The sequence below is a fragment of the Malaya genurostris genome, chromosome 3, assembly GCF_030247185.1.
Source record: "Malaya genurostris strain Urasoe2022 chromosome 3, Malgen_1.1, whole genome shotgun sequence".
NCBI lineage: Eukaryota > Metazoa > Arthropoda > Insecta > Diptera > Culicidae > Malaya > Malaya genurostris.
Genome location: NC_080572.1, coordinates 248308247 through 248884962, shown reverse-complemented (window position 1 = coordinate 248884962; position 576716 = coordinate 248308247). Strand labels below are relative to the sequence as shown.

The following is a 576716-nucleotide window of genomic DNA, read 5'->3' as shown; positions in this document are numbered from 1 at the left end:
AGAGAATAATCCATTGGATTCGCATCTGGTGAATTCGAGAGCCATTGTGTGGACGTGATGAAGTTCGGAACGTTGTTTTTCAGCCATTCTTGGTTCACTCGAGCTTTGTGAGACGGTGCCGAGTCCTGCTGAAACGTCCATGGTCTGCCACCGAAATGTTTGTCTGCCCACGGCTTCAAAGCAACCTCCAGAATACTTTCTCGATAATATGTCGCATTTACCTTGACGCCAGGCTCGAAGGTCTGAAGTTGGTTACACTTCGAGTGCCGGACCCTGTACACAATCTTATACGAATGATTATCTTTATCCGGAAGTGAGAAAGAAACATGTCAGTTTTAGTCGTATTCATGTCCTCCAGTTCAGTCTGTGACATTACTCACCCGCCTTTTTTCTTTTTAAGAGGTCTAATTCTCAGAGGTTTGCCCTCTGAGAATTAGATCTTTGGTAGGTCCAAGTTCACAACAATAATCGAGAAGAGAGCGTCTCTTGCTCATGAAAAATAATGTTTACGGTCGTCGCTGAATGGCGGTTCTGTATTCTAAATGACTGTGAAATTGCATTGTCATGTTTATCAATGATTATGCCGGCATCTCGTCGGATTTTTGTAGCAGTATAGTACTCATCTGAAACTTAATCTAGTTTAAATAGTTTTCCCGAAAAAAACTTCATGCAATTAATTTTTCATAAAATAATTGTACAAATTTTTTCAATTCCATCATGTTTTGGCGCCCTCCGGCTGTTGGCACCCGAGGCGGTCGCCTCACTCGCCTCACCCTCACTACGGTACTGTTTCTGCCTACACGGCGCACACAAAACATCATTTGCTTGCGAAAAATCGAATAGCTCAACAAGGGAAGAAGAAACCCGACGCAACAAATGTTTTCGATTCTTGAATTCGAAATTTTTACACCGCGATCTCAACTGAAACGTTTCTAACAATAAACTGTCAAAGTTAGGATTCGATCAGTGGCGCGACATGTGTCGACAAGTTAAGCCCGTATCCAAGCGAGTTGCGCTGCGGTACACTTCTCGCGTGCGGGTTGTGATAGAAAAATTCACTGCTCCGAAAGTATTAATCTTTCCACTCTGAAACTTTGCCACAATTGAGTTAAACCCCTAAAGCTTCTGTTTTCAACTAAAAAAAAGAAAAAAAATAGGCCCAAGTTTGACACTTTTTTTTTATTTGTGTATTAGTCTTTAACTATTTTCATCAAATAAACTATGTTGTTTCATGGAATTGCTTATTTGAAAGCTAAAGAAAGGACGCACATTTCACGTCTTGGACGAATTTTTGTGTCTCTATAAGATTTTACAGTATAGGCTGTTTTGTAAGCGCGAAACTTTAAAAAATCATATCTTTAAAATTCCACGTACCATATTGAAATTTAAAAAATTGTTAGATGAAAAAAAATTGAATGGCTGATTTTGCGTGGAGTGCCCCCTATGTTCTTTTGCTAAACACTTCGCGAACGGTTTTAACCCTTTGAATCTAGAAAGTCTTTTTCAGATCGAATTCTCTCAATCCAAAGCATCATGAAAAGTCACCAGAGCCTACGATTTTTCTACAGCAATGCATTCGTTCATTCTGACCCCAGGAATTCAATCTACATAGGAAACCAAATAAATTACTTTTAAATGCATATAATAGAATCAGCTGGGAAATCAGCAAACGGTCAATTGCTTTTTCCACAACCGTATAATTTCCTAAGAATCGACCACATACGGAAGATTTCACCCGAAGAATACATTTCTTTCATCGAGGCTCACTGGCATCGATTCCGTGTGTGGAAACGTGCAACTGATTTGCTCAATTTATGCGCATCAAACCGAGTCACATCGCCATTTCTTCTTTTTCTACTACTTCGATCGTCATACGTCGAAGACGCGGAAACGGAGGGATAGGTCGTGTGGATTTTCCTCGAATGCCTCGAACACGGAACAGGGCATCGACATCTAACGGCGGTGGCGGTAGCGGCAGCAGCAGTGACAGCAGGGAGCGTTAGCGATGAATCGCGTTAGATGCATACAGGCAGTCACTGAATAATTAAAAGTTCATCAACTCAACTCCGTTGCAGCGAGAAAACAACGAAATAGGGCGCGTAGGATAAATATTCTTCGGCTGAAAAGTCATCGATCCGGTCTGCTTAGTGCCTGTTGGTGTGGACCGATTAAGTCGTTGGTTTAAACTTTGCTGTAGATTTATAGGACAATTTGCAATTTTTATTAGTTCGTTGGTGGTGTCACATTGAATGCATTTGGTGTTTGAAGCACGATTCACGGAACAGACAAATCATGGAACGAAACAAGAAATTAACCTTTACAAAACTTGCCTGATCTGCCGCTGAACGTGAAGGAAATTCCGAACAGTCACGTGGGATAGACGGACTGTTCGCTATCGGATTGCAATCGCTACACGAATGACGGCATGTTGCCGGTTTATGCATGTGAAGTTGTCAGACGAGAGATGAATCTAAAAATATCGCATTTCAGACTAGAAAATGCACTTTTTTGACTTGTACAAGCATTTGGTTGACATCTGGACGGGTCCTTTCCATGTCATGGATTCAACAAATGTATCTGACGGAGAACTTAAAATGTCACTCTGGCTTGTCGACAAATCGAAATCGATGCCATGCGTGGTCAAACAGAAAAAAAAAACAACACATTTGCTCGCTTCCTTGAGCACACAAGAATCTTTTATCTGTCATCTATAAATAGTGGCACGTTATTCAGAACACAGAAACAAATTAAAATACCAACCTTAACCCTAACAGTCATCTTGAATTAAAACTTCAAGGTTCAACAGTCAATCATTTGCCTTCCTAAATTAATTCACCACATCAGCACCAATATCCAATCAACATCAATCGCACACCAGCAATGACAAATTTGTAAACTGTAAATTCTTCTACATCCCATTCTGTAGTGAAATACCGCAGCATATGTATGTAGTAGCATGAATCGCATCAGTAGCACCAGAAAACCGGGCAGTAGCTTTCAGTGTGTCAAAATACCGTGTTCGAAGTCACCATAAATTAGCGGTCCTCAGGGTGACTTAGTAAATAAAAATAATTGAACCACGACTTAGGTTATTCGAAAAATCTGACCATCTTCTGGTTTCCCCGGCAGCGGCGGATGCGAGATGAGATTGAAAATGTTTTGTCTTCCCATTATCCGACTATAACCGGGTCCCGCCCGCTGAGTGAAAAGATGAGCCGAGTGTGCCGAGATAAACGGCGTTAAAACGTTTTGGGATTAGAAAAGAAAAACAACCAATTAGATGATTCGTTTTTGTTTCTTATGACCCTGTCATTCTTCGCGTCACCCTCGTGGACGAGGCAGCCAGGTGGGGTGGAGTCGTTAGATTTTTCCAACATGCGGGAGTGGTTTTGGGTTGTATGTTTTTATTGTTGAATGGCATAAACATCGATTAGGCGCACTCATTTGAACTCTGTCAGATTGATATATGATGCATCTTTTTTCTGTGTCGTGGTGACTAGTCGGAACTATCTGATTATGTGTCATCTGCATATAGAAGCGGTAGATAAGAGCTGCTAAATTTATTCTGAGTTTGTTTTAATATGATTGAAATGGATAGGATTTGTATTTAAAATGATACGTTTATCCAATCCCAACTGATGGTTTCTGGAAAGTTAGTTCTATTAAAAGGTAAAGAAGCTAAATTAATTATTTTCTACTTTAAGGTTCCTGATGAAAAATAATCATTTAAATAGCTGAATATGATTCTACAAACATTATACTCAAAAAACCATAAATTATATTTGAAGAACTAAAATTAGGAAGTCCACTGCGAGTAAATTTATGACTTTTTATTTGAAGAATATACTGTTTTGTTAATATTAAACTTAAAGTTGAAAAAATGCCTAAAACCTAATTAATCATTTCTTAACTTTTCACACTTACTAAATTGACACCATAATGAAGAACGACGAATCGGTTAAATACAGAATAAAATGAATGATTATAATAATAACATTAAAAGTGGGTTTAAGGTTATAGCATTATAAGAAATTATTTCAAAATATTAGCATGAGTTTTTTCTTTCGACTTTCGAATGGAGCCTCGGAGACCCATAGTGTTATATACCATTCGACTCAGTTCGACGAGATCGAAAAATGTCTGTGTGTGTGTGCACTTTTCGAAGATATTTTAACGCGCTCAATTTTCTCAGAGATGGCTGAACCGATTTTAACAAACTTGGGCTCGTTTGAAAGCTACTGTCGGGCCATTGATCAAGTTCAAAGATCAAATGGTTGTGACTTTTGGTTCCGGAGATATAATGGTAGAAGTGACGTAACCGACAAAATACGTTGATTTTTACCGCTCTTATATATATACACTGAAGTCTTTTTTTATGCGAATTCACGTACCGCATAAAAAAACCGCATAAAAAAGACCGCATATAAAATAACCTCAGTGTATAAGGGTGCCAACAATTTGGGATCACCTCTAATTTCATAAAGCGCTAGTGCTCAAAAGTTTAAGAACCTCGAAAAATGTCCTCATGCAAAATTTGAGCTAAATCGGACATGCGTAAGAGGTGCTGCCCGGCGGTTAAGGTTTGAAAATTTTCGATCTTGAAAAAGCACCATAGGAGGGAGTATATGAAATTTCCAAAATCGAAATTTTTTTTTTGATGCCAAAAGTCTCAAATCTGCATGAAACGTCGAGATTTAGTGTCATTCCAAATAAATTTTTTTTTCGAAAAAATCCTAAAGTCCCAAAAAGTCGATATTTAAAAAAAAACAATTTTCGAGATGACACTAAATCTCTGGACTTCTGGCCATACGGTATATCTATTACCCCTTTTTCAGCCCTCAATTCGAGACAATCAATTCATCGAGTTTCGAATTCTCCCCATCCTCCACCTCCTCATCTACAAGATATCCACAACAAAACTCGCTTGCAATCTCCTCGAATATTTGCATTTCCACCAAGACTGTCTCGCCCTGTCTATACACGATCCCCTGTACGTCGCTCCCCGCTACCTGTCTTCAACCAGCAAGGAACAAAATTCCAGACAACATTAGTTTGAGTTTCTACTATTAAAACGTCGGTGGAATCAATTGCTCTTTGGAAGATTACCGTCTCGCTTGCTCAGACGGTTCATATGACATATACGTGTTTACTGAGACTTGGTTAAACAGTAATACACTCTCCAAGCAAATCTTCGGTAACTCATTCTCTGTATACAGACAAGATCATACTGAGCAGAACAGCCATAAAAAGACCGGTGGTGGTGTTTTGATCGCTTGTCGCTCACACTTTAAATCCCATCAGTTATCTCTCTCGAATTGTTCCGGAGTTGAACAGCTTTGGGTTGCCCTCAGGTTTACATACTACACGCTATATATTGGCATTATTTATCTCCCGCCTGATCGCATCAATGATCTATCATTGTTCGAACAACATCTGAGCTCACTCTCGTAAGTTGAAAATCAAATGGCTCTTCACGACAAAATTATCATTGTGGGTGACTATAATTTGCCCCGGTATTAAATGGTCTCGCTCCTCTTCTAATTATTTATTCCCCGATATAGCCCATTCGTCTAAAATCCCTTCCTCCCTTATGCTTTTGGACAGCTATAATACTGCTGGATTAGTTCAGTTAAACCATAATCACAATAGTAACAATCGTTTGCTTGATCTCTGTTTCGTTAGTCAAGAACTCAGAAACACTTGCTCTGTTATTCTTGCTCCTTCTCCGCTTGTTAAAACCTGCCATCACCATCCCCCACTCCATATTTCCATTCATGGATGTCCGCCTGTTGTATTTAACGAAGTTTCTGAATCATTTTTTTACGACTACAGGAATGGAAATTTTGAAGCAATGAATAGGTATTTATTAGCTTTCGATTGGAACTCCTTATTATCGAACTGCGATTGTATCTCTGCTGTTTCTCTCTGGACGCAGATCATTTCCGATGCTATAGAGCAATTTGTACCTAAGAAATTACAACAAAAATTTAGTTATCCACCCTGGTCAAACCAAACTCTTAAACGTTTTAAACGAGCCAAACGAACTGCTTTAAAAAAGTACAGTAAACATCCATCTGTATTACTAAGGTCTTATTACCTGTTTCATAACAATCGTTACAAACGATTAAATAAAGCGCTCCACTATGCCTATCACCGTCGCATCCAGAACAATCTTAGAACTCATCCTAAAAAGTTTTGGAACCACGTAAATGATCAGAGAAAAGAAACTGGTCTGCCTAATCATATGTCTCTTGGCAACCTACAAGCATCAACCACGTCCAAAATTTGTGATCTTTTTTGCAAACAATTCAGCAGCGTCTTTTGCGAAGAATCATTGTCTAATCATCACATTCTTGAAGCTGCGAATAATGTCCCACTACGCTCCCCTATTGGATCATGCCCTGTTGTCACAATGAATAAAATGAAAACGGCATGCACCAAGCTGAAAAAATCAACATGTGCTGGGCCTGATGGCATTCCGTCTATAGTTCTCAAATCAAGAAATCATTCATCTTCCCCGTATTTAAAAAAGGCAATAAATGTGAAATATCGAACTACAGAGGAATTGCCGCTTTGTGTGCTGTATCTAAGCTCTTTGAATTAGTCGTTTTGGATTTCATCATACACAATTGCTCTAATTATATATCTTCAACTCAGCACGGTTTCATGCCAAAACGATCTACATCTACGAATCTTGTGTGTTATATCCTATGTCATTCAGTCGTTACAGGCGCGACAGCAGGTTGACGCTATATATACTGACTTCTCCGCTGCTTTTGATAAAATAAATCACCAAATAGCTATTGCTAAACTCGGAAGACTTGGATTCAGCGGTCCTTTTTTGAACTGGCTGCAGTCTTATTTGATCAAACGTACTATGATAGTTAAAATCGGTGACTGCACAGCCGCACCCTTCCTAACTAACTCGGGGGTACCTCAGGGAAGTCACCTCGGACCCTTTTTATTTTTGCTGTATCTGAATGATTTGAACCTCGCGCTGCAATGTAAAAAACTATCATTCGCCAACGATTTTAAATTGTATCATCCTATTAAAGACCTGGAAGATGCCAGATTCCTGCAGAAACAGTTATGTCGTTTTCGTTTTTAAATTGCACTACACCGGTGTAGCGAAAGCAGCACTGAAACCGTTCGTTTTTACCAATTGCACTACACCAGTGCTACACTTTTTCTGCACCGATACCACTGGTGTAGCACTCATCAAAAGTTTGGTGTAGCTCTGCGCAATGGAATCGTTTATTGTAGTCAATGGTTACTGTTTATGTTTTCGTCATTTTTGTTCGTTTATTCATGCCTCAGTGTAGCACTGCACCGGTGTAGTGCAAATTAAAAACGAAAACGCCATTAGATATCTTCTCCAGTTGGTGCGACCTCAATAGAATGGTCCTGAATGCTTCAAAATGTTCCGTAATTTCTTTCTCACGTAAACGCACAGTAGTTGTATTCGATTATACCATTTCCCAGACTATTCTCAAACGAGAATCGACTGTCAAGGACTTAGGAGTTCTGTTGGATTCAAAACTTAATTTTAAGAATCACGTAGAGTATACGATCTCTAAGGCTTCCAAAATGCTAGGATTCATATTTCGCATTACAAAGAGCTTTAATAACATATATTGTCTTAAAGCACTATATTGTGCACTGGTTCGCTCTATACTCGAATATGCTGCAGTCGTCTGGGCTCCCTATTATCAACTCGACATCCAACGCATAGAAGCTATTCAGCATAAATTTATTCGGTTTGCCCTTCGCAGTCTTCCTTGGAGGGATCTCAACAACCTTCCCAGCTATAGCGAGCGCTGTAAACTTATCGATTTAGACTTGTTATCCGTACGTCGAGACAACTGTAGAGCTATTTTCGTGGCGGATTTGTTACAATCTCAAACTGATTGCCCCGAATTGTTACATAAACTGAACCTAGCTATTAATTTTCGCAATCTCCGATCTCATCCATTTCTCAGAATTCAATCTGCTCGCACTAATTACGGCTATAACGAACCGTTTTCTAGTATGTGTCGTCTATTTAATCGATGTTCTCACTTGTTCGATTTTCACCTATCTCACAACACCGTGAAAAAATCGTTTCTGAATTACTTCTCTACTTCTTGAGTATTGAGGTTAGCAATAGGGATAGTTTTAATTATCAGTAATAAGTATATGACATGGTATCTGCTGGATTAGTGTGATCTTTCGCTCGTCTAAATTAACTCGGTCGTCCATTCTACTTTTTCTTTGTCATTCACCATCCGTTTTTCGATCACTAACCAGATCTTAATGCCGATTCTAACCCCGTCGTTTTCTCTGTCTTTCACCACTTCAATTGACCCTAAGATTGGGAATAACGGTTTAGAGTCCAGTTTATAACATTTTTACGATTTTTGTTCCGCCAGTTTAAGTGACGGTGTACAATATTGAACACACTTTACCCTATAACTCCGGAACCGGAAGTCGGATCCGGATGAAATTAAGGAGTTCCGTATTGGGCCGGAAGATCTTTCATTTGAATCTAAGTTTACGAAAATTTGTCAAACCATCGCTGAGAAAAGTGAGTGAGATCCATTTTGGTTTATATGAACCGGAACCGAGTCGTGTAAGTCGACTTCAAATCTTTTAAATTATTATTTTTTTCATTATAGGATTCAAGTAGGAAGTTTTCACTATTTTCTCGAATATTTGACTCATTTTGTGTCGTTTTTCGGCTACAATCATTTGAAAGTAAAATGGTAGTGTTTTTCTATGAAAAATACACAATCCATGAACACATTTTGAAAAATGTCAAAAAATATCTCCTCAGCCACACATGCTTGAAGTATTTTCTAAAAAATACAAGTGGAAGAAATTGTTTTCGTTTGCCTCAACTTTAATAAAAAAGTCTCAGAATAATCTGTTTCTGAACCAGGTTTACTCATAACCTTAGTTCAAAAAGTGCTACCAGAATGCACTTGTCACTAACTAATCGAGCACCACACACAGTGTGCTTCGTTCGTAAGGGCGGTGTTGTGTTTTTCTCTTCCTTACCACGGCATGTATGTACCGTTGCGCTTTATAAGACGGTTGGAAATTTCAGACACTCATAGTCTTGTAATTCCGGAACCGAAAGTCAGTTTCGGATGGAATTCAGGAGTTGTGTATCGAATTGTAAGACCTTTCATTTGAAACTAAAAATATAATTTCGACCTAGCCATTACTGAAAAAGTGAGTTCATTCCATTCACTGTTTCCAGTTCTTCCGGAAACGGTATAGCCGGGATAGATACGTTCGGCTGTCAACTGACAAGGCTTATCGATTCGAACTGATTTGAGCCCCCAGCAACCCCATTTTTCCGTGATTTGCCTCACTGCTCTGTACAATTGCTTATAATTTTCAACACTCTCCATCCTGTGATTCCGGAACCGGAAGTCTGATTCAAATAAACTTTAGAAGTTTTGTATAGGGACATTGATTTGAATCTAAGTTTTCAAAAATCGGTCACGTCATCACTGAAAAAGTGAGTAATTAACTTGAAATTAGAATTTTTACACCAATCACTTATTAAACCTTTCATGTTTAATCTAAATTTGTGGAAATCAGTCACGCTATTGCCGAGAAAAATCAGTACACATATTTTAAGTTTCTTGCACATATTATCCCAATCCTGAACCGGAGTCAGATACAAAAAATTCAGTGATTTTGTATAAGATCGCAAGACCTTTCATTTGAATCTTAGTTTGTGAAAATTGGTTCGTCATCCCGAGAAAAGTCATAAAAAAAAGTTGATGTAAGCAGATGCAACCTAACGTTAGGAAAGTGAAAGAAATTCAATTTAACTTAAGGAATGTTTCGGTGCACATGCATATCCTTCAGAAATACGACATAGAAAGATTTTCTTATGAAAATAATAATATGAAGCATAAATGTCAAAACAAAGCTTTATAGAAAACTAAAAGAGGGTAAACAAAGTAAGATTCTCATTTTCACTAATATCGTTTTTGTTTTTTAACCTACACGCGGGCGACTCTGACTCCAAGTAAAACGAACACGTGGTACGCGCCATATACAAGTCATAAACTAAAAAAAAAATAAACAAACTCGCATGGATGTCGTGGTGCGATCCGAGAAAATTTTCCGAACGAAACTCCAGTTTGCTAAAACCAATGTCTCAAAAGTTGTTTGGGCGACTCTGGGTCAGCTCTCGGGCTGCTCTGATCAAGAAACGAAAACGGTATAAGGTTCCTCTACGCCTACTAGTGATTCACGTTGAATAACTGGGTAGTAAAAGAACTTATACCGCAGTTTTTTTAAGTATAGTTTTTGGTTTTTCTTTTTCTTGCTACTTATCGAATCAGACTCAAGTAACATTGGATGCAGTGTTCGAAAATTTTTCCTAAAATTCATTGAAAAAATGCTAGTATGCTTTAGAGTAGAAAAAATGGTATACTTTGGAGCAGAATTCGAACTTACCTGTTTAAATATCGACAAAATTATTATCCACTACTAGGTTTTAAAGTTAACGAAACTCCTTGTCTTTCTTTTATAGAAATGTTATACAATTATTACCAAACAAGTTGGTGCTTGTGTCAATTGCAGGAAGTTGACTTCGAGATCTCGTCGATCCCCGAAATTAGTTTTCGTTTATGATGATCCTTGGATAGCCAATTTCGACCACTTTGTTAATCCATGATCCGAACAGTACATTATAAATCACATCGTCTACAAAGTTATTCTAAATCCAAGTCCAAGCCCTCGCCAGAATAAGCAATGAAAGTTTTTTTTTGCCTAGTCAACGAAACGACTGTTTGAATGAGGAACCTGTCTGCAAGCTCAATGAGGAACTAGCTTTCAAAGATCTCGTAGACAACGAGTAAAAGATCAAAGTACGAGATCAACGTCAGTTCCAGTCACAAATTAGGGGCAGAACCCACTCCAGATGTAGCTCAAACCACAGCCCCCCTGAGTCTGAATGGGTATAATATTTCAACATTATGCCAAGATCTTAACCAGCTTAACGCTAAACTGTACAAGCCTCTAAATCCGAAATGTCAAATCATCAACTTTAACAAGCAGATACAATATACCTAGTTGTACTGCAATATTTTTATGCAACTGCCATTCTGGGACTTCTCTCGGTAAATTGTTCTCATCTTTCACACAACTTGCCCCAAGCGTTATCACTATTGCTGTTGATTCCTTTCGACGACGACGATGTGCAGCAGTAAGTTCATTCTGCAAACGGCGTCGTCGTCGTCGTCGTCGTCGTCGTCGCTAGCCGGTATCGGAGACTATCGAGAACATTTTCACAGGTCAAGGGTTTAATCCGTCCGGTGCTGGTTATTTCAACCGCACGATTCCCCTCCTCGCCAGTCAGTTCTTGACGGGTTGGATTATTATGACGGATTGGCGCGAGGTAAGTGCATTGCTGATTTTCTGTCTTGTACCCGAGTTGTGAAACATGCCATCGGATTATATGGGCTGATTATAAGGTACTCCTTTTATAGGCTGACAGGGTTATTATTGTCGTGATAAATGAAGTTGTACGAAACATTATGAGGTGTCATATTCAAGCGGCTTACGGGTCTATAGAAAAAGCTACTTCTTGATGCAGGCAAAGGGTAATGATAGAATCAGCAACAGTTGAAAATGGGAGATCGTGTAGATCTCTCGTGGAAAGCGATTTGATGAGTACATTTTAATTACAGCTTGTTCGAGTGGTTTCTGAGATTGGTTTTCTTAATACAAGTGAGGATAAGAAATGTGATAAGATCAGAAGAAAGGATAATGAATATCACTATTACTTACAACATTTCACTAAAAAATGACCCTTTCTGCAAAGTGAATTTCTATTATACGACTTCCTTCTAAATAGCATTCGTTGAAACGCCTTCTGCAGAATAGTGCTCCGAGATGAATGACATGTGATTTATTATATCTAATGTTACGTAATTCGTAAAACTGTTCCGCTATTCGCCCTACTATGGAGATACGATGAAACGAATTATCCCGAAGTTCGACCGTTTGAGATTTATTGCTTTGCCTTTCTCATATACAAAGTGTGTGTGTATGTCACAAATATTGTCATTCAATTTTTCTCGGAGATGACTAAACCGATTGTCACAAACTAAGATTCAAGTGAAAGGTCTTATGGTCTCATATAAAGTTCCTGAATTTCATTACGATTTGACTTTTGGTTCCGGAACTACAGAATGATATGCACCAGAAAAAACAGAAAATAATGTCTCTCAATTTTCTCGGTAATTGCTGAGCCGGTTTTCACGAAGATTTAAATAAAAGGACTTGCGATCTCATACAAAGCTCCCAAACTTCATTTGGATCCAACTACCAGTTTATGAGAATTGGATGAGCCGGTCTTTAAGAAAATCGACTACACTTTTTTAGTTCATTTTGCGCATTTTATCGCGTAACTCCCGAACCTGAGGTCGGATCCAGATGAAATTTAATAGTACGCGATGCGACTACAATGCCTTTAATTTGAGTCTAAGGTGAAGTAACTCGTTTGAGCAATCTCTGAGACAATCAAGTGTACTTTTTCTTAATTTTTTTGCACATTTTACCCGGTTACTCCCGAAGCGGAATTTCGATCCGGTTAAAATTCAATAGTAACCTATGGGACTAAGAGAGCTTTCATTTGAATCTAAGTTTGTGAAAATTGGTCCAGCCATCTCCGAGAAAATCGAGTGCACATTTTTGTTGGGCTACCACGTTTGGCATAAAGTCGTTTGGCATAATGGTCATTTGGCATAACAGATAAACATGCTGCTTAATAGAAATTGTTCTAATTTACTGCAATTTTGAAAGGTCTAATGCGGCTACGCCTCATCGGCCTGCTGTTCTCGCTGCCGCTTGTTCGGACTTAACTAAGGGATAGCTCCTAGGTTTGGGTAATCATAGCAAACGCCAGCAACGGATAAAATTATTTGTCATGGTTTCGAAGGAATTCTCAAATTTTTCCTGTAACACGGCTCATTAGGCGGCGCACGCCTTCTTCGTCCATCGTTTTAGCTATTTTATTCCACCAGGTCGTTATCTGATTGATGTGATGTCTTTGACAACCTTTCCCTTTGCCTTGAGTCCCCTCTTCATGATTGCCTAGTATTTCTCAATAGGGGGTGGGTTAAGGATTTTCGGAACAAACTGGACCCCTTTCGCTGCATACCATTCTTGAACGACTTTGCTGTAATGACAGCTTGCCAAATATGGCCAAAACATTACGGGATGGTCGTGGGATCGAATGAACGGCAAAATTCGTTTTTGGAGACACTCTTTTTGGTATAGTTCCGATGTTATTGTCTTATTTGTAAAGAAAACTTTCGTTTTTTTACCACAGCTGCAAATGCCCTGCCAAATCATAAATTTTCTTGCAAATTTGTCGGCAAAAACAAACTTAAGTTTGGCTGGAACATCCCCCCGAGCCGTTTCCAAGTAAAATTTTTGACCTGGGATTTGCCCGAAGTCAGCCTTGACATAGATTTCATCGTCCATCAGAAGACACCCGTCGAACTTGGTCAGCACCTGGTCATATAGTTTCCGAGAACGAATTTTGACCACACTATTTTGTTTTATGGTCTGATTTGGCTGTTTGCTAGCTTGATACGACTTGATTCCTTCCCGGAGTTGAGCTCTCCTCACGGTACTATGGGCAGCACCGAATTTTCTGGCCAAATCACGGTCCGACAGATTAGGATTCCTCTTAATCGTCTTCAAAATCTTGCCACGCAGTTTGGCTTGAGGCTTCCGAATCGTCGTCAATGTTTCCTTATACCGTTTGAAAACGCGCCATACGGTATTTTTGGTCAATTTCAGCTGCTTAGCTAGCCTAAATGCAGACCACAATGGATTTTACAAATAACTGTGCAAAATTTTTTCCCCTCTTTTGGCTTCCATGTTGATTGTTTACAAAGTACAGTCGATTTGCGGAATCATACGAGAAGCTGACAAAATTCCCGACACGTGAGCGCCAAGAACTTAAAAATCCGTCCACCAGGAGCGCCACAATATAAGCAAAAGTTTGTTCCAATTCTAAATGAAGCAAGCTTTACTTTGTTCATAAGCTACCTCTTTATATTAACTAGTGATTTTCTCTAGTTTGCAGACCATGAGACTCTGTAACCAAATAAACCATTGATAGTCCCATAAATGATTTGCTGAATTTTATCCAAGTCCGACTACCGGTATATTTTTTTCCAAAATTCAAATCGTCTTAGAGAACCGTAAATAATACAAGGAAATATACCGTGACGAATGCTTAAAGATTGTTACCATTCCCATGCAGCCATGATACTCTCACGATATTCTGGCGAGATTTGACATCTTGCCATTACGCTAAAGATGTTTTGGAATGGTACTTTACTACCCGGAGTTGCGACCTATCGAGTGGTATTGGGCTGTCGCGAATAGAGAACTTTCCCAATGAAAAACAACTATATAAAAATTTCGAAAATCTTGGACAAAAATAGCTAAATCAGTCAAAGGGAATTCTACAACATACTGGAGTAATCTTAAAAGTTTGTAGATTCTTCATGCAGCCCAAGTAGGACATGTAACTTTTTGAAATTTCAAGAGGTTCTACAACTGTCTTAGAATTGTTTTGCCTTTCTCTATAGAAAGGTATTAAAATTGCAGTGTGTGTATGTGTGTGCACTTTTCGAAGATATTTTTACCGATCAATTTTTTCAGAGATGGCTGAACCGATTTCAACAAGCTTTTGGTTCCGGAGATATAATGGTATAAGTGACGTAACCGACAAAATACGTTGTTTTTTACCACTCTAATGTATATAAGGGCGCCAATCTTTTGAGATCACCTCTATTTTCGTAAAGCGGAATTATTCAAAAGTTTAAGCACCTCGAAAAAAGTCCTCGTGCAAAATTTATGCTAAATCGGACATGGGTAAGGAAGGGCTGCTCGTCGGTTAAAGTTTGAAAATTTTCGATCTTTAAAAAGCACCATAGAGTACATGGGGAGTACATGAAATTTCCGAAATCGAAAATTTTTTTTTATGTCAAAAATCTTAAAATTGCATGAAACGTCGAGATGTAGTGTTAGCTCAAAAAAATTTTTTTTGAAAAAAATCGACTTCCTGTGACTTAGAAAAAAAAGTCCCAGAAAGTCGATTTTTCAAAAAAATTGTTTTTTCGAGATGACACTAAATCTCGAACGTTTCATGCAATTCTAAGACTTTTGGCATCAAAATTTTTTTTCGATTTCGAAAATTTCATTTAATTCAATTAACCAATATCGCATGCAGTTGTCGCTTAAAGTGAACCATACCTCGATAACGACCGACCATAGATGGTGCACCATCAGTTGCGACAGAAACGATGTTTTTCCATGGAATAGTTTTTTTCTGAGGAATGAACGTTCCACGGCTTGAAAAATCAATTCTCCTTTCGTATCAGTTACTAAATATATAGCAAAAAGTAGTCCTTGGCATATATTTCCATCTTTGATGGATCGAACATATCCTAACAACAGAGCTTCATTACCGGGTAATGTTGACTCATCTAACTAAAGAGAATATCTGTTGGTCTGTAAGAAATTACATAAATTGTTTTCCACGTCACAACTCATTTCGTCTATTCTTCTCTGAACGGTATTATTACTCAAAGAAATTATCTTTATAATATCATGTGCGAGCTTGTGCAGTACATTGTTCAAGAATTCCGCATTGGTAACAGATCGGCTGAAAAGTTCGTATCGTTTCTATGAGAGGGCGCCACTAGAATTAAATCCATACCATTTTCAGTTACTACCAACCTTCAAAAGATACGTGTATAAATTTGACAGCTGTCTGATTATTAGTTGGTGAGAAATTGCATTTTGAGTGAAGCTACTTTTGTTATTGTGAAAAAAAGGAGAAAAAAGGAATTTCGTGTGTTGATGAAACACTACTCTTTGATGAAAAAAAGTGCCGCCGATACCAAAAAATGGCTTGATGAGTATTATCTAGACTCTGCACCGGGCGAAGCAACAATTCGTAAGTGGTTTGCAAATTTCGTACTGGTCATATGAGCACCGAAGACGATGAACGCAGTGGACGTCCAAAAGAGGCTGTTACCGATGAAAACGTGAAAAAAATCCACAAAATGATTTTCAATTACCGTAAAGTGAAGTTGATCGAGATAGCTGACACCCTAAAGATATCAAAGGAACGTGTTGGACATATTATTCACGAATATTTGGATATGAGAAAGCTTTGTGCAAAATGGGTGCCGCGTGAGCTCACAATCGATCAAAAACAACAACGAAATGATGATTCTGAGCAGTGTTTGGAGCTGTTATATCGAAATAAAACCGATTTTTTTCGTCGATATATAACAATGGACGAAACATGGCTCCATCACTTCACTCCGGAGTCCAATCGACTGTCAGATGAGTGGACCGCACGCGATGAACCGACCCCAAGGCGTGGAAAGACTCAACGATCGGCCGGTAAGGTTATGGCGTCTGTATTTTTGGATTCGCATGGTATAATTTTCATCGACTACCTTGAAAAGGGAAAAACCATCAACAGTGACTATTATATAGCGTTATTAGAGCGTTTGAAGAACGAAATTTAAAAAAACGGCCTCATTTGAGGAAGAAAAAAGTTTTGTTTCATCAAGACAATGCACCGTGTCACAAGTCGATGAAAACCATGCTGAAATTGAACGAATTGGGCTTCGAATTGCTCCCTCATCCACCGTATTCTCCAAATTTGGCCCCCAGTGACTTTTTCCTGTTCTCAGACCTCAAGACAATGCTCGCTGGTAAAAAATTTAGAAGCAATGAAGAGGTAATCGCTGAAACTGAGGCCTATTTTGAGGCAAAGGACAAATCGTACTACAAAAATGGTATCGAAAAGTTGGAAGATCGCTATAATCGCTGTATCGCCTCTGATGGCAATTATGTTGAATAATAAAAACGAATTTTGGCAAAAAAATGTGTGTTTCTATTAAACGATACGAGCTTTTCAGCCGAACTGTTAGGTAAAATCAATTGCTCTCCAAAGGTATGTGCTTTCCTTGATTTCGCTATTAGTAAGGATATATTATAGGACGCTCGCAAACCATCAACGTCTTGCATAGATGATGACGCAAACATCGATCTTATGGATGGCCGTTTTTCTATTTTTTCTTTAAGGGCTTGAAAGAAAGGCAAAGGCTTATTTTTTTTGTCAGCATGCACTCTTGACAAGTGATGCTCCAATTTTGAAGACTTCATAGTATCGTTACTGAACTACTGAACCTTTTCACATATTAGACACATCGGCAACTGTTCATTTGCTAGAGATGGAATGAAGCCAAACGTTAAGTAGACCAAACAGTATTGTCTACATTTTTTCATGTTTGTCATCATAAATCTTGCAGTAAATCTGCAATTATAAAACCTGTTTTAATCCACCTAGTGATGTAATGATACCTTTCTCATATATAATACTATGGTAATGTTTCTCTTCAATTTTGAAAGAAACCAAGAGATTGTTTGTACATTAAATAGTATTATACACAAAATGAAACAGTGCTTTGCTCGTGTAGGCCATCCTTAAGAAAGCAAAGTGTTTTCACTATTATATGTTCTTCAAGCACCGGAACCCGAGAGCCCGTATAATCGAAGTCGATTCGTACAGCCACCAACTAACATTACTTACAAACTCTACTAGTTTTTATTCAACTTTTAAAGTTTTTATACAATTTTGTCATCGTAATCTAAACGAGGGTTTTAATTTCTACTGATTCCGAAAATATGCAGTAATTTTTGGTAGGACCATAAGACCTTTCATTTGACCCTAAGATTGGGAATATCGGTTCTGCAATCTCTAATAAAAGTGAGTAAGATCCATTTTTGAGGATATGACTATTATCTCTCGTCGCTAATCGAGAGCCGGGAACCAAAATAGCCAGAATCAGTTTGTTTAGCTGCCTACTGAAAATGGCTATCGATTTGTGTAGTTTTGAGTCCAGTTTATAATTTTTTACCGATTTTTTGTTTCGCCGGTTTAAGTGACGGTGTACAATATTTAACACACTTTATCCTATAACTCTGGAACCGGAAGTCGTATCCGGATGAAATTCAGGAATTGCGTAGGGGACCAAGTAGAGGAGATCTTTCATTCGAATTTAAGTTTGTCAAAATCGGTTTAGCCATCTCCGAGGAAACCTCGTGAGATTACTCATATAACGTTTGAATCAAATTTGTCAAGTCCAGAAAGTGTGCACGTTTGACAAAAATTTGAACGAAATGTTAAAATTTAATGAAATGGAAGCAACTTTCATACAAAATAATCTTTCTGATATTTTGTCTTTCTATATAGAAAGTTAACGGCTTTCGAACGGAGTCCCGGAGATCCATAGAGTTACATTCCATTTGACTCAGCTCGACGAGTCCAGGAAATATCTGTGTGTGCACTTTTTAACTCTCAATTTTTCTAGAGATGGCGGAATCGACAAACCACAACATAGGCTCGTTTGAAAACTACAGTTGGATTGTGGATGAAGTTCAAAGACGGAATTGCTGACACTTCCGGTTCCGGAGATGTGATCGTAAAATTAACGTAACCAACAAACCTCATTTTTTTCTATACCTACACTCAATTTCCTCATTTGAATTTGCTCCCATCTGTTAAGCAGAGGTTTTTTCAATCCTGCTAAACGCGTTTAAATTTTGGAAAAACCACTGAACTGTCACATTAGGCTCCCTGTCATGCTTCAGTTGATGAAAATTGCTTAATGACATAATTTGTCAAATCCTCGAGATGCAAAAACGTCATAAAAATCGATTTTTTGAAAATTTTAGACAGGTGGACCTCCTTAATCGTGAATATCTTTTGTTGCACCTATTATGCTTTCAAGGAAAATGTCTTTAAAATATTCGATCACTTTTAGAGCCAGTAAATTAACGATTAAAACGCTATTTGGTATTACATATATATAGGACCTTTTATCAGGGCACGCAGTGCTCCCAAAGAAAATTTTGAAACAATCACTATAAAGCCTGACGAAATATAAAAATATGTTTCAGTCTATCTAGAGATGTGATGATGCCTTCTAAATCAACGTTTAAAAAATCGGCCTATTTGAAATAACATAACGGACGAGGAATATTTATTTATTTATCCCCGATTCTAGCTTATTCGAGTCGTTCTCCGAGGTAATTTTATTTTCTTCCACTGAAATGTTAGTCTCAATATTATTGTAATTTACAATTTGCCTTCCTGTTGACTAATACCAGCGCAAGGACCATTTGGAAGATTCACTTTTACCCTATTTACTTCGAACTAGAGACAATTATTTTCAACAATCTTGATCAACAGAATCATTGAAGGAAAATTCACTCGAATCTGTCAATACCAAAGAAAATGATAATTGTAAGAGACTAAAACCAATCCCAAACCACTATTAGATATTTTTCCATTGAAGTGCTAGTGTCAATATTATTGCAATTCGCAGACTATTGTTAGTTTCGAATTATTCTATTGTGTGGAAGAATCAGTGCAGTAAAATTTCATTCAATTCAATTGAAACTGAATGTGAAACACATTGACGATCTCTCCACTGCAGTAAACTTCAATCTCTGACACACACAATGTTTGCTGACGGCCCGAACGAGCAGCATTTAGTTCATCACTCGTTTCTCTTCAATCGAGGCTCAGTTTAACCACCGTCAGTTGATCTATTGAAGTAACAAAATATTTCTTTCAATAGTGTGAAAGCGGCCTTCAAATGAGGTTCATGTAAACATTCGAATTGGTTCAAGATAATAGATGAAAGACTAATCAGATAGATGGAATATCAATCACAGAATATACGTAAATTAATTGTTTCCTCCTTCAGTTTTCATTTTTAATACTTTACTCCATTTATAATTCTATTCGTTCGAATCTGCTTACTACCAAAAGCGAAGACAATGAAGCAGCTATACTACTTGGCACTTGAAACTGAGCAAGCAAAACTTCAAATGACTAGGTACGACTATTCAACTGACGATGAATTCTGGGAGCTTCACTTGAAAATGGCAACAAAAGTCAAATGAATTAGTAGGGATACGCTGACGGTCAGCGGCCATAAATTTCATTTTCATCTTATATTATTCGATTGAAAATGAAATTTTACCGCACTGGGAAGAATACATTAGTCGTGAATGAGTCAGAATTCAGTATAGCTACACCGTTACGATTCTGAAAGCGAAGTATAGGTTGCACAATGCACTATATTACTAATCCAACATTTTTTGAAATTGTTAGACCCTGTATGAACTGTATTGTCTCATAGCCGACTGTTAAATTTTATAATTTTATTGAATAAACCTGCCCATTAAAATTAGTACACAAAAATTCTTTCGTTTTGCAAGTTTGCATAACACATGTCCGACTTAATTTCATTAGTCACATTAGTGTCCGAAATCCGGCACCGAAAGAACTTCCGGTGCACGATTTCTCATAGATGACTGTTCCATACATTGAAATGAACGTTCTTATGATCCCCTTTGTTAACAATAAATTTTATTTATATTTGACTTTTGCTTCCATGATTACAATTTCGTTGTTGCTGTACAAGAGTGAAGAACTTTTCTTCACGGTATACTACAAGACGTGAAGTAAAGCCATACAGCAAATGTTTGTTTGAATACAATATCTGTACATCAAGATTTGATTACACATAACATTTCAAACATTGAATTGCAAAAAGTTTTCATTTGAACCCATTTTTGAAACGATCGTTTCGTTTTCATGGGAGTTTGCACTATGTATATATATATATATATATATATATATATATATATATATATATATATATATATATATATATATATATATATATATATATATATATATATATATATATATATATATATATATATATATATATATATATATATATATATATATATATATATATATATATATATAAGAAACTTTAAAAAACGATGTTCTCCAATTAATGTTCATCGAAACTAAAAGTTATGAGTCCTGTTTTCTCATGGGTATCTACAAGTTCATCGCTTAAGTTCATGAACTAAAGAACGAACGAAGCAGCTCTCTTTGCTTTGGTTACGCTGTGTATTTTGCCCGACCTACGAATATGTATCAATAGCACAAAGGGTGAAACTCTTTTGTTCATATACGTTACTACAATTTGCAAACCCTGTCTTCAACATGTTGGTACTTGTAACACAACTTTTTTTATCATGAATATTTCAAATAACAACTTATATCAAACAATAGGGGGTCGATTTCTAGACCTTATCGACCCCCATAGTCAGTTTTCGTTTACGTCGACCCCCGCAAAAAGGATATCGACCCCAAGGGGTCTATATCGACCACTTTGGGAACCCCTGGTATAAGGGGTTCTTTTTTTTGGCCTCCTTTTTTAGTCCGAATCCCATACGGAAATAGGAAACGATAACGCTTACGACTGTAAACGTTTTAATGGATAACATGAAGTTAAAACGCGAGAATTTTTCTAAATCACTTCCGATAATGGATCGAGTTTGGATAAAAATGACCGACGAATTGGACTTTTTTTTTTTTTTTTAAATAACTATTTATTGGAAATGAGTTAAAATTAAATTATTAAGATTTAAATTGGGTGTTCAGCCACAAGTGGTGACTTTTCAGCCCTGTTATATATATGATTTGGTTATTACCATGAAGACATTATTTGCTTCCGCAATTCTGAGATTTTTGTGTAGGGAAAATTCTAAACCTACTTGTATTGTGTAATGGGGAAAAGGAACTTATATACTAACTTACTAACTAATACAGAGAGCGAATCGATTCAATTGAAGATTGCATCGATTTTTGTCGGAATTTGCTTATAATATTATGTGACATTACATCTAATGGTTCTATATTTGTGAGTCTGTGTAACTCATTTGTGCTAAACCAGGGAGGACGCTTCAAAATCATTTTCAGAATTTTATTCTGAATCCTTTGAAGCGTTTTCTTCCTGGTGGAACAACAACTTGACCAAATTGGTACCGCATAAAGCATGGCTGGTCTGAAAATTTGTTTATAAATTAACAGTTTGTTTTTTAGACAGAGCTTAGAATTTCTGTTTATAAGAGGATATAAACATTTAATATATTTATTACACTTTGCCTGGATTCCTTCAATGTGATCCTTGAAAGTGAGTTTTTTGTCATACGTTAAACCTAAGTATTTAGCTTGATCAGACCATGTCAATTCCAAGCCATTCAATTTAAGAATGTGATTATTGTTTGGTTTAAGAAAAGAAGCTCTTGGCTTGTGAGGAAAGATAATTAATTGCGTTTTTGCTGCATTTGGTTTAATTTTCCATTTTGACAGATAATCACTGAAAATATTTAAACTTCTTTGTAGGCGACTGCAGATCACTCTTAGATTTCTACCTGTGGCTAACAGACTTGTGTCGTCACAGAATAACGATTTCTGACAACCAACGGGTAGATTTGGAAGATCAGAAGTGAAAATATTATACAAGATTGGAGCTACGCTCGAACCCTGCGGAACACCGGCTCGTACGGGTAGCAATTCAGATTTACAGTTCTGATAGCTAACCTGAAGAGTACGATCAGTTAGATAATTCTGAATCATTTTGATCAAATAAATAGGAAACTGGAAATCGGACATTTTTGCTATTAAACCTTTGTGCCAAACACTGTCGAATGCTTTTTCTATGTCTAGAAGAGCAACTCCAGTGGATAACCCAGAAGATTTATTTGATTTTAGCATGTTCGTTACTCTGACAAGCTGATGAGTAGTTGAATGTTCATGACGAAATCCAAACTGCTCTGGTAAAAAAATTGAATTCTCATTTATATGAGTCATCATTCTCAACAAGATAATTTTTTCAAAAAGTTTACTGATAGAAGAAAGTAAGCTAATTGGGCGATAACTTGATGTTTCTGCTGGGTTTTTATCAGGTTTTAGGATAGGAATTACTTTAGCGTTTTTCCATCTTTTTGGGAAGTAAGCTAATGAAAAACACTTGTTGAAAATTTTAACCAGGAGTCTCAAGGCAACATCGGGAAGATTTTTAATAAGAATATTAAAAATTCCATCATTACCAGGAGCCTTCATGTTTTTGAGTTTCCTAATAATTGATTTAATTTCATCAAAATTCGTCTCAATAATGTCATCGTGTGATAACACTTGGGTTGAAATATGATCATACTTCAGTGAGACTTCATTTTCAATAGGACTCACAACGTTTAAATTAAAATTGTGGACACTCTCGAACTGCTGAGCTAGCTTTTGAGCTTTTTCACCATTTGTAAGAAGTATTTGATTTCCTTCCTTGAGAGCAGGAATTGGTTTCTGAGGTTTCTTAAGAACCTTAGAAAGTTTCCAGAAAGGTTTAGAATATGGTTTAATTTGTTCAACTTCTTTAGCGAAATTTTCATTTCGCAAAAGAGTAAATCTATGTTTAATTTCTTTTTGTAAATCCTTAACTATGTTTTTCATAGCAGGATCACGAGAACGTTGATATTGTCGTCGACGAACATTCTTCAACCGAATGAGCAGTTGAAGATTGTCATCGATGATAGGAGAATTTAATTTAGTTTGAGCTTTGGGAACTGAAAGATTTCTAGCTTCGATAATATAATGATTCAAATTATCAATTGCTGTGTCGATGTCCGCAGAATTTTCTAAAATAGTTTCATGATCCACATGATTTTCAATGTGAGATCTGTAATCCAACCAATTAGCTCTATGATAGTTGAATATAGAACTAATTGGATTAATTATAGCTTCGTTGGAAAGTCTGAATGTTACAGGAAGATGATCTGAGTCAAAGTCAGCATGAGTAATCGGTTCACTACAAATGTGACTTTGATCTGTTAGAACCAGATCAATTGTAGACGGGTTTTTCACGGAAGAGAAACAAGTAGGATTACTGGGATGAAGAACTGTAAAGTAACCAGCTGAGAGTTGATTATGAAGTATTTTACCATTACTGTTATTTTGCCTACAATTCCACTGGACATGCTTAGCATTTAAGTCCCCTATTACGAAAAATTTCGATCGATATCTTGTAAGTTTTTGCAAATCGCCTTTAAAGAAATTTAATTGTTCGCCGGTGCATTGGAATGGCAAATATGCTCCAGCGATGAAATAAATTCCATGAATGGTTTCAACTTCGATTCCTAAGCTTTCAATAACTTTAGTATTGAAAGAAGGTAAAATTCGATGTTTAATTTGCCGTTGGACAAAAATGGCAACTCCACCACCAATTCCAGTAAACCTGTCAAATCGATGAACCACATAATGTGGATTACTTTTCAATTTTACATTTGGTTTAAGAAAAGTTTCTGTCACAATGGCAATATGAATGTTGTGATCTTTGAGAAAATTATAAAATTCATCTTCACTCGATTTCAAAGATCGAGCATTCCAATTTAAAATATTCAAATAATTATTTAACATCACTGTTAAATTTTAAATTCATTATAATATTATTTGCAAATTTCCATCCGATTTGAAATGCTTCAAAAAGTGATGAAGTCGAATTCATTTGGATGATCATTTGAAAAAGTTGATCTTGTAGGTAGATCATTTTATTTTCAGTTATATCGCCTAAATCGACTTCATTTAAAGAAGCGAATGGCATTGAAGGAATATTTGTAGGTAGACTGCCATTAGAAGAAGATGATTTGGCCGGTCTACCTATTAATAAATTGTTTTCGTTAGAAGAAGAACTGCAAGGCGGTCCTGTGTTTTGATTATTTACATTAGAAGAAATAGGAGATAGATTTCTACCTAATATACCAGCATAACTGACATTAGAAGAAGATGATGACGAGGTCGATCTACCTGTCAATAAATTGTTTTCGTTAGAAGACGAATTGGCAGGTGCCTTAGAAGAATTTTCAGGTATGTTCTGTAAATTTAAGGTCGTTGATTTGACTTGTTGTCTAAGCGAACGAGCGTTTAAAATTTTTTCCCTGACAGGACATTTCAAATAATTGGATTTATGATTTCCATTGCAATTTGAACATGAAAATTTATCAGTGGTTTCATTCATTGGACAAACGTCTTTCGAATGCGATTTACCACAATTCAAACACCGTATATCCATATGACAATTTTTGGTTCCATGACCGAAGCCTTGGCAACGACGACATTGCGTTAAGTTTGCAATACGATTATGCCGTTTATAATGTTCCCAATGAATTTTAATGTGGGAAATGAAACGTACTTTTTCTAAAGTTTTCAAATTGTTTACATCACTTCGATTGAAGTGTATTAGGTAAAGTTCATGGGAAATTCCAGAGCGTGGTTTAGAAGTACCATTCGCTCTTTTTTCATAAGTATTACTTGGGAAGGGGCAAAACCAAGCAATTCTTTTAGTTCATTTTTAATTTCATCAATACTTTGATCATTTGATAATCCTTTCAAGACAGCCTTGAAGGGTCTGTCTGATTTTATATCATATGAATAAAATTTATGAAGTTTTTCGGACAAATATCGAATAAGACGTTCGTAATCTTCCAATCCATCCACCAAGACTCGACATTCTCCTCTTCGTCCGATTTGAAATGAGACTTTTACTTCCGGGAGAAAAGTAGAAAGCTCAGTACGGAATGCTTTGAAGTCGGAAATCATCACCGTCACTGGTGGCATAGATTGTTGTTTCTTCCCAGAACGACAAGCGTCCATTTTGGGAATTTTTGAAGAATTTTCTTCTATGTCGCTACAATCGGATTCAGGAAGAATCTCGTAAATATTGTTAGACGGCATAGGATCAACGGAAGGGAAATCCGTCCGTTGTCTTTTATTTTTACATTCAGATTCTATAAGATCGTGAATGTTATTAGAAAAATGTTGAATAACGGATTGTGATTTATTCCGTATTGAATTATTTTTAGCCTTAGGCTTGTTGCCTTTCCGGTTGGACGCAGGCATTTTTGAAATTAATGAAATTTTAAATTAAATTAACTAGGCTAAATTAGTCTTCGATTAGACTCCTAGCTAGCCTTAAAAAAGGCTGATTAATTTCTTAGTCACTCTAATATCACTCTTTGTAACACTTAGTCACTCTAATATCACTCTTTGTATCACTTAGTCACTTAGTTAGTGATTCAGGTAGCCTTGAAAAAGACTGAAGCCTTGAATCAATGAAACTCTAGGTAGCCAGAAAAAAATTCCAGGAGCCAAGAGCTATACGCGTGCGGTGCGAACGACTGTTCAACACCGACTGACGAACTGGACTTTCATTAGAAAAGTACACGAGAAATCGATTATGAATTAACCTTCTTGCTTTCACTTCTTTGCTAAACTATGTAGTAGAAATATTGAACTGTTTTCTAATTCTATTTATTGTTCTTCGGTTTCATTCGGTTCTGGTATAACAGATGAGTGAGCTAAGACGTCTTTTTATGCAATTCTGTGTTTTATTTTGCTCTATTTTCAATGTTTGGACGAGATAACGTGGAGAGTTTCAGGGGACTGGTTTCGGCGTAGCGTTTTATATCTCTTCCTCCGTTATCTTACCCCGTCGTAATGATCGCAATATTTGCCTTGAAATTATATAACTCCGAACCATCCGAAACAGCAAATTTGCTTTCAACTTACCGTCAGACACGGTAGCCATTGTAGAACCACCAAAGCTCGAAGAACGCCAAAAACTATTTGCACATGATTCATTTTCCGTGAAGTTCTCCGGTCTGACATGTTCCGAAACTAGCTGCTCTCATTTGAACACATTGGGTGGTGTGGTGTTGCGGGATTTAGCAGGTGTTGCAATCTGAAAGAATTTATAAAATCAAGCAATTAGTCCAAATTTGTTTCACCATGGAAAGGAATTCACTAATAGTTTGCAATTATCCACATAAACGAACCGTGCCTAATGCATTCCCATTACGAGAAGAAGCTGATTCCAGCAACTAGATCTTTAATCGGTTGGTTACACAAACGCAACATACCGTGGCCATTTAGGGTGCCTGAGAGTCAATCTCATCGGCTGACACCAACGAGAAACATGTGTTACAAATATGCTCGGTTGGAGGACGACCGTCGCGCTTTGATCCCACACCACGGATGATGATTTTCGCCGAGATTCTCATTCGACAGGTTCGTAGTTCTACAATCGTTCCAAAGCAGAAACAAAAAAAAAACACGTGACACCAGTAGTACATAGATTTGTCGAAAATTGTCCCTCCCAAACACACTCGTAATTCTAAACAGCATAACCTGTTGGAAAAACAATGTCGCAAATAGGAAAACAAAGCGAAGTAACGTCGTTGAGTCGTTCGGTAGGCAATGTTTGTTTAACCTGAAAAAAAATACAAACCCAAACAAGACTAGGTAGATAAAACCAAAATTTAAAAAAAAGAATCAACAGACAGCCCCCTGCTGTAGGAAGAGCCACAAACCCGAAGCATAAATAAACACGACTTGAGTGCGACTGTTTTGATTTAAAAGCCTTCCGTCGCCAGACCGCTGCTACCGCCACTGCTTGTCGTCGCGTAACTGTAACATGTGTTTTCTTGTACCGCATCCGTCGTCGTTTCCTTTCCCTTTCTATCTGCCTTCTTCTTCTTCTTCTTCTTCTTCTATCCACCGAAACTGTCACGAGATGCTGTCATTCTTTTTTTTCGGAAAGGGCTACCATAAGTGTGCGCGGATTTATGGTGAGTACTTTGAATGTTGCTGCGGTTGTAATTTATAGGATGATGTTTTGTCTCTTGGTTTGTTCTATTTTTCCCGAAAGGATTTATTATTAGATCCATTACAGAGGTGCTGAATTGGAACGGAGTTTTTGCACCCGCGCAAAATCGTTTCGGGTTAGCGAAACAGACAGTGTTGCTAGACCATCCATCAATGGTTGGTTTTAGATCACATCCATTGAAAAAGTAAATGCTCATTTCAGGTATAACAAGTGAATAAATCTTCGTAAAGGTCAACCTTGTCATCGGGTTGAACCCGAAGGCGACGATTTCCAACACCTGATATCGATCTCTTCGGTTATGTCGTGTTACAACACGCGGCTAAAATGACAGTCTGTGGTAATTACTACTCCCAACAAACGACTTTCAATAGTAATGACAGCGGCAGAATCAACAGCAGCCCCACCGGAGTGCTAGTTGTTAACATGTAGTTAATAGTAGCGGCAGGCTACTACTAGTTACTCTACTTAACAGCGTCGAGATAAGTGGATTCGGCTTATGTTCAGAAACATTAAACCGTACGAGCTATCTCTGCCGTCAGAAGCGATTTTCAATATATTGGAGATTCCTGATGGGTGGCGTGTGTAGTGACAATTACACTACGCATATGTCAGATTGGATTACGGAGAAGTTATTACCTAATGAGTTTAGTTGAAATGTACAGCAGTTAAATGTAAAATCTGTGGTTAATGGGAAACTTAATGTCCTTCATGATCTCACTAACAAAGCAAAGAGAAATCTTAGTATTCTGTGAAATGTGACCCTTCTCTCTCGGTAGACTTTGCACAACCACTAGCATGAGATTCTGATAAAAACCTGATTGATAAACATTGCTGAGTAACGATTTTTTTTAAATTGCTATTTCTTCATTGATGGGAAATGTCAGATTTATCAAAGTAATTAAAATAATTGTTTGTTACTCTTCACGAATAATTTTTGGACGTTTACTCTTCACTACTTTTACTCTTTTTTACTCTCCTTTACTATTTTTTATACTTTTCTCCTTCCTTTCTACTCTCAGACTTTGTTTTCTTTCCATTGCACTCACTATCTTTACTAACTTTACTGTCTTGATTGTCTTTACTATCTTCACTGTTATTACTAACTATACTGTTTTTCCTTTTTTCCTTGTTTCACAGTAGTTACTGTCTCTGTTATCTTTATTGTCTCTACTGTTTTTTTTTTATTATTTAACATTTTCTCAATCAAATTCGATGTCTATAAATTGAACTGGAATAACAAAGTATAATAAACATTAATCACATTTCTGTATCAACATTATCTTCAATTTTCTGCTGCTACGGATACAACAAAACTGAAGAATAACAACCTTCCTTCCCAGATGAACCTAGACGGAACTACTGGAACTAATAGCACTGAAATTTATTTGCAATTTTTTTCCAAGAAATATATACATCATATGCCGAGACAGATCGTGAACGTGACTACTTTTCCATTATACCGGAGATTTCTAATGACATCAGTGTCTATCAATTATCAAAGCAATAAATATTCACTGCACTGAAAATCTTAACGCAGCAAAGGGACCTGGAATAGCACCAATATTTTTGAAAGAATTAGCTACTGAACTCACAACACCATTGCACCATTTCTTCAACTTATCTCTAAGAAAAGGTATTTTCAGAAACATGGAAACCCTCCTTTTTAGTACCGCAAAGCAAAGGGACCTTTGATTTTTCTTTAAATCAGGCTCAAAATCAGACATACGTAATTATCGAGAAATTGCCATTATCTCGTGCATTCCAAAATTATTTGAAAAAACTACCAATGGAAAAATATTTCAACAAGTAAACAATTACATAACTCCAAAACAGCATGGCTTTTTCAAAGGTCGTTCTACGTCAACAAATCTCTTGGAATTCATTACATTCACTTTAGAAGCTATGGACAATAGAAATTATGTAGAAACTCCATATACTGACTTCAGCAAAGCTTTCGACAGAATTGACGCACCATTATTACTATTCAAAATAAAAAAGGCGGGTGGGTAATGTCAGAGACATAACTGCATGTCGTGAATACGAAAACAACTGACATGTTCCTTAACACTTCCGAATATCAATTAGTTGACCAATTGTATGAATTATGCAAGCATTGCTCTTTTTCACATCTTTCGCAAAAACAAAGAAGGCTTCACTTGATTTCGATTACTGTGAATTTCACACAGCGAAAAGTGCACAAATCTTATCAAACTGTTCTAGATTTGCACTAAATTGAGAATATTTACCTTCGATTTGCGAAGAAGGAATCCTAATAGTTCTTTAGAAAACTTTTAGAGCCATTAGAACGGCTGATTTTGTAAGATGCTCTCCATCGTTGTCCCCTTTTTGTTGTTTTATCAGCAATGCAAACGACTAGCAGCTGTGACGTAATCGCTCTTGTCGGAAGCGAAACTAGCTTTGCAAACGACACACAATACATCTGCTCGCAGTGGCGATAGAATCCAAACTGATCCAATTTTTGTTAAGAGGTTTCTTTTTAAGTGATTTCGTTAGTAGCTTTTTCACTAATGGGCGGTCCTAACGACTATAAATATAGCAGCATATAGAATTTTAGTGTCGATTATTTCATTTCGGATTTGCATTTCATTGAAAGAAACTATCAGGATGCTGTACGGGATTCATTCCTGCCTTTCAGAAGGATCAAATCGTGGAACTCACTACGATATTAAGCACTGTTCGGAACATTTTTCTCGAACGATTTGTTGTACAGCAGCAGATATATTGTTTTCTTCATCAGAACGCGTTCTGATTGGCTGGTGTTGACATGGGTCGAATGAGAGAGGTTTTTCAATAGTGTACTATTGAAATACTTCAATGCTGTTTCTATACACATTCAAGTAGAAAAATTTCGAGTCTGTTGGTAGCTAGATTATATAAATTCTTTCACAAATCACTGATCTATGAGCTTTCAAAATACCAGAAAGGCAAACGCGCCTTATGAATTATCCTCTTTGATACTCGTTTATACCAAACATTTCAGAAAAGTTTAATTTTGAATTATTTGAAATTATGTCATACAACTGAAAATTTTATCATAAAATTGTGATTATATTTCCGATGGCATGTACCAAGAATTATGTCGATTCATTAGATACAACAAGAGATATTCACTATCAAAAACTTATCACTCTCTCAGAGGGTAAATTTTGAAAAGGCGCCTCATAGTAAATTAAGTCGAATTCACGACAAAAATATGGTATTGAACAAAAACTTTTGGAATGGCTTCAATCATATCTCACAAAACGTAAACAAATTGTACGCTATCAAAACACATACTCCAAATCAACAATTGTCACTTCAGGTGTTCCCCAAGGTTCACATTTAGGCCCTATTCTGTTAATCTTGTAGCTTCATTAAACGTTTCCGTCATAATTTTCAGGACCATTACACTAGAAAATTATTATATACAACATACGTCAGGACAATTTTGAAATAATAGTATGGAACCCATGTACCTCCGTACACGTAGAACGCATCGAATATGTCCAAAAACAATTTCTACTGTATGCGCTTCGTAGACTAAACTGGACTACATTTCCTCTTCCATCATAAAAAGCGCGTTGCATGCTCATAAACTTACAAACACTCCTTATCAACAACATTATTTCTCAACGAGTGCAATCAGAATCATTGTCTTCACCATTAAAATTTTATGCTTCTAGTCGTCATCTCAGAAGTCGTCGAATATTTTCCAAAAAAAAAAAAAATGTTATGCCAAAAATAATCCTATTAATCAAATGATGCGCTTTTATAACGAAAACTGCCAAAAAATCGATTTAACTATGTCCAGGAAACAAATAAAAGAAAAAATTAAACCAAATCGTAGGAATAATGTATAACATATAAGAAACCATTGTAACTCTTTTTTTGTCTGTAGTCTACATTTGTTTGACAAATGAATAAATAAACAACTTTAATCACATAGTGGAGTTATGAAAAAATTCACTTTTTACATAAAAAAAAATCGGCTGGAGATTCATAGTGTTTTATGGAATCCAAAAAGAACACGAAAAGTTTGGTGAAGCTGAAATCAATAGTTTGTCCCGACCTAATACACATACTTCATAAACAAAAAGGACCATATATTGTTAAAATCTGTCTGTTTTTAACAGAGTTATCAATATTTTTGTGTAAGCGACTTTTTCTTCCTATCTCAGCAGTAGAAGTTTTAAGTGCTGTAAAATAAAGCGATGCTTGAGATCCAAGTAAAGCACAATTTTTAATAATGTTGTATGCAATTGTATAAATTGTTGTTGCATAAAAAAGACGTTTTTTGATAACATTTTATTTGTTTCGATTTTAGCACGGTTTGTTTTTGGCAACATAATCGTTCGAATATGACATATGTATAAGAAAAGTAGCAGTATTCTCGATTTTGAATTCGAATTTCATGTTTATATCGATTTAAATTGTTTACAGCAATAATTGAATGAACATTCTTCACATACTTCCTCGTCGTGATCAGCAAATGTGTGCGTGACAATTAATTTCAATCAATTTTCTCAAAGGTGGCTTAACCGATTTCCTTCATCTAAGATTCAAAAGAAAGGTCTTAAGATCCACCAAATTTCTTGAGATCCGTCTCCCGGTTCAGGAGACACAGGGTGATTAGTGTTAAAATGTCAATTTTTCATATACTAATCGGGTTTATCGGGTTTGCAGATTTGAATAGTCGATGGCCAAACAAACTAATTTCAATTTATTTTTCTATTTTCGATCCCGATCCTTTTACTTGGAACGCACTACAATTGTTTAAAAAGGGCTATACTGATTTTCTAAAATTCAAAATAAAATGAAATGGTTTACAATCCCTTAGCTTGAGCTTGAGCTTAAGCTTGAGCGACCACCCCTGGTTGTTACTCCGTTACTAATCGGAATTAGCTGAAATTGTACAAGGAGTTAGTCCAACACTTGTTGTTACTAGAGGCCGTATATACTACAGCGCACTCCACAAGTGTCACGGGAGAAGGATATTTGTTAGTAAAAATTTTAGTATTGGTATTATTCGCGCGCGACTCAGTATGTTCCGGTTTCAAGATGCTCGGATGCACCACTAAACTCACTGACTTCCCGATTGGGCGTTTCAACAATATCCTATATTAAAGTCCCGGGAATTCTTGATTCACAGCTCTTATTCGAGGAAACTGAAGAAAAATTTGCAATACTATCGCGTAAAGAATAAAAACTCCCTCATTTTTTATAAATGAAATTACAAAATAAACGAGTGAATAGGATTTAGACAAAATAGTTGATTCATTGCATTGACATATTCTAAATAGTTGTTATAAAATGATTTTAAATCACCAAATAAGCTTAACAGATTACACGCGATAATTTAATTTTTTTTATTTATTAAAATTATCAGCTGTTTATATTGGTTAATCTGGGCAGCCGGCTACCTAGAAAAATATTAATTTGTTGTTTGAAATATTGATATCAAGTGTTTTTTACTATGTATTCAATATACCGATATATGTTATCTCTGTTATTAACTTTGTGCAAAAGATGATTTTTATCATTTAATTTATAATCCTGAAAGACAATCAATAACATGGAAGAAGAAAACATTCCAAATAAAACTTTTCTCTAAAGCTAGACGGAAATTGACAGGTTGACTGAAGAGATAATTTAGTAAAATAGAGTAATCAGAAGTTAAATATTGAAAATATCTGATAACTGAAAGGAAAAAGAAACTCCTGCAATTGTCGCCTTTTACGACATGGAAGCAGGAACCCAGTGGATCTATTCTTGGTTCATTTTTTCCGCCGGATTCCACACGGCATTTAGGCGGGTACAGTCCGGAGAGAGCTAATAGGTACTATCAATCTCCTAGTGGACCCCTTGAAATGGTTTACAATCCCTTAGTTGCATTTAACTGACTTACACTAAACCGATCTCCGAATTCCGGTTCCGAAAGTATCGGGAACAGACGAGCTCAATCGTTTTCTCAAAAACGCCAAAACGAGTTTCTCAAACAATTATTGCAAAATTGATGAATTTTATCCGATTGTTTTTTCAAAGGCCACTTAACCGTCACCGACGCAGTAATATTCTAGAACGAAATTAATCTATTTTACATTTGGAGAAGTAGAAGTCTTCTTCAACTTGATGTAAAAAAATGGAACTCAATAACTTTTAGTGGGAAAAATTAAACCCAATCTATAGACATACAATTAAAAAATCAACTTGTGGAAAACTGTAAAATTGTTCGAAATTTAGGCGTAATCTAACGCTCCAAGCTCCCATTTGTGGTACATTACAATACCAGAATCAATTGTGTAAGTATGTCGATTGTAGGCTGCAATATTCCAAGATTGGTTTGACATATGTACTATATAGTAAGTTAATTGTATGAGAGTTTTAAAAGCTATTCTTGTAGAGCTAAATTAAACCCAGCATACGGTTTCATTTAGCACTTCAGGAATAGCTTTCAAAACCCTTATATAATTAACTTACTATATAGTACATATGTCAAACCAATTTTAGAATATTGCAGCCTACAATGTAATCCATATTTTATTGCGCACGAACAACATTAAATTGATCCAAAACAATTTCTTCTATATGCTCTTCTTGAATTAAATTGGACCACATTTCCCCTTTCATCATATGAAGCACGCTGCATGTTCATTAGTATACAAATACTTGAAGAACGATGCGAATCAGGCATGCTTTATTTATCAACGACATTATTTCTCCATGCGTTCAATAATCTTCACTACCGCAGTAAAATAACTATCTTCTTTCACAGTAAAATAAAATAGTAATAATTTTGCAAAAAATAGTAACCCAAACCGAATAATGTGCCGTTATAATCAATACTGCGAACAACTTAACCTTATTATGTCCAAAAATCAAATTAAATCGCAGTTTTGTCGCTGAAATACTGCGTGCTATATAAGTAATACATTGTAAATTATGTCGAAAATGAATTAAAAAATAAATAAATAAACGAATAATTAAAACAAATTAATAATTAAATACATAAATATATAAATAAATAAATTAATTATTAAATGAATAAATAAACAAATGAACAGGTAAATGAATAAATAAATAAAAAATATAAATAAATTTTTGGGGACGGGTATAGCATGATGGATTAGTCGATGTCTTTTATGCAGTTCACCTGGGTTCGATTCCCAACCCCGCACATAGGGTCAGAAAGTTTTTCTAGCCCGAAGAAGAAAATGACCTTAAGGTTAAAACCTCTATAATCGAAACTTAGATAAATAAATAAACAAATAAATGAATACAAAATTTAAAACAATAATTAGGTAATTTGATAACTAATTAATTTAAGCACTTCAGTCATCGTGTGTAATTATTTGACTAACACGCGTACAAAAATACATATGCTCACACAGCCATTACTAAGCTCGACGAATCTTCAGAAAAATTATATCAAAACAGTACGACTAACGAGACTAAACTTGTAAACTTATAATTGGACTCCGTTTTACACTTTTTGGTGCCGACAGTGTCACGGGATGTGACACTCCGGACCAATTTTCATGAGTTGAATTTTACAGTGTTAACAAAACCTTAAGTATATGGGTACGGTAGAAATGTCGAATAATCGAGATCTGAACAAAGTTCCACACTAAGGCCATGGACAATATTGCAAAAAAATTAACTTATTGTTAAAATTGGACAGTCGAACAGCTTTTTTGTCGTTGTCGAAAATAACCCAACTCGAAGCATACAATAATTATTTTCCGGCACTGAAAAAATTTTTTTGCCAAAAATTCTAATATCTGTGTGTAATTTCTTTTCAAACTTTCAGTCAAAGAAAATACCGCAATAAAAAGTTTCAATACATTGTCAAACGAAGTAAATTGTCCTTGAAGCTCTTCTTACGTTCACTGTAATGCAATTATTATACCAATTGTTACCATTTTATGTGCAAAATAAACTTTAAAAAACTTTCTATCTGTCAAACTTTGAAATGGACTGAAGTTTTAGTTGAATTTTTACTACTCGATCAAAAATAACTGTCCGACTGTTAAATTTTAACCAAAAGTTAAAATAATTCGGGAGTTGGTCTACAAACTAAGACTAAGAACCATAAAAAAACAAGAAGCATGAAAAGAGTGAAGAGTATAAAGGGAGCGAGAAGTATAAATAGAGAAAGTATTTGTACAAAAAGAGTAGACCATGAAAAAAAACTAGAAGAATTCAAGCGTATTGAGAGAGTAACAATTTAAAAAAGCAAACATCCAACAGTTTTCGCAATTTCGGAAAACTGCTTGACTAGGTTTATAACTGTGCATTCTTGAAACACGAGGATTAAAAATCAAACATCTCATAAAGTTGCAACTCAAGTGGAAATCGAGGTTTACGTCTGATTAGTGGTTTATGTTGAACTGCTAAGTGGCATAACAGGTTAAGACGAAACGTAAATAGTGACTAAATCAAACATATTCCAATTGCAACCTAATACGTCAAACCAAATGATTCTAAAGTAACTAAGGACACAGAATGGTTCACCACAATGTGTGCCAAATGGATAAATCCGATATCTCATCATCAAGGAAAGAAAATGACCTTCACTTCAAGAATTAAGCAAGTTCCTTATGAAATTGATCTCAGAACGTATTGAGAACTGTGTATGGTGTAACATTGTGCATTGAATGCATTGAGATTTCAGAAAAGTAGAAACAAAGTCCCGATGCTATATTCTGATGTGGAGCATGACTCTTTGTTTCGATAGATTTCGCAGCCGATTAGTTGGTGTAGGCGACACTTAAAGTGTAATGGTAAGATCTCACTGACTCTTGAAAATTCCTTCGGGGTCGAGGTTCGAACATACAACTTTCTTAGGAGATCAGTGCATTACTTCTTCAAAAACTTTTTACGATGTTAGTGGAATCAGACCACTGAACATAGTAATGTGAATCCATGACTAGATTTTTTTTGCAATTTGAATGCTTCTTGTCGGTTGAAATTTCCACGCCTTTGTCACCAACATTCTACAGATAAACTGTCATAAATGAAGCCGATAGCAAAACCAATGTCAACTCACAACTCTAAAACATTTTATTTGCTCTTGAAAGCAAGCGAAAGCCAATATTTACTTCTTCGCCGTTCGCATCGTTGAGTTTTATGAAGTGATAATTGGATTAGCAGCTTCCGTATCGAAGCGTTGCGAATTTTTGAAAGTGGCACGAGACTTAGTTATGGTGTCGATAATGGATACGCCGTTTGAGGGTTTTGTGACGTCATCAGAATCAGAAATGCCAACAGAATCTGAATGGTATTGGAATGATATTTCGTATCGTGGCGAAGTTTCAAAATTCTAAGACTGACGCTCAGAAAGTCAGATGAGTTAAATCCTAAAGGCAATGAATTGCTGCACTTTTTAGCAGTGTACTATTTAATCTTAACTGCGGAAAACAATGCAGCGTTTGCGTGGGTTACAAAAAATGGACATTCAGTTCTGGTAATGTCATCCTGAATTGATCTTCTACGCGAAACTGGGCGTTGGTGGTTTTCCTGCCCCATAAAAGTGAGGAATTTTAGGAATTTTAGAACATGGTTCAGAAGAATGAGTTAATCGATCAGCAGTTACAATGGAAATTTTCGTAGTGATAATTGATGGTAGTAGGTGATTGTTATAACTATAAACATCTATTAATTTAGATTGCTTTAAATTTGTATCATTTAGGGTTCACGGCATTTCTGCATGCATATAATTGCGGTAATTTACTCGCAAAGAGAGCAGCATATGGGGAAGTAAATTATAGAGCAATTTGTAAAATATAATGTCTTTTTAATTTGCTGCATCATACTGCAATTCTGTAAACTAGTATGAATTAGAACGGACGTCTCGTCTCTAATATTCGATAGGTATAAGGATTTTTCCGAAATGGTCACGAGAATTCTAAATGCACACTTTTAAATAAGCACTCCTTATTTGAAATTTTTCTGATTTGTTTTCAACAATGGTTCTACGTTAATCGGTGCGTTTATATAACTACGGCACCTTCCATTATACGAGACCATTTTCCGTGTAAATTTTCCGTCCATATATTATTATTAATTCGTATAATTAAGCGGCCGTTCAATGACAATCTTCGTCACCGCCAGAGGTCTTAATCAACCACGGCTTGTACGGCAAATTGTAGCTCACAACACTACCCAGTTTTGCATAGCTTGGAGGGTTACCTCTAGAGCATTTTTTGAACTGACTCTACTTGCATAAAATGTTCAATGAGAATGCTTTATAAACTAGCTCTTGTCAACGTTAATTTAAGATGAGAAATTTATCATGGAGCTGACCTGAAAAATACGAAATCTCTGTGCAATAACTCTACATTCGGTAATGTCATCTGAAAAGTACGTGCCAAATGAAATTAATATAGAAAAACAGAACATCTACTGAACCAATTCAAATTTCGCTAGCGGTCGAAGTATTTTAAGATATTTTAGAAACTTTCGAATGCAATGAAGCGAAACTCTGTTGTATCATTTTTTTTAATTTTCCATCGGCAAGACGACAGTTCATACCTTAATTGACACTTCCCGACGACAGACGGGCGAAAGATAAGTTGTTGACTGATTATGGTGCTAAATGTCACTTGCGATACTAGGTTACTGTGTGCAGAATTCATATCCAAGGAAGTTCTACCACAAAGCATTTCCACGGAATGGAAAAGGTTTGCAGCTTGAAGTCTTGATTTTTGGGGACTGATTTTACATAATTTTGTCATCGCCATCATATCTATCTGCCATTCTCAAAGGAGTTTGACGAGAAGTAACGGTAATGATGATCTTACGCCATAACATCACGATTACATTGATACTAATTATACCTATGCAGTTGACAAGGATGGCTTTTATCGTATCAAAGAATGCTCACTCGCAACTCTTCCACGATTAAATCAGTGCCATCAAAGAGAATCGGAAATCATCGCAACAACAAAAAACCGGCATGGTACATTTAACGTAGAATAGACGCTAGTGCGAGAGCGAATTTCTCTCGGTGAACGGTCTGAGAATCAACGGCTAGCACGCTGCTGTGGGGATTCTCTCTGAAGCAACAAACGGTCGCTTATTCTCGTTTCGCGATCCGATTCTGTATGGGCAGTGGATAATTGCGATAGAATCATTTTACTATTGCCGCTTATTCTAACTATGTGCTTATAACCTTTGTATAATTTGTGTCTATGAAAATGTATGTGAATGCTCCACACAAGGGTTTTTAAATATTGTAACTATTATGAGAATCATCAAGTCGAATCACCGATTCGATTTTCTGCGATAATTGTCAACTTGCGATTCTCTCTTGGTAAATTCCACACAGCGACGATCATTATCAGACTGAAATTTTTTTTAAGGGCCATGAAATACTCAGAGTATGAAGTGGAGCGAAAAAATGTAGAAAAATTCTCTCGAGGATCATGCATTGAGAGACTCGAATTCTTGTAGCATCTTCTACCGGATTGAAAATGTTGTATACAATATAGATAAAAATCGAGCAGCTTCTGTCAAATTTTCAGCAATCACCAACACTGGCAGTTGTAAAATATAATTATTTGTATACAAAAAGTCTTTGCTGTACTTTTCTTTTATGGAATTTGCCTTTTCTTTTTCAACAGACTTTGTAGCCGATTCAGAATCATTGTTTTTCTAGTACTACGATCGTACTGACACTAAGAATCCTTCCCGGTCGGGACTCACACAAACAAGTAACAAGAGTTTCATTTTGAATGCGTTTGAGAAGTATTTTAGGAATCACCAGCTTCGATATCTGAATAATTCCAGAGAAGTTATTAGACTTCACATACTCCGATTTGAATAAAACATGTTTCCAAAACGGCCAACCATTTATTTTGCATGATTCGAGAGGTCAATTCAACTTAAGACTTATTTTATTAAGAGAGTGGAGTTATTTTAACATGCACTTCCATAAAATTGTCTCGATTAGGATATCATCAATTCTAACAAAAGTTGTAAAAAATGAACAAAAATTGAATGTTTCTACAAGCATTCAACATTAAAATTAACATTTGACGTTAATGTTATTAGTGTCTATTGAAAAATGAAAAAATCTCAGCTGAGAAAACTAACACGCATTTGCAAAACTTTAAGTTCTTGATTAAGAAATAGCCATTTGAAGTAGAAGTAGACCTTTTCTAAAATTTTATATATGAATTTTGAAGAAGCTAGGTTTCTGTTGAATTATTGGTTCAACTGTTGTCTAGCCTTTCCAGCTTTTCTGTGCATAACTGTTTCTGTTCAAAACAAAAATATTGAAAAATAAATAGAAATGCTGCTTCATTAAACTGATTTTTTAGTTATATTTCTGATTCTTGAAAAAGTATTTCTGTTTTTCAGTACATATTTGTAAGAGCACCGAATCAATTTCCTGCAACTTCGTCTAGGACACCATTTTTTGTACAAAAATGGCTTATGAGTGTAACAAGAATTTGAAAAAAAAATGCATGTAAATAGTACAATCGTTCTTTTAAGGTCCAAGCCGACCTACAACAGCGGTCAGGATTTGCTCTCTTCTAGATTCTTGTTTCTAGCCTTATAGCTTTTCTAGCAAAGCAAAGCCTTGGTATTACATTCCTGTAGTGGAATTTGACCTTCTGTTTCAACAGACTTCGCAGCCGATTCTGAGTGTACAGAACCATTGCATGGCTGGTGCTACGATCCTACTGACTAGCTGACCTAGACTTCTAGTATTCTTAGCTTCTAGACTTTTATAGCCTTTTCTAGCCATTTCTAGTATTTTCAAATCTTTAATAGCTATTACAAGCTTTTACTAGCCTTTTCTAATATTTTCTTGCCTTTTTTAGCTCCTTTAAATTTTTTTGCCTCTTTCAACCTGCCAGTTTTTTTTAGCCTTTTAGCATTTTCTAGCCTTATAACCTTTTATACCTTCCTATCCCTAACCTGCTAGCCATCCAGTCTTTGCTGTCGTTATCAAGTTTTCTAAACTGTTCTAGCCTTCACTAGAATTTTCAAGCCTTTTCCAGCATTCTCTATTCATTTCTAGTCTTTTCTAGTCTTCTAACCTTTTTCAGCTTTCTAGTTTTCTTTCTAACCTTTTCTATCCTTTTCTAGCATTTCTTGGCTTTTCTAGTATATTCTTAACTTTTCTAGCCTTTTTCAGTCTTCTAACTTTCTTTTACCCTTCATAGCATTTTCTAACCTTCTAGTCTTTTCTAGCCTTGTCAAACCTTCTAGTCTTCAAGAATTTTATTAGCCTTCAAGTTTTTTATAGTCTTCAAGTCTTTTCTAGTCATCTAGTATTTTCTAATATCCCTAGTCTTCCTTGTTTTCCTAGCCTTCCTAACATATCTAGCCTTTTTAGCCTTCCTAGGAAGCCTTTTCTAGCAGTCTAACGCCCTATAGCCTTTTCACCCTAGTCTTCCAGATTTTCCAAGCCCTCCTACCTATTCTAGTCTTGTCAAGTTTACGGCCTTCTCTTATCTTTTTCAACCTATTCTAACCTTTTTTACTAGTTTTTCTAGCCTTTTTTTAACCATTTTACCTTTTCTAGTCTTTCTAATTTTGTTTTGACTTTTCTAGCCTCCTCGCTGTTTTTAGACTTATAGTTTTTTCTAGCTTTCTAATCTTTTCTAATCTTCTATCCATCCGGTATTTTCTAGCCTTTTCTAGTTTTCTAGTCTTCTCTAACCTTCTCTAGCCTTCTCGCTGTTTTTAGACCTTCTAGTCTTTTCTAGCCTTGTCAAACCTTCTATCCTTTTCTAGCCTTCAAGTTTTCTATAGTATTCAAGACTCTTCTAGTCTTCTAGCATTTTCTTGCATCCTAGCCTTTTCTAGCAGTCTAAAGTCATATAGCTTTTTCACCCTTTATAGTCTTCCAGTTTTTCCAAGCCTTCCAGCCTATTTCTAGTCTTGTCAAGTTTTATGGCCTTCTCTTATCTTTTCTAGCATATTCTAACCTTTTTGACTAGTTTTTCTAGCCTTTTTTTTTTAACCATTTTGCCTTTTCTAGTCTTTCTAATCTTTTTTTGACTTTTCTAGCCTTCTCGCTGTTTTTAGACTTCTAGTTTTATCTAGCTTTCTAATCTTTTCTAACCTTCTAGCCTTTCAAACCATCTAGCCATCCGGTATTTTCTAGCCATTTTTAGTTTTCTAGTCTTTTCTAACCTTTTCTAGCCATCTAGTCTTTTTCAGACTTCAAACATTTTCCTTCTAGACTTGTCTAGTCTTCTAACCTTTTCTAGCATTCATAGCCTCCCTAGTCTTCCTAGCATTCCTAGCCTTTCTTGCAAGTGTTCTAGCCTTCTTTTACCTTTTCTACACTTCTCTAGCCATTACTAGATTTTTCTTGCCTTTTCTAGTATTTTCAAGCCTTTAATAGCCATTACTAGCTTTTTGTAGCGCTTTCTAACCTTTTCTAGTCTTTTAAAGTTTTTTAGCCTTGTCTAGCCTTTTCTAAATTTTTCTTGCCTTTTCTAGTCTTCTAACTTTTTCTGGCCTTTGCTAGCCTTTTCTAGTTTTTTAAAGCATTTTGTAGCATTTTCTAACCTTCTAGCCTTTTCTAGCCTTTTTGAAACATTTTTAGCCTTTTATGGTCTTTTCTTATTAATTTTTTCTTGCCTTTTCTAGCCTTCTATCTTTTTCTGGTCTTCGCTAGCTTTTTTTAGACTTTTCTAGCATTGTCTAGCCTTTTCTAGCCTTTTCTAGCCTTTTCTGGCCTTTTCTAGCCATTATAACCTGCCAGTCTTTTTCAAACTTCTAGCCCTTTTCAGCCTTCTAACTTTTTCTAGTTAGTTAGCCTTTCTAACCTTTGTTGTCCTTTTTTAGCCTTCTTAGCGTTCCTAGCCTTCCTAGCCTTTTTAACCTTTCTAGTTCTCTAGTCTCTTCGTGTCTTTTCTAGCATGTTCGCGCCTTTCTAGCCTTTTACAGCCTTTTATAGCGTTTAATTGCTTTCCAATTATTTCTAGTTTTCTAGCCTACTTTAGTCTTCTTACCTTTTACAGTCTTCTAACTTTTTCTAGCCTTTGTAGCCTGTTATAGCCATTTCTAGTCATTTTTAAACCTTTTCTAGCCTTCTAGAAAAGGTTTAAAGGTTAGGCTTTCAACCAATCTCAAGCCTTTTCTGTTTTTTTTTACTTTTATAGCTATTTCTAGCCTTCCAGCCTTCACTAACCTTCTAGTTTTTTCTAGTCTTTCTTGCCTTTTCTGGATTTTAGCCTTTCTTAGCCTTCGTAGTCTTTTCTGGTCTTCTCTGGCCTTTTATAGCCTTTTACAGTCTTTTATAGCCTTCTACCCCTTTCTAGTCTTTTATAGTCTTTTCTAATTATTTTTGCTTTCCTAATCATTTTTAGCTTTTCTCATTTGTTCTTGCCTTTTCCAGCCTTCTAGTCTTTATCCGTTTTCTTGACATTTCAAGATTTGTCTAGCCTTCCTAACCGCCCTAGTCTTTCTTTCTTAATCAGTTTTTCTCGCATTTAGAAGAATTGTCTAATCTTTCCTAATCTTTTCTAGTCATTCCTAGCTTCTAGAATCCTGGCCTCCTTGCCTTCTGATTATGATTTCGTTTGTAAACAATCTGTTTCACGTGAAAGCAGACAGGTATTTTTTGTAGTAGTGAATTGACTTTTGTTAGCGAGATCGTATAATCGGTCGGATACGACACATTTTTCCCGGAGATCTAGAGCGAAGTCCAAAAAACATGACTAAGTAATAGCGCAAATGTTAAGGAATATTGCTTCTTTGCGCCTGAGTGTTGCCAAGGTTGAATTTACCAGGAAGGCAGTGGCGTATCTAGAGGGGAGCGAAGGGGGCACTCGCCCCGGGCGCAACGTTTTTATGGGGGTGGCAAACTAATCTTTGGGACCTTTTTTTTTTTGCTCGTCCAAGTCATCTTTCCGGATTCAGCTTTTTTTGCTCACTAAACTAACGATGGGGGCGACAAATCTCTTATTTTGACCCGGGCGCCAAATTTTCTCGGTACGCCACTGCAGGAAGGGAATTAATGTCAACCTCAACACGGCGTTTTTATGTAGCCCAGCTGTTTAACAAGCTCGAAACCCCACTTATACGCAATCTATGAATAAAAATGCATGGGGGGCGGAGAAACAAAAGCAATTTCACGTGTCTGGTAGATAAACAGCACAGATCTGTTGAAAAATGTGACTTGACTTTTCGGGGAGCTTCTCAGAACAAGAATTTAGTTACTTAGAGCTTTTCAGCATTTTGAATGTACCGAAGATGTTCTAAATTTACAAATGCAGATTCGATTTTACGCATGTAGGCTCATTTTGAAGCCATCATTGATCAAGCTCGAAGATCAAATAACTGGCACCCCTGTTCCCGAAAATTTAATGGCATAAGAAATTTTCTCAGAGACGGTTGAACCAATTTGAACAAAGTTAAGCTCGTTTGGGAACTACTATTGATTCATTGAACAGGCTTGAAGTTCAAATGGCTGTCACATACGGTTCCGGTGATATGATGGCATAAGTGATGTAAATAATAAAACTCACCACCGCTCAATTTCCTTGTATATGGAATAACAAACCCCAATCAGTCAGAATAAATCGGTGTCAAAACTGAACCCCAATTAGAGTCAAATATTGTAGATAGGCACAAATCGATTTAATGAGACGGTATCGATGAACAAAAAAGGCATTTTCACACCACTAGGTTGATTTAGAATAGGTTTTTATTTTAAGGAAGGAAATGAAGTATAAATAACAAATAAGTTTCTGTGCATAGAATGAACCACGTCAGGTTGAGCCAGTAATGTTTAATATTTCAGTTTTTTGTAGAAATCTCGTTATGTCTCAACCACGATTAATAGTGACCTCATAGCACGTATTTTCCTGTATGAACGAGCCAAAAATTAGCTGTGCAAACAAATGTCACCTGTCATGCAGAATCAAGAAAAGTTGTTTTGATGCTGAAACCTAATTGAATTAAGTGAAAATGTTACACACCCATAGTGACGTAAAAATCATGTTGTGCAGCAGAAGGCAACAGAAAACCCGGTACGGGGATGTTGCCATGTTGTTACCAACCATCACACCGCAACGTGTCGCCCCCGGTTGGGAAAGGAAAGTTTATGATTATCTGTACAATTTGTCAACAAGTGGCATATTAATATTCATACTAATCGGTTACGAGTATGTACTCGAAACGCACCGAGTTGTGTGCCCCGAGCGCAAGCTTGTACCAAACTGAAATGCACTTACGTACGTACGTACGTATAATCACGGGTTACAAGTTTGCTTAATTTGGCTTCCGAAGCATTCAAAAAACGATGACGGAGATCTACCGAACTGGTGATTATGCATATTCAGAAGTTGAAACTGCCGCCACGGGGGGTTTTTCGATTCGATATGAACAGGTTTTTTTTCTGCTCTCCTGGAGGTATAAAATTTATTAATTTTGTGTTAATTAAAATTATCACTTTTCTCATTTCCTCCCGTCGACGGAAAAATACACCGATCAAGCAGCCAAAATCTTCTCATGATCATCAGAAGATGACTGATTTTTAACGACTGTCCGATTATTGCGTGTTATATTGTTTCAATTCCGATTGCCTTGACCGTGTAATAAAAAAATGTAGTCCGTCAAGATGAGTTCCCAAGAACCAACGAGACTCTCGCTAGTGGAAAATAATCTCTCCGCATGTTTGCACTTCTCTTTAGTATGATATAACTTTTCCGTTTTTAGTGTGATTGCAACTCATCCTTTCGTATTGGCCGGCCCGGAGCCCTTCAGTGCTGGTTCAGTGCAAACTCCGACCGTTAACCAGCGGCCAGAAGCCAATAAATTCTGCTCAAATCGAAGGAACGGTTTGATTTACTATTAACGATTATGTTTACTGTAATGACTGTTTGCGTACGATCTCGATGGGAGATTACGACCGTTTAGTGTAAATAAATCAGACTGATTGGTGGGGGGTGATTCGATAGGCAATCAAGTTTTTACTGGTTGTTCGAAAATTGACTGTTTCACAATTGGCATATGGACGCTGAGAAATAGATTAGTTGTGGATCAACACGTGTTTTAAGGTTACATTATGCGGGACCGGTTTGTTCATATTTTGCATACTCAACTATGGGAATTAGGTCACGATCCTATAAAGCCTAGCTCGATTGTTCGACTTCTATAGTTGGACTTAAGGTACAATCGAATCATCAGCTGACATTAGCAACATCAAATCCTACCAAATGCAAATGGCATTCTCCGATCCGATCAAATACCGAAAACAAAATCTCAGACAGCAAAAAATATACGTTTTTAGATTGGTCTCGCAAAATGCGCATTTGTTGAACCGAAAACAACTTCATTCTATATTTGATAATGATGAATAGGAGTCATGAATAATATTTAACTTGTTCTGATCCCTTCTGCTTTCAAGTGTCATAAATTGTTGAGTTGTTTCAATGTCGTGCAAAGTTGATGCTCTTCAATTACCCGACGGAAATGACAACACTCAACTGTCAGTTCAACAAGTTTGAAGTTGCCGTGAAGAACATGTTGGGATAAATGTTTATTTTTCAGTTCTTCATTCTAGCAACTTTAGTTCGAGTGCTGTATTTCGGTGGCGGAACTGTCCTAAGGCTCGAAAGAAGATATGGTTTAACTTTAGTACATTATTTTTTAATTGTTTAAATCATGATTAAGGTGGTTTTCGACTATAACAAATTAAACGCACGATCTATTGGATTTAACATATAAAGTTTGATACGCTATTTGTCCTGCGGCAAACGCCATTCGTCTCATTGACATTCCCATGTGCTTCGAATATATTCAACATTATCAAATTCCTGCGGCTATTAATATGACAAATCAGAGAACATCGATATTACAATCAGATTTTTTTTATTTTTACAAGTAGGGTAGTATTTTACAAACCTTGGAACTGCTCTGCCGTTGAGCTACTTTAGAGATGTCAGATAACCATTTGTAAATGCGTTGATTCTGTCAATTTATATTAACTACTAGCGGACCCCTGCACACTTCGTAGCGCAATAATATAAGATTAGATGTAGAAACTACTTATCAATTTTAATGATTATTGAAGAAAAATATCATTATAATGCTCTATGATAGTGGCCCCAACCTTTTTATATCGCGGACAACAGGACAAAATATATAAAACCGTTGGTTTGCCGAAACGCAAACAGGCAGCGTACAATTTACCATCCGAAAAAAACTCTAAATTCACGCTACGATTATTGACGGTAATAGAAAAGTTGAACGGATGACAAAATGACGTTCAAATTGAAATGGCATAGCAGTGGGCATCATTGGAATGCGTGGAATGAAAACTTTTTTTTCTTCTAATTTGCATTCAAAATTGTTGTCTCGACAACATTTGCGATTAACTTTTGAACTTTTAACTTTTTTCTGTACTTGTTACTCGATTTTCTACACTTTATTTTGTACTTTGTGTGCTTGTTTCTGTAACTTGTGTGTTTATTCCTGTACTTTCTGTGCTTGTTTCAAAATTAGTTCCTGTACTTTTTGTACCTGCTGCAGTGTTTTCTGTATTTGGTACTGTAGCTTCTGTACTTATATCTGTACCATCTGCACAATCTGTACCCTTTTCTGCACTCAATTGTGCCAGTACTTCCTATATTTGTTTCCCTCATTTCTGTACTTGGTTTTGTACTTTCTGCACTAGTTCCTGTACCTTCTTTATTTTTTCCTGAACTTAGCTTCTGTACTTGTTCCTTTTATTTCTGTACCTGTAGCTGTCCCGGTGACTTTCTCACAATTCAAAAATTATCTTTGAATGGAAATTATTTCGACTACTCTTAAATTAGAATAATCGAACGACCCTCATGATTGCTCGAGACTAAAGAAGTAGAATGGTAGAGTGTTTTGTAAAAATGAATCATCTGACAATTGTTTTTGATTCGATCTCAACATTTTCCCCAATTCAGGTACACACGTACACCTCGCACTTTAAAGCAGTTTTTTCCTGCTCTTAAAAGTCCGAAATGATTCAAGCAAAATACGACCAATCAGTTTGACGGTTTATGAGCAAGAGCGGTTCAATCGATGTAATTTAAAAACAGAAGCAAACGGTCCAAGGACATTGGACGAAACTGTTCATAGTTACTCAAATGCAAATAAAGGGTGATTTTTTAAGAGCTTGAGAACTTTTTTAAACAATAAAACGCATAAAATTTGCAAAATCTCATCGGTTCTTTATTTTAAACGTTAGATTGGTACATGACATTTACTTTTTGAAGATAATTTCATTTAAATGTTGACCGCGGCTGCGTCTTAGGTGGTCCATTCGGAAAGTCCAATTTTGGGCAACTTTTTCGAGCATTTCGGCCGGAATAGCCCGAATTTCTTCGGAAATGTTGTCTTCCAAAGCTGGAATAGTTACTGGCTTATTTCTGTAGACTTTAGACTTGACGTAGCCCCACAAAAAATAGTCTAAAGGCGTCAAATCGCATGATCTTGGTGGCCAACTTACCGGTCCATTTCTTGAGATGAATTGTTCTCCGAAGTTTTCCCTCAAAATGGCCATAGAATCGCGAGCTGTGTGGCATGTAGCGCCATCTTGTTGAAACCACATGTCAACCAAGTTCAGTTCTTCCATTTTTGGCAACAAAAAGTTTGTTAGCATCGAACGATAGCGATCGCCGTTCACTGTAACGTTGCGTCCAACAGCATCTTTGAAAAAATACGGTCCAATGATTCCACCAGCGTACAAACCACACCAAACAGTGCATTTTTCGGGATGCATGGGCAGTTCTTGAACGGCTTCTGGTTGCTCTTCACTCCAAATGCGGCAATTTTGCTTATTTACGTAGCCATTCAACCAGAAATGAGCCTCATCGCTGAACAAAATTTGTCGATAAAAAAGCGGATTTTCCGAATGGACCACCTAAGACGCAGCCGCGGTCAACATTTAAATGAAATTATCTTCAAAAAGTAAATGTCATGTACCAATCTAACGTTTAAAATAAAGAACCGATGAGATTTTGCAAATTTTATGCGTTTTATTGTTTAAAAAAGTTCTCAAGCTCTTAAAAAATCACCCTTTAATTTGAAATTTCGGAATACTCTGGGTTGATATAATTCGAATCGCGTTTGGGCCAATTGAAGACGCTTGGACTCAAATAAATAACCGAACTTGCAATTTGAAGCAATTAACGAAATTTGGAGGTCGTTTCGAAAAAATTTACACATAATCCCGTCCAAAGGTATAGCACGGGAAATGCTTATGAAAAATTTAAGCCGAAAAAAAAACAGAAAACATCCTTCTAATTCGAATGGAATGGTTCCAAAAAGTAGAGAGCCGAACAGTTTTGGTGTTTGAGTTAACGGTCTTAATTTGAAGTGGCAGCACAAACGAATTTCCAGACATGACAGTCACGATCTTTTTTTGGCGCGCATCTACGGTCCTCCGTGAATCTGGCACCAACACTCTCATTGAACATAACTCAAAATTGAGTGACACATCACTCAAATTCTTAAAAAGTGCACGTACTTTAAACTTGAGTTACCACCTATCTACTCATTTTTGCGTAAAGGGACGAAATTGTCAATACTTGAATAATTTTTACTCAAAATGAGAAACAAATATTTTGTTCAAAATTTGAGTAAGTTCAACTCAAAATTTGAGTTCCTTGCTCTCAAAATGAAGAAATTTTTCTTCGTTAATTTTCATATACAAAGTTATTCTTCTTTCTTTTGAATGTGCAAGATAGTGATTCAAAACCGTTTCCTTTTGAACGGTTTGGAGTAAAAATTAAATTGTTTTGATATACTTATGTTGCGCTTTTCACTTTTCACATAATTGAAACAACAAAACATCTATGATTGACGTTGATTCATGTTTTAAAATCCGGATCTAGAAACGGTAATGGAAAACGACGTACTCTTGCATTCTTTATTTCGAAAAGAATATTCCGAGAATGAAAACGCACTGCACTGCAAGAAGTATTTTTTTCACTCAAATGTTTAAAAACTTAACGCTTACTCTAAAATATGAATAAATGCCAGAGAACTCATGGCAACGAGTTTATTTTACCCAAATCCATACTCAAATTTTGACATATTGTTCCAGTTTATGAATTTGAGTAATCGCAACTCAAACCATGAGTTATGTTCAAAGAGCGTGAATGGTAATAAATTGGTTGCACTGCTGAGTTCCCATCATCACATTCATAATGCAACTGTCAAACCGTGAGAACCCTTTCGATTCGTTAGCTCATTTGTATATATTGAGATTTTATGGCACACTTCGATTGAAATGATAACAATGCAATTAATCTCGCGCTCCACCAAGCGGTGAGTGCGGTCATTTTATAAAGTACCGGGAACGAATCAGATTTTTTTAGATATTTGTAAGCACATACATGTCTTTATTATTTATCTTTGGTGGCAGCACATCACTTTCTTTTCTTATAGTCGTTTTATAATTTGACTTCAAGGTATTGAACTCTAATTTATATATCGAAAAGGGAAACCTGTATGCTGTTCGTTTGGCGCCCTTACTTAATTGAACTTGTGATTCGAAATAAAGAAACACGTGAATCAAGTAGGCTCAGTGAAATTTTTGCACAAGTCAGCTCGTTTGGCCTCAAACGGTTTTATTAATAATCTAGTATTCATATTTTGCTCTCCAGCGGCCAGCAGCATTGCATAACTCGATACGCGCCAAACAATCATTGGAGATCTAGCATGCATTGAATGGAAAATTTCCAATTCGAAACGTATCAATTTTCTAGTTTTTATCTACTTTCCCAAAGGATTTTCCTTTTGTACTATAGCCTAAAACTTCCGCATAAACGTCACCTTTCAAACAAAACAAATCATTTGAAGATCGCCCCCCGCATACCAGAGAACATTAGCAACAACACTTTTTTCACTATTATTTTATATATATATATATAGATTGATATAGATTGATTTGACCTTGCATCGCAAAATAGATTTGAATCTTCATATAACAACTTATTTTGGTTTTCCTGTCATACATTTATACATTTGGAAAAGAAATGTTTTGTTTTCGTTTTCAGGTGCTTTGGTTTTGCAACTATTCGTCGCTAAGAAAGTTTTGAAAAATATTACCCAATTTAGTTTGAATATCATACGCAGAAGTAACAGGAACGCAAGCTTTCGCTACGCCAAATCAAACGCGCTTATTCAAACGCTGCGCCTTCTGTGTGTTCGAGACATGCTGACAATGCTGCACTCCTGTTACTCCTGTTTTTAGTAATAAATGCTAAATAGTAGAATTTAATCTAAATAGTGCAGTGTAATCAATCAGCTGGAATTGAAACAGGCTTTCGTCGTTATAATCACTATTTGAAATGTGGAAACAAAATAGTGTCGTTCATATAACCCACCCTACGCACATCGAAGCCATTATTTCTCAGTTTCGACTCAGTTGCGAATTTATTCAGTAGAGAATTTTTATTGATGACAATATGAAAATTGAATCTTGCTCGAATCACTTAACCGGGTTGGCAGTTCAATGCATACGGCGCTGGTCTTACAAGCCAGTTGTCATGTGTTCGAGCCCCGACCTGAAAAGATTGAACGTGTCAGTAGGATCGCAGTACTAGCCATGCAATGATTCTGTACGCTAAGAATCGGCTGCGAAGTCTTGGCTGTTGAAATAAGGAGTGTATCGATAAGAAGTTAGCAACATTCAAACAGTTATTACTCTGGAATGGCTTAATATTTTGCAGCGTGTTTTGCGGTGACATGTTTGTTTACATGTCAATAACAGCTGCGCAATCGATTGGTTTCGGTATGGTTTATCGTTTTAATGATGAGTCGAATTGATCCGGAAACGCGAAAGAAAATTCTGCACATTTGGTGCTCAGAAAGTTGTGTCACGTACAACGAAATTGCAAAACGGGTAAAAGTGCACCACACCAGTGTCAAAAATACTATCGAGAAGTTCGGTAAGACCCTTTCCATGAAGGATTTGCCCCGATCCGGTAGGAAAACGGGTCCCAGCCAGCCCGGCCGGGACTTAAAAGTGGTTGAGTACATCAGGAAAAACCCATCGACGTCGACGCGGGATTTGGTCAAGCAGTTCACACCAGCATCGGGATGATTCAACGGATCAAAGTTCTGAACTCCCTGAAAATGTGCAAGAAACAGAAGGTGCCGAAAAAGTCCCTGGTACAGCAAGTTCAGGCCAAAACAAGAGCGCGAAATCTATATAACCGAATTCTACAGAATAAAGACGAATGCATCCTGATCGACGACGAAACCTTCGGCAAGGAAGACTCTCGAGTGCTGCCCGGACAGCAATATTATACGAAATCGGTGTACCAGGACCTGGACGACGCTGACACCACGGTGGCGATGGAAAAGTTTGGGCAGAAGGTGTTGGTCTGGCAAGCAATTTGTATCTGTGGTTTGCGGTCGTCGATTTTCTTCACGAAGGGCACAATTAACGCCAAGGTGTACGAGGAAGAACGTTTGAAGAAGAGAATGCTGCCACTGTACAGAAAGCATGAGGCTCCTCCTCTCTTCTGGCCGGATTTGGCGCCAACTCCGTTCTACAGTGGTTGTCAAAAAAAATGTACAATTCGAGGAAAAGGACATCAACCCACCAAACTGCCCGGATCTTCGTCCAATTGAAAGGTATTGGGCAATTGTCAAGCGGCACTTTCGGAAGGAAGGTACAGTGTCCCAAAACATGCAGGAGTTCAAAAAAACTGGACAGCTGCCACCAGGAAAGTCACAAATGTAACTGTGCAGAACTCAATGAAGAATGTCAAGTCCGAAGTGCGAGCGTTTCACAGAAGCTTGGATTTTCTTCAACATAATCAGTGAAATGCATAAAAATGTAATTTTTCTACAATATATCGAAAACTGATGTCAAAATATTTTTTTTTTCGCATTTTAATTCAATAATCAATGTTGCTAACTACTTTTCGATACACTCCTTAGAAAGGCCTAATTCCACAAAAGGATTGTAATGCCAAAACTTTGCTCGAATCACTTCGGTGTCGAACTGAAGCATAGTGGAGATTCAACATTCAAATATCATCGGAGACTCTTCTCCCTTACGATTATCTCTTTAGCGATATCTCTGTGGGTAAAAATTCGCTATCAAATTTCACTGACACAAAAAATCACTTGTGCTCTTCGAAGTTCAGAGTTTTGTGGCTTGCTTCATGAATGAGAATCTCGGAAGTGATATTTTAAGTCACTGAGTTTTTAACGAAAATCACTTGAACTGATTTTTTTACGAGTGGTAATGAAATGAACTTTTTCGATCATGATTTTCCCAACACTGAATGCCCTTATGTTTTTAATGCTTTTCGATTTTTGAATTTTTGAACAATGTGCGTTAAACTCATTCCGAAAAGAAACGCAATCTTTTGATTACTCTAGGAATTGTGAAAATGATTTTAATCGATTGTGATGAAACTTTGTTAGAGTAAACGATGCACTTATAGGAATTTCAATAAGTCTATTCAGTTTGTTTTTATTACAATCACCCAATATTTTCGATCAGAAGAAGCTGGTTTCAATTCGGTGGGTTAAGATGACGAGTACAGAGTGATGGATAACTCGGTGCCTTTCACACAACCCGCCTGGGTTCGATTCCCAACCCCGCACATAGGGTCAGAAAGCATTTCTTGGCAAATGACCTTAAGGTTCAAACCTTTATAATCAGAACAAAAAAAAAATCCATAGTATTTCTACTCAAACTTTAACTCAGATAGGCCTCAAAAAATTTCGTAACCGCTTCAAAAACTAAACTACTTTTCTATGTACTTTGTGTATTATTATTATTGTCATTTATTTTACCCTGATTTTACCCTTCATTTTAAGTGGTTTTGAATCGGTTCTGCTTCGTTTCTGGTTTCGAATGGGGTCAGGTCCCCTCGAACCCTACCGCCACCCCCCCTTCCCAAATTTGTTGCGTCAATATGTGACAATGGATGAAACATGGATTCACTCAGATCGATATTTATCTGAGTGGACTGCAGCCGGTGAGTCACATCCGAAGCGTTTAAGGGCACAACAGTTAGCTGGGAAGGTCATGGTTCCAGTATTTTGGGATACACATGGTATAATATCATACTACAAATACTACATAGTGTTGTTAGATCGTTTGAATGTAAAAACCAAGGAAAAATGACCTCTTATGTCGAAAAAAAGTCAATGGCAACGATTGTTAAATTGAACGAACTAAAACTTGCTTCAGATAGAATTGGAAAAAAGACAATTGCCTGTATTTCAGTTATTTATTATTAGATTCAAGATCTTTTTTTATACAAATGCAGCGTTTTCTTCATACTTTTAAGAAAAAATACGGATAAAATTATTTGTCATGGTTTCGAAGGAATTCTCGAATTTTTCTTGTAACACGGCTCTTTAGGCAGCGCACACCTTCTTCGTCCATCGTTTTAGCTATCTTATTCCACCAGGTCGTCGGTTTTTCGAAACAAACTGGACCCCATTCTCTGCATACCTTTCTTGAACGACTTTGCTGTAATGACAGCTTGCCAAATCTAGCCAAAATATTACGGGATGGTCGTGGGATCGAATGAACGGCAAAATCCGTTTTTGGAGACACACTTTTTGGTATAGTTCCGATGTCATTGTAACGAAAACTTTCGTTTTTTTTGCCACAGCTTCAAATGCCCTACCAAATCATAAATTTTCTTGCAAATTTGTCGGCAAAAACAAATTTAAATGTGGCTAGAACACCACCCCCGCCGTTGCCAAGTATAATTTTGAACCTGGGATTTGCCCGAAGTCAGCCTTGACATAGGTTTCATCGTCCATCAGAAGCTTGCTTCTTGTTTGCTAGCTCGATACGACTTGATTCCTTCCCGGAGACGAGTTCTCCTCACGGTACTATGGGCAGCACCGAAATTTCTGGCCAAATCACGGTCCGACAGATTAGGATTCCTTTTAATCGTCTTCAAAATCTTACCACGCAGTTTCCGGTCGACAGTTCCACTCCGACGATTGACTTGAGGCTTCCGAATCGTCGTTAAAGATTCCTTATTCCGTTTGATAATGCGCCATATGGTATTTCTGAGCAATTTCAGCTGTTTAGCTAGCCTAGATGCAAACCACAATGGATTTTCCAAATAACTGTGCACAATTTTTCCCTTCTTTCGGTTTCCATGTTGATTGTTTACAAAGTACAGTCGATTTGCGGAATGTCAAAAATCATACGTAAAGCTGACAAAATTCCCAACACATGGGCGCCAAGAACTTCCAAATCCGTCCACCAGGAGCGCCACCATATGAGCAAAAGTTCAAACTGCGTCCTCATCCATCGTATGGTCTGGATCCTGCCCCCAGAGACTACTGTCTATTCGCTGAAAAAGAATGCTCATTGGTAAGATATCATAAACACGACTTATTAAGTGATGTGCTATAATCGCAGAAGTAACGTAATTGACAAACCGCCTATTTTTTCAGAAATAACTCTACTGATCTCAACCAACTAGGGTACGTTTCATTCCGGAGAAATTATCGTATAAGTAAAGTAAACGACGAAGAACGTAGCGCAAGGATAGAGGTTTAGATAATCGTTGGGTCGTTTGGATATGTGGTCATAGATCACACGTATAAATAGTTAATTGTAAACACTTTCAGTTCCAAAAATGAAACCGAATAAATAGCGTAACCGACAAACCGAACACTTTTTTTTATCCGAACAACTTTTTTCAAAGATGGCTTATAATGGGCTCGTTTTAGGGCTGCAAAGGATACTGTTCACGCATCGCGTAAGTTATGGATGGCAATATCTGCTCGAAAAAGGTAATACTGTTGGCTCTTTCCACCAGCAGTTCAATTATTAATCCATCTCAGTATCCGAGCTAAGAAACCGATCGTTATCGCACTTTAGCTCTCTACCCATCTTCCCGCTTACTGATAAAATGTACACAGCATTCAAATTAGTCAGTCAGTCACAAATAAAATCTACAACGCATCACATCGACTATCGTTATAAATAATCGAAGGAGCAAATAAACTCTTGTATCGTTCTACCTCCAAAAGTCAAGGACACTGTTTCTTATTCCGAAAGACTTGATCGCGGTAACATAAAATTTGGTCCTTCGAACCGGATCAAGGATTGATAAAGAACAGTGTTTGCGACTTTTGTTATCAATTATGATATTCGCGCGACGATAAATTGTGCTGGCCGATGTGCCAAGTGATATTAGATCTTGTGAATAATGGGACAAAAAAAAAACGAAACAATCTTAAATGGTGAAAAAACTAAAGGTTAAACAAAAAAAAACTATCTTAAGTGATGAAATACAACAATCGTGACCAGTGATTTCCCAGTGCAATATCGACATGAGCAGAGCGTCGCCCTATTGAGCTAATTATCTGCATTCACTATTGTTAGCAGCTTGTGCTTGGTTTTGGCGCGTGGTTTGAGCGTCGCAGCGTGGCGTGGCTTGGGTTCTCATTGTTATACGGCAAGACTGTAAGTACAATTTACATGTTTTTTTTGAGGACTAGGAACCCTCAAGCGTTTGAGGATAACATAACGAAATAGTTTGTCGCGAGATATTTTCAATACTTTGGCAATTTAGTGTGCACGTGCTTTTTCGATAACATCGTTCAGGATGGATAAAACTCTCAAAAAGCTTATAAAAAAGGAGCGTTTCTGTGCAGATTCTCTACAAATCATTGATCGAATGATTTGCGACTACTCAGAAGAGTCAGATAGGAATAAATTGGACACGTGGATGGACAGGTTAGATGCCATTTTTAATCAATATGAGGATATTAGGCTTGAGATAGATATGATAGAAGATGAAAAAGCAGAACTAAACCACGCGGATGGTGAAATTGACAATGATGGTTCTATACTTCATGATCGGAGTCTAAATTCTCGTGAAGAATTCGAGATGACATATCTAAAGTTAAAGGCGTTTCTACAATCAGAATTGCGTAAAAACACATGTCTCTCAGATCAGATAAATGTTAACCATGTTGAGCGATTACCAACAGCCCCGCCATCTCAATTAAGAGTGAAACTACCGGAAATTAAACTCCATTTTTTTTATGGATCCATCAAAGAATGGCCTACTTTCCGTGACTCCTTCAAATCAGTAATTGATTCCGCTCAACAGCTCAGTAATGTAGATAAATTTTCGTATTTGATTTCGTCATTGTTCAAGGAAGCAAAACGCGTAGTTGAGGCGATTGATGTAACTTCCGAAAATTATTTCGTGGCATGGGAGATGCTGCAAAGACGTTACGAAAACAAATATTTAATTGTTAAATCGTACGTAGATTCACTGTTTGCGGTAGAGCCGATGAAGAAAGAGTGTCACGAGTCATTGAATCGCCTGGTTGATGAATTTGACAGAAATTTAATGATGTTAGAAAAGGTTGGTGAAGAAACGGAGAGTTGGAGTACATTGGTCATGTTTATGTTGAGTTCTCGTCTCGATCCTTCAACAATTCGTCATTGGGAAACTTATCGCAAATCAACAAACGTTCCCACGTACGATGAACTGGCAGAATTTTTACGGGGCCACAGCCGTATCCTTCAGTCCGTAGCAACCACTAAAATTCGTTCGGTTGATGCTCATCGGTCGACTACTTCGACTACTCGTAATACATTTCATAGGTTAAACTCAACTCTATCTGCAATCTCGCCTCCTCAGAAATCCTGTCCGTTCTGCAAACTTACCGTTCATTCACCGTTTAACTGTGAAATGTTTCGAAAATTGACCGCAACCCAGCGTTTTGATGCTGCTAAAAAGAATGCACTGTGTATAAATTGCCTTTCGCCAACGCATGTAGTGAAGAATTGTTCAAGTGGAACTTGTCGAGTGTGTAACCAGAAACACCATACTATGCTACATCAACGAACCAACATGTCGAATAGTCAATCGAACCAATCTTCAGTTAACAAACCTCTTGCGGTATGTTCACAACCTTCATCCTCTTCTACAGCTTCCATGAAGCTATCACCTGCTTCTCAAACACGCAGTCCAGTACAGTCTGCTGAGAACCAAGCCCCCACAGTCTCCGCTCTATCTACCAACTACCTATCGTTGCCTTCTGAAATCGAACGTGGAAAGGTTCCTTCGACAGTGTTACTTTCAACGGCTCTTGTAAAGGTGTTTAATTCTTGTGGAAGTTTTCTATGGGCTCGCGCTCTTCTTGATTCTGGATCTCAATTGAATTTCGTATCGGAGCAACTTATTCAGAAACTTGAACTGAAACGTGTAAGAGAGTTTGTTCCAATCAGCGGCATTGGACACTGCTCTACGGCGTCGAAATATTCAACCACCGTTCGCCTTCAGTCACATAGTACTGATTTTGAAGCATGCTGGAAATTCCACGTTCTTTCCAGGATTACAACGGAGCTACCTTCTCAAACAGTTGATGGAGTTCAAATTGAGTGGCCTTCAGAAATCGTACTGGCCGATCCTTCATTCAATCAGCGTTGTCCTATTGACCTGATATTCGGAGTGGAGAGCTTTTATGATATTTTGCGGGAAGGGCAAATAAAAACCTACCCGAATAAACCAGTGTTGCAGAACACCGCTCTAGGATGGGTGGTATCGGGAAGGGCTTGCCTAGCTGCTTCATCATCGACTATTAACCTTGCGCATATTTGTGCAACCTCGTCCATAGAAGAACAATTATCTCGTTTTTGGGAGATTGAATCTTGCCAAATAAAGAGCAATCTATCAGTAGAGGAGTCCGCGTGTGAGGAACATTTCGCTAAAACCACTACACGGGATCCTTCCGGCCGATTCGTCGTAGCATTGCCAAAGCGAAACTCGATGATTTCAAGATTAGGAAACTCCAAGGAAATTGCTACTCATCGTTTTCTCTCTCTCGAACGACGTCTCAACTCAAACTCCCATCTAAAAGAAGCCTATTCAGCCTTCATCAACGAGTACGCCTATCTTGGACACATGAAACTGATTGATGACTCTGCTGAAGCTGAATTGAATTACCCAACCTATTATTTACCACATCATTGCGTCGTTCGACCAGATAGTATCACCACGAAACTTCGCGTCGTCTTCGATGCTTCATGCGCTACGGACACAGGAGTGTCTTTAAATGACTCACTGTTGGTGGGTCCACTCGTGCAAGATGACCTATTCGCAATTGTATTAAGATTTCGTCTGCCTCAATTTGCTATCATCTCTGACATTGAGAAGATGTACCGTCAAATTCTCGTTTGTGATGCTGATCAACCACTGCAGCGAATTTTATGGAGAGACTCCCCTATGCAACCTATTCGCAGCTACCAGCTCACAACCGTTACTTACGGCACCTCGTCAGCACCTTATCTTGCTACAAAGACCCTTCAAAAACTGGCAGAAATTAGCTCGGAAGGTTTTCCCGCTGCAGCAAATGCCATTAGACGTGACTTCTACATGGACGACATGCTCACTGGTGTCGATAGCGTAGAAGAAGGTCATGAACTCTACAAACAGTTAACACAAGTAATGCAATCTGCAGGTTTTCAACTCCGTAAATGGGCCTCAAATGATCCCGAAATTCTCGAGGTCATTCCGCCTTCACTTAGAGACGAACGAACAGTCTTCGATTTCCACTTACCAGTAGCACCCATAAAAACACTAGGACTGCAGTGGGATACAACGACAGATATGTTTCTGTTTGAAGCCCCGAAACACAGCAACCAGCTACCAATTACTAAACGAGTGGTTTTATCGGATATCGCACGTCTTTTCGACCCGTTGGGACTAGTTGGTCCTGTGGTCGTTCAAGCCAAACTGTTTATGCAAGAACTTTGGCGAGAAGGTAGTAACTGGGATGACTCGCTCAGTGACTCCCGTCAGCGCAAATGGTTGGAATTTCGCAATGATCTTCACGCTCTTTCGTTAATGAAAATTCCTCGATGGGTTGTATCGACATCACTTGCTGTTTCCTTGGAATTGCATGGCTTTTGCGACGCATCGGAAAAGGCTTATGGTGCCAGTATTTATTTCGGACAGTCTCCGCATGTGGAAGCATTCATACAAAATTGTTGACCGCTAAGTCCAAGGTAGCACCTATAGGGAAGTCAAAAAAGGATGGAACCGTCTGTTTACCTCGGTTGGAGCTCTCTGCGGCTCTTTTGCTGAGCCACCTCTATGAAAAGGTTCAATCTAGTTTGCAGCTTAAAACTAATAGTGTCTTCTGGACTGATTCAACAATCGTCCTAGCCTGGCTCGCTGCTTGTCCATCGCGTTGGAGAACGTTCGTAGCAAATAGAACTTCTGAGATCCAAAGAATCACAACCAATGGCATCTGGGCGCACGTTCCAGGTACGGAAAATCCAGCTGATGTTATCTCAAGAGGGATGTCTCCGCAACAATTACATGATTTCTCACTATGGTGGCATGGACCACCTTGGCTGTCACAACCATCTCGATTTTGGCCAGCATTAGTACGAACTTCTGCAGATGCTCTATCCTCTGAACAGTTAGAGGAACGTATCATCTCGTTACCAGTTAGGATCCACCCACCTAATGACCTATTTCTGCTGTATTCATCATTTAATAAATTAATCCGTGTCGTCGCCTGGATCCACAGATTCAGTTTCAACTCGAATATTCGCAATCAATCGAGCAGGAAAACAGGATTTCTTTCGGTGTTGGAGTTAAAACAGACCACCCATTGTCTGGTTAAACTGGTTCAACAGGAAAGGTTCGCTGAGGATCTTATGGAAATATCTCGCAATGGACAAGTTAAACAAAATTCTCGTTTAAAAACACTAACCCCAGTGCTGTCAGATGGTGTATTGCGTGTCGGTGGCCGGTTACGCCACGCCCCAGTTACTTACGATCAGCGACATCAGATCATCCTGCCAGATAAGCACCCATTTACCGAACTTCTAGTAGAACATTATCACCGAAAGCTCTTGCACGCTGGCCCTCAGTTGCTGATATCCAGCATTCGTGAAAAATTCTGGCCGCTTCGCATACGAAATCTAGCTCGTCAAGTGGTTCAGTCATGCGTTAGTTGTTTTCGTGTCAAACCCAAAATTCTGCAACAAATAATGGGCGAACTTCCACCAGAACGGGTGACACCGGCATTTCCATTTCTCCGCACGGGATTACAAGGTGAGATGAAAAAACTGCAACCAACTTCAGACTGCTGTCATTTCTAAACCGCTCGTCCCACAGCTGTCAGATTTATTCTAGTGACAGCTCATTATATTATTTACAAGCGCACAAAAGCATTTTGGTGGGAATTTTTCAGAAAAAAAGTTATTTGTGATGGAATTCAAGTGTGATAGTGTGATTGCTTTGCATTTGGCTGGAAAACCACAAGTGGCTATCGTTAGAGCCCTCCAGCATTTAAAAGTGAATAAATCTTTTGTGTCTCGTACCATCGCTCGTTACCGTGATACTGGTAGCGTAGCCCGACGTCAAGGAAGTGGACGAAAAAAAACAGCAACATCGGCTCGTGAGCTGAACATATCGCAATATGCCATTCGGCAAATATTGAAAAATGAGCTTGGACTAAAGCCATTGAAGTTCCAAAAAGTGCAAGATCTTACTGATGCGCAAAAAAAAGTTAGACTCGAAAAAGCTAAAGAGTTGCTTCGCTTGGCCGAAAGTGGTGAACTGCCGAATTTGGTTTTCTCCGATGAGAAACCATTCGTTATCCAGCAGTTTGTAAACAAACAAAATGATCGTGTTTACTTGCCAGAGAGGTCAGCTGAAAATTTGCAACTTCGGTTGGCCACCAGAACTCAAAAGCCGGCCATGGTGATGGTGTGGGCCGCCATAACAGCCGATGGTCGCTCGCCGCTCGTATTCATCGACCGTGGGGTCAAAATAAATGCGCAAATCTATCGCGAAAATATTTTGGAGGGAGTTCTGAAGCCCTGGGCACGCAAACATTTCGGCCGCAGACCTTGGACATTCCAACAGGACTCAGCACCATCGCACTCAGCACGCGCCACCCAAGAATGGTTAAGAAATGAGGTTCCTCGCTTCATTTCCACCGCACAATGGCCACCAAAATCTCCGGATGCCAATCCGTTGGACTATTGTGCCTGGGGTATTTTGGAAAGCAAGGTTGGCACTAAAAAATACCAAAGTGTCGATCATCTCAAGCAAGCGCTTCGCCGAGAATGGGACAAAATACCGCAGAGCCACTTTCGGGCAGCGTGTGATGGTTTCATTGGCCGTTTGAAGGCCATAGTTCGTGCCAAAGGTGGCCAATTCGAACAAATCTAAACCGATTTTCAAATTTGATGTTATTTCCGACATTTTTTGCTTTCATTCAATAAAATTTAAAAAAAAAATGAAAAAATTATGGCGTTTTACTTTGTTGCAGTTTTTTCATCTCACCTTGTAGATTATTGCGGACCATTTTACTACCGTCCAGCGCGCCGAGCTACTTCAGTAAAATGCTTTGTTGCTATCTTCGTATGTCTCGTTACAAAGGCTGTACACGTCGAGAGTGTTGCAAATTTATCATCGAGCTCCTTTATCGCTGCATTGAAACGGTTCGTGGCAAGGCGAGGGAAACCTAGCATGATTGAATGTGATAATGCGACTAATTTCAAAGGGGCCAAACGAGAATTGGATGAACTTGCTAAATTATTTGCCTCTCAACAACATCAAGAACTAGTAACTCGTAGTTGTTCGATGGAAGGAATTACATTTAAATTTATTCCTCCTAGATCCCCCAATTTTGGTGGACTCTGGGAGGCAGCCGTCAAATCAATGAAGAAACATCTACTCAGTACAATCGGAAATGTTATTTTATACCAAGATGAATTTCATACGTTACTCACCCAAATTGAAAGCTGCCTCAACTCACGTCCACTCACGGAACTTAACTCAGACCCCAACGACCTGGAAGTACTAACTCCGGGCCACTTTCTGGTGCACCAACCGCTAGTCGCTATTCCAGAGCCGAGTCTCGAAGGCGTACCATCCAACCGATTAGATCGATGGCAGCAAACACAGGAATACGTCAGTCGAATTTGGAAGCAGTGGCAATCGGAATACCTATCTGGACTGCAACCTCGTACCCAATGGACTCAACAACGAAATAATGTTTCGGTGGGAACCATGGTCTTGCTGAAGGAGGACAATCTCCCGCCACTCAAATGGAGATTTGGACGCGTGGTTCAAGTTTTTTCGGGCGAGGACGGCAACATAAGAGTAGTCACCGTTAGGACTAAAGATGGCGAATTTCGGCGCGGAATTTCCAAGATTTGCGTACTGCCTGTTCGAAACCTTTCAAAATCCGATAGTGGTTAAGCCACTGAACCACAGGAAAGAAAGTAGTATCTTTCCAACAATCGCAGTGTGTATCACTGCGCAACTGCGGGAGGTCATAAGGCCTCCCATTCGTGTAAGTCTTTGTAATTTAATGAATTTGCAAAAAGTTTATGAATTTTTCATCCTCCATAATGCTGCGCGATAATGACGTCGGCTTTCACCCACAACCACAAGCCATCTACGCAACAACTATCTTTTCGAAGACCTATGGTTGTTACACATGGCAACAGACCAGATGGAAGGCAGTTTGGCTCTACAACGATCTATTGAAGGAAGTCTGGCCGACCAAGCTACCACCAATATTGTGATGTCACATACCTTAAAGCACAAGGACGCTCAGTTACTTGAGGCCAACGACCATCGTCCTTTATGGGACCCGTGGAGGCCGGTTGCCTCCAACCCAGTTAAGTGTTGTTTTTTCTGGCATTTATAGTTTAAAAAGCCTTCTATTTTTGTTCCAGCGTTATAATCCAGTCAACTTGACGATCACATAAAGAAGACTGGACGATCAGGACCGATTCATTTTATCATATCGTCTGGACATCACGTGTACAACTGACAAGAGAGAATAAGCCCATACGCCGAGTGAAGCAGATCGACGGTACCTTGCAACAGGAATGAACGACGACGATCATTATAATCAAACAATGGAAGCGAAGGAGATATCTAGTGGAGCAAGAGGAAATTGTTTTAGATAAATTTTGTACAAAGGTTGAAGTTGAATATTAAGTAAGTTAAGCATGTAGTAATAGTTGAAATGAAGTTAGCATTACAGAGATAGCAATGAAAATGAAGATATAGGAATAGTAGTGATAATGTTAAAAAGCCGCCTTTTTAACGGTGGCCGGCTTATGTTCACGCATCGCGTAAGTTATGGATGGCAATATCTGCTCGAAAAAGGTAATACTGTTGGCTCTTTCCACCAGCAGTTCAATTATTAATCCATCTCAGTATCCGAGCTAAGAAACCGATCGTTATCGCACTTTAGCTCTCTACCCATCTTCCCGCTTACTGATAAAATGTACACAGCATTCAAATTAGTCAGTCAGTCACAAATAAAATCTACAACGCATCACATCGACTATAGTTATAAATAATCGAAGGAGCAAATAAACTCTTGTATCGTTCTACCTCCAAAAGTCAAGGACACTGTTTCTTATTCCGAAAGACTTGATCGCGGTAACAGATACATTGATCGATTTTAAATGTTACTTTGCAAATAGTTTCGCTTCTGGGAAATGAAAGAAAGTTACATTTAATAAAAATTTTAGTTTATACATTATATTGTACATGGCTTTTCAACAATCAATTTCACTTTTGTGTTGCTTTTTCCTACAGTTGATGTACGTATAAGTCGTCACTTTTCCCTATTTAATAATTTTAGTTGAATTGACTTAAAGTCGCCATTACTAAGTTACGTTTTTGAATTGACTGAGTGGAAACATATAATGGAGAAACCAAATGAATGATAAACTCACGATAACCAGCCTGGCAGCCGACGGACATAATAGACAAGGCAGCAAATAATTATAAATATACTGTTCTACCCAGTGCTTAGGAGGAAGAATAGGAATAGAGCAAGCGGGCTAGTGTTTGTTGTCTGATGAACAAATAAGATGATTGGATATATGATACCGGTTGTGAGGCGGCTAGGATTTAGACAATGTTCGATGATCGCTTTACCAGAACCGGTAATCTATCACAGGCTTATGGCGGCGAAATGGCAACACGTACGCACGGACTGCATAAGAACGCAAGTTCGAGTCCTGTCTCTCAGCGTATGCATTGTCTCATGCATTTGGCTTCTCCAATATATGTTTTCAATCTGTCATTGCAAAAACTCGTCATTTTTATTTATTTTTGTTTATGTAGTATCTACAAATATTTGTTAAGAATTAAAATTTTAGAATCAAATTCTACTTTCTCCCGTAAAAACTTCTACTAGTTACATTTTTATGCATTTCTTTGATTATATTGAAGAAAATCCTAGTTTCTGTGAAATGCTCTCACTTTGGACTTAACATTCTTCATTAAATTCTGCACAGTTACTTTTGTTACTTTCCTGGTGGCAGCTGTCCAGTTTTTTTAACTCCTGTATGTTTTGGAACACTGTACCTTCCTTCCGAAAGTGCCGCTTGACAATTGCCCAATACCTTTCAATTGGCCGAAGATCCGGGCAGTTCGGTGGGTTGATGTCCTTTTCCACGAATTGTACATTATTTTTTGACAACCACTTTAGAACGGGGTTGGCGTAGTATGCTGGAGCCAAATCCGGCCAGAAGAGAGGAGGAGCCTTATGCTTTCTGTACAGTAGCAGCATTCTCTTCTTCAAACGTTCTTCCTCGTACACCAATATTGCGGTCCGGACAGCGCTCGAGAGTCTTCCTTGGCGTAAGTTTCGTCGTCGATCAGGATGCATCCGTCTTTATAACAGAATTATCTAAGACTGTATACTGTATAACAGAATACAGTTTTCGCGCTCTTGTTTTGGCCTGAACTTGCTGTACCAGGGACTTTTTCGGTACCTTCTGTTTCTTGTACGTTTTCAGGGAGTTCCGAACTTTGATCCGTTGAATCATCCCGATGCCAAATCTTTTTCCCTGGAGCATTTTTTTAAGATCAGCAAAGAGCCAGTAGTCACTGGGGGCTAAATCTGGCGAGTATGGGGGGTGGGGAAGCAGATCAAAGCCCAATTCGTTCAATTTCGCCATTGTTTTCATCGACTTGTGGCTGGCTGTTTTTGTTCCATCGAAAGCAATCGCGGCACCCACTTGGAAAAAACCTTTTTCATGCTCAATTTTTCATGAAGGATAGTAAATACACTTCCATATGATATCTGTGTCATCTCAGCAATCTCACGGAGCTTCACTTTACGATCTTTCATTATAATTTTTGTCACTTCACTCACATTTTCCGGTGTAACGGCTTCCACAGTTCTACCCGAGCGTTCCGCGTCATTTGTGACGGTACGACCACGTTTAAACTCGGCGAACCACCGACAAATCGTTGCTTTTGATGGACAAGAGTCCGGATAACATTTTTCAATCCATTGTTTCGCTTGCACGGTGTTTTTACCCATTAAAAAACAATGTTTTATCAAAACATGAAACTCGGTTTTTTCCATTTTTTAAACAAACTACAAAACGACTTCATTCCAACCTCGATAACTCAGCCGTTTCTGGTCGGATCGACTTAAAATTTTGACCCGCGGGACTTATTGATCCATGTGTTACTTTATAATCGCGTGATAGAGCTATTCAACAAAAGCGCAACCTAGATATTTGTTCCTCCTCCACATGTGCGGTTTCGAAATTGTGGGATCTAGTCTTGTCTAGTCTTGTCTAGTCTTGTCTAGTCTTGTCTAGTCTTGTCTAGTCTTGTCTAGTCTTGTCTAGTCTTGTCTAGTCTTGTCTAGTCTTGTCTAGTCTTGCCTAGTCTTGTCTAGTCTTGCCTAGTCTTGTCTAGTCTTGTCTAGTCTTGCCTAGTCTTGTCTAGTCTTGTCTAGTCTTGTCTAGTCTTGCCTAGTCTTGTCTAGTCTTGTCTAGTCTTGCCTAGTCTTGCCTAGTCTTGTCTAGTCTTGTCTAGTCTTGTCTAGTCTTGTCTAGTCTTGTCTAGTCTTGTCTAGTCTTGTCTAGTCTTGTCTAGTCTTGCCTAGTCTTGTCTAGTCTTGTCTAGTCTTGTCTAGTCTTGTCTAGTCTTGTCTAGTCTTGTCTAGTCTTGCCTAGTCTTGTCTAGTCTTGTCTAGTCTTGTCTAGTCTTGTCTAGTCTTGTCTAGTCTTGTCTAGTCTTGTCTAGTCTTGTCTAGTCTTGTCTAGTCTTGTCTAGTCTTGTCTAGTCTTGTCTAGTCTTGTCTAGTCTTGTCTAGTCTTGTCTAGTCTTGTCTAGTCTTGTCTAGTCTTGTCTAGTCTTGTCTAGTCTTGTCTAGTCTTGTCTAGTCTTGTCTAGTCTTGTCTAGTCTTGTCTAGTCTTGTCTAGTCTTGTCTAGTCTTGTCTAGTCTTGTCTAGTCTTGTCTAGTCTTGTCTAGTCTTGTCTAGTCTTGTCTAGTCTTGTCTAGTCTTGTCTAGTCTTGTCTAGTCTTGTCTAGTCTTGTCTAGTCTTGTCTAGTCTTGTCTAGTCTTGTCTAGTCTTGTCTAGTCTTGTCTAGTCTTGTCTAGTCTTGTCTAGTCTTGTCTAGTCTTGTCTAGTCTTGTCTAGTCTTGTCTAGTCTTGTCTAGTCTTGTCTAGTCTTGTCTAGTCTTGTCTAGTCTTGTCTAGTCTTGTCTAGTCTTGTCTAGTCTTGTCTAGTCTTGTCTAGTCTTGTCTAGTCTTGTCTAGTCTTGTCTAGTCTTGTCTAGTCTTGTCTAGTCTTGTCTAGTCTTGTCTAGTCTTGTCTAGTCTTGTCTAGTCTTGTCTAGTCTTGTCTAGTCTTGTCTAGTCTTGTCTAGTCTTGTCTAGTCTTGTCTAGTCTTGTCTAGTCTTGTCTAGTCTTGTCTAGTCTTGTCTAGTCTTGTCTAGTCTTGTCTAGTCTTGTCTAGTCTTGTCTAGTCTTGTCTAGTCTTGTCTAGTCTTGTCTAGTCTTGTCTAGTCTTGTCTAGTCTTGTCTAGTCTTGTCTAGTCTTGTCTAGTCTTGTCTAGTCTTGTCTAGTCTTGTCTAGTCTTGTCTAGTCTTGTCTAGTCTTGTCTAGTCTTGTCTAGTCTTGTCTAGTCTTGTCTAGTCTTGTCTAGTCTTGTCTAGTCTTGTCTAGTCTTGTCTAGTCTTGTCTAGTCTTGTCTAGTCTTGTCTAGTCTTGTCTAGTCTTGTCTAGTCTTGTCTAGTCTTGTCTAGTCTTGTCTAGTCTTGTCTAGTCTTGTCTAGTCTTGTCTAGTCTTGTCTAGTCTTGTCTAGTCTTGTCTAGTCTTGTCTAGTCTTGTCTAGTCTTGTCTAGTCTTGTCTAGTCTTGTCTAGTCTTGTCTAGTCTTGTCTAGTCTTGTCTAGTCTTGTCTAGTCTTGTCTAGTCTTGTCTAGTCTTGTCTAGTCTTGTCTAGTCTTGTCTAGTCTTGTCTAGTCTTGTCTAGTCTTGTCTAGTCTTGTCTAGTCTTGTCTAGTCTTGTCTAGTCTTGTCTAGTCTTGTCTAGTCTTGTCTAGTCTTGTCTAGTCTTGTCTAGTCTTGTCTAGTCTTGTCTAGTCTTGTCTAGTCTTGTCTAGTCTTGTCTAGTCTTGTCTAGTCTTGTCTAGTCTTGTCTAGTCTTGTCTAGTCTTGTCTAGTCTTGTCTAGTCTTGTCTAGTCTTGTCTAGTCTTGTCTAGTCTTGTCTAGTCTTGTCTAGTCTTGTCTAGTCTTGTCTAGTCTTGTCTAGTCTTGTCTAGTCTTGTCTAGTCTTGTCTAGTCTTGTCTAGTCTTGTCTAGTCTTGTCTAGTCTTGTCTAGTCTTGTCTAGTCTTGTCTAGTCTTGTCTAGTCTTATCTAGTCTTGTCTAGTCTTGTCTAGTCTTGTCTAGTCTTGTCTAGTCTTGTCTAGTCTTGTCTAGTCTTGTCTAGTCTTGTCTAGTCTTGTCTAGTCTTGTCTAGTCTTGTCTAGTCTTGTCTAGTCTTGTCTAGTCTTGTCTAGTCTTGTCTAGTCTTGTCTAGATCTAGATTTTCCAAAATAAGTAATTTCTATTGCTGTTATGATTTTGATCAGATATGATTTTTATCATTACTCTAATGGAGCCTTTTTCTGCCGCCGAAAATAACTATTGTTTATAAATTTCTTTTCATCTTTTATTCAATAATTTTTCAGTTTCTTTATTCATTTCAAATTTTTCATTTCGAAGTACGATAGTAAAATTCACTTTCAACTTTGATACAAACAAAGCTTCGGACCATTCATCAATATTCATGCATTCAACCAAATTAATGAACATGATGGCTATTAAAGTTGATTATTAATGAATGAGCTCCAAGCAGCTCCCAAATCCATCATATCATTTTGTGTTTAATCATTGGAGCAGTCAGACTAAATCCATTGAACGAGACCGCGTCAATTATAAATTCCGATGTTGCTTTTTTCCAGCGAAAGTATCAATGAATGCATGAAAGTCCATCGAAGTTGAGCGCACACACACTCAATGTATCCGTTATGAATGAACATTTTGTAGACCTACGCCATCTACGTCTTCCAGGTTTAATTTTATTTTACAAATGTGTCTTTTTATTTTTTTCGCGATCGGATGAAAGGAAATATTCCAGACCCCACCGATCATCGTCGATGCACTGCGGCGCGGCGGTGAGGTTCGAAGAAGATGTGCGAGGAACGCTTTGGAAACAAATGTAAACCAGCCAAGAGGTTAAGAGTGAGGACCAGTTTCGAACTGAAAGATCTTGATTTACCCACCTTTTTCTTTACTCTTCGCAGCTGCCGAGTTGTTTGGTGGGCGCAGTTTCATACATTCATACACCGATGACGGCAGACAAGTGCCCATTCCTGGCCGTGGTCTCGCCCCGATCGCAAACATCTGGTTTTTTTTCTTCGAATGTCGAATGAGTTTCCTTGCCTTGTGCATACAGGCAGTTTATTTTCGGTATCCTGGGTCTGGGTTAGTTTCAAGTGGTTGGAGCATTGAACGGGGATTTCGACTGCATGTAATTAGCGCTGGCTGCCATCCGTCTGAATCATTCATCCACCGGCTAGTCGGCGGATCGAGAGTAATGCAGTTAACAATTTCCGTTCATAAATAACAAATAAGTTATAAAAGTGATGTTTTGGTTCGTTGGCTCACGTAGCTGCGGATAAAACTATGACACAGTTCCAGAATCAGCGAAAAAAAAATTTACTATTTGCTTTCCAGCACCATCCCTCATCACAGCCCTCATTTTTCCGTTCACAATAATGGAAAAATAGAAACAGAAGAATGTTTATTAGCATTACACATCAAGCCAGAATTTCCTGGCGCTTTCGAAAAGTTGGCACGTTCAATCCAAACCAAACCGGCAGCAGATTTATTATTAAATCCAATTCCAATAAACAGGAAAGAAACGGCTCCGGATTGAAGGCACGCAGTGTAGACAGTGGCACCGGTGCCGGTCGGATTTTCACAACCGGGCAAACCAACCTATAAACAAAGTTGCACTTTTATGTCGTGAATCATTCACCGAAGGCAGCGATTTGTACCATATTAAACAGAACTCTGGAAACGCAAGCCGTTGTTGCAATCTGCACGGCTTGCTTCCAATCATCATAAATCGCGAATTGATTCCATCGGAGCTCTAAAATAACATGTATGAACTCTGGCTCTAAGATCGGTCGATTATGTTGCTAATGTTTCTATTAGTGAGTTTATGGTTATTTCTTGTGTTTTGATTTTATGACGCTGAACGAAAACTGCTAAACTCAATTCAGATTATAAACTTCTATTTTGCATAACGCTAGATTAGCGAATTCATTTCGATCGTAGCGATTATCTCGTTTCCGTCGAAAATGCAAATAATTTTTTTTGTCAATTGAGTTCCTCAGAAAAAATTAAAATGACATTCGCTCATTTCGGTTTATTTTCATCCTATTTGGAACCCACCTTATCTATCTTCACCTAGGCCAGACCCTGTCAGCTTGGAGTGAAATCAATTTTCAGTTCAGCAACGCCATTATGTGAAGATGAATTTCAATGAAATTCAAATACGATCATGAGTCTTTATCACAAAAAATAGTTTTGAAGCCAAACGCCAAAATAATTTTCAGTATAGGGTATGTTTTCGCAATTTCCTATCCAGAATCGCCCGGATTTTTTGACGTGAATACGGCTTACTTTACTATGGTGCGCCTTTTCAGAATATAACCTCTGGGAGAGTGATAAGTTTTTGATCGTGAATTACTTTTTTTATATCTAACGTATCAATCAGTGTTAGGATTCTGGATCAGAATTCAATGACGAACGAAAAATCCTGGTTCCAGATTCTGTTCCAGAGCGCAGGTTCAGTGATAAGTTCAACAATCCATTTTATTCGTATTCACGTCATCCGGTTATGTGTCTGATATTATCCATCCATTTTTTTGCCGAACTGCTTATTAGTTACTGACCGAATTATTGCTCCAAAATCAAAATATTAGACTTAGCCTCTGCCGTTTTCCAAAAGATGTCACTGGTCGATAAAAAACCGCACACCGTCAGCTGTCCAAGATTGTCGCATCAAAACATTTGTGGATGTTTGCTAACATAAAAGCAAAGTCTTGACATTACATTCCTTTTGTGGAATTAGGCCCTTCTGTTTCGACAGACTTCGCAGCCGGTTCTTAGCGTACAGAATCATTGGATGGTTAGTACTACGATCCTACTGACACTATGAATCCCTTCAAGTCGGGGCTTGAACATATGACAACTGACTTGTAAAAGACCAGTGCCGTATGCATTGAGCCGCCAACCCGCTGATGTTTGCTAACTAAAGTCTAGCTCATTTGTGGGAATTTTAGCTAATCGTTTTCAATCCATAGAAAATGCTCATTGAAGCTCTTCAAATGCTTTCGAATACGTCAGACGGCACTGCTGAGCAATTCCAGAAATGGCTAGCAAGTAGTCAGACTTCAAGTACTTCGATTTGAACGGAACTTTGTACATGGTTTTTGTATGACAAACACTTTCTTTTGCATTTTTAGAGAGCTCACATTTTGCTTGTTTCATAAAGGACGGTTATGCTTTCACTATGAAAATCGACTTTCGAACCAAGGCCCGGTAGTTCGAGTGTCATAACACAACACTCAATAAGTCGTGTAACTGACACACAGATGAAGTACCAACTTTTAAAAGACAATGTGTGAAATCTCTTGACATTTCGAATCAAAACGAACATCATCTGAGTGAAATGCAGCCAACTCGAATGAAAAAGCAGTTGCTGAATATGAAGACTAGGGTAACAGACGTATTTGAGTCACTTTATATATTTTGGCTCACCTAACAAACTTTATGGATTTAATCGATAAAGAACTAAACAGTAACCCATGTAGCCCATGGATATATTTACAAAGTGGGCTAAAATACCTCTGTTACCCTATGTCGAGGTAAAAGACAAGTTCTTCTACGAGCACGGCATCGAGAAGCGTTGGAATGATTGTATCACTCTTTAAAGGGATGGAGAACAAAATCGATTTGTTGTTCTTCGTTTTTATTTGCCGATTCTTCGAGATCAGCAAACGTCTGTGTGAGTATCATATGACGGAAGTACTGGAACTTGCTTTTGTGAACTACCCAAATCAATCTGAATGAATTTGTATAAAAAAATGAGCCCGAATTTTGCGTCAGAAGTTTTCCCAATGAAATAAGACGAAAAATGAAACTGTGCCAAGGACAAGTGAAAGGTGTTACCACACCACTAGGTGGATTAAAAATAGTTTTTTTCATCTGAGATCAAGAAATAAGGCGAATTGTTGTATACTTATTATTATTACACTACTTTGCAGATCATGACAATCGATAACCAAATAAATTCATATCAGTTTAACCGGTACCCGATTTTCGATGCAGGAAGTACCGGAAAGAATGATCAAAAACTTTAAATTGAACGCATATTGATTTCTTAAAGATAGTTACACCAATTTTTATAAACCTAAAATCAAACGAAAGTCCTTACAGTTGCATTGATGACTGTTAAATTTTTACCAACTTCGACTTCATCGGTCTCCAGAAATTACTTATTGATGATAATTTGAAGAAGAAAAAAATGAGATTAAAACAAAGCGCAATCAAGTGAACTAAGTGAAAAATTTTCATCTCACATTTTTGAAAACTTTTACTGCTTGCCGGGTAATTTTTGAAGTTTTTAATCGTTAATGAAACAAGTGGAAAGTGAACATTACTAACTATAAAGTCATCCAACATTGAATAGTTGTGTAATTATGTGAAATAGTGATCATGTTTTGAGACAAATCGATTAGTAAATATACAGAAACATGATGAATTGTAAAACTTCAGACGAAAGTGGTTCCTAAATCAAAAAGTGAGTTTATTTTAAATGAAAAAAGCGATCGTTGAAGGTTTTTTAACTATTTTTTTTCAATTGGAAAGTGTGGCAAAACCTAGAATAAATAAATTCAACAGTTTTGTTCAAGTACGTTTAAAGATATGATTAATTGTCAAAGTTATGAGGTGAAAGAATGAGATGGAAATTGGAGCTTAGATGAAATAGGGAGCCCATGCCCTATTTCGTTATTTATTATTAAATCTACTCAAGAATATTATTTGAACCAAACGATTAACTGCTATAAATTATAAAATAAGCTGTTATTTTCATACATTTTGTTTACATTTTCATGAACTATTTCGAGTATGTATCATTACATCATTTCTATTCAAATCTAGCTAAAGAAAAAAATGTATGTTGATTTCTTATGTACAACAAAAGATATCCACGAATAAGTTCTGCTCATTCTTGTACAGAGTGAATTTTCAAAAGACTGCCCATAGTAAAGTAAGTTGTATTCACGTCATAATGTAAAAAGGCATATCCGGGGCAATACAAGAAAAACTTTTTAGAAAACACAGTATCATAAGCGTCGTTCTTCAGAAATGCAATACTTCATGCTTGAAATGGTTTGGATTAATTGAATTTAAATTTATCCTGACATGAAATTTGCTATTCACTATTTCACTACTCGAAGACAGAATTTCATAAGGTTTAGAATCCTCAAAATATGGTGAAATCATACAATATAATCATTTCACCATTTCATTTTTTATTTGGAATCAATTTAAATTTTAAAACATAACGCCTGAGTTTATTTTACAAACGCCTGAGTAAGGAGCTTCAACCTTAAATTTTAACAAATTAGTTCAAATGGTTCATGTCCATCCGAGGACTTTTAACATCAAAATACACTACTTTCACGAAATAACTACTCATTTTGCTAATTCAGAGTACTGGAATTCTGTCTGTGTAGGAAATTTATGACTATTATTCGAATCCGACTTCTGGTTCAGGAATTACAGGATGATGAGTTCTAAAAATCTCAAAGCATCATAGCAAATGACTTTCTCTTTTTGATCCGACTTCCAATTCCGGAGTTATAGGGTAATTAGTGATTAAACTATTACTAAATAATAAATACTGAAGCTGTAGACAATACAGCTATTGTTTTTTAAGATTTGTGGATATTTGAAAACTGTTGAAATATTTTTTAAATAGTATTCGACACGATTTATTTTCAAACAAAATTCATGAAAGATCAATTAACTCCTCTAACATGCCTGATTTCCTCGGATCACAACAAACTCTTCATTCAGAATGTCAAATCAAACAATCACAATCGGATCCGCCGTGACCCCGTCTGTCATTTCACTTGCCTTCAATCAAAATATGACACAAGAAAACAAGCACAAAACCGCCTCGGTTCGGTATGTCGGCGATGCTAATTTGAACGTGCATTGGCAAAAATTCGCAATCATTCTCGTGTTTCTTCTTCCTTTTATTCGGTTTGCTGGTTCAGCGAGGCTGTGGGTCGATGTGTGTCATCCACGATCAGATAAGTGATCTCGACAACCACTGCACTGCAAACGAGCACAAATGGAAACGTTAACCGATCTGTCATCTGTCCGCGCGCTAGAACCCCATCGGCAAGAGGGGTCTTTTGAAGCGCACAGAACCAAAGTTGAGTTGAGATCACAATAAACAAACTGACAGTGCTTCGTCAGCCGGAACTGAACGGTAGCGAATAAATTATGTTATTATATTCGCATGCACATCGACAGGTAGGAGAGCTCGATTACCGACGAACCGCAAACCGATCCGATCGAAGCTGATAAATCACCGTTCGTGTGTGTGCGTGCGTGCGGTTTTTCGATTCCATTACGATCTAGTCTGGAGCTAGGGTCGTTTGTTGTGACTAGCTGACGACGGGTATGGAAATATCTAGAGCAAACAATTTGGCCATTGTCATTGATTGTTGGGATGGCTTATGTTGTGTGACGGTCGTCATGATGTTTAGTACAGTTTTGCGGTTCAACAATATCCTTGGCATCTCCGGGGGTTAGAGGAATATTGGTTGAAAAAAGTAGTCTACACACATCGAAAAAAAACCTGTAATTTCATATCTTAAAAAAGCATATAAATGGAGTGTAAAATTCATGGTAATTCATCATTGAGTCATTACAAATGAAATTTTTCGTCATTTGAAAAATTGGATTTTTTTCTGAAAGCATCTCAATTATTGATATTTCCGATTATGACATTATTCACAATTTTTTTCTTCAATCTTCTCTATTTCTTATTCAGTAGCTCTATGAAATTCGAATTTATCTCTATGTTTCGATTAGAAACGCCAACTCTCCGTGCTGTCAGTAATAAAACATAAAGAAAATTTTAATCCTTAAAATGTGCGAAGAACAAATTTTTTCTCAACTAACCGCAACGAGAACGATACTTTAGAAGCAAGCAAGTCGGGAACATTTTTCTCTTCCATATGGTTGATGTTATTCAGTATCCAGGGCTCGGGAGTCGCACTTCGCAATGCAATGGCATTTATGAATGGAAAACATATGGTTCGCCATAACATTTCTTAAACTAGTGTGCGCAATGTATTAGTCGGATGTATCCATCATGATCCAGAGCCGGCCTGGTTATATCGAGATCATTTATGTTTCGGCTAAATTTGGCATAATAGTAAGTTCTACAATAAAAAATATCTTTCATAAACATCAATAGTGTTTGAACAATTTACAATTTCTCATCTTATAAGTTTCTATAACAACGCCTATTTCTTTGAAGACAAATCATTGTTCTGAAGAGATGACTTCGTTTAAAATACATTTAGAAAAGTTGCGCGACAGCAAAAAATGTCTGTTTTAATGAAAATTCTTTGATTTGATTTCTACATCCATTATTCTAAAATAACGTCAAATGAAACTCAAAAGAAGAAAAACCAGTGTGGTCAAACGCCTGGAAAATACAGAGAGGCCGGGTTTTGAAGTTATGAAGATGCAGAAAACAATAGTTGATCGAGTACCCAAAACCTACAAGGAAACCCTGAGTGTGGGAAGGAATCAGACCTACGGAAGTTCATTAGAGGATCGTGAAAGTCAACCCCGATCTTTCAATCTGAGATGTAACCAGTACCTCCTGATACAACACAAACTTTCAAACGATGCAGAACATCGTTATCAGGGAAGGGTACAAGTCGTACACAGCCAGAATGCGTACTGCCGTGTTTCAACGAAACACAAGCTTCCCGTTTAAAAGTACTACATCGCGACTGGACGTTGGGATGTGCCGGAAAGATTCAAGTTCATATTTGTTGATAAGCTCGCGAAGAAGACCATGATTTGTTAAGTGGATTGCAGTTATAGCCTCAAACCATTCGTCACGTCCTCGACGATTACAGTAATGGCTTGATTTGGCCAGTTGCCACTAATTTATGGTAGTTCTGAAGTGGTATGCTACCAACAAGATCGATTGTGTCCGTAAGCTATCTTCCGAATTACCCGGAATTTTGACCAATCGAAAGAAACTGGGTTTCACAAAAGAGAAAATTCCTAAAAATTTTTTGCATTGACGAAATGTAACCATATAATGCTGAAACTTTTATGTTTTCATAAAAATACTGTAAAACAGCCATTAAAAGGACTGAGGCCAGTGTGATTTTCTCAGAAACGGTGACGAATATCAATAAGCCCAACTGACAATCTCTTAGAAAATTAGTTTAGATTATTCTGTGGAAATTTCAGGATGATTCATTGACATTAGCGGTCGGGAATGTTCTGATGTAAGAATTGCATAGCTAAAACGCCGTCTTTCAACTTGTTCATTGAATATCTCGCCTTCATAGGCATGGATCAAAAATCTATCCTGACAATGTCTAGATAATTTAATTTAGATGCGATTAGTGCATAAAGATATAGATGTTGTCGCAATAAAATTGAAGTGAATGTTATTTTTGTGAAGGTAAGTCGATTTCTATGACGGTGCCATTGTTTTCTGACAGTTTACGAGGGTTTTATGATATTCGTCACCGTTTCTGAGAAAATCAGATTTGAAGCGTGAAAATAGCCCTCTAAAACACACTGGCCTCAGACCTTCATGGATATTTTAAACTTATCACGAATCACGAAGACATTTTTCACTCACCGCAGGAAAGTTCAGTACTGATTTTTTGACAACGCTATTCCCACAGAAACTGATATCACATGGACACTACTGTGGTGATGGAGTAATATCATTAATAAAAGCAGCAAGTGCTGTGATTAATAATATATATAATGATAATAAAATCAATCACAAAGCATCAAATATGTAACTGATTGAAAGATATAAGCCAATTTACTTGAATAGCGGATGCAGAAGTAACAGGAGCGCAGGATATCGATACGTTAATTCAAACGCTGCGCCTACTGTATGTTTGAAACATGTTGACTATGATGCGCTCTTGTTACTTCTATAAACAAATGTATGTATGTAAATAGCGTTTTATTCGGTTCAATCTAAATAGTGCATTGTAATTAACCAATAATAATTATGTTTGATGAAAATATAATAACGAAATCTTGCACGAATCACTTCGGTGTCGAACTGAAGCTTAGTGGAAATTCAGCATCGAAATGTCATCGAAGACTCTTCTTTCTTTCGATTATTTCTTCAGCGATATTTCTATGGGTAAAAATTAGTCATCAAACTTCGCTGACACTAAAAATCACTTGGGAACTTCGAGGTTCAGAGTTTTGTGGATGCTTGTTTCGTGAATTTAAATCTCGGAAGTGATTTGTTCAGTCACGGGGTTTTTTTAGAAACTCTCTTGAACTGATTTTTTCACGAGTGATAATGAAATAAACTTTTTCTGATCTTGATTTTCCCAACACTGACGTCACTATTGAAATCTTCTCAAGTGTTTACTTTGAGCCTTTTGAACTCGTGTCATTTTTTGTAGATTTATTTTTATGGTTGTATGAAAGGTAGGGCAGCTGAAATTTTTCACAGATATTTTGAATATATGTGACTGAAAAGGTGAGAAAAAGTGAATAACGACAGCCCAAGTTTTGGTTCGTAATGATCGGGTTTGAATATTTTTTTTTCTATTTCTATGATTCATGCTGGCTAGGGTGGGTATGGGAAAAAGATGAAAAGGTTTATTTACTCGTTACACCAAACTTTTTGTGTTTCTTTTGGGTTTGATAGGACTATGCAAAATTTTAGCTCGATCGGCGGAACTATATTTTCGCGGCCGAGGTTTAAAGTTTGTATGGAACATTTTACAAAAAATCGGTTGGAGATCACCCTACAGGGTCCGGCACTCGAAGTGTAACCAATTAAAAAGGCCATAAATTCAGTTTGGAAAATTACTTTTACTTAATTCAAAGTACAAAATGTGTAAAAATAATACAAAATTCAGAATCAATTCACTTTTGCTCGATATGAACACCTGTTGCCTTGACTTGATGACTTGAGAGAGCGAAGGAGTTGCTTCGTTTGGCCGAATGTGACTTGCAGGTATTTTGGCCCACTCGCGGACAATAACTTTTTTCAGCGCCTCGAGACTGGTGTATCTTTTAGTTCGGACTTTGCTCTCCAAAATGGCCCAAAGAGAATAATCCATTGGATTCGCATCTGGTGAATTCGAGAGCCATTGTGTGGACGTGATGAAGTTCGGAACGTTGTTTTTCAGCCATTCTTGGTTCACTCGAGCTTTGTGAGACGGTGCCGAGTCCTGCTGAAACGTCCATGGTCTGCCACCGAGATGTTTGTCTGCCCACGGCTTCAAAGCAACCTCTAGAATACTTTCCCGATAATATGTCGCATTTACCTTGACGCCAGGCTCGATGAAAACGATTGGAGAGCGCCCATCTGCGGTTACAGCGGCCCAAACTATTATCTGTTGCGGGTGCTGCCTCCTGGTGGCCAATCGATGACTCAAATTCTCGTATGAACGGTCGGTCAAGTAAACCCTATCGTTTTGAGAGTTTACGAATTGCTCAATTGGAAAAATTTTCTCGTCAGAAAATACAATGTTCGGAAATTGACCGCTTTCGGCAAAACGAAGCAACTCCTTCGCTCTCTCAAGTCATCAAGTCAAGGCAAAAGGCGGTCATATCGAGCAAAAGTGAATTGATTCTGAATTTTGTATTATTTTTACACATTTTGTACTTTGAATTAAGTAAAAGTAATTTTCCAAACTGAATTTATGGCCTTTTTAATTGGTTACACTTCGAGTGCCGGACCCTGTATAAAATCCAAAAATCAATGCATGTGTTATTTTCCTAGAAAATTTTACGAGAAAGAAAACCTTCGAAGACCGCAAAACAATCCGACATTTGTAGAAAAAGTTATTGAAGGAAAACAATGGCTCAATCCTTAACATATCTAGTACCACTGCTGCTGATGATCGTAAAATGATATGACTTTCTTTTATTATGCTATATCGGTTGATCTGAGTTATTTAATGTGTCCGCGATAGTTAACTATGTACCAAAACTCCACAATCGGATGCAATATCTTTGCTTCGGCTCTAAGAAGTAATACCGTTGAAAAAATGGTTCGAAAATTGTGCATTACTGTTGAAATATCGACGCGAAAATTTGAAGTGAATGTACTTACTTTCATCTTACCCTTGAAGCAAATCTTCGAACAGACACAGCAGATCTCACTCTAACTGAATGGTATACGAGATGACTGCTGGAGCTGAGATGAACATCCATTCATGCTACCCTAAATTAACTTTGTCTAATGACTGAGCAAAATTTCAGCTGCAACACAACCGTAAAAAAATCGAAAATAAATGACATGATTTCAACACTACTAAGTAAAGGCCCCTTTCAAGGACTAACACTAGCCATTGAACAAGCTTTGGCGAAATCGGTTGAGCCATCTTCGAGAAATTCTAACGGGTGGGGACGGATGCCTTTCACGTCGACCATGAGCCAGGATAGCCGAAATTGGTTTGTTTAGCTGCCTACTAATAATGGCTGTCAATTTGTGTCGTTTTAAGTTCAGTTTAGAAAAATTTTTGCGTTTTATTGTTTCGCCGGTTTAAGTGACGGTGTACAATGCTGAACACACTTTACCCTATAATTCCGGAATCGGAAGTCAGATTCAGATAGAATTCAGGAATTCCATATGGAACCATGAGATCTTGCATTTGAATCTAAATTTATCAAACTCGGTTCGACTATCTTCTAGAAAACCTAGTGAGATTAGAAGAAGAGGAAGAGAGCACTGATCAAAAGGTAGTTGGAACGATGAATCCGTTCGCCAAAGGCGGTTTATCGAGATCTCCGCCCCTGCAAAACCAACATGGGCACCAGCCTCGTGATAAGAAGCAACAGAAGTTGCAGCAGCAGTCACAGCTGCAGCCACAGCAGCAGCCGCAACAGCAGCAGCAACAGATGCACCAGCCAAAGCAGAATGTGTTGAACAAAACAATGCAGAAGCCGAGAGTTTCGTGGACGCCACAAAGAAATTAAGGAGATGGTCCACAGAATTCGGAAGGCGGTAATATCGGCCGTCAAAGAGTACGAAACGATAATAGAACGAGCAAACACAGCGGAACGTACATTAACATCCGCTAAATTGCCGAAGAAAAAAAAGAGTTAGCAAAAGCGAAAGGAGCGGAGAAAATTTGAGCAGAAGGAGATAGAAAAGTCTGTGCCTCGTCAAAGGACACCAAAAGGGGACGCAGTTCTCGTCGAGGCTAACGAGACTATGACGTACGCAGCAATCCTCAAGAAGATCTGAGAGGACCTGGACCTGAAGAATCTTGGTGAGAACGTGGTGAGAGCAAGGCGCACGCAAAAAGGAGAAATGCTTTTCGAGTTGAAAAAGGACCCTGCGGTCGACAGCTCGACCATGAAGGAGCTCTTGGCTAAATCGTTGGGTGAAGGAGCGGAAGTGAAAGCTTTATGCCCGGAAACGATGATTCTATGCAAAGACCTAGATGAGGTCACCTCAGCAGAAGAGCTAAGCCGTGCCGACACAGTGCAACCTGGGCGACGTGCAAATAATGATCCGTCTAAGGATTGCTGCTAACAAGGCATTGGAGGTAGGTAAAATAACGATTGGATGGTCGCGGTTTCTACTGAGAGCTGTACCGCGAGTGGAAAAGAGAGCGGAAAGATGCTTCAAGTGTTTGAACTTTGGACATCGAGCAGGAGCTTATAAAGGCCCCGACAGATCCAAAATGTGCTGGAAATGTGAAGAGATGGGTCATGTTGTGAGAGACTGCACGCGAAAACCGAATTGTATGCTTTGCAGTTCGGAGGAGGGAGATGATCATCAGACTGGTAGCTTCAAGTGCCCTGTCTACAAGAGGGTGACCGCGGGCCAACAGTAATGGAGATAACACAGATAAATCTGAATCATTGTGATACCGCACAGCAACTGTTATGGCAGTCAATGACAGAAACGAAGTGCGATGTTGCGATAATCTCAGAGCCGTATCAAGTTCCCCATGATAACGGCAACTGGGTGTCAGATAGAACAGGAATGGCCGCGATACACGTCATGGGAAGATTCCCTATACAGGAAGTGGTTGAGAGTGCAAGTGAAGGCTTCGTGATTGCTAGGATTAACGGCGTCTTTGTATGCAATTGCTATACCCCTCCGAGGTGGACAGTGGAGCAGTTTAGCCAGGTGCTGGCACAGTTGACCAATAAGCTAATCGGACGAAAACCAGTAGTCATAGGAGAAGACTTCAAGGCCTGGGCGGTGGAGTGGGGCAGCAGAGCAACCAATGCAAGAGGATACATCCTGCAGGAAGCTTTAGCAAAGTTAGAAGTACGATTGTGTAATGAAGACTCCGTTAGTATATTTCGGAAAGACGGTAGAGAGTCGATCATCGACGTCACGTTCTGCGGTCCTAATCTGACAGCAAACATGAATTGGAAAGTGAGCGTGGAATACATTCATAGCGATCACCAAGTGATACACTATCGCATCGGCCAACGAATCCCAGTGCCGACTCTACTGATCGGCAAATTTCTAACGAAGAGCTTACACAAGCCGAAAAGCGACTGAAGGCCAAGAAAGCTCCAGGCCCGGATGGGATACCAAACGTGGCGTTGAAAACCGCGGTTCTGGCGTATCCAGACATGTTCCGAACTGTGTTACAGAAGTGCTTGAATGAAGGCAACTTCCCAGACATGTGGAAGATCCAGAAGCTGGTGTTGCTGTCGAAGCCATGTAAACCACCGGGTAATCCTGCCTCGTATGGGCCTATTTGCCTGCTGGACACACTTGTGAAACTTCTGGAAAAAATCATTCTCAACAGGTTGATGAAATGCATGGAAGGCGAACGAGAATTGTCGAATATGCAGTTCGGTTTTCGTCAAGGAGTGTCGACGATTGATGCAATCCGGACAGTGCTTGAGAGCGCTGAGAAGCCGTTCAAACAGAAGCGAAGAGGTGACCGATACTGCGCCGTGGTCACAGTGGACATGAAGAATGCTTTCAACAGTGCCAGCTGGGAGGCCATCCGTACAGCACTACACAGAATGCGGGTTCCAGATTATGTTTGCCGGATTCTAAAGAGCTATTTCCACAATAGAATCCTGGTGTACGATATGAACGAAGGACAGAGGTCAGTGCGAGTGACGGCGGGCATCCCTCAGGGATCCATTCTCGGTCCAACTCTCTGGAACGCTATGTACAATGGGGTCTTGACACAGCAACTTCCCAAGAAAGTGAAAATCGTGGGCTTCGCGGACGACATATCGTTAACGGTGACGGGCGAGTCTCTCGAAGAAGTAGAGGCCTCGGTGACAGAGACGATAAGCACGATTGAGGTAGCTGGATGAACGGAGTCAAGCTACAAATAGCTCACCACAAAACGGAAGTGTTGTTGGTGAGCAACTGCAAGTCGATCCAGCGTATCGAGATAGATGTAGGGGGACATGCGATTGCAACTAAGCGAGCTCTGAAGCTCCTCGGAGTGATATCGTCGGAAGCAGCAAGCGTTATCGCCGGAATGATCCCAATCTGCATCACCCTGGAAGGGGATATCAAGTGTTATCAGCGTAGAACCACCAGAAACGTGCGAACGATGGTTCGAATCGATTCGATGGCGAAGTGGCAGCAGAAGTGGGACAGTACGGAGAAAGGTAGATGGACTCACCGGCTCATTCCACATTTGTCGCCGTGGATGAATAGACAACACGGAGAGGTAAATTTCTACCTAACGCAGCTTCAATCTGGCCATGGTTGTTTCCGGAAGTTTCTGCATCGGTGTGGTCACGTCGCGTCTCCATTTTGTCCGGAGTGTGAGTATGTGGAAGAAACACCGGAACATGTGATTTTCGATTGTCCCCGATTTGCGGAAGTACGGAGGGAAATGCCTGCCTTAAGGGTGGATAATATATCTGAGGAAATGTGTCGTGAAGAAGGCACGTGGAATGCAGTAAACAGAGTGGTAACACAGATACTTTCGGAGTTGCAGCGAAAATGGAGAAGGAATCAGCGAGTAAGCGTCAGCTCGAGAGAACTTCCTTCGTCGGGGAACTCTTCGTCGGTGTAGTCTTGATCCGTCGTCGGGGACAAGATGAGTAGACCACGTCATAGCATCGTAAGGATCGTCGTGCTTCCAGGAAATCGGATGCCATCTCCAACCGGAATCACTGGACCGACCTTGGCATCCTTTCGGTCGGGTCGTATACGGGTATAGAAAACGTCGGTTTCGGGAGAACTTCCAGTGCCGGGGAACTCTCTGTCGCGTGGCGTAAAAGGGGACTCAGTGTCGGGAGAGCCTCTTTCGCCGGGGAACTCTCCGTCGGTGTTGGCTAGATCCATCTTCGGGGATCAGTCGAGTAATCTGGTGCGACGTAGCGGAATTGGGTCGTCGAGGCGCCAAATGTGGATCGAGGTGGATAAAGAGAGAAACGCAGGAGCTCATTTTCTCCCAAACGAAGAAGCGCATGAGCACAGCCTCCCCCAAAGTATTAAGCTTAGCTTAGTTCCGGGGGGATCGAGGCAAGATGTCCAAGGTGTTTTAGTGGGCAAGGTTCAGCCAGTCCCACTGGCTGGTTCACAATAGCGATAGCTTGACAACTACCGAGCGCGTGAGCTGGGAAAGTACATAAAGTATTTCACCTTGTAAAAAAAAAACACACACACACACACACATGCAGCCAGACATTGCTCAGCTCGATTAACAGAGTCGAATGGTATATGACACTTTGCCCTCCGGGCCAATTTTTACTAGTCAGTTTTTCAAGTGATTGCATAACTTTTCTATATGAGCAAGGGAAAACGCTGAATGATAAAAACTTTTTTTGTAGCCAAATGTCTTTCATGACATTTATGGAACATCAAGATCTGGTGTTATCTCGACTGAAATTTGTTTGAAAAAAATCGATTTTGGGAAGTTCGCGTAAAAAAATGTGTAACTTCAGAAATCCGCATAAAAGACATTCATGTACACGCATGCACGTATATACAAACATTTTAGGATCGCATCGAGTCGTAAGATTAACAACACTAGAAGTCTCCGGGCCTTCGACCAGCAATTATATGTCTTTTCCTTAAAGAGAGACAAAAATGTTTTGATTCGCATTAACTTTCAATGAATCTAAAAATACCTTATAATTAAGGGACTTATTCGAAGACAGCCTTGAAAGCTTTTTAAAACAGAAACTTCGGGTTGGACATAAATTAATCTCCTTGGACATCGAAAAAAATGTTTTTTTTAAATTGCCTTTGTTCCATTGACGTGATTTTAAACCATTTCCTTACATCCAAAAAGTAATTTTCCGGAAGATCTGCAACATAAAGACTGTAAGCGAAAAAACACTTTCTTATGTCTATAACTTCTCATTACATGGGTAAAAATTGATGAAATTTCGGGTGAAACTAGTTTAGATTTAGATTAGTAGTAATAGCACAATAGATTGAGTTGTTTACATGTGCTGAATTTTGTTACAATCTGTCGAGTGGTTATCGTGATGGCTTCCAATCAAGAAGTTCTTCGACAAAAAATAACAGTCCAGTAGTCAGAAGCTATTCGTATGCCGGGCAAACGACAGTGTTCAACACTGTCTCCATGCGCTTCTATCTCAATAACAACTTGTAATCGTCATCAGCAATGGCCACATCGGACTGGAGAATAATTGCAATGTCCCTGACATTTCGGATGGGTCACAGCGAAACAATATCGAAAGGTGAATGCGTGCTGGTTTTCTGAAGCTTCGTTTGTTCAATTCAATTTTTTTATTCAATTTTATGGCTGCATAGTTTGGAACCCGTTAATGTTATTTCGTGTTCGATCAGAAAATGTGTTTTGTTTGGCATTGCTATATCAACATTTTTCAAATCTTACTACTTTTATGTTTTGAGTTTTCTTTAGTCTGACTATAATAATCGCATGAATTTTATAATTCACTCGATCATATTGAGAGCTCTTTTTTATTATTTTTCACAAAGACGCAGTTCTTATATCCTAACTTTGTCATGTTGACTCATAAATATTAATTTATTAGAGTGCTAGTCCATAAGAATCAAATTAAAAGATTCTGCACCCGAATATCCTTAAAAGAAAACCGTGAAAAAAGATGCCCAAAATGTCACATGTCTCACACGAAACTTTGGTCTAGTCGGTCACGTAATCGGCGCCATGTGCAATCATAAACCACACTGGGTGACATTAGTATGCAAACACCACGCCGTTGATAGAGAGGTTAGACGCTGTCCGCACCAATATGATAATACCATAAAAAATAAACCCAGACACAGATTTAGCACAGAACTCATAATAATTCTTCCTCGGACTACCACGGTTTGAGCTGGTGTCGTCACGAAAACCGCGATGATTAGTCGGCGGCTGTTTTTGTTCTTCGTCGCTTTGAACCCGAAATCGCATGCTTATCTTAATAGTCACGATTAAGTTCAGTCATACGTAAAAATATCAGCTCAGGGGCAGATGATGGCGCTTCCGATTTTCAAATTTAGGAGAAAAAAACTAATCGCACACTGACACACATCCAAGATTTCTGCCGAAACGTTGTTTGGAAAGTAGTTGAATAAAAGCGAAATTTTGAGAGTAAATTAATCAGGTTTATCGGGATCGCAACAATTGAATCTCCCCAATGAACCAGGACGATGAGCCGGGTTGAAATCAGAGAATTAATTACAGCTACTAATTGCTGTCTGACAGCGATTCGCTTTCGTTGATAGACGATGTTGTTTCACCTAGTTTAGCGGGAAGTAACAAGAAAGCATTTTCGAGATTTACCCGCGATTCTGTCAATTCTCAAGCATGTTTACATATGTTTCTACATTTGTGAATCATAGGTAGTAGCTGTTTTATCAAAAAGATTGTGGAACACGCTTTTCTTATTTATCTTGAAGTGCGAATAAAGATGATAATATAGGCTTTTTAAAAATAGTCTGAAGCAACGTACAGCCACGATGTAGAATTAACACTGGTGGAGAGATAGAACGGTTTTGCTGTATTTGTAATTTTCTCACGAAATTTGGTATGGCGCCGGGATCCACGCAAGTAAACATCAGAACAAAACATGGCTCAAAATTCTATTTCAGAGCTAATGTTGTCGTTGCGTTTACCGACCGAGAAAAAAACTTTATATGTGTTCATGAACAAGCAAAGTACACAATAATTATCTTCTAAAGAAATAAGTATGTTATTTAAATGAATATTTAAGGATGAGATCTCATTTGTTCAAGATATGCTATGTGTCTGTTGGGCAGTCTTACTGAGCTCGATTCTCAAATGCTCACCGAAGGTTTTTCTGACTCGCGAGGCGATCGCCAACAAGGATGAAACCACAAGCATCGGAAACAAAAAGAAGTGGTGGGTGATGTTAGCGACCTAATCGAGCCGACGAGAATTATCTGTTATATCTATTATATTTTATATCTGTTTTGAATACACTCAAACAATGTTTGGAAATTTTTAAAGTCATTACATAGAATATTTTCGGAGATACATCGATCAACAGGAACAGATAGGCGCTTCACTGTTGCCATGATTTCGAAAGTTCTGTTTATCGGAAATCATGAAACTATACACCATTTTTTTTGTTACTTAATACTATGCTTGAAACTAAAATAAAGATAAAATTTAGGACAATGATTATTTTTGAAAGTTAAAAAAAAATCAACTTTCCCTTATTGTTGGGTTTATTCTATTAGTTCATTTCGAAGCTGAATATACACTAAAGAAGCTGCAAAAATTTAAGTAGAATTAGTCTGATAGTTCTCGAGAAATCGTGTTTTGAGAAAAAAGCGCTCGAAAGTTAAGCGGACTAAGAACGCTCCCACGATAATTGAAATATAATATGGATAGATATTTTTGTATACAAAAAATGATCATTCACTTGAACCTAAAATCTACGACAAATTGCAGTCTTCTGTACTAAACGGGCCATGGTCATTTCGACGAAAGCCTTGCACCAAAAAGGCCATTACGACGAAAATACCATCGCATCCAAAATTTAGAATAAGGATAGAATCATTTTCCGTGTTTTCTTTTTACAGAAAGAGTAATATTTGATCATTGATTATGTTGTATGTATGTATGTATGTATGTATGTGTAAAGCCACCATCAGTTCAAGGCATTACCAGTGGATGCAGGTAGACTTACAGTAGATCCGAATTTGATTATCAGATAACTTTCATATTTTTTTTTTTTTTTTTTTTTTTTTTATTTATTTTCGTCAAGCAAATGTAGACTACATATAAATTGTTTACAATGTTCACTTACATACTACGCATTATTTCTACGACATAGCTGAGATTTGATTTGATTTTTTGACATAGTAAGGTCAAGATGTTCGCTGTATTGATTGTAATGGCGCATTATTCGATTGACTGGACTGTATTTTGCATAATTTGTTCTAGCTTGTTTTTCTAAAAATAATTTTCTGGAACGTAGTTGACGGCTAGGTATATAAAAATTTAATTGCGATAATAATGGAGCTGATTGAATGCGTTGAGAAATAATGTCGCTGATAAAATAAAGCATTGCAAAGTCGCGGCGTTCTTTAAGTGTTTGTATATTGATGAGCATGCAGCGTGCTTCATATGATGGTAGAGGGAATGTTGTCCAGTTTAATTTACGAAGTGCATATAAAAGAAATTGTTTTTGAATAGATTCGATGCGTTCTTCGTGAATAATATTGTATGGATTCCATACTAGACTGCAATATTCCAAAATAGGTCTTACTGCTGTTAAGAAGGCCAAAATGGGCTTTGAGGACTCGGCGCCTTCCAGCAATAACATCCGGCCATATAATAAAAGAATTCGCTGTACCAGCTTAAACCTGCCTGATGGTTTGTTTGTTAGAAGGGTGCATCTTACTCATTTCAGACCTTCTGGGGAAAACACACAGCTTTCCCCTGTGAATCGGGTTGACATTTCACTCCTTCATCCAGTCATTCACTTGTAAGATACCCTGATGCACTCCCATCCCTCTTCCCTTACAATGTACTTGAGCATAGTATTATATAATGTAACATAATACACTTTAATATAATTTCCGGCAGTATAATACAATAAAACACAATATTGTATGAAACGGTGCAAAATCGTATGGTACAGTGTATTATAGTGTATTATAGTACTATAATATTTTATGATGAATATAATAGTATCATAATGTTATGTGACATAATATAGTAAAATATACCATAATATATTATAATATAGTTTGGTCACTATACGACACTGAATATAATAAAATATTATTATGCATAAAATATGAAAATGTAATACATCACAATGCAATATAATACACTTATAATTGTGTATTAAAATAAATGCATTACAATACTATATAAAACAATACCAAACATTGTACCATAATATAGTATAATATAGTACAATGTAATATAATATAATACCACAAAATATGACGTAATATAATATGATACAATTTAATAATATATGTGTAAAGTGGAATGTGTAGTATGGAAATGAAAATGTAGCTGATAATGATAAAGATTATAATAATGGAAACGATAGTAATAATAATAATAATAATAATCATCAAAATAATACTAATAGAAACAATAGAAATACTAATAATAATAATAATAATAATAATACTTAAATACTACAAAATTATTTATATAACATAATATATTTTAATTTATAATAATATAATACAATGTCATACAATTAATATATTATAAATCAATATATAAAATAACAGTTAATGTAGAGTGTCAGTTATGCTCTTCTATCTTCGCAATACTGCAGGAAGTAGAATATTTCTCTTCTAATAACAATAATAATATCCACATCTATAAAAATAATATATGTTATTATTATTGATGACAAATTAATAATAATAACAATAAATATAATAATGAAAATAATAATTAAAAACAACATAATATAGTACAATGAATTATATAATAAATAATAGAATGAATAAAATGATATGTTGCGATATGCTATGATATTATATTATTTGAATTTATATGTCATTTCTCATCCTCTCATTCTACCATCAACGCATTCCATCGACCAATTGTCACCACAGATACACGTGTAGGCATGAAACAGGAACCAGTGAGGACCAAGCTCACCTTGTGACGACCTTGATATTTAGTTAAAATTTACTTTAAAAATGATAACTTATAAGGAAAACAAATTTATATTTTTTTATATAAAGCCTATAATATAATATAATATAATATAATACAACATAATGAATAAAATATAACATAATATAATAGAACACAATATAATATAATAAAATATAATATAATATAATATAATACAATATAATATGATATAATGCAATGCAGTATAATATCATACAACATAGTATATAATAACATAAAATAGTGTAAGACGATAATATGTGAAATAATATGCTATGATACAATATAACAGTTAATGTCGCAGTGTAAGTTACGCTCTAATAATAATAATAATAATAATAATAATAATAATATTAATAATAATAATAATAATAATAATAATAATAATAATAATAATAATATAATAAACAACATAATTATATGTTGTAATATACTATGATAAACACTGTACTTTAGGATGGGCTTCAACCTACAAGCCATTTCGCACCCTCTCATTCTGCTACTAACGCAGAAGGCGATAGCACCCAGTCGACGCCGTTCTATTGACCAAATGTCATCATAGACGCTCGGGGAGGCATGAGATAGGGACTTGTGAGGACTTAGTTATCTCACCATTTGACGACCATATTTGATCATTGATTATGTTATGCAAAAAATGTGCGGATAGAGAGAAATGAGATTTGTTGTTTACGTCATTTACGATTATATCTCCGAAACCGGAAGTATCTATAATATGATCTTCGAGCTCAATAAATGTTCAAATAGTAGCGTTCATATGAATCTAAGATTGTTGGAATCGATTCAGCCTTCTCCGTAAAGATTAGGCGGAACGAAAATAATGCGTTTTGTCGTCTACGTCACTTATATCATTAACTCCGGAACCTAAATTTACTGTCAACTGATCTTCGAGCATTATTCACAACCCAAGAGTACTTTTGAAACAAGCTTAAGTTTGTTAAAATCAACCATATCAAGAAAAAAACGCGAGGAGAAAAATCTTTGAAAGGTGCACACACACGCATACAGACACAGAAAGTGAGTATTTAATGACCATATCTAAGAGAGATTTTCTACAAATGTGACTTTTCAAAATTGTATAGTCTCAATAATAAGTTGCTTATTTTAATATATTGCGAATACCATCCAAAATCGACAGGAGAAATTTAATTATTTTTTAAACTATATTTTAATATCGCAATTTCTCGGGAATTTTGTCGTAGCAAATTTTAATTGTAAATTTTCTATACTTTCAAAAAATTCAAACCATTCAAAAATAAGATCTCATCAATTTTCCGATATCTACCGATTTTTGGTAGACTGTATTTTTGTTGTCGTTTTGCCCCGGGTGCAACGGTTTTTTGGGGGCTAAAGTCGTTTGGCATAAAGTCGTTTGGCATAATACCGTTTGGCATAACGCCGTTTGGCTTAATGGTTATTTGGAATAATGGTCATTTGGTATAACAGTCATTTGGCATAACAGATGAACATGCCGCTTAATGAAAATTGTTTTTATTCACTGCAATTTTGAAAGGTCTAATGCGGCTACGCCTTATCGTTTTTAATGACCTGCTGTCGGACCTCGCTGCCGCTCATTCGGACTTAACTGAGGGATAGCTCCTAGCTTTGGGTAATCCGGGCAATCGCCCGCAACTAGACAGTGGCGCACTCGCGGCCTTCGGCCCTCTCGACCTGAATCATCTATGACGAACAGAATATTGTGCTAGCACTAAGAGAGTTGCTTATATGAAATGATAGTGTGCTGTTTATTACAGAATTTTAAAAGTAAAAAATAATAATGCAAATATCACTCGATTGAAAAACAAACGAAAATTTACATTAGATTAAAATATTGCGAATTTAATTATTATTATGACAAATGGCATTATGCCAAATAACCATTATGCCAAATGACCTTATGCCAATCGGGCCGCCCCCGTTTTTTTGGGATGACGAAACAATTTTTATTTTGCTCGCTATCTGGTTGTAAAGCCTACGGACTGTTTTTTGTTGATGTCAATACGTCACACTTTACTACGGGGCGCCTTTTCAAAATTCGACCTGTGGAAGAATAGTGGTTTGGATTCGGGAAATGAACTTTGGATTGGATTCTGGAAAGAAATCCTGAAATTGAATTCAGAGCTTTGATTCCGTCCACCTTGAGGTCAGGTTTGGAATTCAGTTCCACATTACAGGTTCAGAAATTGAAACTATGACTTTGGAACTGAATTTTAACTCTGTATTCTGGAACTGGTTTATTGACTACATTTTGGAACTGCTTTAAAGATAATTTCAAATACAGAGTTCCGAAATAAAATTCTGCATACTAATTTTTAATTTAGGTTCTGGAACTAAATGCTAGATTTGAACACCGAACTTGAATTTGGGAACTGAGTCAAGAGTCAGAATTTAATTCCTGAATTCAGTTTCCGAAGTTAGTTTTCAAATTCAGTTTCAGAAATAATTCCCAGAAGTCAAATTTCGCATGCTGAAACTAAATTCGGAACTTTGATTCTGAAACTAGATTTTGGAACTGAGTTTATCTTTGGAATACTGTTCCTTTATTCAGGTTCGGTTCACTTTCAGAATTCAGTTTCAAAATTTTAAAAAAGAATTCAGTTCCGTAATTCTAGAACTAAGTTCATGAATTGACTTCTTGATTGGGATTCCGAAGCAACTAAATTCTTAGCGAAGTTAGTATTGAATAGAGCGAATTTAGTTCTTGACTTCAGTTTCAGTTTTGGTTCTGGTTTAAATAAATAAATAATGGTAAAAACTCCTCAACAGTTGTAAACATCAGATAAATTTCACAAATCGGTTCTTTTCGGAACCATTAAAATATTCTTAAAAGATTATGTAAAGTTTTCTCCTACTGAGTAGGAAACTCCACAGAAAAACTACTATTACATTGTTTGTTTTATTCTTTTACTCTCATTTCCCCGGTGAAGGACCAAATTGGTTAAATCCGGGGTAAAATAAACGATATAAACAAAAATACTCTCATTTGTTTCGTATTATTTAATGGTATAGTAGAATGTGTTTGTCGTCAATTAGTCGCATCTATACTAATGCAATGTATTCGGAAGTGTAAACGAAGTAAGTTAGTTTTATTTGTATTCACGTTTTCCAGTTCTGTCTGGGACATTAGCCTTGCCCATTTTTTGTTTGCTAAGCTGATCACCACACCCCCCCCCCCCCGAACATTTTCGTGTGAAAATTCAACTCAAAAATCTAGGTTCAGGTCCAAAACCCTTCCACGGATTCAAACTTGAACCTAGACATACCATATAACCAGTACAGGTCCAGGTCTAAGATCTGGACATGAAGTTCCAGGTTTTGATCCTGATTCAAGTTTTGAACCTGAAACTAGACTTGGATCTGAACCTAGACTTACCATATTACTGGTATATAATCAGGTCCTAGAAGTTGCAATTGCAGATCTTAAACCATGAACTGCACCAGGATCTGGGCATATTATGGACCGGTAATATGGTAAAGAGGATGCTAAAACTAGAACCAAACTTGAACGTATTACTATATAGAATGGGTTCAGTTCAATTTCCTTGGTTTGGACCTGTACCAGTAATATGGTAAGACCTTCCTACTCTTATGCATTTGAAGCAAGTGCACTCAACAATGTTGAATATTTTTCCTTTTTACTTGTTTTCTAATCCATTGTTTTAGTCATGTTTCAAATTGTCGATGTTATCCAGACACATATTCGGAATTAAAAACAAATATAACAACAAATTTTTGTATCGATATATCACAAAAAACTTACTGAAATTCGATATTTTTTTTTCGACGAAAACTTTCGGTAAAATTAAGAAATTACCGATTTTTCGGGAAATATATTTCACAGACATTGCACAGTGGGGAAAAATGGTCCAAAAACACGACGATCATTTTGGAGGCATGATACAGCTGACCACAAAGCACTTTTTAGTGTAAAATGGTCAGAAAATTCGATTCCATGTATTTAGAAGGACCGCACGAAATGCTATCATGTTCATTTTACCCCAAGTTTCCTTTTTATACTGGTTTGTATTCAAGCTTAACTAACACATGGATCAATAAGTCCCGAGACTAACAATGGAAACAACATTTTTTTTGCAAAATTTTTTTTTATTCATCAACATAATCACCTTTTAGGGTGATACAATGGTTCCAATGTTTTTCCAATTTTTCAATACCATGTTTATAAAAAAAATTATCTTTCACCGCAAAATAAGCTTCAGTTTCAGCGATGACATCCTCATTTGAGCCAAATCTTTTTCCCTAGAGCATTTTTTTAAGATCAGCAAAGAGCCAGTTGTCACTGGGGGCTAAGTCTGGCGAGTATGGGGGGTGGGGAAGCAGATCAAAGCCCAATTCGTTCAATTTCGCCATTGTTTTCATTGACTTGTGGCAGGCTGTTTTTGTTCCATCGAAAGCAATCGCGGCACCCACTTGGAAATTTTTTTTTTCATGCTCAATTTTTCATGAAATGTAAATACACTTCCATATGATATCTGTGTCATCTCAGCAATCTCACGGAGCTTCACTTTACGATCTTTCATTATAAGTTTTGTCACTTCACTCACATTTTCCCGTGTAACGGCTTCCACAGGTCTACTCGAGCGTTCCGCGTCATTTGTGTCGGTACGACCACGTTTAAACTCGGCGAACCACCGACAAATCGTTGCTTTTGATGGACAAGAGTACGGATAACATTTTTCAATCCATTTTCTTATGTTTTATCAAAACACGAAACTCAGTTTTTTTTTCATTTTTTAAACAAACTACAAAGCGACTTTACTCCAACCTCGATAACTCAGCTGTTTCTGGTCGGATCGACTTAAAATTTTGACCCGTTTCAAGCAAAGGTTAGTACTCTAGAAAGACGTGGTTACTGGTTTACTACGAGCGCCATCTCTGCTTTAGTCTCGGGACTTATTGATCCATGTGTTATATAACATAAAACCGAAGAACTTGCAGAAGAGCGAATAGAGTTTTTCTGATGTAAAAAAGTCTAACAAATCGATTGCATATAGTTTTAATGACAGCACCTAACTCGTTGTACTGTTTTACCTCATTTCAGTCTTTTCCGCCGACATTTTGAGTAGCCATCAGGATTTTGAAGCAGCAAGTAACGTACCTATACGTCCTTCTATTGGTTCTCATCCTATTATAACTACCACAATCATAAAATCCGCATGTGCTAAATTAAAATCATCATATAGTGCCGGACCTGATGGTATAGTTTCCCCAGTGCTAAAAAAATGCTCCGAGAGCCTTCTCGTACCATTATCAATAATGTTCAATACCTCTCTACGTACCGGAGTATTCCCCGATCCGTGGAAAAAATCGTTTATCTTTCCTGTGTTCAAAAAAGGCGACAAGTGACAAATATCCAACTACAGAGGAATAGCTGCGCTGTGTCAAGTTTCTAAGTTTTTCGAAATAATCGTTCTCGACTTAATCACTTATAACTGCTCCAACTACATTTCTTCAACTCAGCTCGGTTTTATGTCTAAACGATCTACATCTTCAAATCTTGTGTCTTACACATCATTTATCATCCAGTCATTACAAGCGCGACTACAGGTCGATGCTATATACACGGATTTCTCAGCTGCTTTTGACAAAATAAATCATCAAATAGCCGTTGCTAAATTAGCAAGGCTTGGATTCAATGACGCACTTTTGGCCTGGTTTCAGTCTTACCTAACTAATCGTGACATGGCAGTATAAATTGGTACCTTTCCGAGTGAGCTCCGGTGTACCTCAAGGCAGTCATCTCGGACCCTTCATATTTCTACTTCATTTGAACGATCTAAATTTATCTCTGAAGTGCCTAAAACTATCATTCGCCGACGATTTTAAACTGTTTCAGCTCATCAGAGATTCAGAAGACACTGTATTCTTGCAGAAAGAGTTGGATAATTTCACTATGTGGTGTGACGTGAATAGGATGGTATTGAACGCAACCAAATGCGTCGTTATCTCATTCGCTCGTAAACGCTCAACAATTATATCCAACTATACAATCGCTCAAACAGTTATCAAGCGGGAATCCGTAGTCAAAGACCTAGGCGTTCTCTTGGATTGTAAACTAAGTTTCAAGGAACACATTATCTCAAGAGCTTCTGAAATGCTTGGATTCGTATTCCGCGTAACTAAGCACTTCACTGATATATACTGTTTAAAAGCGCTGTATTGCACTTTGGTCCGAGTACGCTGCCGTTGTTTGGGCACCGTACTATCAAAACGGCACCAAGCGAATTGAATCTATCCAACGCAACTTCGTTCTGTTCTGATGTTTTTGATTTCCACTTGTCGCGTACTACTACAAAAAAACGTTTCCTGAATACTCTCTCTAGTTAGCTTTAATTCTATCTACGTTCTCAGAGACAGGCACAGTTATAGTTTTCATGTTACTTTATTTATTTATTTATTTTTAATTTATTATGTTGAGATAAATACTAGCGATAATTGTATTTTTAAGCCAAAAAATGTATCTGTTGGACATTTTTAATCTGTATATGCAAAAGACGAGAAGGTTTTATGCCTGTTGGAGAAAGAGGTTTAAAGAACCTCAGCTCCAGTGGGCTTCCCGGCTCCAAACAAATAAACAAATAAACAAATTTCTTTTCTAGTTATATTATTCAGTTGAAATATGATATTGGTTCATGTTACTTACAAAACATCTGTGATCCAATCAAACACAATGGAAATGACAGTACTAGCCTGTTTAACCCGTTTTACCCCTATTTATATCAAAAGTCGTATTACTTTACTGCTTACACTTTCTTTCCCATACCGAAAGCTGGCTGATTACGGTTGATGAAAATCGATTGATATTACGGAGAAAGTCCTAAAAATAAGATTACAAATGAATTCAATGACCGCACGAATCTTGTTATGATTGTTGATCATGTTACTGCGAAAATGTTCAAAGAGCTATTTAAGAAAATGCGTGTTTCAACAAAATGTTAGTATAATATAACCAATCTGTTTTATCAATAATTGATTTGACCATACTCCCTTTAGGATTCAGGAAAGTTTTACCTCAAAACTGTTTTAAAACCTTCAATGACAGTTATAAACCATTAAATGTATTTTAATCGTTGAAGTTGTTTACGTAATAATAGTTTGTATTGGATCTGGTTCCGAATGGTTGATCAAAAAGCTGAATCAAAAAAAAAATATATTTAGGCTCAATTAAAAAAAGGGTGAAACGGTATAACAAAATTCGTGCGCCCGTTGAATTCATTTGTAATCTTATTTTTAAGTTTTTCTTCGTAATATCAATCGATTTTCATCAACCGTAATCAGCCTGCTTTTGAAATACGAAAGAAAGTTCACCCATAGATACAACTTACGACATACATTGGTGCATAAAACTGTCGGTTTTAGAATAAATACTAAAATTACCGAATCATTCGTTAGTTTACCGAATACACCGGTTTTTACATATAATCGAATATACTGATTATTGAAAGGTCGGCTGTCGAAAAATCGGTAAACAGCCGCTGTTTACAGCCGTCCTTTATCGTATGGGACAACTAACTGGCTATTGCAACCAGGCCCGTACCCAGGATTTCGTTTCGGGAGGGGCCCAAAGATAAAAAAAAAATAATGTTACTGAAGATTGCTTATGTACCTAATTTTCGGAGTGCCTTTTACGGGTGATTTTAACAGACACTTTAAACTTTTCCACTTGAACTGTTATTGTATTACATTTCTTTACGTTAACTGTCTGTAACAAATTTCTGAAATCTTCTAAATAATTATATATCTGTTTTTGATTTCGGGAGGGGCCAGGGCCCCTCGGGCCCCCCCTCTGGGTACGTGACTGATTGCAACGATTATCCTACTGGCAATAAGAACCTTTCCAGTACGGGTTCCAGTCGTTTTAATCAGTTTTAACTGTTTCAATCTGTCATCGACGAGAATAAAAACAAGACATCCAGGATGCAGATAAAATTGAAAAAAATGGCATTCAGATGAACTGACGTTCATTGTTAGTCAGTTATATAACAGCAGTAAGCATCCCGGTGCACGATTGTATACTTCCTGGCGTGATGCGCTTTGCGAATGCATGTTTTTTTTAAGTCCACTATACAAGAACCAGAGCGAATATAAAAAAACAAACGTTACAACATCTGGTCTGAATAACAACTGTTTCCAATAGACACGAACCAAAAACCATACACCGCCAGCATGTGCATAATTAGCCCAACGTTTTTGCCAACTTCCTGGGTATTTTTTTGCCCTTTAATTGTACTGCTAGATCGGAGCAGAGCTCCGAGATGACTCTCCGAGTTCTATCGGAAAAATGAGCTAATAGCAAAAAAATACTTACCGAGTTTTAACTGTTTTTACGGGAGTGTCCTTCTGTCTGTAATTGGAAAGTATCCTTCTAAAACTGAATAACCTTTTTTATCACTTATTAGGCACTGGTTTAATTTTTTTTCCTAGATCACGAAGCACTAGACAACCATTCAAATCATGTACATAATTAAATCTGATTCAGCTACTTGTGAGGTCAACACTTTTTTCCTGATTATGTTTATTATTCTTAGCGTTGAAGCCTGATGCTCTATTTCATGAGCCGTACGCCAAAATTAAATGCACTCCCAAAAACACTACGCTTTGGTTCGGGATTCCGTCCGACCGACCGACCGACCGACTAACGTGATCCACTTTTTCATGTAATTTCATCAAACTTAACCTAAAACAGCACCACAAAACAGTTGTTGTTTGATTAATTGAACTTTATTAAAATAATAACCCGAATGGTGTAAATGTAAACTAGAACGCTGCATAAATCTGCCACCGGTTCAGCCAATTTTCCATCAACTCGATCGCGCGCGCGGTATGCTACTATCTATGCGTATAAGCTTTGCCGCTCATTTCGGCCTTAGAAAGAAAAAAAAATTATCGATCGACTGATCACACATGCATTCTTCGAGCACTATCTGCCCCACAAAAAAAAAAAACAAACTCCCGGCTCACGTTTTCGGATTTTCGGGCGCGAAAACTTAGACACGATAGAAATGTGCTGTTATAAATAAAATCCTACACACAGTAGCACTAATTAGTGAATCCACTTAAGATCCTCGCGAAACGGCAATACCGTCGAACCGCGCGTCAAACTTAAATCGGGGCAGTGAAGCGGACAGTGGGCACTCGGAGGATTTAGTTCAGCAGCAGAAACCAACCACATCCGTTCGACTCGGAAGTTCCCGACCGACTGACTACGGACTCGGTCGGATCGAGCTGAACAAGTGCTACTCTCCCCAAGCGCGCATCTTCCGCAATTCTCGCGCGGACTGATCTTGCGCCCCAGCCAATCAGTCAGCAAACGCACACCGGTTGCTGTGATCTGCTGCTGCTGCGGGATGAGAAAGTTCGAAAATGCAATTGGCGAGACTCGTCGACTGCGCGTAAATGCACATCAGAGGCATTCGGAGAGTCAGAGTTTGCAGCACTATCGGCGTAAACAGAGAGCGCGGATGAAGCAGCGAGAAATGAGCGGAAGCTTGGTTTTCGAACATTCGCCGTGTGTTTGTGTGGTGTTTGGTGGCCAGTCTGTGAATGCAGAGGCGCAAACTCGTAAGTGGCGAACAGTAATCGTGTTGACATCGATGTGATTTTAATTTGGTTCGTGTACTCGCAGGTGTGCAGCAAACATTCCGCGGCAAGTCGCGTGCTTAGAAATTCGAGAAGAATTGGGAATGTGTTGATGAAAAAAGAAAAAAAGGACACAATGGAAGTTCTATCTCTGCATAAAGATTGATTAGGTCTTTGAGAGTATATTGCATGAAACAACTAAAGTAATGTTTATTTAGGATGTTTTATTCATTGCCCTATAGCTTTAGGATCGCACAGTGGTGTCTCACCATATAAAATATATATGGTCAAAAATGCTAAATATACCATGAATATATATTTAGTTCACCTAATATATTTCTGTCTTGATAATGCATAAAACAACTCTCGTGAGATAATGCCTTTCCAATCTATTTGAAATTTTTTACTTTGTTTTGCTGGCCAACGTTTCGAAAGTGTTTTTTTTTTTTGTCGTTTTCAGGGTAAAAATATTTTTCGTCAAGAAATTCCAAGAATTCTCGTGTAAAAAATTGTCACTTCACAAATAGTTGCCTAAGCCTATGGCCTATGACAAGAATATTTGAAATATAGAATATGTAATGAAAATGACAAGAAATTGTGTAACCTCCCCCCCCCTTTCGTGAATTCATGTTGAGAACCTGTCATGTGAAAACATCAAATCTAATGATGAATTATATAACAATACTAGCTGACCCGTCGAACTTCGTCTCGCCCGTTTTTTTTTAATTTATGTTTTCGGACAGTAGAATTGTCAAACGTTATGCTGTTAATGTATCTTTCCATTATTTTACTGATTACTTGGCTGCGATGAATTCATAAAAAAATTGTGAATATGATAAAAGCTTTTGTTACGCAAAAATAAAGCGAATGAACCGCGAATCATCTTTTGAGTCAGTGCATCGAATAGCGATTGTTGATCTCTCTCATACTATGGTTTCGGCATATGGAATAAAAAGTGAAGCAAAAATAACTGAGATGACTACTTTAAATTGATTAGAACAAATTTACAAAAGCTGCCCTCGCGACTTGTAGTTCGTCACTTCTCGCTAGTCTGGTGATATTATTTAATCGTGTTTGATGAATGTTCGTAGCGTGACAATCACAGGAAAAAATTTCCATTAACAATTTAGCGATAAAACTTTATTTTTACTTTTAATGTATGACTTCTGGTCAGTCAGTAACTATTTAGTAAATTTTTTAGTGTGGGGAAGTGTGGTGGGCAAAAAAAAATTAACATATCAGAGACTCGGATGTTTCGCATCGCTAAGTTCGACTCCTCTGGTAGTCGGTAAAAGTTTAGATGCGAGAAATCTTCTTCTTACTTAAATGAACCTTGTTACGTCGAATTTTCCGCACTTTATCTTCAAATCCTTACTCCTCCTTGAGTACTATGGTTAGTTTGATATTGTTAAAAAATCGAATGATAAAATGAGTAATTCTTGGACATTCGAAAGTTCAAGTTACCATTCTTTTAAATATTGTATCCATTAACTTTTACATGAACACTGCATTCGTTTAATAGTTTTATCAATAGTCATCTCATTAGTCAACACCACATAATTTTGTTTAGTACCCCACCTACAATTAATGAATGGTGGAGTTCGGCACTGAGAATCTATATCAGAAAGTTTTATACGAAAATAATGTGCAGTTCTTCTGTTATAGAGGAGTGAAGATGAGGAGTGATTGTACCAGTATGCAGCTTATCGTTCGAGTCAATGCTTAAAATCTCACAGCTAATGGTTTTCAATCTACCAGAATTTACCCGACGCGAACGAACTTCGGCATGCTAAATTCAAAGCAAACCTCTATGATTGATCTCATGATTTAAACAGCAGCATCTTATCATTGATTCGTACAAAAATCGTTCTATTTATAAGGTGATTTGTTCAACTCACGCCTACGATGGCCAACAATAAACAACTAACTGATTACATTGCACACAATGCATTTTCTGGTAAACAGTATCAGAACTTTTGATCATGTTTATGGTATAGCTAGAACACTCATATGCGTTTTATCATTGAATCATTTGGCAATCAATAATGTTGATACCCAATTAAGCACGTGGCTCGAAATGACGAACCACATGAATTCACACAAAACAACTCGTTGCGCGCCAAATGATTCTTTCAACGATCTAGTATTCCTTTCTTCGACGGCCAAACACTTATGCAACTCGTTATGCGCCAAACACCTATCGATGATCTAGCAATCATTGGCGACTTTTTCAGTGGAAAATTCCATTGTCCATACAAAATAACTTTATTGGTTTTTCCCACTTTTCCGGTAAGTTTTCCTAATTTTTTTGATGTACGAACCCGGTGGGGGTGAAAACTGATCAAACAAAAAAAAAGCATCTCAATCCGTCCATCCGTTCTTACGTGATGCGATTACAAAGAATGATCTCTGCATTTTTATATATATAGATTTCACTATAATTACTATCGAGGGATAAAAACAAATACACAGGAAAGACCTCAAACTCGCTTCAAACGATGATGACAATCATGCAATGCAATCCCAAAAGATATGACTCAAAATTTCTTCGATTGCACATATCGTGACATTATTTCGGATAATCAATCTATCTCAGGCTCCATCTTTTTTGCACGATCAAAATGTATTATTCGCACTGATACACTGAAGAAGGTTGTAAACAGAGCACCGAAATACTGTTATCTGCACGCAAAGACCGAAATCAGCTTTTTGGCGAAAAAATTAGTTGATTTGCTGATTTTAGTTAGTTATTTTTTAGGACAACTAAAAAATTCTTATATTTGCTAATTCAGATTTGTTATTTTTGAACCCCTTAATAATGCTAAAAAGTTGGTTGAATTTGCTAATTTTTCAGATGATTTTTCAACATTTACATGCTGTCATTTCTTAGCAAAGACACGCTCCACTTTCATTCAACTAATATTTTCAGCAAAATCAGCAAAACTATGGTTGATTTTTACAAATAATTATTGTTGATTTCAGTAAAAAATGTTGTTGAATTAAGTGATATTGTTGTTAATTTCAATGAAAATTGATAGTTAATAATAACAATAAACCTTCTTGAGTTAAGTAAAATATATACTGATTTAAACTAATACGAACTGTTAATTTTAGCTACAGCCAAAACGAGTCCAATTAATTAATTTATTTTAATTGGAATTGTCAGTTGATTTGATCAATAAACTTTCTTGAGTTTAATAAATTTATTTCTGTTTTTAATGTGAATAATTGATTTTGCACTATAAACTAATAGCTGCTTTCCTAAGTTTGTAAAAGGCCTCTTAACAAAAGAAACAATACATATGGGTACGGTCCTGATTATAACTCATTTTATCTAATTTGTTGAATTCTTATGCACTGTAAAAATGATTTGCTTCTCCAAAGTAACATTTTGTTTGTTCATTGTAAGCTCTCACTTACAATCACGAAGCGTAATTAAAAACGATCTGCTTTGGTTAGGCACGGAATGTAATGAATGGCCAATGAAAATGTCTTACCATTTCGGATAGTAGCTCTTTGATTCATGTGTCCTACTCTATTGTTGTAGATGCTGCTTGTAACATCACGGTAAATTTTTTAAATGACCGTACAGGGAAGTGTCAGTTTCGATTTGTTTACTTTCTTTTCTGATTATTGAGCGACTAAACGAGTATATTTTCGTTTATTTACATGTACTAAGCGGAAACCAAAGCATTCATATGTCGTCTCATACAAAAAGTTCAGAGATAGAAGTCGGAATGGCAAAGCAAGCATAGAATATGCAATAAACATGTACTTTCTGCACTGGTCACAGAAATGATTGTTAGTTAATCTTTTAATAATTCACTGATAGCTGAAAGCACTCCACAAATAAACCTAAACCAAGCAACTTTACAACAGTTTTACATATCGGTCAGTTAGAAATTTCTAAATCTATATATAAAATATATCAAAACAATTTCAACAAGACTATCCTGTTCTGTTTTTCAACGAATTGTGTTGCTTTGACACTTCTCATGAGTTTTTGACTAATAAACTTGTTAATAAAACCAATTGCATTCTTGTTTTCTTTGTGCTGTCTTTCTGCAGTGATGATGACAGCCAAACAGCATCAAACTATTTGTTTTTAACAACAAAATTAGTTGACAACGAGAATTTCGTGTGGGATTGAAATGTTGCTGGTTTGTGTCCAGGATTTTCGCCATATAAATATATTCGCTAAAAACAAGAACTTTTTTCAGCAAATTAAATTCTGAATATTAACCAATTTATTAGTTATTTTGGCAGTTATGATGTTAAATTCAACTAATTCAAAAACAGTAACACGGATTAGGCGCAAAGCTAATTTCGGTCGTTCCGTGTGTGTTTGCTACTATCTCGTGACGTTAGTGGTGTATCTAGGGCGGAGGGGGCGACAAACTAATCCTTGAGACCTTTTTTTTTGCTCGACCAAGGATCATTTTTCCGGAGATGGAGTTCAGCTTTGTTGTTTTTGCTCACTAAGCCAACGATGGGGGCGGCAAATCTCTTATTTTGCCCTAGTGCAATTAAAAGGAAACAATTTTTTTTATCGATTTAATTCATTCCACTAACCGCCCAAAAAAGTTTGTCAAATGCATTCATTCTATATTAAAGAAATAACTATAGAGAATTTCCACCGCAAATTACAGATATTTCTACATTTTATTTTTGGTTTGGCTCAAATTTTGCATAAGCATTGTTTATTGCCAGACTAAAGAATTTGCATCAAGAGTTTGCCGTTCTAACTCTAACCTTACTTTTGAGAAGCGGCTAAGAAAAAATCTTTCGGAAATTTTCAACAACATATATCCCCGAAACGGTAAGTTTGATCGATTTGGTATGTTCTGCAATGTTTCAGGTAATTATAAGGACTGTACTAAGAAAATTAGCATTATGAAAAAAGAATTTATTAAAAAAAACATTCACATATGTTTAGATTTATCGGACTTTGAATGGTGCCTATGAAATGTGGAATGGGCATCGACTATCCCATCACGCTATACCCGTCCCCTCATTCTATTGTTCACTACACAATACTGTACTTGGTATCTTCTGTCCCGAACGTAAGCGGTTTTGTTTTATCGATTGACTTGGATGAGATGTGAAAGCGAACTGATCTACGTCAGTTGCTTGAGCCTATTTTTAAAAACATCACATGAAATATTAAAATCGAAGTGTTCATATCTTATCGGTTCGTTTGTCCATACTCCGCCTGTAGTCAAGTCCAAAAAAATAACGTGATCATAAGTTTTTAGGGGTTTTTTTTTTAGCAATGATTCGCCTTTTTGAAAGAGTGTTAATATCAAGTAGGCGACGTCAATGTTCATATGGTAGTAAGTCAACAGGATTGCGCCATGGAAGGGCTTTCAGAGCATAACGCAGAAACCTGGCTTGAATACTTTCTACTCTCTTAATCCAAAAACCCACGTAAGAACACCAGATGATAGCATTTTCCAGAGCAGTGAGAAGTATTTTAAATTTTGGTATCATCATGAGATCTATCATTTTACCCTAAGATTGGGAATATCGGTTCTGAAATCTTTGAAAAAGTGTTTAGCTGCCTGCTGAAAATGGCTATCGATTTGTGTAGTTTTGAGTCCAGTTTAAAAAAGGTTTTACGGTTTTTGTTTCGCCACTTTACAATATTTAACAAAAAAGCAAAGTCTTGGCATTACATTCCTTCCGTGGAATTTGGCCTTTCTGTTTCAACAGACTTCGCAGCCGATTCTTAGCGTACAGAATCATTGCATGGCTAGTACTATGAATCCTACTGACACTAAGAATCCTTCCAGGTCGGGGCTCGTACATACGACAACTGGCTTGTAAGACCAGCGTCCTATGCATTGAACCGTCAACCCGGGACAATATTTAACACACTTTATCCTATAACTCCGGAACCGGAAGTCGGAATTCAGGAATTCCGTATGGGACCACGAGACCTTTTATTTGAATCCTAGTTTCGGTTCAGTCATCTCCGAAAAAATCTAGTATGATTATTTGACACACGTTCACACACACACACACACACACACACACACACACACACACACACACACACACACACACACACACACACACACACACACACACACACATTTTTACTGATCAATTTTTTCGGTGATTCCATAACCTCTCTATATGAGAAAGGCAAAAACCATGTTGGTCGACCGTATGTATGGTTTGGATTTGAAAAGTTTATAGTTGTTAACAAGAATCTCGAAAAACTTGTATCCAGCATTATGTGAGGTAATACCTCAAGAGTTGACTATGTTTTGTTTATCGTCTTTTTTAACAACAGGAAACATAATCGATCGCTTCCAACACGAGTAGAATTTGGCTTGAGTTAACGATTGGTTGAATATAAGCATTAAAGGAGTACGCAATGGGCTTGCACATTTCTTCAGGATAAAAGATTCCGTCGGGACCTGTTGTTGTTGATGACTTTAATTTTTTCATGGCAGAAATAATGTCTTCTTTTGAAAAGTGGATTTTGGATAAATTAATTACATCGATGGGAACACATCACGCAGGCAGTTTTAAGCTTGCGCTGGATAGGCAGATGTGCTCTCAAACAAACTTTGAAAATGTTTTGCAAACAGTTCAAATATGCCACTAGGAGTGCTCGATTTTTCACTAGCTAGAAACATACTAAGCAAAGCCATGGTATTACATTCCTGTAGTGGAATTTGACCTTCTGTTTCAACAGACCTATAAACTCCAGAGTAATAAACTCTCTAGACCTCCTGTTCGTCAATGAAGAAGCCTCAACTGCCTGCTACGTGTATCAAGCTGATGAACCTTTAGTTGATATTGACTCGCATCATCCACCTCTTTCAGTTGAATTTTTTGCTCTCTGCGTGTTCCTTATAGTAATTTGCAGATTAACTTTTCGAGACCAAACTTTACTGAGCTAAACCGTTCTTTGCAAACTATTGACTGGATATCCTTGATAACTGGTACTAGCGATGTTAACGAACATGTGCCATCACCTCGTCCCAGGCCAAACCATTATGGTCTAATCGACGTCTACGTGAACTAAAATGACTGAGAGCAAGTACTCTTCCGCCCTACTCAAATAGACGGACCACCATCACATAGCGAGAGTTGCAATCAAGTCGACAAAAACTATAAAATATACAACCGATTCTTGTATGATATGTGACGAGTACTCAATCGAACCCTAAGAAGAGTCCAACTAAAAAAAAATCCGGAACCAAAAAGAACAGCCATTTGGTTTTCAAACTTGATCAATGGTCCGATAGTATCATTCGTAACCGAATGTTCGAAGTGAGCACACGCGTTTTTTTAACAATCGACATCGGTAAGACGAAGGTGCCTATCACAGCAGAGGCTGTAGTATAGGCATTAAATAAAAGTGATAAAAAGTAGCATCCCCGCAAGTGAGTTCTGTCTGTGCACCGGTTTTGTATCGGTATCAACAGTAGACGCTATTGTGCTATCCTCGGGCAGCAGTTATTTCTATTGTTTGCTACCCGCATCGCAGCAGCCAAATCCTGAGTCAAGGTCACGCTGAAGCACAACGAAGGAGTGAAGGAGCAACTCACCTAACAGCTTACCGTGACATACTGTTAAGTATTTTCTCAAACTTTTTCTTTCAACTTTTACTATTCATATATTTTCTTTTCATTTTATTTCTTTCTTTCTCATTTCAAGTGCGGGAGACTTCTTTACTCCCGCACTTTAAATATGAATATTGATGACAGTGGGGGTGTCTCGGAGGAGGGCGAAGCTGAACGAATGAACGAAGAACATTTAGAGGCTGAGTTTGCTTCCGAGATGCCATCTACCCCTCCTATACCATCTCCCCCTCCGATACCATCTCCCTCTCCGATGCCATCTCCCTCTCCGATGCCTCCATCTCCCTCTAAGATATTGCCTGCCCGCCAAAAAGTTTACCAAGACGATGGCTCGGGGGGTCCGTGGGTGGTATACTTCCGGCCCAAATTAAAGTCTCTCAGAGTTTTAAATATTGCTCGGGACCTGGAAAAACATTACTCGGCAATAAAAACAATAGATAAGGTTTCGCCAAACAAGTTACGCGTTGTTGTGTCCGACCTGAAGCAAGCAAACGCGATTGCTACCAGCGAGTTGTTCACGAAGGAGTACCGCGTGTACGTCCCGTCTCATGTGGTGGAGATCGACGGTGTGGTCCGTGACGAAAGTCTGACAATCGAAGATCTGATGAAGGACGGGGTAGGCCGTTTCAAAAACCCCGACCTTCATCCAGTGAAAATTTTGGAGTGCAAGCAATTGCACTCCAAATCGATAGATGGTAAATTTTACCAATCGGACTCATTTCGCGTGACTTTTGCCGGATCTGCACTTCCAAATTATTTGGTAGTGAGTGGAGTTCGTCTACCTGTTCGGCTGTATGTACCGCGGGTAATGCATTGTACAAGCTGCAAACAGTTAGGTCATACGGCAACCTATTGTTGCAACAAACTGCGATGCGGCAAATGCGGAGAGGCCCATGAGGACGATCTCTGCAGAAGAGCAGTGGAAAAGTGTTGCTACTGCGGGGAGAATCCTCATGATCTTTCGGTGTGCCCTACGTACATACAGCGTGCGGAAAAATTGAAGCGATCCGTGAAAGAACGTTCCAAACGTTCTTATGCGGAAATCTTAAAAAGAACCACTCCATCGACCCCTGAGAACCCGTTTGCAATCTTGCCAGTTGAAGAGGATACCTCTGACGACCCAGGCGAAGGACCTTCCTACACACAGGTTGAAGGAAGCAGGAAAAGACAAAATCTGGCTTCTCCCAAGCTTCCTCGTAAAGGCCTCAGACTGTCCTCTTCGTCACAAAAGAACCGAACGGAAACAAAAAGTGCTGACTCAAAACCGAAGCAAACACCTCCTGGGTTCAAAAAACTTAGGGATGATAAGGAGTACCCAGCACTTCCTGGAGCATCAAAAAACCCGAATGACCCCAAAGCACAACCAGATAATCCAACAAACGCTGGATTATTGAAATTTTCTGATATCGTGGACTGGATATTAACAGCCTTCAATATTACTGATCCTCTGAAAAGCTTCCTAACTGCTCTACTGCCAACAGTAAGGACATTTTTAAAACAGTTGACTGAACAATGGCCCCTCCTTGCAGCGATCGTATCTTTTGATGGATAATTTACCACTGAGAATCGAAGATATGATCATTGTGCTTCAGTGGAATTGCAGAAGTATCATCCCAAAACTTGATTCTTTCAAACACTTAATACATACTCATAATTGCGATGTATTCTCCTTGAGTGAAACTTGGCTTACTTCTAACATCAACCTCGACTTCCATAATTTTAACATAATCCGCCTGGACCGAGAAGACTCTTATGGAGGGGTACTTTTAGGGATTAAAAAGTGCTATTCATTTTATCGCATTAACCTCCCCTCAACACCGGGAATTGAAGTTGTTGCTTGCCAAATTAATATTAAAGGCAAAGATCTATGTATAGCTTCTATCTACATTCCTCCCAGAGTCTCGATAGGGCATCGTCGGCTTGCAGACATCATAGAACTTCTTCCTTCACCGCGGCTGGTTTTAGGGGACTTTAACTCGCATGGTACAGGATGGGGCTGCTTATATGATGATAATCGTTCTTCGTTAATCCAAGATCTGTGTGACAACTTCAATTTGACAATTCTAAACACGGGAGAAATGACACGGAACCCTAGACCGCCAGCACAACCAAGTGCGCTGGATTTATCCCTTTGCTCGACTTCGCTACAGTTAGATTGCAAGTGGAAGGTAATCTGTGATCCTCACGGTAGCGATCACTTGCCGATCATAGTTTCTATCACCAACCGTGGAAGACCATCGGAAACAATCAATGTTTCGTACGATTTCACACGAAACATTGATTGGAAACGTTACGCGAGCTCGATATCTGAGAAACTAGAAACATCACAGGAGCTTCCTCCGGAGGAAGAGTATACATTTTTGGCTGGCTTGATTCTTGACACCGCAATTCAAGCTCAGACGAAACGAGTACCTAGCGCGCAAACTAGTATGCGTTCTCCCAACCCATGGTGGGACAAAGAGTGCTCAGAGCTGAAAACGAAAAAAGCTTCAGCCTTCATCTCGTTTAGAAAGAACGGAACTCCAGATAATTATCGGAAATACGCGGCGTTAGAATTTCAAATGAAAAGTCTTATTAAAGCTAAGAAACGCGGTTACTGGCGAAGGTTTGTTGACGGATTAACGAGAGAAACAGCAATGAGCACTCTTTGGAATACGGCCCGTCGCATGCGCAATCGAAATCACGCGAACGAAAGCGAGGAATATTCTAACCGCTGGATATTTGATTTCGCTAAGAAAGTATGTCCTGATTCTGTTCCGGAACAGAAGATATCCCGCGTCGCGACATTGAATACAAACGAAACACCGTTTTCGATGGTAGAGTTCTCACTTGCGCTCTTGTCGTGTAACAATAGAGCCCCGGGGTTAGACAGAATTAAATTCAACTTGTTGAAAAATCTGCCCGACTCTGCCAAAAGGCGCTTGTTGAATTTATTCAACAAGTTCCTCGAGGGTAATATTGTCCCACACGAATGGAGAGAAGTGAGAGTTATTACTATTCAAAAATCTGGAAAACCAGCCTCCGATCACAATTCGTATCGGCCGATTGCTATGCTTTCCTGTATCCGGAAATTGTTGGAGAAAATGATTCTCTTCCGTCTAGACAATTGGGTCGAAACAAATGGATTGCTTTCAGGTACACAATTTGGGTTCCGCAGGGGCAAAGGAACGAACGATTGTCTAGCGTTGCTCTCAACAGAAATTCAAATGGCATTTGCTCGTGAAGAACAAATGGCATCAGTTTTCCTCGACATCAAGGGGGCATTCGATTCAGTTTCCATTAACGTTCTATCTGAGAAGTTGCATCAGCATGGTCTTTCACCAGTTTTGAACAACTTTTTATATAATCTATTGTCCGAGAAACACATGCATTTTGAGCATGGTGATTTGACGACAAAGCGATTCAGTTACATGGGTCTTCCTCAGGGCTCATGCTTAAGCCCCCTTTTATACAACTTTTACGTAAATAACATTGATGAATGTATCAACACATCTTGCACGCTAAGACAACTTGCCGACGACAGTGTTGTGTCTATTATAGGACCCAAAGCTGCCGATCTCCAAGGACCATTGCAAGATACCCTCGACAACTTGTCGACATGGGCTTTTCAAATGGGTATCGAGTTCTCTACGGAGAAAACTGAGCTGGTTGTATTTTCAAGGAAGCGAGAACCTGCGCAATTACAGCTTCAACTAGGGGGTGAAACCATAGCTCAGGTTTTCACATTTAAATATCTCGGGGTCTGGTTCGATTCCAAAGGTACCTGGGGATGTCACATTAGGTATTTGAAACGAAAATGCCTACAGAGAATCAATTTCCTTCGTACAATAACCGGAACTTGGTGGGGCTCTCACCCAGGAGACCTGATCAGGTTGTACAAAACGACGATATTGTCAGTAATGGAATATGGATGTTTCTGTTTCCGCTCCGCTACGAATATTCATTTCATTAAACTGGAAAGAATTCAGTATCGTTGTTTACGTATTGCCTTGGGTTGCATGCAATCAACCCATACGATGAGTCTTGAAGTGCTGGCGGGCGTCTTACCGTTGAAAAACAGGTTCTGGGATCTCTCATATCGACTGCTAATCCGATGCGACATTTTGAATCCGATGGTGATAGAAAACTTTGAAAAGCTCGTCGAGCTTAATTCACAAACCCGTTTTATGTCCTTGTATTTTGACTACATGGCTCAGAATATAAATCCTTCTTCGTTTGTTCCCAGTCGTGTTCATTTTGTGGATACTTCTAATTCTACTGTGTTTTTCGACACATCCATGAAAGAAGAAATTTGTGGAATCCCGGATCCTGTACGCCCTCAAGAGATCCCAAAAATTTTTAATAATAAATTTACAGAAGTCGACTGTAATAAAATGTTTTACACTGACGGATCATATCTAGACGGGTCCACTGGCTTCGGTATATTCAATGTAAATTTCACCGCTTCCTATAAACTCAGTGATCCAGCTTCAGTTTACGTCGCAGAACTAGCTGCAATTCAGTATACCCTTGAGATCATTGACACTCTGCCCACAGATCACTACTTCATTGTATCGGACAGTCTCAGTTCCATTGAGGCTCTCCGTTCAGTGAAGCCTGGAAAGCACTCACCGTATTTCCTGGGGAAAATACGGGAACAATTGAGTGCTTTATCTGCAAAATCATACCAGATTACCTTGGTTTGGGTCCCCTCACATTGTTCCATACGGGGCAATGAGAGGGCGGACTCGTTAGCCAAGGTGGGCGCACTAGAAGGTGATATCTATGAAAGACCAATCTGCTTCAATGAATTTTTCAGTTGCTGTCGTCAGAAAACTCTAGCTAGCTGGCAGAATACATGGAATAGTGGAACTCTGGGACGATGGTTACACTCAATAATCCCACAGGTATCGACGAAAGCTTGGTTCCGGGGGTTGGACGTGAGCCGAGACTTTATTCGTGTAATGTCAAGGCTCATGTCTAATCATTATATGTTCAGCGCGCATCTCCGTCGTGTGGGGCTCGCTGAGAGTGGTGTCTGCGTTTGCGGTGAGGGTTATCATGACATCGAACATGTTGTTTGGACATGTGTCGAGTATTGTGATGCCAGGTCCCAACTCATAGGTTCCCTTCGGGCCCGAGGTATACCACCCTTCGTACCAGTCCGCGACGTCTTGGCAACTCGAAATCTTCCTTATATGACTCTCATCTATAACTTCTTGAAAACTATCAATGCTCAAATTTAGTGCTCTCCCTATCTCTTTCTCGTCTACAGCTCTACCGCACTCTTCTTTACGTTGCTGGAAGTATGGCCTGTGTAAACGATGCTTCGGAGCATGCACCTGCCTTGAACTGACTGAGTTGCTGGAAGCTACCCAAAAACGTCACATCAACGTCAGAACACACCAACGAAGCATCCCAATCCAGAATAATCTCTTCATTGCTACAAGCTGAAAAACATGAAGATTCATCGAACGCAAAATGTGTCTAAAAGATGTATGCCACAAACCAATGATGTATTCAAATTTCAATTCAATACTGTGTAGGTCCCACCCTCCCTATGTCCCCTTACTAACTGGGGAGTATGCCGCCCCGTAATACGGCATCCCTTTCTCTCCCCCTAACAACAAGACAATCGGCCACGTTAAGCTAAAGCAAATAAGCCTAATAATAAAAAAAAAATTTTATTTGAATGGTCCGATAGTAGCTTTCAAACGAACCAAAGTTCGTTAAAATCGGCTCAGTCATCTCGGAGAAAATTGAGCACGTAAAAATACAACGCGTTTTGTCGGTTACGTCACTTATACAATCATATCTCCGGAACCGAAAGTCACAGCCATTTGATCTTTGAACTTCAAACGAGCATAAGTTTGATAAAATCGGTTCAGTCATCTCTGAAAAAAATGAGCGCGTATAAATATCTTCGAAAAGTGCACACCCACACATACACACAGACATTTTCCGATTTCGTCGAATTGAGTCGAATGGTGTATAACACTATGGGTCTCCGAGGCTCCGTTCGAAAGTCGGATTTTCCAGCAATTCTAATACCTTTCTATGAAGAAAGGCAAAACGTTTCGGGCTGGCATTTTACATGTAGAAAGTTTCGAATGACGATGGACAAGGGCTTCCAACACCTGCTTTCAATAAAAACGCCTTTAAAGTTTATTTTCTATAAATCTATAAATTCTATTTGAAAAATCATATGTTTTCTTTGTATTTTGTCATAATAAACCAGTTCAAATTTCAACGTCAATCGGAATAGAACTCTTGGGCCTGTGCGCTGAGCTCTTGCCCATTCGTAGTATGAGATAAACAAAGGTAAAGGTCCATAACTTCTAGAGTTTTGTTCCGATAGGCTTGAAAATTTGACAAAACATTTTTGAAATGTTTACTAAAAAAATTATAAAGAAAAAATAATGATTTTTCAAAAGTGTTAGACTCTACTCTCTCCCTTTACTATGTTCACACTATGAGTTAAAACATGTTATAACTCCGATTTCATGTTTTAAGCGAAATAACATGTTTTACTTTTGCGTTATTTCATATTCATAAACGTCACATTAAAACATGTTTTCCCGAAATAACATGATATAATTGTCAGTAAAGCACAACCCCGCTAGCATTTTCCTTCACTTTTCGACTATGTCAATTGACAAGCTGTTCAACAACAGCAGTTTTCCATCAAAGTAGACATGTGATCATAATAAAACAAAACTGAAAACTGGTACCAACGTTGCCAGGTATACCGATTTCTCGGTATTTATACAGATTTTTGACCTCTATATCACAATACAGATATGTTCTCCCAAAATACCGATAATTCACGGATCACACAGATAAGTATCGATTTTGGTTTTTAGCTTGAATAGACATGAGAAAAAGTTGTCGTGGGACCTTTTTTTCGCTCAAGTTTTCTACTACTTGTGTAGAAAAGATATTTATACCGATATGATACAGATAGATTTTTGCGCCGACTGCATATTTTTGGTAAAATGACCTGGCAACGCAGATAGGTACACCCATTTTTCTTAGTGTGAACAGTGCGGTTTTAACTTTATATTACCATCGTTAAAACATGTTATTTTCGGCCAGTGTGAACATAGTATAAGGGCCACTTTACTAATACAAATTTACTCAAATTTGTCAATTACTCACTGACTTCAATGAATAGGTCTAATCATATAGAAGCTGTTGCAACAAGTGGTTTGAGTCGTATCTGGACAAATGGTCAGATTTAAAAAGGAAACATCCAACCATATTCTAGTCACCTCAGGAGTTCCACAAGGTTCTCATCTACGCTCTCTCCTATTCATTTTATTTGTGAAAGATACATTTCTTATTTTAAAACACTTAGAAGTTTTGTATAAATGCCGATGAAATGAAGGTCTTTCTAGAAGACATCACATGTTATTAAGAATGTAATTGAATGGTATAGTTTGACGACTAACTAAATGAAAACCCTGAAATCCGACATTCCACATTATTTTCCACTGATAAGCAAAAATAATCTTTTAGTCAACATACACAATTTTGAGAGTTCATTCTCCAACTGGAATCTATGTTTTGATTATTGTATTGTTAGTCGGTTTCTAATATCCTACCACAAATAAGATGAAACTTACTGCCACGGAAAACGAGTCAGACCAGTTGGACCATCATAGATATGTCATTTTAATTGCAATGAGTGATGATTTTGGACAAACATGAACACCTCTCCCAATTACATAAACAACTTTCTCCGACGTTTTTTTTCCACAGGCCAATTTCGTAATTTCATTTATAAGCATCGCACCAGTCTGGCAAGCTTGTTAATTTACCAAGATTTAATTGAATTAAAATCACAATTATATCTGCTACACCAACTTGACCTTAAACGTTTTATTATTTTTCGTTGTGCAGTAATAAAACTTCTACAACTGCAACTCCTTGTGTAATAACCGTGTTCGGTAGCTTACATTAACTATGCCTGCGTTAGTTTCCTCCGGAAGAAAAAGCAAATCGTTTGGTACACATTTTGCTCCGGTGCGGTATCTGATTACATTAAAACTCTTACTAATTAAGTGTTCCAACCGAATTTCTGTGTCGAAATGACTTGCCCGGTGTACGATGCACAGATCCGCGAAAAATTGTCATAGACTTCAATGGTGAAAAATATGCACCACTGTGCTGGGTTCCGACTTGTTTACTGATTTTACTTTTTATTTGTTTTTTTTTTAACGGCATTTCTTTTCTTCGCCTGCGTACCGTTTTGTAACCAATGTTTAGTTTTTATAAGACAATCTACCCGTTAGTTACTGAACGAGACGACGCTGGCTCGGCGATCGACACTAGGAACAACGTTTTTCAATTTCGCCGGCCTGGAAACCACGTGACCGTGCTTCAATCAACAGAGGAAATTGTTGTTAATTGATTGGCGATGTCTGATTGTCTACGGTAGGCTTGTTTGATTTTTATTTTTCAAATTAATATTTTGTTGCCCATGAATTTATAGTGATAGCAAATAGTTACCTTCCAAGTTGAAACTAACGGAAGTGATTGAAAACTTTTTCGGGATCACGGCATTAAAATCTCGTTTTTTTTTGGGATGGTGGTCATAAAATTCATGTACCCAGAGGGTGCTGTAAAAGTCATCTTCGTTTTTTTTGAGTATCACTTGTGTCCGGTATCGTTTTTCGTATTTCAGTGAACCAGAAAATGGGAGGAAGTGCTCATGGCAATGATATGAAGGCAAGGAATGTGATATCCATGATTATTCCTTCAAACGTTTCAACAGTCAAACTTTGTAAATGCATAGATATATTTAATACCGGGTTTAAATAATATGACACAAAACTTCCATACGACGCTTACTACTCTAGCTAGCATTACTCAAAACTGTGCCACACCGAAATGGGCGAACCCTTGTAGGCAATCATCTTTCGCCACTGATCTTGCTTGACTGTATTAGTACTGGCCGCGTTGGGTCCCAGAAACAGTTGCCCCAGATAAACCTTTTTGCCCATTCGATTCTTGGCTGCCAAAACGACTCGAATCGAAATGTGCCCTAAGCTGCTCTCGCTGCTCAACGGGATCACGATGGTGCACTCGTCCGGGTTCCAACGGGTCGATAGAGTCGGTCGGAATGGTTCCGACTTCCAAGTGGCGGACAGGATCTCGTACTCCAGCACCGTGGTCTTCATGTAGATCTTCTCGTTCACCGCCTCGAATTCTTCCTTGCACTTGATGCCGCAGCGAATCTTGGCCGTTGAAATTTTCAAACACAGCCCATTTTGGTTTTTGTCTTTGTTTTTGACGCTTTTGACCATCTTTTTGAAACTGAACCGATTCTTTTTAGAGTTCGAACGTGAAATCGGCGATCCACAGGAAGATTGTTTGCTGAGCTTCGGGGTTGGACTGGTGGCGATCGGTGAAGACGACGAGGAAGAATACGGGCCATCGATGTTGAACGAGAGGTCTTCGTCGGATGATTTTCGATCGAAATTAACGTCGGTGTAATCACAAAGCTGCAGTGTGATTTCAACCTGACCCTTGGGGCTTTGAAAGACCTGAAAGTAAAACATTTACCATAAGTGTCGGTAAGTGCGGTTCAACTAAGCTCATGCTCCAAACTTACCGCCACTCTCGATTCGGCCGGTTGGGTAACCGTCATGTCTTTAATGGGTAACCACATTTCCTCGGTCGTAAAAAGACGACCGTTGCATGACTCTTTGAATTCTCTGGGTTCCAAAAAGTACGTCACTGAGCCGATATTTCGTTGACTTTCACTGGTGGTTAACTTTTTCAGGTTTCGCTTCTGGTCGAAGTCGACGTTTTTGGCTTCCGGTGGATCCACATCTTTCACCAGTTTTCCGATGACTGGCTTGTCCTTCAAACGCTGGCTACCCTGGCGGATGAAGGTCATCGTTTTGTGCTTGAAGGTGGATGTGTACTGTTTAAAGGAAGATAAGTGAGAGCATTGTATTAAATGTTTTGGTAAAAAACTTGTTTTATTCAACCTAGTGGTGTCCGTCAACAAAATTTTCAAATTAGCCAATGAAGCCATAAGACCCGTCATTTATGTTGTGAAAAACTCTTCAACTTTGGCTGAGAAATCGAAGTGGCGACCGGAAACAGGAGACCGGTGTAGCCAAAGCCGATTCGTTTGGGCATCAACTAACAAAATCTACATATAAGAACAATTTTCAGCACAGTTTCGCAAAATTTTTACGGTCTCTGCATCATCACTGTCAATGATATTTTGAAATTTCTACGTTTTTTCACAAAATAATTTCGGAACCGAAAGTCGGATCGGCAAAACAATTCACAGCAGGCTATGTGAATATAAGATCTAACATTTAAATTAAATTTTACAAAACTTGATTTAGCGGTGTCCGAAAAAATTGTGTGCACTTTTATCATAGCTTTGCACGGATGCAGATTTGCGGATTTGCGTAAACCCGGATTCTAATGATACTCCGGGACCTGAAGTCAAATCTGGACATTATTTAATAGCAATCAATGAAACTATGAGACATATTATATAAATCAGAGCCTGCGATAATTGGTTCAAAGGTTTTTGAAAAATCTGATGCACTTTCTATGCACATTGTAGAGAAAAGGGGGTTAAAGTGGACACATTTTGGTTTAACGATTGTTTTTACTTTCTAGAAAAGATGTATATTGTGTATAAACTGCACTGTCTGTAGCAACTTATAACTATAAAATAAAATCTATTTGTATCTTCAATATTCGTTACATTAAGTAATTGTTCCGATCGAATTAAAAAAAAATGCCTCGGTTCGACCCATGTAGGGAGTGAAGCTGGTATCTGGTGACAATGCCCGCCTGTAGTAGCAACTCGCCAAATCTAGTCAAAACTTCACGGGACCTTTTTGAGCTTTTATGAAAGGTATTACGGTTTTTGAGGCATTTTTCCTTGTACAGTTTCGAGTCCATCGTCTTGTTCGTCACGAACTCTTTGATCTTTGGTCCGCAGCTGCATATCCCTTACCAAATCATCAGTTTTTTTTTGGAAAATTTGTATATAGAAGCAAATTTAAACTTCGCAGGAACATCCCCTCGTGCCGTGGCCATGTAGAATTTTTGGCCAGGAAACTATCCGAAAACCATTTTGACGTAGATTTCATTGTCGATGAGCAGGCATCCTTGGTACTTGGTCAAAACCTGCTGGTACAATTTCCGAGCACGATTTTGGTGACGAAACTTTGCTTTAATGTTCTGTTTGCAGGGTTGCTGAAATTCGCCTCACGCAACTCATTAACGTTCACCGATTGCGAACGATTCAAGAACAGAGACAGCAAAGCATGTAATGCCGGACGAGGCAAAAGCTATGCTTAATATGTGACTGCCTGAGCGACTCGTGAGAGAGAAGAGATCTTGCTGTTTTCTTGCTGGTTGCTATTCCGCCGTGAGCCATTTCAAAAGCTGGTATCATCAGGCACGAATAGCGCTTACATTGAGTCAATTTTTGACTCATTGCGAGTCAAAATGCCAGCAATTATGAGTGCAAGTCCTCGAAAAAAATTGAAGACAAAAATTAGCGATGCGATGGAAGCATTTTTTTTATTTTACTGAAGTTAAAAAGTTTAATTGTCTCGTAGATATTGCCCTGATAAAAAAAGTGCTTATAATATTATTACTTATCATTGGAAGATGGCAAAACGATTCGGTTGGATGAAAATGAAACTGATAAATAAAACTGATAGCAATTTGATATTGCTTCAAACGTCGTTTAAAATCGTATGCTAATGTACATATAACGTACTTCCTACTGCAATAAAACCAATGAAAACAGTTCATGCAGATTTCACCGAATACTATTCTCACGTTCGTACACCGTGCTGTTGAAATTTTGCGGCAAGTAAAGCCAGATAGATTTTAAAAAAGCTGGAGTTGATTCACATATGGTGACCTGAGGACAATCCCTTTTGTAAATTTTATGTTTGTTTGTGGAATTATTTTCCACATATAACTGTAGCAAAACTTTTGATATTCTTTCTATTTGGTTTGATATCTAATTTAATTTATGATTTTGAAAATGGACTGAAATATCTACAGTGATATTCTATAAAATCACATATGATTATGAATGATCATTCCCACGATTATCATCTATGCAGCAATTTTCACTAGCAATTAATGATAATACATTCTGAATATTGATCATAGAGGCAAGTCTAATATTTTAATTCCAGGGATGATTTATTTTCTCATGGTTTTATTATATTAAACACAATTTAACGCTTCTTCGCATGGATTTGATTTATAGAAGTAATTGGAGTGCAGGGTTTTCCACAACGTTTGAACCTGCTGAGAAGTCATGTTACTGCTTGCTTCTGCAAAAATCAAAACAATTAAGAAGAATGGCTAACAAAGAAATAGTCATTACTTACTAAATACTCATTCAGCATGTTTTACCATACATCTACGTAAATTATCGATTAGAATAATTGTTCTACGATTAGGAAATCAAGACTTTTAAATTAAGGATCACGGTTGTGGTTCCGGTCAACTGCTACAGGATGTCGAAGCATTTTGTACAACGCAACATAGAATTGGAGGAATAGATGTTCCATTAAAATTTACCTTTGCATTTTTGTATCGCCTTATTAACTTTTTGTCCTATTTTAATGCATTCATTAAATTTTTGCACTTAATATTATCATTTTTGGAGTTTCACAAACCTTTTTTTCCAAAAGCAAACAGCAAAATAATAAAGTAATGTGATATCAGTTGAGAAATTGATGAGCTGAAATCAAATTAATTGAAAATAAAATATTCTACAATTGACTCGGTTTAGCTTTTTTTTAAAAAAGATCCTCCGCTAGAAGAAATTGTAAATTCAATTTCATAACATTTTATAATATTCATATTACAGAGGAAACGATTTCAATTTGAAAAATAACACAATCCGCGTGGTTTATCAATTTGTTAGATAGTGCGATTTGGAATTTTTGTTACTCATAACACACATCCAGTTTTGAAACTACTCATTGTGTTATTATTTACCTTGAAACTATGTTGTGCCATAAAATTTTTACGTGAATAATTCTTACTTTACTAAAATCTATTCAAGCTATATGATAAGAATCTCACTTTCAAGGATCACATACAAAAAGTCCAAATGAAATATAATTCTGTTATCACATAATCAGGAGATAGCAGGAGAATATACGACCAAGAAAAAAAAATTGTGCATTTAATTCCACTTTATTTAACGTCACTAATGTCACGAGATAGTGACAGATAATTTTGTTATGTTTTATTGTATGATACTTGATTTTTAGAAATATCAACTATCATTCAGCTGGGTTTACATCTCTTCCAAGTCAGTCGACAAACAAAACCGCTTACGCTGGGGACAGAAGAAACCAAGTACAGTATTGTGTAGTGAACAATAGACCTCGAAAATGAGTGAACCAAACGAACAAAAGCTACCGTCGGTACGAAAGAATACAATTATTGTTGACTTCAGACAGTGCAAAATTCGACCTTCGATACGAGAACTTGAAGGTTTGCTTAAGGAGCAAATGCATCTTGACATTAAACGTGTGCATTTACTTCAATGCAATAAGACCAATAATGTTGTTTATATCCAGTTCTATAAAGAGTTGGATGCAATTCAATTCGCTAAAGACAATAATAATGTGCACTATGTGGAGCATGAAAACATCAAGTACAACATTCCAGTATATATGGAAGATAGTGTTATAGAAGTGCGTGTGCATGATCTTCCCTCAAGCGTCATCGATCCTTATATTCGCAAAACCATGTCCCAATACGGAGAGATTCTCTGTATCGAAAAAGAAAAGTGGAAGAATTTTTTTCCCGGTATTCTAAATGGCGTACGTTTGTTACGCATGCGCTTGAGAAGGCCTATACCTTCTTATGTGACATTCGGCCAGGATACAAGAAGCTGTTCACTACGGTAAGCCATGTGATAAACCGGACAAGGAGACAACTATACCAAAGGACAACGGTGCTTCCTTCACACCAACCCCAAGCAACCCCAGTACACCTGTGACAGTCACCAACAACAGTGAAGCATCCTCTTCAACGAAACCATCCAACGTATCCCCTATAGAACAAAGTACACCAGCTGCAGTTAACAGCTTACCACCCAACCAACCAGCAACTGCAAACAATGTACAACAAAGCGCATCTACAGCAACTAGCAACGAAATCAACAACAATACCACCGATGCGGCAATGGATGACGAGACGAACCACGAACGAAGTGCCCCTCAATCCTCGCAGGAGGTAAATGGAAGCTCCTCTCCCCCTAGAAAAAGGGTGACAACGAGATCCAATACAAAAAAAAATCTTTTATTTAAAAACTCAGCTAAATCGGCCACGTAAAGCTTGTACGCAAATAGGCCTGAATAAAATATCTTTTCAATAAAAAAAAACTATCACTCATTTCGTTATTGGAAACTGCGGAAGATCTTCATTGCACGATTATCCATGGCACAGTTTCCAACAAGTAACTGTAGAGAGTTTGTTTATTTTTTATAATAATATCATTCTTCAGTAAAATCTTATGTTGGCCTCCAAATTAGTGCCTTATACAAAATTATAGAAGTTCTTTTTTGGTTTTAGTTTCTATTATATTGTAGCTCTAACGCCCTGTATATTGAATGTGACGGAATTATTTGGTGTTTATGATTCTTCTTGTATTTGTAAGAACTAATAGTTTGAATCATCAAAGTTGGTCTCAATCTTTTTGGTAGTTGACTTGGTTCGACACAACTTGTCTCGAAGTCAATACAAATACTATTAGTTTATTATGAACGATTAACATGAAATGAAAAGCAATTAATAGTGTCATTACATATGTTTATAATTATTAAGGTAACGATCGTCGAATGGCTTTGTAATCGGTATATAAATAGTTTCACGATCATGAGAGACAATAATAATTGACAAAAACTTGGGACTATTACTTCTCAAGCATAATAAACAGCCCTACATTCGATTGAGTGAAAAATACCAATTGGGCATTTCGAATGAGGTATAATTTGTTTGGAAAAGTCGAACTCGATCGAAACACAAAATGAACTTATTATAGAAATACGGAATAGGAATAAAAGTTACATATTTTACGACACACAAAAACTCTCCATTAATTACCCTTTTACAGTTTGATGGTTAATCAATAACATATCCTGGCAGGTATCAAAGTTGTCCCTAACGCTACAAATCACGATTGAAGTATAGCAAACACCGAAGAAATGTGCAGTGAAGACAATTCAAAAAGATTCAAAATCTTTCTTACAAGCTTTATTTAGAAATAAAATTTTATCCTGGGCGATCATTCAGTTGTACCGCCATACATCACAGAGAACGAATTACCGTGAGTAGAAAATTCGACTCAAGGCGAGTCATCAGCACCACCGGATAGCTTTCTACCTAAACGCTTCGAAACGAACTCACTGCGAGCCAACAGAGTTCATGCATGATGCTTGCTTGCTTTGCCAAGCGGTTCAATTCTCTGAGTGGAAGGAAAGAATGAATAAAGCAGACACGGAATATATACAAACTGCTCGCCGCACGGGTAGAGCATCGCCGGTGAAAAGAATAATTCACGAATATTGGTCCATTGATAGGATCAGCAACCTGTTTGACCGCTTGCTGGCTCTATAAGATATTCTGCTCGCAAACGAATTCTTCGACCGTTACTGCGAGCAGCTGTGTATTTTCGTGCGATTCAATTATCTGATAGTTCAGGGTTTGCTCTGACGGTTCCTAATACCTGTCCCACTACGATGCTTGACGCTCTTTCGCTCCCTGAAACGTTTCAGCACATCAAACACGGTTGAATTTGTGATTTTCAACGATTTTGCGATTTTTATTGTGGAACACGTTGAATTATCAAAGTGGGTGTGCAGAAGTTTTCCTCTCCTCTCGGCTTTCACCTGGAATAACTTTTGATGTAATGCACGAAACATCTTGAAACTTGTTACCATTGAAAGTGGGCGCCTAGGTAAACAAACAGCTAAAAAAGAATTCTTGCAGCGGTCACTTTCCGTGCAGCTGCAACACAATTAGTGATTCCGGATTCTAACTGGATAGAACTTTAATCCGTCATCCATTGTCATTGATGGTTAGAAAATTATTTATTTTATTGTTATAAAAAAGTCAAAGATTACATCGAGTAGATATTTAAGTTTTGTGTATAATTCTGTCGAAATCAAGAATAAATGAAAGAATATTTTTTCGTATCGAAATAGTAGTACATGAAATTTCCGAAATCGAAACGTTGAGATTTAGTGTTATCTAAAAAAAAAAAAATTTTTTTTAAATCGACTTTCTGGAACTTTTGATATTTTGATTTTTTTTCTCGACGTTTCATGCAATTTTAAGATTATTGGCATCAATTTTTTTTGGATTCCGGAAATTTCATGTACCCACCCCCTTTATAATGACTTTTTTCTATTCGGTCGACTCAAGAAACCGCTCCGTGGAACGCATTTCGGCACTCGAGATGAGATTATGGAATGGCTCTGTTGGCCATACCGGAAACTGAATATAAATTTTCTTTCGAGGATTGGATCAAGCGCTGGCATAAGTGTGTTGCAGTCAATGGAGAGTACTTTGAAGGGGACAATATCAATTTTGATGAATAATCTTGTATCATTTATTTTCTGAATACGTTCCGGGAAATTTTTTTATCATGGTAGTACGCGTAAAATAAAACCGCATATCAAGAATTAAATTTTAGTATCACCCTGGATTTTTTAATAATTCATAATTCCGTATGAAACTGTAAGACTTATTTTTTCGGTCGCACAGCACCGTCTGTTACCAATATCACACACTAGTAGCAGACATCCGTAACCGTTTCGTTTTCTTTATAGTGTGTGCAAAATAGAACAAAGCACGCATCGTTCGTTTTCTTCTTCTACCGTATCACCACGTACCGGTGTTGTACATATTGCCATTTTGCATGGCGATTTGAAAGCTTTGATATTCATCGCCCTGTAACTGCGGAACCGGATGTCGGATCCGGATGAAACTTCACAGTAGCTTAAAAGACAGTGTGAACTTTAATTCAAATCAAGATTTGTGAAAATTTATCATTTATAAAATGTTCTACAAATTCTTAGGATACTATAAGACCTTTCATTTGAATCTTAGTTTGCGAAAATCGGTTTAGCCATCTCTGAAAAAAGTGAGTGCATATGTTTGTTACATACATACACACATACACACAGACATTTGCTCAGTTCGTCGAGCTGAGTCGAGTGGTATATGATATTCGGCCCACCGGACCTCGTTTGAAAAGTCGATTTTCCCAGTGATTGCATAGCCTTTCTATATGAGAAAGGTAAAAAGGTAAAAAGGTTTATTTTCCGTTGCAAAACCATTATAAAACGTAAGCGTAGATGTAAATCGTTACTGTGAATTGATATAGAAATAACATAGATATTATAAGATTAAAACATACAATTCTCTTCATTGATTCAGATAGCTATCAGTAGGTTTTCCCAACTTAATGATAACGAAGATGTAACCTAAAAAACTTTTGTTGGCTTGAATATGGCGAACACAATATGAAGTCTCAAGAAGTGTATTAAACATAAATAAAACCAGGATATTACTTTTAACTTTTCAAGAAACTACTTTTTGTCGAAAATAGTGAAAGGCAGAATGTTTATTTTTGTTCTATGCACTATCAAGAACACGAAGAAAATAATACATATAGGGGTTGAACATCGATTGTGATAATATTATAATTCTCATGATATATCAATTTCAAATGATGAGAAATCACTCTACTTGGAATAATTTTAAGCATTCTGAAGATAGGGTTATGTCGTTGTTCATTGTTTATATCTTTATAAATAGTTTTTGATGGAATGCGCTTAAAAAAACAGTTGAGTAAAATTGAATTCCGCTCAACAGTTTTAAAATCAGTGTGAAATTTGTACCTTGTATCAAGTTTGTGATTTCAAGCACTCTTCTGTCTTTTTATTGATGATAGAAAGGTATTCTGGATTCATTCAATGTTTATAATGTCAATGGTGACAAAGTTTCGACTAGTTTACTTGAAAACAAGTTTTTTCAAGTTATGGGAAAATAAGTTATTTCAGTATGGCATAACAACGTAACGACAACTTATTTTTAGCCGATTTAGCAACTAGTAAAAACTGCGCTTTTTGAGTCACGCAAGTGATTAGATGTTAGCAACAATCACTTAAATTTCTGGTTGCAAACTAGTCACAAATAAGCTAGCGTAACAAAAATTGTTACTTGGGATCGGTAACTTCTGACGAATGCTTACGGTAAATATGAGAAATTTTTTTTAAAATTTCATATTTATAATTTTTTCACACGAGGTTATGCAGACCGATCAGTTGATAACACGTTGTTATGGAGATAAAAAAAAAATATTTACTATATAATAGGCAAAAAGTGTATAATCAATTTACAAATTAAATCACCGAACTTCTGTAAATTTGATAATCAATGTCAATTAACTGTCAAACTGCGAACAATTTTCTAAACGCTATTGGCAAGTAAGAGCAAATTCAGCAACTGGCAGTTTTATATGCGAGATCTATAATAGAACTGAAACTAGAACAAACGTATCCCCAGCAAGCCGTTTTAGTTTCATTTATTCTAACAGTTCTACTGTCAAATTTATTACTGGTATACACTGCCGTTCTTGTTTTTGTTTTTTTTTTTGAAACACGAGTAAAACGCTGCTGGGGCTGCCAGTTTTTCTTGTTATAATTTCCAGATTTTAATTTTATAACTGACATAAATTATGAATCTAGAACAGGAACACTCCTGAGCATGCACTTCAAATCTACCTTCAAGAAGAATTCGTATTGTTATACAACATTGTTATTATCGTTATACATTTAACCCCTAAACGCTCAAAGAAAACATTTTTTTCCTTTTATAAAAATCGTTATCGATTCTTCAATTATTATTAAATCGATGTTTTTTTTTACTAAATGCTAGAAATTTCCAAGGCGATAAATGTGTTTCTGAACGAATAAAAATAAAAGAACTGTCAATCTTTATTGCACTTGAAATTTTAATGCAAAATGACGTATAGAAAATAGAACGAATAATAAATGTGCTAAGTGCAATGTCCACTTACGATATGATAAACCCAACTCTTCGTTTATTTATTTATGAGGATCATAGGAAAAAAAATTTTCCCATGAAATTATAGGAAACTTATGCACCCTGCTATGTTTCTCTGGTGATATTCTCTTAATTTACACCCACAAAAGCTAAAATATTGTGTTGTACTGACATATTTCGTCCTGGACATCTTATGGTCGTGAAAGGGTTAAAAGAGCTTGGACTGGAGGCAATTTGCTCAACATTTCAATCCTTCAACAACTATATTGACGGAGCTATGATGGTTCTATTGATTTTTATTTTATATAACTTTTAAAGTAATTGCTTCATTGAAAAGTTCGAAAAAAGTTAGGAATGTTTTACGCATTGTCGGAAAGGTTCAAATTTTTTGAAGATGAATTTCTTGCATTAAAAAATACTTTGATATTTTGGAATATATTTTCTCACGATCCCGATTGTGGTACCACTGGAATTTTTCAGTAAAAATAAATGAATTTTTAAAATCAACAATCAACCAAATATTTCCATTGTAGCTCTATTAGAAGGAAACACATGGTGCATAGTTCTAGTAGTTATGTACCATGCGTTTGCTTCTAATAGAACTTTAATGGAGACGCATGGTTGATTGTTAAATGTTCACTAAACTCAGCTCCACGTCCAAGCTTTTTCAGATATGGTATAACGATGGAAAATTCCTTTGTGTCAGATTTCAGATTGTTACCTGGTTTTAGCCTCTGAAAAGCGTAAAATTTGAGAGAATTAGTTGAAAGGTTATTAATGACAGAAGCATATTCCAGGTATGTGTCAGGATTTAATTTACAATTCTCATCATTTCACATATATTTTGATTGAAATTTTTGCGCCGAAGTCAAGAAAGTGAGGCGGCATCTTTAGATTAAATCGAAAATTTTCTGAATTTTCAATCAAATAAATAATCAGAAGCATCTGCTGAAGTTTACAGCGCGTACAGAACTGTTAGGTAGATTTAGATTGATCGAGGAAAATTTCATTACCAGTGAGCTGTGGACAATTCGGCAAATATAGGTAAATAAGCCACTCAGCCAAACTGAAATAAAGAGCCGCAGCTTCACATCCAAATAGACGCATGTGGCTTGTAAGCCGCCAAACAAATAATTTACTATACTGTGACGTGTTCAAAATTTCATTCACATCGGAGTAAGTGAAGTCAGATGATTCGTTATCCATTTCGAAAATTACTGCCATATAAAAATCATACTCGTAACTCGTTTTCATTACGAAAACCATTTGACTGATAAAATAAACACTATGGTAAATTTACTTACCCCTGGCGGTAGTTCCAACAGAGCGAATACTGTAAACACCACAAAGTTTCCGTTGAAAATTTTTTCCGGCACAGTCTTGTCTGGCTTTTCCTTAGATTGAGTTTTCTTTACCCGAAATGAAGACCTGTAAATGATGTGAATCGATTTCCGAAGAATCACTTCAACTGTCACTGATTTATTTAAAGCAAACTCACTTATGACTAGCAGCCAGCGGAAACCGGAAAGTTTCCCCAAACATCGGCCACGAGATGGTTTGTATCGATGAGTCGAACTTCACCGTACCGGGGAACAGTTTTATTTTTATCATGTACCCCTCGACGCTTTTCAGTCCGAAGCTCACCGGTAGATGGCGAGCGCCGACCAGATGAACTTGCAGTTCCGGAACGGCGGCTACCGGGGCTGTGCTTTCATCGTTCGAAGCCGCCGACACCGACGCCGCTGCCGTTGTCGGTGGGTGAAACACATCGTCGTTACCATTATCGAAGTTTTCATGCGGACCCGGATCAAGTGTTAGCTTGAAGCCTACCTCCGGTTCAAGTCGATCGTTGTTGTTGGACCGATTCGCTTTGCGCTGCTGCGTGGCGATGCCGCTGTCGAGCGACGTCGAGTGGAGCAACGTTTTCAGCTTGTTCATCGAGAATAGAATAATCGATCAACTACGGAGGTCACGTTCCGTCAGGTGCTTAACGATGATCGATGAGCTAACGCAGCGCTAGATCAAAGGTGAGTCATGCCGTTGTTGTCGTTGTGGTTGGGGAACTGCCAGATCTGGTGTAGTTTCTAGTAGAATAATAAATGAAACCAGTTATTAGTGTAGGAATATTCCCTATGCTTGTATTGACATTTATATTTAAAAGGTTCAAGAGTGTTCAATATGAGGCTTACAACATAACTAACAACCAACAAGTAATAACAAGTTTTCAATAAAAGGTTATTTCCGTAACAAATTCAGACATGATTCTGGTCGCATATCTCATACTAATCAAAGAATTAACAAAGACTCTGTCTTTCCGAACAATTAACAAAGACTCTGACAATTCCGATAGAATTCTTTGAATTGGAATACCACTGGGGGATCACTCGGATTAATTTGCGTTTATTGATATGATTTCATTTGAATGTTGATGACATAATGTCTAATCGTTTACTATAAGTGTTTAGAATAATCAGATCCTCAGAACTGTTATAAAGAAGTTAGATTGCCATATGAGATTCAAATCTTTTAAATAAGTTATGTTATAAGAAATTAATTTAGTGGATATCATTCTATATTGTTTCATACCCAGTAAAAAAAGTTTTCCTCCTAAATAACAAAATTTACATAAAGGGGCGGGTATAGCGTGATGGGTAAGTCGATGCCCTTCACGCAGCCCGCCTTGGTTCGAATTGCAACCCCGCACATAGGCTCAGACTGTTTTTCTGGTCCTAAGAGACGAATGAGCTTAAGGTTAAAATATAATCGACACGAAAAGTTTTTTTCAATGTCAAAAATTCAAGTGACTCGTATTCAGTGTTAGGCGTTCATATTAAAATTTAAAGCGTCATAATGAAACATATTTATAAATAATCAATTCTCGAATTGATTTTACTCAGCTCATTTATTTTGACGGATAAGTTAGTCAAAATAATTTCTCTGCATAGGAAAAATTACGGGTTCAAGTCTCCGTAAATTTCCCGCAAATATCAATTTCTGCTATTTCTTTTATCAATCTCTTATTCGACATTGCTCAGTGGTCCGAAACCGAAAATTAGCGACACAAAATTTTTTTTTGTAGTTCATGTCTTCCAAAAAGTTGTTTGTATTCAACTGCCGCATCTTTTGATGAAAAAGATCATTAAAGTTGTCCATGTGTGGATGTAAATCTGGATAGTAACTTTCCTAATTGAATTTAAAAGTTATTGCACTTCACAGCAAAGTTGTAGGAAATTTTATTTTTCTACCTCTTCATTTCTTCGGAGTAAAAGTAGAGTGGCTCTCAAAAAATCACCTTTATTGTTCTAGTTTTCTGTGAACAGTTCGTCTTGTGAAGATTTGTCGAACTAATTATTGCGCAAAATTTTGCTGTTCAATATAAGCTACCATCCAAAGGTTATAATTAATTTTTTCGACAAAAACTAAAGCTTGTGTTGTAAATTTAAGTACATGGCGACGCTCCTTTTAACACATGGATCAATAAGTCCCGAGACTAAAGCAGAGATGGCGCTCGTAGTAAACCAGTAACCACGTCTTTCTAGAGTACTAACCTTTGCTTGAAACGGGTCAAAATTTTAAGTCGATCCGACCAGAAACAGCTGAGTTATCGAGGTTGGAGTAAAGTCGTTTTGTAGTTTGTTTAAAAAATGGAAAAAATCGAGTTTCGTGTTTTATCAAAACATTGTTTTTTAATGAGTAAAAACACCGTGCAAGCGAAACAATGGATTGAAAAATGTTACCCGGACTCTTGTCCATCAAAAGCAACGATTTGTCGGTGGTTCGCCGAGTTTAAACGTGGTCGTATCGACACAAATGACGCGGAACGCTCGAGTAGACCTGTGGAAGCCGTTACACCGGAAAATGTGAGTGAAGTGACAAAAATTATAATGAAAGATCGTAAAGTGAAGCTCCGTGAGATTGCTGAGATGACACAGATATCATATGGAAGTGTATTAAAGTGTTTTTCATTAAAAAAAAAAGTTTTGCGAAAAAAATGTTGTTTCCATTGTTAGTCTCGGGACTTATTGATCCATGTGTTATGTGCATGGAGACGAAAATTCACATGATTTATTCGTAGTGTGTAGGATTAAAATAAAACCTTCACGACCAAACACAGAATACAATTTTCTTTTGTCTAGTTGTCTGTGCGATGTGGGTTTCCCCAAGCTTTCTGTGTAAAATAGTCAAGAATTACAAAGGTTACGTTATGATGAAGCTAGTGAAGAAATCAATAATTGTCCAATTCCTTCCGTGAAGTTTATGCGACACTTCCAGTGCAATTCCAAAAATAGATAACAATTCACAGTCAGATTTCACACACTACGATTTGGATGAAATTTTGCACACGTTATCAGTATAACAAAGAATTTGTTGTTCACGGATGGAGACTTTAAAAAGAGAGTATTTATTTTAAAATGCACTTTCTTTAATTTTTTTTGCAATATTTTCAATAATTTTTTTAAATTGAAAAAAAAAATACAGCTTAAACAATTATTAGATATTTGCGAAACTTCGAATTCCTCATTTATAATAGTCTTCTAAATACTAGAAAAGCCTCGTTAGTCCAAGAGTCATAAATATGCTTATAAAGATATTTCTCCTAAAAGTAACGGTATTCGAGATATTCAGAGATGAAATTCGAAGGTTTTCGTTACACTGCGTCGTTTTAACAAGCCTACGCGTACAAAAGAAGCTATTCTAAATTATGTATACAATGGCAAATTGCATGCTAAGGTTGCGCGTAAAATATTTTTAATGCCATATTTAAATATCCCGCCCAATCGATTTTCTACAATTTTTTCTCGAATTCTATTTATATACAAATAACGGTTTCCAAGTTACAACGAATAAAACTCAGTTTTCAAATTATTTGTTTTAGTCTTGTTAATACTACGAGTTTTAAATTTGATCGGTATCTAACGAGGGAAACAGATTGAAAAAATGACATGCGCACACAACTATGAAATGAAAAACCGCGAAAAAGCTACCGCAGAGATGGGACGTAGCCTAGCCTAGCCTAGCTACTATCCTGGTAAATCGTTTTACCAATTGAATTAATATGCATGGGAAACACATGGTGAAACTGCCAGATTGAATAGAAGAACCGTGCAGGTTTAGCTAGGCTCGGGCGCCACGCCGTTCAATTATAGTCATATCTCTATGGCAACCCCTCCTCCAGCAATCACTGCACATAGCATCACAAGTCTATTTTCACTCTTCACTTTTGCCGTCAGACACTGACTTTTGAAACTAATCGCTACAGACAACAAATGATTCATTTAAACCACGAATTGATCGAAAAACAAGCAGACTGGTCCGAAAGACACAGCAAAGTAATTTCGTTACATGGCAATGCATCTGAACACAAAACAAAAAAAACGTGATTAATCCACCTAGCAATGAAATGATACCTTTTTTATCAATGCGCATGTGTTTTTTGCATGGATATTCTTTGGTGTTTTAGTTCTCATGACATTATCTTAATGACCGTCGTTTTAAGCGGCAATTTGAGATTTCAATCGTAAGTCGGATAAAATTTGATTGATTCTAAGCGTGTGACAATTGATTGAACATTCCATGAGATTTTGAAGTAAGTTCCACTTTAGAGTTTTTCGCCATTATTTACGGTACTCCCAGAGCCGGTATTCAGGAACTAGCATAACCAAAAAAGATTCGTATGGCCATAAATTATTACGCCAAACAATTTACGTCTTCTATATCTGTATAAATTTTAAAAACTCATCATCCTGTAATTCCATAATCGGATGAAATTCATTAATTTTGTATGGGACCATAAGTCCTTTAATTTGAATTTTTGTTTTTGAAGTTCGATTTGGCCTTTTTGAGAAAATGATTGGGCTTTGAGAAACGATTCGACACTGGAACCGGAGTTCTAAAATCAGTGTAGCCGAAATCAATTAAATTCACCTGAGTATTTAGACATCTTTGAGAAATTGTAGTGCGAATTAAATTGTTGGGTACCTTTCGAATCGAAAACTGAATACCGCTTAAACTGAAATAAATTTATTTAGTAATCCACTATCCAAATCTGCCAACCCGATAAACCTGATTAATTTATGTCAAATGAACCTTTTTATACTAATCACCCTGTATCCCCTAAACCGGATCTGACTGAAAAGCAAGATGTTTTATATTAACTTAAGACTTTTCATTTGAATCTTAGATCGGTTAAGCCATCTACGAGATAAATGAGTTGCATTATTTTAATTTCGTTCAACATATCATCCTGTGGTTCCGCTATCAGAAGTCGGATTCAAACGTAATTCAGGAACCTTGTTTGGGTGTATACGACTTTTCGTATGAATCTGAGTTTGAAGAAAACGGTTGAGTCATCTCCGAAAAAAATTGAATGAAAATTTTTGTCACACACGCATTTGCTGATCTCGACGAACTGATTCGAATGGTATATAGGTGTTATGTTCTTCCAGCATTTATTGCTGTAAATAGTTGAAATAAATATAATTATGGAATTACTTTCAACATGAAAATGCTGCCATCATCTTGTCATTTACATTATTGTTTACATGTCATATTTGAACGATTATGTTGCCAAAAATGAACCATGCTAAAATCGGTCCGAGGCAAAAAGTCATGAAAAAAGATGCTGAACACAGTCTTTTTGGTACTCAGAAACAATTGTATGTTACATTATAAAAATCGTGTTTCACGTTGCTCCCAAGCATTGCTTTGACATACAGCGCTCAAAACTCCTACTGCTTAAATAGGGAGAAAAGTCGCTTACACAAAAATATCGATTTTTCCCGTAAAAATGGACAGATTTCTACAATCTATGGCTTGTTGGATAGTTATTACCGTGCGAAATCTAAGTCTGAAAACATATACTGTTTTCAAGGTCAATTGTGACAGATATTGTCATTTTGACATAAAACTTCGTATTACTCAAAAAGTAAACATTAGATCTCAAAACCATTCAATAGCGTTCTGAGTGACGGGAAGACCTTTCATTTGTGAACAGTTTGATCAAAATCGGTCCAGCCATCTCTGAGATCTCGACCTCTTAGTTGACAACACACATACACACACACGGACATTTTCTCAGTTCGTCGAGCTGAATCGATTGATGTATGACCCTCCGGGCCTAGGAAAATTTTTCTAAAGTTTGAGCGAATTCTATACCTATTTTTTAACTTCCCTCTCTGAGCAGCCTAGATAGCCGTGTAGTGTCGGTAGCGGTTTCCCAACTGCTAAGAATAACGCTACGGTCCACCTGTACCGGTGGTATAAGTCCACCAAACAGGTAAGCCGTGTGGCATCCGGCGGAATTATTTTTTACCAAGAATTGATCCACTGGTTTCCTATTCCATGTCGTAAAAGGCCACATAAATAGGAACTCCTAAGTCAAGGTGTATTTCCGTGCCGATGGCTGAATGGCTGCAGGAGGTTAAACATTGCAGTCGTGAACGGAATATCTTGGGTTTTTCCCGGGAAAAGAGAGGCTTTTGGAAAATCATGGGGACTCAAACCCAGATATATTCATTGGATCTACACAACTATCGTTAGACCAATTTTAGCATATGGATGTCTTGTATGGTGGCAGAAAGGAGAAGTCGCGACAGTTCAGTCAAAGCTAAATCATCTCCAAAGGATGGTCCTAATGGCGATGACAGGAGCATTCACGACAACTCCTACTGCTGCTTTAGAGGCGCTACTGTGCATTAAACCACTACATGTGTTCCTAAAACAAGAAGCATTATCTTGTGCATACCGTCTTAGGGTTACAGGGCTTTGGAACAGTAACCCATTAGAATATGCTACCAGTCACACTCGCTTGTGGTCTCAAATGGTTCCGTGGGATGAGTATTTACTCGCTCCTAGTGACCTAACTCTCACATGCAGTTTTCCTTTTAAAACATTCAATGTGAGCTATCCTCTTCGTTAGGAATGATTGTCTGGTTGTCTGGAACGACAACTTGATGAACACATAGTTTGTTTTACGGACGGTTCTCTGTTGAATGGTCGTGCTGGTGCTGGTATCTACTGTCGTGAAATAGGCTGGAGCAGTCTCATTCACTTGGTAGATACTGTACTGTGTTCCAAGCAGAAATCTACGCAATTCTGTGTGGAGTACAATCGGCACTTCAGCAGAGGATCTGTGGTAAACGTATTTATTTTTGTTCCGACAGTCAGGCAGCCTTTAAAGCACTCAGTTCGAATGACTCACGGTCGAATCTAGTGATCGCATGTCGAACTCAAATTAAAGACCTCAGCATTTCAAATGCTGTTTACTTCTTATGGGTACCCGGCCATTCTGGTATTACTGGAAATGAATGGGCTGATGAGTTGGCTAGAGCTGGTGCAACGAATGATTTCGTTGGTCCTGAACCAGCTTTACCACTTTCAACTAGTTGGATAAAGCACAAGATACGTTCTTGGGCTGCATCCAAACATGCCAGCTACTGGCGCAGCTTGCAAACTGGCGCTCAGACAAAGCATTTCTACCAGATTTAGATCTGAAAATGTCAAAGTGTCTACTGCATTTCTCCAAGTATCATTGAAGTGTTCTGGTCAGAGCTCTGACTGGACATTGCAAACTCAATTATCACATGGCTACTATTCAACGTGCTGAGTATTATTCGTGTGATTTGTGTGAATGCGATTATGGTACTTCATATCATCTGATATGTAACTGTCCCGCATTGAGGCAGCTACGTATCCGGGTTTTTGGTTCTCCATACATGGTTGAGTCTGTGTATGCGGAGCTAAAATTGAAGGATATTCTCTCGTTTCTCACCCAATGTGGTAAGGAGCTATAGTCAGAAGGGTTCATCGTTCTTCCTGGAGTGAATGAATCCCTTCTGTATTAACCTTAAATAGGGTTTGGCAGATTGTTTGGCATCCTCTGGGGGGTACCGAATTTACTTCTGCTCGTACATACTGCGAGTCGTTCTGCATTCTTCCGGGAGTGCAGAATGATGTCGCTTTTGTAAGATCTCTAAATCCTCTCGGGGGTTGGAGGTTTTATTAACAGCAGACTGTTCGGGACCTCGTAGAGGTTCAGAATTTCCTTCTGCTTCCACTAAATGTGATCCTCAGCAGATTGTTCAGCATCCCTTAGGGGTGCAGAATTTACTTTTGCTTTTATGTGTTTTTGTGTCGTCAATTTTTCCCATCCTCCTAGTCCAACCCTTACCATTTCCTTTCAATCCTTCCCTCTTATATATCGGGAAAATGATGCTAAAAACAAATTGATGGCAAGGCACAAATCTCCAAATATCAAGGGGAACGTGCCATTTGAGCCAATTTGTTCTGATTCCTGATTCCTGATACCTATTTTTTATATTTATAAAAAAAAGGGTAAAACAAGACCGGTTCAGGATACAATCAAAGTACTTGGCTGAGAGCTGCTACCCCACACGCCGTATTCACCAGACTAGACCCCTACTAACTCCCAATTTTTAAAAAATGAACATTTCTATTGGCGTGGGAATGTAAAAATGATCTTATTTTACTGAATTAAAAGGCATCGAATAGTCCATGTTTCGTGAAGTTTGTGAATAATTTTGCATTTCAATATGCGGAAAATTGTAGTCATTTATATTTTGATACCTCGAGAAATTGTAGTCATTTATATTTTAATGCCACCTTGCAGATCAAGATAATCCGTAAATTTGTTTTCGTCTATGAAGCACATAGTATTTACTTTACGTCATTTTCAGCGGGTTAGGTAATGTGCTCGCGAGCTGAAATTGGTAGTCCAACATAATCTACTAATGCACTGATGAACCGAAAGTGAAACGTAAAACAAAGGAAAACTGTGCGACACCTGCTCCAAAACGCTTCCATTGTATGCTAGAACCTAAATACTTGTTACATCGACAATTCTTTGTTGGATGGTCGACTCGATGCCGGTGTATATTGCCGTGAAGCGAGACTCGAGTAATATCCTCCACTGGGGGTTTCTACACCGTATTTCAAATAATAAAAAATCTGTGGTTCTCGGCGGAGTACATACTACTTTTCAACAAGGTATCGGTGGTGATTTAATTAATTGTTATTTAGAAAGCTAGGCAGCTACGAACGCAACTCAAATCAGCTCAGCTTATCAATTTCTATGAACATGCTACGAGTTCTCGTCCATTCATATATTGCTAGATAAACTGGCTGAAAAATCTAGAACTATCCCTGCGATCTAAATGTTTTTCGCTTTAATCTCTTATATCCATATCTATCGTTTCTTCTTTCCCTTTCTTTGTTTCTTCTTTCGTTTCTTTGTACAGAGAATTTCTAGATGATCCGACCTGGGACTGGCAAATCATCCTTCAATGTACATCTTCTTGTAACCCCAGAACTCGTTGATCAGTATCGGCGACGGCCAGGCCCGAATGTAGATTGTGTAGGAAATGGGAAGGAATGTTAGTCCAACATATAAATTTTAGTAATGGTCGTATTCTCGTGCGATGCACCACTAAACTCACAAACTTCCCGAGTAAACGTTTCAACAATATCCGATATTGAAATTCCTGGAAGTCTTGATTCACAGTTCTTATTCGTTGGAAACTGAAGGAAACTTTCAAATATTATCGCGTAGCAAATAAAAACTTCATTACTTTTGCTACATGGAATTACCTGCTAAAAAATCAACGAGTGAATAGGATTCAAACAAAATAATTGATCGGGGGTATTTATCGCGGATCCACATCAAAGAACATGCGACCACCATCGAAGTACCAACATCACCTGGACAATTCCTCGTGATCCCATCTACCAGTCACGAAAGAACACCAGCTGGATGCCAGATTCCATGAATTTTATCCTAGCTATAAGAAATGCCCTTGGCATCGAAAAACTTTTGTAGTGTGCCTTAATAAACGTATATTTAAACAGAAAAACTTAGTTGATTCATTGTCGTGACATATTATATAAATACCATCATTTTAAACAACCTAACAAAGGTCAACAATTTTCACGTGCACCTTTATTTTTATTCCACTACATTATTTACCGTAAAAAATTGTTAATTTGTTATATTGGTTGATCTGGGCAACCGGCTGCCGAGAAAATATTATTATTTTATAAAACAAACAAGTATCTACGTTACCTCTGTCATTAAGTAATTTAATTAAAGCAAGCAATAACATGAAGAAGAAAAAAAATCAAATAAATTTTTTCTCAGAAGCAAGCTTCAATTGATAAGTTGAATGAAGTTTAATGAAAAGATAATTTAGTAAAATAGTGTAAATCTGATCTGACCTAAAACCGATAACTGAAGGGAAAAAGAAATTTCTGCAAGTGTCGCTTTTTACGACGTAGAAGCTGAAGCCCAGTTGATTTATTCTTGGTGAATATTTTTTCCACCGAATTCCAATGCGAGCTTTGTTTTTCAAAAAGTATTCGTTTGTGTTCTTATCGAGCCAGCAAGCAACTATACAGTACGCTAAAGCAAAGTTTCGTCACCAAAACTCGAGCTCGGAAATTGCACCAGTAGGTTTTGACGAAGTACCGAGAATGCCTGCTCATCGACGATCAAACTTACGTCAAAATGGATTTCGGACAGCTTCCTGGCGACTTCACGAGGAGATGTTCCTGCAAAGTTTAAGTTTGTTTTTATGTATAAATTTGCTAAAAAACTGATGATTTGGCAAGCGATATGCAGTTGTGGAACAAAGACCCAAGTGTTCGTGACGAATAAGACAATGGAGCCGCAGCTGAATAATGAAAAATGCCTCTCGAACCGCGTACTACCTTTCATTAGAGCCCATAAAGGTCCCGTGAAGTTTTGGCCGGATTTGACGAGTTGCTAATACAGCCGGGAAGTCATCTAGTGGTCCGCGATAATAATGTAGATTTCATCGATAAAAACATAAATCCACTCAACTGCCCGCAGTTCCGGCCCATCGAGAGATTGTGGGCTATGATGAAGCGAAAGTTTACGAAAAATGAGAGAAACGGGCACAGGTATTTTATGTCGTTTTTCATAGAGAACACTCGTGGATTTTTTTTGTCGATTCGTGCACTTTTCGTGCAGTCGGGCAATCAAAACAGGTGCACTGTGTTTCATCCCGTTTTCTTTTCCGAGCAGCAAGCGTGCAAACCAATTTTTACAAAAATGTTTCATTGATCGGGTCAGGGCAAAACACTGGCCCCGAGCGAGTGGAATCAATGAAAAACGACATTAGAATCACGGTTTCCACCACTTTTTCTGATCTTAGCAATTATTTGGGACAGAGCCGTATTCGACAAAGAATGTTTCTTCAATCTTGCACTCAGTTCATAAACCCGAGCTTTCCAAACTGTGAATTGAACTGGGATCACAAGGATAAAAATTTGCTTGAATTTTCACAATAGAGAGTGCAACTGGATGAAAAACGCACGTCTCACATATTTACACTGTGTATAAACCAGCCATCTGACACCGGTATGAGAGCACCAGCCATTTGAAAGTATACCGATTACGTTGAGCCCATCGCGTTTCGAGCCCCAAACAATGCGATGTTTTGATACTCATCGCGACTCTCAAATTGCGAAAATTATCTCCACTTAATGCCCCAAAACACTGTCTGCTGTATTTTAGGTAAACCGACAAGTTATTGTGAGAGAGTTGACACAAAATTCACTAATTTTCGTGCATTAAACAAGGTAAACGCGTTAAAAAAATGCGTTACTGTTTGTTTGTTCTCATCATGATGGCGTCGTGACAGGGGCTCGGTATAAACTGCTTCAGCTGTCTTTTTTCACGAGGCCGGCCTTCACATCAATCATTCACTGATTGTTGCAGCAGAACCCTGATGAAACTCGGGCACCAATTTAAATATTTTTACAATAATTTATGGCAAAATCAAACAACAACTGATCCGTACAATTGGTTCGCATGCACTCGCGTAAATTAGTTTCCCTGCGTTTTAGACGCTGCAATTAAACTCTCCCATTGTGCTGTTGTGCATCTACTGCAGCTGATCCACGTGCATCTCCCCGGTCACACTTCGATCAACCAATTGTCAGATTTGAGTGTGTACGCATATCTCAGTGTGTAAACATATTTTTCGATTAAGCTCAGTCCACGCGCCACGAGTTTATTATTCTGTTCCGTTCATCACATCGCTGCTGGGTCATAATTTCGGGTGGGGGAGGAGTGGTGATGGAAGCGGGCGCGCAAACGTTCAACGTTTTATTTTTTTTCGTTTTCAATTCACTTACTCAACGCACACAAGGTAGACCGCCGTCAAATGATATTTAAATTCCGTTCCTTTTACGGGAGAGGCCGTAAGAATCACTTATCCGGAACCCGCTCCGTTCGGCGATTTCCGATGATGAAATGTTTTCTGAAATGTTCTTGTCCTCGCGAACGCACAGACTAGGCCTACTTTGTGCTGCTTGAAAATAGCAACCGACTGCTGGCTAATTCACCGGATTGAGCACTCTCACTGGCGAGCGATTATCCAATTTGAAGCCTTCTGCTTATCTGCTAGACCCGTACGTACGTACGGTTGAAGGTGATTTCCCCCTGATGATTTTGTATGGGCAAGGATTGGCTCACTCGCGGGCACTCGGCTCGTAAGACGCGCGCATTAATTGAAGCGTTTATTCGCGTCGAGGGTCGGAACGAAACTGATCCACAGCGGTGTGTGCGATGTTTGTTCTTGGAGAACTGGACGTGCTTGCGATGATGCTAGCAGCAATCTTAGGGATGCTCACCGGACCGGAGGTTACGTCTGTGCTGTTCCTAGAAGGTATGGGGGAAAAGTTCAACCAAAACTAAATGTTTCATTGAAAATTATGATCTAATAGAAGGTTTAGTAGTTTCTGTCAGTTTTTTCTGATTTTCTTATTCAATGCAATCAGACAAAATCAAAATACCACCCTCGCGTCAAATCCGACCATCCCGAGCAGGTAGCGGAACACTCCCTCACTGTTCACTGCTGGCAAAGACATTATCTCCAACAGTCGAGACAACGTCGTCTGACTCATTACGCGGAGTTGTCGCAGTTTTCGGTCGTGTTGGTATAAAACTACGATATCAGCCGACGATAACAGGAGTGACGATGGGGTGATAAAAATCGCCGACTGTAACCGGCAAAATTTCGTACCGAAAACTGCACCGGGTTCGATTTGCGTCTTCCCTGAATGTCCGTGTATGGAGCTCCGTATCTCCGTTGATTGGGTGATAATGGAACTGAGTTTGTTTATTTTTAGATAAACGGTTGGGGCTCTCTTGCTGGGACCAAAAAGGTGCATACCTTAGCAGTGTTTGTCGCATGAGGTAATCGTTTATTTACTGTGCATGAAACCATCTTCGTTTGTTCATTAGAATCGAATGTGGTGGCACTGGAAATGATTTGTCTGTCAATCGATGAAGTCACTGCCATGTTAATCAACTGGTTATTGTTTCATTTTACCTTCCCAGAATGATGATCGTCCGACGACTCTCGGATGCACGTGACAAGAGGGTTGTTTGAGTAGATTGAAAATATTGAAAAGTGCAACCATGATTGACTAAACAACATAACCAAACTAGCGAGTAGAAGACATAGGGAAGATAAAAGTGCTTCCAGTGCAGGATATAAATAAATATCAGTGCTTTGATGCTGATTAGTGCTGCAAGGTTCATTGCTCAGTCAGACGTCGATGCTACATTCGCAGTTAATTAGAATACCCATGTTGACGTTACCAGTGGACAAACGCCTTTGTAGATTGTTGTTTGCAGATGTAGGTCCTCTCTTCGTTGACACTGTCTACTGCGTATGAAGAGGAAATGTTAATTGGAACAAGGCCCAATCGATATAGGAAGTGATTGAACTCACAGGTATAAGACAGAAAGCTGTTTGACACGGTTTTTTTATCTGTAAAATCTGTTTTAACCTATCTAGTGTTGTAACGTTCCCATATTTATTAGGAGATTTGTGCCTTGCCGTAGCTTCTCATAAATTTCCTGATGGGAAGGGGTAGGATGAAAGGAACATGGAAGGGAATTGTGAAGTGGGTGAGATAATAAAACAGCACAAAACATAAAGAAACAAATCGTTCTGCATCCCCGAAAGGATGCTGAACGATCTGTAGGTGCCAAAATGCACAGTTAATGAAACCTCCAACCCCCGAGAGGATTAAAAGATTTTACAAAAACGACACCATTCTGCATTTCCAGAAGAATGCAGAACGATTCGTAGTATGTACGGACATTCAGTAAACTCGGCACCCCATAAAGGATGCCGAACAATCTGCTAAAAAACTATTTAAGGTGAATACAGAAAGGATTCATTCACTCCAGGAAGAAGGATGAACCCTTCTGACTATAGCTCCTTAGCACATTGGGTGAGAAACGATTGAATATCTTTTAATTTTAGCTCCGCATACACAGACTCAACCATGTATGGAGAACCAAAAACCCGGATACGTAGTTGCGTCAATGCGGGACAGTCACATATCAGATGATATGAACTACCATAATCGCGTTCACACAAATCACACGAATAATACTCACCACGTTGAATAGTAGCCATGTGATAATTGAGTTTGCAATGTCCAGTCAGAGCTCTGACCAGAATACTGCAATGATGCTTGGAAAAATGCAGTAGGCTTACAGATGTACTTTCCGGCAATTTTCGGATTCCGGCTCGAAAAAAGGAGTCCTTTTTTGACGCTATCCATGAAGCAATCCATTTTTCCAACTCTTCGAAGGATTGAAAATGTTGATCTGACAGGCCATGTGCCATCGAACGGAATAGTTGGAAGTCAGAAGGGGCGACATCTGAGGAATACGGCGGGGTGCGGCAAGACTTCCGATTTCAGCGTTTCCAGGTACTTTTTGACCACTTTTGCGATGTGATGCCGAGTATTGTCGTGTTGGAGGATGACTTTGTCATGTCGCTCTTGATATTGTGACCGGTTTTCTTTTAGCGCGCGACTACGGCGCATCAGTTGCATTCGGTAGCGATCTCCTGTGATGGTTTCACCCGGTTTCAAGAGCTGGTAGTAAAACGTAGTAAATCTTTGTAGGTTTTTCCTCTTCCACCACCATGTTTGTCTTCGACATCGAAATCACCATTTTTAAAACGTTGAAACCACTCCCGACACGTTCTTTTACTCAGAGCAGCATCACCGTAAGTTTCTGAGAGGATTCGATGCGCTTCAGCTGCATTTTTTCCGGCACATAAACAGACATTTTCGAACGTGAATAATACGAAAACAAGAACAACTGTCACTGAAACGGCGATGATAATTCGTTAGGCACTGTATACACTCACTTTAAAGGAATTATTATCTATGTATTTTGACCAGCCTCAGCCGGTACAGCCATCTATCGGAAAACGGGGGAAGCAAAGTTGTACATCTGATAGAAAAATTCTTCTAAATTCAGCTCATAACTGTTCACAAATTGAAATGTTTATGTTAGTTTATTCCCGAATAAATTATCTGTTTTTATTCAAGTTTCAAATATTTTTTTTGCAGATCGGTATCGGGAGACTGTCACAGTTGCAGTAAGTTTTTTTAGGTAGCCAAACCTACAAGTTCAAATAGTTTTACAATCTGTAATAAGATATTTGTTTAAATCAAAGTTCTGTCGGCTCTGTCACGGTTAGTTTGTTTGGTTATAACAGTTCGACTGAAAAGTTCGTATCGTTTAATAGAAACACACATTTTTTTTGCCAAAATTCGTTTTTATTATTCAACATAATTGTCATCAGAGGCGATACAGCGATTATAGCGATCTTCCAACTTTTCGATACCATTTTTGTAGTACGATTTGTCCTTTGCCTCAAAATAGGCCTCAGTTTCAGCGATTACCTCTTCATTGCTTCTAAATTTTTTACCAGCGAGCATTCTCTTGAGGTCTGAGAACAGGAAAAAGTCACTGGGGGCCAAATCTGAAGAATACGGTGGATGAGAGAGCAATTCGAAGCCCAATTCGTTCAATTTCAGCATGGTTTTCATCGACTTGTGACACGGTGCATTTTCTTGATGAAACAAAACTTTTTTCTTCTTCAAATGAGGCCGGTTTTTAAATTTCGTACTTCAAACGCTCTAATAACGTCATATAATAGTCACTGTTGATGGTTTTTCCCTTTTCAAGGCAGTCGATGAAAATTATACCATGCGAATCCCAAAATACAGACGCCATAACCTTACCGGCCGATTGTTGAGTCATTCCACGCTTTGGGTTCGGTTCATCGCGTGCAGTCGATTGGACTCCGGAGTGAAGTGATGGAGCCATGTTTCGTCCATTGTTATATATCGACGAAAAAAATCGATTTTATTTCGATATAACAGCTCCAAACACTGCTCAGAATCATCAATTCGTTGTTGTTTTTGATCGATTGTGAGCTCACGCGGCACCCATTTTGCACAAAGCTTTCTCATATCCAAATATTCGTGAATAATATGTCCAACACCCTCCTTTGATATCTTTAGGGTGTCAGCTATCTCGATCAACTTCACTTTACGGTAATTGAAAATCATTTTGTGGATTTTTTTTACGTTTTCATCGGTAACAGCCTCTTTTGGACGTCCACTGCGTTCATCGTCTTCGGTGCTCATATGACCAGTACGAAATTTTGCAAACCACTTACGAATTGTTGCTTCGCCCGGTGCAGAGTCTGGATAACACTCATCAAGCCATTTTTTGGTATCGGCGGCACTTTTTTTCATCAAAAAGTAGTGTTTCATCAACACACGAAATTCCTTTTTTTCCATTTTTTTTCACAATAACAAAAGTAGCTTCACTGAAAATTCAATATCTCACAAACTAATAATCAGACAGCTGTCAAATTTATACACGTATCTTTTGAAGGTTGGTACTAACTGAAAATGGTATGGATTTAATTCTAGTGACGCCCTCTCATAGAAACGATACGAACTTTTCAGCCGATCTGTTAAGCTCATAAAAACTGCTTGCTAGATGAATCACTACAACATCGCACAGTGTGGCCTTTTCACACAAAAGTTGGCAAAAATCATAAATACGTCGATAAACGTCAGCTGGATGATTTTTTATTAACAATTTGAGGTCTCTGAATATATTTCAATCTTGATAATGTATTAAAAAATATTCGATCCACCTAAAAGTGACATGATGCACCGTTCGCTACGGACCGGAAAATGACTACTTTTTAAGTAAATCAACTTGTGTTTTTTTTATTTATTTCGTGATTGATTAGGAGCTTTCACTAATGTTTCAAATAATGATTAAACCTGTGTGGAAAATGTATACACTGAGAAAAAAACTTATTCCTTATATCTTGAAAACATTAGTTTTTTTTCCAGAAGGGCTTATCTTAATATTTTTATTTTCTGATATGTTGTAACATACAACTGATCTAGTTTATTGTACTAAAAAAGTGTTTTTTTCTTCTGTTTTTAACAAAAAATTTAGTTTTGGAAAATGCTCTGAATTTTGCATTTTTTAAGTTTTTCGGATTTATGAAAAAACACCAACACAAGTACAAAATAAAATTTGGTTGAATATTACCACTTTACGAATAATAGTGGATTTTTATTATGTTAAAGTATCTTAATAAACTATGTAAAATGAAAAATGACGAAAAAATGACACCGAGCAAACATGCATAAAGTGGTTTTCGTGGTTGAATTTTGGGATTTTTTTTATATGGACTACCAGAAAGTTCCGGACAACAGAAAAAGTGCATGTGGTGGGATCATCTGGGCGCTATTTATTATGAGCTACTCAAATGCGTTTGGACAGAGCATTGCATGAAAAACGGACGCAATATGAAGATCTTCATGGCATAGTATTTTTCCTTCATGACAATGTTTCGAAAGTTGTAAAAGCTTTTATTTTGTAATCGCCTTTAATGATAAGTTCTGCCCCAGCCGCCATTTTTTATCAGACATTGTTCCATACGGTTGCCATTTCCGCCAATCCATGGCGCGTAACTTGTCAGGCCAGTTTCAAAAACTACGACACTACAAAAAATTGGATCAATTCATTTGTCGAATCTGAGGGAAAGGAATTTTTAAAAACGTGGTCTTCTTTCGTGGTCTTACCAGAAAGATGACAAAAGGTGGTACATATGTTAACGATGGACTATACTTTGAAAAACGGTACTGCAATTTTACTCTAACTAAAAATCATGAAACTTAGCAGAAAAAACGATACTAATTTTTTCCAACACCTGATATATTATAAATAGATTTATATAACGACATTTATATAGGTATTTTATGTTATGCATGTTATAAATGTCCTGATTTTATTTATCATATAGCCGTTTATTTAAATTTTACTCGCACCGACTTCATTTACAAAAGTATAGCCCTTGTCTTTGTGATTTTTTATGGTCGACCCCGCAAACAATTGAAAATAACCTTTAAAGTGCAGAGATGTGCAGGAGTGGTTTTTGAAAAGTAGAGAAAAAATGCTATAAAATCAAATACTATTGAACAGTGGCAGCCCTTTCCTACCTATGTAGAACTCTAATCGCAAAACATCGTCATTGCGCCATATATTTTGTATGGAAGGATGAAAAGAAAGTTTACAATACCCTATCTTTGAAAGGATATGGAGACATTATTTCTTATTCAAGAACTTTTATACTTTAAACTGTAATCCTTCATTTATCTGAGAATTCAAAAAAATTAACACAGTGCAGGAAAAATATAAATTTATTTTTTGGATTTCTGCCACCTTGGCATCACTGTGCATCGGTACGATATTACTGTACTACCTTCCTTAAAAATTTCATATACATACAATTCCGATGCAAATATCTTTTCAAATAAGCTTGGATCCATTGAAATTCTTACTTTCTTTTGGGCGAACATCTCGTAAGTTGCTTCGATTTGTTTCTACCTTAGCACCGTGTTCAATCAAAATCATACACCGGTAACAGACATTGCCAAGTGAATCAACAAAGAGTTCTTATAATTACCTAAAACATTGCAGAAGATTCCAAATTGTCGATGCAAATTGTCTTTTTTGATTATAAAGAAAGCATATGTAAAATTTGAGCGAAATCAAAAAAATACGTTCGTTTTCAAAAGCTTCTGGATGAATTCGTTACCTGGTGTCGAAAGAACTGACTTATCGTCAGCATTGCAAACTATCAGGTCAAAACCATCCCTGGCAAAATCCGCAAGATCTTCCACCGTATCCCGCTCGCTTTCGTCTGATTTGTTTGGCCTCACTGGAACAGCGCAGCAAAATTCAGCAAGTAATTTTCATTGTGAAAACAATCATCAGCGATATTAAGCCTCCGAAGCTTTTATCAATACTATTTGAAACTGGGAGCGACTTGAAACGCAATGATAAACGTGACTAACAGTAATGTCATATGCAAATAAATTACGTCAGTAGTTTGCAGTATCGAACTGACAATCCAGTGAAGGTAAGCCAGAAATCTATCTCCTTGAATTATATCGCCACCGAAAGAACCCTGTCAAGCCATACCCTCGTCATCGTGCAATCCAACTCCTGCAGAGCCATGTCACTGGGGCCGCGTGCCGTTTATCTTTGCCATGTGTTCACCTTCATGAGTTTTCAGTACGCCTATCCGCAACAGAGTTGTTATTGTTATGAGTCGCATATTTTTTGCTGTAGTAAGTTTTGATTTTAGTTTGAATTAACTAAATTATAATACTGATTCGAACAAGGCTGGGATTTTCTACACATATAACTTGTTTATTTCATCTGTTTCTAAATTTTTGAAATTTAGCTATTTTATATTGTTGACTATTGTTTCTTGCCTGTTCTATCATAGTCGCAATAAGTTTATTCTAATTATCATCTCTTTTTGAAGGGTTATGCAATCACTGTGAAACCAACTTCTGAACCGACGACCGGAGAGCCGAATTACATATACCATTCTGCGATGAGTACATGAGTTACATGTGAATAGCATCATTACACCTCTAGGTGGATTAAAACAGTTTTTTGATTCCCGATATGAGCTAATAACGGTAATTATAACCTTAACGTTGAAGGATTGTAAAAGGTTGCAAGAATTCCAAATATGATTTTTGTTTTTCTCATATGGAATCACTGTGAAAATCGGGTTTTCAACCACGATGTAATATCTTATACCATTTGACACAGTTCGTCGAGATCAAAAAATATTTATGAAAATAAAAAAAATATCAAGTTTTCGCGTGATTTTGATGGGACCACCCTAACTCAACGATGGCAATAGATGAAGAATGACACAAATACAAGCAAAACATTTTCGTATTGCATATTTGTTGACAAACAAAGCCGGAGCAGCCGATGTTGGTAATTATCCCTTTTCAAAATTATAAGGCCACCTTGTATGTTTGTCAGTTTGTGTTGAATATAGTGATTATAAATATCATTTTTATTCATTTAACAGCGTTATGTGACTATGGGTAAGCGAAAGAGACTAAATCAACAAGAACAAGGACAAATTTTGGCCTTCAAGAAGATAGGATGGGGGATCAGGAAAATTGCAGGGGAAATTGCGGTCGAAGGAGATGTGCGGTCGCAAATTTTCTGAAAAATCCAGCAAAGTATGGTCAAATGTGTTAAACTATTACAGGTGATATTCTGGGATGAAAAAAAGTTTAACCTAGACGGAGCAGACGGATTCAACGGTTATTGGTGTGATCTACGTAAGGAACCACGATATTTCTCAAAGAGAAATTTTGGCGGTGGATATGTAATGGTTTGGGATACGTTCTGTGCAACCGGCAGGCTGGAACTTCAATTTGTATCGCACAAAATGAAAAGTTCCGATTACACAAATGTCTTCAAAGCTAGTCTGCTGCCAGTAATTAAAAGAAGACGCAAGTCAAAGCTCATTTTCCAGCAGGTTAACGCCAGTATTGATAAAAGTGCTGAAACAATGAAGCGGCTAAAGTCCGAGAAAATTAATATTTTGAACTGGCCAGCTTGTTCACCGGATTTAAATCCAATTGAGACTCTCTGGGGTATTATGGTACGACAAATTTATGCCGATAATCGTCCATTTTCATCATTACAAGAGCTAAAAAGTGCTATTCTTCAGTCTTGGGAATCTATTGAACTGCAACACTGCAGAAATTGGTGCAAAGTATGCCAAATCGTATTTTTCAGATAATAAACCGTTCCGGTGAAGCAACGTATCATTAGATGCTTTTTGTTGCTTATTCTAAACATGCGAACCTCAATAAACTTCAAGTGGCCTTATAATTTTGAAAAGCCATTTTTCCTTAAAAACGTTCTATCACAAAAGTTTCTCAGCGAAATCAATTAACACATGGACTCACATTCGTGTTTTGCAATCTAATTTCATGTTCCATCGAAAAAAATCCTAAAACTATTCCTTTTTTTTGTATCTTCAAATTTATGGGTGGCCTTATAATTTTGAAAAGGTCTGTATATGAAAAAAAATTTTCCCTCAAAACGCAAATAATTTTTTTTTTTTCGGATCCAACTTCTACTGCCGGAATTACAGGCTGATTTCGACTAATTGAAAATTTTGACTGGATGGTGCTATCTGTTGACTGAAACGAGATAATCGTTCACCGCCCAATCAGTCGAAACCTCAACACTGTTTTCCGGCAATAAGGAACCCGGCAACATCGAACGAGACCCCACTACACCATATTTGAAAGAGCTTAGGCTGGGGTCAATTTCCCCTCTTAGTCGCCATATTTACGAAGCTAGGTTTTATTTGCTTTTTTATGCAACCGCTCCAACGAAAAATTTCACAAAAATCAGGAATATTTCAGATTTTGTCATGAAGGTTAACAACTGTGGAATAAGATAGAATATTGTAGAATAGAATAAAATAATATAGACTGAACATGTGAGCAAACCACTGATAGCTGTCAAACACTGTTCATCCAGTTTATTTTGTGAGGTTGTGTCGTTTTCGTGTGGGACCTGATGGGTGAGTTGATGTGTGAGTGAAATGTAAGAGGAAGTGCATACAAGAATGGTAATAAAGGCCACCGTTTCAGCTCAGAACTAACGATCGACCAATAGTAGAGATAAAAGTAGGGTAACGGTACCCTCATTTATCTCAGCTCCATTAGTCATCTCATATACGAAAACCATTAGTTAGTTAGTTAGAGTGAGATCTGTTGTCTCTGTTCGATAGATTGACTTCAAAAGTAAGATGAAATTAGGAGCATTCGTTTCAAGTTTTCGCGTCGCTATAACAATAGTATTGAACAGTTTTCGAATTACTTTTTATACGTTCACAAATCCCAAGCAAAGATATTGTTTTCGATTTTATCACAATGCATTAATTGAAAATCGAATAATCGCTAAAATAACATGGTGACAGTAACAGAAACAGTAGCTCAATGTTTTGATATTTGCTGTGGAGTATATTTATGTAGGTATGTATGTGTGTGAGCATGTTTCTGTGCATATGTAGTTGTATATGTATGTGTAACTTGCATGTGTAAATAACACGTGGATCAATAAGTCCTGAGACTAAAGACGAGATGGCGCTCGTAGTAAACCAGTAACCACGTCTTTCTAGAGTACTAACCTTTGCTTGAAACGGGTCAAAGTTTTAAGTCGATCCGACCAGAAACAGCTGAGTTATCGAGATTGGAGTAAAGTCGTTTTGTAGTTTGTTTAATAAATGGAAAAAAACGAGTTTCGTGTTTTGATAAAACATTGTTTTTTAATGGGTAAAAACACCGTGCAAGCGAAACAATGGATTGAAAAATGTTACCCGGACTCTTGTCCATCAAAAGCAACGATTTGTCGGTGGTTCGCCTAGTTTAAACGTGGTCGTACCGACACAAATGACACGGAACGCTCGGGTAGACCTGTGGAAGCCGTTACACCGGAAAATGTGAGTGAAGTGACAAAAATTATAATGAAAGATCGTAAAGTGAAGCTTCGTGAGATTGCTGAGATCACACAGATATCATATGGAAGTGTATTTACTATTCTTCATGAAAAATTGAGCATGAAAAAGGTTTTTTTCCAAGTGGGTGCCGCGATTGCTTTCGATGGAACAAAAACAGCAACGAGTCGATGATTCAGAAAGCAGTTTATCGCTATTTACTCGCAACAAAAAAAAATTCTTGCGTCGTTACGTGACCATGGACGAAACATGGATACATCATTACACTCCAGAGTCGAAGCGGCAGTCATCTGAGTGGCGCACAGCTGGCGAAAGCCGTCCGAAGCGTCCGAAAACGCAGCAGTCAGCTGACAAAGTCATGGCGTCAGTTTTTTGGGATACGCATGGCGTGATTTTCATTGACTACCTCGAAAAAGGTAAATCGATCAACAGTGATTATTATATTGACTTACTGGTGCGTTTGAAGGAGGAAATCGCAAAAAAAACGACCGCACATGCAGAGAAAAAAAATCCTTTTTCATCAAGACAATGCACCCTGCCACAAGTCGATGAAAACAATGGCTAAATTGAACGAATTGGGCTTTGATCTGCTTCCCCACCCCCCATACTCGCCAGATTTAGCCCCAGTGACTACTGGCTCTTTGCTGATCTTAAAAAAATGCTCCAGGGAAAAAGATTTGGCTCAAATGAGGAGGTCATCGCTGAAACTGAAGCTTATTTTGAAGCGAAAGATAAATTTTTTTATAATCATAATATTGAACAATTGGAAAAACGTTGGAACCATTGTATCACCCTAAAAGGTGATTATGTTGATAAATAATTTGCAAAAAAAAATGTTTTTTTCCATTGTTAGTCTCGGGACTTATTGATCCATGTGTTAATTACTAACTCAACATTTCTATTCCATATGAAATTAATTCATACTGAGAAAACTGAAAAATCGAACTAAGAAAAGCTCTTAAACTTGGAAAAGAAGGAAGAAAAAGAATGAAAAAGAAGAAGAAGAATGATGCAGAATAGAAATATAAAAAAGAAACGAATAAATAACGCAAGAGAATAGATAAGTATTATCATTGTTACGTTATTACATCACTATTACAATTATTACCACTACATTCCATACAGACCATCACAAGAACCACATACCACAATTTACAATATCATAAAACCAGGTTTACGACCATTGTCATTACAAAAACAACAACTAAACTATTTAACACAACCACACATTATAAAAACAATTTTATACAATCTATTTGAATCAGCACAAAAAAACAGTGACCAACACACACACACAAAAATCAAAATTTATTTATTTATTATTAAAAATCCAGGGTGATACTAAAATTTAATTTTTGATATGCGGTTTTATTTTACGCGTACTACCTTGGTCAAAAAGTTCCCGGAATGTATTCAGAAAATAAAAAAATACAAGATTATTCATCAAAATTGATATTGTCCCCTTCAAAGTACTCGCCATTGACTGCAACACACTTATGCCAGCGCTTGATCCAATTTTCGAGAAAAAAATTATATTCAGTTTCCGGTATAGCCAACAGAGCCATTCCAATTGTTTCACGCAAACGTCTCATAACGCCCAAAAAATACTCCTTGTTGACGATCTGGCCTTGCGTAAGAAATTCATGATACACAGCACCCTTGTATTCAATGAAAACTGTGAGCATCGCCTACCGCTTCTCTCATCATCATTCACAGACTCACGGCCCTCTTCTGAAACGTTCGTGCCATCGATAAACGACTGTTTTCTTTATAGTATCGTTGCCGAAACACTCTTCTAATATTTTGCCATGTCGCCGCACCATTGAAACAGTTTTTAATATTGAAATCATTGATACTGTTTTTAAAATTTATTGCAAACTCATTGTTGCAAACTCAATTCCATTTTGAAAATTGTGCAAAATCGAGGAAACGCACAAACGTAGATGTACTCAATACAGCGTAACTTTTACAAATGTCCTGGTATCAAGCTACAAGTTTGATAAAATATCGATGACAGATGTGTCAACCTAAGAAAAAATCCAATCGTGTCAAAATGTTGAATTCGTTTCCGTAGATACAGGACTGTAAAAGTGAATGCCATAGTAACCAAGCACAGCGAAGCGAAGTTTGGGTTCCGTCTAGTCAATTAGACTTTCTCTTCATGTGGTTTCATATGCAGGCTAGGCAACCAAAATTTCTAATGATCGATATTTTCAATTAATCGTCACACTTTTGAATCCTCAAATGCACGAGAGTCTGCTTAGATTGATCTTTATTAGTAAGCAACACCGAACACGCGAACCCAGAATATAGACTTGAAGGCTATTCGCAACGCGGTGATGGATATCTGTTCTAAAATGACATACTGTTGTAATATTTAAAACTGTCAAAAATAAAACTCGAACTTGACGATCTCAACGGAAAGATTTAAAATCTGTTCTATATATTTCTACAAATGTATTGGTGTTGTGTCTATTCACTTCACTGTTTTAAATCAGAAACAAACAAACTAAATTAATGGTTTCGAGAACGATATGAATATTTTTACAGATCATAGTGAGCTGGAGTGCTTCTAAATGAAACTGTATTATTCAGTGCAAAACATTTAACGCTTATATTAATAATTTCTGAAATGTCATTCGACGCTTTGACATCTCGTCTCTCAGATTTCGTAACAGACGCTCAGTTTTAAATCTGTTTTAAATTTGTACTCGGAAAATAGAACTAAATATCAGCGTCGTGATTGACATGTTTCAGTTGTTTGTACATGCTTGCGATACGGATATCGATATTTAAGCTTCTCGTCGCCAAGCTTGTGTTCAAGTTTTGTTCGCAAGCAGTTATTTTTATAGCGTTTCTCTACCATTACTATCCTTCTGCGATTTTGGTTGAAGCGATAAACTTTACCTCATCATCAATCGAGTTCATCTTATATAAATTAGAAATTAATCTTGTGCAATCAAAATTTACCCTGGGGTAGTTGTCATTTTCTCAGGCGAAACGACATAACATGGAATTTCATCCGATCTTGCATGACACAAGATCAGAGCATACCAGTTAAAGCTTCAAATCGTTTTATGGCACTTTTTGTCTTGCTGTCTAGCAACAACCTACCTCTAGCATGCTACGCGTAGGACTGAAATGTTAGCTATAATTTTGCTTCTATTTATAGATTCGCGTGCTTCCAACAGCTTCGCTTTTGATTCGATTGACCAATCAGAGCGATGCTTTCCCTTTGATATATCGCTTACTCCTTCAAAACCGTCGACTATGGCAGGGAAATCCGGTATGCCGGCGATTTTTTGCTGACAAAATAGGACACTGCTAGTTATTCATCAACATTTCAATGATATACAATTAAAAATACATGGCTATGTACATTCAAATCAATACGTAGAAATATTTCCAATCAAATGGTGACATAACATTAATAATTGATACAAAATTGGCTGAGCTGTAATTGTTGAAAACCTGACCACATTTCTACGTGTATTTTTCTTGAGTTTCTAGTTTCGACGAATAGCGTTCCCGCGCGAAATATAATCCAAAAGTCTTTTTGCTCATAGTAGTACATTAAGAGTTAAGATTCAGAAGTCTGTGCGATGTAATTTATCGAAGGCCAAATAAATAATTGAAAACCAAATTCTTTTCCGAGCTTTCACGTCATAGGTTTTGTTGTTTATTCAAACAGAACTGAAACGAAACGCCACACATCGCTATATCAACACTGGAATTTTTATTGCTGCATCACTCAGAGGTCAGCATCTTTCGTGAGAAAAAAAAAATTATCTTGCATTGTTTCACGTTTTTCTACACATAATAAAATATTATATACTTAACTAATACTTCTCTTTATATTGCAGTAATAAATTTGCTTACCAATCGAATTACATTTCTTATCAACCGTTGCTGACAGTTTCAATTTGATAAACATTCGTAGCAACAGTAATAACGTTGAATGATAGTATCAATTTAATAACATCTCACCAACATACAAGACAGACGATTCAAACCAGAACCAGGTATGATATTTCTCGGATGTAAACTTGTGTTTCTAATATGACTTATATGAATATTATTGACCAGTCAAGTTCTAGGCTTCATCTTCTGACTTCATAGTATATATCAATTGTATTTTCAAAGCTTTGTGATCATTGACTTTTTCACTACCATCGGCTACCAAATCATCTAAAACACGAGAAACCTTCGGTAGAACCATTCGCGAAACTCACGATTCTCAGTTTGTATAGTCATACTAGCATAAATTAGATTCACGTTTACAAAAGGTACTAGCGATAGATTATACCGCAGCGATTGAAGCCGACTAACTCAACGACGAAGCACTTCCCATTCATTATTTACTGACCTGTACGTATTTGCCAAAATCAACATCACCGAAAATAAAAATAAGAACCGTTCAATGTATATTGACACTGTACACAGTTAGTGGATATACCTAACAAAATGTAACCTACGACTAACAACAGGTGAATGATAGCAACGCAACAAAACCACGTTTGTCGGTGCGATCGGTTGATCGCGAATTTACTACTGCTGCTTGCTGCTATTGAACAGTTTGACGCAATAATGCGCGTTGCAGGGACAAATCAAGCACATACACAGCTGTAACCCGTTGATTCGTAATATGTACTGCGTTATTTTCTTCTGTGCAGCTGTGCCTTAACAGCTATCAGCAGCAGTGTTGTGCGATTGCTGTATGGGAAAAAAGGTTGACTCAGGTGTAATCGTTGTTAGTTTCTCTAATGCTAGTTGGCAGCGATGGAATTCAGTTTATGAGCGAGAATTTGTTAAAGCATCTTTTCTGCCACACAACCGAACCTTGGTTTTTATTTTATCCACTAGAACCGCGACTTAAATGTTTATTTTGCGGAACTTTCTGACGAAGTTCGGATGGACCAAATAATGAAACGCAATGGATTGAAAAAGCTTACTACTTTAACTTTAATAACTATCGGAAAATGTTTGCATACAACAGCTAGAAAATTAACCAAATACCCCTATGCTACAGACGTTCGTTGTAGACCGAATCACTGTCGGCATCCTCCGGGTCCGAGTGATGCTCGACGACTTCTATCCGTTCGACCAGTTCGTTGAATTTGACATTTTTCGGTTCCGATGGAGTTGTGCTGTCTTTCAGCGTTGACCTCGACGAGACGGAACCGTATTCGTCCAGTTTTTCTAGCTGACCATCCAGCGAGCTGGCCAATCGGTCCAGCGGAATTTTGGAGTCCTCGGATTCTGGAAAAAATTGCAATGCATAGATATGATTATATTTTTATACTGTAAGTCGCTGATTAAACAAATCTACAACAGTAGAAAACAGTGATTCCCAGGTGATGCAACTCCGCAACTGACGTAATTTACGCAGACCTTGTTAGACAAGATATTATGAAATAATAAATCAGTGTCAAATATACCTAAGTAATATTGTGGCGACATTGAACTGCCTTTGATAGTATTTAGAATGGGCCAGGGTCATTATACCGAAAGTTATTTTGCCTATTGTTACCCCTAAGGGATACTGAACAATCTGCTGGGGATCACATTTAGTGGAAGCAGAAGTAAATTCAGAACCTCTACGAGGTCCCGAACAGTCTGCTGTTAATAAAACCTCCAACCCCCGAGAGGATTTAGAGATCTTACAAAAGCGACACCATTCTGCACTCCCGGAAGAATGCAGAACGATTCGCAGTATGTACGAGCAGAAGTAAATTCGGTACCCCCTAAAAAATGCCAAACAATCTGCTAAACCATATTTAAGGTGAATACAGAAAGGATTCATTCACTCCAGGAAGAACGATTAACATTTCTGACTATAGCTCCTTACCACATTGGGTGAGAAACGAGAGAATATCCTTCAATTTTAGCTCCGCATACACAGACTCAACCATGTATGGAGAACCAAAAACCCGGATACGTAGCTGCGTCAATGCGGGACAGTTACATATCAGATGATATGAAGTACCATAATCGCATTCACACAAATCACACGAATAATACTCAGCACGTTGAATAGTAGCCATGTGATAATTGAGTTTGCAATGTCCAGTCAGAGCTCTGATCAGAATACTGCAATGATGCTTGGAGAAATGCAGTAGACACTTTGACATTTTCAGATTTAAATCTGGTAGAAATGCTTTTGTCTGAGCGCAAGTTTGCAAGCTGCGCCAGTTGTTGGCATGTTTGAATGCAGCCCAAGAACGAATCTTGTGCTTTATCCAACTAGTTGAAAGTGGTAAAGCTGGTTTCGGACCAACGAAATCATTCGTTGCACCAGCTCTAGCCAACTCATCAGCCCATTCATTTCCAGTAATACCAGAATGGCCGGATTCCCATAAGAAGTAAACAGCATTTCACTAAATTTCTGTTTGAGCTGTTAGTAGAATGTTCTCACTAATAGTACTGTTGTTGTACCGTTGAATTCCACTATATCACGTCAAAACACTCTCACAAAGTCAATATTTTCACAGTCACTATTTTTCCGAAAGTGTATCAAACGTTATAATACAGATACGTATTTCGGAATGCAATTTGCATCCTTCTTCAGTGTATCTGCAAATAGCATTCCGAAATACGTATCTGTATTATAACGTTTGATACACTTTCGGAAAAATAGTGACTGTGAAAATAGTGACTTTGTGAGAGTGTAATGACGTGATATAGTGGAATTCAACGGTACAACAACAGTACTATTAGTGGAAACAGCATTTGATATGCTAAGGTCTTCAATTTGAGTTCGACATGCGATCACTAGATTCGACCGTGAGTCATTAGAACTGAGTGCTTTTAAGGCTGCCTGACTGTCGGAACAAAAATAAATTCGTTTACCACAGATCCTCTGCTAAAGTGCCGATTGTACTCCACACAGAATCGCGTAAATTTCTGCTTGGAACACAGTACAGTATCTACCAAGTGAATGAGACTGCTCCAGCCTCATTTCACGACAGTAGACACCAGCACGACCATTCATCAGAGAACCGTCCGTATAATAAACTATGTGTTCATCAAGTTGTCGCTCCAGACAACCAGACAACCATTCCTCATGAAGAGGATAGCTCACATTGAATGTTTTGAAAGGAAAACTGCATGTGAGAGTTAGGTCACTAGGAGCTAGTAAATACTCATCCCACGTAATTATTTGAGACCACAAGCAAGTGTGGCTAGTAGCATAATCTAAAGGGTTACTGTTCCAAAGCCCTGTAACCTTAAGACGGTATGCACAAAATAATGCTTCTTGTTTTAGGAACACATGTAGTGGTTTAATGCACAGTAGCGCCTCTGGAGCAGCAGTAGAAGTTGTCGTGAATGCTCCTGTCATCGCCATTAGGACCATCCTTTGGAGATGATTTAGCTTTGACTGAACTGTCGCACCTTCTCCTTTCTGCCACCATACAAGACATTCATATGCTAGAATTGGTCTCAAGGCTATACAAAGAGTCATATTAGAGTGACTAAGAAATTAATCAGCCTTTTTTAAGGTTAGCTATTCAATGAACTATTCTTCGAAGTAATCAGTCTCTATTAAGGCTACCACAAAATCAGTCTTTATCAAGATTTTTCCAAACTAGGAGTCTAATCGAAGACTAATTTAGCCTAGTTAATTTAATTTAAAATTTCATTCATTTTAAAAATGCCTGCGTCCAACCGGAAAGGCAACAAGCCTAAGGCTAAAAATAATTCAATACGGAATAAATCACATTCCGTTATTCAACATCTTTTTAATAACATTCACGATCTTATAGAATCTGAATGTAAAAATAAAAGACAACGGACGGATTTCCTTTCCGTTGATTCTATGCCGTCTAACAATATTTACGAGATTCTTCCTGAATCCGATTGTAGCGACATAGAAGAAAATTGTTCGAAAATTTCCAAAATGGACGTTTGTCGTTCTGGGAAGAAACAACAATCTATGCCACCAGTGACGGTGATGATTTCCGACTTCAAAGCATTCCGTACTGAGCTTTATACTTTTCTCCCGGAAGTAAAAGTCTCATTTCAATTCGAACGAAGAGGAGAATGTCGAGTCTTAGTTGATGGATTGGAAGATTACGAACGTCTTATAAGATATTTGTCCGAGAAACTTTATAAATTTTATTCATATGATTAAAATCAGATGACCCTTCAAGGCTGTCTTGAAAGGCCTTTCAAATGATCTGAGTACTGATGAAATCAAAAATGAACTAAAAGAATTGCTTGGTTTCACCCCTTCTTAAGTAATACTTATGAAAAAAAGGGCGAATGGTACTTCTAAACCACACTCTGGAATTTCCCATGAACTTTACTTAATACACTTCAATCAAAGTGATGTAAACAATTTTGAAACTTTAGAAAAAGTACGTTTCCTTTCCCACATTAAAATTCATTGGGAACATTATAAACGGTATAATTGTATTGCAAACTTAACGCAATGTCGTCGTTGCCAAGGCTTCGGCCATGGAACCAAAAATTGTCATATGGATATACGGTGTTTGAATTGTGGTAAATCGCATTCGAAAGACGTTTGTCCAATGAATGAAACCACTGATAAATTTTCATGTTCAAATTGCGATGGAAATCATAAATCCAATTATTTGAAATGTCCTGTCAGGGAAAAAATTTTAAACGCTCGTTCGCTTAGACAACAAGTCAAATCAGCGACCTTAAATTTACAGATTATACCTGAAAATCAAAAAACCGTTACAAATGCCACGCCTGATTCATCTAAGGCACTTATTTATTCAAATTTAAAACAAAAAACAGGTACGCCTGCCAATTCGTCTTCTAACGAAAACAATTTATTGACAGGTAGATCAACCTCGTCATCATCTTCTTCTAATGTCAGTTATGCTAGTGTAACAGGTAGAAATCTACCACTTAATTCTTCTAATGTAAATAATCAAAACATAGGACCGCCTTGCAGTTCATTTTCTAACGAAAACAATTTATTAATAGGTAGATCGGCCATATCATCTTCTTCTAATGGCAGTTTACCTACAAATATTCCTTCAATGCCATTCGCTTCTTTAAAAGAAGTTGATTTATGCGATATAACTGAAAATAAAATGATCTACCTACAAGATCAATTTTTTCAAATAATCATCCGAATGAATTCGACTTCATCACTTTTTGAAGCATTTCAAATCGGATGGCAATTTGCAAATAATATTATATTGAATTTAAAATTCAACAGTGATGTTAAATAATTATTTGAATATTTTAAATTGGAATGCTCGATCTTTGAAATCGAGTGAAGATGAATTTTATAATTTTCTCAAAGTTTACAAAATTCATATTGCCATTGTGACAGAAACTTTTCTTAAATCAAATGTCAAATTGAAAAGTAATCCACATTATGTGGTTCATCGATTTGACAGGTTTACTGGAATGGGTGGTGGAGTTGCCATTTTTGTCCAACGGCAAATTAAACATCGAATTTTACCTTCCTTCAATACTAAAGTTATTGAAAGCTTGGGAATCGAAGATGAAACCTTTAAAGGCGAATGCATTTCTTTAAAGGCGATTTGCAAAAACTCACAAGATATCGATCGAAATTTTTCGTAATAGGGGACTAAAATGCTAAGCATGTCCAGTGGAATTGTAGGCAAAATAACAGTAATGGTAAAATACTACATAATCAACTCTCAGCTAGTTACTTCACAGTTCTTCATCCCAGTAATCCGACTTGTTTCTTTTCCGTGAAAAACCCATCTACAATTTATCTGGTTCTAACGGATCAAAGTCACATTTGTAGTGAACCGATTACACATGCTGACTTTGACTCAGATCATCTTCCTGTAACATTCAGACTTTCCAACGAAGCTATAATTAATTCAATTAGTTCTATATTCAACTATCGTAGAGCTAATTGGTTGGATTACAGATCTCACATTGAAAATCATGTGGATCATGAAACTATTTTCTGCGGACATCGACACAGCAATTGATAATTTGAATCATTACATTATCGAAGCTAGAAATCTTTCAGTTCCCAAAGCTCAAACTAAATTAAATTCTCCTATCATCGATGACAATCTGCAACTGCTCATTCGGTTGAAGAATGTTCGTCGACGACAATATCAACGTTCTCGTGATCCTGCTATGAAAAACATAGTTAAGGATTTACAAAAATTAAACATAGATTTACTCTTTTGCGAAATGAAAATTCTGCTAAAGAAGTTGAACTTCTTAAACCATATTCTAAACCTTTCTGGAAACTTTCTAAGGTTCTTAAGAAACCTCAGAAACCAATTCCTGCTCTCAAGGAAGGAAATCAAATACTTCTTACAAATGGCGAAAAAGCTCAAAAACTTGCTCAGCAGTTCGAGAGTGTCCACAATTTTAATTTGAACGTTGTGAGTCCTATTGAAAATGAAGTCTCACTGAAATACGAGCATATTTCAACCCAAGTGTTATCACACGATGACATTATTGAGACGAATTTTGATGAAATTAAAGCAATTATTAGGAAACTCAAAAACATGAAGGCTCCAGGTAATGATGGAATTTTTAATATTCTTATTAAAAATCTTCCCGATGTTGCCTTGAGACTCCTGGTTAAAATTTTCAACTATTGTTCATTAGCTTACTTCCCAAAAAGATGGAAAAACGCTAAAGTAATTCCTATCCTAAAACCTGATAAAAATCCAGCAGAAACATCAAGTTATCGCCCAATTAGCTTACTTTCTTCTATCAGTAATCTTGTTGAAAAAATTATCTTGTTGAGAATGATGTCTCATATAAATGAGAATTCAATTTTTTTACCAGAGCAGTTTGGATTTCGTCATGAACATTCAACTACTCATCAATTTGTCAGAGTAACGAACATGATAAAAGCAAATAAATCTTCTGGGTTATCCACTGGAATTGCTCTTCTAGACATATAAAAAGCATTCGACAGTGTTTGGCACAAAGGTTTAATAGCAAAAATGTCTGATTTCCAGTTTCCTATTTATTTGATCAAAATTATTTAACTGATCGTACTCTTCAGGTTAGCTATCAGAATTGTAAATCTGAATTGCTACCCGTACGAGCCGGTGTTCCGCAGGGTTCGAGCGTAGCTCCAATCTTGTATAATATTTTCACTTCTGATCTTTCAAATCTACCCGCTGGTTGTCAGAAATCGTTATTCTGTGACGACACAAGTCTGTTAGTCACAGGTAGAAATCTAAGAGTGACCTGCAGTCGCCTACAAAGAAGTTTAAATATTTTCAGTGATTATCTGTCAAAATGGAAAATTAAACCAAATGCAGCAAATACGCAATGAATTATCTTTCCTCATAAGCCAAGAGCTTCTTTTCTTAAACCAAACAATAATCACATTCTCAAATTGAATGGTTTGGAATTGACATGGTCTGATCAAGCTAAATACTTAGGTTTAACGTATGACAAAAAACTCACCTTCAAGGATCACGTTGAAGGAATCCAGGCAAAGTGTAATAAATATATTAAATGTTTATATCCTCTTATAAACAGAAATTCTAAGCTCTGTCTAAAAAACAAATTATTAATTTATAAACAATTTTTTAGACCAGTCATGCTTTATGCAGTACCAATTTGGTCAAGTTGTTGTTCCACCAGGAAGAAAACGCTTCAAAGGATTCAGAACAAAATTCTGAAAATGATTTTGAAGCGTCCTCCCTGGTTTAGTACAAATGAGTTACACAGACTCACAAATATAGAACCATTAGATGTAATGTCACATAATATTATAAACAAATTCCGACAAAAACCGATGCAATCTTCAATTGAATCGATTCGCTCTCTGTATTAGTTAGTAAGTTAGTATATAAGTTCCTTTTTCTCATTACACAATACAAGTAGGTTTAGAATTTTTCCTACACAAAAATCTCAGAATTGCGGAAGCAAATGATGTCCTAATGGTAACAATCAAATCATATATATAATAGGGCTGAAAAGTCGAGCCCCGACCTGGAAGGATTCTTAGTGTCAGTAGGATCCATAGTCAGTGTTGGTGATTGCTGAAAATTTGACAGAAGCTGCTCGATTTTTATCTATATTGTATACAACATTTTCAATGCGGTAGAAGATGCTACAAGAATTCGAGTCTCTCAATGCATGAGCCTCGAGAGAATTTTTCTACATTTCTTCGCGCCACTTCATACTCTGAGTATTTCATGGCCCTTAAAGAAAATTTCAGTCTGATAATGATCGCCGCTGTGTGGAATTTACCAAGAGAGAATCGCAAGTTGACAATCGTCGCAGAAAATCGAATCGATGATTCGACTTGATGATTCGACTTGATGATTCTCATACTAGGTTGCAATATTTAAAAACCCTTGTGTGGAGCATTCACGTACATTTTCATAGACACAAATTATACAAATGTTATAAGCACATAGTTAGAATAAGCGGCAATAGTAAAATGATTCTATCGCAATTATCCACTGCCCATACAGAATCGGATCGCGAAACGAGAATAAGCGACCGTTTGTTGCTTCAGAGAGAATCCCCACAGCAGCGTGCTAGCCGTTGATTCTCAGACGGTTCACCGAGAGAAATTCGCTCTCGCACTAGTGTCTATTCTATGTTAAATGTACCATGCCGGTTTTTTTTTTGTTGTTGCGATGATTTCCGATTCTCTTTGATGGCACTGATTTAATCGTGGAAGAGTTGCGAGTGAGCATTCTTTGATACGATAAAAGCCATCCTTGTCCATAGTACTAGCCATGCAATGATTCTGTACACTTAAGAATCGGCTGCGAAGTCTGTTGAAACAGAAAGGCCAAATTCCACAAAAGGAATGTAACGCCAGAACTTTGCTTTTATTTAATTTTAACTCATATTCCAATAAATAGTTATTTTAAAAAAATAAATAAAAAAAATTAATAGGTATTCTAGATTGAATCAGTTATAAATTTAGAACGAAAAAGCTAGACTATGCAAGCTCATACCATAAGCATGATCAGAAGTAATAATTGCATTCTTCTTTTACCTTTTGTGAAGAACTTTTCTTGTTACACGAGTATACTTGGGGACTCGAATTTAATGTTGCGATGATTCGTTCAATTCATGCGGTTGAAAATTTTACACGACTTCATTTGGCACTGAATTTCACATTTTTTTGTATCAAATATTTTAGAAAACTTCAATTTTGAGTTATTCAAGATTATCGCATACTCCTGAAAATTTCATCATAAATTGTTGATCATATTTCTGATGAAAAGGCGCATCATTGAAAAGTAAGTAATTTTCACGACGTTCAGAAAAGCGACTACAATTTTAAGTATCTTTGCATCTTTTAACTTGCTTTCAATTGAACCTCTCCGAATTTTCAATAGTTTTGGTTGACGCAAAATTCAAAAATATAGAATCTACCCAATAGTTTTGATAAGATGCAGAGAAAGATAGCATCAAAGCGTTTCTTGTACGCAGAACTCAACTCGACAATCAACTACTTCCTTGAAATTTCGCGTGAACTGCGTCGTAGATAATCGCTTATACTACCCGTTAAGGAAAGGTAATTTGGGGTATTTTTATTTTTACTAATAAATTCCCGGTTTCTTTATCTTGAGGAAACGGTTCTACTGGATTTGGCAATACTTGAGCAGATAAAATTAAATCTGCTATCCTATGTTTTGCAATCGTTGTAGCTCCTTGATTTGCGTCGATAAGTATAACAGAATGATACAAAATGGCATAGTATCACGCCAAATTACGTTATCGTTTCTACTCATTCTGAACTAAAAAATCGAGTTTTAAGACGAAAACCTTATCATCGGAATATGCCTGATCAGAAACGAGAATTCCATTCAATTGTGGAAGCTATTCTTAAACATACAAAAATCTCTTACCTAACTTACCCTGATCTGTAACACCACTGATCTGAATCGATATTTTCCGGTCGTCGGCGTCGTCGTCGTCGTCATCGTCGGACTTCGGGGTTTCATCGATCATTTTTCTCGCCCCATACTTTGGTGGTGTCGGAGGAAGTGATATATCAAAATCGTTTTCCAGCTGAACGATGTCCGATGGATTCGTTGTAGTTTTTTGGAGTGGACGTACAAAGTACAGATATAAAAATACAGCCAGTCCTGCGCTTATCAGGAACAGCGCCCCGAGCACGGAAGTGGCCACGATCAGTCCGGTCCTGGTTGATTCCAAACTTTCTAGTGCACTGCATTCACCTCCAGAGTCGATACAAACAACGTCCTTGTACCCATCCGAAGTAATACTGTCCGATAGATCCGACGACTGAATGATTCTGAAAATTAAAAAAAAAAACATTGTCATTTTCTATGGCGAAATTTAAAATATTTCTATACAAACTCTTTGATTGTGTTCGAATCCTGCAGGTCATTTCGGATGTCGAATGCATAGACAATCATACGCAGAGCAGTTCTGGGTTCGATTTTTCCACTGGATCTACTTTTAGAAGTGTCATCCGTTGAAGGAACTCTCGCTTCCATTAGCACTTTTAGTCGAATGCCTTTTGTGTTTTGATTGATTCGATCAATCACCATTCCTCCGTCCGTTGAATCATCTACAATCATCGCAACCAGATTATCTTCCTCCAAGCGGTGCACATTCATTGTCAGCTGCGAGCTTCTGCCATCGGCAGACCCGTCCAGATCCGTTGCGGTGACCACCAATCTGACCAAGGCACTCGACTTCATTGCATCCTTCGTGGCATAGATCACTCCTTCGTCTGGATCGATCCCAAAGTCATCATAGCTGTTCAAACTGAACCGGATCTTGGCATTGAGACCTTCATCGGGATCGTTTGCTCGGACCGTAATCAATTGAGGCAGCAACAGATCGTTTGCGATCGCGGAAGTTGGAAACCCTAGATGGTAATCCTCTCCGGTAGTTGGACTGACAAATCGAGGATCGTTATCGTTGATATCGACTACGATGACGTTAATGACTGTTACGTCCCGAGCGAAGTTAAGGTCATTGGTATCCACCAACGATCGTTTCTCTATTCGGTTGGACTGTTGTTGATCAGGAGGGCATTTAAGGTGCAATCTAAGCTGGAACTGGGGAACTGTCATACCTTCGAAGAGAGTTGAATTTTCGCGATCGAACCGCTCGGCAGTGAGCCAGTTCCTGGTGGTGTCGATCGAGAAATAATGATACCCCATGAAAGGTCTTTCATCGATTAATTCGTATTCACAATTGGCCAGCTTCGACGGGAAAATATTGGGATGGTTCGTTTCTTCTGCAAGAGCCTCGATTTTCAGCAGCTTTTCTACTGTGGTTATCGGGACACCGGGAATCGATGGGCACTCGGCGATTTGGGTGACATCCAAGGTGACGCTAACACTCGTTTGCTTTCCAGCGGCTGAATTCAGTGCGACAACAATGAAGGTATATTGATTCGGTAGCAGAGATTCCAATAAATGAAGCATTCCATCCGACAGGAGACTAACCTTTGGTTTTAGGTATGCTGTTGAGAAAAAAAAGCGTGCTTAATAGCAGTGAAATGATACTTTTTTTTCGTCTTATCTATGATGGAGCGACTATTCAAAATTCTCCCTATGAAAGAATGGGTAGAATTCAATCGTGAATATCTCAAGTTGTACTAAACGCAACAACATAAATCTTTTTGCCTACCATCAGAAATATGATCTGCAATTTATGATTAACTTTGCAACAGTGTGAGTTAACCTTAAATAACCCACAAAATTTTGTTTTCTCAACCTTTTGGAAACAATGAGGATTACTTATCACACTGGCTTGTCCTTTCCGCACTTGGACGACGGTTTTGAGGTAGTCTAAGTTTCGATATTCAACTGGGCGAGTATAGATAATCGAAAAGCGATCATTTCTTCTTGTGTGTTTGAAGGGACTGGAATCTGGAATGAAATATCAAAATTCCTGTAACTCAAAATCATGCAGAATTAATAAAACGGATTATTTGGAAAAGTGTATTGAAGAGTTAAGACCTAAAGACTATCCCAGAAAGTATGGACGCACTTTGATTTCGCTGTAAATAATTCACAAGTGTTAGATATTTAAATTTTATTCGATGTACTGATAATATTAGATTACAACAACAGAATATTATTCTCAACATTTGCTACATAGCCATTGTAGACTAGCTGGCGCACCTTCTTGCAAACGTTCCTCATTAAATTCCGTACAGACTTCTTGGCGACAAGTTTTGACACCTTTTTCCAATCTTTTTCGAACTGTTGAATGGTTTCGGCTGCCGAGACATGTTTCTCAAGATGTGCCTTCGTTAATGCCCAAAATTTCTCAATTGGTCGAAGTTGTGGGCAATTTGGTGGATTCATGTCTTTTGGGACGAAAGTGACATTTTTCTACCGTTGATTTCGAGTAGTGGCAAGAAGCAAGATCTGGCCAGAAGACAACAGGATCCTTGTGGCTTCGAATCATGCGTAGAAGTCGTTTTTGTAACCATTCCTTGATGTATATTTCGCTGTTCATTGAAGAAGTGGTTATGAAGGATTTCGAAATCTTACCGCAGCTACAAATTGCTTGCCAGACCATAGCTTTCTTACCAAATTTTTCGACTTCAATCGATGTCTTGGACTGGTTTGACATTTGCCCTTCTCGCACCGTATAATATTGTGGTTCCGGCAAGGATTTGTAATCGAGTTTCACGTAGGAATCGTCTTCCATGATTATGCAGTTCAAATTTCCAGCAAGAATCGTATTGTACAGCTTTCGAACCCTCGGCCTGATCGATGCTTCTTGTTTCGGACTACATTTTGGTTGTTTTTGCTTCTTATAGGTTCGAAGATTCAAACGTTCTTTAGCACGAAGAACATTTGACTTTGAATGGTCACATCCCGAACTGAAACCTCCTTCATTTGCTCGAACGCCTCCAGTATAGGTTTATCCAACTGAGGGTTAGCAGGACCTTTTTTTCGACCCGTTTTCGGTTTATCCTCAAAGGTGATATCCTCACCGAACTTCCTGATTGCATTTCGCCACAATTTTTCGACGTTGTTCTGCTGTAAGTCCACGCATTTCGAAACAAACTAATGAAAACGAATAGACAACTGCACAAGTGGTTAGAGAAGAGTGTAAACAACAGAACGCAGCTATAAAAATTGACAGATTCTAAACCATTGTGAAATGGCAGCGATTTTCGGTTGCGTCCATACTTTCTGGGACAGTCTTTATTAGATTAAATTGATAAAATATTTTTCATAATATCTTTTAGGTAAAGCTATAAAGTTCTAAGCTTCCATAACTAGGCATGATAATTGTTTTGGAAAATAATGTCTTGGACACAGTTTGTAGACTGCTTAGGGATAGACAAATTGAAAATTTATTTTCTAGGTTGCACCAATAAACCACTAAAGTATTACCTTGAATTAGCTTTAGATTTTGAAATCGGGGATATTCAATGTAGTAATAGTTCGAATTTTGTTTAACAAGGGATTTCTCCAAACTGTTGAGTATGATGTTATTGGTTATAGTCTATTGTGTATGAAATACGACATAAAGAAGAGCGAATCATTTAGAAATAAATTGATCTATTTTGAAGGATTTTATTGTTAGTTGAAGGCACGAAAAACAATCACTTTATCCATACCGATCTCCGATTTCTGAAAGCACAGAAAATGACGGTCAAAACTACAACCGAAAATAATAGTCAAAAAATTCAACATTTTTGACATGAATACGTCACTATGGGGCATCTTTTTAAAATTTACCCTGTACAAGAATGGGCAGAACTTAATCTTGTTTGACTTAAAGCAACAACTTAATTTCTTCTCCATACCATCGTAAATATGTTCAGCAATTTATGATAACATTTTCAGTAGTATGAGATATCAAATAATAACTCAAAGTTTTCTAAAAAGTTTGGTATTACTGAGCATTAAGGAGAAATTCAGTGCCAAAACAAGACGCGTAAAATTTCAACCGCATTGATGGTTTGAATGAATCATCGCACAAAGCGTGTCGTGTAAAACCGATACATAGAAATACGAAATACAGCCAGTGATTGAACGCAGTGAGCTTACGACACGTTTTATTAGCTAGTAAAACAGTTATAAGGTTATAAACCATGAGTGTTTTCAATTGACTGATATGGGGGTGACACATTTGTGTTTACGACAGTGCAAGAAAGTCAATTTAGTCATTCAATTAATAACCAAAATGCTCTTGTAATTAATATTCTCGCCTGAATTTTGAACTTAATTTCAGGTTTAGAATTTAGTTCTAAATTAACGGTTCAAAATTTAAAACTAAGACTTTAGAACCAAAGACATCATATTAACAAGATATCCAGCTCTCACATCTCCCGAACAAATCATTGGCAACATCCTTTTTTGCGAAGATGGGGTCCTCAGGCGAGTCCGCACCGAATCTCGTACTGCGCACCCATACAATTGACATGATATGTTGAATGTGATGTCGTGTGATGGCGTTGCTGAATTGAAGATTGATTTTGCTCCAAGCTGACAAGGTCTGCTGAAACTAAATTTTACTTCTGCACACTTAAAAAAATCCATGTGATTTTACATCTTATTAGATGCACATAAGTGGAGCGTTGCAGTTCACGCAAATTCACGTGGAAGATCATTTAATATTGTGTCTAAAACTCCATGACACGAAATTCGTTGAAATAAAAAAAGAATACTGATAGAAATCGCCGCGACTTGAACCGAGAATCATTGGATCGCAAGTACGTCTGTTAATCGACTGAGCCACAGAAGCATACATCTGCTTGGTTGGTAGAAGGTGCATTATTCAGATTTTTTTGGTGCGTGGATTATGGAACTAAATTTTTGGAATTGGTTTCATTACTATATTTTTTAACTGAATTCTGGAACTAGTTCCTTGATTTATGTTCGGAATTTGAGTCCAGAACTCTAGGATTTCAATATCAGAATTGTGGAACTCATTGTTAGATATGAACTCCGAACCTGAGTTTTGGGCTTCTTGACCAGCATTTAATTCCTGAATTCAGTTTCATAACACATTTCGAAAAAATCTTGTGATCTTAAATCTCATAAGATGTACATAAGTGGAGTGTCGTATTTCTCATAAATTTAGATCGATATCAACAGCGTGACTTGAACCGAGAAACATCAGCTCACAAAGCACGCCAGTTAATCCACTGAGCCACAGAAGCACATGTCCGCGTAGTGAATAATTGATGCATATAAATCTATACAGCGGCACTTGGTAGCCGAGTGCAAATTACACTTGGAGCCTGTAAAGTTCTATACGAAAGGAATATTGCGTCATTTGACAAGTTAAGTAGTTAGAAATTGCATCGTTTGTAGAATTATGTCACCTGTGATCTTCATTATTTTTTCTGTGAATGTAATTCCTTAATTTATAGAAATCAAGTTCAGACCTGCTACATGCTGGAACTAAATTCTTAACTTTGACTCTGGAACTATATTTCGGAACTGAAGTCAATGTCTCTATTCAAATCCGGAATTCATTTCTAGAACTGAAATCGGAACAAGGAAACTGAAATTGAGTTCAGTTCCAGAATTCTCAAACTAATTTCATGAATTGAATTCTTCGTGTACATTCTGAACCTGAATTTTGCCTGTCCTACCTGTGTTTCGAAAATCAGCTCCAGTTCTTGAATTCTGGTCCATAATTCAGGTTCTTATGTTGATAAATAAGTTGATAAATAAGGGATAAATAACACCGGATAAATTTCGCAAATCGGTTCTTTTCAGAACCAATAAAATATTCCCAATGAATTAATGTCAGTTCTGTTCGTATTCATATCCTCCACTTATGTCTGTTACTACTTCTTTTTTTAAACTGAACGCGGAAACTGTTAGAGAACCTGATGCTTAATGTATGCCACCAGAAGGAAATCGTTGACGTCAAATGTGTTTCTCTTCTCCGGGCAATGAAGCCAGGAAAGTAGTATATTTCCTGGGGAAAATACGGGAACACTTGCGAACTTTATCTGAACGGTCTTATTTAATATCGTTAGTCTGGGTCCCTTCGCATTGTTCCATTCCAGGCAATGAAAAGGCAGACTCATTGGCTAAGGTGGGCGCATTAGAAGGTGATATTTATGAAAGACCAATCTGCTTCAATGAATTTTTCAGTATCTCTCGTCAGAAAACTCTCGAAAGTTGGCAAACTTCATGGAGCAATGGCGAACTGGGACGATGGCTACATTCCATTATCCCTAGGGTATCGACGAAACCTTGGTTCAGGGGGATGAACGTGAGTCGCGATTTCATTCGTGTTATGTCGCGGCTCATGTCAAATCACTACACCTTCAACGCACATCTCCGGCGTGTTGGGCTTGCGGAGAGCGGTCTCTGCACCTGTGGCGACGGTTATCAGGACATCGAGCATGTCGTGTGGTCGTGCGTAGAGTATCGCGACGCCAGGTCGAAGCTACTGGAATCCCTTAGGGCCCGAGGTAGACCGCCTGAGGTTCCGGTTCGGGATGTGTTGGCGAGTCGGGATAGTTTATATATGCTTCTCATATACCAGTACCTTAAACACATTGATATACAAGTGTAATGTGTTATCCCTCGCTCAGAAAGTATAAACTCCACCTACAGGTTCGACACTAACATCCGCCCGATTCTCTCGATCCCCGTCCCTGTCCACCATCTTCATTGGAACTAACAAGATCTTTTTTTGTCACTAACTTTTTCGTTACCCCTTCCCTGTCTCTTCACCATCTCGATGGCAACTAATTAGATCTTTATCGTTTTCAAACATTTTGTTCCCACATCCCCTTTTTACCCCGTTTCCACAATATTTACTTTTTTTTTTCATTCTCTTCCGTAACATCACCATCATCGTCCACGGAAGGCCGCCCCAGTCGAAAACCAGCATGCGGGCCACCCGCCGGGCCTTCGTAGCCTGGGGGTGTTTCCCGCGGACCCACACGGACCGAAGGATGCGGCCAACATGGATCTTCGCCAACGGCATATGGAAGACCCTCATGCGATATTCAATTCACCGGCCACTACCGATAGCTTCTCGAGAATCCGCTACCGCTACATTACATAATGATACTTTTCTAGTTTTAAGTTAGTCGTAATTAAGATTAGTAAATACCCTTGGCATCTTAGAGCTTAAGCAGTGTGCCTTAAAATTATACTATAATATTGAATAAAAAAAAAATGTGTTTCTCATATCAAGTTCGTGAAGAAGATTCATCTGTGGCTGACGATCAGCGAGATAGGAATGCTGAAGCAGCTATTCGTCCTCAAATTGAACGAGTCCATATCCGGTGAAGGCTCATTATGCCAGGAACAAAAGGCACCGATGACAGTGAAAAAAATATCGCTGCAATTCACTTCAAATGATCTCCTATTTGGTCTTCTGTACATGTTGACGTTTTACCTAAAGAACGAATGCACCTCGATCTGAAGGACCAATATTTACTTCAATTGAAGCGAACGATGTAATGATCGTTCAAATTTTAGAAGCAAATTAATTGACCAACAAAAGTTGATGTTGGAAAAAGTGTGTCTTATCGGTTACGTTTATGTTTATTTTTGATTCGGTTCCCGGAATTCAGTTCTTAATTTCCAGATTTGGAAATAAGATTAAAAAATCAGTTTTAAAATTAATTTTTAGAATACAGAGCTCAGTTCCAAAATTTAGTTCCAGATTTCTATTGAAACATTCTGTTCCAGAATACAAGCCCTGAATCCAGATCTAGGTCCAAAATCCAGGTTCAAAATTCACATCCTAATTTCAGTTCAAAAATTCAGTTCCACAAGACAATCCCAGTACTCAGAACCAGAATCTAGTTTCTATATTCAGCATCCAGCAGCCGAATTCTGGTCACAAAATTTCGTGAACGAAAAAAAAATTGCAAAGAGATTTCGTCTGTTTTCTGAATTTGGAATTCTCGTGAATTTTTGGAAGAAATTTTTTTACTCTTGAAAAAGAAAAAGAAAACGAAAATAAAGTTTTCTTCACCAGTTTTCCGAAACTAATCCAGAAAGATAATTCTCTTAGAGATAAAATTCAGTAAAAATATTATAAAAATATTACGTAGGAGCAATAGCGGTATTCTTTGTGCATTTTTATAAGTGGCACTGCCGACAAGAAAAAAGGATATAAGAAATCCGTTCGAACACCGGGTGGCAGCTTCGAGAAGCTACTTCGAAAGTCTAAATGTTTGGCTGAAAAGTTCATCTAATAAAATACACAATTTACCAACACAAGTAAACTTGGTTTAATTTTGATCCTTGATCGAGTGCCAGCGAGATTCGGGAATGTTTCATCAAGCATATTTTTCTTGCACCCAGCTAGGGTAACGGAGGTATTTTGGTCACTCTAATACATTTTGGCCCATCGCTCATATTTTGGATTATAATCAAAATTGATTACTTATGCATATCTGATACGATAAAGAATGGAATAATCGTTAAAAAACTAGGACTCGATGTACTTCATTTTGGTTATAGCTAGAAATATGAGCAGCAGGCCCAAATATATTAAAGTGGCCAAAATACCTCTGTTATCCTAATGGATAAGCACCCAAACTATATTTGTAATGCTTTTGTTGTGGATTATAGGATGGTTTATTCTGTTTAGCTAAAGGAAACATTCAGTACCATCTAGCAGAGAATCATTTTCATCAATTCCATCACTTTCTCGCCAATTGTTCGAAATTCGTCTAGGAAAACAGACAATTTTGTAAAGAGAAAGATATTTTAAGATTTTCTTCTCTTTATAATTACAAATACAGATGAGAAAACAAGTAAAGTTTAATTAAATAAAGTCGTGTTTGTGAACAATCTCCATGTCTCTATTTCAAATACACTGGGGTCTCTTTTTACGCTGTTTTTTTAATGCGGTTTCTTTTTACGTAGATTTTCGAAGTTACGCGGTTTTCTTGTTTTGTCTAGGAATTCATGGAACTTCGAGATCTGGTGTTATCTCGATGGTGTTTTTTTGACTCAAAAAATATGTACAAATTACACCATTCTTGACGTTTCATGCATTTCTAATACATTCTGCATTGACAAAAAAAAATTCGATTTTGGATGTCTCAAAATTTGTCTATGTCCCAAAGTCGATTTTCACAAAAATTTTGTTGAGATTACACCAGATCTGGACGTTTCACGCTTTTCTAAAACATTTGGAATCAAAAAAAATTTCTTCCATATTGCGGTTTTTTTCTACGCGGATTTCCGAAGTTACGTATCAAATCAAATTATCAAATTTCTAAGTCTCAAAAACGATTTTCATGAAACATTTTTTTTTGAGATTACACCATATCTGGACGTTTCATGCATTTCTAAGAAATTTGGAATCACAAAAGAATTTTCTTCTTTATTTTCGAGATTTTTTTACGCGGATTTACGAAGTTACGAGGTTTTTTACGCGGTACGTATCCCCCGCGTAAAAAGAGACATCAGTGTACGGTAGTCAACCCAGAAAAGGAAAAATCAACAGGAAAGATGAGGCCTAAACAGGAGCATATTTACAAATACTCCCAAGTGATACTTATCTTTTGCAGTAATTACTTGCCCTACTGTTAACTAATGAGAACCAATAATATTTTAATTATATAGAGTAGCAAATTTATTATATTTTTTCTTGTGAACACTACAGTTGATTGTTCTACAATATTAACTGAGTCAAAATATCTCAACGTTGTAAGGTCTTGTAAATTGAATGGTTTTGTTATAGTAAGTTCATGTTTTTAGAGGAATCGCATTAAGGTGTTCGTTCATCTAACAAGTTAATAAACTACTCTGCCAAATAATTAGTCATTCGCAATAGCTGCTCAAAGTTACCATCTGGCATTTCAAACGGATTGCCAATATCCTTAACAAATTGACGGTGACGAAGTAGCTTACTTTTTTCTTGCCGGCAGTACCACTCTTTCTTGTGTCAATTCTATTGAACAAAGAATTCCTCCATTGCTCCTACGTAATAAATTTTTAATAGTTTTACTTAATTGTATCTCTAAGGGAAAAGAACCCAAGTAGCAAACATTGTTCTACTACTGAATGTATTAACTCTTCTCGCAACGATTAAGGAGTGTATCGAAAATAAGCTATCCACAAACTTTTCTCTCAAATTATGATAAAAAACCCTTCTTAATCCACCTAGTGGTGTGATAATGCCTTTCTCTTCTTTCATTACAGTCTCATGAAAATATGTTTCATACATTTATTAAATAATTTTAGACGCCAATTGATTCAGATTGATTCGAGTAGTTCACAAAAGCATGCTTCAGTGTTTATGTCACACAGTCAGCATCATTTTTCCCAAACTAGTGCTTGACATTTGCGTTGCCTATTTGTATGAGAACAGTGATGCTTATCTAAAAAAAGCCTTCTTAGTCCACTTAGTGATGTTTTCATATATCTTGAAAAATCACCATAGGGGGGAGTACATGAAATTTTCGAAATAGAAAAAAAATTTTTGATGCCAAAAGGCTTAGAATTGCATGAAACGTCGAGATTTAGTGTCATCTCGAAAAAAAAATTTTTGAAAAAATCGACTTTTTGGGACTTAGAAAAAATATGAAAATTTTTATAAGTCCCAGAAAGTTGATTTTTACAAAAAAAATTTTTTTTGAGATGACACTAAATTTCTATGTTTTATGCAGTTTTAAGAGTTTTGGCATCAAAAAAAATTTTCGATTTTGGAAATTTCATGTACTCCCCCCTATGGTGCTTTTTCAAGATCGAAAATTGCCAAACCTTTACCACCGGGCAGCACCCCTTAAGCATGTCCGATTTAGGTCAAATTTTGCATGAAGACTTTTTTCGAGGTGCTTAAACTTTTGAGCACTAGAACTTTACGAAAATAGAGTTGATCCCAAAATTTTGGCACCCTTATATATAGAAGAGCGGTAAAAATCAACGTGTTTTGTCGGTTACGTCACTTATACCATCATATATCTGGAACCAAAAGTCACAACCATTTGATCTTCGAATTTGATCAACGGCCCGACAGTAGCTTTCAAACGAGCCCAAGTTTGTTAAAATCGGATCAGCCATCTCTGAGAAAATTGAGCGCGTTCAAATACAACGCTTTTTGTCGGTTACGTCACTTATACGATCATATCTCCGGAACCAAAACTCACAACCATTTGATCTTCGAACTTGATCAATGGTCCGACAGTAGCTTTCAAACGAGCCCAAGTTTGTTAAAATCGGTTCAGCCATCTCTGAGAAAATTGAGCGCGTTCAAATAGCACGATTTTTGTCGGTTACGTCACTTATACAATCATATCTCCGGAACCAAAAGCCACAGCCATTTGATCTTCGAACTTGATCAATGGCCCGACAGTAGCTTTCAAACAAGCCCAAGTTTGTTCAAATCGGTTCAGCCATCTCTGAGAAAATTGAGCGCGTTCAAATATCTTCGAAAAGTGCACATACATACACACACACACACACATACACACACACACACACACACACACACACACACACACACACAGACATTCTCCGATCTCGACGAACTGAGTCGAATGGTATATAACACTATGGGTCTCCGAGGCTCCGTTCGAAAGTCGGTTTTTCCAGCAATTCTAATACCTTTCTATAGAGAAAGGCAAAACGATATTTTATTCAGACTAAAAATTGATCCTTTTTTGTACGAGGTTAAACTTGAGCATAATGCAAACTGGATGAAATTTAATTTTTAAGATTGTATCAAATTTTTGGGACGCTTGAGCTCAAATTGTTTTGAACTCCTGCATGTTCCCAGCAGCCTTACCAGTCTTCTTGAAGACCCTCTTCACGATTGCCCAGTAACGTTGGATGGGTTGAAGCTGAGGGCAATTTGGTGGATTGATATTTTTCTCAATAAAATTTATACCCTTTTCCGTAAGCCAATTGAGAGTGGTTTTGGCATAGTGAGCCGACGCTAAATCCAGCCAAAACAATGGAGGTGTACTATGCTTCTTATATAAAGGCAGCAATCTTTTCTGGAGATACTCAGATCGATAGATTTCTGCATTTATAGTTCCAGTAGTGTAAAAAATGGTTGACTTTAAACCACAGCAACATATTACTTGCCATACCAGTACCTTTCGACCGAACTTCTCCACTTGAATCGACCTGTCCGCATTGCTCACATCCTCCCCAACGACGACAACAAACAGTAAAGTTTTGTGAACCTGGAAGGGTTTTTTAGTTCTCCTTTACATAAGTCTCATCTTCCTTCAAAACGCATGCATCCGGACACTGCAAAAGACCCGAATACAATTTCCGGGCCCTTGTTGCTACTCGCTTCTTCTGTTCTACACTTTGTTTCGAGATTTTCAGCTTCTTGTAGGTCTTCAGGTGATTTCGCCTCTTGATACGTTGGATCATTCCTACACTCGTTCCTGCTTCCTCCAAATCAAGTATTGACATTGATTTGTTTTTCATGATTAGAGATACCACTTTCTGGTCCAGTTTCGAGTTGGAAGAACCGGGTTTTCTGCCTATTCCTGGTAGCTCATCCGATGAATACTGTTCCCCAAACTTATTAATGATGGTTTTAACACTGACATGATGAATTCCAAACCGCTCCGCCAATTTTCGGATAGTAATACCTTTCTCACTTAGGCATGTGTCCAGAACCTTAATTTTCACTTCCTTTTCAATACGCGATATTTTGAAAACGCAGAATTTCAACCGCACAAACTAATAAACAAACGAAAGCTGACAGCCAAACGCATAGGATGCTGTGATCTGAGCATAAAAAACCATCACAAATACATGCGTACGACACAAATGTACGTGGATAGCTTATTTTCGATACACTCCTTACGCGATTGGAAAAGCGCACTTTTCGTGAATGATGTGCAACAAGTTTCTTGTTTCATATGTTTCACAACAGTAATATATGCTAAGTGGAAACCGGAATTGAAACTGCTCAAATGATCTTGTCGTACAGTCAGTTGAAAAACCGGATGTGAAACTTTATCCATTCAGTTTTTTGAGTTGTTTAACAAGCAGTAATATGAATGAATTTAACATCCCTTACAAAAACGTGTTTAATCAATTGTCTAACATATCTAACAGAAATAACCGATATGAAGCAATTGTGAAACATGCCAATTATAACAAGTTTTAAATGCTTTTTGGGAAGTGTCAAAGAGAGTCAAAAAAATTCTTCTTGAACTTGATGGGAATTCCAAATTAAGAAACTTGGCGAAATCTCTTTGCACTTTTCTTTTATTTATAGAAATTTCGTGACAGGAGCATAGTTGCTAAACTCGGTGAGAAGAAAAGTGAATTTTGTGAAGAGGCATTTGAAGATTTTTTGCTCTTCAAGAAAATTGCGCCAAATTTCTTCTGTCACCGGAATTCGGCTGCAGGTCCAAAACTCAGTACAAGATTTCTGATTCTGAAAATCACCTTCTGAAGTCAGGTCGAAGTCCAAAATTCTGCTTCAGAATTCAGTTCCAAAAATTAGTTCCAGAAATTCCCTTGACCTTAAGGTTATTCACTTCTCCGGTCAGATAAACTCTCTGATCCTATTGTACTGATTTTAGGAAATATATTTTATAGGTGAAATCTTACCATCATTGAAGACTGCCATATGCTCCAGCATGACGGACGGGTCCTTCACGGATGCACGTACAGTTCCTATTGCGCCTGTGCTGTCACTTTTCAAATTAAACTCGTAGTTTCCATACGGGAAGAATGGCACATCGTCCAGGGGCTCACCGGTGGAACAATCGTAGCAATCCGTGCACTCAATAACATGAGGAGTGGTCGTGCAAGGTTCTAGAAGTAGGTATTTCGATTTATTATCTATTCATTCTACTAGGGTAACGGCTTCAGTAGTCATCTCACATACGCTACGAAATCCATTAGTTAGAGTGAAATCCGCTGTCTCTGTTCGATAGATTGACCTTAAGGGCTGAGGCCAGTGTGTTTCAGGGCGTTTTAGAGGGCTATTTTCACGCTTCAAATCTGATTTTCTCAGAAACGGGGACGAATATCAAAAAATTCAACAGACAATTTCTTAGAAAATTAGTTTTGATTATTCTGTGAATATTTCAGAATGATTCATTGACTTTAGCGGTCGGGAAAGTCTTTTTTCTGAAGGAAAAATTGCATAACTGAAAACTGAAACTTTCAACTTATTCATTGAATATCTCGTCTTCAAAAGCATGGATAAAAAATCTATCCTGACAATGTCTAGATAATTTAATTTAGATGCGATTAGTGCATAAAAACATAGGTGTTGTCGCGATGAAAATTAGGTGGAAGTTATTTTTGTGGAGGAAAGTCGATTTCTATGTCGTCGCCATTTTAGTTCCCTGGCAACGTAACGAAACATGAGAGAGAAATAAAATCGGCTCAAAAAGGCTGCCAAACAAGCGGCAGCTTTCTTGGATCAAAACTTTCTTGGCAACCCGGCCAAATCGAGAGTCATTTTGTACAGTTGCGAGAGAGCATGGAGAGAAACGTAATACGCACAGCGTGCCACGTGTTTTTACGCGACTTGCTGACCTCAGCCCTTAAGGGTCCTATGAAAATAGGAGCATTCGTTTCGAATTTTTGCGTCGCTGTAACAGTAGTGTTTGAACAATTTTCGAACGATTGATTGAAAGTCGAGTAATCGGTAAAATAATATTGCGATTCGACTAATGAGATGACTATCGGCATAATGGCCCTACAACAATTTCTTACCAACTTCGTCGTCCGGTAGTGTCACAATAAGAAAGCAAGTACTGACGGCAGCTTGATCGTTGACGGCTCGAATGGTAGCGTGTAAGTTGTTAAATTGTTTCAGATCCTCGGCTGTGATCGTTCGGGAAAGTCTTACGACTGCTTCCCGGTCATTCTGAACGACTCGTAGAAGTTCACTGTTCGAGTCAACCAATTGCAATATGACATCTTCCGAATATGTTCCCTCGGTTACTCGAATCGAAGTTTCCAGATTCAGTGTGTAATCGTTTCCAATGGTTCCTTGGTAAATGTTATGCTCGAACAGGGGAGCATTGATGGGGGTCGTCTCTCGTCTCAAATCAACCACAACAGCTGCCGTCGCTTTGTAACTACCTGGATTAGTTGCGATCACAGTAAATCTCAGATACAGTTTGTTAACCAAGTCCTGATCGGTAACCGTACTCTTCAGTGACACACGCACTTGATTGTTTTCCATGGCATATTCAAACAATTGATAATCATTATCTACAATCGATACACTGTACCCTTGAAGTAAACTGCCCTCCTCCAGCTCGATGGATCCATCCTGGGGGAACTTCACATCCCGGGAACCGTCTTCCAAATAACCCTGGAACGTCGAACTCTTGAATATCGGGGAAACAATTGACGCACGTTCAATGTCTAGCAGGGAGAAAGCACTTGCAGCGGAACTTCCTGGATTCGTTGCTTGAATCATAAAACCCAAAACATTCCGATCGCGGATCTGATCCCATTGGATATCGATACCATTTTTGACCCGAACGATTACCCTAGACTCCGCAATAGTCGCCTCGAACCAGTCGGAATCACCACCAACCAAGCCGATCTCCGTTAGATCGGTGGATGTTCCTTGCTGGAATGCAATTTCCGTCAACTGGATTATTCCTGTGGAACCTTCTTGTATTGAACCTTTGTATAAAACTTCCCTGAAAACCGGTGTGATTACATTCTCCACTGGAATGGTGATCAAAACCGTGGTTGTATCCGTCTCGCCATACTGGTTGTTAGCTACAATCTGGAAACTTAACAGATCACGTCCATCGTAATCCTGCTCGGTGACGGACGCTTCCAGGACTACCTTGAATTTGTTGTCTTCGCGTATCACCTCGAACAGCTGGTAGTCATTCTCGATCAGTTTGTAAGTGAAAGTGGCCGTTATGGTGCTCGAATCTAGTGTGATGATTTCCGGAGCCGGGAACGCAATTTCGCTCGTACCCTTCTGGAGCGAACCTCGGTAGATCGACTTGCTAAACACGGGAGTAGGAATGGGAAGGTTGACGATATCTACGATTACTGTCGTTGAAGTTGCCGCAGCTCCGGGATTTATGGCTTGTAGTGTAAATTTCAGATAGTGCCGGTGACGAATTTGGTTCCAGATGACCGTGGGTTTCAAACTGGTCTGAATAACGTTCGATTCCGGTTCGATGGAAATGTCAAATAGGTTAAAATCTTCATCGGTGGAAGTGAATGAAGGTTCAGCTCCGTCCAGTAGTTTAATTGTATCTGTTTCGTAGTGAACAACGTTTTGACCTTCTGTCAGTGTTCCCAGGTAAGATGATTTTTCGAAAGTTGCCGCAACAGGTCGCAAGATAGTGACCGTAATACTGGTGAACGCTACGGAGCTACCCGGATTGATAGCTTGAACCACGAAATTGATTTGGGAGTATCCTTTCAACTGCTCGGTAGTGACTTCATCTTTTAGAGAGAACTTCAAACTAAGATCTTCATTAACCGCGTAGTTAATCAAATCTTTATGTTCACCTGAAATGTCATAGCTGATGGTGCCGATGTTCGTCTCTTCTTTTAACTCTATATTTTCGGTAAAAACAATTATCTTGGCACCTTCCATAACTGTTCCTGAGTATGCAACTTTCGTAAATTCCGGCACGATCCGAACTATATCGATGAGTATGGTTGTAAAGCCGGATCCTACACCAGGGTTGCTTACTTCAATGACAAATTCGAACGATTTAAAACCAACAACGTCCTGCGGAGTTAAGTCAGCTTTCAGTCTAATCGTGACCGTTCTACCCGTAATTGTTGCCTCGAATAAGTCCGTTTCGCTCGAACCAATTGTCACCGACAGTCCTTCGGCCGAAGTATCCTCCACCAGCTGAATGGGTTCGAAAGGAATCAAACGCAGATCACTGCCAATGGCAGATTTGTAGAAAACTTTTTCGAATTTAGGAATCTTGACCGAAACTTTTTCAATTTGTATCACCACCGGAACGACGGTTTCCAACGTGTTTTGCTTGACTGCTCGTACCTTAAATCGTAGACTGTTTCGATTGTGCAAATCATCTTCGGTGATCGGTTCCTTTAGGCTGATCAACAGTTCATTCGTTTCGAGTGTGCGGTGAGTGAACAAGGCGGCATCGTCGTCTAGCAAACTGAATTGGACCGTGTTGTCGTACGTTCCCGGTTTTAATTGTAGCTTCAGTTCGTCCAATTCAAGGGCACTGTTGATTTGACCTTCGTACAAAAGTTGTTCAAATACGGGAGCCACGTGCAACACTTCTACCCAGATGAGACACTGAACCGTGACCGATTTAGGATTGCTAGCTTCTAGAGTCAAGGTTAAAAAAGAAACATTTGGAATCTGAACCTGACTGCGTAGAACGATCAAGATCTCATTCGAAGTTGCTGGGGTCTGAATCTGGAACAGATTGTGAGGATCTTTCAAGATTACCTCGGTTCCAGCGAAGAAAGTTTCCTCATCTATTACCGCTTTCAACTCAGTTAAAGAGTTTGTGGCTGCTGTCAGTGTTCCTTGAAGGAAGCCATCTTTGAACCTAGGTATGATCACTGGCGTCCGGATAACTTTTATCAGAACAATTGTTTCAGCAACAACGGTTTGATCCAGAGAAGCACTGATTTTAACCAACAGGTACGATTTACCATTTAGCTTCTCCTCAGTAATATCCTTCGATTCGAGTGTGATTTCGTTGTCATTTTCTATAAAACTAAACAAATCGTTATCTCCCGTGTACGTGAAACCTATTTCCGGCACGTATGAATCTTCGGAAACTTTTATTTGCGTTACATCGACATCACCAGTTTCGCTAACATTTCCTTCATAGTATAACTGTTCAAATTTGGGTAAATTTACATTCTGTTTGACGACCTCCAATATGACAAGGGCAACCCCAGAACCAACGTTTTCTTTGATCGCTTCAATACTAAAGTGGAAGTAGCATTTCTGCTTCAATATTTCCTCTGTCAATTCATCGGATGCTTTCAATAAGATGAAATGATCCGAATTTTTCTTCGCAGTAAAGTACCGGGCATCATCTCCTGTCAGACGAATCGTCGTTTCTTCGGTTATTGTTTCTGCTACCAAGCTGATTGGAGTACCGAGGGTGACCACTTTGGTACTATCCACACTTCCGGTGTAGATCGGCCGTTCAAATGACGGTAGTAATTTGATTTCAGGTTCAATTTCTACCACAATTGCCGTCCTACCGTCCAGTTCGGCGTTTGGTCTGCTAGCGGTTACGATTAAACTGAGAGTAGTTTTCGTCTCGGGAATGTTCGTTTCCGGATTCAACGTGACCACAGCACCGCTCCGATCGACTTTTGGATTGACCGTGAAAAGTTCCTTGTCATCGCCACTCGCCGCGAAAGTCACACCACTATCGAACGTATTCGTCCGAAGACTAACTTCGATGGTCGGAAAAGTTTCCGTCCGTTTGTAGCTGTATTTGTAGAGCGGTTGCAGAAACTGAGGCGGTTCTATGTACGGAACTGTGGGATCACCTGAAATTTTCAACACCGCTGTTCCTGATCTCGGTGGGTCACCTTCATCCTGGAAAGTAGCTCTGGTTACAATAGTGCGCACAAAAAATTCAAGCTTCACCTACCGTTCCGGTGATCACCAGTTCTAGTTCATTATCAATTCTAGCCAGCGTTTGTTTGGTGATCAGTTTAGCCGTGAAATGTTTTCCGGTTGTTAGTGACTGCGTTTGAACCATGATGTAAGGGTTTTCTTGCACCGTGAATTTTACCTGATTCTTGGTTAGGTCATAATCCACCGCAACAATTCCATTTCCCTTGAAAATAATCCTTTTTAATGGTTCCCTTTATCAATGAACAACTGAACTTACCTCGTCTACGAACTGCGTGAGATCAAAGTTCGCTGGAAGGGGCAACGGTAACAAGATTTTGTACTCCGGTTTATTGAACTCCGGTGCGTGTAAGTTTTCTTCTTTAAGACGCACTTGTAGTCGGATTGTTTTGGGGCTACCTGTATCACACGTGAGTTCGAGCAGGGAATAGAATGAACCAATTGTTTCCGTTTGCAGATAATCCTTAAAATTTTCATTTGTACTGATTATCAATCTGGACTGTTCACCGACTGGATTTATACTGGCTTCAATGTACTGTGTACATGTTTGACACCCAGGAGAAACTGCTACCTTAACGACACCGGTGACAACATGATTCGCAATGGGGCTGTTTATTTGCGTGGCCGATATATCATCGATTACGATGACTTCGGTGGTGAAGTTGAAGGTTTCCGAGGAACAATCTGTGTAACAATTAGAAAATTTATATTTATTCATTCAATTTTTTTTTTTGTTAAACGACTGGGTCATGTTATATAAAAAAACTGGCTTTCTTAGTCATATATATGGATTTCAACGATTTATTCCAACAAACTCCGACGTTTTGTCTGTTTTTTTTGTGGCCATCCTTGAAAAAGGCCACCATAAACGGCCGAAACGTCGGACAGTTTATAAAAATAAGTCGTTAAAACTATTTATTTGACTGAGATTTTACTTAATATAATTATTATTACTACTATTATTATTATTATTATTACTATTATTATTATTATTATTCTTATTATTATTTCTATTATTATTATTATTATTATTATTATTATTATTATTATTATCATTATTATTATTATTATTATTATTATTATTATTATTATTATTATTATTATTATTATTATTATTATTATTATTACGTAATTATCACAGTATTTTGTTGTATCATCATCATCGAAAATATTATCAAAGCAATTTTCATCAAGACTAAACACGGCAAAGTGGCTTGATGATTCAATAAACTTGAAAAGCTATCGATTCATTCAATCCGAAGCGAATCCTATCAAAACACTGCTGGAGAGGGTTGTATTCCACAGTGTTCTATTCGGTATCCGAATTCGGTGCCAATGAAGCATGTGCTTGAATGTGCTCGAATCACTGCACGAAAAAATGCTCGAAACACTACTCGAAAAACTGCTCATAAACTACTCGTATAGCTGCAGATATGCTGCTCAAAACATTGTTCTAAAAATGGTTCCTTGGGAAGCTACTCGAAAAATTTCTCGAAAAACTGGTCGGTGCTCAAAATACTACTCGAAAAACTGCACAAAAAGTGCTCGAAACACAGCACGAAAGAGTTTTCGAAAAATTGCTCGAAAATGTGTTTGAAAAAACAATCCGAGAAGGTGCTTGAAAAAGAGCTCGTAAAACTGCTCGAGAGTGAATTCGAAAAACTACACAAAAAGTGTTCGAAACACTGCATGTAAGAGTGCTAGAAAAAATGCTCGAAAGGTGCTCGAAAAAGTACTAGAAAAACATAACGAAAAGGTGCTCGAAAAAGTGCTCCAGAAACTGCTCGGACAAGTGCTAGAAAAACTGCTCGTAAAAGTGCTGGTAAAACTGCTAGGAAAAGCGCTCGCAAGAGTACCCGAAAAAATACTCAAATCACTGTTCTAAAAACTACGAAAATATGCCCAAAAAATGCTTGAAAAACTACTCGATAAACTGCTCGAAAAAAGTGCCAGAAAAAGTGCTAGAATAATACAAGTGAAACTGCCCGAATCATTGCTCCAAAAAGTGCTCGGGTCATTGCTCGGAAAACTGCTTGAAAAATTACCCAAAAACTGCTCGAAAACAGTTTTCGTGAAACTGCTTGAAAGAATGTTCGAAGAGTGCTCGAGAAAGTGCTCGAAGCACTATTCGAAAAACTGCACAAAAAGTGCTCGAAACACTACACGAGAGTTCTTGAAAAAGTTCTTGAAAAAGTGCTCGAAACACCGCACGCAAGAGTGCTCGAAAGTGTTTGAAAGACTGCTCAGAAAACTACTCGAAAGAGTGCTTGAAAAACTACTCGAAAAACATTTCAAAAAAATATCTCGAAAAGAGCTCGAAATACTAGCTCAGAAAACTGGACGAAGGAATTCTCGAAAATAACTCGAATCTCGAATCACAAAATGACAAAATGCTCGAAAAAGTGCTCGGGAAACTACTAGAAAAACATAACGAAAAGGTGCTCGAAGTACTACTTGAAAAAGTGCCTAAAGATACCCGGAAAAATGCTAGGAAACTTCTCGTAAAAGTGCTGGTAAAACTACTAGGGAAAGCGTTCGCGAAAGTGCTCGAAAAAGTACTCAAATCACTGTTCTAAAAACTACGAAAAAATTCTTGAAAAACTACTCGATAAACGGCTCGAAAAAGTGCCAGGAAAAGTGCTAGAATAGTACAAGTGAAACTGCTCGAATTATTGCTCCAAAAAGTGCTCGGGTCATTGCTCGGAAAACTGCTTGAAAAATTAGCCAAAAACTGCTCGAAAACAGTTTTCGTAAAACTGGTTGAAAGAATTCGAAGAGTGCTCGAGAAAGTGCTCGAAGCACTATTCGAAAAACTGCACAAAAAGTGCTCGAAATACTACACGAGAGTTCTTGAAAAAGTGCTCGAAACACCGCACGCAAGAGTGCTCAAAAGTGTTTTAAACACTGCTCAGAAAACTACTCGAAAGAGTGCTTGAAAAACTACTCGAAAACATTTAAAAAGAAATCTCGAAAAGATCTCGAAATACTAGCTCAGAAAACTACTCGTAAAACTGCTCGAAAGAATTCTCGAAAAACTGCTCCAAAGAATTCTCGAAAAACTGCTCGAAGGATTTCTCGAAAAGCTGTTCTAAGGGAGTGCTCGCATCACTGCATGCTCGAAACACTACTCAAAAAACTGCTCGAAAAACTGATTCGAAAAGTGCACAAAAATCTGCTCGAAATATTGCTCGGAAAACTGCTCGAAAAAGTGTGAAAAGATGTTCGGAAAACTTCATATGATTGCTCGAAAAAGTGCTTACAAAACTGCATAAAAACTGATCGAAAGAGAGCTCAAAAAAGTAAATGGAAAACTGCTCGAAAGAGTGCTCGAAAATGTGCATGGAAAACCTTTAGAAAAGGGCTTGAAAATCAGCTCGAGAAAGTGCTCGAATCATTGTACGAAAAAGTGGTTGTTAGACTACTCGAAAAAATACTATGAATACTGCTCGTAAAACTGTTGAAAGTTTGCTCGGGAAACTTTTCGAAGAACTACTCGTAAAAAACTGTCATCGATTACGATAACATCGGCGTTGAAGTCGAAGGTTTCCGAGGAACAATCTGTGCAACAATCAGAAAATTTATATTTATTCATTCAATTATTTCTTTAGTTGAACGACTGGGCAATTTTATATAGAATAAAACTGGCTTTCTTGGTCATATAAATACATTTTAACGACTTATTTCAATAAACTCCGACGTTTTGGCTGTTTTTTGTGGTCATCCTTTAAAAAGGCCACCCGAAACGGCTGAAACGTCGGACAGTTTATAAAAATATGTCGTTGAAAACTATTAATCTGACCACGAATTTAATTGATATTATATTTTTTATTAATATTATTATTATTATTATTATTATTATTATTATTATTATTATTATTATTATTATTATTATTACTATTATTATTATTATTATTATTATTATTATTATTATTAGTACAACGCTAACAAAGCGAGATGAAACACGACTACTGAGAGAAAATAAAATAAAACAAGCACTCGCGAATTGTTTTGCTGCAGACCAACTTCAGACTTTCAGCCTGAATAACACGATTACCTTGTAAATAGCTCACACTTTTCATCTCTCGAAACACTACCCGAAAACCTGCTCAAAAATTGCACGTACAACAGCAGATAAACTACTCAAAACATTGTTCGAAAAAGGTTCCTCGAAAAACTACTCGGAAAATTACTCGAAAAAGTGCTCAAAACACTACTCGAAAAAGTGCTAGAAATGGTGTTCAAATCACTGCTCGAAAAAAATGCTTGACAAATTGCTCGGGAAAATACTCGTACTCGCAAAGTGCTCGAATTACTGCTCGGGAAACTGCTTGAAAAACTGCTAATATAACTGCTCAAAAAAGTTTTCGTAAAACTGTTCAAAAACTGCTCCAAATAACTGATCGCAAAAGTGCTCGAAACAATATTCGAAAAACTGCACAAAAAGTGCTCGAAACACTACACGAGAGTTCTAATAGAACTGCTCGAAAAAGTGCTTGAATGAGTGCTCGAAAACTGCTTGAAAATTAGTTCAAAAAATTCTCGAAAAACTTCACTGGAAGTACTTGCAACTCTGCACCCAAGAGTGCTTGGAAAAGTGCTCGATGAAGCGAAAAAACTCGATAAACTGCTCAACAAACTGCTCGAAAAACTGATCGAAAAAACGCTCGAAATAGTACTTGAAAAAGTTTTGGAAACTGCTCAGAAAAGTGCTGAAACACTGCTCAAAAAAAGGCTCGAACCGTTCAAAAAACTACAAAAAATGTTCAAAAAAGTTCTTGAGACAAACTCAGAAAACTGTTCGAAAAAGTGATAGAAAAACTGCAAAATATTATTGAATACAAAAAATGTTCGAAAAGTGCTCAAGAAACTGCTCGAAAAAGTACTCGAATCAATGCACAAAAAAGTGCTCAAAATACTATTCGAAAAATTGCTCGAAATAGTGCTTGAAAAAGTGCTCGTAAAAATGCTCGAAAATGAGATTGAAAAACTGCTCGAAAAGCTACTCAAAAGAAACACTGCACGTAAGAGTACTCGAAAAAGTTCTTGAAAAAGTGCTCGCTTGGCAACGAGTTCGAATAACTACACAAAAGGTGCTTGAAACACTGCACGCAAGAGTGCGTCAAAAAGTGCTTGAAAAATAATCGAAAAAGTGCTCGAATCACTGCTCAGAAAACTACTCGTAAACCTGCTCGAGAAAATTCTAGAAAAACTGCTCGAAATACTGCTCGAAGGAATTCTCTAAAAGCTGTTCTACGGCAGTGCTCGAAAAAGTGCTGCAATCACTACACGAAAAGCGTAAAAGTGCTCGAATCACTGAATTAAGAATTGCTCGAAACACTATTCAAAAAACTGCTCGAGAAACTGCTAAAAAACTGATTCGCAAAGTGCTCGGTAAACTGCACAAAAACCTGCTCGAAACACTGATCGGAAAACTGCTTGAAAAAATGTGAAAAACTGTTCGAAAAATTTCAGAAAACTGCTCGAAAAAGTGCTTGTAATTCTGCACAAAAAACTGATGTAAAGAGAGCTCGAGAAAGCAAATGGAAAACTGCTCGAAAAAGTGCATGGAAATCTACTAGAACAGGGCTTAAAACATTGCTCGAAAAAGTGCTTGAAAATGTGTTTGAAAAAGTGCTTGTTAGACTGTTCGTGAAACGTTCGTGGATTGTGAGGAGGTAAATTTCGAAACAGCCTGGTTAGCTAGTTTTCTTTATTGAAGAGACTTTCAGCCGAAATCGATAGTGTAACTAAAATGTAGGCGATGGCTATGTGGTGCGCGGCGTCCTTTTCCGACATCTTTTTGTCAAATCCATTCCAAAAATACTCTAATTGTGTTTGTCTTCTCCGAAAATCGATTAACCGGAACTTATTTTGAAAATGCTCATGTCGCAATAGTGTTTTTGACAAGACATTTCAATATCGTTTTCAGAAGGCTAGTAACTAAATCCGACTCGAAAATACTCTTTCTTGTAAAAGTTTTCGAATAATATCGTTACACTAGTCAAATAATTCCCGATTTAATCCAAATAAAATTCAAGAATTTCCAATGGCATTAAACGCAACCAGATAAGCTATTCCAGAAATTGTTTTAATTGTAACTGCATAATACTTTAAGTAAAAAGAATATTTGCACACTTCGCTACAAATTATCGAACAATCCATAGTCCTAATAACGCAAACAAACGGCAATCGAGATATCATTGGTAATCGAGTAGAAATTGCTAATCAATTCGTGATGAAATCATCAACTCATTTAAAACAATTTCTGTACCTTTCACTCATCCCAGATACGTTTCGTTTCTGGTCGGTGAATCCTTACGATACATATTTGGGTTCTGCAATAGTCCGTCTATATTTGGATCAGCTCCAAGCGTAATTAGTTAATTTTCGAAGGCTGGACTACTTATAAGCTTCTAAATTTTGTTTTTGCATTGTTGACAGTTATCAACAGATTTCGATAGCATCTAGGTTAAAAACAAAGTGGACACGTGGAAGTCCCGTTTTCAAACAAACTCACGAACTGTCACGGACCCACGACAACGGCAGCGGCGGCGGCGGCGCCATTGTCTTTGAGGTGTTCTCTCGTCAACTATGACTAACGGCGAGTAATCAAGTAAGTGTTCAACCATTGTTACCGTCAAGTCCGTGATAAGATCCCAATCTGACCCGAGTTTAATTGACGTTTTGAGTTGACATATTGCATGTAACACGTTGTTTGTACTCATCAATATGGGGAAACAAAAATCGAAAATTCCCTAACTTCCAGACAAGTTTCTTACCAGCTTCAACCGAGTTAATCCATAACAGACTTATAAAGATCGTAGCAATGAAAATATTTCCTCGAACACGCCAGATGTGGTTCCGTTTCACACTTGTACTATCATTTGATTTAGACTTCATGTTCGTTTCTAAAAATTACTGCTCATATCACATTTCTCTTCAGATCACTTCCAGTTCTAGCACTGTAGCTGTAACTCGTCTAACAGTTTTCCATCAAAAGACCACTCTACCTGGAGACTCGTAATCAACTGAATTGAAATTTTCCCCGTAGCAAACCCTCAAGTGAGAGCAATTCAACTTTCGATTATTCGATTCGATAGGACCATTATCGATACTTTGTTCCAACGTATCTGTTCAGTTCCGATAAGAGATATCTTCCCCGTCGTATGCGCAGATAACGCAGAGATGTGTGGAATTTATTGCTTCGATCATCTGATTGTCTTCGTGCAAAAAGGATCATATCAAATCGGAAAGCAATCATCGGTAGTCCAAACGTAAATAATGCACTGAGTTGTTAGACTAGACAGCTGACATAATAATGAATGACATGTGAAAAGTGTGCGAAAACGGCGATAGAGAAAAACACTTTGTATTTACGCGTTCTTTGGATATTATTTTGATGGTTTTTCTCGAACATTGCTGTTTCACAGAAGCATGCATCGTTTAAGTCTTTTTATATAGGAATTTTATATCTTAAATCAGTCACGTGCCCAGAGGGGGGGCCAAGGGGCCCTGGCCTTCTCGAAATAATAAATTATAGATTGCTTTGCACATACTATTTACACACTTATTTTTTATACATGGAAATTTTTTGGTTAAGGATTTTGGTTGAAACAAAATTTTTGTGAGGTAAAACAGTGAAAAAAAACAATCTAAAGTTATGATATGATAATATGAGTCAAAAAATTGCTGATCATATTTCCGGTAGCTTTGAGAAAAATTATGTTTTTGGTTTAGGTACAATTTTGAAAAGGCGCCCCCTTAGTAAAGCAAATCGTATTCCAGGCAAAAGACGAACGTGAGCGTTAGTACGTTAGTAACTGTTGACAAAACCTGGATCAACTATTATGGAGCCGAAACGAGTGCTCCGATGCAGTCTAGGGAGGTTCAATGGGTCCATGATGTCGATTATTTGGGACTATTTATTGGAATATGAGTTAAAATTAAATTATTAATATTTAAATTGGATGTCCAGCCACAAGTCGTGACTTTTTAGCCCTATTATATATATGATTTGGTTATTACCATGAGGACATCATTTGCTTCCGCAATTCTGAGATTTTTGTGTAGGGAAAATTCTAAACCTACTTGTATTGTGTAATGGGGAAAAGGAACTTATATACTAACTTACTAACTAATACAGAGAGCGAATCGATTCAATTGAAGATTGCATCGATTTTTGTCGGAATTTGCTTATAATATTATGTGACATTACATCTAATGGTTCTATATTTGTGAGTCTGTGTAACTCATATGTACTAAACAAGGGAGGACGCTTCAAAATCTTTTTCAGAATTTTATTCTGAATCATTTGAAGTGTTTTCTTCCTGGTGGAACAACAATTTGACCAAATTGGTACTGCATAAAGCATGGCTGGTCTGAAAATTTGTTTATAAATTAACAATTTGTTTTTTAGACAGAGCTTCTTTTTTTCTGTTTATAGGAGGATATAAACATTTAATATATTTATTACACTTTGCCTGGATTCCTTCAATGTGATCCTTGAAAGTGAGTTTTTTGTCATACGTTAAACTTAAGTATTCAGCTTGATCAGACCATGTCAATTCCAAACCATTCAATTTGAGAATGTGATTATTGTTTGGTTTAAGAAAAGAAGCTCTTGGCTTATGAGGAAAGATAATTCATTGCGTATTTGCTGCATTTGGTTTAATTTTCCATTTTGACAGATAATCACTGAAAATATTTAAACTTCTTTGTAGGCGACTGCAGATCACTCTTAGATTTCTACCTGTGGCTAACAGACTTGTGTCGTCACAGAATAGCGATTTCTGACAACCAACGGGTAGATTTGGAAGATCAGAAGTGAAAATATTATACAAGATTGGAGCTACACTCGAACCCTGCGGAACACCGGCTCGTACGGCTAGCAATTCAGATTTACAATTCTGATAGCTAACCTGAAGAGTACGATCAGTTAAATAATTTTGATCAAATAAATAGGAAACTGTAAATCAGACATTTTTGCTATTAAACCTTTGTGCCAAACACTGTCGAATGCTTTTTCTATGTCTAGAAGAGCAACTCCAGTTGATAACCCAGAAGATTTATTTCATTTTATCATGTTCGTTACTCTGACAAGTTGATGAGTAGTTGAATGTTCATGACGAAATCCAAACTGCTCTGGTAAAAAATTGAATTCCTATTTATATGAGACATCATTCTCAACAAGATATTTTTTTCAAAAAGTTTACTGATAGAAGAAAGTAAGCTAATTGGTCGATAACTTGATGTTTCTGCTGGATTTTTATCAGGTTTCAGGATAGGAATTACTTTGGCGTTTTTCCATCTTTTTGGGAAGTAAGCTAATGAAAAACACTTGAACCAGGAGTCTCAAGGCAACATCGGGAAGATTTTTAATAAGAATATTAATAATCCCATCATCACCAGGACCCTTCATGTTTTCAAGTTTTCTAATAATGGATTTAATTTAATCAAAATTCGTCTCAATAATGACATCTTGTGATAACACTTGGGTTGAAATATGATCATATTTCAGTGAGACTTCTTTTTCAATAGGACTCCCAACGCTCAAATTAAAATTGTGGACACTCTCGAACTGCTGAGCAAGTTTTTGAGCTTTTTCGCCATTTGTAACAAGTATTTGATTTCCTTCCTTGAGAGCAGGAATTGATTTCTGAGGTTTCTTGAGAAAGTTTCCAGAAAGGTTTAGAATATGGTCGAATATGCTCAACTTTTTTAGCGAAATTTTCATTTCGCAAAAGAGTAAATCTATGTTTAATTTCTTTTTGTAAATCCTTAACTATATTTTTCATAGCAGGATCACGAGAACGTTGATATTGTCGTCGACGAACATTCTTCAATCGAATGAGCAGTTGAAGATTGTCATCGATGATAGGAGAATTTAATTTAGTTTGAGCTTTGGCAACTGAAACATTTCTAGCTTCGATAATATAATGATTCAAATTATTAATTGCTGTGTCGATGTCCGCAGAATTTTCTAAAATAGTTTCATGATCCACATGATTTTCAATGTGAGATCTGTAATCCAACCAATTAGCTCTATGATAGTTGAATATAGAACTAATTGGATTAATTAAAGCTTCGTTGGAAAGTCTGAATGTTACAGGAAGATGATCTGAGTCAAAGTCAGCGTGTGTAATCGGTTCACTACAAATGTGACTTTAATCCGTTAGAACCAGATCAATTGTAGATGGGTTTTTCACGGAAAAGAAACAAGTCGGATTACTGGGATGAAGAACTGTGAAGTAACCAGTTGAGAGTTGATTATGAAGTATTTACCATTACTGTTATTTTGCCTACAATTCCACTGGACATGCTTAGCATTTAAGTCCCCTATTACGAAAAATTTCGGTCGATATCTTGTGAGTTTTTGCAAATCGCATTTAAAGAGATTTAATTGTTCGCCGGTGCATTGGAATGGCAAATATGCTCCAGCGATGAAATAAATTCCATGAATGGTTTCAACTTCGATTACCAAGCTTTCAATAACTTTAGTATTGAAAGAAGGTAAAATTCGATGTTTAATTTGCCGTTGGACAAAAATGGCAACTCCACCACCCATTCCAGTAAACCTGTCGAATCGATGAACCACATAATGTGGATTACTTTTCCATTTGACATTTGGTTTAAGAAAAGTTTCTGTCACAATGGAAATATGAATTTTGTGAACTTTGAGAGAATTATAAAATTCATCTTCACTCGATTTCAAAGATCGAGCATTCCAATTTAAAATATTCAAATAATTATTTAACATCACTGTTAAATTTTAAATTCATTATAATATTATTTGCGAATTGCCATCCGATTTGAAATGCTTCAAAAAGTGATGAAGTCGAATTCATTCGGATGGATCATTTGAAAAAGTTGATCTTGTAGGTAGATCATTTTATTTTCAGTTATATCGCCTAAATCTACTTCATTTAAAGAAGCGAATGGCATTGTAGGAATATTTGTAGGTAGACTGCCATTAGAAGAGGATGATTTGGCCGTTCTAAATATTAATAAATTGTTTTCGTTAGAAGATGAACTTCAATGCGGTCCTGTGTTTTGATTATTTACATTAGAAGAATTAAGAGGTAGATTTCTACCTGCTGTACTAGCATAACTGACATTAGAAGAAGGTGATGACGATGTCGATCTACCTGTCAATAAATTGTTTTCGTTAGAAGACGAGTTGGCAGGCGTACCCGTTTTTTGTTTTAAATTCGAAGAAATAAGGCAGGACATTTCAAATAATTGAATTTATGCTTTCCATCGCAATATGAACATGATAATTTAACAGTGGTTTCATTTATTGTACAAACGTCTTTCAAATGAGATTTACCACAATTCAAACACCGTATATCCTTATGACAATTTTTGGTTCCATGTCCAAAGCCATGGCAACGACGACATTGCGTTAAGTTTACAATATGATTATATATTGGAGAAGCCAAGTGAAAAAAAAAACTAACAGAAAAGATGAATTTTTGGAAAAAGATACGCTCAGTGTCTCCATTCTTCAATTATTTTATAAAAAATATTGTTGAAAAACAATACGATTTGCTGTTACAAAACCTGCCACAATTTTGTTTTGACCATTGAAAAATATTTTAATGTATTGTTATACACTATTCAATCAATTGTGGAAATGCTTTTTACAATAGAATGTATAGGTTGTTAAGTATCGTAACAATTCAAATCATAAAGTTTTCTCATACATGTTTTCTTGGAAAACAATAAAATGTACAGTTTGCATATTGTTCAAAAAACCACGTGTACAATAAATTCAATTGTAGAATCGTAGGAAATGAAAAAAATCTTGTCAAGATACAATAAAATGTATTGTAACCCATATATCTAATTGCGAATCAATTGTTTATGCTGTAAAATCAATGGTTTATTTTTTTACGGGAATTTCAATTCATTCGTCATACTAATTCATGGACATACGAACTATTTTTGGTTATGCTGGTCTCTGAAACCCGTTTCTGGAAGTACCATAATTAATGACAAAAACTTTAAAGAGGAACTCACTTTGACATCTCATGGAATGCTTAGATTATCACACGTTTAGATTGAAAAAAAGGTATTGTTTGCAGTGAATGAATCGAGAGGCAGGACTAATCATTATCCTTATATAATCCATACATTCGTGCTTCCATTGTTCCATTTTGAATCGTAATGAAATAAGAGTGGTAGGATTTTCAAATGATTAAAAAAGCACGATATTTTCTAACACTTGCGTCTGAAATTGGAATGAATTCATGGATTTCAAAATAATAGGCAAGTGACAATTTTCGGAATCAAAACATGAAAACAAGCTAGAGTTCGTCTCAAAAAATTTCCAACAATTGTTATGTATTTCTTTCATCTTACTTTGGTTGATTTTCGCGAAATAAGAACATTTCAAAGTACTGCTAATCTAATAATGTGTTTTTTTTGCACGATTTTCTATCATTTTTTTCTGTACTCCAGCTTAATATCCAAATTTTTTCAATTATTTATAACAATACTTCACAATTTTTCCGCTCGGACACCGAACTCTTTTCTTTGCCTGCTTCGGGGTTTCACTTTTCATAACAGCCCTGTGGTTGTTTCAGTAATATATTGTTGTTGTTTTAGTTGTTTCAGTTATGGGTGTTTTAGTTCAATAAGTAAATGTATATATTATGTATACGTATACTGTATAGCAGTAGCGATAACGCATGTTTTTTTTTTTGTTTAAACCTATAATCTTCTTAAACTAAAACAAGAGTCTTTCGTTTAGATAACACACCCACTCGGAATAGACGATACAAAATTGAGAAAACTTACACTCGCTCGAATGGCGGTAATCAACTGTAAACTGTATTACAATAATTAGAATCTGAACAAACAACATAGTTTCATGATTTCACTAGAAACAGACCGATTACTAGCTGCGGTAATGAATTTTTAGTTAACATCATCGGCGATGATGAAGATTTCCGGAACAAAAGGCAGATTTTTCCTAACTAACCCAATGCCGATTCCAACTGCGATTAAACTCGTATATTTGACAACAGTTAAGATCAAAATTGGGTTGAGTTTAGATTCGTGTGCCATTGTTTAAGTACGTCACCGGACTTGTTTCCCGAGCCAATTCAGAACAAAGCATAATTTGTGAGCGAACTAAACTAATTGATTTTGAAATTTTGGTTTCCTGTTTTGCTTCCAAACATTCGGCTGATCGATCCTTTTCCACTAATTGGCACTCGCTTCCGATTTTCAACGTTTTTTTTTTCTTTAATGTCTTCTACTTCGCTACCAGTAACAATAAACTTAATGAACGGCTTCCTAAAAATGGCCTCTCTCAAGAAATTGCTTCATAATTTTGGCGATTTTCCTCTAACCCTTTCTTTCTTTCTTTCTTTATGCTTTGCTCGTTACCGGGTTGCATCTTGCAGTTAATTTCGCCCACGGGTGGCACTTTTTCTTCTGTTTGCTACTTGTTATTGTTGCGGTTTTTGCTGTTGATAAGAAAGCATGCTTCGGCGCATCAATAAATCGGCTTATCTGGGATTTGTCTAGGCTTTGTGATTGATTTCATCTCTTTCATCTGAGGGTACGTGTGTTGTGTGTGTGGGTTTTCTGTACACAAGTGTGAGTAATAAGCGCCGGGAAATGCTGTTTTATACCTGTGCTGTCCTCGGCTATGTCAAGCTTGTTCTACAAAAAAAAGCCGCATAGCAGCATAAAGTTTTCTCTAGCCTTTTGGAACCTCTTTCGGGTGTGAGGTTCACTCTTCTACGTAACAATTTTTATTCCATCGCGATTTGTCGCATTTCAGCATCTTGCGTTTTTTCTTCTATTTTTCAATGTAATAACCCTTTTTCCTTGTTTTGTTAAATGTATATACTTTTTAACCATAGTCTCAGTAAAGCATTAAGAATAATATTTTTGTTAGCTACAGATTTGTTGTATCTTCTTCACTTTTTTTCACGTGTTTTTTCTCTCTTCATCAGGCTCTAAATATATCGACGTTTATTCGTCGTATTCAATTTTTTATCAACAGGTTGTTAAACGGTGGAAAGGAAGCAAATAGGTTTCATCTTGTTTCGTTTAGAACAGTTGTGTTTTTTTTCTTTTGTAAGTTGATTAAGCTACATTCTAGATGAAGCAAATATCGCCCACGTACAATGGGAAAAGGGGAAGGAGGAAACAATGGGAATGAACGTCTAAATGCTGATTTACTGTGATTCGATACAAAGTGTGAGGAACGAGTGAAAAAATGTATTACAACTACGACGAGATACAAGATTGATCGATGTTTGCTTTTCCTCGATTCGGAAACTTGGTTGCTTGTTTGAAGAATCGGGAAAATTCGAGGATCCGGGTGAGGAGCATGACTTCGCAACGCCCTCAGTGCTGGCATCCGTTGGCTGTTGGTTTGAGTTCTTAGGATGCGGGCGATGATGCGTTGGTTACCGGTTGGAAGTAATGAATTCCGTTCGTCTGGAAAATTCAACAGAAACAAAAAAAAAATCATTAACGGCACGATAACAAGATCAGACAAACCTGGATACTAACCGCCATATCGTACTCCGTAATGTAGGCAGGTATTTCCAGCTGATCCTTGGCGATGGCGGAATACAGATGCTCAACACCCGGCAGCGAGTGAACTTTCGCCTTGATGGCAGGCGCCATAAACGTCGTGAACCACCAGGTCATCATCTTAGTCCAGAACGTCGGGTGGACGATGTAGAATGCTTTCAGGTTCTTCTTGTATCTAGAAGAAATGTAGAAAAAATAAAAGTTTGTTTATTTCATTATCACTCGTGAAAAAATCAGTTCAAGAGATTCTCTAAAAAAAACTTAGGGACTGGAAAAATCACTACCGAAATTTTAATTCATGAAGCAAGCATAAAAAAAAACTTTGAGCCTCGAAGTTCACAAGTGATTTTTTGTGTCAGCGAAACTTGATGACGATTTTTCCCCGACAGAAATATCACTAAAGACCTATAGTAGAATTCAATGGTGTAAAAACTTTTTATTTGATCATCACTAAAGAGATAATCGAAAGAAAGAAGAGTATCCGATGATATTTCGATGCTGAATTTACTCTACGCTTCAGTTCAACAACGAAGTGAATCGTGCAAGATTTAATTATTATCTTTTCATAAAAAAAATTCCACTAGATAAGTTTACAACTGAAAAATAAGGGTGGTCAATGTGAACAACAATATTTTTTCCACATTCCAAATAGTGATTAATGCGACGATGGGGCTATTTCATTTCAAGCTGGTTGATTGTACTGCATTTAGATTAAACCAAATAAACGCCATTTAGAATTAATTTGATTTATAGAAGTAACAGGAGCGCAGCATTTTGCATGTTTTGAAATCACAGTAGGTGCAGCGGTAACCTGCGCTGCTGTTACTTCTGCGTATAATATTCCAGCTAAATTGGGCTTAAGCCTTTCCCCATATTGTAAACCCGGATTAACCCGGAATAAACCATGATTCTTTCCGTTATGTCATGTCATGTCATGTCGGTGCTGTTGTAAAACCGTCTCTACCACAGCTCAGGTTGGCTAAACGCGTATGTACAGAATGCATAAAAACGCATGTTCAAGTCCGGCATTTGAGCGTTTCTGTCGACTTACGACTTACTTTACTATGGAGTGCCTTTTCAAAATTTACCCTATAGAAGAACGGGCTGAACTTTATTGCAAATATTGTTTGATGAACTTAACCCAACAACGTATTTTTTTCTACAAGCTATCGGAAATATGATCAGGAATTTTTGATAAAATTTCCAACAGCGTGAGGTAACCATAAATAATTGAAAACCAAAGTTATCTGAAACTTTTGGGAATAATGAGGAAAATTCATCACACTTGCTTGCCATTTTCGCATCCGGACGACGGTTTTGAGGTTGTCAAGCACATATTATTTCCGATTATTAACTGGACTAGTATAAAAGGTTAACTTTGATTGAAAACCCATTTCTTCTAGTGCTTCAGACGGAACTGGATGTCGAGGTGAGGTTCTCGCACTAACATCAGTAAGAACAAACCAAGTACGAAGCGTGAAACGCGCAGGTCGTGCTTTCATTTGGACTTCGATCGTCAGGAGGAGCAGTCGGCTATTAAAGTAGACCTTTTGTGTGGTACAAAACCTCAAACGTAGAGCCAGTTTCCTTTCAAAGAAGATCGATTGCATCATCCTGGCTGCTGGTCGTTTGCATTGGAGCTAAATACAACGAAATACAACAATAGGAACATTATGCATGTTCCAAATGTTATCTGAAGAACTATAAAGATTGCTTCTTCGCAAATCGGAAATTAAAATCATCAGTGTAATGCAAATCTAGGATAATTTGATTAGCTTTGTGCAATTTTAGAAGTGCAAAATTCGCAACAGTGTTTAATATCTTAGAGAATTACACATTTTTTTTTCCTTTCTGGATGCCAGAAATTAATTCTCTACAGTCTTTTTATAGTTTCTTTCAAAAAAATAGTCAAATCCAAAATAAAAAAATCGACATCAAAATTCTACATGTTGCTATTCAGAATCATAATTGTAATCATAACCCAAAGAATCATGCGAAACTTTACTTCACTATACTGTATACGGCCCATTTTTCAACCAGTTGTAATTTGTAGTTGAACTTTCTGCTGATTTGTTATATAAAATGCATAGCACCGACTCAAAAGCCATTCATTTCGAATTTGACTGTCGTTTTCAACGTGTTGATTATGGCACGATCGAGGTATTTTCAAGCGAAATAGTCTCCGAAGAAGCAGGAGACTCTAACGGAACACATATCAGTATCATAACCCACGGACAACAGGTCAGCCTGAAAATAGATGACGGAAGTTAGATGTATCCATCGGAATTTGAACTCAACTCGTCACTCTCCATCATGAACGCCTTTATAAAAGTTTCTTTTCAGAACCACCATTATTGTATCACAAAGAACTATACTGGTTATTTCGTAATATTGTACTTTAGTATTAGTACTTTAGTTTAGGTGTTGTATCGTTTCAAATTATAGAAGAGAAAAGGGTGAAAGCTTGCACAACGTTGGGAATCTTCTCAAAATTATGGTTCCATTGATAGCCCCTTTTCAAAGATGGAATTTTCCATAGCCCTCATGTCTTGTAACAATAACGCTCCTAGGCTGGACAGAATTAAATTCAACTTGGTAATGAATCTTCCCGACCTCGCAAAAATACGTTTTTGTTGAAATTGTTCAACAAGTTTCTTGAGCAAAATATTGTCGCACCTGACTGGATGCAAGTGAAAGTTATCGCCATGCTAAAGCCGGGGAAACCAGCTTCCAATCACAACTCATATAGGTCCATTGCAATGTTGTCCTGCATCAGAAAATTGTTCGAAAAAATTATTCTTTGACGTCTCGACATTTGGGTCGAATTCGTTTGTTGTCACGGTTTGTTGTCACGGTTTGTTGTCACGGTTTGTTGTCAGATACCCAGTTTGGCTTCCGTAGAAATAAAGGGACGAATGATTGCCTTGCATTACTTTCGTCTGACATCCAAATTGCCTTCGCTCGAAAGCAACAAATGACATCTATATTTTTAGACATTAAAGGAGCATTTGATTCAGTTTCCATTGATGTTCTTTCAGACAAGCTCCACCAACATGGACTCCCAGCGGTTATAAATAATTATTTGCACAACCTTTTGTCAGAGAAATGCATGTATTTTTCACTTGGAGCTTTGGCAACATTCAGAATTAGCTACATGAGTCTACCGCAAGGCTCATGCCTCAGTCCGCTCCTCTATAACTTTTACGTGAATGACATTGACAGCTGTCTGGTAACCCCATGTACACTAAGACACACTGGCAGATGATGGCGTGGTTTCAGTTACTGGACCCAAATCTATTGATCTGCAAAAACCAATGTAAGATACCTTAGATAACTTGTCCGTTTGGGCTGTTCATCTGGGAATCGAATTCTCTGCTGAGAAAACAAAGCTGGTCGTCTTTTCAAGAAAGCATGATGCCGCGCAGCTTCAGAATCATATGATGAGAAGAATGATCCAAACAGGTTTTGACTTTCAAATACCTCGCGGTGTGGTTTGATTCCAAATGCACGTGGGGAGGACACATTAGGTATCTGATAACAAAATGCCAACGACGAGTAAATTTTCTTCGAACAATACCAGGATCTTGGTGGGGTGCTCATCCGGAAGATCTAATAAAATTGTACCAGACAACGATACTTTCAGTGATGGAATATGGATGCGTTTGCTTTCGTTCCGCTGCAAACTCTCATATTATCAAATTAGAGCGAATTCAATATCGTTGTTTGCGAATTGCTTTAGGCTGCATGCATTCGACACATACAATGAGTCTTGAAGTTCTGGCGGGAGTTCTTCCATTGAAGGATCGTTTTTGGGAGCTTTCGTCGCGACTGCTAATAAGATGCGAGGTACTGAATCCCCTAGTTATTAATAACTTCGAAAGGCTAGTTGAGCTTCAATCTCAAATAAGATTCATGACTGTATATTTTAACCATATGTCACAGGAAATCAACCCTTCAAGATATATTCCTATCCGTGACAGCCTCCTAAATGTCTCTGACTCAACATTATTTTTCGACACATCCATGCAGTGCGAAGTGCGTGAAATCCCGGAACACCTACGCTCGATGGAAATCCCAAAAATATTTTCAAGTGAGTTCAGGCATATTGACTCTGAGAAAATATTTTACACGGACGGATCACGAATTGAAGAGGCTACTGGGTTTGGTATATTCAACAATAATATTTCGGCTTCATTTAGGCTTCAAGAACCTGCATATGTTTATATAGCAGAGTTAGCAGCAGTTCATTATAGTTTGAGTGTAATTGTCACATTATCTCCAAACCATTATTTTCTCTTCACAGATAGTCTGAGTGCAATTGAAGCCATTCGCTCAAACGCTGCTGGCAAATCATCAAATCACAATAGTTTGGGTCCCGGTTCATTGCTTCATTTCAGGCAATGAAAGAGACGATAGTTTAGCCAAACGTGGTGCTATTGAGGGTGAAATATTTGAGAGACCGAATGCTTTCAACGAATTCTATAGCGCGTCTCGCCAAAGAACACTTGCCAGCTGGCAAGCTTCTTGGGAGAAGGATGATCTGGGTCGGTGGATGCACTCAATTATTCCTAAAATATCGACAAAGGCATGGTTCAAGGGACTTAATGTGAGTAGAGATTTCATTCGTGTGATGTCCAGACTCATGTCCAATCACTACACGTTAGATGCACATCTCCTTCGAATTGGACTTTCCGAGACTAATCATTGTGCTTGTGGCGAAGGTTATCGCGATATTGATCATGTCGTTTGGACATGCGTGGAGTATCGTGATGTCAGATCTCAACTAATAAATTCCTTGCGTACTCAAGGTAGACTCTCCAATGTCCCAGTTCGCGACATTCTTGCTTGTCGTGACCTTACATACATGCAACTTCTTCATCATTTCATTAAATCCATTGGAGTTCCAATTTAAATTTTATTTTATGTTAGACTGTTTTCTCTTCCATGAGTTCAACCAACAGCCAGCTATCTTACATTGAATAAAAGTGATGAACTGATACAAACAAACCTGTAATAGTTATAACATCATGTACAAAATAAATGTACTTTATTTAATGTAATTTAAAATAGCAAATCGCTTGATAAAAACAGTGTTTAGATTAACTAATGAATACCAACATACTAATATGATATTCGAAATGTATTAGGTTTAAAGTACTATGTATTGTGGATGCCACGGCGAAGAAAAACTTATGTATATTGCTTATGAAATAAACGTATTTCTGTAAAAAAAAAATAATTTTAAAGGTAAACTTCATTTATGTGTAATGTATCGGAAAAAGAAAAAAGCTATACCGCAGTTTCCAACAGAAATTTTTGCAAGATTTTAATATGAAAAATGTTTGACGTTTGACTGGATTCATTTGTATCTGCAAAAAAGTATGAAAGCATACCCGGAGTAATGAACAAATAACTGTTTGAAAAACACAGTGTTGTTACGTCGTTGTTCAAAACTATAATACTTTAATATTTGAAATGATTTAAAATATACAAATTCAAACAAATCTTTAGAAAAGACTCGTTACTTGGCTATTCGAAAGGATAGCATTGAAAATATTAGTTAAAGCCAAGATTTCTGGAAAAAGGTTCGAATCACACTGAATGAAAAAATCGGATAAGTGCAACTTAGTTTAGAACACCCGCTTAGGTATTTTTGAATGCATAAACTGGAAAAACGTTTGAATCGAACAAACCGGATAAACACATTTGTTTTTGGAAGAAGCGGCTGAGTTTGTATTCGGTTTTTAAAGTCAAAGATTTTCTGAACGATTTTTGACTTTGCAAAATACATATCCGGATTTTGCGCTGAATATTTTTTTGCGAGTTTTGCGTTCAAAAATACTTAAACAATTTTTCCAAACTAAGTTGCACTATGCGGTTTTTGAATTTAGCCGGTCATTTGAAATGATTTATTAATTTTTAAACCTTACGTCTAAATTTATAGGATCAGGGTCATTACGTCGAAAGGCCGTTCCACCAAATGCCATTTCGCCGAATATCATTACGTCGAAAGGGTCATTCCGCCGAATTCTTCATTAGTCTTGATATCGTGATTGGATTTTTTTTATAATAAAATTTTTATTCTGTTTTTTTTTTGCGTAAAAGCTTTACGTGGCCTACATTTTTGTTACTCAAATTTTTTTTTGCTATTGGATCTCGTTGTCACCCTTTTTTCTAGGGGGAGATGAGTTTCCATTTCCATCCAACGAGGATCGAGGGTCACTTTATCCGCGGCTTATCTCATCATCCATTGCTTCATCGTCGGTGTTGTGTGTGTAGCTGTCTCCTTCTCCAGTTTATCACATGGCTTACCGTAGTGAACAGCTTTTTGGCAATATTGACATGTGGCCATCTGATTGTCATAGGTAACAAGTGATTTGCATGGAATTCTTGTATCCTGACCGAAAGTCACATAAGAATGTATAGGCCTGCTCAAGCGCATGCATAACAAACGTTCGCCATTTAGAAAAAAGTTCTTCCGGGGAAAAGGTTCTTCCACTTTTCTTTTTCGATAGAGAGAATCTCTCCGTGTTGGGACATAGTTTTACGAACATAGAAATCGGTGACGCTTAAGGGAAGATCATGCACACGCACTTCTATAGCACTATCTTCCATATATACTGGAATGTTGTACTTAATGTTCTCGTGCTTCACCTAATGCACATTGTTATTGTCTTTTGCGAATTGAATTACATCCAACTCTTTATAAAACTGGATGTAAACAACATTATTTGTCTTATTGCATTGAAGTAAATGCACACGTTTAATGTCAAGATGCATTTGCTCCTTAAGCAAACCTTCAAGTTCTCGTATCGAAGGTCGAATTTTGCACTGCCTGAAGTCGACAACAATTGTATTCTTTCGTGTCGGCGTTAGCTTTTGTTCGTTTTGTTAACTCATTTCGAGGTCGTTCTATTGTTCACTACACAATACTGTACTTGGTTTCTTCCGTCCCGAAGGTAAGCTGTTTTGTTATATCGACTGACTTGGATGAGATGTGAAAGCGAACTGTGATTGGAATTAATTTTAATAAAAGACATGAAAAATTATTATGTTCACTCCCGTTTTGTTAACTTACAATCGTATTTCTGAAAAAATCCAGAAAGATTTGTATAATTTTTTTAGGTTTATTCATGATCCTCAGAACGGAAACTTGTTGACTTTATTATTTTATCTACCAGTATTGCGGTATTTGCCGATAACTAAATGCAAATGAAAAATATCTAATGCGGCTTCCCCACATCGTTCTAGCTTTCGCTCGTTCGGACCTAACTGACGCAAAGAAAGCTAGAAAAATAAATACATATTTTAGATGAAAAACCGGAATTTGCAGTTATCTAATAAATTATGTTATGTATTCGTAACTACCCTTTCGGCGAAATTACCTTTTCGGCGAAACGACTTTCGGTGAAACGACTGTCGGCGAAACGACTTTCGGCGAAACGACTTTCGGCGAAATCACTTTTGGCGAAAAGACTTTCGGCGAGATGGCTTTCGGCGAAATGACCCGCTCCCGAATTTATAATATGAGGTAAGTAGCACTGCTGAAACTGTACTAGACACTGGTACGAAATGATTGGTTTGACGGTGGATCGATCAAATGGAGGGCGATCTACGAAGCGTCCGTGCCTTGACTGGCTGGTGACGAGCCCAATATGGACCGTGCTATATGGAGACGTATGCTTGATACAGCAAAGGATACCCCAGGACTATAGCTGTTAGGTAAGGTAAGTAAGACTTGAATGTAAAAGTGTTCTGAACACGCAAACCAATTAAAATTCTCATTTACACGGTATTGATGTCAGGTTAGAAGTATATAAATTCAAACGAAAAGATTTAATACTATTGTTGATCGTCACAAGGAATTCTCTGTGATTGAAATTGTGTATTCATGTTTGTGACAATTTATGCAAGTTTAGAACCAATGTGATCTCTGAATGACGAAAGTGATTTAAATTGATTCATTCTAAATTCAATTTCCAGATATGAACAGTTGGGAAAATTCGCTGCTTTTTTTTAAGTTAGATTTAGATAGAAAAATTACACTAATTATTATAGCAAAAATCATAATTGCACATATTGCAATGTTTTGTAATTTTGAATCTGCAATTTTATCAGCTACAAGAATGAAAATCTGAAGACAATTTGTTTGAGTTATGAGCGTAGAAATCCTAAGTCGTAATTACAAGTAAATTCCCACATTGTAATAAAATCCACAGTTCTCCGTTGAAAGTACAACACTATAAGACTAGGGTAATTTGATGGCGCTGATCTGATAACCGAGAACGGCCGGATGGTAGGCATAATACACTTACTTGTACGGCAGTATGCTGTAGACATCCTTCAACCACTGCAACGATGGGTAATTGTTCGAGCTGGTCAGGGTGTGGAAATAGGCAATCACGTAATCGCCTTTCACAATCGGATCCAGCAGGTATATCAGGTAGAGCAGGGCCTACAAAAGGAAATGAATTAGACCAAGACCATAAACGGGCGTCTACGAAAGCCAAACACAAACACACACACACACACCTTTTCCAGGTCGATATTATGAGCAGGGAACCATTTGCCACAGAAGACCACGACTGGTCGCCCAAGCCGATCGACGCCACTCTGATACAAACAACCGATGCCGGATACCTCGGACAGATCTTCCGATTTCGCTCGACGCAGTAGTCGCTCGTATCTGAAAAAGTAAGCAAAAAAAGAAGAGAATTTTAATATGATGCCTCGAAATATAATTATGAATTTCAAAACGTTCAACTTTCACAATTCGGGATCCAAAAAAGTAACAAGTTCTCAGTGCGCTCTACATGACGCCACAGGAAGCCACTGAATTATGAAAAGAAAAATATAACAACAGTTTCGGATTTCCCGGACTATTACGTCAGACATTGCAAAAAGACGAACCAATGTCAGTGGAGTCGGTTCTACTCCCGTCCACATCTACTCTTCCATCCACCATCCACTGACAGAGCAGGAAGTGAAAGGATTTATCATGCTAAACCCTAGCATCCCAGCCGCTCCTCCTCCTCCACGGACTGACAGAACCGCAGGCACCGGGCGGCTGAGCCAGCACAATTGAGCCAGCTGACAGGCGTCCGACAATGAACGTGACTATTTGGGTGGTATTTTATCATGTACCGACCCTGGACGATGTGGACGTGGACGTGGAGGTTTAATTTGAACGTTTTCCGGTGAAACGGATGCGAACGGAAGGATCGGTATTGCAATAGAGCTGATTCACGTAAAATTTCCACACCCGTTGTTCATCAGCAAAGTGCTTCGTGGTTGCTTTCTCTGACTCCGACGGTCGGCTGTTGGACGAAATGACGTAGTGCCAGGAATAGCCAAATTCCAAGCAGTGGTGCAAACCAAAACAAACTAGAATGGTTTGCAACTGCTTGGCGGCATCAGGTTCGAACCAGCGGATACTGAAAACTATCCAATTACCCGGTCTCAATCACTCGCCGGTCGCTAGTCGGTCACGGGTTCTGCATTTCAATGGAAGTTAATGTCTCCTCGAACGCTCTGAACAATACTCAACCGGAATTAATTTCGCATGTAAATATCCATAACTGTGTAGATCAAATTATCGCTGAATAAGAAACGGATTTAGAATTTCTGTAAAATCCTGCACTGCAGTTCACTGCATGGATGAATGACGGATGTGTCACCAAACGAGGCCAACCGAGCAATAAAGTTCAGTTTTAATTGGGGATAAATATTCAATAGGAGAGGCGATCGCGGGGAAATTCGCTTTCAATTGATCGACTTCAGAGAGCTTTTAAATATGAATGACTTAATGTTTCTGGGGCTCTGGAGAACCCGTGAGCGTACTTTTTATTTTTCAGTGCAAAACATTGACATGCACCTCGAATCTTTTTTTTTGTAATGCAATTGTCACTTGATAGATAAAGAAACTTAACCTCAATGCAAAACTCAGATAAAACCACAGTCGGGTTTTTGCACCGTAAACGTATTTTATCGGTTTTTGCAACTTTCCCAATTGACGGAATGTAGTCGGCTAGGAAAGTTTTAGTGAAAACTCAGATGGATACAAGTACTATAAACAGTCATTTTTCCGGGTTTGCACTGTTTATGTTTTCTGAAATTAACTTGTAAACGATTTCGTGCTGGACAGATTAACTTGAAATGATTTCTTATTGAGGAATCGGAATCAGGAATTTTTATTCAGCTCAAGTTTTGCATGAGTATTCTTCAGAACTAAAAGGAACAATTTGCATCATCAGTGTGCAATTCAGTTAGGGAAAGGACGCACATTTCATATCTTGGACGAATTTTTGTATCTTTATTAGATTTTTCGTTCTAGGCCGTTGAAAAAAGTCTCTTTTTTTAAGTATAATTTCATAAAAAGATTACTCGAAAATTCCATGCATATTGAAATAAACAAGATAAGCGAATAATGTCAACGATATACCTGGATGACGTGAATACGAATAAAACTGAAATGCTTTCTCACACTTTGGAAAATTTTCTTTAGTTTGAGAAAATTCTATTCCCATTTATTGCAAAAAAAATTAACAAACATAATAGAAATACATGTCGAATTTCTCCAAAAACCTTGAAAAAATGCCTTTTTCATAATATTGTAAGTAAAATTAAGGCAACGACCTACGTACCTATAGCATATAAAAAATCAAGCGAAACCCAACGTTTCCAATTTATAACGCAAAATATGATTGTTTATTTTCAGGGGTACCTTGTGGAAAGTATCAAAACATATTAGGTAAATTGTTGTATCTGAAACATATAGCAATGCATAAGTCATAAATAAAAAATAAGAGGACACAATCAAATAAAATTCTACAGATCTACATTTTTCGCTCGAAAAAGCATTACAGAGCCTTTGCCAAAGATTTTGATCTGTAACAATGAATGAACAATTTCACTAAAGACAAGAAAATTAAACATGAAAGCATTTTGTTTATAAATTGAATAACTAAATTGACCGCTTCAAACTACTTTCAAATTAGTCAATTAAAAAAACTCATGGTTTATGACAACTATCGATGGTTAGATTCGGTTTTGCTAGCTAACGAAACGTGTTGTAAGCTCACCACAGCACTGGAAATATTCTGTATTCAGCAATTCCATGAGAAACTGGTATACGTTCTCCCGTTTTTTTATTTTTTCATTTGGGTGACCATTTCCATTTTAAGGTGGATCAAAAAATCGACTTGAACTTTACCAAATTCGCATATTTTTCCAAAAAAATAATAGAAGTTTTTTTTGAAGAAAATCGAAAAAATCGATTTTTAATCCACCTCAGCACCTCATGACAAAATAAAAAAATACTGGTTTAATATTTTGTCGATTGAGAACGATTCTTCCAAATATTACAAAATTCTGAGAGTTAGTATTATGGAGTATATCAGTTTCTTATGGAATTGCTGATTTCTATGTGTCGGTTTTGCACGATACGCTTTGTGCGATTATTCGTTCAATTCATGTGTCTGAAATTTTGCGCGACTTATTTTAGCACTGAATTTCACCTTAATGCTCGTTCATACCAAACATTTGAGAGAACTTCAACCTAAATTTAAATTTAAAAAGCCCCTCCAACAGTGAAATGGTAAACAAAATGTTGGTAACTAATTTTGTGAAGAATGCCCCATATGCAGGGTTCCGCAAAGGAACCTGACACATTTCGCTCTTAAAAAAGTAACTTTCGGGATAAAATGTATTCAGCAAAGTTGCTCAAAATGATAGGTGTCATCTTTTGAAAACTTAACTTGTGTGATTAATGCCCATAACAGTGCGATAAAAATATTATTTTAGCTCAACGTCAACATAGGGGCTAAGTAATTTCGATAAAGTTGTGCAGAAAGTTATTTCAAACAAATTTGCAAAAGGTACTATTTCCGTAACTTAATTAGAATTCAAGATATATTGTATTTTCTGAAAAGGGTTTACTAAAACCAGTTTTTGTAAGTAAACTAATATATGTTTAATTTCTATGAGTTATTCATGTTATACAAAGTTTTGTCGTAAATACGACTTACTTGACTATGGGGTGCCTTTTCAAAATTTACCCTCTGAGAGAGTGATAAGTTTTTGATCGTGAATGTCTATTGTTGTATCTAACGAATCAACATAATTTTTGCTACATGCCATCGGAAATATGATCACAATTTTATGATAAAAATACCAGTTGTGTGCCATAATCTCAAATTATTCAAAATTAAACTTTTCTGAAATGTTTGGTATAAACGAGTATCAAAGAAAAAAACTCATAAGGCGCGTTTGCCTTGCTCGTATTTTTAAAGCTCATAGCTCAGTGATCTGTGAAAGGATTTATATAATCTAACTACCAATAGAATCGAAATTTTTCAACTTAAACGTGTATTGCTACAACATTGAAGTTTTTCAATAGTACACTATTGAAAAACCTGTTTGATTTAACCCATGAAAGCACCAGCCAATCAGAACGCGAGATGTCTGCATCTATACAAGAGCATTCATATAAAAGTTGTGTTATTTATTTTTCCTACCATTTGCTGAGCAACTGTTCCCGAAACAAGACACACGAGAGCAACATCGAGGACCTGTCGTCTCACTGTTTCCCGATCTGAATGCACGAGACACCGTCAGCACAATGACACCGAAAATCGGTAGAAAGGCAGCCAAAAAGTCCAGCAAGGCCCATTGCCGAAACAAGACACACACGAGAACAATCTCAGATCTCAATATCTCCTACCAAAAGATTCATTAAGATGGAAGTTTAATTAATTTGCACCGTCACTAACACATTCAATTACGAACGGCAATGCGAAAGCGAAAGTGATGATTTTGAACACATCTTTATACTAGTATACAAATATGCCGTGCGAAACAGAGTTGAACAAATTGAACAAATGAAAGAGATGAACAAATTGTTAGAACAAATGTTTCCACTTGATTTGCGCATTCTACTTTCCAGGCGTATCAGAACTGGCTAAACTTAAAGCAATCCTAAATATTTCTTTATCACAGTGATGTGGTCGTCCTGAAAAGGACGGGGTTTTCAACTCCTCGTCGTTACGGATGGCCAGCTGCAGATGGCGAGGGATGATTTTCGTTTTCTTTTCGTTGTCACGGGCAGCGTTACCGGCCAATTCCAACACTTCGGCAGCCAAGTACTCCATCACTGCCATCAGATAGACCGGTGCACCGGCACCGACACGCTCTGCGTAGTTTCCCTTCCGGAGCAGACGATGGATTTTGCCAACTGGGAACTGCAGACCAGCACGGTTCGAGCGGGACTTTGCCTTGCCCTTAACTGTTCCTCCTGTGTGCGTGTTTCTGCGTAAAAATTCCACAAGATGCTGTTAACAGCTACACAGCCAATTCAGTATTACTGGCTGCCGCCCTACTAACTCTCTCTTTTATATTGTCTCACTGTTTCCCGTTCTGCGAACAGGAAAGGTATTTTAACAAAGAGGCTGTCCGTACACCGCTGCCAGTAGCAGGTATTAAATGAAATGTGATGTGAGAAATAGCGTCATTTAAGTTAAAGCAGCTACTCTGAACGTACGAGACACCGTCAGCTAGATGGCACAGAAAACCGGTAGAAAGGCAGATTTGTACCGTCACTAACACATTCAATTACGAACGGCAATGCGAAAGCGAATGTTGAACACATCTTTATACTAGTATGGGGTCGTGTGAAAATATGCCATGCGAAACAGGGTTGCCATATATTATTATTATTATTATTATTATTATTATTATTATTACTATTATTATTATTATTATTATTATTATTATTATTATTATTATTATTATTATTATTATTATTATTATTATTATTATTATTATTATTATTATTATTATTATTATTATTATTATTATTATTATTATTATTATTATTATTATTATTATTATTATTATTATTATTATTATTATTATTATTATTATTATTATTATTATTATTATTATTATTATTATTATTAATACTATCATTATTATTATTAGAATGACTCTTGCATACCGAAGATCCTCGATACATTTCAGACCAGGCCATTGCAATTGTCTCGTGCTAAAATTTCGAGAAGAATCAGATATCTTCGAACTTAAAAGCTTCAATAAAAATAAACTACAAATTTGTCGTACCTAGCCTCCTATATTAGCAAATTAAAAAGGAATTGTTTCAAGTTTTAATATATAGTTGTAGAATAATAGCTGTTTAATGTAACTAATCTGTACTTTAATGTAGGTGCATCGCTTCAAACTCTATTAGTGAAAAAGAGAAAAGCTTGCACAATTCATACAATCAATCAACTAACCGATATTCGGAAAAGTTATGAGAGCGTGTCAGGTTTTTCGTATTCACGACATCCAGTTATGTCTCTGACATTACCCACCCGCCTTTTTTCCATTCGCATAAGTTGGTGCTACACTGCCAAAAGTCGAAAGAAAGTTGATTGAAGCACTCTGGTCATGACAATCCACGACGAAAATCGTAATAAATCATTGCACGATAATGTTCACGATTCAATTCCATGTTTTTGCTGAGGTAAAGCTTTCAACTCACTGTAAACAATACAAATAGCGCTCAAATGGAAGAATGTTCTGAGGATAGTAATGGTTAAAAATGTTAAACTTTATGATGGAAACGTCAAATCCCCCGGGTAACACTTAGTGTTGCCAAGGCTAAATACGTAAGTAACTACCTACGTATTGTCTTCAGCACTTAAACAGTAGCTTTGGCCCAGATTTGGCATGAATAGTTCGGTAGTCATGGATGAATAGTACTGGTTTGAATAAGTAGCTCCAGTTCATCACTCAGAACTAACATTGGCTCAACTAACGAAATGATTTTATAACTAGAAAACAACTCGGCAACTGTCAAGAAAATTCTTTGAAACGAAACCAAAAGACCTGCCAGGACACTGCGAGTTATTTTAATTATAAATGTTTTTCCAGGTCGCGATGCTCATTACGAAAAAAAAGGCTAAACAATTCAGCACAGTCACGTTGGTTCAGAAAAATGTTTTCACTGATCTCTTATCTCCAGTATCCCTAGCGGAAACCACTAGAACATGTGAGAAAAACGCATCCAACCAGTTGTATCTCTAGGCAAAGCACATTCGCAAAGTGGTTAACGATGATGATGCGGCAGCAAAACTTCGAGTGCACTTGGCATTACAAAGTTGCGTTGCGAAGATTCCGGCAGCGAAACAACACATTATTCTGGAGAAGACGATTCTTGCCAGGCTCGCCACTTGAGAGAACACCCTACTTGATACATATAACGTTGTCTAGTGTCTAGTTCAGTTCGGGTTGCGCGAGTGTTTATGAGTTTAAAACTGCGACAGCATTGCAGCTAACTAGAGTGGGAAAATACTAGAAGTTGTTAAGCCAACTGTCTGCAACAACCTGTCAATCTTATTTCCATTTGACTGCAAAACTATCAAAATGAAATTTAGATAAAATCATCGAATAAAAACAAAAGTTTGGCAAGATTAATGAGTCAAAATGGCTATCCGGGTTGGAATGTATCATGGAATCTGTTCGATTTCAAAAAGTTTCCGGATAATCTCCTTTTCAATTGTACAGCACCAATCATCCAACAATCCAACCAATTCAAACTTGTCAGAAAAATCGATTTTCCTTCCCTTTGACTGATCCCGGTATTGTTCAGATGAAAAAGAAACATAACTCATTCTAAGCCCGTTCCTTCCGAATGCATAAAGGATGCTTGCGGCAAATGAAACTGAGAAAAGAAATAGGAAGTATTTCACTATTCCAGCATTTTGCATTTCACAATAGTAGAACAAAATGACAAAACTATGTATGTATAACGAGAGCGCCGAGATGACAGGTGACCTTCCGCCCATCAACGACGATGACACTTTCGCAGAAACTCAAGCATCGAGAAACAGAAAACAGTCGCCGTTTCGGTTCCAGTGCAGTGAATTTCCTAGATTCATAGCATGGACAAACAACGGACTGGTGTGAAATTGTTTACCAAGGTCATCCCGCCTCGGTGCTTGTCAAACTGGTCGCGCCCTTTGCTTACATGACTGTGTTTCACCGATTCTAACCAACCGAAGTCGGTCGGTAAATTATGGCGGGAAGCAACCTCCGGCAGACTGTGGGGATAACAGTTGACCTCGGCAATAATTAACCACTGTTTGGGGCTAGATTCGAACAGGATAAGAACGGAAGAACACTGTACGTGCCGGGATGGTTCGTAGCCACTCTGAAGTGGCTTCCGGTGCACCGAGGAATGTGGGAACGTCAAGGTCTAGCGTTTTAGTATGTTTAAAACGGTGAAGCACGAACTAGTTTCTGTGTGTTCTGATGGCTGAAAACCGATGCTATCGGTAGTTCGTTTTTTTTTGTTCAGCTACGTTGAGGGAGTGGATACTTCTTGCAATACGGTTCTTATCAGAGAGTAATGTTTTTTTTTTCTTTGCTAGTTCATGGAAAGCAAAAACCTGTTGGAGGTGTAGTTGGAAAATGGTTTCAAGCTAGGTTAGTTTGTAGATTTATGAGCTGATGATTCCTCACAAGCCAAGAGCTTCTTTTCTTAAACCAAACAATAATCACATTCTCAAATTGAATGGCTTGGAATTGACATGGTCTGATCAAGCTAAATACTTAGGTTTAACGTATGACAAAAAACTCACTTTCAAGGATCACATTGAAGGAATCCAGGCAAAGTGTAATAAATATATTAAATGTTTATATCCTCTTATAAACAGAAATTCTAAGCTCTGTCTAAAAAACAAATTGTTAATTTATAAACAAATTTTCAGACCAGCCATGCTTTATGCGGTACCAATTTGGTCAAGCTGTTGTTCCACCAGGAAGAAAACGCTTCAAAGGATTCAGAATAAAATTCTGAAAATGATTCTGAAGCGTCCTCCCTGGTTTAGTACAAAAGAGTTACACAGACTCACAAATATAGAACCATTAGATGTAATGTCACATAATATTATAAGCAAATTCCGACAAAAATCGATGCAATCTTCAATTGAATCGATTCGCTCTCTGTATTAGTTAGTAAGTTAGTATATAAGTTCCTTTTCCCCATTACACAATACAAGTAGGTTTAGAATTTTCCCTACACAAAAATCTCAGAATTGCGGAAGCAAATGATGTTCTCATGGTAATAACCAAATATATATATATATATATATATATATATATATATATATATATATATATATATATATATATATATATATATATATATATATATATATATATATATATATATATATAACATTAGTTCCTTTTCCCCATTACACAATACAAGTAGGTTTAGAATTTTCCCTACACAAAAATCTCAGAATTGCGGAAGCAAATGATGTTCTCATGGTAATAACCAAATATATATATATATATATATATATATATATATATATATATATATATATATATATATATATATATATATATATATATATATATATATATATATATATATATATATATATATATATATATATATATATATATATATATATATATATATATATATATATATATAACAGGGCTGAAAAGTCACCACTTGTGGCTGAACACCCAATTTAAATCTTAATAATTTAATTTTAACTCATATTCCAATAAATAGTTATTAAAAAAAAACAAAAATGAGCTGATGATAATTATGTTCAAAGTGCATTCATTAGTCCTTGACGATTTCTTAACTGTCGAACGCCATCTTTTGGGCTTGGACAACATTTTGGCTACTTCTAATTATTGTTAAATTTTGAAGTGATTTTGACTGCCAAAATCAGGATTTCAGCTACACCAAATTATTAGTGTTCCTTTTAGGTTTCATAATAAATATGCAAAATTTTAGCTCAATTTGTGAAACTATATTTTCGCGCCAGTGGGGTAATTTAGTATGAAAGTTCATTTCACAATCACTCTTGAAAAAATCAGTTCAAGAAATTTTCAAAAAAAACTCGGGGACATGAATTTGATTCATAGAAGTAACAGAAGCGCAGCATTGTCAGCATGTCTCGAACATACAGTAGGTGCAGCGTTTGAATTGCCATAGCGATAGCCTGCGCTCCTGTTACTTCTGCATATGGTATTCAAGCTAAATTGGCTAATATTTTTTAATCAGCTGCATAACATGATTTGTGATTACTTTTATCAATGTTTTTATATTTTATTAATTATTATTATTAATCCACCACCACAGTACACAGTGGTTTGAATCAACAAAAACGTGAACTTAATTCTCTAGCTGCTAAACCGTTGATCCGATATACATAGTTCCTTTGGAGAACTCATTCACAAAAATATACCTCGTAATTTGATCACAATAAAAAATGTGCAAAGCCTACTACGATAAAAGTTCATTTCAAAAACCTTTTTCCCTGAAGAGATAGAAAAACGATGTCTTCTACAGAGTTTTAGAACTTCTAACGGGAAAAAACTTTGCCCAAGGAGCTATAGGTCTAACGCAAAAAGTTTCGGATATATGAAGCAATTTGGTTTGAAATCACTTAAAATCAACTTGTGAAAAAAGTTATGTACAAAAAGTTGATTTTAAGTGATTTCAAACGAAATTGCTTCATATATCCAAAAGTTTTTGCGTTAGACCTATAGCTTCTTGGGCAAAGTTTTTTTCCCGTTAGAAGTTCTAAAACTTTGTAGAAGACATCGTTTTTCTATCTCTTCAGGGAAAAATGTTTTTGAAATGAACTTTTATCGTAGTAGGCTTTGCACATATTTTATTGTGATCAAATCACGAGGTATATTTTTGTGAATGAGTTCTCCAAAGGAACTATATATATCGGATCAACGGTTTAGCAGCTAGAGAATTAAGTTCACGTTTTTGTCGATTCAAACCACTGTGCAGTAGTGCCGAATAAATATCAAATAAGGAGTGTATCGAAAATAAGCTATCCACACATTTTTCTTTCAAATTATGATAAAAAACGATATTTTATTCAAACTAAAAATTGATCCTCTATTGTACGAGGTTATACTTGAGCATAATGAAAACCGGATGAAATTTAAGTTATTCCTTCACGAATTTTCAAACTTTTGATCGAACGCTCTTCATCAAATTCCGGACAAGTGTTGCATCGCATTTTTTGGACGCTTTTGCCCAAATTTTTTTGAACTCCTGCATGTTCTCAGCTGCCTTACCAGTCTTCTTGAAGACCCTCTTTACGATTTCCCAGTAACGTTCGATGGGTCGAAGCTGAGGGCAATTTAGTGGATTGATATTTTGCTCAACGAAATTTATACCCTTTTCCGCAAGCCAATTTAGAGTGGTTTTGGCATAGTGAGCCGACGCTAAATCCGGCCAAAACAGTGGCGGTATACTGTGCTTCATATATAAAGGCAGCAATCTCTTCTAGAGACCATCAAATCGATAGATTTCTGCATTTATAGTTCCGGTAGTGTAAAAAACGGTTTACTTCAAACCACAGGAACATATTGCTTTCCATACCAGTACCTTTCGACCGAATTTCTCCACTTGAATCGACCTGCTCGCATCGCTCACATCCTCCCCAACGATGACAGAGAAATATTGTGCACCTGGAGGGGTTTTTGAGTCCTCCTTTACAAAAGTCTCATCGTCCATCAAAACGCATGCATTCGGACACTGCAAAAGACGCGAATACAATTCCCGGGCCCTTGTTGCTGCTCGCTTCTTCTGTTCTACACTTTTTTTTGTGAGATTTTCTGGTCTTCAGGTGATTTCGTCTCTTGATACGCTCGATCATTCAACTCACGTATTGACATTGATTTGTTCTTCATGATTAGAGATACCACTTTCTGGTCCAGTTTCGGGTTGGAAGAGCCGGGTTTTCTGCCTGTTCCTGTTAGCTCATCCAAATAATAGTGTTCCCCGAACTTATTAATGATGGTTTTAGCACTGGCATGATGAATTCCAAACCGCTTCGCCAATTTTCATATAGTAATACCCTTTTCACTTAGCCATGTGTTCAGAACCTTAATTTTCACTTCCTTTTCAATACGCGACATTTTGAAAACGCAGAATTTCATGCATGCTGTGATCTGAGTATAAAAACACATCACAAATACATGCGTACAACACAAATGTATGTGGATAGCTTATTTTCGATACAGTTCTTACATCACCATTATTGATTCACTTATTAACCATCCTACGCACACTGAATATTTTCAGAAAGGTTCAGTTTTCGTTCATCGTTGTTCATCATATATTCATATTCTGCAAAGAGTTGAGAGATAACGGCTATGAAAAGTCCCAAAAATCTTCTTTTTGAGATTCATATCAGATATATTCAATGTGCGCACTTTTTTCTCATATATCAACGAACATAATCATGCTAGTGAACTTTTCACAACTGATTTTTTGCCGTGTGGAATCAGTTTCAGTGAGAATCGCGTTCTCGAAAAACCAATACTAAACTTTTCTGCAGTGACTTTTCTTATCGGTGATTTTTTTTTGTCTAGAGTCGCGATTTTCGAAATTTTGATTTTTTTCGCAACATTTATGGGGATGCTGTCTTATTAAAAAAAAGTTTGTTGAAGATCATCCTATAGACTCTTAAAATCAGTGCTTGTGTTATTTTCCTAGACAATTTACGCGAGAAAGAAAACCTTCGAAGACCGCAAAACAATCAAACAATTATAGCAAAAGTTATTAGAGAAAAACCGGCACAAGGTCCGAACAATAGCTCATTCTTTAATATAACATAATATGGTCGTAATATGATTAGACTTTCTTTAATTATGTTATAACGGTTGATCTAAGTTATTTGATGTCTTCACGATAGTTACTCAGCTGAGTATGAAGATTCTTTTTACTTTTAGACACAAAAAGTCATGTAAATTGTTTTTCTTTTATTTGCCGAAAAAAGGATCGTCTATGTCTTATGACCTATATGAGAGAGAGAGAGTTTATGACTTCGACAAAGTTGTTGGATTTGAGTTTATCTAAAACATTGTCCAAAACTGCTAAAACCTATTTCCTCAAATTGAAATTTCCTATCTCTCCGGCATCGGATCAGTCGACCCGGCCTAATGCGGGTCAACCTTTAAGGTTGTCTGAGTGGACCTTATGGCTATGGTACCTGTTGTTCAGAATCAACTCGATAGTCCCGTTTTTGTTTTGACATCATGAGTATCAAAGGGGTGGAACTGGAACAGGTGGTTCAGCTTTGATCAACGAGTATTCAGTTATTTGCATTTATGTTTCACGCATAACTTTTCGCTTAATCCTTAAGCTAAATCTGTACTTTTTCGATTAACTAGCTGAATTACCCGGCGTTGCTCGAAAATGAAGGCAAAGCCGCAAAAAAATCTGGAAATTGTTCTGCCTATTAAAATACTCTGAATGTAGAGAATGTAGACGACAATCCAATTGAACAATACTCCATACATGTCCAGATTGCTCACGACTAGTGTCCCATCTCAGATCTCACAATAATCATAATTCTTACGGCATTCTCGTCAAATCGGGTCAGTTTTATGTTTTTCCGTAAAATTCCATCAATTTTACCTTACATTTCCCATGTTTGGGGCATTTGCTACACTCCCTCCTCCTTACAATAACATAACAATCTCTTTTTATGTAAAAGAAAAATCGAGAAAAATACAAACATCTTGTCCAATAAAATTTATATTGAACTCCCCTTTTATAATGAACTTACTACAGTTCTTCTCCATTATTACCCTTATGACCGTCTCTGAGCAGTGTAGAAAGAATCTGTGCTCATCGAAAAGTATCGATTCCCACTTGCGGTACATGCACCAGACTTGCTTCGTAGTTATGCGGAAATGGACATACTTTCACTCTCCCCCCTGAAAATGCAGAGGTACTTACTACACAAATATCCCTATAGTCATATCTAAGGTATGCAAAATGTTTCTATGGTCTAAAAAAGGATCGATTCTCGTCAAATTATATGATTTTTTCCATAACCCCCCCCCCCCCTATGTTAATGACACTTGCTACGCCCCCTTTTCCATAAAAATACCCTTATGACCATCTCTGAAGAGCAAGAAGTATCTGTGCTAAGTTTGTTACATACATTACACCCCCCTTTTAGAAGCCGATACTACAACAATCCCCCACAAGTACCCTTATAATCATATATAATTTTTCCAAAAAGTGTCTATTGTATTTGAAAAGTATCGCTTCTCGTCAAATTTAATAAATTCAATTAATTTAATTAATTTCATTAAGCCCCCCTCCCCCCATGTTAATGACACTTGTTACGCTCCCTTCCCTATTAAAAAATACCCCTATGACCATCTCTGAAGAACAACAAGTATCTGTGTCAAGTTTGATAGCAATCCGTTTAGTAGCCGCTACAAACATTACACCCCTCTTTTTAAAGACGCTTGCTACATCCACCCTCCATACAGTCATATCTAAGGTACACGCTCGTTCAGTGTTACTCTAAAGTGAGTACAATTTCACTCACTTTCGTTAAAAGTGGAACTACTCTATAGTGAGTAAAGCCTGTTTACTCACTTTTGAGTAAATATGGTATTTGGCCACCCGCCGGGCCTTCGTAGCCTGGGGGTGTTTCCCGCGGACCCACACGGACCGAAGGATGCGGCCAACATGGATCTTCGCCAACGGCATATGGAAGACCCTCATGCGATATTCAATTCACCGGCCACTACCGATAGCTTCTCAAGAATTAGCTACCGCTACATTACATAATGATACTTTTCTAGTTTTAAGTTAGTCGTAATTAAGATTAGTAAATACCCTTGGCATCTTAGAGCTTAAGCAGTGTGCCTAAAAATTATACTATAATATTGAATAAAAAAAAAATATGGTATTTGTCAAATTCTGAGTAACATTTACTCAGTGCTACAAATGATAAAATTAGCTCGAGTGAGTAAATATGACTCAATATCATTCGAATTCAATAAGGGATTCAAATAAGGAATTCTTTGCTTCAAACAAATACTGACTTACTTCTATCCAACGAATGAAGGAAGCCGCTACCTGTTCATCGGTCATTGGAAAGGAACCATCTGCCTTCCTACGTTGCCCACGTACTGGCATTTTGTACAGCATTCGTAGAAATGCTCTGATGTATTCTTATATAGCAAAATTAAATAAAATACTTGCTATATGACTGAACACTTTCTTATCGTCTTCAACCAGCGCGAATTGCAGCATTTTGTTAATGTGCCCTTAAAATCTGGTACCGCTTCCGACAAAGGGAAAAGTTCAGTGAACGTAAATTTTTACACAACGTTTTCAAACCTCTGTGAGTAAAGCTTGTTGTCGATTTAGAAACTGAGTCGAAGTTACTCATTCTTCTAAATCAATATTACTCTCTTTTTGACATTTGAACTAAATAAGCAAAAGTGAGTACAAATTACTCACTTGAGAGTAACATTGAATGAGCGTGTATGCAAAATATTTCTATGGTCTTAAAAAAGTTTCGATTCTTGTCAAATTATATGATTTTTTTCATGACCAAACCACCTAACCCCCTGTTCATGACACTTGCTACGCTCCCTTCGCTATACAAATACGTTTATACCAATCTCTGAAGAGCAAAAAGTACCTGTGCTGAATTGGGTGGCAATCTGTTTAGTAATTCCGGAGTTATGCCGTTACAAACATACAAACTTCACATTTTTTCAACAGCCAATACTGTAAAATCTAATAAAGATACAAAAATTCGTCCAAGACATCAAATTTGCGGCTTTTCTTAAGCTTTCAAAGAAGCAATTCCATAAAACAACCTTTAAAGACAATTTAAGAAAAAAAATTAAAAATTAATAATCTAATACAAACATTTCAAACTTGGGCCTGATTTTTTTCTTTTTTTAGTTGAAAAAAAGAAGCCTTAGGGGTTTAACTTAATCTTGGCAAAGTTTCAGAGTAGAAAGATCAATACTTTCGGAGCCGTGAATTTTTCAATCACGACCCGCACGCGCGGAGCGTACCGCAGCGCAACTCGCTCGAATATGAGCATAACTTGTCGACACATGTCGCGCCACTGATCGAATCGAATTAAAAATATAAGAATTTTCCCCTGAAATAATAATTAAAGTCAAACAATTTTACACGGTGCACACAAAGCATCATTTGCTTGCAAAAAATCGAATTTCTCAGGAAGGGAAGAAGAAACCCGACGCAACGAATGTTTTTGTTTTGTGCTAACATGAGTCTTAAAGATATATGGTTTGCAGCAATGATTTATGATTTTTGAATTCAGTTTTATACCGGGATCTTAACTGAAACGTTGCTAACAATAAACTGTCAAAGTTAGGATTCGATCAGTGGCGCGACATGTGTCGACAAGTTAAACCCATATTCGAGCGAGTTGCGCTGCGGTAGGCTTCGCGCGTTCGGATCGTGATTGAAAAATTCACTGCTCCGAAAGTATTGCTATTTCCACTCTGAAACTTTGCCAACATTAAGTTAAACCCCAAAGGCTTCTTTTTTCTACTAAAAAAACTACAAGGATCAGCCCCATGGGGTTGTTAGAGCCATTGATGTGGAACAAGGCAACCAAAATTTGATCTACAATCAAAAAGTTCAATTAATCCGAACCAACACCGAATATCATTTGTCTTGATTTGCATTTGTTTTATAACCGACGAAATTACACCATTATCCCAAATGTATGCAATTGTAGCTTTGTACATACTTCCGATTTCGATAATTAAGCCTCTCTTCGCCAAGCTTGTATTCAAGTTTTTTATGCAAGCAGTTTTTTTAGCGTTAAGTTTCTATTTCTATTATTATCAATCGAGATCATCTAATATAAATTAGAAATTAATCTTAAGCATTCAAAATTTATCCAGGGGTAGTTGTCAATTTCTCATGGGAAAACGACATAACATGGAATTCCGAGCTTGCATGACACAAGATCAGAACATACCAATTAAGGGCTGAGGCCAGTGTGTTTTAGGGCGTTTTAAAGGGCTATTTTCACGCTTCAAATCTGATTTTCTCAGAAACGGTGACGAATATCAAAAAACCCAACTGACAATCTCGTAGAAGATTAGTTTAGATTATTCTGTGAAAATTTAAGAATGATTGTTTGACTTTAGCGGTCGGGAAAGTCTTTTTTCTGAAGGAAGAATTGCATAGCTGAAAACGCCGTCTATCAAATTGTTCACTGAATATCTCGCCTTCAAAAGCATGGATCAAAAATCTATCCTGACAACGTCTAGATAATTTCATTTAGATGCGATTAGTGCATAAAAACATATAGTGATAAAAGTGAAGGGAAAGTTATTTTTGTAAAGGTAAGTCGATTTCTATGGTGGCGCCATTTTAGTTCCCTGGTAACGTAACGAAACATGAGAGAGGAATTAAATCGGCTCAGCAAGGCTGCCAAACAAGCGGTAGCTTTATTGGATTTTATGTGATGTAGTCAAACTTGTAACCGAAAATATCAAAACTTTCTTGGCCACCCGGCCACATCGAGAGTCTTTTTACACATTTACGAGAGAGCATGGAGAGAAATGTAATACGCACAGCGCGCTTTTAAAGCTTCAAATCGTTTTATGGCGTATCTCTCTTGCTGTCTAGCAGCAACCTACATCTAGCTTGCTACGAGAAGGACTGAAACGTTAGCTTTAATTTCGCTTCTATTTATAGATTCGCGTGCTTCCAGCAGCTTCGCTTTTGCATCGATGGACCAATCAGAGCGATGCTCTCTCTTTGATACATCGCTTACTCCTTCAAAACCGTCGTATATGGCAGGTAAATCCGGTATGCCAAAGATTTTTAGCAGCAAAATAAGACACTGCTCGCTACTAATCAAAATTTCAATCATGTATAATTGAAAATACGTGGCTTGATACATTCAAATCGAAACGTAGAAATATTTCCTATCAAATGATGAAATAATGATCATAATTGATACAAAATAGACTGAGCTGTAAGTGTTTAAAACCTGACCACATTTTTACGTGTAGTTTTTCTTGAGTTTCTGATTTGCACCCCTATATAGAAAATAAAGATGTGTTCCACATCAAAAGAAAAAAAATTAGGCCCAAGTTTGAAATTCTATTATTTGTTTATTTATTTTTATTTTTTTTCTTCAAATTAACTTTAAAGGTTGTTTTAATGGAATTGCTTATTTGAAAGCTTAGGAAAAGACACACATTTTATGTCTTGGACGAATTGTTGTATCTTCATTAGATTTTACAGTATTGGCTGTTGAAAAAAGGTTCTTTTTGTATACGCGAAATTTCAAAAATTCATATCTCGAAAATTCCACATACTATATTGAAATAAAAAATACAGGTCAAATATTTTCGAGTTCTTTGCCGAAAAAAAATTAGATGAAAAATAAAATTTGGGTGGCCGATTTTGCGTAGAATGCCTCATATATAGATATTTGAAGATGAACACTCAAACCTCAGTTTACGAACACTTTTTTTACGTTACCTCTTTTTACGTAACTATTTTGCGAGCCAAATCTCAAATAACGTAATCTTTTTTTACGAACCTACTGCGTCAAAAAAAGATTTTTGCATACAATGAAAATGAATAGATGACGGAAAACAATGTTCAGAGTCGTTCCAAAATCCAAGATTGCTACTTCCGGTTTACTGATATTCTTTAAAAAGGCTTACAATGTGGGTATTTTCGGAACAGATTTGCTGTGTAGGTACCGAAAAATTATGTTTGAGGTCCTTTCGAAATCTATGGTGACAACTTTCGGTTTATCGATATTTCTTGAGTATGAGTATTTTCGGAACGGATATGATGAATAGATATCACAAAACGATATTTGAGTTCCTTTCGAAATCCAATATGGCTATTTTCGGTTTATCGAAATTCCTTGAAAACTCTTACAATATGAGTATTCTTGGAATGGATTTGATTAGTAGGAACCGGAAAATTATGTTTGGGTTCGTTTCCAAATCAAAGATGACGATTTCCGGTTTATAGATATTCTTGGAAAACTCTTATAATTGGGATACTTTTGAAACGGAATTGATGATTACATGTAAGAAAACAATGTTCGATGTTGTTCGAAATCCAAGCCGGCGACTTCCGGGTTATCGATATTTCTTGAAACCCCGTACAGTATGGGCATTTTGGGAAACGGTTTAATGAACAGATGCCGAAAAACGATGGTTGATGTCGTTTCGAATTCCAAGATAGCGACCTTCGGTTTATCGATAAAACACGTAAACGTTTTATAAGAACCATATCCCAAACAACGTAAACTTTGATTTTGCTAGCGTTATTGGGATGATGAGATACGGTCGAAAAACCGATACGTCGTTATTCAGAATAACGCTGAATATTTCAAAATGAAAGTAAACGAAGTGAAGCTCTCATTGCCAGTTGGTCATTTGGTTACTCTCCGCTCAATTTCTTTCTCTTTTCTAACACTTTTTTTTTCTGTCGGGCTAACAACAAATTATTTTACAAAACTTTTGAACTGGAGGAATTTATCCCAGTAACCTTTGTTGGTTGACTGTGGGCAAATTCTAATTCGTTCGATCAAAAAGTGCAGCTACATGAACAATCTACTAATCGTAACAAATGTTTAATGCTTGCAATTCACTTTTTTCAGTGCGTGTATCCATTGTCTTTAATTTAACTTAAAAAAACGGAAATTAATTGTTATTTTTGAGAATTGGATATAAAATAAATGTACAGTTTTAAAGTGATCTGCCCCTTGATTTGGACGCATAGTTTTTTTTGTTATATATCCAATCTTGAATTTTACAGTAACAAAATATTATTTATTTACTTAACTCGTTTGGGTTAACTCTTCACGCGACTCTTATTAAAACAAAGACTCTACTTTAATTTAGTGTGGAAAAACGTGTGCGTGTTGCACTAACACTACTCCGGTGTGTGTGAGTGTTCTCACTAATTATGACTATTTGATGCCGACGATAAATTAATCTTCTGGTTGCATATGATTATTCCAAACAAGGTAACGACCACTAATGCATCACCTGAGAACTAGGTTTGATGACGCTGTCCAGTCGTATATCATTAAGTCAATAGTTGACAAACAATATTTAATGCGTCAGTAAAACAGGAAAGTTATTGACCAGTTTGACCGACGTTCCTAGTGGCTTTAGTTGATGTATGCTCATCGTACTGAAATTATTTGTAAAGAATACGCGATTTGCCTTCAGACCATGAATCTGAGGAAATTTTTGGACGTGAACAAAACAAACATCCGTGCAATGTTGCAAAGCATCAGACTTCGCGTTCGGAAACAAAAGTAAACACGTACTCGTGTCAAAACAAACATGAAAACTAAGTTCGTTCTATCAACAAACAAAAATGCAGGTACTAACAATAGACCGATGTGTTTATAATCTCAAAACAACACGAAAAAATCAACAGAACAAAAATCGAAACCAACAAGCAAGGAACTTCAAAAACCAAAACTAAGCTCAGGGGGCGGCTGGTCCTTCCCCTCACAAAAACAAAACCAGTATACTAACAGATTCTCCTTGTGCCAGTCCGGATCGTCGAGCGAGGAGCTGTAGTGCTTCATCAGTTCGACATAGGTAAAGGACCCGTCCAGGATGCGGGTCCGTTTGCCGATGTGCGTCGCCAGAACATGACCGATTGCGTCCGGGCAGTACGTTTCGGTGGTCCTGGTGGAATGCGATATCCAGGGAGGGCGCAAAAGTAAAATGGAACGAGAAGGAAAAGAAATAGAAACGGTTGATAGAGGAGCATAACGGTTTGCCGGTTGGTGGGGGGCGCTGCCACCGTTCCCCACTGCCGAAACAACGGAAATTGGACATTAAGGATCACCGTTGTGGTCGAACGGCAACGCAAATAGAAGCTAGCTGATGAAATGGTAAGCTTGAACAAAAACATTAAAATGGAAAACCCATGCATTCAGAGCGGAACTATAGCCGTTATTTATTTTTAATATAACAAACACACTATGTAGTAATTTATAATAATATGTTGCACAACTTTTAACTTTTTGAAATTATTTTAAATGAACAATGTAATGAGGAAAAATTTTCATTATAAAAAGCGGCGATTTACCGAAATAAATCGCAATCCAGCAGGTTGATTCAATTTAGTTTCTACTCGATCTGGTGTTTTGGTACCGTTTGGGTACCGGTTTGTGCTAAAGTGCACATGACTAATTTTAGTTTCTACTTGTGAACCCTGAATCAGCACTGGAAGTGAAATAGTAGTGCGTATCATAGAGGTATTATTTCATTAGGAACATTACAGGGTACAGGTCTAAAAACCAACACGATGCTGCTGACCTTAGTTGAGTTACATGACCCTGAAAATTCAAATGAATATCTATATTGATATGCACTGCTATTAGCACTAGTAGTAGATGTGGAATCAGGTTTAGTACCACTTAATTATATTATATATACATATTTTTTCTAGCCAATTAAGTCATCCATGAATCAGTCATCGCCGTAAAAAACTACTAACTGAAACTATCTACCAAATCAATTAAGTCATTTTAATCAATTTAAGTCATTTGACTTGGGACTACGTCTTTGTTTTATTAGGCATAACGAGTGGTTGAAACCATATGTTAAATCTTTTGATGAAACTAAAATAATAAAAAAAAACATATTATCAAATGCATCTCTAATAAATTGTTCATAACTTTTTAATATGTTTCACAATTCTATCACTTTTATGATTTCTTCTTATTTATTCGATTTATGTAGGATGTTATGTTTTTTCGTGATAATTTAAAGATTTTGATATAAATTTCATAGGACTTTTTAATAAAATTTTCACTGATTCATAAGACAACTTAATTATGTAACCGAAAACAATTCGATATGGTTATGATTTCCAAAACAGAAAACCAACCCTTAGAAAAAGAGGTTAGGTTTTGTACACTAGAGATGCTCGGGTAGGCAATTTCCTCAATTCGAGCCTGACCCGTACCAGATCGTAAATAAATAAATTTGACTCGTACCCCAGAAAAAATTTTCTTCCAAACTCGAACCCGACCTGTACCCGATAGAAAATAAAAATATTTACCAGATCTCGAAAAAAAACATTGATGGTCGAGTTCGAATACTCGAAACTCGACTAAATTTTTGAACCCGGTAAACATCTTTATTGAACACCTACAGTTTCACTAACTTTGAGTAGATTTCCCTACTTATTGGTAATTTTTTAGCGCATTACTAGGCAAAAAAATCAAAATTTTGCAAATCACAAATGAAATTTCAAACAAAAATATTCTCGATCTGGAAACTCACAGAAGAAAAGAACACTACTGATTTTTTTTGCAAACGCGATTCTCACTGAAACTGATCTTACATGAAAAAAAAACAGTTTTGAAATGTTCACTTGCGAACATTCTCCTCAATATTTAATAGAAAAAATATATCTGATATGATTCTCGAACAGAAAATTTTTGAGAAATGAATTTTCATAGCCGTTGTATCTCAACTCTTTGTAGAATACGTGATGAATAAATTCACCGATGAACAAAAATAGAACCTTTCTGTAAACATTCAGTGCGCTGTTGAGTTGGTTAAAATGAAAAAAAAAAAACTTAATTTGTATCTCTTGCAATTCGATGCTCTGTTGATAAATGGATAATTTTAGCGATGTATTCGAAATTTATTCAGCAATGCCGTAGTGGTGGAGTAATATCATTGATAAAAGCAGCAAGTGCTGTGAATAATAATAGTTATAATGATAATAAAAACATCAATAAAAATCCAATCACAAAGCATGTTATGCAGCTGATTAAAAAGTACTACCCAATTTAGCTTGAATAACATACGCAAAAATAAAACAGGAGCGCAGGTTATCGTGACACCTATTCAAACGCTACGCCTGCTGTTTGTTAGAAACATGCTAAATGCTGCGCTCCTGTTACTTCTATAAATCAAATTCATGCCAAATAGAGTTTTCTTAGGTTTCATCTAAAGTGTAAATCAGCCAGCTGAAATTAAAACATTAACATTGTCGCTATAAACACTATGTGGAATGTGGAAAATAAATATTGTTGTTCATATTGAACACCCTACGTGCATCGAAAATGACTGTTATCATTATTTCTCAGTTGCGATTCAGTTCCTAATTTATTCAGTAGAAATTTTTTTTATTGAAAAAAAAACATAATAATTAAATCTTGCACGTATCATGTCGGTGTCGAGCTGAAGTGTAGTGAAAATTCAGCATCGAAATATCATTGATTCAAACACTGTTACTAAGTTTTCCTTACAGAGACAGCAGTTTTAAGGAAAAAGATCCATCCATCCGTCCAACTAGACAAAAATAAACCTTTATTCTTCTACTATCCGATGCCATGTTCGCTTGCTTCCTCCCTTGTTTGATTGCAGTGTAACTGGAGAACAAAATGTCGTGTAGTGTTGTTTCTACATCGTTACAAAAACGAAAGAAATTTTGCTGGTACGCAAAGTTTTAAAACCGAACTTCTACTGACATCGGATTTATAGTTCTTTTAATTTACTATATCCTGAGTGTTTTTTCACATGAAAATACAAATTTGCAATGATTCGAGTGATTCACAAAAGTGTAGTTCAACGCTTCCGTTGTTTTTTCGATAACATTCGCGGAACCGAAAGGAACAGCAATAATTTAATAATTTTATCTGAGAAAATATAGTACTAATAGAAAAAGTGTGACTTATCGGTTCGACTATACAGGGATGCGAGAAGGAATCTGACACATTTATTATGTAAATTGACAAAAACTAGATGAAAAAAAACTTATTAGGAATAAAAAGTAGAAGAATGAAGGTTTACAACCGTTTATTTTTGAGAACAATATTTGACAAATTATACACCAAATATCAATTATCGAGCCGTTTTAAAGAATTATTGGCAACTTTTTTCAAAGTATCGGTATCAATTTCACGGTGAATGTTGTCCCGCATATAGTCCAAGTTCCTGAGTTTGTTGATGTAATCTTGACTTTTTAAATAGCCCAATAAATAGAAGCCACAGTTCGATAAGTCAGGCGATTGCAGCGTTAATTTAAAATGTTTCTTAAACTTAAGAATAGTTTTAACGTACGACTGATTCTTTAATAACGAGTTATAAATAAAAACACGGTGAGCGACATTCAAGTGCTCCATGATGGAAAACTACTAGATAAAAATAAACCTTTATTCCTCTACTCTCCGATGCCATGTTCGCTTGTTTGATTGCAGTGTAACTGGAGAACAAAATGTACCAGGTTCCTTTGCACAATTCTATATCTGCGGAACAGAAAGTTCGCCATGACATTACGAACTCAGCAAATGAAGTGATAATGGCTTTCAAACGCGTCTACGATGTTAAAAATCGGTTCCGGCCTCTTCGAGAAAACTTAGCGTTTCGAGAAAACTTGATTAATTACTCAATAATAATTCAAACGAGTCTAAGCTTGTTGAAATCGCTTCAGCCATATCCGATAAAGTTGCTCAGAAAAAAAGCTTTCAAATGAGCCTAAGTTTGTTGAAATTGGCATAATTATTATCGAGAAAGTTGAGCGGAAATACCGCATTTTAAATAGTGCTCCCGCACTAAGGGTCTCCGATCAGCATTTTTAGTTTTTTTTTCTATAGAGAAAGTCGAAAACTACTGAACTAATCGACACAAATCTTTTTTCGTTTTTTTTAATTGATGGACACTTAAACTGCATGAACTTCTGAAACGCATAACGAATTATAAATTTCGTAGTTTCGGTTTTGTTTTTCAATATGCTGCTTTTCTATTAAATTTTAAGAAAACGTGCGTGATGTCAATCGTTGAAAAAATTCCTTGAATTACAAATCGATGAATCTGATTTCTACTATTTTCTTCACGAACTGTATAGTTAGAGGTAATAGACACGAATTTAAAACAAAATTTTGCATAGATTTTGGAGTCGATGCTAACAAGCTCATGATGAATAAGTCCACGGTCTGGCCCTCTGGCGTTCAAATAAAGATTCGGTTCTTTAGTGTGTTAGTTGCTGTGCTTTTAGTGACGCTTCTTTCGAACAGTCAGAAACAATGTAGACAAGAATTTTGTGTGTATTTTTTGACTAGATCTATCACAATTATCCTTGTAAACAAAATATGTTTTGAGACTGAGATGTCACACGGTAATAGCTATTCAACAAGCCATAGATTGTTGAAATACGTTCATTTTTAACGGAGATATCGATGTTTTCATACAAGCGACTTTATCGCCTATTCCAGCAGTAAAAGTTCTTTTGCTTGGGAGCAAAGTGAAACACGATTTTCGAATCAGTTCGTCGAGATGAGTGAATGTGTGAGTGTGACAAATAATTTCACTCAATTTTCTCACAGATGGCTTAACCGTTTTGTATAAACTTAGATTAATATCAAAAGTCCTATGCTATGCTATACAAGGTTTTTGAATTTCATTTGAATCCGAAACGAAATTAAAATAATGCCACCCATTTGGCGGCAAGATGACTGTTCCGATTTCCTACATCTAAAGTTTAAATGCAAAATCCTAAGGTCCCATAAAAACTGCTTGTTTTTTAATTATATACGACCTCCGAATCAGAAGATACATCTGCTTATTCCAGTTTTAACGATATTCAGTTTTTGATCCCGGAAGGTACCCACAAAATTTATTTAGAACGTACTACGATTTCTCAAAGATGGCTACACTGATTTTCAAAAATTTCGAATCAAATGAAATGGTTTACATTTCCTTAAGTGAATTTAACTGAATTCGACTATATCGATTTCCGAATTCTGGTTCGCTCAATTGTTTTCTCAGAGAAGACCAAAACGAACTCAAACTGAAACTTACAAAATTGGTGAATTTCATCCGATTCATTATTTCTATTCTGGAATGAGGTCATAGAAGATGACAACACCGAAAATCTTCAAAGTTGGACTCAAAACTATTCCAACTTATTCGTTGTATCAATTCATCGCCATATCTGATATGCAGTACCGAAACTACAGGGTATTAAGAGATTAAAATACCAAACTGTCATTCGAAACGACGATCATTAAAATAACTTCATGAAAAATAAGAACAGCTTAGAATATTCAAGCAAAAACCACATGCGGATTGGTAAAAAAAGGTATCATCTCACTGCTAGAAGGATTAAGCACGTATTTTGAGTCGAAGCTGAGGGCAATTGACACTTTTCTCAACGAAATTTATACTCTTTTCCGCCAGCCAATTGATAGTTCCGGTAGTGTAAAACATGGTTGACTTCAAAACACAGGAACACATTGCTTGCCATACCAGTACCTTTCGACCGAATTTCTCCACATGAATCGACTTGTCCGCATCGCTCACATCCTCCCAACGATGACAGAGAAATATTGTGCACCTGGAGGGGTTTTTGAGTCCTCCTTTACATAAGTCTCATCGTCCATCAAAACGCATGCATCCGGACACTGCAAAAGACGCGAATACAATTTCCGGGCCCTTGTTGCTGCTCGCTTCTTCTGTTCTACTCTTTGTTTCGAGATTTTCTGCTTCTTGTAGGTCTTCAGGTGATTTCGCCTCTTGATACGCTTGGTCATTCCGACACTCGTTCCTGCTATTTTGGCAAAATCACGTATTGACATTGATTTGTTCTTCATGATTAGAGATACCACTGGGGACCAGTTTCGGGTTGGAAAAACCGATCTGCCTATTCGTGCACTCCAAAAAAAAATTGAATTTTACAAGTGACTTAATCCCTCATACGATGTAATTCTTAAAGACTTAATTTGTGAAATGACGGAAAATTTTATTTGCAATGACTTAATGTTAGATAAGCTTGAATTTTACTGGTTTCGACTGTAACTTGCGTTCTGCTAGCAGGTGTGACTGTATGAATTGAAATGCACCTTTTACCAGCCAAACAGAAACATGCTTCTCTGGCTTAGTCGATTAATAGACGTACTTGCGATCCGATGATTCTCGGTTCAAGTCGCGGCGGTTTGCTATCAGTATTCTTTTTTTTTATTTCAAAGAATTTTATGTCATGGAGTTTTAGACACAATTTTTAATGTTCTTCCACGTGAATTGGCGTGAACTGCGACGCTCCATTTATGTGCATCTAATAAGATGTAAAATCACAGGGATTTTTTTAAGTGTGTGGTAGCTCATCCAAAAAATAGCATTCCCCAAACTTGACACAGGGATGACGAATTCCAAACCGCTTCGCCAATTTTCGCATAATAATACTCTTCTCGCGTAGTCATGGGTCCAGAACCTTAATTTTCACTTCCTTTTCAATACGCGACATTTTGAAAACGCAGAATTTTAACCGCATAAACAGGTAAACAAACGAAAGCTGACAGCCAAAAGCATGAGCATAAAAAATCATCACAAATACATGCGTACAACAGAAATGTATGTTGATAGCTTATTTTCGATACACTCCTTATACAGTTTTCATTTCAAAATTAACAGATTTTTTTGTGAAAATGTTTGTTTTGCACTAGATTTAGCTTCGTTTGACAACCTAGTAATAGTCAGAGTTACTTCCCTAAAAACAATTTTTTTCCGAACGTAATTTTTCAGTGAGAATAGTTGTGCCAAAAGATCATTCCAAAGATTGGCTGTTTCACCGAAAAAATCACTTTGCTTCTTTTATTTTTCCTTCCGGTGTTGTTTATAATGCTCAGATGTGGTATTTCAGCAAAGTTGATTAAGTATATTGGTAGCAATTGATCAATTCTTCTATCAACCAGAACTTGTTGGAATCATTCCAATTTTTGTGCAGCTACCACATTAAAACAAGGATATGTTTCTACGAACGAAAGTGTGCACGAATTCGTTTCCGCATATTCAAGGATGCTGAATTTTCATGCTGACACATGTAAAGGGTGATTTTTTAAGAGCTTGAGAACTTTTTTAAACAATAAAACGCATAAAATTTGCAAAATCTCATCGGTTCTTTATTTTAAACGTTAGATTGGTACATGACATTTACTTTTTGAAGATAATTTCATTTAAATGTTGACCGCGGCTGCGTCTTAGGTGGTCCATTCGGAAAGTCCAATTTTGGGCAACTTTTTCGAGCATTTCGGCCGGAATAGCCCGAATTTCTTCGGAAATGTTGTCTTCCAAAGCTGGAATAGTTACTGGCTTATTTCTGTAGACTTTAGACTTGACGTAGCCCCACAAAAAATAGTCTAAAGGCGTCAAATCGCATGATCTTGGTGGCCAACTTACCGGTCCATTTCTTGAGATGAATTGTTCTCCGAAGTTTTCCCTCAAAATGGCCATAGAATCGCGAGCTGTGTGGCATGTAGCGCCATTTTGTTGAAACCACATGTCTACCAAGTTCAGTTCTTCCATTTTTGGCAACAAAAAGTTTGTTAGCATCGAACGATAGCGATCGCCATTCACTGTAACGTTGCGTCCAACAGCATCTTTGAAAAAATACGGTCCAATGATTCCACCAGCGTACAAACCACACCAAACAGTGCATTTTTCGGGATGCATGGGCAGTTCTTGAACGGCTTCTGGTTGCTCTTCACTCCAAATGCGGCAATTTTGCTTATTTACGTAGCCATTCAACCAGAAATGAGCCTCATCGCTGAACAAAATTTGTCGATAAAAAAGCGGATTTTCCGAATGGACCACCTAAGACGCAGCCGCGGTCAACATTTAAATGAAATTATCTTCAAAAAGTAAATGTCATGTACCAATCTAACGTTTAAAATAAAGAAGCGATGAGATTTTGCAAATTTTATGCGTTTTATTGTTTAAAAAAGTTCTCAAGCTCTTAAAAAATCACCCTTTATTTTGTATTTTGAATGTGCGTGGAGAATAATTTATTAAGTCAGATGTTCAGAACAATTCGCGCATCGATTTAGCTTGTGTTGTCGGCGAAGTTTAAAGTTTTTTGTTTTGCTTTAAGTTCATTTTCATCGCACGATAGTTCGACAGTATTTTTTTTCAGCTTTTTTACTAAAACATTTCTTCATACATTTGTAAAAAAATTTTTTGATAAATTCCATACAGTTTAAATTTTTGATATCTGCTTCATGTACAGTAACATGAAGTAATCATCATTGTATTGAAAATTTCACAATGTTTAAGTGATGTTTTCTGATAAATTAACCTCTAAAAATGAAGCGAAATGAAACATTTTTGAATACCAGCCAGATTTATTTTGAATCATTTTTACCCTTTAGCAGCTGATGATGATGCATCATCAGCACTGCTAAGGTAGGTGCATCCCACGACATCGCACCATATGACTACCACCATTTGTCGATGAAGCATGTCAGTCATTAACAGTAATGAGATGGAACCATTTGTTGTTGTAACTAAACAAAACGCACACTTGTCTGCGCTCGCATGTTTCGGTCTAGTGCGGTCTCTAATGATGCTTTAAAGAGTCCTCCACCGCTAACGAGTGTGATTCAACCCAGTGAACACACGATTTCATTCACCAATCGGTTTGAATTGAATTCGCAAATAAGCGAAAATCGGTACCTCAGTCATGCCGCATGTCGATGTTTTGGCGCACTGCATCATTCGTTGTTTTAGTCCTGCGTTAGCACCTCACGTAGAAGCGATTCCTCACGCAAACGAAGTCAATGCTCTGCATTGATTATGCCGTTTAAGTGTTGTATTGAGATAGAAAATGGTTGAAGGTTAAGGGAATTATTTTTTTTTTCAGAGTCAATCATACTCAATACACGATTATCAATTTGTTTTTCGACTAGAGTAATTTGGATGTTACAAAAACAACTGCAGCTGAACAGTTCACTAGTGACAACTTGTCACATCGTCATGCTCTGCAGACTACTCAATCGAACCGACCGTTCTCTCTCTCTCTCTCTCTCTCTCTCTCGCGATTGACGAATGAGGTACGGCTTTTGAAAGGTATTCCGTGCAAAAATACGATAGCAATTATTTTTTTCGATGAGTTTTTAGGCGTTGTGTTCGCAGCTAACCTTGTAGAACGTATGTAGTCAGTTCATTGTTGTTACGCCGCACCGAATAGAAAGGTGAAGAGGAGACACGCAGCAATACCTGGAATTAATCGAATGTTGTGTTTTGTTTGTCGACGACATTGGTCTTTTTCGAGGTTAGAAAGGGGGTTGGAAACAAATCGTTAACATAAACGCACTGTACTCGATGCCTTGCTAATACTGATCAGAAAGATGAAACAATCGAATTACAGCCATATTCAATGATTTGATTTTGGAATTGTCTTCTGAACCAGAATTTTATACCTGAATTCAGTTCAGAGTTTAATTGTTCAATTCAATTATCTTCCTCTTGATGGAGTCAATCAGCGCATTTTACTTGAATTTGTAGGATGTCCTTGACTGCCCGGTCGCTTCATCGAAGTCGCCAGTCGAAATACCGAACAATTCGGAGAACTCTCTAGCATACGGACAAAATAGATCTTGTTAGCAGCGTACAACTCAAAGCCATCTTGAAGTTGTGACAGCTGGCTAAAGCGGATCAAAAGATGACTTGGGCCCTATACGTGAAATACACACTTTTTCAGACATTCTCGGAGGCAAACTTGAGATTTCATCGTCGTAGAATGGTTCCGCGCAGAACTGATATCTGTCACTATCAACTAGCAACATTGTACGATAAAGATTAGATAGCTTATATTCATTTACTCCAATAAACTTCAAGTGAAATGACTTTGTGCAAAGAATAATGATTCTAATCGATTTATGTTTATGTTAGTATTCGCTTTGACATTTGACAGTCACTTTCGCAGGTCAGATTACAGTTGTCAGTCTGTCAAGGTCATTCAACGTGACTGACAAATTGCAACTCTGATTCCTTTTTCAGACCCCAGCTGCGAATCGCTTGCCAAATCTTGGGCTTCTTCGCAAACTTGTCGACAAACACGAACTTGAATCATCATCACATATCCCCACGAGTTCGTCATCGATCGATCGGTTTCAGTTTTCCAAGTGTTTTACACAATATTTTGTTCTTTTTACGAGTTCCAGTTGACGTTATTTCTGAAAGCGATCGACTAGTTTCATAAAACTTACGTTTTTATAGAAGTGTAAATAAATCACACAAAACCGCAGAATTACCTAATTTTCAGTATTTTTTTTTCTAACTAACTTCTAACTTTCTAACTCCAAATAACCGAATTTTAGTTGAAGTGGCTTTGAAAAGTGAGCAACTTTTTTAACAAAGCTCTCACTCTTGGGTGGTTTTGTTCCTTATGTTTTGACAACGGAGGACAGAAAAGATTCTATATAACTCAAATTTAAGTAAAAATAAGTAGGAAAACCTGTTTTAATCCTAGTAGAGTAATGATGCCTTTCTCATATCTCTTTTATTCTCATATATTAATGTGTGGTGTTTTTCTTTGATTCTTGAAAAACAAAAAAGGTTTTTCCATAAACTGGTATAACCTACAGAGTGAAACAGTGCTACCTAAGATAGCTCTGAGAACACTAATGCAGGTAATTCCGAAACCGGAATGCGAGAACTGGTATAATCCAAGTCGAATCGAGAAAAGTGACTGGGATATTTGAGGTTATGGCTACAATCTCCTGTCGTTAATCGACAACCGAGAACCAGGAAAAACGAAATTGATTAGCTTGACCGTCTACTGACAAAAGCTATCGATTTGAATAGTTTCGAGGCAAGTTTAGAAGTTATTTTACGTTTTTATTTTGCCGCTTTTAGTGACGGTATCAAATTTTCAAACACATTCTACCCTATACACGGAACGACCAATATTAGCTCTGCGCCTAATTCGTATTACTGTTTTTGAATTAGTTGATTTTAACAACAAAATTTCCAAAATAACTATGAAATTAGTTAAAATTGAGAATTTACTTTGCTGAAAAAAACTCTTATTTCTAGAGAATGTGTTTAGTAGGCGAATATCCTGGACACAAACCAGAAATATTTCAATCCAACACGAAATTCTCATTGACAGCTAATTTTGTTATTAAAATCAGATAATTTGTTTCTATTTATCTATCACCATCATTGCTGTAGGACAGCACAAAGAAAATCAAAAATGAAATTGGTTTTATTAACAAGATTACTAGCCAAAAACTCATTAGAAGTGTCAAAGCAAAACAGTTCATTAAGAAGGTATAAAGGACAGTCTTTTTGAAACTGCTTGCAAATTGTTTTGATGCTTTTCGCAGGTGTTACGATATATCCATATATAAATTTCTAAATCGAAATGTAAAAATGACGTAAACTCTTAGTGGAAAGTGTATTTACTGTGCGTATTTGAAGCGATTGTGCGTAATAATGTTTTTACGTGGAACAGTGAAGTGAGTTTCGAATGTTGCACTCTAATTGTATATGTTAAATGATGCTTTTTGTACCTTCAACCTTCCGGGTTACACCGTCCGGTGTATTACTTCTATTCAGTTTTTGTTTTCCAAGTGTTTTTCTCCAATACAACATCTTATTTATACCTGCCAATATAGAAAAGACAACCGCGACTGATTTTTTTCCGGTAGTAGTGCGCCATCTAGTGGCTAGTAGTCATTACGGTGTTAACGTTTTTCAAATTGCAGAAGCCAAATCAACCATTTATGTTGGTTGAAAACAACGTTTTATTTCTCTAATTCAACTAAAAAATTAGTTGAATGGAAATGAAGTGTGCCTTAGCTAAGAAATGACGGCACGTTTAATTGGTAAATTCAACTAAAAAAATAGCCATTCCAACTTTTTTTTTATTATTAAGGGGATGAAAATTGAAAAATCTAAATTAACAAAAGTAATATTTTTCAGTTGTCTCAAAAAATAACCAACTAAAATCGTAAAAATAATAATAAAAAAAACGGTTATGTGCCCTAGCACAAAATTTGGCTAACCCCTAAACCAGGGGTTCCCAAAGTGGTCAATATAGACCCCTTGGGGTCGATATCCTTTTTGCGGGGGTCGACGTAAATGAAAACTTACTATGGGGGTCGACGAGGTCTAGAAATCGACCCCTATTGTTTGATATAAGTTGTTTTTTGAAATATTTACGCTAAAAAAGTAGTGTTTATTTGACCATCCGCAGAAATTGGTAAGTATTTTACATCAATATTAAAAAAGCAAGAAATTGAATTTTCAAAGAAATTTGTTGATGGGGGTCTGAGGCCTAAGTTAATTTTAGTAAAGGGGTCCATGACCCAAAATAGTTTGGGAACTCCTGCCCTAAACAAACTAAAATCAGAAAAACAACTAATTTTTTCTCCAAAATGCTGATTTCGGTCTTTCTGTGTACAAATGAAATTTAAACTTTTGCACTTATCACCCTGTAATTCCGAATCCGGAAGTCGGATCAAAATATAGTTCAAGAACTTTTCATGGTACAATTATACATTTCATTTCAATCCAAGGTTTGTGAGAATCGATTCTGCCGTCTCTGAGAAAAGTTAATGAACTTATTTTTATTATTTTTGCACATGTCACCCTGTAATTCCGGAACCGGAAGTCAGATTCGAATAAAGTGCAGGAGCTTTGTATAGAACTACAAAACCTTTCATTTGAATCCAAGCTTTTCATTTCAATGGAAATCCGTTCGGCCATCCCCGAGAAAAATTAGTACAAAAAATGATACATACATACACAGGCACACACACATACAGACATTTTGCGTACTCGACGAACTGAGTCGAATGGTATATGATACTCGGCCCTCGGGCTTCAGTTCAAAAGTCGGTTATCACAGTGTTGGCATAACCTTTCTATAGGAGAAAGGCAAAAATAGTTTTTTTTCCGAACACTGTCAAAGAATCGATTCGGGCGTTCCAAATTGGAAGCTCCAACCAAGTTTTGCCACTACATATAGATTAATCTGTATTTTTCAGATAAATTTGCGACCAAAATTCTGTACATACAGTTTACAGATTTTTTAATGTGTTTATTGAAAACTCAATAATGATCGAGTTAAAATATATTGAATAATAGTGAAGATTAGAAACGTAGTAAAATTATTATCCTGATTGTGTAGTGGTATTGAAAAGAGAATGAAAATTAAATAAAAAAGGATAACAAGAACGGTTAACACCACTACTAATCGCATCTGTTAATTACAGTTTTCTAGATTTACTTATTCTTTCAATTACTACAGCATAGTTATTTATGTTCTCTAAAATTTCTTCCGATGAAGGATAGGTGATGGCAGGCCCGTGTGCAGGAATCATTCAAGGGAGGGGTCAAACGGGGGAGGGGTTCAAGGGGGGAGGGGTTCAAGGGGGGTGGGGATTCAAGAAATGAGGGGGGCTCAAACGGTGAGGAAGGTGCAAAAATTTGAATGAAAAGTCAAGTTATTTGCACTTTTACATAAGAAGTACTCTATTGTTCATGGAATTCACTGTTGAAAAATCTTCAACAGTCCCCCCTCCCTGCGCACGGTCCTGGATGATGGACATGTACAGTAGTTAGAAGGAAAGATTGACTAATTACTGATTATTATAAGGAGGTGAAGCTGTATATGTCAGATTGAAATTTCATTAATTTTAATTAAATTATCATTCCGAAACGCTTTATTGCAAAAATCAGTTTCAACATATTTTCAACTAAAACATTATAAAAGTCAGACGAAAAAAAGTTCTGAGCGAAATTCGGATACTAATGACTTTTTTTTACGTTGTGCTTCAAATTTATATCATTTCAATATACAGATTTTCATTGCGGATTTTCATTCCTCGATACAGATTTGCAGATTTTTTTCCAGAAAATACAGATTTTAATGTGGCAACCCTGGTTCCAACTTACTTTTAGTTAGCCTTCAAAAACAACTGCTTATGTCGTTTTCGCTTGATGCCAAACCTAACCCAGTTTCCACTCTAACTGCTGTCAAACTGTTTGTTTGAAGCCAGTTTCGAACCTAGTTTTGATGTTGTTGAACTGAAAAACGAGTCAGTTTCGACCCTGGTTTTTATATCAGGTTTGCTCAAGCCCCCGTTGCTAAGTGCGAAACCAACACAGTTTCGTTAAAAGTGTTTGTTTGGTGAAACTACCCTGGGTCAGTTTCAGTTTTCTCAAGCGAAAACGACATTAGAATGTTTTCTTGTACTTCGTAAGCTGCTAAGATCAATTCATTCGTTTCGGAATGGAATTTGGGATTTCGGAAAATATTTTATCGCTTTGGAATTTTCTTTCTCACAAAGTTTACTCACTTCTACTGTTGCCAAACTATGACAGCAAATAATTGGCAACAATCGTTTATTGATTATATGTTTGATTGTAAATTCAGCATCAGTATAATTTCAGTATCTGATTTCGCTCTTCTACCGTTCTTCAAACAAATTATTGATCGAAAAAAAGGGTAAAACCCAAAAATGCCCATATTCCCACCTAGCAAAAAAACAGAATCAAAAAAAGTACACTGCCGCGGATGTACGCAAATAATTCCCCGCAGCACAATGTGCTAATCAAACCAATATCATTTTACCAATGAGATCGATAGTCGGATGGTGAATTCCGTGCCACAGAAGCATTAACCCAACGAAATGACACCTGAAAGCGGAGGGGTCAGAGGGCCGATGAAATATTGATACCCGGTATGGCAAGCCCCACTGGCGAACCCATCGCATTCTGTTGGGAATCGATTTAAAACTAGTTCACCACCAGGAACTCAACATTTCCGATGTACAGTGTTGCGTGCGAACACTTCTCATCTTCTCGTGCACGATATCGATGTAGTTCAACCTAGACAATGTACACGTAAAGCAAATATCGACTGGAGGAAAGTAGGCCGATGTCCTTAGAACGGACATGAATTTTTAATTTCAATCGACTGATTAAACAAATTTATAAAGTATGGAAGAACGTGACGAGTCAGTACTTCACAGACACATAGTCAGTCCGAACAGGTTAAACCCGCTGTCTGTCCTCGGCCTCCTAGTCAAGGTAATCGAATAACCTTTTGGAATGGTACCTTAATGGCACAATATATGAACGAAGTTTGGTTTATTTCTTTTTGTTTTATTATTTTTTTTGACCGAGCGACGGATTTCATTCTCATAATGTGAGGGCAAACATCCGTTTGGTCCGGGCGGGTGCTAATTTATGTTTGCGTTTGCCAAATGGATTTTCACGAAGTACCGTTAATTGAGCTTTGGGATTATTTTGTTGGTCCGTCGAAAATAATCGATTATGGTGTGATGTTGGGGTGATTATCAGGTTGTATTAGTCATAACAGTAGTCAAACTTATTGTCAAAAGTTCGTTTTATTTGATAAACAGTTTAATGCTTGTTTCTGACAATATTTCTGAAGGCTGAAAATCGAATTCAGCTTTGAAAAAAATATGTTCCCCTACATACAAATGCCGCATGCACTCGTGCACTGTTTCGAGTGACCTTCTCATGAGTGGAACACACGGACAGAAATCTCAATAATTTGCACAACCGCATCCAACAAGTGCCCTGGGCGATGGTGGCAATGGCAGATAATTTATGTTGGCATCATGACTATGGAACGCCGAGGTATGACGGTATCTCTTCAATAAAAGATATTTTTGTTGAAGATTTGTTATTGGGAAGCGAGAGTTGGATTGATATTTGTTCGGATAACGCATTTACGGGTAAATGTGAATAACAAATACAAACCAAGGAAACTACGTTGAATCAATATTACTCGTCTTAGAATTATTAAGTGTTTTTATTACCACAATTACAAGTACAGTTTTACAATTTTTCGTACAAAAAAATCACAGCATTTCGGAAGCAAACGATGTCCTAATGGTAATAATCATTCGGAGATCACAAAGTTACAGTATTGCAATATTTGGTTCACGTCCTGGTTGTTTCAACGAAAATTTGTTAATTTAACCAACATATCTATCGATTTTGTCATAATCATTCAGGTAATTGCTGTATTCGAATGCTGTCACTTGGCTGAGAACAAAGACAGCAAAATACAAAACAAAAATTCTCTTCATTTGACCAGGAACGTTAGCTAAATTGTTGAAAACGGAATTAGAAATGCTCTTCCAGCGAGTTATCCTGCAAGTGAAGTAAAAATCTCAGAAATGCTCTGTCAACATTTTGCTGGATAATTATTTCATTTCTACAGCATCTACCTCCTCCTCGAAAAAGGCCCTTAGGTCTACCAACGTAACCGATGATCCGTCTAAAAACTTCCTGGATTTAAGATCTTTAAACCTACCAGTGTAACAAAGTGCATTAACGACCTTATCGTTCTCGGTCTATATTCGTGATACCACATGCAATCAATAGGATAATGGTGATTTCACTAGGCCATCCAAAAACTACCTAGAGTTCAGTCCTTAATATCTACCAGTGTAACAAAGTGCATAAACGAACTTATCATTCTCGGTCCATATTCGTGACACCACATGCAATCAATAGGACAATTGTGATTGCTCTAGACCATCCTAAAACTAGCTGGAGTTCAGTCCTTAAGATCTACCGGTGTAACAAAGTGTATTAACGAACTTATCGTTCTCGTGACACCACATGCAATCAATAGGACAATTGTGATTGCTCTAGACCATCCTAAAACTAGCTGGAGTTCAGTCCTTAAGATCTACCAGTATATTAAAGAGCATTAACAAATTTGTCGTTCTCGGTTTATATTCGTGATGCCACATGCGATCAATAGAACAATTGTGATTTCTCTAGGACACCACATGCGATCAATAGGACAATTGTGATTTCGCTAGGCCATCCAAAAACTACCTGGAATTCAGGCCATAAGATTTACCAGTGTAACAAAGTGCACTAACGAACGTATCGTTCTCGGTTCATTTTCGTGATGCCACATGCGATCTATAGGACAATTGTGATTTCGCTAGGCCATCCAAAAGCTACCCGGTGTTCAGGCCTTAAGATCTGAAGTTCTTGGACGACTTTGATAATACACAAATAAGCAGTATGTAGCTCTACGACTTTGATCAGCATTCAAAAGTTATCCATAGACTGTTGAATAGTCGTATAAGTTTTAAGACCTGTTTTCACTGAAGTTCTTGGACGACTGGGAACCTACCTGGAACAACTATAAATAGACAAGTAAGCAATGTGTAGCTCTAAAAGTATGAACCACAAACAAAAAATGTATTAGACGTTGTAGTTCTTCCTGTGACACAGTGTAGTCCCTAAGGACAATACTCCAAGTAGTTCTTGGATCGTGGAACATCTCTTAAGCATTTTCATAGTCTCAGAACATATTCGATAGGTCATCAGATGCTAAAGTAACGGACGTAGTAGGATTGTTCATGTTATTTACACTAAAATCAAATGAAATTTGAAAAACCTGTTTTACGCCAAAAATTGGAAATAACGCGATGTTTTATTTAATTTATGCGAAATTTAATTTACTCACCCCCGGCTCTGCGCGTAAATTTAGATTCCAGTGTGTCTGGGTTTGTATTGTAAATCCTCAAACGAACGAAGCAACAAAAAGCACCCGCATGGGAAAACTTTGCTTGACATAACTGAATGAGAGACTTATATTAGAGAGAAACTGGATGCGTGAGAGTATATGCTACTGAGCAGACCAGTTCCCTTGCTTGGTAAATTACGTGTGCTGTCAGTCTCAGTTAACACATGAACTAAGCAATCCATGGCAATGCAATGAAATGAAGGGTTCGCTCTCGTTAGTACAGTACGAGAATGAATAACTTTGCTTCACGGCGTGCTACAAGATGCAAAGCGAAGTCATACAGGCAATATTTACGGTGTTTTTTTTTTAGTGTAGGCATGCAGAAATCATTTTTGAGTATAACGTTTGTACTCCAAGACCAAGTTTGATTATATTTCGAAAATATTTCAGACATTGTATAGCATAAATTTGTGTATTTGAGCCCGTTTTCAAAACGATCAATTTGTTTCTTGGAAGGTTATACTGTATATATATTAGGGTGGGACAAAGTATTGATTTCAGCTCCACCAAACTTTTCGTGTTTCTTTTGGGTCCCATAAGTACCGTGGAAAATTTTAGCTTGATCTGAGAAACTATATTTTCGCGCCCGAGGTTTACAGTTTTTATGGGATTTAGTATGGAGAAATTCACTTTTTACAAAAAAAAATCGGCTGGAGATCAACCAAATCAGTGCATGTGTGATTTTCGTAGGAAATTTATCTAAAGGGAAAACCTTCAAAGACCGCTAAACAATCCGACATTTGTAGAAAAAGTTATCAAAGGAAAACCGACACAAAGTCCGAACAATAGCTCACTCCTTAATATATCTAGCATCACTGCTGCTAGTGGTGGTAATATGATTTTGCTTTCTTTTATTATGCTATAAAGGTAGATTTGCGTTGTTTGATGTCTTCACAAAAGTTTCTCAGTCTATTATGAAAATTATTTTTAAGTGACAAGCCATGTTCCAAAACTCACTGTAAGGACACAAAAAAGTCTAACTTTTTAATTTGAAGAAATAGTTTTTGGAGTCTTCTACAATATTTAAGAAAAACTCAAATCCAATAACTTCGGCGATTATAGAAACTCTCTATCTCTTATAGTTTAGAAGAATCAGACGATACTATTTTATGCAAACAAAATCATAATTTAGATAAATATTTGTGTCTTTACAGTAAGGTTTGGAGCATGGTTTGTCACTGAAAAAGACTCTTCATTCTAACCTGAGTAACAATCGTCAAGACATCAAACAACTCAGGCCAACCGTTATAGCATAATAAAAGAAAGCTAAATCATATTACCATTATTAGGAGCAGTGGTGCTAGATATATTAAAGAATAAGCCATCGTTCGGACCTTGTTTCGTTTTTCCTTTAAAAAATATTTCTACAAATGTCGGATTGTTTTGGAGTCTTCGAAGGTTTTCTTCCTTGTTGAATTTCCTACAAAAATGACATACGCATTGATTTTTAGAACTCATAGGTTGATCTGTAGGTGATTTTTTTGTAAAAAGTGAATTTCTCCATACTAATTCCCATACAAACTTTAAACCTCGGGCGGGAAAATATAGTTTCTCCGATCCAGCTAAAATTTTGCATGCTGCTTATGGGACCCAAAAGGAACTCGAAAAATTTAGTGGGGCTGAAATCAGTATTTTGTCCCACCCTTATATATATCCTAGAAACACAAAAAGCAATGTTATTTCAGAAGTTCTGAATCTAGTTTTCTCATAGGCATCTCCAATAAGAGAACCGTTTATCAAACCTCATGAAGTATACTCATCAACTGGCGCACATCTTCATGAACTAATGAACGTACGAAGCAGTTCTCCTTGCTTGGGTTGCGCTGTGAATTTTACCTAACGTACGAATGTGTGTGTGAGAGTAAAACTCTTTTGTTAATATTCGTTGCCTCAATTTACAAGCCCTGGCACATATGCGAGAGAGCATGGAGAGAAATGTAATACGCAGAGCGAGAACCGTGGGTGGTTCAAAACTTATACGCGACCTACTGGCCTCAGCCCTTAAGCAATAGCTTTTTTTTCAAGTTACGCAGAAATCAATTTTTTTTTCGTTATTAGAAAAGTGTTAAAAATTCCCGTAAGGCCATACAAAATTCTAAAGAAATTAAAACACAATGACTCAGATGACACGTTCCTAATGCTTATCGACGATTTGTGCCTCTGCAGTAGTTATTCTACAATTGCCTTGTTCTTATTAATTAGCAATCATTATAAATCCCATTCCCTGTATTCTCAAAACCACGGAGATCTTCAATAGCATTAAAATGGTGGAACGTAATTTGGAAACTGCCGCTAACCGCTCTTTCCGTGGGAACCCTTACAATGAAGAAAGCAAGAATCACCGAACGGATACTTCAGAAAATTATCGATAATTCAAATTTGTTTGGCAACGTGTGCAACCAAACCGCTACGAAAATAAATTTAATAATCAATTTCAATGGTGACCTATTTTCTCCGTCGGTTGAAGTGGTTTCCAACATTCTTGGCAGGGTTCTTCTAGAGCCAAGTTAAATGGGAATGTCAATGAAAGAAAGCTTCCGTATAATGGTTGCGATTGGAGAAATAAGAAGAAATTTTATTTTTCATAGCACTAATTTCAGTGACTAAGCGTCAATTTTCCAAACATCATAACAAAGCGTACGACTACATGTGGGTAATAATGATTGGAGGCTAAAATTGACAAAGAAATTTCAATTTGTCGAACCTTTGTTCGAAGCTGAATAATGCACCCCCACAATGAGCTCCCGCGTTTAATTGATTTACCGTGCTGAGCATATCTGAACTTCAATGTTTAAACTAAGAGTGCGGGAATAATCGATTCGTCCCGCTTCGATTGCCGCGGTGATTGGGAGGTGAGTTGGAGAGCAGTGCAACCACAAACACGCAATGCCCTCCCGATGAGCACACTATACTTCGTAGTCGAATTACAAAGAAACTCAACACGTGCCGGGAAGGGGTGGTTGGTGGACACAAACAACATACCGCGGCTCCAAATAAGGAAAAAATCGTTTTCCTGTTTTAGTACAAAGTCATACTTTAGAAAATAATCACAACAACTCGGACGTACAACAGTAGGACTGTTTGAGGATTGAAGATTTATGACGTCAAAACCGGAAGCACGGTTGTGCAAAGTAGAATCCGTATGTGGCCAGCGGAGCATAATCCGACTGAATTGGTGTTGAAAAGATTCACGCGCTGGTTGTGACCTCCAAGGAATCAAAACAGACTACAGGCGCCATCGATTTGTCGGCCTTCGGAGAGCGGTCTTCCCACGGTCATAACGGCTGAATAAGGATTCTTTCGATATCAAATCGGAACCTAGAGCTAAGAAAATAATTGCAATACGGGGCTACAAAGATAGTGACAGTCACCTTTCTTCTGGCGTTTCGATGTGAATTTGTTCCTCGGGTAGCTCCGGTGGAATTGTCACTGCTGTGTCACTCAGATCAATCGATTCCATCGCTACCATCTGTGTCATTTTAAGCACTTTCAAATTTTCACTTCCACGTTGCACAAATCTTCGATCTATTGGTGACGATTATCCAACAAATGCACCAGTTTGGATGTTATTATTTTGTTGCTTATTTTTCTTTTCTTGCACAAATTCGCGAACTGTTCCAAAATCACTGATCACTGACTCGCTATTATTCAACTCTGCAGGAAACGACCGATCGAAAACAAAAAAAGAAAATCGTCAAATGAGCCACCGTGCTGGCAATCTCACACCCCAATTCCGCGAGTTCGATAAGTAGTTTTTCTTCGCTTTTCACGACTTTCTCCACTCCCCGAAGGTGCGGTGCCGACGCCGGACACAGGCAACACGCAATCACATGATTTTACGGACTGCTTGAATAACCAATTTACTCTCGAAGAAACTCCGAAAGCGAATGATTGTGGCAAACTTGTCCATTCAAATTTGGTTTCACCGGTTCGAGCTGGTGGTCAGTCAGTAATTTCGGGTCGAAACAATCGATTCTGCTCAAACCGCAGTCAATCAATAGAAAAACTCTTTTGAGTAAAATTAAAATTTGGATTATGAATCGCAGAACTGAACCGAGTCTTGTTCTAGGAAGTAATTTGTAATTTAATTTCGAAACGGTTTGCCTGAATCGTACCAGTGCTGCCAAACCTCAGCATGTAAAATTTAATGACGTTTTCGTTTGATGCCACACTAACTACTCTCCAACTGATTGCTTGAAGCTAGTTTTGAACCTAGTTTCAACGTTGTTGAACAGAAAATCGAGTCAGTTTCGAACCTGATTTTCATATCAGGTTTGCTCAAATCCCCGTTGCTAAGTGCGAAACCAACACAGTTTCGTGAAAAGTGTTTGTTTGATGAAACTACCCTGGGTTAGTTTCAGTTTTCTTAAGCGAAAACGACATAAATCATTATTACCTTGCTGATTACAACTCTCAACACTTAAAATTTTTGCAAATCCTTGAAAAACCTTATCTAGCTTATTAATTCTTCGAACGTTGAATACATTCTTCAAATAAAAAATTCAAAAGGAAGCAGAAGTGATATTCTGACATGTGTGACTAGCTCTCTTTCGTCAAACTGTCCAGTAGCTGAGACTATGCATCTTAAGTCGATGATGGTTATATATTTTTGTTCGAGAAAGATACCAAAGGAGAAAATTTAGCGACATTTAAAGTGCAGGGTTGCGTGAAGGAAGCTGACACATTTTGTTCTCCTGTTACACGGGATCCAAACAAGGGAAGGAGAAACCGAACACGGCATCGGAAAGTAGAAGAATGAAGGTTTATTTTCGTCTTGTAGTTTTCCATCATGAAGCACTGGAATATCGCTCACTGGGTTTTCATTCATAACTCGTTTTTAAAGAATCAGTCGTACGAGTTATAAATTGAAACGTGGTGAGCGACACTACAGTGGTCCATGATGGAAAAATACTACACGAAAATAAACCTTCATTCTTCTACATTCCGATGCCGTGTTCGGTTTTTCCCTCCCTCACTGTACAAATTTATTATTACTTAAGGGAGACGCTCCATGAAATTTTTCATTTGTTGTTTTACTGGATATGTTGTCGTATTTTGAATATTTTCGAAGATATTGTCCTTTGAATTTACTCTCGCTCAGCCATTCTTCAGCCTACCGTTCGTTCACACGATAAAAATAAAACTGTTGATCCAATCGACACGAATTTTTTTCTATTTTGTAAGAGGTTGTACAGAGTAGTTTGTAATATTGTGAATGAAAAAAATGGGGTTTGAAATTTACTTTTTAATGAAAACAACAACAACAAGATGTTTTTCTAGCATATACCATATGATCAAAAAAGAACCGGAATTTTCATTTTAAAATTCCCGCGCTTGTCCAATCGGTAAACTTTTATTCTCTCAACGTTGGCAACACTTTTATACACATTCTGTCAAATTTTGACGCATATCGTACGATTAGTTTTTGTTTGGCGTCTATACAAAGAAGTTGAAAAATTTTCGTGTGGCGATTTTTATAATGGATGAACATTTAAAACAACGTGCGTGCATCAAATTTTGTGTTGCAAATGGATTTAAGTGTTCCGAAACGTTGAAAATGTTAGAAAAGGCTTTTGGTGAATCGTGTCTAGGAAAAACACAGGCATACGAGTGGTATAAACGCTTCAAAGGTGGTCGTACATTCACATAGTACTGGATCAATATGAAAATTTTTAGACTCAGGTTCAGTTTCCAAGGAACTTTTCTCGCTTATTTCCATTTCCCTGACGTGATTCTCAGTGTTTTAACCTTTCTCATAAAGTAAGGTTATCCAATCATTGTAAAAACCACGTCGGTTCAAAAAAAAGTGAGTGTGTGTATGTAATAGAACGTGTTTAATCCACCTAGCAGTGATAGGATACCGTTTTAATCAATCAGCATGTGTTTTTCGCTTGAATATTCTTCGTTGTGTGTAGTTTTCATGAAATTAATTTGATGGCTGTCGTTTTTGATGAATTGTAATTAAAATTTTGGAGTTGCAAGACGAATTAAAAATAGAAATTGTATAAAACCATTAAATTCTTAATCTAAACGTGTAACATTTGATTGAGCATTTCATGAGATGTGGAAATGAGTTCCTCTTTAGTGTTTTGTCGTTACAGGGTCCGGCACTCGAAGTGTAACCAATTAAAAAGGCCATAAATTCAGTTTGGAAAATTACTTTTACTTAATTCAAAGTACAAAATGTGTAAAAATAATACAAAATTCAGAATCAATTCACTTTTGCTCGATATGACCACCTTTTGCCTTGACTATGGCCTTGAGACGGTCAAAAAACGAATCGCAAGCTGCCCGAATGTGACTTGCAGGTGTATTTTGGCCCACTCGCGGACAATAACTTTTTTCAGCGCCTCGAGACTGGTGTATCTTTTAGTTCGGACTTTGCTCTCCAAAATGGCCCAAAGAGAATAATCCATTGGATTCGCATCTGGTGAATTCGAGAGCCATTGTGTGGACGTGATGAAGTTCGGAACGTTGTTTTTCAGCCATTCTTGGTTCACTCGAGCTTTGTGAGACGGTGCCGAGTCCTGCTGAAACGTCCATGGTCTGCCACCGAAATGTTTGTCTGCCCACGGCTTCAAAGCAACCTCCAGAATACTTTCCCGATAATATGTCGCATTGACCTTGACGCCAGGCTCGAAGGTCTGAAGTTGGTTACACTTCGAGTGCCGGACCCTGTATTTAGGGTACTTGCAGAAGCGCTATTCAGAGACAAGCATAACCAAAAATAGTTCGTATGTCCATGAATTAGTGTAACGAATAAACTGAAAAAGTTTTAAGCCCAATTTTGAAAATTTTTTGGTAACCTCGTCTTGAATTTTAAAAGCTCATCACCCTGTAATTTCAAAATTGGAAGTCGGATTCACCAACTTTATGTGGGACCATAAGTTTATTTTAATTTGAATTTTTGTTAAATTCGTTTTGGCCTCTCTATTCCTGATACTTTCGAACACGAAATTCGGAAATCGGTGTAGCTGAAGTCAGTTAAATTCACCTAGCAGATTGTAAACCATTTCATTAGTTTAGATCTTAGAGAAATCGTAGTGCGTTCCATATAAAATGTTTGGGTACCTTCCTGGATCGAAAATCGAATACCGGAAAAACTGAAAAAAAATTTATTTGGTCGTCGACTCTCAAATCTGTGAACCCGATAAATTTATATGAAATTTTTACATCAATCATCTTGTATCTCCTGAACCGGAAGTCGGTTCTGTTTAAAAAACAAGAAGTTTTTATGGAACCTTAAGACCTTTTATTTGAACGTTAGATCGACGAAATCGGTTCAGCCACCGAGGAGCATTATTTTAATTTAATTACATATATCATCCTGTAGTTCCAGAACCAGAAGTCGGATCCAAATGAAATTCGGAAACCTTATATGGAATCATAGGTCTGTTCATATAAGTCTAAGTTTGCAGAAATCAGTTAAGGCATCTATTTATTTTTCACACACAATTAATTTTCACACATAAATTTGCTTATCTCGATGAACCTTCTTCGAATGGTATAAGGGTTCAAAAAGTTGTGTTCTTCCAGCAATTATTGCTGCAAAAAGTATAAATCAATATAAATATGTAATTGTTTTGAATTTAAAATGCCATCTTTCTAATACATATGTCATGTTCGAACGATTATGTTTCCAAAAACTAAGAAATAATAGCGGATTTTAACAATCTATGGCTATTTTGACATAAAACGTCCAATCTCAGAACCATTCAATAGCGTTTAGCGTGACACAAATTCAGGCTCAAATGTGAAATGGTCTTATGGTTCCATAAACTGCAATTGCAGTTTGCCCCAAATCCGACTTCCAGTTCCAGGACTGCAGGGTGAAGTGTTTTTAAAATTTCGAACCATTACTTAAAGCGACAATGCAACAAAAAATTTCATCTAAAGTTGGCCTCAAATTGATTACGATTTGAAAATGTTATGCTATTTTAAGCCCAAGTAAACTTTCTTATTTTCGTTCAAAATTAGAAAAAAACCTTTTTTTTTAAGAATCCTCTAGTAATGCTTATGAAAATATGAGTGTTATGTGATAAGCATCATCCCATCACTACGTGAATTCAAACAGATTTTCATTCTGAATTTCGTTGGATACTGAAAAGAAGAAAAACTATCACTCAAATGGATCAAAAAATTCGTTGATAAGCTTTTGATCAGTAGAAGAATTTATAAAAGTGCAATCAATTCATAATTTAATTCCAATCCGTAGAAAAGTTTGCTCCTTGATGCAATATTTTAATCCAACTAAAGACTGCCACTGCAATCTAAAAGTATTACCAAGCTAGCGTGCTTGTTCGCAACTTTATCCTATTCCCCATCTAGCCTAATTATTCGCAACTTTATTCCATTTTTAAATATTTGGTAATTGCAGCACCAGTTAAATTGTGGTATTACTTTGTTTCAATCACTAGCTTGCCCGTATCCCGATCAGATGTGATTATCGAAGTTTTATCAATTTGTGATATTTTAAACTTCACAAAACCTACACAGTTCGAAAAATCTTGTGATTTTACATCTTATAAGATGCACATAACAAGAGCGTCGTATTTCACACAAATTTATATTCAAGAACATGTGAAATTGTGTGATTTGAATACTGCATGGCTTGAACTCGAATGAAATGAAAAACAAAAGATCGATAGCAACGACGGGACTTGAACCGAGGAACATTATATCACAAAGCACATCGGTTAATCGACTGAACCACAGAAACACATATGTGCTTGTTGAATAAATGATACATATAAATCCATACAACGGTAGTTGGTAACCGAGTGAAAATTACATTTGGAGCTTGTAAAATTCTGTTCGAATGCGTCTTTTAAAGAGTCAAGTAGTTATGAATTATATCGTTCGAAGGTTTATGTCACATGTAAAATTCATAATTTTTTTCTGTGTATCTCAATTTGATATAAGTTCATTACTAATAGTTGTTAAAACATCAAGATTTTATATCAAACATTTGTATCTAGTGAAACTGATTATATCTAAGATAATTATTATGTAACACAGTTTGGTCGTATGTTAATGAGTTTAAAATTGTGTATTTTACCTGTATTTGTATATCATTTGCCTTCTCTTTGATTAAGAGAAAAAACAATCATAATTTTCACAATGTACAACACAAAAAATGTTTTTATCATAATTTATATATAAATAAATTCCATATAAATTGACAAATCCAATTTAATTTTGATTATCTATGGACTGGGAAACAGTACATCTTAATTATGTCTTTTTGCCTTTCTAGAATATAGAAAAGATATGCAATCACTGTGAAAATCGACCCTTTTCCGAAGCCTGGAAGGCCGAATGTCATATACCATACGATTCAGCTCGACGAGTTAAGTAAATGTGCGTGATACAAACAGACATGTGTATATATGAAATACAAATATGCACTCACTCTCCTCAGAGACGGCTAAACCGATTTCCACAAACTCATATTCAAATGAAATTCAATTCGTATGGTCCCATTGCCTGCTATTGAATTTTATTCCGATTCGACTTCCGATTCCGGAGATATAGGGTGATATGCTCCAAGAAAAGTGAAAAAAATGTGCGCTCACTTTTTTCAGAGATAGCTGAACCGATTTTAACAAACTTAGATTCAATTGAAACGTTTTATGGTCTCAAATCCTGCTATCGAACTTCATTTGGATCTAACTTCTGGTTCCGGAGTTATAAGGTAATATGTGAAAATAAGAAAATAATGGGTACTCAATTTTCTCGCAAATGGTTTCACCGATTTTCACAAACTAAGACTCAAACGAAAGGTATTGAAATTATTTAAAAATTTTTGGAGCGTTTAATCCGGTTCCGACTTTTGGGTTCGGAACTAGAGCGCGATAAGTGGAAAATCTTCAATTTATTAGTATTTTTCCACAAACGATGGCAAAAACGGGAAGAAATCTCATAAAACTAACTAACAAATTGTCCTAGTTTGCAGGACTTATTTGTTTGTGGGCTTAATTCAGCAATACTGGTCTCTCATTTACTGTTTCGAAAACACCGGAAGTGGCGAAGAAAAACTCCAAAAGTAGAACTCACTTCGATTTCTCAGCGATGCTTGAACCGATTTTTACAATAAAAGCTCATATTGTCTCAATAACTACTGCAAAATTACAGGGCGATGAGTGTCAACGCTTTCAAACCGCCATATAAAAGGACGAAACAAAGCCGGTACACATCGGTACGTGCTGGCACGGCAGAAGAAAACACAACACGCCTTTACATACGATGCACACAGCGTGCTTTGTTCAATTTCGTATACGCCAAAAAACAACGAAACGAGAACCTCCGCCGAAGCTGATTACTTACTCACTTTCCTCAGATATAGCGTGGCCGAAATTTTACGAACTTAGGTTCAAATCAAAGGCCTTATGGTCCCATACAATGCTTTAGAATTTCATTCGGATATAACTTTTGGTTCCGAAATCACAGGTTGAAAAATATTAAAAATTTTATATCACAATTTTAAGCAATTTTTTTGAATTGCATGAATTTATTCGGCGAAATGACCGTCCTCTAGACGGCATTTGGTAAGATGTCTTTGTCTTAATTTATTACATCTAGAATCAAGAGGAATAAAAGTTTCGATCGCAGTATTTGGTATGCATAACACACTGGTTGAAAATTGTGAGGAAAAATAGTACATTTTGCGTAAAAATTAAGAAAACACAGTACATCGACTTAAAAAAAAACAGTACATTTTGCAGTAAGGCAATAGTGAATAGAAAACATAAGTAAATAAGTATCAGATGATTTATTTTCATATTCTCGATAGTTTTTTTTATTATTTCCCTTCTTTAATAATCAAACACCTTTTGCACAAAACATTTTTTCATGAGAAACGTATATTTTTGATAATGATTTTACTATGCTCTTTCTTTTTAGTGAAGACATTTTTCTTTTATTAAAATCAAGAAAATTTAGCAAAATTGTCGTGACGCACTCTGAGAAAGAATGAATAATGATGAAAAGGAAAGATCTATTTATTGTTGGCATATATTCATATTCGTTACGTGTTGTTACTGTTCGTTCTGACGTTTTGTGTTGCGGCTTTAATAATTTAAAACTCTATATTTATTTTTTGATGTGCAAAATACCGCACATTTCAATAGGAAAATACGGTACAAATTGAAATACAATAAATTTATGGGTATAAAATAGTACGCAGTATTTGGATCCGAAATACAGTACAATCCTATAAAATACAGTATGGATACGAGCGTTAGGTATGCACGAAGTATTCCACGTTAAGCTTTGAAATGTTTGTAGCAGTTAATTTTGATATGTTAAGTCTATCTACTATCAGCTCAGTGTGCAAACTTTCTCTTTTAAATATTAATATAACAAAACGACGAAATAAAAATTTTAAACATCATTGTCCTATACTGAAAATTCATTAAACACATCGATTTACATTACCCTACGATATGTCAGAAGGCGGAAACGAATCGGTTTCATAATACTGTTCGTTATGACATCTGAGTCACCATGAACATAGTTGAATTCTAATGAAAAACAGACTGGAACAGTGTTTCAATTGACAATACGATCTCTTCGAATAGGTGAAATGTACGGAATCGAGATCCGTTAATGGAGTAACTTTTTCGCAAATATCTATTCTTGCTATTAAGTTCATCAGTCTTTTTCGAGTAAGTATTTCGTTGGATACTGGAATAAAGGAATACTATCGCTTGAATGGATCAGTAAATATTTTGATAAACTTCCAATCGGTAAATGAATTTGAAGAACTTTTAGATTCTACCATTACCAAAAGGATCAATGCCAATCCTTCGGAAGGATTGGTCCTTGTAATTTAAGATGCAATTAATGCAACTCCTCTTGCAATTGTACTTTTCAGTCACGATTCGTTAGTATTTAACAAACCCTTTTGAATCGTTATTGTTATCGTAAAAGCCTAACGATGTAGGCAAGATTTATTTTCTAGCAAGCGGAATAAATTTTAAAGAAAAACAACTCAATCAACCTAATTGCTCGCAATTCTATCCCGTTGTTAAATAGTGAGTAATTGCAGTACCAATTAAATCGTTGAGAACCTAGCTTTTCTTCCGAGGGATATGAGTATTCCTTTGCAACGTGCTTCGTATCAGATGCTACGATCCTCTCGACACTAAGAATCCTCTCCTGGTCGGGACTCGAACAAACGACAACTGGCTTGTAATTAAAACTTCAGCCTTCGGATTTCGCTGTCTTTGTCGCTGGGTTTAACAATCAATTCATATTGTCATTCCAGAAAGCGGATAATTTTAAGTACTTTCATTGGAGCATTTTCTCACAAAGGATTTTTAGTTTCGAGCCACAATTTTCAACTAGTGTTTGCTATAACTCGTGGCTTAACCTACAAAAAATTGATCCATCAGAATGACATTATAATTATTAAGCCTATTGCGGTCAATCCTGAGAATGTTCAGAAATGTTCTGATATTAAATAGTAGCTCTATTTTAACAGTTTCATCCAACAATTTCCTGAACATAAAAAAAACACTGTAACTGAAAGAGAATCTATCACTTCCTTGTTTAGATGACGGAAAAAAGTATTTTTACTCTTATCAAAAAATATTTACAAAAAGAAAACACTCTCGTGTCGCATTTCAAGTGCCAATAGATTATAAAACTTCTACTATCAATAGTTAAACATCATAAAACTTTTGTTCCCTCTGAAACTATTGATACAGCCTCAAAACCAACTCGCTCTTATCAGCCACTATCCACTATCCGGCTGACCGATTGGCGTACAACCAATTAATTATAGATTTATTCCGGGATAGGCTCAATTCTTCTTCTCCACTTACGGCTGTACCACTCGAAAAACCGCCGATCATTGTTTTCCGCCTCCGTAATACGAAATTCATGTAATCGCCTAAGCGCATTTGCGAATTTTCTTTCCACCCCAAATCGCAATGCAATTTCAGACAGAGTTTTCACGATATCCTCAGCCCGCGCCATTCGCCGGTCCATCCAAACTTAGGATGATGCCTTCGTCGAACACCCAAACACTTCATTTCCTGGTCGAACCGACCACCAGCCAGCAAAAACATCAGCACCGAACTACGGTGGTACGGCCTCAGAGCGGAAAAGCGTGGAAAAACTCTCGCGCAAATTGGAAATTATTTTATAAATAGATTTTCACTTCTTTTTTTATGGCAACGTTGAGTTTGAGCGCAGCGTTTCTTCACTTTTTGTTTGGAAAAACTTCGGCGCAAAACTTTTCAAACAACACCAGACCAGAAACTGTGGGAAACGATCAACCAATGTTCCGGCGATGGCGTCGGTTATTGTCACGGTGAAAGCCACGGTAGCCACGGTTCCGTTCGGTAGTCAAAGTAGTCACCAGTTGGTTACAATCTTCTATCACAACAAAATTTCCACTGGATGACGTTTTCTTCTGCCAGGCACTCCGTGAATGGGGATGAAAAGTTGATCAATTTTCTCACTTTTCCTGCAAACAAATCAACAACAATAGCAGCTGCAGCAGCGGTGTATTGGTCCCAGTAATGACAAAAAAGGCTTCTGGACGCCACAAGCGGAAAGTTCGACCGAAACCGATGAATGCGTCGCGACGACTGTTGCCAGCACCGCTCGCAACTCGCAGGTTTGGCGTTTTTGTGTATGTGTTTGTGTGCGGAATGACTATTTTGGCTGATGGGATGGGAAATTGAGCGAGCGGCCGCAGCTCGCGCGGGGTCGAAAATCGAAAGAGCGAGAAGTGGTTGCTCAAATCTCCTCAACGATGTTGATGTTTCGTGACGCAGGTGTCAATGGGAGAAATTTGATCCCTTGTGGAGAAACCGGCAAGTGGCATCAGAAAAAAAAAACGCGCACAGTCGACTGAAATGAGTTTCATTGCGCCATAAAACAGGAACTGGATAACTTTTTTCACGCTTCTGTTTTGACAGACCTCATTAGACGATGGTAAGAGTAAGAACCAGGAAATTATAATATTGGTTGCCGGGTATCTTATTGATTGTTTGTCCCGTTTTTGGCGTCTTGTTGTTCTGAATAATCAGTGTCTGAGGCCAGCAGAGTAGCGAAGCGCCAGTTTCAAGAAGAGAGTCGATATTTAGTGATTCAATGTTGCATCGAAAGTTTAATTATATTGAAAATTATCAACTATAAAGGCAGGGGGACGGTTATAGCGATTCCTTTCACGCAGTCTGTCTGGGTTTGATTCCCAGTCGTGCTGCATCGGAAAAATTTTCTGACTCGACGCAATATTGCTGATTCGTGAAACTAAAAAAAAATCAAACGACGGTAACTGCGATTTCACCACCCAAAATGAAACGACATCAACCGATGCGAATTTACCGCACAAACTAAACGACCGATCGAAGCGCCGTCTGCATATCACTGTCGGTGTTATCAGATTTATATGGAATGCGTGAAAATTTACAAGTCAATCATGTGATTGAAGCTGAAAATCTTAAATTGGTCCACAGCAAACCCATCCGCAAGTGTTTATTTTATTTTAATTTTTCAGTAGTGGTTGTTTACAGCAATGCGAATAGAAGAAGCAGGATACTGGTGAGATCGTTATTTGGAGATATTTTCACTTTTCATGTTTACAATCTTATTATATTTTTCCTTAGTTTCGAAAGAAATTCTGTGTTTTAGTAGGAAGCACATATTACTACGAAACGCGATAAAATTGCAACGTTTTCTCGGTAGCCGACTACCCAGAACAATAAACCCATGATAATCTTCAATAGTTTACTAACAAACAACCCCCTTCCGGTGAGGCATGTGAAAATGCAGAGGATTCCGTGGTTTCTAGTAGCAACATGCATTGAACTAACAATCCTCCCTTCCCAAGTAGATTTGCATTGGAACGTGGCTGGCGTCGGTATTGATCAGCATGCAAGGATCAATGCAGTTTACACAATGTGAAACTACATGCTATTCCCAAGCAAGTTGTTTCAGAAAAAGATTTTGTACGCTTAATTGGTTCTGATCAATAACAGAGTAGCAACACACGAGCGGTCTCAAATGCTCTTAAGCTCAACAAAATTTTTATTTCCGAACTATCAGTTAGCAATTAAACTACTGAATTGTTTACCGAACGTTCAGTTGTTGAAAATTCGGTAAAAAATACCTTCATTGTACAACGCTAAAATCGGTCGAATGCTTTTTAAAGAATCAGAATACAAACTCGAAATCGGTGCAGACACATACATACACACACGAACATTTTCAGATCTCGTCGAGTTGAGCCGAATGGTATATAACACTATGGATCTGTGAGACTCCGTTCGGAAGTCATTTCTTCCAGCAAATTCTATGACCTTTATATAGAGAAAGGCAAACGAATCTCTGCTTATTCTCTACTAATGTTTTAATTTTAAACTTGTTATTGTTAACTGGAGTTGGCAGCACTTTCTCAGATTTTAATTAAACTTTCTGGAAATTTAGACTTTGTCACAAAAAGCCACTATTTATACTTTATTTTTCCAGAAACGATTGCTAGACGATCTCAAAACGTGCTGTGCTAGTGATTTTCCGCAAAACATTTTTGTCGATTTCAAAAATTTAAAATCGATTTACAAAATAACGCAATTTTTTAATTCGATGAAATTTTTTTTTCTACCAACCGTTCATACTTCAAAAAATGTGCGGTTACAATCTGAAGATATTATTTTTACTGAACGTAACGTAGAAATTGCCCAACTTACGGTCATCTGTCGAAGAACTACTTAATATCAACAAATTCTACGTAAAAGTTACGAAACATTTACTGACACGGTCTGTGAACTCCGAAATGTCTTCTCTTCTAAACTCTGCTTTTAAATTCTCAGTACAGTAATAAAAAATGGATCAGGGTCATTTCGCCGAACGACATTTCGCCGAATGAGCCATTTCGCCGAAAGTCATTTCGCCGAAATTCCCTTCCTTGTTGACTATTAGCCACTAAGCGTCAAAGCAATTGCATAGGTGTATCTACCAGGCAAATGTATGTGGTATTTTCCGTTTACTAAGTGAAAAAATATCTAATGCGGCTTTGCCAAATCGATTTGATTCGTGTGCTGTCCGACCTCGCTACGGCTCGTTCGGACCTAACTAAAGCAAAGAAACCTAGCTTTGAGTAGACCGGGCAATCGAGGCGGTTACAGATTTGTATGCAAAACGACTTTCGGTGAAGTGACCCGCTCCCATTAAAAATAATGATGAATTTCACCAACCAACCAACCAGATCTGCCAAAAACATCTTTTTCGAAAGTGAAAATGTGAAAAGTTCGATATTTATAGAAAATACATTGTGGTGCCAATTGATTAATATGCAAAAATTGAGAATATCGATTCCTGACGGTAAGTTTTCTTTGGGTTAATATATTCATAAAGCTTTTTACTGCTTTTTATTTCAGCACGTTAACTAAATGCTTTTCTACTGAAGTTGGAACGCTAACGATGACAACCAAACAAAGATATACGATCAATATAATTGTATAAATTGTTTTTTGGAAATTAAGTGTAAACCATCATTAATCCCGCATAATTAAATGAATTTATTTGAAGAAAATATATTTTGATTTAAAAAAAAATTGCTCCTTCCTTTCATAGATATCCAAAAAAATTACCAAAAGAAAACAGTAATACTTCACAGATTAGGACGATAATATATTTGAGAATTGTTTCGCAAATTTCGCCGAACGTCGGTAAGGATTGATGAACATGTCATGATCGAAGTTCAGTGTAACTCTACCGATCGTTCAGCAAATGAAACTTTTACTGAACTGATAACTGAATGTTAAGCTGTTTGAAAGTCAGTAAAACTATACCGATATTCATCAAATAATTCGGTGTGTGATACCAGAAAAAGTGACCGAAGGAGGATCGATTTGAATGAAACTTTGTTTGAACGAATCTTTGTACACTTATATAGCAAACCATTAATTTTCCACAGTTCGGTTTAAGACTGATTTTTGGAAAGCGCTAGTCCATTTTTGAATGCACACTCTTCAAATCATTGTAACTATGAAACCGTACATTTTACGAAAATCGTGTCCAAGAAGTTGTAAACAAATTATACAACTAAAAACGTGTTTAATCCACCTAGCAGCGAGATGATACCTTTTTTTTATCAATCCGCATGAGTTTTTGGCATGATTATTCTTTGGTGTTTTTGTTCTCATGACATTATTATAATTACTGTCGTTTTAAGCGGCAATTTGTGATTTTAATCACTCAATACCCAGTAATGTCGAAGCTGCAAATCGGATCGAATTTGAATCTAAACGTGTGACAATCGATTGAACATTCCATGAGATGTCGAAGAAAGTTTCAGTTTAGAGTTTACAGTTATTTACGGTACTTTCAGAGCCGGTATTCAGGAACCAGCATAACCCAAAACGACTCGTATGGCTTTTCAGAATTGTCATCTTCTATATCGGCTTGAATTTTAAAAACTCATCACCCTGAAATTCCAGAATCGGATAAAATTCATTAATTTTGCATGGGACCATAAATCCTTTAATTAAATTTTTGTTTTTGAAATTCAATTTTTTGAGAAAACGATTGGATACTGGAACCGGAATTCAAAATCAGTTTAGCCGAAATCAGTTAAAGTCACTTGAGGAGTTGTATAGTTTACATTTGATTCAAAATGTTCGAAAATCACTTTTCTTTTGAATCTTAGATCGCCTTCTATGAGAAAAATGAGTTACACTATTTTATTTTGTTTGAAATATCATCCTGTAGCTCAGGAACCAGAAGTCGGATCCAGACGTAATTCAGGAACTCTGTTTGGAGGCACTTCTCGTATGAATCTGAGTTTGTAGAAAATGGTTGAGTCATGGCAAAAGATTCTTGAAATGTTTCATTATAATAAATTAAAAATAAATATGATTTTTTGAAAATATTAAATCCTACGGGCTTCCTTGTTTCCATTGACAAAAAGCTTTAAACGCGTTTTGTTGAAAGCAGGTTTTGAAAGTCCGTGTCCATCGTCATTCAAAAACTACTGCACAATTTTTTTTCAAATTGTGCACACTTTCTTCATATAAAAAACCAGACCCCAACGTTTTCCTTTTCGATGTTCGGTACTTTTGGGAGGTTTTACAGTTTCAAAATGGCGGATTTTTTCGGATGAACAACCACCAAAAACTTTAAAAAAGAATTAAAAAATCAAACAGAAACGTTGGGGTCTAGAAAAACTTCTCCTCTAACTATACTGCTTTGATTTGTTCTCTTCTGATTAGTTAGCGCTGAGATACAGTGGACACCGCAAATCATGATTTTTTGAAAGCGTCCTCAAAAATACCTTTTCACCGACTTATTTCTCAATATTTTTCCACGAAAAAACTACAAAATGTTGTTATAATGATGCTTTTTGTCTTACCAAACATTTGAATTAATTTTTTTTTGAACGATAATTCTGAAAAAAAAATCGCAAAAATGATGAATTCTTTTAGACCCTACGCCCTCTTAAAGGCATTTGCAATACTTCAAGTTACGATTTGAACATAAGAGTAATTTAACAAATTTGCCAATACGAATTTCAAACCAATCCGTATCTGGAGTTGGCAGCACTCTCTCAGATTTTGATAAATCTTTCTGGACATGTAGTCTTTGTCACAAAAAGTCACTGTCTTTTGAAAAGAGCTTAATTTTTTTTACCAATACTTTCAAATGATTGTTGTCAAACGTTTAAAAATCCTGCAAAAATGAGCTTTGTGGGTGATTTGTGGGCCAAACCATTGCTGAGAAAAGTGAGTGAGATCCATTTTGGTATATATATACCACATAACTCCGAAACCGGACGTCGGATCCGGATGAAATTCAGGAATTCCGTATGGGACCAGAAGACCTTTCATTTGAATCAAAGTTTGTCAAAATCGGTTTAGGCATCTCCGAGAAAACCTAGTGAGATCATTTGACACACATACTCACGCACACAGATATTGCTCAGCTCGATGAACTGAGTCGAATGGTATATGATACTTGAGACTCCGGGCCAATTTTTACTAGTCGGTTTTTCAAGTGATTGCTTTATCCCTCTATATGAGAAAGGCAAAAATGTGAAAAGTGGCTTTTTGCGACAAAGTTCACATGTCCGGATAGATTCACTAAAATCTAAAAGGATGCTGCCAACATTTGTTTGAGTTGGTGCGAAATTCGACCATAGTGACTTATCCCGAGTTGGTGGTTCAATGAATAGGGCATTAGTCTTACTAATCAGTTATCGAATGTTCAAGCCCCGACCAGGAATAATCATCGTCAACTGTAGCCTGTACTGTGAAAGTGACAGTCAAATGAGATACTCGATAGTTCTATTACCAAGTAGAAGTATACTCAGTCAAAGAGAGGCGACTCTTTTTGGTTTTCTCTCTCATCCTTCTATTCCCTGTTGAAGCAAAAAACTCAAAGAGGCAATCAATGAGCGTTCTGACGAGTGAAACATCGAGAGAATTCCAGGTTTGGCATACCGGCTCTTCGACACTCAATACATGGTAATTTGTAGAGCCTGGTTGGCAACTGTCCAGTGACATAAGCTATCCAAACTTTATCGTACAATGTTGCTAGTTGATAGTGACAGATATTAGCTCCGGTAATACCTAAACTTTTGCTTTGACATGCCTCCTAGTCGTAGCCGTTCGTGAGATATTCAAACATGCAAATTAAACTCAGGATTTTGTAGAATTGTATCGTTCATCTTTAAATCATTGTAGCTATTAGTTGTACAAAAATGACTACAGTTTCGAAGAAGAATTTAAGAAAATTAAACAAAATAGGCTCAATGATGTTTCAAGAGTTGAAAAAAACGCGAAAAACTAAAAGATAAAATCAAATCACATCTCTAATTCTTTCTGCAAGATATTTATTCAGAAGCTGATATTAAAAGCGATATTTAAAATTGCTTTTTTCAATGATTTCCAGTTGTCGTATCTGCTACTTCTTCATTTTAAAAAAGCACATATTATATTAGCATCAAACGCTAGATTCAGTATTTGAATCAAAATGAAAAATAGTACCGGAAACCATTTTAATAAAATTACAGAGTGCGCCATGTAGACAGAACCTATTTGAATGAAATAACTTTGCTATTTTTCCGCCAATTTTGGAATGTAAGCAATTGTATACAATGCCATTTATTGACAATTCCTTCAGAATAGATATTTGATATTTGTGTTTTTTTTGTCAAATTCAGCTAAATTTGTTTTTGGCGTGAAATATTTTTTGACTTGTTAACTTAAATAGAACGCGACTATAAGAATAGATTTTTTTTTTCTTTTTAGTGTCAAAAGCATGAAATGATTTAAAATTTCATGAACTACACTCTTCTCTCTGATGCATGGGTTTTTACCAAATTTGAGGTTAGACTCGTACGCGTTCAATAAAGTAAAACAAGGAATATTCCGATATGCGACTACTCAGACTACACAGCTATATAGCAGTTTATCAAGGTTCCCATATTCGAATCGTTTTCGCTCATGTTTTAAATTACGTTATGTTTTCAACGATAGGAAGTAGAGCTAGTAGTTTTTATTTGTGACTTTCTCAGTCTAATATATTAGGCAGACGATGTATTTGTTAAACTGCCCGACGTTTCGGCCGGTTTTTATGGTTTCTATTTTTTTTAAGGAAAAAGGCCATCAAAAACGGCCTTGAAATTTTTTTTAAATTAATTAAAACTGAAATTGTTAGGGAAACTTGACCCTATCGTACAACCATCGAAAATTCTATCTTATCATTTCAATGTCTAGTCATTGCATTGTTCATGCACTCAGAATATAATGTATTTTGACCACCTGCTAGTACATAACAGATCTGAGTGAATTGTTGTAAGTTATCTTATCCTGAATTCACATGTGATTATTATCCAGAGCAAAATTTCATGACACAATAATGGAAAAGCGTACTTTAAAAATTGTCCAATTGCCGGAACATTACTAGAATTTCCGAAAGTTTGCTCACTTCAATATCAACCAAAAAATCCAATCCAGACACCGACGAAACTGATGATGCAACACTCGTTTTTCAGTAAATCTTCCGGCCAAATCTCCGGCTCTCTGGCAAACTGGGAAAAATTGCCCAATACTCACTTTCACTCTCTCTCTCTCTCTCGCTCTCGTGATTTCCATAACAATGAAAATTTACCTCCCCACAGGGGGGGGGGGGGGGCGCTTCTCTTTCATTCACAAAAACGAACCAGAGCATTGCTCAGTTTCTGTGTTGCCTACTTCCCAGTCTCTCCCAGAACTGAATAGCATAAATGATGAGACCCCACAAATCGATGTCCGTATTTACCTTTGGCTACCATTACCAGGTAATGGTTATTGCGCGACAATCACCCATCTGAGTTTTGTCTAAAATTAATAACCTTTCTGGTACGTGTCGCTGCGCCATTAAATAAATTACCTCACTATGACAGATACGATCGACTGTAACAAAAATTCGTCCTAATTACCGCGTTCCTATTGGCGGTTGCTATCCGAAAACAGTTAGAGAACACCACCAACATATCTTTGGCACTGGCGTCTAGTTAGTGACGTCATTCGACCGGTGCGTCACCCGACTGTAGGACAACAACCATGGTCATGGCGACCAACCGGGCCCCCGGTTACTTCGTTAACTGTCCGAAGCAGGAGTGAGGCAGTTCGAATCGGTAGGTGTTTTACGTCGTTACAAGGTGGGAAGTGGCGCTAGACTGGCCGGAAGCATGACGTCACACCGTGGCACGATATTTTTGGTTAGCCTCGTGTTGGGGACGTTTGTTTTCAGGTTTTATAAATAATCCAGGATGTCGTGTCAAGCAACAAAAAAAAGTATTTCACAATCGTTTAGTTGGTATCGAGATTCACGCAAACAATTCGTTGCTTAGATCACCTCAAGGCTAATCAATCACGTTCAGATAAAAGAGTTAGTAAATCATTAAGGAAATGCTTACTTTGTTTATGATTTCGGAAAATGTTTGGCGATTGAATACGGAATGAAATCACATTTTGATAGTAGCCTTAAGAGGACTGAGTTGGCGGTCCAATGCATAGGGCACTGGACATACAAGCCAGGATTCTTAATGTCAGTAGGATTGTTGTACACAGATAAAAATATTTTGTGAGTTTACATCAATTTACATGCACATATTTGGAGCAGACAATTGAATGGAAGGTTACTTTACTGTTCATCATTCTTCAATATACTTTGAAAACAAAACTAAGCGTTTTTTTTCTAAATATACAATCTTGTTCCTTGAAAAATAAATGCATTCCAATGTAATTTTACATCGATCATGGTTTTAAATCAGATTTTCGGTTCAACTGATATACACTTCATAGTACTATTGATTTACATGTCGTGCAACTTTGAATATTTCTTTCTGAGTAGCAACAGCCATGTAATGGTGCTGTAAACTATTAATCAACTGAGAAGTCTATTGAAACAGAAAGGCAAATTCCACAAAAGAGCCTCTGGTCCTCTCCGATGAATTTTATTTTTCCTTTTCAGTTAACTTTATAGACCTAAATAAAGCAGTCTAAATAGTACATTCAAAGCCAATGAATGTAGTACCTTGGCTTTGCCTTGGTTAAAGTTCGGTTCGGGTGTTGCGGAGTTTTGTTGGCACCTGCTAATAGATATTTATAAGAACACACTTTCTTTTCAAACCAAAGTATATGCCAATGAACACTCTTTCTTTGTTGGCCATTTTCGATAAGATTTGATTTAAAAAAAAACACACAAAAAAATGAGAAAATTGATGAAATCTTCATTGGAATCAATAACATATAACGATTAATATAATTAAATGTTTGAAGATGATCTCATGAAAATGTTGGCCGCAACTCCGCTTTAGATGGCCCATGCGCAAGGCCCAATTTTGACACATTCTCTCCATCATATCGACCGGTATATCACTAATAATGCCACCAGCCTATAATCCACACCAAACAGTGACTTTTTTGGGGCTGCCAGATGCGACAATTTTGCTTGTGGACGTATCCATTCAACCAGAAATGAGTTTCGTCGCTGATCACAGTTTTTCGATAAAAAAGTGTATCTTCCTCTAACTTTACAAGCGCCCATTCATGATTAAATTATAGACCAAACTGAACAAGTTTGACAATAACACAAGGCACGGTTAACGTGTGATCTGTCAAAAACAGTGTTGCCGAAAATTAGGCATTAGGGATGTGGTCGAGAGAAAGTCGCTTTCGCACTGGTGTCGATTCTATTGTCGTTTTCGCTTGATACCAAACCTAACCCAGTTTCCACCCTAACTGCTGTCAAACCGTTTGTTTGAAGCCAGTTTCGAACCAAGTTTCAACGTTGTTGAACTGAAAATCGAGTCAGTTTCGAACCTGTTTGTTATATCAGGTTTGCTTAAACCCTCGTTGCTAAGTGCGAAATCAACACAGTTTCGTGAAAAGTGTTTGTTTGATTAAACTACCCTGGGTCGGTTTCAGTTTTCTCAAGCGAAAACGACAGAAGTCTTCTATTGTAGGATAAAGCAGAAGCAGAAGCATTCACGAATAACACTAAAAGTAATAGTTCAAGATTACTTCCTTGGGTAACACCTGATGCAAAGTTGAACGAATTAGAAAGAATAGATGAGTACATAGAAAGATAAACACAAAAAATATTGAATTTTACAGGTGACCCAATCCCTCATATTATACAATTCATAAAAACTAAATTTGGAAAATTTCATTTGTATTGACTTTATATTTTAGTACGAATTTGGTTGGTTTCGACTGTAACTTGCATTCGGCTAGCACGTGCTACAGTAAGAACTCATACACGGAAAGACCGAAATCAGCATTTTGGCGAAAAAATTAGTTGGTTTTCTGATTTTAGTTAGTTATTTTTTGAGACAACTAAAAAAATCTTACTTTTGCTATTTTAGAATTTTTAATTCTCATTCCCTTATTAAAAATAAAATATTTTTTGAAATGGCTATTTTTAGTTGAATTCACCAATTCAACGTACTGTCATTTCTTAGCTAAGGCACACTTCATTTCCATTCAACAAATATTTTAGTTGAATTAGAGAAATAAAACGTTGTTTTAAACCAACATAAATGGTTGAATTGGCTTTTGCAATTTGCAGCGGTTGTTTTTGCTGTATTGGCAGGTATAAATACGATGTCGTATTGGAGAAAAAGACATAAACGAAACATAAACTTATTTTTAAAAATTTTTCTTCTAAATCGCTGTTTTCTTCATTCGACTTTGCGAAACCGACTCTCTCACTGAAAACTTTGAGCACTCGAAAATCAAAAACCGAATACAATTAGTACACTGGACGGCGTAGCCCGGAAGGTGGAAGATACAAAAAACATAATTTGACATATACAACTTCCGCGTAAAAACATTACTACGCACAATCGCTTCAAATGCGCACAAATTCAAAATAAATCCACTTTCATTTTTGTTTTCTTCAACAATGATGGTGATAGATAAATAGAGACAAATTTTCTGATTTCAGTCACAAAATTAGTTGTCAATGAGAATTTCGTGTTGGATTGAAATATTGCTGGTTTGTGTCCAGGGTATCCGCCAACTTAGCACATTCTCTAAAAATAAGATTTTTTTCCACAAAGTAAATTCTCAATTTAATAGTTATTTTGGAAATGTTGTTGTTAAAATCAACTAATTCAAAAACAGTAATACGAATTAGGAGCAGTGCTAATTTCGGTCGTTCCGTGTATGCTTCTGCGGCTCAGTCGATTAACGGACGTACTTCGTGATCCAACGATTCTCGGTTCAAGTCGCGGCGGTCGTCGCTATTAGTATTGATATTTATTTTTTTTATTTCAATAAATTTCATGTCATGGAATTTTCCAATCACACAATACTACATGTCCTTGCAGGTAAATTTACGTGAACTGCGACGCTCCATTTATGTGCACAATGCAAAATCGTAGGGATTTTTTGACTACAACTACAAAGAGCTTCTTTATGTACCTGAAACTCATTTCTGGTCCATCTTTAAAATTCTGAGCGATATTTTGGAAAATGTTAATCGTAATCATAACCATAAAAAAATGGTCACCTTGCTTGTGTAACTACTGGAATGCAAACCTCTCTCATTACTCCGACAATGTCATTACACCAAATAATTGAAGCCTAGGAATTTAATTAAGATTTTATAACTGAAAAGGATAACGTTAAAAATTATTACAATCACGAATAAAGTAAAACGGTTTAATAAAGTTAAATGCATTCGAGTAGAACTATATTCTATAAGCCAATTGATAACAGAGCTTTCAAAAATCATGCAATTTTTAAATACGTCAGTAACAAGTAGAAAACTATGACTACATCTGATCAGCTAATAAAAATCAACTTTGGCATTGCAGGACTTCCTCTAGGATCCGTGTCTGTTGAATAAACAAAGCAACAAAATAGTTTTCAGGACTTTTCTAACTACTAGTTTAATGGAGATTAGATGAGAATTTCTTTAAAAACGTTAAAGTAGTGAAAAAACCTCCCAAATCTACATATTTTAAATCGATTTTCTACTCGAAAAATAAAGAAGAAAGTTTAGAAAAGAAAACTGGTTCGGTTCCGGTACTCACTCACAATCCACCAGTAACGGTGAACTAAACGGGGTAAAAAAATCGGGAAATTGGATTAGTATTTTGATAAACTTTCGAAACAGACTAGGCTACTATGAAAAGGACAAAGGTTGTTGAGAAAATTGAAATGACTCTAGCAAAAGCTAACGTACTAATCGTCACACACAATCTCTCTCTCTCTCATACACACAAATGACAGTCAAAACAAACAAACAACTAATCTTTATATTGGTCCTGCGACTTGTTGGACTTTAGGCTAATCAGCGTTCAAACAAAACCCGGGGATGCTTTATCGTTTTACCGCACTGCCGAGATGAAGAGAGAAAAAAAAACTACTACTGATACTAGTGATAACAACGCGTTCGCTTTGATTGAGTGAGTTTATGAGGCACTGCGGATGTAATTTGAAGGATTGCGTTGTCCGCTAGCTAACTGATAGCACTGGCACGGTAATGATGATCTCCCTATCACGAGATGGAGGTGGGATTCGTGGGTGCGAAACAAAGCTTCTTGCGAAATGTTTTGTCATTAAAATCGTACGTTTTGTTTGGCTTGCAAAAAAAATGAGTCGTTTTGGTATTTTGTTTGAAGAAAATTCGAGCCTGTGTGCTGCGTAGTACGGTTTTAGACGCAATTGATGAGTCCTACGTTTAACAGTATTTGTTTTGACATAGTTTACAGGATTAATTGCACTAGCTTTGAGAAGTATTCCGTTTTTTTGCGTGTTATTGTTTCAAAAGTTGGTAAGTTTCGCTTTCGATTGAGAATGATAAATAAGTTGGATTTTTACCAACCAGCTGATGATTGATATTTCAAAAGTAAAAAAAGAATTAAAATTGTCTTTCTATAGGAAAAAAGACTTAGTTTGAATACCTATAACTGCTTGTTGAAAATGGATGATTAAATTCAACGACATGTAATTCACGAAAAATATCACCTATTTACGTTTCAAGACGTTTCATGTTTCACCGCATTGAAAACATGATCATTATGATTTTTTTTATATTTCGCCTTCGACTCGTCAGTGCGTGACAGCTTATGTTCAACGGTTAAACCACCTAGCAGTTTACCATAACTAAGTATACGAGAAATATTCGAACTACCGACAACTGTGAAGTTCGCTCTATAATAAGTTTTTTTGTGTGCTACTGAAATTCATCGAGAGATAATTGGTAGATCTATTTTATTGAGAGGAATAAAAGGGTAGACAACTGCCATTGGGTCATCCTCCTTCAAGATGATGGGCGTCCTCACACTCCACAGTGGTCCGAAGCAGAAAATTAGTGCGACAGAAATATTTTCTCTATGAAATATATATATTTTTTTGTAGTTGGTGTCTTCACAAAAGTTGTTTGTGATAAACTGCCACATCTTTTGGTGTAAAAGATCATTAGGATGGTCCAAGTTTGGATTGAAATCTGAAATCAAAATTTCCTAATTGAATTTAGAAACTGTTTCACTTTATACCAAAGCAATATAAAAATTTATATTGAGCAACTTTGCTGAAGAAGCCACCTTCCCACCATTTCATTTGATCGAATTACATCAGTTTTACCGGGGAAAAAGTAGAGTGGCTCTAAAAAAATCACTTTTCTTCTAACTTTTTTTGTGAGCCATTTTACGAGAAAATCGTCCTCCGAAGAGTTATAAAGCAATTATTGCGCACAATTTTGTTCAACAAAGTTTTTCGAAGATAGCTACCATTCAAAAGTAATGATTGTATTTTCATAAAAAACTGAGTTCATTTTTTTTAAAAAGCCAAATGAATGAAAAACTTAACGGAAAAGATGATTTTCTGGAAAAAGATATGCTCAGAGACAGGACTCGAACCTGAGTTCTTATGCATTCCGTGCATACGCGCTACTATTTCGCCACCCTGAACCTTGTGATAGACACAGCTCTAAAACACGTTTAGACATGATCGAACATGGTCTACATCCTGGCTGTCTGTCGACCGGTACCACACAGGGTCCACCATTTAACATGCAATAAAACACAAACGGTTCATCCGATTTCAAAGTTTATTTTTTTATATTAAAGTACAATCCTTCCGGTTAATTGTGGAATATAATTTCATTCAAATGGCTGCCTCGGCTGACCTTGCAGTACGCCATACGATCGCACAGTGGTTTGAATCGACAAAAACGTGAACTTTATTCTCTAGCTGTTAAACCGTTAATCCGATATACAAAGTTCCTTTGGAGAATTCATTCACAAAAATATACCTCGTAATATCATTACAAAAAAAATGTGCGAAGACTGCTACGATAAAAGTTCATTTCTAAAACTTGTTTTCCTTAAGAGATAGAAAAATGATGTCTTCTACGAAGTTTTAGAACTTCTAACAAGAAAAAACATTGCCGAAAAAGCTAAAAGTCTAACGTATATAGTTTCGGATATATAAAGCATTTTCGTTTGAAACCACCTAAAATCAATTTTTTGTACATAACTTTTTTCGAAATTATTTTCAGTGTCTACTATGTTCGAGACAATTACTAAAAACGTAAAATTATTTATTTTTATTGAAGACTGTGCACGGTTTGGTCTTTTCCCAAAGGAACTATGTATATCGGATCAACGGTTTAGCTAGAGCTAGAGAATTAAGTTCACATTTTTGTCGATTCAAACGTCCAGTTCGATTGTCGATTGGGTCGGTCCAGTTTTTTAGTACACTTTCGATTGTATGCAGCTTTATTTCAGCTATGGCTGCACGAATGTTATCCTTCAAGGCTTGAATTGTCTCTGGCTTGTCCACATAACACTTATCTTCGACAGCCCCCCAAAGATAATAGTCTAACGGCGTTAAATCACGGCTCCGAGGCGGCCAAACGACATCCGAATTTCGACTGATAATTCGACCTTCGAAGACTGTGCGCAGAGGATCGATCGTAGCGTTGGCTGTGTGGCACGTAGCGCCGTCTTGTTGGAACCAAATGATGTCCAAGTCTTCCTTTTAAAGTAACGGGAAGAACAAATCGCTAATCATGGCGCGGTAGCGCTTGCCATTGACCGTGGCGGCGGATCCTGCCTCATTTTCGAAGAAAAATGGCCCAATGATGCCGCCAGACCAAATTCCGCACCAAACCATCACTCTCTGAGGATGCATCGGCTTCTCCATGATAAAGTGCGGGTTTTCCGTCCCCCAGATGCGACAATTTTTCTTAATAATATACCCGCCGAGATGAAAATGTGCCTTCCCATTTTCATACGTAATTTTCGCACACATTCCGAAACGTTACCATGATTTTCAAAGTAAAACTGCACAATTTTCACGCGTTCCTCAAGCGTATACACAACTGCGGAAGGATAAAACTAAGTTTCTGTCAAATCAGAAGTGACATTAAGGTTACCAATGTCGAAATAACCGCTAGTTCAAAAAAAATGTTAGATGGCGGACCCTGTACATCCAAACATCTCTGTTCATCAAACACTAGTCTTCTCGCTCTACACCTATTTTCCGCTCAGGCACTGAGGCACACTCTGTATTTATAGTGGCTTGTCACCTTCTCCACAAATCCTGTTTAACCTGTAGTTCCGGAACCGGAAGTTGTATCCACAACAAATTAAGGAATCCCGTAAGAAACTGTAAGACTTTTCTATTGAACCTATAAGTTTGTGAAAATCGATTTTCTCATCTTGAAGAAAAGTGAGTGAGATCCTTTTTGCAGTTTTTAATCACTAATTTCCAATTCTTCCGAAACCGGACTCAGTTGTTCGGAATAGCCGAAGTTGGTTCGTTTGCCAGCAACGAATATAACCTCCAAACTGGAACAATGCCCTATTTCGATTTATCCAATTAAACGAAATCGCGAAACCCTGCGTTTCTGTTACTTCTGCATATGTAAGTCAAGCTAAACAGCATGAATCAGCAGCATAAAACGTGTTGGAAGGTTATATTACTATTGACATCACTACACAACTGGAACGGTATTACTGCACTACCGGATGTGAAAATGGCATATTTTTTCAAATAAATTTGAATTGAATTCGCTCATTATTTCGGTCGCACTTGTCGTATAATAGCTAAAAAATTTATAAGCCGCTACACCGTCTTTCACCAATATCACACACCAGTAGCAGACATCCGTAACCGTTTCGATTATTTCATAGCGTGTACGAATCAGAACAAAGTACGCATCGTTCGTTTTGTGTTTTCATCTTCTTTTGGTGTGGTACATATTGTCAATCTTTATGGTGATTTGAAAACTTTGACACTTATCGGCCTGTAATTGCGGAACCCGAAGTCGGATGCGGATGCAATTTCACAGTAGCTTTAAAGATAATGGCCCTTATTACCGGTGTCACTACACGGTGAAAACCAAGTGAAGTGACTGTGACCCTTATTATGAGTATCACTTCACGATGGAAATCGAGTGAAGTGAATGTAGGTCCTTATTACGGAAGTCGCTTTAAAGACAAAAGTATTTACTTGGATGAACTTGATGCCATTACGAACATCACGCCACCAATATTTTGTTGAAAAAAATCACTTCACGATGCGTGATACTGGTAATAGGTAAAATCATGTGAAGTGACATGTAAGTGAAGTGAATGTGAAAGTGGAAGTGAGAACGGTAATAAGGGCCAATATGAGGTTTATTTCAAATTAAGATTTGTGAAAATCGGTTCAAGCATCGCTGAGAAATCGGAGTGAGTTCTATTTTTGGAGTTTTTCTTCACCACTTTCGGTGCTTCCGGAACAGAAAAAGGGGGAACCAGTAGTACCGAATTAAGTTTATACGCCCACAAACTAACAAGTTGTGCAAGCTAGAAAAATTTATCAGACAATTTTATGGGATTTGTACCTGCTTTTGACCTTCATTCGTAAAAAATACTAGTGGAATTAATAATTTTTCACTTATCACGCTTTAGTTCCGAAACCGGAAATCGGATCCGAATAAAATGTTTTAGCTATTTATAAGAAAACTTTAAGACATTTCGTTAAAATCTTATTTTGTGAAAATCGGTTGAGCCGTTTCAAAGAAAATTGAGTGCACACTTTTTCTCTAATTTTCACATATTACCATGTAACTCCGGAACCGGAAGTCAGATATGAATAAAATTCAATAGAACGCTATGGGTCCAAATGAGCACATATGTTTTCCATTTCCTTGGTGCGTATCATCCTATATCTCCGAAACCGGAAGTGGGATCGGGGTGAAATTCAATAGCAGGCTATGGAACCATGAGAACTTTCATTTGAATCTTAGTTTTCAGCCATCTCAGAGAAAAGTAAGTGCATATTTTTGTTACATACATACACACATACACACATACACACACACGAATACATACACACATACAGACATTTTGTCAGTTCGTCGAGCTGAGTCGAATGGTATATGACATTTGGACCTCCAGGCCTCGGTTAAAAAGTCGGTTTTCACAGTGATTGCATAGTCTTTCTATATGAGAAAGGCAAAAACATATTTTGAAATTACAACAGATCTCGACGTTCCATGCTTTTCTAAGACATGTGGCATCAAAAAAATTTTTGACCTCGGATATCTCAACATTTTCTATATATACCAACTAACAAATTCTGCAAACTAGAAGTCAGTCAGTATTATAGGATTTGCACCTGTTTATGCCATCTCTTGTGAACAATTACTCATGAAATTGAAAATTTTCCACTTATAACGCAGTAGTTCCGGAGGGGAGCAGCCCGTTTGGCATAAGGTCATTTGGCATAATACCGTTAAGCATAACACTGTTTGCCATAATTGTTATTTGGCATAACAATTATTTGGCATAATGGTCTTTTGGCATAATGGGCATTTGGCAAAATGCCAATTGTCATAATGCCATTTGGCATAATAATAATTAGATTTGCAATATTTTAATCTAATGAAAGTTTTCGTTTGTGTTTTGATCGATCGATGTTGTGCAAGGAAAACTCGAACGAAATATGTGAATTTTATATTCGGTCCAAATATTTCGATAATATTAGGTGAAATAGCATTATTATTTTTTAATTTTAAAATTCTGTAGTAAATAGCACACAACCTTTTTAAATGAGCAAATCACTAAGTGCCAGCACAATATTCTGTTCGTCACAGATGATTCGGGTCGAGACGGCCGAAGGCCGCGAGTTCGCCGGCGACCCGCCGACGGACGCGACGGCCACTGCGGGGGGGAGGCGTCCCCGCAGAAAGCACCTCTGTCTAGTTGCGGGCGTTTGCCCGGATTTGTTTATTTTATTTCGTCAAGCAAATGTAGACTACATATAAATTGTTTACAATGTTCACTTACATACTACACATTATTTCTACGACAAAGCTTAGATTTGATTTGATTTTTTGACATAGTAAGGTCAAGATGTTCGCAGTATTGATTGTAATGGCGCATTATTCGATTGACTGGACTGTATTTTGCATAATTTGTTCTAGCTTGTTTTTCTAAAAATAATTTCCTGGAACGTAGTTGGCGGCTAGGTATATAAAAATTTAATTGCGATAATAATGGAGCTGATTGAATGCGTTGAGAAATAATGTCGCTGATAAAATAAAGCATTGCAAAGTCGCGGCGTTCTTTAAGTGTTTGTATATTGATAAGCATGCAGCGTGCTTCATATGATGGTAGAGGAAATGCTGTCCAGTTTAATTTACGAAGTGCATATAAAAGAAATTGTTTTTGAATAGATTCGATGCGTTCTTCGTGAATAATATTGTATGGATTCCATACTAGGCTGCAATATTCCAAAATAGGTCTGACATATGTAGTGTATAATAATTTAATTGTGTATGGATCCTGAAAGTTATGACTGAAGCGTTTAATAAAGCCCAGCATGCTATTAGCTTTATTGATTATGGTATTGTAGTGTTCCACAAAAGTGAGCTTGGAGTCTAAGATTACGCCTAAATCTCTTACAATTTTACATTTTTCTACAAGTTGATTTCCTAGATGTATGTTTATAGGTATAGTTTCATTTTTCCTACTGAAAGTTATTGAGTTACATTTTTTTACATTGAGTTGGAGTAGACTTTTGCAGCACCAAATGTGGAATAGATTGATTTCGTTCTGGAATATTACAGCGTCGTTGATATTTTTAATTTCCATGAAGAGTTTCATGTCGTCTGCATATATAAGCACTTTCAGATTTTTTAGTATGAAGGAAATGTCGTTTATATGTAAAATGAAAAGGAGAGGCCCTAAGTGAGAACCCTGAGGTACGCCAGAAGTTACATTAATTGGTTCAGACAGTATGTTTTGGAAGCGGACTACCTGTACACGATTCGTTAAGTATGATTTGAGCCATTCAAGAAGAGTATGTTTTATGCCATATTTTTGTAGTTTGTGTAGAAGTAAAGGTATGTCAATACGGTCGAAGGCTTTGCTAAAGTCAGTGTAAAGAGTTTCTACGTAGTTGCCAGCGTCCATTGCATTCAGTGTGAATGTCATAAATTCTAAGAGATTTGTTGTAGTTGAGCGGCCTTTAAAAAAGCCATGTTGTTTGTTTGTTATTACATTTTTAAGTTGATGAAAAAGTTTTTCGTTTACAATTTTTTCAAATAATTTTGGAATGCATGCTATTCCACGGTAGTTCCGAATGTTAGATTTTGCACCAGATTTAAATATTGGTACAAGAAAGGAAGATTTCCATGCTTTAGGGAAAGTACATTTATTAAGTGATAAGTTAAAAAGTAGTTGTAGTGGTAGTGTAAGATTACCCAAAGCTATCCTTCAGTTAAGTCAGACCGAGCGGCAGCGAGACATTAGACACTAAATTAGAACGATTTCTATTAAGCAGTATGTTCATCTGTTATGCCTAACGCTCGTATATTTCTTTTTACGAAAAACAGTACATTTGGCGTAAAAATCAAGAAAATACAGTACATCGACTTTAAAAATGCAGTACACTTTACAGTACGCATTTTTCTAAAAATAGTGAATAAAAAACAAAAACAAATAAATTTTGTCAGTATTTTACGAGGAAAACAGATTGAAAAAATGACATGCGAATACAACTATGTAATGGAAATCGCGAAAAAGCCACCGCAGAGTTGGGACTCGAACACATAGCTAGCTGCTATCCGGGTAAATCGTTTTGCCAATTAAACTATCCTGCATGTGAAACACACGAAGAAACAGTCTAACTGAACAAAAGAACCGAGCATGTTTAGCTGTGCTCGGGTACCACGGCGTTCATTTGTAGTCATTTCTCTATAGCAACCTCTCCGCCAGTTGTTTCGTCCCTCAATTAGTCTGTTCCCGATCAACAAGCCGTAACAAGTTTATAACAAAAAGCAAGTGATGATACAAGTCTGGTCTCGTTAGTAGTTAAAATATCAAAATTTTCTAACAAGTATCAAAAAGAGAAATAATTCAGATACGATGTGTTGATCGGGTTTTTACGTGTGTTTCATATACAGGGTAGCTCAATTGGCAAAACGATTTCCCCACCCAAGTAGCAATCCGCAACTAGTTCTGATACGACAAAGTCCAAACTATGTTGCAACAAGAGCACGAATATGTGTTTTATGTTATACTGGTTAAACAAGGTGACAGCAGTGTTTCTTTATAACGTAAACATTAAACTAACTATCATTTGTAAGTTATCGTTACTTGATTCTAACATATCTTTCATCACAGCTGTTTTTAGCTACTAGTTGAAAAAAGGTTTATTTTCCGTTGCGAAACCATTATAAATACATTAACGTATATGTGAATCGTTACTGTGAATTGATATAGCAATAACTTAGATATTATAAGATTATAACATATACTTTCTTCATTACTTCAGACAGTTATCGGTAAGTTTTCCCAACGTTATGATAACTAAAATGCAAACAAAAAAACTTTTGTTGGCTCGAATATGGCGAACACAATATGGAGTCTCAAGAAGTGTATGAAACGTAAATAAAACCAGGATATTACTTTTTTCAAAACTACTTTTTGTCGAAAATAGTGAAAGGCAGAAAAGTCATTTTTGTTTTATGCACTGTCATAAACACGAAGAAAATAATATAGGGATTGAACATCGATTGTGATAATATTATAGTTCTCATGATATATGAATTTAAAATGATGAGAAATCACTCTACTTGGAATAATTTTGAGCATTCTGAACATAGGGTTATTTTGTTGTTTAATTTTTATATCTTTATAAACAGATTTGGATTAAAGGAGCATAAATAACAGTTGAGTAAAATTGAATTCCGCTCGACAGTTTTTGGATCGTTGTGAAATTTGTACCTTGTATCAAGTTTGTGACTTAAAGTATTCTGCTTTTTTATTGATGATAGAAAAGTGAAGTGGATTCATTCAATGTTTATAATGTCGATGGTGACTAAGTTTCAACTAGTTTACTTGGAAACAAGTTATTTTCAAGTTATGAAAAGAAAAGTTATTTCAGTATGGCATTACAACGTAATGACAACTTATTTTTAGTCGACTTAGCAACTAGTATAAACTGCGCTTTTAGAGTCACGCAATTGGTTAGATATTAGTAACAATCACTCAAATATCTGGTTGCAAACTAGTCACAAACAAGCTAGCATAACATAAATTGTTACTTGGGCAGATAGCAGCTAGCTACGGGTTCGAGTCTCATCTCTGCGATAGCGTTTTTTGCGGTTTTCATAATACAGTTGTATTCGCATATCATTCTTTAAATCTGTTTTCCTCGTTAGATACTGATCATATGTAAAACTTACTCAATACGGCTCAACGTCATAACAAGACTAAACAAATCGTTCAAAGCAAGTAATTATCAAATGATTTATTTTCATAATTTCCATTTTTTTCTTTTAAGGGCATTTTGAAGTTTGGCAAAAACTAAAAAAATGCACGAATTATTCATCATCCATTTTTTGAGAAGCGAATATTTTTGATAATGATTTTGGTTTAGAGTATATTTTCTTTTTTTCATTATTTAATCATCAAAATTTTGCTAAATTGTTGTGATGCGCTCTGAACAAAAATTATTAATGAAAAAATTGTTGTGTGTGTTGTTGTATTCTCATTCACATTCGCTACGTTTTGTCTCTGTACTTTCTGACGTGTTGTACTGCTACATATCGAAATTCGATGCGTCAAAGATTTAAAATTTTGTATTAATTTTTAGTGTGAAAAATACAGTGCAAATCAAAATACAGTACATTTGAGGGTAAAAACAGTACGCAGTATTTGGCTCGAAAATACAGTACAATACTGTAAAATACAGTACGGATACGAGCGTTAGTTATGCCAAATGACCATTATGCCAAATAACCATCATGCCAAACGACTTTATGCCAAACGTGGGTGCCCCGTTCCGGAGCAGAAAATGTCATCTGGATCAATTATTCTATAAATTTTTTAAGGTTTTCTGGGCCTCGGTTGAAAAGTCGGTTTTCACAGTGATTGAATAAGAATGGTAAAAAGACTTCGTAAATGAAGGTGATGTACACCTCACAGTAAACGTGCGATCGATGAATCGATTATCGGGAAAAAAATCTTTTCCCTGATATTGAACTGTATTCTGGAAAACCATTAGAAAATATTAAAGCTATTCATTTTCCACAAACAGAATAATTATATGATTTTTCTCTGGGTGAAAATGTTAAACAAACTATGTTAACATAAGGAAACTACTTAGTGATGTAATTATTAATAAAATGGCAGTTTTTAAAGCAATTAGTCACCGAATTAAATCAGTTTATGGTCATATTAAGCGACCAGTAAAGCAATCGAATAAGGCCTATATAAATATCGGTTCCTGCACATTAATGAAGATAATTTTTGAATGAATGGCTGAAACTAAATTCTTTCTGGTAACTTTTTGACTGCTCAGGCCCGTACCCAGGATTTCATTTCGGGAGGGGTCCAAAGATTAAAAAATAATGTTACTGAAGATAGCTTATGTACCTGATTCATGGTGTACCTTTGACGGCTGTTTTTAACATACACTTTAAACTTTTCCACTGGAACTGATATTGTATTACATTTCATTACTTTATTATGTTTACTGTCTTCTTATTTCTGTAACACATGTCTGATACATTTTAAATAATTAATTAAATAATTAAATTTTGATTTCGAGAGGGGTCAGGACTCCTCGGCCACCTCCCCTTTGGGTACGTGGCTGTGACTGCTGGATTATTTTGAAATACTCTCTGATTACTAGAAATAATCGGGAATAAATCCACTGATTTTTTATTTACTTGCAGAAATAGAGTCATTCTGAACAGAGTTACAAAAAGTCATTTTCATTGACTCAAAATAGACGAAAGTGACGAAAAATAAATGTTACTCTCAGCTCCGGTTGCAAATAATGAGAACTAGATTCATGCGCGAAACAGTAGTTTCAAAACTATGTTCTCTCTGTTTTCAGACAAAATCGTTTCCTCTGCAGTGTCGATATTCAATATATCGAATCTACATCAGTTTTAATTTCCAAAGTGGTATCATATTTTAAACTCTCTTTACAGCCAAACGTCACAGATTTTCAATATCTCGGTAAATTTTTCAAAAGGGCGTATAAGCAAGTGACAGTTTCTCTTTAATCGCTCTCTCTTTAGATTATTGTGATGTGATAAAAAAGGCGGGTGGGTAATGTCAGAGACATAACTGGATGTCGTGAATACGAAAACAACTGACATGTTCCTTAACACTTCCGAATATCAATTAGTTGATCAATTGTATGAATTGTGCAAGCATTCCCCTTCTTCACATTTTTCGCAAAAACAAAGAAGACTTCACTTGATATCATTTACTGTGAATTTCACACAGCGAAAAGTGCACAAATCTAATCAAACAGTTCTAGATTTGCACTAAACTGAGGTTCTTTACCTTCGATTTGCGAAAAAGAAATCCTAATAGTTCTTTAGGAAACTTTTAGAGCCATTACAACGGCTGATTTTGTGTGATGCTCTCCACCGTTGTCCTCTTTTCGTTGTTTTTTCACCAATGAAAACGACTGACAGCTGTGACGTAATCGCTCTTGTCGGAAGCGAAACTAGCTTTGCAATCGACACACAATACATTTGCTCGCAGTGGCGATGGAATCCAAACTGATCCAATTTTTGTTAAAAGGTTACTTTTTACGTGATTTCGTTTGTAGCTTTTTCACTAATGGGCTATCCTAACGGCTATAAAATTAGCAGCATATAGAATTTTTCTGTCGATTATTTCATTTTGGATTTGCATTTTATTGAAAGAAACTATCAGAATGCTGCACGGGATTCATTCCTGCCTTAAGAAGGACCGAATTGTGGAGCTCACTGCGATATTGAGCACTGTTCGGAACGTTTTTCTCGAACGATTTGTACAGCAAATATGAGACAGGTTTTTTAATAGTGTACTATTGAAATACTTCAATGCTTTTTCTATACACGCCTAAGTTGAAAAATTTCTATTCTATTGGTAGTAAGATTATATAAATCCTTCTACAGATCACTGAGCTATGAGCTTTCAAAATACGAGAAAGACAAACGCGCCTTATGAATTATCCTCTTTGATACTCGTTTATACCAAACATTTCAGAACAGTTTAATTTTGAATTATTTGAGATTATGTCACACAACTGAAAATTTTATCGTAAAATTGTGATCATATTTCCGATGGGATGTTGCAAAAATTATGTTGATTTTTTAGATACAACAAGAGATATTCACGATCAAAAACTTATCACTCTCTCAGAGGGTACATTTTGAAAAGGCGCCCCATAGTAAAGTAAGCCGTATTCACGACAAAAGATTTTCTTTGATATCACTATTCTGTTTAAAAGTCGAAAGTTTTGGGTATCATTCCATGCAAAGAGTTGAGTGATAAACGTGGAAACCGCTTGGTCATTAGCGGCCCTTACACGAGCATTAAAAATGTCATTTTAAATGATGTCATTTAAATGATGTAATTCAAATTTGTTAGAAATTTCGTCATTAGTGCACCACTACACGTTCATTAAAATAATATTTTTTTTTTACTAATGACATTTTTAATGACTCGTGTAAGGGCCGCTATTAATAGAAGAGAAAGTAAACAAAGAGAAACTGTCACTTGCCTATACGCCCTTTTGAAAAATTAACCGAGATATGTCGATGAAAGAATGAGAATTGAAATTCTACTGACTCTCCCTGCATACGTTAGTTTGGTTTCGTCTTGTCGTAGAGGAACGAGTGACGTTGGCAATTAGGGTAACAGAGGTATTTCGGCCACTTCATATATTTTGGCCCACCTATCAAACTTTATCGATTTCATCGGATTTTATCGATGTTAAGTAACTCATTTTGCATCAATTTGAAGCTAATCACATTAAATTACCTATTGCGGAAGGGGTTTTTAAATATATTACAACATTTGGTGGATATTTTTATAAAGTGGGCCAAAATAAAATCAATCCTAAAGTGGGCCAAAATACCTCTGTTACCCTATACTCTCTTTTATTTCAACGAGAGACAAAAATGCTTCGTCTCTCTTTTCGTTTGTTTTGGATGCGGTCATTTACGAATGAGACAGTAAAAAAACGCATATGAGGCTGTTGGTTTGGATTCTTCCATTGACAATGCGTGACAAATTTAGGGTCTGATTCTGAATAGCTTCTTACCAAAATTGCATATTTGAAAACCCTTGATTAAATCATCGGAAAACAAAAAAGCTACGTTCTATTTAATCGCTAATGAAGCAAAACTACATCTACCGTCAATAAATGTAAGCTTATTCAGCTAATGTTTCGTCGCAAATAAAAACATCACCATTTCAATGACGTCAAACAATAAAATCGAACGAGGTTAGTACCATTTTCGAAAGTTTCAAACAATGTTCGCGTGTCTAACGCCAGGTACGCGGTCGGCAAATCATTTGACTTCAGACGTAATTCCGAAGTACGTTTGAAGTTAACTAAACATCGACGTTGTCTCATCGAACACGACGGAAGTTAGTTAGAAGCCAAAAATAGCCTACCATTCATCGATAATCGATAATCGATACCAAATCTACCCTTTTCCTAGGATAACCGAAAGGATAAGCACAGGGTTGACTTCGATGATGGTTGCTGTCGTAGAAAAAAGGGTATAAAATTGTTGCAGTTATAGATACTAATTATTAAAAGTAAAACACACAATTCTTCAAAGATCTTGATTTGCGGACGCTGAAAAATTGACTTTCTCCATAAATCAAACCCTGGCCAAGCGTAAACTAATGCTAATATTCCAAACAGGTATCGCGTGTCGTGAGTTCATTCAACGAAACCAAGTCCACGCCTGATATATTCGAGTTGCATTTGAAGAAAGCTTTCACTATTACTAACAATCGTGAGCTTGTTGTGTACCATAACATTAGGTTTATTAATAGCCGACTACTGATTTTAGTCCAATTCAAGAATAAGCACTGAAATGTCGTGGTTGAAAGTGTAATTAACTGTCCTTCATTACAACGTATTTTACAGCAAACTTGGCGCTTATCACCTTGGTAAGGCCTTTCATTTGAAGCGCAGAGTTAAAAAAAAACTCAACAATGAAGATAATGATAGAGGAAGACAGCAGATTTGCTTTTATGGGGCATGTCCAAATTAAAACGATGGCCACCAGTGCCGTAGTTAATCCGGTTGTTGTTGCCGTAGTCCGAAGCCAGGTCGTATGTCGTAGAATATGATCCAAAGTCAAGCCAGTAAGTTTCTTTGGTCGCTGTCATATTAAAAAAATAATTTTCTTAAATTATATTTGAAAACTTGTTCCAAGAACTCATCATCCAGTTCGTCACTGGTGACAGTCGGGTAGCACCACTGTAAAAGACACTCCAACGGACAGTACCAGTACCCGGTGCAGTAATAAATCATCTCGTAGAATCATTTGGCTCCAGCGCACACGCATTGAAGCGCCAGCTAGTGAGATGAATTATGTGTACTCCGTACTTCGAAACTTCGGATAGGTACTGCCGCAGTAGTTAAGGTAACGACAATGAGAGACAAAGAATAAAAAAAAAATACATACGATAGCGGCATCAGGTTGCAAGCGTGCACTTATGCAACGTTACTGACCGAGTGCACTTGAAAAGTTTACATGTCACTCAGATGGAAACATAATAGGCCCTTAATACCGGTTTCGAAGTTTGTTTGCTGGGAGTGCAAATAAAAAAGGGAAGGCACTCGCAGAACCAGTATGTTTTATGTTTCCTGATCTTTGCATACCGTTGCTTGATGGAAATGTCTGGAAAAGCAAACCTCTTCCTATTATAGGTCTTGAATAACGATTCGAATATTGGAAGATAAGAAGTAAATATTTCGAACCACCCGATTTAACCCGAAAAAAGAACGTAAACTAACATTCTAGTGAAGGTGTGTCATTCAAGAAGACTTGCTTCTAAGAAATGCATGAAACGCCGAGAACCGCACAGATAAAAATATTTTGTGATTTTACATTTATTTTCATGCACATATTTGGAGCAGGCAATTTAATGGAAATTTACATTACAAAACGAAGCGGTTTGTAAATATACAGTCTTGTTCAAAGAAAAACTAAATGAATTTTAATGTAATTTTACATCAATCATGGTTTTAAATCAGATTTTCGTTTCAACTGATGTCTATTTCATAGTACTATCGGTTTACATGTCGTGTAAGTTTCATCTTTTCTTTCTGTGCGGCTTAGTTCCCGAAATAAAATATAGAAAACTTTCGACTCTCTGGAATACTTTTAAACTACCCGGAATTCGCGTGTCGATTTTGTCTCAAAGATTCTCGAGTTTTCTAAAACATCTAACATATGACTTTGGCTTTTCATGTGGGATTCCGAAGTTATTCGTTTGTAATGCAATTTTTATTTATGCGAGCATAAAAACAGACGGTTCCAAACGGGAAAGACGATACTGTGCTCAAACTTGATAACTGGTGATAGGTCATGGTGGAACATTAATGTACAAAATATCCGGGAAGAAGACGCCTCAAAGAATTAAGAATAAATTATTAAATTAAATTAAGAAAATGATTTTAAACTTCGGCTGAAAATCATTTTTGCCTCATATAAAATCTTCAATTTCCTAAGGACCTGACTTCCGGTTCCGGAATAACAGGGTGGCGAGTGAAAAAACTTTAATTTCATTAGTTTGCTTTTAAAGAAGAATTTTTACAGATGGGCTAGTTTCTCAAACATAGTAAATAAATTCCTTCAACTCAAAGGTTTGGCAAGTTGACAATCAAACAAAGTCACATCGGATAAACCGGTTTTCAGAATCCGGTTCAGAAAGCGCCGTAGTAGTAGTGAAAAATATCCTAAACGGAACTCGCTCACTTTTCTCCGAGATGACTTTTCCGATTTTCTCGAACTTAACGTATTCAAATGAAACATCTTACGGTCCTTTGCGGGATTCCTGAATGTCCGGAGCTGACTTCCAGCTTCGAAGTTACAGTGTGATTCAAAACTGTTCTAATATATTGACGTTTGCTCTACCGGTCCGCAGGATGCGAGTACCAGGATGGTTCATGTACCGGATTTAGGAATCAAAATCTTCAAAACGTACTTGATTTACTTTACTCCGGGATTGCTCAATCAAATTTCACAAACAAAAGTATTTCGAAGCTACAGGGTGAAGTGTGTTTGAAATTTCAAACCGTCATTTAGATCGATATCGAAACAAAAGGATTATAATTTCTAATTTTGGTATAAAACTATTTCAATTTGTCGATTATGCTAGTTTACGTGTATATATTTTTCTATTCAAAATAGATGATGATATTCCAAGAATACCACAGAAAAATTTCTGAGAGTCAGAGTGATATGAGACAAGCATCATCACACTACAAGGTGGATCAAATAAGTTTTTTTCGAATTAATACTTTAGTAAAGTAATATTTTAACCCTTCATTCGAACAATTTCTCAACTAGGTCAACAAGACTCGAGAAGCCCTTCCAGTAAACTTTATTTTGAAATCACTGTTTCTCGACAACGATTGCATTTAGCAAAACATTGCACAGTGGGGAAAAAGGGACCAAAAACGCGACGATTTTTTGGAGGCATAATACAGCTGACCACAAAGCATTTTTTTGGTGTAAAAAGGTCAGTAAAATCGATTCCATGTATTTAGAAGGACCGCTCGAAACGCTATCATGTTCATTTTACCCCAAGTTACCTTTTTATACTGCATTGTATTCAAGCTGAACTATATAACATGAAACCAAAGAACTTGCAGAAGAGCGAATAGAATGTTTCCGATGTAAAAAAGTCTAACAAATCGATTGCATATAGTTTTTTTGACAGCAGAAAACTCGTTGCACCGTTTTACCCCATTTCTTTTCTAGTTATAATATTCAGTTGAAATATGATCTACAATCCAAAAGCAGATCCAATGCGATCTATCAATATTGGTTCATAATACGTGCAAAAACATCTGTGATCCAATTAAACACAATGAAAATGACAGTACTAGCCTGTTTAACCCGTTTTAGCCCAATTTATATCAAAAGTCGTATTTCTGGTTAAACTTTCTCTCGCATACCGAAAGCAGGCTGATTGCGGTTGATGAAAATCGATTGATATTACGAAGAAAGACCTGAAAATAGGAATCTACAAATGAATTCAATGATCGCACGAATCTTGTTATACCGTTTTACCCCAATTTATCCTTTAACTGAGTCTTAAGATTTTGCTCAACATTGAATTCATTCGTAATCCTATTTTCAGGTCTTTCTTCGTAATATCAATCGATTTTCATCACCCGCAATCAGCCTGTTTTCGGTATGCGAGAGAAAGTTTAACCAGAAATACGACTTTTGATATAAATTGGGGTAAAACGGGTTAAACAGGCTAGTACTGTCATTCCCATTGTGTTTAATTGGATCACAGATGTTTTGCACGTAATATGAACCAACATTGGTAGGTCATATTGGATCTGCTTCGGGATTGTAAATCTGAATTCAACATAAAATTATATTTGAGGGAAAATTTAGGTAAAACGATGTAGCACGAAGCATGCTATCTGTAAATTATTATTTGAGGTTATATGCGAAACAGTCTTGTTTAACCAAAATTGGTCCAAACACCGATCAGTAGAACTTTTTTTTCTGTAAATTCATCGAAGAAGATGACTGAGGGTAAAACAGAAAACAGTTGTTTGCGGTCAATCTTATTAAAAACAATCCATTTATCTAACTTATGAATATGTCAGGAATACCTTCCGATTGGTGGAATTGAATTTTTTCCTGAGTTACACAGTTAATTTTCAAGGTAAAGTCAGAAAAAAGAGTAATTGGAGCAAAACGGGCCTGATAGTGAATTTTGCGGATATTCTTACTATTATAAATTAATTCTACAGAAAATTTTTCCTAAGAAATACTAATTTTGAAAATATTTGCTCATGTTTTTATAAAATTATTGAGCAAAGTCGCGTTTTTGATCGTTTTTTACCCACTGTGCATTGTATCGCATCTAGTATTTCATTGAAAATTTTACGAATTTTTATAGAATTCTCGCGAAAATAATTTTAAAATTATTTATTATTTATTTGAAAAATCCGAACTTTTTTGTTCATTATTTCTTCATCTTGACCTACAATGCAATAAACAATAAAATAAAGTCACAATCCACCTAATGGTGTAATGATGCTATATTTCATATTACTTATATTTTTAGATATATCATTAGACCATTCTTCCAACAATAAAATTTTAAATTTAAATGAAAACTAGAATGTTCATTTGGGTATAAACTAACATAACCTCTCCAAATTGTAAACAACTATGCCATATTAAGCAGAATTTTCCCAGCTTCGCTCTAAAGGTTAGAAATTTGCAGCACACTTCACTCTCTAGCTCCGAAACCGCGAGTCAGATGTGGATGAATTTCAATAAGAAGTGTATCGAAAATAAGCTATCCACATACATTTGTGTTGTACGCATGTATTTGTGATGGTTTTTTATGCTCAGATCACAGCATGCTGTGTCTTTGGCTGTCAGCTTTCGTTTGTTTACCTGTTTCTGCGGTTGAAATTCTGCGTTTTCAAAATGTCGCGTATTGAAAAGGAAGTGAAAATTAAGGTTCTGGACACATAGCTAAGTGAGAAGGGTATTACTATGCGAAAATTGGCGAAGCGGTTTGAAATTCGCCATCGCAGTGTTGATACCATCATTATTAAGTTTGGGGAATACTATTTTTTGGATGAGCTACCACGAAGAGGCAGAAAACCCGGTTCTTCCAACCCGAAACTGGAACAGAAAGTGAAGCAGAAAATCTCGAAAGTGTAGAATAGAAGAAGCAAGCAGCAACAAGGGCCCGGAAATTGTATTCGCGTCTTTTGCAGTGTCCGGATGCATGCGTTTTGATGGACGATGAGACTTATGTAATGGAGGACTCAAAAACCCTTCCAGGTCCACAATACTTTACTGTCGTCTTTGGGGAGGATGTGAGCGATGCGGACGGGTCGATTCATGTGGAGAAATTCGGTCGAAAGGTACTGGTATGGCAAACAATGTGTTCCTGTGGTTTGAAGTCAACCATTTTTTACACTACCGGAACTATAAATGCAGAAATCTATTTATCTGAGTGTCTCCAGAAGAGATTGGTGCCTTCATATAAGAAGCATAGTACACCCCCACTGTTTTGGCTGGATTTAGCGTCGGCTTACTATGCCAAAACCACTCTCAATTGGATGGCGGAAAAGAGTATAAATTTCGTTGAGAAAAATGTCAATCCGCCAAATTGCCCTCAGCTTCGAACCATCGAACGTTACTGGGCAATCGCGAAGAGGGTCTTCAAGAAGACTGGTAAGGCAGTTGAGAACATGCAGGAGTTCAAAAAAATTTAGGCTCAAGCGTCCAAAAAATGCGATGCAGCACTTGTCCGGAACTTGATGAAGAGCGTTCGATCAAAAGTTCGAAAATTCGTGAAGGAATAACTTAAATATTATTCGGTTTTCATTATATTCAAATTTAACCTCGTACAATAAAGGATTAATTTTTAGTTTGAATAAAATATCGTTTTTTATCATAATTTGAAAGAAAAATTTGTGGGCAGCTTATTTTCGAAACACTCCTTAGCAGTTTATGGGACCATGAGACCTTTCATTTGATAACAAATTCAGTCATCTCTGAGAAAATCAAGTGAGTTCCGCTTTGAAGGTTTGGACCATTTAGCAAGCAGCTGTCATAACCTTCATAAATCAAAACAGTTTTGTCGCTTCGCCGGCTTACCATTTTAAATATGTCTTAACCTACAGTTTCGGAACCGGAATAAAATTGAGCCTAAGTTTGTGGAAATCGGTTCAACCATCTTCGAGAAAATCGAGTGAATATTTTTATCTCTTACACACACACACACACACACACACACACACACACACACACACACACACACACACACACACACACACACACACACACACACACACACACACACACACACACACACACACACACACACACACACACACACACACACACACACACACACACATTTAGCTATCTCGACGAACTGATTCGAATGGTACATGACACTCGGCCTTCGGTTCAAAAGTCAGTTTTCACAGTGATTGCACATCCTTTCTATATGAGAAGGGCAAAATTTGAAAAAAAAAATAACAGTCAAAACTGCATATAAAAATCAGCCGGGTTTGCATTTAAAATTTTTAATTTTTTTTATCAAAATTTTTACTCTTTACCCGCTCTATTTGTGGAGTTAGGGTGGTTTTTCAAATTTTCATTTTTATTAATTTTTAAAAAACCTCTTTAGCAAAAAACTTTAAACAAATCAGGAATATTTTAAAAAAGATTTCGAAATTTTCGATGTATTTTATTAGCACTTACAATTTTGGTACCACTCTAGAAAATGAAATTTATGACCACTGACCGTCGGCATATCGATACGAATTCATATTAATATTTTGCTGCCATTTTCAAGTGAAGCTCCCAGAATTCATCGTCTGTTGAATAACCGTACCTAGTCATTTGAAGTTTTGCTTGCTCAGTTTCAAGTGCCAAGTAGTCTAGCTACTTCGTTGTCTTCGCTGTTGATAGTGAACAAGTTCAAATTGCATAGAATTATAAATGGAGTTAAGTATTAAAAATGAGAACTGAAGGAGGAAACTATTAATTTATGTGTATTCTTTCATTGATATTTCAGCTACCTGGTTTGTTTTTAATCTATTATGTTGAACCAATTCGAATGTTTACATAAACCTCATTTGAAGGCCGCTCTCACACTATTGTAAGAAAATGTTTTGTTACTTCTAGAGATCAACTGACGGTGGTTGAACTGAGCTTTGTTTTGAAGAGAATCGATTGAAGAATTGAATGCTACCGGTTCGGTACGTCAGCGAACGTTGTGTGTGTCAGAGTGTGAAGTTTACTGCAGTAGTAAGATTGTCAGTATGTTTCACATTCGGCTTCAATTGAATTGAATGAAATTTTACTGCACTTCTCTAGATTGTACATAAAAACTAAATCATTTATGAGTATATTACGCTGTATTATTTCCAGATCTTGAGAAAATGTGGGCGTAATATCAGACTTTTAAAAAAATAAATCATTCGAAAAACTATGCGTCTCCATCAAGATATCATCAGATAGAGTTGCATGGTATTAAGTTTTATAATCATATATCACTTGCCCTTAGAACTAAATACCATGCGTTTCCATCTGCATATATCAAATATATCGACAAATACACTGTGGTCAATTTTAATCTCACATTTTTGTTATATTTTGTAAAAGCTCTAAAGAACATTAAAATATAGTTATTTTGCAGAAGAAAGTATTCCCAGACACCAAGCGCAATATCAAGACAAATTCGAAACCAAGTTAAATCTAAAATCTATTAGTTTTATGGCAAACTGTTCGTCGATGTTCTGTACCACATGATATGAATAGCCAAGTTGCCTGAAATATCTCAACAAGACAGCTAGAATCAAACGGCTTAAGCCCATAAAGACGAGTAAATCAAACTGAGAAAGGACAATCAGTTGATACGGATCTTCATCTTCGGGACAAAACGACTACAAACATTTTTCGCCAAGTGCATGTTATAAAGCAGCCGCTTATCTATTAAATATTCTAAAAGATACAACATACTTAGCGAAAAGAATTTATTCCCTAAAACTCAAAAACACCTTCTTTGATCTAAAATCAAAACACCTTCTTTGATCTAAAATATCATAAATTGGTAGCACCCAAATTCAATTAAAATTAAAAAAAAATCATGAAAACTATAGATGTTATGTAGTTTCGATTTTTTTAAATCGTCTTCAATTTTAATACTTTTGATCGCATTTTAGCTCCACTACCAGTAAAGTAAAGCACCAAAACTGGTCAGTAAAGTAAAGTAAAGAACCAAAACTTAGCACAAAAATAATACTAAATTTGAGCTAAATTGGAAATTAAAAAAAATGATGATTTTCGGCAGAACTGTATGGAAGTGAATAAAATTATCAATGAAAAAGGTACAAACCGATGTTTTGCCAAATCCTACCATTTTCAAGAGATCGTTATTTTAAAATAAAGTTTATTGTCAGGTGTACAACTTTGCTTCCGCCGTTTTCCGATAGGTGGCTGTACCGGCTGAGGCTGGTCAAAATACATAGATGATAATTCCTTTAAAGTGAGTGTGTACAGTGCCTAACGAATTGTCATCGCCATTTCAGTGACAGTTGTTCTTGTTTTCGTATTATTCGCGCTCGAAAATGTCTGTTTATGTGCCCAATTCTCGCCATTTGCGGAAAGTTTTACTTTTCTGTTACAATTCGAAAAAATGCAGCTGAAGAGCATCGAATGCTCTCAGAAACTTACGGTGATGCTGCTCTTAGTAAAAGAACGTATCGGGAGTGGTTTCAACGTTTTAAAAATGGTGATTTCGATGACGAAATCAAACATGGTGGTGGAAGAGAAAAAACTTCAAAGATGAACTACTAGAAGCATTGCTTGATGAAGACTCGTGCCAAACCCAAGAAGACCTTGCCGATTCGTTGGAAGTGAGTCAGCAAGCCATTTCAAAACGTCTCAAGGCCCTGGGCATGATTCAGAAAGAAGGAAACTGGGTGCCGTACGAGTTGAAACCGTGGGACATCGAGCGCCGTCTATTTGTATGTGACCAACTGCTTCAAAGACAAAATCGTAAGGCATTTTTACATCGAATCGTAACCGGTGATGAAAAGTGGGTTCGATACGATAATCCTTAACGCAGAAAATCACGGGGAAAGCCCGGGAATGCTACTTCGTCGAAGGCAAAACCGAATATTCACGGCGCCAAGGTTATGATTTGTATTTGGTGGGATCAGCCCGGTGTGATTTACTAAGAGCTCTTAAAACCGGGTGAAACCATTACAGGAGATCACTACCTAACGCAACTGATGCGCCTTAGTCGCGCGCTAAAAGAAAAGCGGCCACAATATCAAGAGCGACATGACAATGTCATCCTCCAACACGACAATGCTCGGCCTCACGTCGCAAAAGTGGTCAAAAAGTACCTGGAAACGCTGAAATGGGAAGTCTTACCCCATACGCCGTATTCCCCAGATGTCGCCCCTTTCTGACTTCCACCTATTCCGTTCGATGGCACACGGCCTGGCAGATCAACATTTTCAATTCTTCGAAGAGTTGGAAAAATTGATTGCTTCATGGATAGTGTCAAAAGAGGACTCCTTTTTTCGAGCCGGGTTCCTAAAACTGCCGGAAAGATGGAAGAAAGTTGTCGCTAGCGACGGACAATACTTTGAATAATACATCTGTAAGCACTTTTTCGCAATAAAGCTATTAATTTTGAAAAAAAAACGGCGGAAGCAAAGTTGTACACCTGATAAAAATCTCCAACTTTCGGTCGTCTTCGAATGCTTTGCAAGTCTTGTTAACCTAGATACAACATTTTTCTAATATTTTAATTATGTATTATTTGGAAATAACAATTAAACAAAAATCTTTCAACTATTTTTAAACTAATCAAATTAAGCTCCATTATTTTGCTAGATCCATTGCTAGATAGATCAATCTATTATATTACATTATATTTCATATGTTATCAAGTTTGTAAACAAAATCACCTTTTCGGCTGGAACCACTCCCCAGCACTCAACGGAAAAAAAGATTAATGAAAGTACTAAGGAATAGCAGAAATGAAAATTTGCGAGAATATTACCGCCGAGACAGAACTCGAACCCGTAACTTGTCCTATTGGGGGAAATGACCATTCATATTAAATATCACTTGGAAAACAGTCTAATTCAAATCTGTACAATATCAGTAAAGAAACTTATTTTAATCTAATTTTATTTCGCCGAAAGGCATTTCGACGGACACCATTTCGTCTAATGGATCATTTCGTCGAAAGCCATGTTTTTGGCATTTCACCAAATCGAAACTCATTTCAAGAGTTTCAGAAATACTTCGGTGCATTAACCAGGTGGATTTACGCAGCACGAACACTTTACCTTCCGTTGGATTTTACGTAGACACCAAATTTTGCGTTGGGTATACCGGGCAAAACAAATAAACCTAGACACATTGTTATTTTGCTGCCTTCGACGGTTACTCATCGGCATAACTAGTGGCCTAAAGCAGTTTTGCCTTAAACCGTTTACGAAGCACTGCCCTAGTCAGTTAGTAGGAGAAATTTTCTTCTAAACTAAATAAAACAATAAAACTGAGCACGGCATGTTACAAAACTTTTATAAATCATTTAGGAATTAACCTTATTTTGTGCTAGGGCACATAACCAATTTCACTATCTTTACGTTTCGTCTTAGATTCGTCAGTGCAGAGCAGTTCAAATTGAACTGCTTAGTTCAAACTTAAACAGTTCAATTCGAAACGCTAAACAAACGTAAAATTATTGCTATTTGCAACTCAATTGTAACAAACACCGAAGTGCTAAGGCTTTCCTGACGTGCCGAACAAAAACAAATAGAATTAATTCCTAAATGACCATCTGAATCGGCCAGTACTAGCCGAAACTTGTTTTCGTTCGGCATGTCAGGAAAGACTTAGAACTTTGGTGTTGCAAACAGTAATAACTTTACGTTTGTTTAGCGGTTCAAATTGAACTGTCTAAGTTAGCACTAAGCAGTTTCATTTGAACTGCTCTGAACTGACTAGTCACTGACGAAACGTAAAGATAGTCTTAAAAATCGTTTTTTCCTAGTTAACCATTTCGGCAACTAAGATTTCGATAATATGAATGGACATACATTTTTAGTACACATGTGCAAAAAACAAACAATGTTTGACCCTTCCGGGTCAACTACCATAAAGGTCAAAGTTAGGGTAAATAAAAGCGATATAAAAATAATAATAATCAGGTTCAAAATCCGGAAAATTCAAGTGGTTTGTTAATTTAACCTCAACAATTTTTCCTCTTTATGGACTTCTCTGACTAATGGTGACTTGTTGTTAACAAATTGCAACAATAATAACTCTTATTATTAATTGCGATTTAGTCACAGCATCAAAATTTGTTACTTGGATATAACCAACTATTTCTAGATCCAAATTATTGAACATACGATTCTTAGCTTGAAAATTGAGGCTTCAATTGATTCAATTGATCTGAATATAAGTAAACAAACGTGAACTATACAACACAAAAAAATAACAAATTTCGCTCTTACTTGAACAAATGTTGGCAGTACTCTCCTAAATTTGAATTTCTGGACAAGTTAACTTGAAACAACAAGCCGTTTTGCACGTTTTGTTTATTTTTTTCAAAATTGATCTAGATTGTCCTTTGAAAGAGACCAAAGTGTCATTTTGTGATGAAGTCTACATGTTCAGATAGTTTCTTTCAAATCTGACAGGCTGCTTCCAAATCCAAATACGATTTGGTGCGAGATTCGTTAAATATCAAGTGAACGCACAATACTTTGGCAATCAGCATGAAGGGAACAGAATACCATGCGTCCTCATACAATCTCAATTTCGCGGAGACGCTCGGTCATCAACATAAAAACATTTGAACATTTTGTTTAACTTCTCGAAATACGTCGTCATCAAACCCTTTTAGCTTCTCCTAAATTTAGAACTCAAATAACCGAAAGCTTAAAATATTTTAAAACTATGTTTGGGAAAGTAATGTTCTTCAAATGAAGAGAATAGAAAAAGAGATGAAATTTTAGGTCTAAAACTTTCTGATAGAAATCCACCCTAAAAGCACTATTTTTTTAAATTGTCTATCCCCACGAATCGAAATATTTGCTGGGATCACGAACTATTATCCAGTTACCAAACCGAATTGACTAAATTTCCAAACCGGACACTCAAGTTGCTGCCGTTTATAAACGATCGAAAAAAAACTTCAAACTACGAACATCTCAATGATGCTTCTAATTAAACAAGTGCACTTTCACGCTAATCAAGTCCATAATCACGTTTCCTGCATGACGTGATCGACGCCCGTATTGATTTTATCCTTTTTCGGTGACAACCGCAATCAACTGGTTTCGTTTGCTGACGAGATGTAACCTATTTCTGTTCTTTTTTTTCGTAGAATCTTGCCTTAGTTGATGATGAGAAAGGAAATGTGCTACTACTGTCCCTAGATGGCGTTGAACTTGAGCCATTCGCGTGTATTGTTTTTTTTTTCCTGCTGCTGGCAAACATAGTATTTCATTTCTCACGAGTAAACAGTTACTGAGCCCAGCCTAAATTTAGCAGTATAGCATTATCAACAAAAATAGAGATAGCGAAGAGTCACAATCTGAGTCAATAGATCGCGTTGCAGACGAAACTGCGCACATTGGCATCGTGCTAATCGCGAGTAGTTTTTCCAGCACAGCATCAACCACGCGGCTGAACAAAAACATGACTAATGAATCGGTGGACTTTGCAATTAGCGACGATTTAAACTATTTGTTTACTTTGTCTTGTAAAGGTTCCTCATCACACTCGTAATAATTGTTGAACTAACTTGGTGATAATTGGTACTACATGGTGATTGAATGTTGAAATCAGCATTACAGTAACGGTCTAACAAGCGTGACTAATGTCACAATGGAATGAATTCAAGTACGTGTAGCCGGCACTGAACGGAACTATGTTCGATTTCTGGGAATTATGAAAACATGATTTTTTGCTTCAAGTTTAGCCAGATGATGTTCTAGCATAGCCTTTGAAGTTGGCAATAAACCGAAGGTGGTTGAACAATGGTTTAACAGAGGCTAAGACAGTAGACCTACCTTTCTTGGTGTTCTATTCCTTCCAAGCCATCGTCCAGCACACTTTCGTACACCATCCGTGGACGATCGCCTAGGAGTCGCTCGCGGTCGAGATCACCCTGGTGAAAGAAATTGAAAAATAGGAGTTAGTAATTCAGTTTAGTAATTAGTTAGTATACTGATTTACTCTGATTGCATCAAACGAGAAGCGCAACAAGGATTTTCCATGAGTAAACGGCGAACACGAATTTCAGAATATACTTATAACTAAGTTGACTATTTTATTTACAATACACAACATAAGCAACTTATTTTTACGTTTCGGTTTTAAAATCTGTCGTCCATATCTACATATCTCTAGAGCAGGGGTTCCCAAAGTGGTCGATATAGACCCCTTGGGGTCGATATCCTTTTTGCGGGGGTCGACGTAAACGAAAACTGACTATGGGGGTCGACGAGGTCTAGAAATCGACCCCCTATTGTTTGATATAAATTGTTATTTGATATATTTACGCTAAAAAAGTTGTGTTTATTTGAACATCCGCAGACATTGGTAATTATTTTACATCAATATTAAAAGAGCAAGAAACTGAATTTTCAAAGGAATTTGTTGTTGGGGGGTCTGAGGCCTAAGTTAATTTTAGTAAAGGGGTCCATGACCCAAAAAAGTTTGGGAACCCCTGCTCTAGAGACACCGCTAAGAGGGATATTTAGGCAACCTACGTGGCCAAATGTGAAGATGGTCGGGTAAGCATGTTTTCTAACCCGAGTCCGACCCGTGCCCGATCGAAAACAAAAAAAAAACTTTTACCCCTCCCCCTTTTGCTGAAGCAAAGTTAATTTCACTAACATAAAAGAGTTGTGTTTGCCCCACCTGTTTCTACCACATTGGTCGGGTATTGGTAGTAATCGCGATCTGTCTGTTATTTTGTTGTCCGTGTTTGTGAAAATAAGTTATTTTCTAGTGCTAGTGTATGCGCAGCTCAGTTCAGTATCTAAACAGTTCGAATGTATCGTGGAAAATGGAATGTGTTCAAAAAGGTATTGATCAAATGATTCTATATATGATAAGCTGCCCTTACACGTGACAATATTATTGTCAATCCAAAGTATTGTCAATACCATCAATCCAATTGGTTTGATAACTAGAGTCCGAGTTTTTCGAGAAATTCAAGTGTTTGGTGCTTTAAATATTGCCAATGAATATTAAAATATTGAGAGAAGAGGCCATTGCACATATTTAACAGTTTCTTTCTGGAGAGAAAGTATTGTCGGATTGATGGGCAGTTTTGATTTTTTGACAATATTATCGTCAATCCAAAGAAGTTTCCATTACACGATCAAAAGTATTGTCAATACTCCTTGTATTGACAATAATATTGTCTCGTGTAAGGGCTGCTATAGACTTTACTAAGTTGGCACTAAATTAAACTATTTTTAATATTGGTCCGTTTTGCTTGATTTTAAAATTAAATATATGGTTAATCATCATGGAAAAGTTTAATGATCCTGTACGATTCCGCAAAACTATCAGTACATGCTTCAGAAATGTTGAGACCAAAAGTCAGTCGCGATTTTTTATGATCTTAAGAAAAATCCTAAAATGAGTGCAATAAAACAAAACTTAGAAAAATGGAAAAATCGAATGTAATTATCAATATGTTATTTTGCCATTCACGGGACCATCAGGAGTTAAAATAACGACTCCACTCGAGTTATTTCAAAGAATGAAACAGAAAAGTATAAATTTCGATAAGAAATTGCAATATATTGAGAATTTTCTTTTAAATATGTATGACTATTCGGAACAAGAAAAACAAATGCTTAAACCAAAAATTGCCAAGCTCAAATCAAATATTAAGCAAAGATGGAGTTTAACGAACAAGAAGGTTAATAAGTTCCGGATAACTTACGATGATTGGCTTCAGGAAACAAGCCGAAGCAATCGGGTCGACCAGCAGTAACTGTAGTACAAAAGTAGTGGACGTAGAAAGAGTATTTACGGAGGAACGCAAATCTCGAAAAACTAAGTTACGCTACTCAGAATTCGTTCGTTTTGTCTGGTAAACGGGATGCTGCCCGTTGTATGAAGTAATTCGTAATACAAAAACATGTTTTAATCCACCTAGTGATGTAACGATGCCTTTCTCATATTACTTATAACATCATAAATATTGCTGTGGAATTCACTAAAACAACTGTTCATTGAATAGAAATAGTTTGTTCGGACCTAATCTAACAAACTCTACAAATCCTGTTTACCCTGTAGTTCCAGAATTGGAAGTAGTATCCACAAAAAAATCCGTAATTCCGTATGAAACTGTAAGACTTTTCCTTTGAAGTTATAAGTTTGTGAAAATCGATTTGGCCATCGTGAAGGAAAGCGAGTGAGATCCTTTTAGCAGTTTTTAATCACCATTTCCAATTCTTCCAAAACCGGAACTGGAACGGCTGTGAAAATGCATATTTTTTCAAGTAAATTTTAATTCAATGACATTCATTTATTCTTTCGGTCGCACTTATCATAGAATAGCTAAAATTTTTATCAATCGCAGCACCGTCTTTTACCAATATTAAACACTAGTAGCAGACATCCGTAACCGTTTCTTCATAGCGTTTACGAAATAGATCAAAGCACGCATCGTTCGTTTTGTGTTTTCTTCTTCCACCGAACCACCATGTACCGATGTTGTACATATTGTCATTGTACATGGCGATTTGAAAACTAAAACTTTGACACTCATCTGGCCCTGTAACTGCGGAACCGGAGGTCGGATCTGGATGAAATTTCACAGTAGCTTTAAAAATAATATGAGCTTCAAATCAAATCAAGATTTGTGAAAATCGGTTCAAGCATCGCTGAGAAATCGAAGTGAGTTCTTTTTTCTGGAATTTTTCTTCCTCAATTTCGGTGCTTCCGGAACAGTAAAAGGGAGGGCCAGTCGTGCCGAATTAAGTTTTCATGCCCACAAACTAACAAGCTCTGCAAACTAGAAGAATTTATCAGACAGTTTTATGGGATTTGTACCTGGTTTTGACCATCGTTCGTGAATAATACTAATGAACCTTTCATTTAAATTTTAGTTTGAGAATAGGTTGAGCCATTTTTGAGAAAATTTAGTGCACTTTTTCTTTAATTTTCATATATTACCATGTACCATAACCATTAGGCCTTTCATTTGAATCTAAGTTTGTAAAAATCGATTTAGTCATCTCTGAAAAAAGTGAGTGCATATTTTTTCCCATTTTTTGGTGCATATCATCCTATAACTCCGGAACCGGAAGTCCGATCGGGATAAAATTCAATAACAGACTGTGGCACCATTAGGTCTTTCATTTGAATCTAAGTTTGTGAAAATCGGTTCAGCCATCTCCAAGAAAAGTAAGTGCACATTTTTGTTACATACATACACACATACACACACAGACATTTGCTCAGTTCGTCGAATGGTATATGACATTCGCCCCTCCGGGCCTCGGTTTGAAACTCGGTTTTCACAGCGATTGCATAGCCTTTCTATATGAGAAAGGCAATAAATGTTTATACTCAGATTCAATTCCGGATGTTGAAGTGCAATGCAATCAACATCTTATTATCTTCGTTCCATATCTCATTCATTATTTGAAATTAAGTTGAACAAAATTTTCGGCAATTTTAATGGATAAGCACTGATTTCAAATCGACTTTCATCAGGCCTATAATTCGAGCAGTAATAGAAATAAACATCTAACGAGAAAACCAGACTGAAAAAAGACCGAAGAATGAAACAGAGAAAATTAAAATTTGCGAACAAACTACCGCTGAAACAGAACCCGAGCACGTAAGTTCTGCTACCTGGGGAAATGGTTCTACCCTGCATGTGAAACACACGAAAAAATTGTCAAATTGAATCGAAAAAACCATGCATGTTGAAGATTGTTATAATTATCTCGCTGCCATTGGAATACTTCAGTTGGCAAAACAATTTCTTCGGAAGTAAAAAGATGTTGCGATATAGGAGTCCCGTCTCTAAGAATTGTCCCGGGTTGACGATTCAATGCGTAGGGCACCGGTCTTACAAACCAGTTGTCGTATGTTCGAGCCCCGACCTGGAAGGAATCGTAGTGTCAGTAGAACCGTAGCACCAGCCATGTAATGGTTCTGTACACTCTGAAACGGCTGCGAAGTTTGTTGAAACAGAAGGTCAAATTTCACTACAGGAATTGCTTTGCCATCAAAATCAAATTTTTATTCAAAAATTTGACAGACTTTGTGAAAATCATTAGTATAACACTTTTTTGTAGGTTTTGTCATTTAAAAAAAATTGTTAAAAAAGTTTGACACTTTTCAAAAGCCAGTCCAGAGCAATTTAAGCAAAGTGACGTTTTGGGACAAAGTCTGCATGTCACAAAGTTCCATTCAAATCTGAGAGAAGGCTGCAAACTGCGAATACGATTTAGCGCGAAACTCGTCTAATAATAATCGATAGGAAATAAATAGTTTCTAATAGTACTGTTGCTGTACCGTTCAATTCTACTATGTCATGCCATTACACTCTCACAAAGTCACTATTATTACAGTCATTATTTTCACAAAAGTGTATCGAACGTTATAATACAGATACGTATTTCGGAATGTTATTTACATCCTTCTTCAGTGTATCGGTTTTATCATTTTATTCTTAATAAACTATAACGATAACGTTTTTTTCGGCTTATACTCGCCGATTCAGGTATGGTCATTTAGGGGTTAGCCTATGTTTGTGCTTAGGGCAACGTTTTCGTTCGGCACGTCAGGAAAGACGTGGTACTTCGGTACCAACTGAATAAGTGTTTTGCAAGTAGCATTAACTTTACGTCTGCTTAGCGGTTCAAGTTGAACTGTTTAAGTTTGCAATAAGCAGTTCAATTTGAACTGCTCTGCACTGACGAGTCGAAGACGAAACGTAAAGAATAATAATAAATAGTTTGCCTAGTGATAATCGACTAGGTCAATTTTAAGCAACCATTAAAATTCTTCATGATTGACAATATCCCCACAATTTGTTCACAGTTACTGATTCCATCGAATGTTTTTATGCCATTAGAATTAGTCAGAACATAATTTGCTAGCACAGTCCAATAATCGAATTGTAAAATGATCGGAAATGACTAGATTTTCTTCTTCTGCCTCTAGATGACGTGACCTTTCTCTTGAAAAAAGCCGGTTAATGGTAAAACTTTTAAGGTATACTGTCAGTTAATTTTCGTCTAATGGGATTTACTTTCTCTGAATCTCGACTAATGTCGTTTTTCATTGAGAACACTCGTGGAGTGTTTTGCTCGATTCGTGCACTTTTCGTGCAGTCGGGCAATCAAAACAGGTGCACTTGTGTTTCATTGATTTGCACCTCACAAAAAATGCACTTTCGGGGCAATTCGCGGGCAACTATTTTGCACCCGTTTTCTTTTCCGAGCAGCATGTATGCAAACCAAACTTTACAAAACTGTTTCATTGATCGGCTGTCAGGGCAACACACTGGCACCGAGCGAGTGGAATCAATGAAAAACGACATAAGGCTTGGCTAATCGCAGCAGGCATCAGGAAAGAAAATTCGTTCTTTCTTACAACTCACTCGAAAAATCTCCACACGTATTGCAGAGCAACGTGCTTACATATTAATGGCGTTTTCGTTTTTAATTTTCACTACACCGGTGCAGTGCTACACTGAGGCATCCATAAACAAACAAAAATGACGAAAACATAAACAGTAACCATTGACTACAACAAACGATTCCATTACACAGAGCTACACCAAACATTTGATGAGTGCTACACCAGTGGTATCGGTGCAGAAAAAGTGTAGCACTGGTGTAGTGCAATTGGCAAAAACGAATGGTTTCAGTGCAGCATTCGCTACACCAGTGTAATGCAATTTAAAAACGAAAACGACATAAGAGTCTGATCGGAAGTTTCGTGGATACAATCGATTCAAAAGCTCACCATTTCATAATTGAACCAATAGTCATCTTTCCTCTCGATCCACCTCATTTTTAGCAAAATTACTCGATCTACAATCTACAGATTACAATATAATTGGAAACTTTAACTAAATAGAGTAAAATAATAGAAAATTTGGTGCACTACTTTTGTTATAGCGACACTGAAACTCGAAGTTTGTGCGTTAATTTTTGGTATAGTTTTTGAACAAATGCCTCACTCAACTCAAAGAAACATAGAAAATCTCACTTAGCTATTCGATTAATTGTAGGGGAAGATGGGTAAAACGCACCCCCGAGGCAAAATGCACCTTTTGTTTTTCTCAAAAGTTACCAATTTTTTTCACTGAAATTACTATAAAAGATTACTATAAAATTTTGATAGCGATGGTTCAATCATATCTGGAAAAATAAAAAAACAAACAATTATGTCTCTGTTATAGGAATTTTTGATGTTCGTTCCATAGTAGGGGAATTTTCTAGGGTGAGAAAGATGTAATTATGTAACCAGCGAACTTCTTTGCCAATCATTCGGGTTTTTAAAATTAGTTCTAATACAGACGATGTATTTGCGATTTTATAGAAAAATCGTCAAATTTATCGTCTCATATTTTTGGGAGCAAAACGACCCGAATCGTGTGAGGCAAAATGCTCAAGAATTCGCTTACAAAAATTATCCATAAGTTATCAATTTAATGAATAATAGTGAACAATCTTCCACCTGGCCAATATTTCGATAACGAAAAGTCTAAAGCTTTCTTTAAATATGAAGAAGAAGCTTTATGTTGCCCTGTGGTTGTCATGAGCTTTAATCCGTTGTTTAGGATCATCCTGCCTCTATGTTCAGATAATAGTTACTTCGCGTATTTTAAAATATATATTTCTCATGTTTTCCACGATCGGGCGTCATGCCCCGCATATATTTCAATAGACAATTTTTAAAGGTTTTTGAAAATAAGATATTTCGTGTATTTTTCAATGCATTCAGCGAGTATTTGTACGTAATTTTGAGAAATAATGATTACGAAAGATAGTCATGCATGAAACTCTTTCGTGTTATTCTCTATAGTTAAGATATAGCTACATTTCCTTAGAGGGTGCGTTTTACCCCATCTACCCCTATAAGCTGAATACTGGGACTGAGATGATTAAAGGTACGATTACCCAAAGTGACACTTGGCCTAGGTTGGCGTTTGAATGCATAATGCCTTCGCTGAGAATACGTAGATAGTTCCTTTTCGGTGTTTACTACTAAAATTTCACGGAACTTTCGGAACCGGAATCGGGAAACTTGTTGTAGGGAGACCGGAACTAAACCTTCCCCGGATTGGCGGTTCAATGCACAGGACGCTGGTCTTACAAGCCAGTTGTCGTTATATTTGAACCCCAACCTGGAAGGATTCCTAGCGCCAATAAGATCGTATCACTAATGTTGCAATGTTTGTATACGCTACGAATCTACTGTGAGGTCTGTTGTAACAGAACGATCAAATGACACAAATTGAATGTAATACCACAGAAAACAGATATACAACCTCGCACTTGAACTGTGTGCAAAATTTTGAATGTGCAGCGTGGCGAATTCTTATAGATGTCACTGCGATCGACACTATTTGGGGTGCTGCATTCACTTCACGCAAAATTTTTGTTTTGCTTTTGATTAAAACCACAAGTTTTTGTTTGTTTTATTCTTATTGATTTCATGTGTGATTTAAACGACATGGAAATGAAGTTGTCTTTTGCACTTAGGGAAATCGTGCGAGAAGTGTTCAAATTGTTGTAGTTGAAATATTTCTGAAATGCGCTGGATAGTTTTGTTATCGTGACGGAAAGTATTGGAACGTTTTTAGTCGAGTAGGTGGAAGTAATGAGCTTTTGGTTTCCAACGTTTAGCAAATTTAGAATTTACACAAGTTTTTCAACAAAGATTGGTTCTAGTCTGTATATCTGTTATCTGTAACAATACCAACACTATGCTTCCACCCTACATGACAATATTGTAGTGCTTTAAGAAGCAAAACCAAGGCATGTAGATCGTTCGTGCAATAAAAATTCATTCGATAAAATGAAAACAAGCTCAACTACTCATCTCATGATTTCGTGCAGACTGATCAAACTTCTTCACCTAAAAGTACATAATTCTAATTTCTTCGCACTGTAATTGACATGCTATTATTTCACAGAACTCACCTGCATATGCGTAAATGAATGCTGTCCACCACCCATATGAGAGGAAAGGCTTAGATTGATGTTGTTGTACTCCAAATCGGAACCCATTTCCAAATCGTGTGGGCAGGTGTCGGAATCGTCGTCAGCTAAAAATAGAAAAAAAAACAAATCAATTAAACAGAGTGATCAGTACAATTTTTGCCAGAACATTAATCGAAATGCGAATCTGAATTTCCCTACACGAAAACTCGAACGAATCGTTTATCATATTCTGCGGAATATGTCCTGTCTTCCCTTTGTCACAACGAACGGATAGTATGTAATTCAATCTCTGCTCCACAGTCGTTTGCTTCGCTATCAAATCCACCCCTCGCGCACACACCCGCTCTTTGTGGGAGTAACGCACCGTAGCCGAAGTCGTAGCCTAGATGTTGATTTGAAATGCAAACATAATTTTGTGTTGGTTTTGGTTGTGTGATTTTTTCGATAAGAAAAATTGCACTTCAGGCTTTCTCTCTGGTGCTGGCCGGGTTCAGCATCCGCCGACACTGTCGTTGTGATACGTGCAACGAAGAAGGACAAACATCATGTGAGATCAGACACAGCGCCGGAGCCCCGATCACCATGGCAGACGAAAACAAACTGCGGCAGCTGGATCTCGATCGAGAACTCGTACCCCCAAACGGGCGGGAACTTACCGTTGTGCTAACACAAGTAACAGAAGCATCAGACGGAGTTCATGACGGAGTGAGAGCAAATCTCGCTCGGTTCCTCGGAGAGATTTGAGCCAGAACATTCATCATCAGTTCATCATAACAGCAAAGCAGATAACGATCTGCTTGGGAATGCGGTAGAATCTCGGCTCACGAGATCAGTTGTTAAGGTTTGATTTGATCGATTAGTAGCCGAGAGTTGGCGTTGTTCAAACAACAACAAAATTCATCTTGTTATCAGATGAACTAAGTATATTGTAGTAATGATTTCAATTGTAGCGGTTACAGACTTACAGATTTGGAACGAATCTTAGTATCAACAAGATCATAGTAACAGGTCGGCTGAAAAGTTCGTATCGTTTCTATGAGAGGGCGCCACAAGAATTAAATTCATGCCATTTTCAGTTAGTACCAACCTTCAAAAGATACGTGTATAAATTTGACAGCTGTCTTATTATTAGTTTGTGAGATATTGCATTTTGAGTGAAGCTACTTTTGTTATTGTGAAAAAATGGAAAAAAATGGAATTTCGTGTGTTGATGAAACACTACTTTTTGATGAAAAAAAGTACCGCCGATACCAAAAAATGGCTTGATGAGTGTTATCCAGACTCTGCACCGGGCGAAGCAACAATTCGTAAGTGGTTTGCAAAATTTCGTACTGGTCATATGAGCACCGAAGACGATGAACGCAGTGGACATCCAAAAGAGGCTGTTACCGATGAAAACGTGAAAAAAATCCACAAAATGATTTTCAATGACCGTAAAGTGAAGTTGATCGAGATAGCTGACACCAAGGGGATGACGCTTAGAACAATGTGCCAATCACACATTAACACAATGCGTTGGCGCATTTATCAATATTGGCACTTTCGTTTTCATACAGTTGCACAGTTGCGGCACACAAAGGGCTCAGTTTTGACAAGTAGCTGTTTCATGGGGAACAGCGTGGCTCACTTAGACTCACAGTATATCACGTGTTTTTTTTTAGAGGCACAATATAGTTTGTGTTAAGCGACTCTCCCCTTAGCTGACACCCAAAAGATATCAAAGGAACGTGTTGGACATATTATTCACGAATATTTGGATATGAGAAAGCTTTGTGCAAAATGGGTGCCGCGTGAGCTCACAATCGATCAAAAACAACAACGAAAAACCATGCTGAAATTGAACGAATTGGGCTTCGAATTGCTCCCTCATCCACCGTATTCTCCAGATTTGGCCCCCAGTGACTTTTTCCTGTTCTCAGACCTCAAGAGAATGCTCGCTGGTAAAAAATTTAGAAACAATGAAGAGGTAATCGCTGAAACTGAGGCCTATTTTGAGGCAAAGGACAAATCGTACTACAAAAATGGTATCGAAAAGTTGGAAGATCGCTATAATCGCTGTATCGCCTCTGATGGCAATTATGTTGAATAATAAAAACGAATTTTGGCAAAAAATGTGTGTTTCTATTAAACGATACGAACTTTTCAGCCGAACTGTTACTAGTATCGCAAATAACCTATATTTTAAGATTCGACCGCCCAGCGTGTTGAAATGGAAAGTCGATTTTTGCATCAGAATTTTTTAACTATACTTTACAGATATTGTCCCATTGAAAATCAACTCTATGGGTGGTAACAGTGAAGGCAAGTGAAATGGAAACAAAGTTGAAGTCATAAATCATTGTTATTTTTCGCAAACTATATCTTCAATATTGTACTTTTCAACTTGAATACAGTCCGCCTTGGTATCGCTTACGGAAAACCGCACCTAATTTATTAAAACGCTCTTAATCCACCTAGCAGTGAGATGATACCTTTTTGCCTTTCTCATATAGAAAGGTTATGCAATCACTTGAAAAACCGACTAGTGAAAACTGGCCCGGAGGGCCAAGTGTCATATACCATTCGACTCAGTTCATCGAGCTGAGCAATGTCTGTGTGTGTATGTGTGTGTATGTATGTGTGTGTATGTGTCAAATAATCTCACTAGGTTTTCTCGGAGATGGCTGAACCGATTTTAACAAACTTAAATGCAAATGAAAGATCTCGTGGTGCCATACGGAATTCCTAAATTTCATCCGGATCCGACTTCCGGTTCCGGAGTTATAGGGTAAAGTGTGTTACATATTGTACACCGTCACTTAAACCGGCGAAGCAAAAAACGTAAAAATTTTCTAAACTGGTCTCGAAACTACACAAATCGATAGTCATTATCAATAGGCAACTACACAAACCGATTCCGGCTATCCTGGTTCCCGGTATCCGGTTCCGGAAGTGCCGGAAATAGTAGTCATATGTACCAAAATGGATCTCACTCACTTTTCTCACTTTGGTTTGACCGATTTCCTCAAACTTAGATTCAAATGAAAGGTCTTACGGTCCCATACGGAATTGCTGAATTTTATAAGGATCCGACTTCCGGTTCCGGAGTTATATATAGTTATAGGTATACCGGTTCTCGGGTTTCGGTGCCGGAAGTGCATATAATAGTGAACCCACTTCGTTTTCTTAAGGATGACCTACGCAATCAAAGCACTGTTTTTATTCTGTGTGTTATGCACAAACAATCTCTTGGTTTCTTTCATAAAGCGAAGAGAAAAATTTTGAATAGAATACCCCAATATTATATACATGAGAAAGGCATCATTACACCACTAGGTGGATTAAAACAGGTTCAGCATGTGTCTTTCGCGTGAATATTCTTCGTTGTGTTTAGTTTTCATGAAATTATTTTAATGATCGTCGTTTAAATAAATTGTAATTAAAATTTTTTAACAGGAATACAAATCTGAAATAGAATTGTCTGAAACCTAAAAACTATTCCTTTAAATCTGAATGTGTCCATGAGATGTAAAAGTGAGTTCCTCTTTAAAGTTTTTGTCATTGTTTATGGTACTTCCTGAAACGGTACTCAGAAACCAGCATAACCAAAAATAGTTTGTATGCCCATGAATTAGTATGACGAATAAATTGAAATTTTGAACTTTAAAAACTCATCACCCTGTAATTTCAAAATTGAAAGTCGGAATCGGATAAAATTCACCAATTTTGCATGGGACCATGAGTTTATTTTAATTTAAATTTTTGTTTACTAAATTCGTTTTAGCCTTCTTTTAGCTTCTCCATTCCCGATTCTTTCGGAAACGGAATTAAGAAATCGGTGTAACCAAAGTCAGTTAAATTCACCTAATGAATTAATCATTAGGGTTGAAATTTTTAAAAATCAGTGTAGCCATCTTTGAGAAATCGTAGTGCGTTTCACATAAAATGTTTGGGTACCTTCCGGGATCGAAAACCGAATACCGGTAAAACAAAAATGAGTTTATTTGGTCGTCGACTCTCAAAATCTGTGAACCCGATAAATTTATGTAAAATGTTTACACTAATCACCCTGTATCTACGGAACCGGAAGTCGGATCTGATTGAAAAACAAGCAGTTTTTATGGGAGCTTAAGACCTTTTATTTGAATGTTAGATGATCGGTTAAGCCATCTACTAGCAAAATGAGTGACATTATTTTAATTTCGCATATATGATCCTGTAGCTATGGAATCAGAAGTCAGATCCAAATGAAATTCAGAAACCTTATATCGGAGCATGAGACTGTTTATATGAGTCTGAGTTTGTACAAATCAGTTAAGTCACTTCCGAGAAAAATAATGAAATTCATTTTTCACACACAAATTTGCTTATCTCGACGAACTTTTTCGAATGGTATAAGGGTGTACGAAGTTGTGTTCTTCCAGCAATTATTGTTGCAAGCAGTAGAAACCAATATAAATATGAAATTGTTTTGAATTTGAAAATACTGCCATCTTTCTAATACATATGTCATATTCGAACGATTATGTTGCCAAAAACGAACCGTACTAAAATCAAAACGTCATGAAAAAGAGTGCTGTGCATAGTTTTTTAGGTGCTAAGAAATAATTGCATGAAACAGTATTGAAAATCCTGTCTCACTTTGCTCCGAAACATCGCTTTATCATCAAGCGCGTAAAACTCTTTACTGCTATATCGATATCTCCGATAACAATGGACGGATTTTGACAATCTATGGCTTGTTGGACAGCTGTTACCGTGCGGAATATTCTGTTTCAAAGGTCAATTGTAACAGATATTGTCAAAAAATCGAAAATTTTGACATAAAACTTCGGGGAAACCTTTCATTAGCGAATAGTTTGATCAAAATCGGTCCAGCCATCTCCGAGATCTCAACCTCTTTGTTGACAACACACACACACACACACACAAAATATTTTTTCTGAAGTTTGAGCGAATTATATACCAATTTTTCATATTTATAATAAAAAAAAACTGTTTTAATCCACCTAGTGGTGTAATGATGCCTTTCTCATATCAATCATACTATCATAATATGCACTCACGGAGACGGCTTAACCGATTTTCACAAACTAAGATTCAAACGAAAGGTCTCATGGTGCCATAGCCCGCTATTGAATTTCATTTGTATCCGATTTCCGGTTCCGGAGATTCATGGTAATATGTGAAAATTTGAGAAAAAGTGTACACTCTATTTTCTCTAAAACGGCTCAACAGATTTTCACAAACTGAGATTCACATGAAAGATTTTATAGTTTCCTAAAAATTCCTATAACATTTTATCCGGATCCGACTTCCGGTTCCGGAACTAAAGCGTGGTTAGTGGAAAATTACCAATTTCATTAGTATTTTTTCACGAACAATGGTCAAAAACAGGTACAAATCTAATACAACTGTCTGATAAATTCTTCTAGTTTGCAGAGATTGTTAGTTTGTGGACAGGGAAACTTAATTCAGCATTATTGGTCCCCCCTTTTAGTGTTCGAAAGTAATGAAGAAAAACTCAAAAATAGAATTCACTTCGATTTCTCTGCGATGCTTGAACCGATTTTCACAAATCTTGATTTGAAGTAATGCTCATATTATCTTTAAAACTACTGTGAAATTTCACTCGGATCTGACTTCCGGTTCCGCAGTTACAGAGCGATGAGTGTCAAAGTTTTCAAGTGGCCATATAGAATGAGAATATGTACAACACCGGTGCGTGGTGGTACGTTGGAAGAAGAAGACACAAAACGAACGATTTGTGCTTTGTTTTATTTCGTACACACGATAAAGAAAACGAAACGGTTTCTGATGTCTGCTACTGGTGTGTGATATTGGTAAAAGACGGTGCTGCGGTTGATAACAATTTTAGCTATTTCATGATAAGTGTGACCAAAAGAATAAAAGAATGTCAATGAATTTAAATCTATTTGAAAAAAATATGCAATTTTCACAGCCAGTAGTGCAGTTATAACGTACCGGTGGTGTAGTGATGTTTATTATAACAATAATAATAATAATCCTACTACATTTTTTTATGCTGCAGATTTATGCTGTTTAGCTTGACTTACATATGCCAAAGTAACAGAAACGCTTTTCTTGTTAGATTTCGTTAAATTGGTGTATCCGAAATAGAACATGAGATAGTAAGTCTATCTTTAACTAAGTTCAAAAATGTTTTAATTTGGAGGTCATGTTTGTTGCCGGTAAACGAACCAACTTCGGCTATTCCGTTCATCTGAATCCGGTTTGGGAAGAATTGGAAATTGTGATTAAAAACTGCAAAAGGGTCTCACTCACTTTTCTTCAAGATGGCCGAATCGATTTTCACAAACTTATAGGTTCAAAGGAAAAGTCTTACAGTTTCATACGGCGTGCGGTAAAATAACTGAGAATTTCGATAAATAAATTTTATTTTTCTATTTCACGAAAAATCGGAAGATTTCAGAGTATATTTTTTTAAAGTTCAATTGACTTCTTCTTAGACATATTTTTTATAGAAGCTATAGATTTCTTATTTTAAATGTCGGAAAATATTGTGGCTAAAACCACATGCGCCCTTTTCATAAATTAATCTTATTTTCTTTATAGTTTCCTTATATCACATGTTGGTGGGGAAAGGGTTCCAATCAGCTTTACAGCCCTGTCCAAAATGTGTTTCCCTCCCCGTTAGTTTGTATCAGACCGAATTAGCGCATGCGCTCCATATAAACGCCTCTTTCAATATGAGGAAATTTTTTTTTTTTTTTTTTTTTTTTGTTTCGATTATAGAGGTTTTAACCTTAAGGTCATTCGCCTCTTCGGGGCAGAAAAATTTTCTGACCCTATGTGCGGGGTTGGGAATCGAACCCAGGTGGGCTGCGTGAAAGGGCATCGACTTACCCATCACGCTATACCCGTCCCCTGAGGAAATTATATTATTACCCAACAGTTTTTATTATTAATTTATGTTGGTTTTCTTACCTTTGGTCATAGTTTATATTCTGTTTTACCTTAATTCCAGTGGTTCTATTCAATTGTGTTTCGTATGTGTCTTTTGTTGTCATTCTATTTTATTTTCATTCCGTTTATTTGCTGATATGTTATTTCATTTCCTTAAATGTCAAAGTTAGTTGTATGTAGTGGTGTTTTTATTTTTACCCATGTTCCATTTTGTATCTAAGATTTCCTAAAAGTGTTAAATTAATTATTTTCCAATTTTTCAGCTCCACATCTATCACATTTGTTCCTGCTTTTCTTGAATATCTTACTATTTATTCGAATTTATTATTCATGTTCATCCTTTTCCGAAAAAAAAGAGAAGAAAGGATTAGTGTTTTTGATGACATCTTTGTAAGGCCGGTCATGATGGTTTGACGGAAAAGAACTGAGCAGGTTCACATTTCGTTATCTGACAGACATGACAGTATGAGTAAATTCTCATAAAAATAATTTTTCGTGATGCACTAGTTCCACCTATATTGTAATGCGCGAACTATTTACTATCGGTACACCCCTTGTGTTATGTAAAAGTTTTTTTTTACTAGTTGGTTTCCCCTCGTTTGTCAACACCGATCAGCTGCTTGCAGGGATGCCTGATTTCATTAAAATATTTGAAAGTGAATCGTCACAATAAATTATTGGATTACGTTGATAATATATTTAACTTTTTCCCGATGTTGGAAGGTTTACCATTTATTTGACTCAACGTTGTTCATCTAGACTATTTTTATTGTGTTGGTAGTCTTCACCCGAAATTAAGTGGCGGCAGACCAGAAGCAAGTAAATATTGTAACAAAACGGGTTCGATTTTGTATTGCGTTGGAGGATGAGAAGTAGGCACAATTATGTATGTAGTTTTGGCAATATTTATTAAATCTGTATCCTGCATGAAATTCGCATGGACGTATACAAATCAATACATTACAGGTAATTCTGTATGAATGGCAACTCTGTTGGTAAATGAAAAAAAACACACAGTCTAGATGACAGACAGGATGTTTTTGATAGGGTAACGTGGCGCCATCATGACACATGTGAGTACTGTCCCAAATAAAGAAATATTCGAAATGACCGTTAAAATGATTGAAGAATCTAATTTGAGTGTCCTGTCTGTTAGTCTGTGGTGTTACCATCCGCTCAGGCACTTTTGGGCATCTGGTGTACACTGACTCACAATCGAAATGCATCACTACCAATTTGATACAACGCACCTAAAGGCACGGTAAAATGTATATTGTACATACACACAAAAACACATACATACACACATGCATACATACCTACATGTATTCCACATGCAAGTATTACAACATTGAGTTACTATTTCTATTCTAATAGATTCTAACTAAAATTTGTGTGCCAATAGTCATCTCATTAGTAGACTCACCATGTTATTTTAGCAATCACTCGACTTTCAAAAAATGAATTGTGATAAAATCGAATGCAAAGTCTTTGCCTCGTCTCTAAGAAGCAATAACGCATAGCAGTAGCTCGGAAGTGGTTCAATACTGCTGTTTTAGCGAAACAAAATGCTCCAAATTTCATGTTACTTCTGAATTAATCTATCAAACAGAGATAACAGATCTCACTATAACTAATGGTTCTCATATATGAAATGACTAATGGATTTGAGATGACCGTTACCCAATTTCTATCTCTTCTAATGGTGGATCGTTAGTCCTGAGCTGAAACGGTGGCCTTTATTACCATTCTTGCATACTCTTACTTACTCTTACTCCTACTCTTACATTTCACTCACACATCATCACGCCCATCAGGTCCCAAACGATACATCCTCACACTACAAACTGGATGAACATCGTTTGACAGCTATCAGTGGTTTGCTCATTGGTTAAGTCATTATTATTTCGTTGTATTCTACAATATTCTATCTTATTCCACAGTAATCCATTGTACACAAACCACCAATAAACATCAAATATGGACTCGATTTACCGTTCATTTGTTGTCATCATCATCAACCCAATTGGGATACGTTCACTCCACTTAATTTCCACTTCACACTGGTAATAAAGGCCGGTAGTATGAAAGTAAAACATAAAAAAGAGCTCAGTTAAGCCCTACCGGCCTCTCCAACCCCGGATGTTGGAGCGTAATGCAATCAACATCTTATTCATTTAATTCGTTCCATATCTTATTCATTTAATTCAATTATGAAGCTAAAAGCTGTAACGCATATCTTTATCAAATTGTAACGCTAATTGATTGTATGTGATGATGTTTGTAATCAGGGTCGGTGAAACATGTTAATCCCAGGTGGGTAATTTTTCGTACCGGGGGGAACGACCCACCATTTCGAAGTATTATTGTAAAAGGTGATTTTTTTGAGGTTAGGATTTTCATGCATTAGTATTTGCTCAGATTTTTTGAGGTTATGATTTTCATGCATTATTATTTGCTCAGTATGCTCTGACATTTCATCATGAATAGACTTACTAACGCGCAACGCCGAATTTTCAGTGAATGGGCCCTAGAAAAGTTGGCAGAAAATCCGCTTTTTTATCGACAAATTTTGTTCAGCGATGAGGCTCATTTCTGGTTGAATGGCTACGTAAATAAGCAAAATTGCCGCATTTGGAGTGAAGAGCAACCAGAAGCCGTTCAAGAACTGCCCATGCATCCCGAAAAATGCACTGTTTGGTGTGGTTTGTACGCTGGTGGAATCATTGGACCGTATTTTTTCAAAGATGCTTTTGGACGCAACGTTACAGTGAATGGCGATCGCTATCGTTCGATGCTAACAAACTTTTTGTTGCCAAAAATGGAAGAACTGAACTTGGTTGACATGTGGTTTCAACAAGATGGCGCTACATGCCACACAGCTCGCGATTCTATGGCCATTTTGAGGGAAAACTTCGGAGAACAATTCATCTCAAGAAATGGACCGGTAAGTTGGCCACCAAGATCATGCGATTTGACGCCTTTAGACTATTTTTTGTGGGGCTACGTCAAGTCTAAAGTCTACAGAAATAAGCCAGTAACTATTCCAGCTTTGGAAGACAACATTTCCGAAGAAATTCGGGCTATTCCGGCCGAAATGCTCGAAAAAGTTGCCCAAAATTGGACTTTCCGAATGGACCACCTAAGACGCAGCCGCGGTCAACATTTAAATGAAATTATCTTCAAAAAGTAAATGTCATGTACCAATCTAACGTTTAAAATAAAGAACCGATGAGATTTTGCAAATTTTATGCGTTTTATTGTTTAAAAAAGTTCTCAAGCTCTTAAAAAATCACCCTTTATAAGTAAAAATTATATTATATAATGGCGTTTTCGTTTTTAATTTGCACTACACCGGTGCAGTGCTACACTGAGGCATGAATAAACGAACAAAAATGACGAAAACATAAACAGTAACCATTGACTACAATAAACGATTCCATTGCACAGAGCTACACCAAACTTTTCATGAGTGCTACACCAGTGGTATCGGTGCAGAAAAAGTGTAGCACTGGTGTAGTGCAATTGGTAAAAACGAACGGTTTAGGTGCAGCTTTCGCTACACCGGTGTAGTGCAATTTAAAAACGAAAACGACATAAGTAAAAATTATATTTATCCTTTAAAAGGGAAAGGTCGATTTTTGACTAAAATTTTGTTTCGGTGTAACTTTGCATGAGACGCGAAAATTCGAAATCTGAAGCGTTTTTGGTATTTTGTCTTGAAACAAAATTGTGCATTTAAAGATCGAATACGACCTAAAACTACTGTGGGGTTGTTCGAGCTGTTGACGTAGGACTACATAACTAGTTTCAAAATCACTCACAAACTTAGATTCAAATAAAAGGTCTTTTGGTCCCATACAAAATTCCTGAATATTATTTGGATCCGGGTCTCGGTTCCGGAGTTATGGGGTAAGATATGCAAAAAAATGAAAATATATGTTCTAACTTTGCTCATAGATGGTGCGACCGATTTTCACAAACTTAGGTTCATATGAAAGATCCTGTGGTCCCATACGTAATTCCTGAATTTCATCTGAATCCGGAAATATAGGGTAAAGTGTGTTAAGAATGTTATACCATCAATGAAAAGGGCGCAACACCGTAAAAAGTTTTCTAAATCGACCTCAATTCTTCTCCAATTGATAGTTTTTATCAGTAGACGGTCAAACAAACCGATTTCGGTTATTCTTTTAAGAATCGAAGAAAATTTTTTTGAAGAATATAACAGTATTATATATGATAGTATAATTGATATGAGAACGGCATCATTACATCACTAGGTGGATTAAAACAGGTTTTTTATTTTGTTTTTTACGTTTCGCATTCAGCTCATCAGTGCATTAGCAGATTATGTTGATCTGCTAATGCCACGTCGCGGATCAACATAATCCGGACTTCTGCTAGCTCAAATGAACCTTGTCACGTCTCAGCTTACTGTTGTATATCTTCACATCCTTACTCTACCTTGAGTACTAGCATTCTATAATTTTGATGTCATGTATTATTTCGAGTTGCAATAAAAATATTCTAATTTATATAAACAATACTAATATTTCCATTGTTTTTCGCTTGCAACTTCAGGTGGATAATTACCCACCTTTGGAATTTTCGGGTAAGTAGTACTACCCACCGTACCCACCTCTTTCACCGGCCCTGTTTGTAATACCGTCAAGCCCACCAACCAATGGGAATAAAAAAAATACAACCAATGGGAGTAAAAAATAAGTAAAAAAATTTTGTATTGAAATTCCTAAACTAATTTCAGGTAACACTTTTAGATTCAAATTTTAACACCCTGAACGTGATTATGGAAAATTAGCTTGAACGCTGTGACACAAAACAATCCAAATGCAAATATTCTCACTTCTCTTCCCGTTCTTTCCTGGCTTCATAGGTATTTTTTTCTCCTTTAGACGTGCTTAGTTTGTTTAGTTATTATGAAAACACCACCTTTCTAAAACGTTACTATTGACTAGAATACCGCTCTACTTCGAAGCCGTTCACCTAACGTACACTTAGATCCGAACTGCTGTCGCAATAAACCGACGACAAATCGCAACCTGCACCGATGATGGGCTGCAATCTACGATTCGTCATTCGATTGTAGTAACGCGAGATAGCAGAACCACCCGAAGCCGGATGTCTGCGTGAGTACGACCGTAGCAGTATGGCATTCCGAAACGCCTGCATGTGCTTACTCATTACCGCAAAGCGATTCCATAAACAGTTCTTCTGTGCAAGGGATGAACCTGCTACTCCATTGATATGGTTAACGTTCAGAACACCAAGCGCCATCCAAGACCAAGACCCAGTACATCCCTGTCACCGTAACACAGCGTATTGAACGTTGTTTTGGTTGCTTTTTTATTGAACAAAGAAATTATCTTATCGTAAAACATAAACTAACGTGCTGTGCGTGCTGATAGCTATCTCCAGGTAGGGTAAATTTGGTCTTCACTGACTATCGAGTAAAGTAGGGGTAGATTAATTACTAGTATGTAACTCTGGTTGGAAAACTAAAGCTGACTTGTCACAAAATAATTCTGATCTTGTTTACCTAATCACTGAAAGATTTCCTAAATAACCTCACATGCCCTAATTAAACACCTAGTGGCAAAGAAACAAATGATCTGTGAACAAAATAGGTTAAGCAAAGTACTAAGAATTACGGAAATGAATCGAAGCTCCATCGTGGCCGAAGCAAAATCTGAACCCATTTGAAATGAAAAACTTACAAAGAGCACAAATATCGTAAAACATCGCGCCTTGATTACCACGCGGAATACCAGACGTTTTAATCTTCACGGAATTCAGGGCACACATCCGGCTCATTAAAGCAATCTGCATCTCATCGTTTACACTAACCTCACAGGACTGAAGCTGGAAGAAGCTGAGTGTAAATTTGGAACCGCAAAAACAAGAACAATGGAAACCATGACACCATGCTTAACAACAGCAGGGTGCTCCCAGGGTGGATTTTGTCGTCGTGTGCATCACAGCAAACTTCCATGTCGCGTGTTCCACGGGTGTCCTTTAGACCGTAGTACAGCAGTACAATCAAACTTTAGAATTACGAGCCATAACCAAAATCGATTTCCGGCTCGTGTTAAGGACCCCGGCAAGCAACAGTGACAGCACGCAACCTCCGAACCGAAGCAACCTTGTCTCAAGGCTAATATTTTGGCTCGTGCAAAATAATTTTCTGAATTTGAATCGCGTGCACATCGAAAGAAGATAGAAGGTCCCCGCCGTTTTCCCGTACCGTGTTTTTGTTAGCGAATAAACAAGCCAATAAAACCTTGCCCTTGAATGTTTGATTTGATTGCGCGGGGATAACGCCAAACGAAACAAATAAAACCATCATCTCCCGGCCACTACCCACCTTCGATCATGACGGAATGCTGCGGATTGCGAATGATGCGGATCTGACGATCGGCTAGCTGCGGTTCACCATACGTGCCGCCGATGTCCTTCGGCAGCTGCCACAGGGCACTTCGTTCCTCGAGCAGGTCACGTGGAAAGTAGAGCGGCGCTAGTACCTCGTAGATGCCACGCTCATTCGGGTCAAGGCAAACTATCACAATCTCGGCTCGGTATTGCTCCAGAAAACGACGGATGGTTCCTGTGGAGAAAGACAAGCACAATGATCATCAATATCCGGACGTAGGTGACAATACCAGGACAGCTGGTTCCGATACTCACTAAGCGCTATGTGTGCAGCGGTGTCTGGTGGGAAGTTTCTCTGCACTGAGCTAATATCACATAAAGCAACGGTTCTTAATCCTAGTTCCTTCGCTTTGTACAAAACGTTTCTGAAAATAGGAGAAGAAAATAGGAATTAGCTGTGAATTGTCTAGAGTATTATTTGTGTGGTGTTTCTTTTGTGGTATATGCCACATTTTCTTTTGCGTAAAACTTTTTATTGGATTCGTGAAAATTGATGAAATTTTAAGATAAACTGGTTCAGAATCAATGTTTCCAGTGAATAACGAAAGAATTTTGAGAAATTTCTTGAATCACATTCCGAATCTTTTGATACGGGAGGAAACCAAAAAGTCATTTCTTTCGTCTAGTTCGTCCAACAGATAATGAAGCGGGCCAAGCAAATCTCCAGCTTGGAGTTTTTCGTCGGCAAGTCCCAACTGGATGTTCCGAAAGAAGTGGCTCAAATGCGAAGAAGCACTTGGTGTAGCAAGCGATCTGCGGGTGCATGAAACGGGTCATGGAAGGCCACGAAACCAACATTGTTGTTTTTGTACCGAAGGAGTCCAATCCGACAAACACGTCAGAGCTCCGCACCCCATAAAGGATGACAAACAATCTACTAGAACCTATTTAAGGGCAATACAGAAAGGATTCATTCACTTCAGGAAGAACGATGAACCCTTCTGACTATAGCTCCTTACAACATCGCGTGAGAAATGACAGAATATCTTTTACGTTTAGCTCCGGAGCAAAAATACGGATACGTAGTGGCGTCAATGCGGGACAATGCACACGAATAATACTCATGGCCGGGTACCCATAAGAAGTACACAGTATTAGAAATACTGAGGTCTTCGATTTGAGTTCGACATGCGATCACTAGATTCGACCGTGAATCATTCGAACTGAGTGACTTTAAGGCTGCTCGGAACGAAAATAAATTCGTTTACAACAAATTCTCTACTGAAGTGCCGTTTGTATCCCACACAGAGTCGCATAGATTTCTGCTTGGAACACAGTACAGTATCCACCAAGTGAATGAGACTGCTCTAGGCTCATTCCATGACAGTAGACACCAGCACGACCATCCAATAGAGAACCGCATAACAAACTATGTTGTTGTTCCAAATAACCAGACAACCATTGCCCACGAAGAGTATGTATAGCTCACATTGAATGTTTTGAAAGGGAACTGCATGTGAGAGTTAGGTCACTAAGAGCTTGAGCTTGAGCTTGAGTGACCACCTCTGGTTGCTACTCTGTTATTGATCGGGATTATCGGGAAATTTTCTAGATGATCCAACCTGGGACTGGTAAATCATCCTTCAATGTACATCTTCTGGTAACCCCAGAATTCATTGATCAGTACCGGCGCCGGCCAGGCCCGAACGTAGATCGTCTAAGGAACGGGAAGGGATGTTAGTCCAACACTTGTTCTTACTAGAGGCCGTATATACTACTGCGCACTCCACAAGTGTCACGGGAGAAGGATATTTGTTAGTAAAAATTTCAGCATTGGTTTTATTAGCGCGCGACTCAGTATGTTCCGGTTTCAAGATGCTCGGATGCACCACTAAACTTACTGACTTCCCGAGTGAACGTTTCAACAATATACTATATTTCAGTCCCGATTCACAGCTCTTATTCGAGCTCTTTAAAAATGAAATTACGAGATACAAAATAAACGAGTGAATAGGATTTAGACAAAATATTTGATTCATTGCATTGACATATTCTAAACAGTTGTTATAAAATCATTTTAAATCACCAAATAAAGGTCAACAGATTTCACGCGCGTCTTGATTCTGTTTTATTTCCGCTTTATTATTTTAATTATTTATTAAAATTATTAATTGGTTATATTGGCTGCCCAGGCTACCGAGAAAAATATTGATTTATTATTTGAAATATTTTCATCAAGTGCTCAAACTTTAGAAAATTTTTCCGAGGCCCGGAGGGCCGAGTGTCATATACCAATCGATTCAGCTCGACGAACTGAGCCAATGTCCGTGTGTGTCTGTATGTGTGTTGTCAACTAAAGCTACGATCAAACTAGCCAGTTTATCTGGCACAGACAAGTAATTTTTCTGCAGTTTATATTTGGTCTGGCAATGTGATTACACTATTCACAGTTAAATGACTGCAACAGTTAAGTTTGACTTCCGACAGTCAATACTTTGACAGTTGTTATGTTTTTTTTTTCCATAAATACGTTTATTTCTTAAGGCAGTTTACATAAGTTTTTCTTCGCCGTAGCATCACTTTTACATAATATTCTTATCCTAATTTAATTCTAACATAGTCACAACGTTTTGAATTTATTAAAACATATTCTCTTATAGCTTAAATATCATCTTAGGTAACTCGTCATTAATTATGAAATCTACTCGGAAATATTATTTGAACCAAACGATTAACTTCTATAAATTATAAAATAAGCTGTTATTTTCAGACATTTTGTTGATAATTTCATAAACTGTTTCGAGTTTGTTTGTATCATTACATAATTTTTATTCTAATTTAGCTATTGGTTGAACTCATGGACGCAGCTGGGATCAGAACTAAGTCTTGAAAGGGGCCTTTACTAAATTGAAACTCCAATTTTCTTTATGAAATGATAAATAAGTTTCATGTATGAAAGGTCACGACAAGCAAGAATGTCTCGAACTGGGATATTGGATGGTTTACCTTGGGTACGCAAAGAATTTATTAGTTGAGATCTGACATCACGATACTCCACGCATGTCCAAACGACATGATCAATATCCCGATAACCTTCTCCGCAAGCACAATGATTAGTCTCGGAGAGCCCAATTCGAAGGAGATGTGCATCTAACGTGTAGTGATTGGACATGAGTCTGGACATCACACGAATGAAATCCCTACTCACATCCAGTCCCCTGAACCATGCCTTTGTCGATATTTTCGGAATAATTGAGTGCATCCACCGACCCAGATCATCTCTATCCCAAGATGCTTGCCAACTGGCAAGTGTTCTTTGGCGAGACGAGCTATAGAATTCGTTGAAAGCAATCGGTCGCTCATAAATTTCACCCTCAATAGCACCACGTTTGGCTAAATTATCGGCTCTTTCATTGCCAGGAATGGAGCAATGAGCCGGGACCCAGACTATAGTGATTAGATAATTATTATTCAATATGTCGCTCAGACACTGTTTTATTTTGCCCAAGAAAAACGGTTCATTTTTGCCAGTAGCGTTTGAGCGAATGAGTTGTTATGTTTGACTGTGACAGACTTTTTGAGCATGTCTGTTCTGTGATTATATTGATAAGACAAATCAAACTGGTTACAGACTTAAATATAGGGAGTGGACTGTTTATTGCAGTTTTTCTGCCCAAAGTGATCACATTGGAAGAAAGTTTGTGAGGCAGAGAACTTTTTACGGAATATTGCATTATGATAAAATATCGATCTGATCGCACAAATGGAAGTTCGTTGCGTTGCTACTTGGTGTGTTGTGTTTCGAAGCAATTAAAGAAGGAATATGAATGTTCTCCGTTTTTTTATATTTTTTTATAAATATCAAAAATAGGTATAGAAATCGTCAAACTTTAGAAAAATTTTCCGAGGCCCGGAGACCCATGGTGGATTGGTTATTATTTTAGACAGTTTCAAATACTAAACTTTTCCACAGTTTTTAAAAATATGAAACCGAAGCTCTTCGATGTAGCTAAGAATCATTTATTAACCAAATATGAAGTGAGCGTGTTTTTGTTAAAATGGAACGTTTATTTTGAATGAGAAAAAAAAGTCGAAATAGTGACCATCTTTCTGGCAATTTGTGGATACCTCGAGAATCAGACATCCCATTTTCGACTTCTTCGAAGGAATTGATCAAATGCAATGAAAATCCATAGAATCATCCTACCTCCGTAAGTATGCCAATTAAAGAGTTGAAATTTTGGGAAGGTTGTCTCCAGTCCAAGCTCTTTCAAATATGGTATAACGGTATGAATTCGCTTTGGGGCAGAGTTCAGATTTTGACAGATCCACAATTTTATTACCAAACGCTTTGTAATCAATTCAATTATCGAACTAATGAACGAACGATAAGCTATTGGAAATTCGGTAAATATTTACAAAATCTAGAAAAAAATTCAAATAAGTACATTTTCTGTTACCGTTCAGCATTTTTTAATTTGGAGTAGTTAATACATTTTTCATTAATTCATTATTTAATTTTTCATAATTATTTCATCCAAGTACAAAGCAAAACGTTCCAGTACTATGCTTCTGGAGATCCATTGCACTTTATCGTGAAGGAGGAGCTCGAAAAATTCAGTAGTAATTTCGATTAAGAATTCTACGAAATTTGTGATATGCTTCATTATTTCGACCGGAAATGACGACATCGACAACGCGGTTCGGTGAGAAGTTAGTACACGTGGTTAAGAGATAGAATTGGGGTCCAATACTCGTTAATCGATTTCGATCGATTTAAGTACTTTTTGTAAAATGAACAATATTTGCGTATAAAACTGAAGAGCCACAGCATCATATACAAAGAGCCTTGGGCTATTCCCGGCTTTCTGTTCATGAAATAGTGGTCATATACTCAAAAATGGAACTCACTCACATTTCGTAGAGGTCGCTTGACCGATATTCACAAATTTAGGTTCAAATAAAAGGCCAAAACTCCTGAGCTCCTGAACTTTGCGCGGATGCAAGTGTTTAAAATTTCATTTTAGCCATTTCTAATATTATAAGTACACTGAGGTCTTTTTTTATGCGGCCTTTTTTTATGCGGTTTTTTTTACGCGACTTTTTTTATACGAATTTTCAGAGTTATGCGGTTTTTTTTTATGCGAAGTTTCAGAGTTATGCGGTTTTTTTTTATGCGAATTTTCAGAGTTATGCGGTTTGCCCTTCTGCGGTCTTTTTTTATGCGAAGTTTCAGAGTTATGCGGTTTTTTTTATGCGAATTTTCAGAGTTATGCGTTTTTTTTTTATGCGAATTTTCAGAGTTATGCGGTTTGCCCTTCTGCGGTCTTTTTTTATGCGAAGTTTCAGAGTTATGCGGTTTTTTTTATGCGAATTTTCAGAGTTATGCGGTTTTTTTTTATGCGAATTTTCAGAGTTATGCGGTTTTTTTTATGCGGTTTTTTTTATGCGGTACGTAAATTCGCATAAAAAAAGACTTCAGTGTATTTAAAATTTAAATCGCCGTTTAAAGTACGATGGCCGAATCATATAAAATCTTATAAAATTGCCTAAATCAATACAGTTTGTAAGTCATGTTAACATATGGTCATTCGAACCGACGAACACCGGTTGCAGAAGTACCTGCAATAGCAAAACTGTTTCATTTTGTTGGTTGTTGGTTGTACTAATTGTTTTTTTTTTTTGGTTTTCCTTCAAGAAGCAATAAAATATAATTTCGAAGAATACCACATATATGAGAATGTGAGAATATGAATAATACGAGAAAGCCATCAATACACCACTAGGTGGATTAAAACAGGGTTTTTATTACAATCTGGTTTCTACACATTAGAAAAAATTGATCACGAAACCAACTCTCTTGGGGAAAACCACGTGTACTCACTTATCACACTGGTCCTGGAACGTTTTGCTTTGTGTTTGGATGAAATAAACAAGTATTTGGTTGTCATAGAATCTGTGGCAGACAACTTCTGCACAACAGTTTCAGAAACAGTCAAATTTGTCTGCACAGTCATCAACTGTTTGTCTGTCGACTATGATCACACAGTGATTACATTGTCACAGATAATCTGCACACTTTGACTGCATACCGATGGACAATCGAGCCGATTTTGACTGCTTGCAGACAACTGCGAACCGATTACACTATGATACAGTCAAATTGCACAAGTTTGTGCAGATAAACTGGCTGATGTAATCGTACCTTAAGAGGTCAGAGATGCCTGGACCGAATTTGATCAAATTAGTCGCAAATGAAAGGTCTCCGCGTCATCCAGAACGCTATTGAATGGTTTTGAGATCGGATGTTTACTTTTTGAGTTATACGAAGTTTTATGTCAAAATTTTCAAGTATTTGACAGTATCTGTCACATTTGACCTTGAAAACAGAATATGTTTTCAGACTTAGATTTCGCATGGTAATAGCTATCCAACAAGTCATAGATTGTTAAAATCCGTCCATTTTTAACGGAGATATCGACATTTTTGTGTAAGCAACTTTTTCCCCTATTCCAGCAGTAGGAGTTTTGAGCGCTGTATGACAAAGCAATGCTTGGGAGCAACGTAAATCACAATTTTTTAATACTGTTACATAATTGTTTCTAAGTACCAAAAAACTGTGTACAGTATCCTTTTTCATGACATTTTGCCTCGGACTTATTTTAGCACGGTTCGTTCTTGGCAACATAATCATTCGAATATGACATATGTAAACCACATGATGGCAGCATTTTCCAGTTGAAAGCAATTCCATAATTATATTGATTTAAACTATTTACAGCAATAAATGCTGGAAGAACATAACAACCGTATACCATTCAGTTCGTCGAGATCAGCAAATGGGTGTGTGACAAATAATTTCACTTAATTTTTTTCGGAGATGACTCAACCGTTTTCTACAAACTCAGATTCATATGAAAAGTCGTATGCTCCTAAACAATGTTCCTGAATTATGTTCGGATCCGCTTTCTGGTTCCGGAACTACAGGATGATATGTGAAACGAAATTAAAATTGTGGACCCATTTTTCTCGTAGATGGCTGAACCGATCTAAAATTCAAATGAAAAGTTTTAAGATCCTGTAAAACATCTTACTTTTCAGTCAGATCCAACTCCCGGTTTAGGGGATACAGGATGATTAGTATAAAAATGTCTATTTCACATAAATTAATCAGGTTTACATCGGGTTTACAGATTTGGGTAGTCGATAACCAAATAAACTTATTTCAGTTTTAGTGGTATTCAGTTTTCGATTCGGATTTAATTCGCACTACGATTTCTCAAAGATGTTTATACTGATTTTCAAACATTTTGAAACAAATGTAAACTAAACAGCTACTCAGGTGAATTTATCTGACTTCGGCTACACCGATTTTCGAATTCCAGTTCCAGAATCGAATCGTTTCTCGAAGCTCAATCGTTTTCTTAAAGAAAAGCCAGAACTACAAAGACAAAATTAATTAATATTATCCAATTCTGACTTCCGATTCTGGAATTACAGGATGATGAATTTTTTAAATTCAAACCGGTATAGAAAATGACAATCCCGAAAAGCTTAAAAGTTGGACTCAAAACTATTGCAATTCATTCGTCATATGGCCATACGAATCGGTTTGGGTTATGCTGGCCCTGGAAGTAACTTTAATTACCGTAAACCCTAAGTGGAACTTACTCCGACATATCATGAAATGTTCAATCGATTGTCACATATTTAGATTCAAATTCGATCCGATTTGCACTTTCGATATTACACAGTAATGAGTGAATAAAATCTCAAATTGCCGCTTAATTCGACGGTCATTAAAATAATGTCATGAGAACTGAAACACCGAAGAATATTCATGCAAAAAACAAATGCGGATTGATAAAAAATGGTATCATCTCACTGCTAGGTGGATTAAGCACGTTTTTTTTTTAATTTTTGGTGGTTGTTTAAAGTCAAAACTACGATTTTTAAAGAAAACAATCCCAATTCTATAGCTGTAAAACCTCTCCAAAGTAACAAAACACGAAAAGAAAAACGTGAGGGTTTGATATTTCACATGTAGGAAGTTTGTGCAATATTAGAAAATAATTGATGAAGTAGTTTTTGAATGACGATGGACACGGATTTTCAAAACCTGCTTTCGAGAAAAACGCGTTTAAAGTTTATTGTCTATGAAATCGAAAGAATTTTTCTAGTGAGCGCGTAGGGTCTAACACTTTGGAAAAATCATATTTTTTCTTTGTATTTTGTCATAATAAAATATTTCTAGAATGCTTTGTTAAATTTTCAAGTCAATCGAAGCACAGCTCATGCCTCTTTGCAGTTTGAGATAAGCAAAGACAAATTCCCATAGTTTCCAGAGTTTTGTTCCAATAGGCTTGAAAATTTCACAGAATATTCTTGAAATGTTACACTATAAGAAAATACAATGAAAAAGTAAATGATTTTTCAAAAGTGTTAGACCCTATCCGCCCCTCAACGGGGAACAAAGCTAGATAAATAATGCAAACGTCCATACTCTATTCAAGCGCATTGCTTTACAATATGAAACATGTTGCGACATGTACAAGAGTAGCTTAAATAGTAGAGCATCTCCACGGTGAGATGAATGTTGCGGGGTTGAGTCCTGCAAAGTGCCGTTCTGTTTCACAAATTTTGATAATTCCGCAATCTCATTAATCTATGTACCCTCTCGGTTTTGTATCTTGTTGACAGTGATGAAAAGAAGAATAAAACTATAAGGGATAGCTCTATCGGGTTGTTCGAACTGTTGACATAGGACTACATAAGTATTTTCAAAATCATGGCAAAAAATTTGTAATGAATATTCAGGCAGCAGTTTTTTGTGTTCCATACGAACTTATTTCTAGTGTATGGGAAATATTTTGACGTGAATTCGTCTTATTTTACTATGAAGCACCATTTCAAAATGCGCCCTGCGGAGGAATGAGTAGAACTTAATCGAGAATATCTCTTGTTGAACTTAACGTATCAACAAAATTCTTTCTCCACGCCATCAGAAAAATGATCAGCAATTTATGGTTAAATTTTCAACAGTGTGAGATAACCATTAGTAACTCAAAAATTAGGTTTTCAAATTTTTTTTAAACAATGAATAAAACACATCAACGTTCTCGTACCGTTTTTGAGGTAGTCAGGAACATATCAGTCGCGATGTTTAACTGAACGAGTATGAAAAGCAAATCATAATTCAATTTCTGAATACTGGATCTGGATTCGGGAACTCAACTTTGGACTGGACTCTGAAACTGAGTTTTAAAACTGAATTCATCACCTGACCATTCTGATCCACCCAATTTCAGAACTTAATTTCAGGTTTAGTACTTAGATTCAGAATTCCGTTCCAGATTACAGAATTCAGCAATTAAAACTATGACTGATTAGAATTCTGGAATCTGGAACTGGTTTTTGACTAGATTTTGGAACTAAGTTTAGTTCCCTAATTTATTCCTGAACTTTGATTTATGATTTCAAGTTCAGAAATCTATGAAAAAATCAGAATATAATTTTAATGGCTGGATTCCGGAACTTAAGGGCTGAGGACAGTACCGTAAATTGGTAGTTTTTTTGCTGTTTTCCCGTTTCAAATTAAATTTTCTTAGGAACGGTGCAGAATGTAGAAAAAGCCACCTGACAATGTCTTCGGAATTTAGTTGAAAATATTCTGTGAAATTTTCAGAATGATTCATTGAGTTTAGCGGTCGTGTTGTATTTTTTTCTGACTGAAGAACTGCTGAAAATTGGAACACTCGGAAATGCATACCACTACTTGTTCATCGAATATCTCGGCCTTTAAGGCTTATATCATAAATCTACCGTGACAAAGTCTAGATAATTTAGTTTAGATGCGATTAGTACATAAAACATATATGTTATCGCGATAAAAAAAATTTTTGTATTTTTCTGTGAAACAAAGTCAGTTTCAATGCATCCGCATTTTTTTTCGCTTTGATTTCCTGATAGCATTCTGAAAAAGGAGAGAGAAATAAAATTGGCTCGACAAGGCTGCCAAACACAGAGACATTCAATCTTTGTGAAAGTTGAATATTTTTTCATTGTTCATTGGAATCCATGTAATTTCCAACCCATAAGATAGATTAATGTGATAAAACTTGTCATCAAAATAATAAAATGTATGCTGGCAACCCGGTACAGTTTGCTCATATACGAGAAAGTACAAGAAAAATACGATGTGCAAAGGGAATTGAGCGAGCCACGTGGTCGATTTAAAACTCAACACGCGACCCTCTGTCCTCAGACCTTAAGGGCTGAGACCAGTGTGTTTTAGGATGATTCAGAGGGCTAATTTCTTAGAAACGGTGACGAATGTAAAAAAAACCCAACTGACAATCTCTTAGAAAATTAGTTTAGTTGTGAAAATTTCAGAATGATCCATTGACTTTAGCGGTCGGGAAAGTCTTTTTTCTGAAGGAAGAATTGCATAGCTGAAAACTTGTTCGTGGAATATCTCGACGATGTCTAGATAATTCAGTTTCGAAGCGATTGGTGCATAAAAACATATGTGTTGTAGCAAATAAAATGAAGTGAATGTTATTTTTGTGAAGGTAAGTCGATTTTTATGTACGCATCATTGTTTCTGCTCCAGTTTCCTGGTAACGGAACGAAAAATGAGAGAGAAATAAAATTGGCTCAGCAAGGCTGCCAAACAAGCGGTAGCTTTATTGGATGCAGACACATTTTATGCAAACTTGTAACCGAAAATACGCAAAGCGAGACACGTGGTTATACGCGACCTTAATTTTAGATCTGAACTCCGAACATGAATTTTGCCACAGACTCCTGAGCCAGAATTTAATTCCAAAATTCAGTTTCCTAATTTAATTCCGGAATTCACTCGCCATCAGAGATGGCATTTCACCAGAGTGATACACGCTGGCGTCAGATTCTTGTCCACACCGAGGATGCTAAAAACGAAGCATCGCACAAAGAGGAAAGCGCACTTCTTCTCAGTGTCGAATAGACAGCATTTGAGTGTGTGCTTGTGGTTAAAGCAGCTGGCGCGAGTGAAACACATTCTCTCCGCTTGAATCGCTCTCACGCGCTCTCGTCTAAATACACCCAAGTGACCACTGGCGCGTGATGGTGAGCGAACACTTCTGTGAACTTCAATTAAAAGAGAGTAGATCTGACCTTGCTATGAAAAATTTTCAAGGAAAACCGAAAATTTTACGATAAATTGTTTTATTTTGCTGATTTTGCGTGTCCACGCTTCTTCTACGCAAACCATACAGCAGAGTGCTCACCGGCGTGCACACCTAAGTGAAAGTATCTGCATTCACCTCAGAGAATTCATTAGGTAATGCTCTAGCACTTTGGTGCGCTTCAGTGGAGGAGGTAAAAGGAAATAAACAAACGCACTCATGATGCGTGCACACTTTATACAACAGTGGTGTATATATGTGAAAGAGAAGAGCTCTCGTTGAAGTTGTCAGTGCTAGGGGAGAAATTTTGCTTGCTCTTCGTCACACAGAGGAGATGGACATCTCTGCCCGCCATAAATTCGAATAAAAAATTCTTTGAGAATTGTTAATGCCCTGAAAAGGACGGTTTAGTTTGTTGATGAAAAATGCTTATCACGATCATGCGGCAGTCCACGATCATGGACATCCTGCGTATTCTTCGAATGCGAAGAAACAGCAGAATTGTGAAGAAATTGTCTCTCGTGTGAGGCGAACGGCGCACAAATAGCTTGCTGATGGACATAGCAACATTCTCTGCAGTATTAAAGAATCGGTGGATTTTTTCCCCATCAGAGATCAATCAATCAGATTTTAAACCAAAAATTTTTTTTGGTCGTAACAAAACAAACAAAATCCCCGCAGAATCATCCGAAAGCCCCCCGAGTAAATAACTTCCGCCGATAATTACTCACCGATAACAAGAATGCAACGTACTCTCGGACGCGGTCCGATACTTTTCTCGGTAGACGGGTCCAACGGTGTGGATGATGTGCTTCGCAGGCAGAAAGAATCCTGGTGTTACGCAAACTTCACCGGTTTTGCATCCTAAAACGAAGGGTTAGATGAAGGTTTTACGAAAACAAAAACACCGAAAAAACAACGATACTCACTTCCAACGTCATGCACCACGGCGGAAGTCAAGGCAGCACCAGCTCGGCCAAAAATCCTTTTCGAAATTCTATTCTTCTCGGTCAGCGTTTCATCGGTGGTATTGGTAATTGCATCGACTGCCAGCAGCGAAATGTCACCTTCCCTGCAATGGGAAGTAAATACAGGTAAATGAATACTGTGGATTACGAACCGGGAGCGGACTACAAGGCACTACGATGGCTTCCTCGGTTGCAAGCCGGATTGGTTATCGGTTTTCATTGAGGAAGGAAAAAAAACAAAAACAAGAACTCACACACACTCACTCAATATGAGAACATGTTGAAAAAAACAAACGGATTGATCACTGCCCATAGTTTCCCAATTGAATACCGATTTAAGCATTTTAAGCGGAGAAAACGGAAGAACGAGAATGCGGAAATGCGCCCTCGTAGTAGGAATGCATATATTTTCAAATTCAAATATTTTCTAACTTGACACGAGAGAAAATTAACCTCCGAATTATTAAAGTTTATTGATTGTAGTTCCGAAGGCTCTTAACCTCCAGACCTAATTCACTAGTTTACTTAAAACTCTGTGTTTGATTCATAGCAGAAATGGTTCAATTCAGAGCCAATTCCAGTCAACCGAACTTCGTACGTCAGCACTGATTAAAATCAATGAAAATCCAATTTTATCCGGAGGCTATTTTCGTTCGGAGACATTGTGCAACTACAGCTGACAAAAAGCTTATTTATAGATCGGGTTCGTTTTTTGAACAATAATGCTAAATTATCGCTATTGGCTTCTGCTAAAATGATATTAAACTAAATAAATGACATTCCTGTTCGTGGGAGTTCAAGAGCGACGTCCAGAAAATACGGTGAAGTGGTAAAACAGCCCCGGTTGGTAGCTCAGAGTATATTGGACAGTTCTAGCAAGCCAAATGTCATATGTTCGAGTTCTGACCTGGATGGATTTTTAGTGTTCGTAGGGTCATAGCACTGGACATACAATAGTTCTGTTCACCTATGAGTAGTCTGCGAAATCTGTTGAAAAGGAAGGTTAATTTCTACATCGAAATGTAGTACCCGGATTTGTAAAAACACATGTTCAGGAAAAAGTCCCACTCTGCGCATACGTGAAGCCAAATTTGAGCTTTCTTTAACAGATCGGCTGAAAAATTCGTATCGTTTCTATTAGAGGGCGCCACTAGAATTAAATCCATACCATTTTCAGTTAGTACCAACCTTCAAAAGATACGTGTATAAATTTGACAGCTGTCTGATTATTAGTTTGTGAGATATTGCGTTTTGAGTGAAGCTACTTTTGTTATTGTGAAAAAATGGAAAAAAATGGAATTTCGTGTGTTGATGAAACACTACTTTTTGATGAAAAAAAGTGCCGCCGATACCAAAAAATGGCTTGATGAGTGTTATACAGACTCTGCACCGGGCGAAGCAACAATTCGTAAGTGGTTTGCAAAATTTCGTACTGGTCATATGAGCACCGAAGACGATGAACGCAGTGGACGTCCAAAAGAGGCTGTTACCGATGAAAACGTGAAAAAACCTGTTTTAATCCACCTAGTGGTGTAATGATGCCTTTCTCATGTACATAAAATATTGTGGTATTCTATTCAAAAATTTTCTCTTCGATTTTTGAAAAAAACCAAGAGATTTTTTGTGAATAACATACAGAATAAAACAGTGCTTTGATTGCGTAAGTCATCCTTAAGAAAACGAAATGGGATCTCTATTATATGCACTTCCGGACCGGAACCCGAGAACCGGTATAATCAAAGTCGGTTCGTACAGCCACACACTAACATGACACACAAACTCTACTAGTACGCACTCTAAATTACGATTTAAATGTTTGTTGCATCCGAAAATATTTTATGTGACGGTGTACAATAATGAACACACTTTACCCTATAATTCCGGAACCGGAAGTCGGATCCGGATGAAATTCAGGAATTCCGTATGGGACCACGAGACCTTTCATTTGAATCTAAGTTTGTTAAAATCGGTTCAGCCATCTCCGAGAAAACCTAGTGAGATTATTTGACACATACACACACAGACATTGCTCAGCTCGATGAACTGAGTCGAATGGTATATGACACTTGGCCCTCCGGGCCAATTTTCACTAGTCGGTTTTTCAAGTGATTGCATAACTTTTCTATATGAGAAAGGCAAAAATCCACAAAATGATTTTCAATGACCGTAAAGTGAAGTTGATCGAGATAGCTGACACCCTAAAGATATCAAAGGAACGTGTTGGACATATTATTCACGAATATTTGGATATGAGGAAGCTTTGTGCAAAATGGGTGCCGCGTGAGCTCACAATCGATCAAAAACAACAACGAATTGATTATTGAAAACCATGCTGAAATTGACCGAATTGGGCTTCGAATTGCTCCCTCATCCACCGTGTTCTCCAGATTTGGCCCTAAGTGACTTTTTCCTGTTCTCAGACCTTAAGAGAATGCTCGCTGGTAAAAAATTTAGAAGCAATGAAGAGGTAATCGCTGAAACTGAGGCCTATTTTGAGGCAGAAGACAAATCGTACTACAAAAATGGTATCGAAAAGTTGGAAGATCGCTATAATCGCTGTATCGCCTCTGATGGCAATTATGTTGAATAATAAAAACGAATTTTGGCAAAAAAATGTGTGTTTCTATTAAACGATACGAACTTTTCAGCCGAACTGTTAGATACTCAGAGAGAAAAGTCAAATTTTTTGCTTCTCACTTTTTATGAACCTATACAAATTTGTATTCGATTAAAGAAATCTGTATAAAAACTGCATAATACAGATGAATCTGTATAAATGGCATCTCTGTCTCTGCATTTTTTTAGAAGGGCTAATGCCTAAATAGTAACAATTCTTTATTTCGTTTTTTGTTTTTCAAGTTTACCAAATTAACTGCTCAGTAAAATTTTAAATTTAAACCCAAAAATTTTTAAACGTCAATATGATGCAGAACTGATTCTAAAACTATCGTGAGTTATCTCATAGTTGGCATGAGGTCCTTTTTAAGAAGAATTCTGACATTTTGAACCTGAGAGTGTAATAGTGCAATGTTTTGTTTTGATTCCTGTCGCCTTTACTTATTAATAGGATGAATAAAGGACATCCTTTTAGATGAAATTCAGAGCAGAGTAGTGAACACATCAGAAGTGTTTCAAGCTGATTTTTTAATATTATTTTGATTTCCAAGGAATGTGAATCAATTCTCAATGTGGAACAAGGTGAATTAAGCAGAAATATGACGAAATCATAGTGATTTTAGTGGCTAAATCAGGTTTTTAAGGTAACGTCCTTACAAATGAGATAAAATATGGAGCCCTTGCTTTATTTAAGCAAAAAAAAAAACGCGATATTGCGCTAAATTTTCCGCCAATTTTGAGGTAAAAAATTACCATAATATGAAAATGGAAAAATTTCAAAAACGTAGGGGGTGACATTTTATACAAAGAAAGTATGTTCCAAGTTTTAAAACAATCGGTTCAGAAGTTTTTGCAGGATCGTGGATTTTTTGTCTCAAAATGTGAAAAAAAGTTTTTTGGTAACCTACACTGAATCATTCAATTGTTTTGAAAATTTGACTCAAATTTTTTTTTATATGTTTTTAACTACAAGAAAATGTAAAACAAACCATTTTCCGGAACTGTTTGTCCCTTACCCCACCTAACAGTGAGATGATGCCTTTTTTATCATTCAGTATGTGTTTTTCGCGTGATTGTTCTGCGTTGTGTTTAGTTTTCGTGAAATTAATTTGTTATTAAAATTTTGGATAATTTATTTTCAATAATCGTTTTTCTCTCAAAAATAATATTCAGGAATTTTGTATGGGACCAAAAAACCTTTCATTTGAATTTAAGTTTGTGAAAATCGGTCCTGTCATCTCCGAAAAAATTAGTGCAAAATAACGTTCATACACACATACGCACATACACACACAGACATTTTGCGTACTCGACGAACCAACTTACCAAATTACAAACCGCTGGTTGATCTGATCATCACATGCGAACGGACTCGACTCGAACCGGGGACCGTCCACAAACTGGAATTGGCTGTAGTCGGCTGGTCTGGGACGGTTGCTACTGCAGTCTCGGGAACCCCACGGTGTCAGGCTTTCCACGGTAACGTACTGCTGCTGTTGTTGTTGCTGCGACGGGTGCGCGATGGGAGGGAGAAACGAAAACGAAAAACAAAACCCCATTAGATGCATGCACTTCTTGGGAGCCCCATCAGCATCACTCGGTGCCCGATGGCCCCGTCCACAGTCGTGGCAGATATTAATGAGGTAATTAAATTTTTCAGTGTCGTCGTAGTCGTTGTCGTCGTAGTCGTTGGCGTCGTCGTCGGGTATCAGCGATTTATTTGTTTTATTTATTTGTAGGTAATGTCTGCCGGTACGTGTCTGTGTGTCACTCTTGCGGTTTGTTTAAGAGGTAATTTATTTTATTATTATTATTATTATTTACACTGTGGCTTACTTCTTCACCGGATATTTACTTGTGTTAGTGGCTTTGTGATTCCTCCTAGTGATGGTTCGATACTCTCATTGTAGAATTCAGACACTAGTCTCATCGCTCTGCGGCGGAGTTAGTGCGATATTTGCGATTTACATTGATTTGTTATTTGCAGCCCAAATATTGTTCGATGGAAGAGGATAGGCAAAAGAGATGAGAAAATACGGAAAAAAATTACATTAATTTTGTAATGCTAACTATCTTTAGGAGAAAAATTTACGTTAGTTTTTAATTTAGACATGAACCTTATTCATATTCTATCATGTTTGAATAAAAATAAAACAAAATGATTGCAAACAACTTTTGAAATGTTACAAATATTTGAACACTGCAAACACATAAAAAACAAGATAAATTACGAATAAAATCATGTCTTTATCACATTCAAACAGACGGGATCGTATAAGGCAGCAAAACCCGTGAGCAATTCCAGACGAACGACGATCAGCTCTTGGGTTTCTATTGCAGAAAAGTGGTGTTGCAATGCAAGATTTATTATGTCATTAATATTCGACATGCAAGTTTCCAGTGCCAGTGTGTTTAATCGATGCTCAACCGGATTTACGAACATGACTATGATACAACAGAACTGAAGATATAAATAATTTTTTTTTTTCATGAGAATAATATCTTGAGCAAAAAGTAGCGAAACAGTTTTCTTTAGTGGAGGATCGAAGAAAGGTTTATGGAAGACGGAAAGCTATTTTCCAATTCCCCAATATGTCATTCAAACACACATTCTTTGCTTTGATTCATCGGTAGGGTCTATGGGAGCGAGGATCATTTCACCGATAGCCATTTCGACAAAAGCCATTTCGCCGAAAGCCATTTCGACAAAAGCCATTTCGCCGAAAGCCATTTTGCCTAAAGCCATTACACCGAAAGCCATTTCGCCGAAAGCCATTTCACCGGAAGCCATTTTGACGAAAACCATTTCGCTGAAAACCATTTCAACGGAAGCCTTTGCGACGAAAGTTTCTTCGACGGAAGCCATTTCGCCGAAAACCATTTCGACAAATATCATTTTGGTGGAAACCATTTCGACAGTAGCCATTTCGCCGAAAGCCATTTTGCCGAAAGCATTTTCGACGAGAGAATTCAAAAATATATATTTGTCATTCAGGTGTTTCGGTAAATTTCGGTTTGCTAAAGTGCCGAAGGAAAGGAAATTTGAGACGGTTAACTGGTGGTCTCGTTGGTATCAGTTTGTGCTATGTACACATGTAGCAATTCCATGAGAAAAGTATGTACAATCTCTGATAAATTCTAAATATTTGATACCATCGTTTTCCATCAAAAAATAATACACCCGCAAAGACTATTTCATCAAAGCCAAATTATTTGATTAGAACACCGCCTGGAAAGGTGAACGGTTAGAAGCAGGCGCGTATACAGGAGTGTGTTTCAGGGATTCAAACCCTCTTTGAAATTGAAAAAAAAATAAAAACCCATCTCTTTCAATATTTAGGTCAATTATAGAAAGTATAATTTTCAACAAACGACTTCATAACCAATATTTTTTAAGAAATTGTATATACACTGAAGTCTCTTTTTATGCGAGTTTACCGCATAAAAAAAACCGCATAACTCTGAAACTTCGCATTAAAAAACCGCATAACTCTGAAAGTTCGCATAAAAAAGTCGCATAAAAAAACCGCATAAAAAAGACCGCATAAAAAAAGACCTCAGTGTATTTCCATACGTATGGAAATTGATGAACATGTTCTGAAACACCCTCCAAGAAATTTTCCGTGTACGCGCTTGTTTGGAAGTATTTTTTTTTCATCAACGCTCGGCTACATATAATGGTTACTGTGAAAATCAATTCCTATAATAGCGCTTAGAATATCCTGCGCAAAATATTGGTACCCTTATTTACATTAGAGCGGTAAAAAGCAACGTTTTCTGTCGGTTACGTCACTTATACCATTATATCTCCGGAACCAAAAGCCACAGTCATTCGATCTTTGAACTTGATCAACTCATCAACTTGAAAACTCATCTCTTGCAATATTGAGGTCAATTATAGAATGTATAATTTTCAACAAATGACTTCATAACCAATATTTTTTTAAGTAATTGTATATATTTTCATACGTATGGAAATTGATGAACATGCTCTGAAACACCCTCCAACAAAGTTTCCGGGTACGCGCCTGGTTAGAAGTATTTTTTTCATCAACGCTCGGCTACATGTATGGTAACTGTAAGAATCAATCAATTGAAATAATAGCGCTTAGAGTATCCTGCGCAGTGCTGTAAAACTTCATTCATTTCCATTGAAACCGAATGTGGTCACAAACTGACGAGCACTCTACTGCAGTAAACTTTACATTCTAACACACAACCTTCGCTGTCGGACCGAATGGGTTTCATCCCGTCCTTCAATCGTTTCTCTTTCTACCGAAGCTGAGTTTAACCGACGTCAGTTTATCTCTTGAAGTAACAAAATATCTCTTACCATTCAATGAGAGAGCGGTCTTCAAGTGAGGTTCATGTAAACATTCGAATTGGTTCAAGATAATGGATGAAAGGTAAACCAATCATGATAACTGAAATATCAAATACAAAATCAACATAAATTAATTGTTCCTCTTTCAGTTTTCATTATTATTTCCGAAACACATCTCAATACGTTTGAAACAGTCGAAATTATCAATTTTTAATTTGCTGTTGATAATTGAAAGCTCAAATGAGAACCGCAACCCTCTATTTATCATTATGGTCGGAGAGAATTTAGGTTATCGAGTTGATGTTAATGTCTATTAATTCGCACTTGCTCGCTACCCACAGTGAAGACAACGAAACAGGTAGGCTACTTGGCACTACATACTGAGCAAGAAAAACTTCAAGTGACTAGGTACGGTTATTCAATTGACGATGAATTCTGGGGGCTTCGGCAACAAAAGTAAAAAGAAAGAGAAAGGATATGCTGACAGTTATCGGCCATAAATTTCATTTTCATCAAACCGCTCCGCGTTTTACCGCACTGATCCTACCTCATCCACCTTCCAGCCAAACTACGGCACCATTATACTACCCATCGTTTCGACCGATGCAGAATGCTCCAATTGGAAAATGGTACGTTTCAGCCGGTAGAGTAAAACAACACTTTTATAAAATATGAATCTCACACTCGACGCAAATTCAAGTATGCCGCAATTTCTTGAATTATGACAAAATGTTACATCTACTATTATGTAAACATAAATGTTGGGTCTGTTAGCTGTGTATTTTATGATATTGAATGCTTTTAACAGTAAATTTAAGTGAATTACGACTCTCCTAAACGTAAATTTTAATTACTTTTGCGTAGATTCTCTGCTCTAATGTCAGAGGGTGGGTAATGTCAGAGACATAACTCGAAAACGAGAATACGAATAAAACTGACATGCTAGTTTTACACTTTCGAATATAAATTATCGTTCGCATTAGTTGATTGATTGTTTGAATTCTGTGAATTTTAACTGCTTCGCTTCCAGAACTACAATGATGCAAAGTAAAGTCCTGACAATACATTTCTTTTGCGGAGTTTGGCCTTTGTGTTTCAACAGACTTTGAAGCCGATTCTTAGTTTTCGAAATCATTGCATGGCTTGTACTACGATCATACTGACACTCAGAATCCTTCCAGGTCGGAGATCGTATGTTCGAAAACTGGCCTTTAAGATCAGCGCCAAATGCATTGAACCGCCAACCCAGAATATAACGGTGCATCTATATAAAAATATGACAAACATATTCTACCACATAAGTAACCCTGAACAAATGAGAGTAAAACAATAGAACTAACAATATTATAGTTGTTTTTTATAGATTTACATACTCAGTAAAGGAAAACTTCGCATAGTTTTTTAGGAATATTCCAATGGTTCTAAAAATAACCGCTTTGTGAAAATTTAAAATTATGGAACTGACCTCACTTTCAGAATCCATGTTCCGGAACTAAATTCAGTTTCAAAATTCAGAATTTCTAGAGTTCTACACAGTTCGAAGGAATCTTGTGATTTTACATCTTAAAAGAAGATGCACATAAATGAAGCGTTTGAACACATTTGAATAGTACATGGCTTGAAATCGAATGAAATAAAAAGAAAAGATCACAAAGCACGCCAGTTAATCGACTGAACCACAGAAGCCTATATTTGCTTGATGCATATAAATCCATATAGTGGCACTTGGTAACCGAGTGTAAATTACAATCGGAACCTGTAAAATTCTAAATGGGTGGAATATTGCGTCATTTGAGCAGTTAAGTAGTTATGAATTGTATCGTTTGCAGAATTATGTCACCTGTAAAATTCAACCTAAGTTACGGATTCAAATTCGGTAGGCAGGTTCTGAATTCTGAACCTGAATTCAGGAATTAAATTCTGCACAGAAAAAAATCATAAATTTTACAGGTTACATAACTCTACAAACAATACAATTCACAACTACTTTATTTTTCAAATGACGCAATATTCCACTCGCACAGAATTTTACACGCTCCGAGTGTAATTTGCACTCGATCACCAAGTGCCGCTGTATGGATTAATATAAAGGGTAAAGTGTTATAATATGCCCCCTTAAGAAAACATTGAGATATGTCTAAATGTACTTCTTCGAGAATGTAGGTATTTCTTAGCAATACGCCTGAGGAGCATAATTTTAAATGATTTCGATAGAGGAATTGAGAGTTGAGTGATACAAACACAAATGACCACATTCTTAGTTTTTCCGCTTGCCGTAGGCGTAATGCCCCAGCAACTCCTACAATAAGAGACATTACGCCCTACAACAATGATGCAATATGCCCCTTGATATGTCGATATAGAAGAAAAGCAGATAAAGAAGATATTCTTTGCATCAGAAATCAATTGCATAACAACGTTGCTAACGCTCTTTTGTTTTTTATTTCAGCTGTGTAATTTTCAAATCACACAATTTTACATGTTTGTGTGAAATAGCGACGCTCTGTTTATGTGCATCTTACAATATGTAAAATCACAAGATTTTTTCGAACTATGTGGCTTCAGAATCTAGTTCTTAAACTCTGTTTACGAGTTCAGTTCTGAAATTTTGTTTTAGAATCCAGAACTAAAATTTATATATGAAGTTTAATTCCTGAATCAGAATTCTGGATACGAATTCTGAACTTAAATTAAGGCACTGAATTCAGTTCCAAAATCTAAATCCAGAATGTAGAATTAGTATTTAGTTCTAGAATCTTAGTTTTAACTTTTGAACCTGTATTCTGGATCCAAATTCTGAAAATAGGAAGTTCTGTTGTGGTTGACGTTGGGTGGAAGGTCCTCGTCACAAAAAGAATGTATCGATTTTCGACCATGGTTTACCTTTCATACACATCCAATTGAACATGGGGACAGATATGAGCAAGGCTACTTCAAAATCGTCTTCTAGGAGCAAAAGAGGTATGCAAATGTAATGAGTTTTTTTTTCATTGTTACCTAAAGTTTGAAAAAATAAATTTTAAAGGATTGTATAAATATAAAAAAAAGCGAACACTAAATTTTCACGAGATGTATCAATATAAACTAAATTTAAACTTTTTTCGGTATTTTAACGATATCAAACTAACTAGAGATTATAAGAGGAGAAAGAATATGAAATCATAGAGCCATAGTACTCAAGGAAGAGCAAGGATGTGAAGAATAAAGTGCGGAAAAGTGAGACGTGACAAGGGTCATTTAAGTAAGCAGAAGGCTTCTCGTATCTAAACTTTTACCTTCTACCAGAGGAGTCGAACTTAGGCATCTTAAAGATACGAGTCATCCGAGTCTCTGATATGTCAGAAAGTAAAGGCAAAGGTCGTTTGCCATTTACTGTCCGAACCGGCAAAAGTAAAGTTACGAGAAGTTGTCACATTCTGACCACGACGGTTACTCACACAATGTGTTTCATTGTGTTGATATTTTCTCATCTCTATACAGTTAGTTATAACACCGGAATGGAAGATTTGTCCGAAACTATTGCTTGAGTGCCTGGAGTTGTAGCGTATGGCTATGCGTCCCAGGGTGCAAGCGGCGCACGGACAGCGCTTACTTAAATGACCCTTGTCACGTCTCACTTTTCCGCACTTTATTCTTCACATCCTTGCTCTTCCTTGAGTACTATGGCTCTATGATTTCATATTCTTTCTCCTCTTATAATCTCTAGTTAGTTTGATATCGTTAAAATACCGAAAAAAGTAAAAATTACTGACTGACCAGAAGTCATAAATAAAAAAGTAAAAAAAAAAACTAAATTTAAAGGGATGGATAAATAGTGCAAACTTTGAGTCTGCTTAGCGGTTTAAATTGAACTTATAGGCGGAGATGGCAGTTCAATTTGAACTGTTTTAAGCATTGACGAGCCGATGGCGAAACGCGGAGAAATCGAAACAAGATATGCGCTTTTTGCATAAACCAACAACACCTCTAAAGTTATTTACGGTTACTTCACGCTATTGAAATTTTAAGCACAAATTTCTGGAGAAAAAATTTTTGTTGTTGCGTTTAGTATAACTCAAGATATTTACGATTAGGTTCAACCCATTCTTCCACGGGGTGAATTTTGAAAAGAAATTGACATTGTGGAATAAGATGGATATGCTCAGTGCTGACAATCTCTGATGACAATTAATTTTGACCGCTGATTCCATCGGAATGCACCACTGTGCGTTATCAAACCATAAATATAGTCAACTGTCGCAAATCTTAGGTTATTATTTCTGTGTCTCTTCAATACGAGGACGCATATTCTTGCGATGGTGAATAAGTAAACAGTATCGATCGGCCTCTCATGCGGGCTTACCGTACACTGTTGAGGGCTGTCCAGTGCAGTTGTTATGTGCTATTAACCTCAACTGATGAGTAGAAAGGGCAGTAGTTTTACCAGAATTATTGACGCAACTGCACTGTTTGTGTTATGAAGGTGAATTGCAGCTTTTTGCTCGTTTTATGTTGGTGAACTCGATTGGTTCGAAAATTGATAATGATTGACTCGTTGCATTTAATCCTAATCGTAATCAGTCGCCGTATACTGTCAATAACAAATAGGCTTCATATAATGATTACACTATGAAATTTGAACATTCAGTTTACAGGACAGTGCAAATGAACATTGGACGGAATAAAAAACTGAACTGATTATCTGTGTGGCGTCAGGTCAGTTTTGCAAGTTGTCTTCATGTCAGTTTCATCAGTTTTTCTCATGGAGGCACATTATTCTGATTAAAAGAAAACTGACGGACTGAACGATTAACTGAAGATTAACTGTCAAGCTCAAGAGCTTCAGTAAAAAAAAACGGACATTTGTCCGGATGAACTCTTCAATGACTTCAGTTAGTCGTTCAGTCATGACGTCACACACGAAAAACTGAACGTGTATGGGCCACTTAATGCTGTTAAGTATGTGTGTGTGTTTCATCAGCTGTGCATCTGATATTTTCATATTCTTAAAAGAGCCAATCCAGATTAACCAGATTTCCACGTTCAGCTCCTAACGATTCGTGAAGAACGACACCCAAAATGGTATTTTTACCATCAATGCTAGATAGCTAACGAACATTTGTATAATAACGCAAAACTTATCAACAGAGAAAGTAAACGAAGAGAATCTGTTATCCAGTTAATCTGATTGCTAGAAGTGTTTCAAATTAGTTTTGATGCAATACAGGCCCGTGCGCAGGAATCATCCATGGGGGGGGGGGGGTTTCAAGGGGAGAGGGGGGTGTCCAAAATGCGAAAAGGCGCCTCATCCACTATATTGACAATGTAAAACGCGGGGGGGTTATTATGTCAGTTTATAAATAGATAATAAATTGACAAAAAATATGAATTGTCAAGTTATTTGCACTTTAATATAATAAGTACTCCATTGTTCATGAAACTTAATTTAAAAAAAATTCTTCATGGGGGGGGTTAAAACCCCCAAACCCCCCCCTGCGCACGGGCCTGATGCAATATCAATTTTCTATACTGTTCGGGGCATTTAACTCGGTGGCGTGGCGGTGGTTCCCTGTCAAACCGAATATACATACTTCCTCGAGGTCTTTGTTTTCATTCGTGTTTTTGTCGAGTCTTATAAATCACAGCCACTATAGTCGAGAGCATTCCGTTTCAGTATATGTGAGTGAGTAATCCAATGCAAAACAATGAGAGACCTTAGCGGTATGAAATTAGTTTTCTACTCCTCTGCATTAGTCAGCTCTACCGTGTTAAGTAGTATATGAAGAACTGTAAATATGCTTATTGTTCATGTCCGACCGATTCATTTTGTAATTCAAAATTTGTTTCAGCTAGGATTGGCAAAGTTTCGCTTCTGGGGAAAACGAACAACGAAAATATTCGTTCAAGCTATCTTTCCACGTTCGTAAATGTAAGACCAATAAACTGAAATTTTGCCTTAGACAAAAGGTTTTAAATTCGTTGACAGTTCTAGACGGACGATTGACGTGAGGCAGACTCTAGTGCTGGAATAAGTTTCTTTCTATGATCCGGTAATAGAATTGTTAGCACAATGTCATACGATGCCCTTCACAGTTATCAGATTGATTTCACTCACTCGAACCACAATTATTCAATACTACAGGGTAGACCACACAAGGTGACGCACGGAATAATGATGGCATCTCCCACGGAAAGAAAGATGAGTGCGATGATCCTCTTCTACTTTCTTTCTTACATTTTATTGTACATAAATTTATAATTCGATTCTCTCGGCACACATACGGTTCAAGAAATTTAACTCCATATTTTCGGAAAAGTTACTTTTCTCTTCTCATTAGTTTCAATCCCGAAAATAAGCTCTTATGATTTCAAAAAAAATCCAGAGGTATTGCCACTGGCGAAGAAGTTGGTTGAAATCTAACTAATTCGCAGTGCACTCTGCTTGAATAATCTGTAATCTTACATATCCTCACTTCTCTATCAATAGAAATCAGTGCACAGTGGTTCGGAAAGCAAATTTATCAGGAAACAAATGTTTCCACTTTCATCTTTGCACTTAAACTTTTCTTCATGACCCAATGTTATAAAAAATTGAAGAGCTTAAAAATGCGTAACTTTTCTTGGAAAAATAATAATATTACTTAAATATTATTATTGTTTATTTATTTATTGTCGTGAATACGACTTACTTTACTATTGGGCGTCTTTTCAAGATTTACCTCGTACAAGAATGGGTAGAACTTAATCGTGAATATTTTTGTTGTACTTAACCCAACAACATATTTTTTTTTTGCAAGCTATCGGTAATATGATCAGGGATTTGTGATTAAATTTTCAACAGTATATACCTTATGATAAAAAAGAACCGGAATTTTATTAAAAAAACGTGCTTAATCCACCTAGCAGTGAGATGATACCTTTTTTATCAATCCGCATGTGTTTTTGCATGAATATTCTTCGGTATTTCAGTTTTCATAACATTATACTAATATCCGTCGTTTTAAGTGGCAATTTGAGATTTTAATCTCTCATTACTCTTGAAATGTCGGAACTGCAAATCGGATCGAATTTGAATCTTAAAGTGTAATAATCGATTAAACATTCCATGATATGTCGAAGTAATTTCCACTTTAGAGTTTAGGGTAATTTAAGGTACTTCCAGAGCCGGTATTCAGGAACCAGCATAACCCAAACCGATTCGTATGCCATAAGACAAATAAATTGCAATATTTTTGAGTCCAACTTTAAAGCTTTTCGGGATTGTCAGCTTCTATATCGCTTTGAATTTTAAAAATTCATCATCCTACAATTCCAGAACCGGTAGTCAGAATTTTAATAAAATAGGATTTATTTTAATTTGAACTTTTGTTTCTGAAATTCGATTTGGCTTTTTTTTTTAGAAAACGATTGAGCTTTGAGAAACGATTCGATACTGGAACCGAAATTCGAAATTCGGTGTAGCCGAAGTCAGACAAATTCACCTGAGTAGCTGTATAGTTTACATTTGTTTCAAAATGTTTGAAAATCAATGTAGACATCTTTGAGGAATCGTAGTGCGAATTGAATTTTCGGGTACCTTCCAAAACGAAAACTGAATACAACCAAAAGTGAAATAAGTTTATTTGGTTATCGACTATCCAAATCTACTAACCCGATAAATCTGATTAATTTATGAGAAATAGACATTTTTTACTAATCACCCTGTATCTCCGAAACCGGAGATCTGACTCAATCTGACTGAAAAACAAGATGTTTTTTTAGAATCTTAAAACTTTTCATTTGAATCTTAGATCGGTTCAGCCATCTACGAGAAAAATGAGTTACACAGTTTTAATTTCGTTTCACATATCATCCTGTAGTTCTGGAACCAGAGGTCGGAACCAAACATAATTCTGGAACCTTGTTTGGGAGTATACGTCTTTTCATATGAATCTGAGTTTGTAGAAAACGGTTGAGTCATCTCCGAAAAAATTGAGTGAAATTATTTGTCACACGCATTTGCTGATCTCGACGAACTGATTCGAATGGTATATGGCTGTTATGATCTTCCAGCATTTATTGCTGTAAGTAGTTTAAATCAATATAATTATGGAATTGCTTTCAACTCGAAAATTCTGCCATCATCTGGTTTACATATAGCATATTCGAACGATTGTGTAGCCAAAAACAAACCGTGCTAAAATCGGTCCGAGGCAAAATATCATGCTGTACACAGTCTTTTGGGTATTTAGAAACAAATGTATGTAACAGTATAAAAAATCGTGTTTTATGTTGCTCCCAAGCATTTCTTTGCCAGACAGCGCTCAAAACTCGTACTGCTGGAATAGGGGAAAAAGTCGCTTATATAGAAATTTCGATATCTCCGTTAAAAATGAACGGATTTTAACAATCTATGGCTCGTTGGACTGGTATTACCATGCGGAATCTAAGTCTGAAAACATATTCTGTTTTCAAGGTCAATTGTGACAGATAGTGAAAATTTTGACATAAAACGTCGTATAACTCAAAAAGTAAACATCCTATCTCAAAACCATACACACACACGGACATTTGTTCAGTTCGTCGAGCTGAATCGATTGGTATATGACATATTTTTCTAAAGTTTGAGCGAATTTCATACCTATTTTTTATATATATATATATATAAAAAGGTAAAACGCAAAATTTCAATTTTCAATAAATTTCTTTATTATCGCCTTCAAAGTACTCTCCTCCTGCGGCAATACATGCATGGCAACGCTTGATCCAATTTTCCATGCAAGTTTCATAGGCCGCCGAAGGTATGGCCTTTAGTTCACGCAGCGAATTCTCTTTTATGGTCTCAAAACGCGTTCCCCGCAATGGCAATTTGAGTCTGGGAAAGAGGAAAAAGTCACACGGGGCCATATCTGGAGAGTACGGTGCTTGGTTGATGATATTGGTTGAGTTTTTGGCCAAAAACTGCGACACAACCAACGCTGTGTGAGCCGGCGCATTATCGTGGTGTAAAATCCATGAGTTTTCTTTCCATAAGTCTGGCCTTTTTTGCGAATGGCCTCACGCAAACGACGCATAACGGCCAAATAATATTCCTTATTAACCGTTTGACCGTCCGGAAGGAATTCATAGTGCACCACACCACGAATATCGAAAAAAACAGTCAGCATAACTTTGATTTTGGACCGACTTTGGCTTTGGCTTGTACGACCACCTTTGAAGCGTTTATACCACTCGTATGCCTGTGTTTTTCCTAGACACGATTCACCAAAGGCCATTTCTAACATTTTCAAAGTTTCGGAACATTTAAATCCATTTGCAACACAAAATTTGATGTACGCACGTTGTTCTAAATTTTCATCCATTATAAAAATCGCCACACGAAAATTTTTCAACTTCTTTGTATAGACGCCAAACAAAAACTAATCGTACGATATGCGTCAAAATTTGACAGAATGTGTATAAAAGTGTTGCCAACGTTGAGAGAATAAAAATTTACCGATTGAACAAGCGCGGGAATTTTAAAATGAAAATTCCGGTTCTTTTTTTATCATAAGGTAAACCATAAATAACTCAAAAACAAAATTTTCTAAAACTTTTGGAAACAATGAGGAAAACTCATCAAGCATGCATGCCTTTTTCGCACTGGAACGGCGGTTTTGAGGTAGACTCAGGCAAAGCGAGTGGTTACCTTTAATCAGCGGCAACCAAAACAGATCTTCTGCACGGTATAAAGCCTCAAACGCTCAGGTTGCGCTATCATTTGCTTGTAAAGCCTCATTTGGATTAGAATTTGGAACCGAATTCTAAAACTAAATTTTGGAACCAAATTCCATCTGAATTTTGAACTTAATGTTGGTTTCAGGAATTAGTCTTGGAATTTAGTCTCAGCATTCGATTCCAGAATACGGGTTCAAAAGTTGAAACTTAGACTTCGAAACTGAATCTTGATTCTAGAATCTGGAGCTAGATTTTTGTAACTAGTTCCTTGACTAGATTTGGAACTAAATTTAATGCCTTAATTTGAGCTCAGAGTTCGTATCAAGAACTCTCATTCTGGAACAAATATTCAGAATTCCGAAATAAAATACATGATATGAATTCTAGATATGGATTTTGAAACTAAATATTAGATCTAAACCAGAAACTGATTTTAGAACTAGAATGTAACTCCTGATTCCAGTTTCTGAGTTTATTACCCTCATTCAGATTAATTCAAGAACTTGTGATCTGGAACAAGATTTTGGAACTGAATTCAGTATTCCATCAGGTTCGGAATTCAAGTTTAGTATTCAGTTCTAGAATTCACTTTGCATCCTGAATTGATCCAGAATTCTAAAACTAAATTAATGAACTGAATTCTTGAACCTGAATTTTGAAACTGAATTCGGGGCTAGTCCCATGTTCTGAATTCATATTTCAATATAGATGATCCGTTGAAATTCTAGAAGCGCGGCAGTAAAAGTTGTACAATTCACACAATCAATCAACTAATATAAACGAGGTGCGAAGCATGTTTGTTTTGTTCGTATTCACGTCCTCCAGTTATGTCTCTGAAATTAACCACCCCTCATTTTTTTGCCTTTCGCATATCGAAAGGTTATGCAATCATTGTGAAACCCGATTTTTTAACCGAGGCCCAGAGGGCCGAATGTCATATACCATTCGACTCAGCTCGACGAACTGAGCTAATGTCTGTTTGTATGCCTGTTTGTGTGTATGTAACAAAAATGTGCACTCGATTTTCTCGGAGATGGCTGGACCGATTTCCACAAACTTAGATTCAAATGAAAGGTCTTTTGGTCCCATTGGGTGCTATTGAATTTTACTCGGATCGGACTTCCAGTTCGGGAGTAACGAGGCAAACAATGAAGAAAAAGGGCACTTGATTTTCTCAGACACCACTCAACCGATTTTCTTCGAACTAATATTTAAACTAAAGGCCTTGTAGTCTCATAGGTTGCTATTGAATTTCATCTGGATCCGATTCCCGGTTCGGGAGTTATGGAGTAAAATGTGCCAAATGAACTAAAACCGTGCAATCGATTTTCTCAGAGACCGCTCGTCCAATTTATATAAACTTAGATTCATCTGAAAGGACTCACGGTGCCACACGAAATTCCTGAATTTCATCCGGATGCGACTTCCGGTTCCGGAGTTATCGGGTAAAGTGTGTTAAATATTGTACACCGTCATTTAAATCGGCGGAAAAAACGGATGATATCATAGGTTTTTGATTGCATTATTAGGTTGACTCAGGTATAAACTGTCAAAACAAGATATAGTGTTATTGTAACAATATTCATCTCATTAGTAGAGTCGTCTCGTTATTTTTTGAAGCGAATACACTTTTTTATCATCCTATGCTTTGATCCAACGGATCGACAGAGACAGCAGATCTCACTCTAACCAATGGTTTGAAAATATCCAAATACACACAGTTCAAAGATGAAAGCGAAAACCACTTTTTTCCGCGAAATTTGCTTTCTGAATCACTGTGACAGCGCGATTTGAAGATGGAATATGCTGGATTGTCACTGCTTAAGTGCGATGAAACTTTACTACAACATGAAAATTCATTCGTCACCGTGGCCGTGAAGCAGGAATGAGAATTCCATTGTCTGACAAAGAGAAAGTCGATTTTTTACGCGATAAACTGTTTTATTCTTCAGTATAATCTCTATCTAGAGCGATACACTTAACCAATCGGTCAATGACCTCAGCATACGACGAAATTTTTTTTCACTGGACAACCCTTTTCAAGTTTGGAAAAAGAAAGTAATCGCTGGGGGCCAGGTCTGGAGAATACGGAGGATGGTGAACCAATCCGTACCGCTAATCATTCAATTTCACCGTTGCTGTATTTTCAGGACACGAAACTCGCCTTTTTCCATAGCTTGATGAAAACTAGAACTCATCTGACACGATCAGCTGTTATTCAAACACTAGTGGATAGATTGTCATGAAATTTGGTATTGGGTCACCTAGAGGCTTGTTCTCAACAAAAATATACATGGTTCGAAACTATTCACGTCTTTTCGGTGAGAGGCCCGGGACTTTTCATTCCATGTAGTATTAGCTGCTGAGATTCCATGAATATTTATTTTCCTGAATGTCAGCAATTGCAAATCGTCTTTACAAACTGAATAGCTTTGTTGATTTTTAGTAGAATGCTTTACAAAACAAAAACCCATTAAAACCTTCTCCCTCATTCTAAAACATCATTCCTTGTATTCTGGATAGATACGTATTTCGTTTGCCACTTGTAGGCTTCCTCTGTGTCTGGATGTGCGATTTTACCATTCATTCGAACACTTATACGATTCAAACTAATGGTCCCATAGCTGTTGAATTTTATTTTCATCCGACTTTCGGTTCCGGAATTACAAGGTAATATTTGCAAATCTATGAGAAAGTGCGCACTTGACTTTCTCAGAAATTTCTCAGCTGCTTTTTACAAACTAAGATGCAAATAATAGGTTTAAAAATTCTTTAAAGAGTCCCCAAAAAGTTGAATCAGATCCGATTTCCGGTTCCGCTATTACAGCACGATTAGTGAAAAATTGTCATTTTCATGATTATTTTTTCACATTTATAAAACCTACTGGTAAATTGGCAGTTGGCAGACCTTGGTATTTAGTAGATGTATAATTCTACTTCGGGACCCAGTTTTCGCTTCCGAAAGCACTGAAATGCTCCAAAAACGGAACTATTTCTGATGTCTCAGCATCGGTTGAACCGATTTTCACAAATCATGATTCAAATTATAGCTCTCATTATTTTAAAAGATACTGTGCAATTTCATCCAAATCCGACTTCCGGCTCCGAAGTTCTAGGGAGAAGAGTGTCAAAACTTTCGAACTGTCATACACAATGATGCAAAACCAGTACGCATCGGTACGTGCTGGTACGGAAGAAGAAAACACTACCGCCTAGCACACAGTGTGTTTTGTTCAATAGCGTGTAGGATTGCCAAATTTAAACCTATATTAACTTGACATAACTGTTTACAAATTGAAAGGTTGTGGTGGTTTATACCCAAAGAAAGTTTTTGTTCAAGTTTGAAAAAATTCTTGACAGTATCTTCCAGTACAGGGGTTCCCAAAGTGGTCGATATAGACCCCTTGGGGTCGATATCCTTTTTGCGAGGGTCGACGTAAACGAAAACTGACTATGGGGGTAGACGAGGTCTAGAAATCGACCCCCTATTGTTTGATATAAGTTGTTATTTGAAATATTTACGCTAAAAAGTTGTGTTTATTTGACCATCCGCAGAAATTGGTAAGTATTTTACATCAATATTAAAAAAGCAAGAAATTGAATTTTTTAAAGGAGTTTGTTGATGGGGGTCTAAGGCATAAGTTAATCTTAGTTAAGTGGTCCATGACCCAAAATAGATTGGGAACCCCTGTTCTATAGAATCAAATAGCTGTTCATACGATTATAAAATTTTATATTTTTTTGTTCACAATTTTTCCCACAACAAAAAAACACAGAATTGTAGAAGCATTTAAATAATAAGGCTGGAGAACCACACATTTGGCAGAACAACCAAATTGAATCTTTATAATTTAAAATAAGTCTTAACTCAATCCAATCCAATCCAATACATTTAAGAAACAAAAGACCCATTCAAAGTCTAGCAAGCTCGTAAAGCTTTTGTTCGATTAGCGGCATTCCATACATTGGAGGCATTTGTAAACAGAACGTCATAGTGATTAACAAACCAGGGCACGGCCATCAGTAGCATCAGTAGGGCTAGTGTGTTAGTGTAATTTGAAGAGCTATCCATATTTCAAGAAATGCTTTGATTACAAATGCCATTTTCTGTAAATTACATCGACCGTTGATGCTCTACTATGGACTACAGTAAAAGACTGGCAATTTCCAGTAATCCGTCATTCCGATAAGTTCTATATAAAAAGAAACACAGAACGTCAACCGTACTTGGTTTCATTAGTTATTCTCGAGATAACAAGTCACTGATTCCTGACGAGTGGGTATTGATGGCATTTCGTCACTTCACTGTTATGCTCCGTCCGCCTGTTATGCCTAACCAGTTATGACAGCTGGCTGGTAATGTGGATATACACATGTGCGAGAAATACATGAAACCAAACAAAAACACACCGACCGATGTTTCGTATTCACTAGGAGAGAGCCACACACTTATCACATCAATTATTACTGAACCCTTGGATTTAATTACTTTTTCACGTCGCCTCAAGCTCACCTTGCCCACTGGAACAAACTTCCGCGGCAAATCACCACACTCTGTCAGTTCGGTTGAGTAGTAGAGGGACTGCGAGGCACAAAGAACACATCCGAAAACGAGAAACGGAAAGAATTTGCAGCACCCAATTGGACACGCGTGGCTGAGCAGCCTGCAAACCTGGAACCAATAGCTACGGAACTCCGAACCGAGACGGAACTATGCCGTCATCCAGAGAGCGAATAGATCGAAAATCCCCGTCCGCACCACACTAGTCACGGTTCCAGCCGCGTACCGACGACGTCAACGCTAAACTGATAGGCTGCTGTTTCTTTTTTTTTTTTTATTCGGACTGCCTGGCACAAGCCCGCACGGTGTGTGTGGGTTGTACGCGGAGAGCCCAGCATGTGTGCAGGCGTTGCGGCGACGCTCAACAATATTGGTGAGCGCGGTTGTTTCAGTTGCTGCTGCCGCTGCTTAATGATTCACTATCAAACTGTGTTGGGATGATCAGTTTGATAGTAAATCTTTATTTATATTTAGTTTACACCCAAACGTAAACAATCTTGTCTCGTTTAGTTGTGCTGCATTGGGACGATCGATGGTTTTGTTGAATTGCAAACTGATTTCGTTATGTTTTCTACTGATCTACTACACTAAGGTCTTTTTTATGAATTTTCAGAGTTATGCGTTTTTTTATGCGAAGTTTCAGAGTTATGCGGTACGTAAACTCGCATAAAAAAAGACTTCAGTGTATTACACGGTTATTTGAAAATCGTAGGAAAATCATTTGTTGCATATTAAACTCTGGGCAGTCGGTTGCCAAGGCAACATATACCCGTAACACACAATATTTTTATAACGATCGACGATTATAAATTTCCTTCGGTGTGTACGTTTAGTCTTCTACTTTTCAGGGAATAGTAGTTCAAAATAAACTGTTGATTAATCTCAGCAGTTCTATCAGTTGACCCGAAAAAATTGTTACCCGTAAGGTTGAAATTAAGATATCTAAAGATTTGACACCCCATTTTATTCGTTCTTAATTTTTATGTGAAACTTTAGAGCCTGGTTTTGCCCCATAACGAGTACGGTTTAGCTCCACTGTTCCAGAAATATTGAATTTTGAGTTGATCATTTCTGCGCGATTTGGTACGAATATTATTCCATATTTTTCCAAATCACAATTTGAGAATTGTAGCTAAAGGTTGAAGCTACACAACGCACAGTGGGGGAAAAACGATCAAAAACGCGACTTCGCTCAATAATTTTATAAAAACCTAGGCAAATATTTTGAAAGTAAGTATTTCTTATGCAAATTTTTCCGTACAATCGATTTATGGTAGTAAATTCGAAAAATTCCGCAAATTTCCAATTCCTCTGTTTTCTGACTCTACTTCGAAAACTAACTGTAAAACTCTGGAATAACTGAATTCGACCAATCGGAAGGTATTCCTGCCATATTCATAAGTTAGATAAATGGATTGTTTTTAATAAGATTGATCGCAAATAACTGTATTCTGTTTTTTCCCCAGTCATCTTCTTCCATGAAATTACAGAAAAAAAAGTTCGGTGTTTGGACCAATTATGGTTAAGTAAGACAGTTCTATGTTTCGCAAATAACCTCAAAAAATAATTAACAGATAGTCACCCTGATCGCATGCTTCGCATTACTTCGTTCTACCCCAATTTTCCCACAAATATAATTTTATGTTGAATTCAAATTTACCATCCCGAAGCAGATCCAATATGACTTACCAATATTGGTTCATATTACGTAGAAAACTTCAGTGATCGAAGTACTCATAAGGGGAATGACAGTACTAGTCCGTTTAACCCTCTTTACCCCAATGTATGTCATAAGTTGTATCTATGGGTGAACTTTTTTTCGTATTTCGAAAGCAGGCTGATTTCGGTTGATGAAAATCGATTGATACTACGAAGAAAGACCAAAAAATAAGATTACAAATGAAATCAATGACCGCACGAATTCTGTTATACCGTTTTACCAGAGACATCAGATTAACAAGATATCCAGCTCTCACATTTCCCGAATATATTATTGGCAACATCCTTTTTTGCAAGTATGGCGCCCTCAGGTGAGTCCGCATCGAATCTCGTACATAGAAGTAGGGGAGAGAAATGTCAAATTCGTGCGCGCCAAAATAACAGCACTGCGCACCCATACAATTGACATGATATGTTGAATGCGATACCGTGCGATGGCGTTGCAGAACTGAAGTTTGGTCTCGCTCCAAGCTGACAGGGTCCATTTTTACCCTAATTTTTTTTAATTGAGTCTTAATATTTTTTAATTCAGCTTTTGATCTACCAATCAGAAGCAGATCCAACACAAACTATCAATATTGGTCCATGTTACGTGAAAAACTTTATCGATCCAAATACATTTTATGGTTTATAACTTTCATTGAAAGTTTTATAACAGTTTTGAGGTAAAATTTTCCTGAATCCTGAAAGGAGTCTGGTCGAATCGATTATTGATAAAACAGATTGATTATACTAACATTTTGTTGAAAATACGCATTTACTTAAGCAGCTCTTTGAATATTTTCGCAGTAACATGATCAATGTACGTTGATTTGAACAATTATTAAAAAAAAAATAAAGTGAAAAAAAAATGTTTTCAATCTTTCGTTTTTTTTGCACAGATAATTATTTCTCTATTTTCTCATCACCACTCATCAGTGTCTTCTGCTGACAGTGATTCGTCTACGACAGTTTGATACGACTTATGAAATAAATTGGGGTAAAACAGTATAACATGATTCTTGCGGTCATTGAATCCATTTGTAAACTTATTTTTGCGCCTTTCTTCGTACTATCAATCGATTTTTATCAACCGCAATTAGCCTGCTTTCGGTATGTGAAAGAAAGTGTAACCAGAAACACGACTTTTGATATAAATTGGGATAAAACGGGTTAAACAGGCTAGTACTGTCATTCTCATTGTGTTTTATTGGATCACAGATGTTTTGTACGTAATATGAACCAATATTGATAGATCGTATTGGATTTGCTTTTGGATTGTATTATATCTAAAAAAGAAATGTGGTAAAACGGTACAACGAGTTTTCTGCTGTAATTAAAACTATATGCAATCGATTTGTTAGACTTTTTTACATCAGAAAAACTCCATTCGCTCTTCTGCAAGTTCTTCGGTTGTTATATAGTTAAGCTTGGATACAAAGCAGTATAGAAAGGGAGCTTGGGGTAAAATGAAAATTATAGCGTCTTTTGCGGTTCTTCTAAATACATGGAATCGATTTTACTGACCATTTTACACCGAAAAAGTGCTTCGTGGTCAGCTGTTTCATTTTTTGAGAAGCGGATGTTTTTGATAAAGATTTTGATTTAGAGTATATTTTCTTTTTGGTTGAGACATTTTTCTTTTTTTTAATCATCAAAGTTTCGCTTGATTGTTGTGACGCGCTCTGAACAAGAATTATTAATGAAAAAATTTGTAATCGTGTAATTTACGACAGGGGTTCGATCTGAAGACTGATTAATCATTTTATGGAACGACAGTCAATACTCCCGAGAATTGTTGAATGAATGATTTTAGTTCACTTTCAAACTTTAAATTAACTCTCATAATCGTTTTTTACAGACAATCTGTTCCCTTTTTTAAAATTTTTCTCAAAAACACAAATGACAGTTCTTTTTTAACTCGCACCAGAAACCGTGTAAATAAAAACCGTGTTAATTCTGGAATCCGTGTAAAAAGCCGTGTATAAAAAAAACCGTGCGAGAAAAACCGTGTAAAAAGAGACTTTAGTGTACTACAGAAGTCCGAAAGCAGAAATTTATAACAATAGTTGTAAAAAATTAGATAGCAAATTTAACACAGAAAAACTATATCACAGCTAACTTTCAGCATCGTTTCGGTCAAAAATTTTTGAATGATTTTTTTTATTAAATGAATAATTTATTTAGTGATCTGATTTCTTCTTTTAGTTTTTTTGAAATTCTGATCATTATATTTTGATAAAAAGCAACGGAAGAACTCATTTGTTCAATTAATGAACTAAGTCATGAGTCTTGCAAATGAACATAAAACATCATAACTGATTTTGTTTTTATTGTTTTATCATAAGTTTTAACTTTCAACTGTTTTTATTTGTTAAGCAAAGTCTTGGCATTACATTCCTTTTGTGGAATTTAGCCTTTCTGTTTCAACAGACTTCGCAGCCGATTCTTAGTGTACAGAATCATTGCATGGCTAGTACTATGGATCCTACTGACACTAAGAATCCTTCCAGGTCGGTGCTCGAACATACAACAACTGGCTTGTAAGACCAGCGTCCTATGCATTGAACCGTCAACCCGGTACAATTTTTCATTTGTTAACTATCTCGAAATAACACAAATTGTTATACATATCAATTGTTGATATACTTGTGTTACGATTTTGTTAGGTGCGAGTGCCTGAAGGGAGGTTCAATGGGTCGGAAGGATCATGATGCCGGTTTTCTGGGATTATCATAATATACTTTTAGAGGACTATCTCAATGCAAATATTAGCGTGCAGTAATGGAACGATTGAAGGCCGTTGTGAAAGGGTCTCACATGTAGCACATAACCATCGCTTCCATGGTTAAAATCAACGGCTTAGGGTTCCAGTTACTTGCCCATCCACCTTTTCGAACTGTTATCTGTTCCCATACCTCAAGTCATCTCTGAGAAATCGATGTCAGTTTTGTTTTGAAATTTGAGACAGCTATTTCCGGAACCTGATACTGAAACTTGTATATCCAAAGTAAGTTTGTATGGCCATCAACTAATATGACCTACAAATTTAGAAGATGTTTTCCGTTCTCAAGGAATTGAAGTAAGGGAGCTTTCTCGGACCACTTCTCAAAATCTACCAGTCTTGTGGATTTTTGTGCTCTAGTTTCAGTAGAAAAGATCAATTTGTCTGTTAAAAACGCCAGTAAAATGCGCTCCGAAAATTATGTACGTAAGCAATCTTCAGTAACATTTTATTTATCTGTGCCCCCCTAGAAACGAAATTCTGGGTACAGGGCTGGGTTTCCCCTATATTATGAAAACTCTTTACTTAGATATTTAAGTCAAATATTGAAATGGATAATTTCCGACAAACGACTATATAACAAAAAAAAACCTGTTTCAACACACCTAGTGGTATAATGATGTCTTCCTCAGATCATGTGGTATTCTTCAAAATAATTTTCGATTCTTGAAAGAATCGGTTTGTTTGGCCGTCTACTGATAATGACTGGCAATTGAAATAGTTTTGAGGCCGATTTAGAATTTTTTTTACGTGTCTTATTTCATCCCTTTAAGTGATGATATGAAATTTTCAACACTTCACTTTATAATTCTGGAAATTCCGAAGTTTTGTATAGAACCATAAGACGCTTAATTTCAATCTAAGTTTGTAAAAATCGGTCACATCATCTCTGGGAAAAGTGAGAAGGTAATTTGAAATTGGAATTTTTACACTAACCACCCTGTAATTCCAAAACCGAAAGTCGGATGAATATGAAATTCAGAAAATTTTTTTGCGACCATAAAACCATATTTCATTTGAATCTGATTTAGAGAAAATCGTTTCGGTCGTCTCCGAGAAAAGTTTCATTTTTTACATATTTTACCCCATAAATCCGTAACCGTAACGTGACCGCAAAATCTTTTATTTGAATGTGAGTTTGTAAAAATCGATTTAGCTATCTCCGAGGAAAGTTGGTGCACTTATTTTGATGTGGAACACATCTTTATTAGGGGTGCAAATCACAAACTACACGTAGAAATGTGGTCAGGTTTTAAACACTTACAGCTCAGTCAGTTTTGTATCAATTATTAAAATTATTTCATCATTTGATACGAAATATTTCTACGTATTGATTTGAATGTTCATAGTCATGTATTTTGAATTGTATATCATAGAAATGTTGATTAATAGCTAACAGTGTCCTATTTTGTCTGTAAAAAATCTCCAGCATACCGGATTTCCCTGCCATAGTCGACGGTTTTGAAGGAGTAAGCGATGTATCAAAGAGAGAGCATCGCTCTGATTGGTCAATCGATGCAAAAGCGAAGCTGTTGGAAGCACGCGAATCTATAAATAGAAGCGAAATTAAAGCTAACGTTTCAGTCCTATTCCTAGTATGCTAGAGGTAGGTTGTTGCTAGACAGCAAGACAAAAACGTGCCATGAAACGATTTGAAGCTTTAAGGGCTGATGCCAGTTATTAGCGTGAAACCGTGTCGCTCGCTGTGCGTATTACATTTCTCTTCATGCTCTCTCGTAAATGTGTAAAATGACTCTCGATGTGGCCGGGTGGCCAAGAAAGTTTTGATATTTGCGGTTACAAGTTTGACTACATCACATAAAATCCAATAAAGCTACCGCTTGTTTGGCAGCCTTGATGAGCCGATTTTATTTCTCTCTCATGTTTCGTTACGTTACCAGGGAGCTAAAATGGCGCCGACATAGAAATCGACTTACCTCCACAAAAATAACTTTCATTTAATTTTCATCGCGACAACATACATGTTTTTATGCACTAATCGCATCTAAACTAAATTATCTAGACATTGTCAGGATAGATTTTTGATCCATGCTTTTGAGGGCGAGATTTTCAATGAACAAGTTGAAAGTTGCCGTTTTCAGCTATGCAACTCTTCCTTCAGAAAAAAGACTTTCCTGACCGCTAAAGTCAAACAATCATTCTGAAATTTTCACAGAATAATCAAAACTAAATTTCTAAGAGATTGTCTGGTGGTTTTTTTTATATTCGCCACCGTTTCTGAGAAAATCATATTTGAAGCGTGAAAATAGCCCTTTAAAACGCCCTAAAACACACTGGCCTCAGCCCTTAATTGGTATACTCTGATCTTGTGTCATGCAAGCTAGGAATTCCATGTTATGTCGTTTTCCCATGAGAATTGACAACTACCTCTAGATACATTTTGAGTGCTTAAGATTAATTTCTAATTTATATTAGATGAACTCGATTGATAATGAGAAATAGTTTATCGCTTTAACCGAAATCGCAGAATGGTAGAGAAACTTAACGCTAAAAAACTGCTTGCATAGAAAACTTGAACACAAGCTTGGCGAAGAGAAGCTTAATTATCGAAATCGCAAGTATGTACAAAGATATAATTGCATATATTTGAGATAATGATGTAATTTCGTCGGTCATAAAACAAATGCAAATCAAGATAAATGATGTTCGGTGTTGGTTCGGATTGATTGAACTTTTTGATTGTAGATCATTAGAAATTTTTGTTGCCTTGTTCCACATCAATGGCTCGAACAACCCCATGGGGCTGATCCTTGTAGTTTTTTCATTTTTTTTTGTTTATCATTTACTCCTTAATTCCAGACCCAGAAGTCGAATCCAAACAATATACGGCATGGTTCTGCACAGTATGAAATTTGACACACATGTAATTAAGAATTCTGAACGTTACACTCCGTTCTTGGGTACAAAACCAACGAAAAGAGGCTGAGTATTTTGACGTATGACTTCGTCTATCTCTACTATACTTCGATTGACAATATGTATCTCAAATCGAGTATCTCTCAACGACTATTTTTGAAGTCTATTCGGCTGAGCGGTGACATTACGCATCGCGTTCGATCAAGCGATCGAGAAACTTGCTTTGCGATACCGCCACGGAGCGAAATAAATTCGTCAACGAAAAAAAGCTTTGAAATGTCAGATTTGTGACATTAGTGGCATCTCGTTCTCATGAGAAATTGCATATATTTACACACACCTCATAAACATCCAACTTAAAATTTCAACTATCTCTTGTTTCTATGTTAATGTTTTTTTCCGTGCACATGAGTTACTCCACAGATTCAAGAAGAGAAACAATTCCTCAGCTCAGCACTGAGTTGTGTCACTATTGGCTCTGTGAGTAATTATATGCACACCTTCAGGAGAGGGTTCAGTAGTTTATGCTACTGCTTATGGCAGTTGAAAACAAATTGCTATCTCAGTTGCAACGTCGAGAAGAATTTGTTGATGATGTTATTAACAGAAGGGCAAAGTGCCGTATTCTTCTATTGTATCGGTGATACAAAATAAGTTAAAAAAAAATCCCATTCAAAAGTATATCGTTATATCATTGCATTGAAAAACACAAGCGAATATCTATTCCTCAATCTTTAGTTTTCACTTACAACGAACTGTTACTGATATCATACCACATGTCCAGTGCACAACCCGTTGATTTTGTCACGTGACGCCACTGGTTAATCGTTTAAGAATAATGTAGAATTTAAAAAAAATACTAAAAACTCATATTTGCATAATTAAATGGTTTTCGGAAAAGAAAAAATGAAAATTTTAAAATCGAAATTAATGTTAATGTTAATTTATTACCGGAAAGTGAGTCTAAAACTTTTACTTGAACTCACAATTAAATTATTTGTTCTTAAATATCTGAATCAAAGTTTACTGTTCATTTCATTTACAGGATTCCAGTGAAGTTCACCTAGAAGGCAGAAATTATATACTTCTTATGATGTTTTCATGTTTGCGCCTTTTGTTTTGTAAACTCGAACGTCAGTCAATAAAATTATGACAAATGTATGCACTTTGCATTTCAATCGTACTGAGAGTGAACATTCTTCTAAATTGATGACTAAAGCTAGCTGAGGCTTCGAAAGCTTTCGCACGGAAATCCCGCAGATCACAAAATTACAATTATGCAATTGTTGTTTCACGTCCTGGTTGTTTCAACTAAAATGTTGTTGATTTATCTAACATATCCGTTGGTTTTGTCATACCTATGCAGGCTGTCACTTGGCGGAGAACGAAGACTGCAAAACGCAGAACAAAATTCCTCTTCATTTCACCAGAAACGTTTCAAATTGAAAATATTCAATGGCAAATAAACGTCATTTATGTTACGTAGTGGCCGTTTCATATAAGTGAAAGTATGCAGAAAAACTTAAGAGTTTATTGTAAAAGAAGTTTTCCATGTATTAAATAGATATTCCTACAGTATAAATGTTTTAAATTCATCGAACAGTTCAACAAAATTTCTTAATGCCTAAGAACATTTTGCTGGTGAATTCCCTCTTGGGAAATATAATCTTTTGTTGCATTTTTATATCATCTGTGAGTTTAGTGATAAAGTTATAAGCTGCTACTTAGGCAAAATTTAATATTTCAAGCATTGAACGATTAGCTGCCCCCTGAAGAGACTAGCTGTAAAACTATTTATTGCAATAGGTGTATTAAGCTTAAATAACTGATAATAGGTTAAAACAAGTGAGCCATTTTTTGCTTTCATGCATACAGGTAACTTTGCTGGGATTGTGTCATCGCTCAGTTGCACGAGTGACACCTCATTGAAACGTTTCCACGTCATTTCCCACTCAGGGTGTATGCCATTGCTCAACTGTAACGCTTTATTACTCGTTTGTGGTGCGTGTCTTTGCTGGGTGCGATTGCTTAACTGCCAGCACTATAAATTAAAAATGACAGTTTAGTTAAAACAACAATCGATTAGTTGTACCAAATTTTAACCAATCAAATTCAGAAAAACAACTAATATTTTAGTTGTTTTGCGATCACTGGTGTTTCCGTGCGCACGTGAAAAAATATTCGAGACGATATTTCACCAATTAGCTTTATAGCCTGTCCGCACTACACCGGGACGACCGGGACGGGACCGTCCGGGACTATCCGGGACGTTTTTTTTTCCTCATCGGCGATGACTGAGCTGTCGGCGTGTGCATGTATTGGAATCCCGGACCCGGCATAAAATCCATTTGCTTGCCGCCGATATTCCTCACCGAGTTTTTCGCACCATGCCGACAGCCCACACAGAAAGAGAGTGAATTGAGAGAGCAAGAGCGAAAGGAAGACCGAAATGAATCCAAATCGTTTCATTGATATTTCTTAGCTTAATTGATTGATTGATTTAGTTAATCATCAAGAGTCCTTACAATCGAGTAATGTCATTATAATTAGCCATTACATTACATTTTAGGATGGTGATTTTTTAATTGTTGCTACTCATTACATATTGAATTACACTACAGATCTTCGTCTATGGTCCCCTATTGATTATGTTATCATTGAATTAAATAGAAATGTTCATGGTTCATTATACATCTATTCGAAAAACTATTCTAAATACAATAAATAAATTGTAGTTCAGTCTTATTATTATTGAAAGGTTTGGTCTGAAGGAACTAGGCTTATTTTGATTTACAGCAGCGCCGCTTTTACGTAATAATGGGCTCGGGAGCAACATATATTTGTGTGCTTATTACTAAGACCGTGGACACGTGCCCCACTGTCTCTCTTATTATTGTTATTATTAGAGATTGGAATTAATATGAAACAACGCAAGAAACAAGTACGATGTTTTACTTCAATTCGAATCCACTGCCATACATTATTAATAAAGCTATAAAGTGATAATGTGACGAAACTTCTTTACAAGCACAGTTACTTGTTGTATCTGAGATGTTTTAATAAATGTACTTATAGAGACAATGGGTATTTTTAACAATGGAGACGTCTACTAAACATGAGGATTTAATTTAACCATATATTATGATTTTAAATTTTTTATTTTAATAAATGTTTATTGTTTGATTTATGAATAGAAGCTCTAGACTTAAGTAAAAAGAGGTGCGTGACAAACGAAGATTTTTACTCGCAAAGGACAGGATTTGGAGGCAGCCAACGGGTAGATTTAGTTCATTCCACTAACTAGCGTCTTGACTCGTACTATGGCAGCAGTTTTGGTATTTCAGGTAGCCTTAAAAAAACTGTTACATCCGGCAACTCTAGGAAGCCAGAAATACTTCTGGATTAGTATGCGGTGCAAACGGCTGTTTGAAATCGATTTATTTTCCCAATATTTCTCTGTATTCAGATGACAATGATTTTGCAGGTTTGAGTACAATTGTTCAACGGTTCGCTTCTGAGTTAACCAACCTTGAAGAAGGATAAGGTCCAGACTATGTCAATTTTCAACATTTAGTACTATTATTAAATTTTCTTTCACTTATTCAAATCTAATTGGACTGAATATAGTGAACATAAAAGGATTTTTTTTCTTTAAAAGCGATTTAGTTCATTCCACCAACCGCTCTAATAAGTTAAGAATTTGGAGTGTGGATTGTTTATTGTAAAATTTGTTGCTTTAAATTATTTTGTGTACAAGTAGCCGGGTCAGTCCTTTACATGCTCTACATGCGGATTTTCGACTCGATGGGCCCTTCTCTATATACAATTATGTTTAATGGTTACCTGATAAAATGAACACTATACCACGTTCACAATTTCGTTACCTATCAATTAGCGAATCTGTGTACCTATATATTTATATTTTCAATAACTTTTGAATACCTACCAACAAGTATTTATTGCCCGAGTTAGGTGTAATAAAAGTAGTTTGAAACAAGTATCAGAAGCATTAATATACGATATATTTCATGGGGTACGACGTAAAAACTTATACAGTGACGAGCGTTAAGTGTTAACGTAAAGTGATAAATAATATTTAGTTAGTAGAAAATGGAGAACTTCACTGATGACGAGGTTATGATGATGGCTATTGCATTTGAAGACGAAGAGGAAGATGAGGATCAAACTCCTTCTGCTAAAAAAAAGAAGTGGGCTCATGAAGCTTGGACGAAATGTGAAACGGAGGGAGAATTTGCTACACTTTTCAAAGAGTTAGTAGCCGATGGATAAAAATTCCACGAATACTTCAGGATGTCGCAACACTGCTTTGAATTACTTCTACGCAAACTAGAAGTTTATCTAAAAAAGGAAGACTCCAAATTTCGACTGGCGATTACAATGAGGAGTAAGGATTTGAAGATAAAGTGCGGAAAATTCGACGTAACAACGTTCATTTAAGTAAGAAGAAGATTTCTCGCATCTAAACTTTTACCGTCTACCAGAGGAGTCGAACTTAGCGATGCGAAACATCCGAGTCTCTGATATGTTAAAATTTTTTTTGCCCACCACTCCCCCACACCAAAAAATTTACTAAATAGTTACTGACTGACCAGAAGTCATACATTAAAAGTAAAAATAAAGTTTTATCGCTAAATTGTTTCTTCCTGTGATTGTCACGCTACGAACATTCATCAAACACGATTAAATAATATCACCAGACTAGCGAAAAGTGACGAACTACAAGTCGCGAGGGCAGCTTTTGTAAATTTGTTCTAATCAATTTAAAGTAGTCATCTCAGTTATTTTTGCTTCACTTTTTATTCCATATGTCGAAACCATAGTCTGAGAGAGATCAACAATCGCTATTCGATGCACTGACTCAAAAGATGATTCGCGGTGCTTTCGCTTTATTTTGCGTAACAAAAGCTTTTAACATATTCACAATATTTTTATGAATTCATCGCAGCCAAGTAATCAGTAAAATAATGGAAAGATACATTAACAGCATAACGTTTCACAATTCTACTGTCCGAAAACATAAATAAAAAAAAACGGGCGAGACGAAGTTCGACGGGTCAGCTAGTTTAAAATAGTTTTTCGAATAGATGTACAATGAACCATGAACATTTCTATTTAATTCAATGATAACATAATCAATAGGGGACCATAGACGAGGATCTGTAGTGTAATTCAATATGTAATGAGTAGCAACAATTAAAAAATCACCATCCTAAAATGTAATGTAATGGCTAATTATAATGACATTACTCGATTGTAAGGACTCTTGGTGATTAACTAAATCAATCAATCAATTAAGCTAAGAAATATCAATGAAACGATTTGGATTTATTTCGGTCTTCCTTTCGCTCTTGCTCTCTCAATTCACTCTCTTTCTGTGTGGGCTGTCGGCATGTTGCGAAAAACTCGGTGAGGAATATCGGCGGCAAGCAAATGGATTTTATGCCGGGTCCGGGATTCCAATACATGCACACGCCGGCAGCTCAGTCATCGCCGATGAGGAAAAAAAAACGTCCCGGATAGTCCCGGATAGTCCCGGACGGTTTTCGTGTGATTTATACCATAAGAAATAAAAACTGTCTTTTACATTTAGGGAACTCGTGTGAAAAATGTTGATATTGTTGTAGTTAGAATATTTCTATAACAAACAGAAGGTTGTCGTTAGGGAATGTAGTGGAACGGTTTGAAAGATCGCGGCGAATAGACGAGTAGGTGGCAGTAGTATTTACAAGATACAGCAAATTCGAAATTAACACAGGATTTAGAAAATTTTATTATTATGAATTATTCCTCCTACAAAAGCCTGAAACGCGACCAAATTCAATTTGTTTTGATTTCAATCGATGCAGTGTTAGGCCGGCAGCAAGAGAAATTGAAATCTTGCTAAAAGAACGAATGCATCTAGACGTAAACGAAGTTTGTGAAATACAATTCAATAAGGCTGTGTGAAAGAGATGTAATTGCATCCGCTTCGGTTAACAACGAGATGCACACTGTCGAGTATGATAATGTTAAATACAAAAGCGATCAACACGTTCGAAAAAATATGTCTCGATACGGAGAAACTCTTTCCATCGAAATGGAAGTGTGGTGTAAATTCTTTCCCGATATCCAAGTTGGCGAGCGAGTGATATGTATGCGACTACATAAAGCAATTCCATCTTACATCATTTGTGGTCAAGTTGGGAGATATCCTTGTAAAACGTTGGTTACCTATGAGAATCAGCTGATTGCATGCCAGTCTTGTGAAAAACCTGCGCACTACGGTCAACCCTGTACTGACACTGCGAAAAAGACATCTTCAATCGAAGCCAAGGTCAACCGCACAACAACGATAACTAGTGAACACGATACTGCCGAGTCAACTTTCGTTTGTCAAAGGGACTATCGAACAACAGTTCTCATCCTCCTAGACAACAATTGCAGCCATAGTGAAACGAGCAACCATTAGCATCGATTCCAGAAACATAAGCAATACAAACAACTGCTACAATTACAACAACTAATCTAACAATGATGATGACCCGGACCATTTGACCCTTAGCCCTTGCTGGATAGAAGTGAGAACAACTCTTCCCCTAGAAAGCGTGTTACAACAAGATCCAGTAAAAAAATTTATATCTCTTGAGCCGTGTCAAGAAATGAATTCAAAAAAATAATAACACGATATCTCGAACATAACATTTCAATCGTACATAAATTACAACACCCAAAACAACATGAAAATAAGGAATAACAATACTAGTATTCCAAAACCAGTTGGAATCGAGAACCATAGTACGAAACATGGTGGATTCGACGTTACGATTACATTAACTGGACGTTCAATAAGTCCCCGGTCTGACAGATAGATTGTGTCAAATCTATTCATAAATTGAAAAATCCACAACACATCGTTTTTAGCCTCCTAGAATTTCTAAAAATTGAAGTTGGGAATTAACATGACATTAATTCAATAACTTACTTGTCAAACCCGTCTCGAAAATACAAATTGTATTGATATCAATAATTTCTTTAAAAATTATTATTTAAATAATATTCAGTTCTTTTTTTAAAATTTAACCACTGAAAATATGCGTTCAATTCATGCAGTTGAAATTTTACGCGCCTTATTTTGGTACTGGATTTCACCTTAATCCTCCTTCATACCAAAAATTTTGTAGTTATCTAACACTGCTAAATGTTTAATCATAAATTGCTGACCATATCTCCAATGATATGGAGAAAAAATATGTTGCTTCGAGATATTCGCGATTAGGTTCTACCCATTCTTGTACAGGGTAAATTTTGAAAAGGGTCGTATTCACAACAAAACGAATCAGAGAGTCTCAAAGAATATTCAAGTTTCGTTGTTTCGACAATTTCCTTTAAAAAAAGCCAATATTATTGATCATCCCTACAACAACAACGTGCTCACTCAGTTCTGACTCTACCTCCAGTATGACTTAGCTCAATCGCCATGTGGATCAAAAGCTTTCGGCCATACGCCGGTATTAGTTTTTTCCACGAGACGCTGACATAGCATCGCTACCTGTATGGGGTATAATCACCAGCTGATACGAGTACAAAGAGTAGGTATTTTAAACACAAATAAAACAAGCTGGAAATGCACGCAAACGAACGCAACAAAAAGCCCAACTCGATTCGATTGTACCCCGAATGCCGGCTTTCGAGCTTGGCTCGTTTTGACACTCATAAAGTATCAGAGGCACAGATAATGATAAAGACAAAACGGAGAACGATTGCTGTTGGCGATTTAATTGAATTTGCAGATTTTTTCAATTTGGAATAGAGTGGAATTCGAATCGAAAAGTTGAATTTGTTTGAGTGCTTGGTGTATTGTTGAACAAATTAGAGATGACACAGGCTACTACAGAACGGATAGTGATAATTTTCATATTAATTAGTATCATGCTTATAATAGATTATGATTAGACTCAAATCGCATAATTTTAAGCACAATTTCAACAATAAAAACAGACTTTAAAATTGGTATAAATAAGCAAAAACGGATTTATTCAAGTCAAAATTATTTGTCAACAGAAGTTTTACTTTGCTTTAACCAATGTTTCCTGGTAACAAATCTTCAACAGTTTTAAACAACTGCATTCTGACTGTGACAGTTGCGCGATTATTAATGATGCTCCACAATAACTGATTATATAGGTACCTATTAACAATTACAAAGCTTCGCCATCACTTTGTTTCGGTGAAATTAGATAGATTATCGTGGGAGCGAATTTCTATTCCGAGTCCTCAGAACATTCAAGATCGTGTCACAGTCGAAAAGCAAACTTCTACCCTACTGAAAAGCCCAATCCGTTCCAGTCCTCTTCATAAATAATGTCCAGTTGCCATAAATAATTTGCCATCATTAGGGGATGGATCCGTATCAAGTGCCTAAGCGGCTCTTCACATCGAGCAATCGAAGCAATAAATACCACACAGAACCAAAAACACAGAAAAAAACCTAAAATCCACGCTCGAGAAAAGATGCTTCAATAAAATAAACTCCCTGTGGCGGCATTTCCCGTTGAATCCTTGACAACCGTCAACCGCTAATCAGTCTCCCCCTGAGCCTCGGCGAATGACGTCATCGAATCGAACGGTAACTCGGAGGAAAACCGAAACTTTTTTTTCTCATCAGAATTGTAAACATGAACCGCATGGCAAAGCCCGAAACCAGAGAGATAAAATCCACGCATCACCGCGGCCCGGTCTGCCTGGCGCCAAACCGAAGAACCGTCCCAAATTGGAAGTAGGTTTACAAAGTCTGCACGAGCATCACCGACAGCTCGTAATCGAAACCTCTTTCCACAAAAACCAAAAATGTGCCGGAGCTTATAAATACAAAACAAGGCCTCGTGCTGAAGAGCAATGACACTTACAATCGGATCGAGGGACTACGCTAGTAAAGAAGTTATTTTCGGTCTTTAGTTGTTAAGTAATTTTACTATTAGCAACCATAATGGCACTAGACTGCCTATCTGGAACCATAAAAGCATTAGATTGTTCAGGAAATGAAACTCAACCGAGCTAGTCAAGTAACGCCTGGGAGCTTCGGAAATCAATCTTCGATAAAATTATTCATTTGTGCTCCTGTAATGCTATGTTACTGAACGTTGTGTCACTACTTATTGTGTAATTGTGATTGTAATTTGCAACTAGTTAGAACTGAAATTATTAACATGCTTAAAAACTATCACACTTTTAATTTGAAACACAAAATTATGGCACTTGTCATGTGGAATCGTCAAAATAAAGACGAAATAAAATTTTGATTATGATTATATTATATAAAATGCCATCATGTTTTAAAATAAAGATTTCATCATACATTTTGATCTTCAAAAACGGAGGAACGACCTACGAAAAGCTAAATCTTCGCTTTAAGAAGTACTCCGGAGAAGTTTGACATTGCACTAAACGGAATCGGTTCTGTTTCCCAACCAGAAACGCATCACTTGAATACAAGCCAAAAAAGTTGCTTTCTTCGTGAATATCGTCCATGGTCAATCGTGACTTTTATGCTTTTCTGCTCAATTAAGCCGTTTTTATCTTATGAGTTCCAAGCCACTTCATCTTGTTGAGACTAACATAAATTTCTTTTTGTAGTAAGTATAATCGTGAGTTTAAGTCGGTGCAGAGTAGGGTAATTTCAAAACAGCAGCGCCATCACTTTGTCGTGTTGTCCGAATTTCGGTCATGGTTTCTAGATTTTGACAAAACCATCAAAATTTATTATCTATTTATTTCTCTTAACTTACTTCTCAACAAACGTTTTTTTTTTATTTTCAATCATTGAATAACTGCCATAGAATGCGATATTATTGATCACGTTTGCTCAAAACGACAACTTCAAAGTTATTTTAACTTCTCGTTCGAACCTTATTTGAATAAAAGCTGCCCACATATTGTTGAAAGAATCATGTGCTAATCCCGATCAGATGCACATAACAAAATCATAACACAATTTATGATATTTTGAGCTATTTAGCAAACGAAAACAATTGAAAGCTAAACCGTATGATAACAATATAATAACAAAATCAGTTATGATGTTTCATTTTCATTTGCGAGACTCATGATGAAGTTCATTAATTGAAAAAATGAGTTCTTCCGTTGATTTATATCGAAAAATAATGATCAGAATTTCAAAAAAAACTAAAAGAAGAAACCAGATCACTAAATAAATTATTCAGTTAATAAAAAAAAATCATTCAACAATTTTCGATTGAAACTATGCTAAAAGTTAGCTGTGATATAGTTTTTCTAAGTTAATTATGCTATCAATTTTTTTACAACTATTGTTATAAATTTCTGCTTTCGGACTTCTGTAGTTATATCAAATTCAATAGTCTTTTTTATTATGATTTTTGTTATTTTAACAGCTTACCAGCCAAAAATACTTCAAAATTTGTTACAAAATATTTCTGAAATAAATTACTTCAGTTGTTATAATTCTGTTATTACCATCTGATCGGGATAACTACTGAACGAAAGCTACCTGTTGACGGCCAGAAAATCATCACTAAGTTTTGTTCTTTTAGCTCTTCTGGCACTTCGGTGAAAAGCGCGTATTGCAAAAAGCGTTAGCGGTTTTCGTTGAACCGTTAGGTTGCATCAGAAGTTCAACATAAACTGCTAATGTGCTGATTAGTCGAAGACAGCAATTAAAAAATAAGAAAATAATTATATGCACTTTCCCAGATGGAATCGAAATCTTTGAACAATTGATGCGCAAATTATTATGAGACACTTAAATACTTTTAAAAATTGTTGGTCTCCTATCAGTTTATATCGATCTTTATTTTACATCTGACAAAAAATTGATCCACAAAAAAAACGAAAAATATCAATAAACAACCATAATTGAACAAAGTTGCGGTGACCAGAACAAATATAGAAACTATATTTTATTCGGCGAAAATTATTCTCGAAAATTGAAGATACTTTTCTACGTGTCTTTTTTGTCTCTTTTGTCTTTTTTGTCTTTTTTGTCTTTTTTGTCTTTTTTGTCTTTTTTGTCTTTTTTGTCTTTTTTGTCTTTTTTGTCTTTTTTGTCTTTTTTGTCTTTTTTGTCTTTTTTGTCTTTTTTGTCTTTTTTGTCTTTTTTGTCTTTTTTGTCTTTTTTGTCTTTTTTGTCTTTTTTGTCTTTTTTGTCTTTTTTGTCTTTTTTGTCTTTTTTTTTTTTTTTTTTTTTTTGTCTTTTTTGTCTTTTTTGTCTTTTTCGTCTTTTTTGTCTTTTTTGTCTTTTTTGTCTTTTTTGTCTTTTTTGTCTTTTTTGTCTTTTTTGTCTTTTTTGTCTTTTTTGTCTTTTTTGTCTTTTTTGTCTTTTTTGTCTTTTTTGTCTTTTTTGTCTTTTTTGTCTTTTTTGTCTTTTTTGTCTTTTTTGTCTTTTTTGTCTTTTTTGTCTTTTTTGTCTTTTTTGTCTTTTTTGTCTTTTTTGTCTTTTTTGTCTTTTTTGTCTTTTTTGTCTTTTTTGTCTCTTTCGTCTTCTTTGTCTTTTTTGTCTTTTTGCCTTTTGTGTATTTTTTGTCTTTTTTGTCTTTTTTGTCTTTTTTGCCATTTTCGTCTCTAGGTCGAACGAAAATTTTTTCATTTGGTCATTTAGTTATTCCGTTCCTTCTTACAATTGTTATTTCGTTCGTTCGTTTCGTTCTTTCGTTCTTTCGTTCTTTCGTTCTTTCGTTCTTTCGTTCTTTCGTTCTTTCGTTCTTTCGTTCTTTCGTTCTTTCGTTCTTTCGTTCTTTCGTTCTTTCGTTCTTTCGTTCTTTCGTTCTTTCGTTCTTTCGTTCTTTCGTTCTTTCGTTCTTTCGTTCTTTCGTTCTTTCGTTCTTTCGTTCTTTCGTTCTTTCGTTCTTTCGTTCTTTCGTTCTTTCGTTCTTTCGTTCTTTCGTTCTTTCGTTCTTTCGTTCTTTCGTTCTTTCGTTCTTTCGTTCTTTCGTTCTTTCGTTCTTTCGTTCTTTCGTTCTTTCGTTCTTTCGTTCTTTCGTTCTTTCGTTCTTTCGTTCTTTCGTTCTTTCGTTCTTTCGTTCTTTCGTTCTTTCGTTCTTTCGTTCTTTCGTTCTTTCGTTCTTTCGTTCTTTCGTTCTTTCGTTCTTTCGTTCTTTCGTTCTTTCGTTCTTTCGTTCTTTCGTTCTTTCGTTCTTTCGTTCTTTCGTTCTTTCGTTCTTTCGTTCTTTCGTTCTTTCGTTCTTTCGTTCTTTCGTTCTTTCGTTCTTTCGTTCTTTCGTTCTTTCGTTCTTTCGTTCTTTCGTTCTTTCGTTCTTTCGTTCTTTCGTTCTTTCGTTCTTTCGTTCTTTCGTTCTTTCGTTCTTTCGTTCTTTCGTTCTTTCGTTCTTTCGTTCTTTCGTTCTTTCGTTCTTTCGTTCTTTCGTTCTTTCGTTCTTTCGTTCTTTCGTTCTTTCGTTCTTTCGTTCTTTCGTTGTTTCGTTCTTTCGTTCTTTCGTTCTTTCGTTCTTTCGTTCTTTCGTTCTTTCGTTCTTTCGTTCTTTCGTTCTTTCGTTCTTTCGTTCTTTCGTTCTTTCGTTCTTTCGTTCTTTCGTTCTTTCGTTCTTTCGTTCTTTCGTTCTTTCGTTCTTTCGTTCTTTCGTTCTTTCGTTCTTTCGTTCTTTCGTTCTTTCGTTCTTTCGTTCTTTCGTTCTTTCGTTCTTTCGTTCTTTCGTTCTTTCGTTCTTTCGTTCTTTCGTTCTTTCGTTCTTTCGTTCTTTCGTTCTTTCGTTCTTTCGTTCTTTCGTTCTTTCGTTCTTTCGTTCTTTCGTTCTTTCGTTCTTTCGTTCTTTCGTTCTTTCGTTCTTTCGTTGTTTCGTTCTTTCGTTGTTTCGTTCTTTCGTTCTTTCGTTCTTTCGTTCTTTCGTTCTTTCGTTCTTTCTTTCTACCGTTCTTTCGTTCTTTCGTTCTTTCGTTCTTTCGTTCTTTCGTTCTTTCGTTCTTTCGTTCTTTCGTTCTTTCGTTCTTTCGTTCTTTCGTTCTTTCGTTCTTTCGTTCTTTCGTTCTTTCGTTCTTTCGTTCTTTCGTTCTTTCGTTCTTTCGTTCTTTCGTTCTTTCGTTCTTTCGTTCTTTCGTTCTTTCGTTCTTTCCTTCTTTCGTTCTTTCGTTCTTTCGTTCTTTCGTTCTTTCCTTCTTTCGTTCTTTCGTTCTTTCGTTCTTTCGTTCTTTCGTTCTTTCGTTCTTTCGTTCTTTCGTTCTTTCGTTCTTTCGTTCTTTCGTTCTTTCGTTCTTTCGTTCTTTCCTTCTTTCGTTCTTTCGTTCTTTCGTTCTTTCGTTCTTTCCTTCTTTCGTTCTTTCGTTCTTTCGTTCTTTCGTTCTTTCGTTCTTTCGTTCTTTCGTTCTTTCGTTCTTTCGTTCTTTCGTTCTTTCGTTCTTTCGTTCTTTCGTTCTTTCGTTCTTTCGTTCTTTCGTTCTTTCGTTCTTTCGTTCTTTCGTTCTTTCGTTCTTTCGTTCTTTCGTTCTTTCGTTCTTTCGTTCTTTCGGCGAAAATTATTCTCGAAAATTGAAGATACTTTTCTACGTGTCTTTTTTGTCTCTTTTGTCTTTTTTGTCTTTTTTGTCTTTTTTGTCTTTTTTGTCTTTTTTGTCTTTTTTGTCTTTTTTGTCTTTTTTGTCTTTTTTGTCATTTTTGTCTTTTTGTCTTTTTTGTCTTTTTTGTCTTTTTTGTCTTTTTTGTCTTTTTTGTCTTTTTTGTCTTTTTTGTCTTTTTTGTCTTTTTTGTCTTTTTTGTCTTTTTTGTCTTTTTTGTCTTTTTTGTCTTTTTTGTCTTTTTTGTCTTTTTTGTCTTTTTTGTCTTTTTTGTCTTTTTTGTCTTTTTTGTCTTTTTTGTCTTTTTTGTCTTTTTTGTCTTTTTTGTCTTTTTTGTCTTTTTTGTCTTTTTGTCTTTTTTGTCTTTTTTGTCTTTTTTGTCTTTTTTGTCTTTTTTGTCTTTTTTGTCTTTTTTGTCTTTTTTGTCTTTTTTGTCTTTTTTGTCTTTTTTGTCTTTTTTGTCTTTTTTGTCTTTTTTGTCTTTTTTGTCTTTTTTGTCTTTTTTGTCTCTTTCGTCTTTTTTGTCTTTTTTGTCTTTTTGCCTTTTGTGTATTTTTTGTCTTTTTTGTCTTTTTTGTCTTTTTTGCCATTTTCGTCTCTAGGTCAAACGAAAATTTTTTCATTTGGTCATTTAGTTATTCCGTTCCTTCTTACAATTGTTATTTCGTTCGTTCGTTTCGTTCTTTCGTTCTTTCGTTCTTTCGTTCTTTCGTTCTTTCGTTCTTTCGTTCTTTCCTTCTTTCGTTCTTTCCTTCTTTCGTTCTTTCGTTCTTTCGTTCTTTCGTTCTTTCGTTCTTTCGTTCTTTCGTTCTTTCGTTCTTTCGTTCTTTCGTTCTTTCGTTCTTTCGTTCTTTCGGCGAAAATTATTCTCGAAAATTGAAGATACTTTTCTACGTGTCTTTTTTGTCTCTTTTGTCTTTTTTGTCTTTTTTGTCTTTTTTGTCTTTTTTGTCTTTTTTGTCTTTTTTGTCTTTTTTGTCTTTTTTGTCATTTTTGTCATTTTTGTCTTTTTTGTCTTTTTTGTCTTTTTTGTCTTTTTTGTCTTTTTTGTCTTTTTTGTCTTTTTTGTCATTTTTGTCTTTTTTGTCTTTTTTGTCTTTTTTGTCTTTTTTGTCTTTTTTGTCTTTTTTGTCTTTTTTGTCTTTTTTGTCTTTTTTGTCTTTTTTGTCTTTTTTGTCTTTTTTGTCTTTTTTGTCTTTTTTGTCTTTTTGTCTTTTTTGTCTTTTTTGTCTTTTTTGTCTTTTTTGTCTTTTTTGTCTTTTTTGTCTTTTTTGTCTTTTTTGTCTTTTTTGTCTTTTTTGTCTTTTTTGTCTTTTTTGTCTTTTTTGTCTTTTTTGTCTTTTTTGTCTTTTTTGTCTTTTTTGTCTTTTTTGTCTTTTTTGTCTTTTTTGTCTCTTTCGTCTTTTTTGTCTTTTTTGTCTTTTTGCCTTTTGTGTATTTTTTGTCTTTTTTGTCTTTTTTGTCTTTTTTGCCATTTTCGTCTCTAGGTCAAACGAAAATTTTTTCATTTGGTCATTTAGTTATTCCGTTCCTTCTTACAATTGTTATTTCGTTCGTTCGTTTCGTTCTTTCGTTCTTTCGTTCTTTCGTTCTTTCGTTCTTTCGTTCTTTCGTTCTTTCGTTCTTTCGTTCTTTCGTTCTTTCGTTCTTTCGTTCTTTCGTTCTTTCGTTCTTTCGTTCTTTCGTTCTTTCGTTCTTTCGTTCTTTCGTTCTTTCGTTCTTTCGTTCTTTCGTTCTTTCGTTCTTTCGTTCTTTCGTTCTTTCGTTCTTTCGTTCTTTCGTTCTTTCGTTCTTTCGTTCTTTCGTTCTTTCGTTCTTTCGTTGTTTCGTTGTTTCGTTCTTTCGTTCTTTCGTTCTTTCGTTCTTTCGTTCTTTCTTTCTTCCGTTCTTTCGTTCTTTCGTTCTTTCGTTCTTTCGTTCTTTCGTTCTTTCGTTCTTTCGTTCTTTCGTTCTTTCGTTCTTTCGTTCTTTCGTTCTTTCGTTCTTTCGTTCTTTCGTTCTTTCGTTCTTTCGTTCTTTCGTTCTTTCGTTCTTTCGTTCTTTCGTTCTTTCGTTCTTTCGTTCTTTCGTTCTTTCGTTCTTTCGTTCTTTCGTTCTTTCGTTCTTTCGTTCTTTCGTTCTTTCGTTCTTTCGTTCTTTCGTTCTTTCGTTCTTTCGTTTTTTCGTTCTTTCGTTCTTTCGTTCTTTCGTTCTTTCGTTCTTTCGTTCTTTCGTTCTTTCGTTCTTTCGTTCTTTCGTTCTTTCGTTCTTTCGTTCTTTCGTTCTTTCGTTCTTTCGTTCTTTCGTTCTTTCGTTCTTTAGTTCTTTCGTTCTTTCGTTCTTTCGTTCTTTCGTTCTTTCGTTCTTTCGTTCTTTCGTTCTTTCGTTCTTTCGTTCTTTCGTTCTTTCGTTCTTTCGTTCTTTCGTTCTTTCGTTCTTTCGTTCTTTCGTTCTTTCGTTCTTTCGTTCTTTCGTTCTTTCGTTCTTTCGTTCTTTCGTTCTTTCGTTCTTTCGTTCTTTCGTTCTTTCGTTCTTTCGTTCTTTCGTTCTTTCGTTCTTTCGTTCTTTCGTTCTTTCGTTCTTTCGTTCTTTCGTTCTTTCGTTCTTTCGTTCTTTCGTTCTTTCGTTCTTTCGTTCTTTCGTTCTTTCGTTCTTTCGTTCTTTCGTTCTTTCGTTCTTTCGTTCTTTCGTTCTTTCGTTCTTTCGTTCTTTCGTTCTTTCGTTCTTTCGTTCTTTCGTTCTTTCGTTCTTTCGTTCTTTCGTTCTTTCGTTCTTTCGTTCTTTCGTTCTTTCGTTCTTTCGTTCTTTCGTTCTTTCGTTCTTTCGTTCTTTCGTTCTTTCGTTCTTTCGTTCTTTCGTTCTTTCGTTCTTTCGTTCTTTCGTTCTTTAGTTCTTTCGTTCTTTCGTTCTTTCGTTCTTTCGTTCTTTCGATCTTTCGTTCTTTCGTTCTTTCGTTCTTTCGTTCTTTCGTTCTTTCGTTCTTTCGTTCTTTCGTTCTTTCGTTCTTTCGTTCTTTCGTTCTTTCGTTCTTTCGTTCTTTCGTTCTTTCGTTCTTTCGTTCTTTCGTTCTTTCGTTCTTTCGTTCTTTCGTTCTTTCGTTCTTTCGTTCTTTCGTTCTTTCGTTCTTTCGTTCTTTCGTTCTTTCGTTCTTTCGTTCTTTCGTTCTTTCGTTCTTTCGTTCTTTCGTTCTTTCGTTCTTTCGTTCTTTCGTTCTTTCGTTCTTTCGTTCTTTCGTTCTTTCGTTCTTTCGTTCTTTCGTTCTTTCGTTCTTTCGTTCTTTCGTTCTTTCGTTCTTTCGTTCTTTCGTTCTTTCGTTCTTTCGTTCTTTCGTTCTTTCGTTCTTTCGTTCTTTCGTTCTTTCGTTCTTTCGTTCTTTCGTTCTTTCGTTCTTTCGTTCTTTCGTTCTTTCGTTCTTTCGTTCTTTCGTTCTTTCGTTCTTTCGTTCTTTCGTTCTTTCGTTCTTTCGTTCTTTCGTTCTTTCGTTCTTTCGTTCTTTCGTTCTTTCGTTCTTTCGTTCTTTCGTTCTTTCGTTCTTTCGTTCTTTCGTTCTTTCGTTCTTTCGTTCTTTCGTTCTTTCGTTCTTTCGTTCTTTCGTTCTTTCGTTCTTTCGTTCTTTCGTTCTTTCGTTCTTTCGTTCTTTCGTTCTTTCGTTCTTTCGTTCTTTCGTTCTTTCGTTCTTTCGTTCTTTCGTTCTTTCGTTCTTTCGTTCTTTCGTTCTTTCGTTCTTTCGTTCTTTCGTTCTTTCGTTCTTTCGTTCTTTCGTTCTTTCGTTCTTTCGTTCTTTCGTTCTTTCGTTCTTTCGTTCTTTCGTTCTTTCGTTCTTTCGTTCTTTCGTTCTTTCGTTCTTTCGTTCTTTCGTTCTTTCGTTCTTTCGTTCTTTCGTTCTTTCGTTCTTTCGTTCTTTCGTTCTTTCGTTCTTTCGTTCTTTCGTTCTTTCGTTCTTTCGTTCTTTCGTTCTTTCGTTCTTTCGTTCTTTCGTTCTTTCGTTCTTTCGTTCTTTCGTTCTTTCGTTCTTTCGTTCTTTCGTTCTTTCGTTCTTTCGTTCTTTCGTTCTTTCGTTCTTTCGTTCTTTCGTTCTTTCGTTCTTTCGTTCTTTCGTTCTTTCGTTCTTTCGTTCTTTCGTTCTTTCGTTCTTTCGTTCTTTCGTTCTTTCGTTCTTTCGTTCTTTCGTTCTTTCGTTCTTTCGTTCTTTCGTTCTTTCGTTCTTTCGTTCTTTCGTTCTTTCGTTCTTTCGTTCTTTCGTTCTTTCGTTCTTTCGTTCTTTCGTTCTTTCGTTCTTTCGTTCTTTCGTTCTTTCGTTCTTTCGTTCTTTCGTTCTTTCGTTCTTTCGTTCTTTCGTTCTTTCGTTCTTTCGTTCTTTCGTTCTTTCGTTCTTTCGTTCTTTCGTTCTTTCGTTCTTTCGTTCTTTCGTTCTTTCGTTCTTTCGTTCTTTCGTTCTTTCGTTCTTTCGTTCTTTCGTTCTTTCGTTCTTTCGTTCTTTCGTTCTTTCGTTCTTTCGTTCTTTCGTTCTTTCGTTCTTTCGTTCTTTCGTTCTTTCGTTCTTTCGTTCTTTCGTTCTTTCGTTCTTTCGTTCTTTCGTTCTTTCGTTCTTTCGTTCTTTCGTTCTTTCGTTCTTTCGTTCTTTCGTTCTTTCGTTCTTTCGTTCTTTCGTTCTTTCGTTCTTTCGTTCTTTCGTTCTTTCGTTCTTTCGTTCTTTCGTTCTTTCGTTCTTTCGTTCTTTCGTTCTTTCGTTCTTTCGTTCTTTCGTTCTTTCGTTCTTTCGTTCTTTCGTTCTTTCGTTCTTTCGTTCTTTCGTTCTTTCGTTCTTTCGTTCTTTCGTTCTTTCGTTCTTTCGTTCTTTCGTTCTTTCGTTCTTTCGTTCTTTCGTTCTTTCGTTCTTTCGTTCTTTCGTTCTTTCGTTCTTTCGTTCTTTCGTTCTTTCGTTCTTTCGTTCTTTCGTTCTTTCGTTCTTTCGTTCTTTCGTTCTTTCGTTCTTTCGTTCTTTCGTTCTTTCGTTCTTTCGTTCTTTCGTTCTTTCGTTCTTTCGTTCTTTCGTTCTTTCGTTCTTTCGTTCTTTCGTTCTTTCGTTCTTTCGTTCTTTCGTTCTTTCGTTCTTTCGTTCTTTCGTTCTTTCGTTCTTTCGTTCTTTCGTTCTTTCGTTCTTTCGTTCTTTCGTTCTTTCGTTCTTTCGTTCTTTCGTTCTTTCGTTCTTTCGTTCTTTCGTTCTTTCGTTCTTTCGTTCTTTCGTTCTTTCGTTCTTTCGTTCTTTCGTTCTTTCGTTCTTTCGTTCTTTCGTTCTTTCGTTCTTTCGTTCTTTCGTTCTTTCGTTCTTTCGTTCTTTCGTTCTTTCGTTCTTTCGTTCTTTCGTTCTTTCGTTCTTTCGTTCTTTCGTTCTTTCGTTCTTTCGTTCTTTCGTTCTTTCGTTCTTTCGTTCTTTCGTTCTTTCGTTCTTTCGTTCTTTCGTTCTTTCGTTCTTTCGTTCTTTCGTTCTTTCGTTCTTTCGTTCTTTCGTTCTTTCGTTCTTTCGTTCTTTCGTTCTTTCGTTCTTTCGTTCTTTCGTTCTTTCGTTCTTTCGTTCTTTCGTTCTTTCGTTCTTTCGTTCTTTCGTTCTTTCGTTCTTTCGTTCTTTCGTTCTTTCGTTCTTTCGTTCTTTCGTTCTTTCGTTCTTTCGTTCTTTCGTTCTTTCGTTCTTTCGTTCTTTCGTTCTTTCGTTCTTTCGTTCTTTCGTTCTTTCGTTCTTTCGTTCTTTCGTTCTTTCGTTCTTTCGTTCTTTCGTTCTTTCGTTCTTTCGTTCTTTCGTTCTTTCGTTCTTTCGTTCTTTCGTTCTTTCGTTCTTTCGTTCTTTCGTTCTTTCGTTCTTTCGTTCTTTCGTTCTTTCGTTCTTTCGTTCTTTCGTTCTTTCGTTCTTTCGTTCTTTCGTTCTTTCGTTCTTTCGTTCTTTCGTTCTTTCGTTCTTTCGTTCTTTCGTTCTTTCGTTCTTTCGTTCTTTCGTTCTTTCGTTCTTTCGTTCTTTCGTTCTTTCGTTCTTTCGTTCTTTCGTTCTTTCGTTCTTTAGTTCTTTCGTTCTTTCGTTTCGTTTCAATTGGGATTTTTTTCATACTTTTTTGCGAAAAATGCGCACAATTTCCTCCTCGACTTGTTAATGCACGATTAGTTACAGTAGTATAAATTTTATGTTCACTCAGCGGTTCAAGTTGAACTACGAAGTGATAATGGTAATTCAATTCGAACAGCTACTGCACTGATAAATCGAAGACGAAATGGAAAAAAATGTCATTACGAGCTTTGATTACGTAGTTCAAAAATCGAATGCCAAAGACGCATGTGTTCTAACAACAAATCGAAAGGAAAATATCCTCCACAGATTTCAAACATTGTGACATCACACAACTCCAAAGCAAACCCCTCAACCATCCACGCCAGTCAACCGTAGAACTTCAATCCTCTTGTGAGTAATTTCATAGCTGCTCGAATTTGTCCCATTCTCTTTCCACCCGGTCACACCATTCCGAAGAAAAAAAAACTGGGACACATCAAAGAGCATGTAACACTTTTTAGTACAGCCTTCCCTCTACAGAATCTCATCCCACCACCACTACAACCGAACAAGCTCCTCAGTGGGTGAAACAGGGATTTGTAATCACGACTTCTGGTTCCAAACAGTCTGCCGTCAGCCAAGCAAACCGATTCGATCCCAATTCCACCCAGCTTCATGCCGACCGGCGCCATCCCATCGCATCGGCCCAGGCTCGTCATCGAACCTAGAGGGATAAGTAGTGCGGTGCGGGGTAGTGCATCTGCTTTCAAGAATCGACAAACATTCTTCGAAGGAGCACACCCAAGAGGATGTCTGTATGCTCTGTAATCATGTATGAATTTCAAATGAACTTATGAACTCGTACATGCAACGGGCAATAATAATCTACTACTCGGATTGGTCGCATCCTCGCTTTGCCCGGGAGTGCGCTTCATAATCTGGTCTCTTCTGGTGTTTGTTTCCGTCTCCAGTCGGATGCACTTTACGGCGGTAGATGCAATCGAGAGAGAGAGAACAGGAATGGATATTCTAGGAGTATGATTTTTCTTTAATATTTGGGAGATGACCGAACGAGACCTAATTTAGTGCTTTGGATTCTATAATTCGATTCGATGGCAACTGGGTTGAATTCTATTGCAACAAATGGTTGCACAGACAGTAGCATATCATTGTCTTGAAATAATTCGCTTTACCCGAGTAAGTGAAGTAAGTAAAGTTAAGCTGTTGAACAATGCTTAACCTACTATTTGAACAGAATTTGCACACTATTTCTAGCACAAAGAACAATTATAAGACCCAATTGTCTCGCAGATGTAGTAGCAGATATAAAAAACTAACCAAAACTTTACAAAGCCTTTGAGCTTTTTCTCTTTCCTGCTCTTTCCTAAAAATATTGAAAAGCATAAACTAATTTATACCAAAAACTTGCGTTTCCACAATCGCGAATCACTTGCCAAATCAGAACTTATCAGCAAACCTAAATTTACCTTAATATATCCTCGAGACGTGACAAACATAAAGTTTTTGTCCGTAAGACAGTCAAACATTTATCTTTATATACGTTTCGCTTCAACACGCATTAGGAATATCTCGTGACTACAGTCTGATATCATTTTCAATTTTGTTATTCAAAATTGGGTAGTTACTTTGTATTGTATTCTTTTATTAAAATGTAAACTATTCTAATCGAAAAATAAATACAAAATCTAGAATCTTGGGATATAATTTCGATTTGCTGCAGATCGATGCACTGATAAATACATTCTTCTATTCAGTTTCGCTATAAATGTGCGGAAAAGCAGATTGAGAAATAAAATGCATGCACCAACAGTAACGACTCGGTAGTGTTGTAGAACTGTGTCTACTACAGCTCAGGAAGGCGGAAATGGTAAACGCGTATGCACAGAACGTAGGTTCGATTCCTGCCTTTGGGTGTATTTTTTCCCGAGAAAAAAATCATCTTTTCAGTATGTTTTCCTTCATTTCACTTCTCGATCTGTTCTTCTAAACGTAGTCATCATGAAAATTCAAACGAACGATTCCATTTGACTTCGAATGACAATTTATTATATTTTCATACGAAAATTTTTCAACTTCTTTGTATAGAGGCCAAACAAAAACTAATCGTACGATATGCGTCAAAATTTGACAGAATGTGTATAAAAGTGTTGCCAACGTTGAGAGAATAAAAGTTTACCGATTGGATGAGCGCGGGAATTTTAAAATGAAAATTCCGGTTCTTTTTTGATCATAAGGTATATTGAGTATTGCCATTTGGTCTTAGGACCTTTTCAAAAGATCATCTTGTTTTGAATTCTCTTCTCGAAGAGAATTGCTATGCAATGTAGAGTCCACTTTAATGAGTTAGGTACCTTCATGCTTTTACTAAACTAGTGTCCGTATCCGGCTTTGTGTTTTTCGTCGTCTTGCGAAGTGAAAAAAAAATATGTTATGAAGATTTCAACATTTATGAAGCATATCTAAACAAGCACTATTCGTTCAGCTATTTCAGTTGTAGATTTCTATTTAGCAGTCATTTGCCTATCTGTGCGTACAGTGAAAATTGTTCGTGATAAGAATTGCTTCAGCCAGCTGTGAAGTATGCGTTGTAAAAAAAAATTTATAAAAAAGCTCTTCAGTAGCTGGAAATCATCGAGAGTTATGCCAAGTTTCTGGACCTACTATAACGAGGGAAAGGAAAAGGTGTTGTGATTTCTAAAATAAACAAACACATGTTCATGACAAGGAACGGAGTTGTAGACCCAGAATTCAAATCGATGAGCTCTCTGATCGTCGGTTGACGATTGGAGCCTAGACTGAAGAGTTTCCTCACATTGGGCACACTATTATCAATGCAATTGTTTTGTAAAAGCTTAAATACTGCGAATTATATGCAAGGTGGTTTCCGAGCCAAAAGTTAAAAAAAATTATGGACGATTTGGGTAGGAAATTTTTTCACAATTTCACCGTACTGTCCTGAACTTGCCCCCATCGACTATTTCCTTCACTTACAACAAGAGGCAACGCTTTGAAAATGTCGAGAAGTGTAAGAACAAGCTTGAAGATACAAAAAATGCGTATACGGAACGACCGAAAACAGCTCTGCGCCTAATTCGTATTACTGTTTTTGAATTAGTTGATTCTAACAACAAAATTTCCGAAATAACTATGAAATTAGTTAAAATTGAGAATTTACTTTGCTGAAAAAAAATCTTATTTTTATAAAATGTGTTTAGTAGGCGAATATCCTGGACACAAACCAGCAATATTTCAATCCAACACGAAATTCTCATTGACAACTAATTTTGTTATTAAAATCAGAAAATTTGTTTCTATTTCTCTATCACCATCATTACTGAAGGACAGCACAAAGAAAACAAAAATGAAATTGGTTTTATTAACAAGTTTATTAGCTAAAAACTCATGAGAAGTGTCAAAGCAAAACAATCCATTAAAAAGCTAAAAGGGACAGTCTTGTTGAAACTGCTTGCATATTGTTTAGATGTTTTTCGCATGTGTTACGATATATCCATATATAAATTTCTAAACCGATATGTAAAAGTGACGTAAACTGTTAGTGAAAAGTGTATTTATTCAGAATTTGTGCGCGTTTGAAGCGATTGTGCGTAATAATGTTTTTACGCGGAACAGTGAAGTAAGTTTCGAATGTTGCACTCTAATTGTACATGTCAAATGATGCTTTTTGTATCTTCCAACCTACGTCGTCCGGTGTACTGCTTGTATTCGGATCTTGTTTTCCGAGTGCTTAAAGTTTTCAGTAAGAGAGTCGATTTCGCGAAGTAGAATGAAGAAAACTGCGATTTAGAAGAAAAATTTTCAAAAAGAGGTTTATGTTTCGCTTATGTCTTTTTCTCCAATACAACATCGTATTTATACCTACCAATATAGAAAAGATAACCGCGACTGAAATTTAGTAGTAGTGTGTCATCTAGTGGCTAGTAGTCATTACGGTGTTAACGTTTTTTCGGTGACAGAGCGCCATATAGCTGCAAATTGCAGAAACCAATTCAACCATTCACGTTGGTTGAAAACAACGTTTTATTTCTCTAATTCTTCAACTAAAAAATTAGTTGAATGGATATGAAGTGTGCCATAGCTAAGGAATGACAGCACGTTTAATTGGTGAATTCAACTAAAAAAATAACCATTTCAACAAATATTTAATTATTATTGAGGATGTGAGAATTAAAAAATCTAAATTATCAAAAGTTAGATTTTTTTAGTTGTCTGAAAAAATAACAAACTAAAATCAGAAAATCAACTAATTTTTTCGCCAAAATGCTGATTTCGGTCTTTCCGTGTAGAAGTAAGCGGCGATTGAATGGAAAAATGAAGTAGAATTTCAGAAAACTGAAGCCTATTCCATATGGTAATAATCTTTTAATGACAAAACGGCATTGACATGGAAAGCAATCTACCTCAGTCACTGTCATAACTGTATGAATTTTTCTAACAGCATGTACTCAAACAGAATGCTTCAAACTCGCTTCCAAATAATGCCTTAGCCGAATCACAAAAAAAAGATTAAGACATTTACGTCATGCGGGTACTCCGCAAGACTCCTCATGTCGCCCGCTTCTCTATCCCTTGCATGATTCACGACCATAAAGGGAATCCGGGAGTGTTCCTACCTCAATAACGGACCAATTTCTGCTACGTTATTACCTCGTCGAACCAATCGCTTATTTCCACTTACAACACAAAACCTCTTGAATCGCACAAATTGCTTTCGCCTTTATCATCATGCAGTGGGAATCTTCATAAATCAAACAAACTCGCGTTTCGGTGGAAAACCATAAATCTACTTAGGTGCTCTTCTTTCCTTCACGATCAGGACACGTATCTGGAAATCGTCTTCGTCGGCAGGACTTAACGCACACAAGCGAAGCAAAAAAAAATTATTCAAATTAGGGCAGGCGTCGTTAAAGCAACGGTGGGAAACCACGAGACGAAGGGACGGAGTGTCACGTTCACGGTTAGCACTCTTCAAAGTCACTTCCGGGAGATAATGCCGCCATCCAAGCAACCAACCAATTGCAATGGGTGTTAATTTTCTGCATCTTGCAAAAAATTCGCCAACTGTGGTGTGCTGCATGTAGCTCAACTTTCACCATGAGCTGCCAGACTGACAGTTTTATCGTCCCTGGTACGGCAAACCAATGGCAGTTGGCCCCGAGAAAGTCGTTAGCAGCGCTGGTTGGATATTTGAAGTAGGCTTCGCTTATCATATTTTTGCATTCATTATCACATGACTCCATGGCGGCACGACATTGTGAGGGGACAGAAAGAAAAAAAATGAATAATACCAAGTGTCGCAACTTTTAGTGTGTGTTTTGTGCATCCTTGCTTGTCTGCTCCGGGGGCAACCCGTTATCTGCTACCATTTGGAACTTTTCCCATCTGGAGCAAAAATAAACAACAAAACGCTAACAGCTTGACGAACGGTGCAAGGAAGCTCTTCATTATTATCCACTTTTTCGCCACTTTAGGATTGTGATTTTGGTGACAAAAACTCATCACATCGAATGATGCCGTTTGACTACGTAACCGGTAGGTGTTATGCAGACAAAACTATAGCAACAAGCCACGAAGAAATAAACAACACCACCGTAGGTGACGTAGCAATGTGACAATCCTGGGAATTTATTTTTCAGCATTGCCACCGGAACTCATTAGTTTTCACTGCCGTTCCGGCCGGCAGGTCGGAATGCGACAACTTCCCTGATTGCTTTCGGCACTTGGAGGAAACATATTCTACCTACCACCCCCCCCCCCCCCTTCCCCCCCCCCCCAGGTGGAAAAGTATTCAAGTTCAAGAACGTACCGAGTGAAACGTGAGAAATAGTAATTGCTTTTATTATTGACGGTTTTTACTAGCGCTTGGGCGCTGGCGGCTCCTAAAATAGGCTTTGGCTCGTGACGGGTTGTCACAGTTTCTAAAGTTCTATTCAAATTTTCTTCTCTGCCATCCGGAAACGACCTTCATAATGCATACACGCGGTTGAACGGTTGAAATGCATCGATCAAACGGGCTGGGTCGTGTGGCTTTATGGTTTACCATTTGTATTTCCAGGAATAGAAGATTTGCTTTAGGATACGATTAGCTTACATAGAGTAATTCCGGAAATAAACACAAACAAACACTTTTAATTCACCTAGATGCCTTTCATTCATTAACTGATAAATATTACATTGGAGTTCTACTCCAATAATTTTGATTGAAAAATCCGTTTTTTAAGTCATCTACTAATTCGGCAATTGAATCCGGATAAAATTCAATAACAAAATGTGAGATCATAAGACCTTTTAGCCGATGTTTGTAAAAATCGATTCAACAAACTCTGAGAAAATCGAGTGTGCTCAGTTTTGGAGTTTTTGATCACTAGTTCCGGTACTAGCACAACCAGGAACTAGTAACCGTTTCCGTACTGTATTTTACAGTATTGTACAGTCCCAAATACTGCGTACTGTTTTTTATTCTTAAGTGTACTGTATTTACATTTGCACTGTATTTGCCCATTAAAATGTACTGTATTTTTCATATCAAAAACTTAATACGAAATGTTAAATCTTCAACGCATTGAATTTCGATTCGCCGCAATACAAAAGAACAGGAACAACAACGTAACGAATATAAATAGGGGAGACCGGGGCGAGAATGGACGCTTTTGGTTTTGCGCAGAAAGTAGTGCAGAAAATAAAATTTTCACTCAAAATGTTAAAGCTATAACCTCTACACATCTACACTTATACGGTCGCAATCTGGCTCTGGGTTCACCAACCTCGGAATCGAAAATCTCAAAATGGGTGGGCCGAAAATGGCTAGTTTTATTTTGACGCAGGAAACAATCATAAGTGACTGAATATTGTGTGTTAATGACACCAGCCTTAGTGATATTTTGCAACTGTTTTGTACTTGAAAAATGCAAATATGCAAACAGTAACTGGATTTGTTTTCTCCTTTTCTTCTCATCATGGTTTTTTCATTATTCAGTTTTGTTCAGAGTCCGTCATTACAATTTTGCTAAATTTTGTTAATTCAAAACAAAAGAAAATTGTCTCCGCCGAAAACACAGAATACACTAATTCACACACGGAAAGACCGAAATCAGCATTTTGGCGAAAAAATTAGTTGATTTTCTGATTTTAGTTAGTTATTTTTTGAGACAACTAAAAAAATCTTACTTTTGCTAATTTAGATTTTTAAATTCTGATTCCCTTAATAATAATAAAATATTTGTTGAAATGGCTATTTTTTTTAGTTGAATTCACCAATTAAACGTGCTGTCATTTCTTAGCTAAGGCACGCTTCATATCCATTCAACTAATTTTTTAGTTGAAATAGAGAAATAAAACGTTGTTTTCAACCAACATAAATGGTTGAATTGGTTTCTGCCATTTGCAGCTATATGGCGCTCTGTCACCGAGAAAAACGTTAACACCGTAATGACTACTAGCCACTAGATGGCACACGACTACCGAAAAAAATTTCAGTCACGATTATCTTTTCTATATTGGCAGGTATAAATACGATATTGTATTGGAGAAAAAGACATAAGCGAAATATAAACTTCTTTTTGAAAATTTTTCTTCTCAATACACCGGACGGCGTAGCCCGGAAGGTTAGAAGATACAAAAAACATCATTTGACGTGTACAATTAGAGTGCAACATTCGAAACTCACTTCACTGTTCCCCGTAAAAACATTATTACGCACAATCGCTTTAAATCCGCACAAATTCTGAATAAATACACTTTCCACTAACAGTTTACGTCATTTTTACATATCGGTTTAGAAATTTATATATGGATATATCGTAACACATGCGAAAAACATCTGAACAATTTGAAAGCAGTTTCAACAAGACTGTCCCTTTTAGCTTTTTAATGGATTGTTTTGCTTTGACACTTCTCATGAGTTTTTAGCTAATAAACTTGTTGATAAAACCAATTTCATTTTTTTTTTCTTTGTCCTGTCCTTCAGTAATGATGGTGATAGATAAATAGAAACAAATTTTCTGATTTTAATAACAAAATTTGTTGTCAATGAGAATTTCGTACTGGATTGAAATATTGCTGGTTTGTGTCCAGAATATTCGCCAACTAAACACATTTTCAAAAATAGGATTTTTTCCCAGCAAAGTAAATACTTAATTTTAACTAATTTTATAGTTATTTTGGAAATTTTGTTGTTAAAATCAACTAATTCAGAAACAGTAATACGAATTAGGCGCAGAGCTAATTTCGGTCGTTCCGTGCAGTATTTTCAGGACCCGAAAGACAATAGTTAAAACGGTCCTTAACAAACTTAATAAAAATAAATATTTTCATTTGGCATCACTTACTTCCAATGATTGTTGCTTGGAAACTGTTAGTTGTATAAAAATAATATACAAAAAGAAGTTGTAGAAACTCAATCATACACTCTAAAAAATCATCATTTTACATCATGAGCTGTTTATTACTACATGGAATGAGAAGTCCTGGGCCTATCAGGTGTACAACTTTGCTTCTGCCGTTTTTTTTCCAAAATTAAAAGCTTTATTGCGAAAAAGTGCTTACAGATGTATTATTCAAAGTATTGTCCATCGCTAGCGACAACTTTCTCCCATCAATTCCGGCAATTTTCGGATCCCGGCTCGAAAAAAGGAGTTCTCTTTTGATGCTATCCATGAAGCAATCCATTTTTCCAACTCTTCGAAGAATTGAAAATGTCGATCTGCCAGGCCGTGTGCCATCGAACGGAATAGAAGGGGCGACATCTGGGGAATACGGCGTGTGGGGCAAGACTTTCCATTTCAGCGTTTCCAGCTACTTTTCGACCACTTTTGCGACGTGAGGCCGAGCATTGTCGTGTTGGAGGATGACTTTGTCATGTCGCTCTTGATATTGTGGCCGCTTTTCTTTTAGTGCGTTCACCCGGTTTTAAGAGCTCGTAGTAAAACACGCCGAGCTGATCCCACCAAATACAAATCATTACTTTGGCGCCGTGAATATTCGGTTTTGACTTCGACGAAGTGGCATGCCCGGGCTTTCCCCATGATTTTCTGCGTTCAGGATTATCGTATCGAACCCACTTTTCATCACCGGTTACGATTCGATGTAAAAACCGATTTTGTCTTTGAAGCAGTTGCTCACATGCACTCGATATCCCTCGGTTTCAACTCGTACGGCACCCAGTTTCCTTCTCTCTGAATTATGCCCAGGGCCTTGAGACGTTTCATAAATGGCTTGCTGACTCACTCCCAACGATTCGGCAAGCTCTTCTTGGGTTTGGCACGAATCTTCATCAAGCAATGCTTCTAGTTGTTCATCTTTGAAAGTTTTTTCTCTTCCACCACCATGTTTGTCTTCGACATCTAAATCACCATTTTTAAAACGTCGAAACTACTCTCGACACGTTCTTTTACTCAGAGCAACATCACCGTAAGTTTCTGAGAGCATTCGATGCGCCTCAGCTGCATTTTTTTTCGAATTGTAACAGAAAAGTAAAACTTCCCGCAAATGGCGAGAATTGGGCACATAAACAGCCATTTTCGAGCGTGAATAATACGAACACTAGAACAACTGTCACTGAAACGGCAATGACAATTCATTAGGCACTGTACACACTCACTTTAAAGGCATTATCATCTATGTATTTTGACCAGCATTACCCGCTACAGCCATCTATCGGAAAATGGCGGAAGCAAAGTTGTACACCTGATAACAAAGAAAAAGCCGATTTTTTACCGTGAAAACTTTTTATTCTTTAGTATAATCTCCATCCACTTAACGCTACGGTTCTCCAACATTTTGATGACCTCAGAAAAAAAAAATTTGTCAAACCCTTCAAAATAGACGTCCGTTTCTGCAATGATCTTAGCATTCGACGAAAATTTCTTTCCCAGGAGAAATCTTTTCAGTTTTGGAAATAGATAATAGTCGCTGGGGGCCAGATCTGTACAATACGGGGCATGGTGGACCAATCCATACCGAAATCATTAATTTTCACCGTTGCTGTATTATCAGGACACGAAACTCGTCTTTTTCCATAGCTTGATGGAAACTAGAACTCGTATGACACGATCAGCTGTTATTCAAATACTAGTGGATAGATTGTCATGAAATTTGGTATCTAGAGACTTGTTCTCAGCAGAAATACACACGATTCGAAACTACTAACGTCTTTTCTGTGAGAGACCCGGAACTTTTCATTCCTTGCAGAATGTCGTTCATTTTTTTATAATTCCTTTTAGAACTTTTTTTAGAATTCTGTATAGAATTTTCATTACATCCTGAGTACAAATGACAAATTTTCTTTGATTACTTTCTGCGGTATTCTTGGAAATCCTTCTCTCTAACTATTAATAGAGAATAAAAACCGAAACCATCATCTTTTATTCTGCACAGATAAATACCGGATCATTCCGTAATATTATTTTTTTTTATTTGAAAGGTATTTTTATTCAGGCCTATTTGCGTATAAGCTTTACGTGGCCGAATTAGTCGATTTTTTAAATAATGCATTTTTTGAAGTGGATCTCGTTGTCACTCTTTTTCTAGGAGGAGAGGAGCTTCCATTTCCCTCCTACGAGGGTTGATGGGACACTTTGTTCGTGACTCGTCTCGTCATCCATTGCCGCATCGGTGGTTTTGTTGTTGATTTCCGTCTTCTTTTCGTTTTCCTTGATGTTCGCAGTCTTGAAGTCGTTGCTAATTGCTGTAGATACGCCTTGTTGTACATTGGTTGCAGTTGCGCTCACTAGTTTCCGTTTTTGGGCGGTTGACCTTGTCTTTGGTTGAAGATGTCCTTTTCGCAGTTTCGGTGCAAGGTTTACCGTAGTGTGCAGGTTGTTCACAAAACTGGCAAGTAACCAGCAGTTTTTCATAGGTAATCAGCGTTTTACACGGATGTGTCCCCCCTTGACCAAAAATTATGTAAGATGGAATTACCTTACGTAGTTGCATACGTACCACTCGCACGCCATTCCGGATGCCGGGGAAAAAATTCCGCCATACTTTCCTTTCGAAGGAAAGGATTTCACCATACTGCGACATATTATCCCGAACGAACTTATCGCTGGCCTGCGGGGGAAGGTCATGCACGCGTACTTCTATGGCATTGTCCACCATATGCACAGGGATTTTGTATTTAATGTTATCACACTCAACGCTGTGCACCTCATTGTTAACCGAAGCGAATGCAATTGTATCTTTTTCACGTTTAAACATAATGTACACACAGTTAGACGCTTTGTTAAATTGAATCTCACTTACATTATTCGTTCTTTAAGTAAGATTTCAATTTCATTTGCTGCTGGTCTAACTTTGCAACGCTTGAAATCAATACAAATTGAATTTGGTCTTGTAGGCCAATATTCAGGCTTTATTAAATCGTATTTGACCATTCCATACACTCTATTGTTCACTGCACTGTATTGTCTTTGTTTCTGTTGTTTCGACCGTAAATGATTTTCGACTGTGTCGTGTGAGATGCGAGCACGTACTGTATTCCGTAATAGTTGAAAGAGAAAGTAAATAACGAGAATCTGTCATTCTATACAAAATTGAAAAATTTTCTGCTAGAACAATTTGAAGACAATTGCCAAACTCCAAGCGTTTGGTCGTCGAAAAATGCGATGCCTAAGTGCTCTTGAGTTGGCGGTTCAATGCATAGGGCGCTGGTCTTACAAACCAGTTGTCGTATGTTCGAGCCCCGACCTGGAAGGATTCTTAGTGTCAGTAGAATCGTAGCACCAGCCATGCACTGATTCTGTACACTCTGAATCGGCTGCGAAGTCTGTTGAAGCAGAAGGTCAAATTCCACTACAGGAATGTAATACCAAGGCTTTTTAAGTGCTCTTGAGTTGGTAGTATCTGAGATGGTATTTGGTCAATAGAACGGCATTGGCTGGGTACCATCGTCTTCTGCGTTAGTAGCAGACTGAGAGGTTGTGAAATGGTGTGTACACTTGAACCTCAACTCACGCACAATGTCGGGGGTGCTTAAATTAAATTTCGCGTATATTAAAAAAACATCGCGTTATTTCAATTGTTTCGCGTAAAATTTTTTTTCTAAATTCCTTTCGATTTTAGTGTAAATTACATACAAATTTCACTACATCCATACACATAAGCACCTAGGACCATCTGAGTATATTCTGCGACTATGGAAATCTGTAAAAAACATTCCAAGATCCAAAAACTTCTGTCCATAGGGACTACACTGTGTTACAGCAATAACTACAACGGCTGATGAAGTTTTCTCGTGAATACGAATTACTTTACTATGGGGCGCCTTTTCAAAATTTACCCTGTACAAGAATGGGCAGAACTTTATCGCGAATATCTCTTGATTTACTTAACCGAACAACATAATTTTTTTCTACAAGCTATCGGAAATATCATCAGGAATTTGTGATTAAATTCAACAGCGTGAGATAATCATGAATAACTGTAAAACAAAGTTTTCCAAAACTTTTGGAAATAATGAGTAAAATTCATGCTTGCTTGCCTTTTTCGCACCCGGATGACGGTTTTGAGGTAGTCAAGCACATATCAGTTCAGATTATCTACTGGACGAGTATAAAAGGTAAATTTTAATTGAAAATCGTTCATTTCTTCTAGTGCTTCAGACGGAACTGGATGTCGAGGTGAGATTCTCTCACCAATAACAGTAAGAACAAACCAAGTATAAAGCGTGAAATGCTACTGGTCGTTTGAATTGGAGAAAAATACAATGAAAGATGGGGAACATTATGCATAATCAGCCCTTCTAAGAACTCCAAATGATTGCATTTTTGCAAATCGGAAATAAAAACCATCAGTGTAATGCAAATATAAGATAATTTGATTAACGTTGTGCAATTTTCGTATTGCAAAGTTCGCAACTGTTTGATATCTTTTATATCCAGTCAGTGTTTAATATCTTAGATAATTACATAATTTGGGCCTTTTGAATGTCAGAAAATTGTAGGTGTATAGTATAGTATAAAGAAATAATGTCAGTTTTATTCGTATTTACGACATCCAGTAATGTCTCTGACATTGCACACCCGTATTTTTTTGTCTATTTATAGCTGTGTAAGGTATGTTCTCAGTCATCCAAGAACTTCAGTGAAAACAAGTCTTAAGATCTTCACGATCTCAATGCTTGTCATAGTCATGGATCTACATATTGCTTACTTGTCTATTCTAATCTGTTTCAGAAATATATTCAGTCCTCCAAGGACTCCAATGAATCACGAGTATGGAACATGAACAATGAGTTCGTTAGAGTGTTTTGGTATACTGGTAGTTATTAAGGTCTGAACTCCATGTAGTTTTTGGATGAACAAGCACTTCTTCATAATTCAGGCCCGTGCGCAGTCATATGTAGATTTGCGTCACCTGTAAATTTCATCATTGTTTGCACTCGTGTTAAAAGTGATAAAAGTGTTTGAACTGTTTTAAGGGATGTTTCACATAAACTAACGTAACAAAATTTAACGTAACGTATACTTTTAACTCTACCTAGGCTTATTACAATCTTGACGCCATCAGAGTGATTGCTCCTGATTTGGAATCATATTTAACAGTTCAGCTGAAAAGTTTTGCCAACATTCGTTTTTATTATTCAACATAATTGCCATCAGAGGCGATACAGCGATTATAGCGATCTTCCAACTTTTCGATACCATTTTTGTAGCACGATTTGTCCTTTGCCTCAAAATAGGCCTCAGTTTCAGCGATTACCTCTTCATCGCTTCTAAATTTTTTACCTCTTGAGGTCTGAGAACAGGAAAAAGTCACTGGGGGGCAAATTTGGAGAATACGGTGGATGAGGGAGCAATTCAAAGCCCAATTCGTTCAATTTCAGCATGGTTTTCATCGACTTGTGACACGGTGCATTGTCTTGATGAAACAAAACTTTTTTCTTCTTCAAATGAGGCCGTTTTTTTGAAATTTCGTCCTTCAAACGCTCTAATAACGCTATATAATAGTCACTGTTGATGGTTTTTCCCTTTTCAAGGTAGTCGATGAAAATTATACCATGCGAATCCCAAAATACAGACGCCATAACCTTACCGGCCGATTGACTGTCGATTGGACTCCGGAGTGAAGTGATGGAGCTATGTTTCGTCCATTGTTATATATCGACGAAAAAATCGGTTTTATTTCGATATAACAGCTCCTAACACTGCTCAGAATCATCAATTCGTTGTTGTTTTTGATCGATTGTGAGCTCACGCGGCACCCATTTTGCACAAAGCTTTCTCATATCCAAATATTCGTGAATAATATGTCCAACACGTTCCTTTGATATCTTTAGGGTGTCAGCTATCTCGATCAACTTCACTTTACGGTCATTGAAAATCATTTTGTGGATTTTTTCACGTTTTCATCGGTAACAGCCTCTTTTGGACGTCCACTGCGTTCATCGTCTTCGGTGCTCATATGACCAGTACGAAATTTTGCAAACCACTTACGAATTGTTGCTTCGCCCGGTGCAGAGTCTGGATAACACTCATCAAGCCATTTTTTGGTATCGGCGGCACTTTTTTTCATCAAAAAGTAGTGTTTCATCAACACACGAAAATCCTTTTTTTCCATTTTTTTTCACAATTACTAAAGTAGCTTCACTCAAAATGCAATATCTCACAAACTAATAATCAGACAGCTGTCAAATTTATACACGTATCTTTTGAAGGTTGGTACTAACTGGAAATGGATACGAACTTTTCAGCCGATCTGTTATAACTTAATGAGATATAAATATCAAGATCGAATAAAATTTTGAAAGCATTTTGTTATGCTTTGTTGAACGGGTCTTCACACTGTTAGTTTGCTCTCATGCCCTGTTGCAAACGTGTTAGCAATCCTAAGCTTCCAGGTGCAAAACCAGTTCGTAGCAACTGCATGCCCTTTTTATATAGTGAGACAAATTGCATAAGAGTATGCAAATTTATCTTTGCCTCACGAAATCACACGGTAAATCTCCAATAAAATGGGAGCAGGTCATTACGCCGAAAGCCATTTCGCCGAAAGTCGTTTCGCCGAATGCCATTTCGCCGAAAGTCGTTTCGCCGAATGCCATTTCGCCAAATAGGTTATTTCGCCAAAAGTCGTTTCGCCGAAAGGGTTATTTCACCGAAAGGGTCATTTTGCCGAAAGGGTCATGTCTGCTGTATAACTGATGTAGCGCAGCCACAAAACCGAGTCGCCGTCGGAAGCAGCGGCCTCTATTTTTTCATTTTCACTTAATAATCGGAAAATACCACATGCATTTGCCTGGTAGATACACCTATGCAATTGCTTTTATTCTCAGTAGCTCAACTTGTTAGTCAACAAGTTTTCTTGGGAACTCCGTTCTGAGGTTCATGCATCAATCTTTATTCAAGAAGTATAATTGTAGGCCAACCAAACAGGCGTTGACGCCTGTCATCTTTCATTTGTCTTTATTTTAAATCAATTCTGATTATGATTTAAAGACGATTTCAGGATTCGGCGAAATGATCCTTTCGGTGAAATGGCTATCGGCGAAATGGTATTCGACGAAATGACCCTGATTCCAATAAAATAAGTAATAACAGTTGAAAAGTCGAACAAAATTTGTAGTTAATTTAGATATAATGTTGCTATTTACATATCAACGTTTGTATCAATTATGTTATAACCTACGGCAAATTGAGTTATAATTTCTAGTAACTTTATTTTAACTACTAACTAGGCCATGACTAAAGCTTGCTTCAGATAGAATTGGAACAAAGACAATTGCCTGTATTTCAGTTATTTATTATTGAATTCAAGATCTTTTTTTATACAAATGTAGTGTTTTCTTCAAACTTTTAAGAAAAAAATGCGGATAAAATTATTCGTCACGGTTTCGAAGGAATTCTCGAATTTTTCCTGTAACACGGCTCATTACGCGGCGCACACCTTCTTCGTCCATCGTTTCAGCTATCTTATTCCACCAGGTCGTCATCTGATTGATGTCTTTGACAACCTTTCCCTTTTTTTCGAGTCTCCTCTTCATGGTTGCCCAGTATTTCTCAATAGGGCGAAACTGGGGGCAGTTGGGTGGGTTATGGTTTTTCGGAACAAACTGGACCCCTTTCTCTGCATACCATTCTTGAACGACTTTGCTGTAAAGACAGCTTGCCAAATCTGACCACAACATTACGGGATAGTCGTGGGATCGAATGAGCGACAAAATTCGTTTTTGGAGACACTCTTTCTGGTATAGTTCCGATGTCATTGTCTTATTTGTAACGGAAGCTTTCGTTTTTTTGCCACAGCTGCAAATGTCCTGCCAAATCATAAATTTTCTTGCAAATTTGTCGGCAAAAAAATTTTTAATTTGGCTGGAACATCCCCCCGAGCCGTTGCCAAATAAAATTTTTAACCTGGGATCTGCCCGAAGTCAAGGCTGACTATAGGTTTCATCGTTCATCAGAAGACACCCGTTTCCGAGCACGAATTTTGACCACACTTTTCTGTTTTATGGTCCGATTTGGCTGTTTGCTAACTCGATATGACTTGATTCCTTCCCGGAGTCGAGTTCTCCTTACGGTACTATGGGCAGCACCGAATTTTCTGGCCAAATCACGGTCCGACAGATTAGGATTCCTCTTAATCGTCTTCAAAATCTTAGCACGCAGTTTCCGGTCGACAGTTCCACTCCGACGATTGGCTTGAGGCTTCCGAATCGTCGTCAATGTTTCCGTATACCGTTTGATAACGCACCATACGGTATTTATGGGCAATTTCAGCTGTTTAGCTAGCCTAAATGCAGACCACAATGGATTTTCAAATAACTGTGCAAAATGTTTTCCCTTCTTTTGGCTTCCATGTTGATTGTTTACAAAGTACAGTCGATTTGCGGAATGTCAAAAATCATACGTGAAACTGACAAAATTCCCGACACGTGGGCGCCAAGAACTTCCAAATCCGACCACCAGGAGCACCACAATATGAGCAAAAGTTTGTTCCAATTCTAAATGAAGCAAGCTTTATGACCAATTTAGTCATTAAAAACGAAACAGCCTCAGGTACAATTTTGTTCTTCCTTGTTGATCGGGTTGTCAAGTTTCACATTTCCGCACTTTGGATTGGTTGTAAGATTTTTATCAATAAGCTTCAGAATGTAAGCTTATGTTTCAATTTTTCAGAGAATAATGAAATTAAGTATTAAAGATACATATTTCATTACAAATGATCTTAGAATGCATAACAGTTTATGAACAGAAAACAAAAAGAAAAAGAATCAGCAAAGGCCCTGAAATTTGCCTTTCGTTTACTATTATAAAAAATGTCAAGTGAATAATGGCACAGCCCAACCAACTCTAGTTTCTGGTCCTTAAAATCGAAATTTTGGTTGCAAATCGAATTTGAAGTCAACAAACGGACTACGAGAGCCTGTGCCCAACTGCCAGCAGGACTAATCCTAATAAACATAAACGATTGATCATCCAGTGAATTCCGTTGAAGCACAGTAGCAGCGATGTAAATTTATGTTAGTCCCATTTGCTGGATCCGATACTCGTTGGAATTTAATTTGGCACCGTGCCATTTGCCGAACCCAGTGAGCCATGTTCCAAATATCCCACTGCCGATCCGGGAGCTATCTCTACTATCAAGTCAGATGACACGAGGCCCAACTTCAGTCGAAATTAATTTACCATTTTGCCGTGCGCTACCGGTTGGCTGTCATGTGTCATCTCATTTCATCCGTTCGGTCTTACAGGAAATCGATTCGGATGGTTTAGATACCGATTGACCTTCGGCCGGAATTTGCCTTCATCGTTTGGACACTGTTCCCAGAACCACCTGTTCGACCGAAATGTGGGTGTGTCCTTTATCAGAAGTATTATCCTTAATTTTGGCCATGTTCTTTCGCAACTCTTTTGTGTTCAAAATCGATTTCCAACCTCCGTCCATGACCAACAATACAACCATTCGGGGTCACGCAAATTAGTCGCTCCGTGCGTGTGTGTGTGTGTGTGTGTGTCCTCCGCTACCGTACACTAATTAATAAACGTAAATGCCTCATAGTTACAAAATGTCGAACAAAATCGATTGGAGAGGAAGACCGAGTAAGATATGTTACGGCACAAAAAAATAGATAATTATTAGTTCGGTTGAACTGAAAATTATTGCCATCGAAACCAAGACACATTGGGTACGGCTCGAATCACCACGTACCAATTTTTTCTGTGGTTTTCGCCTACTCCGATGGCTTCATTTACCTCGTATTTCTCCTCAGTCCATTCTGATAAGAACAACAAACTCACGCAATTCGCAACCGATTCGCCGGCTGTCTCTGTGACCAGTAGACAGTCTCTGTGCCTTCCCCCCTGGGGCCGGTGCAGGTGGTGACCTGACGAGACGGTATAAAATCCTACCTACTTCTAATGCAAATTACGCCCTGACACGCACTTTCAGTTTTGATGGTCTAGAGAATCTAGGAGGAACTGGATCGCATTGGTTGGAAAGTCAACCGACCTGGCAACAGGTCGCAAGAAATACGTTTGTGAGTGCACATTAAATTTTGACGATTACGACAATTCTAGTAGGTCACATCCTAACTCATACCGTTAGTTTTAACATCGAGTGGGATTCCAGCAGTTTATTATAACAAGTAAAGTTTCAATGGGCAATGCTGGAAGCAATCAAAACTAAACAAAAAAAATGCTTATGTTGATGGCTACAACATTAAACCATTTGGCACTGCAATTGCAGGACACTGAAAACTCGAACCCCCTCCCCTCCGCCTTTCTCCTTCCCCACCATAAACTTTACCTTTCGAACGGGCACCGTGCTTCTCGTATTCTACTTCATGTAGCACAACATTCTATCCGTCCAGCTGGAAATGCTTTCGACTTTGTCTGCTGCTACTGCTACTGCAACCCACACTGAAAATCAATAGAAAGGTCACGCGAATCCTTTGACAATGCTGCTGTTTGAAGCATCTGCTGCTTTGGCAGTAGAGTTATACGGAACACAAAAAAACATTCAGCACACGAAGCTAATCGAATATCAATCAGTTCTGGGCCTTCAACTTGATGCACCGAATCAATTCTTCGCTTCAGCTGCACGGTAGATCCTAGTTATCTAATATCCTGTTTACAGGACGGTCGGACGACTGCCAATGGAACCCGGAACAAACCAGTCCGGTATCTGAACAGTTGCCATTTGGCAGGACTTTGGACTCTTTTGTCGAATATCTCCTACGGGAACGATTCGATTTCCGGCGGTTCGGATAAAAACACGTTCGGGAGTATCGCGTTTCGCTGAATGTCGTTTGACTCATGTAATTAGATAGGCTAAAAGCGGTCGGGGAATTTGTAATAGGGTAAGGGCTCCCTATTTCATCTCATTTGTAATGACGTTACCTTAAAAACCTGATTCAGCCACCAAAATCACTACGATTTTTCATATTTCTGCTTAATTCGCCTTGCTCCACATTGGGAATTGATCCACATTCCTTGTAAATAAAAATAATAATTAAAAAATCTGCTAAAAACACTTCTGGTATGTTCACTACTGTGCTCCTAATTTCATCTCAAATGTTTTATATTCATCCTATCGTTGGTCCTTTATTCATCCCATAAATTAGCAATGGCAACAGCAATCAAAACCAAAATATTGCACTATTACACTCTCAGGTTCAAAATGTCAGAATTTTCGTTAAAAAGGGCCTAATGCCAACTATGACACAACACACGATATTTTAAAAAAACAGTTAGGAATCATTTCGACGTTTAAAATTTTTTGGATCGTTTTTATTGCCTTTCGTTTCAAATTTAAAATTTTACTCTGCAGTTAATTTGGAGAACAAAAAAAGAATTGTTACTATTTAGGCATCAGCCCTTCTTAAAACAAAATACAGAATCAGAGATGCCATTGATACAGATTTATCTGCATGTATAGATTTTTGCGCTTGCGTTCGTTTAATCAGATTACAGATTTTCTAAATTTAATACAGATTTGTAAAGGTTCATAAAAAGTGAGAGGTGAAACGTTAGACTTTTCTCTCTGAGTATTTATTAGTATTTGATTGCAGTACTTCTTTAAAAGTTTATTAATCAACGGACAAATCACATGTTAAAACGGAAATCTTTTGTGCAAATGTTTGATGATGAACAGTGATAAACATTTATATTAGAATTTAAAACCAATTTGAATTTGATTTGAATTTGATTCATTTTATTAGTGAAAACAGATAGAGCAGATACATATTTTCTATGAAAATATCTGGCATCCCTGTGCACAGCCGATGAAACACACACATTTAACACACACACACACAATGGTTATTTGATTAGCATTTAGCGCGCTCTATTTGGTAATATTAGAATCCGAAACAGTTTTATTTATATATAAATATCAATGACATAATTAAACTAATGTCACGGATACCAAAAAATACTTGTTGATGATAATTTATAGAAGAAAAAATAATTTTTTTAATTTAACATTATGAGAAAACTTGGCAACCTTGCGATACGGAATAAGATGCAAACAAAGCGCAATCAAGTGAGTTAAGTGCAAATTTTCATCTCATATTTTTCATTGCTTTTATTACTTATCAGGTAATTTCAGAAGTCTTTAATCGTTAATGAAACAAGTGGAAAGTGAACATTACTGACTATAAAGTCATCCAACATTGAATAGTGGTGTAATTATGTGAAATAGTGATCATGTTTTGAGACGAATCGATTAGTAAATATATACAGAAACATGATAAATTGTAAAACTTCAGGCGAAAGTGGTTTCGAAATCAAAAGGTGAGTTTATTTTAAATGGAAAAAGCGATCGTTGAAGGTTTTTGCCTTTCTCATATAGAAAGGTTATGCAATCACTATGAAAACCGACTTTTGAACCGAGGCCCGGAGGGCCGAGTGTCATATACCATTCGACTCAGTTCGTCGAGTACGCAAAATGTCTGTGTGTGTATGTGCGTATGTGTGTATGTAACGTTTTTTTGCACTAACTTTTCTCGGAGATAGCTGAACCGATTTTCACAAACTTAGATTCAAATGAAAGGTCTTGACGTCCCATACAAAATTCCTGAATATTATTTGGATCCGACTTCCGGTTCCGGAATTATGGGGTAAAATGTGCAAAAAATTGTGAAAATAAGTGCACTAACTTTTCTCAGAGATGGCTGAATCGATTTTCACAAACTTAGATTCAAATGAAAGGTCTTGACGTCCCATACAAAATTCCTGAATATTATTTTGATCCGACTTCCGGTTCGAGAGTTATGGGGTAAAATGTGCAAAAAAATGAAAATATGTGTTTTAACTTTTCTCATAGATGGCGCGACCGATTTTCACAAATTTAGGTTCAAATGAAAGGTCCTGTGGTCCCATACGTTATTCCTGAATTTCATGCGGATCCGACTTCCGGAAATATAGGGTAAAGTGTGTTAAAAATTGTACACCATCACTGAAAATGGGGAAAAACCTTGAAAAATTTTCTAAATCGACCTCAAATCTTTTCCAATTTGATGGTTTTTATCAGTAGACCGATTTCGGTTATTCTTTTAAGAATCGAAGAAAATTTTTTTTTTGCCTTTCTCATATAGAAAGGTTATGCAATCACTGTGAAAACCGACGTTTGAACCGAGGCCCGGAGGGCCAATTGTCATATACCATTCGACTCAGTTCGTCGAGTACGCAAAATGTCTGTGTGTGTATGTGTGTGTGTTTGTGTGTGTGTGTATGTGCGTATGTGTGTATGTAACGTTTATTGCACTAACTTTATGGGGTAAAATGTGCAAAAAAATGAAAATATGTGTTCTAACTTTTCTCATAGATGGCGCGACCGATTTTCACAAACTTAGGTTCAAATGAAAGGTCCTGTGGTCCCATACGTAATTCCGTAAAAAGTTTTATAAATCGACCTTAAATCTTTTCCAATTGACATTTTTTATCAGTTGACGGTCAAACAAATCTATTTCGATTATTCTTTTAAGAATCTAAGAAAAATATTTTGAAGAATACCACAGTATTATATATGATAGTTTGATTGATATGAGAAAGGCATCATTACACCACTAGGTGGATTAAAACAGGTTTTTTACTATATTTTTCAATTGGAAAGTGTGACAAAACCTAGAATAAATGTTTTCAAACGTTCCACAGTTTTGTTCAGGTACGTTTAAAGATATGATTAATGTTCAAAGTTATGAGGTGAAGGAATGAGATGGAAATTAGAGCTGAGATGAAATAGGGAGCCTTTACCCTAGTGCACAGTTGGAGAAACGTGCAGTTCAAATTATTAAGTTTTGCATTACCAACTATTTTCGCCGTTCTCATATAGAAATGTTATGCAATCACTGTGAGAATCGACTTTTAACTTTTTAAAATGTCATATACCATTCGACTCAACTCGACGAACTGAGCAAATGTCTGTGTGTCTGTATGTGTGTACATGTAACAAAAAAGTGCGCTCGATTTTCTCGACGATGGGTGAACTGATTTTAACAAACTTAGATTCAAATGAAGGGTCTTGGTCCTGTAGGTTGCTATTGAATTTTACCCGTATCGGACTTCCGGTTCGGGAGTAATGGGGTAAATGTGCAAAAAAATGAAAAAAAAGAATTCTTTGAATTCCTCAGAGATCGCTCAACCGATTCTTTTCAACAAAGATTCAAATTGGAGGTCTTATGATCCCATAGGTTGCTATTGAATTTCATCTGGATCCGACTTCGGGTTCGGGAATTACGGGGTAAAATGTGCAAAATGAACTAAAAACGTTTCATCGATATTTTCAGAGACCACTCTTCCAATTTTCAACAACGTAGGTTCAATGGTCTCATAACCAGGGATGCCAGGTTCACAGATTAATCTGTGTTTCACAGATTTTCAATTTTCTGCACAGATTTTAAAAATAACACAGATTTTCATAGATTTCTGAAAATGATCACAGATTTTCACAGATTCTGGAATTAATCACAGATTTTCACAGATTTTGAAATCGAGCACAGTTTAGCACCAAAAAGTACAGAGCGGTTGAGGAAAAAGGTACAGAGCGTGTTGGTTCTGCTATTATGATACGGAAAACGGGCATAAATTTTCACAGACAGCTTTTTGGCTTGATCACAGATTTTTGAAAAAATGACCTGGCATCCCTGCTCATAACCATATGTAATCGTACCTAATTTCATCCGAATACGACTTCCGGTTCCGGAATTGCAAACTGATGGGTATAAAAATTTCATTTTCAGGAGCGTGTTTTTATATATGACACGGAAAAATTCAATCAAATACATTCAAATACATTGATTTATGGTATACCGGATCTTCGTTTCACATTCCGGAAGTATCGAAAAAAAGTGATCGCTTAATCCAAACCGGAAATCAGTCCAATGTCTTTGAAACGGATGAACCGATTTTTACAAATTCAGTTTCAAATGAATAGTCTTGTAGTCCCATACCAAATTCCTGAATATTATTTGGATCCGACATCCGGATATATGGATAATATGGAGTAAAATGTGCAAAAAATTGTTAGAATTAGTGCACCAACTTTTCTCAGAGATGGCTGAACTGATTTTCACAAGCTTAGATTCAAATGAAAATACCTGAGTTTTGTTTGGATTGGACTTCCGGTTCCGGAGTTATGAGGTAAAATGTGCATCAAATGGAAATAAGCGTACTAATTTTTCTCAAAGATGGCGTGACCGATTTGTACAAACTAATGTTCAAACGAATGGTGTTATGATTCTATAAAAAAAAACTTCTGAATTTCATCCGGATCTTACTTTCGGTTCCGTAATTATAGGGTAAAGTATGTTAAAAATTTTATATTTCGAATAAAAACTTCTAATCGACTTCTACACTGAAATAATCGATTTTACAAATTTTAGATCGATTTGCAAAAAAAACCATTTTTGATTTAGATAAAAAAAAATTTACAAGATAGGTGATATGTTAATGTTCCCTACCTACCCTACACACTTAAAAAAAACCCTGTGATTTTACATCTTAATAGACGCACATAAATGGAGCGTCGCAGTTCACGCAAATTTTCGTCGAAGAACATTTAATATTGTGTCTAAAACTCCATGACATGAAATTCGTTGAAATAAAAAATAAAGAATACTGATAGCAACCGACGCGACTTGAACCGAGAATCATTGGAACGCAAGTACGTCTGTTAATCGACTGAGCCACAGAAGCATGCATCTGTTTGGTTGGTAAAAGGTGCATTTAAATTTATACAGTCGCACCTGCTAGCAGAACGCAAGTTACAGTCGAAGCCAGTAAAATTCAAGCTCTTCTAGCATTAAGTCAATACAAATAAAATTTTTCGTCATTTGACAAATTAGGTCTTTATGAATTCCATCGTATGAGGGATTAAGTCACTCGTAAAATTCAAATTTTTTTGGAGTGTATCTCATTGGTTTAGTTTTCTAACAAATTACACGGAAAAACAAAATCAGTTTGGATAAAACAAAACTTTTTTCAAATAACTTTTTTTCCTGAAATGTACCCAACTTGAATTTTTTTTACTAAGGGTAGGGAACACCTATATTGTAACAAAATTTCAACCAAATCAAAAATGTTTTTTTTTTTGCTAATTGCCTTCAAATTTTAAAATCGATTTTTTTCATTTTCGATCAGAGCTATTTGAAAAACATTTTCTAATCCACCTATTGGTGTAATGATGTCTTTCTCATATTACTTATATTTCCAAAAATATCACTAGAAGATTCTGTCAAGAAATTCTTTTCAATCTTAAAAATAATAAGAAACTTTCTTTAGGTATGAACTAACCTCACGAACAACAAACAGTTGTGTCAAGTTAATAAGAATTTTTCTTCATTTTGCATCGTTGTACTAAATGATTAAAAACACTTTACCCTATAGATCTGGTACCGGAAGTCGGGCCCGGATGCAATTAAACAGCAACCTGTGAGACTATAGGAACTTTTATTCGAGCCTAAGTTTGTGGAAATCGATCAAATCATCTCTGAAAAAATTGAGTGAGTCTCGGTTTAGACTTTTTGACTACTATTGATTTTTAGTTTATGATTGATATTATTTGACACATACTCACACACAGACATTGCTCAGCTCGATAAACTGTGTCGAATGGTATAGAACACTTAGCCCTCCGGGCCAATTTTCACTAGCCAATTTTTCAAGTGATTGCATGAACTTTCTATACAAAAAAAGGCAATGAGTGTACTTTTATAGAAAAGCATCGTTATCATGATTTTGTAATAACACTAACAAGTAGGTACAAATTGATTAAAAGTTTTACAAATCTACATATTTTTCACCTGAAAAATGTAGATTTAAATGTGGCAACCCTGCACGCTTTAAGAAATCACGCTGAGAACGGATCAAAGCCGCACGTATCGACACATACCAGTTTTGCATCGTCATTTTCAATTACGATTTGAATGTTTTGATACTCGTTGCCCTATAATTTTGGAACCGAAAGTCGGATCTGGATGAAATTGTACAGCATATTTTAGGACAATGAGAGCTTTAATTTAAATCACGGTTTGTGAAAATCGGTTTAACCGTTGCTGAGAAATCGAAGCGAGATTCGTTTTTGGAACTTTTCTTCACTATTATCGGTGCTTTCAAAAGCGGAAACCGGGGGCTAGTAGTTCTAAAGCACGTTTATATATTCTCTAACTAACAAGGTCTGTCAACCAGATGAATTTAACATTAAGTTTTATAAAAATGTGCACCTCGTTTCACCATCGCTTGTGAAAAAACACTCTTGAAACTGAAAATTTTCACTAATCGATCTGTAATTCCGGAACTGGGAGTCGGATCTGGATCAACTTTTTGGGGACTTTTTAAATAATTTCAAGACTTCCAAATTTTGATTAATGGCGAGCAGTGTCCCATTTCATCATCTAAAAATCTACGACGTTATGCTGGCTTATTCGATTTCCCTTACGGAGACGATCGTTTTGAAGGAGTAAGCGATCTATCAGCCATGAAGCATCGCTCTGATTGGTCAATTGATGCAAAAGCGAAGCTGTAGAGAAGCACGCGAGTTACCAGTTTACGTTCGGTTGGTGCGTTTGAATTGGCGTAGCAAAATCCTGCACTTCTGTTACTTCTGTGTGTTATATTCAAGCTTCAAGCGCTTTGTGATTGGACATGTTTTTCTTATCATTATAATTACTATTCATCGCAGCATGTATGTTGATATATTTTTGAAATAACTATTTATTGGAATATCAGTTAAAATTAAATTATCAAGATTAAAATTGGGTGTTCAGCCACAAGTTGTGACTTTTCAGCCCGATTATATAAATGATTTGGTTATTACCATGAAGACATCATTTGCTTGAGAGCGAATCGATTCAATTGAAGATGGCATTGATTTTTGTCGGAATTTGCTTGTAATATTATGTGACATTACATCTAATGGTTCTATATTTGAAAGCCTGTGTAACTCATTTGTACTCAAAGAACGCAACGCAACGAACGAACAGGGAGAACGCTTCAAAATCATTTTCAGAATTTTATTCTAAATTCTTTGAAGCGTTTTCTTCCTGGAGGAACAACAACTTGACCAAATTGGTACTGCACAAAGTTTTATGGCTGCGTCCTGTTGTTTACACTATTCTCTAACCACTTGTGCAGTTGTTTATTCGTTTTCATTAGTTTGTTTCGAAATGCGTGGACTTTCAGCAGAACAACGTCGAAAAATTGTGTACAAATGATGCACAGAACGCGGACTGTCACTGAGAAAGATAGCAAAAATGCGAAATGCAATCAGGAAGTTCGGTGAGGATAACACCTTTGAGGATAAACCGAAAACGGGTCGAAAACAAGGTCCTGCTAACACTCAGCTGAATAAACGTATACTGAAGGCGTCCGAGCAAAAGAAGGAGGTTTCAGTTCGGGATGTGGCCAAGTCAAATGTTCTTCGTGCTAAAGAACGTTTGAATCTTCGAACCTATAAGAAGCAGAAACAACCAAAACGTAGTCCGAAACAAGAAGCATCGATCAGGTCGAGGGTTCGAAAGCTGTACAATACGATTCTTGCTGAAAATTTGAACTGCATAATCATGGACTACGAAACCTACGTGAAACTCGATTACAAATCCTTGCCGGGACCACAATTTTATACGGTGCGAGAGAGGCAAGTGTTAAACTAGTCCGAGACATCGATTGAAGTTGACAAATTTGGTATGAAAGCTATGGTCTGGCAAGCAATTTGTAGCTGCGGTACGATTTCGAAACCCTTCATCACCACTGGTTCAATGTACAGCGAAATATACATCAACGAATGTTTACGAAAACGGCCACTACTCGAAATCAACGGAAGAATGGTATGCTACCAAAAATGTCACTTTCGTCCCAAAAGACATGAATCCACAACTTCGACCAATTGAGGAATTTTGGGAATTAACGATGGCACATCTTAGGAAACATGTCTTGGCAGCCGAAACCATTCTACAGTTCGAAAAAGATTGGAAAAAGTGTCAAAACTTCTCGCCAAGAAGTCTGGACGAAATTTAATGAGGAACGTTCGCAAGAAGGTGCGCCAGCTAGTCTACAATGGCTAAGTAGCATATTTTGAGAATAATATTCTGTTGTTGTAGTCTTTTTTATTAAAAAATAGTTATTGGAATATGAGTTAAAATTCAATTATCAAGATTCAAATTGGGTGTTCAGCCACAATTGGTGATTTTCCAGCCCTATTATATATATGATTTGGTTATTACCATGAGGACATCATTTGCTTCCGCAATTCTGAGATTTTTGTGTAGAGAAAATTGTAAACCTACTTGTATTGTGTAATGGGGAAAAGGAACTTATATATCAACTTACTAACTAATACAGAGAGCAAATCGATTCTATTGAAGATTGCATCGATTTTTGTCGGAATTTGCTTGTAATATTATGTGACATTACATCTAATGGTTCTATATTTGTGAGTCTGTGTAACTCATTTGTACTAAACCAGAGAGGACGCTTCAAAATCATTTTCAGAATTTTATTCTAAATTCTTTGAAGCGTTTTCTTCCTGGTGGAACAACAACTTGACCAAATTGGTACTGCATAAAGTATGGCTGGTCTTAATAATAATTTGTTTTTTAGAACTTTGAGAAAATTATAAAATTAGTTTTTTGTGAACTTTGAGAAAATTATAAAATTCATCTTCACTCGATTTCAAAGATCGAGCATTCCAATTTAAAATATTCAAATAATTATTTAACATCACTGTTAAATTTTAAATTCATTATTATATTATTTGCTAATTGCCATCCAACTTGAAGTGCTGCAAATTTGATGAAGTCGAATTCATTCGGATGATCATTAGAAAAAGTTGATCTTGTAAGTAGATCATTTTATTTTCCGTTATTTCGCATACATCGACTTCGTTTAAAGAAGCGAATGGCATTGAAGGAATATTGGTAGGTAGATGCCTACCTGTTACACTAGTGTTACTGCCATTAGAAGAAGATGATTTGGCCGATCTACCTATAAATAAATTGTTTTCGTTACAAGATGAACTGTAAGGCGTTCATGTGTTTTGATTATTTACATTAGAAGAATTAAGAGGTATTTGTCTACTTGTTACCAAAGCGTAACTGTCATTAGAAGAAGATGACGTGGTCGATCTACCTGTCAATAAATTGTTTTCGTTAGAAGACGAATTGGAAGGCGTACCTGTTTTTTTGTTTTAAATTCGAAGAAATAAGTGCCTCAGAAGAATTAGGCGTGGCATTTGTAACGGTTTTTTTTTATTTTCAGGTATGTTCTGTAAATTGAAGGTTGTAAGGTTGATTTGACATGTTGTCTAAGAAAAAGAGTTTTTAAAATTTTTCCCCTGACAGGACTTTTCAAATAATTGGATTTATGATTTCCATCGCGAATTGAACATGAAAATTTATCAGTGGTTTCATTCTTTGGACAAACGTTTTTCGAATGCGATTTACCACAATTCAAACACCGTATATTCATATGACAATTTTTGGTTCCATGACCGAAGCCTTGGCAACGACGACATTGCGGTAAATTTGCAATACCATTATGCCGTTTATAATGTTCCCAATGAATTTTAATGTGGGAAATGAAACGTACCTATTCTAAAGTTTTCAAATTGCTTTGGATTGAAGTGTATTAGGTAAAGTTCATGGGAAATTCCAGAGCGTGGTTTAGAAGTACCATTCGCTCTTTTTTTTCATGAGTATTACTTGAGAAGGGGCAAAACCAAGCAATTCTTTTAGTACATTTTTAATTTCATCAATACTTTGATCATTTGATAAGCCTTTCAAGGCAGCCTTGAAGGGTCTGTCTGATTTTATATCATATGAATAAAACTTATGAAGTTTCTCGGACAAATATCGAATAAGACGTTCGTAATCTTCCAATCCATCAACCAAGACTTGACATTCTCCTCTTCGTCCGATTTGGAATGAGACTTTTACTTCCGGGAGAAAAATAGAAAACTCAGTACCGAATGCTTTGAAGTCGGAAATAATCACCGTCACTGGTGGCATAGATTGTTGTTTCTTCCCAGAACGGCAAGGGTCCATTTTGGGAATTTTTGAAGAATTTTCTTCTATGTCTCTACAATCGGATTCAGGAAGAATATCGTAAATATTGTTAGACGGCATAGGATCAAAGTCTGTTGTCTTTTATTTTTACATTCAGATTTTTTTTTTGTTTTGATTATAGAGGCTTTAACATTAATGTCATTCGCCTCTTCGGGCCAGAAAAACTTTCTGAGCCTATGTGCGGGGTTGGGAATCGAACCCAGGCGGGCTGCGTGAAAGGCATTGACTTACCCATCACGCTATACCCATCCCCCACATTCAGATTCTATAAAATCGTCAATGTTATTAGAAAAAATGTAAATAACAGATTGAGATTTCTTCCGTATTGAAATATTTTTAGCCTTAGGCTTGTTGCCTTTCCGATCGGACGAAGGCATTTTTGAAAAATATAAATTACCTAGGCTAAATTAGTCTTCGATTAGACTCCTAGTTTGGATAAGTCTTGATAAAGACTGATTTTGTGGTAGTCTTAATAAAGACTGATTATTTCGAAGAATAATTCTTTGAATGGCTAGCCTTAAAAAAGGCTGACTAATTTCTTAGTCTTGAAAAAGACTTATTATATTAGAATATAACTCTTTGTGTAGCCTTGAGAAAGGCTTACTAATTGTTTGTCTTCAAATGACTGTTAGTGATTCAGGTAGTCTTGAAAAAAACTAAAGCCTTGAATCAATGAAACTCTAGGTAGCTAGAAAATTTTCCAGGAGCCAAGAGCTATTCGCGTGCGGTGCGAACAACTGTTCAACACCGACTATGTATGTTAATATTATTAGCTGCTTGTATTGATGATATTACTCCACCACGACGGTATTACTGAGTAAATTTCAAATACATTCGAGTCAAAACGAGAATATTTTATAATGATTGGAAAATGAGGTTTGACAAAGGTAATTTTAGGTAAGCAGAAGTGGTCTCGTAACCAAACTTTTAACTTCTACCAAAGGAGTCGAACTTGGGCATCTCATCAATGCAAATCATCCGAATCTCTGTTACGTCAGAAAGTGAAGGTAAAGGTTGTTTACTTTTTACAATCCGAACTGGAATCGTTGAGTAATATGGCTCTATAGTTTTCCTATCTTTTCTCCTCTCATAGACTGTAGTGACTGACCAGAAGTCACAAATAAAAAAAATTTTTTTGATGGGTAATGAGATACATCAATTAATACGTATTTGCCGTCTAATCTCTTTCTCCGCTAATACCAAGGCGATCAAAATTATTGTGTACTTCATTTTCAAATTACAACAGTTAAGCCTTTAGTTTCCTAGGAAACTGATCGCGATTTTATTTGTGTCCCGACCATGTGTTTGGCCTAAATTGAGATAAAAAATATTTCTGTATGACTAATTATTCCTTCAAACAACGGTCTAAAAAGGGAAAATAGATTGACTTTCGATTGGAGGCCCTAGAGTAAAACGATTACATATTTAAAATAACCTTCATCGGTGACGTTTTACATTTACTGAAAAGACTCATCGACGGCAAGATAGATTCGCTCATCGCAATGTAAATACAAACTTTGACATTTTCCCTATTCAGCCCAGCATCAGCAGCAGCCTTGAAGTGGGCTGGAAAAGCGTAAAAATTGACGAGTAAAAGACGGCGCACACTAATCGATGTAACACAGAAACTTGCTATCAGCCACGAAAACAAGCAAAGCTTTCACCCACGTCAGTTTCGTGTGCAATTTTTTTTTCTACCCTATTGGCAGAGCTACTAGCGAAAATAGCAGACTCTCGCACGAACACCAACGAACCACGTGCTTTTTCGGTCGGAACGACGGAGAGCAGAGAAGCAGGCATTCTCATTCTCCGAATGGGGGACGGACCACATGGTCCTCGCTCTGTTGGTATTGCTGATAAACTGTGGTGGCCTTCTAGTCGTGTTGGTAGTGGTTGTAGTGGTTGTGAGAGGAAAAATCCAAAACATTTCCACGGCTTTGTGTTGGAGCAAAAAAAAAAGATCCTCAAGGCACTCTCCTTATTACGGTGTGTTACATCGTTTTCTTGTTTCCCTTCGTGTGTATATCCTTCCTATCGGAAAGGATGCCAACACGTTACACATAGATGAAGTTACGTTACATGAAAAATTAATTAGGGATGTAATTTCAGGCAATAAATGTTACAGCTCTCCTCGAATGGCTTTTGTTCTTCTGGATTTTACGTTTGGCGATCGAAGTATCCTGTTTCGTTTCGAACTCATAGTTTGCTTTGTTCGTCGAGGCACACTCACATTATCCATTCGGAATTGCATGATGCTTTGCAATCTGGTTTGATAATTCCACCTTCACACTGTCCACGTTTTGAACTGATTTCGTAACACGATCACCTTTCTTTCTACATTTGTTTTGGACACCACCGCGATTCTGCAAAATCCTTGAAAAACTGCGAACGCACAGTTTGCCATTCCATTTTCGCCGTGTGCCGAACCAACACGCTCTCACATTTTTTGATTAGATAATTGAATTATGGAAAATTGCTCGAAAATCATCGTACATTCTGCAACACCACTTTAAAACAGGAACGCTCTTACGACGGCAGAGTAGGAAAAATTTCTTACTTTTACGACAGGAAACTCCGAAAACTTCGTACACAAAGAACAAGACAACACACGAATCTCCGTCAGGCACGAAATAGTTCCTTCCTCTCGACACTCGAAACCCGACACACACACACTGGATGACACCGAAACTTTAACGACTTTTACGACGCCACCGACGGTGGTTGTGAAAAACTTTCAGCCAAATCTCTAGGAACGTAGGAAAAGAAAGATAAGGAAAAAACGGCCACTTTTCTTTCACAAACAGCCTCTTTTATTTCTCTCTTCAGCGCTTCCACTAGAAACTGCCGTCCGATTCACACTGCTGTCACTCGCTCACTGAGGCGAGCTTTCCGTATTTTCCACTTGGCAATCTGAATACCGATCGCGCATTCGAGGAGCGGAAACAGGAGAAGATTCTTTCGCTGACGGCTGCTGCTGTGCTAGGCTTCTGGTTGGCAAAATCCGCACCAAGCCAAACAAACACAGTGTATACTATCCGTACTCATAGAGGGGGTGGCATTCTCTTCTACTCTCTGGACGGACGGACGGACGGCCGAACGACGGAATAAACGAACTGTCGCCCATACTGCAGCAAGCCAAGCTAGGGGTCGGTTTTCCTTGCGCTACTTGATTATAGTAACAGTCGGTAGTTCCACTATACGGCAAAATATAACGTCATTTTGTTTTTTTTTTCTAAATTATATGAATATGGCGACTCTTGATACAACCCACTGAAGTCCGGAAATGAAATAAAAATTTGGGTACCTAAACATAAAGCGTGGACTTAATTAACCTTTTTTATCAGCAACAAACGAGAAAAACTAATTGAAAAAAACCTGTTTTAACCCACGTAGTGGTGTTTCTCATGTTTTTATGCATAAAGGGTGATTTTTTGTGAGGTATAAGATTTGATTTAAAAAAAAACACAAGAAGTTTGAGAAAATTGATGATATATTTATTGGAATCGATAGAACGATCAATATAATTTGATGTTTGAAAATGATTTCATGCAAATGTTGGAGTCAGTTTCGCTTTAGACAACCCATGCGCAAGGTCCAATATGGGCACACTCTCTCCAACATATCGTTCGGTATTTCACGAATAATGACACCAGCCCATAATTCACACCAAACAGTGACTTTTTTGGGATGCACTGGTAGCTCTTGCAGAGTCTCTTGCTGGTCTTTACTCCAGATTTTGCTTGTGGATGTATTCATTCAACCATAAATGAGCTTCATCGCTAAACACATTTTTTCGATAAAAAAGTGGATCTTCCTCCAACTTTGCCAGCGCCCATTCATGATTCAATTATAGACCAAACGACGATTCATAATTACATTACAGATCAAACTGAACAAGTTTGACAATGACACAAGACACGATTAACGCGTGATCTGTCAAAAACAGTGATGCCAAAAAGATACCAGCAAAAAATCACCCTTTATTACTAGAGGATTTTTCGAAAAACTTTTCTTTAAATCTTGAATATAAACAAAAAGGCGGATGGGTAATGTCAGAGACATAACTGTATGTCGTGAATACAAAAAATAACTGACACGCTTCCTTCACACTTCCGAATATCAGTTAGTTGATTGATTGTGTGAATTGTGCAAGCTTTCCCCTTTTTCACTACTGGAGTTTGAGATGATGCACCAACATTCAAGTACAGATTAGTTACATTAAACAGCTACTATTCTAAAACTGTATATTCTAAACTTGAAACAATTCCATTTTAATTTGTTAATACAGGCTAGGTACAAAAAAATGTATATTTTTGAAAACTATTACGAGCGAAGATATCTGATTCTTCTCGATATTTCAGTAGGAGACAATTACAATGGCCTGGTCTGAAATGTATCGACGATCTATGCAAGAGTAATAATAATAATAATAATAATAATAATAATAATAATAATAATAATAATAATAATAATAATAATAATAATAATAATAATAATAATAATAATCATAATAATAATAATAATAATAATAATAATAATAATAATAATAATAATAATAATAATAATAACAATAATAATAATAATAATAATAATCATAATATTAAAAATCATGGAAATATTTTTATTATTATAAAAATAATTTTTTTCCCCTTTATAGGCTGCTCTGGCCGAGGGGGGTGGTTACAACGATCTACACTTTCCATACCGGACGAACTAGGCTATGGTGCCCAAATGAACACTAGTAACGAAGGAGGAAACCCTATAGGCCTATGATAGGTAGTTATCAATTTGCAACTAAAGATACGAATATCTTCTATTGCAAGTTCACCAGAGAGTTTGTCACTTGGGCAGGAAGTGTGTGCTTCACCCTGTAACCAGTCAATCATTGAGTCGTGCGTCTGTATCGTATTGGTATTTTGTCATCCTATCAGCTGCTTCTGTGTCTTAAATGTCCTCGTCGATGAAACTTTGGAAAATTTCGCATTGTATCCGCTTCGGTATTGGCCCTGCTTTCCTATATAATCTTTTATGTCTGAAGCGGTACTTACGATTATTACTTTGAAGTTCCCTAATCAATGTAGATATGTTTGGTCTACTTACACTATCCAATCTAATCTATTCTAATTGTTTCTATCTTTGTCGATGTAATGATACGTTTCTTTTTGCCCCATTGCATTGCTTTTTACTATACCGGAGACACCTGTTAATATCACAAGCTAGTAGATTATCAGGAATAAAGGAATAATAATAAGATTGATAATAATAAAAATTACAATAATAATAATAATAATAATAATAATAATAATAATAATAATAATAATAATAATAATAATAATAATATTAATAATAATACCAAAATTTACTTACCAAAAGCTAGGTAATTTTATAAAATACCTATTATATTTCATTTTCTTGAGAACATTCTAGGGTCTGTTTCTTGGTCTTAAATCTTCGATGATAATCCTTTGTTTCAGCAGGCTCGGATTTCATTAAGAACATAAAATAAAATAAAATAAAATCAGGTGTTAGTAGGCTTGTTGAATTATATAACGTAAGGATGCGCATTTAACACTAGATTGCCCAGGAAAATCACAATATGTAAACAATGGAAGGATTGCTTAAAATTCTATGAACTTTTTTAATTCTTTATTTAACGATATATGCACTAAGGCACACTGCACTAGCTTTTATTTATTCTGTCACAGTTTTTATTATTGACTTTCTCTCTTCCAATAATTTTGACTTCTTTAGAGCAATTTAGGCCTAAACTAAGTTTTGGGCCCCGCCATATAAAATGACGATGCAACAACAGTACGCACCAGCGCACCAGTACGTTCTGGCACGGAAGAAGAAAGCACATCATGCCTTACCAAACAATGTACACAGCGTGCTTTGTTCAGTTTTGTACACTTTATAAAGAAAACGAAAAAACCAACACCGAAGCTGATTACTTACTCACTTTCCTCAGATATAGCGTGACCGATTTTCAAAAACTTAGGTTCAAATTAAGGGTCCTGAATTACACGATAAAAAATATCGTGTGTTTGACCTATCCCAAACCCAACTTTCTGACAGCGATTTACAGAAAAAAGATTAATTTTGTTTACGTTTCGTCTCAGACTCATCAGTGCATAGCAGCTCAAATTGAACTGCTTAATGCAAAACTCGGCAGTTCAATTTGAAACGCTAAGCATTATGTGTCCTGAGCACAAAATCAGGCTAACCTCTAAATGGGAAAAATATGTTTCCATGCGTTTTGTTTAAGCATGCCAATTTCTTTAGTCAAGGACTCAGGGAGGTTGTTGTTGTTAAATGGACTTCATTTAATTAGTTTAATTCTAGTTACATAATTGTTAACTTAAGATACACAGTTTCAATTTTTCATCTTTGATAATTTTGCCTGTTTACATATTTCGGTATTTCCAGTGTTTAATGGATGGTGTCTGATTTGCTGTTTTCACGGAACCGTTTCAAACAGGGAGGTTTTGAACAAATCGTGTTTCGAGGTTACTGTTCAATCGATGGATCAAATATTACAGAAAAACTTTCGATCCTTTGCAATTGGTAAGCAATCGATGCGTATTTAGTTTATGAATAATTAACATTTTCTAATCTAACACTCATAATAAGAATATAAAAAAAAAGTTATTCTTAAGTCCTAATTTTTCAATATTCGTACTGGTAATGATGCGCTGTGTCAGTAGCTTCCAGGTGGATATTTAATATTTAATTATTTCAAGAACCTGATATTTCTATCGTTTCTATCTATCTATGAGATTTCAAAAAATCAAATTAACGAATTATATTAATTATTATTCTCTCCGAACTGATCACCATTTCAATGTGAGAGAATAAAAATAAAAGGCAATTGGTAATGTCAAAGACATATCCGGTTTATTGTGAATACGAATAAATCATTTCGAACCCCTGTTAATATAAAGGAAGAAAATCATTCCAAGCATTCACTGAATGTTGAATCAACCTACGGCATAAGCAAATTACGGTTTATAACGAGAGTCTTATGATGCATACTATTATTGCGATTATGCTGCACACAACTTCACATGTATGCAATCGGGTCTAGTAGTGGGTGGGTGGATATGCAGTGTACCAACTGCCTTATGTATTAGTTCCATCGTTTCGAAAACCATCGCAACCGAAGTCGGAGTGACTACAGCTTGCGAAAGCTTCCACCGTCATTCATTTGATTGAGAGCTTATTCGAAAATGAACAGGAAAGCTTGAAGTCAGATGAAGTGCGCCATCCGATGGGGAGTAGTAATGTTTAGAGTTTTTTCGAGCAGAAAGTTTCAACTACTCCGACATTTCTGTATACCGTTCTGTGGAGAAGGTATGTCTTCAAATTCGACGCCCAAATGACCCATTTCATAACATATGGTGCTTTTGCATGTGATGCTGCCAAAAGACCAAACCAAACGGCTTGAATTGGGGTTATTCTACGAAATGTACAAATAATGGTATGCCAGGGTTTCTCTCATGTGTCTTTTAATCGTTCATTAGCAATATTTGTCGCATACCTGCATGTTTTTACCATTAAATTCTTATGCTTATGCTTATGCAAAATGTAAAAACAGTTTTCTTCGCTGTCGTTGAGCGGAAATTCGAAACAGCAATATTATTTTATATGGAACATTTTTCATTAATAAACTGATGTTTTTTCTCTTGAAGATTTATTAATCAGTAGAAGAGCGAACTACTATTGCTTTTTTCAACCATGGCTGTTATCATGTAAGGTTGTAAGTAGAATCTCAAGTAAAAGAAAGGAAAGAACAGCTATTAACATAGGTTTTACTCTGAGGTGGTAATGTCGATCTTAATTTATTATGTGAAAACTAAAGTTTTAGAATGAAACATTATACTTCGTTCAATACCATTTTTCAAAATGCAAGTAAAATGTACCAAATAAATGGTACTGGATTGTTAAACATTCCAGTACTTAAGCTGTCAATAGAGATATAACTGGATGACGTGAATACGAGAAAAACCGGCATGCCTCGTTCATACTTCCAAATGTCCATCAAATATCGATAATTGTTTTCATAAGTTGATTGGTTGTGAACTTGGATTCTGGAATAGAATTTTGGATCTGGATTCTGGAACTGAAAGTTGCACTTTTTCAGAACTTTGTTTTGTATCTGGAACTGAGTGCTGAGCCCGGATCTGAATATGAATTTTCCAAAATTCCAAACGCTCTAGAAAAATTTTATTTCGAATTTTGTATTTGTGGTTATCTCCTACAACTGAAAATTTTATCATAAATTGCTGATCTGATGACATGGAACAAAAGTTATATTGCTGTAGAACAAAAGATAGAACAAGAGTTGAGTTGAGTTGAGCATTCTTGAAAAAGTTGACTATATTGAACTAACCTACCCCAATATGACATATTCCTGAAAATTTTCCTTGTTTAATCGTAGTTCAGATCAATTGTGTTGATATATGGGTGAACTAATACTCCACCAAATCACTGAAGATGTCGCCACTGCGTATAATAGCCTATTCAGAGAAGCTACTCGGCCAACGAGCCCCGGTCTCCCCTACTGTTAGAAAAATGAAAATATTATCTTTCATTGTACACTACTATTTTGTATATAAACATGAAAATAAGATATTTAATAACAAAAAAAGGAAATGAAGAGAAACTCTATTTGGTTTAGGTGACCGTATGAAATGTTCACGTCGAAGTGTGGAAATTCTCAAGAAAAAGTCTCCTTCAGTATTTCGCATAAACATAAGCTACACAATCACTGTGAGAACCGACTTTTGAAGCGAGTGTCATATACCAGTTCGTCGAAATGGCAAAATTCCTGTGTTTATGTGAAACATTTTTGCCCCAGCTTCTTTTGGAGATGGCTGAACCGATTTTTTCAAACTTAGTTTCGAATGCTTGAGCTGATAATCCCATTCGACAGATCTCGTTTAAAAGAGTTTTTTTTTGTTGTTTATTCAATAATATAATACATTTTTAGGCACACGGCTTAAGCTCTGCCAAGGGTATTTTCTAATCTTAATTCACGACTAACTTAAAACTAGAATAGTATCATTAGATTATGTCGTCTCGGATTTTCGAAAATCCAGCTTTCTGCTGGCGATCGGCAGTGGTCGGTGAATTGAATATAGCATGAGTCTTCCAGATGGCGTTGGTAAATATCTATGCTGGCCGCATTCTTCGGTCCGTGTGGGTCCGCGGGAAACACCCCCAGACTACGAAGGCCCGGCGGGTGGCCCGCAAGCTGGTTTTCGACTGGAGCGGTCTTCCGTGGGTGGTGATGGTGATGGTACGGAAGAGAATGAAAAATAATAAATATTGTGGAAAGCGAAGGGGGGGGGGGGGGGAAACAAAATATCTGAAAACTACATCGGTACCATCGAGATGGTGTAGAGACGAGGAAAGAGGGAACGAAAAAGTTAGTGACAAAAAAAAAGATCTTGTTAGTTCCAATGAAGATGGTGGACAGGGACGGGGATCGAGAGAATCGGGCGGATGTTAGTGTCGAACCTGTAGGTGGAGTTTATACTTTCTGAACGAGGATAAACACATTACACTTGTATATCAATGTGTTTAAGGTACTGGTATATGAGAAGCATATATGAACTATCCCGACTCGCCAACACATCCCGAACCGGAACCTCAGGTGGTCTACCTCGGACCCTAAGGGATTCCAATAGCTTCGACCTGGCATCGCGATACTCTACGCACGACCATACGACATGCTCGATGTCCTGATAACCGTCGCCACAGGTGCAGAGACCGCTCTCCGCGAGCCCAACACGCCAGAGATGTGCGTTGAAAGTGTAGTGATTTGACATGAGCCGCAACATAACACGAATGAAATCGCGACTTACATTCATTCCCCTGAACCAAGGTTTCGTCGATACCCTAGGGATAATGGAATGTAGCCATCGTCCCAGTTCGCCATTGCTCCATGAAGTTTGCCAACTTTTGAAAGCTTTCTGACGAGAGATACTGAAAAATTCATTGAAGCAAATTGGTCTTTCATAAATATCACCTTCTAATGCGCCCACCTTAGCCAATAAGTCTGCCTTTTCATTTCCCGGAATGGAACAATGCGAAGGGACCCAGACTAACGATATTGAATAAGACCGCTCAGATAAAGTTCGCAAGTGTTGCCGTATTTTCTCCAGGAAATATGGGGTATACTTTCCATATTCCATTACGGACAATAACGTTGTTTGGTATAGCCTAATCAGGTCTCCTGGGTGGCCACCCCACAAAGTTCCGGTTATTGTGCGAAGAAAATTGATTCTCTGCTGGCATTTTTGTTTCAGTTACCTAATGTAACATCCCCAGGTGCCTTTGGAATCGAACCAGACCCCGAGATATATAAATGTGAAGATCTGAGCTATGTTTTCACCCCCTAGTTGAAGCTGTAATTGTGCTGGTTCTCGCTTCATTGTTAATACAACCAGTTCAGTTTTCTCTATAGAGAACTCGATACCCAGTTGAAGAGCCCGTGTTGACAAGTTGTCGAGGGTATCTTGCAATGGTCCTTGGAGATCTGCAGCTTTGGATAATATAATAAACACAACCATTCGACAGATCTGAATTTTATTTGGATCTGTCTTCCGGTTCCTTGGATTATTTGATTTTATTTATAATTGACCTCGAATTCTTAAAAATTGGTTTGAAAAAGGTTCTAGTTTTGCAAATCTCATTTGGCCAACAAAACAAACTCATTTCGGCATTCCACTTTCCTTAAGTACCGGAAACAGTTATTATGAACTTCTAAATGGAACTAACTTCGATTTGCCGGAGAGAGTAAATGATCAAACGATCCGGCTTTGGCTTTGGTTTTCTCTTCCGGAAATACCGGAAATAGGGATCAAAGACTACGAAAACATGGAATTTACTTCAATTTCTCAGGAATAGTTGAACCGATTTTCTCGAACTTCGAATAGAATGTCTTGTGGTCCCATAAATTACTATGAAATTATAGACAGACCCGACATTTGACTCCGAAGGCCTCGAATTTTCGAATTTTTCGAGATGGTGAAATGTCAGTATGTGTACAAATATAAATAAAAATATATGTACTCATTTCTCTCCGAGATGGCTGAACCGAATTTTCCAAACTTAGCAAAGGCTTAGACTTCAAATAAAATTACACTTTGGAGAAGCAAATAATTTTTACGGTGCATACACATTCACTCAAAACTTTTCAATTCATGGTCCATAACGACGCCGGCCACGGCTGTACTACTGAGGAAGGGAAGGAATGTTAGTCCGATACTCGTTGTTTCTAGAGACCATGGGTACCACTGCATCTCCACGAGTATCACAGATATTACTAGGCAAGACAAAATATCTGGCATATGTCAATACGATCTCAATAGAAAATACGATGTACGAAGCGATGAGCACCCATTGGAATACGACGTGGGAAATGAGAGTGAGGAAGAATTGAACCGATGGATATACGACTGCTAGAAAAGTTTGCCCAGATTCTGTTCCTACGCAGAGCATTGTTCGGGAGTCTCCTTCAAATAATGGTTCGATTGATAGCCCCTTTTCGATTATGGAATTTCCTATAGCACCCCTGTCTTGTAACAATAACGCTCCTGGGTCGGACAAAATTAAATTCAACTTGGTGAAGAATCTGCTCGACCTCGCAAAAAGACGTTTGTTAGAATTGTTCAACAAGTTTCTTGAGCAAAATATGGTTCCACCTGTGAAAGTTATCGCCATTCAAAAGCCGGGAAAACCAGCTTATAATCACAAGTCATATAGACCCGTTGCGACATCTCGACACTTGGGTCGAGACGAACGGCTTGCTGTCAGACACTCAGTTTGGCTTCCGTAGAAATAAAGGGACGAATGATCGCCTTGCACTACTTTCGTCTGACATCCAAATTGCCTTTGCTCAAAAACAACAAATAATATCTGTATTTTTGGACATAGATAAAGCATTTGATTCAGTTTCCATTGATATAGGGATTTCATTCGTGTAATGTTCAGACTCATGTCCAATCACTACACGTTAGATGCACATATCCTTCGAATTGAACTTTCCGGACTAATCATTGTGCTTGTGCCGAAGGTTATCGCAATATTAATCATGTCGTTTGGGCATGCCTGGAGTGTCGTGATGTCCGATCTCAACTAATAAATTCCTTGCGTACTCAAGGTAGACTATTCAATGCCCCAGTTCCCGACATTTTTGCTAGTCGCGACCTTCCATACATAAAAATTCTTTACCATTTCGTTAAGACCGTTGGAGTTTCAATATGTTTTATATTTTTCTAATTGCCTCCTTTCTCTTCCGTGAGTTCAACCAATAGTCAGCTATCTTACTTTGAATAAAAATGATGTGCTGAAACAAACAAACCTGAAATAGTTATAAGATTATGATTTTCTTTTCTTTAATGTAGTTAATAGCAGCTTATCGTTTGATAAAAAATAGTGTTTTTGAGTAGATTAGCTAATGAATACCGGAATACTAATATGATATTTAATAGGACTAGTAGTAATATGTTCTATTAAATAGTCATCGTTGTGACTGTATTCGAAATATATTAGGCCTTATGAAATAAACGTATTAAAATTAAAAAAAAATTATCAGAACATAAACACCATTAAAAATACATAACAAAACTTCAAGAAGGCTCGTCATATTCTTAGCTACTCCATCAACATAAAATAAGAAACGGTGAAGCCGAATTCGAGTACAAAACGACGTTCCTAAGCCTTCGAATATCTAGTAATTATAAATTTCAGCTTGCTAGTTAATTCCGTTCTGCAATATAATTAGCATTATTTATTGTTTCGCAACTTCAGATCTACAGAGATCATGTACCGGCTGATCAATCGGGGTGTTAATTCGTGAAATGACTGTTATTAATGCTCGTGCATCAATTGCTTAACGTGACTACAAAAGCAAGTGTGTTTTTCCAAGACCGGAAATTCTCATTCAATTGATTCCTTATTGACTTGATACCAGGCAATAACAATCAAAACATAATCAATTTCTCGGTTTCTTCCCTACAGTCAGTACCAGTCACGAATAAGCCTTAAACCAGGTTCGGCACAAAAGCTGAACTGCAAAACGAAGAAAGCAAGCAACGGTAAAAAAGCGGTAAATCATCGGAGCTGGCTGACCTGATCCATCGATTTCAGTTTTAATTTAATTAAGTCCACATTCGGGCAAGTTCCACAGCTTGGTGTTTGCAACTTATCAGGTTTGAATAAAATTGATATAAGTAGCAGCAGCAGCAGTGGCAGTGGCGGTACCAACAACCACCGACATCAAAAACCTTCGGCTCCCCCTGCCCCAATCAACAAAAACAACAACAACAAACAAACAAATAAACGGTTTTGCGCTGTGGCCGCTGATTGGATCGAAAGAAATGTGGATGCACAAGCACATAAAGTACATTCCAACGCCGTGTTCTAATTTTATACCCACTGCTAGAGGAGTGCGTCGGCTAGCGGCACGATTCATTCTGTACTACAGAAAGTTGCACTCCTATCGCTGCACTGTTGTTTCTTGCTGTTGCCGTTGTTGTTGTTGTTGTTGAGGTTTGCTATTAATGTTACCAGGTGGTTTGTGATTATTACTTTGTTTTTAGATTTGTGGCTTGCATATTTTTATTTGCAGCTATCTTACGGGCGTCGTCGTGCACTGGCCGCCGCGGTGGTGGTGTGCTAATTCGAGCGCGTTCTCGGGCTCATCGGCAGCCAGGCCTCGATAGCGCAGTCGGTAGCGCGTAAGTCTCATAATCTTAAGGTCGTGAGTTCGATCCTCACTCGGGGCATTAAACTTTTTTTTTGTGTGGAGGAGATCTCCAGATTTCTACAGATTATATAATATATTTTTTGATAACCTATATCTATATATCTATATATGTAAAAATGCAGAGATCATTGTTTGTAATCGCATCACGAAAGGACGGATGGACAGATTCACATGATTCTTTTTTTTTTTTGTTTGATCAGTTTTTAAACCCCCATCGGGTTCGCACATCAAAAAAATTAGGAGAACTTGCTGAAAAAGTGGAAAAAATCCAAAAAATTATTTTGTATGGGCAATGGAATTTTCCGTTGAAAAAGTCACCAAAGATCTACGATTGATGTTTGGCGCACAACGAGTTGCATAAATGTTTGACCGTCGAAGAAAAGAACACTAGATCGTTGAAAAAATCGTTTGGCACGCAGCGAATAGTTTGGTGTGGAGATTTCACATGCATACTTGATTCATTTTATTTGTCATTTCGAGTCACGTGCTTAGCTGGAATCAAAATTATTTCTTGCCAAATGACTCAATAACGGAATACATATGACTGTTCTAGAAAACCGCTGTAGGCAGGAGAAAAAGTTCTGATATAGTTTACCAGCTGATGGATTGTGTGTAATGGAGTTAGATAAATAATATTGGTCATCGTGAGCACGAGTTTAACAAATCAGAAATTTTTTGATTGAATCAATGAAAAGATTGTTCTGTAGAAACGCTAATGTCAAACTAATACATTTTTCTTGCTTTCTAATGATTTAGCGCACATAATAAGTGGCCATTAGATATCAATGCTCAATATGATTATCATAATGGATTTATACTGCCATTTTATATTTCATATTCTGAGAAGAATGTTCAAATTGGCATAATCAATATCAAATTAAAAATTAAGCGACGTCTCTCTAAGCAACCAAAAGATCCACAGTACCTGACAGGACCCTGTGGGGTTTCAAGAGAGGGTTCAAAAGAAGGGGACACGTGTTCAAGAGGGGGAAGGGGGAGGTTCCAGAAGGGTGAAGATTCAAGGGTGGGGAAGACGAACAAATTTGAAAGAAAAGTCAAGTTATTTGCACTTTTAAATAATAGGTACTCAATTTTTCATGGAACCTAATGTTAAAAAATCTTCCAGTGGGTGGAGAGTTAGTTGTTAAAACCCCTTAAACCATCCCCCCCCCCCCCCCCTCTGCACACGGGCCTGGTACCTGAACCGCTTTATTAGAGCCCTAAAGTACTCGTGGCACTTTTTGGCAACTTGAATATACAGAACAAGTTCTAGGAAAACTTTCTCGCTGCTTAAAAACTGCACAAGGAACTGCTTCAAAGTTTATTCTGTTGCGTCGGGTAAACATTCAAGTATGAGTAATTCATTAAAACGAACTTTATCCATTATGTTGAAGCCATTAGTGAGAGGTTCTTTATTGACTCAAAGGATGGGATGACAATCTGTGCATTTGCTCAATTTATTCTTAACAGAAATATTTAACATTTTCACATTAATTTTGGTGATATTGCTTTATTTCCGCTAAAGCGAATGTGTGTCGAATTCCTTTGATTGTGGAATAAGTAATCAGAAAAATAATGAAGATAAACGTTAACTACTAAGTCGTTTGACAATTCTGTTATCCGAAAACATAAATTTGAAGAAATAATTTTTGCTGTTATTGTCGAACGTCTTATGCTGTTATTGTATCTTTCCATTGTTTTACTGATTACTTGGCTGCGATGAATTCATTATGAAATATAATGAATAGGTTAAAAGCTTTTGTTACGCAAAAACTAAGCGAATTCTTCGATCGCCATATTATCTTTTGAGTCAGTGCATCGAACAGCGATTGTAGATCTCTCTCAAACTGTTGGTTTCGACATATGAGATAAAAAGTGATGCAAAAATAACTAAGATGACTACTTTAAATTGATTCCACTAATTTACAAAAGCAGCACTCGCGACTTGTAGATCGTCACTTCTCGCTAGTCTGGTGATATTATTAAGTCGTGTTTGATGATTGTTCGTAGCGTTACAATCACAGGAATAATTTTAAATCAACAATTTAGCGATGAAACTTTTTATTTTACTTTTAATTTATGACTTCTGGTCGGTCAGTAATTATTTAGTAAATTACTGATATATCAGAGACTCGGATGATTCGCATCGCTAAGTTCGACTCCTCTGGTAGAGGGTAATAATTTAGATGCGAGAAACCTTCTGCTTACTTAAATGAACCTTGCTAAGTCAAAATTTTCCGCACTTTATCTTCAAATCCTTACTCTTCCTTGAGTACTATTGCTCTACATTTTTCATATTCTTTCTCCTCTCACAATCTCTAGTTAGTTTGATATTGATAAGAAAAACCGAAAGATAAAATGAGTGATTCTTGGACATTCGAAAGTTTAAGTTAACATACTTTTACATATTGTATAAATATGTTAATAGTCGTCTCATTAGTCGACACCACATCATTTTGTTTAGTACCCCACCTACGATTGTTGGAGTTTAATACTGAGAATATATATCAGAAATTTTTATATGAAAATAATATGCAATTCTTCTGTTATAGTGGAGTGAACATGAGGAGTGATTGTACCAATATTCAGCTTATCAATCCACCAGAATTGACCCGATTTTCAATCCACCAGAATTTATCCGATGCGATTGAACGAACTTCAGCATGCTAAATGCAAGGCAAACCTCTTTGATTGATCTCATTATTTAAACAGCAGAATCCTTTCATTGATTCGTACAAAAATCGTTCTAAAATGTGATTTGTTCAACTCACGACTACGATGGCCAACATTAATCATCTAACTGATTACATTACACACAATGCATCCTCTGGTAAACAATATCAGAACTTTTGATCCTGTTTACGATATAACTAGAACACTCATATACGTTCCATCATTAAATAATTTGGCAAACAATAATGTTGATACCCAATTAAGCACGTGGCTCGGAATGACGAATCACATCATCAAGTATGCATGTGAAATCTCCACACAAAACTACTTTTTCAACGATCTAGTGTTCTTTTCTTCGACGGTCAAGCACTTATGCAACAACTTATGCAACACTTATGCCAAACATCAATCGTAGATCATTGGTGACTTTTTCAACGGAAAATTCCATTGCCCATACAAAATAATTTTTTGGATTTTTTCCACTTTTTCAGCAAGTTTTCCTAATTTTTTTTATGTACGAACCCGGTGGGGGTTTAAAAACTGATCAAACAAAAAAAGAATCATGTGAATCTGTCCATCCGTCCTTTCGTGATGCGATTACAAACAATGATCTCTGCATTTTTATATATACAGATACTGGCTGACCAGTCGAACTTCGTCTCTTATGCTGTTATTGTTATTCTACTGTCCGAAAACACAAATTCAAAAAAAAAAATCGGGCGAGACGAAGTTCGACGGGTCAGCTAGTGATTTTAAAGTTTTTGAAAACAGTGAAAATGCTCAAACTTCATTTCAGCATTTTGATGCAACTAAAGAATTTTTTCCTACTTTACCACAATTCTCTCAAGTATTTGAATAATTCCATGCACACATTAGCTATTACCAAACTCAATTGGCAGTTATGATTTCAACAATAAAAGTAGATTTTGACCCGAAGTTAGAATGTTAGAAAAGCATACAAGCATACAGCATACGATCACAAAATTGAGCTAAGAGACTAACATAAATCGGCAAAATATAAAACAATAGAGCGACAAAAATATTGCGTTAACTCCAATGTTATCGATGATTCCCATATTGGTTCCGTACTGGTGTTTCTTCAATTCAAATTCTTGAATTTCTAAAATTTCAATTTTAGCTAATTTCAACGTCATTTCCTTGAGCTACAATACAAAAAATTGCTTAAATAAAACTCATAAAGCAAATTGTCTTCTAACTAATGCAAACTGAAGTATTGAACATATTGATTAAAATTGACCTGAAATAGACTAATCATTATACACTGATCTAAAAATACCACGCAAATTTGTGTTTTTTTTTAAATTATTTTTACCTTCCTCATTAATAAAGGCTACGCAATCCCTGTGAAAACCGACTTTTTAACCGAAGCTCGGAGGGCCGAATGTCATATACTATTCTGTGCGTGTATGTATGTGTGTGTAACAAAAATGTGCACTCGATTTTCTCCGAAATGGCTGGACCGATTTTCACAAACATAGATTCAAATTAAAGATCACTTAACCGATTTGCTTCAGCTTAGATTAAAATTAGAGGCCTTATGCTTAGCGTGCTATTAAATTTCTTCAGACTCTGATTTCCGGATCAGTAGTTTAACAAGCTTAGATTCAAAGGTCTCATAACTCCATATAATACAATCAAATTTCATCCAGATACAACTTCCGGTATCGGAATTACAAGTTGATAAGCATAAATTTCCATTTTCAGGAGCGTATTTTTATACCTGATACGGAAAAATGGAGCCAAATCTATCCAAACAACCGTGTAATTCTTCAATTAGGCAGGAATGGAAACTTTATGACCAAATACGTCGACTTTGAGTATACCGAATCATCGTTCCTGGTTCCGAAAGTATCGAAAAAATTCTCATGTGCTCCAAACCGGAAATCACTCCAATTTCTCAGAAACGGCTAAACCAATCTTCGCAAACTCAAATTTTAACGAAAAGTATTATGTTTCCATAAGTTGATTTATAGATACAGAAATACAGCGTTGTGTGTATAAAATTACAACCTGACATATAGATAATGCAAAAACGTAAAAATTCTTCTAAATTTTGTCCACAACTGTTTCATTTTATAAGTTATGCTAATTGCTGACCAAACGAACCGATTTCAGTTATGTCGATTCCGTACTCCCGGTTCCGGAAGTCCGGAAATAGTAGTAGACTTTTTTGTTCCTGATCAATATTCAAACAAAAGTTTCTTTGATGAATCCCTTAGTAATATTAATTAAAACATAGGTTATAAACGAAAGGTATTATAGCACCACTAGGTGGATTGAAACAGGTTTTTTTATAGGACTTTTCAGGCATTCGGATTATTATTATACAGAGTTGCGCAAAGGAACCTGACACATTTAGTTCTTCGGTAACACTGGAACCAAACAAGGGAGAAAGAAACCGAACACTGCATCGGAAAGTAGAATAATGAAGGTTTATTTTCGTATAGTAGTATTTTTCCATCATGAAACACTGGAGTGTCGCTCATCGAGTTTACATTTATCGATCTGGCATCTAATGGATATTTATATTCAAAGGTAAAGACTGTCCCAGAAAGTATGAACGCAACCAAAAACCGCTGCCATTTCGCAATGGTTCAGCATCTGTCAATTTTTATGACTGCGTCCTGTTGTTTACACTCTTCTCTAACCACTTGTGTAGTTGTTTATTCGTCTTCATTAGTTTGTTTCAAAATGCGTGGACTTTCAGCAGAACAACGTCGAAAAATTGTGTACAAATGGTGCACAGAACGCGGACTGTCACTGAGAAAAATAGCAAAAATGGAAGGAGTAAGTGAAAAAGCCGTGCGAAATGCAATCAGGAAGTTCGGTGAGGATAACACCTTTGAGGATAAACCGAAAACGGGTCCTGCTAACCCTCAGTTGGATAAACGTATACTGAAGGCGTTCGAGCAAAACAAGGAGGTTTCAGTTCGGGATGTGGCCAAAAAAGTGGGCACTTCGAAGTCAAATGTTCTTCGTGCTAAAGAACGTTTGAATCGAACTCATAAGAAGCAGAAACAAACAAAACGTAGTGCGAAACAAGAAGCATCGATCAAGCCGAGGGTTCGAAAGCTGTACAATACGATTCTTGCTGGAAATTTGAACTGCATAATCATGGACGACTCAACCTACGAGAAACTCGATTACAAATCCTTGCCGGAACCACAATATTATACGGTGCGAGAAGGGCAAGTGTTGAACCAGTCCGAAACATCGATTGAAGTCGAAAAATTTGGTAAGAAAGCTATGGTCTGGCAAGCAATTTGTAGCTGCGGTAAGATTTCGAAACCCTTCATCATCACTGCTTCAATGAACAGCGAAATATACATCAAGGAATGTTTACAAAAACGACTTCTACCCATGATTCGAAGCCGCAAGGATCCAGTTGTCTTCTGTCCTGATCTTGCTTCTTGCCACTACTCGAAATCAACGGTAGAATGGTATACTCCCAAAAATGTCACTTTCGTCCCAAAAGACACGAATCCACCAAATTGCCCACAACTTCGACCAATTGAGGAATTTTGGGCATTAACGAAGGCACATCTTAGGAAACATGTCTCGGCAGCCGAAACCATTCAACAGTTCGAAAAAGATTGGAAAAAAGTGTCAAAACTTGTCGCCAAGAAGTCTGTGCGGAATTTAATGGGTGCGCCAGCTAATCTACAATGGCTATGTAGCAAATGTTAAGAATAATATTCTGTTGTTGTAGTCTAATATTATCAGTATATCGAATAAAATTTGAATATCTAACACTTGTGAATTATTTACAGCGAAATCAAAGTGCGTCTATACTTTCTGGGACAGTCTTTAGACTAGGTTTTGCTGAAAGGACAATCTTTACATTTTATTGGTGGCTTTTATTGGAAAACTGAGCTGAGCAAAATTTTACGCTAATATTATCATAATAGCTTTTCTGAAGACGGCTCTCCAGCAAAACTGCTCACAAAAAGTTAGATCAAAATAAGTCAGATTTCTTCGCGTTTCTCCTTCGGCTCATCAGTGCTTGAAGCACTTCAAATTGAACTACAATCATGTTAAGCACTGTTGAGCCGAAAGCGAAACGTGAATAAAACTGAAACAAAGTTCTTTCAACAAAGTTGCTCAAATTAAAATTTTCTTTAAATGTTTTTAAATTCAATGCTAAAAGTTAGACTCCTGATCTCAATTAAAACATGGACCACTCTGATGATGTTTTGCATCAAGAGAAGCATCATTTGAATACACCAACCAACAAAAATAAAATTTATTAGAGAACGTATTCTTTTATCTCTGATTATCCTGTTCTGAACTACGCTACGCTACGCTTTTCAGAGCCAAGGTCCTACTGTTTTCTGGCGGGATTCAGCATCGTACCTTTATCGTAGATATGGGAAAACCCAAGTGAAGTGATTGTGACCCTTAGTATAGGTATCAATTCACGGTGAAAATCAAGTAAAGTGAATGAAGGTCATTATCACGAAAGCCAATTCAGAGAAAATAAAGTAATTAGTTAGATGCGCTTATGGTTATTACGAACAACACATCACCAAAATTTTGTTAGGAAAATGTTTTTGTTTTTCACAACGGTGATGACTTCACTGTGCGTGATACTGGTATTAAGGAAAATCAAGTGAAGTCAATGTGAAAATGGAAGTGAGAACGGTAATGAGGGCCATTCTCTGGAGTTGTACCAGGATCTAAAAGCAAAGTCTTGGCATTACATTCCTTCCGTGGAATTGGGCCTTTCTGTTTCAACAGACTTCGCAGCCGATTCTTGGCGTACAGAATCATTGCATAGCTAGTACTCCTACTGACACTAAGAATCCTTCCTGGTCGGGGCTCGAACATAAGACAGCTGGCTTGTAAGACCAGCGTCCTATTTATTGAACCGTCAACCCGGAACTGCACCAGAATCTGCATAGATTGAATATGGAATACAACAAATTTGCTGTTATTTCAATCCAAGATGCTCTAATAACGTAAAACTCTGTATTTGATCGATACGTAAAACATCAATGGCGTAGTGACAAGATGCTAAATCGCCCCAGAATAGTGAGGGAGCGCCATGGCTGCGTAGGAGTTTTATTAATCGCTTCTTTAGGCATTTTCATGGTATATTTCCTTGATTACCATTCCGTTAGTGATAATTCTGTGGTTTGTTCATCTGGGAAACTTGGCCTTTTCATTTTGTCCTGAAATGCTCATCTACGCCGTTCCGTTGCATGGCAGTATAAAAAGACATTCCGGGAAACTGCTTAAAGTCGCGGTACAACTTGCGAGCCCGAGTTTTAGCCGTCACATTCTGTTTATCATTATGGTTCGGTATAGTTTTCACCGGGAACGACTTCATACTTTGCCGGTGCGTGGAAGTACGTTCGAAAGTGAGAGACATTTTTTGTTTTGCTAGCCACAGTACGTACCAGAAGATCTGGTTTCTTTTGCCATAGTTGCTTCACCTTCGCGTCCTTCTGGGGGTTCCTGAGATTCGTTTATGTTCCGCTCCCAGCCTTCCTGGCTATTGTCCAACGTGTATTGAAAGATTTAAGAACGTTAAGAATCAAACTTTTTTTTGCAAATTTTCATACTGACAGATTTGAATTTTCTTTGTGATGCTTTTCGCACTTGCTCTTCTTTCGACGCCATCTTCGATCTAAAAGCTTGTAGTATCACCAAAAACTGACATACGTTTATCACGTTCACGTTTTAATTCACGAACATAAACTAGTCTCAATGGCCTGCTGCGGTCAAGATGCCAAATGCATCCAAAATACTTCAACCTGTTACTACCGGAGGCAAGCTGTTCTCTACTATTTCGTAGAGGTCAATGTCATCAAATAATTAGGAAGCTGCAACACAGAAACTCCAAGCGGAAAAAAATCAGTTCCGTGGTAACTCGCTGAATGCTGCAATTCCGTTCGGTGACCTCAACAGCTCTGGGGGCCCTGAGGGACAAAGGCTAGGCAAGAGGAAGGTAGTTGGATGACAGCTACATAAACATTGAACTTGAAATTTGCGTGAATTTTCCCGTCTGATGGTGCACGAACAAAAGCCAAAACAACGGCGACGTGGAAGTCCAAAAACCAGCAAAATAATCAACGTCCATTATTCAGTTCTAACCGGTAGCCGTTTTAGCCCCAGTGCGTTCCATTCCACAGTGGAAATGTTAAAATGGCTATAAACTTTAAAAATATTCATCCGCCCGTAATCGCTCGCCACGCTCGTTCTCTGCATAGACCATAGACAAAAGGTTACTTGTTTCATTCAGGTTGTCGACGGGTTTGTCGTGCGTCGGATTAAAATATGCAAAGTTCTAGCCGATGCCGGGCCAGGGAGACCTTTTGTGTGAGGTCCCCGTCGTATGACGAATTAGACAAAGTGCCTGCCGGCGGTCGGATTTTGTCATTTTGCTATTGTTTGCTGTGGAAGTTTGCGTGCATCCACGTGTTTCACCCCGAGGAAAGGTGAAAATCCTCCCGGCAATTGTTCCCGTTCATCGTTCGGTTGTGTTTTCCATTAACCCCAACAAAGAGATGGATACCACATAATCTTCCAGGTGGAAATGATTCGGCACATTGACATAATTGTTGGCTGGCTGCGCGGTCGATGTTGTCGATTCGGGGCTGAAATTTTGTGCATTCACACACGGAGAACCCTCCGATCATAAAATTACGATATCGCAGTTTTTGATTTTTGCGATAGTTGATTCAACTAATTTGTTTTAGATTCAACCAAAATGGTTTTTCATTTGCATATATTCAGGTAGTTGAAAAATGTGTTGTTTTGAATGCTGTCAAATGCCGGAGACAGCAGAAAGCAAAACAAAAATTGCAATGAAAAATCAATAACTTATGTAGTTGAAATCTATTCACATCGTTTCAAATGTCAATTCAACATCGATGTTTATAGCGTTTGGGAAACCTGCGTTCATTCGATTCGAAGAAGTTTATGATTTCATAACAAGTGTTTATCGACCGGCGATATAGTGATAAGGTTAATCTTACCATGAGAAAGATTTGGTGAGAAATGTTAACTGAATTAATGTTACAAAAATCATACAATTCATACACATTTGTACTCCTGTACAGAGATATTGTAATTCAATAGATTGCTAATAACGGAACATCATCAATCACATACATATATGCTTTCGTCTATACTTATTCGTTTTTGGCAAATCCATGTTAATGAATGACCATCTCATCATCTTCCAGGTATGCACAAAGTTTTGTTCTTTGCGATTGGTTCAGTGTGAAAGATAAATGTCGATCTTTAATTGTTAAAAAACAGTTGCTTTGGTTCAAAAAATGAAAATCAATGCATTTACAAACAAACTTTCCAATAATGGTGTGGCTCGACCATTGAGAAAACTACTGGTAGAAGTATCAATAGTCAATAGTTAGGAATTCAAAAATCGACTACGTAGTTCGCTGAAAAAAGTTGTCCAAAACGGAACATAATACCATAACATTTTATAATATATTTGGTACTATTGTTATCAGTACGATTAGGGCTAAGTTAGTCATAGTACACGTATAGTTTCATCAATCACTAGGGCAGTATCACTTGCACCTAATATTTAGCACTGTATAATCAATTGGCACTTTTAATAAGAAGTGTGTAAACAAATAAATATAAGAAAAGATTGCAAGAAAGTGAAAAATGAATCGATAACGGTTTTTTTTTTGTAATTTTCCATTGTTCATTATCGGTGAGTGTTCTGTAAATCTATTCTGCAGTACAAAGCACTGTATTGTAGTCTAGTACAAATAAATGAAAGTGCATTAGTCTGTAACATATTTAGTACTTACATTTCAAAATTATTCGGCATTTAGAAAAATTCGTTCAATTACTCTATCGATCAGAAAACATAAGATGTCAACACAAACAACAGAGATGCCAAATTATAATATCAAGTAATCACATGAAACCTTGTATTAAAAATGTAGTAACTGTTGATAAGTTAGTTAACGGTAAGAATTTATAGAATTTTTGAATAAGCGAAATCCAACAAATGTGAACATTTCCCGAGAAATTTGTAAACTTCATACATTTTCAGGCAATAAAATTGTATGAATCAAAAAACTGCAAAAGTGGCATCCTTGTCTGTGACGTGAGTCCTGAAATACAATGTCGATCTTTGGCCTGTCAGATTGTAAAGAAATGCAATGTCGACTCTTTGATTCCACAGTTCTTAAGTACATGAACATAGACCACAGTTGATTAATCTCTGTTCTGGTTAATCTAGAGATGCCAGTTGTTTAAATTTACTAATCAGTTTTAGGAAACGTAATACTCGCAAAAATCGGCATTGGGCGAAAAGCAGCACATAGCTAAAACTTAAACAATAAGCCGGCTATAAAGTCAGACATAAACGATATAATCAATCAATTAACTTAAACAATGTCGAAACTTTTGAATGTATCGGGATTTTATTTGTTTTTCATATTCAGCAACGCAGAACTGTACCAGTTCAAGTGAACCAAATCAGAAGTGCCAATAAATACGACGAAATTTTTAATAACATGACAGTTATTATTATTGGAATAATGGAATGTAAATAACGTGCATTAATATATAAAAGAAATCGGTTGCACTGCCAATGTCGCTAGTCACTAATCAGCCCGGTGGCAAGGATAAGGCGCTCAAGCAAGTGCTGTCGTAGGATGTCGGAAATTTCGAATTACTCGATTATTTAAAAATCTAGTATAATTTTGAAACTAATCGATTAAAACTTATTCGATTATCTGGGTTATTAATCGATTACTCGATTATTCATTCGATTATCACTATGGGATTTTTTTGATTATTCGATTAGCTCAATAATCGAATATTAGTTTTAAGTTAATCGATTAAATATTACTCGATTATCTGGGTTATTCATCGATTACTCGATTAATCGATCGATATTACGACATACCTAATCGTAGCCAACATCTGGGGCATTTGGTGTGCAATCATCGAGTAAAACCTTCATTTCTTTATCGAACTGATGATATTCTGATCGATAATTTGTGGGGAAGTGCGGTAAAGGGTACTGAATAAAAAAGTAGTTCGTAATATCCAATTTTTGGCTGGCCACAGTTACATGACGTCATAGCAGGGAGCTGTCACAAACTATCATTAATAATTCAGCAGGGCCCATGGGAAGCCTACAACTACTACAACGATAATAGCCATAGTGAATTCATGTCAGATGGTTAATTAGAAGTTCCTTATGATTATTTTAATTACCCGCTATTTTTTGTCACTGTTGTTATAGCATGTCGAAATAAACATTGTAACAACATATAATCTTTGTAAAATACATTCTAGTTGAACAAAACCCGTTTGTATCGTTGAATCGAAAACATACCATAACAAGTTAGGTTAACACACATAAAAGATTTTTATATAATTCGAACTTTACCAGTTGCCATTTTTAATCATGCGAAAATGGAAAAAGCGAATAAAAAAAAAAGATTAGAAACTAGTGAATGGGTAAAATAATTGGTGCACAGTATATCAATAAATCTGGCTGCCCTGTATTTAAGTAGTCGATATTGATTCAGCAAGTAAAATCGACTAAATAAAGATCAGTGATGGGCAGAGATGCCAGGTGTGCAGATTGGCCTGCTAATCTGCAGATTTCTTATAATGTGCTGCAGACATTTTTTGTTGCGCAGACTTTCGTAGACATTTAAAAATCGAGGTTTTCGCAGACATTCGTAAAATTTTACAGACTTTTGGAATTTTTGGTCGTCAAACCCTTTTTGTGTTTGATACTTTATATAGACACTAGGCCGCCACTTTATAGAGAAAGAACCCGCAGACATTTGGATTTACAAACTTTCGCAACCCTGTCTGTAGATTTTCGAAATTTTTACCTGGCATCTCTGGTGATGGGGAAGAAGAAGTCAGTTCTGTACAAAATGTTCAAAGCAACGTATGTAACAATGAGAGAATCTCTTTGTTTACTTTCTCTTTCGATTATTGGGAAATATGCCTGCTTTTTTCGGTAATTTCTCCAGAACAGATTAAAAGATGATAGCTTTAGTTATTATTATCGGTAAATGATTGGAGAGGATTGCTAAGAGTGCCGTAATAATCAAAAGAGAAAGTAAACAAAGAGAATCTCTCATTGTTACATACGTCGTTTTGAACATTTTATACAGAGTTATCAGGTTTGAAAAAAAATAAGTGGCATATTGGTTTATGAAAAAATTGTCGAAGTGAAAATATCATTTGATGCAGTTTATTCTTTTGGTTTTCTAGGTAAGGAGATGAAATTTCATTACATTACATTTTTTCAGTACGGATGGTTATAATTCGAAATTATGCGTTTACAAAGACAGTTAGATGTAAACAATGTGTGTTTCGCAGCATAAGCACAGGACAGTTGAAGCCGTAGTACATTGATTTTTTTATTTGAAATGAATCTATCTCCCTAATAATACTGTTATATTTTTGGAATCTACAGTACTTTTTTTAGATGAATACATGAAGTGATTGCCTATAATGATTTTTTTCATGTCTATACCTGAAGTTCTTGTTTTCTGCTTGTCTGTTAAGAGAGTAATACAGGTAATAATGAAAATAATATAAAACAACATATATGTGACATTTTAGACAATACGAATTCAAAAAAATGACTTCTTTAATTAATGCCATCGATATAATTTTTAAGACGTGCATGTTGACTGATGCGTCATATCCGCCAGAGGCGAGATCAGTTTGGACCTTCATACAAATATTTTTTTATGAAATCACTTCTGTACATGACCGCCGGTTTCAGTGCGTAGAAGCACTACGTGCAGAGCTACAACAACATTAAAAAAATTTTGTTATTTCAACCATCGTTTCTGTTGATCGAAAAACAAAAATGACAGTTTAGAAAAAACAACAATCGATTAGTTGTACCAAATATTAACCAATCAAATTCAGAAAAACAACTGATATTTTGGTTGTTTCACGATCGCGAGGGGTTCCGTGCAGAAAAAAATTCGAACTAAGAAAATAATAATTTTGTTATGCCGGAAACATTGACCTTTAAACAACATGAAGAATTGTTTTTTTTTTGCATTCGTATAAAAAATAATCTCTATGTTTTCGGAATTCACCGAATAAAACAAGGTTTCAAGGAGAATATGGAAAGACTTTTCTAGCGGAAAGCATATTCAACAATGAGCTGCATTTATAAAGTTTATTTCAAGGCTGGTCTGTGTTCAATAGTAGAATTTTCGTACGATATTTAGAACGAAATCTGTTTTGCTTTATCGAAGGCCATTTTCTTATTTCAATACGCATACCTAAAATAAAACCCCGCATTCGTCGCTCATTTATTAGATTAGATTAGCGCAATTCCTTAATATCACATCACATAATCTGATGAAACATGGCACACATCTTCAGCATAGCAAACCATTCGTTTTGCACTAGTCACAAGATTCATGTATGAGCACATAATTCGACCAAAAAATACAAAGCAATATATTACTTTATTTTGCACTGCCTTTTCTACTAGTTAGGGCATGTTCAGGAGTATTCTAGTTCTAGATGCATAATTTATGTCAGTTACAAAATTTTAATCTGGATTTTATAACAACTGTTTTATTCGTGTTTCAAATATACAAAAAATAGAACGGCATCGTAGACCAGTTTTAAATTTGACAGAAGAACTGGTCGAATATATAAAACTAGAACGGCTTGATGGGGTCACGTTTGTTCCAGTTTCTGTTCTGTTATAGATCTTCCATATAGAACTTTTAACTGCTGAATTTGCTCTTAGTATGTCAAGGGTCAAGAATCAAAATGCAATAAAATGCTAAAAACAAACAGCAGTTTTAACATACATTTGATCAAAGCAAGCTTAACAGAGCATTCCATCGTTTTTTATCGCTTCTCCTGACGTTTGCCTCCTGGTAACAACCTTTCCCTGACATGACATTTCTTCGAATGATCAATCAGAGCGATAGTGACCTTTCTTCCAGAAGTTTGTTAAAGTGCGTCCTTTTAACAAGTCTGTACAAGAACAGAATCCTAAATTAAATATAGGATAACTACTTCAATAGTCATCTCAGCTCCAATAGTCTTCTCATACACGAAAACCATTAGTTAGAGTGAGATCTGCTATCTCTGTTCGATAGATTGACTTTAAAGGTTCGATGAAAATAGGTGCATGCGGTTCAAGTTTTCGCGTCGCTTTAAAAGTACTATTGAACAATTTTCGAACTATTTTTTTCTGTGGCATTGCTTGTTAGAGCCAAAGCAAAGATATTGTATCCGACTTTATCACAATTTGTTAATTGAAAGACGAGTATTTGGCAAAATAATATGGTGACTCTAGTAATGAGATGACAATAGCCCATATATTTCAGAAATTACGCGATTCAATGAAAATCTTAGTACTCTTAATATTTTTAGCGCAAACTTGAAGTTTTGCAAATACCTTTAAACTGCTTCAATTGTAACTTCTTCATTTCTGAAATGACGTTATTTTTTCTACCCAAGCTTGTGAAAATTAAGTGAGATTCTTATCGTAGTTTTTGACCACCATTTCCGATACTTTCGGAAACAAGAACTGAGAACCGGTATAACGAAAGCCGGATTGCATGGCCAGCAGTTATCACGGCCTACAAATTGGAACAGTTTCGAGACTAATTGAAAAGATTTTTTTCACTCATAACGACGGCTCGAAATTTTAGGTTTTTTTGTAACAGGGAAGAATAGTTCGACATATTTGAAAAGTTTTGTATATTGGATTAAAATGTTATTTTAAATAGAATAAGGTCAAGAAAAATGAAAAAAAGGTTTTCTTAATCCAATTTCCCCAAATATATTATTATTTTTAATCCAAATATATTTTTTTATATTTTTTTTTTACGAAAAACATGAAAATTTAAAATTTTTATTTAACTCGTAAAACAAGGCATGCCGTATTTTTAGGAGTGAAGACTTGACATCATATCGATTAACATTTCAATGTGCGATTTCAGTCTGTTGTGACGTCTAACTCAGTTAAATTAGCCATGGAATTACTGAATGACATATTTTTACATCTTTTGGAATGTAAATTTAGATCATTTGACACGCTCCTTTCTTGTGCATCTATCGAGACGTAAATTTACATGAATTTTATCGTGTTATGTAGTCTCATTAAAACATTTGTAAGATTCTGTCCTCGGTTTTAGTGTTGTAAGCTCTTCAGTTAACCTTATAGTAGCGAGTCTAAGTCAAAAGAGTAAGTCTTTCGAAATCGATTCTTTAATCACCGAGAATTTTTGGTACATTGAAAAACATTGGGATTTGTCGGTTACGTCACATAGGACATTACATCCCTCGAACAGGAATTGTTCGCCCAAACCCTTCCAAATTAAATTAATATTGTTAGCTTTCAAATATACCTAAGTTTATCGAACATTTGTATACGAACGCGTGTACATGTTCAGTGGTAAAAACAAAAACACTGCACGTGCATCATGTACGGACTCAATGTTTGCCTACTGCTAAACAGTGATTCCAGAAGATCACAATTTCTATGCCGGAAATTATCAATAGACAAGTTTAGCAGCAATATGAGTTTTCAAGTGAGAACATGAAAAATGTCATTTTAAAATCAACATTTATTTAACTTGCTATTGTTTGAATGTATTTTGTAATTTATTCGATAATTAAGAGCCTCAAGCACTTGTTATGTTTGAATGATTAGTTAAATGCAATACTCGAGTAAAACCTGCCAGTATCTTCTGAATCAATACAATATTAATTTGTTGAAGGTTTCGTGATGAACCATGCATTGGATGTTGTGTCGCATTAATCAAACTTTGGATCGTTCTAGTACCAGATCAAAAAATCGTTGAAAACGATACAAGCTATGAACTAATATAAATCGAACTATTATTGGAAATGTAGGGTAAGGGCTCCCTATTTCATCTCATTTGTAAGGACGATACTTTAAAAACGTGATTCAGCCACAAAAATCACAACGATTTTTTCATATTTCTGCTTAATTCGCCTTGCTCCACATTGGGAATTGATTCACATTCCTTGGAAATTAAAATAATAATTAAAAAATCAGCTAAAAACACTTCTGATATGTTCACTACTGTGCTCCTAATTTCATCTCAAAATGTCAGAATTTTCGTTAAAAAGGGCCTAATGCCAACTATGACACAACACACGATATTTAAAAATAACAGTTTGGAATCATTTCGACGTTTAAAATTTTTTGGATCGTTTTTATTACCTTTCGTTTCAAATTTAAAATTTTACTCTGCAGTTAATTTTGAGAAATTAAAAAAAAACAAAAAAAGAATTGCTACTATTTAGGCATTAGCCCTTCTAAAAACAGAATGCAGAATCAGAGATGCCATTCATACAGATTTCTGATTTATCTGTATTGTATAGATTTTTGCGTTCGCGTTCGTTAAATCAGATTACAGATTTTCTAAATTTAATACAGATTTGTAGAGGTTCATAAAAAGTTAGAAGTAAAACGTTAGACTTTTCTCTCTGAGTATCTATTAGTATTTGATTGCAGTACTTCTTTAAAAGTTTATTAATCAACGGACAAATCACATGTTAAAATGGAAATCTTTTGTGCAAATGTTTGATGATGAACACTGATAAATATTTATATTAAAATTTAAATCCAATTTGAATTTGAATCTGATTCATTTTATTAGTGAAAACAGATAGAGCAGATACATATTTTCTATGAAAATATCTTGCATCCCTGTGCACAGCCGATGAAACACATACATTTAACAGTGTTATGGTGACGTATAGCGGAAAGAAACCAGTGCTACTAGATTTGACACAATGGTTATTTGATTAGCTTTTAACACGCTCTATTTGGTAGTATTAGAATCCGAAACAGTTTTATTTATATACTAGCTGACCCGTCGAACTTCGTCTCGTCTGAAATCATTTTTTTTTATTTATGTTTTCGGACAGCAGAGTTGTCAAACGTTAATGTTTCTTTTCATTATTTTATTGATTACTTGGCTTACAATATACGAATTACGACAAATTCATATCCAACACATTACCTTCATCCCGAAAAAGAAATATCATCAAGATTTATTGTGGAATTATATTCAACGCTTTTGTTAAGCAAAACCTAAATAAATGCACCGATTGCCATCTCATCCTTCGAGTCAGTGTATTAAACAGAGATTGTAGATCTCTCTCAAGATTTGACATGTGGGATGATGGATTGGATTGAATCATATCTGACTGGTCGTAGTATGACCGTGAGAATTGGCGACTGCGTTACTCCATCATTCATCGTGAGCTCTGGCGTTCCTCAGAGAAGCCATCTAGGACCATTCATATTTCTGCTATATCTAAATGATCTGAATTTCGCATTGCAATGCACGAAGCTATCATTCGCCGACGATTTCAAGCTGTTTCATCTCATCAAAGATCTGAAAGACTCAAATTTCTTGCAATCACAGTTGGATGTATTTTCTAACTGGTACAACGTCAACAGAATGGTTATGAATGCCTCTAAATGCTTCGTTATCTCCTTCTCTCGCAAACGAACCACGACCATGTATGATTACACTATTTCGCAAGCTGTACTAAAACGGGAGACATCAATTAAGGATCTAGGAGTGTTATTGGATTCAAAACTTAGTTTCAAAGATCACATAGAATATACCCTCTCTAAGGCATTAAAGATGTTAGGTTTCATCTTTCGCATCTCAAAAAATTTTAATAACATATACTGCCTGAAATCATTATGTTGCGTTCTAGTTCGCTCTACACTGGAGTATGCTGTTGTTGTTTGGGCACCACATTACCAAACTGATAAGCTGCGCATTGAAGCTGTCCAGCGCAAGTTTATTCGTTTTGCTTTGCGTCTCCTGCCCTGGAGAGATCCATTGTGATTCTTCCAAGCTACGAAAATCGATGTAGGCTCGTACACCTCGATTTGCTAACTGTCCGCCGTGGTACACTGAAAGCTGTTTTCGTCGCGGACCTCATCCAATCTCGAATTGATTTTTCAGATCTCCTACAACAGCTAAGTTTTGACATTCATTAGCGTAATTTGCGGTTTATTCCCTCTCTCAGAATTCCTCGTGCTAGAACTAACTTTGGCTTTAATGAACCGTTTTCGAGTATGTTTCGCGTATTCAATACTTGCTCTGATGAATTTGATTTCAATTTATCTCGTAACTCCATTAAAACCCGTTTTCTTCGAATCTTTTCTCGCTAGTTTTATTAGGATAATTAGACGACATCAATAGTTGTTAGTTAGCTTTGTAGTTTAAATAAGGGTAATCTAAGATTTCGTTATGTATCATGTGGACAAATGTTATCTGTTGATACAAAAGATGAGAATGTTTTATGCCTGCTGGAGAAGGAGAATAAAAATCTCAGCTCCAGTGGGCTTTTCCTTTGCTCTTAAATAAACAAATAAACAAATAAACAAATAAACAGATGAATGGAAAAGAGAAGACCAAGATAAGTACTTTAAATTTTTAAAAATTTAATAGCAAATCCTTAGGGATTATCGAAAGTAATAAATTGGTTTTGAACGGTTGTCCATAACCTGCTTCACCGCTAGTGATATGACTTAGTCGTGTTTGATGAATGTTCGTAGCATGATAATGACAGGATCAACTTTCGAACAACGAATTAGCGATAAAATGAAAAATTCTTGGACATTCGAAAGTTCAAATTACCCTTTTATTAAATATTGTTTCCATTAACTTTGACATGAACGCTGGATTCGTTCAAGAATTGTATCAAAAGGCCTCTCATTCGTCGAGCCACCCAATCGTTTTCGTTAAAGCCAATGTACAAAACAGCAGATCTCACAACTAATGGTTCTTACATGCCACGATTTCTCCTTCAGATATGATATTCATGATTCGCATAAGGTAATTCGTCAAGTAATTAAAAGTTCGGAAAATGAAATGATTTGGCTTAAGCAATGTAATGATGATGAGAGATTCTCTTTGTTTACTTTCTCTTTGGATTATTACGGTACTCTTAGCAATCCTTCACTCAAATTATTTACCGATAATAATAACTAAAGCTATCATCTTTGAATCTGCTCTGAATAAATTACCGACAAAAAGCAGGAATGTTTCGCAATAATCGAAAGAGAAAATAAACAAAGAGAATCTCTCATTGTTTCATTAGTCGTTTTGAACATTTCATACAGAAATGTCATGAATATGTGCATCCTAAGCAGACCGTTTTGAAGCAAACCACTCTTGTAAACTTACCCGAATCGGCTGAACAAACTTCAGCATGCTAAATGCCAGGAAAATATTTTCATCTCAACTCATTATTTCAACAGAAGAATCCTATCATTGATACGTGAAAAATCGTTACATTATTTGATTTGTTCAACTCACGCCCACGATGGCCAACATTATTCATCTAACTACATCTGCTGGTAATTGATATTAGAACTTTTGCTACTGTTTACGGTATAGCTAAAACAGTCATGTGCATTCCACCATAAGGTCATTTGGCAAGTAATAATTTTGATACCCAATCGAGCACGTGTTTCCAAATGACGAATCAATCATGCATGTGAAATCTCCACACAAAACTATTCCTTGCGCGCCAAAAAATTTATTCGACGATCTAGTATTCTTTCCTTCGACGGTCAAGCACTTATGCAACTCGTTGCGTGCCATTAATCGTAAATCTAGCAATCATTGGCGACTTTTTCGGTGGAAAATTCCATTGTCCATACAAAACAACTTTATGGATTTTTCCCACTTTTCATCTCAATCCGTCCATCCGTTCTTACGTGATTCGATTACAAAGAATGATCTCTGCATTTATATATATATATATATATATATATATATATATATATATATATATATATATATATATATATATATATATATATATATATATATATATATATATATATATATATATATATATATATATATATATATATATATATATATATATATATATATATATATATATATATATATATATATATATATATATATATATATATATATATATAGATAAATATCAATGATATAATTGAACTAATGTCATGGATACCAAAAAATACTTGTTGATGATAATTTAAAGAAGAAAAAAATTTTTTTTTTATTTAACATTATGAGAAAACTTGGCAACCTTGCGATACGAAATGAGATGAAAACACAGCGCAATCAAGTGAATTAAGTGCAAATTTTCATCAAATAGTTTTCATTGCTTTTATTGCTTATCAGGTAATTTCAGAAGTCTTTAATCGTTGAATAAACAAGTGGAAAGTGAACATTACTAACTATAAAGTCATCCAACATTGAATATTTGTGTAATTATGTGAAATAGTGATCATGTTTTGAGACGAACCGATTAGTAAATTTTCAAAAACATGATGAATTGAAAAAATTAATTATTTTAAATTAAAAAAGAGATCGTTTAAGGTTTTTCAACTATTTTTTTCAATTGGAAAGAGTAGCCAAACCTAGAATAAATGTTTTAAAACGTTCCACAGTTTTGTTCAGGTACGTTTAAAGATATGATTAATGTTCAAAGTTATGAGGTGAAGGAATGAGATGGAAATTAGAGCTGAGAAGAAATAGGGAGCCCTTACCCTAAATAAACACTGACATCCTCAGTTTTGTTTCACTCGTATCATACTTACGTCACTTTCACTATAATTACTACCGAACTTGCTTGGTTTGTGCTTTGTTCTGTCATTCCTCTATCACTGGTTCAATCGTTCCTTGCATGTGCCCGGTATACATAAACGATGTACGTGCACAAAAGCTCGAGCCAATGTACGTACTGTGTTCGTTCGTGTACGGTGCTCGGGAGGAACTTGAACATGGACTCGCAGTGAGTTTGAGATTGGACGGTAAAAATATCAAAAAACAGTGTTTCTTTTCAAAGGGGGTGGTTCTGCGTTTATTCACAGTCGTTCTAAAACAACAACGTGTTGATGGTTCAGAGTAGTGTTTGACCATGTTTACAAGTAATAAACCAGTTTTTTTTGCGTCGATATGTGACAATGGATGAAACATGGATCCATCTCCATCACTCCGGAATCAAAACGAAAATTATCTGAGTGAACTGCTACCGCTGAACAATGTCCAAAAGCACAACAGTCAGCTTGTAAGGTTTTGGTTTCAGTATTTTGATAAACGAATAGCAAGCAATAGCGAATACTGCAGAGTATTGTCAGATCGTATGAATGCAAAAATCAAGAAAAAACGACCTCATGTGTCGAAGAAAACACCACTGTTTCTCCAAGACAATGCACCGATTCACAGGTTGATGGTTAAATTGAACGAATTACACTTCGAATTGGCTCCTCTCACAAATCCTTCTACAAACACGGCATTGAGATGCCAGAGGCATACCTTCTCCTAGTTTGTATAGTGCCCGCTTGATTTACTACAACTTCTTTTTATACACTTTTTGTGCAACTAGCCATGTGAGAGTTATTGCGATTTTCAATAATAACATCCAGAAATACCCCTCCTTTTTAAAAAATCATTCTTGAATCGAATTTTTCTCTACAAACGTGCAAAATAAATGGTTTGTCATACAGAACATGTACACATACACCGAAACCTTAATTTACGAACAAAACGGGGGTTCGTAAGTGGAGGTGGTTCGTAAAAAAAGTTTACGTTATTTGGAATTTGCTTCGTAAAAAAAGTTTTGTGTAATGAATGTGGAAGCCCCCAATCACATGGTCATTTTCGGAACGGATGTGATAAGTGGGTGCAAGAAAATGATGTTTGGGGTCGTTTCAAAATCCAAGATGGCGACTTCCGGTTTTTAGATATTCCTTAAAAACCCTTACAATATGGGTATTTTCGGAACAGGATTGATGAGTAGATGCCGGAAAACAATGTTTGAAGAGGTTTGGAAATCCAAGATGGCGTCTTCCGGTTTGACGATATTCCTTAAAATACCTTAAGGAATGTCGTCGAACCGGAAGACGCCATCTTGGATTTCCGAACCACTTTAAACATAATTTCCCGGTATATACTCATCAAACCCGTCTCGAAAATACCCATATTGTAAATGTTTTTAGACAATATCAAAGAACCGGAAGTCACCATCTTGGATTTCCGAACCACTTCAAACATCATTTCCCGTCATCTACTCATCAACTCCGGTCCGAAAATATCTACATTGTAAAGGTTTTTAAGAAATACGCCATTTTGGATTGCCGAACCAATTCAAACATCGTTTTCCGTCATCTACTCATCAATCCCATTCCAAAAATACCCATATTGTAGTAATTTCCATGGAGCCGGAAATTGTTTTCATTGGATGCAAAAACCTCTTTTTACGAAGTTCGTTCGTAAAAAATGTTTACGTTATTTGGGATTTGGTTCGTAAAAAGAGTTACGTAAAAAGAGGTAACGTAAAAAAAGTGTTCGTAAACGGAGGTTTAGGTGTAGTGACATCGGAATCGGAGTATGCGAAATCTGATGACTTGTTATCCATTTCTGGAACTACTTTAATTACTAATTACTGTGGAAATCAAGACATGATATAGACAACATACTAGGAACCTATGCAATTAAAAGTCAAACCAAAACCCTATGTTCGAACTTCGGAGTTCTGAGAGTTAACCGAACCATAGCTAGTCACACAACGGTTCTGTACGCAAAGTCTGTAGAAACAATGTGGTCAAACTACTGGAAAGAAATTTAGCATCAAGATTTTCTTTTGTCGCATCTCCAGGGTAACTCAATTGGCAAAGCTGTTTTATGGATTGAAGAGAATTGAACCTGCACAATCCCCCTGAGAAATTTTTCAGCTTTTTTAATTTTCTCAATTTAATGTCGTTTTCGCTTGAGAACACTGACACTGACCCAGGGTAGTTTCATCAAACAAACACTTTTCACGAAACTGTGTTGATTTAGCACTTAGCAACGGGGGTTTGAGCAAACCTGATATAACAACCAGGTTCGAAACTGACTCGATTTTCAGTTCAACAACGTTAAAACTAGGTTCGAAACTAGCTTCAAACAAACGGTTTGACAGCAGTTAGAGTGGAAACTGGGTTAGGTTTGGCATCAAGCGAAAACGACATAAATTAGTGATCATTTGCATTCTGTTTCTCGTTTCCGTTACAAATCACTGTTGCCCGAAACGAAACAAGTTCACTATGGTAAGCAAAGTAGCATTCTACTGCGAACATACGCTCCCCAACTCTCATAAAATGGACGCATGTCATCACTTGTCGTTACCTCAAACAATACACAGCAAAAAGTTTGGTTTTATGATTTATTTGTAATCATTCGAAAAAAAAACTTTATTGTTCACTTTATTTCACATATCGTAAATTAAATTACTCATTACATGACACATTCTTTCATTCATTTATTTTTTTTTAGTCGTCTTATGTTGCATACGAACACATCTTTTGTTGACCTCTTTTCACTGGACTATATTATGATTTCATAATTACTCACTCTCTCCCTTTCTCTCTTTCTCTTGCTTGCCCTGCACGGGCCCTCAACAACACAACTGTTTTTTTTTTTGCTTTGTTTCAAACTATCGAAAACTCAACTCGTCGTGCGGGTCGAACCCCCAAAAAGTCAAAAGATGTGCCCTCTCTCGATATACTATTTATCTTGATTAATAATATTTTTTTTTTCATTCTCTTCTGTTGGTTTGCTTTGTTTTTTTTTCATTCCAACTCACTGATATAGCGCTAGTTAGAGAGTGTAATACAGTATGATTTTTTTTATTTTTGTTTTATTTTGATTCACTATTTACTTGTTTGATTTGCTTTCTCTATGGTATCTCAACATACAGATAGTATTAATTCTTTTTTTGTTTGTTTGTTTGTTTGTTTGTTTTTGTATCATATTTTCATTGTATTGTGTTTTACTCTTACTTTTCGCTACCAATTCAGGTATTGATCTGTGATTGAGGACGCTTTCAGTGTAATGAACATTTTCGTATAACACAGAAATCTGCTTTATCGACATTGATTTTAGTTTGATAGTATTCTGTTTTGTTGCATTTGATAAAATGGTTTTACTGTTTTTTTTTTTCACTTGACAGTCATAGATTGAATATAATAAAAAGTTTCGTTCTTGTTTATCATAAGGTGAATATTTTTGCTTGCTGAATAGGTTAATTTGAACGATAATTTGGTTTATTTCGTTTAATTCTTCACTTCTTTCTCTTTCTTTCATTCTTTCGTACAAAACTAAATCGATAGGAATGCAAAACAATTCGTTTGTTGGTTGTTCGTCGTCGCTTTGTCGGTTCGTCCATCCAACCAAGGGATGGCAGGCAGCTTTCGTGTGCCACCGCCCTCGTTAGGAGTTGGTTTGTGTTTTGCGTGACTCCCTCCCTGTGTGTGTATGTGTGTGTGTGTATGCATTCTGACACACACACAGTGCACAAAACAACTGAAGTAAAATGCCATTTGGTATGGGAAAGTGGGCCTACCCGAGTCAGTCGGAAGTGTTATCGTTCGCATTTTGGGTGTGTGTGTGTGTGTACTTGGCCGAGCATTTTTCGATGTGAGTCAGTCGTTTGGGATTCACAATCAGTTGCATAACTTTTATACGGTCCTCTCGTCTCTTGGATGTTCTTGTGAATGTGCTCTAAAAGAAAGCAGAGAGAGGTTGACAACATTTGTTTTCTGTTTTGGTTCCTGTCGCAGAACGCTGGAAAAAAAAACGAACGCTTCCACACATCAGGAGTCGTCGAGGTTCGGTACGTTCCGATAGTCAAGGGCTGCTGTGGTCCGATGGTGGCAGTCGAAGGCGGGAGGAAAAGGAAAGAAAGGTACAAAATGGAACGCAAAGAAAACAAAAAGATATGGTTTTGTTTGGGTTTTCTTTATTCCAGGACACAAACCAACTTAACTTAGTATTTTTAGCGTTTTCTTGATTTTCAACGTTTCTTCTCATTTAGTCACGTCACGAAGCGTGTAGGTTTAAAATCTAATAATTAATCAGTATGTGAATCATAACTTATTTTAATGTTGATATAAAACTATTTAGTAATTCATGTAACTTTTCGCAAAAAATGTGTCGATCACTCTTGAAATTCATTTCATCGACGTTTGTTTATTACTTCATAAGAATAATGAATGAAACTTTTGAATTGTAGATAAATCAGAAAAAATGATTTTTATGGTTGGGTTTTCAGTTTTACACATTTTTCGATTTTTCTTTCTTTTTCGTATTTTTAATCACAGAGAATGTAATCATCTACAAGTTTGATTTTAGATTGTTTATTTTTATTTTGTATTCCATCACTAGACATAATGTTAAACTCGCTCTCTCCCTCTCTCTCTCTCTTTTTTTTCTCTCTCTCTCTATCTGCTGATTATGAGTTGTGATCGCCGAGAAATGTTCCATCAGCTTACATACTTATATTGATTGGCGTTGACCCACGCGGGACGCTAAGTCGGTTCGCTTAGCAATCGAATCGGGTTTTTATGTGTTTTCTTCGATTCCGGCACACTGTGCACTGCTTTCCTCCAAAATCTTGGATTAAAAATACCTATTGACTTGCTACAGTTACTTAAACTTTTTTTTCCCTAAACAAGACGGCATTTAGTTTCCGAACAAATTGGACAGTCTCTTAAACTCTTTTAATTAATATTTTGCTTTTCTACTTCAAAACACATTGCATCTAACTTTGCTTCTTCCTAGAGCGAAAAATACACAACAGAAAAAAAACAACATATGAGGAAAACATGTACGTTCAGGAAATCTTCTATGACTTAATGAATTTTGACAACAGAACAAGTAATAAGGAAACTATTTTCTTACAAACAATACGAAGAAGGAATTAACACAGCCATTTTCAACAATTCTCGCTTTCTGTTTAAACTTGCATCTGTCTACCCCCGAGTTCTTTGTTGCAATATGTATTTATCTTTGTCGCACTGCTCGCACGCACGTGTCTGTATGTGTGTGTGTGTGTGTTGTGTCCGTGTGTAAGTGTGTTTATATTTAAGATGGATGGAAGCTCATTTCATCTTATTTCATCAATCGATTTGCACTGGGTTCCCACAATCTTGAAACGCTACTAGGCCCTCTACTAGAACGAAATTATCTGTTGTTAGTCTTTGTTTGTTCTTCTTTTGTTGTTGTCAAACAAATGCGTCAATATTCTTCCTAGCTCGACACAATCAATTTGATGATTTGTCATTTTCACTGACTGGGTTTCATTGTTTTTTTTTTATTGTATAACCAACCACCAAGCAGTCGTACGTCAGATGTTTGACGTTTTCCGTTTGTTGACATTTCTGTTGACTATGTATTCATTCAGTAGGCAGTGCTGCCCGTTGTTGCTACCGGCGACAGCGAATGAGTTCAAATCTGGCCAACAAGAGTATAGCTTTTGGTGCAAATTTTGACGTGAATACGTCTTACATTACTATGGGGAGCCTTTTCAAAAATGATCATATGTGAAAGTGATAAGTTTTTGATTGTGTATTTATTTTGTTTTATGCAACGTATCAACAAAAAAAGGTTCTCCCCATCATCGGAGATATGATCAGCAATTTGTGATAGAATTTTCAGTCGTGTGAGATAATCATGAATAACTCGAAATTAAAGTTTTCTAAATAGTTTTACAAATAAAGAAGGTAAAAATTTGATGCTTCCTTCAATCTAGCCTTCGTAGTTGGCTCGTTTAGTTCAGACCAGAAAACAGGTCTAGAATACAATTCTAGAGTTCAGTTCTCAAAATTTTAGTTTTTGAATCAAAGATCAGATTTATTTTTCTATTCTAAAAACCAGATCAGTGCCTTCAGTACAGAATCCAAGGTCAGAATCGATTTTCAGAATTCACGAACTGGAACCGACTTTCAAAACTTGATTATGAGCCTGGATTTTGGAATCGAAGTTTAGAACGGAGATCAGGATTTTGATTCTACACCTGGATTAACTCTGGACTTGGATCTAAATCTTGAAACCGAATTTAGGAACTGAAATTGAGGTTCAGACTAGAATTCAGCTCCAGAATGTCTGTCCGAAATTCAAATTCAGAACTCTGCAATTGGGATCTGAACCTGAAGTTCGGGAACTTCGGACCAAAAATGCATTGCAGGTTTGGTCTAGAATTGGTTCCAAAATTCAGTTCCTCAATTCTAGAAGTGTAACTGAACTCAGGAACTAGATTTTGAAGATTTTTTCACCTGATTCCGGATCTGGATTCTATAACCGAAGTTTGGAGCTGCATTCTTGATCCGAATTTGAAAACTGAATTCTGCAGGATTCGTCTGCGAGAAGGAACTAACTCTTTTCGGGCCAGCTAGTAGCCAAACAGAGCACTTGAACGGAATCTAGTTGCAAAAGGCTTACCCGGAAGTTGTACAATGAGGTTCTAACGCGATACGAAGGATTCGTCCTCACAGACCGGGGTTTCGTGACAAACAAGACTACGAATTTCCACACGATTCAAGCACAAACAGTGTATCCTTCGGTCCATGAAAGCTCAAAATGGATCTGTAAAGTTTTGGTCTGACCTGGCAAGCGTACACTATTGCGGAGTAGTGATATAGTGGTATCGAAACAAAATCGATTTCTTCGAAAACGTATCCTGAATTCCACCCAATTGAGGAATACTACATGCAATGAACAGTCCCGGGCCTCTCACAGGAAAGACGTGAATAGTTTCGAACAAGTCTCTAGATGGTCCAATACCAAATTTCTTGACAATTTATCCACTAGTGTTTGAATAACAGCTGATCGTGTCAGACGAGTTCTCGTTTTCATCAAGCTATGGAAAAAGACGCACCAGAACATTCATGCGTAAAAGCAACGGTGAAATTAAATGATTTGTGGTACGGATTGATTCACCATTCCCCGTATTCTCCAGAGCTGGCTCCTAGCGACTATTATCAATTTTCAAACCTGAAAAGGTTTCTCCAGGGAAAGAAATTATCGGCGAAGGTTATTACAGGAACGGAAGCTTATTTTGAATGCCTTGACAAATCTTTTTTTTTAAGGGTTTAAAAATGTTGGAAGACCGATTGGTAAAGTGTATCGCTCTAGATGGAGATTATACTGAAGAACAACAAAGTTTTCACGGTAAAAAATCGAGTTTTTCTTTGTAAGGCCCGCGACTTCTCATTCCATGTAGTATTGAAGAACAGAAGTTGAAGGCGAGTTGAAAGGTGACTCGGTGAAAAGATGATAAAACAACCTGTTCGCTTGAGTTAGCTGACCAAGTGTCCCAAATATTCGATGAAAAGCTCAAAATATCATCAAAATCAAATCGGAAAAATGGTTATTTTTTGGGTTTGGTGTTTAAATAACAGAAGCTTCCTGTGCTCAGTTTCCACTGTTCATTACTGGCAATGAGAAATATACGAGAGGAAAGATAAATGGACGAAACTACGAAGAATTATAGGAATGCTCTATCAACTCTTTTCTTTGTCCTGTCCTTCCTCGTTTTCTTTGTCCTGTCCTTCAGTAATGATGGTGATAGATAAATAGAAACAAATTTTCTGATTTTAATAACAAAATTTGTTGTCAATGAGAATTTCGTACTGGATTGAAATATTGCTGGTTTGTGTCCAGAATATTCGCCAACTAAACACATTCTCTAAAAATAAGAGTTTTTTTCAGCAAAGTAAATTCTCAATTTTAACTAATTTTATAGTTATTTTGGAAATTTTGTTGTTAAAATCAACTAATTCAAAAACAGTAATACGAATTAGGCGCAGAGCTAATTTCGGTCGTTCCGTGTGGGTTTAAAACTGTTTAAACAACTGTCTCTAGAGAAATGTATATTCGCTTTGGTTTTAGCAACACGTTTGTTTGAAGGGTGATAAATGTTTCTATTCGACACTTGAAGCGTTAAAAAACATTAAAGTCATTTCCTCGCATAAATCCGCATGAAAAAATCACACATTTTCAGAACACCGCTGGAAAAACCGTATAACTTCAGAAATCTACAGAAATGATCGCACAACTTGGGAAATCCGTTGGAAAACTCGCATATCTTCGGAAATCCGCAATCAAAAACAGCAAATATTAGGAAATCCGCGATAAAAATAAACGAATAACATCAGAAATCCGCATGAAAACATCACATACCTTCGGAAATCCGCAAAAAAACAGCATATTTTCGAAAATTCGAATAAAAAATCTCATAACTACGAAAATCTGCCATACTGCATAACTTCGGAAACGCGTTATACACCCCGATTCTGCAATCCGACGGATTTGTGATACGAACGAATCTGCACTTTCGTTCGAGTTCGAATTTTGCATTCTTTATTCCGTTCGACTTGTATGATTCGATCGACTCTCGTTCGGGAACACTTGAAATTTCGAACACTAACTGTTAAACCTGTCAACACTACTTACACGTTCTACATTATTTATATTATTAATTAAACGAAACCGTCACACTTGTATAAACAAATTATAACGATTCTAAACCGAACATAAGTAATACGTTCGCAAGTCGATCGAGTAATGTTCGAAAATTTAACAACTCGAACGAATGATATTCGAGTTCATACCCAACTCGAACGGAATGCAGAATGGAAATTGTACATTCGTTCGGAATATTTCGAATCGATCGACGTACAGAATAGGGGTGATAAAATACGGTTTATTCTCGGAAATTCACATGAAAAAAAAACACATAACTCTAGAAATCCACAAAAAATTGCGTCACTTCAGGAATCCGCAATATAAGAAAAGGTATAAATTCGGAAATGCGCATGGGAAAACCGCATAAATTCAAAAATCCGTATAAAAAATCGCATAACTTCGAAAATCGGCTATATTAAAAAAACCATATAATTTTAGAAATCCGCATAAAAAACGGAATATTTTCGAAATCCCCGTGAAAAAAAATCGCTTACTAAAGTCACATATCTTCGGAAATCCGCAATATAAAAAACCTCAAAGCTCCAAAAATGCGCATGAAAAAAACGCATAACTTCAGAAATCCACCAAAAAATCGCATAACTTCGGAAACCCGCTTATTTTTTGAAATCCGCATGAACTTCGGAAATTCATATGAAAAAAAATCGCATTTCTTTGCAAATCCCGTATAACTTCCGGAATCCCCGTTACACAACCGTATATTTCCGGAGATCCGCATAAAAAAAGCCACATAACTTTGGAAATCCGCATTAAAAAAAAACGTACATATTCGTAAATCCGCATGAGAAAACCCGCGTAACTTCAGAAATCCACAAAAAAAATCGCGTGACTTCAGGAATCCGCAACATAAAACAAACACATAATTTCGGAAATCCGCATAAAAAACCACGTATTTTGAAAACCCGCATGAAAAAATCGCAAGTCTTCGGAAATCCGCGCAAAAAATCGCATAACTTCCGAACCGAATATCTTTGAAAACCCGCATGAAAAAATCGCATACCCTCGGAAATCCTCTTAAAAAATCGAACATTTTCGTAAATTTGCTTAAAACAGCGCGAGACCTTGTAATGTCAGAGACATAACCGCATTACCCTGAATACGATTGAAACAGACACACTTTGGAATTAATGTATAAGTCCGAAAAGGAACCGATTTGCTAAATTTCTTTGATTTGAATACAGCAGTCAGCGGAATATCAACGAGCACGGGTTGACAGTTCAATGCATAGGACGCTGGTGTTACAATCCAGTTGTCGTATGTTCTCGAGCCCCGATCTGGAAGAATTTTTAGTGTCAGTAGTAGCGTAGTATTGGCCATGCAATGATTCTGAACGCGCTATAAGAATCGACCACGATCTCTGTTGGAACTAAAAGGCCAAATTTCACAAAAGGAATAATGTAATGCCAAGACTTTGCTTTGCTCTTTCAACCAATATCAACGAAAATAATTGCCACTCACTTGGAGCGATGTCGTCAATTCCCACTAATGCAGCAGTGTCCAGTGGCCAGACTTCTTGCGAAATAAGATCCCACATAAAATCTTGAGATAAGCAATAAAAACGGCTCTCCACAGAACGCGGTGAGCATTATTAATTAAAGACGTTTGCTAATTGTGCGTGGCTTTGTTTAAATATTCGCGTCACAGCAGATTGAAAAAAAGGCGGAAGTAACGTTAGCGAAAAAACAATCGAATTTCTTGATTTGATTAGTTCACTTTGAATTTACTCTGGCAAAAAAATTAAGTTTCCTACATTTGCATTTATAAAATGTTGCATATTTTTTAAATTATACTGAATATCGACACATGAAAATAGTTTTCACTCGTGCCCAGAACAAATCGGCCAAATAGCAACTGTCGATGTTGAATAGATTCGGTTTGTCCTTGACGAGAAGGATCAGTTGAATGATACGGAATACAGTTTTTTTTTTCATTTGATGGGGACGGTAATTTTCCTATGTGCCCTGATTACAGAGGCATTTTGTGTGGTTTTTGTGTGATTGTTGGGTACAACATCGTGTACAGTCTAACGTGAAAAAAAAACAGTCGTAACCGCAGTCCGAGCCCCCGTTAAACTTTAACTCACGTTAAAAGTTCTTTTTTCATCGATGCTCGTTATTTCTTAAATTTACACCACTCAGCAGTATTTGCTAAGAATATTTCACAATTGTATATTGTGCAAGAAATACGTTTTACCACCATCCGGTGAACGACCGGAGATATTAAAGGCCGAGTAAAGTAATCGAAAAAAAAATAATATTAACATTTTTACCTTCATTGCAGTATGAGATATTCACGTTCAAGATTTATCCACTTTTTTGAAGTGCGAGCTTTGAAAGGACATCCCCCACTAAATTAAAATGTATTCACGTCAAAATTCCACTTCGAATATTTGATGGTAAGATTGAGAATGGAAACTGACAGCGTAATAAATGAGCTTATAACGAAGCTGATATTGATTATAACAGAGTGGACATGTTGTACGAATTCCAAATGATATAATGTTGAACATGAGAACACTAAGCGGAGAAGCTAGAGAATGGTGATCTACGATCGAGTGACATTAAAATCTCAAACATTCGATCGGTTATGTTCCGGAAATGAGATATGACCGATAGAATTCGAATAAAATTGAATTATCGGTCCTATAGACGTTGATCGCAGAGTTGCGGTAGAGACTTTCCAAACCATTTAGGGGAAATGTGTCAACAATTTGACAAAGTACTCAGAAGTTGATAGAGATTGGGTTCCGTTACTTTAACATTTCATCGATTAAAAGAATTGAAAAAGCTCTTCTGCGTGAATTCCGTTAGATATGTGCAACTCGTTTGGGTTCTGTTTCAAAGGAAGATAGTGAACCATTTGAAATGGTTCTATTTTTTTTTCGTCGCGAATTGACAAACCACAGAGAAGCTATAGTGTTTAGCATATCAATAAACCGACAAGACTCGAACTCCACTCGGACGCCCTTGTTTTCTACGGTAAAACCGATTCGATAAAGTCGTTAAGCTAACTCCGGTCAACTTTCCACTTCCGATCGCCATACAAATTATCGTTTATAGTAAAACGCAAAAAAAAAGCAAGCATAGCTCCTTCCCCTTCTATCGCAAATTAAAATTAGACTCACAATCGTTTTTCACCGAAACACCGCAGCTAAACCGTCAGTGGCGCGCGGATGAATTGCATAATTTCCAAAGGAAATCGAAAATTGCATTTTAATTCGCGTGCAGCAACGGTAGCACTTTTCTTCGCCTGCTTTGTTTTTTTTGTTTTTTGCACAGCTACAGTATTTTCCGTTTGGGACGCAATAGTGACCGGTGGTGGTTGGCTTCGGTGAAGGGAGAGTGCCTCAAAAACCAGAGTGACGACCGCATCTTTGCTCCATCCAAACGAACAAACGACCTGTCGAATACGATGTGAAGCTAACGAAACTGTCAACATTTCGATGGAGTAAATGTTTTGAATTGTTGCCAACATTACGGAGGAGATGTCGTCACTCTGGTTTTTTAGGCACTCTAGGTTAAGGTACTCAACAATTCGAAACAGTGAAACAGTGGCGCACTCAACGGAGAGTGGGCAGTATTTTCAGCATTTCTGGTTGGTTTTTTGTTCGTTTTATTTTTTTTCTGTTAATATTGAAATCGAGGTTTTGGAAAAGCTAAATTTCACCTACAAGTTAAAAATTGCTTTTTTTTGCTGGTAATCGGAAAAAAGTTTAGACAATTGATTAGTAAAATCACCACATTAAAATTTTATACGATTCGTGGTATTGGTGGCATCATGCACCACATTGTTCATGCTTTGTATATAATTGTTTCACATTCTGTACATACTGTGGAAAGCATCATCATCACAGTATCTAGCAACTACCGGGGAAAACATTTACAATAGTTTGTATTGGTAATAGACATACACATACACAGAGTTTAAAACTGTTGGTTGCATTGAGGGCCGTCACGACGACGACGACGACACCGACGTACGCGTTGTTTGTTAAAATATTTGTTTTTTTTTTTGTTTCTACAATTTTGTACATTTGCTAGCATAATATTCTGTATAGCTTAGCATTATTCTCCATAGATGGCGTTGTGCTATCACATAACAAAATTTGTGTCCGGTAACCGTCGTATGAGTGCGTGTGTAAATGTGAGAGATTGATTTTTGTGCCTAGCAGAATTGGAAGTTAGTCCACAGGGTGGCAATCCATTATTGCTTCGACGAATGTTTGACCAAAACTAATAAACTTGAAGCTACGGAAATCCTGTCACTGCCAACGCCACTGTTTCCGTTAAACTTGTTTCACTTACTTTTTTTTCTTCTTTGGCAAGAGCTTCCAACCATCAATCGATTGTATTTATATTAGATTGAAATTTTATTCTTACAAAGTGTTCAAAAATTTTTGTTAGTTCATATTACAAAATGCGCTTTTTAAAATAATGATCGATTTTGGATTGTGGTGTTAGTTTTCGGTTGACCTACTACGTTTCAGCAATTCACACTACTACGGGACACAATCCGAATGAATGTTCGAAAGTGTGTGTGGGTGTGTGTGTTCATGTTTGTAAGTCTATGTCTGTGTCTGTCGCAGAAAGCAGAAAACGTGGGCTCGCTCACTTACGGTCCTAGTAATCATCTATCCGACACTAAAATATTGGTAAAATACCGACTGTGGTTATCGAGTGCAAAGTAATCGTTCTCGGTAGTACTGCAGATGGACAACGGCGCCGGCGATGACGATGAGTGTGAAGACTGCGGGTCAAAAGTTGTCACTATCGGTGTGGTAGTGATGCTAATGATCGATCCCACTAGCAGCGGTGGCGATGAACTACTGCTACTACTACTACTACTGCTGTTGCTGCTGCTGCTGCTGCTACTGCTGCTACTACTACTGCTGCAGATGTTGTTGCTATTATTGTTGGTGGTTGTAGTTGTGGTGGTATTGATGCTACTATTGGTGGCATACTTTGCGCCGTAGGGCGATCACGTCGTTAGCCACGTTGTGTTGCAGGTGCAGAGCGTCGTTGGGATGACTGGAGCATAGTAGATTCCATTAGCGTAGAGAAGACCAGCGGGCTGCGGCGCCAGCGAGATAGTTTGCGGTTGAGCTTGTCCAGCCTGTTGGTGTTGCGCCTGTGGATGCTGCAATTGCAGTGTTTGCGTCTGGGACGTAACCGGCGCATGATGATGGTGGATAACAGTCTGCTGAACTGGTGAGTGTGGCTGCGGCTGTAAGCTCAGATGAGAGAGCTGGGTCTGTAGCGGCTGTAGCTGAAGTGCCGTGTGTTGTTGCAGTGCACTCGTGGTGGTAATAATGGTGGCCGGGTTTTGCTGTTGTTCCCGGTATAACACCTGCATCGCGAGTGACTCGATCAGCATCAACGTCTGGCGACGCTCGTGACCCATCAGACAGACCGTACTCTGCTCCACTACCTCGTATAAATGCATCAGGTACTGATACTGCAGATGTTCCTCTACCTCGCCCCAGAAATGATTCCTCAGATAGCTCTCCAACTTAATCCGCTGCTGTTCAATATCCGGAAAGTCGATGAAGAACCGCGAGCACATGTAACGCTCCAAGGTTTTGATCTTTTGCGGATCAACTGGAATATAGTTCCTCACGAGTAAGTTACAATACTTGAGCAAACCACCGCCCCGAATTTCCTCCGGTTGCCTCGTCGATATCAGCTTCTTCTGCAAGTGGTACAAAGCTTCCTGGAAATCGCCATAAACCGACTCCCCAACTACGGTTGGGTAGAAATTCTCCGTGATCATCGGCTGCTCGGTACAATCGTAGAACAGCAGCAACGAGTCGAGCACAATTTGGAACGAATCGACGCTGAACTCGAACTGTCGACGCATCGTATCGACAAACTTCAGCTCGACGTTCTTGTGTCCTGGCGAGTTTCCCAGCGAGATCAGACTCCAGCGATCGCCGTCGTTGTTTACCTTCACCATCTTCCCAACGTAAGCTTCCTTTAGCGAACACTGCGTTATCCTCCTCCTCACCACTCCTTCCGGCAACAGATCCAACAACGAAGACAAAACCGCTGACTTGACACGATCGAAGTGTCGGTTCGAGCTAAACTCCACAGCAAAGATCAAATCCAGATCGTTGTATGGCTGTGCCTCCGAAGCCAGCACGTGAGTAGCAGCTCCTCCGTTGAGCCGGATATCCTTCACCGTCATACCGGCTCCACCGGCAGCGACTTCGGCTTCCAACTTGCCACGTACCATGTTTACCAGATCCCTCAGCCTAACCTCCAGGGTCGGAAAGTTCCCACGGCCATGGATGGCAACGGGTTCGTTCATTACGTCGTTAAGCTTCTTGACCTGCTCGAACGACAGCACCGCTAGCCGTTGGGCTGAGTTGTCCAAATTTTCGTAGGATGATCCATTCTCCGATCCAGCCGACGACAGACCGGAAGAAGTGGACGCTGCCGACGATACGGCCGATGAAGAAGACGAAGAAACCGAGGACGAAGCCGACGAGTAGGAAGAGGAGGCACAGGAAACTAGCGAACTGTTGGAACGTGGTGACGGTGGTGGCGATACGAAGCCAGCATCCGAGTGAGCATAGCTCAGAGTCGTGTAACCGCCAGCAACGCTGTTGCTCTGATTGTTGTTGCTGTTGTTGTTGTTGTTGTTGTGATGCTGATGATTGTGGCTCGAATACAACTGTGGTGCTAGCTGGTGATGCTGCTGTTGCTGTTGATGTTGCTGTTGATGATATTGAAGTGACTGTTGGCTGTGCTTCTGGTAGGTGCCATTGTGATGGTAGTAGGTGCCATTGCTGTCCTGAGCTTGCACATGATAGCCGTCCATGATCCGCTGGTTGTGGGAGTCGGGAACGTTCAGAGTTCCACACTGTAGAAAAAAAGAAGAAAAAAAAAACAAACATTAGAAGCGGATCATCAATCGGGGAAAAATATTAATTGTAATTGCTAATAACATATATATTTTACTGTGACGCTCCCAGTGGCCGGATCTGAAATGATTTGACAGTAGTTTGTTTTGAAATGCCCCCAGTGCTTCAGTGCTAAAATTCATTCGGTCTCGATTCATTTTGTTTTCAATACACCCACTTCGACAATCGGACGATCGCAGCAAGCGTCGATTGGAGCAGTGTTGGTGATTGCCGAAAATTTGACAGAAGCTGCTATATTGCTATCTATATTGTATACAACATTTGCAATCCGGTAGAAGATGCTACAAGAACTCGAGTCTCTCAATGCATGAACAGCGAGAGAATTTTTCTACATTTCTTCGCTCCACTTCATACTCTGAGTATTTCACGCCCTTAAAAAAATTTACAAAAAATTTATACAAAGGTTATATGCACATGGAATATTCCATGGTTCCGCGATAAATCAGATTTTCGCTTCAAGATTATTGCATTCACGTGTCGTTCGTTTTTTTTTTCGTCTTGCACAGCATAAATTTCTGACATATGCTGGCACTAAATCGTTACTTAAATCACTACCCAAAATGTCGATCCCGCCAGTATCAAGTTCTGCTCGGTTTTGACCTTTAGTAGAACCAGCCTCGAAACAAATGAAACTAAATCATGATCTAAATCCTGTTCTTTATGTTGCGCGCGTGGAATTACTGCCCACTGCCAAAAATATACCAACTTAAATGTCACCAATCAAAGAACCAGATCAACAACAAACAAACAACCAAAAAAAAAACACATTTGCCAGATACCAAATTTGGTCGATAGAATGATTGTGTTTTTTTTTTCGTTTTCGTCTTCTGATAATTCGATTCGTCTGTCCATCTCTACATCCGGTAGTAGATTAAATCGCATCTGAAGTTCGGTGCATAAATTAGCAAGAGGAAAAATCAAACCGTGCTTTGAAAATTAATTTTTGTAACAGATTCAAACGAAATTTTGATACTTTTCGTGCAACTCCGTCTGTTAAGGACTGTCCCAGAAAGTATGGACGCAATCAAAAACTGCTGCCATTTCGCAATTGTTCAAAATCTGTCAATTTTATGGCTGCGTCCTGTTGTTTACACTCTTCTCTAACCACTTGTGCAGATGTTTATTCGTTTTCATTAGTTTGTTTCGAAATGCGTGGACTTTCAGAAGAACAACGTCGAAAAATTGTGTACAAATGGTGCACAGAACGCGAACTGTCACTGAGAAAGATAGCAAAAATGGAAGGAGTAAGTGAAAAAGCCGTGCGAAATGCAATCAGGAAGTTCGGTGAGGATAACACCTTTGAGGATAAACCGAAAACGGGTCGAAAAAAAGGTCCTGCTAACCCTCAGTTGAATAAACGTATATTGAAGGCATTCGAGCAAAAGAAGGAGGTTTCAGTTCGGGATGTGGCCAAGTCGAATGTTCTTCGTGCTAAAGAACGTATGAATCTTCGAACCTATAAGAAGCAGAAACAACCAAAACGTAGTCCGAAACAAGAAGCATCGATCAGGCCGAGGGTTCGAAAGCTGTACAATACGATTCTTGCTGGAAATTCGAACTGCATAATCATGGACGACGAAACCTACGTGAAACTCGATTACAAATCCTTGCTGGGACCATAATTTTATATGGTGCGAGAAGGGCAAGTGTTAAACCAGTCCGAGACATCGATTGAAGTCGAAAGATTTGGTAAGAAATCTATGGTCTGGCAAGCAATTTGTAGCTACGGTAAGATTCCGAAACCCTTCATCAACACTGCTTAAGAAATGTTTACAAAAACGACTTCTACCCATGATTCAAAGCCGCAAGGATCCTGTTGTTTTCTGGTCAGATCTTGCTTCTTGCCACTACTCGAAATCAACGGTAGAATGGTGTACTACCAAAAAATGTCACTTTCGTCCCAAAAGACATGAATTCACCAAATTGCCCACAACTTCGACCAATTGAGGAATTTTGGGCATTAACGAAGGCACATCTTAGGAAACATGTCTCGGCAGCCGAAACCATTCAACAGTTCGAAAAAGATTGGAAAAAAGTGTCAAAACTTGTCGCCAAGAAGTCTGTACGGAATTTAATGGGGAACGTTCGCAAGAAGGTGCGCCAGCTAGTCTACAATGGCTAAGTAGCAAATGTTGAGAATAATATTCTGTTGTTGTAGTCTAATATTATCAGTATATCGAATAAAATTTGAATATCTAACACTTGTGAAGTATTTACAGCGAAATCAAAGTGCGTCCATACTTTCTGGAACAGTCTTGAGTTAGTACAAAAATGCAATTAAAGAAATGCAAAAATCTTTTTTCGAAACACAATTCAGAATTGTCGGTGGTCATATAAAAAATAGAACAAAATAAGCTGATTATCGTACGAATTCGAACCTTCAACACCATTTTAAGTTGGGTGAATTGTCATACGTTGCTCTACCGGGGATCAGAGATGCCAGGTCCGCAGAATGCGAAATACTTAAGAGAAAGGACTTCACTTTGTAGCAGAGCTTAGAACTGCCATGCATTCTCAATGAAACAATCCAATCCAATCATATTCGTTTTTTTACTGTCTCATTCGTAAAGCGTCGCAACCAAAATAAACGAAGAGAGTCGAAGCATTTTCGTCTCTCATTGAATCAAAAGAGAGTATCAATGCTAACGTCACTCGTTCCTCTATGAAAAGACGAAACCAAAATAACGTCTGCAGGTAGAATCAATCGAATTTCAATTCTCATCCTTTCAGCGATATATTGAGAATCTGTTTGGCTATAAAAAAAAAATGCTAAAATATGGTAAACACCCCGGAAACTCCTTGGAAACCAAAACTGCTATAGCATCAACAGATAAAAATTATTATGTATCGTTTTATGTTATTAAAAGATTCGGTTGAATATCGATACTGCACAGTATACGATTTTCACTGAAAACTGGAAACCACTGAATGCGTAAATTAAAGGGTAGCGGGTCAATTTGCCGAAAGTCATTTTACCGAAAGTCGTTTCGCCTAAAGTCGAAAGCGGCGGCCTTTTGCATACAAACCCTTTGACCCTTATGGCGAAATGACTCTGATCCAATGATAGAAAGAACACAATTTTGAAACCACTGCACAGTGGTCCAAAACTGGAAAAAGACGGTCAAAAGTCTGTACTGACTTTCTCTGATTTTTAAGAGCTAACGTGTCTTCGAAGAAGTTTTACAAGATTATATTATGCTTCTTTTGAAAGTGACAAATAAATTTTTGTTAAGGGGTTAGTACCAATTTCGAATAAAAATAATTTTTTTTCACAAAAAATTTTCGTTTTCTATCTCATTTTGAAGCAAAAAACATTTGAAGACATAAATAATGTAAAAAAATTATTTTTTGAGATATATTTAAAAAACCCTTCTTAATCCACCTAGTGGTGTGATAATGCCTTTCTCTTCTTTCATAACAGTCTCATGAAAATATGTTTCATACTTTTATTAAATTATTTTGGATACTAATTAGTAGTTCACAAAAGCATGCTTCAGAGTTTATGTCACACAGTCAGCATCATTTTTCCAAACTAGTACTTGACATTTGCGTTGCCTATTTGTATGAAAACAGTGATGCTAATCTGAAAAAAGCCTTCTATGTCCACTTAGTGAAAATTTTCAGATATCTTGAAAAATCACCATAGTGTATGTGTGTGTATGTGTGTGTGTGCACTTTTCGAAGATATTTGAACGCGCTCAATTTTCTCAGAGATGGCTGAACCGATTTGAACAAACTTGGACTCGTTCAAAAGCTACTGTCGGGCCATTGATCAAGTTCGAAGATCAAATGGTTGTGACTTTTGGTTCCAGATATATGATGGTATAAGTATATATATATATATATAAAAGGGTGCCAAAATTTTGGGATCACCTCTATTTTCGTTAAGTTCTAGTGCTCAAAAGTTTAAGCACCTCGAAAAAAGCCTTCATGCAAAATTTGACCTAAATCAAACATGCTTAAGGGGTGCTGCCCGGTGGTAAAGGTTTGACAATTTTCGATCTTGAAAAAGCACCATAGGGGGAAGTACATGAAATTTCCAAAATCGAATTTTTTTTTTATGCCGAAACTCTTAAAACTGCATGAAACATCGAAATTTAGTGTCATCTCAAAAAAAAATTTTTTTTTGAAAATATCAATTTTCTGGGACTCCCAAAAAGTCGACTTTTTCAAAAAAATTTTTTTCGAGATGACACTAAATCGCGACGTTTCATGCAATTCTAAGCCTTTTGGCATCAAAAATTTTTTTTCGATTTCGAAAATTTCATGTACTCCCCCCTATGGTGATTTTTCAAGATATATGAAAATTCCACTAAGTGGACTAAGAAGGTTTTTTTTAGATTAGCATCACTGATTACAAATAGGCAACGCAAATGTCAAGCACTAGTTTGGAAAAATGATGCTGACTGTGTGACATAAACACTGAAGCATGCTTTTGTGAACTACTTGACTCAATCTGAATCAATTGGTGTCAAAATTAGTATCTGAAATTATATAATAAAAGTATGATATATATTTTCATGAGACGGGTTTATTTATCTACGTAGAATCTACCTCTATTACCTAAGTATCTACTACAAAGTGCGCGTAAACACGCATAAACATGCTTATGCTTGCACGCGCAACTTAAGCAAATTGTTGGGATTTTTATTATGTTTACTTTTTGACTTCTTGATATTATAAAAAATCTCAGTGGAACTCGATGCAATTTTTTCAGGCCTTTTCGAAGTGATTTTTAAATACTGAAAATCCGAAAAATTATCAAAAGTTCAACACATATTAAAAAATGGAAAAATGTTTTCCAATCAAAATATTAAAAAGTATTGCAAAAGTACAAACCTTTACAAAGAGATCTCATTTTTAAACGTGTAAATAAATTTAGTTATCGCGAAGCAACACGTTTTTTAAGATGATATATTGATCGTGCGACGCTCACTTAGAGATGTGCGAAACAGCTCATACCGGTGAGCAGCTCCGAACCGATCAGCTCACTAAAGGGAATCGATTGAATATATCAACTCATCAGCTCATTAAGATTGAACTGAAGGTTTGTTTTGAGCGCTGTTTCTTTGCGCCGTTTTTCTTACTCCGTTTTTCTCTCATATGCATGATCGAAATCATTGATGCACAAAGAACAATGCTATGCGAACTAACTTGTCTGCGAATTATTATTATGTCACATTTGAGAATGTCTGCAAAAGTGGCATCCCTGAATGTACCTTAGCCTACTGAGTGAGAGGTAAGATTTCTTATTGACAACGGCTCATACAATCTGTTAAAGAAGGGTAGATACACATTTGGAAGAACGAACAAAAGCTCATCCACACATTTCTTCTCATTTATAACTCGCTCTTCAAGAGCCGAAGATCCGTTCAGCTCGTAGCTTGTTTCCACCTTACCAGCAGGGACGCCAGCTCATTTTTTCAAAAATCTGTGATCAAGCCAAAAATCTGTCTGTGCAAAATCTGTCTGTGCACGTTTCCCCGTTTCCATAATAGCTGATCGGAATCATTTTGGTAAGCAAAAAAAAGGTCTATTTTCAACTTTTTTTTATGCTAAACTGTGATCAATTTTTAAAATCTGTGATCGATTTCAGAATTTGTGTAAATCTGTGACCATTTTCAGAAATCTGTGAAAATCTGTGCCATTTTTTAAATCTATGCAAAAGCTTGAGTCGTTTTCTTTTTCGGACCTGGCACTTGTTTAATAGTTAACATTCCGGAAAGAGAGTAGATATTTTTGCAGGTTATCTACTGAACAGGTTCCCGTTTAGTAGTTAACCTGCAGTCGAGCTTGTGGAATGAGTTCAGCTGATGAAGATTGGCTTGCAAACTGTAAATCTCGATCGGTAATTCCTCGATGAAAGCTTTGAAACTAAACACTCAATGCAGTTTCCACTGTTTATTGAATTATCAGGAAATGACATTTTCCAGCGAGTAGTTTTTGCTGCTATTTCTAGTTCGTATCACTAGCTGGTGTGTTTAAATGAATATTTTCCTATGTTTTTTATATTAAACATTATCATTATCCGTTGAAAACATAACCCGATTCCGTAACAAACGAGTAAATCAAAAAGTGAATAATTTATCAAAACAATCAATAATTCACAAAGCTAATTCACACTAACCCCGTTTTGTGTCGGCAGCAGAATGAAATCTCCGGTATGATTGCTCCTGAATAATTAACTCATACAAACCGCATTTCCCCAATGCGCACCACTCGCACCTCTCGGTGAAGAACACACAATTGGTTCGAAAATAGAAAACCCTTTCCTCCCCTTCGATTTGTCAGTGAAAGCAGCTTCCTATACCGTATCGAAGCATCAACCGATCACCAGCAGTCTTTCGAAGAAAACTCAATAAATCAGCAAATTAATATTGAATCAATCCCGTCAATATACTCGTATTTCCTATTTCCGTCCCGTCGGCTCGGGGAAAAAACTGAACTCGATTCCACACTCATCCGACGATGATTACTTCGTCCCCCAACCAACCAACCATCGTCCACCAAGCCAAGGCAGTCCTTTTGCCAAGGGTTCCGACGGGGCTTGATTCAATCAGTAGGACCTATGTAGCCCATCCATCGCACAGCCCCAATTTGCCCGGCGTCAGGCTGCTTTCGCCGGTGGTTTGTGTGGTTTGCTGGTGTAAAATTTCCAGCCATAGTTTCAGCACCGAATGCAATTTAAATTAGGACCCCTAGTGGGGTGATAAAAAAAAACCTCCAGCAATGGAATAGCAAGTTGTTTCGCGTTTCGCTTCCCTTTTGCGTTTGTTTTCACCACCCGGAATACAGTACTGGTATCACAGTTGTACCTATTACATAATAATGCATATCAAAATCATGTTATATTTAGCTAGCCTACGACTGGAGGCCACCATCGTCGGTTACAGCTTCGGCGTCGCCGTCGCCGCCGTCGTCGCCGTCGTTGTAGTCGGCAGTACACTTTCAATTGGCCTCAAATCGGTATGTGGGTAATAGATTAACAGGAACAGGTTTTCAGCAAAGTTTTACACAGACACCGCCACCGCCTTAAACATGCTAATCGAGCCCAGTCGGGAAGGGGCTAGCGAAGAAGGGGACGGGGGGGTTGTCTTTTACTAGGCCAAGATATCTGGTGCAATGTCTTTGATTTGTGCCTGCAAAACACTTTTACTGCACTTTTGTTTGCCGGCGGGGGTACCGAGAAGGGTTACCACCGTCGTTGTTTGCCTTGGCTGATTAAATGTATGCCAATTCACGTGCGCATAAATTAGTTGCCCCCTTCCCCCCACCCCCTCGCAAACGGTGTTGGTAAATTAACTAGAAGAGAAATCGTTGAAAATGTGCTAATAAATTGTCATATGTCAGTCAGGTAAGTAGGTGACGTTACCGCCCCCCCACGTGGTTTGATGGTGACGCCTTGGTTCGCCAAATCAGTCGTCATATGATCAAAGGTCAACCAAGCAGGATGATCCGTGAGCTTTTAATTAAATCGTTCGAAACAAGACTCGATTTGAAGCTGATACTTCACGTCAATTCCACCGTAAGAAAAACGAACATCAAATGTTTGGCTCCGGCATTGATGAAGACACATGCATGACGAATCTAGTCTCCGAGTTGATTATAGATGATGCCGCATCGGATCACGCAGGATCGCCGACCATCAAAGGATCGATATCAAGCAACCCCGTTGACTGACTGACTGACTGACTGATTGATTTGCTTATGGGGGTAAAATGATTAATACTTGCTGTGAACTCTCACAACCCCTTTGGTACCCTGCCCTGCCCTGCCCAGCCCCAGGTCCAGGAAAGTACCGACCGAAGTACCGACCCGGAATTTTATTGATTTTGTGCGGTGCAGCAGCTGACATTGTTCGAACGGTTTTTTGAGGCGGTTGCGCGAAAGGGCGTTCGGCACGATGCAGCAATCTAGCCAGTAATCGATCCTTAGCAATTATCCGTGCTTTCGCAGAACTTGGCCTGGTGCTGCCGCTGCTACTGCCGCCGCCACGATGCAGCAATACAAAGGCAACTTTGCGCAATGACCGCACTCGGCGTTAAACTTGTTATTAAATATGTTACGTAACTTTGGATCGTTTGGAAATTGAAAGTAGGCAAACTCAAATCGGACGGTGCAGGAAGCTAGCGAAGGTTCGCGTTCTAATCGAATACAAAAAAAAACCGGTCCCCCTTGAAGAGTAAATTAAGTGGCTTCTAGCGCCCTATACCGGCAAAGATAGATAGGCCATCCCTCATAGTTGAAAACGAGAGAAAGGGACTACGATTAAAGAAGCGGACTACAAATACGAGTTAGTTTGTTAAACTACCCGATAATTTCGAGCTGAGTCAAAATAAAAGCTGACTACGCCTCTCGTGCGCCGCTAGCACGCCTCTAGCGTTTGGAATCGAAAGTCTTTGACAGTGGTTTGTTTACACTTCTATAGAAAATGTTTCCATCTACATAGTGGTGTAATGATTTCGTTCTCATATTACTCATATTATCATAAGTTGGTTCGTATGGCAAGAAACCAATTTGACTTGCAAATTGGAACAGTTTTGAAGTTAAGGAGTGTATCGAAAATAAGCTATCCACAAATTTTTCTTTCGAATTATGATAAAAAACGATATATTATTCAAACTAAAAATTAATCTTTTATTGTACGAGGTTCAACTTGAGCATAATGAAAACCGGATGAAACATAAGTTATTCCTTCACGAATTTTCGAACTTTTGATCGAACGCTCCTCATCATGTTCCGGACAAGTGTTGCATCGCATTTTTTGGACGCTTGAGCCAAAATTTTTTTGAACTCCTGCATGTTCCCAACTGCCTTACCAGTCTTCTTGAAGACCCTCTTCACGATTGCCCGGTAACGTTCGATGGGTCGAGGCTGAGGCAATTTGGTGGATTGATATTTTTCTCAACGAAATTTATACCCTTTTCCGCGAGCCAATTGAGAGTGGTTTCGGCATAGTGAGCCGACGCTAAATCCGGCCAAAACAGTGGCGGTGTACTATGCTTTTTATATAAAGACAACAATCTTTTCTGGAGACACTCAGATCGATAGATTTCTGCATTTATATTTTCGGTAGTGTAAAAAATGGTTGACTTCAAACCACAGGAACATATTGCTTGTCATACCAGTACCTTTCGACCGAATTTCTCCACTTGAATCGACCTGTCCGCATCGCTCGCATCCTCCCAAACGATAACAGAAAAGTATTGTGGACATGGAGGGGTTTTTGAGTCCTCCTTTACATAAGTCTCATCGTCCATCAAAACGCACGCATCCGGACACTGCAAAAGACGCGAATACAATTTCCGGGCCCTTGCTGCTCGCTTCTTCTGTTCTACACTTCGTTTCGAGATTTTCTGCTCCTTGTAGGTCTTCAGGTGATTTCGCCTCTTGATACGCTGGATCATTCCGACACTCGTTGCTGCCTTTTTGGCCAAATCAAGTATTGACATTGATTTGTTCTTCATGATTAGTTTCGGGTTGGAGGAACCGGGTTTTCTGCCTCTCCGTGATAGCTCATCCAAATAATAGTGTTCCCCAAACTTATTAATGATAGTTTTAACACTGGCATGATGAATTCCAAACCACTTCGCCAATTTTCGCATAGTCATACCCAAGGATGGCTTTTATCGTATCAAATAACGCTCACTGGCAACTTCTTACACGATTGAATCAGTGCCATCAAAGAGAGACGGATATCATCTCAACAACAAAATCCCGGCATGGCTCATTTAACATAGAATCGACACCAGTGCAAGAGCGAATTTCTCTCGATGACATTTCTGAGAATCAAAGGTTAGCACGCTGCTGCGGGGATCCTCTCGGAAGCAAGGGTTTTGAAATATTGCAACCTAGTATGAGAATTATCAATTGAATGATCGATTCGATTTTCTGCGATAATTGTCAACTTGCGATTCTATCTTGGGAATTAAAAGTGGTTGAGTACATCAGGAAAAACCCCTTCGGCGTCGACGCGGGATTTGGCCAAGCAGTTCAACACCAGCATCGGGATGATTCAACGGATCAAAGTTCGTAACTCCCTGAAAACGTACAAGAAACAGAAGGTGCCGAAAAAGTCCCTGGTACAGCAAGTTCAGGCCAAAACAAGAGCGCGAAAACTGTAAAACCGGATTCTACAGAATAAAGACGGATGCATCCTGATCGACGACGAAACCGACGCCAAGGAAGACTCTCGAGCGCTGCCCGGATCGCAATATTATACGAAATCGGTGTACCAGGACCTGGACGACGCTGACACCACGGTGGCGATGGAAAAGTTTGGGCAGAAGGTGTTGGTCTGGCAAGCAATTTGTACCTGTGCGATTGTCGATTTTTTTTCACGAAGGGCACAATTAACGCCAAGGTGTACGAGGAAGAATGTTTGAAGAAGAGAATGCTGCCACTGTACAGAAAGCATAATGCTTCTCCTCTCTTCCGGCCGGATTTGGCTTCAGCCCACTACGCCAACTCCGTTCTACAGTGGTTGTCAAAAAATAATGTACAATTCGTGGAAAAGGACATCAACCCACCGAACTGCCCGGATCTTCGGCCAATTGAAAGGTATTGGGCAATTGTCAAGCGGCACTTTCGGAAGGAAGGTACAGAGTCCCAAAACATGCAGGAGTTAAAAAAAACTGGACAGCTGCCACCAGGAAAGTCACAAAAGTAACTGTGCTGAATTTAATGAAGAATGTCAAGTCCAAAGTGCGAGAGTTTCACAGAAACTAGAATTTTCTTCAATATAATCAGTGAAATGCATAAAAATGTAATTTTTCTACAATATATCGAAAACTGATGTCAAAATATGTTTCTTTTTTCGCTTTTTTATTCAATAATCAATGTTGCTAACTACTTTATCTCTATGAAATTGAAATTTTCATACAAATCACCCTATAATTCCGGAACAGGATGTCGGATCTAAATAAATGTCAGTTGTTACGACCATTCATTTGATACATAGTTTGTAAAAATTGGTCACGCCATCTCTGAGAAAACTTAGCAGCCATATTTTTAAATTTTTGCAAATTTTATCACATAACTCCGGAACCGGAGGTCGGACTTAAACAATATTCAGGAATTTTGTATTGGACTATGACATCTTTCATTTGAATCTGAAATTGATGAAATCTCCATTGAAATCGATAGAAATAATTTAATGTTTGAAAATGATTGCATATCAGCCGTATTTCACAATCAAATGCTTCTATATTGGCTTCCAGTATGTTAATCGTTGCTGGTTTATCCTTTTGGACGTAAGCTTCAACAAATAGCCCACAAGTGTTAAATCACATGGCCAATTGAGGGGCACAAAACGTGAGATAAACTGTTCACCGAAGGCATTGATTAGCGTGCCGTCTGTGATGTGGCACCGTCTTGTTGAAACCACATGCAAAGTAAAGCAAAGTCTTGGCATTACGTTCCTTTTGTGGAATTTGGCCTTTCTGTTTTAACAGAAAGCCGATTCTTAGCATACAGAATCATTGCATGGCTAGTACTATGGATCTTACTGACACTAAGAATCCTTCCACGTCGGGGCTCGAACATACGACAACTGGCTTGTAAGACCAGCGCCCTATACATTTAACCGCCAACCCGGGTGAAACCACATGCAGGCTTGTAGAATTCTTCCATTTTGGGCAAAAGGCACGGTAGCACTCGCCATTCACAGTAACGTTCCGCACATCGTCGTCTTTGAAGAAGGTATGGCCCCATGATGACGCCGGCCCAAGATCCACACCACACAGTGACTTTTTTGGGATACATTGGTAGTACTTGCAATGCTTCAGGCCCAACCAGAAATGAGCTTCGTCGCTGAACACAATTTTTCGATGAAAAATGGATCTCTTAATCTCTTAACCGAGCATGAATTTCGATAGTAAAATTCAATAATTTACAAGCATTGTTTGTTCGTAAGTTGATTCATGATAAAATTATAGACAAAACTGAACAATTTTGACAATGGCGCAATACACCATTCACGCGTGATCTGTCAAAAACAGTGTTGCCAAAAAGATACCACCAAAAAATCATTTTCACAATGCAGTTCTTTTCCCAGTAGAGCTTCAGGATCACGATTAAAGATTCGGTTGTAAGCAAAGCCTTGGTATTACATTCCTGTAATGGTATTTGACCTTCTGTTTTAACAGCCTTCGCAGCCGATTCAGAATGTACAGAACCATTGCATGGCTGGTGCTACGATTTTACTGACACTACGAATCCTTCCAAGTCGGGGCTCGAACATACGACAACCCGGGACATGTTGTTTTGTGTGCAGCTTCGAATCGCTTGCCAATCCGTCCATTTAGAATTTCAATGAATTTAGCGTAATTAACCTTCCGGCTGACTTTCTGTGTTTTTTTTTTAATATTTTTAATTTATCAGTCGACTCGACAATCTGGTAGCTTCTTACAAATTTACTGGCAACCAATCTATGCAAATGTGATTTGTACAGAAAAGAACCTTAATAGACCTCTAATTCACACCAAAATGTGTAGAAATACACGTGAATATATAGGGAAGGGGTGTCTGTCCAGACAAACATCAGTCAGACCGAAGGTATGAAAATGTCTATCAGACGGAGGGTCAATAAAACTGTTACTGTAACCAATGACTAAAAGCTATTCAGTGTCATTGCTTCAATAACCTTTGTCACAATTGATTAAACTAATAGCAGACATAATAAATTATATATTATATGTTTAACAAAACCCAGTACCAAGGGGAAAGATACTTGTAACTTCCGCTACAGATGAAAAACTGGTTTCGCTGGCTTATCGTCGAACCACCCCGCAACCACGGTGCCACACAAAGCGGGAAGTGACCAACGACAGTAATTGATATAATTGGGCCGCTTCCTACACAGCGGATAGACTGCGGTTTTGCCACATGCACCGATTAGGTTCCTCATTCCAGCTGCTGCCATCATCAACATCATCTCGCATCATCTTCGCAGACAGCTCCGAAACCAACCGTCCTCCACCATCAACCACCGAACAACTGGGGCCCGGGTTGGATTTCATTCGCCGTCGTTCTAGTCTCTCTCTCTCTCTCTCTCACACTGAAGGTCACGTGCATACGTGAAGGACTCACATCAGAAGCCACCATCTTCCTTACCACCCTCTCGCCCCTCTTCAAACGCATGCCGAGGAAGGCACAATTCGTTCAACCACCACAACAAAAAGTGAAAGGATTCTACCATGAATGAATTCGAGGCACATCGCTTCGAGCATAAGCATTCCTGCACACTTCGACTCTGCCACCGGGGAATCCCCCATCTTCAAAATAAAACGAAAAAAAACGGCACAATTCACAGCAGTTCCATCGCTCCATGACTGATTAAATGTCAGAGCATCAAAATTTAATGGCGATGACCCTGCCATGAGTAACCATCATCACTCGTTGACTCTAAGCCGTAGCACGTGCAAATACTAGAAAATACGACGAGCTTCGCGTGTCAAGAAGATAGTTTGAAACCACTCAGATTAATGGTGTTTGGGATGCAAGAGTTGGGCAAACTGCTTGTCTCCTTGCCAGGGGCGAAATTTTCGGTCAAGCAAAAAAATGATGTCATCACATTGAACGCCGATGGTTTCGATGCGTTCATGCAATGAATCAATGTTCTCAAAATAAAAATTGTAGTAAATTTGAACCATGCTCTATCGACGGCTGTTTTTTGATTACATACTTCATTGAGTTGAGTTGCGTGCAGTTGATTGTAGTATTCCCGTGGGTTTTGTCAGGAACGAGGTCCCTGCAACCAACCAACGACCTAATTTCGAAGGGTACCACCGTGTGCCGTAATTAGTTAGTTTTCCACAGCCCCGGACACTAAACCCAATTTTCCGAGGGTGTTCGAAAGAAAACCGTTTCTTTCTTTACCTTATTTATAATTTGATTGGTTATGGTTTTGGTATAACTTCTGGATGGTTCCAGTATCCGTCGGTGGAAAAATTACGATCGTTCTGTTCCGAAACTTTTCACGTTGATTCTCGGTAGCGGTAGCGGGAAATTTCAAACATAGACATAGACCGGCGAGAGTTTGATGTTTTGTAATATCAAACAACCCGGGTCGGTGCCGGAAGCTAGAATAATGTAAAGTACAGAGCATGAACATTTTCACGAGACACGGAATGGTTGCTTGCGGTGCACAGTGCGTCAGAAGGGAGGTACGACGGACAAAATTTTGATGTTGAATTGTACACTTTTGTGTTTAAAAAATTGTACTTCTAAGTTCTAAAGTGATGGCAAATTAGCCGTCAAAAAAAAAATCTTACTTGAATTGACCGGTTTTGATTCCTGAAAACGTTCTCAGAATTAAGGGGCTAAACCGTTTAAATATGCAAATAAAAAATATTGCTAGACGGCAAAATTCATGAACGTTAACTCGAAAATTCGGACAGCTCGCCGATGATAACGCAAATAGGTGAATAATTGGTTACTTGTTAGTTGCTAATTAGTTAAGGTAATTTTGAATTTGTGGCTCAATTTAATTTAAATTTGTTCTGAGTGCTTAACTAAGTTCATATGAAGTTAACGAGGCACCCTTCCCAAATAAGCTTGAAAACCAATCGAAACCCAGTGAATAGTTCGTTGTGAATTAGTTGCTTCTAAACCCGGCGAACGACCATAACTAGGTTAAAACCGGGAGTAAATAAACGATAGAAATCAAATTAGTTGCGGTAATTTTCATTCTTTATTTGTTCGAATCCTTCGCTAATAAGCTAAATACTGTCTCAGGAAGTATGGACGCACTTTGATTTCGCTGTAAATAATTCACAAGTGTTAGATATTCAAATTTTATTCGATATACTTATAATATTAGACTACAACCAGTGGGGTCTCGTCCTCATGTGCACCTCGTGCACTGCACAACCGGTCGAATTGAAGGAATGAACTGCGTCCCCAACCCCATCCCCAACAGGATCCTTGTGGCTTCGAGTCATGGGTAGAAGTCGTTTTTGTAAACATTCCTTGATGTATATTTTGCTGTTCATTGAAGCAGTGGTGATGAAGGGTTTCGAAATCGTACCGCAGCTACAAATTGCTTGCCAGACCATAGCTTTTTAACCAAATTTTTCGACTTCAATCGATGTCTCGGACTCGTTATACATGTGCCCTTCTCGCATAATATTGTGGTCCGGCAAGGATTTGTAATCGAGTTTCACGTAGGTTTCATCGTCCATGATTATGCAGTTCAAATTTCCAGCAAGAATCGTATTGTACAGCTTTCGAACCCTCGGCCTGGTCGATGCTTCTTGTTTCGGACTACGTTTTGGTTGTTTCTGCTTCTTATAGGTTCGAAGATTCAAACGTTCTTTAGCACGAAGAACATTTGACTTCGAAGTGCCCACTTTTTTGGCCACGTCCCGAATTGAAACCTCCTTCTTTTGCTTGAACGCCTTCAGTATACGTTTATCCAACTGAGGGTTAGCAGGACCTTTTTTTGACTCGTTTTCGGTTTATGCGTGGACTTTTAGCAGAACAACGTCGAAAAATTGTATACAAATGGTGCACAGAACGCGGACTGTTACTGAGAAAGATAGCAAAAATGGAAGGAGTAAGTGAAAAAGCCGTTGTTCTGCTGAAAGTCCACGCATTTAGAAACAAACTAATGAAAACGAATAAACAACTGCACAAGTGGTTAGAGAAGAGTGTAAACAACAGGACGCAGCCATAAAAATTGATAGATTCTGAACCATTGCGAAATGGTAGCGGTTTTTAGTTGCGTCCATACTTTCTGGGATAGTCTTTAAGCTTGAAAACATATTGAAACTTTAAAAACAAAGTGAATTGTTTGTTGTGAAATAGTTGCTAATTAGTTACGGTAATTTTGAATATGTCGCTCAATTTCTCTAAAATTTGTTCTGAGTACTTCTCTAAGTTCATATGAAGTTAACGAAGCCCCCTCCTAAATAAGCATGAAAGCAAATCGAAATCCAGTGGATAATTTTTCGTTAATTTGTTGTTGACTAGTGGCAGTAGTTTTGATTTTGTTGCTCATTTTATTTTTATTTTTGCGAATACTTCGATAAGTGTATATCAAGCCAACGAAGCACCTCTCCCAACTAATTACCAAAAAGGCGGGTGGGTAAAGACATAACTGGATGTCGTGAATACGAAAACAAACTGACATGTTCCTTAACACTTCCGGATATCAATTAGTTGATCAATTGCATGAATAATGCAAGCATTCCCCTTTTCACATTTTTCGCAAAAACAAAGAAAGCTTCACTTGATCTCGATTACTGTGAATTTCACACAGCGAAAAGTGCACAAATCTAACCAAACTGTTCTAGATTTGCACTAAACTGAGGATATTTCCCTTCGATTTGCGAACAACAAATCCTAATAGTTCTTTAAAAAACTTTTAGAGCCATTAGAACGGCAGATTTTGTGTAATGCTCTTCACCGTTGCTTTTTCACCAATGCAAATGACTGGTAGCTGTGACGTAATCGCTCTTGTCGGAAGCGAAACAAGCTTTGCAAACGACACAAAATACATCTGCTCGCGATAGAATCCAAACTGATCCAATTTTTATTAAGAGGTTTCTTTTTACTTGATTTCGTCTGTAGCTTTTTCACTATGGGCGGTCCTAACGGCTATAAAAATAGCAGCATATAGAATTTCAATTTCGATTATTTCATTTCGGATTTGCATTTCATTGAAAAAAACTATCCGGATACTTTACGGGATTCATTCCTGCCTTTCAGAAGGACCAAATTGTGGAACTCACTACGATATTAAACACTGTTCGGAACATTTTCTCGAACGATTTGTTGTACAGCAGCAGATATTTTGTTCTCTTCCTCAGAACGCGTTCTGATTGGCAGGTGTTGGCATGAGTCAAATGAGACAGGTTTTTCAAAAGTGTACTATTGAAATAGTTCAATGCTGTTATTATACACGTTTAAGTTGAAAAATTTCGATTCTATTGGTAGTTAGATTATATAAATCCTTTCACAGATCCCTGAGCTAAGAGCTTTAAAAATACGAGAAAGGCAAACGCGCCCTATGAATTATCCTCTTTGACACTCGTTTATACCAAACATTTCAGAAAAGTTTAATTTTGAACCATTTGAGATTATGTCACACAACTGAAAATTTTATCATAAAATTGTGATCACATTTCCGATGGCATGTCGCAAGAATTATGTTGATTTATTAAATACAACAGGAGATATTCACGATCAAAAACTTATCAGGGTAAATTTTGAAAAGGCGCCCCATAGTAAAGTAAGTCGTATTCACGACAAAAACTGTCCACTGGGTTTTGATTTGTTTTCAAATTTACTTGGGAGAGGTGCTTCGTTAACTTCATATGAACATAACGAAGTACTAAAAAAAATAATTGAGCAACAAATTCAAAATTAACGTAACTAATTAGCAACAAACAAATCGAAACCCAGTGAAGAGTTTGTTGCTAAAATATTGCTAATGAGTTACGGTAATTTCGAATTTGTTTCTCAATTTTTTTTCCGAGTACTTCGCTAATAAGCTCCCAAATAAGCTTGAAAACAAATTGAAACCCAGTGAATAGTTTGTTGAATATGGCTGTTAGGTAAGGTAAGTAACAACAAACTATCTATTGGGTTTCGGTTTGTTTTCAAGCTTATTCAGGGAGAGTGCTTCGCTGCCTTCATACGAACTTAACGAAGTATACAAAAAATTGAACAAATTGAGTAACAACTTCAAAACTACCATAATTAATTAGCAACTTATTGGCAACTTACTAGCAACAAACTATCCACTGAGGTTCGTTTCGTTTTCAAGCTTATTTGGGAGGGATGCTTCGTTAACTTCATATGCACTTAGCGGAGTACTCCAAAAACTTAGAAGAAACGAAGCAACAAATTCAAAATTATCGCAACTTATTAGCAACTAATTAGCAAACAAATTATTTGCTTATTTACGTTATCATCAACGAAAGGTGCCTCACTCGGATTTCTGTTCATGCAAAATTCCGATTCTAGAAATGATCAAAACGAGTCATGATTTAGGGTAAAAAGTTAGTTTTCATGTACAGGACACATTTTTACTGAAAAACCGTGGATAAACAATAAAAACCAATAATTTTTATAAGTATCCAATGAGAAAAAGAGATTGGAAAAATGACATGCGAATACAACTATGTAATGAAAAACTGCGAAAAAGCTACCGCAGAGACGGGACTCGAACCCGTGACTAGCTCCTATCCGGGGAAATTGTTTCGTCAATTAAGGTCAGATTCCTCCAGATAATTAAAAAAAAATATTTATACTCTCAAAAATGATACAGAAAAAGTCGCGAAGGTACACGCGACCGAAAAGTTTGTAGTTAGTAGTTTCCCATTTTTAAGGCATTATTAAGTTCGATAAAAACTAAAAAATGCACGAATTAATCATCAAACATTTTTTGAGAAGCGAGATTTTTTTCTGACGTTTCATCGAAATGAAATGCGTTTAAGGCTTAAAATTTATTTTTCAATGTAAAAAATACAATACATTTTAGTGGAAAAATTCAGTACAAATTAAAATACAGTATATTTGAGGATAGAAATCAGTATGCAGTATTTGAATCGAAAAAGAAGTCAAAACTGTAAAATGCAGTACAAACACGAGCGGTAATAATACACCATGATCAAAAGTTCTCGGATCATTCGGACTAATTTCGCTGAAACTAAAAGCGTAACACACCTTAAAATGATGGGTATAACTTCAGGTGTGTTTCTGCTGCGAGAATAGTCTATGTAACCTTAATTTAGGCGTTATGTTCTAAAATATAAAAATTTGAATTAGGAGATGGTGCGAAGATCGTATTTTTTAACTTAATTCCTTCTTTTTTGATTTTATAGAGTTTATAGAGCCTTTGAATAGCAAATTAGGGAAAATCACATTCTTTTAAGGCAGAATTTTAATTCAATTTATCTGAATTATATGAATTAATAATTAAAATATCGCGTTTTCGAATGTTAAAAATCACGAAAAACAGGAAACTTGCCTTCTCATAATATCGTGCCTATTATTCATGAGTTCATGAGCACACAAGAATTTATATTATAAACATTTTCATGAAAGATGAGTTATTGCTCATGATATGAATAAATTTTCTCATTAAATCATGAATGATAGACATGATCTCATGAGAAGACATGTTTCATGATTTCATGATCAAAAACCAATTTCATTTTATTTATTTTTTTCTCGTCACATTTAATGTTTCTTTAACAAAATCAGTAATTTTGCGATGAAATAAGATTCTTCATGTACGAAACACTTGTGAAAAATTAATGAAGGATTAAAATTTTATGTACACACAATATTTGGTCAGGTCTGATTGCTTCCTGTGTCGAAATGTTACTGGCCCTTTTCGACCCACCTATTTTGAGATTTCCGCTTTCGTGGTTGGTGCGTTTCGAGCCAGATTATGCCCGTATAAGTGGAGCTGTGTGACTCAGAATATATGCATTTTGTAGCTGAAGGTTGTAGCTTTCGAACAGTATATAACATTCCGAGTGAAAGAATGATTTTTTGTAATACATATTGTGTTAAACCAAATGTGGCCATTTTGACTCCTGATTACCTAGAAAAACTCTGTGATCGGTCAACAACGAGTTGGTTCCTTCTTGTGTAGTTTCCGGTCAGCACACAAAGTATCCATGTGAGTCGCTGGTGACCTACGATAATCAACTGGTCACATGTCGATATTTTCAGAAATGCGTTCACTACGGTTAGTTTTGGGAGAAATTTACCAGGGGACTCACTTAATGGAATTTGTTCTACGCCAGTCCCCAGTAACCTTTGTACGTTCGACTTAGATTGTTGAATATTTATTCAAGTTTAGCCGTGACTTTCCTAGTACCGTGTACCGTACATTAATGCACTGAGAAAAACAGATGAGCTAGCAAAGGCTTCAAAAGATTGTAGCCGAGTAAGCATGTGAAATCTGTCCCGTAAAAAGAAAACATATTGTTGTACCACATTTGAAAGAGAAGAATTTTTAGTAAATCAGAATTTTTTAGTAATAAGTAAATTATTTTGGAACGCGTTAAGGCTCTTCGATTTAGTATTTATTTTCTAAAATACGGTTATGTGCTTTAGCACAAAATTTGGCTAACCCCTAAATGACCAAACCTGCATCGACCAGAAATAGTCGAAAACACGTTTTCGTTCGGCACGTCAGGAAAGACATTGCACTCCGTTGCAAAACAAAAAGTGTTCTGTAAGTAGCAGAAACTATACGTCTGCTTAGCAGTTCAAATTGAACTGCCGAGTTAAGTACTAAGCAGTTCAATTTGAACTGCTCTCCACTGATGAGCCAAAGACGAAACGTAAAAATAATAAAAACGGTTATGTACCCTAGCCAGTGCTGTAAAACTTCATTCAATTCAATTGAAACTGAATGTGGAACACATTGACGATCTCGCGAATGCAGTGAACTTCACTCTCTGACACACACAATGTTTGCTGACGGCCCGAACGGGCAGCATTCAGTCATCAATCGTTTCTCTTCAATCGAGGCTCAGTTTAACCACCGTCAGTTGATCTCTTGAAGTAACAAAATATCTCTTTCAATGCCTTCAAATGAGGTTCATGTAAACATTCCAATTGGTTCAGGATAATAGATGAAAGACAAACCAGATTGCTGAAATATCTATCACAGAATACACATAAATTAATTGTTTCCTCCTTCAGTTTTCATTTTTAATACTTTACTCCATTTATAATTCTATTCGTTCGAATTTGCTTACTACCAAGAGCGAAGGCATTGAAGCAGGTAGACTACTTAGCACTCGAAACTGAGCAAGCAAAACTTCAAATGACTAAATACGATTATTCAACTGACGATGAATTCCGGGAGCTTCACTTGAAAATGGCAGCAAAAGTCAAATGAATTAGTAGGGATATGCTGACGGTCAGCGGCCATAAATTTCGTTTTCATCTTATATTATTCGATTGAAAATGAAATTTTACCGCACTGACCCTAGCACAAAATTTGGCTAACCCTTAAATGTTCTAAAATACTGTTTTAATCCACCTGGTGGTAAAGTGATGCCTTTCTAATAATAATCATATTATCATAAATATTACCAAGAGATTCTTACAAAATATTTTGAATCTTAAATGGAAGCAAGAAAGTTCACTTAGGTATAAATTAACATAACCTTCTTAATTTGTGAACAGTGTTGAACCAAATATTGAAGACTTTTTCTGTTTTTCGCATCGTTGATTTTAAAATGGTTTGAAAGTTTATGCCTTCATCATCGCATTGTCACTCCGAAACCGGAAGTCAGATCCGAATAAAATTCAGAATTTTTATCAACGAGCATAAGACCTCTCATTTGAATCTATTTTCAAGGAAATTCGCTCCGTTATGTCTGAGAAATCGGAGTGAGATCCTTTTGGGTATATTGGACCTCTATATCCGGTACTTCCGGGATCGGAAACTGAGAAATCTAGAGAAATTTATGAACAATTGTCAAGAATATTGCAAATCTTTACATGGTCATTTATTTAAAAAAAAACAGAAATTGTGTCAAAATGAAATCCAAGAATTTAGTATGAGCTTTTGATACCCTTCACTTGAACCTAAGTTTGTGAAAATCGGTCCTGAAAAAAATGAGTACACAAATTTTCTTTTTAACATAACACTCTGTAGATCCTGGGCCGGAAACTCGATTACAATGAAACTTTGAATTTGACCACTTTTCATTTGAATCTAAGTTTGTGAAAATAGGTTCAGTCATCACTGAGAGAAGTGAGTGCACCTGTTTTTAATTTTTTGCACATATCCTTCTGTAATTCCGGAACCGGAGATCGGAGTCGAATAAAATTTTGCATGGGACCACGTTACCTTTCATCTGAATCTAAGTTTGTTGAAATCGGGTCAACCATCTCTAAAAAAATAGAGTGGAAAAAAAATTTACATACATACATACAAACATGCATTTTCTGATCTCGATAAACTGATTCGAACGGTATATGAGACCTCAGAATCGGTTTTCACAGTGATTGCATAACCTTTTTGCTTGAGAAAGAGCAAAAAATATCAATCAACCATGCGTTTCCATTAAAGCTCTATTAGAACGAAACGCATGGTACTTTGTTATAGTAGGTCTAGTGTTTAGTTCCACTTCTCCGAAAGAAAAATTTTTCGTCAGTATTTTAGCCTGATTTGGCGTGCGGCCACTATGCGCGTACCATCTTGGAGTGGTATAAAAAACAATGTCCAATTTGTGATAATCCTCAAAATTGTTCACAAATAAGTCCATTCGAAAAATATAAGCTTCCTTGAGAGGAAAATTGCGGAATAGCGTTAGAGTAACAGTTGCCCGAAAGCTCACGAAGAACGTCAAGAAGAAGGTACATTTGCTTCAAATGAATAAAACAAATAGTGTTGTGTACAGTCTGTTAAGCAACAACGTGTCCTTCATAGTTTGCGATCGGTAAACATTATAAATAATGGTTCCATGCACCAGAACCGGCTTTGTACTGACTGTAAACGGGAAAAATGCATTGTGACAGTGGATTGGCTTTCGCAATTGTCTTATTGCTCAATCCTATCGAAACCATCTGGGCCTACATCAAGCAGAAGCTCCGTGGAAAATGTGTTTACGTAGCAGCTTTCTCGATGAATTCGACTCATTTGAAAAGCGCTTTCCCTCGCATACACCTAAAATTTAGTGGAAAGTCTGCCTCGGAGATATCAAGTAATATTTGATGCTGGTGGTAATTCGCCTTACTATCAAACTAAAAGCATGTTACCTCTGAATATATTTGATGCACGTATAAGTAAAAAAACATCATCAAATAAACTATTTCTAAATTATGCAGCACACGCTCTTACTTGACAGACTGCACATTCAATTCTATAAGGAGTTGAGAGTAGATTAACTTGCTAACAACAAGTCTATACCTTCTTATGTGACTTTCGATCAACACGCAAGGCTCCCACGTAAATCGCTAGTCATCCACAACAAACAGCTATATGTCAATGTTGCCAGAAAGCTGTTCATACCTGCCAAAAAAAAGTTTTTTTAATCGAATACATAAAACGTATAAAGTTAAACCGACTTCGCGTCAAATAAATTTTTTAAAACATTTAATTATTTTGTTGATTTCAACATCAACAAAATTCCCCCTTGCTAACCATTTTTTATATGATACCAGCGTGTTCAGAAATTGTACCACCGTGCAGTTGAGAAAGCCAAACCAAGGAGAACGTCTGTGGTGGTGGTTTCTCGTTAAATTTGCTCAAGAATCTCCTTAAAGCGGCACCGTTCCATCAAAGTTTCAACAACGCGGGGCCGAGTAAGCGCAATGTCGACAAAAACATCCTTCTTGTAATGGCCAGAAGCACGAAATTCAACAGGCGTTGTACTTTAAAATGTGCTTAACGTAATGCTTTGGTAATGAATAACTAATAAATGGTTGTTGGATGGCATTACTCATTCAGTTAGGATATTCTTCAATGCCTTACACTGTATTTTCATTGAAATTTTGCGAAACGATGAAATTTCCTCCAAAACCAAACAGTAGCTAACCTATTCCCACTGGAAAATAGCTACCTAACCCAACGGCTGACAGTTGATTGCTCTTGGCTGCAGCTGTATGAATGATATGATTCTGAGTAGTTCCACTCCTAGCTCCACAACGGTGCGGTAATGAATAATATCCGTGCCAATTGCATCGATAACGACGTAGCTCCGGACGAATCAACGGCAGTTGGTTAGGAAGCAAACCTTGCCCGCAGATTACCGCAGACCACTCGACAGTAGAACCCGAACCGAATCGAACCAAAAGCACTTACAGACCCACTTACTGCTATAGATCATAAGAGTGCGGTTAAGGCCTACACTCGTGACCACCGTCGCCCATTAATACTTAACAAGCAATTTTGCGCACGTGAATAACGACGGCTGCGGAGGAGGATTGGACAGTGGTTATTATTGATCAAGAACTGCTCGGTATCCGGTTTCGGAAGGTCGTCGACGAGGACCGGCAATCGAAAGCGGACTGAGCGAATTATGAACGACGCTGGTTCCGATCGATCATTACATATTTTTTATTACTTCTTAGCATGCTGAAAAATCGATTCACTTATAGAAATGAGCCGGTCATAATTCCCGGGGAAAAAAAGCCTCCCGATGGAACAAATCAAACACGATTATCATGCAAGCAAACAGAAACGAAAAATGCCTGTCTGTAGACCAGGAGGACACGGTTCGCTGTGGCTCTGTCGGAACCCACCTTACTCCAGTGTCTGTTTGCTCCTACATTTTTCGAACTGAACTGTGATGTTGTAATCCAACAGTAAAAACGAGCAACAGCCGATTTTTTGACAGGGTGAAAAACATCCATGAAAATCGCTGGTAACCTACGAGTATCGGCTGACAACATGTCAGTTTTGTGAACAACCTGCTCGCTATGGTATTCCCTGTACCGAAAATCATCCAAAGACAAGGAAAACCGATCAGCAACAGTAACTAGTGAACCCAGTACTCCTGTTTGAAAAACGCCCTCATCATCTTACCAACATCTTCAGTTCATCAGCCTGTAAAATATTTCCTGCGATGGTGAAGTATTTCCAGAGATATACGTATTTAAGGATGTTCAGATTTTATCGCGAACAAGCCTTACAAAAAAGATACCCAACAGATTGAAGTGATTCAACGAAAACACGTCCGATTCACTCTCCGTCGTCTTCCTTAAAGATATCCATTGAACCTTCCGAGTTCCATGACCGATGTAAACTGATTGATTTCGATTTACCTTCGGTCCGTCGCGATGTTATTAAGGCTACTTTTGTGGAAGATCGACTTCAATCACGTACCGATTGCTCCGAGCTCTTACAGTTTTTACAATTGGATATTTATTGCCAGAGATAATTGTTATTGCTAACATGTTCCGCATATTCCACATCTCTTTCAGTGCATTAGATTTTCTTTTATCACACAATGTTGTCAATGATTTGTTCATCAGGATAACACCTTTGAGGATAAACCGAGAACGGGTCGAAAAAAAGGTCCTGCTAACCCTCAGTTGGATAAACGTATACTGAAGGCGTTCGAGCAAAAGAAGGAGATTTCGTTTCGGGATGTGGCCAAAAAAGTGGGCACTTCGAAGTCAAATGTTCTTCGTGCTAAAGAACGTTTGAATCTTCGAACCTATAAGAAGCAGAAACAACCAAAACATAGTCCGAAACAAGAAGCATAGATCAGGCCGAGGGCTCGAAAGTTGTACAATACGATTCTTGCTAAAAATTTGAACTGCATAATCATGGACGACGAAACCTACGCGAAACTCGATTACAAATCCTTGTCGGGACCACAATTTTATACGGTGCGAGAAGGGCAAGTGTTAAACTAGTCCGAGACATCGATAGAAGTTGACAAATTTGGTAAGAAAGCTATGGTCTGGCAAGCAATTTGTAGCTGCGGTACGATTTCGAAACCCTTCATCACCACTGGTTCAATGTACAGCGAAATATACATCAACGAATGTTTACGAAAACGGCTTCTATCTATGATTCGAAGCCACAAGGATCCTGATGTTTTCTGACTAGATCATGCTTCTTGCCACTACACGAAATAAACGGTAGAATGGTATACTGTCGCTTTCGTCCCAAAAGACATGAATCCACCAAATTGCCCACAACTTCGACCAATTGAGGAATTTTGGACATTAACGAAGGCACATCTTAGGAAACATGTCTCGCCGAAACCATCAACAGTTCGAAAAAGATTGGAAAAAAGTGTCGAAACATGTCGCCAAGAAGACTGTACGGATTTTAATGAGGAATGTTTGCAAGAAGGTGCGCCAGCTAGTCTACAATGGCTAAGTAGCAAATGTTGAGAATAATATTATTTTGTTGTAGTCAAATGTTATTAGTATATCGAATAAAATTTGAATATCTAACACTTGTGAATTATTTACAGCAAAATCAAAGTGCGTCCATACTTTCTGGGACAGTCTTTAAATTACCTATGTCATTAATATATAATAGAAACAATAGTGGTCCAATATTCGTTCCTTGTGGAACACCAATGTTTGCTGAAGCAAGGTTGCTGCTGTCATTTTCAATGGACTAACTACGGATAATTGAATTAGCAATGCCCCTGATAGCATAGCAATCGAGTTTGTTCATAATTATACTATGATCTAATGTGTTAAAAGGATTTTGAGGGGCTAAATATAAGGAACGAACCATATTTTTACTATCGATATCGCCTATAATTTCGTCTACTATTTCAATTATAGCGGTATGTGCGCTAGAAACTTGTCTGAAGACATATTGGAACTTATAGAGTCTAGTGACTAAAAGTTTTTCCCATATTTCGTTGATGACGAACAAAGTAGATATTGGACGGTAATTATTACAATCACAACGGTCACCAGATTTGAATTTGAATTACGCAGATTCAACAGTTACATCCGTTACAGTTGTCATGGTTAAAACAACACGGTTTGTTTCCATTTTATATTTTTATAACTTCACAACAAATGGATTTAATGAATTTTAAGGTGAAGTTTAAAAAAACTTCAGAAACTTTTATTTCTAATTTAATTTATTCAATTGTTTTTTAGTTCTTGAACTTTTTCTCAGCGTATAATTTTTCAGAGTGCTCAATTGATTTTCTAGAACTTCTTTATCGATACCTTTTTGCTTTTCTCATGAAGAAAGACTAAGTAATTACTGTGAAAATCGTCCTTTCAAACGATATACCATTCGATTCAGATCGACGAACTGAGCAAATGTCTGTGTTTGTATGCGATCGCAAAACAACTAAAATATTAGTTGTTTTTCTGAATTTAATTGGTTAAATTTGGTACAACTAATCGATCATTGTTTTAACTAAACTGTCATTTTTGATTCAACGTTCTGGCAGTTTAGCAATGACACCCAGTAGAGACACGCCCCACAAACGTGTAATGAAACGTTACAATTGAGAAATGACATACACTCTAAGCGGAATATGAAGCGATTCGATGAGGTGTCACTCGTGCAACTGAGCAATGACACCATCCCAGCAAATTTACCTATATGCATGAAAGCAAAAACTGTCTCAGTTGTTTCAACCAATTATTCAGTTATTTGAACAAGACGCCTAGCCATAAATATTTTCTACTACTAGTCTCTTCGGGAGGCAGCTAATCGTTCACCGCTTGAACAAAGAAATTTTGACTAAGTAGCTGCTTATATCTTTATCACTAAACTCACAGATGATTATATTTCCCAAGAGGGAAATCAATGTTCACAGGGCATTGAGAAATTTTTACTCCAATGGCTCGCTGGAAGAGCATTCCTAATTCCGTTCTCAATAATTTAGCTGATAAGCCTAATGGTACAGACCCACTTTCAAGATAATACAAATAGTGCAACTTCACTTGAGCAGCAAATTTTCAAGCGTTAAGCGTTTTTAATTACATTTACATGAACTGACCGAAAATACGTTACTCGCCGATGAAATCAAAACATTTATACTGTAGGAACATTTAATTAATACATGGAAAATTTGTTTTAAAATTCTTCTGCATACTTTCACTTAAATGAAACGGCCACTACGTAACTGACACAAATGATGTTTATTTGCTGTTGCAAATTTTTAGTATGAAACGTTTCTGGTGAAATAAAGAGGATTTTTGTTCTGCGCTTTGCGTCAGCATATGAATACAGCAAAGTTTACCTGAATGGTTATGACAAAATCAACAGATATGTTATGCAAATCAACAACATTTTAGTTGAACTAACCAGGGCGTGAAACATCAATTGCAATACTGTAATTTTGTGATCTGCGGGTTCCGCTATTGAATTTCATCCCGATCCAATTTCTGGTTCCGGAGATACAGGGTGATATGCATAAAAAATGAAAAAAAACATGCACTCATTTTTCTCGGAGATGGCTGAACCGATTTTCGCAAACTTAGATTCAAATTAAAGGTCCCATAACCTGCTATTGAATTTTATTTTGATCCGGGTGCACTCAATTTTCTAGGGAAAGGCTTCATAGATTTCCGCAATCTAAGATACAAATGAAAGGTCTTATAGTTCTTCAAACATTTATAGAACATTCAATACATTTGGATCCGACTTCCGGTTCCGGAATTAAAGCACGACAAGTGGAAAAGTCTAGTGTGGTGTATTGTTTCACAAACGATTATCAAAACCAGGCAGAGATCCCATAAAACTGACTGATAAATTATTCTACTTGGCAGAACTTATTAGTTTGTAGGTACATAAACTTAATTCGGCATTGCTGGTCTTCCGTGTTCTGTTCCGGAAGCACCGAAAGTAGTGGAGAAAACTCCAAAAGTAGAACCCACTTCGATTACTTTGCGATGCTTGAGTCGACTTTTACAAATCTTGATTTAAATTCATTGTCCCCAAAGCTACTGCAAAATTTCATCCTGATCCGACTTTCGGTTCTGCAATTACAGGGTGTGTCAAAACATTAAAACCGTCATCTAAAATGACGATACAAAACCAGTACGTGCTGGCAGTGTTGCTATGCACGCTGATAATGTGCAAATAATTCTCACTCATGTGCTCACTGAGTGTGCTCCCCATGGTTAATTCCATCCTTTATTTTATTATCGCAGTGCTCTTCTGTGAGTGACGATGAAACACCGAGCACTCCTATCGTGTATATTCAACTGCTCATTCTCACTCGCACTCTTGCTCCCACTCATAATTTTGCTTCCACTCGTACTCTTATACCGTTTTTGGTTTTGGTCCTATGCGCGGAGAATTAATATGTAATCTGATCAAGCTTGATCATGCTGTGATTAAAAACTATTATAATGACAATAAAAAAAACAATAACAAAGCATGCCCCATGCAGCAGTTTCAAAAATATCAACACTTTACTTTAATTTCATACACAAAAGTAACAGGAGCGCAGTACTCGGCTAGAGAGAAGACAAATTAGCTTTCGAACCAACCCGGTGGCAAGAATAGAGCGTCCTATTGCGTGCTATTTTAGTCAACATCTCGAACGATCGACGAGCGATCAGACATAATTTGAAATAGAGCGAGCTGACTCGCAGCAGTAACCCACTCGCAGTAAGTGTTTACTCCTGTTGACTCTCAGCGTGCGTGCACTCATCATACCTCATAAGCGTGCGCGGATGAGTGCAAAGAAGGTAGAATACGCCTCGCATTCGCTCTAGAATGTGCTGCATGCACTGGGTTCTCGCTTTATTAGCAACACTGCGTGCTGGTATGGAAGAAGAAAACACAACAGAACTTTATGAATGATGCACACAGCGTGCTTTGTTCAATTTCATAAGCTTGGGTTAAAAAACACAATCGAGTCCATCAGCACCATAAACACATGACCAGGAGTTTTCTATCACCTTGAATAAACCAGAATCATGGCGCGGCTACGAATGTTTGCTACTAGTGTGTGATTTTGATAAAACACGGTGCTGCGATTGAAAAAAATCTTAGGTATTTTACGATAAGTGCATTTCGAAAGAATAGAAGAATGTCAACGAATTCATCTTTGTACTGAGGCCCGGAAGACCGATTGTAAAACTTGGTTACAACCAGTGTTGGTGATTGCTGAAAATTTGACAGAAGCTGCTCGATTTTTATCTATATTGTATACAACATTTTCAATTCGGTAGAAGATGCTACAAGAATTCGAGTCTCTCAATGCATGAACCTGGAGAGAATTTTTCTACATTTCTTCGCTCCACTTCATACTCTGAGTATTTCATGGCCCTTAAAAAAAATTACAGTCTGATAATGATCGTTGCTGTGTGGAATTTCCCAAGAGAGAATCGCAAGTTGACAATTATCGCAGAAAATCGAGTCGATGATTCAACTTGATGATTCTCATACTAGGTTGCAATATTTCAAAACCCTTGTGTGGAGCATTCACATACATTTTCATAGACACAACTAATACAAAGATTATATGCACATAGTTAGAATAAGCGGCAATAGTAAAATGATTCTATCGCAATTATCAACTGCCTGTATAGAATCGGATCGCGAAACGAGAAAAAGCGACCGTTTGTTGCTTCAGAGAAGATCCCTACAGCAGCGTGCTAACCTGTGATTCTCAGAAATGTCATCGAGAGAAATTCACTCTCGCACTGGTGTCGATTCTATGTTAAATGTACCATGCCGGTTTTTTTTTGTTGTTGCGATGATTTCCGATTCTCTTTGATGGCACTGATTTAATCGTGGAAGAGTTGCGAGTGAGCATTCTTTGATACGATAAAAGCCATCCTTGGTTACAACCAATCATTACGATCTCAGGTTCAAGTAGAAGGTCTTATGGTCCCATACTAAATTCCTGAATTTCATCTGGATCCGACTTCCGGTTCCGGAACAACTGTGTTAAGCGTTGAAAATTCTACACCACCAACTAAAGCGACGAAGCAAACGGATTTTTTTTTCAGAACTATTGTTCAACGAAATAAATTCAAACGTTTTGCATAGTACAAAGCATCATTTCAACAATATTTAGTAATTTTTTCGTGGAATAATATTGAGAAATAAGTCGGTGAAGAAGTAGTTTTTAGAACGCTTTTTAAAAATCATGATTTGCGGTGTCCACTGTATCTCAACACTGACTAATCAGAAGTCAACAAATTAAACCAGCATAGTTATAGTAGAAGTTTTTCTAGACCCGAACGTTTCTGTTTGATTTTATGAAATTATTTTCAAATTTTTGGTGGTTGTTTAAAGTCAAAACTACGATTTTGCATGAAAAAATCCGCCATTTTGTAGCTGTCAAATCTCTCCAAGGTAACAGATAACAAAAAGTTTCCTTTTTGTTATCTGTTACCTTGGAGAGACGTTGGGGTGTGGTATTTTACAAGTAGAAAATGTGTGCGTTTTTTGTCTGTAAAATTTAAGGAAACAATTTATTACTCTAGGGAGCCCGTAGGGTCTAAACTTTTCAAAATATCATATTTTTTCTTTTGTATTTAGTTATAATGAAACATTTCAAGAATGTTTCTTCAAGTTTCTGAGTCAATTGAAGCAGAAATCTTGGGCCTGTGCGCCGAGCTCTTTCTTCTTCGCAGAATGATAAAGGCACATAACTAGCTCAGTTTTGTTCCGATAGGCTTGAAAATTTCACAGAATATTCTTGAAATGTTTTACTATAAGAAAATACAAGAAAAAAATAAATGATTTTTTAAAAGTGCTAGTCCCTACCCGCCCCTTAAGTCCGATGACCTGCTACACTTTTCTGGAGTCATTTTCTACACTCTAAATAAAAACAGCTGGAAGACTATGTCACACTCGCCTCGGCAAATGACTTGAACGATTAAATCCGGGAACACACTGATATTCCGCCTGCTAAAGTTGGGCCCGATTGCCCGATTGGAAATTTATTTTCTTCCCTTTAACAGCGAACAACGGTATGACGCAAATTTGTAGAACCGTGAAAAACAGGTGTTAATAAGTGCCACATAACAAGAACGGTACCGAGAAATCTCATTAGCCATTTCACCAAATTGGCTGCAAGTTCGTGACCGGACATTTCATACTCTGATACCCTGGTTGATAAACAATGCGTTTTCATCGTTTGATCCTTCCCGGAACGGGATTCAATCAAATCAAGTCCAACTCCTACTACCTAGCAATTGTCGTCGACAACCAGTCGTTGTGGGTGTATGGGAACAGGTCGTCCTCCTGTTACTGAACAACTAATTAGGTCAATACGCGGAAAACAGTCTCGACGTGACGTGAATCGCCTGGTCAACCCAGCCCCCATAAAACTGCTTCACTCGACTCGAAACGTCGTTCATTATCTTGTCTGTTGTCGACAAATCCACCAACCCAAACAGTAGCTACTTGGCTGTGATAAATTGGGCTGTAAAACAATCTACTGTTTTTGTCGTATAAATTCATATCACAGACTACGAATACCAGTTCCTTTTGATACCAGAATGCAAAGAATGTTCAATGAAAGCTGTAAGCCGACCGCATTTGGGATTGGGTTTTGGATAATTAGTAACGTTTATGAACAAAAAAAAATACCCTTCAGAAGAAGCATAAATTCATACATTCAGGATTTCCCTCCGCAGTTTGCCGGTGTGTAAAATATTAGGGAAAATTTAGCTACCCAAACACGTTCGGCTGCAAAATCGAAATGGAATCGAAAAAGTTCATTAGGCGCATTGAAATTGCAACGTTGATTTTACCTGCACGAACTGGAGCAGCGCCGTGTCAGTATTCAAGGACACCGGAGTGCAGAGATGTCCGCAGGCGCAGGCAAGGAACGGGTGCAAATCCAACACGACGAGACTGCGCTTGACTTGAATCGTTCAGAGTCTGGCGAAGGCTATCTGGTCACCTAATTGGCATGCAAGCACGCAAAAAACGAACTGAATCGATTCTCTACCGTCCCTATACTGCGTCCCGCAAACACCAACCCGACGGGTTGTCCGACAAGTCCGACTGAGTTCGACAGGTGCTGTATGCTAAACTAACTGACCACAACCTGATCCGGACTCAGTGAACTTCGTCGGAGCAACGTGGGGAAGGGAAAAAGTGTTGCGTGTCGTGTGTTAAGTGATCCAGTTTCAAGTGTCTCGCGTAACGCTAGAAATAAGCCCAGAAGCAGAAGCAGGAGTGGGTGGAGGCAGTCAACAAAGATTACGCAACTCCGCAGGGGCTACGCGGTACGGCTTAGGTCCACCCGGTATTTCAAGTTCAACGAATTGTGGGTCAAATACGGGTACGGGTAGAGGCTCGTGCTTGGGTTAATCGAACCTCCTTCCACCCACATGATCCTGACAGCTTTGACATGCCAGGCTGCTGTTTGTCAGAGATTTATGGCACGACTATAGCGCGTCAGGAGTCAGCGGAAAAGAAGGGAGATTTAATTATAATGCGCTGGTGGGGTACGCGTAATCAACTTTCGATTGCATCGAAATACACACGCACACAATTTCCTCCTCTTCCTCACTCTCTGTGTCAGCCTGATCGCCTGGAGGAAGGCGAATGAAACCAAAGGGGCTCAATTTCACACCGATCGAAATAAATAACTGATCCGATGCAGTTGGACCGTGGTCGACATTGAACTCGAACTTGTTAAGTCCAGACGTTGGCTATGAGACGGTCGGTTAATTTTCGTTTCTACCGTCGAGTGTAGTAAGATTGTAAATTAAGGATAGTAATATAGGATAGTTTTCACTTTACAATATATAAGGATCACTTCTTCAACCCTCAACGTTCGTTGAGGGGGTTATTATTTGCGGGGATTCCCTTTCTTTATGGTAACCCGTGACGCTGTGATAAGGATTTTACATGGCAAATAAATTTTACGATATCTTATCAGGTAATTGTTCACTTCCAGGGAATTAGCATCGTCGGACTTGGAGAAGCACTGAATTGGACCAAACACGCGAGCAAATGAAAAATCCATTCAAGATGAAGATTTAGCTGTTGACTTAAACTCGTGGAGGAGATCGTATTTCTTTTCTGGTTTAACTGGAAGCTTATTTGAACAGTTATTCAAATATCAGCACACAAACGCATCAGTTTTGTTCTGCAGATTACTCTTTAAATCAGAGCCAAGGACAAATCGCAGACTGCAAAAATTCAGTTTTGGCCTGCTTCGGATGAATTGCACCGATTTCGATCCAGAGAATTTTTCGATCTAAGAAAGCATTGAAATAAAATAGCTTTATTTAAAAGTGTAGCTCATTATATTATCTAATCGAAATTTGGAAAAATTCACCAAATCTAGGGAGTACTTAGTCAGTAAAACAATTGAACAATTCTCGTAAGTCGATTAATTTATACACTAAAATCTCAATTTACGCGAACTTTTTGTACGCGTATTTAATTTACGCGACTTTTTTTACGCGCTTTGTTTGAAATAACGCGATTTTGATGTGGAACACATCTTTATTTCCTATATAGGGATGCAAATCAGAAACTCAAGGAAAAATACACGTAGAAATGTGGTCAGGTTTTAAACACTTACAGCTCAGTATATTTTGTATCAATTATTAATATTATTCCATTATTTGGTTGGAAATATTTCTAAGTTTCGATTTGAATGTATCAAGCCACGTATTTTCAATTAAAGAGAGCAGTGTCCTATTTTGTCTGGTAAAAATCTCCGGCATCGGATTTTCCAGTCATAGACGACGGTTTTGAAGGAGTAAGCGATATATCAAAGCGAAAGCATCGCTCTGATTGATCAATCGATGCAAAAGCGAAGCTGTTGGAAGCACGCGAATCTATAAATAGAAGCAAAATTAAAGCTAACGTTTCAGTCCTACACGTAGCATGCTAGAGGTAGGTTGTTGCTAGACAGCAAGACAAAAAGTGCCATAAAACGATTTGAAGCTTTAATTGGTATGCTCTGATCTTGTGTCATGCAAGCTCGGATGAAATTCCATGTTAACACATGGATCAATAAGTCCCGAGACTAACAATGGAAACAACATTTTTTTTTGCAAATTTTTTTTTTTATTCATCAACATAATCACCTTTTAGGGTGATACAATGGTTCCAACGTTATTCCATTTTTTCAATACCATGTTTATAAAAAAATTTATCTTTCGCTTCAAAATAAGCTTCAGTTTCAGCGATGACCTCCTCATTTGAGCCAAATCTTTTTCCCTGGAGCATTTTTTTAAGATCAGCAAAGAGCCAGTAGTCACTGGTGGCTAAATCTGGCGAGTATGGGGGGTAGGGAAGCAGATCAAAGCCCAATTCGTTCAATTGCGCCATTGTTTTCATCGACTTGTACCAGGGTGCATTTTGTTCCATCGAAAGCAATCGCGGCACCCACTTGGAAAAAACCTTTTTCATGCTCAATTTTTCATGAAGGATAGTAAATACACTTCCATATGATATCTGTGTCATCTCAGCAATCAAACGGAGCTTCACTTTACGATCTTTCATTATAATTTTTGTCACTTTACTCACATTTTCCGGTGTAACGGCTTCCACAGGTCTACCCGAGCGTTCCGCGTCATTTGTGTCGGTTTAAATTTGGCGAACCACCGACAAATCGTTGCTTTTGATGGACAAGAGTCCGGATAACATTTTTCAATCCATTGTTTCGTTTGCACGGTGTTTTTACCCATTAAAAAACAATGTTTTATCAATACACGAAACTCGGTTTCTTCCATTTTTTAAACAAACTACAAAACGACTTTACTCCAACCTCGATAACTCAGCTGTTTCTGGTCGGATCGACTTAAAATTTTGACCCGTTTCAAGCAAAGGTTAGTACTCCAGAAAGACGTGGTTACTGATTTACTACAAGCGCCATCTCTGCTTTAGTCTCGGGACTTATTGATCCATGTGTTATATTGGTTATAATATATCTAAATATATAATTTGGTAACTTTTAATCAGTCTATCACAGTTCTACTGCACAAAAAAGAAACAGAAACTAGCATAGCATCCGACTAGACTCTTTTTTAATAAGGATTGTTTTGTCGGCTTTTCAGTCAATGCTGGATTAAAACGAACATTTTGATGGTTTCAGTATCCAACGTTTCGACGCAGTAGAATTACGTCTTCTTTAGGGGAACTATTAAACGTTATTTTAAAAAATATCTTTCATATCCGGTTTACACGAAACAAAATTTTTTTTAATAATTAACTCTAGAAAAAAATATTAATTTCTGAAATCGAAAAGTTTTGATATCAAATATCTTCGAATTGCATGAAACGTCGAGATCTAGTGTAATATCAAAAAAAAAATTTTGAAATAAATCGACTCTAGAATTTTTGAGATTTCCGTAATAAAAAATTAAATGAAACATCGAGAAAAGAATATTTTATAGAAAATATCGAATCTGGGAATGTGAGATGAGAGCAAATTTTGAGTTTCTGAAATCGAAAATTTGTTGTTGATGCCGAAAGTCTTAGAATTGCATGAAATGAAATTTTCGAAATAACACCAGTCCTCCACGTTTTGGGCAATTCTTAGATATTTGGTAACAAACAAATTTTCGATTTCAGAAGTCTCAACATTTGTCTTCGGGATGCCACTGAATCTGGATGTTTTATGCAATTCTAAGACAGTTGGCATCAAAAACAAATTTCCGATTTCGACAACTTCATGTAGTCCCCCCTACCGCCTCTGATTTTTCAAGATCGAAAATTTCCAAACTTCAACCACTCAAATTTTTCATAGAGTCTGTTTTTGAGATGCTTAAACTTTTGAGCACTACCTTAGCTCGACGAAATTAGAGATGACCCTAAAATATTGCCACCCTAATGATAGCCTTTCCATAGAATTGGCTTCCATCTAAACGGCTTCCGAAGAACTGACTCCAAGGGCGAACAGCATTTTTTTTTCGATTGGCTTCAGTCAGTCAAAAATTTCCCAAATTTCGGATAGTTCTTCTTTGAAGTGTATTATTTAGAACCTGTGAATTGCGTAGTTGATTTGGGGCACGGAGAGGAAGGTTAAGGACAATTTCATCCGAAAGCTAAGCATTTCAAACATTTCAATATGCCATGTTGCCGAAAAAGTCGACGTAATGTTGCCGAAAACGGTCCAGGCTAGAACTGGATCACAACCGTACAATGCGCTTCAAACTTTCCAAACTTTCACAAGTTTTGACAGCAAACTATAGCCAAGACCCGTAATAACTCTTCGTGAAGATGTTGATCAGATATAGTAACTTTGTGATTGGTAACTAAACAAACGTCAGAACAGAAGTTTGTCCGTTTCGACGCGACCGAACGCGGAGTGCCGTTTTTTTTGTATGCGCACACTTCTGAATAGAGTTACTTCACTGTTTTTGCCATCAACGTTACAGCTTGACTAACAGAGCTGTAAAATGTTGTCTGCGGACTCATGGGTTACTATGATTGATGCTGCATTGGTAGTTTTGTCAATGCGGGTGAAGGTAAACCCATGAAAAAAAGACAATTTTTGTCCATATTTGTAAACGCAAAAGTTTCATATATTATTTTTACATAGTTATATTTTTTTTTTTTGGTTTATCTGAACTAAAGCTTAACGTGGCTATTGAACAATAATGAAAATTATTTATTTTTATTGCTGAATCCCGTTGTTATTTTCTTTCTTGGGGAGAGGTGATATCATTGCTGTTAAAAATTGGGACATAATAGAGTGGGAACTTATAAAACCCAAGGATAAAGTCTTGGTTGAACATATAATAGTTGGGATAAGGATGAGATTTAGACTAATGAACCGGAAACGACTGTCTACAGCTCCTAAGCATGGCGTGAAACAAAAAGCTCAACAGCTACTATTGTGTAAACTGAGTTTATTACGCGTAGAAAACTGTCCTAAATATTCGTTTTGGGTTGAAGAACCCCAGTGTTTTTATACGAATCTGACTTAATATACTTCCCCAAAAAGTCTTTAATTATGATAAACGACCTAATTCTGTTGAAAATGTTAAAAGATCATCCCCACAGACGGCGATAGTCTGTCACAATCATTCAGTTATTTAAATACATCACACCTGCACCAGGTCTCAGGTCTGACATTTAAGGACCGATTTCCCCAACGGCAACCATTATTATTTCAACGCAGTGCCACAAACATCTTCATAATCCTGATCACCGTCGTCGTCGCTGCTGAAATTTTGGTCATGACAGGACAGCGGTGAAAAAGCAGATGCGCTGGACTGGAGGAAAAGCGACGTGTCACCATCGTCGAATAATTTATGATATTTCACTTGAAATGGCGAAGACCAGAATTGCTATTTCGCATAATTTACAACGCAAAAGCAATAAAATGGGAGACGGAAATCGATGCTATCAAATCAAAATGGTCTGATTCTGTGGAACAATCAAAGTTTAACTTTGCCTGTGGTAATTATTTAGAGCCCACTTTGACAAGCAGCGCGAAGATGAAACTGCTTCGATGGAAATGAGAGCTAGTTCTTTTTTTTGGTTCAGAATCTAATCTATTAAACCTGGTGGACTGTTGATCGGTAGGATATTCTATTTCATTTGGGATAGAGGTGACCTTTTCAAATTTCCCGCAGAATAAACAAATATTGGGCTCTGAGACTACTAGGATCAAAGCATTGAAAAATCGTTTCCTAATTTTGGGTCGCTTGAATACCGAAAATAAAATATTCACATTGCTTTATATTTCCCACCAGAACATAGATTACATGCGATTACTTGAAGAACTCTTTCCGTTGAGAATTGTAGTATAAATCACCTTCCAAGGGCCATCGTTGTGTCATAATGTATACCAACAAAAATGAACGCGCATAATAAAAAATCCTCGAACCTGAACCTGCTTACGCACGAATCATTCGAATTTGCCGAATCATGATTCGCCGAAGAATTACTTCGATCTCCCGATGCAATGACTGGCCGAATAAAAAATCTAGAGCTAGAAGTGCTCCGTCATGGCGGTTAGTTTTGACGGCGGATGAGATTCGATTCGATCGTTCCGTATATCTAGCAGAAAACTTCCGATCAACGGTTGCCAAACGAAAAAACAAATTCACACAATCACGATGATTGTCGTTGTTGTTGTTGTTATTGGATAATCAATGCTTTGCGCTTTTCGACCGATCAAAGTAAGCTTAGTTGTACCAACCTGCAAAAAAAGCAGAGAAAATGAAAAAAACATTAGTGATACTGTTGGGTTTCTGAGAAATCGAGTCTAATTCGTAAACGAATGACGTTAGTGTTGTTGATGCTGATACTTGAGTTATAAACAATGATGACTAATAGATAAATCGGTCGGTGTTGTGTTAAGTTGCGAGAGCAAAAAGAGCTTCTGAAAATTTTCACGTAAACCCTGCGATGGAAACAAAACAAGTCAGGGTTATTTAGAGTACAGTGTCGAGCAGTTCGGATTGAACTATTAGTGCAAAATTACCAGTTCTTGAACCACTGAGCAGACGCAATCATAGGAAATGTTTCGCAAGAGGCATTATCTTAGCGGTTTAATTTCAAGAACTAGAAGAACCGAGCATGCTTCATTTTACTCGGGCGTCACAGCATTCGATTTTAGTCCTATCTCGATGGAAATCCATTCGACAGAGAAAAACTGATTTGAGGCTTACTCTTCATGTGTTTGCATATGCAAAGTAGTTTAATTCGCAAAACAATTTCCCCGGATAGGAGCTAGCTACGGGTTCGAATCCCGCATCTGCGGTAACATTTTTGCGATTTTTATTACATAATTTCGCATTCGCATGTCATTTTCACTATCTGTTTTTCTCATTATATACTGATCAAATTTAAAACTTGTTAAAAGCGACTGTACGTCTTTACAAGACTAAAATAAAACATCGAGATTTTCCCTGTCAAACGAATACGGCAGTCGAAACCGGAACAAAATAAAATGGTAATCATCATACTTAGTAACAATGAAATAGATTTGTCTCAATCATATCCTCCATATGTTACCCTTTTCGGCACTAGTTCATTGTCAATACACACCAACATTGTTTTATAACCTGTTTCCAAAAGGTTGCATTTTACTTTTCGTTCCAACATTGATGATTTCAAATTTAACTTACTTTCAAAAAAGTTTCAGTCTGGTTTCAGATCTGTTTTATATGTATTTGCAGTTCGCTTCAAATTGTTGTGGAGGTTGTTGAAAATTGGCTTCAATTTTGTAAATATTTTTTATTAGTCAAATTTGTGCCGAATTATTCGAATGTGTTTCAAAATCATAAAAATTCAATTTAAAATTTTGTCGTATTTATTTAAAATAAATTTCAATTTAGTTCAAATTCCACTTTGGATGTTCTCAAATTAGTTTTTGAACCGATATTTACAAATGAAAAATATTTTTGAATACTATCAAACAAGTTTCAAATTAGATTCTAATATAATTTGAACATCAGAATCAAATTTTAAATTTGTAAACAGTTTATTTCAGATTTGTAGAAAATTAGCTTTAAAATTAGTTTCAAATTAGGTTCAATTCCTGTTCTAACTAGTTTCAAAACAGCGACCAATCAGGCTCAAGTTAGTTTCCAACTAAGTTTCAAATCAGTTTAATATTAGTTTCATACATGTTTCAAATTGGTTTCAAATTCATTTTAAATAGAATTTTAATTGGTTTTTAACTTATTCCAAATTAGATTCATATTTGTTTGAAATCAGGACTTTCAGGCTAGTTGTCGTCTGTTCGTAGTTTGTTGAAAAAGAATGATCAAATTCTACTAAAGACATATAATAGCAAGACTTTCCTTTGCTTTTCGTTTTAGGATTAGTTTCAAATCAGTTTCCAATTAGTTTCTAAACCGTTTTTAATTAATTTGAACTTTCAACATAGAAATTAGTTTCAGATTAATTTCAAACTGGTTTGAAATCGCTTTCAAATTGGTGTTGAATTCATTTGAAGTTCATTTAAATAGTTCTATTTTTTTCAAATTGGTTCAAAATTTGTTTTGATTTTTTTTTAAATATTAGCTTCAATATGGTTTCGTACAATTTTCAAATCGGTTCCAAAAAATCTTCGAATCAGTTTTGCATTGATTTCAAACTGGTTTCAAATTAGTTTCCAACTGGTTTCGAATTTCAATTAGTTTCAAATTTGTATCAAATTAACTTCAAATGAGTTTCAAATCAGTTCCGGATGGGATTCTAATTAGTTCTACAACAGTTCCAGATTTGTTCTGAATTAGTTTAAATTTTGTTTTTAATGAGTTTGAAAATAAGTTTCGTATTGGGTTCGAGTCAATTTAAAATTAGTTTCCGATTAGTTTCAAATCAGTTTCAAATTAATTTATAGTCAGTTTAAATCAGTTTCATATTCAGTTCAAATTAGTTTTAAAAACAGTTCAAAATTGGTTTCTTACTAGTTATATTTTAATTTCAAATATGTTGTGAAATTGTTTCATTGAAGTAAGCTATAATATATTGTTTAAAGATTAGTTTTAAACTAGTTTCTAAGTAAAAGATTTCAAAATTAGTTTTAATACAGTTTTGAATCAGTTTGAAATAAGTTTCAATTTGGATTCAAATCAGTTTAAAATTAATTTAAGTTAGTTTAAAATTAGATTGAAACATAGTTTCAGTTTTAATTTTGAACTATTTTAAAACCAGTTAAAATTAGCTTTCTACTATTTTTTTTTGTACCTTCACATTTGTCATGAAATAGTTTCAATAAAGTTCCGAGTTTGATTTCCAGCTGGATTCATTTTTCAAATCAGTTTCAAATTAATTTCAAGTAAGCATCAAAAAAATTTCAAATGAGCATAAAACAAGTTGCAAGTGAGATTCAAATAAGTTTCAAATCAGATTCGAATTAGTTTCAAGCTAGTTCCAAATCAGTTTCGAAATAGTCTCAAATTTGTCCAAAATTATCATAGTTTCGAAATTATTTCGCATCGATTTCAAGCAGGTTTTAAATCAGTTTCCAATTAATTCCGTATTGTTTCCGAATTAGTGTAAAATAACCTTTGAATTAAGGTTAAGTTATTTTGAAATGAATTTCAAATTAGTTCCAAATGAGATTCATATTATTTGCACACTACTTTCAAATAAAATTCAAATAAGATTCAAATAAGATACAAATAAGATTCAAATTAATTTCAAATTAGTTTCAAATACGTTTTAAATTAGCTTCAAATTTGTTTCAAGTTAGGCTCAAATTAGTTTCAAATCAAGTTCGCATCGATTAAAATCATGTTCAAATCGGTTTCATATTCTGTTTCTTCGCCATCTCGTGCCTAGCAGTTCAACTTAAACTGCTGAGCAGATGCAAAATTTGCACTAATTTCATATTGTTTTCGAATAAGTTTCAAATTAATTTCAAATTAGTATCAGGTTATTTTGAAATGAGTTTCAAATTAGTCTCCAATGAGACTCAAAATAGATTCACATTAGTATCAAACAAGTTTCAAATTGGATTGAAATAAGCTTTAAATAAGCTTTAAATCGATTTAAAAATGAAATAATGTTAGTTCAAATAAGTTCCAAATTAGTTTCAAATTAGTTTCAAGGCAATCTCAAATCATTTTCAAACAGGTTTCCAATTAGTTTCGTATAGTTTCAAATAAGTTTCAAATTAGATTCAAATAAGCTTCAAATTAAACTCAAATTAGTTTTCAATTAGTTTCCAATAAGTTTAAGTTAATCTCAAATTAGTTTCAAATTAAATTCGCATCAGTTCATATGATTTTCGAAATCGGCTGTTTAAAATTAATTTAAAATTAGTATCAAGTTATTTTGAAATGAGTTTCAAATTAGTCTCAAATGAGACTCAAAATAGATTCACATTAGTTTCAAATAAGTTTTGAAGTTAGATTGAAATTAGCTTCAAATAAGCCTTAAATCAAATTACAAATGAGATAATAAATTTTCAAATTAGCTTCCAATTAGTTTCAAATAAGTTCCACATTAGTTTCAAATTAGTTTCAAGGCGGTCTAAAATTAGTTTCAATCAGGCTTCCAATTAGTTTCGTCTTGTTTTTCAATTAGTGTCAAATTAATTCGACGATAGAGTTTGTTGTTTTTTGATATTTTTCGGGTTACTCACCGAAAAGTATCGAAAAACAACTAAATCTAACGAAGTTGCGGTGACTAAATAGAAGACAAAGTTAATTCGACGATACCAATTAGTTTCACAATACCTTCAAATAAGTTTCAAATTAGATTCAAATAGTCAAATGAGACTCAAAATAGATTCACATTAGTATCAAATAAGTTTTCAAGTTAGATTGAAATTAGCTTCAAATAAGTTTTAAATAAAATTACAAATGAGATATTAAATTTTCAAACTAGCTTCTAATTAGTTACAAATAAGTTCCAAATTAGTTTAAAATTAGTTTCAAGTCGGTCTCAAATTAGTTTCAAACAGGCTTCCAATTAGTTTCCAACTAGTTTCGTATTGTTTTTTAATTAGTCTCAAATTAATTCGACGACTCCAATTACTGCCAAAAATTAGTTTCACAATAGCTCCAAATAAGTTTCAAATTAGATTCAAATAAGCTTCAAATGAAATTCAAATTAGTTTTCAATTAGTTTCAAATTAGTCTCCAATAGATTCAAGGTAGTCTCAAATTAGTTTCAAATTAATTTCGCATCGATTTAAATGATTACAGAAATCGGTTGCATATTGTTTTCGAATAAGTTTCAAATTGATTTCAAATTAGTATCAAGTTATTTTGAAATGAGTTTCAAATTAGTCTCAAATGAGACTCCAAATAGATTCACATTAGTTTCAAATAAGTTTCAAATTAGATTGAAATGCGTTTCAAATAAGCTTTAAATCAAATTACAAATGAGATAATAAGTTCTCTAATTTGCTTCTAATTAGTTGCAAATAAGTTCCAAATTAGTTTCAAATTAGTTTCAAGGCGGTCTCAAATTAGTTTCGAACAGGCTTCCAATTAGTTTCCAATTGATTTCGTATTGTTTTTGAATTAGTGTCAAATTAATTCGACGATTCCAATTAGTTTCACAAATTAGTTTCACAATAGCTTCAAAAAAGTTTCAAATTAGATTCAAATAAGCTTCAAATTAGTTTTCAATTAGCTTCAAATTAGTTTCAAATTAGTTTCAAATTAGTTTCCAAAAAGCTCAAGGTTGTCTCGAATTAATTTCAAATTAATTTCAAATTAGTATCAAGTTATCTTGAAATGAGTTTTAAGTTGCTTTGAAACTAGAATCAGTTTAAATATAGTATTAAATAAATTTCAAATGAGTTGCAAATTAGTTTCAAATGAGATTCGGATTAGTTTGATATTCGTTTAAATTAGTTTTAAATCAGTTTGAAATTTACTTCAAATCAGCTTAAAATCACTTTTTTACATTTCATCTTAGAAAAGTAAATACGGTTATGTGTCCCAAGCACAGCCATAGAATAACTCCTAAATGAATTGTATGGCTGTTATATAGTTTTGCATTGCGTGACTGTTCGAATAACAGTTCATTCGGCAGTATCGTATAGTATCAATTTTAATATAGTGCTAGCACACCTTAGGTGTCCAGGACCAGAGAAATATGCATGCCAATTTATTTTTTGCGTTTTTTTTTGTGGAGCCCAAGTCTTCGGAAGGTTCAGTGAAAACAAAATAAACTACCAGTCGAGGGAGTGTCATAATACAATTACCGACTCGTGAAGCCTTCGTCCAAGCTCTCCTTTATGAGACATATGCCGAGAATGGACAAATGGCAAATGTCATAAGCAATGAAGCAAACACATACATAAATGAACAGTCGAGTGTCGTATGTAGCGCTAATGGAAAACCCAAGAAATCCTCTATATCCTATGTTCTTCTGGTGAGGACCAAAACCAAGTGCTTGTCTCAGAAAGGCACTTGAAGTACGTTGAGGAATTCCCCGGTGCGAAATGATTCCGTACGGTTAAGTGGTTACAATCCTTTTGCCGGTTTTATTGGAACTGTGCCAAAAACGGAAGTGTATTCTACAAGCTGCGACAGAACAAGTATCGCAAGCCCAGCAAGTCAATCGATGCTGCGCTCTTTATGGGAATTTGCAGATAAATTGATCGAAACCACTGTGTCGGGGTATTCACATGTTAGCAGACATCAAAGCTCTGATTGCTCGAGGGAATGAATAAATTCGTATCTGTTTCGTATCGGCTGTAAATCAGACACGGATGATGAGGATTCACACGGCCGGTTCGCCAGACTGTGATCCTTTGCATGCTAATCATGCTTGAAATTAAATCAATTCTACTTGAATGTTTTAAAGATTTACAGACGTCAGTCAATAGGTGACATCCTGCACGTTCACAGTTTAAATAAAAAAAAAACAACGTGTGAACGTGTCCAACGGACTGAACCACAGAAAGGACCATTTCCAACGGTACTGAAGCTCAAACGCAAATCGGATTAAGTTGTCACATGTAACATTGTTTCGGTGGCATCGGTTCTGCCGGTTCTACCATGTGCATCGGCACGAATTGATTCTCGACCCGGTACTCGGCTAATCGAATTTTACACCAATTCGGTTTCACCTGTCCCACCACCGCACCATTCGCATCCGTCATCGGGGGATGACGTCAGAAAAACTAAAACAAAAACAAAAAAAAAATACTGTCCATAAATAAAACAACGCGCATAACATCTCCCTATCTGGGGTTTCCCCCACTTGACGGATCGAACATTCGTCGCTGGTGTCGTCGTCGTCAGTGTTGTGATTAGAAAATTCGTGATGTTTGACCTGTGATTAGAGATTGTTTACAGTTGCACGAGCTATCGTTTTAAAGATCATATCCACTGGCAGTCCAGTGAATGTTTACAAAAAAATTCGCGTGTATGACAAATTTACACATGGGCAACGAGTAATGCGTCGGTCGTGTGCAATGGCGAATCAAGTCAAATTTTGGACTGTGTTTTGAAGATGTTTGTTTCGGTTTCCCGGGAATTCCACTCTCTCTCTCTCAAACGATCCAGTTGGTGGGGATCAGTTGTTGTACCGCAGGCCAACACGAACGACATTTGGCCGAGGGAGTACCTCAAGTGGGGTAGAATAATCTAGATTGAGGGCAATAAACGTAAGAGCGGGCAAGCAAAATATAACACTCAATTGACGCAAGGGGAATGATTATTGCTCTGTTGTGTTCGGTTCATTATCAATTTCATCGCGTAACGAGGTTTCTCAAGTGGGAGTTTACGCAAGTTTTTTTTTCATCATTGCTTTCTGTGCCAGATGGTTGTTGATCGGGGTTTTTTTTTCGAGATCCTCGCACCACCAAAGCGTATTGAACTTTGTTGAATTGCCAATTTCGTGTGCGTATCTTGACTATAAAAGTGTTAACATTCTTCGCGTTTCAAGTAGCCAGCATCCTAGCTGAAAGACGTAATGCTCGGCGCAAGAGAACGGACTATAACTATAATTGCCCAGTGACAATTTTTATGTTTAATACTTTGATTAGCATGCAAATTGCATATGACAAGATCGATCAAATTGCACAACTTTCGAAACTTTTCGGACAAGGTCTACAAAATTTACCACCTCTGACAGATACAATAATACTCCCGTTAGAATACGTTCGATTCGAATGGTCCGCTGACTCATAACAATTAAACTCACTACGATTTGTAGTGAAACCGGTTTCCACAAATACGCCTTCATTCGGTGCGAATCTCGACAATCTTGCAAGTTGTCACACCACCAATTATTACTGCATTGTTAACAGCTGCTAATGTATTCATTGTCAACCCAGAGTGAGTAAGTCAGTCAATCGAAGAGCTGGTTCTGAACACCTGATGATAGCAGGATCGGAACCATACGAATAAGTTCATTCGACATATCAACCAATTTGTTCCGGTAGCTTGTGATCAATGTGTCCAAAGATAATCTGGAACAAACATTCGATAATTTGTTGTTAAAAACTGTCCCAGAAAGTACGGACACAGTTTTTGGCTGAATTATGTGGTTTCCACTTTTCTCCCGTCACTTGTGTAGCGGTTTATTCGTTTCTATTCGTCTGTTTCAAAATGCGTGAACTTTCGGCATATAGAAACGTCAAATTATTGTGCAGAAATTAGGACTTGAACCCTTACTGTCAGTAAAAACATGGAAAAAGTAAGTGAGAAAGTATTGCGAAAAGCGACTAGGTAGTTCGGTGGACATAACATCTTGAATGATAAACCAAAAACGGATCGAAAAAAGATCCGGTTAATCCTCGTTCGAATAAAAACACACTGAAGGCGTTCGAGCAAAGTAGAAAGGTTTTAGTAGTAGATGTTATCAAAGCAAAAGACATTTCAATGGCAAATGTTCTTCGTACACCCAAACTTTTATTTATTGAACTTTTTTTGCCTTTATCATATTGAAAGGCTATGCAATCACTGTGAAATTTGACTTTACAACTGAGGATCAGAGGGTCATTCGACGAGATGACAAAATGTCTGTGTATGTATGTGTGTATGCGACAAAAAATGTCACTCAATGTTCTCCGAGAAGGCTGAACCGATTCCCACAAATTTACGTTCAAATGAAAGGTCCTATGGTCCCATAGAAAACGGATCAGGGTCATTTCACTGTAAGCCGTTCCACCGAAAGCCATTTGCCGAAAGGATTATTTCGCCGAATGGGCCACTTCGCCGAATGCCATTTCGAAGAAAGCCATTTCGCCGAAAGGGCCATTATGCCGAATCCTGAAATCGTCTTAAAATCGTAATTGGAATTGATTTAAAATAAAGACAAATGAAAGATGATAGCGTTAACGCCCGTTTTTTATTGACATACAATTGTACTTCTTGAATAAAGATTGATTCATGACCCTCAGAACGAAGTTCCCAAGAAAAGCCTTCTTGGCTTCGGTTATGTGGCTGCGCCACATCAGTTTTACAGGAAACATGACCCTTTCGGCGAAATGGCCCTTTCGGCGAAATGATCCTTTCGGCGAAATGACCCTTTCGGCGAAATGACTCTTTCGACGAAATGACCCTTTCGACGAAATGACCCTTTCGGCGAAATGACCCTTTCAGCGAAATGACCCTTTCGGCGAAATGACCCTTTCGGCGAAATGACTCTTTCGATGAAATGACCCTTTCGGCGAAATGACTCTTTCGGTGAAATGACCCTTTCGGCGAAATGACCCTTTCGGCGAAATGACCTGCTTCCATGGAAAACTATAAAGTTTTATTACGATCCGACTTCCGGTTCCGGAATTACAGGGTGATGTGCACCTAAATATAGAAAAAAAATTCACTCACTTTTCTTAGAGATGGCGGAACCAGTTTTCACAAACTTGGATTCGAACGAAAGATATTATGATCCCATAGCTTGCTATTGAATTGTATCGTAATCCGAATTCCGGTTCCGAAGTTACTAGGTAATATGTGCAAATCTATTAGAAAACGCGCACTCAATTTTCTCGGAAACTTCCTAACACTTTTGAAAAACCATTTTTTTCTCTTAGTATTTTCTTATGGTACAACATTTCAAGAATATTCTGTGAAATTTTCAAGCCTATCGGAACAAAACTCAGCAAGTTATGGGCCTTTATCTTTTCTCATCTCATACTGCGAAGAAGTAAGAGCTCGGCGCATAGGCCCAAGATTTCTGCTTCGATTGACTTGAAACTTGACAAAAAATTCTTGAAATGGTTCATTATAACAAATTTTAAAAGAAAAAATGAGATTTTTTTGAAAATTTTAGACCCTGCGGGCTCCCTTGAGTAATAAATTGTTTCCATTGATTTTATAGACAAAAAACTTTAAAGGCGTTTTTCTCGAAAGCAAGTTTTGGAAGTTCGTGTCCATCGTCATTCAAAAACTACTGCACCATTTTGTTTCAAATTTTGCACACACTTTGTATATATAAAAAATCAGACCCCAACGTTTTCCTTTTCGTTGTTTGTTGCTTTGGGGCGGTTTTATAGCTATAAAATGGTGGATTTTTTTGTGACAAATCATAGTTTTCACTTTGAACAATCATGAAAAATTCAAAAAATTATTAAAAAATCAAACTGAAACGTTGGATTCTAGAAAAACTTCTACTCTAATTATGTTGCGTTCATTTGTTCGCTTCTGATTGGTCTGCGCTGGGATACAGTGGACACCGCAAATCATGATTTTAAGAAGCGTCCTCAAAACTAACTCTTCATCGACTTATTTCTCAATATTTTTCAACGAAAAAATTACAAAATGTTGTGCTAATTATGCTTTTATCATGCAAAACATTTGAATTTATTTTGTTGAACAACAATTCTGAAAAAATTCGCTGAAATGATGATGTTTTTCATCATTTAAACCCTATAACCCCCCTCCCCCCCCCCCCCCCCTTAACCTATTTTCAAAGACTAAGATGCAAATAAAAGGTCTTGAAATTCTTTAACAAGTCTCTGTCAAGTTGATCCAGATACGACTTCCGGTTCCGGTATTATTGCGCGATAAGTGAAAAAATTTCAATTTCATGAGTATTTTTCACAAGTGATGGCGAAACGAGTTGCAAAGCTTGTATAAAACTAACTGGTAAATTCATCCGTTTGGCAGATCTTGTAGGTTGGTGGATATATAAACCTGCTTTGGTACTACTAGTTCCAGATTTTCGGTTCTAAAACCACTGATAATAGTGAATCAAAGCTCCAAAAACTGATCTTCCACTTCGATTTCGCAGCAACGGTCAAACCGATTTTCACAAATTTTGATTAAAATAATTCAAGCTTTCATTGTCTTAAAAGATACTGTACAATTTCATCCAGGTCCGACTTTCGGTTTCAAAATTATATGGCGATGAATGTCAAAACTTTCAAACCGTCATACGAAATGACGAAGCAAAACCGATAAGCAACGGTACGTGCTAATACGAATTTAAGAAAACACAACCGTCTTTGCGAACGAAGCATACAGCGTACTTTGGTCAATTTCATATAGCGTGCAAGTTTGCCACATTTAAATCTATATTTTTCAGGAGAAAAATCTGTAAATCTGTATCGGGAGATCAAAATTCTGCATTGAAAATCTGTATATGAAAATAATAATAAATTAAAGCGCAACGAATTTGTAGCGTATTGTAATGTAATTGGCAATCATTTCTTTTTACTCTCTTATATTATGAACAAAGCCAGAAGAAATTTTTTGAAAATATAAAGAATACCGCTAAAATAAATGCAAGAAAAGATAACATAGATGAACCGTCATAAGCAGATGGGACTATTTGTAGTGTTTGCCATTATTGACATTCTCTTTTATTCAATTTACATCTAATTGTTAGTATTATCACAAAATCATGCTTTTTACGAACTTAGGTTCAAATAAAAGGTCTCATCGGTTTTTATTGAATTTCATCCGGATCCGACTTTCGGTTTCGGAATTATAGGGTAAAGTGTGTTTCAAAAAGGGTTACGTCATTTAGAGTTGCAACACAAAAGAAGGTAAAATTCTTCTAGATTTGGCTCAAAACTGAACCGAACTGACTGTACCGGTTCCCAGTTCCCGGTTCCAGAAGTACCAGAAGGGTATAGTTGTCAAAAACACAGTCAGTTTTCTCAGCAGTGATTTGATCGATTCTCAAAAACTTAGGCTCAATTGAAAGGTCCTATAGTCTCATAGACTGCTGTTGAATTTCATCCGGGTCCAACTTCCGGAACTATAAAGTAAAGTGTGTGTGCAAATTTTCAAACCGTCATTTAGTGCGATGATGCAAAATAAAGAAAAATTCTTATTATAAGTATAACTGTTTACAAATTGAAAAGGGTATACTAATTTACACCCAAAAATAGTTTGCATTCAAGTTTGAAAAAAAAAACTTTCTTGACAGAATCTTCTAGTGGTAATTTAAAAATATACGTAATATGAGAAAGGCATCACTAGGTGGATTACATAAAGCTTTTACAAAGCATTCGATTTGCGTAGTAGCTCTTTTTCCAAATAAAATCCCAAACAACGTGAACTTTCTTTACGAACCTTCTTTGTACAAAGAGGTTTTCGTGATATATGAAAATATGTGCTGTATTTTTGAAACTGTCATGACATAGTTACTGATGAACAATATTTTAATTCGACTCTAAATCCAGGATGGCGAGATCTGATTTATTGATATTCCTTAGAAACCCACGGTATTTTCGGAACGGATTTGATGAGCATTTTGTAGGGAGTTTCAAGGAATATCGATAAACCCGAAGTCGCCATTTTGGTTTTTGAAACAACCCGAACATCATTTTGTAGCACTCGTTCCGAAAATATTCATATTATTAGGATTTTCCACATTCTTTACGCAAAACTTTCTTACTGCCCATAAACGGATATTTGGGTGCACTAAAGTACATTTGGATCTTGGAGTCTTGAACAGACAGAAGCAGCCGAAATGCAGTTCGAAACAATCTATGTGAAATTCGATCACAAATTCTCACCGTGGTCATAATATCATACAATGCGAGAAGGGCAAGTTTTGAACCAGTCCGAGACATCGATGTAAGTAGAAAAATTTGGTGAGAAAGCTTTAATCTGGCAAGCTGTTTGTGGCTGCGGTAAGATATCGCATCCCGGCGCACAGCGACTTCGATTAACTGAGCAAAATATACATCGAGGAATGTGTTCACAAAATCGACTTTTACACATTATTCGAAGAAACAAATATACTACTGTATTATGACGCAAAATCTATAAAATTTGCCCGCAAATTCGACTACTTGTAGACGTTGAAACCATTCAACAGTTGAATGTAACTAATTGCACTAACAAATTCAATGATAGTAGTACAATTATGTATGAATTAAATGTTGCGGATGCGTTCGAATTATAGCCTAAAACATTTCGAAAAATGCAGTTTATTTGTATACTCTCTAATGAAATTTGTTCATAATCGAATTCTTTTGAAAATAATACAGAACTAACAATCCTTAGAAATAGAACTCAAGTTCACTCATTCACTTATTCTACACTCGAGAACGAATTGCCGATTTACAACTGATTGGCTCACTTTAAATATTGCGTCTTTACACATTAGCAGACAAAAAGGCGGATAAAACGAGACAGAAAAAACTACACTGAACTGCCTTACGGGATTGTTCGACCGGTCAACGTAGGGCTACGCAGCTATTGTGCGAGGAGAACGACACATTAAAAAAACTGTTTTTTAACGAACCACATAGAATGCAAGTCGGTTCGATATTATTTCTGGATGTGGAACAGCAGTAGTGAATAAATAGTAGCATATATGATATGCGGTATGCCAAGTAAACTTTTCTACAAGAAATTGTCGTCTCTGTTAGGAGAAGTCACGACGAAGGCTTGAAAACAGAAAATTTAGGCATAGTACCTAAATCCCTCAAACGGAGAGAATTCCGGTTTCACTTTAAGCCACCTCTTGGACGTTTTGGAGGCATGAGACTTTCTATTTCCACTCGATCCAATCGTCCTGAGAACCGATAAACATTTTCCGGAAACTATCACTGTATTGGTTGGTCAGTTGATTAGGCTACATTCAACAATTTCGCCAACAGGGCATGCGAATAGCTTGGATTTTCGCTATGCACGAGCAAAATTCAAAAGATATACTATAACGTCATTTTCACAACTAAAAAGTTTGTTTAAGAATGTTTGTTGTCTTTGGTTTCAAATACGTTTTTATCCGGAAATACATTGCAAATACGTTTTTATCTGGACAGACTGTAAGACTTAATCTCGAAAAAAATCTGGACATCCTTATATACGCATATCTCTTGAAATACTTCACCACCGCGTTCAATATTCCGCAGACTGATAAACACATCTCTGTTCATTATGCAAAATCGGTTTTTTGTGTGATTCTACAAGTTTTTAGATCGAAAAAAGTGTGCGATCGCAATGAAAATCCGGATCTGTCAGTATGAAAATTTGAAGGAAGCTTGGTTTTCCGGCAAGCACTGTCCGTAACTTGCTGAAAATTTTGATACACGTTTGACAACAGTCAGGAAGGCTAAAGGCGGAACAAAAACGGATCTTAGGAACCATCAAAAGGACGCAAAAATAATGCAAATATGACCGAAGAGGCTAGATTTTTCGGTACGTACTATGGCTAGAAAAATAGAAATGTTTCCAACTTTCGTGTATATTTCCAAGTACCGGCTAGGTATGAAGTCGTTCAAGGTGAAAACTGTACCAAACCGTCATGATAAAAAAAGGTGACGGTTAAAATTTGGGCTCGCAAGTTGTATTGCGAATATTTGACGATGTTTTCCTGTGTGATAACGGATGATCGAACTTATGTGCTGGAAGACTTTAAGTAGCTTTTCGGAATAACTTATAATTCTTATACTGCCAATTCAACGGAACGGCATAGATGGGCATTTTAAAACGAAGAAGCCAAGCTTCTGTAAAGATATTTGGTTTGGCAGGCAATATGCAGCTGTGGTCGAGCAAACCAAAGCTTCTCCACTATTGGAACGGTAAACAGGGAAATATACCGTGAAGAATGACTAAAGAAGCGCAGCCATGACACTTCCTCGCTATTCTGGCCTGATTTGGCATCTTGTCGCTAGATGTTGTCCAAGATGTTCTGGAATGGTATGAGGCGAATGGAGTACATGTTGTACCGAAAGAGGTATCCGCCTAACTGGCTTGAATTGCGACCTACCGAGCGTTATTGGGCTCTTGTAAAGAGAGAACGCTCTCAATATAAACAACAAGCTACAACTATAGAAAAATTTCGAAAATCTTGGATAAAAGCAGCTAAATCGGTTGTAGAGAAGTCTGCACAGACCCTAATGACTGGAGTAAACTGAAAAGTTCGTAGTTTCTTTATGCAGCCTGATTAAGTGACTGTAATTAGTTCTAAATGACATAGTGCTCATCTAAATGAACAAAAATGCATCTTGGATTAAACTAAAAGCAAATTTGTTTTGTTCCAAATTTTACCTTTAGAGATTTTGTTACGAAAAGTAAAGTTTCGAACTAGATTCCTGTTTATTCTACTATTTTACTGTTTTTACTTTTCAATTACGTAATTCGTTTACGAATAGATTACCATTTTGTCCAAGAATTGTGTATTCCTATGTGTATTTCCAAATTTGAATTTTACAAAGTTAGATTCAAATAAAAGATCTTACGATCACAAAGAACGCTATTGAATTTCATCTTGATACGTTGATCTATAAAGTTTGTCAAATAACATACCTTGCAACAAGATTCCAAAGTTTCACGAGACTCCGGGAGTTTCTCAATGAACCAGATAAGTATAAGACGGTGATATTAGTGCGGCGGATAAACATCGATCGATGTTTAAAAGCTCGTCATCTCAAGATTATGCGACACGTAGCCCCATGCAAATCTTCCTCCATCTTTGGTGACCCCAATTATCATAGCCAGGCGTGAAAGTCGCTTTCATAAGATAAAGTACCGTTTTATTTGCCCGTATGTCCATCAGCAGTCTTGATTTTCTTCGACCGCACGTCGCAATGCGGTTTTCGCAGTTTCCAACACACAACCACGTGTGACACGGCGCAGTGGTGTTCACAATAATTCAAACAAAACTACCGAGCGGTGGACGCGGAGCTAAACCGAACTGGACTGGCCGCTACGGACACGTTTGTAATGGAGAATAATCGCCTCTGTAATTAACCTCACGTTTTAATTCAAACTTGCGCAATATTTATACTTCGATACGATCGCCGCACAATTGTTGCTGTTGCTGCTGCTGATGTTGTTGTTGTTGTTTACTCCGAACTCCGTCAGTCAATCCCGTGGCTACCGCTTCGCTTCATTCCCATTCGATGGACTCCCGATGAGTACCGTTTTTTCTCTTTTGTTTAAAGACACTGACTAATCATCATGGCTTGAGAGGGTTTGCACTTCTTTTGTCTATACAACTAACGTCACTCTCGAGACAGTGAGGGAGAGGGAGAGCTTCTTCAATCGCTTTCAGTGATGCCAACTCTAAGCATTATACCGGAAATCTATGAATCTTTTCAATTTGAGTGGATTTACGATCACTATTTTTGCAAAATTTCATAGAAACTGAGTATGTTTTTGTTCAACTTTTATATACTTCATCGACAATGTAACTTTTGTCTTATGATAAAGCCCTTGTTCGAGACATTTTCGCTGACTACTAGATATTGGCATAGGGAACAGACATCAAAGTACACTCTCACCAGCCGCTACCAAGTTTTGGGTTTTTTGTTCTACCTAATTTGGGTAGCTACTAAGCTCGACAATGAAAGATTTCTTCTAACAAAAGCTCGATTTACAGTGTAGAGATCTCAATGTGTGTAAGAAATTTAACGAATGTTTGGCAAATATGCTTTTGCTTGCATATAATTGTAACTCATATGTGTGTATGTGTTTAACTTATCTTCAGTTCCACTGTCTGGCAGTGGTTATGAACTCAATCGAATTCCGCTAAAAAAATTCGTATACTGAGCCAATCTCGTCCCCAGACCAACATTCCTTCGACTAGCCCCGCCTTAAGGCAACGCTTGCATCAAATGGATATCAAAATTACAGAAAAGCTTTCGATCCCTTGTAAATGGCCAGCAATTCTCTCTACCAGCCAAATACACTCTTGGAGCATAGTATGATATTGTAAAAAAGCAAAGCCTTGGTATTACATTCCTGTAGTGGAATTTGACCTTCTGTTTCAACAGACTTCGCAGCCGATTCAGAGTGTGCAGAACCATTGCATGGATGGTGCTACGATTCTACTGACACTACGAATCCTTCCAGGTCGGGGCTCGAACATACGACAACTGGTTTGTAAGACCAGTGCCCTATGCATTGAACCGCCAACCCGGGACATGATATTGTACACATCAGAATTTTTCCTGCTGTTTACTAACGCAGAAGGCTATAGCACCCAGTCGTCGCCGTTCTATTGACCAAATCTCATTAGAGACACACGGGGAGCCATGAGATAGGAGCTTGTTAGCACTTAGTTACCTCACCTTTTGACAACCTTACTTAAAAATGGTAATTCATGCGTGCACACAACAACACACAACGATGATTCAAACGAATTTTTACTTGTCTGATTTGCACAGGATTTAACAAAAAAGTTTGTTTGAGCTTGAATGTCTGTTCTCTATGAAATTCGATTGTATAAATAACACCGAAGCATGCTTGAATTTCGGTGAAAAAATGTTACATGCGGATTACATTCTTGTCAAAAGAACAAAACATTGTTATATTACACGTTCGAGCATACTAAAAACAGTTGAATCAAAGTGAATGAAATATTACTTTACGAGTATGTGGATTTGAAACAAACAATTATAATTGAGCATTAGATGGAAATTCTAAGTCACTTTTAAAATTGTAAAAAATTCTCGAAATGTGCTGAAAATTCCTGGAAGTCAATACTTTTTGGATTTAGCTGTTCGAACAATTTATTCAGAATTACAAATTGTTAGTTAAAGGGTGATTTATTAGAAGATATAGGATTTGATTTTCAAAAATAAAAATAAATTATTCAAAAATAAGGGCCTAGAAACAATTGACACATTCTCCTTGTTTTACTTACTCTTTCAACTACATAAGCGTTATTATGCTATTGTTCGTTACATATTTGATACTGCTACAAAGCTGGAAATATTTTCTATTATTCCACATGAATGTTTTGTAAATAAACGTGAAAATAGTAACTCCAGAAGACAAAGTGAACAAAGAGAATCTCTTCTTGGTTTATGTGATCTTATGAAATGTTCACGTCGATTTGAGAAAATTGATGCAATATTTATTGCACTCGATAGAACGACCAACAAAATTTACTGTTTGAAGATGATTTCATTCAAATGCTGGTCGCGGCTCCGCTTTCGATGAATCATGCGCAAGGTCCAGCTTTGGCTCACTCTCTCCAACATATCGGCCGGTATTTCACGAATAATGCCACCAGCCCATAATCTACACCAAACAGTGACTTTTTTGTGATGCATTGCAATGTTTCTGACTAGTTTTCACTCCAGATGCGAAAAATTCGATCAATTTCGCAGTAATCCACGAATCGACGGGTTGGGTAGGACTTGCGTTTGAGCGTTTCTAAATATGTTTTTACCGGCTATGCAACATATTGACGAGCACCGCCATGTTGCAAAATTACTTCGACATATCTATCGGTGTATTGTGATAGTTTTCCTTTCAGTGCTCGGCTCAAACGCATCAATTGTCGTAGGTAAAACTCTTCCGTGATTCTTTCAATCGACTGCAGTAACTCGTAATGCACCACACCCAACTGATTTCGCCATATACAGAGCATAACGTTCAGGCCACGATTCTGAACGACCGTCGATGATGATGCATATATTACCTGGACGTTTTGGACTATTGTAATGGACTCACTTTTCATCTGCAGTAATGATTCGATGCAAAAAAAAACCTTATCCTTTGTGCCGTTAGAGCAGTTGTTCGCACGTGAACAAACGGCGTTTGAGGTCCCTTGGCTTCAATTCATACGGAACCCAATTGTCTACCTATCGGATAGTTTCCATTACTTTTGAACATTGACAAACGACTACACAGCAAAAAAAAAAGTACGGGTGTGTAATGTCAGAGACATAACTGGATGTCGTGAATATGAATAAAACTGCCACGATTCCTTTATACTTTCGAATTTGAATTAATAGTTGATCGATTGTGTGAATTGTGAAACTTTCCACCTTTTCACTACTAGAATTTTAAATGATTTTTAACGTCAATTGTCGCATTTTGGATTTGCATATTTCATTGAAAGAAACCTTAAAAATGCTGTACAGGATTCATTTCTGCCTTTTAGAAGCATACAATTGAGGAATTCTCTACGATATTTAGTACGGTTCGGAACATTTTTCTCGAACAATTTTCGCACAGCGAGAAGTGCACGATGCAAATCAAATAGTTTTGGATTTTCACTAAACTGATGATTTTTACTTTCGATTTGCAAAGAAGTAATCTTAATAGTTCTTTGGATAAAATTTAGAGCTATTAGAACGGCTGATTTTATATACTGTTGTCCACTTTTCGTTTTTCGTTTTCTTTATCTCCAATGCAAACGACCAGCAGCTCTGTTGTGTGATGCAATCGTTCTTGTTTGAATTGAAACTAGCTTTGCGTACAAACCGCAACACATCAGCTCGCAGTGCCAAATGATGCGAAACTAACAGTTCAGCTGAAAAGTTCGTATCGTTTAGTAGAAACACACATTTTTTGCCAAAATTCGTTTTTATTATTCAACATAATTGCCATCAGAGGCGATACAGCGATTATAGCGATCTTCCAACTTTTCGATACCATTTTTGTAGTACGATTTGTCCTTTGCCTCAAAATAGGCCTCAGTTTCAGCGATTACCTCTTCATTGCTTCTAAATTTTTTACCAGTGAGCATTCTCTTGAGGTCTGAGAACAGGAAAAAGTCACTGGGGGCCAAATCTGGAGAATACGGTGGATGAGGGAGCAATTCGAAGCCCAATTCGTTCAATTTCAGCATGGTTTTCATCGGTGCATTGTCTTGATGAAACAAAACTTTTTTCTTCTTCAAATGAGGTCGTTTTTTGAGATTTCGTCCTTCAAACGCTCTAATAACGCTATATAATAGTCACTGATGATGGTTTTTCCCTGTTCAAGGTAGTCGATGAAAATTATACCATGCGAATCCCAAAATACAGACGCCATAACCTTACCGGCCGATTGTTGAGTCTTTCCACGCTTTGGGTTCTGTTCATCGCGTGCAGTCCACTCAACTGACTGTCGATTGGACTCCGGAGTGAAGTGATGGAGCCATGTTTCGTCCATTGTTATATATCGACGAAAAAAATCGGTTTTATTTCGATATAACAGCTCCAAACACTGCTCAGAATCATCAATTCGTTGTTGTTTTTGATCGATTGTGAGCTCACGCGGCACCCATTTTGCACAAAGCTTTCTCATATCCAAATATTCGTGAATAATATGTCCAACACGTTCCTTTGATATCTTTAGGGTGTCAGCTATCTCGATCAACTTCACTTCACGGTCATTGAAAATCATTTTGTGGATTTTTTTCACGTTTTCATCGGTAACAGCCTCTTTTGGACGTCCACTGCGTTCATCGTCTTCGGTGCTCATATGACCAGTACGAAATTTTGCAAACCACTTACGAATTGTTGCTTCGCCCGGTGCAGAGTCTGGATAACACTCATCAAGCCATTTTTTGGTATCGCTGGCACTTTTTTTCATCAAAAAGTAGTGTTTCATCAACACATGAAATTCCTTTTTTTCCATTTTTTTCACAATAACAAGAGTAGCTTCACTCAAAATGCAATATCTCACAAACTAATAATCAGACAGCTGTCAAATTTATACACGTTTCTTTTGAAGGTTGGTACAAACTGAAAATGGTATGGATTTAATTCTAGTGGCGCCCTCTCATAGAAACGATACGAACTTTTCAGCCGATCTGTTAGTTTAATGCTTCTTCTCGCCTTGACGACCGGAAGACAATTGAGAACTACGACCTGCGCGTTTCTTTTTTCAACCACGCAGAAGGTGCGCTCCGCGATGCCGCTACTTGAATGCGTCTTCTTGCCCTGACATCTGCTTCCATCCAACGCACAAGAAGAAATGATCGGTTTTCGACCACGGTTTCCCTATTATAACGTTCAGTGCCTGACTAAAGTAAAAAGTTTTCGGCGTTGTTTTCAAATTTCGAGAAAACTTAATTTTTGAGTTGTTTGTGGTTATCTCACACTGTTCAAAATATTCACCTAAATTCCTGATCATATTTTTGATGAAATAGTGAAAGAATTATGTTGCTTCCATTAATACAAGTCGAGATATTCACGATTAAGTTCTGCCCATTCTTCCATATGGCTAATTTTGAAAAGGCGCCCCATAGTAAAGTAGGTTGTATTCACGACAAAAGAATTGTAACAATCTCAATGTGCTCAAACCGATGTAAAAAAAGTAAATCGTACGTTATATACACAATTCTGATAGGGAATTATGCACCTTTTCGTGTAGTATTACCACAAACGAATTTCCAGACATGACAGTCACGATCTTTTTTTGGCGCACATCTACGGTCCTCCGTGAAACTGGCACTAATGCTGATAAATTGGTTGCACTGCTGAGTTCCCATCATACATTCCTAATGGAAATGTCAAACCGTGAGAACCCTTTCGATTCGGTAGCTCATTTGTATACATTGAGATTTTATGGCACACTTTCGTTGAAATGATAACAATGCAATTAATCTCGCGCTCCACCAAGCGGTGAGTGCGGTCATTTCAGAAGGTACCGGGAACGAACCACATTTTTTAAAAATATTTATATGCACGTACATGTCTTTATTATTTATCTTTGGTATTACAACCTTTAGAACGATACCAACACTTTTGTAATATTACATCAAAATTGCTGCACATCACTACTCCCTAGCGATTACGATATAATATCACAACAATCTCGATGTCATTCTAAAGGGTGTATTAATACACAAAAAGATGCATAATTTCTTATAAGCATAATATACAGTATTCAGTTAAGGTGATGTAATGTACTCAATACGTTGTTTCGATGTAATAACGTGTGATTTATTTGCAATATTTCTTAAAAACATAAAATGATTGCATTTGATGTTCGGTACGTCTAAGTTTCTTTCACACCAATTGATAATCACATCGCGATTGTTACAATTCTTTTTTTACTGTGTAATGAGTAACTCCGAGTGCTTTTGCAAGTTTTTCTTGCGTTTACGACGGGTCTTGATCGTGAACCTCATCCAATTCTTCTTCATCTTCAAACTTCGTTTTTCGTCTTCCAAATCAAAATGGCCACGTTTAAACCTTGCAAACCACTCCCGACACGTTCACTCAGCTAGAGCACGCGGACCAAAATACTAGTTAATGACTTATTCTGAATCTGAAACTGTATAGCAGTAACTTTCCAACGCATATTTGCAAAGGTAAATCACTGGAATTACGCCAGTTAAGTTACGCCATCTGTTAGAAAACGATACGAGCTTATTTGTATACCTATCAATTTTTCATACCACATACGATGTAAATTATAGAAACCTAACTTGTCAAATGACGGGAAATTCCTTTCGTAATAACTTTATGCCGAATTTGAAATAATTTTACACCCTCCAACTGTGATTTGCACAGGATTAGTAAGTTCAACTTTCGTGTTTTTTTTTTCAGAACAATGGTGAATTAGCCATCTATTAACATCCATTTCGAAAAGGAATTGCAGATAAATTATGACCAATAGAGAACAAATTCCAATACCAGTTGGAAGAAAAACCTTTTTTTCCCTTTTTGAAAGCAACAAACTACCTCCGGCGGCAAAAATGGCATCACTGCCGTTTGGGTGACTTAGTAACTGTACCCGTCTGTCGGAGAGAGGGAAAAAAGTCCCCCTTTTCATGCACCTCTTGTTTCGGGTCGGATCCAAGTGGCCAGTAAGTGAATGAGTGCCGGTCGCCGCCGCATCGCAACCACCAATCGAATCTTGTTGCGCGAACCTCTAATTGTGACCGGTCTACAATGTTGGATGTCACGGTGCAATCGGCCGCCGCCGCGATGGTGAGGCATATTTTATTGGGAGCAAACACTGCAGTTGCAGTTAGTGGGCTCAGAGGGGATGGGGACGAGACAATTTTGCGGTCACCGACAAAGTGTACGAGTCATCATGATGGTCGGCGTTTCGGAGGATGGTTGAGTTATGAATGATTCGAATATTTGCGTAGTATACTATTAGCGAGTTTTGTCTTTTTTTTCTTGCTTATTTGTTAAAAATTGGCATCAATACTTATGTCGTTTTTTCTAGCAGCAAAATAATTGAGCTATACATTTAGAGTGTTTTACTCTTGTTGGTTGTTTGTAGAATAGTGGTGAGTTGCTGAAATTTTGTGATTCATTCATTGAAATAATAATAACCAAATGATTCTATTTTCCCAAAATAAAGGTTAAACTTTTTGTTTGCCTAGCAAGCAAGGTGTATCAGAAGTTCAACACGAACTGCTTGGCGCCAACGAGTCGAAGGCGAAACGTGTAGACTTCTCGGCAACCAATTGCGCTGCTGTTGTCTAAGATTTTCGAAAAATTTTCAGTAGTTGTAGTTGTTGCTATATTGAGATAGTTCTTTCTGCACGAGAGCCCAATACCGCTCGATAGGTCGCAGCTTTGGCCAGGATTTGCCTCTTTCGGTACAACATCGACTCCATTCGCTTTATAGCATTCCAAAATAGCTTTGGTGTAGTGACAAGATGCCAAATCAGGCCAGAATAGCGAGGGAGTGTCACGGCTGCGTTAGAATGATTAGAATTAGGCATTCTTCGCAATATATTTCCTTGTTTGCCGTTCCGATAGTGATGAAGCTTTAGCTTACTCGATTATCACTGTAAGCTTCAGAAGAAAAGAATCAAAAGACTTCGGAGTGGATTTCATAATGATTTCTATGGAATGGAAGAGCCGATTTTCGCAAACTTAGATTCAAACCAAGAGCCTTACAGTTCTTTCGGATCTGGATCAAATCTTCGGTTCTGGAGTTGCAGGATGATGGTTACTACAACTTTCATGTGGCAAATTTTCACGATCCATTTGAGCTTGTCAACAGTGTGTCCAACTTGTTTTTTTTTTATCAGATGATATAGGTAGAAATCATCAGCAAATGATAGTTTGAAGCGTTTCACCGGAAAGTTCAAATCATTGAGGAAGATCAAAAAGAGAAACGGTCCTAAACAACTTCTTTGAGGTACTCCAGAGCTAACTGCAAATGGAACCCAGTAAAATTTGAATGTATCCAGTAAAGTAAGCCGCTGAATCCAAGCCTGTCGTGTTTAGTCATTGTTGTTTGATAGTTTATTTTAACAAATCCCGCCCCGAAAAATTTGAGTAGATAGCGTCAAGCTGTAGACTGTGTACTTAAATTTTATTATCGATCTCAGCTGTTTAGTATAGGTCAACAATGATCTCCATTAGGATCGTTGACCTGCATAAATCTGGAAACTCAGTTCAAGATAAACTGAGTAGAATGCGATTCGCGCGGTGATTGATTTTTCTGTAATCCAATTTTAAGGTTTGTGCTACATAATATAAATCGATGTTAGTGAACTGCAATCAGCCTACGGTAAAACGGTTGAAACGGTTCAGTTTACTGCACATACTCGCATACAAGTCCTATAACGATTTTTCATGGTAGTTCGATGGATGAAGCTTACCCTTAATATACTTTCAGAAATTGCAATAAAAAATTTGGGGGTTTGTTCAGTAACATGTGACAAAAATTGTCGGATTTCGAATATTTGTATCCGAAACCTGACTTGAACCCGAACCGGACCGGTACGGGTCGGGTTCGGGTTCAGAAAAAAATATTTGTCGGGTTCGAGGCAGATACAAGTGACGAATTGACTAGCAGGTACAAATCGGGTTCAAAAATTTAGTCGAGTTTCGGGTATTGGAACCCAATACGCGACCCAAAAAATGAATCTAACACGGCTCACGCGCAGAAAAAAGATTGTTTTTTCGTGTCGGGGTTGGAAACAGATCATTTTTTTCGGGTGCAGTTCGGGCATTTAGGTCGAGTTTCCGATATTCGAACCCGATACTTGACCCGTAAAATGAATCTGACAGGGTCGAGTAAGGTTCGGGTTTTTCGTTTGGGGTTGGTAATAGATAAAGATTTTTATTTTTTATCGAGCACCGCTACACACTAAGATTTAATTCCTTTGTTCGGTAATATTTTTGACGAGAACTTTCGGTAATCTATAGAAATAACCGATATTTCGGTACATGGGTTTTATTTTACAACAATTATGCAAATTTTCACCGAACGATCAGTTTAACGTAAATTTTCATAGCAGAATTCTGTATTAGATATACAATTGATACGGTAAACCTGAATGGTCGCCGAATACGGTAAAAATCATACTGTCCGTTTGGTAAAGTTATCTTCCAATAACCGAACTTCTGTGAAAACTGATTGTCATGAAACTAACTGTCAAACAGTTATTAAAATATTCAGTGAGTGTCTTTTTATTAAACAAACGAAAAAAATGTTGAAGGGTTCATCGAATCGATTGAGGAACAGGTGATAAAAATTTTTAACACATTAGAGCCACTAACAGCTTTTTGTTTACTTATAGGCAGAAAAAAATTTTGTATCACTTGTCCACTTGCTGCCAACACAAATCATTCAAGGGTAATTTTTGGTGGATTCGACGGATTGTGCAGTGTTTTGGAAGGCGCTCATAATTCCGGCCAGTCGGAACATCTGACACTTTTTAAATTTCTCGTAGAATAAAACCATTTTCTTTATTCGTTTTTGTGAATATGTGTTGTTTTTTGCAATCCGAAAATCCAGAATTTTAACCAAAGGAAAACAAACAAACAAAAATTACCGAACAATCTGTTAGATCCATTTGGTTTACAGTTTACGGTAATTGTTTGACAGTTCAGCAATTACCGAACGATCGGTAATCAATTCAGTTACCGAACTGATTACCGAACGTTCAGCTGTTGAAAATTCGGTAAAAAATTACCGAATTCTGCGAAATTTTCTAAGTGTGTAGGGTTCGGATTAGGATGGAAAATTATTCTCGACTTCGGGTGACGTTACGGGCAAAGGTTTTTTTTTTTATTTTTGTTCGCGAACGTGTCGAGTTCGGGTATAAGAAATTGCTTGCCCAACCAAGTTTATAGCAAAGCACACTCAGGTCTCATTTTATGTGACTTTTTTACTAAGCGAATTTTCAAATTTATGCGGCTTTTTCATATGAATTTTCGAAATTTTGCGAATTCTTAATAGAAATTTTTAAAATTCTGCGATTTTCTAATTTTGTTTCAGAAATACACGAACCGACGAAATCTGGTGTTATCCAGATACAATTTGTTTAGGTCGATTTCTGAGACTTAAATAAATGTCGATTCAATTTTTTTTAAATATTTTTGAATCGAAAAAAAAAATTCGATTTCAAAAATCTCATAAAGTTTAAATTTCGACGTTTCATGCATTTGGCATAAAAAATATTTCGATTCCGGAAATTGCTCCTAGGTTCTCCTGGAAGTAGCATTTCTCAAAAAATTTAGCCAAGAATTCAGATTCTTGTTGAATTGCGCTCATTTACTTCTGATCGATGTAGCCAAACTGGAACTAATATTTTGGTATAGAAATAATATTCAAGAAGTTGAGCGCTCTAAAAAAATAAACACTAAAAAAAACATTGGACACTTTTTCAAGATTCAAAAAATCAACTCAACATCCTCTCAAATTTTCTTTGAATATCTTTTTTCAACTTAAACTTTTCGCTTTTGTTATTAATTTGATTAGCTAAGAAGTTACAGCTGATGTAACTTTTAAGCTAAAGGACCAAGCGAAAAGAGTGAAGCCAGATAGATGTGGTTTCTTCCATACTGTCATCCTCTCTGAATCGTATATCAGAAACGTAAATAAGCACCTACGAAGAACAATGTTTGACATAGGACTACGTCTTTCTTTACTAAGGCGTGTATCGATAAGTAATTAGCAATATTCAAACAAATATTACTCTGAAATGGCTTATTTTTTTGCAGCGTGTTTTGTGGTGACATGTTTGTTTACATGTCAATAACAGCTGCACAATCGATTGGTTTCGATACGGTTTATCGTTTCAATGATGAGTCGAATTTATCCGGAAACGCGAAAGAAAATTCCGCACACTTGGTGCTCAGAAAGTGGTGTCACGTACAACGAAATTGCAAAACGGGTGAAAGTGCACCACACCAGTGTCAAAAATATTATCGAGAAGTTCGGTAAGACCCTTTCCGTGAAGGATTTGCCCCGATCCGGTAGGAAAACGGGTCCCAGCCAGCCCGGCCGGGACTCAAAAGTGGTTGAGTACATCAGGAAAAACCCATCGGCGTCGACGCGGGATTTGGCCAAGCCGTTCAACACCAGCATCTGGATAATTCAACGGATCAAAGTTCGGAACTCTCTGAAAACGTACAAGAAACAGAAGGTGCCGAAAAAGTCCCTGGTACAGCAAGTTCAGGCCAAAACAAGAGCGCGACGACTGTAAAACCGGATTCTACAGAATAAAGACGGATGCATCCTGATCGACGACGAAACCTACGCCAAGGAAGACTCTCGAGCGCTGCCCGGATCGCAATATTATACGAAATCGGTGTACCAGGATTTGGACGGTGGTGTTGGCGATGGAAAAGTTTGGGCAGAAGGTGTTGGTCTGGCAAGCAATTTGTACCTGTGGTTTGCGGTCGTCGATTTTCTTCACGAAGGGCACAATTAACGCCAAGGTGTACGAGGAAAAATGTTTGAAGAAGAGAATGCTGCCACTGTACAGAAAGCATAAGGCTCCTCCTCTCTTCTGACCGGATTTGGCTCCAGCCCACTAGGCCTTGGTGCATTTTCAAAAAATCACAACACGAACATGTAACGAAATTACTCCGGATTTGATTTGAGTATTTTCTCTAGTTCTTTCACGAAACCAATGGAATAAGGTGTAAGATTGTTGTTAACATCAAAATCAACCGAATCTATAAAACGACCCTGTGGCACGTTTGCTAGCTTCAGTCTACGATAATCCATTAACGGAGACACATCGAGTGTGTAGGTCGCCATCTACGTCAAGACAGTGGAACTACACCTGGCATTATACAACTGGTGCTTCAGTCAGTGGTGAATATGAGGTTAAACGCAGAAAAACAACAACTAGTTGTTCTGTGAGCATATCTGCTGTTGGACATACGCAGGTGTGAGTTTCGCTTCAAATAAGAGCGATTGCGTCTTCCAGCTACTGGCCGTTTACATTTAAAAAAAAATAAGAAAACGAAAAGTGGACAACGATGGGGAACATTATACAAAACCAGTCATTCTAACAACTCGAAATGTTATCTAAAGAATGATTAAGATTATTTTTTTGGCAAATCAATGGTACAAATCATCAGTTTAGTGGAAATCTAGAATAATTTGACTAACTTTGTGTACTTTTCGCTGTTCGAAATTCGCACCGAACAAGCGCAAATGAAGCTAGCTTTAATTAACTGCATCGCGCTCTAAACAAATGTTCGAAAAGTGTTTTATATCGTAGACTTGGCCCTTCTGAAAGCCGGAAATGAATACCGTACAGGATTTTGACAGTTTGTTTCACTCAAATATTGAGATTGGGCGATTATATTTATGTAATAATTCCTTCTAGTTCTAGGCGCAAACACCCTACTTCCTGGAATATAAACGTAATCATCCGTAACCAAATAGCGCTTTCCAACACTACAAAGCTACTAACGAACCTTTTAAGGACCTCCAAAGGAACGTATAGAACTTATTTAGCAACCTGTCTTAAACTGCCACTCTAATTTCTAGTAAACAAACGCAATCACCCGAAACCGTCTTGAACGGTCAAACGGTATCAAATCAGTTAATGTCTATAAACATCACGAATGTCTCTGACATAACCTACTCCAAGTTTTTTTTTCCGACTCAGCAAAAATGGTAGTCAAATCTTTTTTTTTTCTTCGATCCAGACTTCCGTTCGTTCCAGTTCAAAGCTGTGTCGTGGCGGTGGTGTTGGTGACCGGGCACACACAGCATTTTGACCGATTGTATTTCAGTAATCCAAACACCCAACAACTGAAGTGGCGCAAAATATGCTACACAATAATAATTTAACGCAATAATAGCCGCTAACAAAACCGAAAGACAAAAACGTAAACACAGCGCACATCCGGTATTGAGTATTTGTGATAAATACAAAGTTAAACACGCAGAAAACCGCGACTGCCGCAATCACACAGCTGTCGTTGATTTTGTTTCCAAAGTTTCGAACGAACGCGGTAACGACGACAACTTCAGTGCTTGAGATACTGCTTGACCACACATCGATCGATCTCGTCTTAGTAGTCGTTGTGGTAACAATAGCAAAATAGAATCAAGAACACCATCCAATAAACCACCACCTCAGCTAAGAATGAATAAGGGGCATTTGAATGCTCCGAGCGACAACGCGCGCATGGAATAAATGTGCGTTTCTTTTTTTTGTTGTTGTGCAGTGTGTGCGAAAAACAAGTAAAAAACAAAACGAGACACAATCGCGGTTCGTTACTACAGAACGGTCCATTGTTAGTATTATTTTTTGTTTGTTTAGTTGCATGCACTGATGTATCATCTAATGAAAGAGATTGGAGTACGGATTAGTCAGGGTTGATATGTGCTATCTTGTAATTCACTTTGTAATCTGTTCGTTTGAGCATTCAATCAAGTATGGAATTTGACATCAACATTTTTTACTGCTAACTTCCGGTACAATTGGTCATTGATAAAAAGATTAGAAGACCTACAAGCATCGGACTACCCTCCGGCTTGACGGCCCAACGAGGGGTCGTAATTGGCATCATTAGCTTGTAGCTATTTTTTTCCTCTTCTTTCGATTGAGAACACGCATCCATCGCCACACAGTAGTGACAGCGGTGGTAATAACCCGAAAGTGCAAAAAAAAAAACATACATATTTACGTACTGAAACTTAATGATGTATAGACACGGTACTCAATTCGTCTGGTTTTACACATGCTATGCTGCTTCACGCATCGTACTTACGCACCAGCTGCCATGGAAACACACGTAAAACAATGGCGGCTGCTGCATCATCATGACACCCTTGAGCAAAGTTCTTGAAAGTCATGGGTTGAGGTTGAGGTCAAGGTAGGAGAAGTGTGTGAGGAAAAAAAACGGAATGTTGGCCATCATGGAATGCGTACGCGATCAGTGGAAAATTTAAAGCGTGTTGAGTGTTTCCGAAGCCGAAAATCGTGATGAGAACAATTTTCATCTGGACACACTTTACAGCTTTTTCTTACATAACTATTTATTGGAATATGAGTTAAAATTAAATTATTGAGATTTGAATTGGGTGTTCAGCCACAAGTGGTGACTTTTCAGCCCTATTATATACATGATTTGGTTGTTACCATGAGAACATTATTTGCTTCCGCAATTCTGAGATTTTTGTGTAGAGAAAATTCTAAACCTAGTTGTATTGTGTAATGGGGAAAAGGAACTTATATACTAACTTACTAACTAATACAGAGAGCGAATCGATTCAATTGAAGATTGCACCAATTTTGTCGGAATTTGCTTATAATATTATGTGACATTACATCTAATGGTGCTATATTTGTGAGTCTGTGTAACTCATTTGTACTAAACCAGGGAGGACGCTTCAAAATCATTTTCAGAATTTTATTCTGAATCATTTGAAGCGTTTTCTTCCTGGTGGAACAACAATTTGACCAAATTGGTACTGCATAAAGCATGGCTGGTCTGAAAATTTGTTTATAAATTAATAATTTGTTTTTTAGACAGAGCTTAGAATTTCTGTTTATAAGAGGATATAAACATTTAATATATTTATTACACTTTACCTGGATTCCTTCAATGTGATCCTTGAAGGTGAGTTTTTTGTCATACGTTAAACCTAAGTATTTAGCTTGATCAGACCATGTCAATTCCAAACCATTCAATTTGAGAATGTGATTATTGTTTGGTTTAACAAAACAAGCTCTTGGCTTTTGAGGAAAGAAAATTAATTGCGTTTTTGCTGCATTTGGTTTAATTTTCCAATTTGACAGATAATCACTGAAAATATTTAAACTTCTTTGTAGGCGACTGCAGATCACTCTTAGATTTCTACCTGAGGCTAACAGACTTGTGTCGTCACAGAATAGCTGCCAGAATTTCTGACAACCAACGGGTAGATTTGGAAGATCAGAAGTGAAAATATTATACAAGATTGGAGCTACGCTCGAACCCTGCGGAACACCGGGTCGTACGGGTAGCAATTCAGATTTACAATTCTGATAGCTAACCTGGAGAGTACGATCGGTTAAATAATTTTGAATCATTTTGATCAAATAAATAGGAAACTGGAAATCAGACATTTTTGCTATTAAACTTTTGTGCCAAACACTGTCGAATGCTTTTTCTATGTCTAGAAGAGCAACTCCGGTGGATAACCCAGAAGATTTAATTGATTTTATCATGTTCGTTACTCTGACAAGTTGATGAGTAGTTGAAACGAAATCCAAACTGCTCTGGTAAAAAAAATGAATTCTCATTTATATGAGTCATCATTCTCAACAAGATAATTTTTTCAAAAAGTTTACTGATAGAAGAAAGTAAGCTAATTGGTCGATAACTTGATGTTTCTGTTGGGTTTTTATCAGGTTTGAGGATAGGAATTACTTTAGCGTTTTTCCATCTTTTTGGGAAGTAAGCTAATGAAAAACACTTGTTGAAAATTTTAACCAGGAGTCTCAAGGCAACATCGGGAAGATTTTTAGAAGAAAATTGAAAATTCCATCATTACCAGGAGCCTTCATGTTTTTAAGTTTCGTAATGATTGACATAATTTCATCAAAATTCGTCTCAATAATGTCATCTTGTAATAACACTTGAGTTGAAATATGATCATATTTAAGTGAGACTTTATTTTCAATAGGACTCACAACTGCTGAGCAAATTTTTGAGTTTTTTCGCCATTAGTAAGAAGTATTTGATTTCCTTCCTTGAGAGCAGGAATTGGTTTCTGAGGTTTCTCAAGAACCTTAGAAAGTTTCCAGAAAGGTTTAGAATATGGTTGAATTTGTACAACTTTTTTAGCGAAATTTTCATTTCGCAAAAGAGTAAATCTATGTTTAATTTCTTTTTGTAAATCCTTAACTATGTTTTCCATAGCAGGATCACGAGAACGTTGATATTGTCGTCGACGAACATTCTTCAACCGAATGAGCAGTTGAAGATTGTCATCGATGATAGGAGAATTTAATTTAGTTTGAGCTTTGGGAACTGAAAGATTTCTAGCTCCGATAATGTAATGATTCAAATTATTAATTGCTATGTCGATGTCCGCAGAATTTTCTAAAATAGTTTCATGATCCACATGATTTTCAATGTGAGATCTGTAATCCAACCAATTAGCTCTATGATAGTTGAAAATAGAACTAATTGGATTAATTATAGCTTCGTTGGAAAGTCTGAATGTTACTGGAAGATGATCTGAGTCAAAGTCAGCATGTGTAATCGATTCACTACAAATGTGACTTTGATCTGTTAGAACCAGATCAATTGTAGATGGGTTTTTCACGGAAAAGAAACAAGTCGGATTACTGGGATGAAGAACTGTGAAGTAACCAGCTGAGAGTTGATTATGAAGTATTTTACCATTACTGTTATTTTGCCTACAATTCCACTGGACATGCTTAGCATTTAAGTCCCCTATTACAAAACATTTCGGTCGATATCTTGTGAGTTTTTGCAAATCGCATTTAAAGAGATTTAATTGTTCGCCGGTGCATTGGAATGGCAAATATGCTCCAGCGATGAAATAAATTCCATGAATGGTTTCAACTTCAATTCCCAAGCTTTCAATAACATTAGTATTGAAAGAAGGTAAAAATCGATGTTTAATTTGCCGTTGGACAGAAATAGCAACTCCACCACCCATTCCAGTAAACCTGTCAAATCGATGAACTACATAATGTGGATTGCTTTTCAATTTCACATTTGGTGACAATTTTGTGAACTTTGAGAAAATTATAAAATTCATCTTCACTCGATTTCAAAGACCGAGCATTCCAATTTAAAATATTCAAATAATTATTTAACATCACTGTTAAATTTTAAATTCATTATAATATTATTTGCAAATTACCATCCGATTAGAAATGCTTCAAAAAGTGATGAAGTCAAATTCATTCGGATGATCATTTGAAAAAGTTGATCTTGTAGGTAGATCATTTTATTTTCAGTTATATCGCCTAAATCAACTTCATTTAAAGAAGCGAATGGCATTGAAGGAATATTTGTAGGTAGACTGCCATTAGAAGAAGATGATTTGGCCGGTCTACCTATTAATAAATTGTTTTCGTTAGAAGATGAACTGCAAGGCGGTCCTGTGTTTTGATTTTTTACATTAGAAGAATTAAGTGGTCGATTTCTACCTGTTATACTGGCGTAACTGACATTAGAAGATGATGACGAGGTCGATCTACCTGTCAATAAATTGTTTTCGTTAGAAGACCAATTGGAAGGCGTACCTGTTTTTTGTTTTAATTTCGAAGAAATAAGTGCCTTAGAAGAATTAGGCGTGGCATTTGTAACGGTTTTTTTGATTTTCAGGTATGTTCTGTAAATTTAAGGTCGTTGATTTGACTTGTTGTCTAAGCGAACGAGCGTTTAAAATTTTTTCCCTGACAGGACATTTAAAATAATTGGATTTATGATTTCCATCGAAATTTGAACATGAAAATTTATCAGTGGTTTCATTCTTTGGACAAACGTCTTTCGAATGCGATTTACCACAATTCAAACACCGTATATCCATATGACAATTTTTGGTTCCATGGCCGAAGCCTTGGCAACGACGACATTGCGTTAAGTTTGCAATACGATTATGCCGTTTATAATGTTCCCAATGAATTTTAATGTGGGAAATGAAACGTACGTTTTCTAAAGTTTTCGAATTGTTTACGTCACTTCGATTGAAGTGTATTAGGTAACGTTCATGGGAAATACCAGAGCGTGGTTTGGAAGTACCATTCGCTCTTTTTTCCATAAGTATTACTTGGGAAGGGGTAAAACCAAGCAATTCTTTTAGTTCATTTTTAATTTCATCAGTACTTTGATAAGCCTTTCAAGACAGCCTTGAAGGGTCTGTCTGATTTTATATCATATGAATAAAATTTATAAAGTTTCTCGGACAAATATTGGATAACACGTTCCTAATCTCCCAATCCATCAACCAAGACTCGACATTCTCCTCTTCGTCCGATTTGAAATGAGACTTTTACTTCCGGGAGAAAACTAGAAAGCTCAGTACGGAATGCTTTGAAGTCGGGAATCATCACCGTCACTGGTGGCATAGATTGATGTTTCTTCCCAGAACAACAAGCGTCCATTTTGGGAATTTTTGAAGAATTTTCTTCTATGTCGCTACAATCGGATTCAGGAAGAATCTCGTAAATATTGTTAGACGGCAAAGGATCAACGGAAGGGAAATCCGTCCGTTGTCTTTTATTTTTACATTCAGATTCTATAAGATCGTGAATGTTATTAGAAAAATGTTTCATAACGGATTGTGATTTATTCCGTATTGAATTATTTTTAGCCTTAGGCTTGTTGCCTTTCCGGTTGGACGCAGGCATTTTTAAAATGAATGAAATTTAAAATTAAATTAAATAGGCTAAATTAGTCTTCGATTAGACTCCTAGTTTGGAAAAGTCTTGATAAAGACTGATTTTGTGGTAGTCTTAAAAAAGACTGATTAGTTCGAAGAATAGTCCCTTGAATAGCTAGCCTTAAAAAGGCTGATTAATTTCTTAGTCTTGAAAAAGATTGATTATATTAGAATATCACTCTTTGTATAGCCTTGAGAAAGGCTGAGTAATTGTTAGTCTTTTAAAAAAACTATTAGTGATTCAGGTAGCCTTGAAAAGACTGAAGCCTTGAATCCTTGAAACTCTAGGTAGCCAGAAAAAAATTCCAGGAGCCAAGAGCTATACACGCGCGGTGCGAACGACTGTTCAACACCGACTGATTTGGTTGATATTGTTTTTCTTTCATTAATACTGGCATACCTTCCTTTTTAAACATCCGATCATTTATCTCTGAAAATGCCATTTTTCTTTGAAAATCAATATGACATCTGTAATTGGAAAACCCTCTACTTCTGGAATCGGAAATTGGTAGCCAAAATAACAGAACTGTCTTTAAATTGGATTCTACAGAACTAGATAGATTACTCAAAAAATGTTAAGAAATTCTTTACATGGTCCACCGTATGTGGGATCCTACTGAAATCCCGGGTTTTTCTGCAGGATCTTTAGTACGTTTCATAGTTTACTTTCCAGGAAATTCTCTGTTAATCGCGAAAATATCAGTTTAGTCGCAAAAGTCGCAAATCCTTCATAGAATTTATTTCTAGGCTTACGGATTTTCTATACTAACTCTCCTAAGAATCATTCGTTCGATTTGTATCCATCACGATTTGCGGTGATTCAGTGATTTTTTTTAATATTTATTGAGGATTTCATTGATAATTTTCAAGAAATTTACTAAAGAAACAAATAATAATCAATTCAACTGAATGTTGCGCCATAAATTTCTAAAAAAAAACTAAAGACGCTCTACTTTTGTATAATGAATAGATAATGGTTTTTCGAGTAGCTTTGCCAAATATTTGTATATTAGAGCAGAATGAAGATTCATCGTTGATTTCTTGATTTTTACCAACCCATACGCAAATCTAAGAAATTCAATTGAAGACCAAATGCCTGGTTTTGAGCACTTACAAACAAACAGAAATTCTCTCGACTATACCTTCTCCAAAACCGGCGTTGTTATTTCCAAGTATCACTCAGTACGATAATTGTAAGTACACTGACGCACATACCTGCAAAAACAAAAACAATGAAAGAAAGAAGCATTAGTTTGCTATTCATCAATTGTGCCTTGAAGTCTGTAGAATCAGGTCGGTCCTTGAAATCGAAAAAAAAACGAAAAAAAAAATACTAAACTGTGATTGCAGTAATCTACGTCAGTAATTCCCAGCATTGGCCCTAATCTGTATCGATCGATTTCGATTCCGGATCTCGCCGTACACGCGGCGGCACAGGTTCGCTTAATCGAACTTGAATATCCCCAACAAATCACGCAAAAAAAAAAATACATTCCCGTATAAATCCGCTTAACGGGTTCGGCATTCGTGGCCGTGTGCGCTGTCCTTGGGCTCAGCAAATGGTCAACCAACAATCGGCCATGTGCGGCGAAATGTCTGCGTACGTCATTGGCCAACCTAGCGTTCGTGTAGGGCTTCCGATAGGCAGTGACAGTTGCTATACACTGGAACAAATCGCGCCAACAGTTTAAAACCGATTACCAGAAACTATCGATTAATGTCGCATAATCACCGATTTTGGACCAACATACAATGAAGTAATATTTGAAAAAAAATGTACTCAACTCTTCCCAATTTGTATACAAAATTTCCTACAGTGTTGTACCGTCCATTCTAAACCAAAGCCGACTACGATACATGAATATGCAAGGCGCTAAAACTCAGAACGCGCAAAAAAACAGCCTACTAAATACAAAAAAAAGCATCCGCACGCGTACAGATGGAAAATAGTTGACATTCTTCGGCAGCTCACGTGACGAAACCCATCGCGCACTGACACACCTACACACACACGCGCGAGGTTGATGGGAGACGACAGGGTAATAGAGGTACGTAATGGCAACAAACAAGTTTAGCCGTTGCAGGCTTTCTTTGGATTTGTTTTGTTCTCACGAATTCTATTTATGTTTCAATTTCGAAATTTTTTCTGCGGATTTTATCGCACACGGTGCCTGCCCCGGTGGTGATGGTGCTGGTCATTATGGCATAACATTTGCCATAAACCGGAACGTGGCTGAAAGCAGATACACGTAATCGACGCGATGGGACAGGAATGCAAAGTACTTGCGGGATGCGAAGATTTCCGACTGCAGCCGCGAACAATCTCGACAGGTTTTTGGGTAGTGGAAAGTGAAAGGAGTTTGCTGTTGGAGATTATTGTTACGAAGATGTTACGGATTAAAAACAAACATTTTTTGTTTGGTTGTTTGTGAGTTGGAGGTTGCGTCGATTACGACCGAAATTGTTTGGAAGACCATCAAAGAAATTTGAAGACGTCGAATTGCAAGCAATATAGGACGAATATGACACGTCTAGCTAAAAGCGAATGGCAGCAATGTTTCTGATCGTTTAAAAGCTATGAGGAAAGTACAAAAGTGTAGGAAATGGGTTCCACATGAATTGAATGTAAGACAGATGGAAAACCAAATAAAACCAAAGAAAACCAGTTTTGCATCGAATTGTTACTGACAATGAAAAATTGATTTATTTTAAGAATACTAAACGGAAAATATCATGGATTAATCCGAGACAACCATCAACATCGACACCAGATAAAATTAATAACAAATTTTATCATAATATCTTTCTTGATGTTTCTGTGATGCCATAGCAATACTTGATATTTTATCGAAGGAATAAAGAAATTTTACAGTGTTTCGTTTTTGATGAGTTATTCCAATTTCTTTATGTTCAATTGATCCAGTAGTTATATCTTCAAGTAATTCAAAAAAATAATATCGAATACACCGCATCAGATTCAGATAAAATAAATAATAATTCTATTCTAAATGTTAGAATATCAATTACCTGAAAAATTCGCCTTCTATAAATATTTTGTTCTTGCTTTGATATTACAATGATAGAATTTAAATTTTGTTGCTATTTTTTCATGCAGCCTTTGTTATGATTTGTGATATTTTAACTCTCATTTCAAACTAAATAATGTTAATTTCTCCCATTGAGATGTTTGGTTTAAATAATAATACAATTCGTTATTGGTTTGCAAATCATTTCTACCCGGGAAAGGCGTGATGTATTGTGAGCTTCTAAGAACCTGGTGAAACTGTAAATACTACTGACTACAAATGATAGATTTTAATCAAGGATTAATCGAAAATCGACCTCAATCGGCTCTCGCAGATATTGCAAAGTAATTGTGTTACACGACAATGCACCTGCACACGAAGCCAAACCGGTTCAGGATACTATACTAAAGCGTTTGGGTGGAAGCTACTACCCCATCCGTCATATTCACCAGACTTGGCCCCTTCCGACTACCATTTGTTTTCATCGATAGGCCTATCGCATTGGCTAAGCAAAACTTCGATACCTACGAAGAAGTCAAACAATGGGCGTCTGATTGGTTTGTGTCAAAAAACAAACATTTCTATTGGCGTGGAACTAAAAAATTGCCAAGAAAAAAAGTTTTTCATTTCTCCATTCAAAATTAGTGTTTAATTTTAACAAAAAAAATCATACCGTTATATGTTTAGTACACAAAGATTAAAGCTGAAATAAATGCATGCCAAATTTACTGGAACTACACAAGGGCTGAAAATTTCATGTTGACACGTCAACTTGAAAGGCTAGGTATGTTTGACACAATTTTTTTGTAAGAATCAGTCATTTGATGCATTACGTTCTTTTGAATTGTGTCATATTTACATTTGCGTTACCTGTATATTTAATATTTTTGACGTAGGACTACGTCTTTTATTACTTTGCTCACCTGGGTGCATTTGCAAAATTTCACAATACGAAAGTGTAGCGGTGTTACTCCAGATTTGATTTCCTAATAACTTTTTCCCTGTTTGAGTATTTTCTCTACTTCTTTAACGAAACGAATGGAATAAGGTGTAATATTGCTGTTAATACCACGTTTATTACGTAAACAATGTTTAAATAGTGAAAAAGTACGGGTGTGTAATGTCAGAGACATAACTGGATGACGCGAATACGAATGAAACTGACACACGTCGATTATCTCATTTCGGATATGCGATTTATTTCATTGAAAGAATCTATCAAGATGCTGTACAGGAATCATTTTTACCTTTTAGAAGGACCAAATTGTGGAATTCTCTACGATATTTAGCACAGTTCGGAACAATTTTCTCGAACGATCTTCGCACAGCGAAAAGTGCACGAAGCAAATCAAATTATTTTGGATTTTCACTAAACTGACAATTTTTACCTTCGATTTGCAAAGAAGTAATCTTCAGGGTGGCAAGTGAATTAGCGATTTCAATTTCCCGGTTTATTCCCGGTTTTCCCGGTGCGCGAGACTAAAAATTCCCGGCTTTTCAACATGTCCAAAAAAACATCGAGAGTTGAGAAATAAGTATTTTTCGGGTATCTCCTTGAAACTACGATAAAAACTCTCATCCACAGCTGTTCCAAACGTTCATCTTCTGAACTAACAGTACCATCCAGCCCAATGTATTCCATCTTTATTTTGTATATTACTTCGCCAGTAACTTCGATAGGATTAGAACAGAAACATATCTGGCCAACGGTGATGAAAGTGATCAGTCTTGCATTTCACGAAGGAATGAAGCATCAAAAATCGTGCAATTTTCTTGAAAAATCAACACAATTTATTTAAACTTCTTGCTTTTTCCAATAATGCTCTTAAGCGCAACTTTCACATCATATTCGACGATTATTGGTTGTGTTTTGTAGTTTTCTTACAAATAAAATTAAAATAATTATTTTTCGAACTATTCAATCTCTTTCAAGACTACCACTGAATCAGTCTTTCAAGGCTATCTGGAAAATCAGTCCTTCTTTAAAACTTATGCAAATCAGGAGTATATTCTAGGAATGAGCAAAATCGTTCATTTCAAAGAACTGTTGAAAACCTGATAGTTGTACCGAAAGAATTAGTTCTATTGAACCGTTCTTTCGTTTTTCTGAAACTTTGTATGTTTTTTCGAAAATAATATGAAAGCTAGAAATTATATTTTGTACTAAACAGATTCAATAATAGTGAAGTTTTTTTGCATGTGTTCTACCAATAATCACTATTTTTTGTATACTTATTCAAATTTCGCGTAATTTTACCAGATTCCTCAAACCAGCAAACTATTCTATTGAGAAGAATAGAGAGCTATCATTCTTCAATAAAGAACTCCAGTTCACTCAATCGTCGAGGAGAACTAGTTCTTTTGGACCATATGCGGACTGCCCATCTCTAGTGTATTCCAAAACTTTTTTAGCCTGGTATAGTATAAGGTTAAAAATTAAAAATGAATGAACTAAAGCACAACACTCCTCCCGCAAACCTGATTCCTTCTAACAACCAGTGGCGTCTCGAGACAAAAATTACGGGTTGTGTACTGCTTATATCAGCCCGGGTTAGCGGTTCAATGCATAGAACACTGGTCTCACAATCCAGTTGTCGTATGTTCGAATCTCGACCTGGAAGGATTCTTAGTGTCAGTAGGATCGTAGCACTAGCCATGCAATGAAAGGCCAAATTCCACGGAAGGAACGTAATGCCAGGACTTTGCTTTTTGCACTGCTTATATGGTATGATATCAGAACCGTTTCGACGTTGCAACTGACACAGCAATTTGTTTTCAACTACCATAAGCCACTGAAGCATCTCCTGAATGTGTGCATACAAGTTCTCACAGAGCCTATTTGACTAGTTGTGCACGAGGTGCACATAAGGACGAGAGGCCATTGCTAGCAACATATACGATATTCTTTCAGAGTTGGGTTTTGGCGAGAGAACAAAATCCTTCTAGAATTCTTAAAATGCACGCTTGTCACTTTGGAAAAATAACAACAATCTATGCCTCTAGTGACTGAGATGATCTAAATTTGATTCTCCTATCATCGACACTGAACAGGCTCTTATGAACTCTGCGAAACCAATTTCAGCTGTCAAAGAAGGAAATCAAATACTCCTTGCAAACGGTAAATAAAATGAAAGTCGACAGCTCGATTTTGTGAATCCTATTGAAATCAATACCAAGATTACTAAACAAGTATAGTCACAATTTGACATTACTGAGACAAATTTTGGTGAAATTGGGGAAATCATTGGCTGGCAACTAAAAACACGGCTCCTAAGAATTCTTAAAAAAAAATCAAACATGTCACCTGATGTTACTTTTACCATTATGCATACTTATTCTGAAATTCGAAGAAAAACACTAGAAAAGGTAATAAGTGCAAATGACAGTTCCTCTATCTTACACTTTGCATAGAATAACGACTGAAACTATCAACTTTCGATCTGCTGTTAAAAAAATGTTGGAAAGGAATAATTGAAAGAGAAAATAAACAAAGAGAAACTGTCATTTACACTTGGAATCTTTTCTAATATTTGTCGAGATTTAATAGAAATCCAGCAGAAGCATCCAAATTATCCTTATTTTTCATTATGAGCATTCATTTTGCTGTGATTGATGACAACTAAGAAAGCTCTTATTGATATAAAATTGCAAAGGTGTTGGCTCCATTGAACCTGTGAGGGACAATATGAAGTTTCAAAACTTGTACTGAACTTCTACTTCAAATGGCCTTCATCTTTTCATTTGTTGTATCAGGAAAATCATGATGCTGAAAATCGTTACTAAAATTAGGACTAGTAAATTTTTTTCCCGGATTTGCACTAAAATTTCCGACTTTTTTCCCGGTTTTTCCCGGTAAAACCAAATTCCCGACTATTTCCCGGTTTTCCCGATTTTCCCGGTCACTTGCCACCCTGAATCTTAATAGTTCTTTAGATAACATTTAGAGCCATTAGAACGGCTAATTTTATACAATGTTGTCCATTTTTCGTTTTTCGTTTTCTTTCTCTCCAATGCAAACGACCAGAAGCTCTGTTGTATGATGCAATCGCTCTTGTTTGAGTTGAAACTAGCTTTGCGTACAAACCGCAAGACATCCGCTCGCAGTGCCAAATGATGCAAAACTGGTTTAATGCGTCTTCTCGTCTTGGCGATCGGATGGTAAATGAGAACTACGACCTGAGCGTTTGAGGTAACCACGCAGAAGGTGCGCTCTCCGATGCCGCTGTTTGAATGCGTCTTTTCGCCCCGACGTCTGCTTCAGTTGTTCAGTTCAAAATATGTGCCTGACTACCTCAACATCGTCGTCCTTGCGCGAAAAACCCAAGCGAAAGTAAAGAGTTTTCCGCGTTGTTTTCAAATTTTGAGAAAACTTCAATTTTTGAGTTGTTTGTGGTTATCTCACACTATTCAAACTATTACCCTAAATTCCTGATCATATTTTGATGAAATAGTGAAAGAATTATGTTGCTGCCATTAATACAAGTCGAGATATTCACGATTAAGTTCTGCCAATTCTTCCATATGGCTAATTTTGAAAAGGCGCCCCATCGTAAAGTAAGTCATATTCACGACAAAAGGACCAAACACGTAACATCCAAATCAACCAAATCTTTAAATAGACCCTGTTGCACGTTTGCTAGCTTCAGTCTATGATAAGACATAAACGGAGACACATCGAGTGCGCAGACCGCCATCTACGTCAAGACAGTGCAACTACACCTGGCATCATTCAACTGGTGCTTCAGTCAACGGCAAATATGAGGCTCCGTTCCTCAAACCTAAACGCAGAAAAATAACCACTGGTTTATCTGTGAGCATTTGTACTGTTGGACGTTCACAGTGCGAATTTCGTTTCAAACAACAGCGATTGCGTCATCCAGCTGCTGGATGAGGACAACGATGGGGAACATTACACAAAATCAGTAGTTCTGATGGCTCCAAGCGTTATCTAAAGTACTATTAAGATTACTTCCTTGCAAATCGAAGGTAAAAATCATCAGTATAGTGCAAACCTGGAATAATTTGATTAGCTTTGGGCACCATTCGCTGGGCGAAATTAGCACCATACGAGCGCAAATAAACCTAGCATTTGATTGCATCAAAAATAATCATCAGTTTAGTGCATTTCGTAGAGAATTCCACAACTTGTCCTTTCTGAAAGCCGGAAATGAATCCTGTGCAGCATTTTGATAGTTTCTTTCACTCAAACATTGAGATATATGAAATATTGAAATATACAAATGACTTTGACTGGAATACAAACGTAATCATGCGTAACCAAAGAGTGCATTGTTATGCACAGACCTCTCTTAGTAACTTATCTTGTTTATTGGTTCCAAACCAATTGTTAGTTTCTATATTTTGTCTTCAACTCATCAGTGCGTTAGCAGTTCATATTGAATTGATTGCGTGACCTAGCATTAACTGTAATGTTCATCTCTACTGTGAGTGATAATTTTTTTTTAAATTGCACCCAAGTGGGATATCAAAACTGCTGTCTCCGACGAAGCAAGTTTCGGATTACTTACGTGCACTGATGAGGCAGTAGCCCAAATTTATGCAAGATGTAGGTGACCTAGTATACGAGTTTTGACGTTTCGTCTTCGACCAATCAGTGCTTTGGCAGTTCAAATTGAAGAGCTTGCGCGACTTAACAGAAGCCAATAATGAAAAAATCGATGAAAAATTTAAAAAAAAACTTAAAAAAAAAGTTATATAAAACTATATTTGATAATTCCAAAGGCAGTGGCTCATCTGAATCTGTTCTACTTCGACCAAATACACAAACTAAAGTATATCCAGCAAAGTCAGGGAGCATCTGTAAAAGCAACCGTGAAAGGTTAATCCAAACCCAAAGCGTCAAATGAAAACAATAGTAAAATTCCATCCACCAAGCTCAAGTTCAATCAGCTGAGCATTTGTGTGTTGTCTGCCAAGTGTCACGACTGAAAACGATTAACGTGAGGTTCGTCCCATCGCATTCATCATCGCCAACGCAACTCGTCGTTCTCGTCGTAAAAATGACCGCACATCGCTAGTCGAATGGTGGCCGACTGGTGGAGCGCTGCAAAAAAAAAACTACGCTAATCTACAACCCATCAGACTTCCGTCTCGCCGCGTTCCGTTCACCCAGAGAATGATTACCCACGATTCTACCCGGGCGAGCGGAGATTTATTTATTTATTTGTTTGTTGATCTGCACCAGAACGAACTGTGCTTTTCCTAGAAGTCAAAGCGCGGACACACCGCTCGGTCCGATGTGATTGAATAAGCCAGCGAGTGGGGGTCAAATCATGTAGCAGATGGTGGAGCAGATCGTCGTCGACGTCGAGCGAGACGTCGTGATTCACCGAGTCCGCCGGATTCATTCAGGCAACCGGTTTAAGGCGACGTTTGCAAAAAAAAAAACAAACAACAACTCAAACTCAATTCTTGTTTACGCGAAGGTGGCAAGGCACGATCAACTTTCCACGAATTCTGCCAAAAATGGCGTGCCAGATAACATGAAAATCGCGCTATCACCTGTTAATTTAATTGTTCAATTTCTAATTGATTCCGGTTGATATCAAAACAACACCGGTGAGAACGTCACTTTCGATGGAAATTTTATTCCAAACAGACGCCAAACGCAGAAAGGAAAAAGTGTTTTCGCTCCAAAAAAAATATTGAGCACAAATTGTCATTAGTTCTGATGGCGAATTGCTTTCGACCAGTAGCCGCTGCTTTGTTTGAATCTACATCCAACACCAGCACCCAACCCCTGCCAAGAGTCCGTCGATCGCCATGAAAGTTGAACGAAAAAAGAAAAAAAAACTTGGCACAACTTTCCACAACCGTGGGGCGAGAAAAAATGACGACTAGTTTGTTGTTTCGATTTTTAGTTGCCTGTTGGTAAACTAGTGCTATATAACCAGTGTCTTCCTACAAAGAGGTGACATAAAAGCCATTGTAACCGTTTGTTTTCAATTAGATAATGCAATGGGGATATAATACCTTTCAATTCATCTTCTCTCAATGTAGTCAATGGTGTTGACTAGAAATGTCCAAAAATGTCAAAATTAAAGCATTTCAACAGCTAAGTTATATAATTTCCAGAATGTCATACCTCCGTGCAGTTCAATATTAAGAGTAACTCAAGGCAGCCACTTAGGATAATAGTTCTGCAATATTTACATCAATGTTATAGGTGTAGAAAACTCATCTAATATTCTTTTAGTTGTTGATTGGATGATATCATTTCTAGCTCGATCAATCAAGGATTACTGATTTATTTAACAATAGAAACACCCAACCCCCTTGGAGAAGTAAAACGAATTAATTTTAAGAGACCTGAAAAGCGAAAGTCTTGATATTACATTTCTTTTTGTGAAGTTTTCTTTTCTGTTTCAACTAAAAGTTCGCAGCCGATTTTATAGCGTACAACAAAACCACTGCATGGATGGTATTACGATCCTACTGACACTAAGAATCCTTCCAGGTCGGGGCTCGAACATACGACAATTGGCTTGTAAGACCAGCGCCCCAGGCATTGAACCGCCAATCCGGGAGAGACCTGTCCTGGTTGTAATTCGGTTACTGATTCGGATTAGTTGAAAGTTCATAGAAATCGACCATCTGTACCAGCGCTAATCATGCTCGAACGTAGATCGATTTAGGTAGCGAGTCATTTCGGAGCCATTCACTTTGTCGTTTACGTCACTTATACGAATATTTCGTCGGAGCGTGATCCCGCGTATTCGCAATAATACATTTGAACTTGATCCGTAAACACACCACACGATTTAAAGGAGCAAATCTTTGTCAAAATCTGTTAAATCTTCACTGAGTAAACTGTGCTTATAGAAAAAGAAGTTCGGTACGTCGGTTACGTCTCTCTAACGACTATGTCTCCGGAACCGAAAGTGTCAACCATTTGATTTTCGAGTCTCATCTACGACTTAATGGACGCATTTTGCTCCAACTCGAACAGATGTCGGCAGCATCCTCGCCGGCTTTTTAACTAAAATTTCTGAACGTGACCAAAAAACCACGTTGCAAACTTTGTTTTCCCAAAATTGATCTAGACAGTCTTTTGAAATGGATCAAACCTATTCTACCGATATTATTCAAACGAAAAATAACAAATCCTACAAATGAGTATTGCCAATTCAGTCAAATATTCGAATAAAAATAACGGAAAGAACTGTTATTAATCCACCTGTTGGTGTGATAATGCATTTCTCTTCCTTCGACTAAGTCTCATTAAAATATTTGTTTCCTGTTGAGATAATTTCTGATACGGATTTGGGCACATTTTTGATACCAATTTATTCAGATTGATTCGGGTAGTTCACAAAAGCTAACGTTTATCGTTTAGGCCACATATTCGGCAGCATTTCTCTGACCAAGCGTATCAGCAATAATACATTTGAATGTGATCATGGGTCACTATCTGATATAATTATTCAAAAAAAATATTTTCTGTCGTTTACGTCACTAGTGCGATTATATCTCCGAAACTTGAAATGTCAGCTATATAATCTTCGAATTCGACCCACTGCCCAATTTCAGTCTAGAACGAGCCTAAAATTATTAATATTGATTATTCCATTTACAAGAAAATTGAGCGATACTAAGTTTTGACGTTTACGGCACTTATACCATTACATCCTCGAAATCGTAAGTTACAGCCATTTGAACATTAAACTAGTTTAGTGAGACAATAGTAGTTTCCAAACGAGCCACAAATTTGTTGAAATCGGTTCAACCATCTCCGAAAAAATTGAACGGAGAGTAAAAACGCGTTTTAATTGGTCAAGTCACTTATACCATCGTATCTTCGGAACCAAAAATAACAGCTATTTGATCTTCGAACTTGATCAACGACCCAACAGTAGCTTTCAAGCAAGCCTAAGTTTGTTGAAATCGGTTCCGCCATCTCCGAGAAAATTGAGCGGTAAGAAATAAAGAACGTTTTGTCGGTTACGTCACTTATACCATTATAGTTTCCAAAACAGAGATGGCAATTATTTGATCTCCATACCTGATCAATGAATCAATACTAGCGTGTTCAAATCGGTTTAGCCATCTCTAAAAAAAATTAACGGTAAAAACAATGATTTTTGTCGGTTACGTCACTTGTACCATCATATCTCCTGAACCAGAAGTGACAGGCATATTTAATCTCCAAATTTGATCCACAATTCAGCAGCAACTATCAAATGGGCCTAAGTCTGTGAAACCAACTCAGCTATCTCCGAGAAAATTGAGCGGTAAGAGAAAAAATGCGTTTCGTCGGTTACGTCATTTATAAAATTATATATCTGGAATCAGAAGTGACTGCCGTTTGATGTACATACCTGAGCAATGACTCAATACTAGCTTTAAAACGAGCTTAAGTTTGTTATAATCGGTTCACCCATCTCTGAGAAAATTGGACTGTAAGGAAACGGTCGGTTACGTCAATTATACGATTAGAGTTCCGGTACCAAGACATTTTCCAATGGTATATAACACTGTGGGTCTCCGAGGCTCCATTCGAAAGTCGGGTTTTCCAGTAATTCTATTTCCTTTCTATAGAGAAAGGCAAAAATCGGCGGAGATTCTAGGTATATGGAAGGCAAAAATAGCTGACTATAAAATTCCATCGAAAACAAAGTGAACTCTTCGAAGAATTGATTAGAAATATTAGAGGCATTTTCGAAGTGTATGAGTTCGAACTCAACATAACAATTAAAATAAAATTCAGTTTGCATAACCATCTCTTTCAATTTAGTAGACACGAGATATCGCTTACGGCCGAGACAACGGCAGCAATAAAATGTTGTGAACAATTAGACACTTTCGATGATGTTTTAACAGGTGGCGCATTCGACCTTCACTACTAGAAACAGAAATTTTGTTTGAAGAGCGAATGCCTATTCGACCTAAAGAATGTGACTGAGATCAACTGAACAAACCCTATAGTGCAATTTACATTCAATTCACCTCCGATTCTATTCAGCAAATATATAAAGAAAAGTGCCTCCAGAAGCGCGTGCTGCCCTTCCTCTGATCTAACGAGAGTGAGACTCTATTTTGGTCGGATATGGCATCGTGCCACTACGCGAAACTGGTGAGGCAGTCGCGCGAAGCCAACTACATATGTTGCTTTTGTGCCGAAGAAGACAAATCCGCCAAACTCGCCAGAACTTCGAATTTTGGGCAATTTCTATGAGTAAGCTCCGGACAACAGGGAAGATCTTCAAACAACGTCAATGATTTGACTGAAAAGTGTGCAAGAAAGAGGGCACAAATGTTGCGCAGGATTTGATGGCATTGATAAGTCTCAGGTTCGGACATTTCCGTAGAAGGGAAGATTGAATAAAGCTACTTTGCAGGAACGAAGCAAATGTGTTATTATTCCTTGAATATTTAAAAAATATTCGATTTATTACTTTTCAAAAATAGTCAGTCACTATTTCAATCACATTTTTTTCAAGTGCAGTCTTTATCGCTAGTAAGCACCCTTCCATCAATCTATTTTCTGTTCTGTCGTTCAACCACTAAAGACATTTGAGATTTACTTTGTCTCTCTACCCCTTGGGAGCTTGAATTAATGAAAACAAATGTTCACGTTTCAATTTTACGAGTATGAATTTAAAGTATTTGAGTATTCCTCAAATATGAAAAGAAAATTTTCAACCAGTAGGCTCAATCCAACCTTCCGTTCTTTTTGCTATATTTTCATATTATATATTCATAGCATTTTTTTGAATTTTCATAGCGTTTTTTGCGAAAAACAGAAGAAAAGGTGAACAACACTTTACGAAGTTGCTTCCAAACGATCTAGCAACGCTATTCGCTATTGATTGTTTTCCCTTCCCCAGGATAATCGAAAAAAATTATACCATGTGCTACTCTAAAACATTGAATCTACAATCTTCCCAGCGGATAGCTATGTCTTTGGACGCTTCGAACGTGGTTCATCGGCTGCAGTCCACTCAAATAATGATAGTTTTTATTCCGGAGTAAAGTGATGGATCCATGTTTCATCCATTGTCACATATCAACGATAAACAATCCGATTTTTCCTGTAAACTGCTCTGAAACACCAACACGTTGTTGCTTTTATTCGACTGTGAATAAACGCGTCACCTTGCCTTTGAAAAGAGCTTTTTCACCTTGTATCTCCGGAACCGAAAGTTGAATCTGAATCAAAATTGGGATATTATTATGGCATCTTAAAACCATTCAGTTGAATCTGAGTAGTGAAAATCGTCTGAGCAATCTTCGAGAAAATTGAGTAACATTATTTCCCTTTTTGCCGACTTTTCTCAGAGATGACAAGACCGATTTTCAAAAACTCAGATTCAAATGAAAGTTCTTATGGTCCCATAGATCGTTATTGAAATTTATCCCGCTGCGACTTCCATTTCCTGAACTACAGGGTATATGTGCAAATACAGGGTCCGGCACTCGAAGTGTAACCAATTAAAAAGGCCATAAATTCAGTTTGGAAAATTACTTTTACTTAATTCAAAGTACAAAATGTGTAAAAATAATACAAAATTCAGAATCAATTCACTTTTGCTCGATATGACCACCTTTTGCCTTGACTTGATGACTTGAGAGAGCGAAGGAGTTGCTTCGTTTGGCCGAATGTGACTTGCAGGTATTTTGGCCCACTCGCGGACAATAACTTTTTTCAGCGCCTCGAGACTGGTGTATCTTTTAGTTCGGACTTTGCTCTCCAAAATGGCCCAAAGAGAATAATCCATTGGATTCGCATCTGGTGAATTCGAGAGCCATTGTGTGGACGTGATGAAGTTCGGAACGTTGTTTTTCAGCCATTCTTGGTTCACTCGAGTTTTGCGAGACGGTGCCGAGTCCTGGTGAAACGTCCATGGTCTGCCACCGAAATGTTTGTCTGCCCACGGCTTCAAAGCAACCTCCAGAATACTTTCCCGATAATATGTCGCATTTATCTTGACGCCAGGCTCGATGAAAACGATTGGAGAGCGCCCATCTGCGGTTACAGCGGCCCAAACCATTATCTGTTGCGGGTGCTGCCTCCTGGTGGCCAATCGATGACTCAAATTCTCGTATGAACGGTCGGTCAAGTAAACCCTATCGTTTTGAGAGTTTACGAATTGCTCAATTGGAAAAATTTTCTCGTCAGAAAATACAATGTTCGGAAATTGACCGCTTTCGGCCAAACGAAGCAACTCCTTCGCTCTCTCAAGTCATCAAGTCAAGGCAAAAGGTGGTCATATCGAGCAAAAGTGAATTGATTCTGAATTTTGTATTATTTTTACACATTTTGTACTTTGAATTAAGTAAAAGTAATTTTCCAAACTGAATTTATGGCCTTTTTAATTGGTTACACTTCGAGTGCTGGACCCTGTATATGAGAAAATGCGCATTCAATTTACTCGAAAATTTCTTAACCCATTTTTACAAAATTAAATGCAAATAAAAGATCTCTAAATTTTTTAAAGTCCCCGAGAAGTTGATCCAGATCCGACTTCCGGTTCTGACATTACAGTGCGATTTTCATTAGTAGTTTATCACAAGTGATGGCGAAACGAAGTGCAAATTTTTTAAAACTTATTGATAGTTTCATCTAGTTGGTAGAACTCCTTAATTAGTCGATATATAAATCTACTTTGGGACTACTAGTTCCCGGTTCCGAAAGCACCGGTAAGTGAAGAAAAGCTCCAAAAACGAAACTCACTTCAATTTCTCAGGAACGGTTTTACCGATTTTCGCAAATCATGATTCATATTAAAGCTCTCAGCGTCTTAAAAGATACTGTGCGATTTTATCCAGATCCGTGTTCCTGTTTCTAAATTAGATGGCAATGAGTGTCAAAACTTTCAAACTATCATACAAAATTATGCAAAACCGGTACGCATCGGTACGTGCTCATACGAAAGAAGAAAACACTACCGCCTAGCACACAGCGTGCTGTGTTCAATTTTAACTTGACATAACATTTCTGATTTTATTCAAGTTTGGAAGAGAATCTTCTAGTGATGTTTTTGAAAATAACAATAATATGAAAAAGACATCTTTACACCACTAGGTGGATTAAAAAAGGTTTTTTTAAAGACATCACTCTGTAAATGCGGAATTGAAAATCGGAACCTGAATGAATTGGATGAAATTCAGGAACCTTGTATGGGACTATAATAGCTTTCATTTGAATTTAAGTTCAAGTTTGAGAACAGTGCACTATTTAAATTCATATTACCCTGTAACTCCGGAACCGGAAGTCGGATCCAAATGAAATTAGGAAAATTTGTATTGAACCCTAAGACCTTTCATTTGAATCTGCGCTTGTGAAAACCGGTTAAGCCATATCCGAGAAAATTGAGTGACAATATTTGTCACATACACACTAGAGATGGCCAGGTTTCGAATGTTTGTACCCGAAACTCGATCCGAATCCGAACCCGACGGGTACGGATCGGATTCGGGTCGGGTATGGGTGACCATTTTTTCATTTTGAATAAGTACGGTTCGGGTTCAACATTTTGGTCGGGTTTCGGGTATTCGAACCAGAACTTTTTCGGGCTCAGGTCGAGTACGGATAAAAACGGTTATATTTTTTAACGGGTACGTATCGGGTTCGAATTTGGAAGAAAAATTATTCTCAGGTTCGAGTTTGGTTTTCACAGTCAAACATATATATTTTTAGTTCAAGTTTTCAATTTCACTTTTTCGTGACGCAAACTGTATAAAAGTTAAATGTTATCATTTTCCTGTGATACAAAACCTAACAACCATCACAGTTCGCAAAAATCTAGTGATTTTACATTTTATAAGAAGCACATAAATAGAGGATCGCTTTTCACACAAATTTATATTCAAGAACATTTTTTTTATTCAAAAGATATTTTTATTCAGGCCTATTTGCGTACGAGCTTTACGTGGCCGATTGAGCCGATCTTTTAAATATTTTTTTTGAGTTGGATCTCGTTGTCACCTTTTTTCTAGGGCACCTTGTTGTACATTGGTTGCAATTGTTGGTTGGTTGGAGGGTAAGTTGTTAACTGAAGCTGGTGTACTTTGTTCTATAGGGGATGATGATGGATTCGTTGAAGGGGATGCTTCATTGTTGTTGGTGGCTGTCACAGGTGTACTGGGGTTGCTTGGGGTTGGTGTGAAGGAGGAACCTTTGTCCTTTGGTATAGTTGTCTCCTTATCCAGTTTATCACATTACTTACCGTAGTGAACAGCTTTTTGGCAATATTGACATGTGACCATCTGATTGTCATAGGTAACAAGTGATTTGCACGGAATTCTTGTATCTTGACCGAAAATCACATAAGAAGGTGTAGCCTTCTTCAAGTGTATGCGTAATAAACGTACGCCATTTAAAATACCGGGGAAAAAATTCTTCCACTTTTCTTTTTCGATAGAGAGAATCTCTCCGTATTGGGACATAGTTTTGCGAATATATGAATCGGTGACGCTTGAGAGAAGATCATGCACACGCACTTCTATAGCACTATCTTCCATGTATACTGGAATGTTGTACTCAATGTTCTCGTGCTCCACATAATGCACATTATTATTGTCTTTTGCGAATTTAATTCCATCCAACTCTTTATAAAACTGGATGTAAATAACATTATTTGTTGTAACAACAATTGTATTCTGTCGTGTCGGCGGTAGCTTTTGTTCGTTTGGTTCACTCATTTCGAGGTCGTTCTATTGTTCACTACACAATACTGTACTTGGTTTCTTCTGTCCCGAACGTAAGCGGTTTTGTTTTATCGACTGACTTGGATGAGATGTGAAAGCGAACTGGTATTCAAGACCATGTAAAATTGTGTGATTTGGAAATTACATGGCTTGAAATCGAATGAAATAAAAGAACAAAAGATCGATATAGCATCAACGCGATTTGAATCGAGAAACATTAGATCACAAAAAACGTCAGTTTATCGGCTGAACCACAGAAGTTCATATCTGCTTGTTGAATAATTGATACATATAAATCCATACAGCGGCACTTGTTAGTCGAGTTTAAGTTACATTCGTAGCTTGTATAATTTTGAACGAGTGGAACATTGCGTCATTTGAAAAAATAAGTAGTTATGAATTGTTTTGGATTTAGAATTATGTCACCTGTAAAATTCATAATTTTTTTCTGTGATCGTTATTTTTGAATGGTTGAGTTGGTTTTGAATCACTTATGAAATATTCACGAACCCACATACTTTGATCGTATGGATTGAGCTAGAATGGGTAATCTAAATATGAGTGAACCAGTTCACAGTGGTTCAAAAGCGCAATTTCACGCTCTTAATTGATAACTCATAGGATCGTGGTTTTTGAGGTACAGTATCTTCAGCAAAGTTGCTCAGAATGATAGACGCCATCTTTTGGCAAATTTTATTCATGTGATTAATTCCCCTAAAAGTGAGATAAACATTTTATTTTAGCTCAGGGCCAACATAGGGGCTAAGTAACTTCGACAAAGTTGTGCAGAAAGTTATTTCAAACAACTTTGCTGAAGGTACTATTCCCGTAACTTAAGTGTAATTCAAGATATAATGTATTTTCTGAAAAGGGTGTCCAAAAACCAGTTTTTGTAAGAAAACATATATATTTTCAATTTATATGAGTTTTTCATATTATACAAAGTTTTTCATCTTTAAAAACTACACAACTTTCTCGAACATACTATGCTGCTATCATTTCAGTTTAATGAAATATAGCAATTTTTCATGTTTTTTAAATAAAATTCCAACTTGTCTATTATCAAAAGGCGCAGGAAGGAGCAGATGAGACTACTTACATATTAAACTACTTCAAAAGAGCTTTCAAACCGTGGTTGAATTACTCGTCTGCGATCGTCTGCAGGCGAGATATGTTCTTTTCAAATATCCTTGTCCTTGACATTTTCAATGATAAGGTTCATTGTATTTCAGATCAGATTTCAGTATATATTCGTTACCATGGAAACTCTTACAATAAAAGGTTTTTATGGACATCGCAGTCTACAAATAGAAAAGTATAGTAATAATTACAGACGGTTTTTTTAAAGTAACTGTCCGACGTTTTTTTAAAAGTGAGATAAGAAACCACGACTTTGAAAAAAGTCATGTTTTGGTAAGTTTTTTCTATAGAAAAGCTCTGTGGATAAATATCTTCTATTCATCAATTAAAGTGGAGATCGATAAACGCTTGCTATATTGTACTGTTCATAATGATTAAGAAGTTTCATTTATACAGATGTCGGGAGTATTATACACGCGAGCAATCCAGATCACTTACGAATCGGGATCCCATGAATTGGTAATTAGTTTCATTGGATCCTTTGGTTACAAATATTCGTGAATGGCCAAAACAGTCCAAGAAGAATCTGTCGAACGATGCTAAGAGTCTTTTAGCTGGTTAAGAACATTGCCAGCTATCAAAAAATAAATACAAATAACTGAAACATGAGTTTTGATCATACTTTTCTCTACCAGAAGATGACATAACTTAATTCGATTTGATTATGACTTTTTTAAAAGTCGTGACAAAACAGTTACAAAACTATTCAATTTATAGACTTCAATGTGCACAAAAAATAATATTTTGTGGCAAGTACCATAGTAATGAATATATACTGAAATCTGATCTGAAATACAATGAACCTTATCATTGAAAATGTCAAGGACAAGGATTTTTGAAAAGAACATATCTCGCCTGCAGACGATCGCAGACGAGTAATTCAACCACGGTTTGAAAGCTCTTTTGAAGTAGTTTAATATGTAAGTAGTCTCATCTGCACCTTCCTGCGCCTTTTGATAATAGACAAGTTAGAATTTTATTTAAAAAAAACATGAAAAATTGCTATATTTCATTAAACTGAAATGATAGCAGCATAGTATGTTCGAGAAAGTTGTGTAGTTTTTAAAGATGAAAAACTTTGTATAATATGAAAAACTCATATAAATTGAAAATATATATGTTTTCTTACAAAAACTGGTTTTTGGACACCCTTTTCAGAAAATACATTATATCTTGAATTACACTCAAGTTACGGGTACTACCTTCAGCAAAGTTGTTTGAAATAACTTTCTGCACAACTTTGTCGAAGTTACTTAGCCCCTATGTTGGCCCTGAGCTAAAATAAAATGTTTATCTCACTTTTAGGGGGATTAATCACATGAATAAAATTTGCCAAAAGATGGCGTCTATCATTCTGAGCAACTTTGCTGAAGATACTGTACCTCAAAAACCACGATCCTATGAGTTATCAATTAAGAGCGTGAAATTGCGCTTTTGAACCACTGTGCAGTTGCTCACGAGTACCTAGCATATGCCTAACAAATTTTAAATTAAAAAAAATGATTCAAACCCTAAACAGTCTCTTCTTCGAAAGAGATGTAATAGATACCTTGCTCACAATAATAAATTTGGTATATTGACATTAGCAGAATTAGTCAAATGATATTCGGTGAAGGGGCCAGGAATGAAGGATTCTTATTTATTTCTTGTCTTACAAACTTCTAGCATTTCTTCCAATTAGTTCAATAATTTCTCCAACTAAACTGTGATTTCTTTCTTCAGACAGCACATCAACCCGTTTGTCGAGACCCAAAAATGATCGGAACTTTTACTTTTTCGCTTGTTTTTTTAGGCACCAGACCAAACAAAAAAAGCAGATCACATTCATCATTTCAATCAGAAAACCGATGCCGCCACTAGCAATATGAGATCGCAGAAAATCATCGTCCGGCTTCCCAAATAAATTACCACCTTCGAGTGAATCGGGAAAAGCCCCTACGGAAGAGATGTTAATTTATGTTAATTAGACGATCCGCGGATCGATTTTCGATTCACTTTCCCCTTCGGTTGACAGTCAAATTATTTCGATAATGCTAGGGCGAGAGCGGGGCTTTCGAGATCTCGCCGGTTTCCAGTTCGGAGACCACTCGAAGATGAAGATGAAAAAGCAAACAGGCAAATGAAACTCTGGAACTGGAAAGTATCTTCTCAGATCCATCATCATCACCTGATGAATGAATGCTTAGCGCCGATCAAGTTGCCACAGTTTTCGACGGCCTAGAAGTGGGTCGTTGGCACAGAGTTGGAACGGCATAAATAAGGGGGTTTCCCAGCGCATAGCTACACTCTCTTCAGAGACGCTTTGTTAAACCAGTGGTAGTTTTTATGGGTGTTTCCCAGCTCCCAAGTCCCAAGGTGGATACCGAAAGTCTGTCTGTTTGTCTGTCCGTCCGCCTGCCTGCCTACCAGCCTCCCTCGGGTCTGTTTATGAGGAGCATAGTGTTGTAATGTGCAGCCGCTAGACCGCTTTGTAGTAGTTTATCGGGGCAGCAACCAGTTTGGGAATCATGAAAACACTCAATCAGATATTCCTCGCCCCCCACAAACAGATGCAACCACCGCCGCCGTCGTCTTCGTCATCATCGTCGTCGTCGTCGTCAACGACGATGCAGCAGTTGAAGGCGAGCACCGGACTGGGAAAAGCGATGCAACTAGCTTAAAACAGCTGATTCTTGAGAGGAGTCAAACACCACGATTACGACGGGACGGGTTACGCAAGCGCTGCTGTGGTCGCAGTATTTTCCTTAAGTTTTGTTGTTGCTATCAACTACTCATAGTTTCATTCATTCGACAACGATGACGACGACAACGACGACGATGCACAGTTTGCTCGTTCAGCATTCATGAGCGCGTGACTGCAGCGCAACCGTTGACTAATGACAATTGCAACGCCGTCGCCTGATGGCGATTGCTTACTTGTTTGCTTACTTGCTGGCAAGCCGCCAACGACATCCCAAGCTATTTCACAGATCTGAAAGTAGTGCCTGCGCCATACTCGCACGCCATACTCATCGTGATCGTTTTGGAAGCTCTTCACAAGTCTTTTTTTTTTTGTTTTCGTTGAGGACTAGTAAGTCTAGGCCGTTGCTAATTCGCTGGAATTTCCAACTGCATCTTCTTTATATGGAAGAACCGGCGATGTTTGACGTTCAGCTATGCATTGCTAGACTCGGAGACGACGGTTTTACATAAGCGTAAAACCGACGATCGCCTTTGTCATACCAGAAAAAAAAAATGATTAGGTTTCGGTACCATTACGGAATCATTAAATTTATCAGGTGTTCGAATCTAGAAAAAATTCTAGTCAGCTCTAGTCAATTACTTCCTTCCAGGCCGTTGCCAATGGCAGAACCTCAAAGCAGTGAAAATGTTTAATAGCTTCATTTTCAGAGCAATAAATTTCTACCCACACCTGCACAGTCATGAACTTCTAGCACGGAACTAACATAGTAGATGTTTACAGTGTCGTAAGATAAAACAAAACACCGCATCTCTCAAGGACAAACATTCGAAGCAACGGCATTTGCGAAGAGGCACCACCCGTTCCGAGGTGGTATCTTCGTTGCTTCCTGATTTAAACTTTTTTATTACATGCCATAACTCACGCTCACGTATCGGGTGGCTTCGGTTTGATTGCCCCGATGTCCACCGGAACTGACCGAGCAGACAACTTTCGAACACAAACAATCGTAGAGAAATAATTTCCGATCCCGACTGATAACATCTGGACGCAAGCTGGAGTTAATTAAAATTAGCTGTTTGCTTAAACGGCCGAGACCGAAATAACTCATAACTCGAGCGGCGATGGAGTTCGCAAACACCAAAGAAGGCAATCGGTTAAAAGTCTCCATATTAGTTAGTTTAAAGTGGGAGTATGTAGCCTTGGCATGTTGGAACGTTTCGAGTAAAAAGCTTGAGTCACTATCAGGGCACACTGTTTTTTTTACTCAAAATTAACTTTATTCATCAACGTAATCTCCATCAAGAGCAACGCAACCATTCCAGAGCCACTTTAACATTTAAATACCTTTTTTGTAAGGACTGTATCGGCTATCCACATACATTTGTGTTGTACGCATGTATTTGTGATGGTTTTTTATGCTCAGATCACAGCATCCTATGCGTTTGGCTGTCAGCTTTCGTTTGTTTACTTGTTTGTGCGGTTGAAATTCTGCGTTTTCAAAATGCTGCGTATTGGAAAGGAAGTGAAAATTAGGGTTCTGGACACAAGGCCAAGTTAGAAGGGTATTACTATGCGAAAATTGGCGAAGCGGTTCGGAATTCATCATGCCAGTGTTGAAACCATTATTAATCAGGTTAGGGAACACTATTTATTGGATGAGCTACCAGGAAGAAGCAGAATATCCGGTTCTTCCAACCCGAAACTGGATCAGAAAGTGGTATCTCTAATCATGAAGAACAAATCAATGTCAATACGTGATTTGGTCAAAAAAGCAGGAACGAGTGTCGGAACGATCCAGCGTATCAAGAGGCGAAATCACCCGAAGACCTACAAGAAGCAGAAAATCTCGAAACAAAGTGTAAAACAGAAGAAGTGAGCAGCAACAAGAGCCCGGAAATTGTATTCGCGTCTTTTGCAGTGTCCGGATGCATGCGTTTTGATGTACGATGAGACTTATGTAAAGGAGGACTCAAAAACCCTTCCAGGTCCACAATACTTTATTGTCGTCATTGGGGAGGATGTGAGCGATGCGGACAGGTCGATTCAAGTGGAGAAATTCGGTCGAAAGGTACTGGTATGGCAAGCAATATGTTCCTCTGGTTTAAAGTCAACCATTTTTTACACTACCGGAACTATAAATGCAGAAATCTATCAATCTGAGTGTCTCCAGAAGAGATTGTTACCTTTATGTAAGAAGGATAGTACACCTTCATTGTTTTGGTCGGATTTAGCGTCGGCTCACTATGCCAAAACCACTCTCAATTGGCTTGCGGAAAAGGGTATAAATTTCGTTGAGATAAATATCAATCCACCAAATTGCCCTCAGCATCGACCCATCGAACGTTACTTGGCAATCGTGAAGAGAGGTCTTCAAGAAGACTGGTAAGGCAGCTGGGAACATGCAGGAGTTCCGAAAATTTGGGCTCAAGCGTCCAAAAAATGTGATGCAACACTTGTCCGAAACTTGATGAAGAGCGCTCGATGAAAAGTTCGAAAATTCGTGAAGGAATAACTTAAATTTCATCCGGTTCCATTTTTAGTTTGAATAAAATATCGTTTTTTATCATAATTTAAAAGAAAAATTTGTGGATAGCTTATTTTCGATACACTCCTTAGAGACATTTTCCGGATCTCGTCAAGCTGAGTCGAATGGTCGAATCGAGCTGAGTCGAATGGTCGAATAACACTACTAGATTCCTCCAGTATTTCTATTACCATTGTTTTAAGAAAGGCAAAATTGTTTTAATTACCTCTAAAAAATCTTCACAGACTCCAAATACGAGAATGTTAGATGGCTCAGGGTCATTTCGCCGAAAGGGTTATTTCGCCGAATGACATTTCGCCGAATGGGTCATTTCGCCGAAAGCCATTTCGACGAAAGTCGTTTCGCCGAAAGCCATTTCGCCGAAAGGGTCATTTCGCCGAATCCTGAAAACGTCTTGAAATCGTAATTAGAATTGATTTAAAATAAAGACAAACGAAAGATGACTTGTTGACTATTAGCTACTAAGCATCAAAGCAATTGCATAGGTGTATCTACCAGCAATTGTAGGTGGTATTTTCCGTTTGTTAAGTGAAAATGAAAAAATATCTAATGTGGCTACGCCACATCGTTTTGGTTCAAGTGCTGTCCGACCTCGCTACCGCTTGTTCGGACCTAACTAAAGCAAAGAAACCTAGCTTTGAGTAGACCGGGCAAACGAGGCGGTTACAGGTTTGTATGCAAGAGGCCGCCGCTTCCGGGTCGGCGGCCGACTCAGCTGGCGTCGGCTCGGCGGCTTTGTGCCGCCGAGCCATCTTGGCTTCGGTTATGTGGCTGTGCCACATCAGCTATACAGAAGACATAACATGCTTGAGATATGACCCTTTCGGCGAAATGACCCTTTCGGCGAAACGACTTTCGGCGAAACGACCTATTCGGCGAAACGACTTTCGGCGAAATGGCATTCGGCGAAACGACTTTCGGCGATATGACCCGCTCCCATTTCTATTACCATTGTATTAAGAAAGGCAAAATTGTTTTAATTACCTCTAAAAAATCTTCACAGACTCCAAATACGAGAATGTTAGATAAAAAAAACTGTTTTTTTTTTTCAAAAACACCCTAAAATGATTGATTAAAATAATTGTTTTACTGAAGATGGAATGGTGTCCTCAGAAAACCATTTTCATCGAATGCTGAGGCCATAGCAGAAACAGAAGCCTATTTTGAAGGCCTTGACAAATCTTTTTTTTTAACGGGCATCAAAATATGGAAGAACCGGTGGGTCAAGTGTATCGCTCTAGATGGTGATTATACTGAAGAATAAAATAGTTTTCACGGTAGAAAAACAACTTTTTCTTTGATAGGCCCGGGACTTCTCATTCGATGTATGTTAGTATGGTTACGATGGGGTTAAATTCCATGCATTGAGATTCGAATCGCTACCGCCGCATCCACCATATTCTCCAGATTTAGCCCCCAGTGGCTATTTTCTGTTTTCAAGTTCAAAAATGGAGCTTGCTGGAAAGAGATTCGTTTCGAATGATGAAGTCATCGCTGAGGCTACCGTGTTTGTAGAGGATAAGGAGAAATCGAGGAAATTTTAGAAAGCCGGTGGAACAATTGTACTACTCTTCAAAGAGAATCTCAATACTAATAGGAACAATATTCGAGTAGGAGAAATCAGCTGTTATGAAATGTTACTGTCCTTTAGACCCCTTCAGAAAATGAATAAAGTATAGAAAATGAAAAAAATCAAAGTCAAGATACTACATTCAGTTCGCTTTCACATCTTATCCAAGTCAGTCGATATAACAAAACCGCTTACGTTCGGGACGGGAGAAACCAAGTACAGTATTGTGTAGTGAACAATAGAACGACCTCGAAATGAGTGAACCAGTGAAGTGAACCTTTTAGATCGTGGCTCTAGAAAATACGACACCTGACATGAGTAATCTGCTGCTTAGACTCTGACAGCGACCCCGGAAAGTAATTGAATAGACTTATTTACTTTAATTTCCATATATTAACTACAAAAAAAGAAACAGGGTGAAAAATGTGGACTAGAATATGAGTGTATTTGTACAAACCGATGTTAAATGCTATTTTTCCTTATTCAATTGAACAAATGTCCTGTTTTCTTCCTGGTTTTGGCAGTGGCTTCCTGTCCTTATGTGCACCTCGTGCACTGCACAACCGGGTGAAATTGAAGAAATTAACTGAATCTTTATTCCTCCGTACACTGATTCACATACATACGGAATTGCTCAGCTCAGCTCTGCGATTTGTTGCTCTCTGTCACGACTGACTCTGTGAGAACTTGTTTGCGCACATTCAGAAGAGGCTTCAGTGGCTTAAAGACTGTCCCAGAAAGTATGGACGCACTTTGATTTCGCTTTAAATAACTCACAAGTGTTAGATATTCAAATTTTATTCGATATACTGATAATATTAGACTACAACAACAGAATATTATTCTCAACATTTGCTACATAGCCATTGTAGACTAGCTGGCGCACCTTCTTGCGAACGTTCCTAATTAAATTCCGTACAGACTTCTTGGCGACAAGTTTTGACACTTTTTTCCAATCTTTTTCGAACTGTTGAATGTTTTCGGTTGCCGAGACATGTTTCCTAAGATGTGCCTTCCTTAATGACCAAAATTCCTCAATTGGTAGAAGTTGTGGTCAATTTGGTGGATTCATGTCTTTTGGGACGAAAGTGACATTTTTGGTAGTATAGCATTCTACCGTTGATTTCGAGTAGTGGCAAGAAGCAAGATCTAGCCAGAAAACAACAGGATCCTTGTGGCTTCGAATCATGGGTAGAAGTCGTTTTTGTAAACATTCCTTGATGTATATTTCGCTGTTCATTGAAGCAGTGGTGATAAAGGGTTTCGAAATCTTACCGCAGCTACAAATTGCTTGCCAGACCATAGCTTTCTTACCAAATTTTTAGACTTCAATCGATGTCTCGGACTAGTTTAACACATGCCCTTCTCGCACCGTATAATATTGTGGTCCCGGCAAGGATTTGTAATCGAGTTTCACGTAGGTTTCGTCGTCCATCATTGTGCAGTTCAAATTTCCAGCAAGAATCGTATACAACTTTCGAGCCCTCGGCGTGATCGATACTTCTTGTTTCGGACTACGTTTTTGTTGTTTCTGCTTGTTATAGGTTCAAAGATTCAAACGTTCTTTAGCACGAAGAACATTTGACTTCGAAGTGCCCACTTTTTTGGCCACATCCCGAACTGAAACCTCCTTCTTTTGCTAGAACGCCTTCAGTATACGTTTATACAACTGAGGGTCAGCAGGACCTTTTTTTCGACCCGTTTTCGGTTTATCCTCAAAGGTGTTATCCTCACCGAACTTCCTGATTGCATTTCGCACGGCATTTTTACTTACTCCTTCCATTTTTGCTATCATTCTCAGTGGCAGTCCGCGTTCTGTGCACCATTTATACACAAGTTTTCGACGTTGTTCTGCTGAAAGTCCACGCATTTCGAAACAAACTTATGAAAACGAATAAACAACTGCACAAGTGGTAAGAGAAGAGTGTAAACAACAGGTCGCAACCATAAAAATTGACAGATTCTGAACCATTGCGAAATGGCAGCGGTTTTTGGTTGCGTCCATACTTTCTGGGACAGTCTTTATGCTTATGGCAGTTGAAAACAAATTGCTGTTTCAGTTGCAACGTCAAAGCGATCTTTTGATGAAGTTTCTGACAGATTTGCTCGATGTGCAGAGTGCCAAATTTTTCTGTTGTATCGATTATTAATTCATATTATTGATGGCAAAAATGAGCTTTAATAAAAAAAAGGCGGGTTGGTAATGTCAGAGACATAACTGGATGTCGTGAATACGAAAACAACTGACATGTTCCTTAACACTTCCGAATATCAATTAGTTGATCAATTGTATGAATTATGCAAGCATTTCCCTTTTTCACATTTTTTACAAAAACAAAGAAAGCTTCACTTGATCTCGATTACTGCGAATTTCACACAGTGAAATGTGCACAAATCTAATCAAACTGTTCTAGATTTCCACTAAACAGAGGATATTTACCTTCGATTTGCGAAGAAGAAATCCTAATAGTTCTTTAGAAAACTTTTAGAGCCATTAGAACGGCTGATTTTGTGTGACGCTCTCCACCGTTGTCCTCTTTTCGTTGTTTTTCACCAATGCAAACGACTAACAGCTGTGACTTAATCGCTCTTGTAGGAAGCGAAACTAGCTTTGCAAACGACACACAATACATCTGCTCGCATTGGCGATAGAATCCAAACCGATCCAATTTTTGTTAAGAGTTTTCTTTTTACGTGATTTCGATTGTGGCTTTTTCACCCTGGGGCGGTCCTAACGGCTATAAAAATAGCAGCATATAGAATTTTATTGTCAGTTATTTTATTTCAGATTTTCATTTCGTTGAAAGAAACTATCAAGATGCTGTACGGGATTCATTCTTACCTTTCAGAAGGACCAAATTGTGGAACTCACTTATTTTCGGAAAATTTTTCTCGAACGATTTGTTGTACAGCAGCAGATATTTTGTTATCTTCCTCAGAACGCGTTCTGATTGGCTGGTGTTGACATGGGTCAAATGAAACAGGTTTTTCAATAGTGTACTATTGAAATACTTCAATGCTGTTATTATACACGTTTAAGTTGAAAAATTTCGATTCTATTGGTAGTTAGATTATATAAATCCTTCAACAGATTACTGAGCTATGGGCTTTAAAAATACGAGAAAGGCAAACGCTCCTTATGAATTATCCTTTTTGATACTCGTTTATACCAAACATTTCAGAAAAGTTTAATTTTGAATTATTTGAGACTATGTCACACAACTGAAAATTTTATCATAAAATTGTGATCATATTTCCGATGGCATGTAGCTAAAATTATGTTGATTCGTTAAATACAACAAGAGTTATTCACGATCAAAAACTTATCACTCTCTCAGAGGGTACATTTTGAAAAGGCGCCCCATAGTAAAGTAAGTCGTATTCACGACAAAAAAAAACCCTCCAAAAGTATATCGTTATTTCATTGTATTGAAAAACACAATCGAGTAGCCATTCCTCGATCATTAGTTTTAACTTAAAACCGAATTGTTACATCATATGTCATACCACATAATAAGTGCACAACCCGTAAATTTTGTTACGAGACGCCACGGGAACAATGAGCTGTTGGAAAAAAGTTGATAAATTTCGTCTGACCAGTACGACGGACTCAAATTTAAATTCAAATTCTGAGAGTAGTCCGAGAATAACCTCGTTTATCAATTAATTGGAGCGAACAATTAACACCAAATTAGCTCTTTCATAGCTTGAATTTAATCAAACGGACAAACGGACCAGCTCATCACCAGCCTAGCACCTGTTGGTGAATGGACTTGGAAAGTATGGGAACTTCAATGTTTCGTCACTGGGTTCATTAGATGCGGATCTTGTGCTGGTTTACTTTGCTTTCGGTTTTAGCGTAGGAATAAAATCTGCGGAAAACATCAGCAGTGATCTGCTGAAAAAAAAATGAAAGTACCGTCTAGTTTAGACGGAAAGTATAAAGATAAAATATAAATTACGACATTAAATTGTTGAAAAAGTAGGACAGTGTAGATTGACCAACGTTAGATAAATTACCTAGATTTTCCAAAACTGACAAAAATTATCGAAACCATTCCGATGGGCCCGGGAGAGTCTCAATAAATGTTTGTCATCAAAGACTAGAGAAACTCTGTTTGATAACCTTTCGATTTTGATAACACTCTATAGTAAGATTTTAACCTTCAAATCATTCGCCTCTTCGGATCAGAAAAACGCTCTGTCCCCATGTGCGGGGTTGGGAATCGAACCCAGGTGGGCTGTGTGAAAGGCATCGACTCACCCATCACGCTATACTCGTCCCCAATCAAACTTTATACACGTCTTCAGAATGGTAAACCAATATTATTCAGAAACGAAAATTAAAGGCTAGACAACCTATAGTTTCTTTTTCATCCACGCTCGAAATGACAGAACGAAAAACCCTTGAATGACTGATATTGCGTGAAATTTATAGGGAAGTAGCATGACATAATTATGTACTACTACAAACTGTCGTATATGGGCAAGCCTGTAATAATAAGCTGCGCCCTGCTGTCCCTAATTGCAAGGAAAGGCGAAGCTTTTGGTCAAAGTTTTACTATGGCTGAAACGCCCTGTCGTATGACTTTTTGACACGTTCAGTTTTCGGCTAGATTAACGATATAATCAAGATATCAGGATGTTTCATTTGACCAAGTCTTAAATTCTAGAGTACTCTCTGATCCAGCGGCAAAGCTCAAAGCGCCTTTCTCAGCTTTCATTTATGTCGTCAGATTCCCGGACGGTGCAGTCAAAGTAGAACGTTGATCGTTTCCGAACCTAGACTGGAAGGCACAATTTGCAAAGCAAATTCATTTACATGCACTTTTTCCACGAGACACGGATCGGATCGATTCCCACAACCCGTTTACGAATGCTTCCGCACCTACCAGAAGGCGAGACTGACAGTTCCATGCGACCAGAACTGCCACCAGCTCTAAACATTAGCAACAGCGGTATGTAATTTGCACACAACAAAATCGACCAGACCCTGCCCTGTCCTGCCCTGTCCTGCCCTGCACGGTGTCATGTCGCACCAGCAAAACCAGCATACGGTTAGTTCGTTGACACAGAAATGTTACTAATTAATACAGATTATCTCTGCCAAAGCGGGTGCCGTACGGTGCGATCGGCTGGAGACCGAAAACAGGTCAGCTAGCTGCTTCCCATTTCCCATCTGTGAGAGACGACATCCGCTTCCTGGAATGTACCAAAGAAACAAGTTCAGTGCTGACTGGAAATTTTATCCGACCCACCCCGGGGCCACCGGTGTCAATCACCTCAAGCCACCGAACTGAGAGAACCAAAAAAAAAAAAAAAAGAGCAGCCGCATGGAATTACAACTTAATTAAAATGTGACCGCCACCGGCCAGCGATTCTGTCAAATTTATTACCCCAACCGAAGTGTGTCATCGCGCTGCTCTCAAACTGCTGGCATCAACGCAAATGGCTCCCCAGTGTATGTGTGCTATGTTGGTGTGCTGCAGTGATCTTCCGCCGTCTTATCATGCTTCAGGCCAAAATCGGGCGATCCCGAGGTGAGTTCATGCTGTTCTGGCCGATACTGATAATCGACACCCAAAACACCCGGAGGTCATCGGGGTCCCGCGTATTTTTCTATTTTTCTTATCCCGCTGGATAGTAGGCTACCTTCTGGTGTCGGGTAGGTAATTGACGCGCGAGTCCCGCTGATAATGACTCCGAATATTTAGCGTCCCGCTGGTGTTTGAAGCGTAGATACGCGCAGAACAACCACCGAGTTTTAGTGATTTATTGGATCGGTGATTTGCTAGCTGAAGGTGCTATCAAAATTGATGATAGATGTATTCGTTTGGATTAATGTAAATCCATTATTTTTATGTGAAATTTCAGGCTTTATTGCACATGTTTCAGATTGTCCCATTTGAGTGAAATATGTACCGTTTTGCTCTGGAAATTGATGACATTTCAAGGCTATTCTTGGCGAAAAAAACTCTAGCAATTGATTTCTTTATTGAGTCTTCTTCTAAGGTCAAAATTCAAATTTCAGGCTTTACTGAACATGTTTCAGATTGTCCAATTTGAGTGCAATATGTACCGTTTTGCTCTAGAAAATGAAGACATTTTAAGGCTACTCTTGGCGAAAAAAACTCTAGCAATTGATTTCTTTATTGAGTCTTCTTCTGAAGTCAATATCTTATAACGGAAAAAATATGGCATGTGGCCGGACGTTGTCCTGATGGAACACGACACCTCTTCTACATTTCCGGTTAATAGCTACTTTTAAAAGGTTCGTTTGTTGACAGTACAAATAAAAGCGAGTACTTGGCCATATCGAATCAATTCATAATAACAGAGAAGTAGAAGTAGAGTAACGTTTTCATGTACAACATTTCGTTACAATTTGTCAAGTGGTTATCGAATTGCTTCCAAGCTAAAAGTTCTTCAATTCAGCCCTACAGAGGGATCGTGAAACAGTTGAGAATCAACAATTCGACCGAGTCCCGTGTCGTGTTGACCCAGATGACATCTGGGCGATTATTAAGTACACGCTTCCGAAACAAAAAAAGTGTTCAAAAATGAAAGAATTTGAAGAAAGAGTGATCTTCGAAGCATTTCTACAAGTTACAATTATGGTTGGGGGGACGGATATAGCTTTATGGGTTAGACGACCGCCTTCCACGCGAACTACTGAGCCAAAGTTTCAGGATCACGAACATAGGGCTCAAAAAATGTTCTAGTCCTAAGTTCATCAGGCCACAATGTAGGCTAAAGAGAACTGCATGGTGTTCGTGTACGGTGCGTTACTTCGGTACAATGCTTTTGAGCTGTGATTTCTCATCATCTTTGAGTAGCTCAGATGCATAGCAAGTCAATTTGAGTGGAGATAATTTTTGGCTCGAATTCTACCCTTAGAAGTTATTTTGGGAAAATTCCATTTTCGTTTTCAATCATCAATATTTTTCAATAGCGGCAAAATACAAACAAGTTTCAACAAAAATATAATTATAAGCGTTTTTACATATCGCTGGAAATTTTTTTAAATTTTCATATATAATTGTAATTGATATGTAACTGGGTCGAAATACAAAGAAATTAAATTTTTGATTCCAATGCTATATATGATAAAAGAGGAAAAGTGTGGAAATGACCACCAATTCATTCTTTCAAGCAGCATATTTTTTGCTTGACTGATCTACTGTTCTTATATTACAGGTTTGCTTACAGTTTGCACTTAAACGCGCACAAAACTCGACTGATAATGATAAGTTGTATAGAGGTGGTTTATGTGTGACTGTTATGCCACCTAACAGTTCAACATAAACCGCTAAGTCGACGTAAAGTTATTGATACTTCCTTTTTATATTTGCAACATATTTCGGCATATATGTTACTGGCCCACTCAAATAGGGATTAACCTGACGCAGCCTTACGAGTTAGAAGGTTAAGTTTGCCACTAAAACGAAAGATCCTGCATTCCGCATCGCCCAAATAGCTGCTTCAAAGTGTTAACTTTAAGTTCAAGCTATACTTTAAGTTTTATTTTTCTGCTTTTTGTTATCAGGACCAAACATCTTTTAGGCCGACTTCGGAAGTTTGCATCGCATTCCAGTTATGCGTGAAATACATCAAGCAACCTAATCTCCAATTCTGTGAAACACCCCCAAGAATTCGCCTTTACCGGATGTTTGACAATTCACTGAACCATAATACCGGTACTGTTTCCCAACCAGGCACGCTTCAGTGCGCCGATCAGTCGATTTTTTTGCCTACGCGCTTATAACGAAGAAGTAGAGGTTTGTTTCTAAAAAATCAGTTTTTACCAAGCGAACATGACGAAACGTGAATTGCTAAACACGAATGAGTCGAATAAGGAAGGAAAAAAAATGTATCGCTTTGTTGATACACCCAAAGCAACCGGGTTGACACTTAATAATAATTATTGTATCAACTTGCTGTCCCGAATGTTTAATTCACAGGATGTTCACAGAAATAAGTAATCCTTCAGGGAGAAAATTATCAGGGAATGAATCGATCTGTAATTTCAATCAGGAAAACTATCAGATGTAATGTTTTGGGTGAACAAAACGGGCTTGAACGCTAATATTTTTAATTTTAATTTATTTGAAATCAATTGAAATTTTAAAACAACTAACCAAGGCCAGACGGCATTTTGTAAAATGATTTTGATCCAATTTTTCTGATTCGAAATACAAACCCAGAAGTTAAAACTTCTGGGTTTGTGAAAAATATTAGCGTTCAAGCCCGTTTTGTTGACCCAAAACATTACATCTGATAATTTTCCGGCTTGAAATTACAGATCGAATCATTCCCTGATAAACCGTTATTGTATCTGACCACAAACCCCAGTAAATAATACTTATTACCGAAACAAATAAAAATCGACATTCTATTTTTTGGAGGTTTGTGCCTGATTGGCCCTTTCCGAAAAACATTCGAAATTTAGGAAAACTATACAAAATTGAATTTTGTGACAGAGACTATATGTTCAGAAAATTTCATTAAAATCTTAGAGGGCGCTGCCAATTCCGAATACAATTTGACATAAAATTCGTCTGGATATAGTTGTCGCTTACTTGGCATGAATGGCGATTTTCAGTTTAGCCAGGTACCAAAATTTTCTTTTCGGTACATCTGTCCCTGACTGCTGTTAAGCCACTGACATTTTCTATCTAACATACCAGAAAAAATGGTAGAATTTCAAGCATGGGTTTTTACTCGTGCGGGTGACTAAATCTAAGCTGTTTTCTGTGCACAAGAAAAGTAAGCAGGCGTGATGAGTATTTCTCTTTGATGTTCTTTTATTGCGAAAGTTTCATATAACTAAAATTTCATTAATTTGGGGGTTTGGCTAAAAGCCATTTTTGTGCTTTGGGAACATAACCGATTTCACTATACTTTACGTTTCGTCTTCGACTCGTCAGTGCTTAGCGGTTCAAACTAAACTGTCCAAGTTTTTGCACTAAACAGTTCAATTTGAACTGCTCTGCACTGACGAGTCGAAGGCGAAACGTAAAGAATAGTAAATTTTTAAGTTATTCACTGTTATCTCATATTGTTGAAAATTTAATCATAAATTGCTGATTATATTTCCGATGGCAGGGGAAAAAAGACGTTGTAAGTTTAGAGATATTTGCGATCAAAATATAAATGCTTTTCTAGAGCCATACTGAAGTGAGACTCAAGTAATCACGTAATTAAAGTAATTAAAATTTGTCTAAAGAAATTTATGAAATGCAATAGAGTTATAAAGGTTTTTATAATGCTTTTATAAAGCTTCAAATAGTGATTATTAGACTCTGCTAGGATCTGATAGGTGAAGTAGGAAATGTGAATGCCTGATGAAGACATCAAGAATATCTCATTTATTGATGGTAACAAAGTCCACTGTAGATTTGAAATGTCGTGATGCAAGAAGAGTGCCTAAATAATGATTTACAATCAAAAGTCAAATACTGAAAGAAAAAAATTATCTAGTATTCAACAATAATACATGAATACATTTTAATATTGCATGTTTTTAACATTCCAGTCTGAATAAAAATGTTCCTTTCATTGGATTCGAACCCATGACGATAAGATGTGGACATATAGCACGCCGAAAAATTGTTGTATGATAATGGTTCATTACATTTTAAATGCCAATTCAATGCACATTACTTCAAAGTATGTAGGCTTTGTGTAATTATACATTAACAAAGTCAAAATAGTGTTGAAAATGTGCAGTGACATAATGCAGATGGCTACTTAGAATATTAACGTCAAACCCGAGCACAAAAAGTGGCAGTCATTTAGTTTCGGAAAACAAACATGACCATAAAGGTTTTGGTGGCACTGGAGGTACTCAACTTGGAAGTTATATCTCATGCAGTTCAGACCAATGAAGCAGAGTCGCTGGAAAATGTGGCTACCAGTAGAATAACAATAATAATATTATTAATATTAACAATAAAAAGAATTGTTTGTAACCCGGAATAATAAATAAAAACGTTCAAAAACTGTTGTGTCATATTTGGATTACGTTTCCAGTTGAGTTAAGTAACACAGATAAAAATATTTTGTGAATTTACATCTATTTTCATGCACATATTTGGAGCAGGCAATTAAACATAAAATTACTTCACAATTCTGTACGTTTCAATACAATTTAATCACAAAACTAGGCGTTAATTGAAAGATACAGTTCTATTTATTTAAAATTCCATGCAATCCAATTTATTTTTGCACCGATGCTGGGTTTCAATGAAATATTCGATTCAACCATTATCTATTCCATGCTAACTGATTTACATGTCGTGTAAATTTCATTATTTCTTTCGGTGAATACTTCAATGATTGCATTAAAAAACGCATCAAATGATGCATTAAAAAACGAATTGTTCTAGTGGCGTAATATTCTAAAAAGGTAGAAGACTCTCTCCCAACGTTGTCCTGCTTAGCATGGTCTTTTGTGAACATTCAATTTCAATTTTTCATACTTGAAAACCAAGTAAGTAAATCTGCTTTTTCACTTAACATTTGTTACAATGTTAAATTCTCTGGATAAATCTCTACTGATTGCAGGACACGCTACAAACTGTGTGTGTGCGTCGAAAAGAGTAAAAATGTATTACCCATTCTGACGATCTGACAAGTCGACCATTGAAACAAAAAAAAATCGCAGAATAACCTTGGGTAAAACAAGTTCTTCGGTGCTATTCCACAACTATGCCTTGATTAGATGATGAAAATTTCAGCAATTTCATCACCCACCCAACCTACTAGAAAGTACTTCACAATGATACCAGCATAAAACACCGGTATATTGAAGAGAGAGAGAAAAAAAAAGTGCGTGAATGTTGAGTTCAATTAGGCCGAACCGGGCACGGATGGACAAAGTGAAAATTTCGAATCGTCGATTCATTTTATACTTCTAGCAAAAATTACACCTTTCGTTACAACCGAATCGTCGGCTGGAGCCATCCAAAGTATGTCAAAAAATTTCTCTTTCAATTCAAAAACGCTCATTGATGATTCGTCATGACGATGATGATGATGATGATGATGATGTCGATGACGCCAGGGTAGCAATCGATGCGCAATTTGTGCCGGCTGCCAGCTTGCTATGATGTGTGATAAACGAGTCCTCCTACGCCGCCATCACAGTCCGGACGAAATTTAAGCTACCTTTCGCATTTGATTGCTGCCATCACCCGAGCACCTGTTTAATAGTGTAAGCGTAAAAAATCGATGAATGAATAATGGAGTGCTTGTCTGTCACGGTGAACGTGAAAAAAGCAGACAATAGTTACGTTATACCGTGGAAGAACAACGATCTACCGTACGATTAGTGAAACATGCTAACATCGAGTGGTAATGTAATGGATTGGTCTAACCAAAGAATCGTGTGTTTTTTAGTTGGAACACCAAATTAAACGCCGAACCGAAACGGATGCTGATCGGCGTATGGCCCGGCACGGAAGAGATTTCTTCATCGCCATCGCGCAACCGGGCTTCAGGTTTCGATAGCAAAAAAAACAGATTCGAGATTCTCCATAACAACAACAAACAGTTGATTGTTCGCCACTCTATCTCTCCCTTTCGCACAGTTCCGAAAGATCAAACGGTTATTACGAAATGCATCATATTCAATGCACTCAAATCAAGCGATGCACTTTTCGAAGTGACCTCGAACGGTGATACAAGCTTGCACCTCGATAATGAAACAATCGATCGAGAGCACCAGTAGTAAAAAAAAGGAAAAAGCTACCGGAGTTGGCGGTGCGCGGCGCGGTCGCGTTTCACAAGTCATCGCCTGGGCCATCGGGGGCCAATAAATAATTAACCCCGCCAACCGAAGTGTGCAAAACCTTCGGAAGCTCACTCTCTCTCTCTGTATATATGTATACATATAACTTAAAAATGTTTTTTTTTCTTTCTTTCGATTATTGTTTTCCTTTCCATTTCGTACCGGTCAATGCGCAAAGTGATGGTCACCCATCGACACGCACTGCAACAAAATGGCGCTAATGAGATTGGCGATTTGCAGAACAGAATCGATCGTGGGACAACTTCGTTTCCGTGTTTGATTATTTGCGTAGGTTCCAATGCTCATTTACCGGAATCGGTGACATTTACGTCTTTTGCAGAGAGGCCAGGTGAAAATTACAAATATCTGCAGGCAGGGTTGAAAAAGTCTGTATATCTGAAAAAAATCTGCAGTCAGTTAGTATGTCTTTCTGTCAGCAATTTCTCTATAAAGTATGACACGTAGAACTGACTTGTCATGCAAAAACCAAAAAAAAAAACAACTAGGTCGCGACAATTTCAAAAGTCTGTAAATTTGGATGAAAGTGTGCGAAAACTTCGATTTTCAAAAGTCTGCACAACAAAAACTGTCTGCAGCACTATATATGAAATCTGCAGATTTACAGACAAATCTGCAGATCTGGCATCTCTGGTGTTGTGGTATTGGCAACGAAATGTGATTCTTTTTGGTTTAGAAAGTGAAACAACGGGACGACGCACAGTGACCGAAATCCAAAAAAAAAAACTTTTTAATTCATAGGAAACATTACTGCAATTGAATTTTTCAAAACATCAAGAATTTTAGTACGAAATAATAATTGAACACTCAAGAATTCTTCGAAGTTCAGGGGCTGTTAGAATTATTCTAATCGTTCCATATAAAATGTATGACGCAAAGACGTTGATTTGACCCTAGAATTTCAAATGAGTAGGAAACGGATTTTGTAGCTTCTCTTTTCTACTTTTCAAAAATCTATGTGCCTCTGCGCCTTGGAAGTTGTTCGCAATTGCTCACGAGATCGAAAATGAAAATCGTGGCTCAGGTTTAAAGCTAAGCAAATGAACATCCTTCAATATGGTCTTATCTCTACTTAGATATAGTAATTTTTCTGGTTATTTTAATGTAATTTTATTAAATATCCAAAGAAATAATTTGAGCTGTTTCGACCGGACAAATCAGCTTAAGTCTGAAATAGATTGTTTATCCGAAATAATGTCACGATATTTTTTATATGGAAAGAAGATACATTTTACATTGGAATATAGGAATAAAATAAAAATGGAGCACACAAATTTATATTGAAGAACACAAATTTATATTGAAGAACATGTAAAATTGTGAGATTTGAAAATTACTTGGCTTTAAAAGGAATGAAATAAAAATCAAAAGATCGACAGCAACAACGCGACTTGAACCGAAAAACACTAGATCACAAAGCACACCAATTAGTCGACTGAGCCACAGAAGCACATAGGTATCTGCTAGGCTGATAAATCGTGCATATAAATTCATACAGTCTCACTTGCAATATTATTTTTAAGATCATACATGACCTTTGCAATGAAAAAAAAATCCGATTTTCTACAGTGGTGTAACCCCTTAAGGGATTCTTCAAAAAAAATTTCCTTGAATATTGATTATGAACGCCAAAGTTTGTTTGGGCATACATTAGCATAACCTTTTCAAATTTAAACTTCGTTTTTGGCATTTTCGTTCTAAGTGACGGTTTAAAATTTTAAACTCATTTCACCCTGTTATTCCGGTACCGGAAGTGAGATCCGAACAAAAGTCAAAAGAAGTCTATTTTTATAGACGTTGACCCTTTTATTTGAGTCTAAGTTTGTGAAAATCGACTTAGCTATTTCTGAGAAAATGAAGAGTTCCTACTTTGAGATTTCGATCACTATTTCCGGTACTTCCGAAACCGGGAGCTGGAAACGGTATAGCTGAATTCGGTTCGTTTGGCCAGCAAATAGCATAACCTATAAATTGAAACAGTTTTGAACCAAATTTAGAAGAATTTTTAAGTTATTTTGCATTATCGCTCTGTATAACAAGTAGCAATTTCATGCACACTACTCTGTATATCCGGAACCGGAAGCCAGATCTGGATAAAATTCTACATCAACTTGTGGAAACATAATACTTTTCATTTTAATCTGAGTTTGCGAAGATCGGTCTGGCCGTTTCTGAAAAATTGGAGTAATTCATCTAACTCTTAAGCGCCAAAACGTAGCACTTTTACGGTACTTCCAGAACCAGGAACGATGATCCTGTATACCCCAAAATCAACATATTTGGTCATCAACTTATCATCAGTGGTGGTAAAGCATCGATTCCGAACACGCAAAACGTGTTCGTTCCGAACCAAGAAGCGAACCACCATCGCGAGTATGAATTTGCCGATACCATCGTTCGAGCAAGCATCGCCGAACCAAGATGCGATGCTGATGGTGAAAGAACCGATGCTTTAGTTTGTGAGCCTATCGTTACTAGTATGTTCATGAACATCCGATTCGAGTACTATAGGCTGTTGCTTCGGATGAACCGAACTTTGTCAGCTGCGGCTGGACGTTTCAGTGTTTGGGTAGCTTAGCAGAGTATGGTAATTTTGTACATTTCCAGCGAGCGTAGGGTGGCTCAATATGATAAACTGAAAATGTTTTAACATTTGCAAATTCGATATTGAATAAATTGGTGAGTCAATAGCAATTAAAATTGAGTAATTTTGAGCATTTAGAACGAGCGTAGGGTGCCTGTATATGGAAAATAGAAAAATTTTTGACTAATCTCATTTCGATGCTCTATTGATTGATGAATAAATAGCAGTTCGAATTGGATAATGTTTTACATTTTCAGTGAGCGGGGGTGGCGCAATATGAAAATTTGTAAATTTTTTGATTTTTACTAATTTGATGTTTTATTAAATATTGATTCAAAAGCCCGTCCCGGGTTGGCGGCTCAATGCATAGGACGCTAGTCTTATAAGCCAGTTGTCGTATGTATGTTCGAGCCCTGACCTGGAAGGGTTCTTAGTGTCAGTAGAATCCATAGTACTAGCCATACAATGATTCTGTACGCTAAGAATCGGCTGCGAAGTCTGTTGAAACAGAAAGGCCAAATTCCACAAAAGGAATGTAATGCCAAGACTTTGCTTGATTCAAAAGCAATTAAAATTTAACAATTTTGGACATTTTCAGCGACCTTAGGGTGGTTCTATTTGAAAAATCAACAAAAATTGTATCTTAGACTACTAATTCGATGGTCTGTTGATTCTGGAAATAATTTTGTACATTTTTATCGAGCGTAGGGTGGTGCAATATGAAAATTTGCATATATTTAGACTTTTACTGATTTCATGTTCCATTTAATAGTGAATCAAGAGCAATGTAAATTTGATAATTTTGGACATTTTCGACGAACGTAGGGTGGTGCTATTTGGAAAATTTTAAAATTTTTGACTAATGTCAATTCAATGGCCTATTAATTGGTGAATCAATAGCAATTCCAATAGGATTTCCAATTTACAACGAGCGTTGTGTGGTGCTATTTGAAAAATGTTAGTATTTGAATTTGCAGATCCGATGCTTTATTGATTGATGAATGAATTGAATTCGAATAGAATAATTTTATACATATCTTGTGGGCGTGGAATGGCCTAATATACCTAAAAAATTGGGAATACTTTACCTTTTGCTAATTCAATGTTTAATAGATAGCAATTGGATTATTAGAATTTTAAGCATTTTATTCGGTGGTAAGGTAGCTTTATATGAGAAATTGTGAACTATTTTTCCAAATCGGATGCTGTGTTGATTAGTATATAAATAGTAGTGGTGGTGAACCATCGGATTTAAACATGCAAATCGTCGAAGTGCCTGTGATTTTGATTGTAATTTTTAACGCGCTATTGCTTTGAACATCAACTGAAATAGAATTTAGTTTTGATGCTGTAGGTAGGCATTTTATCGAACCATAAATAATAAAACTACGCATCGAATAGAACTCAATTGACCTTCGCCGATGGTCTACCAACTGAATGGTTTGGTACATATTGCTCCGCCGAACAGCAAGCGAACTTTACCATAAACCGAATGAACAGCTTTTGCATATTATTGCTAGGAAAACATTTCTAAACAAATATGTATAAAGCATTGGTGCTCGGTTCCCGCTTTACTGCTGGTATGAAATTGTAAATAGTTTAAAAATTACAATTTCTATATGAGGCCATCCAGCGCTCGCTGAGAATATCCAAAATTAACAAACGTCGCTCGCTCGCTAGAAACGTCCAAAATTATCCAATTCTACCTGCTACTGATTCGCTCATCCATTGAACATTAAAATATCAAAAATCAAAATATTTTCTAGTTTTTATATTAAACCCCTCTACGATCGCTGAAAATGTTCTTATCATCATCATGAAAATCATCTTATTTGAACTGCTATTAATTCATCAATCAATAGAGCATCGAATTGACATTAGTCAAAAACTTTACCATTATACAGATAGAACCATCCTATGGTCTCTGAAATTCTCAAATATGAGCAATTTGTTATTGTTATTAATTCACTATTAAATGAAACATTTTATCAGCAAAAGTCAAAATATTTACAAGTTTTCATATTGCGCCATTCTAAACTCACCGAAAATGCCCAAAATTATTTAATTCGAATTGCTATTGATCCAACAATCAACAAACCATCGAATTGGAATTAGTCAAAAATTTTACAATTTTTCAAATAGAAAAACCCTATGGTGGCAGATAATTTCCAAAGATTTTTTACTATTCAATAAATCATCAAATTAGTAAAAAAAATCCAAATTTTCAAATTTCGCCACTCTACGCTCTCTGAAAATGTCTAAAATTATCCAAGTTGAACTGCTATTGATTCAACAATCAATAGAACATTTTAATATTTAAATACGCTCGTTGAAAATACCTGAAATTACTCAATTTTCTTTGCTATTGACTCACCAGTTTATTAAACATCGAATTTGCAAGAGTAAAAAAAATCCTTTTTCATATTGAGCTACTCTACGATTGCTGAAATGTTCCAAAATATTCAAATCTTATTGTTATAGATTCTATAACCAAAACCATAAAATTTGCAAAAGATCCAAAACTTTCTATTTTCCATATCGAGCCACCCTACGCACACTGATAATGTCCAAAATAATACTTTTTTTTTTTTTTTCAAATAAAATTTTTATTAGGCTCATTTGCTTTAGCTTAACGTGGCCGATTGTCTTGTTGTTAGGGAGAGAGAAAGGGATGCCGTATTACGGGGCGGCATACTCCCCAGTTAGTAAGGGGACATAGGGAGGGTGGGACCTACACAGTATTGAATTGAAATTTGAATACATCATTGGTTTGTGGCATACATCTTTTAGACACATTTTGCGTTCGATGAATCTTCATGTTTTTCAGCTTGTAGCAATGAAGAGATTATTCTGGATTGGGATGCTTCGTTGGTGTGTTCTGACGTTGATGTGACGTTTTTGGGTAGCTTCCAGCAACTCAGTCAGTTCAAGGCAGGTGCATGCTCCGAAGCATCGTTTACACAGGCCATACTTCCAGCAACGTAAAGAAGAGTGCGGTAGAGCTGTAGACGAGAAAGAGATAGGGAGAGCACTAAATTTGAGCATTGATAGTTTTCAAGAAGTTATAGATGAGAGTCATATAAGGAAGATTTCGAGTTGCCAAGACGTCGCGGACTGGTACGAAGGGTGGTATACCTCGGGCCCGAAGGGAACCTATGAGTTGGGACCTGGCATCACAATACTCGACACATGTCCAAACAACATGTTCGATGTCATGATAACCCTCACCGCAAACGCAGACACCACTCTCGGCGAGCCCCACACGACGGAGATGCGCGCTGAACATATAATGATTAGACATGAGCCTTGACATTACACGAATAAAGTCTCGGCTCACGTCTAACCCCCGGAACCAAGCTTTCGTCGATACCTGTGGGATTATTGAGTGTAACCATCGTCCCAGAGTTCCACTATTCCATGTATTCTGCCAGCTAGCTAGAGTTTTCTGACGACAGCAACTGAAAAATTCATTGAAGCAGATTGGTCTTTCATAGATATCACCTTCTAGTGCGCCCACCTTGGCTAACGAGTCCGCCCTCTCATTGCCCCGTATGGAACAATGTGAGGGGACCCAAACCAAGGTAATCTGGTATGATTTTGCAGATAAAGCACTCAATTGTTCCCGTACTTTCCCCAGGAAATACGGTGAGTGCTTTCCAGGCTTCACTGAACGGAGAGCCTCAATGGAACTGAGACTGTCCGATACAATGAAGTAGTGATCTGTGGGCAGAGTGTCAATGATCTCAAGGGTATACTGAATTGCAGCTAGTTCTGCGACGTAAACTGAAGCTGGATCACTGAGTTTATAGGAAGCGGTGAAATTTACATTGAATATACCGAAGCCAGTGGACCCGTCTAGATATGATCCGTCAGTGTAAAACATTTTATTACAGTCGACTTCTTTAAATTTATTATTAAAAATTTTTGGGATCTCTTGAGGGCGTAAAGGATCCGGGATTCCACGAATTTCTTCTTTCATGGATGTGTCGAAAAACACAGTAGAATTAGAAGTATCCACAAAATGAACACGATTGGGAACAAACGAAGAAGGTTTTATATTCTGAGCCATGTAGTCAAAATACAAGGACATAAAACGGGTTTGTGAATTAAGCTCGACGAGCTTTTCAAAGTTTTCTATCACCATCGGATTCAAAATGTCGCATCGGATTAGCAGTCGATATGAGAGATCCCAGAACCTGTTTTTCAACGGTAAGACGCCCGCCAGCACTTCAAGACTCATCGTATGGGTTGATTGCATGCAACCCAAGGCAATACGTAAACAACGATACTGAATTCTTTCCAGTTTAATGAAATGAATATTCGTAGCGGAGCGGAAACAAAAACATCCATATTCCATTACTGACAATATCGTCGTTTTGTACAACCTGATCAGGTCTCCTGGGTGAGAGCCCCACCAAGTTCCGGTTATTGTACGAAGGAAATTGATTCTCTGTAGGCATTTTCGTTTCAAATACCTAATGTGACATCCCCAGGTACCTTTGGAATCGAACCAGACCCCGAGATATTTAAATGTGAAAACCTGAGCTATGGTTTCACCCCCTAGTTGAAGCTGTAATTGCGCAGGTTCTCGCTTCCTTGAAAATACAACCAGCTCAGTTTTCTCCGTAGAGAACTCGATACCCATTTGAAAAGCCCATGTCGACAAGTTATCGAGGGTATCTTGCAATGGTCCTTGGAGATCGGCAGCTTTGGGTCCTATAATAGACACAACGCTGTCGTCGGCAAGTTGTCTTAGCGTGCAAGATGTGTTGATACATTCATCAATGTTATTTACGTAAAAGTTGTATAAAAGGGGGCTTAAGCATGAGCCCTGAGGAAGACCCATGTAACTGAATCGCTTTGTCGTCAAATCACCATGCTCAAAATGCATGTGTTTCTCGGACAATAGATTATATAAAAAGTTGTTCAAAACTGGTGAAAGACCATGCTGATGCAACTTCTCAGATAGAACGTTAATGGAAACTGAATCGAATGCCCCCTTGATGTCGAGGAAAACTGATGCCATTTGTTCTTTACGAGCAAATGCCATTTGAATTTCTGTTGAGAGCAACGCTAGACAATCGTTCGTTCCTTTGCCCCTGCGGAACCCAAATTGTGTACCTGAAAGCAATCCATTTGTTTCGACCCAATTGTCTAGACGGAAGAGAATCATTTTCTCCAACAATTTCCGAATACAGGAAAGCATAGCAATCGGCCGATACGAATTGTGATCGGAGGCTGGTTTTCCAGGTTTTTGAATAGTAATAACTCTCACTTCTCTCCATTCGTGTGGGACAATATTACCCTCGAGAAACTTGCTGAATAAATTCAACAAGCGCCTTTTGGCAGAGTCGGGCAGATTTTTCAACAAGTTGAATTTAATTCTGTCTAACCCCGGGGCTCTATTGTTACACGACAAGAGCGCAAGTGAGAACTCTACCATCGAAAACGGTGTTTCGTTTGTATTCAATGTCGCGACGCGGGATATCTTCTGTTCCGGAACAGAATCAGGACATACTTTCTTAGCGAAATCAAATATCCAGCGGTTAGAATATTCTTCGCTTTCGTTCGCGTGATTTCGATTGCGCATGCGACGGGCCGTATTCCAAAGAGTGCTCATTGCTGTTTCTCTCGTTAATCCGTCAACAAACCTTCGCCAGTACCCGCTTTTCTTAGCTTTAATCAGACTTTTCATTTGAAATTCTAACGCCGCGTATTTCCGATAATTATCTGGAGTTCCGTTCCTTCTAAACGAGATGAAGGCTGAAGCTTTTTTCGTTTTCAGCTCTGAGCACTCTTTGTCCCACCATGGGTTGGGAGAACGTATACTAGTTTGCGCGCTAGGTAGTCGTTTCGTCTGAGCTTGAATTGCGGTGTCAAGAATCAAGCCAGCCAAAAATGTATACTCTTCCTCCGGAGGAAGCTCCTGTGATGTTTCTAGTTTCTCAGATATCGAGCTCGCGTAACGTTTCCAATCAATGTTTCGTGTGAAATCGTACGAAACATTGATTGTTTCCGATGGTCTTCCACGGTTGGTGATAGAAACTATGATCGGCAAGTGATCGCTACCGTGAGGATCACAGATTACCTTCCACTTGCAATCTAACTGTAGCGAAGTCGAGCAAAGGGATAAATCCAGCGCACTTGGTTGTGCTGGCGGTCTAGGGTTCCGTGTCATTTCTCCCGTGTTTAGAATTGTCAAATTGAAGTTGTCACACAGATCTTGGATTAACGAAGAACGATTATCATCATATAAGCAGCCCCATCCTGTACCATGCGAGTTAAAGTCCCCTAAAACCAGCCGCGGTGAAGGAAGAAGTTCTATGATGTCTGCAAGCCGACGATGCCCTATCGAGACTCTGGGAGGAATGTAGATAGAAGCTATACATAGATCTTTGCCTTTAATATTAATTTGGCAAGCAACAACTTCAATTCCCGGTGTCGAGGGGAGGTTAATACGATAAAATGAATAGCACTTTTTAATCCCTAAAAGTACCCCTCCATAAGAGTCTTCTCGGTCCAGGCGGATTATGTTAAAATTATGGAAGTCGAGGTTGATGTTAGAAGTAAGCCAAGTTTCACTCAAGGAGAATACATCGCAATTATGAGTATGTATTAAGTGTTTGAAAGAATCAAGTTTTGGGATGATACTTCTGCAATTCCACTGAAGCACAATGATCATATCTTCGATTCTCAGTGGTAAATTATCCATCAAAAGATACGATCGCTGCAAGGAGGGGCCATTGTTCAGTCAACTGTTTTAAAAATGTCCTTACTGTTGGCAGTAGAGCAGTTAGGAAGCTTTTCAGAGGATCAGTAATATTGAAGGCTGTTAATATCCAGTCCACGATATCAGAAAATTTCAATAATCCAGCGTTTGTTGGATTTTCTGGTTGTGCTTTGGGGTCATTCGGGTTTTTTGATGCCCCAGGAAGTGCTGGGTACTCCTTATCATCCCTAAGTTTTTTGAACCCAGGAGGTGTTTGCTTCGGTTTTGAGTCAGCACTTTTTGTTTCCGTTTGGTTCTTTTGTGACGAAGAGGACAGTCTGAGGCCTTTACGAGGAAGCTTGGGAGAAGCCAGATTTTGTCTTTTCCTGCTTCCTTCAACCTGTGTGTAGGAAGGTCCTTCGCCTGGGTCGTCAGAGTTATCCTCTTCAACTGGCAAGATTGCAAACGGGTTCTCAGGGGTCGATGGAGTGGTTCTTTTTAAGATTTCCGCAT

At 37.1% G+C, this 576716-nt stretch overlaps 7 protein-coding genes and 1 non-coding gene across 25 annotated transcripts in view; 3 read left to right on the top strand and 5 right to left on the bottom strand.

Moving 5' to 3' along the window:
• Positions 1–98565, bottom strand: part of LOC131439667 (hepatocyte growth factor-like protein) — a 179712-nt gene extending 81147 nt beyond the window's left edge. The window contains exons 1-2 of the mRNA XM_058610965.1: positions 97662–98565; positions 26546–26717 (exon numbers count right to left, since the gene is read on the bottom strand). Of these exons, the coding sequence (XP_058466948.1) occupies positions 26546–26644 (99 nt within the window). The 5' untranslated portion in view covers positions 26645–26717; positions 97662–98565. The remainder of the gene's footprint in view (positions 1–26545; positions 26718–97661) is intronic.
• Positions 56381–59605, top strand: LOC131434280 (uncharacterized). The gene has a single exon (XM_058600945.1). It carries the CDS (start codon positions 56381–56383, stop codon positions 59603–59605), a length of 3225 nt encoding a protein of 1074 aa, XP_058456928.1.
• Positions 62105–62839, top strand: LOC131434279 (uncharacterized). Its single transcript, XM_058600944.1, has one exon. It carries the CDS (start codon positions 62105–62107, stop codon positions 62837–62839), a length of 735 nt encoding a protein of 244 aa, XP_058456927.1.
• A 16711-nt stretch (positions 98566–115276) lies between the features above and the next one.
• LOC131436157 (uncharacterized) lies at positions 115277–153880 on the bottom strand. 4 transcript variants are annotated; one of them, XM_058604690.1, is made up of 5 exons: positions 153727–153880; positions 127109–127694; positions 126915–127038; positions 116126–116440; positions 115277–116057 (listed from the first exon to the last, which is right to left on the bottom strand). In XM_058604690.1, the coding sequence occupies exons 2-5, from the start codon at positions 127546–127548 to the stop codon at positions 115377–115379; spliced, it is 1560 nt and encodes a 519-aa protein (XP_058460673.1). In that variant the 5' UTR covers positions 127549–127694; positions 153727–153880; the 3' UTR covers positions 115277–115376. The 4 variants fall into 4 exon arrangements, with proteins under 4 accessions (XP_058460673.1, XP_058460675.1, XP_058460672.1 ...); XM_058604692.1 differs by lacking the exon at positions 153727–153880 and adding an exon at positions 153240–153589; XM_058604689.1 differs by lacking the exon at positions 153727–153880 and adding an exon at positions 138784–139206.
• Positions 153881–154298: 418 nt separating this feature from the next.
• On the bottom strand, positions 154299–188793 carry LOC131436122 (uncharacterized). Of its 2 annotated transcripts, none has more exons than XM_058604626.1 (8): positions 188558–188793; positions 182038–182462; positions 181795–181983; positions 177917–181739; positions 176798–177004; positions 163650–164769; positions 163175–163584; positions 154299–154619 (listed from the first exon to the last, which is right to left on the bottom strand). In XM_058604626.1, exons 1-8 carry the CDS (start codon positions 188676–188678, stop codon positions 154384–154386), a joined length of 6531 nt encoding a protein of 2176 aa, XP_058460609.1. In that variant the 5' UTR covers positions 188679–188793; the 3' UTR covers positions 154299–154383. The 2 variants fall into 2 exon arrangements, with proteins under 2 accessions (XP_058460609.1, XP_058460610.1); XM_058604627.1 differs by having other exon boundaries at positions 163184–163584.
• Positions 188794–194089: 5296 nt separating this feature from the next.
• On the bottom strand, positions 194090–409210 carry LOC131435325 (protein GDAP2 homolog). Of its 12 annotated transcripts, none has more exons than XM_058603073.1 (15): positions 408886–409210; positions 333194–333272; positions 332665–332843; positions 328684–328826; positions 328486–328618; positions 316902–317011; positions 316582–316821; positions 303249–303373; positions 295122–295219; positions 268061–268084; positions 224721–224876; positions 204867–205020; positions 204650–204789; positions 196311–196509; positions 194090–196235 (listed from the first exon to the last, which is right to left on the bottom strand). In XM_058603073.1, the coding sequence occupies exons 2-15, from the start codon at positions 333266–333268 to the stop codon at positions 196179–196181; spliced, it is 1833 nt and encodes a 610-aa protein (XP_058459056.1). In that variant the 5' UTR covers positions 333269–333272; positions 408886–409210; the 3' UTR covers positions 194090–196178. The 12 variants fall into 12 exon arrangements, with proteins under 12 accessions (XP_058459056.1, XP_058459057.1, XP_058459058.1 ...); XM_058603074.1 differs by lacking the exon at positions 408886–409210 and adding an exon at positions 408559–408828; XM_058603075.1 differs by lacking the exon at positions 408886–409210 and adding an exon at positions 349851–350138.
• A 10838-nt stretch (positions 409211–420048) lies between these two features.
• Positions 420049–420121, top strand: Trnam-cau (transfer RNA methionine (anticodon CAU)). The gene has a single exon. It is a non-coding gene; the product is annotated as a tRNA-Met (tRNA).
• Positions 420122–446680: 26559 nt separating this feature from the next.
• LOC131436117 (terminal nucleotidyltransferase 5C) overlaps positions 446681–576716 on the bottom strand; it is a 255864-nt gene continuing 125828 nt past the window's right edge. For 2 of the 3 annotated variants that reach the window (XM_058604614.1, XM_058604613.1), the window contains exon 2: positions 446681–456959. In XM_058604614.1, the coding sequence (XP_058460597.1) occupies positions 455076–456959 (1884 nt within the window). In that variant the 3' untranslated portion in view covers positions 446681–455075. Of the gene's footprint in view, positions 456960–530609; positions 530683–576716 lie in introns of all 3 variants that reach the window. The other variant, XM_058604615.1, reaches the window with a different exon arrangement.

Coding starts and splice junctions, on each gene's coding strand:
- LOC131435325 (XM_058603073.1), bottom strand. CDS start 333,268: ATGAGACTAGTGTCTGAATTCTACAATGAGAGTATCGAACCATCACTA. Junction 204,790..204,866: donor ATAATATCGACCTGGAAAAG/GTGTGTGTGTGT, acceptor TTCCTTTTGTAG/GCCCTGCTCTACCTGATATA. Junction 196,510..204,649: donor TACAGCATACTGCCGTACAA/GTAAGTGTATTA, acceptor CATTTCTTCTAG/ATACAAGAAGAACCTGAAAG.
- LOC131434280 (XM_058600945.1), top strand. CDS start 56,381: ATGATAGAAGATGAAAAAGCAGAACTAAACCACGCGGATGGTGAAATT.
- LOC131434279 (XM_058600944.1), top strand. CDS start 62,105: ATGATTGAATGTGATAATGCGACTAATTTCAAAGGGGCCAAACGAGAA.
- LOC131436157 (XM_058604690.1), bottom strand. CDS start 127,548: ATGAACAAGCTGAAAACGTTGCTCCACTCGACGTCGCTCGACAGCGGC. Junction 127,039..127,108: donor CCGCTGGCTGCTAGTCATAA/GTGAGTTTGCTT, acceptor CATCATTTACAG/GTCTTCATTTCGGGTAAAGA. Junction 116,058..116,125: donor CGGCCGAATCGAGAGTGGCG/GTAAGTTTGGAG, acceptor TTTTACTTTCAG/GTCTTTCAAAGCCCCAAGGG.
- LOC131436122 (XM_058604626.1), bottom strand. CDS start 188,678: ATGAAGTCTAAATCAAATGATAGTACAAGTGTGAAACGGAACCACATC. Junction 181,740..181,794: donor AACTGGTGATCACCGGAACG/GTAGGTGAAGCT, acceptor GCTACTTTCCAG/GATGAAGGTGACCCACCGAG. Junction 154,620..163,174: donor TACAGATCAGGGTAAGTTAG/GTAAGAGATTTT, acceptor AATTTTTTCCAG/AATCCGAGGACTCCAAAATT.